Source organism: Balaenoptera acutorostrata, chromosome 14 (genome assembly GCF_949987535.1).
Source record: "Balaenoptera acutorostrata chromosome 14, mBalAcu1.1, whole genome shotgun sequence".
In the NCBI taxonomy this organism is placed as follows: Eukaryota; Metazoa; Chordata; class Mammalia; order Artiodactyla; family Balaenopteridae; genus Balaenoptera; species Balaenoptera acutorostrata.
The window spans coordinates 71,510,896-72,087,611 of record NC_080077.1 but is presented as its reverse complement, the minus strand read 5'-3'; the positions used below and the strand labels follow the sequence as shown (position 1 = coordinate 72,087,611).

Below are 576,716 nucleotides of genomic sequence, written 5' to 3'. Positions count from 1 at the left end.
AGAAAGACAAATACTATATGAAGCTTCTTATATGTGGAATTTAAACTAAGCTCATAGATGCAGAGTACAGATTGGTGGTTGCTAGATGTGGTGGTGCGGGTGTGAGTGGGAGAAATGGGTGAAATTTTTTTGAAGTTCAAATAAGTTGGAAAGAAAAGAGGACTTTTCTAATGGTGCCTAGATGAAGAGAGAAACTATGTCTTTCTTTGTTTTGTGCCACTTGAGAAAAGACTAGATTATCTAAGCTCTAGCTACTGTACTATGTACTTTGATAGTGCATTTTGGCCAGTGGCATGGATAGTATGATTTTTCCTACTTTACTGATGAGAGAGATGAAGTAAAGAAATGTTAACAGAAGTGGCTAATGTCACATAACTGAAGAGCAGATCTTCTGACTTTGACCTAGGGCTCTTTCTGCTACTGCCTGTGATTTTCACACCATATTCCACAGAGATGCCTCGGTTGGTCATGTGTGTTGTGTGGCAATGGGGAAAGGGAAAAGGAGTGTTTGAAGGGAAGGTTGAGCTGATGAGCTCCCCTCCACCTTCAGATCAAAGCAATATTGCCTTGATTCATTTTAGGTACTAGGATTCCACAAGGATTTCATTTAAAAAGAGATTTCAGGTCTAAAAATGCTTGGGCTATAAATGCTTTCTTGATATTTCTGGTCTACCCTTTCTCACTTTTTCTTTCCTGTTGCCTTAAACTTTTCTAATTACTTCTCTCTTTTTCTCCAAAAAAAAAAAAGGCAAAGGATGCATGGTGGTATGTGAATGGCCCCAGGCATGTGCTTGTGAGTTCAGTTCAGTTCAGGTCAATAAACATCCTTTGATTACCTATTCCTTCAATATTCTATTCAGTAGATATTGGTGGAGTCTGTCCTTTGATCTGGGGATACAAACACAAATAGCATGTGGTGTCTGTCCTCACCATTGAATGTGTGACTTTGGGGTGGGAGTGAGGAAGCGAATTTCGAGACTGAGGGACCACAGATATTTAGAGATGAGAACTTTTGCTAACCCCACGGTGACATGGGCTAGGTAAAGTTTGGCTTTTGCTGACTCTCCAGTCCTGTGTCAGCATCCTCATTTCTCACACAGGTGAGGTTGAAGGACATCCTCTTAGAACAGCTCTGAAGAGAAAACCAGAAGAGCCAAGAGGACTGTAGTGCCTTCTTGTTCTCACTGGAGTGTTGCCAAGAGAACAGAGTTGAAGCTACAAGTTGGATGCAAGATTCCAATCTTAAGTGTTTTTAGTTAGACTACACCTCTTTTGCTAGCTGGATTGTATTCACACATTTTTTTTTCAGGCAGGAAAGTCTGTATGTGAGCCCTTAGAAGCTATCAACAGCCAATCTGGATTCAATTAGAATGATAAATGGTCCATCATATTCTGATAGTCTCAGGAGATGCCACATAACCGCTGGAAAAAATACACAGAATTCATGAAACATCAATACAATCAATGCATGTATTTTCCTCAAGATGCTATTGTCTCAGCATTAATAGACAGTTACCTGAATTTTAGAGACAAACGTGATAACCCTTAACAAATGCCCATTTGATGTTCTAAAGTTAATTAAATTTATGCTGCAATGTCACTCTTACAGATATTAATGCTCATTCCTCAGGATATAAGGGCAGTTTTAGCTGGGCTTCTAGTGACATAGTAGAGACCTTCCTTGAAATTACTTATTTTGAGAGTTTTCCAATTATTGGTGGCAATCCTGTTAGCAACGCGAGCAGGGAACTTTTCGTTAGCATAATGGACCCTACTTAAAAATCAAGTCTTTGACTCAGGGTTTGACCTGGCTATAGGATTTCGACTTGCTAATGGCTAAGCCATAAACTTCCAACTACTTGCAGGTCTATCCTATAGTGTGTATGTTAGTTTGCTACGGTTACCATAACAATGTACAATGGACTGGGTGGTTTAAGCAACAGAAATTAATTTTCTCACAATTCTGGAGTCTGGAAGTCCAAGATTAAGATGCTGGCAGGGTTGGTTTCCTTTGAGAGCTCTGAGGAAAGGGTCTATTCCAGACTTTTCTCCTTGGCTTTGTGAAAATGAATAAAGGAAAACCTCATTCAAAATGGAGTCAAGAAGCCTGGAAGGAGGAGCTCTCACACATGAACCACTCAACACAGCTGACTTTACAATCCCAGCAGGAAGAAGCTCACGTTACATACCTCAGCAGGAAGAAGGGAAGATTTTCTCCTTGTTCAACAACAACCTAGCCAATGAGAAACTGCTGTAACTCAGCCAATGAGAAACTGCCACAACTCTGAACCCTCACTCTTTCCAATGAACTTTCATTCAAAACAGACCCTCCCAACTTCCTTTCCTCTATAAAAGAACTCTCCTCTCCTTTGTTCTCTGGACTTGCCTATGGTTCCCCATGGTTTGCACACCCTAAATCACAATTCCTTTGCTATTCCTGAATAAACTCCATTTTGCTGGCTAAACCGCTTACATTTTTATTTTAAAGGTTGACAGTCTATAGATGGCCGTCTTCTTCCTATGTCTTCACATGGCCTTCCTTCCATGTGTGTCTGTGTCCCAATCTCTTTGTCTAAGGAGACCAGTCACACTGGATTATGCCCATCCCTATGACCTCATGTTACCTTAATTACCTCTTTAAAGATCTGTCTCCACATACAGTCACATTGTGAGACTCTGGGGCTTAGGAATTCAACATATGAATTTTGAAGGGATACAATTCAGCCCATAGTAGCATATATTTGGGATAAGGCATCTTAGTTAGAACATTTCATGTAGATATGAATTGGTGCACTTTTTTCAAAATAAACTTTGGCTTCATTAATAGCATGGGAAAAACATGAACTGAGATCTTATTTTGGTTTATTATTTTAAGGCTCTAAACACAGGTAACAGATTTATGCACATGTAAGTCTCTCAAGAGAGCTGTAAGATACTATAAATGGAAAAAGGAAGATAAACTCTTTGTTATAGAACCGTGGTGATGGACATTACACAAATAGATAACTAGATACTTAAGACTAAGTCCTTATGTGGTAAGAATAAAGAGGAAATGGACACTGTCCGTTTTAAGCCTTAGCGATGGGGTTACAATAAGATTATTATTGTTATGAGACCTTATTTAAAATTGCCTCATGCTGACTGATTTTGAGGAATTAAATATTATTCTGGCGAAATCAGTTATAAGAATTATAGGATTTGTTGAATCCCAAGAGCTGCTTTAGATTAAGTGGCATCAAATTCTGAACAAGATAAGCACATATATCACTATGATGCCAGCCTCCTGGGTAGTGTTACTGAGCCACTCACTGTAATGCCAGCCCGTTCTCTAGGCTAGTTCAATTGTTGCCTGAAATTCCAGAAATGCAAAGCATCTTCTTGCAAAGTGTACATTTATTTATTTTACAAATAGTTTCTTAGCACTTGCCATGTACTATTCAAATGACTTGAATCTCCTGGCTAATTGAATCTCTATAATAACTATGTGGAAGGCACTACTATAATTACCAATTCCATTTTATAAACAGGGAATCAGAGGCACAGATAGGATAAGTTACTTGTCCATAGTCACACAGCTGGCTAGTGATAATGCTGAGATTCTGGCTCTAAGGTCTGGGCTTTTGCTGACTGTGCCGTGCCACAGGAAACTAAGGGAAATGAAGAGAGATTGTGACCCCACATGGACAAGAAGAAGGTGATGCTGAGGAAGGTCCACAAAACAGGCAGAGCAAAAGGGTCTCTGAGGACAGACCAAACGATAGGACTGTGCCCTTTGGTACTGGGTCAGAAGCTGTTTGTTCTCTCACCTCCCACCCCATGACCTCCTCCATCTTCTGGCCCATCTCTCTGTTCCCCTTCACAGCTAACCCACTGGGAAGACTTGTCTGTATTCAGTTTCTATGTCCTCATCTCCTGTTCTCTCTTCTTCCCACTTGAATCTGATTTCCATCCTTTCTGCCTGCTGAAGGGGATCTTGCCAACGTCACCCCTTTCTTGCCACACACAGTGTCCATTTGTTTGTTCATATCTTAGACAAACTTTCAGAAGCATGCCACACAGTGTGTGCTTCTTTCTTTTCCTGAAACATTTTGTACTCTTAGTATCTCATGGCATTCTCCTTCTTTCCCCCTATCTCATCAGCTACTGCTTTCAATCTGTTTCTGTCTTCCTTTTGTGATGTTGGAATACCTTTCAGGGCCTCCTTCTGGGCCTTCATCTCCTTTCTACTCGTATTATTTTCTTAGGTAATTGCTATGGACTGAATTGTGCTCCTCCTCAAATTCATATGTTGAAACGGTTGCCAATGTGGCTACATCTGGAAATAGGATCTTTAGGAGGTTAAGATTAAATGAGGTCATAAGGGTGGGGCCTTAACCTGATAGGACTGTGGCATTATAAGAAGAGGAAGATTTCTCTCTCTCTCTCTCTCTCTGCCATATGAGAACACAGTGAGTAGGAAACTGTCTGCAAGCCAGGAAGAGAGGCCTCACCAGAATTTGACCAGGCTGGCACCCTGATCTCAGACTCCTAGCCTCCAGAATTATTAGAAAATAAATTTCTATTGTTTTAAGTCCCTCAGTCTATGGTATTTTGTTATGGCAGTCTGAGCTGACTGATACAGTGATCCCATCAACACTTTGGTTTTAAATGCCATATACTACATGCTGATGACATAAAGATTTATATCTTTAACATTCTCCACTAAGCTTTAAATTCATATAGGAAGCTGCCTATCTGACATTTACATTTGATGTGCAATAAATATGTCAAAGTTAATGTCAAGAAGTCTTGATGTTTATCTGCAAATTGGTTTCTCTCTATCTTCCCCTTCTCAGTAAGTAATACCATTGTCTATCCCTCCAGTAACTCAAGCCAAAAGTTTGAGTTGTTCTTGAGTCTTTTCTTTCCCTTATTCTCTATGTCTCTTTCATCAGCAATCCCTGTCAGCTTTGCTTCCAGAACGTATTTCAAGTCCATCTATTTGTCTCCATCTTCACTTCATAACCTTAACCCAAATTGCTACAGTTGTTTGCTGGATTACCGTATTTCTTCCTAGCTAGACATCCTTCAATTCTATTCTCCTGAAAGCAGGGAAAATCACCATCTTAGAAAATAACTTGGACTATGTCACTTACCTGCTTAAAATCTTTCCGTGACCTCCACTTGCCCTTAGAATAAAATCTAAATTCTCTACCATGATCTACAAGGCTCTACTTGTTTGCTGCTATATCTCCCAGAGTTTAGAATAGTGCCTGGCATGCAGTAGGAACTCAATAAGGCAATGTTGAATAGCTAAAAGATCTGTTCTTTATATCTCTCACCTTATTTCATACTATTCTCCCCCAACTCATGAACCTTCAACCACACTTGCTTTTTTTATTCTCTTGCAGAAATATTGAAATATTTGGAGAATATGAACTATTAGAGAATATGACATATTTCTTCCTCAGGGCATTTGCATTTATTTCTAAGAAGAATCTTCTTCCCACGATATTTGCATGACTGCCCTCTTGCTTATCATTCAGTTTTCATCTCAAGTGCTGCCTTCTCAGAGGGGCCCACCCTGACTACCCTCTATTCTTTTCTCTATTACATTGCTTCTATATTTAGGTATGCCAAAATTAGGGGTGCCTCTCTGTCTGCTGGAGTAGACCATAACTGAGATAGAAATTGCATGGTCTTCAAAGACAGAAAACCATTAAAGGGTTTCAATCACCATTTGCTAACAGGGTTGGACTCTTGGATATTCTAGATAAACAGTCCTGGACAAGGATTATTCTTAGGGAGGTTTCCATAGAGACATTGTGGACACCAGGACACAACTCATATTCAAGCCTCTGTGGGGAAACTCAGCAACTATTCAAGGAAAGAATGTGGATATTCTGAGCCTAGAGTGGATGCTGGGGTGTGCTACACAGATCTGCCCTTCAGTACCGAGGCTTCATTGCTCCAGCTGCTGGAAGACTTGCTGCTGACAGTCATAGCTGAGTCCTTCCTCAGGACCTGCCCTCCAGCAAAGGGAGATGCACTTGCCCAAGTATACTCACCCTCCCCAGGGGAGACCCCTTTCAAAGACTAGTTGTTGGAGGTTAGGAGTTACAAAGATCTTGTCCTGTTGTCTTGAGTTGGGACATCTCTGAAAGGCTATCAACTCCACTGCTTCTTATGGATAGGCACCTACATCACATGTCAGTTTCTCCTCTGCCCACTCCCGCTTCCTCCACTCCCAATAACTTCACTGATTTGTTATTCCCAAGGGCACACCCAATGATTCACCTAATGCAAATCTGTGTCTCAGACCTTGTTCCAGAGGCATGCTGCCTGTGACAAGCCCTTTTGTTTGTTATCCCAAGACAGAAGTTATGGGCCTGTGGGGATATCCAATTTCTACTTTCCTTTGCTTTATTGGGGTTACAAAGATACAACTTTCTTTGTAATTAGATATGTATTAAAAGAACACTACAGCAAGATTTCTAAACAAAGAAGCTGTAAGCTGGGGCTTCATTGGGGGCAGATATGTCAACCAATTTAGCCTTCTTTGCTTAAGAACAATAGAAAATAGTTGTAGTCTGCAAATCCCATCGATTTCCTGTGATTTATGAGCAGATTAATACATGCATTTTGGTGTTAGGTGTTTTAGGCACATGTGGATGATTTTCTTGAAAATCTGTCATATCATGCTGTTTTATTTTTTCATAGTACTTGTCATTATGTAAAAGTGTCTTTAGTTTTGGGGTTTATTTACTCACTGTCTTTCTGCTTTCACTAAAATAGGAGCTCCCTGAAAGCAGGGATCATGTCATTCTTGTTTCCTGCTATAGCCCCAGCTTCCAGCATCTTGCCCAGCATGCAAAAAGTCTTGATAAATGAGTGTTAAATGAACGCTTCTCTGTGCTCTTCTTTCCTGTTTTCTGATGTGTAGGTAAATGGTCAAGGGTCTTTAGTCTGGTGTGTAGAGCCAGTGAGAACCCTGAGTCCTGCAGATGCTGATAAAGGTGGAGACGAGGAGGGTCTGGTCCTCCTAGAAGGTTCTTATAAACTGCCAAGAGGGGAGCTAGGACAGGCAAGATTTGAAGCTCATCTGGATGGGAGGCTGCTAGGCCAGGAAGTCAGGACAAGAAGTAGATCGTGAAGCCAAGAGGAGAATCCAGAAACCAAAGAGCAGGTCTGTGTAGATTACAATGCTGTGAATGTAGGTTTCTGAGCTGGGACTGAATCCAGTGTTGGCCAAGTCACTCAATGTGCCTGAGTCCTTGGTTTCCTTATCTATCTAATAAGGTTAATAACAACACCCACGAAGTCTTATTGTGAAGACTTAGCAAATTAAATCTTGCACATGGAACATACAATAAATGTTAGTTCCTTTTTTTTTTTTTTTTTTAATTTTATAGCTACTTTATTTATTTATTTATTATTTATTTTTTGGCTGTGTTGGGTCTTCGGTTCGTGCGAGGGCTTTCTCCAGTTGCGGCAAGCGGGGGCCACTCTTCATCGCGGTGCGGGGACCGCTCTTCATCACGGTGCGCGGGCCTTTCACTATCGCGGCCCCTCCCGCCGCGGGGCACAGGCTCCAGACGCGCAGGCTCAGTAGTTGTGGCTCATGGGCCCAGCTGCTCCGCGGCACGTGGGATCCTCCCAGACCAGGGCTCGAACCCGCGTCCCCTGCATTAACAGGCAGATTCTCAACCACTGCGCCACCAGGGAAGCCCCTAGTTCCTTTTTTAATATACGATTTTTAAAGATTACTTTCCAATTACATTTATTAAAAAATATTGTTATAGTCCCCGTGTTGTACAATACTTCCTTGAACCTATCTTATACCCAGTAGTTTATACCTCCTATTCCCCCACCCCTGTATCACCCTTCCTCCCCTCCCCACTGGTAACCACTAATTTGTTCTCTATATCTGTGAGTCTGTTTCTTTTTTGTATTATTCACTAGTGTGTTGTATTTTTTAGATTCCACGTATAGGTGACAGCATACAGTATTTGTCTTTCTCTGTCTGACTTATTTCACTTAGCATAATGCCCTCCAAGTCTACCCGTGTTGCTGCAAATGGTAAAAAAATTAGAACACTCTCTAACACCATACACAAAAATAAACTCAAAATGGATTAAAGACCTAAATGTAAAACAGGACACTATAAACTCCTAGAGGAAAACATAGGCAGAACACTCTTTGATGTAAATCGCAGCAATATTTTTCTTGGATTGGTCTCCTAAAGTAAAGGTAATAAAAGCAAATATAAATAAATATTAGTTCTTCTTAAATAAGCCAGCCCGTGGGTCAGAAAGACAGGGCAGAAGCTAGTTGGAGAAGCAAGTCTTGTGATTTGTGCACTCACAGAATGAATAACTGAGAGTTAGATGTCTGCCTGCTCATAGTGGCTGGACTTGCCATTTTACCCTTGATCTAGGGCCTAAACCAGAGGTAGCAGGAGCCACGGGACTTCGCAGCTGAGGCAGGATCCTGTGAGCTTTCTCTGCGAGCTCAGGGAAAGCCAGGGAGTCCCACACAAGCGGGACAGGCTCACCATGCAGAATAATTGAGAAGTTGAGGAGCGCAAAAGCAGAACCTAGAGACAGCCCTGCTCTGAGACCCCTGTAATTAGAGGGAGGGAACAGGAAGCCTTACATTTCTGCTTCAGGGAGTCAGCCCAGCAGTCAGCATATCCGAGAGATCAGAAAGTTCTCCTCTCCACCACAGTCTTCTGTGCTGACTTTCCAGCTACGAGCTCCTCTTGACTTAACAGATGAGGTTGGCTCTAGCCTGATCAGTTCTAGGTTTGTGATTTGTGAGCCTGCAACAAGCACAGGTTGTTAAGTCCACTCTGGCAATTTCATCTAGGAGTCCATTTAAGTAAATATCAGCCTTTCTTTTCTCTATAACCAGAAAAAACTGATCCTGTTAAATTTAATGGCAATGCTTTAAATTAGTGAGTCATCATTCCTCCAATGTGAGCTCCCTGTGCCACAAGACCTTTCTAGCAGCCTGCACTCAGAATTGCAGAGCTGATCTCTCATGGCTAAAATATCTACAGGTTCTGCGCCTGTGAATGAAAGCAGTAGAACGGATTAAGCAGTATCCGAAGCCTGCTTGAGATTTAGAGAGAACACAACACTTTTACTGGTGTTCCTTTCCTTCAGGTAGACTTGCAAGCTTGTCTAAACTTTTGGAATTGTTTCTGTAGGTTACATAATTATAAGGATAGCAAAAGTTGCCTTGAAAGAGCTAGAAAAACCCATAGAATAAAAGGTTGGTAATGATATGAAGTTTGAAATCACCTTGAGAGTCCAACTGATGATTAGGAAAGAGGTTTTTAGATTTGGGGCCAGGTTCTAAAACTTGGGTTCTAGTCACAATTCAATTGAAAACTGGCCATCTGACTGTGGACAAATCATTCCTCCCTCTAGAGTCTTATTCTTCTGGAAAATTGGGAAGGGCTAGTACTAGAACAGATGATTGTCAAGATCCCCTTCAATGCCAACATTCTGGAAAATGACCTCTTCTAGCACATGTGCATGTATGTGTGTGTATGTGAGTGCACACACCTACATATGAATACACACACACACACACCCATAAGGAAGATTGGTCCTAGGTTTCTATCTTAAATAATGGGCTAGATGCCAAGGCTATTTCCTGAGATGGGGAAGTCTGCCATGGGGAATACTGTGCTTTTATTGGAATGTGTTAGGTTTGAGATGCCTGAAAGCAGGTGCCTGCCACATAGGCAAATTAAATACAAATCTAGAGCTGAATTCAGCAGAAGTGAATTTGAGATAGAAATTTGCAAGTCAGCAGTATACAGATGATATTTAACCCCATGGGAATTGATGGGCTCACCTAGGAATAAAGTTTAGAGAAAAAAAGGTGAAATTTCCAAAAAAGGAGTTCCAGGCATGTTTTAAACAATGGAACAGTTGAAGAAGTGTATGATAGTCTACGTTGGACATTATTGGAGGATATCAGCCATTTGGGTATTTGTTATTTCTGCTAAAAGAACTCATCAACTTCTTTTCTCTGTTGTTAAACTCTGTTAATGTAAATCCGGTTTATATACTCTCATTCAAGTGGAATCAGATGTGTTTGTGTAAAATAAAAGCTGAAGTGTTCACTACTGGATGCTTACAAGGATCCACTCCCCCCTCCATCATTACAGAACACCATTTTTTGTCCCTGTGTCTCAGGGAAAGTGAGGCAACCTCTAGCTCTAGCCATTGGCCTGATTGGTCTAAGAGTAGTCTCATGTCCTTTGCCTGTGATTGGTTCAGGGATTGTCATGTGACCCAGTTCAGGGCAGTGGAATGAGAGGAGAGATTTTCTGGGGTTTCTGTGGAGCCCTGGGAAATGGATTTTCTGGGGTTTCTGATACTCCTGGGAAAGCTTCGGGAAGTGGCTCCTTTTTCTCCAAAGTTGTTGTGCGTGGATGTGAAGACTAGAAGTGTAAGGACCAAGGATGATTAGGGGAGGGCATATCTCAGAGAACAGCAGCGAAAAAGAGGAGCGGACCCTGGATAAAGCAAGCCCTGAAGCTCACCTTGTGTCTAGACTTTCAGAACTGGTAGCCAGTACATTTCACTTTAAGCAACTTTGAATTGGATTTTTGGTACTTGTGGCTAAAAGTAGCCTCTATGATATACAGTCTTGCTAAATTAAATAGTTCATTTATAGGTAGAAACTTGCAAAGTACAAAATGTTTGGCTCAATATGTCTTATCTCCAAACATTTCATTTGTGTTTTTAAAATAAAGGTTGAAGCTGCGGCAGAAGTGAAAAGAAACTGTCTTTTCAAGGGTCATATTAAAAGTTCTTGCTTTCATATTTAGCTGTCACTGGCAGACCTCTTTGATGGCTGAGAGGCTCAGGTTCCAGAATTAGATCCTCAGTCCCCTTTGTTGATCTTACTGTGAATGCTAACTCTGCCTGTCAGATCACAAGCCCTGAGCTAGAGGTGTGTTAGGAGGGAGAGGGTGAGAGTGAGAATGAGGAACAGGGTTCAAGGGCATGGGTACTTATGAGAGTCAACAACCTGTGAAACGAATCCTGTGATGTTTGCTCAGGGTGACAGAAATGAGAGCGGTTCATAGTTCTAATCTTCCTTATCAATAATGGTTGCAAAAAAGGGAAAAGGAAACCAACATGTATTAAGTAGCTACTATTTTAGAGACACTCTGCTTGGAGCTAGGAGCTTTTGTGCGTGTGGGGTGGTAGAGACAGGACACTCTCATTAAGGTATGTGTCTTCTCTTGCTTGCATGTTGGGAGGCATATAATTGTATTTAATTCTCAAAGAAGTTCTTTGCAGTGTTATTATTCCTGTGTTTATAGAGTGAACAGAGGCATAGAGAAGTTGAGTAACTGGCTTAAATTCACACATGGTGTTGAATCAAATCAGATTAAGCCACTCTTTTCACTATGTTATTCACACTTCCTCCACCATTCCCATCCTCGTCCCTCATTCTCACCCTTACCGCTCTCTTGGGTAAAGTGTCTCAAGTCAGCCTGTCTTAAAATGGGGATAAGGAGTAGTTCTGGGTTACACTTTGCTGGCCTCAGTGATAGGCACAAAATCTGGAGAGACAGCGGTTTCTAAACAATCCCTTCTTCCAGATTCCTTTGCCCAGCTTAACCCGTGGTCTTGCTGGTCAGTTCATTTCCTGGCAGAAGTTTGTGATGTTTATTTGCTTCTGGTCTTACTCTTAGTTTATCTGTTTCCTAGTTATGGTTTTTCAATAGACTCCCTCTCAAACCCAAACAGATTTTTATCAGTTCAGTAAGGATAAAATGTAGGAAGGATCTGAGTGTCCAGGAACAATTACTACTTGCAAAATATACTTTAGCATGCTACATAGTCTTGCTAGCTTCTTCTTCCTGTAAGTGATCTCACCTATGCTTTTCATACATATTACTTCCTGAGGAGAGATGTCTACTTTCTCATTCTTTTGTATTATTTGTCGTTCCTGGTATAGTGCTCTGCAGATAAGAAGTGCTTAGTAGATATCGATACTTGTTAATTGCCAATGTGATTGTAGCAGATGAGTTTCAGTAGTGAGGACTCAGAGGTAATGCAGTTAGGGAAGAAAAACACAACTTTCTGTTGGAGGCACAAAGATTACTGTACAAACAAGAAATGTCACATTTCTACTTTTTCTTAATCTCAACATCATTTTGACTCAGCCTACATCTTAGTTGTTATTGTGGCTTTCTTCCATTTTGTGTGTTGCACAAGAATTCCAAGACTAACAAGGGTGTGGAGATTAGAGGAGAGCCTTGAGTCTGCATCAAGACAACCCCTAATGCCTTCATTTGCAAGCCTGGATTATCCAGATGGGCCCAACATAATCACAAAGGTTCTTTTTTTTTTTTTTTTTTTACCAAAAATATCCTCTTTATTTTGCTATTTGACTTCAAAATCCCCAAGTAGTTCATACTTAAAGCAGCAATTTTCCTGGACCTCATCCCCAAGAAATTTAGAAAAAGTCCAGGGTAGCCTCCATCGCCCTCTACCCAAGTCTGTATTTTTAGCAAGCACCCCAGGTAACTGATGCAGTTGGTACAGGAACCAGAGTGAGAAACTTTGACTCAGAGGTAAAAATGGCATGGTATTGACTTTAAAAGTTTTACTCTATCAAGTCCAAAATCAACTTGGTACATTCTGAGAACAGAATAAGTTAATTTAGTAGAAACTAATGTTCTTCTCAGAGCCAGCATAGTGGATTCTGAAGTGAGACTTTGTTTACTTCTGGAACACTTCCCTGACTACTTCTTCCCCACCCCGGAGTCTGTTTTTTCGGCCCCTCACTGCCTGGATGTGACTTGTACCCCTCTAGCTCCACACTCACCATGTTGCAGTTGCCTACAACTTCTCTGAACCTCTCATTAGAACAGAGAGTCATGAGAGGAGCGACTGTGACTGTGTCTTGCACATAAGTATATGTGTATGCCTATGACTTGGGGCAAGTCACTCGATTGTCTGAATTGCCTTATCTATAAAATGGGGCAGTATTACTTGGAGAGTAATTCCTCATGATAATCACAAAGGTTCTTAAAGAGGGAGGCAGGAGGGTCAGGGTTGGAGGAGATGTGACAAAGGAAGCAGAAGTCAGAGAGAGAGAATCAGAGATGCTATACTGCTGCCTTTGAAGATGGAGGAAGGGGCCGTAAGCCAGCGAATGAAGGTGGCCTTTAGAAGGTGGAAAGGGGAAGGAACTGGGTTCTCTTCTAGAGCCTCCAAAGGAATTCAGCCCTTCCCTGCTGACACCTTGATTTTTTTCCCCCACGTGAGACCCATTTTGAACTTCTGACCTCCAGAACCATAAGATAATAAATTTGTGTTTTAAGTCACCAAGTTCGTGGTAATTTGTTATAGCAGCCATAGAAAAAGGATACAGATTTGCAGTATTTTGAAGCTTTGTGTCCTGCTACTTTCTTTCTAAATGGGGGCCTGGAGCAGGACTGTGGTGGTGGGTTGGGTTTGTACCATGGTGCTATTCTCCTGTGCTGCATTGCTGGGATATTGCTTGGAGCAGGGGCTATTTTATGGATTGACAATGATGCTTTTCCATTTTTTCCCCTCACCATTTCTATCTCCCCCTCTATCTCTTCAGTAAATCTCTACATTGAGCTCCAAGTTATGAAGAGATAGACCGTCTTGAATAGAAGAGGGAAAATTCTGTGCAAACAAATCACACATGTATAGCTCAGTAAATCATCTTACCAAATGTACTTACAGAATAAATACATTATAAGCAGTGTTTTGGTTTTTTTTTTTAATTTTTTCATTTTCTGACCGCGCTGCACAGCATGTGGGATCTTAGTTCCCCGACCAGGGATTGAACCCGTACCCCCTACACTGGAAGCATGAAGTCTTAACCACTGGACCACCAGGGAAGTCCCTAAGCAGGGGGTTTTGATCCAGGAAAGAATCTCAGATACCCCTGCCTGTCGGATAAATCTGTTTTTGTTGGCTCACTTGCTTTTTTCTTGCTCTCAGTGAACCTAAAACTCCTTCTCTGCTACCCTTTATATATGTATTCATATGTGTATGTATCTATGTGGGCATATCTATATGTCAAATTATTATATATGTATCACTGTATATAAAATTACTATGCATAATCTCACTTCATAAAAGGAATGAAGAGTTAAATTTTTCTAATTTATCATTTTTCTAGAAAAGACTAGTTAGAAAATATTTTGGCTGCTTTGTGAGAAGAAGGATGGAGCAAATGTTTGTTTGAGGATTATTCTAAGAGTTTTCTTGGAAAACATGGGTTTATGTGCTCTAAATGATGTGACAACAGAACATTGGATGAGATTCTTGGCTCCTTTCAAAGCCATTAATGGTATGTCCCTATTTTTCTTCTGGCAATTGTTAATATATATTTTCTTCTTCTTTGGGCTATAACTGATAAAATGAACAGTTGAAAAGCAGAGACTTGTATCAAACATTAACCTGGAATGAACTATATTAATTTGCTGAATCTTGAACTGAATCCAAATATTACATTTGTATTCAATCATAAATGCTTCAGTTTTCTTCCTAAGAAGTGAACTGGTTTGAACCAGCACTGAGCCTGTATATACTTTTCCCCCGAAATCATTGAATTGGGAGAAAGCGGAACTGTCAGAATGTCCCCTGAACAAAATTTGAGCTGAACTATTTCATTTGGTTTGAATCTCTGATGAAAAGGGAATTGTTATCTCCATATGTTTATTTTCATCTCTGGCTTTCCTTTATCTTTTAGGTGCAAAAAGCATGAGGATCTCTTGTTACTCTCTAGCTTTCACAACCATAATTAGTCATACTAAAAATGTTGTACAGAGTTCCAAGTAATATTATCAAAAAGACTCACTCTTATATGGGCACACATAGGGACTGACAAGGGGACAAGTGGAGGCCTACCTGTGACCAGGGAACTAGGAAGAAGTATTCATAATACTAATTGGTCCTTTACCACTTTTTTTAAAAGAGCAATCCATTCATCTTGACTTCCTGCTGGTGTTCCCATTGTGTTGAGACCTTTTATCATAGGCCTTGAAGATCATTTTGAGTTGGTGCTATCTACTACTTCTCTGAAATTAAATAGGCAGCCTGACTTGGAGGCACAGTTTGGAGGAGGTGTTTCCACAGGGTACCAGCATGGCCAGAGCCAGCGTTTCTGAGGAGGCTTAGGTCTTATCCAGACAGATATCAGGGCCCTGCCTTCTTCCAGGTTGGATGGGTTTTTGGATTAGAGGTAGGAATGGGGGTGCATATGGGGGTTGCCTTACTGGGTAATGATTAGGAAACTTGTCAATATTAGGTTTCTTCTGAATCAACTCTTCTGAGTCAGGCTCTAGATGGGACCCATCTTTCAATATAATAAATTATGCTTTGCTGTAAAATCTACAGTACAGGGTGAAGACCTTTAAAACCATGTATATTGTCCCTTTGATAGAGAAGACCAGTTCTCTATAATACTTTCTTTGGAATTTTGTACCAACTTTTGAAAATAAGAAACCCAATCCACACTGGCATGTAGAATAATTCTCTAAAGGGATTATTTTCCTCATAGACTTCCCAATCAAACAAGTTTCTTAAGTTTAAGTTTCTTGATTCTACCCATTATTGTGTTTGAACTTTTTTTGCCAGGTTATTACCTCCTTCTTTTACTTTTAGACATTTGTAATCAAATATATCTTTCCTTAGTTCTGTTATTTGCTTCACTAAGACCTTATTCTTAAATATTTCTCAATATCAGTTCATTACTCTTTAATTAGCCTTTATAGATTTTAAAAAATGAAGCTATGATAGCTGCCTACATTTTGCATTTTGTAAATGCCTTTCTAAAAGTATGTTTTGCATTTCTAATCCCTGATGATCATGTTGCCCTTGTAATTGCATAAGTAGAGAAAGCATTGAGAATTTAATCTAAGTACATTTTTATAGCAAACAGTAATTATGGAAACAGAGTAAAAATTAATATAGCAAATTACCTAGGTTCATGTGTGCTCTCTGAGGAGCACACAGACTGTAATAGATTTTAATGGAGATTTAAAGACTAAAGTAGATTTATTACTGATCATTTGAAGCTGATAACGTACTCTCTGATATTGATTTTCAACTTGCAAATCACTTTTGTGTACATAATCTCATTTTGCCCTGATCACAACCCCAGAAACAAGGCAGAGAAGGAACAGTTATTTGTAGACTTGGAAAGGATAATTACCTATTCCAAGGATAAGAGCTGGGAGTGGAAGAGTACAGCTGGTTCTTGTTTCTCTCAACAATAGGCTTATGTCCTACTTATCACCCCCTGCTGCTTCCTGAAGTTTTTGCAAACACTTCTCTATTTCATTTTTGTTTAGTTTTACAAAAACAGTAGTTTTTCTTGGCTTTGATCTGAATGATCCTCTAGGTCCAAACAGTTTGAAAAAGTCTGAGAAACAACATTCAGACCAAATTTATCTCATCTTTGGAGTAAAAAAAAGTTTCCTTTAGGACCACATAAACAAACCTAATTCCCACTGAAATTCTGACCAAAGGATTTTATTTGTCTTCTAATTAGATGTTATTTTATTTCCTATATCTACTAAGAGTTACATGGAAAAAAAGTTTTAAAAATCCTGCTTTTGTTCATTAGCCTATAGTGAGTTTATGAATTTAGGAAGAATTAAGGCAGGGAGGCATATTCTACAATAGCCCTGACCTGAGTGGGAGACCAGTGCCCTAGTCCTATATCTACCACTGATTCCTTATGCCCATCTGAGCATCATTTAATCAATCTATAATGTGAAATAGTTAGACTAGTTGATCTCTGCAGTTCCCCCTGCTAACTCTAAGATTCCAAGGTCCTGAGCTTAAAATTGTTGATTTCTGATTATGCCAGATCTTCCAGCCTATCTTCTAGAATAGCGAGATCTATATTCTTCTAATTATATGATGGGAGCAGTATTAGAGTTGTTTACAGCAGAGACTGCTATGTGTCCGCCAGAGCTCATTTCCTGTAGCTCCTGGTACCCAGTAGGTGACTAAGTTCTGGCCTCTGGAATGTGGGTAGAATGTGGGCTCTTTCAAGTCTGATCGCCAAGCACTCCAGCCCAGCCATCTTTCTCTGTCCCTCACCTCTGGCCAGAAGCTCAGGACTTGCTGGTTTCAGGTGAGAGTGGAGACACAAGATAGAAGGAATCTGAGTCCTTGAAGCTCTGTGGGGAAGGTGGATGGTTCAACACGTGACTAGAATACATGTGAGTGAGAAATAAACTTCTGCGAGTCCACTGAGATTCTCTTTTACTACAAGGTACCAGAGTTGGATGCTGACATAATACAAAAAATTAAAATATGCATCATGGTCAGGTGGTGGCAAATAAAGAAGAGATAGAGTCACCTGGAAGGCTGAAGGGCTCTATTGTGCTGTGGCAAAATGTTTGGTAAAACTATCACCTGTGGGGACTTCCCTGGCGGTCCAGTAGTTAGGACTCGGTACTTCCACTGTTGGGGACCTGGGTTCCATCCCTGGTTGGGGAACTAAGATCTCACAAGCTGCACGGGGCGGCCAAAAAACCCCGAAAAAAGTCACCTGTGACAACTTGGAAGGCATATATTTGCCTAGGACTCTGTAGCTCTGGCATCAATGAGAGTCAGTGTGATTATATTGGCTGTCATCGACTGTTTTGAGAAAAATAGTATAATAAAGAGATAATGCAAGATTTGTCTAGTTCTTAAGCAGAGAATTAAGGGAATAGAGAAATTCTACATATTAAGGTCCTTACAGGTTGCAAAAGGCAACTACTTCTGGACTCTGAATAGTAAGCTTTAAGATTAAAAGGGATTTATTGAAAAAGACCAGTAAGAGTTTTCAGTTAAACACAATAACTCAGATTAACAGTGTTACCTTCCCACTAAATTGTATTATTTCAGATAGCTTCAATGTAATCATCATTAAATTGAGAGAGAGACAGACAGACAGACGTGGGGTGAAGCTAAGAAATAAGGCAGGTTTGAGAACTATGTCTGAGAAAGAATTTTGGGTGTGATGATTGGCACTTAAAACTGACTGGAAACGGCTTCTGGCCTACAGAATTTTTGAGGGATTCTACTGCCAAAAAAAGCATGAACCTGTTCTAAGTTTGGGACTGATTAGAGACCTTAAAACAACCTTGGGCAGGAAGCGGGCTGCAAAAGATGCACAGCCTACAAATGTCTATTTCAGATATGGCCTTGGAGGTTAATGGACAGAGAAAAATCTCAGAAGGTAGTGTCTATGGCCATGGAAACTGATGGACAAAAGAGTACCTTCCAAGAGCAGAATCAGTGTGTAAATAAGGAACTTCCCCAACTCCCAGAGTTGAGGGCCTTCACTATGGCTGCCCAGCAGGATTTCTTTTTTTTGTTGTTGTTGACCCGGAACTGCTATGTACCTTACATTCTTTCCTATTTTGAATGGGACATTTTATTACAATTATCCTGTCCCCACCTCACTATTGTCTGTAGGCTGTTTGTGCAGGAGTGGACAGATAATTTGATATTTAGTTCTTAAGTCACTAAAATGATATTTAGCTCTTAAGTCATTAAAATGATCATAAACCATGATGTTTTTATTAATGTCCTAGCTGCTGGGCTACAAGAAGTCACCTGATAGAACTGATGGCTTAAGGGGAGAGCCTGCCTTTTGAACTGGCTGCAGTGACTGCATGGGCTTTGGAAGCACCTTGTGTGGAGGTTTGGGGGCGTCTGCTAAATGTGTTCTCTAGATACAAGGAAGCGTAAAATTGAAATTTAGTGACAAGCAGGATGGACCATGGCAGAATTGCTGTGTGTTAACGATGTCATTTCTTCTACCTCTTGGCAAACAGTGAGGCTGCTTTTCCCACTCTTGCTTTATGTGGTCATTTGATTGAGGTTTGGCCAATGCAATGCAGACCGACGAATGTCTGCCTCTTCTAGGCCTGGTCCATAAAAACCTCTAGCACAATCTCCTGTGCTCTCTCTTGTCACTTGGCTAGAAGCAAAACACTCTGAAGTTCTAAGGCAGGGGTTGGGCAAACTACAGCCTGTGGGTCAAATCCTGTCCACCACCTATTTTCGTAAATCAGGTTTTACTGTTTAGGTATTGTCTGTGACTGTTTTCCTACTACAACAGCAAACTTGAGTAGTTGCAACAGGGACTGACTGTTCAGCTCTGCAAAGGTTAAGATATTTACTAGCTCTCCTTTACAGAAAGAGTTTTCTGGGTCCTGTTTTAGGGCATGGCAGGTGGGAGGATTCTGGATTTCTCTGTCACTTCATGGAAGACCACTCACTGGTCTCTAATTTAGATTTTACTAGAATTAATTCTATTGTGTTAGGAATTGAGATCTTTTGGATTTACCTGTGCAGCAACTAGAATTAACTTGACTGACCTGCTGTGACTGAGACTTAAATGTGGAAGGACCTGTTTTGCCTATGACCAAGGTCTCAGTGTGAGATTCATGTCTACAAACAGTAAAAATAGACCTAGCTTTTCAAAAGGAAGCTTTGAAAGGAATTTTGGCTCCAATAAGGAAGAGAGATTAATGCATTCTTCTGATAAAATTCTGCTTACACCTGTATTTTTAAGGATTAATTTTTTTAGGGTGAAGAATTGTCTTGTGGTTTGCATTAATTTCATTTGTCATCAGAAGAAATTAATGCATAAAATGCATACTCCAGTTGTCTTTTAAATGTTTGTTCTTATGGAGTGCTTAGTTACAGACTCTCAGGCTGAGTGCAAGCTCTGTTTTGCCATTATATGGCCCTAGCAGAGCATCTGTGTGTCTGATAGCTTTTAACTGAGCTGCCTTTGCTTTCTTCTTAAAGTGGACCTTTACTGCATATGTTAAAAGATATAACCATGTTCCTTGACAGATCAACTCTACATTAATTGTTAACTTTGGAAAATATCCCATAGACGTTAAATATATAAAGCATAGCTTCAGAAGGGTTTACACCAGACCCCTGGCTCATCCTGGCATGTGCCAGCTCCAGGGGCACCAGGTGGTCCTCCGGCACCAGGGTACCTGCGTGTTGTACAAACCCGGGCTCCCAGATCACCACAGTGCTGGCTGGCTCCCACGGCTCCAGGCAGCTCTTATGGCCCCAGGTTCCCACTCAGCCCCTGACAGGGACCGAGTAAAGGGACAAAGTAGGTGATTAAATAGTTAATTCCACTAGGAGATTGTAAGTAAAGAAAAAAGTGTGGGAGACCCCTGTAATTTAATGATCACTCAAGAAAGCAAGTTTGCTTAGCAGCAAAACCATGCAACAGAATCATGAAACATGCCCCCAAATAATAAAACAGTGGTGGACTGAGACCCATATCCTGCCCAGTGAGCTCAGTAAGTTAACAATTCTTAGGGCATGCTCCTCTGAGCACACTAAAAACAAAAGTATAAGGAAAGGGTGACATTATACTGAAACCTGTAATGACTTGCCATTCTTAGTATGTGTTACCACCTTTTTGCTCATCTCCATTGCACCGTGACAGTCCCAGCTTGACCATATAGGGACAAGAAAACTCCCCCACCCGACATGGAGGAGGAAATGATGTCTACTCAAGAATGAAGAAGAAGGTGGTCTTCTCCCCCTCCCTACTTTTCCTTTGATTATAAAACTGTAGCCCACTAAGTTCTAGGGGTGCAGCACCCTCTCACCTGCCCACTTGGAAGCCTTACAAGCATCCTATTCTAATAAATCACTCCTTATCTATCACTTTGCCTGTTGCTGAATTCTTTCTGTGCTGAGACATAAAGAACCAGAGCTCCTTGGAGCCCCCCCTGAGACGCATTTCTGTGATTTCGCCCCCCCAAACCCTAGCTCCAGGCAGGTACCTGTGAACTCAGGTTCCAAGATACAAAAATTCTCAACAAACCAAATTCAATAGCACATTAAAATGATCATAAACCATGATCAAGTAGGTTTCGTCCTTGGGATGCAAGGATGTTTCAACATATGCAAATGAATAAATGTGATACACCACATTAATAGAATGAAAGGTAAAAATCATACAGTCATCTCAATAGATACAGAAAAATTGTTTGAAAAAATTCAACATCCATTTATGAGAAAAACTCTCAACAGAGTTGCTATTGAGGGAACACGCCTCAACATAATAAAGGCCGTATATGACAAAACCACAGCTAACATCATACTCAACAGTGAAAAGTCACTCAGACACATAAGCCCCTTCTCCAACCCATATGGAACTTCTCCCATAAGTTCCCCAGCCCTCCTCCTCTTCTGACTAGTAACCCCTCCCCACCAACTATAGCCTTTCTACAGACTCTTGCTGTGAGGAATGTCCCGTGTCGTGCAAACCTGTCCAAGCACCAGCCAGTAAACATGTTGTGGTCATATTCTTTTCTTTGATCAGCCCCAAATACCTCAAAACGTGACAGTTGGGTTTATTGATCATTGCTCTGCTGGGAAATGGCAGCTCTTTGGATTGAGTGACACCCCACTGGATTTTTATGCTTCTGCCTTATGTCCCAGCCTCCTCTGACAACCTTATTTAAATATAATACTGCAGTTGCTCTTTACATAATTATTCTGTTTTTCCCCCTTGGTATTAATAATCATATTTATAAATTTGTTAACTTCCTCTCTGCCCCACTAGAATGTAAGTTCCATGAAGAAGGAGATTTAGCTGTCTTGCCTCTTCAGTGCCTAGCACGGCTCCTCCACCTAGAACGTATCAGATAAATGTTGGTATTTGTTGTGTCTACTGAAATAAAAACGCACAACGTAGAAGTTGTGAGTTAAGTTTTTTTTTTTTTTATTGAAGTATAGTTGATTTACAATGTTGTGTCAATCTCTGCTGTACAACAAAGGGACATATATACATTCTTTTTTTTCTTTTGGTGAGTTAAGTTTTATTCAGAGGACTATAACTCCACAGACAGCCTCTCAGCACTGAGGAGCTCCTCTGAAGAGGTAAGGAAGGAGCCAGCATATGTATGAACTTTCTTGCTGGGAAAAACTTGTAGTCAAGTATAAAAAGATTACTGATAGTCGCAAAGAACAGATGATTTTAGTGCTTTTCTATGGGAAGATGCAGGAATCTGGGGTCATTGAACTTTTCCTGAGATATGTATCTAATCTAGAAGCCAGTATATCCAAAGCACGGAATGCTTCCTGTTTTTCTGCTTCCTGAATTCCCCTCAGGGTGCACCGTCGGTGGGTGACTACAGTGGCTAATGGCTTGATCCTTGTAGAATTAGAATGGCAGGCAACATTTTTTTCTTTACAATTGAATGAATGAATGACTATATAAATGATTACCTCTATTAAAACTCATGTGAGGTTTTTTCCACCTTTCATGGTACGCACCTAGGTTCAGCTAGCCCTTTTATAAGTGTCAGTTTATAATCCAGAGTTTATAACCCAAACCAATAAATGATTGTCTCAAAAACTCATTAAGCATGGATTTCTTAATTGTTCTTTTGGGTAAGTCCGTATTAGATTTTAAACTATATACATACAAATAAGGAGAAGCATATTGTATTAGTAATACGCTCTCAGCTACAACTAGTGGAATACCTCACTAAAAGTGCCTTAGACCATTGAGGTTTGTTTTTCTTCCATAACAAGGAGCTAAGAGGTAGCCCATTCAAGGGCTGGATCCATGCTCAATAATGTCAGAACATTTGGATAAACTCTTGCCTTATGGTCACAAAGTTGTGACAGCAACTCCAAACCTCATGTCCTAAAATGGTGTCCTAGGCAGGAAGGAAGGAGGAGAGCACAGAACTTTCTAGTCTTAGTCAGTAGAGGAGAATCCTTTCCAGCAGTCTTAGAAAACTTTACCTCAGATTCCATCGGCCAGCCTAGGGTCATGTGCCCATGCTTAGAACACTCACTGACAGGAGGGGATAAGATTTGTGTGTCTGGCTTAAGCTGATTTATCCTCTGCCGTGGGACAGCCTTCATGAAGAGAAAAAAATCTCTAACAAATCCTGAATTAAATTGGGATTTGCCAGGCAAGAAGAAGGGAGGAGGGAATTCCCTGGTGGTCCAATGGTTAGGACTCCACGCTTCCACTGCCAGGGGCCCAGGTTCGATCCCTGCGAGGAACTAAGATCCCTTTGGTTGGTCAATTGATAATATCTGCTGCATATAACTGAGTCTCTAGCCCCCAAATTTTTATTTCTCCCCAGTTTTGCTTATCCTTTTTATTAGTTAAAAGTTTTGGGGCATCCAGTAATAAAAAATTTTAAATTTAAAAAGTATCTGGATTTGTGTGTATCATTCAATCAATCAATTTTTTTTAAAAGTCATGCCAGTTTTCTTTTTTTTGGTAATATTTATGTATTTATTCATTTAATTGCAGCATGCAAACTCTTAGTTGTGGCATGTGGGATCTAGTTCCTTGACCAGGGATCAAACCCGGGCCGCCTGCATTGTGAGCACAGAGTCTTAGCCACTGGACCACCAGGGAAGTTCCAATCAATCAGTTTTTAAGTATTTACTGATCACTTACGATGGGCTCTGCATTTTGCTAAATTCTGTTTTCTGGTCTGATGAAGGCAAAAGGTATAAAAACACAAAAAGGAATAGAGAATGTAGTTAGAAAGATTCTGTACCTAACTCTCAGTTGAGAACTGCTTTCTGATTTTCTGGAGACCGTCATTAGTGCTCACTTAACTGTTCAAATAATGATTAACTTTGTGTGCAAGGTGTTTCTTCCACAGAACCTTACCTGGCAGGGGATTGTTTTCACTGTTTTGGGATTTGTAAAAGGAAGGGGATGATCCAGATGTGACATAAAGCTTGTCTTGCTTCTGTGGCTTCTCCAGAATAGTTTCATGTTCATTTCGAGTAGCAACAAACAACTGTGGGGCTAGTGGAGCTAGGACAAACCACAAGGTTGTGACTCAAAAGGATGGCAGGTCTTTCTTAACTTACGAACAAGCATAAATCCCTGTGACCTGGGGTCTTTGGGACAGATTTACACAATGGCCTGTTTTAGTTTTTGTTTCTTTGGCATATAGACCATCCATGACGCCATTTTGCCCCTCATGGCTTTTATGAATCACTGCCCAGTGATACCTGACTGCCTCGATAGGTTATAGTGCTGTTTCTAGGAGCCAGTACTCTGCTTTTTTGCCTTTTGAGATGCTGAATCTTTAATGAGTTTGAATCGACTCTGCTCTCCTTAGTTAGCCACTTTAGAGAGTCTAGTGCCTTGCCACTCAAAGTGTCATCCATTGACCAGCAACACTGGCATTAATGGAACGTGCTAGAAATGCAAAGCCTCAGGACCCATCTCAGACCTACTGAATCAGAATCTGCATTTTAATAGGATCCCCAGGGGATTCTTTTATTTGTTTATTTATTTATGGCTGTGTTGGGTCTTCGTTTCTGCGCGAGGGCTTTCTCTAGTTGTGGCAAGCGGGGGCCACTCTTCATCGCGGTGCGCGGGCCTCTCACAATCGCGGCCTCTCTTGTTGCGGAGCACAGGCTCCAGACGCGCAGGCTCAGCAACTGTGGCTCACGGGCCCAGTTGCTCCGCGGCACATGGGATCCTCCCAGACCAGGGCTTGAACCCATGTCCCCTGCATTGGCAGGCAGACTCTCAACCACTGCGCCACCAGGGAAGCCCCCCAGGGGATTCTTATGCACATTCAAGTTTAAGAAGCGCCGGTCTAGTAGACTTTATCCACGGTTATTGCTGTGGTTGCAGTCATCGTTGTCATCTCATCATCATTACACGTGCAAAGTGAGAGTCACAGGGAGCACTGTTAACGAAAAACAGACAAGCAGGCCACAACTCGAACATGGAGACTCCTTCTGGTTATCTCACACCTTTCCCAGCTGGCCCTGTGTGAGAAAATCCTACTGAGAACTTGAAGGAAGGGTCCTTTAACAGGAGGGCAGTGTGAAAAGGGGTCTCAAAGGTTCTGAACATGACTCTGCATCAGAGAGATTCGTTATACAACACACAGATTTCTGAATCCCACCCTAGATCTCTTGTATCAGAATCTCCTCTGAGGGCCTTGGAATCTGGACTTTTCAGTAATTCCAGGAATTCCTGTGCAGCCCTCCTGGCACCAGTTCACATAATAGCATTGGGAACAGCAGTTTGGGCCCCACTTGTTCCATTTGGTGCTGACATTTTCACTCCCACACTATGACTCGTTGTCATAGACCTCAGATTAAACATGTCTACTATTGGGGGAATTACTAGAAATATAAATATAACTTGGATGCTCTTGTGGCCTCCTGAACTTCTACTGCCCTGGCCAGGTTTAATTCTTCTTTTTCCCTTTTGTATTCTGTGTGGAATGGTGGGAAGAACCCCCAGCTCAGGTCCTGGTTCCAGCTGTACCATGGTTTGAATTCATTTTGGGCCAGAAGTATCATTTTGCAGATAAGGTCTGAGGACAAAAAGTTTCAGGTAATTGTGGGCAAGCTGCTAAACATTTCTGGTTTCTTCATCTGTAGAGTAACAGTGTTGAACTGAAGTTCCTTTTCCTAAAATCCACTGTGGGATTCTAGGAAGATCCAGGTCCATTTTCTCATCTTTCAACAATTTAATTGGCTTCTAAGTCTAGCACTGATGTTACTGCAGTATGAATTACCACATAGCAAGCTGAAACAGACCTTTAGTGACTCTGAAAAGACTCATGTACATTAATATTTACTTCGTAAGAATGACATTTAGAATGTATTTTGATTAATGGCCCTGGAAATAAACAAATTCCGTATACCAGCCAGATTCTTGGAGCCTGCATTTGTTTGGGGATGCAGAAAACCAAGACATATAATTTTTCAGTCTTGTCCCTGGGCAGTAGTTTTCTTTCAAGGATTTTCAGTTTATTTAAAAATTCCAAGTAGATGATAGAGATGATGGCGGAAGAGTAAGACGCGGAGATCACATTCCTTCCCACAGATACAGTAGAAATACACCTACACATGGAACTGCTCCTACAGAACACCCACTGAACGCTGGCAGAAAACGTCCGACCTCCAAAAAGGCAAGAAACTCCCCCCGTACTTGGGTAGGGCAAAAGAAAAAAGAAATAACAGAGACAAAAGAATAGGGACGGCACCTGCACCAGTGGGAGGGAGCCGTGAAGGAGGAAAGGTTTCCACGCACTAGGAGCCCCTTCGCGGGCGGAGACTGCGGGGGGCGGAGGGGGGAAGCTTCAGAGCCACGGAGGAGAGCGCAGCCACAGAGGTGCGGAGGGCAAAGCGGAGAGGTTCCCGCACAGAGGCTCGGCGCCGAGCAGCACTCACCAGCCCGAGAGGCTTGTCTGCTTAGCCGCCGGGGCGGGCGGGGCTGGGAGCTGAGGCTCGGGCTTCCGTCGGATCGCAGGGAGAGGGCTGGGGCTGGCAGCGTGAACACAGCCTGAAGGGGTTAGCGCACCACAGCTAGCCCGGAAGAAGTCCGGGAAAAAGTCTGCAGCTGCCGAAGAGGCAAGAGACTTTTTCTTGCCTCTTTGTTTCGCGGCGGGCAAGGAGAGGGGATTCAGAGCGCTGCCTAAACGAACTCCAGAGAAGGGCGCGAGCCGCGGCTATCAGCGCGGATCCCACAGCAACAGGGGCGCAGAGGGAAAATCGGAGAGACTCCCGCACAGAGGCTCGGCGCCGAGCGGCGCTCACCAGCCCGAGAGGCTTGTCTGCTCCCCCGCCGGGGCGGGCAGGGCTGGGAGCTGAGGCTCGGGCTGCGGTCGGATCGCAGGGAGAGGACTGGGGCTGGCGGCGTGAACACAGCCTGAAGGGGTTGGCGCACCACAGCTAGCCGGGAGGGAGACCGGGAAAAGGTCTGCAGCTGCCGAAGAGGCAAGAGACTTTTTCTTGCCTCTTTGTTTCGCTGCGCGCAAGGAGAGGGGATTCAGAGCGCCGCCTAAACGAACTCCAGAGAAGGGCGCAAGCCACGGCGATCAGCGCGGACCCCAGAGACAGGCGTGAGACGCTGGGGCTGCTGCTGCCGCCTCCAAAAAGCCTGTGTGTGAGCACAGGTCACTCTCCACACCTCCCCTCCCGGGAGCCTGTGCAGCCCGCCACTGCCAGGGTCCCGGGATCCGGGGACAACATCCCCGGGAGAACGCACTGCGCGCCTCGAGCTGGTGCAACGTCACGCCGGCCTCTGACGCCACAGGCTCGCCCCGCCTCCTCTGTACCCCTCCCTCCCCGCGGCCTGGGTGAGCCAGAGCCCCCGAAGCAGCTGCTCCTTTAACCCCGTCCTGTCTGGGCGGGGAACAGACGCCCTCAGGCGACCTACACGCAGAGGCGGGTCCAAATCCAAAGCTGAACCCCAGGAGCTGTGCGAACAGGGAAGAGAAGGGGAAATCTCTCCCAGCAGCCTCAGAAGCAGCGGATTAAATCTCCACAATCAACTTGATGTGCCTGCATCTGCTGAACACCTGAATAGACAACGAATCATCCCAAATTCAGGAGGGGGACTCTGGGAGCAGGAGATATTAATTTTTCCCCTTTTCCTTTTTTTTGTGAGTGTATATGTATATGCTTCTGGGTGAGATTTTGTCTGTATAGCTTTGCTTTACAATAGCTTTATTTTACTTCACTATATTATAGCCTCTTTCTTTCTTTCTTTCTATTTTTTCTCCCTTTTACTCTGAGCCGTGTGGACGAAAGGCTCTTGGTGCTCCAGCCAGGCATCAGGGCCGTGCCTCTGAGGTGGGAGAGCCAACTTCAGAACACTGGTCCACAAGAGACCTCCCAGCTCCACGTAATACCAAACGGCAAAAATCTCCCAGAGATCTCCATCTCAACATCAAGACCCAGCTTCACTCAACGACCAGCAAGCTACAGTGCTGGACATCCTATGCCAAACAACTAGCTAGACAGGAACACAACCCCATCCATTGGCAGAGAGGCTGCCTAAAATCATAATAAGGCCACAGACACCACAAAATACACCACCAGACGTGGACGTGCCCACCAGAAAGACAAGATCTAGCCTCATCCACCAGAACTCAGGCACTAGTTCCCTCCACCAGGAAGCCTACACAACCCACTGAACCAACCTTAGCCGCTGGGGACAGATACCAAAAACAACGGGAACTACGAACCTGCAGCCTGTGAAAAGGAGACCCCAAACACAGTAAGATAGGCAAAATGAGACGACAGAAAAACACACAGCAGATGAAGGAGCAGGCTCAAAACACACTGGACTTAACAAATGAAGAGGAAATAGGTAGTCTACCTGAAAAAGAATTCAGAATAATGATAGTAAGGATGATCCAAAATCTTGGAAATAGAATAGACAAAATGCAAGAAACATTTAACAAGGATGTAGAAGAACTAAAGAGGAACCAAGCAATGATGAAGAACACAATAAATGAAATTAAAAATACTCTAGATGGGATCAATAGTAGAATAACTGAGGCAGAAGAAAGGATAAGTGACCTGGAAGATAAAATGGTGGAAATAACTACTACAGAGCAGGATAAAGAAAAAAGAATGAAAAGAACTGAGGACAGTCTCAGGGACCTCTGGGACAACATTAAACGTGTCAACATTCGAATTATAGGGGTACCAGAAGAAGAAGAGAAAAAGAAAGGGACTGAGAAAATTTTTGAAGAGATTATAGTTGAAAACTTCCCTAATATGGGAAAGGAAATAGTTAATCAAGTCCTGGAAGCACAGAGAGTCCCATACAGGATAAACCCAAGGAGGAACACGCCAAGACACATATTAATCAAACTGTCAAAAATTAAATATAAGGAAAACATATTAAAGGCAGCAAGGGAAAAAAAACAAATAACACACAAGGGAATCCCCATAAGGTTAACATCTGATCTCTCAGCAGAAACTCTGCAAGCCAGAAGGGAGTGGCAGGATATACTTAAAGTCATGAAGGAGAAAAACCTACAACCAAGATTACTCTACCCAGCAAGGATCTCATTCAGATTCGATGGAGAAATTAAAACCTTTACAGACAAGCAAAAGCTGAGAGAGTTCAGCACCACCAAACCAGCTTTACAACAAATGCTAAAGGAAATTCTCTAGGCAAGAAACACAAGAGAAGGAAAACACCTACAATAACAAACCCAATACATTTAAGAAAATGGGAATAGGAACATACATATCGATAATTACCTTGAATGTAAATGGATTAAATGCTCCCACCAAAAGACACAGGCTGGCTGAATGGATACAAAAACAAGACCCATACATATGCTGTCTACAAGAGACCCACTTCAGACCTAGGGACACATACAGACTGAAAGTGAGGGGATGGAAAAAGATATTCCATGCAAATGGAAATCAAAAGAAAGCTGGAGTAGCAATTCTCATATCAGACAAAATAGACTTTAAAATAAAGACTATTACAAGAGACAAAGAAGGACACTATATAATGATCAAGGGATTGATCCAAGAGGAAGGTATAACAATTGTAAATATCTATGCACCCAACATAGGAGCACCTCAATACATAAGGCAAATACTAACAGCCATGAAAGGGGAAATTGACAGCAACACAATCATAGTAGGGGACTTTAACACCCCACTTTCACCAATGGACAGATCATCCAAAATGAAAATAAATAAGGAAACACAAGCTTTAAATGATACATTAACCAATATGGACTTAATTGATATTTATAGGACATTCCACCCCAAAACAACAGAATACACATTTTTCTCAAGTGCTCATGGAACATTCTCCAGGATAGATCATATCTTGGGTCACAAATCAAGCCTTGGTAAATTTAAGAAAATTGAAATCGTATCAAGTATCTTTTCCGACCACAACGCTATGAGACTAGATATCAATTACAGGAAAAGATCTGTAAAAAATACAAACACGTGGAGGCTACACAATACATTACTTAATAACGAAGTGATTACTGAAGAAATCAAAGGGGAAATCAAAAAATACCTAGAAACAAATGACAACGGAGACACGACGACCCAAAACCTATGGGACGCAGCAAAAGCAGTGCTAAGAGGGAAGTTTATAGCAATACAAGCCTACCTCAAGAAACAGGAAACATCTCGAATAAACAACCTAACCTTGCACCTAAAGCAATTAGAGAAAGAAGAACAAAAAAACCCCAAAGCCAGCAGAAGGAAAGAAATTATAAAGATCAGGTCAGAAATAAATGAAAAAGAAATGAAGGAAACAATAGCAAAAATCAATGAAACTAAAAGCTGGTTCTTTGAAAAGATAAACAAAATTGATAAACCATTAGCCAGACTCATCAAGAAAAAAAGGGAGAAGACCCAGATCAATAGAATTAGAAATGAAAAAGGAGAAGTAACCACTGACACTGCAGAAATACAAAAGATCATGAGAGATTACTACAAGCAACTATATGCCAATAAAATGGACAACCTGGAAGAAATGGACAGATTCTTAGAAATGCACAAACTGCCGAGACTGAACCAGGAAGAAATAGAAAATATGAACAGACCAATCACAAGCACTGAAATTGAAACTGTGATTAAAAACCTTCCAACAAACAAAAGCCCAGGACCAGATGGCTTCACAGGCGAATTCTATCAAACATTTAGAGAAGAGCTAACACCTATCCTTCTCAAACTCTTCCAAAATATTGCAGAGGGAGGAACACTCCCAAACTCATTCTATGAGGCCACCATCACCCTGATACCAAAACCAGACAAAGATGTCACAAAGAAAGAAAACTACAGGCCAATATCACTGATGAACATAGATGCAAAAATCCTCAACAAAATACTAGCAAACAGAATCCAACAGCACATTAAAAGGATCATACACCATGATCAAGTGGGGTTTATCCCAGGAATGCAAGGATTCTTCAATATACGCAAATCAATCAATGTGATACACCATATTAACAAATTGAAGGAGAAAAACCATATGATCATCTCAATAGATGCAGAGAAAGCTTTTGACAAAATTCAACACCCATTTATGATAAAAGCCCTGCAGAAAGTAGGCATAGAGGGAACTTTCCTCAACATAATAAAGGCCATATATGACAAACCCACAGCCAACATTGTCCTCAATGGTGAAAAACTGAAACCATTTCCACTAAGATCAGGAACAAGACAAGGTTGCCCACTCTCACCACTATTATTCACCATAGTTCTGGAAGTCCTAGCCACAGCAATCAGAGAAGACAAAGAAATAAAAGGAATCCAAATCGGAAAAGAAGAAGTAAAGCTGTCACTATTTGCAGATGACATGATACTATACATAGAGAATCCTAAAGATGCTACCAGAAAACTCCTAGAGCTAATCAATGAATTTGGTAAAGTAGCAGGATACAAAATTAATGCACAGAAATCTCTTGCATTTCTATACACTAATGACGAAAAATCTGAAAGTGAAATTAAGAAAACACTCCCATTTACCATTGCAACAAAAAGAATAAAATATCTAGGAATAAACCTACCTAAGGAGACAAAAGACCTGTATGCAGAAAATTATAAGACACTGATGAAAGAAATTAAAGATGATACAAATAGATGGAGAGATATACCATGTTCCTGGATTGGAAGAATCAACATTGTGAAAATGTCTCTACTACCCAAAGCAATCTACAGATTCAATGCAATCCCTATCAAACTACCACTGGCATTTTTCACAGAACTAGAACAAAAAATTTCACAATTTGTATGGAAACACAAAAGACCCCTAATAGCCAAAGCAATCTTGAGAACGAAAAATGGAGCTGGGGGAATCAGGCTCCCTGACTTCAGACTATATTACAAAGCTTCAGTAATCAAGACAGTTTGGTATTGGCACAAAAACAGAAATATAGATCAATGGAACAGGATAGAAAGCCCAGAGATAAACCCACACACATATGGTCAACTTATCTTTGATAAAGGAGGCAAGCATATACAGTGGAGAAAAGACAGCCTCTTCAATAAGTGGTGCTGGGAAAATTGGACAGGAACATGTAAAAGTATGAAATTAGAACACTCCCTGACACCATGCACAAAAATAAACTCAAAATGGATTAAAGACCTAAGTGTAAGGGCAGACACTATCAAACTCTTAGAGGAAAACATAGGCAGAACACTCTATGACATACATCACAGCAAGATTCTTTTTGACCCAGCTCCCAGAGAAATGGAAATAAGAACACAAATAAACAAATGGGACCTAATGAAACTGAAAAGCTTTTGCACAGCAAAGGAAACCATAAACAAGACCAAAAGACAACCCTCAGAATGGGAGAAAATATTTGCAAATGAAGCAACTGACAAAGGATTAATCTCCAAGATTTACAAGCAGCTCATGCAGCTCAATAACAAAAAAACGAACAACCCAATCCAAAAATGGGCAGAAGATCTAAATCGACATTTCTCCAAAGAAGATATACAGATGGCCTACAGACACATGAAAGAATGCTCAACATCATTAATCATTAGAGAAATGCAAATCAAAACTACAATGAGATATCATCTCACACCGGTCAGAATGGCCATCATCAAAAAATCTAGAAACAATAAATGCTGGAGAGGGTGTGGAGGAAAGGGAACACTCTTGCACTGTTGGTGGGAATGTAAATTGATACAGCCACTATGGAGAACAGTATGGAGGTTCCTTAAAAAACTACAAATAGAACTACCATACGACCCAGCAATCCCACTACTGGGCATATACCCTGAGAAAACCATAGGTCAAAAAGAGTCATGTACCAAAATGTTCATTGCAGCTCTATTTACAATAGCCAGGACATGGAAGCAACCTAAATGTCCATCGACAGATGAATGGATAAAGAAGATGTGGCACATATATACAATGGAATATTACTCAGCCATAAAAAGAAATGAAATGGAGGTATTTGTAATGAGGTGGATGGAGTTAGAGTCTGTCATACAGAGTGAAGTAATTCAGAAAGAGAAAAACAAATACAGTATGCTAACACATATATATGGAATCTAAGGGAAAAAAAAAAAAAAAAAGCCAGGAAGAACCTAGTGGCAAGACGGGAATAAAGACACAGACCTACTAGAGAATGGACTTGAGTATATGGGGAGGGGGTGGGGTGAGATGTGACAGGGTAAGAGAGTGTCATGGACATATATACACTACCAAATGTAAAATAGATAGCTAGTGGGAAGCAGCCGCATAGCACAGGGAGATCAGCTCGGTGCTTTGTGACCACCTAGAGGGGTGGGATGGGGAGGGTGGGAGGGAGGGAGATGCAAGAGGGAAGAGAAATGGGAACATATTGTATATGTATAACAGATTCACTTTGTTATAAAGCAGATGCTAACACACTATTGTAAGGCAATTATACTTCAATAAAGATGTTTGAAAAAAAAAAATTCCAAGTAATTCCTTTAGAATTTACGAAATATCATTGATCATCATATGGGGCATGTTTTAGGAGTCGAAATGGTATTACTTCAGTTGTGCATATTTTTTAAACTATGAGGACCCCTGTGAAGTGAGAACATGTGTTTTTAAGGAGGAACTTAAATCATCCAGAAAGTTCAAAGTTAGAGTCATAGGGACTCCACAGCTTGGTTGTAGACATGCCAAGTGCAACTTAGAAGAGTCTTTGGCTAATATCAGGTCTGAAATGCACACTGAACAGGAAGCCACAGCAGGGTGAAAGAAGGCCAGGGAGGGGCAATTTGTTGCTCATGAGCCCCAGCTAAAGGAGACTGGGCTGGGAGGATGGCCTGGCACTGCCCCTTCCCACAGATCTCAGTCTTACCGCTCACAGTGTTCTCTTTCCTATTCTTTGAACCTCACGCAGCTTTCTGTTTGGGCCCAGGAGTTATATCATTTCACAGTTAAGGTCTGAGGAGCCAGAAAGTGCTGGTGCCCCACGGTGAGGTCAGGACATGCAGACACACGTTTGTCTAACTCTCACAGTCGAATATTCTCAGAGGAATGTCTATGGCTTACCATGGTGCTGTGTTTAAAGAGACAAAGGATGAATTTTCCAATACTATGTTTTTCAAATCTTTAAAAAAATCATTAATATGTTTACTATGTTTTTCTAATAGGATTTTTTAATTGATGAAACCACAATATGCACAACGAAGCTGCTCTGGGTGAACTAGGGAAGGGACTCTGCCTTTTTGGTCATCCCTTCATTTCCTCTTCAAATCCTTATCAGTCCATGTAGTCCAGTGACACAAGTACAGTTTATTAACCTCTGCTTTATGATATCATCTTTGGAAAATTTGCTTTTCTTATTTGAAGTCTGAACCCTCACCCATATCCTTCAGCAGTCTTAGAAATTTTTAATTATCATTTTCTGGGTCTCATGTCATCCTAGTGAAAAACATATTCCCATTTTTCAAAAGTCAGCTCATAATTCTTTTCTTGGGGGCAAACTTTGCTGGCCCTTCAAGGCTGTTTTAAATGCTTCCTCCTCTGTCCTCCAACAGTGCTTTCTAGGAGCCTGTCTGTATCCCCGTGTAGCCACCTTGATAGAGGGAATCTCATGATTAGCCATTCCAGTCCCAAGTTCCTGTTTCTAGAGAGATAGTTAATGCTATGCAATGAGAGTTTGTTTTCAGATCACATTCCAGGCAGAAAGTGCCTTTTCCGAACCAAAAAAGGGGTTTACACATTTCATTTCATCTCAACAGAAGAATAAAGCTCATTTTGGCCGAGACTCATGAGCCTCCAAATGGAGAGTCATGTCAAAAAGACAGAAAGCTGCAGCTTCGTCCAGGCTCTCCCAGGTTGCCAAAGAGCAAAGGCAACTGTAGGGGGAGAGAACTAAAACTTTCGAAAAGTGTCATTTGATAATAATTTAGTATTTAAACGTTATACTTTGGCATCATCCATTAGCAAAGGTAGAGCTTTTTCGGATGAGTAAGAAGGAAACTGAGGCAGGAACCAGACATCCCTATATAGAGATGGGAAAAGAGAGGCATGGGACATACAGACGAGGAGCAGAAAAATTGCCTTAGCCACACTGGTTCCCCAGAGAACTGGGACTGGAAAAATGTTCCTAAATCCCCCCGTACTTTGTGGGGAAGTCATCATTTGCAAGTGTGTGTTGTGAACCATATACACAGAAACATGACCTGTGAGAGGATGAAGACTCAAATTGAGAAGAGCTGACCAGGGTGCTGACGTTCTCCTGACATGTCCATCAAGTTTTATGTTTCCGGTGTCTATCCTCCCATCAAAATCTTAACTGACTTTTCAACTCCTACTAGATTGCTTCCTCACTTTAGGAGCACATTTTGCACTGGATAAAGACATGTCGAAAGAGTTCCATGAACAACTTTTTTTTCTAGTCTCCATTTAAAGCATGAGGAGGACTTGCTCATGTCACAGACCTGAGTCCCTGTGAAATGTGATCTTCTGTACTTCAGTGCTGGAAATCTAGCACTTCTTTATTTTGGTTAAAAGTGCCTCTTTCTTAAATCTCCTCACTTGAATGACCAGCACTAGCTAGCAGTTGCCTGTGGTTAGAAAAATCACGCTTACATTGCAAATTACTGCATGCTGTCTTCATGAGACTAACTTCTGTCTGTGCATGCTTTGTGCTATACTGTCACCTTTCACATGCTGTAATTTATTGTCACCCATCTTCCTTTCCCACTAGCCTATGTGGTCCTGGATGCAGGGACTAGTCTCCATTCATAGCTGGCTCTTCACATTTAGCATATATTTTGGCTCGTGGAAAGTGTACAGTAAAAGTTTGTTGAACAAATGATTTGTCTGAAATAAATGTTTTGAGAGTATTTTAAAAATATTCGTTGGTGTGCTTTGTTATTGATATACCTTTTTACCCTGTGGCTCGTCCTTTTCCTTATCTAGACAAGTGTGCTGCATTTGTTGCCTCCACTTATTTGGGAATGAAGTGACACACAGAAATAGGAAAAAAAAATCTGAGTCAATATTTTGCCTACATCTGGAGAAGGAGGAAGGGGAGAGACCTCAATGCATAGAAATTGATGGAGAAGAAAATTCTCATGAGGAAGAGTCAGGTTTCCCCCCACTCCCGAGGTTAGGAAGGATTCTCTGGGCTGGGGAGAAGGAAAGAGATGAGAGCACGGGCAGGTCTAAAGTGTGTGAGAACAGGGACCAGGGTCTGGACCTGGAGGGATACTGTGGGTAGGAGCAGTGCTAGGATCCAGACACCACCTAGCTGGCCTTGAGTAACCTCCAGCCACGGTCTACACAGGAGCCCTATTTTCTGTACTTCTGTCCATGCTGGGTGAGACCATCCTTCAAAAGCAGCCTGTGGGTCACCACTGATTGTCCAGAGGAAACTGCACCCATCTGTGCCACAAAGACCTGTGAGGATGCCATGTGAATCCCAAGCTCAGAGTGAAATCATGGAAGCCAAATCCCTTCCAGTGGCCCCCAAGGTCTTGAATGCTGCACCTGTATTACTTCTCTGATGCCGTCTCCTATAGCTTCCCCCCCTTGCTCCCTGCACTGTAGCCATGCTGGCCTCCTTGCTTTTCCTGGAGCACCCCAGGAATACTGTCAACTTAAGGCTTTTGCGCTGGCTGTTCCTCCTGCCTAGAAGGGCTCTTATCTAGAAACTCACCTGTCGTGGCTCAAATGTGACCTCCTCAAAGAGATCTTCACTGACCATTCTGTTTATAATTGCAACCCAACCCAAGCCCACCCCTGGCACTCCAGATCCTGATCTACTTTTTCTTTTTTCCATAGTACTTGCCACATTCTAACATACTATATGCTTTACTCATGTATTAAGTCTTTTGTTTACTGTCTATCTCGCTCTGCTACAATACAAGTTCCACATGGGCAGAAATCTCTGTTTTTTCCACAGATGTATCCCAGACATCTAGAACAGTGTCTCACATACATTAAATGCTCAATAAATATTTTTGGAATGAACGAATATGGTAAGAGACAACTGCTTTTTTAAAAAAATAATTTATATTGGAATATAGTTGATTTACAATATTGTGTTAGTTTCAGGTGTACAGCAAAGTGATTTAGTTATGCATATACATATATCTATTCTTTTTAAAATTCTTTTCCCATAGAGGTTATTACAGAGTACTGAGTAGAGTTCCTGGTGCTATACAGTAGGTCCTTGTTGATTATCTATTTTATATATAGTAGTGCATATATGTTAATCCCAACTTCCTAATTTATGAAAAGGAGTACCTAGTCATAGGTTTGCCTCTGATGTAACCACAAAACCTTTATTACTCACAGCTGTAGAAACCTGAAATATGTGACATACAAGTGAGCATATCCTTCTGAGACCAGGCATCTGTGTCACACTGGACACAAGCTTGTGTTTTTTTAAAATAATTAATTAATTAATTAATTAATTAATTTTTGGCTGTGTTGGGTCTTCGTTGCTGTGTGCGGGCTTTCTCTAGTTGCAGTGAGCAGGGGCTACTCTTCCTTGCGGTGCACGGGCTTCTCATTGTCGTGGCTTCTCTTGTGGAGCACGGGCTCTAGGCACGCAGGCTTCAGTAGTTGTGGCACGTGGGCTCAGTAGTTGTGGCTCCCAGGCTCTAGAGCTCAGGCTTAGTAGTTGTGGCACACGGGCTTAGTTGCTCTCAGGCATGTGGGATCTTCCTGGACCAGGGCTCGAACCCATGTCCCTTGCATTGGCAGGCAGATTCTTAGCCACTGTGCCACCAGGGAAGCCCTTGTGTGTGTGTGTGTGTTTGTTTGTTTGTTTGTTTGTTTATTTATTTTTAGCTGTGTTGGGTGTTCGTTTCTGTGCGAGGGCTTTCTATAGTTGCGGCAAGCGGGGGCCACTCTTCATTGCGGTGCGCAGGTCTCTCACTATCGCGGCCTCTCTTGTTGCGGAGCACAGGCTCCAGACGCGCAGGCTCAGTAGTTGTGGCTCACGGGCCCAGTTGCTCCACGGCATGTGGGATCTTCCCAGACCAGGGCTCGAACCCGTGTCCCCTGCATTGGCAGGCGGATTCCCAACCACTGCGCCACCAGGGAAGCCCCCCCTTGTGTTTGTTTTTAATTAGACTTCTTCACTAAACAGAATTAAATCTTGCAAACCATGAATTCACAAATTAGGTCACACATTGCAGTGACTATTAACATTTTTGGGTAATTAACCTTTTTGAGAGTCTAATTAAACTTATACTTTCTCCCTAAGGAATAGGTACATATAACTATACCAAATCTGCTCACATTTAGAAAGTGCTCTTTGATTTCGGTTTAGAGCCTTTCTCTAAGAGGAGCCAGGGTACGGCACTTGAACTTGAAAGAAGTGTTTCATCTTCTCTTCTTTTACTATCCCACTTCCACTCCCAAATGTCTTAAAATAAAGGTGTTTTATGAAACAGTACGGTGGCAGGAGTCCCCTTTGTAGACTCTTGCTCACAGTCTTTATTCTTCAAATTAAAGTTAATGATTCTGAGTATTTCCCAGAGAAGTCAGTCGAATTAAAAAACTACTAGTATTCTCAAATACTATTAGCCACCTGGGGCCCAGGCTGAATCAATCCAATAGTTATCTACCACCTACAGCTGACACCGAGTAGTCTATCACTGCGGTCCAGAAGCTCCCAGTAACGCTGTGTTCAGTTGATCCAGAGAGGTTGGCTTCATTCCTCCAGGCAGTGAGTGCTTACCTGTTGAAAATTATATCATACGTGTGGTGCAAGGAGAATGAAACTACCATGGTGCCAAACTTTTAAAAGGCGAGTCTCACAATTCTTCCTGGAATTATGGAACTTTAGTGGGATTGCCAGAGTCTCCTTACTGCCCTAAAGGGTATGTTTTTCTTTTTACAAAATAAACTGGTTTAAAATAAATTTTATTTTAAAAATTTGTTAGATTTTACAGTCATATATTTAGGTAATTAGAGAAAACTGAGATCTCATAAAACATGTTTCTGGCTTTTAGGACTAGTAAGAACTCTGTTATATGTGGGAAAATACTGAGGCACTGCTATGCAGAACACCAGTTAGTTACTATATCTATTCCATCAGGGGAATGTTTCAAAGAATTAGATATTTGTATTAAGTTTGTAAACAGAGGTTTTGGTGCACAGGAGCCATTAGATATCACTGTTTAACACTGTCATTGAATAGATTGTTGATTTGTCTTTTGCAAAGGAGTGTCAAGGTCACATGCTAATTGACCTAGAACTGTGATTTTTTTTTTTTAAAGAGTAACTTTCTTTAGTCATGGTCTGAAATGTTCTTCCTGGAGTTTTGGAAAGTGTGATTGACACTCTGCTAAATTCACTCTAACTTGTGCATTAAGTCAGAAATTTTGGCAAACCTTACTTCTTCAAGTGTTTTGTTTCCTATTTTTCCTCAGTGTGTTCATGAGAAACTTGATCTACCCAGTCCTGATAGCTGCGTATCAAATCTTTCTGAAATTATTCCTTAGCAGTTTGAAAACAGTAGAAAAGATTTGTGAAGAATGACTACATCCTCAACAAGCAACAAAAGTTTTATGTCTTACCAAAGGATTTAATTCAGTAGACTTTAAATTCATCAATCACACATTAGGGTTCTGTTATTAATTTCCAGTTTATCTTCATTAAAAATATTAGTGGAAACACTCAGCCAGGTTACCTCTGCCGTAACGCAGGAGGAGTTCTCCTGTTTTATAGTTTAGACTTTGCTGACCTTCTTTTACTCCATATCATTCTTGTCACAGGTGTTTGGGTAGGAAGATTGTTATTTGTGTTTCACGTTCTTTTTACTACTGACCAAAAATTCTGTCTCTAATCTGCAAATTTCAAAGTTCATGTAACAGAAAATTTTAATGTACTGTATTACTATCAAGGATTATTTTCTTTCATATTCTGTGCAAAATGTCCACTGCTAATTCTTTATTAACGTGGAAATAGCATCTCTGTCTGGCTCCAAGTCTCTCCAGTGGGGCTGTCTGTGTCATACTGACTCTTGGGTGCAGCCTCTCCATCCTCTGTCTGTCTGTGGGCATAGAGAGGGAACAGTGAGAAAAAAAACTGAATTTTATTACTTCCCAAGGTAGATCTTGCTGTTGGTGAAGAACTTGACTTATTAGGAACTTTAGCCTTATGCTGATCCAGATCTGTCTTCTGGAACTTTCACTAGTCCCTGTTCTGATCTTTGAATCACACATTGTCTGACCTCCTTGTAGCCCTATAACCTATTGATGCAAACAATAACTGTGAACCATGAAAAAATGACTGTGGAAAAACATTTACTTTGCGATTACTGTAAAAATAACATGCTCATTGTTTAACATTTAGAAAATATAGACATATAAATAGGAAATTAAGAATAATCTATTATTCACCTCAATAGACGCTGAAAAAGCCATTTGATAAAATTCAACATCCATTCATGATAAAAACTCTCATCAGAGTGGGTATAGAGGGAACATATCTCAACACAATAAAGGCCATTTACGACAAAACCACAGTCAATGTAAGATGCAATGACGAAAAGCTGAAAGCCTTCCCATTAAATTTAAGAACAAGAAAAGGATGCCCACTCTCGTTGCTTCTATTTAACATAGTATTGGAAGTCCTAGTCACAGCAGTCAGACAAGAAAAGACATAAAAGGTATTCAAGTTGGAAGGGGAAGAGGTATTTGTAGATAACATGGTATTCTATATAGAGAACCCTAAAGTCTCCACTCAAAAACTATTAGAACTAATAAATGAATTCAGCAAGGTTTCAGGATACAAGATCAATATATAGAAATCTGTTGCATTTCTATACACTAATAATGAAATATCAGAAAGAAAAAAAATCCCATTTAAAATTGCATCAAAAAGAATAAAATACCTAGGAATAAAACTTAACCAAGAAGATGAAAGACCTATAGTCTTAAAACTTAACCAAGAAGATGAAAGACCTATACCTATAAAACATTGATGAAGTAAATTGAAGATGATTCAAAGAAATAGAAAGATCCTATGCTCTTGGATTAGAAGAATCATATTATTAAAATGGCCATACTACCCAAAGCAATCGACACATTTAATGCAATCCCTTTCAAAATACTCCTGCCATTTTTCCCAGAACTAGAACAAATAATCCTAAAATATATATGGAACCACAAAAGATCCAGAATTGCCAAAGCAATCCTGAGAAAAAAAGAACAAAGCTGGAGGTACAACCCTCCCAGACTTCAGACTACAAAGTTAAAGTAATCAAAACAGCATGGTATTGGCACAGAAACAGACACATAGATCAATGGAACAGAATAGAGAGCCCAGAAATAAACCCACACACCTATGGTCAATTAATCTATGACAAATGAGTCAAGAATATACAATGGAGAAAAGACAGTCTCTTCAAAAGACAGTGGTACTGGGAAAACTGGACAGCCATATGTAAAGCAATGCGATTAGAACATTCCCTCACACCATATACAAAACTAAACTCAAAATGGTTTAAAGACCTAGATGTAAGACTTGAAACCATAAAACTCCTAGAAGAGAACATAGGCAGGACACTGACATAAATCATAGCAGTATTTTCTTAACTCATTCTCCCAAGGCAAAAGAAATAAAAGCAAAAATAAGCAAATGAGACCCAGTTAAACTTAAAAACTTTTGCACGACAAAGGAAAGCGTCAACAAAATGAAAAGACAACCTACGGAATGGGAGAAAATATTTGTTGACAATGCCACCGACAAGGAGTTAATGTCCAAAATATATAAACAGCTCATACAACTCAATATCAAAATACAAACAATCCAATCAAAGAATGGGCAGAAGACCTGAATAGACATTTTTTCAAAGAAGACATACAGACGGTTAGCAGGCACATGTAAAAATGCTCGACACTGCTAATTATTAGAGAAATGTAAATCAAAACCACAATGAGGTATCATCTCACAGCTGTCAGAATGGCTATCTCAAAAAGTCTACAAGTAACAAATGTTGAAGAAGGTGAGGAAAAAAAGGAACCCTCTTACACTTACATTTGTGGGAATGCAAATTGGTGCAGCCACTATGAAAAACAGTGTGAAGTTTCCTTTAAAAACTAAAAATAGAACTACCCTATGATCCAGCATTTCAGCTCCTGAGTAAATATCTGGAAAAAATGAAGACACTAATTCGAAAAGATACATGCATCTCAGTGTTCACAGCAGCATTATTTACAATAGCCAAGACATGAAGCAACCCAAGTGTCCATCAACAGATGATTGGATTAAGAAGATAATATATATATGTGTGTATATAATATGATATATAATATGTGTATATATATACATATATATAATGTAATATTACTCAGCCATAAAAAGAATGAAATACTGCCATTTGCAGCAATGTGGATGGACCTAGAGAATATTATGCTTAGTGAAATAAGTCTGCCAGAGAAAGACAAATACCATGTGATATGACTTATATGTGGAATCTAAAAGAACCCACAAATGAATGTATATACAAAACAGAAACAGACTCACAGACATAGAAAACAAACTTGTGTTTACCAAAGGGGAGAGGGACTGGAAGGGGGATAAATTAGGAGTATGGGATTAACAGATACAAACTACTATATATAAAATAGATAAGCAATAAGGATTTACTGTATAGCACAAGGAATTATCTTGTAATCACCTATAATGGAATGTAGTCTACAAAAATAAAAAATAAATTAAATAATCTATTATTATAATAATTATAATATTCACTTTCATTTGATAGAATTTCACATCTATGTGTATTTTCCAACAGTTTGATCCTATTGTATACCCAGTTTTGTTTTCTAAATATGAAATGAATTTGTAAATTCAGTCTCTTCATTGAAAAAGATCAGAAGACACACCTATTCCACACATTACTTATGTTAGTGATTACTACATACATTGGGATGTTAGGATTTCATGGTCATGCCCAATATCATATTCTTCCTGTAAAATACATAGTGGGGAATGTGAAGAATAATTTTGCTATAGAGCTCTGCTGAATGTTAGTCTGTTTCAGAGTAAAACCCTGTGCTTTGTTCCTCCTGAGGCTGGCATGGGATTCTTGACATTCATTCTTCATGCTTGAATGGAGAGGCAAACAGTAAGAAGTGATTATTCCTAAACATAGCAAAGAAAATTCCCATTTGTTTATTTTTCTCTCTCACAATAACCTATCTCTGACAAATTCCAGGACTTTCCCTGGTCAGTGCATGACCAGGCAGGTTCTGGATTAATTACAGTTGGGGTAGTTTGCAGGTAGCCATGGTCAAGGCTTTGGGTAACTCTTGTGCCTTGACCAGCATCTTCCTTAGCAGCGTGGGTGAAGTCAGGGATCATTCTCTTCTCTTCATACTCATTTACAAAGGTTTTAATCAACATAAGACCCCTCAAACCTTGAGCTTGACCCAAAATGATTTTTTCCGGGATTCCTGTGCAAGCTTTAGGCCTGTCCTAATCGTGTATAGCCATTGGAAAGATAAAAAGAACATTTGGGAGTATGGATTAGCAGGAAGTGAAGTTAGTTGAACTTTGGATCAACTTTCAATGCAACTGAAGGCACAATCTGATAGTTACAGAGGCCTCAAACAGTAAGGAATTGGCTAACTTCAGTTCCAGAGAAGATGCTAGGAAAAAACACTCAGTAGATCTGCAATCATCTGGAGCAGATTGGTGTTGCTCAGATTATGCTTAGAAAACAGTGCTCAGTTTTGATTTCAACACTTGAAAAATGATGTGAAATAGGATCAGAGAAGAAAAACCTGATATTTTCTGGCATTTTAAATTGTAACTTGTACTATTTAAGTTAAAAAAAAATCCCCCCAAAGCAACTAACCAACAAAGAATGTGAATTTTTGGTCTGACAGATTGCAGTTTGAATATAGGCAATGTCTCCTTTAGCTATGTAACCTTGGAAATTAAAAAATGCTAATATTAAATATATTAAAATATTTATAGTTATCATACAGGATGGCATGAAATATAGCAATAAAATGAACATTTTTAGTTCTGCTCTAGGAGGGTTGTGTGCAGACAAAATATCTGTCCGCTATACTATCAGAAATGGAGGTTGGATTATTAAAAAAGTTTCTCCGAGTTTGTTTTCTTATCTATCAATAGGGGTAAGGATCCCTGATTCACAGGATTTCTGTGACGATTAGATGAGATAGATTGTGTGAAAACAGCAAGGAGAGTACCCTCTTAGGAGTGGTCCCACCCACTGCCCACATTCCCACAGCCCATTCAAGCCAGCACACACACCCTGGCCTCTGCCCAGCCCACCTCTGAACCAAAGCTCATCAAGAGCAGCGAAAGAGCCTCTTGGTTCCCAGCACTGATTTCAGGGCAGCCTTTGTCTCTTTTCTCCACTTTCTCTTCTTGAAGACGCATCTGCTGTTGTTTGTGCAGTGCTGCTTGCTCTCTGTTTTCCTCCTACTGTTCTCACTAGTCTTGATCATTCTCCTTCTCAGCTTCTTCTTTCTTTACTTATCCCTTAAATGCCAGTGTATCCCCAGGCATCTGTCCTTAGCCTCTTTTTTCTTTTCTCTATGTAGTCTCCCTGTGTGATTTATTGACTCGGTGTTCAAACTACTACTTCAGGCTGGTCATACAAATCTCTATTGCCAGCCAGATATTTCTTCTGATCACCAATCAATTTCCTATTGGTCCTTTGCCCTTAAATAATTGACAACATCTCCCAAACAAAAGTCATTGTCAGGCACCTATTCCATGTATATATATATATGTGTGCGTGTGTGTGTGTGTGTGTGTGTGTGTGTGTTTCGTTTGCTTGTTTGTTTTTGTTCCATATATATTGATTGGGTGCCTGAGATGTGCCAAGCCTTGCCTGGTTCTCCAACCCCATGTTCAGTCTGTCCCTCAGCTGGTTCCCTGCCTTGCAGGCAAATGGCACTATAGAGTCTCCCAAGTCCATCATGCTCCCTTATGTCTCTATGCGTAGAAAGAAGGAAGAAAGAGGCCACCTGATCTTGGACCAATAGAGAAAACTACTTGAGGTCCTGATTTTCCAGATTCCTGATTCCAGTGCTCATGAGACCCAGCTTTGTTCTGCTGATTCTTGACTTCTGTGAAATAAATACCCCTGTTATTTCTCCAATAAAATTTCCTTTAAGGTTGGGCTAGTTTGAATGGATTTATTCTTGAAGATCAAGGGGGTTTGAAGTAAATGGCCTTTTCATGGAGGGAGCTTTGGTGGTGGTGTGGTTCCAATGAGCTAATCTGCTCCCTTAATGAATGGAACCAATGGTCTCTGCATAATGGCGTGGCTGCAGATTGCTTTCCTTTAGGGTAATTTGGGATGATGGCTAAGAACCAGGTGCTTCTCCCGATGCCATGAGATGACACAAGGGACCCCAGAGAAGGAAGGGAGGGAAGGAAAGGATTGAATAGGGAGAGGTTGTACCCTTGAGGGTGGCCTCACAAGTGGCAGTTATGGGATGCTCTTTTGTTGTTGTTGTTGTTCAAGCCCAAATCAGCACTGAAATTGTGTTGAGAGTTGCAGGTGGAGAAAATACAGACTGAGTTGTGTTTGGGAGGGGGCTATTTGGAGAGGGCTGAGCAGCCAGTGGTCTTCAGAGGAGGAGGGCAAGCAGCCTGGAGCCAAATGCCTGGCTGAGGTGGAAAGGGACTTGGGGAAAGTGTGAACGGGCGGACCCAGGGAAGGTGTGCACATTATCTGAGGATTCCGAGAAGTATCTGGAGAAAGAGAATTCTTTACAAACGAGGTTTGGTAAATAAACTTCAAGCATGGGTGATTCAAAAGTCATTAGAATTTGCATATTAAAGGAAAGGAGACTCCCTGCTAACACTTAAAATGAGGGAATAAAATTAGGTTATCTCTAAGTCCCCTTTCCTAAAATATACCTTTTAGTCCCTCCCTATCACTTTTTTTCAATCTGAACAATAAACAACTGTGACCAATCAGGGTCTTATGAGATTTTACTTTTTATGCCACAGAAACACGGGCTCCAATTCTAGCTACACAGCTCAATGCTGAGGGAGCTAAAAAATACTGAGGCCTGGGCATAGCATGCTGCCCAAGCAGAATTCTGATTTAGTTGGCTTGGGACATTGTTTTTAAAAGCTCTCCAGTGGTTCTAATGCATGACCAAGGCTATAAACTACTGCAGTGATGACTTTAGATCATTTAACATGTAGTTTTCAGGAAACTATCTATAATAGCATCTATGTCCCTTTAAATGGGACAGAAATCTATTGAAAAAGATTCTAAAATCATCAGTAATCAAAGGAAGAGAAAGGGGGATGTCATAGAAAGCTAAGTTTGGTCTTATCTGTCAGTCTGTCTGTGTCTGATCTTTTAGCTTGTGAATGACCCAAGCTCTTTCTGTATTGTCTTTTTCCCTTTGGTGGTTTGCCTTCAGGACATTTCATTTTCTTCATCTGCTTTAAAAGAAGATGGATGAAAAGTCTATTTTGTTGCTTGTTTGATTGAAAAGTTTGGCTGGACAAAACTGAAAACTATTCACGTATGATTGGGGGACAGGGAATACATTGTATTAATCTATACTATGAACAAACATGGGGGGTATGAAAGCTTTGCTATGCTTTCTTAGTTTCCACTTTTCCATTTAATTTAGAATTGGAGACATAAAGTGGCAATTCTTAACCTTTTTAGAGTTAAAAAGTACCCAACAGATATTTGTGTAATATCATTACCTGTCTCACCAGCTCTGGCCTCAAGGATGCGGCATGGCACAGGTATGGTTGAAGTCAAAGGATATAAGAGGAACCCTCCTTGAGAGGTCACTGAAAATTGTTGGCACCAGTGGCTGAGATTTTTTGGTTGTTGTTCATGTCTGGTACCATCTTCCTCACTATTTGGGCAGAAAGCTTGGCTTCAGCTCTTGTACATTTTTCCTTAATGTGCAGCTTTTTTCTACCTGACTACCTAGAAAAGGTTCTGATACTGTTTGAGTATTCTCGTTGTGGGAAGGTGCATTCTAGAGTGAAAGTCACTCTAATACTTTTTTGTGGCAATTAACTGCCAACTAGGCTCAAGTCTTTGTTCTGGAGAAAAATTAGAGATTATCTACATTCCATTAAAAATAAAGGCTCATGTAGCAATGCTCCTTACCACTTATTTTCAGTTGTTATTTCAGGTAGCTTATATGTTACTCTGTAAACCAGCAGAACTTCATGACTTTACAGATGTAATATTGAAAACAACCTTTGGATAAAAGTAAATGTTTGCACATAATCTTATGAGTATCCAATTGTATAATTTTTCACCAGGTTCCAATGCAAGAGAATGGTAAGAGAGTATAAAGAACTAGTTTGCAAGGAGAGTAATGTCATTTTTCTTGAATCACGTATATTACTTTAAGCTGTAGATATATCTTTATTAACTTTCCACCTGGGGAAGCTAGAATTAAATTCCCAACAATGTAATCACAATCAGACTTACTCTCATTTGTTTTATCTTATAAAGGTTGGTATTACTACAAATGAAAACAAAATCTGAAGGTAGTTTGTGTTTTTTTCTATTCTTTGGGTTTTACTTTCTAGTCATAGGAAAATATAATATTATGGGCTACTAAAGCTGGTGAGGGGGCTTCCCTGGTGGCTCAGTGGTTGAGAATCTGCCTGCCAATGCAGGGGACACGGGTTCGAGCCCTGGTCTGGGAGGATCCCACATGCCGCGGAGCGGCTGGGCCCATGAGCCACAATTACTGAGCCTGCGCGTCTGGAGCCTGTGCTCCGCAATAAGAGAGGCCGCGATAGTGAGAGGCCCGCGCACCGCGATGAAGAGTGGCCCCCACTTGCCGCAACTGGAGAAAGCCCTCGCACAGAAACGAAGACCCAACACAGCCATAAATAAAAATAAAATAAAATAAAATAAAAAAAATTAAAAAAAAAAAAAAAGCTGGTGAGGGCAAGAAGCAGACACAGGAACACTATGAGTGAGATAGTGCAAATTTATATGGCTTTTAGAAAGCAAAGGTTATCGATATCTTTAAATTATTTACGCTATTTGATGCAGTGATTCTATTTTTATGAGTTTATATAAAAGAAACCGCCCTAAGTAATAATTTAAAAAATGTTTCATGTGCATATTCATCATAATGTTATTTAAATGTAAGAAAGTTAGAAGCAATCTTAATGCCCAACTATAGGGGAAAGGCTAAGTAAACTATAGGGAAAAGGCTAAGTAAACTATAGGACACCCGCTGGATGAAATATTACAGTGCCATTTAAAAGAAGGAATATAGATATATAGAAAAATGTTTATGATATTATATGAAAACAGCAGAGTAAAAAGAAATTGTATAAGATGCGCAAGCGCAACTCGCTTAAAAAACAAAACCAAAATCTATGCATAAGTCTCTGTAAAAATACATTATATTGTTTATTTCTGGATGGTAAGATCAGGAATAATCTTTTTTTTTTTTTTGGTTGCACTGTGTGGCATGCGGGATATTCGTTCCTTGACCAGGAATCGAACCCATGCCCCCCACAGTGGAAGCATGGAGTCTTAACCACTGGACTGCCAGGGAATTCCCAGATCAGGAATAATCTTTAAATGTTTTTCCTATTTTATGTATATTTCCACATTTTCTAGGAAAAAGATAAATTTAAAACATTAAATATAAATAAGTAAAATGATGGGGTAACTGGTTTATGGGCTAAAGAGCTGCAGAGAAATTGAGGAAGAAGGGAGGCATCCTTTCCTTGGTGGGTGAATGCACCAGGGTGAATGCACAGGCTCCTTTGCAAATAATAAAGCCCCCATATATTTCTCGGTTTCCCAGTCTTTGTGAGCCATTGGATTGTTCAACTGTGATTTTAAAATTTGTTTTAACCAGAGACTTTTTGTTTAGAAGAAATGTCATATAGAAGCACAACAGATGGAAACAGAGCTGCTTTGATTGAAGCGAGAGAGAGCAGGAGGGCTGGGCTCTGTTTACCCCACATCCTTCCCAGATCTCTTGCTGACAAGAGAGAGGAAGCTGGGGAATCCCTAAACTACTCACAGTATTTTGAAGACACCTTAATAAATATAATTTTTGAGTGACTTTATAAAGTGTAAACCCCTTATACATGTTCGCTCTATTACTTACAGAAATGCTGAGTTAGGCATTATTAGGTCCAATTTACAGATGGGAGAACTGAGCCTTATAGGAGTGACATGCGTTGCCTTAGGTCACACATCTCAATACCTGGAATTTGAGCCAGTGGCAGTCTGATTCCAAAATCTATGCTTTTTACCACTATGTCATGCTGCCTTTCGTGGGCTTATAGAACAACACAGAAACTACTCTATGTTCACAATACATTATCCTGGGAAACAGCAGAAATCAGAAAGGAATTTGATCACTGACGAGATGTGCCTAATTTTCTTCCTTCCTTGTCTTCCTGTTGCAATACTCATGAAATGCGGAAAGATGAGAAAATCTAGCTGTGATGGAGACTGAATATGTGATTGATAATCTGTTGGGCTGCGAGCAGTACTTCCACCACCAGAAGCAGATCAGGGGTGCAGTGGTAGAAGTCAGATGGTAGGGTGTTTTTGGTATTCCTGCCTCAAAGATACAGTGTCTCCATAGGCTAATGGAAAGAAGTTACCCCTTCCTACAAATGAGTTGCTTTTTAAGTCCCAGGGCCATTCCACACTTTTCCCTCCCTGCTTTCCTCTGCTCGTCCTACATTTCTTTGGAACCCTCAGCCTAATAATGCAGTTTGGTCAATGGGGAAGCAGAAGACATTGCAGTTGGGATGAAGGGCAACACTAGGCAGAGATGAGAGTTGAAAGCACTCTGGGGGTTCTTTGTCCTGCACTGTTTGTATAAGAAGAAAATGAAAGCTTATTCTGGGATTCTACCAACAAGCAGACAACAGTGGGCACCAAGGAGAAGCTCCCCACCTGTTTGCTAGCAAACAACTGGCTCCAGGAGATTTCTCCTTGTTTAAGGCTGAAAAAACTAGATCTCTCCCTTTTGTCCTCCAGTCACCCCCAAAGAAACCCAAATAGGAGTTAAAAATATCATTTATATTTTAAGTCACTTGAAGATGAACATAAATAAGGAAATTGTGGTTCATATGGCAAAAGACAAAATAAAATATAGTAAGAAAAATAAAATAAGCTCATATAATTGATATCAGATTATTAATTTTGATAATTGATATGAATGAGTTAAAACCCCCATCGAAAATACAAAGACTCTCAGATTGGGTCAAAACACAAAATCAAACTATACTCTGTAGAAATTTGAAAAGAAAGGTGCCCAGTAAGGGCAGGGGCTGCCAAGGAGACTCCATTCTCTGGGTTATCAGAAGACCTCAAACGTGCAGGCTAAGAAACTCCTGAATATGCTATTTATTGCATCCCAGTTCTAACTAAAGGAATCTGCCTCATGTGAACAAAGCTCTTCATACCAGTTTATTAATTTACAACGTGAATATCAACCAAGTAGTCTGTCAGGACTCTCATACAGGTCTAACCCACACTCACTCTCCCTTCCTTAGCTAACATGTACTGAGGGGTACCTATAGCCAGACTCCATTTGATCCTCAAAAAAAACTCCACAAAATAGGTATGGTGAGTATCTCTATTTTACAGATGAGAAGCAAAGGAACACAACATTTATGTGAGTTACCCAAAGTCACAAAATGACAAAGGTAGGTGGCAGGCAGCTTGGTGATAATGAAATCAGAGCAGGTGGAGTTAGTTAAACCATTCCAATGTTTAATGGCATCAAGGTCTCAAAGCCTTGTGTTGTCCATCTCCAAAGCAGACATCCTGTAGTTGGCCTGACTGGGCCTTGCTCTCTAGACAAAGACTGGGTGCGATCTTCAATACTGTCTCCCTCTTCCCCAATCACTTGTGACTGACATGTTCTTAAGACAAGTTAGTACCTTCGATTAGGTTTTGGGAACATCATACAGGCCTGGATGCATGCCTTCTTTTTTTTTTTTTATTTTTTTTTTTATAAATTTACTTATTTATTTATTTATTTTTGGCTGTGTTGGGTCCTCGTTTCTGTGCGAGGGCTTTCTCCAGTTGCGGCGAGCGGGGGCCACTCTTCATCGCGGTGCGCGTGCCTCTCACTACCGCGGCCGCTCTTGTTGCGGAGCACAGGCTCCAGACGCGCAGGCTCAGCAGTTGTGGCTCACGGGCCTAGTTGCTCCGCGGTATGTGGGATCCTCCCAGACCAGGGCTCAGAACCCGTGTCCTCTGCATTAGCAGGCAGACTCTCAACCACTGCGCCACCAGGGAAGCCCCTTCATGCCTTCTTTTTAAGGCGACTTTGCTATCCCTGCTCTGTATGTAGGTATTGATTTATGGTTTAACTCTCAAAAGGCAATCTCATTTCTCTCATTTCAGTCTCTTAATAATGGGCCTACACTGAGCTGGAGAGAGGTCTCTAAAAATGCACCAGAGGGCTCTGTCCTTGACCAAATAATGGTGGAGTATTTTACTGAACGACTTCAGTGAGAACATAGAGAGACTATTGATCAGATTTGTGGATGACATAATTTGGAACAAAAGGTAATACATTGGCTACTAAAACCAGAACCCCCAAAGATCTTAGTAGCCTGGGACAATGGAACAGATTTATTTATTCAAGCATTTGTTTGGTTTTTTTTTGTTTTTGTTTTTTTAAAGTAGAGGGAAGGATTATTTATTTATTTATTTATTTTTGGCTGTGTTGGGTCTTCGTTTCGTGCGAGGGCTTTCTCTAGTTGCGGCAAGCGGGGGCCACTCTTCATTGCGGTGTGCGGGCCTTTCACTATCGCGGCCTCTCTTGTTGCGGAGCACAGGCTCCAGACGCGCAGGCTCAGTAGTTGTGGCTCACGGGCCTAGTTGCTCCGCGGCATGTGGGATCTTCCCAGACCAGGGCTCGAAGCCGTGTCCCCTGCATTGGCAGGCAGATTCTCAACCACTGCGCCACCAGGGAAGCCCAAGCATTTGTTTAAAAAAAAAAATGTATTGGGTGTTTATTATATGCCAGGAATTAAAGGGGAATTCAGAAGTAAATTAGACAGGGACGGTAACTGTATAGATTTATGGGTATTTCAGAAAAGATGAAATTTAATAAGAATAAACATAAAAGCTTTTACTTAGGTCTAAGAAAGGACAAAGCAGAACAAACCGATGACTTACCTGTCTCCAGTAGAACAAAAGCCTAATGGTAGAGCTGTGACTTAAAAGCTGTGCCCGGAATAAGATTTTTAGTTGACATTAAGCTGTATACAAGTCAATAGTGGGAGATGGTATAAAAAAGCTAATATACTCTAGTTAGAATAATAGAAATATGATGTGTCCAGGAGGTTTCATTGTCATTACTGCCCATGATGACCAGATCATGCCTGAAGCATTATCTTAACTTCCTTTGTAGCACACTTTAACATTGACACATTTAATGAGGTCCTGAAGACAGCAAAAAAACATGGTGAAGGAATGTGATGAACCTATTTGTAGGGCAGGAGTAGAGACGCAGACGTAGAGAATGGACATGCGGACACAGAGGGGGAAGGGGAGGGTGGGATGAACTGGGATATTAGGATTGACATATATACACTACTATGTGTAAAATAGATAGCTAGTGGGAACCTGCTGTATAGCACAGGGAGCTCAGCTTGGTGCTCTGTGACAACCTAGATGGGTGGGATGGGGGTGGGGGGATGGGAGGGAGGTCCAAGAGGGAGGGGATATATGTATACATACAGCTGATTCACTTTGGTGTACAGCAGAAACTAACACAACATTGTAAAGCAATTATACTCCAATTAAAAAAAATGGTGATGGACGCTCTAGAGCACACTACAAAAAGAAACTGGCATGTTCATCCAGGAGAAGAGACATTTGCAGGTGACACGATGGTGATTTTCAAAAATGTGAAAGGCTGGAAGAGAAAGTAGATTTGCTCTCCATGACTGTCTGGTCCTCTGTGGAGAAGGAGTAGGTTATTGGGCAGCCAGGGCCAGCATCTATGCCTGAACAGGGTAAGGACCTGCGGTGGCTAAATCTCTTTTCTTTTCAGACTTGTATGGGGAAAAGAAATACAAGCCTCAGGAAACCATGTTTTACTGGCATTTTTGGAGAGTATATCCAAGAGAATAGCTTGACATTAGTGTTCCATCTCATTTCCAGACTAGCAAATCGCAGACTGTACAGTTTGGGTTTACTGTGGAGCAGCTGGGTTCCTATGCGATAAACCGCTATATAATCCACAGATTATCATTTTGGTTGGCTCACTTGAACAATTTATATTTCCCTCTGGTGTAATGACAAGTCAGGCATCTTGACAATTCCTTTCACTCAGTATGCCATGAAAATTGGGCATTAGGATCTTTAATTTGGGCTTTCATAAATGAGGAGGGATGGCTTGAGAGGACATTTTGTGCTTTCAACCTAGAATTAAATGCCAATTAGGGTGATCTCAGAAGAACTGTGCTAACTGTGGAAGTAAAATGATCCTACAGGAATGAAGCAATTAATCGTTCAACATTTGCTCTCCATGCCCAGCATTCTCTACCCAATCAGACTCTAATCTGGTAAAAATAAATATTATGAGTGACAGACAAAAACTTTATCCCCATTTTTCTCTTTCCTGTAAAATGTAAAACGAGACTACTTCTTACACAAAATAAACTTGAATATATGAAAAGACAAATTATGCCGTGCCCATATTCTACAGAAATCCAGTTGTAAAAAGCCTTCCACATATTGGACTTTGCGAAACAATTTCTTTAAATGTTACACAGTTCTTCATGTGGGTAAGGTTTAAGAACTAAGAACTTCAAGTTAATTATTTAGGGTGTGTTTGTCAACACGAACAAGTTACAGTTCCTAACAGTTATTTTCATTTCTAATAATAATAAATAATATTTCTAGATGCAGTGTTATATTTCAGAAATGAGATCTGGACAGGAGTATTCCTAAATCTGGCAATACTGAATCAAATAATTATAGAGTCAGTTGCAATAATAGCAATAACAATGATTAATGCTATTCAGGGCTAGGTAATGATGACATATTTATATGGGGTTTCTTACTTTCCAAAATTTATTATCTCATCTGATCCTATAAAGATTACCCCTTGAGATTTGTTTTTTATTATCATTATTACACTTTACTTATGAGGCAGCTAAGATTCGGAAAGGTTATACAACATGTTCAAGGTAGGCCTAGAAACTTGCACAGGTGGAATTTAACTCAGAGCTCCAAATTCCAAATTCCAGATTCTGTGTTTATTCTATTTTGCCAGGCTGCAACAAAACATATATATATTTTTTTGCCTGGACAATGCATTTTTCCCAGCGGCCACAGCGGGGCATGTACACTTTTGGTAGTTTCTAGAGTCCTCCCTGGGGCTGCACGGGCAGTGGCTGTTCCTCCCTCCCCATCTCAGCAGGTCCATCCACATCTGTCCCAGAACGGAGTTGGCCATGTGGTGCGGGTGCCCAGTTCTGCTCCGAGGCCACTCCGTCCGCTGAGCCTGGGTGCTTCGCGAGGAGCGGGTAGAGCCCCACTCGGGGCCCGGGACCCCTGTCCACAGTCCTCTGGGCGGCTACTCCAGAACCGCGGTGCCGCCCACTGCCTCTAGGGCTTCCGTGATCTTCTCGGCCTCGGCCTTGGCCACGTTGGCTTTGATTTCCTGAGGCAGGGATTCCACCAGCTTCTTTGCCTGGACGAGGTTGATGCCCTGGACGAAGTTCTTGATTTCCTTGATCAGCTTCACCTTGTCCACAGGTTTTGCCTCTGTCAGGCGGACGGTGAAATGCGTCCGTTCTTTTTGTTTGGGGATGTCTTCTTCTGCTGCCTCGGGGGCTGCTGCGGCAGGGACAGCACCAGGCACCATGCCACCCATCGGCATGAACCCCACATCCTGGATCTTCAACGTTGTCTGGCGAGGCGGAGGGCGGTGGCTCGAAGCCTAAGACACGGCCCCCATAGGAGGCTTGCAGCCGCCGGCAGCATCGCTCCGCAAGCGCAAGCGAGAAGGTCACAGGCGGCTCCCAGTAGGAGGGACGCTCTAGCTGCCCGGACCGCCGAGCATACGCGCTGGGGAAGCAACAAAACATATCTTGAAGGAAGAGTTCAGATTGCTGAGGCCCCTGAGAGGAACATTACCAGTATTAACTCTCACTGGGAAAAATTCCATAAAAAGAGATCAAGGAACCGTAGAGCATAGAAGACACTAACAATGGTGATGCTTGGAAGAATTGGAAGAATCTGTTTTCATCACTAACTACGAAAAGGAAGGCTACATTCTGTTGTTAAGAATCTCATAAACTGCACTTTTAGGGAGAGGCTGAGATTACAGATCTTGAAACTCAGAAAAACATTGGGATATTGTAAGACTCTGAATGACTGGCCCAAACAATATAGGAGGGGGAGTGTCATTTGATTGCTGAGTTTGGAAGGAAAAACTAGACGAATGAATCCAGACCCTTCCTCTCTTTTCTTCTTCTTGGGAGTTGGCCTCCTCACAAAGCTATGTCCTGATCTGCTCCTCCAGACTGCAAGTTTTACAGATATGGGCACCAGTCGTGGAGATTTACAGATGCCTACATCATACATGGGTTTTACAGATGCAGGTACCATGCATGGAGTTTTACGAATGCAAGCGCCGTACTTGGAGACCCCTGGCAACAGGTATGCAGTTCTGCCTAATTCTGAGGCTTGCCCTACAGGTGGAAACCACATTCTTCAATATCGCCTGTACCAGTAATAAAGGTAATATCTTACCCTTCTTCCCATCTGCCTTATACTTTCATTTTATATCTCAATTGGTGAAAAGCTTAGGGAATGGAGTTGATGTCAATTGGGACCCTTTAATTCCCACACTTAGGTTAAATATTAGGGGGGGAATTTCCCTGAGCTTTGCTCTCTTCTGTGATTATAGGTGTTCTCAACCATAGTTAGAAATTACTTTAAGAAGTGCTGTACTTTAGTGTTTAAGAGTATGGACTCTGGAACCAGTACGTATTTCCAATTATCTGTAAAATGGGAATAATAATAGTGCCTGTCTCATAGAGTTGGAATGTGTAACTTAATGCATGTAAAGCACTTAGACCAACACCGGAACATAGTAAGCACCCAACAAATGTTAAGAGTCATTTGATAAATCCATGTCAGTGCCAGGAGATGGACTGGGTGGAACTAATGGGCTTGTGGTGGGCTTTTTCTTTCTTGAGGAAACACCCCAAAAGGTACAACAATATCAATAGCTTTGGATATAATTGGCTGCTTATTATTTAATGCTGTGGTTAAGGTAACTTGTGTTTCAAATCAATCTTTGTTATTCATGTTTCATGTTCTTCCCTTTTTTTTTTTTTTTTTTTGCTTCTAAACCAAGTGTTTCTTATTTTCAGATACTAACTTTATACCTGCCCAAATGGTTATGGCTTATTTCTCAATCACTTCTAACCACCCACTTTATATGTACTCGAAGGGAAGTCTTTGGGTAAAGCTTTTTGTGGAATTGCAAGGGTAATATGACAAATTAAGGAGCTGTTCATACGCTGTTCAAAGGGACTGAGGAATCTTCATTGACAGAAATTCAAGATTTTGAGAAAAAAGAATGTTCATGGTGGTTATTCAGTTCCAAAAGAATAATGAAATGAAAACCTGCATAATTTAACAGAATTCAGGAGGATATTTTTTTCCTTTATAAAACATATGACACCGCACACCGCGATGAAGAGTGGCCCCCGCTTGCCGCAACTAGAGAAAGCCCTCGCACAGAAACGAAGACCCAGCACAGCCAAAAAAATAATAATAATAAATGAATAAAAATAAATAAAAATAAAGGAATTCCTTTAAAAAAAAAACATATGACAGCTGACAGCGAAGACACAAATCCTTTCTGTCTGATGTTTGAAATTATCTAAAATGAGAGAAACAAAGCAGTTAAATATGCTTGTTAAGGGCAGACAGGACCTCATTGTGGACTATGAGATGACAGATTTTGGCGGGAGACTACACCAAGCACTCTGACTCCAGAGGAAAGAAGTTGTGTTCTTTAAGAAGTCAGGCCTCAGGTCATTCTCCAGAGTGGTTAATGATACAGCTGAGACAGAAACTAGAAAGTCTCTATGGGAGCCCTCAACGCTTCAACTTTTCCTGGCTCACGAAAACCAATTGAGGGATGGACAAACATTTTAATGATCTAAACAGTGAAACCAGTTTTTATGCCTTACACTTGACCTTGTTTAACTGTTTGAAATTTATCTCTTACAGAAGAAAACATCATACAGGCTAGGAAAACCTACAGGCAGCTCAAGTTAACTAAGTTACCCATCACTCATTCTTGATCTTGATGTTGAAAACGGTAGCAGGAAGATAGTACCTAGGAATTTATTCCTGTTTCTTTTATCTTTGCCTCTTGATCCAGTTTCTAATTTTCTGACTGCATATTCCATGCATATAATCTATGTGAGTAGAATAAATGAAGACTATTGAAAACTCATCAAATAATTCAGCATAATAAAGAATTAAGAAGTCTGAATGGTTTGGCATGACAGTGTGAGGAGTTCCACTAACCTGCTCTCCAGTGTGAAACTGGTGAAAATAATTTTAAAAAAGCTACCCATTTAAAGTCCTTGCAAATATTCTTAATGGCATGCAGCAAATGAAAAAAAATATTTATTCAAGAAAATCTACTAAAACTTGGTAAGAATAGTGAAAGTCTGTAGTATTTAAATCAAGACTCACACCCAGCTCCCCTCTCTTGCTCAGTGAGACAGAAACTCCATGCCAGACTGGTGCAGCCGAGAACACAGAGGTCCCTCCCTGCAGCTCCTGGTCAGAGAGCTATCCTCTTGTAGGGGCAGGACTTCAGCATTTGCCACCCTGCCCCTCTCTACCTGTTGCTGATAAGTTCTGGGTGAATTTTGCCAAGAATTGCAGACTCCCTTCTTCCCATCCCACTTGTGAGATGGAGGACATACCCTGAGCAAGACACTGTTGAAGATGGTGGGGTTTTGATTGCCATTCCCCAAATTTGATCGCAGAGTCTACGGAGCAATTTATGCCCCAGGGCTTTGTTGAAAACAATAGCGCAATCAGCCAACAATTACTAGAAAGAGACAGTCGGAGGGAACCCCACTAAAACCACTGCTGTCCTAGGGTGACTGTGAGTGTAACCAAGGCTGTGCCCTGTGAGAATCAACATCAGAGTCTTCACACCGTGGAAGGAAATTGACTTCACTAAAATAATCCAGCCACTCACTATATAAGTAAATAAGAAAATAACAACAACAATCCCTGGAAGGTAGGGGAGGTACCCAGAGTTGGTATAATATATTATCTAAAATGACCAGTTTCTAATAAAAAGTTATGAGACATGCAAGGAGACAGAAAGTTTGTTCCATATACTGGAAAAGAGCAGGCAACCGAAACTGCCTGTGAGAGTGACCAGATGTTGGATTTAACGAAGACTTCAAAGTAACCACTATAAATATATTCAAAGAATGAAAGGAAACCATGATTTAAAAAGTAAAGGAAGGTATGAAGGTAATGTCACATCAAATAGAGAATGTCAATAAAGAGAAATAATTATAAGAAAGAGCCAAATGCTAGGAATCTTGATTTATTCCACTCAGATTTTATCATTGGGGTTTACAGATAGTAGGAGATCAATGTAAACGAATTTATTCACTGCTTTGCTAATGCATACGCTTTGATCACCAATATCCATATGGATGGCTTCTCTTAGAAATGGTGACACTAAGTAATACTGATGTCTGCCTCAGATACAAATGTCACAGATACAACTGGAAACAATATTTTACCTGTGATTATGCTTCACGGTACCAGACATTATCGACTAAACTACATGCCTGACACATGATATGTGTTCAATAACTGCTTCCCCTTTTCCTTTCTCCCTCCCTCTTAATGAAGACTAAAAGGGCACTGACTGCCTTTTGGCATAACCTTGAAAAATAGTTAGCAAATAATATATATTTATTGTAGAAAAATTAGAAAAAGAGGGCTTTCAGATTGTGATACGGTGAGTTTCTGGCTTTCTTTCCCCAAAGTGTGCATCAGAGAAACTATAGAATTGATAAGGAAGCAGAGATCTGGGGAATGAAGCAGGAAGGCTGAGAAACCTTGTGGCGGAGTAAGAGTGGGGCCAGTCTGGGGTTGAGGGCAGCTGCAGCAGCAGAGGGAGCTGGGTGGGAGATAGACAGCCTTATGCTTCTGCCCCAGAGGGTCCTCATCTCCCCAGGGCCACTGCAACCAGAACGGACAGCAACAACACAGGCCACCCAGGGGCTACTGAGGGATAATCCAAGGCACAAGAAAGCTCTGCTAAATGTAAGAAGCCGATGGAAATGGTGTGGGTGCCTGGCTATTCTTAGGCAGCAGTGTGCTCCCCCTCCAAATCTGCAGGGTTGGTGAGTAACAGAAGAAGTCCCAGTCCAAGTGGGACTTCTTTCAAAGAATTAAAGTGAATTCCTGGACAGAGTAGTCTGATGGGGAGTGATACAAATAAGAGGGCTCATTCTTCCTCTGCCTTTAAACTTATAGGAAGGGACCCAAACGAACACCTGATCTTTGCCTTCCCTATATCATATTATCTGATAGAGGACTTGATACCTTTCAGGAACCACAAGCTCACCAGCCCAAATAACTGGACACCCGTGAGGTAGAATCATGTAAAAGTAAGACCACAAATGGATCAATATACGCTACACGGACACAGCGGTCCAAACAATTAAAATAAATCTAACAAATATCCTCAGAGAGATATGGGGATACACTAATAATCGGAAACAAGACCAGTAACAAGAAGTCATAAAAAGGTCCCACTAGGGATGAAAATGGAAGAGCTGAAATAAAGAACACATGGAAGAAATAAGTAGCAGGTTAGATATGACTAAGGAAGAAATTAGTAACCTGGAAGGTGTGATTGAGGAATTCATTTTGAAGAGAACTAGAAAGGATAAAGAGATAAAAGTCATAAGTAATAAAAACAACAGACATGGAGGAAAGAAGTAGAAATGCCAACATCTGGAAAATAGGAGTCCCAGAAGAAAAAAATATGGAGGAGGGGAAATATTTGAGGAAATAATGACAATAAACGTCCCCAAATTAAAGAAATACATTTCAGATTGAATGTGCCCAATGAATGGGTAAGAGAGTAGGGAAGAGAAAATCTACACCTTGATAAGTTAAAGTGAAATTTGATAAACCACAGATTATAGGAGAATTCTAAATGTTTCCAGGTAGAAAGAGGAGAGTAGCTATTAAGGAAAAAATAAGACTATGACCGACCTCAGGGAGAAAGGAATAAGGCAGTGACTGGTAGAGATAAAGGGAACACGCTCCAAGCAGTGTGAGGCTGGGGACCCCATGCTGCAGCTGCCGGGAATGGTCTCAGGAATATCAGGCCAATTGCTATTGGAGGGCAATTTTATGCGTTATTGGGCTTGGAATAGTGTCCACCACTTACACAGCCTTTCAGAGTTTACAGTGTACTTCTACATCCTTAATCTCATGACAGACTGGTCCATAATGTTGCTTTAAGTACAACAAGGCATGTGTAGCTAAGTAACATCACACCCTTATACTCAATTATATGTGCAGATATTATTAATTTGTTTTAGGTTTTAGTGATCTTTCTATTAAAAGAAATGTGCAGCTGTGCTTAATAAGAGCTAAATTCTGGTATGTGCATTTCACACAATTTTTCATAGTTTAGGAAATAGGTCATCAAATCATTTAAGCAAATCCCAGATTATTGGAACAGACAGAACAATGTTACTTTTTAAAGTGAATGTTGAAAATATATTAACAACTGCTTTTTTTTGGCTGTTTGGGCATTTTATAAGCTTTAACACAATTTCCCTAATCTCTTCTTCCTGGTTGTGAGAGACTATAGTTGTTTTCTTCTAACTAATTAAAAAAACAGTCCCCAAATGTAAACTTCTCTCAAGAAACCGCTAAACTGTTTTCCAAAATATTTTCCATTTTCCATTTTACTTAGTGTATTAGTCTGGGTTCTCCACAGAAACAGAACAGATAGGATGTATGTGTATGTGGGTGTGGGTGTGTGAGGATTGATCCATTTGTGGTCTTACACACACACACATGGAGAGATTTGTTAGAAGATATTGATGATTACAGGGTCTGAGAAATCCCAAGATCTGCAGTAGGCAAGTTGGAAACCCAGGAGAAGTGATATATGGTTCCAGTCAAACCCCAAAGGCCTGGGAACCAGGAGAGCCAAAGGTGTCAGTTCCAGTTCAAATGCCAACAGGCTTGAAACCCAAGAAGAGCTGATGTTTTCATTTGAGTCCAAAGGCAGGAGAAGACCGATGTCTCAGCTCAGTCAGACAGCTCTTATTCGAGGGAGGATCAGCTTCTTTTGTTCTATTCATGCCTTCAACTGATTGAATGAGGGCCCTCACATTAAGGAGGGCAGTCTTATGCAGTCTGCCAACTGAAGTGTTAATCTCATCCAAACCCCCCTCATCACAGACACACCCAGAATAATGTTTGGACCAAATACCTGGGCATTCCGTGGCCCTGTCAAGTTGACACATAACATCAATCACCACATATAGTATCAACAATAATACGAGAATTCCATTTGCTTTACTCTAAGACTTGGTAGTGTCACTGTTTTTACTTTTAACCATTCTGGTGGGTATGTAGTGGTATCTCATTGTGGTTTTCATTAGCATTTTTCTGGGGACCACTGATGTTGAGCATGTTTTCGTGTACTTATTGGCCATTCATATACTTTCATTTGTGAAGTATCTGTTCAAATCTTTTGTTCATTTTTATTAGGTTGTAGTCTTCTTTTTATTGAGTTGTAAGAGTTCTTTATATTTTCTGAATGCAAGACCTTTGTCAGACATGCACATTGTGAATATATTCTCCCAGTCTGTGGTTTGCTATGCCTATATACGTGTCTCTGTGTGTGTATGTTTCTAAATATTAGCATATATGTGTATCTATAAATGTATGCATGTATGTGTGTATGTGTTTCTATAGTTCTTTTTTTTTAATTTAATTTTTTTTTATACAGCAGGTTCTTATTAGTCATCAATTTTATACACATCAGTGTATACATGTCAATCCCAATCGCCCAATTCAGCACTCCACCATATAGTTCGTTCGTTCTTTCTTTCTTTCTTTCTTTCTTTCTTTCTTTCTTTCTTTCTTTCTTTCTTTCTTTCTTTTTGGCTGTGTTCAGTCTTCGTTTCTGTGCAAGGGCTTTCTCTAGTTGCGGCAAGCGGGGGCCACTCTTCATCGCGGTGCACGGGCCTCTCACTGTCTTGGCCTCGCTTGTTGCGGAGCACAGTTTCCAGACGTGCAGGCTCAGTAGTTGTGGCTCACGGGCCCAGTTGCTCCGCAGCATGGGGGATCTTCCCAGACCAGGGCTCGAACCCATGTCCCCTGCACTGGCAGGCAGATTCTCAACCACTGCACCACCAGGGAAGCCCCCCACCATATAGTTCTTATACTATCACTTTAGCGGCATTTTGGGAGGTGGCAGTGAATAAATGCATATGTTTATCTGACATATTTTGTTCCAGTCTGTAATTGATTCTTCATCTGTGCTCTTTAAGTGCTCTTTACACTCTGTTTAGAACAGGGGTCCCCAACCCCCAGGTGGAAGACCTCTATGGTCTGCGGTCTGTTAGGAACCGGGCCGCACAGCAGGAGGTGAGCAGCGGGGCAAGCGAGCGAAGCTTCATCTGTATTTACAGCCGCTCCCCATTGCTCACATTACCTCCTGAACCATACCCCCTGCCCCCTGTCAGTGGAAAAATTGTCTTCCGCGAAACTGGTCCCTGGTGCCAAAAAGGTTGGGAACCGCTGGTTTAGAGCATATGTCACATTACATTACAGTGATTTACATGTTTGCTGGGCTCTGGGCTCCTTAAGGGTAAGATTGGGTCTTCATCTTTGTATTCCCAGTGACTAGCATAGACCCTGGCAGTTATTATGCAATTCAGTAAATTGAAACATGGACACTCCTTATCTTGGGAGAAGCTGGGGTTGTGATGGTTCTCTCTAGGACTCTTTTCTCTCCTTTTGTCATTGAACTAGTGTATATTTTTTGGAAACTTTCATTGGAAATATAAAGTGTGGAAAGTCTTTGTATTTTACAAATTCTTCTCTAATTAAATGACAATGGGCTTTAAATTAGAGCAGCAATCTGCAAACTGTCTGTAAAGGGATGGAGAATAAATATTTTCAGCTTTTTGGGCCATACAATCTCTGTCACAACTCTGCGACTCTGCTGTTGTAGAGTAGCCAGAGATGATACAGAAATGAAGGAATAGGGGTGGCTGTGTTTGAATAAAACCTTATTTACAAAACAGGCAGCATGCTGAATTTGGCCCACAGACTGCAGTTTACTGACCCCCAAACCAGAGGAACCTTGGGTGTATTTAGGCATGAATGCTACTTTAGGTGTTTTTACCTCCAGCGGGTACTTGGTTTAACTACTTTTCCAATCCTATGTGCAGTGGTAGGAATATATTTTCCCTGTATGTTTTGTGATGTTTTGTGATGTTTTGTCTGGTCACGAGAATGTGCCTCTTAGATCTCCAACTGTAGACAGCGTTATCAACCAATGGCCCTGGATGCTGCCCTCTGAAATCCACCCCCACGTTGCCTCCAATGGGCTGATCCCAGACAGGGACTGAGCACAGCAGAGGTAGCAGAGCAAGATTGTACCCTGGAGATGTGGGACTCTAATGACTGGTGAACTTGCCTTAAGAACCTCTCTGACAGCCTTGCTGAACTTCCTTAAATTGCACTGCACTGTAAGATGCTTCCAACTAAACTTCTTTCCAATCATCTCCATTTCACCTACATTGCAGTTTGATGACTCTGGTTCCCTTTCCAGCTGCATCTCCATTTTATCTCACCGGTATGTTCCTGAACTTGGCATCAGCCTTTTGGAGCACCTGGACCAACATAAACTGTTTATTTTGTACTTTGCAGACTCAATTATCAAGAAATGGTTTGATATCTGTTATAACTTCATAATGAGAATATGAAAGAAAGCAAGGGTGGAGAAGGAATGTAAAAAAAAATACAGTCTTTAAAGATGAAAAGTGGATTGGGTAGAGCAGAGGGCATTTCCACCTAAGTGTCTGCCAATAGGGTTTATGAAGACAAGCAAGTTGCCACTTGACACAGACTCCAAGAAAGACTGAGACTTGGGTGTGAGTGGAAGGCAAGATTGAAGTTCAAATCCGAGGAAATAATACCCCAAAGTCTCTGGCCACAGGAAACACCAGGCACAGTAGAGGCTGGGGGTGAGGTGATGAACTCAGGGGTGTAGAGGGAGGGTCTGTACACTGAGTGGTTAGACTTCCAGTCTCCCATTCGTTGCTTTATTTCCAGATCACAGGCTGCCAAGCATTAACCTGAAGACTAGGTAAAGCAAGAGAACTTTCTTAGTCCTAGAAGGATACTAATATTTGAAGATTATTCAGTTGAAGTCTGGTTTGGTGCCTTTCACTCCAAAGACATTCAAAAACTCTGTCCATGTACCTAGAGTTTCCAATCCACTTTTCCATGCCTTAATTGGACATAAGACTTGACAGGCAAGAATCATTCAATGTTTTAGGAAAGCTTTCCACATGAAAGACAAAGACAAAAGCAACTAATTATATAACGAAACAGAGGAAATCATAGGAAACAGAGAAATTAGAGAGCAGAAGAAAGAGAAGATAAAAGAGAAGATATTGCGTGAAACAAGAACAAGATGATACGGAAAAGGAATAATCAGAATATAAGAGAAAGCCCTTGAGATTTAACAATATGATCTTCTCCCCCACCCAAAACAAGCGAATAAATGAATAAATAATTCAAAAGACGGAGTGGCAGATAATGTTAAGGAAATTACTCAGAAAATAAAATGAAAAGAAAGATGATCAGGTGTTTGAGTATCTGACTAATTGGAATTTTGGAAAGAAAGAGCAGGTAAAATTATGGGTAGGGAATTATCTAAGAAGTGACATAAGACATTTCCAATAATAGAAAGCCTAAGTCTTACATAAAGAATAAAAAGATACTGAAACATATATCATGAAATTTCAGAACACCAAGGATAAAGAAAAGGTCCGTTAGGTACCCAAAAAGAGAAACTAGGTCACCATCAAAGGGTTGGGAGTCAGTATGACATGGCTTTTACCACAGCAACTGTGGTTTCTAGAAGAGAGTGGAGCAATGTTGCACGAAGGCATCATGCCAGAATAATCCTCCTAACACTTAAAATTGATCATGACACCCTTGCTAAAATTTTTCAATCATTTCCCATTACAAGGTGTTAGGGTCTATGAACCTCAGAATGGTGTATCAGATCATCTACAATCTGAATCCAGCTGTCTTCCACATGTTTCTCATTACTTGTTAAACACATAGAAAACTGAGGTTATTATAGAAGGCAAGTTATTTGTCCAATATTTCCCTGAATATCTTGTTCATCGCATCCATATCTTTAGCCTTAATTTAAGCCTGAGGAAAGACACAGAGTGTTGTAGACCTTTTCTCATTGTTCAAGGCCTAGTTCAAATGTCACCACCTCCTCCTTGAAGTCTTCCCTTCAAATTCAGTAACAGAAAAAGGATATAAGGAAGAGATCAATTAAATGAAAATAGGGTCAACTTATGGAATTTGTGCCCCTCTCCCTATCCAAATCAGGCAGAATTAATCACTATGCTATGCTTCCATAGTGTAAAAAAAATTAAGACAACCTGATATCTAATATCATCACAATATAGTGATTTGAACATGATTTTTATCTTCCTCACACAATTTTGAAGTCCTTGAAAGCATGGTCCATGTTCAGTTAGTCTTTGCATCACAGTACGTAGCTTCGTGCTTGCAGTAATTGATACTCAGTAAATATCCCTTAAATTGTAATGAACTAGTAAACATTCTAAAGTGAAAAACAAAAAAAATAGCCACAGTAGGGCTTATAGGGCATCTCTGAAATCTTTCCCAATATGACTACTAGTATGTAGTTGCTTGGTAGATTGATATGGAAATATTCTGATCTGTGAGCACTACATATCCTTTATTCAGTAGCCAAATGTGCTACATCAGCTAACTGGGGTGAAGGGATGTACATCTTTTCCAACAGATAGATGTACAGGGTGCTGGAGATGTGATCACATTCTCCCCTTGTGCTTCTTATTCTACAAGGAATGTTGCTGTCAGAAGGAAAATGTTCAGTAAGAGAACAAGGATATAAGCATGAGATCAGTTAAATGAAAATAAGGTTAACTTGTGGAATTTTATAAAAATTATGTATCTTGATAAAAACAGTGTAATTTCCTCCTGATTGGCATAGTTATAATTCAAGCATCACAGGTATCAAAGAATTTATAAAAGAATTTTGGGGCAGTGCTCTGAAATTTCAAATGATAGGAAACATGCCAACTTCTAAAATGATAATGCAATTTCAGTTTTCTAAATCCAGAATTTAAAATGAAATCCAGGGGCTATTTTCTTCAAGTGTTGAACAGCACCATGCTTGAAAGAAGACAGTTAATTTAAAACATTAAGGGAAAATTGATGGAGTTGTTAATAGAAAATGGAAGATTACAGCTTTTAGTGACATGTTAGATAAGCACATTTAAACAATTTAAAAGTACTTTCTCCCCACAGGATCGCTTATGTCTCATTGCTGAGTTGTCACTTGTCTTTAATTCATTCCAGCTGCTTTTGATTAGTTGTTCATCTTTTTGAAGCAATGTAGTTTTATTGTGATTAGTGAGATGTATCTTTTCTAATGCACATGAAAAACAGCTCTCAGTAGCATCCATATGATGATGTCTATCACATTTATTAATCTAAGCTACCTTTCAGAGGATGAAAGTCTGATCAAGTAGCTAGAACACCAGGGATGAGGTTTTCAAATGGCCAAGCATTTGTGTGTGTAAAGCACACTTATTTAAAGCAGGGAATAAGTGCCCCATATTTTATAAAACATATCCTTTTTAAAAAAATTAATTAATTAATTAATTTATGGCTGTGTTGGGTCTTCGTTTCTGTGCGAGGGCTTTCTCTAGTTGCGGCGAGCGGAGGCCACTCTTCATCACGGTACGCGGGCCTCTCACTGTCGCGGCCTCTCGTTGCGGAGCACAGGCTCCAGACGCGCAGGCTCAGCAGTTGTGGCTCACGGGCCCAGTAGCTCCGCGGCAAAAACATATCCTGTTTTATACAAGTACCATGTCACCCCAAATGAAGGAAGAATAGTGCCAAGTGGCTGGAGTAGACCCAGGCAAGGAGTGACGGTGGCAGGGACGCCTTATCAGCTGGAGCAAAACATGCTGGGGGCAGTGAGAATTTCAGCCTCAGGTGCCCAGGGGTTGTGATGTGTGAGCTCTAGGACTAAGTTTTACTGGGTGAATTCATCCGTATAGTCTTTACAGGACCCTTCCTGCAGGAGGTAACAGGTGGCTTCCAGGAGGTGGTTGTATTCCCGCACAGTGTGACATGGGATTTGGGAACAAAGTTGGATTGCCTCTGGAGAAGAAAGGTGGCTACGTGAGGGATTCCCAAAGCTGGTGGGAGTACCAGAAGCAACATCAGGTCCTCCGAAATAGATCCGAATCATTGTCCCAGTCTGTCAATCTTTAGTGCTACTTGTCCTAGCCAAAAACTGGCATTGCACACCCGAATAACCAAAAACAGCCTCTTTCTTCCTTACAATCTATTCTCATAGTAATCAGAGGGATATTCTTAAAAACAAATAAAATTATGTCACTTCCCTGCTTAAAATCTTCCAGTGCCTTCCCACTTCATGAAGAATAAAATCCAAATTCCTTGTGATGGCCTTCGAGACCCCCAGTGGCCTGGCCGCTGATATCTCTCCAACATCATCCTCCACCCTCTTCTCTGGACACAATGATTTTCTTGTGGTTCCTTCCTAGAGCTTTGGAATGTGTTGTTCCCTCCGCCTGGAATATGCTTCCTGCAAGCTTTCCTATATTTGAATCCTTCTTCCTTCTCGTCCTTTAGGGCTTAGCTCAAATATCTTTATCTAATTTAAATTACACACCCCATCTCTCTCCATCACATCACCTTTCTAATTTTTTTCATAGCATACACATTTGCTATTATCTATCTATCTATCTATCTATCTATCTATCTATCTATCTTAGTTGCCATTTAGTGTCTGTCTCCCTATGCCACCCATTAAAGTGTAAATTTTACTAAGGTTGTAGAATTATCTGTGAAACTATCCTTAGGTTCCAAACACTGCCAACCTCATGGTGGACGCTCAGTAATAATCATTAAGTTGACTGTATGGGATATTTCACAGGATAATACATGTCTTCTGTGGATGTCTGACTACTCCCGAAGAATCCCAATCATACTCAGTAATGTCACAAAAGGAGCAGCCCCTGGACCCCCTCCTCAGGTCAGTCTGACTTAGCAATATCTCTACCTCTGTCTCTGTCTCTGTCTCTAGCTCTAGATCCCTAGCTGTCTCGTTTAGACTGTAGTTATCACACGACCCACACTCTGTGGGTGGAAATGTTGCCCTTTCCCTGATCAGATCAGGCTGACCCAATGCTCTTGATAACTCACAAGTTGCTAGACCAAGTCCACCTGCTTATCCCCCTTCATGGTCAGGGTGAGAGCAGTATTCATCTGGAGTGGGAGAGTCTTTGCCCTTTTTGTCCCCTGGGCTAGACTGACCCCTTTGCTTCCTGCTGGCTCTAGAGGGGCAGGCAGGTGAGTCTATGTTCTCTGTGTGGGGATCATTTGGTTAGATAAAAGAACCTGGTTTTTTTTTGTTCAATTTCATAACTAGAGAGTGAGCTTTAACCTGACTATAGCATTGAGCAAAAGGTTGATCTTGAGTGTTTCGGCTGTATTTCTCAGACCCTTCCTATCAACGCTTCCCAAGGGTGGGATCTCAGGGAGACACCTGGTGGCCCAGGCTGAAGTAGAGGCGTCAGCAACAGGGTCAGAAGCATTTCTTGCTGAGTGACTGATGATGCATTCAGAGAAAGAGTCAGTGTCATTTGGTACTAAGAAGATCTATCCAACAGCTCCGAGAGGATGTCTACTGCTCACTACCCTAGGAAACCAAATGCTAAACTCCGTGGGAGAAAATACAACCCACTATAAAAGCAACCAATTAGAGCACGCACATATGGAATGTCAGAAGCTCAGTGCCTCTCTGCAGTTGTGAGACCATGCCAATCTTTTTCCTTCTTCCTTTTCTATAACCTATAATGATGTTGGCAGAGAAATAATCACTGTAAATATTCCTGGATTATTTTTGGAGGTGCAGATGAGGTTTAATTTTCCAATATAACTTTTCCTTTGTGGCAAAATTTGGAAAATTATTTGTGTGAATGTGAATGCTGTAAAATTGCAACTTTTATATTTCTTAATGTCTATTTACCTGCTGCTTTTTACAGCAGTACTAAAGTGTTTCTCTTTGTTGTTTTTAATATAGTAACTGTTTGTGACAGGCTTCCCCATGGAAAGCTACCCTTTACCTCGCTTGATTATGTTTTTACTATGGCATTTTGTGTAATGAGAGAGCATGTGTGTGCAAAGACATCTTTAGTGTTGTATTAATGTTATTCTCATTGAGCATCACATTTAGGCTGCTATAAAGTTTAAAATAATTAAAATTTACCAAGTTGATGGTAAAATTAATTTTTCCAAAGCTAAGGACCATGGCAATTTTTTACCACCCAAAGACTTAACTTCTGATCATTAATGTTTAGATCTCCCCAGATGAAAAAAGCTAGTCAAGCGTCAGGACCAGCTCAAAAGTTGACAGTAAAGGCAAAAAACAAGAGTGTTGTTTAGCCCTTAGAAGGCATTGGAGTTGAGGCTTTCTGTGATCTCCTGGGAGAAACACAATGATGACAGAGTGTGGTCAGCTAGCTCCAGGATGCCTGATAAAATTGGGTCTCCTTGGATGTGGATAGCATTCCTCCCCTGAGCCCCATTTTTAATGACTTCTTTAGACTTGGTAGCACTAAATATCTCTGTAGAGAGGGTGCTTGGTTCCTGACTTTGAAATGAAATATTTATCAGTGCAAAGGAATTGTTAATGCAAAATGCAAAAACTTATGGCTATATAAGTACTGAGAGCCAGAGGTGAAATTGGAACTCAGGAGTGTTTGACTCCAAGACCCATATTTGCTCCCCGATGCCCTGCTGCTTCTCTAATGATGTGTCTGAAGCGCTGTGTGGGAACTTGCTTGCCATGACTCAAGAAATAAATGCTAGCCACGGAGAGGGACCAGGCAGGCAGCCACTGAAGGGATTGATGAGCTGCTGTGATTGTCATTTCTCAGACGCTGGTTTCTCTTCAGTGCTTAGATTTCTGAAATAGCAGCTGGGAGGTTTTGGCAAAATGTGCAGTCTTTATCCTTTGCTAAGGCTTGCTGCGTGTAATTTCCGTCTGCTCACCTGCTGTGATGAGGTAAGCAAAGAAAGAATGCCCTTCAAAAATCTTCTTGCCTCCTCTCTTTAAAATCTAGGAAAGAGCTGGCTTAAGTAGTCCATTATGCATCCTTTTACATGACTCCAGTCCAACCCGACTCAGTCATTAGAGATGAGAGGGTCTTCCAAATGAAAGGCATGGCCCAGCTTTTTTGTACTGCACTGGTGAAAGAAAATGGATAGGCTAGTTACAGGAGCCGGGAAAGATCTTTTGTGTCTTTGCGCTTTCTAACAAAGGCTCCATCCCGTCTGTCAGGTGGCCTCATCATGTGCCACTAAGAATTCCATCGTGTCCTTGGTGCACACTGGGCCTACCTTCCTGGGGAGATAGGACGAAGGAAGGAGAACAGTAAAGGCATCTGTGCAGATAAAAGGAGCTGACATAAAACTCACGGGGAGGCCAGCTCTTCTTATGTGGACCCATGGATATATTCTCTATAGCTCTCAATGGGCAGGGGCTGGGATCCTATTTGCAGATTATTTCTTTATTCCTGTGGTGAGAAACTAGAGAAGGGTAAGCAGATATTTTAGCCTTAGTTCCTTAGAAAGTCCGGCCTGAGGCAAAGGACTTAGGTGCTAATATTTTCTTAGGGAGTGCAGTTCCAGGGAGCAAGAGTGACTTGGGACAAGGGGGAGTGAGGCAGGAGAGCCAGTACAAGCAGGCATTATCATCTAGTTGGCCACTGTTAAGTGTACCTGATTGTTTGAGTGCACGGATCTGTCATCCAAGAAGCCGCAAAACACATCTGAAGATAGCTCATCCAGAATGAGAAAGAGGGAAGAATTTATTTAGTTAAAGGTTCACTCCAGGGGGTGCTAACTAATCCTCCTGCCCCCCACCCCGGATTGTACCCACTCCACCAAATGGGCTACTGCAGCATACTCATGCCTTGATTTCAACAGGGAAGTCCCAGAGAGGACAAAATGTTGGAGCCATGAGCCTGAAGTAAAGCACTGTCAGGTTGTCCTTGCATGAAGTTGGCTCTGTAGAGGTGACAAGAGCAAGAGGTGGGTGAGGCTGAGGGGATGTGATGTGGTGTGTGTGAATTATATGCACTGTGCACTCCTTGCATCACTCTTCAGATCTGCTCCGTTAATACAGACTTAATACAAGCTAACAAACCAAGCTCTGGTCTCCACTGCTGCAGCTGGCTGCAAGGTTATGGTGGATAGTTACTGTCTTCCCCACCAATCATTCTAGATTTCTGTCAACATCTGGCAGCACTTTGGCTGGTCAAGGTTGCCTTCATCATTGTTCTCACATTCTCAGAACTTCATCCTCAGGACCCTGAACCCTGAGCTGTCTCGCCCTTGTTGAGCTCTGGTTGCTGTACTTGTCCATTCATTGTTATCACTGAGCATAGAAGCACCAAGAGATGCCCCAATGAATCCCACGGCTTCCAGAAATGTTCTTCCATCGTTTAGCAGCAACCCTTGCTTCTCGTGTTAATAAGGGCTGATTATCCCTGTCAGTATAATAACTCATTTCTCTGTCTGTTGGTCCATGGCATGAGGATCCCAAGGTCACCAGGTTGGTAGTTATAGCTTCAAGTTTAGTGGAACTTTTTTCTGGGTCCTATGCTGGAAGTATCCTTTCTGGGAACCAGACCTATAACCAGTAGAGCCTAAGGACTTGGGGATAGGAAAGTACATGTCTAGCAAGTGGATCACTGAGAGTAACAGTGAAAGGGACCAATCTGTTTTTGCCCCTTGGTTTTTGAATTCATGTAGTCTAGCTACTGGAGACATAGCAATGCATATTGACCACTAGTTCAAATTATAAACCCCATTCTGGAGAACAACACTTCAATCCTATAAGGTGTTATTCCTGAGCTGATACCTATTCTGTTCCAACCCCAACTAGTCTAATGTCAACTGGATGTACTGCAATCAATTCTGGCACTAACCACCCAGAGTCAGGACAGATCCCATAAGTTAAGGACTCAGTCCTCCACAAGAGTGCCCTAATTTCAGATGCTAGCTGTAAGTGGGGTCCTTAGACTACCCACACTACTGAACAAGTGGCTACAAATTTGGAGGTTCCCACAGCCTCCTCAGTTTCAATAATTCACGAGACAAACTCACAGAACTCAGGAAAGAACATCCAAATGAAGAGGCACATAGAGTGAAATCTTAGGGTATTCCAAAGTCAGCACTTCATGCCCTCTGTCCATGGACCCAGGGCATGTCACGCCACAGCACATCTACATGTTCACCAACTATGAAGCTCCACTGACCTTCAGCATCCAGAGTTTTTACTGGAGCTTCATTATGTAGGTACAATGATTGAATTATTAGCCACATGACTGAACTCAATTTCTAGTCTCCCCCACTCCCTCTCCAGAAGTTGAGGGCCTGATATCATGTGGCTCAAACCCTGGCTCCTCTAATCACATGGTTTATCTTTCTGGTGTGATCAGCTCCCATCCTGAAGCTATCTAGGGGCCTACTTCGAGTCACCTCATTAACATAACAAGGCCACTCCTGTCACTTGGAAAATCCCAAGGATTTAGAGCCTTGTTTTGGGAACCAGAAACAAAGGCCTTCAAACTCTTTATTATAGAACAAAACCTTAGCTGAGTCTTTTAGAGACTGTCCCAGTATTCTCAATGCCAGCTTCTTCTGGGTGACAGGCACATGGCAAATTCAGTGGCTCATGTGCCCAGTACTGTATTTCATCTGCTGTAAAATGGGTCCCTTGGTCTGAAGCAGTATGTTGTGGGACACCATACCAATAGATCAGGCATTCTGAAAGCCTTCAAATGGTGGTATAGGTGGAGGCACTATTGACAAGGGCAGGAAACTCATATGTGGAGAAGGTATTTGATTCATGAAGACAAATTTAAGCATCCTCCAGGGCATAATCAGTTGGCTACCAAGTGGCTGGCTTATCTGTCTGAGGAAAATTTCCATATTAAAGGCTTATTTTTACTCTTTCCTGTTGGCAATTTGAGCACTCAGCAGTGGCGGTAGCTAGATTACCTTTGTTGAGAAGAAACCTTGCTGCTGGGCCTGAGCACAGCCTCTGCTCTTGGTTTCCATGCTGTGAGGAAGCCCAGATCCACTTGTGTGGAGGGATGACATGGAGAGAGACCATGAGCACCTGGAGAGGAGGTGCCCAGCCATCCCCACTGCGTTCGCCTTCCAGCTCCCGTGAGGTTTGGCAACAACCTCGTGAGAGATCCCAATCCAGACCTGCTCAGCTGGGTCCTTTTGAGTTCATGGCCCAGAGAAACTGTGAGAGATAATAAAATAGTTTCTGTTGTTTAGAGACACTGAGTTTTGGAATGATTTTAAAAAATGTTTTTTAATTGAAGTACAGTTGATTTACAATGTTGTGTTAGTTTCTGGTGTACAGCAAAATGATTCAGTTTTATATATATATATATATTATATATATATTCTTTTTCATATTCTTTTCCTTTATGGTTTATTTTATTTTATTTAAAATTTATTTATTTATTTATTTTTGGCTGTGTTGGGTCTTCATTGCTGAGTGCAGGCTTTCTCTAGTTGCAGCGTGCGGGTGTCTCATCACAGTGGCTTCTCTTGTTGCGGAGCACAGGCTCTAGGCGCGTGAGCTTCAGTAGTTGTGGCACGCAGACTCAATAGTTGTGACTCTTGGGCTCTAGAGTACAGGATCAGTAGTTGTGGTACACGGGCTTTGTTGCTCCATGGCATGTGGGATCTTCCTGGACCAGGGCTCGAACCCGTGTCCCCTGCATTGGCAGGTGGATTCTTAACCACTGTGCCACCAGGGAAGTCCTGTGGTTTATTATAGGATATTGAATATACCCTGTGCTGTACAGTAGGACCTTGTTTTTCATCCATTCTATATATATATATATATATATATATATATATATATATATATATATATAGTTTGCATCTGCTAATCCCAAACTCCCAATCCATCTCTCCCCCCACACCTCTCTTGGCAACCACAAGTCTGTTCTCTATGTCTATGAGTCTGTTTCTGTTTTGTAAATAAGTTTATTTGTGTCATACTTTAGATTCCACATCTAAGTGATATCATATGATATTTGTCTTTCTCTTTCTGACTTACTTCACTTAGTATGATAATCTCTAGGTCCATTCATGTTGCTGCAAATGGCATTATTTCATTCTTTTTTATGACTGAGTAATATTCCAGTGTATATAGATACCACATCTTTATGCATTCATCCGTAAATGGACATTTAGGTTGCTTCCATGTCTTGGCTATTGAAAATAGTGTTGCTTTGGACACTGGGGTGTGTGTATCTTTTCAAATTAGTGTTTTGGAATGTTTTGTTATGCTGCTACAATAGACAGTGGAACAAGCTGTACTAGACCAACAGTCTGTTTCTGGCCAGTATCAAGATATCATATCAGCCTACCAGTAAACCATAGTCATCATTCCTCCTCTGTCAGCTGTCAGAGGGAATAAGAGGCCCTAGGTGTCATATGAGAGAAAAACATTATTGAAACAGAGGTGGGTCACATGTGAGTCTGGGCCAACTGCTAATGCTAGTCACCTGTGCTTTCTGGGCCCACTTGGGCCTGGTCTCAAATATATCATTTCAGTGAATAACACCTAGCTCATAATTATACCTACTCACATGGGTGATTCAGGTGTTCAGACTCTACTGTGAAACTGTTTCACATGCATAGTTCTCTGCCCCCCAAGGGCATGACATTGTTCCAGAACCTTAGAGTCTACTCTGCACCTGTCCTATTACAGTTTGCCAGAGATTCCACATAGCAGCTCCTTATCGGCTGTGGACATCTTTAGGAAGATGGGATCTACTGGATCATACTGTCTGAGTGAGAGGGAAGCTTGGGCCTGTTGTAGAGCTCTCCTCTGCTCTGGGCACTGTTTGAAACTGACAGCCTTTCAAATCACCTGTTCGTGAATTGGAGCGTAATCCCAAGTGAAATACATATTGCTTCCAAAACCCAAAGAAACACACCAAGTTATAAGCCTCAAGATTAGTAGGACAAGATATAAGGTGCAACAGCTTGCTCTTTTGCCTTTGAGGCGGTGTCCTGGCATGTTGCAGACCACTGAACCTCTCCAGAGGTCACCACTGTGGCACATGTTGGACATTTGGGGAGTTTATCTCCTATACTCTGGAATGTATGTGTTTTGCTAGGGGATCCAGGGCACTCGCCACTCCCTGCTGCTGCCCAGGTCCGACTGGCACAATGTCTTCCATGTGTAGGTCAGTGGGACTTCCTGCGGCATGCCTAGCTGACCTAAGGATCTGCAGATTGTATTACAAGCAGAGAGCAGGAGAGGTCAATACAGCCTGTGGTAAGACAGGGAATGTGTTCAAACTCCTGATTTCAATCGAGAGAGTGGTATAATATGTTTTAGAAACATTGTCATCAACATGGCCAACATTTTAATGAGTAATAATTAACTTCAGTTTTTTTTTGTTTTGTTTTGTTTTGTTTTTTCTTTTTTTTTTTTGTTTTTTTTTGTTTTTTCCACACACACACACTGTATTTTATTTTTACAAGAGATAAATAGACTGACACCAAGCATTGTACATGGATGACCACAACAAAAGCAACAATGATTGCAATTACCAAACATGAAACACAGTTATACTATGTCATAATATTGACATTCAGTCCAGTAATCCTCCACTGTAACAGCTCCTTTACTTTGCAGTGAAAATTGATTTGTATATTCTTTTCCTCTGAGTCCTTGTGGGATTTTTTTTTTTAATTCAGACAGAAAGTCACAAAAATTATACTCATCCTCATCAGTTCACTCAGTCCCATGTAATTAATTTCTTTTTTTTTTCATCTTGATCTTTTTTTTTTTTTTTTAAAGGATTTTTCTTATTTATTTATTTATTTATTTATTTTTGGCTGTGTTGGGTCTTCGGTTCGTGCGAGGGCTTTCTCCAGTTGCGGCAAGCGGGGGCCATTCTTCATCGCGGTGCGGGGACCGCTCTTCATCGCGGTGCGCGGGCCTTTCTCTATCGCGGCCCCTCCCGTTGCGGGGCACAGGCTCCAGACGCGCAGGCTCAGCAATTGTGGCTCACGGGCCCAGCTGCTCCGTGGCATGTGGGATCTTCCCAGACCAGGGCTCGAACCCGTGTCCCCTGCATTAGCAGGCAGATTCTCAACCACTGCGCCACCAGGGAAGCCCCCATCTTGATCTTTTGTTAGCACTTTTATGAGTTCATCAGTTTTTTCATTAGAGTTCTGAAAATGCTTATTCATTCAGTTCAGCAGTACAGTCAGTTACCAGAAACCTGTACTTGTCAGAGTCTTTTCCATGAATTTCTTGAAGATGAAACCCTTTTTTAGGAACATATTTGCAAAATCATCAGAGTACACCCAGAACTGTCTGTAAATGACAAAAGACTTAAAAATGACCATGGTTAAAGATTTGATGAAAGTTCATAATAATGCAGTTGACAAGAAAATTAGTTATTTCTGAGATATACATTTTAAAGTAATAACTAGGATTATTACTTATAACATTATACCAGAACATATAAGATTTTTAGACGTTTCCTGTAATGTCTGAAACATTTATATTAACATATTTCCATACATATTTCCATACAAATACAAATATAAGATTTTTAGAAATTTCATGTAATGTCTGAAACATTTATATTAACATATTTCCATACATATTTCCATACAAATACAAATATAAGATTTTTAGAAATTTCATGTAATGTCTGAAACATTTATATTAACATATTTCCATACAAATAACCCAATGAAAGTTTAGTATTAGTTGTTTTGTTTGTTTTTTTATACTGCAGGTTCTTATTAGGCATCAGTTTTATACACATCAGTGTATACATGTCAATCCCAATCGCCCAATTCAGCACACCACCATCCCCACCTCATCGCAGTTTTCCCCCCTTGGTGTCCATATGTCCATTCTCTACATCTGTGTCTCAACTTCTGCCCTGCAATCTGGCTCATCTGTACCATTTTTCTAGGTTTCACATACATGCATTAATATACGATATTTGTTTTTCTCTTTCTGACTTACTTCACTCTGTATGACAGTCTCTAGATCCATCCACTTCTCAACAAATGGCTCAATTTCGTTCCTTTTTATGGCTGAGTAATATTCCATTGTATATATGTACCACATCTTCTTTAGCCATTCGTCTGTTGATGGGCATTTAGGTTGCTTCCATGACCTGGCTATTGTAAATAGTGCTGCAATGAACATTCGGGTGCACGTGTCTTTTTGAATTACGGTTTTCTCTGGGTATATGCCCAGTAGTGGGATTGCTGGGTCATATGGTAATTCTATTTTTAGTTTTTTAAGGAACCTCCATATTGTTCTCCATAGTGGCTGTATCAATTTACATTCCCACCAACAGTGCAAGAGGGTTCCCTTTTCTCCACACCCTCTCCAGCATTTGTTGTTTGTAGATTTTCTGATGATGCCCATTCTAACAGGAGTGAGGTGATACCTCATTGTAGTTTTGATTTGCATTTCTCTAATAATTAGTGATGTTGAGCATCTTTTCATGTGCTTCGTGGCCGTCTGTATGTCTTCTTTGGAGAAATGTCTATTTAGGTCTTCTGCCCATTTTTGGATTGGGGTGTTTGTTTTTTTAATATTGAGCTGAATGAGCTGTTTATATATTTTGGAGATTAATCCTTTGTCCGTTGATTCATTTGCAAATATTTTCTCCCATTCTGAGGGTTGTCTTTTCGTCTTGTTTATGGTTTCCTTTGCTGTGCAAAAGCTTTGAAGTTTCATTAGGTCCCACTTGTTTATTTCTGTTTTTATTTCCATTACTCTAGGAGGTGGATCGAAAAAGATCTTGCTGTGATTTATGTCAAAGAGTGTTCTTCCTATGTTTTCCTCTAAGAGTTTTATAGTGTCCAGTCTTACATTTAGGTCTCTAATCCATTTTGAGTTTATTTTTGTGTATGGTGTTAGGGAGTATTCTAATTTCATTCTTTTACATGTGGCTGTCCAGTTTTCCCAGCACCACTTATTGAAGAGACTGTCTTTTCTCCATTGTATATCTTTGCCTCCTTTGTCATAGATTAGTTGACCATAGGTGCGTGGGTTAATCTCTGGGCTTTCTATCTTGTTCCATTGATCTATGTTTCTGTTTTTGTGCCAGTACCATATTGTCTTGATTACTGTAGCTTTGTAGTATAGTCTGAAGTCAGGGAGTCTGATTCCTCCAGCTCCATTTTTTTGCCTCAAGACTGCTTTGGCTATTCGGGGTCTTTTGTGTCTCCATACAAATTTTAAGATGATTTGTTCTAGCTCCGTAAAAAATGCCCTTGGTAATTTGATAGGGATTGCATTGAATCTGTAGATTGCTTTGGGTAGTATACTCATTTTCACAATGTTGATTCTTCCAATCCAAGAACATGGTATATCTCTCCATCTGTTGGTATCATCTTTAATTTCTTTCATCAGTGTCTTATAGTTTTCTGCATACAGGTCTTTTGTCTCCCTAGGTAGGTTTATTCCTAGATATTTTATTCTTTTTGTTGCAATGGTAAATGGGAGTGTTTCCATAATTTCTCTTTCAGATTTTTCATCATTAGTGTATAGGAATGCAAGAGATTTCTGTGCATTAATTTTGTAACCTGCAACTTTACCATATTCATTAATTAGCTCTAGCAGTTTTCTGGTGGCAGTTTTAGGATTCTCTATGTATAGTATCATGTCATCCGCAAACAGTGACAGTTTTACTTCTTCTTTTCCAATTTGTATTCCTTTTATTTCTTTTTCTTCTCTGATTGCCGTGGCTAGGACTTCCAGAACTATGTTGAATAATAGTGGTGAGAGTGGACATCCTTGTCTCGTTCCTGATCTTAGAGGAAATGCTTTCAGTTTTTCACCATTGAGAATGATGTTTGCTGTGGGTTTGTCATATATGGCCTTTATTATGTTGAGGTAGGTTCCCTCTATGCCCACTTTCTGGAGAGTTTTTATCAGAAATGGGTGTTGAATTTTGTCAAAAGCTTTTTCTGTATCTACTGAGATGATCATATGGTTTTTCTTCTTCAATTTGTTAATATGGTGTATCACATTGATTGATTTGCGTATATTGAAGAATCCTTGCATCCCTGGGATAAACCCCACTTGATCGTGGTGTATGATCCTTTTAATGTGTTGTTGGATTCTGTTTGCTAGTATTTTGTTGAGGATTTTTGCATCTATATTCATCAGTGATATTGGTCTGTAATTTTCTTTTTTTGTAGTGTCTTTGTCTGGTTTTGGTATCAGGGTGATGGTGGCCTCATAGAATGAGTTTGGGAGAGTTCCTTCCTCTGCAATTTTTTGGAAGAGTTTGAGAAGGATGGGTGTTAGCTCTTCTCTAAATGTTTGATAGAATTCACCTGTGAAGCCATCTGGTCCTGGACTTTTGTTTGTTGGAAGATTTTTAATCACAGTTTCAATTTCATTACTTGTGATTGGTCTGTTGATATTTTCTGTTTCTTCCTGATTCAGTCTTGGAAGGTTATACCTTTCTAAGAATTTGTCCATTTCTTCCAGGTTGTCCATTTTATTGGCATAAAGTTGCTTGTAGTAGTCTCTTAGGATGTTTTGTATTTCTGCGGTGTCTGTTGTAACTTCTCCTTTTTCATTTCTGATTTTATTGATTTGAGTCCTCTCCCTCTTTTTCTTGATGAGTCTGGCTAATGGCTTATCAATTTTGTTTATCTTCTCAAAGAACCAACTTTTATTTTTATTGATCTTTGCTATTGTTTTCTTTGTTTCTATTTCATTTATTTCTGCTCTGATCTTTATGATTTCTTTCCTTCTGCTAACTTTGGGTTTTGTTTGTTCTTCTTTCTCTAGTTTCTTTAGGTGTAAGGTTAGATTGTTTACTTGAGATTTTTCTTGTTTCTTTAGGTAGGCTTGTATAGCTATAAACTTCCCTCTTAGAACCGCTTTTGCTGCATCCCATAGGTTTTGGGTCGTCGTGTTTTCATTGTCATTTGTCTCTAGGTATTTTTTTATTTCCTGTTTGATTTCTTCAGTGATCTCTTGGTTATTTAGTAACGTATTGTTTAGCCTCCATGTGTTTGTCTTTTTTACGTTTTTTTCCCTGTAATTCATTTCTAATCTCATAGCGTTGTGGTCAGAAAAGATGCTTGATATGATTTCAATTTTCTTAAATTTACTGAGGCTTGATTTGTGACCCAAGATGTGATCTATCCTGGAGAATGTTCCGTGTGCACTTGAGAAGAACGTGTAATCTGCCGTTTTGGGATGGAATGTCCTATATATATCAATTAAATCTATCTGGTCTATTGTGTCATTTAAAGCTTCTGTTTCCTTATTTATTTTCATTTTGGATGATCTGTCCATTGGCGTAAGTGAGGTGTTAAAGTCCCCCACTATTATTGTGTTACTGTCGATTTCCTCTTTTATAGCTGTTAGCAGTTGCCTTATGTATTGAGGTGCTCCTATGTTGGGTGCATATATATTTATAATTGTTATATCTTCTTCTTGGATTGATCCCTGGATCATTATGTAGTGTCCTTCCTTGTCTCTTGTAACATTCTTTATTTTAAAGTCTATTTTATCTGATATGAGTATAGCTACTCCAGCTTTCTTTTGATTTCCATTTGCATGGAATATCTTTTTCCATCCCCTCACTTTCAGTCTGTATGTGTCCCTAGGTCTGAAGTGGGTCTCTTGTAGACAGCATATATATGGGTCTTGTTTTTGTATCCATTCAGCCAGTCTATGTCTTTTGGTTGGGGCATTTAATCCATTCACGTTTAAGGTAATTATCGATATGTATGTTCCTATGACCATTTTCTTAATTGTTTTGTGTTTGTTTTTGTAGGTCCTTTTCTTCTCTTGTGTTTCCCACTTAGAGAAGTTCCTTTAGCATTTGTTGTAGAGCTGGTTTGGTGGTGCTGAATTCTCTTAGCTTTTGCTTGTCTGTAAAGCTTTTGATTTCTCCATCAAATCTAAATGAGATCCTTGCTGGGTAGAGTAATCTTGGTTGTAGGTTCTTCCCTTTCATCACTTTAAGTATATCATGCCACTCCCTTCTGGCTTGCAGAGTTTCTGCTGAGAAATCAGCTGTTAACCTTATGGGGGTTCCCTTGTATGTTATTTGTCGTTTTTCCCTTGCTGCTTTCAGTAATTTTTCTTTGTCTTTAATTTTTGCCACTTTGATTACTATGTGTCTCGGCGTGTTTCTCCTTGGGTTTATTCTGTATGGGACTCTCTGCGCTTCCTGGACTTGGGTGGCTATTTCCTTTCCCATGTTAGGGAAGTTTTCGACTATAATCTCTTCAAATATTTTCTCTGGTCCTTTCTCTCTCTCTTCTCCTTCTGGGACCCCTATAATGCGAATGTTGTTGCGTTTAATGTTGTCCCAGAGGTCTCTTAGGCTGTCTTCATTTCTTTTCATTCTTTTTTCTTTATTCTGTTCCGCAGCAGTGAATTCCACCATTCTGTCTTCCAGGTCACTTATCCGTTCTTCTGCCTCAGTTATTCTGCTATTGATTCCTTCTAGTGTAGTTTTCATTTCAGTTATTGTGTTGGTCATCTCTGTTTGTTTGTTCTTTAATTCTTCTAGGTCTTTGTTAATCATTTCTTGCATCTTCTCAATCTTTGCCTCCATTCTTATTCCGAGGTCCTGGATCATCTTCACTATCATTATTCTGAATTCTTTTTCTGGAAGGTTGCCTATCTCCACTTCATTTAGTTGTTTTTCTGGGGTTTTTTCTTGTTCCTTCATCTGGTACATAGCCCTCTGCCTTTTCATCTTCTCTATCTTTCTGTAACTGTGGTTTTTGTTCCACAGGCTGCAGGATTGTAGTTTTTCTTGCTTCTGTTGTCTGCCCTCTGGTGGTTGAGGCTAAGAGGCTTGATGGGAGGCTCTGGTGGTGGGTAGAGCTGACTGTTTCTGTGGCGGTCAGAGCTCAGTAAAACCTTAATCCACTTGACTGTTGATGGGTGGGGCTGGGTTCCCTCCCTGTTGGTTGTTTTGCCTGAGGCAACCCAACACTGGAGCCTACCCGTGCTCTTTGGTGGGATTAATGGCAGACTCTGGGAGGGCTCACGCCAAGGAGAACTTCCCAGGACCTCTGCTGCCAGTGTCCTTATCCCCACGGTGAAACAGAGCCACCACTTGTCTCTGCAGGAGACCCCCCAACACCAGCAGGTACGTCTGGTTCAGTCTCCCCCAGGGTCACTGCTCCTTCCCCTGGGTCCTGATGCACACATTACTTTGTGTGTGCCCTCCAAGTGTGGGGTCTCTGTTTCCCCCAGTCCTGTCACAGTCCTGCAATCAATTCCCACTAGACTTCAAAGTCTGATTCTCTAGGAATTCCTCCTCCCGTTGCCGGACCCCCAGGTTGGGAAGCCTGACGTGGGGCTCAGAACCTTCACTCCAGTGGGTGGACTTCTGTGGTATAAGTGTTCGCCAGTCTGTGAGTCACCCACCCAGCAGTTATGGGATTTGATTTTACTCTGATTGCGCCCCTCCTACCGTCTCACTGTGGCTTCTCCTCTGTCCTTGGACGTGGGGTATCCTCCTTGGTGAAGTCCAGGGTCTTCCTGTCAATGATTGTCCAGCAGCCAGTTGTGATTCTGGTGCTCTCGCAAGAGGGAGTGAGAGCACGTCCTTCTACTCCGCCATCTTGGTTAATCTCCCTCTTAACTTCAGTTTTGTGGGAATTTTTTTTTAGGAAAAATGTTCATTTAATAGCTCCAGGGAACACTCAACCTGTTGCCATACTAACTCATGAATTACAATGGATTGTTGGTAAGCAAGACAAGAAAACAGGGAACAAACAAAACAAAAATCAAGACACTGTTTCTTACTGAACTCTTCTCAAATGAGATCAAGGAATTATGGTTAAATGCCACAGCTGTAAATCATTTCTGCTCCTGGAGAGGTTAGAAAGGGCTTATAATATTTACCCTTTTTTTTTCAGACAGAATTTAGGTCTGAGCAAAACCTTTTGTGTCCTTCAACCTCAAAGTTTATTGGGGATGGAAGTCCAAATTTGCTGTCACATACCATAAAAAGAATCTCATGAGCAGAGGGTCAAACTAATTTTGGAATAAATGGATTATGCCCAGTGTTATTTTAAATAGATTTTAAACTAAATTATATAAATAAATTTTTACTGATCTATACGACTCTGGGTTCTGAAACTTCTACATGTCACCTGCGTGATACATAACACACAATGTCAGCCCCAGGAGAGAGAAAACACTCCAATGAAGCAAGCCAAAGAAACAAGTTTCAAACAAGGTAAAGTGATGTGTAGACCAGGATTTTTCAATTCTTTCCTGTCATGCTGAAGCTTCCAGCTCCTGAATAACAACACATGTTTCCCTTGCCCTAGACACCCAAGAGTATGTCTCCTCTCTTGGGCATAAGAATCTCTAGAGTTACATATGTGTAGTAAAGAGTGGACCCAGCTGGCATACTCACAATGACCAAATTGTGTTGATCGTACTTTAAACCAATACATCGCTCCATGATGAAGTTGCAATAAATGATATATTTGCTTTCCAGACATGAATGAGATGCCTTACTGGATATACTCCAGGAAGGCCAGAGAAACTGGAATAATTTACTGGTGAATTTCTTTCAGGATAGCCCATGATTTATCTAGAATATGATCTTTACATATCTGGATCCTTCAAACTAGACCAAAGGGAAAATCTGGGCTGCAAGCCTCAATTAGAAATGTGGGGTGCTGCTATGCTGACAACTGGTGCTCCATGACCTGTACCTTCTGAGACTAGAACCCAGTGTGGTGGATGACCAATTCATGAGTTGAACAAAAGAAGACCTCCTACAGGGCAGTGTATGTGTTCATCACACGTATGGCACTTAGGGCTAAGTACCATAACGGCCACAAGAAAAAAAAAAAAAGTAACACATGAAGCATATATGATAAGGAGGCACCACAGTCCAGAGCACGAGCTCTGGAATCACACAGGCTTGGTTTGAATCCTAGCTAAGCCACTACCATCTGTATACCCTGAAGAACAGTGGAAGGTTTAAATGTGGTTTTACCAAATTTCGAAAAAGAAGTGAAGAAATAACCTATGTGCCAGGAAAGGATATCGTGGGGTGCAGCATCCAGTCGGGTCAGGGCTCTGCATCCCCTGCTCAGAAAGCTTCGCCGCCTGGCTCATGGCGATGCTGGCAGCTGAGCAGCCCTGGAGAAGGTGCTCCAGTCTCCAGGCCTCGCAGAGAAGCGGGGGAGGTCCCTGGAGGAGGCTGGCCACAGCCTGGCAAGCTCTGGGTGCCTCCTGTACTCAGCTCTGAGCAGGCTCTGGCCTCTGGGCCCCGTGGTGGGGAAGGGCTGGCCGATACATACGCAGGGCTGAGGGGCCTGCAGAGCCGGTGCCCAGGCAGGGTGAGCGCTGGAGGAGAAGGCTTCCACAGTCCCGAACAGTCTCCGCATGGTGGCCCATCCAGTGCCAAACACCTGCCACCCACAGGGAGAAGTCCCAGCCACTAGAAAGTCCAGAAGGGGTTGGGCTCTGGGGCCCCGCCCTTTGCCCTTGGGCCGGGGTTTCTCCACGGGCTGGGCTTGCATGTGCCCCCCACCCCGCCCACCCTTTCTCTGTGACAGGTAAAATGGACATGTCACAAGCGCCAGGCTGAGCCATCCTGTGTCCAGTGCGTGCTAGACCTTGAGAGGAGGTGAGCTAAGCAGAAGCTCTCCCAGCTTCATACTCTGTTCTCGGATCGCTTGGTGCGCAACCGGTTCTATGGGCAATTTACTTTGTACATTTCGTATCTGGCTCCTCCGCTGCCGGCCCCGCCGGGGGGCCCCGGTGGGCTGTCACCCGTTGGTTTTGCCCTCCCGGGAGGCTGCCACATCTGACCAGGACCACCCCGCTGCTCCAGCGCCTGCCTTCTGCCCTGGTCGCGGGCTGTCCCACCGGGATCGAGTGCCTTTATCGCCTGGCTTTTACATCTCGCCAAAAACGCAGTATCCCATCCAGCAGGCCAGGTACTGGGTACTGGGGATGCTTCCCTTGGTGAACTGGAGGGACTCGCCAAAGAAGCCCGTGCTGTCTGCTCATAAGTCCATCATGTTCGGCCACTCGAGAGCCATCAAGATTCCTCCACTGGGGCGCAAATTTACCCTCCTGCGTTCACCACCCGAGCAGGTAGTCACGGTTAGGAAGCCGGTCCATCCAGTCACCTCCCACTTCCTTCCCCAAAGGAGAGGGAGGGTGAAGGTCCAAGAAGAGCCCCGAAGAGGCATGGCAAAGGTGGAGGATCACACAGAGACCAAAGGCAAGGACGATCGGAAGAGGGGCCACCGTAGCAATGGGGATATACCATTGACATCTAGGCCCCAGGAGGCCAGTGGAGTCCTCACTTCCCTCAAGTGCGATCCTGAGCCACTGGACCTCCTTCCCGAGCACCCAGAAGACAACTGGAGTGAGAACGCCCAGATGTCTCCAGTGAGCTCCTCCTCAGAAAGCCATGTCATCCGCTCAGATGGAGATCCTGGAGATGTCCTGCCTCCTTGGAAGCCTGAGTCCCATGCCATGGTGTTCTCTGCCCCAACTGCACGCTGCTCCCTGCTGCTGGAGAGGCCAAGTGCTGGGTGAAGACCACTGGCCCAAATCACCAGGCTCACTGATGTCTGGGAAGGAGCTGCAGTGTGAAAAATCTTCAGACTTCCCATCAAGAAGCTCCTCTTCCCTGGTATCTACCAGCAGTAGGCCCTGCAAGCAGAAGACTCCCCTGCCGCTTTTTCTGCTGCTACCGGGACTGAGGTCGCCCCTGCCACTGTCAAGGGATTGAGGTGAGGGGCCCCCTCCTCCTAAGCTTCCGTGCTTAGCTGCTCCCAAAAACCCAGGCACCTGGCTTCAGAGAATCTCCTGCCCTTGTAGTCAGAATTGCCTCCCAGAAGCAGGGTTGATACCTAGTTTTCTTCTAATAGTTCCACACCTTCTCTCTGTGGTGCCTTTGTTAACATAGTTAAGTCTCTCTCTCTCAGAACTAGCCCATTTAGCTCCAGGTTCCTTAGCGCACCCGACGCACTTACACAGCATTTAAGAGCTTTACACAAGTGGAAGGTCACATCTTTATTTCTTATCGCAGGAACACAACTTCTGTAAACTTTATTTCTGTCAGAACACTTGAATGGGATGCAAAGGATAACCTGACTTCTAGGGGATGAGTTGAACTGTCCTTGCAGAAGAGATAACAGATGGTGTGAACCCCAGATCCTGTCTCGCCAAGCTGTGGCTGGAAGAAGCTCTGGATACAGATCAGGGGCAGAGGGTGCTCAGGAGCGGCGCCTATTCCACCCTGCAGAGGCGGTCGGCGTTAAGTCCAGCAGGCCGTCCCGCAGGGAAGCAGGCACGACGGGCAGAGGCAGCGAGTCCTGCAGCGCGCACAGGTCCTCATAGCGCCAGAAGAAGTCGGCCACGCTGTCCCAGCGCAGCTTCATCGAGTGATCATGGCCCGAGCACGGCCTCGGGGACGCTGGCTGCGGATACGATAACCACACCCGCCTGGGGGCCCCGGCTCGCCTCCTGGCCCCTAGGGCGCCCACCGCCCGGCGGCTGCGGCCCCGCAGCTTGCGCAGGACCCGCGTCGCAGCCAGAAGACGCAGGGCCACGGGCCCCAGCTAGGCCGGCCCCTCGATGCCGTGCTCCCGCGCGGCCTCCAGCCCGCAACACCGGCTGGCTGTCGGCGCGGACCTCATCAGCCTCCGCGCCGCGGGGCTGCGGTTCAAGCCTGCGCAGTTTTGTGGGAAATTCACACACTATGTGGAATGTCTTGCTTTCTGATAAAGTCAGCTATATAAAACGTGTAAATTTATTGATGAATTTTATTTTTTATAAATAGAATAGTCCATGAAACATATATATGAACTGAGCCATGAAACATTGTCCAAGGATAAATATTTTACATAAATACTTAAATATTTTAAAGATATTTATTCCCAAAGATAAACAGTTTTGAAATAAATGTATTTTCATGTTAAGGGAGGAAAAAGGTATGGTTGACACATATGTGTTTATCAGGTGAGAACCATATAAATTCTCAGCTAAAACTATATAGATTCTTGTTATAGTTTTGGTACAGGTGAGAGAAAGAACAGGCAGGTATTTCTCCCACTTTACAGAAGATGAAACAGGCTGTGATAAGCTTAGCTGGCTCAGTCAGTCAGTGACATAATCCAGGTCAGAAATAGGGTCCTTATTTAATGCTCTTAACAAATATTAAACAGAAAAACAAAATAATACAATCTTGGTCCTAATCCAGTCATAAGCAAAACATAAATTTTATCTCTTTGAGTATAGGTACCTAGACTGTTGATATTTAGATGCCTGTTAGCCAATATGGTTTGTGTGGCAGGTATGAGAGCCTTATATTTCTTTTTTTTTTTTTTTATAATTAATTTTCTTTTCTGCCCTCAACTTTTCAATGATTGTGACAGCTCCATTTTTTTTTTTAATTTTTATTTTATTTATTTATGGCTGTGTTGGGTCTTCGTTTCTGTGCGAGGGCTCTCTCTAGCTGCGGCAAGCGGGGGCCACTTCTTCATCGCGGTGCACGGGCCTCTCTCTATCGCGGCCTCTCTTCTTGCGGAGCACAGGCTGCAGACGCGCAGGCTCAGTAATTGTGGCTCACGGGCCCAGTTGCTCCGCGGCATGTGGGATCTTCCCAGACCAGGGCTTGAACCTGTGTCCCCTGCATTGGCAGGCAGACTCCCAACCACTGCGCCACCAGGGAAGCCCAGCCTTATATTTCTTTACTCAGTTTCACCTCTACCTGCAAGAGCTTTCATTTGTAAATGGCATGGCTGGTCAATGAGATGAAGATGAATTAGATTGCAAATCAGGCAGTTACAACCTCTGGATTGAAAAATGCTGCTTTATAGTGCTCTATTCTAAAGGTGGTCTTTATTGTGAGGCTTCTTTCCTGAGGCAGTGGTAGAGATTTCAGTCCTGGACAGTGCCTTGTGAAACCCACTGTGCATTTTGGGGACAAGTTTGACCTTGTCCCTGGGGAAGTCATTGTCACTTATGAGATAATTCTCCCATTCAGTCATAGCCACTTGCAGGGGCCCTACATCAATCGATTACATAGCTTGAATGTTTGTGCTCGGGTCAGGAAAGGGTTTGCTTTAAGGTCGTTGGTCCTTTTTTAATTTTTAAATTTTTTTCTATTTTTTATTTATTTTAAAATTAATTTTTATTGGCGTATAGTTGCTTTACAATGTTGTGTTCGTTTCTACTGTATAGCAAAGTGAATCAGCTATATGTATACATATATTCCCTCTTTTTTGTATTTCCTTCCCATTTAGGTCACCACAGGGCACTGAGTAGAGTTCCCTGTGCTCTAAAAAGGTTCTCATTGGTTATCTATTTTATACATAGAATCAATAGTGTATGTATTTCAATCCCCATCTCCCAATTCATCCACCCTACCTCCCTCCTTGGTATCCATAAATTTGTTCTCTACACCTGTGCATTGGTCCTTTTTTTAAAAGGGAAAACCACATAAAAATTGCATTATGTTTAAATACATCACTCAGTCTAGAGAAAGTAAAAGAGATGGGAGAAAGCTTAATGGCTAAGAAACTAGATTTTGAAGTCAGAGACCTTTGTCTGGGTTTAAATTTGTGCTCTGCCAATTATTGGCTGAATGACTCTGGCCAAGTTGTCAAGTTCTCTAAACTCAGTGTCCTCATCAGTAAACTAGGGATAATAACAGCATCCATCTGACAGTGCTGCAGTGAGGGCTGAGCAGATCATCCATAGAAGAGCAGAGCTCAGTACTCGATGGATTTTAAGAGCTCAGCAAGCATTTATTAGGCACCAACTGTGTTCTAAGCACTGGGTCCACAGACAAATGAATGAAAATCACTATCTAGAGGAAAATGTGGACAAATGAGTAGAAGGTGCAGGGAGAGGCAGTGATAATGGGAGACCCATGATACTCAAGGTGGGAGGCTCCTTGGGTTCCATGAAGCCTCAGCTTCCTCCTGAAGGATGAGCAGAGTTTTTTAGGTGAAGGAGGTAGAGAAGGACATTTGGGGCAGAGGAAACATTAGGTGGCTCACATCATTTTTACAGGGAATATAACTCACCCTAAGTGTGCCTCTTCTACTTTGAAAACATTAATTTAACCAAAATCAATCAAGCAGCAATCCAGCTCTGCTGTGTCCTGAGAGTGAGGGGTGTGGAGAGAATAACTTTCATGAGAAAAGGCCTCATCCCACCAGACCAGGGTCTGGTTCAACTGTCTTCATTCAGCACCCTCCCCTCTTTGGAAGTTGACATGATTTTTGTAGCATCCTCTCCTCTTTTTTCCCCAATCCTCTGTCCATCCCCTGGATGTTCTGTCCCCTTGGCTGCATCCCTGCTTCTGGTTTAGTCTCTCCCATCTCACCCCCATTCTTTCCTCTGGTCCAATCCCAAGCCCTTCAGCATTAATATCGGCTCATCTCCAATGACTTTAATCTCGCTTTTCAGCCATTTGTTAGTATTTCCTTTAAGTTGTCACTTGAAATCTTTCTGTCCCCAAGTTTGATTCTGAGAAGAATCCAATAATCTAAAAAGTTTGTTTGGGAGGTGATCCTGGAAGCCCTGAGTGGAGTGAGCAAGTGATACAGGGAAGGAAAGGAAGCCAGTAAAGGAAGCAGAATGGAGCAGTTGTCACTGTGGGTAACTAGGGCTTGACCCCGCTGGGACCTCTGGAGACAGGGTAGAACAGGTCTCAGAGTGTCTCCTGAGGAGTGAGGAAACGGGGGTCTTTCTGTACCAACTCCAGCCTGTCATTGCTTGGGGCCACCCACACAGTCTTAACTCCCCGGGACCTGTGGCCACCAAAGGAGCCCTTAGGCAGCAAGGGGCAGCTGCCAGCACAAAGAAGCTATCCATGCGCAGTGCACGGAGAGGTGAGTCCTAAGGACACCAGTAGCACCTGCTGCACTAAGCTTTGGTCATCTGGCCTTTCTTCTTGCCTCTAATCACCTCCCTCCCTTACACTTAACGTACTTTTGTTGCAACCACCAATCCATTTAAGCACAAATGTCCGTGCAACTGGGAACTGAAGGCTTAATACCCATATGTCACCTTTGCAATGTCTCATGCACCACTTCCCTTGCCCCTTCCCTTCTCAGTTCAACCTTATCACCTCTTCCTGGATGACAGCGCTAGCCTCCTAATTAGTCTCCCTGTTCCTGGTCTCTCCGTGCGCCGCCTCATCTTACATACTGTCGCCAGAGTAATGCTCTGAATGCAGAGCTCACACTTGTATTCCCCCCGCTCTCCTTCAAAAAAAAAAGAAAAAATCTTCTGGAAGTATGAAATTACTGCTCAACCTAGCATTTCAGATTCTTTAAAATATGGGCCATATCTATATTTACAGCTTTGTTTTCCTACTGTTTTCTTGAAAGTTACGTGCATTCCCTACCACTACCTGTTGCCTGAATTTGCCCTGTATTTCCCTGTCTGTGTGACTTTGTCCCCTGTTTTTGAAATACCTGCCCCATATCCCACCTCCCACCATTTGTTTGTTGAAACTGTAACTGTTTTCACAGTTTACTTCAAAGGGCAACTCCTCCATGAAACTCCCCTGAGTTCTCCTTTCTTTGCCCCTTGTATTCTGACTTTCCTCCATGGCTCTTGCCCAGTTTTGCCACGTATTGTTGTCATTCCCTTGCTGTGTTGTAAGACCCCAGAGGAAGAGAGGAACTAGCACACGGTGCTTTGCCCACGGAAAATATTTCTTGAATATAATATATACATAAACTTTATCGCCAGAGGGTATATTTTCAAGTATAGATTCAACTTATCAATAAATTTTAAATACGTACACATGAAATATGTTTTGCCCAGATATAAATGGGATTGTCTGACTTGTCTCATTTAGATGACAGACACTCACACAATGGGTATTATTGTAAAGCACTAAGCGGGAGTCAAAACATTATTAAATATGCCACAGATTCCAGGTGCTGTATCAAATGTGTCACAGACAAGATTAGCTCAGGGATAGGTAAAGGCTAATTTGCTTTTTCTGAGTTTAATTGCAGGAATTAAAATACAGAACGTCTGGTACAGACAAACCCTTCTCCCCCACTCACAGCCACCACCACCCTCAGCTGCCAGCTGGAATCATATCCCCAAGAAAGAGCAATCCTGCCTCAAAGACCTGGCCAGGGGCAGCCCTAGGGCATGAGTAGGCTCTGCCTTGGGCACACATGCCCTTTTATACCACTCTTTGGACATCCTTCTTCCAACATTGCTTACATAGGAGTTTCTTAACATGTAGCATGTGGACCACCTACATCAGAATCACTTTATTTGGAGGAGTACTCACTAAATATTCAGATTCCAAGCCTCTACTACCATGACTACGAGATAAAAATCTTTGATGGTAGCATCTGGGGAATGTTGTCTTTTTTTTTTTTTTTCAGAATATCCCTAGTGATTTTTATGCACACCAAAATTAGAAAACCCTTGCTCTAAAGGTGTCTTACTTTGGGAATGGGACCACTGTAAGCCTGTTTCTTACCTGGCTGGTTGAACTTCTACATATGACTGTAAGCAAGGTCTGTGATAAGTGTATTGTCATTTTAAGAAAATCCGCAAACATTTATAGAGGAGTTTTGATCACCCACATCATTATATAGATTCAGAATGGAAACAAAATAATTAGTACTTGGTGAAATATTAAAGTGGAGGTAGCTGGGAGAGAAGTTAAAAAGGAGCAAAAAAAATAAGAGAAGGCAGGTCAACAAATAAAAAGCCCGCCGTTTCCAATGGTCTCACGGTACTTCCATTGACCAATTTTGGAACCTGTTAATTCATGTTAGCTTCGTATCACAGGCAGCTCCTTATCACCATGTGAGCTAGACATGCTCCTTTATATAAGTGACTCGCTTTTACACATCACAAGCCATGTCTTTATCAGCCTTTGAAGAGACCCTCTTTAGCTACTGATGCTCAGAAGTCAGAACTATTGCTGGCTGACAGCTCTGCCACCTTCTGCCTCTGTAAGATTCCTTGTCCCGGCTCCTGCACAGATTCTGCAGATCCTTGCAGAGCCCTTCTCATCTCATACTGCTTCTGTCCTTTGTAAATTGTAGGAACAGTCACTATGGTAGAGTCTTAACCCCTCATCATAAAGCACTGTCCCTTAGAAATTGCTAGAGGTTCTAGCTTCTTCTTTTTGTTGAGACTCTTCCTTTTTTTTTTTTTTTTTTTTATAATTTGGACAGGCCATGGGAATAATTCCTTTTATTTATTTATTTATTTATTTATTTATTTTGGCTGTGTTGGGTCTTCGGTTCGTGCGAGGGCTTTCTCTAGTTGCGGCAAGCGGGGGCCACTCTTCATCGCGGTGCGGGGACCGCTCTTCATCACGGCGCGGGGGCCTTTCACTATCGCGGCCCCTCCTGTTGCGGGGCACAGGCTCCAGACGCGCAGGCTCAGTAGTTGTGGCTCACGGGCCCAGCTGTTCCGTGGCATGTGGGATCTTCCCAGACCAGGGCTCGAACCCGTGTCCCCTGCATTAGCAGGCAGATTCTCAACCACTGCGCCACCAGGGAAGCCCATAGACTCTTCCTTTTTTAGAGATGATTCTGCTATCTTTCATCTCTGTCTCTTATTAGAGGTAACTTGGGAATAAAGTCATTGCAGGATCAGGAAGGTGGGTTGGTGGAAATGATTTTGGTTTTAGAGCTCGGCTGGGGAAAATGCATCTTTGCATCGGCAGTTCACATTTGGAACATGTGGTTCTAGAAAAACAACTTTTAATACTTGCAGAGCATCTATATATAGTTTAAACTGGCCACTGAATATAAGTCATTATTTCTGTGGGAAATACAATCTGAGTTCTAGAGCAATGCTTCTCAAAATTTAACATATACATATTGATTAGGGGATTTTGTTAAATATAGAGCTTGATTCAGTAGTTCTGGAGAAGAGGCTGAGGTTCTGCAATATTGACAACCTCTCATGCTGCTAGGTGATAGTTTGTACTTAGAAAAGAGAAGTTCTAGACATGATATAAATGTGAATTTGGTGAATGCAGTCTATTCTTTAGCTTGCAGGGTAGTGTGCTGGAATGAACACTGGGCTCAGCCTCAGAAAGGCTGACTTCTGGTCTTGGTACCGTGGCTTGCTGGGCCAGCTTTGGCAGTTCATATTATCTCTGGGCCTCATCTGTAAATTGAGGACATTGACCTAGAATGATCTTAATGATCCCTTCCAGCCCTCTGGCTCTATGGTTAGTTTTCTTGTCATTCGTATTAAGAGCAGCATCTATGGGCAGAAGAATTATTGTAGCCCACTCTAGATAGTAAAATGACATGTTGTGTGCTAGCACCCCTCATCAGAGGTAATCAACAATGATGAGCGCAAATGAGTGCAAAACTTTTCTCCACATGCAAGCTAATTATGAACATCTTTGACAGGTCATGTGTTCTGTAGGAAGGAAGTGACAAGGATTATTAATTAATTAATTAATTTATTTATTTATTTTATTTTTTAAAAATTAATTTATTTTATTTATTTTATTTTTGGCTGCATTTGGTCTTCATTGTTGCACACGGGCTTTCTCTAGTTGCGGCGAGCGGGGGCTACTGTTTGTTGCAGTGCACGAGCTTCTCATTGCAGTGGCTTCTCTTTGTTGCAGAGCACGGGCTCTAGATGCATGGACTTTAGTAGTTGTGGCACATGGGCTCAGTAGTTGTGGCTTGCAGGCTCTAGAGCGCAGGCTCAGTAGTTGTGGCGCCCAGGCTTAGGCGCTCCGCGGCATGTGGGATCTTCCCGGACCAGGGCTCGAACCTGTGTCCCCTGCATTGGCAGGCGGATTCTTAACCACTGTGCCACCAGGGAAGCCCAGGATTGTTAATTTAAATGTAGGGTCAATGGCTCAGTTTTCTTATTGTCATTGAATATTCATATGATGCTGTATATTACCAAAACCTTTAAAGTAACTTCACCAAGACATTTTTGTGGCTAGTAATCTTTCCTTACCTCTCAGATCACTCATTTGCAATCTGCCTTTAGCATCTTCTTTCTAGAGCCCACCGTAATGGTTGGCCTTTCATGGGGTTCTGTTTTCAGACCTTTTTCTACTCATCTACACCCTAACCACCCAAGCAGAGGCTTTGTGCTCCTGATGACTTCATGACTGTAGCATCTTGCACAGGCCTCTCCCTGGATGCTCTACACAGACCCTCAAAACCAAGGCATTCAGAAATGAATTCATGTTTCTTTCCCTCTGTGCTAAAATAGAAACAATTTTTAAGAGATCCTCCAAGCTTCCCATCATCCATTCAATCATCCTGACCAGATGATTTCTGAAACCTCTACTCCCATATCCGGTGAGTGGCCAAGATGCATTCTACCTCGTAAATAGCTCATCACACATCTGTTCCTTCCTCTTCATCCCCACTGTCACTGCCTTGATTCAGACTCTCATCATTCATCACCAAGACCATTGTAATAGTCTCATCACTGCTTTCACCACTCTCTCTGCCTCAAGTCATACCCCACTTCCCTTCGATTTCCTGTCTGTGGAGTAATCTTTATCAGACCCAAATATGATTATGCTACACCTCTTGCCAAGAATCACAGCCTCCACATCACTAACGTGATAGGAACATCAGTGTTCCCTACCTGGTCCCTGCCTGCTTTCTGTAGCACCCTCTTCCTTTGCTCTTTTTCAGGAGCCTAGGCTCTGGCCACACTGAACCAGTTGGGCCATTGCCTGATTGAAAATCTCCAAGCTTTTTCCCTCTTTCCTACTTGAAGAGCTCCAACTCTTTCCTTGTGTCCCAGTGTAAATATGACTGCCCTTGAGAAACCTTACTTTTATTTTTTATTGAGTACAGTTGATGTATAATATTACATAAATCATAGGACAATATAGTGATTCACAATTTTTAAAGGTTATACTCCATTTATAGTTATTATAAAATATTTACTATATTCCTCATGTTGTACAATATATCCTTGTAGTTCAGTTTATACCTAATAGTTTGTACCCTCTAATTCCCTACCCCTATATTGCCCCTCCCCACTTCCTTCTCCCCACTGGTAACCACTAGTTTGTTCTCTGTATCTGTGAGTCCGTAAGAAGCCTTTCTAGATAACCTTCCTCTCCCTCAGCTAATTAGGCCCTCCCTCCTCTGTGCTCTGATATAACCTATGTAATGACTTCACATGAGTGTTGGATAAGTAACCACATTATCACATAACACATACCATTAGAATGTGAACTCCTTGCAAGCAGGGACACTATACCATACATCTCTGTGTCCCAACAACCAGGCCAGGCTAGTTGATGATGCTAGTTCCTAAATGTTGACAGAGTGAATAAATAAATAGGAATATTTTCAAGGGGCTTCAGACCATACTAGGAAGGGCCACGTTAGGTGGTTGGGCACTGCATGAGAACTCCTGGCTGAGAGCCTGGTGGCTTGATGTGGGATTGCATAGGCATGGGTGGGGAGAAGGGGGTATGCTCATAAAGACACGGTATAGGCCAGCAGCAGCCCTGATACCAGGAGAAGGGTGAAAGAATCATTCAGCCATAGGCTGGAAGCTTGGCCATTCTGGAGGTGAAATTACAGGATGATAGAGAACATAGCGATAGTTCCTTAATAAATCAGTGGCAGGATAAATGTGAACCTTTTGGGAAACATATTGACAGTCACTAAGAGTATGCTGAACCACGCAGGGAATACATTCCTAAATAATGTTGCATGGGCCACACACTGTGTTGGGATATTTTATGTATTTTATCTTGTTTCGTTCTTATAGTAATCCTAGGAAAAAAGATAATATTCCCATTTTACAAGTGAGTAACTTCCTCCAGATCAAACTGTTAGTAAATGACTGAGCTGGGGTTTGGGTCAGTTTTCTAATTTATATCCAGATGTCTTTCTACCAGAGAAAAGAAGGAAATCTGAGTGCTAGTTATGACTCTTATTAACTAGTGTGTGAACTAAACTCTTCCTCAATTTTTCTAATCTGTAAAATTCTTTGATTTAATTGTGGGTTGTTGTTTCCAATAGTTCATGGTGCAAAAATAGTCATTATATCTGCCACTCAATCCATCTGGCATATGGTAAACATTTAAATGTTTGTCAAATAGTTGAATGCATGAATGAATCAATGAATGTTGTCGATGACATAGAAGGCATTCTTTCTTTGGGCACGTAACATAATTAAGAGATAGGGTATCTGAAGGGCTAGGAATAGTCATTAAATGATGAAGAGGATATGCCCTCAGGTCTATAATATCCCTCAGGGGTTCCTCCCTAAGAGGAAGGAGGGAGCCTGCTGTGACAGAAAACTAAGTGCTGTGGCTTTATCATTACTTAAAAATATTTCTCTTCAGTTTATATGCAGAAGTATGCACGCTAGTGTATCATTGCTAGTGTAATTAGCATTTCCTGTAAAGCAGGTCTAGTGGTGACGAACTCAGCCTTTTTGGCCTCAGGTCTCTTGTCTAAAAAATGAGAAAATGGATGAGTGAATAAGCTGTTCCAACAACTGGGCTGCAGCCAGGAGTGTTACGGTCTCTGTTGAAAAGCAAAAGCCATCAAATAGCAGTCACAGTTGCTGTGCACTTCAGAGCCCACCCATCTCTACCGGAGTGAAGCGGCGTAGCCCCTGCGGCTGTGGCTTCTGAATGCCAGCCACTAGCAGAGCAGGTTTCTCTGTTCTTTGGAGCTGCTCAACATCTGGTCTCCACGTGTCTCCTTCTATTAACCCCTTCTTACCACTCCACTGGGTCTCCAGTAAGTCTTACAGTAGATCTTGTGTAACTCAAAAAGACCTAAGACTTTCTCTTCAGGAAGGAAGAATCAAACCCTGGATGTAACATTTTCTGAGCTGGGTTTAAACCAGCTTGATAAGCAAATTATGCAAGAGGCTTCTGAGAAGCTAAAGGTATTCTGCAGCAGAGTAACCCCTGTCTAAACACTCTTCAAAAAAACCTATTCGTTGAGGAGGTTGAATGTTATTCCTGTTTTTTTGAGTGTTTTCATTTTATTGGAGCAGTGTCTTTTGTAGGATCATTTTGCTATTTCATGTTGTGCTCCATAGTAATTTATTTAGAAATGTTCTAGATAGAGCCTGCACGACCCAACGGAATTCTACGGCTCATGGGAACACTTTGTTCTAATCAACATCTTGCATCGACTTAACACAAATGGAGGAAAAAGACAATTCATCAGATTCTTACTCTGTGGCCTCCACGTACAATTCACAAAGGAGCTTGGATATTACCATGGTTCCTATAGCTCAGGCTTGTCCTGGAGAGTTGCACAGACCAGACGACAGGCAGTTAGACTCTATAGTCTCTAAGAGCCTTCCAGCTCTCACCTTGAACCTTCTCTGCTCCATGACAGCTTAAGCTTTTTTCCAGTGTCAAGTGTAGGATAAATCTTCCCATGCTCAGGTACACTCATGCACAAAGCATGAACTCCAGCTTGCTTGATTGCTAAAACACTTTCGGTTAAGTAAGTAAAAAACAAAGGACATAAGATGCAAAGACCTGAGACTCAGAACATGGGCTATGAAGCTTTTTCTTTTTGCTGGTGGGGAAAGTTTAGAAACTGAAGGCCACTTAGTCTCTGATGAAGTAAGAAGAGCAAAGGGACACCCCTGAAAAAGAAACGAGGAAAGCATGGACCTCACAGTTCTGCCTGTAGCTGCCTGTTTATTCTCTTTTGTGCCAAATGGGCTGTGTGGCCGGAAGATGGGATGGATTGGTCTCATGATTCAGTACACCTAAGAATGGGCCTGACTACAGCTGGACCTAAGTAAGAACCCTGAAGGTCCAGTTTTGTAGGTGTTTTCTTGACTAATTCTTATTTCTGAGGTGGATTTAGAGCTTAGAGTTTCCACCAGTTAAGCAATAGATCAAGCATTTATTCCTTTTCTAAAATATTATTATACAAACTTTTAAACGTATAGCAAAGTTGAAAAAATTTTGCAGTGAATATCACTATATCAATCTCCTGGATTTCACCATTAACACATTAACTCATTAACTTAGAAGAGAGGTACTCCTGGCTGTCGGAACCTGGAACCTACTAGCCAGCCAACTAGTTCTCTTTTTCTTTCGGCAGAGGTTTCTCTCCTCACCGGGGGCCTGAGGGTGTGTATTACATGCAGGGACTCTGAATACAGCCAGAGTGGGTGGGAGGATAACTCACCGAGTCACGCTAATAGAGTCCAAGCTTAAAAGGAAATATATAGAGCTATCTGAATGCCCAGAAAGGAACCAGCCTGACTTTTATGAGGGCAGGAGACCTGTCTACTCTCAACAGGGGGGAAAAGATGACATGTGAAGCAGCAAGGTTTTTCTGAGCTTCAAAACGTGTTTTGCTTTTTCTGTTAAACTCATTTATCTTCTCAAGTTAAACCTTAATAAAAACTTATTTTCAGAAAAAATAGTTTAAAAATTGGATGAAAAATAGGATTCAAACTAGCCAGATATCTTAAATAAAGGACTACTGCCATTCCTTAGTGGGTTTTGGTATTAGTAAGTCAATTCAGAAGTGAAAAATTCTCATTTAAAATGGATAACCAACAAGGACCTTCTGTACAGCACAGGGAACTCTGCTCGATATTATGTAACAACCTAAATGGGAAAAGAATTTGAAAGATAATAGATACATGTATATGTATAACTGAATTGCTTTGCTGTACACCTGAAGCTAACACAACATTGTTAATTAACTATACTCCAATATAAAGTAAAAAGTTAAAAAAAAAAAGAAGGTTATCTTTGGAAATACAAGCTATCATTGCTATTATTAAAGGTTTATATGAAATTTCAAAACAAAAAAGAAGTGAAAAATTCTCACTGTAACATAATCCTGCCGATAAATTACAGGGATAGTTTGTGATAGTAATATTTGCCATATATGTCTTATCATGTGTAACATTGCTATGTATGTGAGTGTTCCTTGCGCAGGGAGAGCCTGCCAGTTGAGGTGGCCCCCTCCTGCACACATGGCTTAGGAGAGACCAGCACTGGACCCAGTGGTTGCTTCCACAGTGTGTCCAAGTGTGTCCCAGCACTCCAGAGTTAGGAGGAAACTGACACAGGAAAGCAATGACCCCTTCCCGGATAACAAAGCTTGTGCTGTTGCTGAGTTTATTTACTTGCCAGGTGAGGAAACGGAGTCTATTAAAGAAATTCTCTGAGTTGTTCACCGAGAGGGAACAAACAAGACGATTTACATGTTAGAAAATGATCGAAACTTTACTCTTTGGACAGGGCAGGATGAGTCCTAGAGTCTGTGCGTGTCTGATTCAACAAAGTCTATTGCGCACTGGTAAGACTCTTCACTTGGATCTAGGAAGATTCTGGCATATTGAAGCATTCCAAGTTCCTAATCATTTATCAGCTTAGGCCAGTGGGTGACTCAAAGTTTGTGGTTGTTCAACAACTTCAGCTGCGGTGAAACAAAGCATTCCGTTTTGTTATTGCCTGGGCAAGTTCTGTTCTAAGTGGAAAGTTTTCCTTTTAAAAGAGCATGGCCTGTCTAATGATTCTTGAGTTGACTTACCAATTTACTTTCCCCAGACTGCCTTGAATTAATCAATCCAAAGTGTACTTTACTTTCGACACCACTTCTCCTTGTCCTTCCTGCTGACAGAGCACGTGGGTGCAGCCAGTGTCCTTGATCTTAGGAAGAGCGATTAAGGTCAGAGTGGCTCTGTCTGGTCTTTTAGCCAAAACAGGGTTCATGTGTAGCTGTTGGGAAATTACCCAAGCGCTGTGGCTTCTTCCTCTGTGCCCCCCAGGCTGCCACCCAACTTTTACCTCTTCTTCTCTGCCACTGTTACCTTATTTTATTTTCTGAACTTCCTTCTCTATCCAGCCTTGCTACAAAAGTGAACTATTTTCACTCCTCCCTGCTGTTTCTGAAATAAGCAAAGAAACCCCATTTTGATGATAAGCGTTCTTAACAGCTGGTCACATCAGAGAAGCCAACAGAGTTGGCCAAAATGACAAACACTGGTGAGGGTTTGGAATAGTTTACAAATTCTGTAATTGTTTCAGACTTCCTCTGAAATGTTAAAGACCCTCAAAAAATAGTTCTGTCTTCTCCCCTAGGCAATCATCTGATTCCGTTTCTTATATCACCTAACCTCTTCTATGTTTTTAATTCTATTTCATGAAATAGTTCAGCGGTCCTGCCCAATAATCCAGAAATCTCTTCAAAGTCTCACTATTTTTCATAATTATTGATTTTTTGCATTCTATTAAAATTGTTTAAAAAAATGTTTCCTACACTAGGCGATAAACTCCCAGAAAGCAGGAAACAAGACTTCTATATATCTGTACTCTCCATCCTCAACCAGCATATTATTAATACTTAATAAATATTTAACCCTATGGAATATGTGAACAACACACAAAAAATAAAGGCATTTAATATTATTCATGGATATGCTCATTGTAGTGAATTTCGAAGATATAAAAAAAAAGTATAAAAATATTACCAATAACACCTTTCAGAGTCTTTGCCTTGAAAATCAGCCCACTTGATCCCATCTAGTTTTATCTTGGTCTAAGTGACAAGTCCTTAGACTAAGGCAGCTTTGACCACTGTGACCACTTTCTGTGTGTGTGTGTGTGTGTGTGTGTGTGTGTGTGTGTGTGTGTGTGTGTATGTGTGTGTACTGTGTTTCCCTTCCAGAATCTACTTCCTGATAGCCTGTGAAGACTTGGCTATGAAAGGCTTGTCCTCCTCTGACATCCTAGAGTCCTTTCCGGGGCGTCAGGTCCTCATGTCCCCGTCACAGTCCTCCGTGTTACGCGTCCTGGGTACCTCTGTCCCTTTGTTCCTCTCCTCTGTTCCCCTCATGAAAAGAACAATTCCCCCTTTGAGTTCAAGCTGATCTGCAATGACCTGCCATTGCTTTCTTTCTCATTCCTGATAGTTTCCAGCATGTGAAGTCCCCTGGCCCTTCTCCCTGGTTGAAATTGATTCTTTTTTTTTTTTTTTTTTTTTTTTTTGCCGACAGCCAGGAGCCAGTTTCAAAGCTAATTTTTTTCTTATCTGACTTTGGTTTCTCCACATGTTATTCTAGTGATTTTTTTGCTTCCTCTGATGTCCGTTTAACGTCATTTTGGTGTCTGCCTTTGTGGAAATGACTCTGCCATGTGCGCATCTAACCCCTTTTCTATTTCTTCTTTCTTTCTCTCCTACGAGAGCCCCCACATTCCCTCTTCCTCTCACCTGCCAGCCCAGCGCAGAGGACCCAGGAATCTCAGGGTGGAGGGATCCCTGTGTCTCTATGTCTCTAAATGACTGCAAAGAGCAGAGATTTCCCCACCTGCACCCCACTGATCACCCACAGTGGACTGTAATAAAGGAATAAACCTTTATTTTATAAACTACTGAGTTTTGTTATTGTTTTGTTGTTTTAGCAGTTAGACTGTCTGACTAACACAGCCTCCAGGAAATCCAGCCAACCTCTCCCCCTGCTTCACAGTAAGTGCCCATTGGCGAGTCTCTAATAAATTCCTGCTTCTGCTCTGAGTGAACCCTCTAGCTCTCAGCTCCTTCTGGAGCAGGGGTGGTGGTCCATTTGTCGCAGGGAGACGAGCGCTTGCCAGCTCGACTCACTTCCCGGGTTTTCTCCGTTATCACTGCAGGCTCTCCCTCCTATTCCTGCCTCCCCAGCTCTCCATCTCCCTGGACTCATCCTTCACAGAGTCGAACTGCTGGGATAGCAGAAGAACCATTAATGCCATGACTTCTAAATGGAGAGGCAGGCATTGGTTCTTATTCTTTCGTCTATACTTAGAGAAACTCTAGCTTTTTCCCGAGTCTTCACTGTCAGCCCTTAACCAACCTATACTTCATCCTCCTTAAGATCATAATGGTACCTTCAGCTCCTTAAGTAACTTCCATGTGACAAGTACTATTCCTGATCTTCATTATCCCAGTTAGTTCTCCCAACAATCCTGCAATGTCAATATATTTATCCTCATTTTACAGAGAGGTTAAGTAACTTGCCTGAAGTCACACAGCCTGCAAGCAATAGAACCCAAGGTATACCCTGGATGGATCCAGGTCTTTCACTCCATTATCAACACTGTATTGTTCATTTTACCACTCACTTCTGCAGGCACTGGAGTCTTTTTATTTGTGTAGTCTCTAACAACCACTAGGAAAAGAATAGAAGTATAAAAAAATGTTTGGTAGCAATAAATCTCTAAAGCTATTAAAGAGCAATTGTATAAAGAGGAAAAAATAGGCTATATATTTATGCTAATAATTTTCAAAATTGAGAATAGCTTGCTACCATGTTCTGCTTCAATTTTTGTTGCAAAATTCATTGTGAAAGATCTCTCTAAAATATAATTTTTAAGAAAAAATAATTTTAGATTCATAAGCTCTTAGATAGAATTTCAGTAGGCTTTGTTTGGTGGCCTGATGAGTCAAAAAGGGCACCATTTGATCATTTTAGGCTTCACCATACAGTCTTCAGTGTTTGTAGAGCATTGGTGGCCAGAAGATGAGCATACTTCAGCCAGAAAAGTTCATTAATTGCTGGAAATAACTGAACTCATGCTCTACTTTCTGGTAGTTTATGGCTGTCAAAAACTCAAAGGCACAAATACTAGTCCAGAAACACAGAGTCCCCTGGCATAAATAATAATCATTCTCACTTAAGTAACACAATCTTTAGTCACCAGGAATTAAATCTAATTTAATTAGATTTACCACCACTCTGTTAGGACTTTCAGGAATGCATGGGTGAAAATTCACTTGTTTCTGGAACAGGAATGGCAGATTCATGGTGCAAGCGGGGCCACTCATTACTCCAGAGCCCATCTCAGACATAAATACATGCTTATGTAATTCCTTCCTCCTCACCTCAGCTCTCTCCAGGCATCAGCACTACCAATTGATTAGGGTTGGTATACTGTTCATTCATCTGACAAATATTTATTAAGCATGTACTATGTGCCAGGTAGTGCTCTATAAGAAGAAACCAACTTGCTCTTTTGACCATTGTCCAAAGCTGTCACCACGCACCCTGAATCTTTCCTAGTCAGTCAAGAAAGTCAATCAATCCCATTTGCAGCCTGGAGCTTAAATGTCTTCAGGTTTCTGTGATCTCTACTACAGTGGAAGAGCCCACCTTGTCCTAGGGCCTAGGATATGAAATAAAAGTCAAATGAATAAAGAATAGACTTAGCAGCACTCAAAACACATTTCTCTTTTTTAACTAAAAATTTTTGTATTGAGGTAACATTGGTTTATAACATTATATTAGTTTTGTGTGTACAGCATTATATTTCTGTGCACTACTGTACACACTGCAGTGTGCTCACCACCAAATAGTTTCCATCCATCACCATACAGTTGATTCCCTTTATCCATGTCACCCTCTCCCCCACCCCTTCCCCTCTTGGAATCACTACTCTGTTCTCTATATCTATGTGTTTGTTTTTGTTGGTTTGGCTTGTTCACTTATTTTTGTTTGTTTGCTTTTTTATATTCCACATATGAGTAAAATCATATGGTATTTATCTTTTTCCATCTGACTTATTTCACTTAGCATAATACCCTCAAGGTCCATCCATGTTGTTGCAAATGGCAACATTTCATTTTTTTATTTATGGCTGAGCAGTATTCCATTGTGTATATATATCTGTATCTATCTATCTATCTACGTATTTTTATCCATTCATTTGTTGATAGGCACTTAGGTTGTTTCCATATCTTGGCTATTGTAAATAATGTTTTCATATTCTTTGGATAAATACCCAGAAGTGGAATAGCTGGATCATACAGTAGTTCTATTATTTTTTGAGGAATCTCCATACTGCTTTCCATAGTGGCTGCACCAATTTACATCCCCACCAGTAGTGTTTGAGGGTTCCTTTTTCTCCACATCCTCTCCAGCACTTGTTATTTCTTGCCTTGTTGATAATAGCCAGTCTAACAGTGTGAGGTGGTATCTCATTGTGGTTTTGATTTGCATTTCCCCAATAATTAGTGATGCTGATCATCTTTCCATGTGCTTATTGGCCATCTGTATGTCTTCTTTGGAACTATCTCACACCATACACAAAAATCAACTCAAAAATGGATTAAAGACTTCAGTGTAGGGCTTCCCTGGTGGCGCAGTGGTTGAGAATCTGCCTGCCAATGCAGGGGACACGGGTTCGAGCCCTGGTCTGGGAAGATCCCACATGCCACGGAGCAACTGGGCCCGTGAGCCACAATTACTGAGCCTGCGCGTCTGAAGCCTGTGCTCTGCAACAAGAGAGGCCGCGATAGTGAGAGGTCCGCGCACCGCGATGAAGAGTGGCCCCCACTTGCCGCAACTAGAGAAACGCCCTCGCATAGAAACGAAGACCCAACACAGCCAAAAATAAATAAATAAATAAATAAAATTAAAAAAAAAAAAAAAAAAGACTTCAGTGTAAGACCTGAAACCACAAAACTCCTAAAAAGAACATAGGCAGTATGCTCTTTGACATTGGTCTTAACAATATATATCTTCCTGGAAATGTCTCTTCAGGCAAGGAAAGCAAAGCAAAATAAACAAGTGGGACCACATCAAACTAAAAACTGCACAACAAAGGAAACATCAGCAAAACAAAAAGACAACCTACTGAATGGGAGAAGATATTTGCAAATCACATATCCGATGAGGGGTTAATATCCAAAATATACAATGAACTCATACAACTCAACAACAACAAAAAAAACAACATGATTTAAAAATGGGCAGAGGAGCTGAATAGATATTTTTCCAAAACACATTCCTGACCTATATGACTTGTATGCCTCAGCTCAGTCTGAATAGGAATGGTTGTCATAAATCAAAGGCATGAATTTCATGAGTAATTTAGCAGTAATGATTCCTATTCTTGAAGATAGGGTGACATCTCTAATGGTTAGAAACCTAATAACACTTGTTTGCCACTACCTGCAATCTTCCTTTTTTAGGCATCCTTAGCCTTACGTCAGAAATTTCCTTTAGACTTAACTAGTGACAGCTCAAATAAACGGTCGGTATATACATTAAAAAATACAGTTGAAGCAAAGACTGGCCTTTCGTCAGAGGATGTCAGGCAATCAAGCCAACTGTTCCATGTGACTATGCAGGGCTGTGATTGTGGCACTGGATGTTTAATACCTGGTCAAAGGCTCTTTGAGGCATGTTGAGAAGAGTCCTGCAAAGTTGGTATGGATCTCTGACTAAACTGTCTCCCATCCCTATGAGCACCTAAGAAGAGTCAGTTGCTGCCTGGAAGGAAAAATCACTAGGAGTTAGTGGAAATGGAGAAACATTAATTGAAAGAAATTCCAGGGATTTTTTTTCCCCCAGTAGGCCAAGTCAAAAAGAGAGCAAAAAACCAGGAATTCGAAGAAAAAAGTAATTAAATTACTGGTAATAATTTTTGTGCTAATGGATAACTTCACATTTTTTTTTCTGTTCATTTTCTCAAAGTTGTACATCAGGTCATTCAGCTGCTTATCCAACATGTGAAACAAAAACAAAACCCATTGAATCAAACAGTGTATGGTCTTTGTAGAATATTTGGAAAGTGAATAATAATACCAAGAAAACATAGAAATTAAGCAGATATTATCCGAGTGACCATTTTGGCAAATTTTCTTAAATTTAAGTACATCTATATGTATTTTTATTTAAATTAGGATTGTGTCACAACTTTACCTTCTATTTTAAACTAGAACTATATATTTACCATTTCTACATTATTAAATAATTTTACAAATCATAATTTTTAATAGCTGCATAATAGTCCACAGTATGGATATATGATAAGTTGTTTGACTTGTCCTCTGTTATTGGACATAAGGAAATATCTAGGTCTTTAGTCTCAAAATAGTGTTGCAACAAAACTAATTATATATTGCTATTTGTCTATATCTGGATTAAACTTGTTAGGATGATTTTCAAGAATTTAATTTAGTTGGTCTCAAGCTATAAACCTATATCAGACCCCTAATGTGTGTGGACTAGATTTTCCAGAAGCATTTCACAAAATTATGAGAAAATTACTGACTCATCATACCCTTCCCAACTCTAGTATTAATTTTTAAAACATTAATCAGTTCTATAGGTGCAAAGTAGTATTCCACTTATAAATATCTTTAATATTATAGTCTCATAAACAATTTATAGTTGGGTATTACATTTTTATTCTTTTATTGAAGGAGCTAAATCTCTTTTTTTTTTTTTTTTTTTAAGGATTTTCTTATTTATTTATTTATTTATTTATTTATTTATTTTTGGCTGTGTTGGGTCTTCGGTTCGTGCGAGGGCTTTCTCCAGTTGCGGCAAGCGGGGGCCACTCTTCATCGCGGTGCGGGGACCGCTCTTCATCGCGGTGCGCGGGCCTTTCTCTATCGCGGCCCCTCCCGTCGCGGGGCACAGGCTCCAGACGCGCAGGCTCAGCAATTGTGGCTCACGGGCCCAGCTGCTCCGTGGCATGTGGGATCTTCCCAGACCAGGGCTCGAACCCGTGTCCCCTGCATTAGCAGGCAGATTCTCAACCACTGCGCCACCAGGGAAGCCCAACTAAATCTCTTTTTAAAAATTGTAATACACTTAGTATTTCCTCATTGTTTTCTTCTTTGTATATTTTTTTTAAAAAACACAAAGAAGAAAACTTTTTTACTTCTAACTTTTGTCTTCTTTCTTGGAGATTTGAACAGTTTTTATTTACTTTTAATTCTACCACGGATTACCCTGAAAATGTTTTAAAATGTATTTATCTTCATCTTTAGTACTGTAAAAATGAAGGATAAATATTTGAACTCCTCTTTCTTGCCCTTGTAGGATGAGGAATTTAGTGTTTTTTCCTTATCCCAACTTCTCTTTATCCTCATCAGTTTTTGTTAATATACTGGAATTTTTTCATTTAAAATTGCTGTTTTTATACTATCTTCTCTTTCAAAAATCACTTTAACATATGAATTTAGTTTTTATTACCATTGTTACAGTAGCCACTTAGATTTAACTTTATGGTTTCAGTGTTCCTTGAAAGGCTTATTATTTATTTATACTTTTTATTGAAGTATAGTTTACTTACAATATTATATTAGTTGCAGGTGTACAACATAGTAATTTGATATTTTTATAGATTACACTCTGTACATAGTTATTATTAAACATTGACTATATTTCCTGTGCTGTATATTACCTTCTTGTAACTTATTTATTTTATACCTAGTAGGTTGTACTTCTTAATCCGCTTCACCTATTTTGCCCTTCCCCCCAGCCCACCACCCTCTGGTTACCACTAGTTTGTTTTCCATATCTGAGTCTTTCTGTTTTGTTATATTCATTTGTTTGTTTTATTTTTTAGGTTCTGCATATAAGTGAACACATGCAGTATTTGTCTTTCTCTGACTTATTTCACTATGTTTAATACTCTCCAGGTCCAACCATGCTATGCAAATGACAAAATTTCATTCTTTTTTATAGCTGAGTAATATTCCATCGTCTCTATATACTCTGTCTTCTTTACTCATTCATCTGTTGATGGACACTTAGGCTGTCTTGGCTATTGTAAATAAAGCTGCTATGAACATTGGGGTACATGTGTCTTTTTGAATTAGTTTTTCTGTTTTCCTTGGATAGATACCAGGAGTGGAATTGCTGGATCACAGCATGTGGAAAGCTTATTAAAAGTATAATTTCTGTATTGGGTTCTTAATTTTTAATTCATGTCTTAGTTAGCTGGAAAATAACTTCAAGTAATTAAAAAAACTAAAGACCTCTCAGTGGTTTATATTTTGTGACTGTGCACATATGAGAATGACTTTGTTTTCTTTATGCATATGAATAACAAATTATTTGGGATTCAGATTCTTTAGTCAAAACCTTTTTACCTAAAACCTCTGTTGATATTGCTTCACGGTTTCCTGACATTTAGCAGTAGAGAGAACACTAATGTTTTTCATATAAAATTTGTAGAATTTTTTCCTATATACTTATTTTTTTTTAATATATAAATTTATTTATTTATTTATTTATGGCTGCGTTGGGTCTTCGTTGCTGTGCGCGGGTTCTCATTGCGGTGGCTTCTGTTGTTGCGGAGCACGGGCTCTAGGCGCGTGGGCTTCAGTAGCTGTGGCTCAAAGGCTCTAGGGCACAAGCTCAGTAGTTGTGGCGCACGGTCTTAGTTGCTCTGCGGAATGTGGGATCTTCCTGGACCACGGATCGAACCCGTGTCTCCTGCATTGGCAGGCGGATTCTTAACCACTGTGCCACCAGGGAAGCCCTTTCCTGTATACTTATAATTCAATAGTATTATAGAAGGTATCTTGGTGAGGGTCTCTTTTAATATCTTGCCTGGTACTTTAAATACAAGCCTTTGTTTTGGTTCCAATTGCAGTGATTTATTATGTAGGTATACCTATAATTCTCATGTGTAATTTATCTTCTCTATCTTCTCTTTCTTTATTCTCTATCATAATTTGAATACCTTTGTCTTTTTCCTTCACATTCTTGGAAAGCATTTCAGGTTTGTCCTTCGTAAGCAAAGATTGTGTTTTCATCCACAGTGCTAAACCTCTCTTTTTACTTTCAATGCGAATTTTAATTCTGCTATTGCTTTTCTGCTTCCTCGCAACCCTTCTCTCTCAAAACCAATTTTCATCCCATGACATTTTAAAATCTCATTATTTCAATTTTTTTTTTCCATGGAAGCATGTCTGCTTGTTCATGGTTTCTGACTTCTGGTGAATACAGAGGGAGCTCTGTGCCAGTGTAATTTGCGGGAACACATTTTTCCTGGTGGGCCAGCAGGAGCTTCTGTAGGTGAGTCTTGGTTGCATGTTTCATCACCAATGGCTTGTATCTTATTTTGATCACTTCGAACAGGACTATTATCCTCTTCACTCCCTGTTCTAAAGCAGATTTTCTCAAGCACGGCACTCTAGAAATTTGGACAGGGTAATTCTTTGTGGCAGGAACTGTCCTGTGCCTTGTAGGATATTTAGAGCACCCTGGAGCCCCACCCACCAGATGTCAGTAGCATGTCCTGGCCCCAATCCCTGACCCCCCATATCTGCAGACATTGTCACATGCCCCCTGGGAGCAAAATTGTACCTGATTGAGGACCATTGCTTTACGGAAACTTTACAAAGTTAAACTCAATTCAAGAAAGAAAAAAGAAGGTTGTTAAGTAGGACAGAGATCAAAGTAAGTCAAGAAATCATGAAAAGATACACTTAAAATGACTTTAAAGCAGTACTTACATTCATAGAAACAGTTTGTTGTTTCTAAGAATGGCAGTAGGCCATAAATCCTGAAAGTGGTGGCTCATTTTGTGAATAATGCCGTTAGTCAGATAATAACATGACAGTAAAGACAGCAGAGCTAAGAAGTGACAGCCAAGCCACTGTTCCCATCTTCTCTGTGGGACTGACATGGACCCAAAAACCAAATGGTCAGCTGTACAGTAGATAAATCAATATTCTGTCCCAGAACACCAGCTTCAAGAGTAAGATAGTACGTTTCAGTGTTTCCAGATACTCTGAAAATTAAGAACTGAAGGGAAGATGTGGGTGAATGTGATTTTTAATGAGCAAGGTAGCTTGATATGAGTCATTTATATCATTTGATGCAAGTAGGTATTTTTTCTAGGCAGAAGTTTTATGTCCTCATAGCAATGTAATCTGAAGCTCACCCCATTTGAAATGGCTTTCATCGTCTGGAAAAAAAATGTCATTGTTTTAATTCAAGCAGACATACAATATGGCACAACTAATATGATTATATAATTTCTTGTATTTTCTCCTTTTAAACTTAAAGGCGATAATCCACACGGACTTAATTATACTGTCATTTAAATGAATTTATATCTATTTTGGAATGGGTTCAATGACTGTGAAAAGCGTTTTGCCATTGTTTTCTTTACTGTTCTGGTTCAGAAAGAAAATGACTAATGTCTTCTGCTAATAGCAATTACAGGAAAAGATGGTTCATGTAGCAACAGAATCCTTCATGAACAACGTTCAACTTTTTCCGGCAGAACCTTTTTTCCTTCCAAAGTCTGTTTTGCTTGAATAGCTTAATTGTGTGTAAAACATTGTCCAAATTTTAGATTTCAGGCAAAATAATCAAAACACTGCACACTGGTTGCTATTTTGATAATAAGTGCCTACATATTCGTCATCAGCCAAAGCGTATCTGGGAATTCAAAGAAACCATGAGCTTAAAAGGCTAAAAGCGAGTTTAAAGAAAACTTTTTTTCCCATGTGAAACTATACGTTGAACAATGTAACTTGTCAATATTCTCACCGTGAACAAAAGCCTTTGCATTTGGGAGCAGGCTTCAAGAGTATAAGACCACAAACCTCCCTCTCCCACTTCCCTCCCTCAGGAAACAAAGCCAGAAGATTCTTTTGGCTTCTGCTTGTCTGCAGAGTATTCTGGTCTTTGACCAAAGGTGCATTAAATAGGCCTGTTTCCCCCTCTTCTCCCACCCCATGTGGCTACCCCTCTCCACTCCTCTGGAGGGGAGTTGGCCAGCACAAATAAACTCTCCAGTGTACAGTCAATTTCTAGGCTGTATGTTCTCTTCTACCCAAGTCCTCATGGAAGAACCCGCTGTCCTCTGCACAGCTGGGGAGAGGCGAGGGCTGGAGATCTCCGTATCAACAGTGAATGCAGCTTGCCTTGTGCCTTTGGCTTTTCAAAGGCACTGTAACAACTGGGCTTGCATGGTTGAAAGGGCATCTTAATTTCTTAAAATTGAGAGCTACTTTTCTCAGAATAGCTAGATTCCCACTGCAATAAAATACTTTTCTTCCGTCTTGGTTTCGACAGTCACCAAACTAAGAATTACTCATGAATGAAATGCAGTCATTCATGAAACCTCAGAAGATTCTAGGAGGAAAGAACAGAAAGTGACGTGGGAGGGGTGTACTTTCAATCTTCACGAAAGACTTCCACAGGCAGAGAGTACAACCAGTGACTGAAGGGTTTGAGCCATTACATTTTAGGCTCTTCTGAAACTATTACAACCATAAAGACACTTTTTATTCATTTTACAGTCCTTTAAACATTTTAAAAATCAAAGTTACACGTATACATAGTTTAAAAAGCTGATTAGTTCCATGAGGTTTATAATGAAAATCAGCATTTTCTTCCCCACCTTTTCTCATTCCCAGTTCAACTCTTTTAACCATTCTTAGCTTCTTTTAAAAGCTCTTCCACATTTTCAGAGACTGAAGATTATATTCATTTTCTGATGTTGCTGAAAATGGTCTTGGTAGACTTTTTTCCGTCTGTTTGGCTTTATTGCTTTTGTACACTATTCAGGAGATGAAAAACCCATAATGGAAGTTCATGATCATTTTTACTAACACCTGAAAAAGTGCTAAAACAAAAATATGCAGGTCAATACACAAAGTGACCACATAAGCAGCATCAGAAATAGAAAGTTGCACCTCAGAAACTCCCTCAATATTCCTCTCAGTTATTACCACCATCTGCATTTGGAAGTGCAGCCATAATGTTAATTTTTATTAATATTAGTTAAGAAGTAATATTTTTTGTTAATAATTTGCTTGATTAGAGAAACAGTTTTACTCTTTGATCAAGCATTCCCAAACACCACTGATTAATTTTGCATGGTTTTGAATTCATATAAATGAATTATACAGAATGTCCTTTCCTGTGACTGAATTCTTTTATTCACTATTATGCTTTTAAGAGTCATGCATGTTATTTTTGTATAGCTGTGTTCATTTTCGTGACTATACCACAATTTATTTATCCATTCTGTTGAAGGACATTTGGGTGGTTTACAGTTGCACCAATAGTAATGTTATGTACATTTTTCATGTTTCTTAGTGCACATGTGCATATATTTCCATATGTAACACATTTATTGCTTTAGCAGACCCAGTTCATCATTCCTCCCTGTATCTACACTCATCCACATATAACTTTGTTATACAATTGTCCTCTGACTCTGGACTCAGCCATATGACTTGCTTTCACTAAAGGGATTTTAGCATTAGTAGTATAAGTAGAGGCCTAAAAGGCACTTGTGTTGTTGAGCTCTCTTGCTCTTGCTTCTGTGCCATCACCGTGACAATAATGCAAGTTTAACTTAAAATAAGATGACACACATGTGACTCATGATTTCATTGCTCTAACAGAGAGAAACACATGAGTGAACCCTGCTGAGACCCAAAGATGAGCCCAACTGAGCCCAGCTACATCACTGGCTAGTAGACTTATAAGCTAAATAAATGTTTAGTGTATATCATTGAGGTTTTCTGGTTGTTATCAAGCTTTTTGATGGCAACAGATAACAAAGACAGAGTGGAATTGCCAAATTCACCCTCCTATCAACAGTGTATGAGGATTCCAATTGCTTCATATCCTCATCAATGTTTGGTATTGTCAATCAGTTTAATTTTAGCCATTCTGGTGGGTGGATAGTGATATCTCATTTTGGTTTTAATTTTCATTTTTCTGATAATTTATGAGATTGAGCACCTTTCTATGTTTATAAGTTATTTGGATATACTCTTGTGAAATGCCTGTTAATTTTTCTATTGGATTTTCTTCTTATTGCTTTTTAGGAATTTTTAACGTATTGTGTATATAGATATAGATATAGATGTAGATATAGATATAGATATAGATATAGAGGGTGTTTATATATATTCCAAATTTTCTTCTATTCCACGACTAGCCTTTTAAAAATCTTAGTTTTTCATAATGCTCTTGTCAAGTTTTTCTATCAATAGTATACTCAGAAAAAAATTGGGAAGTGTTTGTTTTTCTATAATTCTCTGAAAGAATACATTCAGATTGGTTTTATTTCTTCCTTATATGTTTGTAGAATTTACTGGTAAAGATATCTAAGCTTATAGTTTTTTTGTAGAAGAAAACTCGTATTTCAGATACAATTTAAAAAATATAGGATGATTCAGATTTTCTATTTCTTTTTGTGTGAATTTTGATCCGTTGTTTTTTTAATAGGAATTTTTCAATTTCTTCTAAGTTTTGAAATTTATCGATATAACGTGTTCATAATACTCTCTTATTATTTTATTATACACAGGATTTGTAAGAATGTCTCTTTTTTCATTTTTAACATTGTTTATTTGTGCCTTCTTTCTTTTATCTTGTTTCACGGTTTTACTAGAATAAGTTTTTCACTTTGGTGATCTTTATTTTCTCTTTCATTAATTTCTGCTCTTCTCTTTTAATTCTATCTTATTGGGGTTTAATTTAATATTCTCTTCATAAGTGTCTTGAGACAGATGCTTACATCCTTGATTTCAGCCTTTTGTCTTTTATGAATTTATGCAGTTAAGGCTGTCCAGTTTCCTCTGATCATAGATTGCACTGAATTGTGCAAATTTTGACACGTGACTTTTTTTCTGTTATCATTTAGTTCAAAATATTTTTAAAGTTTCCATTGAATGTTTTTTATTTGACACATTACTTGTTTAGCAATGACTTTCTTAAACGTGAAACATATGAAGAACTTTTCTCATTATGTCTTTTTTATTGCTTCCTAGCTTAATTACACTTTGGTCAGAGAATATTCTCTGCATGATTTCAATAATTTGAGCTTTGTTAAGATGTGGTTTATGGCACAGAACATGGTCAGTTTTGGTACATATTACATTGTTTTTCCCTCTGTAACCTTAATATGTATCACAAGTGACACTATGCCCTGGTTGAAGTGCCCTGGAGTCTGGTGCTCAAACCACTGTCCTCTACTCCCTCTCCCCTGCAGCAGCAATAGGAGCTTCTCCAGGAAACCTTTAGGACTTTGCGGTTATCAAAACTCATTTGAAAAATTAGACAACTGAGATGGAAGTTTACCTAAAAATTCGTATCTTCTGCTCCTTGTCGAATTTTTTTTTAAAATCACTATGAGTAACCTATGACTAAATTTTAGGGGGAAGAGAGGGAAAATGTGTAAAGTATATGGATATACTCTGTAAGGGATTCTACTAAACAGAATGTCCTGTATTTGACTCTCCTCTTACTCATTTGAGACTTAATATAAAAAAAGGATGTTCTAAAAATTAATGAACTTATGAATTATTTACTTAATAAGAAAATTAGAATTAAGGATTCCATTAACATTAACATTTCCAGAAAGAAATACAATTAAATAAGCAGCATTAGAAACCTGACCTAAAAATCGGTCAGAGGGCGAAGCAGCCCCTTAAGATGCCTTTGGTTAAATACAGTATCATACACATGCATGTACCTCTAACCCTCCATTCAATTTCTCTCTTTTAAGGGTATAGTTTGAAGAAATATGTCCAAATGGACTCACATCTAAACATCCACCTATTTTGCTTGCTCTTTGGTTTACAGCTCAATTGTTAACCCAGTTATCTTTCTGACTCTCCCTATAATTGCTCTTTGTGCCCCATTTTGAACGTCTATTAGTAATGTCTCTATCACCTGCCTGAAATGCCACCTTATAGATTGTGAAGGTCACCAGAGATCCAGGTGGAAGTCTGGTTTTAGTGAAGTGTGCAGTGCCTACTCACCCTCTTTCTTAGTAGAGAGCAAAGGGATGGAGAGACCAGAAGCAGAATACTGCTGCTGTTATTGTAATTCCTAGCCCTCTTTCACAAGTGACTAAGCTTTTTTTTTGCTTTTCAAAGTCTCTATAGAAAACAGTGCCAACATATAGAAGTGAAAAGACACATAACATTGTAGATCCACAAACATTAAGATATTTGCTCAGACCATTACCACAATAATTGAGAAATAAATAGAAGATACTTGATATGTGGGCCCAGCTTAACACTTTTAAAAACATAATCCAAATTCTTTAGCTTATTACTTCATCATTTATTGACTGTTCAAACTCTCCCCCATATGCTCCAAAGACTTCCTCCTAACAAAGCCTTCCTCCTATTCCATGTACTACTTTGCCCATTTCTGAGGTAACCTGGAGTGTAAATGCCAGTTTAGTCTCAGTTGTATCTTCTGCATCATTTGGTCAAATTTTAAATGTGTTTTTAAAAAAAATTTATTTATTTATTCATTTATTTAATTTTTGGCTGCATTGGGTCTTCGCTGCTGCACGCGGGCTTTCTCTAGTTGCAGTGAGCGGGGGCTACTCTTTGTTGTGGGGCGCAGGCTTCTCATTGTGGTGGCTTCTCTTGTTGCAGAGCACAGGCTCTAGGCACGTGGGCTTCAGTAGTTGTGGCACACGGGCTTCCGTAGTTGTGGCTCGCGGGCTCTAGAGCGCAGGCTCAGTAGTTGTGGCGCACGGGCTTAGTTGCTCCGCGGCATGTGGGATCTTCCCGGACCAGGGCTCGAGCCCGTGTCCCCTGCACTGGCAGGCGGATTCTTAACCACTGCGCCACCAGGGAAGCCCCAAATGTGTTTTATTTTTATCTCGTACCATTCTTAGAGTCACGATAAGGATATACCTCATATGTATTTGATGAAGTGTATGCTTTTCCCTAAAATTATCATAAACTCATATTTTTATTAACTAAACTTGATATCTTTTTTCGTACAATGACTACAATACAATATAGTCATATTATATATGACTATAATGCCATACAATGCAATACAAACGTCCTTTGATTAATACTGCCCACTTAACAAATTGGCGAAGGTAAAATTCCAGAAGAAGGTTAAAAAAGAGTCGTAACAAGAATACAGGTATAAGGGTTAATCTTGAAAAGGAAGGTGCATGTCTTTCTCTAAGACCAGAGGAAATCTTCATTTGCCATTTTTGATGCTCTTGTTTGAGATAGCTTCATTAAGGTGGAACTGTGACTGCAGCCTCCATTCATTTTAACTGCTATCCAACATAGAATGGAATTTGGCCTTATTAATTTTAGTTAAACTCCCCCTTTTTTCATATCATATTTCATCCAGATGATCTATGGAAGGCCCTTTGGGGTATATTGTGACTGTTGTCATACTTTCAACATAGACTTACTGTGTGATTAATTGAGCAGCAACCCCTGCCATCTAAACCTGCTAATATAAAAGGATCTGTCTTTCAGGGCTTTTATGGAGAATACACCATAAAACAAAGCACTTCACATGAATGTTCAATGACAAATGGTATGATAATTAAATGAAACATAATAATTAATCAGGAAGGTAATAAAGTTATGAAACAAGGGAGAAAAATACACTTTTCAATTAAAAAATCCTTTTTTTAAAGCATGCTAGGAACATCTTTATTACAAGTCTTAAACACTTCACTATTTGCAGTACAGAATGGATATCACCTCCATTCACTGGAAGAACAGTATGCTGAATGCAGCTTGTAAGGAGCTTGACAGAAACTATTACAACCTTCTTAAACACTTTACTGCATGCATTACAAAATGGATATCACTTTCATTCACTTAAAGAAATCTGTGCAAAACACAGCTTGCAAGTAGCTTGTTAGAAACTAATGTATTCCAAGTCTTGTGAAACACTTCACTAAGTGCATTATAAAATGAGTATCACTTCCACCCACTGAAAGCACCCTGTGCTGAACACAGCTTGCAAGTAGCTTTTCAGAAACACCTTTATAACAAGTCTTGGAAAAGCCCTATCATTTTTTAAAATTTTATTTTATTTATTTATTTTTTATACAGCAGGTTCTTATTAGTTATCTATTTTATACATATTAGTGTATATCTGTCAATCCCAATCTCCCAGTTCATCCCACCCCTCCACTTTCCCACCTTGGTGTCCATACGTTTGTTCTCTACATCTGTGTCTCTATTTCTGCCTTGCAAACCAAAAACCCTATCATTTTTAATCAGTAAAGAAGTTTTGGGCTACCTCAAAAAAAATCACTGATTTCTTTCCTTGTGGAATTACTGTGAAGATTCTCTCTCTCTTTCCAATCAGGGTAATAACGACCATTCTTTCACACTCTCTTTCTGTTCTTTTTCGAAATCTGACACAATCAATTTCTCTGGACTCTACTGAAAGGGATTCCTTTTATTCAATTTGTCCAATGTGAAATTTGAGTTGAGAGCTTTCTAAGAAATTACAAAGATGTGATTCACAAAAAAAGATGTGATTTGTGTTTCAAAATTTTTTTTTTCCCATGTGGACACTTTAAACCGAAAAAAAAAAAAAGAAAGAATAATACTTTGTCAATTGGATTGAGGTGCACTGAATTCTTCAGGTATTTGGCTGGAATTCTCAGGAAGACACTGAAAAGCCCGAGAGTTGTAAAACCAGAAAGGTTATAGTGATGCATGAAGGAAGCAGGAAAGGCTATAACATCACTGACATTTTCAAAATTTTCAGCAACTATCTCATAACCAAGGACAAACTATCTTCTTCCTCTCAAAAGCTGCTCATGTTTCCATGACCCCATCTTTTTGAATGACGTCATTTTCCTCCCCATCACTCAGGCACAAAGCCTCTAATGTTTGCCAAGAGCCATAGTTTCCACCTCTGAAATGCCTCTGACTTCTATCACTTCCCCTTTAATTCCATTACTACTGCTCTAGCGTTTCAAGGTCGAATAAACTCAACCCTGAATGATAGCTTCTAAGTCTATCTATATTAATCACTCCCAACTGGTGTGTCTTTGGCCTCTCTTCATGCCGATACATCTTCCACACTGCCACCATACAGTATTTCTTATTGCTGTTGTGCTGCGCTCAGAAACTTCCAATGTCTCTCTATTGCCAACAGAATAAAGTAAAAACTCCTTAGCAAGTAGTCAAAGCCCTTTGTAATCTGGCTTCAATTTAAGTGTGTTTCTTTTTAATACCAGGAACAGTCTACTTCCTTGCACTAGACATTCTTCAGTGCTTTAACTTCCCCCCTCCCCAAAGAAAGCCTTCTATTTCTGTTGAAATCATACACATCTCATGTTTCAGCTCAGATGATACCTTCTCTACGAATCATTCTTTAATTCCTGTAGTTGAACTTAGTCTTCTCCATGGTTCTCTCAAAGCGCTTTCACGTTTTATTAGCAGTGCTTCTCAGACTTTACTGTACCTCAAGTCTCCTGGGGGTCTTGTTAAAATGCAGATTCTGAGTCAGTAGCTCTGGAATGGAGCTGAGATTCTGCATTTCTGATGATCTCCCAGTGGATGCCTGTGCGGCTGGACTTTGGACCTACTTTGAGGAGCAGGGTTCCTGTGTTTATCACAGTGCAGCCTTGTCACCACTCTGCCTTGTACTGGAGTCAGCTGGAAACACAGCTTCCTTCTCATAAAGGCTGCGCTCTTTCAGAGCAGGTTCTAGGTTATACCTGTATCTTACACACCTCCTAGTCTGGTGCCTTGTTGGCAATTCTGGTGAAAGATTCAGCCAATGAACCAATCGAAACAAAACTCCAAATTTAAATCTAGATTATGGCTTATCTCAGAATTTATTTCCCATTACCCTTGATTGCAGAGAACTCTCTAACAGTGCAGAGATCCTATGCCTTGCTGGGTAGGCACTCTTATTCACCACCTGATTTATTGCTCTGTCCTTCAAGAGGACATGTGAAGGGGTTCCTTTGTTTTACAGTACTATATGGTTTGATCCCCTGAAGGATGTCATGTGCTGGTCTGATGCCCTCTGATAATGTTTCCATTTGTCTCTACATTAAATGCCCCAGGTAGCAATATCACTGGTAATTGAAGCAATCTCTGCTATTTCTTCAATTGTCACCACCGAACACTGTCTAGTATATCAACTTTTAGCATCTCTTTTTTTTCTCCGTATCATCTTTAATCTGTTACCTCTTATATATAACTAGAACTGAACTTTTCTTGGGAAAACCACCTAAGCTTGTAAAATCAGTAAGCTTAATTTTAACCATTTTTTTTCAAGTGAGCTTGGTTTTTTTTTCCCTATAGGTTTGAGGGTAACTTCATCTGTTTGTTAAGAAGGGCAAATGCTTTGGAAGATCTGTCTCCTTTGCTGCTCCTTTTGCAGGCTTTGGCTTTTATGACTATATCGCAAATGGCTGAGTCTATTGGAACGCCACCAGCTAGATCTTTGGGTGTGGTAGGCAGCCTCTACAATGGCTCTCAGTGATCCCCACCTCCTCGTTATTCATGTCCTTGTATGATCCACTCCCCCTGAGTATGGCTGGACCTACTAACTTGCTTCTAATGAATAGCATATGACAAAAGTGATGGGATGTCATTTCTGAGTACATTAAAAAGCACAGTGACTTCCATCTTACTTGGCATTCTCTCTCTTTCTTTGACTTTTTTACTGGCACACTTCAGTGAATAAATTGCTGTGTTGGAGAGGGCTCATTGCAAGGAACTGAGGGTGTTCTCTTACCGAAAGCCAGTGAAGAACTGAATCATTCAGTCCAACAACCCGTGAGGCATTGAATCATGACAACAACCATACGAGTGAGTTGGGAAGTGAGTCTCTACCCAGTCAAGTTATGAGATGAGAGAAGCCCTGTTTGTCACCTTGACTAGAGTCTTGTCAGACACCTTGAGCCAAAGGACTCAGCGTCCTCAGAAACCGTGAGATAGTAAATGTTTGTTGTTTTAAGCCACTAAGTTTAGAGGTGATTTGTCATGCAACAAGAATTAGCTAATACAGTGGGTCTCATTCTTCATGCATTTATAATAGATCTCTTTATCAACATAATTTTCACTATGCTTTTTTCATAATAGTCACATTTTAACCTAGGAACCCCTTAATAATAAAAAAATACATTTGAAAAAGCTATCATGCTAAACACGATTGGTTAAAAAGTAAAACAAACATATATAGACTAAATGTCTAGAAAAATTCTGCTTTCCGGTCTCTGTAAAGCCAAAGATACAGAAAAGAAAAAAGAGGATGGGTCATTGGTGTTTCTGAATGGATATGTGTTATGCACAAATAGGCCAATGATGTGAGAAGGGTGAGGGTGCTTAAAGAAGGCAGAGATGAACGATATTTTTCATAAGACATATTCCTAGCAGGCTGATATTTTAAACTGATATGTGAGCCATTGAGTATTGCCTCCCCACCTGGGGTTGTATTTTCGCTAAATAAACTATTGCTTTTGGAACATTATAATGCCTCTTCAGTATAGCTGAGACCAAATTTCCTTGAAATTTCTATTAAATGCAAACTACTGCTTATATAGCCAAGACTTCTGAACAATATTAGTCAACGGAAGTCTTTTCATATCATAGTCGAATCCATTCAGGATTTATTTGACAGCTGGCTCTGTCCCAAGGAAATCTTATTCAAGTAAATATTAAATAGGAGTAGAAGTCACTTCCAAATTTGATATTCTAGGACAATTTAAGAAGTTGACGGAGTAGCATTTAAACACATAATCATTATTATGCTTTAGTCCACGAGTCTAAAAATGCTTAAATGGTATTAACATTCTCTTAGGTGTGAAGAAAAAGGCAATAGAGGTATACTTAGGGTCATTTAGGTCTACAAACTAGAAACTATAAAGCGATCCAGTTGTTGATAAAAACTGAAAATCAGTTTTTTATAGGACAAGTGTATCAGGATCTCAGAGACCATCTTCTGAACTTGTGATAATGGGTCACATATAGGGCCTCAGTGTCTCTTTATTACTTATTTGTTAAACATTCATGAAATTTACTGTTCAATTTGGACTTGCCTAGAAAAGTTCTTGTAAGCTTTGATTTGTGTCATAATTCTCACATCCTACTGCAAGACCACATTCCTTTTCTCTGGTTTTTGCTTGATTAGAAGAAACCATGGTCGGAGCCTAACAAATGTGGGCCACACTTAGCACTGATATGTACTTCTAATCATGAATTTTTTCCAATCTTTGGCAATGAGGACCAAACTTTGGAATGAAAACCAGAATAAGAAGTGTGTGGAGAATAGTACAGCTAAAGAGAAAAGGTATCTCACCAATCACAGGGCAAGGTTCAACTCTTGAAAGAAATGCAGATGCTATAATGAAATCAAGACCCAGCCTTCCTCTCTTGCCTTTATAAGCTTAGAGATTTCCTAGAACCCAATGCTTGTGTGGGTAAGTGATCTAAAAGCAGTCCTGATTCCATGTTCTAATCAATCAATGTTGCATACCTTAAACATGGAATCCTTTTATTCTTTTGGAAGTATGGAAATAAGAGTGCATCATAATAACAGAATGCTAAGTGTACCTCTCTGTCTTTGCAACCTGTTTTCACAGTGGTGACCTCACCATAACCCTGTAGATAAGGAGCTGTGCCCACTTTATCCTTGGTCTCATGAAGGGCAAAACCAGCTGAAATTATGTGAAAAAAATCACAATCAACCCAGACAAGTTGATACCCGGGGCTCCTCACATTGTACTCCAGTCTCTTTCTATGGGCTGTTCTCACAATATTTGCTACTGCTTTCTGTGCATTAAAGTGGGAGCTGAGAGATGGGAGGTTCAACCCTGTAAGGAATGCTTCTTGTAGGATATGACAAAAACCAAATTTACTTAAAAAATATAGGACTGAGTATCAGGTATACTGGTCGTGTCCTGGCTTTGCTGCTAGTAGCCTGGGTGGTCTTGAGCTGGTCACTCAAACTCCCTGAGGCTATAACATGATTTGGGTGACCTTAAAAGTTTTTCCCAGTTCTAAGGACCCTGAAGCCTCTGAAGAGGTTTCAGAGAGCTTGTCTGCATCCTAAACAACATTAGTATTCTGGAAAGTGTGGACAAATCATAAACATTTATCTCAGAGAAGAAGAATTGATGGATTTTACTTTCTGAGAGCGCAGAAAACCCTGGAGGAGACAGCACACATCTGAAATGTCAGCAGATACATGATCACAAACCTACTAACATCTGTACCATTCTTCTTGCTGCTGGCATGGCAGCCTAAAGGGACTTTTCTGTGCACTCGAGAGAAAGGACCAGTATAATCATGAAAGGATGCTGCTCCATGCCAATGTCTCTTTCCAAGAGACAGAATTAAATGAACCCTTATTGAAAACAAATTAGCCTCTGGAATTAATTACAAAATGAAAATGGTATTTATTAATTTCTGGCCACATATACACAGTTGAATGAGAACAAAATCATTAGGCATGTAGAAGGTAAGTTTTAAGGCTCTGCTTGGCTATGGAAAGTTGCAGGGAAGAACAAATTAGTAACTTTTGTCTTTCAAGTTTAGGTACACACAGTGGGATAGAGAAATGCCTCACAAGTCTATAAATGAAATGTGGTTTCTAAGTTACTGATCATACTCCCTTCCTGACTCTCAGGGTGCATTATTCTAACCGTAGACTTCTCCCCACTATTGAGTGAGTTCTCAGACATTAGGGCTCAATCAGGAAGACATTTACCAGGTCCCTTTGGGTGGAGGTTGGAGGAAATGTAAGGAGTAAGTACTAAACAATTAAAATGAAAAGAAGATGACCATTTATACAAGACATAATACTCAAAAGCCACAAGGTGGATGTACTGAGAAAATACGTTTCATGAAATTGGGACCAATTTTGTCATCTTTTCAAATGTGGTACTCTGGGATAAAAATGTTGAAATAATGAGGCACATAGTCCAAAGCAGATTTCCTTCATGGTCGCTACATGACTCGTGTCCCAGGCTGGTAGATGAGACATTGGCAGCTTCCCTTTGCTTTGGTGAGATTGGGCCAGTGTCTATGAACCAGATGAGTGTAGAGCCATGTTGGGGGGTGTCATTGTGACCCGTCTGCACAGGATTGGTTTACTTGGGTCTTTTTTTGCCCATGGCACCCAAGAGTCTCCTCTGAAGAATTCAAACTAAGGAAAGAAAAGTTGATACACACAAATTTGGTTCAAGGCCAGTGGACCAGGAGAGGGGGAAGGTGATTTTACGGACTGTGTGGAGACCATACTGTCAGCTAGTCTAATCTGAGCCCTTGGAAGAGGAGCTTTTGTAAAAGTGATAGTAAAAACTAAGTAATAACAAAAAAGCCCACCAATTTTATTAATTAAATTCTCTGATATACATTTTATTAAGAATATATTTTTTAGAGCAGTTGAGGGTCACAGCAAAACTGAGAGGAAGGTATAGAGATTTTCCCATATACCCACTGTCCCTGCACATACACAGCCTACACCATTGACAACATCCTCCACTACAGTGGTACATTTTGTTTTCCACATCTCTATTGGCGTATATATGCTTTAAAATGTTGTGTCAGTTTCTGCTGTACAACAAAGTGAATCAGCTATATGTATACATATATCCCCTTATCCCCTCCCTCTTGAGCCTCCCTCCCACCCTCCCTATCCCATCCCTCTAGGTCATCACAAAGCATCGAGTTGACCTCCTTGTGCTATGCAGCAGCTTCCCACTAGCCATCCATTTTACATTTGGTAGTGTATATATGTCAATACTACTCTCTCATTTCGTCCCAGCTTCCCTTTCCCACACTGTGCCCTCAAGTCCGTTCTCTACATCTGCATCTTTATTCTTGCCCTGCCACTAGGTTCATCAGTACCACTTTTTAAAATTCCATGTATATGCATTGGCATACGGTATTTGTTTTTCTCGTTCTGACTTACTTCACTCTCTATGACAGATTCTAGGTCCATCCACCTTATTGCAAATAACTCAGTTTTGTTCCTTTTTTATGGCTGGGTAATATTCCAGTGTATATATGTGCCACATCTTCTTTATCCATTCATCTGTTGATGGACATTTAGGTTACTTCCATGTCCTGGCTATTGTAAATAGTGCTGCAATGAACATTGTGGTACATGTATCTTTTTGAATTATGGTTTTCTCAGGGTATATGCCCAGCAGTGGGATTGCTGGGTCATATGGTAGTTCTGTTTTTAGTTTTGTAAGGAAGCTCCATACTGTTCCCCACAGTGGCTGTATCAATTTACATTCCTACCAACAGTGCAAGAGGGTTCCCTTTTCTCCACACCTTCTCCAGCATGTATGGTTTGTAGATTTTTTGATGATAGCCATTCTGACCGGTGTGAGGTGATACCTCATTGTAGTTTTGATTTGCATTTCTCTAATGATTAGTGCTGTTGAGCATCTTTTGTATATTTCGGCCATCTGTATGTCTTTGGAGAAATGTCTACTTAGGTCTTCTGCCCATTTTTGCATTGGGTTGTTTGTTTTTGTGATATTGAGCTGCATGAGCTGCTTGTATATTTTGGAGATTAATCCTTTGTCAGTTGCTTTGTTTGCAAATATTTTCTCCCATTCTGAGGGTTGTCTTTTCATCTTGTTTATGGTTTCCTTAGCTGTGCAAAAGCTTTTAAGTTTCATTAGGTCCCATTTGTTTATTTTTGTTTTTATTTCCCTTACTCTAGGAGGTAGGTCAAAAAGGATCTTGCTTTGTTTTATGTCAAGAGTGTTCTGCTTATGTTTTCCTCTAAGAGTTTTATAGTGTCTGGCCTTACATTTAGGTCTTTATACCATTTTTATGTATGGTGTTAGGGTGTGTTCTAATTTCATTCTTTTACACGTATCTATCCATTTTTCCCAGCACCATTTATTGAAGAGGCTGTCTTTTCTCCATTGTATATTCTTGCCTCCTTTATCAAAGGTGACCATATGTACGTGGGTTTATCTCTCGGCTTTCTATCCTGTTGCATTGATCTATATTTCTGTTTTTGTGCCAGTACCATAATGTCTTCATTACTGTAGCTTTGTAGTATATATAGTCAGAAGTCAGGGAGCCTGATTCCTCCAGCTCCGTTTTTCTTTCTGAAGATTGCTTTGGCTATTCAGGGTCTTTTGTGCTTCCATACAAATTGTAAAATTTCTTGTTCTAGTTCTGTGAAAAATGCCTTTGGTAATTTGATAGGAATTGCATTGAACCTGTAGATTGCTTTGGGTAGTATAGTCATTTTCACAGTATTGATTCTTCCAATCCAGGAGCATGGTATATCTCTCCATCTGTTTATGTTATCTTTGATTTCTTTCATCAGTGTTTTATAGTTTTCTGAGTCCAGGTCTTTTGCCTCCTTAGGTAGGTTTATTCCTAGGTATTTTATTCTTTTTGTTGCAATGGTGAATGTAATTGTTTCCTTAATTTCTCTTTCTGATCTTTCGTTGTTAGTGTATAGGAATGCAGGAGATTTCTGTGCATTAATTTTGTATCCTGCAACCTTACCAAATTCATTGATTAGTTCTAGTAGTTTTCTGGTGGCATCTTTAGGATTACCTATGTACAGTATCAGGTCATTGGCAAACAGTGATAGTTTTACTTCTTCTTTTCCAATTTGGATTCCTTTTATTTCTTTTTCTTCTCTGATTCCTGTGGCTATGGCTTCCAATACTACGTTGAATAATAGTGGCGAGAGTGGACATCCTTTTCTTGTTCCTGATCTTAGAGGAAATGCTTTCAGTTTTTCACCATTGAGAATGATGTTTGCTGTGGGTTTGTCGTATATGGCTTTTATTATGTGGAGGTAGGTTCCCTCTGTGCCCACTTTCTGGAGAGTTTTTATCATAAATGGGTGTTGAATTTTGTCAAAAGCCTTTTCTGCATCTATTGAGATGATCATATGGTTTTTATTCTTTAATTTGTTAATATGGTGTATCACATTGATTGTTTTGCATATATTGAAGGATCCTTGCATCCCTGAGATAAATCCCACTTGATCATGGTGTATGATCCTTTTAATGTGTTGTTGCATTCCATTTGCTAGTATTTTGTTGAGGATTTTTGCATCTATGTTCATCAGTGATATTGGTCTATAATTTTCTTTTTCTGTAGTATCTTTGTCTGGTTTTGGTATCAGGGTGATGGTGACCTTGTAGAATGAGTTTGGGAGTATTCCTTCCTCTGCAATTTTTTGGAAGAGTTTGAGAAGGGTAGGTGTTAACTCTTCTCTGAACCTTTGATAGAATTTGCCTGTGAAGCCATCTGGTCCTGGACTTTCGTTTGTTGGGAGATTTTTAATTACAGTTTCAATTTCATTACCTGTGATTGGTCTGTTTATATTTTCTAATTCTTCTGGTTCGATCGTGGAAGGTTGTTCTTTTCTAAGAATTTGTCCATTTATTCCAGGTTGTCCACTTTATTGGCATATAGTTGCTTGTAGTAGTCTCTTATGAACTTTTTATTTCTGTGGTGTCAGTTGTAATGTTTCCTTTTTCATTTCTGATTTTATTGATTTGAGTCCTCTCCCTTTTTTGCTTGATGAGTCTGGCTAGTGGTTTATCAATTTTGTTTATCTTCTCAAAGAACCAACTTTTATTTTTATTGATCTTTGCTATTGTTTTCTTCATTTCTATTGCATTTACCTCTGCTGTGATCTTTATGATTTCTTTCCTTCTACTAACTTTGGGTTTTCTTTGTTCTTTTTTTTCTAGTTGCTTTAGGTGTAAGGTTAGATTGTTTATTTGAGATTTTTCTTGTTTCTTGAGGTGAGCTTGAATTGCTGTGAACTTCCCTCTTAGAATTACTTTTGCTGCATCCTATAGGTTTTGGCTTGTCATGTTTTCATTGTCATTTGTTTCTAGGTATTTTTTTTACTTCTTCTTTGATTTCTTCAGTGATCTCTTGGTTATTTAGCAGTGCACTGTTCAGCCTCCATGTATTTGTGTTTTTTACTGTTTTTTCCTGTAATTGATTTCTAATTTCATAGCGTTGTGGTTGGAAAAGATGCTTGATATGACTTCAATTTTCTTAAATTTTCCAAGGCTTGATTAGTGACCCAAGTTGTGATCTATTCTGGAGAACGTTCTGTGTGTACTGGAGAAGAGAGTGTATTCTTTTGCTTTTGGGTGGAATGTCCTAAAAATATCAATTAAGTCTATCTGGTCTATTGTGTCATTTAAAGCTTGTGTTTCCTTATTTATTTTCTGTCTGGATGATCTGTCTATTGGTGCAAGTGGGGTGTTAAAGTTCCCCACTATTATTGTGTTACTGTTGATTTCTCCTTTTATGGCTGTTAGCATTTGCCTTCTGTATTGAGATGCTCCTATGTTGGGTGCATAAATATTTATAATTGTTATGTTTTCTTCCTGGATTGATCCCTTGGTCATTACGTAGTGTCCTTCCTTATCTCTTGTAACAGTCTTCATTTTAAAGTCTATTTTATCTGATATGAATATTGCTACTCCAGCTTTCTTTTGATATCCATTTACATGGAATATCTTTTTCCATCCCCTCACTTTCAGTCTGTATGTGTCCCTAGGTCTGAAGTGGGTCTCTTGTAGACAGCATATATATGGGTCTTGTTTTTGTATCCATTCAGCCAGTCTGTGTCTTTGGGCTGAGGCATTTAATCCATTTACATTCAAGATTATTATCGATATGTATGTTCCTATTACCATTTTCTTAATTGTTTTGGGTTTGCTTTTGTGGGTCTTTTTCTTTTTTTGTGTTTTCTGCTTAGAGAAGTTTCTTTAGCATTTGTTGTAAAGCTGGTTTGGTGGTGCTGAATTGTCTTAGCTTTTGCTTGTCTGTAAACGTTTTAATTTCTCCGTCAAATCTGAATGAGATCCTTGCTGGGTAGAGTAATCTTGGTTTTAGATTTTTCCCTTTCATCACTTTCAATATGTCCTGCCACACCCCTTCTGGCTTGCAGAGTTTCTGCTGAAAGATCAGCTGTTAACCTTATGGGGATTCCCTTGTATGTTATTTGTTGCTTTTCCCTTGCTGCTTTTAATATTTTTTCTTTGTATTTAATTTTTGATAGTTTGATTAATATGTGTATTGGCATGTTTCTCTTTGGGTTTATCCTGTATGGTACTGTCTGTGCTTCCCGGACTTGATTGACTATTTCCTTTCCCACGTTAGGGATGTTTTTGTCTATAATCTTTTCAAATATTTTCTCAGACTCTTTCTTTTTCTCTTCTTCTTCTGGGACCCCTATGATTCACATGTTGGTGCATTTAATGTTGTCCCAGAGGTCTCTGAGACTGTCCTCAATTCTTTTCATTCTTTTTTCTTTATTCTGCTCCCTGAAAGTTATTTCCACCATTTTATCTTCCAGGTCACTTATCCGTTCTTCTGCCTCAGTTATTCTGCTATTGATTCCTTCTAGAGTATTTTTAATTTCAGTTACTGTGTTGTTCATCACTGTGTATTTGCTCTTTAGTGTTTCTAGATACTTGTTAAACGTTTCTTGTACTTTCTCCATTCTGTTCCCGAGGTTTTGGATCATCTTTACTATCATTCCTCTGAATTCTTTTTCAGGTACGTTGCCTATTTTGTCTTCATTTATTTGGTCTTGTAGGTTTTTACCTTGCTCCTTTTTCTGTAACACATTTTTTTGGTTGTTTCATTTTTTTTTTTTTTTTGATGGGTGGAGCTGTGTTCCTGTCTTACTGGTTATTTGGCCTGAGGTGTCCCACACTGGAGTTTGCAGGCAGTTGGGTAGAGTTGGGTCCTGGTGCCGAGATGAGGACCTCTGGGAGGCCTCACTCCAATTAATGTTCCCTGGGGTCTGAGGTTCTCTGTTAGTCCAGCAGTTTGGACACAGCGCTCCCACCACAGGAGCTCAGGCTGACCTCCAGCCTGGGAACCAAGACCCCGCAAGCTGTGTGGTGGGGCAAAAAAAAAAAAAAGAAAAAAAGGAGCCATACAATAACAAAGAATAAAACATAAAATTAAATTAGAAAGATAAAAAATATATTAGGAAAAATAAAAATATAATTGAAGGAACTGCAACAAGGTAAAGCAAAACCACAAGAGAAAAAAAATAAAGGAGGGGGAGGGAACAAGCCAAAAGGAGCAGAACAATAACAAAGTATGCAGAATAAAATAAAATTAGAAAAATAAATGATTTATTAGAAAAAATAAAAATATAAATGAATCAATAACAAGGTAAGACAGAACCCCAACCTAAAAGAAGAAAAAAAAAAAAGACCTTGGTATGGGAGGCGGAGTTTAGGTGTGTGGAACTTAGGCAAGGGCAGGGTTTAGGGTGGGGCGGGGCCTAGGGGGTGACGTTTGAGCATGGGGTGGGGCCTAGGCCAGCGATGTTCATGCGTGGGGTGGGGCCTCTGCTTAGGACCTGCGTGGAAGGGGAGAGGCGGCACGTCCAAAGTGGGGGGGGGGGTCTCCAGAGTGTGGAGTTCCAGAGTTTGGAGGTAGGGCCCTGGGTAAGGTTGTGTGTGGGGGGTTTCAGCCCAGCCTGGTTGGAGGGGACTCAGAGGGGGTCTCCGAGGGTAGAGGTAGGGCCCTGGGTGGGAGTGCAGGGGCGGGGCTTGGGCTCTGCACAGCAGGAGGGAGGCTCCGAGGGCAGAGGATTAGGCCCCAGAGCCCAACAGGCTCCCGGGCACCTAAGTGTACAGGGAAGGCACTGGCGGCGTTCCCTTCCCTTCCTTTGCACCCCTCCCCCACCATCTCCCCCAGGGTCTCCCCAGTCGCTGCTGGACCCCTAACCGTGGGTGGGTCCTGCTGAGTGTAGGAACTCCTCCCCCTCCCCCAGCTGCCCCTCAGGGTTGCTGGTCCCAGAGGTCCGGTTTTTACTTTTGCTCCCCCTTCCATCCCTCCCACTCCCCCAGGACCTGCGTGGCTGGAGGGGGCCTCGGTGGGCAGAGGTTCAGGCCCGCGAGCTCAGCAGGTTCCTGGGGGCCCAAGTGAGCAGGGGAAACCTGGCCACACTCCCTTTTCATCCTCTGCCCTCCCAGTGGTTCCCCAATTTCCCCCTTCAGGCGTGGGATCCCTTCCCCTCCCCCAGCTGCCCCTCAGGGGCACCAGTCCCGTCCCGCCTCCACTTCTCCTCCCCCCTCACTCCCCTCATGCCCCACGCCCTACCCAGTCGCTGGGGGTTCCTCCTGTGCCCTTAGCTGTCCGTGGTCCCCCACCGGTGCCTGGTAGGTGCCCTCGTTGTGAGGAGATGCGAGTTCCGTGTCCTCCTCGTCCGCCATCTTGACTCTGCCATAGTCTACAGTGGTGCATTTGTTACAATTGATGATTCTACACTGACACATCATAATCACCCAAAGTCCGTAATTTATTTATGTTTCACTCTTGGTGTTGTACATTCTGTGAGTTTGGACAAAGTTTAATGACATGTATCCATCTTTATGGTATCAGAGTGTATTCACTGTCCTAAAGGTCAGATGTTTTTAAGGTGGCAGGTCTAATTGCTTCAGATCCTATGTAAAGTGGCATAAAGATAAAAAGAGTGCAACTGAACTGTATTAACTAGACTGATATGCAAGTGGAATAACAAAGAAGTAGGGGAGGATGTACAATTGGTGCCACTGTATGGGCTTCATGGGCCAGTCTCACTGGCTTCAGCAAGAGGCCTTTGGGAATCCAGACCGGAAAGGAGGAAAGTGGTATCCGTCGCATGGAGGCCTAAAGAACTGCTTCATAATTCCAGGAAAGACACCCTCTAAGGATTCCTAGAGGAATCTGAAAGGGCTGGAGTCATAGAAATGCTTTTTGGGTTACATTAAACACAACCAGATTTTTACCCTAAACTGCTGTGTTTACATAAGCAAAGAGCAGATAAACTTTATGCAAGTTTATGAATTGTTTCCTCCTTGATGCCAGAATCCTGTTGCTTTTTTCAGCAAAGTAATAAAATAGTTTTAGTGAAACCAACAGAAATGATTCCCCCTGCAGACGTGTGGTAATCCTCAGCTTGTGACCCAAGGCTCTGCAGTTCTGGGTTACTGAGTAAGGGAATTATTTCATATTATGTTAGATGCAAAGGGGATTCCCCAGTGTTCTGTGATGGTGACAGAAACATATTAAGAACCACAAATAAAAATAGCAGCATAATTAAAATATAACGTAAAAGTTAAGAAGTTCAAACCTCAGCTTGTTCTATCGTTCATCCCGAGACCTCTTGACAGAAGCGTGTCAAAAATTTTGCTTTTTGAAGAAATCTCATTTTAATGTTTTAAATTAAAGGCAGACCATTTTTGTGGAACTAGCACAACTTTGAAGTAATGAGAATTATGCTACTTTGATTTGCTTTTTCCCTGAAGATTAACAAAAAAAAAAATCTGACATACTACATTACGTTACAGGCACCAGGTCATTCATCCAGTGCCAGGGGCTTGGGGCAGTTGAAAGGGACACAGAGACCCCCGTGTGTATCACATTACCTACAGAGTGTCCTATAGAGTGTCTACCATTCTGTGGACTCTGGTCAAGACCCTGGTTCAAGCCCGACTGACAAATTTCACAGGATTTTATTAGTTTCAATATTAGAATATCTTCTTTTTTGCTTCTCTGTTTCATCTACTTCCTATCATCAGTGCCACACACATAACTAACAAGGCAAGAGAGGCGATCCTGATGCTTACCTGGTTCAGGAGGCTTGTCTTGTTTGATGTACCATGATACGCCAATAAGTTCAGCATTCTGCATTTTCCCCCTCTTTTTTTTAACTGAGGCATAAAATGCATAAAATGAGGTATATTAATTGAAACATATATTTTAAGGAGTTTTTACATATGTATACACTTGTGTAACCACTACACAGATTAAGATATAGAATATTTCCAGGAGGTTTCCTGATGCCCCTTGCTGGTTAATGCCACCATCCTAGAAGTAACCATTTTTCTGACTTCTCTACATACAGAACACTTTCCTTTGCATCTGGCTTTTTTTTTGCTCAATGCCAGGTCTGTGAGATTTATCCAAGTGTTTCATCCATGAGCAGTTTGATTTTTTTTTATTGCCATGCCATATTCCCCTGGATGAATCCACCACATTTTATTTATTTATTCTCCAGTTGATGGGTTGTTTCCAGTCTATGACTTTTATGAGTAAACCTACTCTGAACACTCATGTATATATCTTTTGGTGGATGGACATAAGCATTCACTTCTCTTGGGTATATGGCCAAGACTAGCATTGCTACGGTATAGGTAGGTATATGTTTAGTTGACTAGTTACTGCTTACAAAGTGTTTGAAACTTTTAATTGATCCTAGTTCTCACTAAAGTTTACCATTTTCCTTTTTTGATTTTTAATTTAAAAATTATTATAGACTTACAGGAAGTTACAAAAATTGTACAGAGGGGTCCTGCCTACCCTTTAACCAGTTTCCCTTAGTATTTACATGTTACATAACCATAGTACAATATCACAACCAGGAGACTGACGTTGATACAGTGTGTGTGTATAGTTCTATATCATCTTATTACCTATGTATATTTGTGTAGCCAGCACCGCAGTTAAGATTCAAAACTATTCCATCGCCACAGAGATCGCCCTCCTACTATCCCTTTACAGCCACGGCCAACCCTTTTTCCTCCACCATCCCTAATTCTTGACACCCACTAGCCTGTCATCCATCTCTAAAATTTTGTCATTTCAAGAATATAAGATGAATGGAATTATACAGTAGTGACCTTTTGAGACTGCCTTTTTTCACTCAGGATAATGTCCTCAGGATCCATCCAATTTATTGTATGTATCAATGATGGTTACTTTTTATTGTGCAGTAGTGTTCCATGACATGACATGACCTCTGGTTCTCGGGCAGGGGTCCCCAATACCGGGCCGCAGACTGGTACTGGTGAGCGAGTGAAGCTTCATCCGCCACTCCCCATTTCTCCATCACTCACATTACCGCCTAAACCATCCCCCCCCCCCCAATTCGTGGAAAGAGTGTTTTCCACGAAGCCAGTCCCTGGTGCCAAAAAGGTTGGGGACCGCTGTTCTAGGGTATTTGTCCAATGGAGGAGAGAAGCCGTAGTTGCACATGATAAATGTAATCTGACTGGATAATTTTCATCAAAAACTCATAGAAGTCATGACAAATAAGCAAAAGATGGTGATGATGATGATGACAGTGACAATCAGAATATGTTCAATTGAAGAAAAATCTGTTACAAACTCCTGCTGAGTTGTTGCCAATGTCCTCATCAAGAAACGAGTAGGAGTCCAGTTGCCATGTGAGTCCCTTTAATCAATGTTCTTTTTTTTTTTTTTTTCAGATTTTTAAAAAATTTTATTTTTTTCATTTATTTATTTTTGGCTGCATTGGGTCTTCGTTGCTGCACGCGGGCTTTCTCTAGTTGTGGTGAGTGGGGGCTACTCTCTTCGTTGCGGTGCGTGAGGTTCTCATTGCGGTGGCTTCTCTTGTTGTGGAGCATGGGCTCTAGGCGCGCGGGCTTCAGTAGTTGTGGCTTGCGGGCTTTAGAGTGCAGGCTCAGTAGTTGTGGTGCACGGGCTTAGTTGTTCCGTGGCATGTGGGATCTTCCTGGACCAGGGCTCGAACCCGTGTCTCCTGCATTGGCAGGTGGATTCTTAACCACTGAGCCACCAGGGAAACCCTTAATCAATGTTCTTGACATTTCCTAGAAATAAAGCTAAAGAATAAGAAGTGGAAAGAGATTCTCAATGAGATATCAGGTATGAGGGTGCTCCTTAGCTTACATTAGATTGCTGGCAAGGTTTATTAAGTAAGAACAATGTGGCAATGGCAAATTTATATATTGGTTTGATGAAACCTATTCTGTTACGAAGATGCTTTCGATATTTTATTTCCCTTTTATCAATAACCAATAAGGAAGGTGTTATTATTGTTGCAGTTTTAAAATGAGGAAATTGAGGCACAGAGGATTAAATAATTTACCCCAGAAATATAAATAGTAAGTGGTAGTGTTAGATTATACTATAAGTGGTGTCAGCTGGGGCTGTGATTATCTGGAGACTGTATGAGGCTGAAACTACCAAGAGGGCTCACTTACAGGTCTCCCAGTCTGTGCTGGCTTTGCTAGGAGCTCAGCTGGGACTGTAAACCACAGTGTCTCGATTTTCCTCCATATGGCTGCTTCATGGGACTTGAGGTCCTAACAGTATGGTGGTCAAAGGAAATGTTTCAAGCATGAATGCAGAAGATGCAGATTTCTTAAGGTTCAGCCTTTGAAATTAGACAGCATTACTTCCACTGCATTCCATTGGTGATAGCTGTCTCAGGGCCAGCCAAGATTCAAAGGAAGGGGATTGACAGGAGGGGCAAAGAATTTGTGGTTGCCTTTAATCTACCGTAAGTATTGACTAATTCAAACAAGAAAAATGATGTAGGGCAACTGTTGCTTTAATAACTGAGGTCTGTTTTCGGTCCTTGCCTCTGACCTGATATTTGGTATCACTTCATTTTGTCTTAGCCGACAAAGTCTGATATTTAAACATACAGATTTAATTGATCAATAGAATTTCATGAATAGATTAATATTTCAAAACGTATTATTGTCTAAGGTGAATTTTAGAAAAATCACAACTTCACAATTATCAGCTTAGGTGGTATCAGGTATGGACTTCTCATCAGTCAATCCTCTACTCCCTTTAGGGGTACTAGAGTCCTTGAGGGACCTTGTAATGTTTGAAGCAGGGCCAGTATGTATTGGAACTGATTTTTGAAAAACATAGAACTTAGTCATGCAAATAGTGCTGTTCATATCTAAAACATTATCTTGGAAGCTCCACAATTATTCCAATAATACTGCCTTATTAAAAAAGAATTTATGGAACTATTACTTTGGAATTGCTTTCAGAGTCTGTAACACTCACTTAGAAAATCCTGGCCAGTTATCTTTTTTTTTTTAGTGTGACTAATTTTTTAAGTGCTATGAGCTGAACAGACCTAAGTCTGATGAATGTGGCATGGGGGTCAAACTAGGACTGCTGGTTTTGATGCTAAAAAAGATTTAATGGCAAACTAATTAGGACTGATTTTCTTATTGCTTGTAAATTGGCTTCTGATAGCAGTTCCAGGAAAAAAAAATCAAACATATTTTGAGTAGTAGCTTCCTATTAAATTAGTGTGCCTCTCAGGGAATCCTCTTTGAAAAAGGTAGCACATATTTGGATGTATAAATTCTGGCATATTTATTCAAAAAAGCAGATGAGTTACTTTATCTTCATCTTATATCACTTATAGTCTGATCTCATGTTTTTCTGATGTATGTACCATGTATATAATATTAATATTTTATACATATATAGTGATTTTAACTTTTAAAATATTTTACGAACTTTTAAATCTTCACATGAGGTCATGAACATATTATTTCATGAATATATTGTTCAGTTTAGAAATGAGGAAATCAAGTTACAGAGATTTAAGAGCCTTTTTAAAAAAAGAAACAAAAATAAATAAATAAATAAAAATAAAAAAAGAAACAATAGATGGTAAATGCCAGAACTGCAGTAAAATCAGAGTTTTTTCCTTCATAATGCAGTAATAGTCCTTTTTATGACATGGTATCAGAAACAGTGGAAGAAGACAGCTATTTCATAAAGGTGTTTGGATCTCAAAGAATAAATTAAGGTAAAATAATATTTTTTCAGAGAAGCATTTTAAAAAGTTTTTGAAGGGCTGATCTGAACCATTAATTTTTCTCATAAGAATCTCAATTGATTCAGTAAATAATTCCATTCCCATCACTTTGGGTTCAATGGATTTTCTCCTTGTTTCTAATTATAGTATCCTAAGCACAATGCTTTTGTGGCACTTTAAAGCGGTGCATTGGATTTTTCTAACACTATACCTAAGATCAATGGTACCCGAACTGTGTGTCAGTCTGCAAACTCACTGCTGTTCAATTAATGTCTGTGGAAAAAGAGGTCCATACTCCTGATAGAATCCCAGGAACAACAAGTCCCTTCCTCAGGAGGAGAAATTGCCTGTGACCATGAGTGGGTGGGCTGCCGTACAATCCTTGGGCCTATCCTAAGTATTTTGGCAACTGCCCACAAACCTCTGCATGATTCTCAGCAGAGTGAAGAATACAGTTCATTGTAATAAGCCCTAGGCCAGAAGATGTCCCTATAATCATGGATGTGTAGCTCTTCTCCGAGCATTGTCTGCAATTTCCTGCTTTAATTAAAGGATGAGAGTTTCTGAAGAATGTTAGCCTACAAGGACTGCAGTTGGAGAACTTTGTCTCTCTCCAAGTGCCATTTCAGCTTTCTATCAACCTTACAGGTAATCCAAGACTGAGATCTCAGAATTCTGCTGGGCCTTGCTTTTGCTTCTGGCATGAATGAATAATTTCTGTCTTCCATCCTATCCTCACTGATAGCAGTCTGTCTTCCTGTTCAGTCCAGCAAGGTTGGGCTTTCAGGTGTAGTAAAGGGGGACAAAGTGAAGAAGGTGGTCTTTTTTTCCCCTATGAAAATGTTCCAAAGGTGCGAAACTTTTGCAAAATTGCTGGTCTTTTTCTTTTTTAAACAGAGCAAAATTCTTATATTATGAGAAATTCTAGTTTCTAGATTATAAATAATAGGGGGAATTTCTCAGGTTGACTGACGGCAGAGACATGTGCAGCCTTCTTCTGTATGATGAAAACAGCAGACAGATTCCAAAAATGGGAAAAATAGCTGTAGACTGTGCCAGAAAGGGTTCCAAAATTCTATTCTTAAGCCCCTTGAAAGGTCAGAGCTCCAAACTTTGTTGTTCAGTTAAACCAAGACTTGAAGGAGCAAGAATTTCTAAAATAGAATTCGTGACATTGCTCTGTGTAGATCAGAGGGTACGGATCTCCAGAAATGGGAACATATATTTACATGTGGGTACATCTAGGACATGTAGACAAGGGTTCAGAGAGGAAGATTATTAAAATACAACAATTTCTTCTAAGCCTTCAGTGGATCATGTAAAAATTAAATTAGTGAGTGACGTAAGGTATTCTATAAAACCAAATCACAAAGTAAGTCCTATACTCCTGAGATCCAAGTGAATAAGAACTCCTTTCACACATATCCAGGTTCTTTATCAGAATGAAATGTTGTTGGTTTTTTTTTGTTTTTTGTTTTGAAATGTTGTTTTTAAGGGAAATATTTTTGTTTTTTAAGAAGTATGCTGAGAACAGGGTGGAGAAATATGAGAACACTGAGAAATAAGAGTGATGACCCAAGGTTCTATGGTTGTATTAACCTTATTTTTTAATTTTATTTTTATTTATTTATTTTTGGCTGTGTTGGGTCTTCGTTTCTGTGCGAGGGCTTTCTCTAGTTGCGGCGAGCGGGGGCCACTCTTCATCGCGGTGCGTGGGCCTCTCACTATCGCGGCCTCTCTTGTTGCGGAGCACAGGCTCCAGACGCGCAGGCTCAGTAGTTGTGGCTCACGGGCCCAGTTGCTCCGCGGCATGTGGGATCTTCCCAGACCAGGGCTCGAAGCCGTGTCCCCTGCATTGGCAGGCAGATTCTCAACCACTGCGCCACCAGGGGAGCCCCTTATTTTTTAAATAAATTTTAAAAAGAAAAGAAAAGGAGAGATTAAATTAGTGAGGACTGGAATATTTAAGTATATTAAGTAGGTGGAAGATAGGAGATGAAGAAAAGATAGAAAGAGGTCCTGCTTCTGTCATATACTCCATGATAATTAGCCATCGTTCTAGACTGAGACAGCAGTCCCTCCCAAATGGGAAGCCATGGCCTCAGTATTGCAAACATGCCTCTCACCAAGGCTGCTGATAAAAATTGTTAGCATTCAGAGATTAAGAATTCCTTTTTTGTTTTTTTTTAGAAGAGCAAGTAACCAGTTAGGCGGGGCTAATTCTCCTAATTTAGTTCTATTACAACATGCCTAAAGAGGGAAAAAAAGATGGGTAGGACCATGGTGTTTGTCCTTAAAGGACTCCTATGGCAATACACTTTATTTCATTTTTTAAAACTAGTTTTAAAATTTAGGCTTTTATACATGGGTTGAAAATTACAGAAACCGATAGGAAAATACCATGAAATACTCTCCAACCAGTGGGGGAGAGGGGCTTTTTTTCTTCCTCTGCTTCATTCTTCCCATCCTTACTGGGGGAAGGATTTTTTAGCATAACAATACACTGCAGGACTTGCCTGGTAATACCTTAAATGATTGTGACCTTGACATCCACAGTTGGGCAAGAAACCCTTGTTCTAAGTCTGAGGTTCTCACTTCAGGCATATAGGTGGACCAGGCTATGTAGGTGTGGAGAGGCTGTGAGGTATCAATGAGGAAAGCATATCATGCACGCCTGAAGCTCTGTGGTCATGTGGCCCATTGTACAACCCTGAGACTGATGGTGTGTAGCTGGCTTAGCTGGGGTGGTCTTTTGCACATTTCCAAGCTAGACTCCATACAGAACTGTTGCAGTCTTATGTGTACATAAGTTCTGTTGTATATAACTTTGACCTTGAAGGGGGCCAGCTGAGCTTCCACAAGTCTGATTTGGTGCTCAGTCCTTTAGGTGTTAGCTTCCAGAACTGCGTACTGTCTTCCTTCTTTGTATTTTCAATAAGTAAACCTTATATGATTTAGCCAAGGTTGTGTGTCTGTCATCAGTGCAATCCTACTCCTGATGGTGGTCAATATGCTGATTACCCACACATCTGAGTTTCTCTACAAAAGGTAATAAACAGTAGCAAGAGAGACATTGGCTTGTCTTGTTGGTACTCTGCTTTGAAGAACGTGGGGATCCACATTCTCTTCTAGGATAAAGCCAGGAATATATCTCCCCAGCCAGGGTCATACCAGGAAATAGGTCCCCTGGGTTATAAAAATTAAGGGAAATATGGAGTAGAAACCCTGAAAGGAAGTTTGAGTTGTGAAATAGCAGAGGGGCCGCAAGGTCAATGGGGAGAGAATTCCAGGTGCCCATCAGAGGCTGACTCTGTGAATTGAATTCATCCTGATGGAAATGGCAAGAGAATATTTTGCATCATCCTGAAACCCCTATATATGTTCATGTCGAGCTATAGATTATTCTTCTAGTCACTGAGCCAGTGTTTTCTTTGAGATATTGGAGATAAAATTAAATTAGAAAATATTAATCAGCTCTGTGTACTCTGTGTCTTTTACCTCGTTTAGTAATTTTACTAGAATAAACTTTTTACTCTGTCTTTTGGGTTTTTTAAAATAAATTTATTTATTTATTTTTGGCTGTGTTGAGTCTTCGTTTCTGTGCGAGGGCTTTCTCTAGTTGCGGCGAGCGGGGGCCACTCTTCATCACGGTGCGCGGGCCTCTCACTATCGCGGCCTCTCTTGTTGCGGAGCACAGGCTCCAGATGCGCAGGCTCAGTAGTTGTGGCTCACGGGCCCAGTTGCTCCACGGCATGTGAGATCTTCCCAGACCAGGGCTCGAACCCGTGTCCCCTGCATTGGCAGGCGGATTCTCAACCACTGCACCACCAGGGAAGCCCTACTTTGTTGATCTTTATTTTCTATTTCATTAATTTCTGCTCATCCAGCATGTGGCTTCATTCTTTATATACATGCTCTTTGGTGGTTGTTTCCCTTTTCACATTATGACTTGTCCAGATCTCTGGGGCTCATCCAATCCTATGGTACAATGCAGTACCCAGCTCTAACTTCCCACTTGCTCTTCAATATGTTAAGGTATCCAGCCTTTTTGCAGAAACACATATTGCTGCCATTTGGAACTGTTCTCAATTAACAGATTCCACAAGACCAGAGTCAGGCTTTTGCCGAGAAGATAGTATTGATCAAAATATATATATATTTTTTGACAGTGCCCAAAATGTGGAGCCCAAAGACTGTACTTCCACTGTATCTTAGAATATTATTTCATCAGAAGGGATATTTAGGTGGACTTTTGAAGTGTTGGCGAGTTTGGAGGATCCCCGCAGAAAAGGCAGGGAGTATTTTCTTCTGATGCTAGTCCTTGAGTGGTTCCCAGGATGCTGCTTCCTCTCTCATATACATATGTTAAAGTTGCTTCAGTGAAGTGGTGAGCAAATTCTTGATTATTTCCAATTTTCTCATTTTTCTTCAGGTTATTTACTTTACATCACTTTGGTATAAAATTCTCTGTACTATTTTGAGGACATGAAAGATAAACTATTTGTAAATTCCCAGTTCTCCACAGAGATGGACACCAAAGTCAATTCATTTTCTGTTGTTACTGTGTTCAATGCACACATGCCATGGGGTTGTGAAAGAATAAGTATATACTGTCCTTAAAAACTCATAATCTGTTGGGAAAGTTATGTAGATGACATTAGAAGTGTCAAAGAAGATAAACAAATTGCTGGGGAAAAAACTCCATGGATTGTGTGTGTTCGTGTTTGTGTGTGTGTGTGTGTGTGTGCACATGCACACGTATACACATATATGTACTCTTGTCCTGGGGGTAGGGCTGTTGAAGATGATATGCAAGGGAAGGACTTTGGTTCTTCTGAAGGATGGATGATGTTTCACCAGATGAAGTTGGAGGAAAAAGGCTTTTCAATGGAGAGAACAGGGAGTTAAAGCCAGGAATGGAAGAAGTATGGTTCTAGAGATTGCATTTTGTTTATTCTCATGATGTTAGCATAACTGCCTCATTACAGACTGCAACACAGAGATTAAATATCCTCATCAAACACACATGAGGAAGCTAAGGAAATGGAAGTGGAAATCAGTTCTTCCAATTCATATACTACCTTCCCATCAAATTTCTAAGGAAATAATTTGTGAGCTGTCCCAACAAAAATTTGGAGGAGGTATTAAGCCATATGCAATGCTCTCTAGGACCAACCCTGGTCCAGTGGTAAAGGAAAGAGAGAAGTGAAGTAATACTTATGGAACATCTTTCCATCAGATCTAGATACCTACTGACATACTTTTTTTTTTTTTATATTGAACTTCAGCATTACGATTGTGCTGTTTAATATATAAACAAGTTTGCTTATTATATATATATATTTTTTTAAAGAAATTCTTCATTTTTATTATTTATTTTATTTATTTATGGCTGTGTTGGGTCTTCGTTTCTGTGCAAGGGCTTTCTCTAGTTGTGGCAAGTGGGGGCCATTCTTCATCATGATGCGTGGGCCTCTCACTATCGTGGCCTCTCTTGTTGCGGAGCACAGGCTCCAGATGCGCAGGCTCAGTAGTTGTGGCTCACGGGCCCAGCTGCTCTGCGGCATGTGGGATCTTCCCAGACCAGGGCTCGAACCCGTGTCCCCTGCATTGGCAGGCAGATTCTCAACCACTGCGCCACCAGGGAAGCCCCTGACATACTTCTATTTAACGCTCATAATGATTGGTTTTATAGGCGTCAGGGCTGTGTTTCAAAAGATTAACTTTATGTTTATGCTGTTCCCCACAAAAAATCCACCAAGTAAGGATAAATAAACTTCATTTGTTCATTTTAGTTGAGAATTAAAGGGTAAAGTGGCTTCCCCTAGGCAAAGAGACAGGGAAGGAATGCTTGGGCCAAGGAAGCCAGTTGGAAGAGACAAAGGGATTGGAGAGGCATGATGAGGTCAGATAGCTAAGGCCATATCAATGTGCAATTGACACTCATTCATCCATTTATCAATTCATTCATTGCACAAATATTTATTGAGCTCTCGCAATGTGTAAGACACACTGCCCTGTGGACTCAGGTTACAACAGTAACCAGATAGACCAGGTCCTTCTTCTCATACAGTTTACATTCTTATGGGTAGTTGCACACAAATAAAAAGCCAATGAATAAGAAAAGAAAATATTAGGTAGTGATGAAAAGTGCTGTACAGAGAAATATAAAAAACTAACCAGTATAGCTAGATGGCTACTTTAGATTGGATTGGATGGTTGGATGATCAAGGAAGATAATGTACATAGGCTGAAGTTTGAATGGCAAAATCAAAACAAAATACCAACCAAAACCACACAAACAAACAACAACAAACATCTAGCTATGTGAAAGTCAGGAAAAATAGAATTCTGAGTGCAATGTTCCTGAACTTAGAATCCTACTATAAGCTCAAGGAACTTAGAGAAGTTAGGGTAGTTGGAGCATAGTGGAAAAAGGGAGAATGATATGAACTGAGGCCAGGTGAGTAGGCAGGGGTCAGATCATTTATGGCATTGTGAGAAGTTTGTATTTTATTTTACGGGTAATGGGAAACCATTGAAGAGATTTAAATTAGAAATTATCTCATATAACATTTTAAAAGATTTTTAAAACCTCACTGACTGCTGTGTAGAGAGTGAACCTAGAGGCTCAAGAATGAAATCAAGACCAGCTGGAGATCACTGCATCATATGAGAGATAGTATTGTCTTGGACGTATATGGTTGCCTAAGAGGTTATGAGAAGAGGATGGACTCAGAACCGAATTATTCATGCCAATGAAGACTTATGCAAAAATCTATGAGATATGATGGTATAAAGAGTGACGAGCTGCCGATCACTTGGAACACAAGCATTTGTGCAGCAATGCTTCCGGATGCAAAGTGCTTCTTTTTACTCCCCAACTTTTTTTTTTTTTTTTAAATTTTTATTTATTTATTTATCTATTTATTTATGGCTGTGTTGGGTCTTCGCTTCTGTGCGAGGGCTTCCTCTAGTTGCGGCGAGCGGGGGCCACTCTTCATCGCGGTGTGCAGGCCTCTCACTGTCGCGGCCTCTCTTGTTGCGGAGCACAGGCTCCAGATGCGCAGGCTCAGTAGTTGTGGCTCACGGGCCCAGTTGCTCTGCGGCATGTGGGATCTTCCCAGACCAGGGCTCGAACCCGTGTCCCCTGCATTGGCAGGCGGATTCTCAACCACTGCGCCACCAGGGAAGCCCTACTCCCCAACTTTTAAAAGACACTGATAGCCTTTGAAGTTTCTGAAAAGGGCTCATAAAATTGAAAATTTTCTTTGATGTTATCAATGTGCAAATAATGATTGAAAACCAGGCACTGCCTTCATAGATAGAGCAGAGTTTCATCTAGATCCATGCTGAAGGGACATTGTGTGACAGCCGCTTCTCCGTGACGTGCCACAAAATATTAGAAGAAATGTAAGCAACTATGAGTATTTATGGACTGCATAATGTCACTTGACAAAGGCATGGCTTCAGTTTTCCTCTGCTGCTCTCCCAGAGCCACAGAGCATTCGGATAATTGCAAGACACATTCAGCAAGGAAGTAGATCAATGGAAGTCTAAACCTCGTTGTATTTTCTTTTCTTTGAAATCTTTTATTTTAAGCTAATGTAAGCTTGATATAAATCAAGACAGCTCTTATAATAACAACATACATTTTCCTTAATCACCATCAGTTAACAATAATGTTTGACTTTAAAACCTGAAGAAGATAGTAACTTCATTTTACTTGTGTACAGTAGGATTTGATGTCATCTCACAAACTTTTGTAGTGAAATAATACCTAATTCAGACTTACATAATTTTTATGAAGACACTTTTTTGATGCCTAATTCATATTTGATCCTCTCAGTAAGTTTCTGTCAATACTTTACACCCTAGGGTGAGCTGGTAAGAAGAATTTCCCCCACTACAATTAGCTTGAAGTCAGGGCACTTAGAGGATAGGAACTTTAATTAGAATTAGGGAAGCAATAATTTGGGTGACTTTAAGGAAGACTTTCTGAGTGGATAACCACGGACATCAAGTAGGTACTGGGTACATCCTAGGGAAATCTTGGAGAGCAAGACCAAAAGACAAGAGGTTGGCATCACCTAGATGGTAAAGGTGCAGCAAATTAGAGGCAAGAAGTTGTAGTATGAATAATGTGGGTGGTTGAGTCAGAGCTATCTCAATTACTGTTGTAAGGTTTTGGGGAATGTTATATGCAAGAGAGTTTCATAATTAGTAAAGAATTAATGTAAATGTTAGGTATTTTTATTTTTGAGAAGATGCTAGGAAGAAAATGATTGCACAGATGGCTCACTAGAATTTGAGAGCTACTATTCCAGTGAAAGGACAAACAATATCACCCAGTCCAATACAGAGTAGGAGAACCTCCAACATCCACACAGACTCAGGGACACCGCTGGACCACAGTAATAGAGGGTGGCATACAGTGAAAAAGCAAGAAATATAAATGGGCCTGGATTCTGGAGAAATTCTTGTTAGCTTAAGTTTAGCTCTCTGTACATTTTATCATCAGAGTAGCAAGTTCTCAAAGCCCGGGGTGGAACTGTAGACATAGGGTTAAGGTAGGTTACAAAACTCACCAAAATTTAGTCTTGGTGCATTAATCTAAAAGTTGATGTATATCTAACAGTCATTTCCTACTTTTCCCCTACTAACAGACTCTGATTTTCTTCATAAATTGGATAGATAGATTATTCTGGGAAACTGATCACATCCAGACTCAAGGAATGACTCCTGCTTGCTAGTCTAAATCAGTTATGGCAATTCCATCCCCCTTGCCAATAAGTCATTTAGAAATGGCAAGTGACCCAATTCTATTTAAAAAAATGGAAAGCTAATGCCAGAGGGCTTTGAAGCTGATGGTACACTGGCAGTAACCATAGCAACAACAAAAAACAAATCTAGCCCCTGGCTAAATTGACTTAAATTTCCAAGCATAAATATTATTTACCTCAGTATATATTTTAGATATTCTATGTCTGAAAATCATGAAATTATGAAATACATAAAAATAGAGAAAAAAGCCCACTGTGAAGAGACAAAACAGTGAACAAATCTAGACTCAGAGATAATCCAGATATTGAAATCAGACAGGGATTTTAAAATAAGTCCGATTAATATGTTAGATGCTTCAATATGGAAAAAGTAAAAACATGCGATAGCAGGTTGAGAATTTTAACAAAGAGATGGAAGGTATAAGAAAGAGTCAAATGAAAATGCTAGAAATAAAAAATACAAAGATGAATAATGCCTTCAGTAGGCTTATGAGTAGTTTCCATACAGCTGAGACAAGAATTAGTAAACTTGAAGAAATTGCTCAAACTGAAATTCAAAGAAAAAAAGTGAAATGAATATAAGCATACCTCAGAGATATTGCAGTTTGGTTCCAGACCACTGCAATACAGCAAATATTGCAATAAGTGTGCCACACAAAGTTTTGATTTCTCAGTGCATATAAAAGTTATGTTTATGCTATGCTGTAGTCTATTATGTGTGCAATAGCATTATGTCTAAAAAACAACATACGTACCTTAATTAAAAATACTTTATTGCTAAAATTGCTAACCATCATCTGACAATGCAGGATTGCCACAAACTGCAATAAAACAAGGTATGCCTGTAAAAACAGAGCACCCAAGAGCTTGGGATAATATCAAACAGTCTAACATAGGTATAACTGGACTCTCCAAAGGGGAAAATTGAGAGAATGTGGTGTGATAAAATATGAAGATATAATGTTGATAATTTTCTAAGAATTATGAAAGATATCAAACCATAGATCTAAGAATATTAGAGAACCACACTGAGGATGAATATAGAAAAAAATCACTCAGACACATCATATTCAAACATCTAGTAACCAAATATAAAGAGACAATCTTGAAAACATCCAGAAAATTTAAAAACACAGAGAGACACCTTATATTCAGAGGAACAAAGGAAACATTATAATTACAGCAGACTTCCTTCAGAAACTCTGCAAGCCAGAAGACAATGAATCAACATCTTTAAAATACTGGGGGAAAAAAACCCAACAACAACCACCAAAAACCTGTCAACCCAAAATCTATACCCAGCAAGATTGTCTTCAGCGTTGGTCATGATGTCACCATGCCTGCATAGACAGATTTTGAAATCTTTCCTGACTGCTCCAGTCAATTCTGACCACACCCTTCTCTGAATTTCTATAGCTCTGATCTTCGAATCTGTTAGGTGTTTGATTCTTTCCTATAGTGTCTGTTCTTTAGGAATCACATGTCTGGAAGTCTCCAGAAAGTTGATAGTTTTCAGAAGGAGAGAAAATTCTGCTGCACTTTCCTGTCCCTAGCTCAGTGCTGGGCTCATGGTAGGAAGGTGACACATTTAAATCAAGCTTTTTCATTGGTTGCTTTTGCTAGAAGATGGCATATTTTTCTCATGTATTATAATAGATTTTTCTCATGTAATAGGGGCAAGGAGTCTATCTGATAGACAAAATAGAAAAAGAGAGGACAGACAAGGCAGTTACTTTTTCTATGCCAATGTTGCTCTTTATTTTCTTATTTATTTATTTATTTATTTGTTTTTGGCTGTGTTGGGTCTTCGTTTCTGTGCAAGGGCTTTCTCTAGTTGTGGCAAGCGGAGGCCACTCTTCATCGCGGTGCGCGGACCTCCCACTATCGCGGCCTCTCTTGTTGCGGAGCACAAGCTCCAGATGCGCAGGCTCAGCAGTTGTGGCTCATGGGCCCAGCTGCTCTACGGCATGTGGGATCTTCCCAGACCAGGGCTCGAACCCGTGTCCCCTGCACTGGCAGGCAGATTCTCAGCCACTGTGCCACCTGGGAAGCCCGCTCTTAATTTTCTTATAAGCAGAGTCTCTCCCTGCTCTAAGCACGCCCTACCTCACTTCTCTCCCTCTATCCCCAAGAGATATGCTTTGTCTGGTGAAATACATTGTTTGGAGACAGAAGAGCAGGAAACTTCTCACTGGACCCACCCTCATCAACATCGATAATTCGAGAACTGCTTTCTTTGGAGCGAGGGGATAAGGAAGGTCGGCCACAGAAGGCTTTGTTTTGTTGAGTGGAGTATTGAAGTTGAAGATGCTTATGAGAATAGACAGGGATTAAAGGGGGGCTGCAGGGGAGACATGAGGGTTCTGTAGTGGGAGAAGAACTTTTGCAGAGAAAATATTAGAGATCTAAGGAGGAGAATTTGAAAGTTTTGCTGAGGTGTGTTAAGTAACTCTGTATCCCCTGACGTTGCCAACACTTTAGAAGTTGGATTTATTAGGAGGGGAGGGAAGAGGGTAATACTGCAAATGCTGACTCTGGCCTCACAGAGGGTACTGGGTAGGGTCAGTGGCAACCACAGGAAGTCTAACCTTCATCGATTAATTAAGTAACATTGCCATGGTGAAAAGAACAGCTGGAATTCTGAGTTATGTCAAGATCTGCCTGGACACTGCAGAAAAACTTCAAAAAATCATTTAATTTTTAAAGTGGGCAGGTGGAAACTTTATTTTTGCTTCCCAGTGGGAATTATATTTTGAGCCTGGGAGTAGATACGCATGCTAAATTTTGCTTATCAAAATGGAAACTATGGACAGACCTTAAATGATTACCTTAGTAGTCAAAGAGGCCTATGCAAATACAGATAATCTCTAAATACAATATACTTTAAATATAAACAACAAACTTATAATGGTACTGAGAGACCACAGCGGCAACTAGATATATTTTAACAAGCCTGTGCCCTCCTTTTCCACGCATCTTCCTTTAATGGGCATTCTCCTTTCACAAGAAGTACCTGCCTGCACACACTAGGTCTGCTTCTCTCCAGGTGTGAGTCCTTTACTCCTGGCCGGCAAAGCTAGCCAATAAGCAGATGCTGTACGTTAGCTTTGATCGCCATTAACTAAATGAGGCTGAAATTGTGCTCATTATGAAAAGATTCTCAAATCCACATCCAGAGCTACTCCTGACAAGATGCAGCCAGCCCACCCGGCAGGACCCTGCTATAGCACAAAGAGAGGCTCCTGCCCAGACACTGCTACTGAACACATAACTAGCTGAGTCAATAGCTGATTTAGAAGGTATTTTCTAGATTTTCTTGTACAATGTGAAGATGGGTCTGGGTGTAGTTACCTGAGGCTATTTCTGAGAAAGTGTACAGAAACTGTGGTAGATTGTTTCCAAAGGCGGCCTCACAATTCCTCCCATCCAGCATGCAATTTTATAATGTGACTTTGTCCTTTCCCATCAAGAGATGGAGTTTATTTCCTTTCCCTTAAATCTGCCTGGCTTCAAAGGCTCATTTTGAATAACAGAATGTGGTAGAAATGACATTCTAGAATTTCCAGGCCTAAGCCTTAAGAGACCTTGCAGCTTTTGCTTTTGCCCTCTCAGAGCCCAGAGCAACAATTTAAACAAGTCTGACTACCTTCCTGAAGTGGGTGGCCATGTCGAAAAAGGCCTTGAATGATGCGGGATTACAAAGAAAGAGAAACTCAGCCTTTCCCTGGGCGTTCCAGCCACCCCGGTGGCAATCCCACTGGGAGAAGTGGGTGTGAATCCATCGTGGGTTCTCCAGCCCATCTAAGCTCCTCCAGCTGACATCTTGTGAGGTGCAGCTTTGCTCCCACTGCAGAATCATCAGCAAATAAATGCTTTTTATTATTTTCAGCCACATTTTTTGGGAGCAATTTGTAGCAATAAATAACCAATACCTAAGTAAACTAGCAGTGTAATAGTAATAAATATCAATGATGGTGATGACAGCAGTTAACGTTTATATAATACCTCATATTTGCCAGCACTCTTCTAAATACTCTGCTTAAATTACTAATTTAATTTAAATGGCCCTATGAGGTAGGTATGATAACTGATGTTCATTTTAAGAGATGAGAAACTTGAGACCCAGAAAGGTTACAAAGTCCAAAGTCACAAAGTAAGTGGTAGAGGTGGGACTACGTGAACACCTCTTAGGTGCTAGGTACTGTCTCAGGTCCTTTCCATAGATCGTCTCTTAATTCTCGTACAACCTGACTCATGACGTACATATTAGTTCCTCTGTTTTATAGGTGAGTAAACTAAGACTTGGAATCTGGTTAATGCGAGAGACAGCTTTTAAACCCAATGTAGCTGACTCCAGCGCCCAGTCTCTTTTCACTCTATCATGTGGAGTACCATCCACAAACATTCAATTGGTTGTTCAAAATCATCTACAGGATGTCTTCCTGAAAACCTTTATGAATGTTGGATGTGTAACAAGGTAAGGATGTCCCCTCTCCTCACTCTTATGCAACATTGTATTATAGGCCTTTGCAGTGGGCAAGAAAAATAAATGAAAGTCACACTAAAGGAATAACTAAAACTGTCCCCATTTACAGACAATGTGACTTCCTGTATATAAAAAAAGGAATGAGAAAGGAATAACTAAAACTGTTGGCATTTACAGACAATGTGACTTCCTGTATATAAAAAACTCCCACCACTAGAATAAGTGAATCTAACAAGGTTGCAGGATTCAAGGTCACTATGCAAAAATCAATCATATTTTCATACACTATGAATAAATAATTAGAAATTGAAATAAAAAGTATCAGTTTTAGTAGCACCAAAACCATGAAATACTTAGGTATAAATCTAACAAAATATATGCAAGATCTGTATGCGGAAACTAAAAGACACTGATGAAAGAAATCAAAGACTTGAATAAGAGATATATCATGTTCATGGATTGGAAGACTCAATATTGTTAAGATATTAATTCTCTCCAAATTGATCTATAGATTTAATTGCAAGTCCAACCAAAATTCCACCAGGATTTTTTTATCTTAATCTTTTATTGGAGGTGAAATTCACAAAACAAAATTAACCATCTTAAAGTGAACAATTCAGTGGCATTTAGTACATTCACAATGCTGTGCAATCACCTCTATCTCGTTTTCATCATCCCCAAAGGAGACCCTGTACCTGCTAAACAGTCACTCCCCTTCCCTACCTTCTCCTCAGCCCCTGACAACCACCAGCCTGCTCTGTCTCTGTGGGTTTGCCTATTCTGAACATTCATATAGGTGGGATCATACAATATATGGCCCTTTGTGTCTGATTTCTTTCACTTAGCAAGTTTTTGAGGTTCATCCACACTATAGCAAGTAAAAGAGCTTCATTCCTTTTATGGCTGAATAATATTCCATCGTATAGATGAACCACAATTTGTTTATCAGTTTGTCAGTTGATGGGCATTTGGACTGTTCCCACCTCTTGGCTATTGTGAACAGTGCTGCAATGAACATGCATGTCTGTGGGCTTGTTTGAATCCCTGTTTTCAGTTGTTTGGGGTCAGATGAGTTTTGTAGTCTCTCAACACACCTTCCCTGGGTTTTCTATCTCACTTCACACTTTACTTCTCTTTGTCCTTCTGTTTAACAGATCTAGCCCCAAGGCACTGAGAAGCTGATTCATACATTTCTTTTTCTTTCTTTTTTTTTTTTTTGAAGATTTTTTTGATGTGGACCATTTTTAAAGTCTTTATTGAATTTGTTACACTATTGCTTCTGTTTTATGTGTTAGCTTTTTGGCCGCAAGGCATGTGGGATCCTAGCTCCCCGACCAGGCATCGAACCCGCACCCCCTGCATTGGAAGGTGAAGTCTTAACTGGTGGACTGCCATGGAAGTCCCTGATTCATATATTTCTTAACCTGAGCAGGGGCTGCATTCACTGTGTGAAAATTTTTCAGAGTTCTGGGTGCAGGTACTGTGACGGTAATTTTTCCTTATAAGCATCTGGACCAATCAGGGTTATTGACTATAAATACCAGAAGCAAACTCTAACCAAGCAGAATTAACTCAATGAGGTAATCCTGTAGCTCACAGAATTCACAGGGATCTGGACAATCAGACTTGAGAATATGCAGGAACTGTGGGGAATATGCAGGAACTGTGGGGTGGTGGGTACAGTGGACATCCTAGGACACCCCCCGGCCACACCCTAGGAAGAGCTGTGTCAGCAGGCTGTCCTGGGTGTCCAGACTTTGAACAGAATCCACAGGCATCATTAAGGTGGGATACACACTGTTTTAGCTCCCAGCAGACACACACAGACATATACAGAAACACACATGCAAACACAGACGGGCACAGACATAGAAAAATATACTCACACACCTCTCTTATGCCCAGGGGCAGAGCTCTTCATTTAAGCCTAAATTATAACAATTTGAAAAGTCTAGAGAATTCCCTGGCAGTCCAGTGGTTGGGACTCCATGCTTCCACTGCAGGGGGCACAGTTTCGATTCCTGGTCAAGGAACTAAGATCATGCATGCCATGGGGTGTGGGAAAAAAAAAAAAAAAAATCTAGCTGAAGACTTGATAATATCTCCTGTTCCAGGTCCTGCGAAGGCTGGATAAGATCCCTTCAGGCAAAACTACCTTCCTTCCCCTTTTCTGTGGAGACAGACCTTGTCTCCTTGTCTGAAGAAAACAGGATACCTTCTTGAATAAGATGAAATGGTACTGCTCAAACTATCAATTTTCACAGACTGCTGTTGTTCCTTCCTAATTCACTGTTGCTTCCTTCTGGAGGCTATGAGAGGAATTTTTTTTCCCCTTTTTTTCCAGTTCATATATTTTTGTTTGTTTTTATATGTATGTATGTATATATGCATGTATGTATTTATTGAGATATAATTGACATATAACATTGTGTTTGTTTAAGGTGTACAATTTAAGGTTTGATACATTTATATATTGCAATATGATTACCACCCTAGCATTAGCTAACACCTCTATCATGTTACATAATTATCATTTCTTTTTTGTGGTGAGAATAATTAAGATCTAGTCTCTTAGCAACTATTAAGTTTATCATACAGCATTTATTTTTTAACTGTTTATTTTGGAGTATAATGGATTAACAATGTTGTGATAGCTTCAGGTGCACAGCAAAGCGACTCAGCCATACATATACATGTATCCATTCTCCCCCAAACTCCCCTATCATACAGTACGGTTGCTTATAATCACTATGCTGTGCATTAGCTCTCCAGAACTTAATTGTCTACTAGTTGTAAGTCTGTACCCTTAAACAACATCTCTCCAGTTCCCCCACCCCGTAGTCCCTGATAACCACCATTCTACTCTCTGCTTTACAAGTTAGGCTTTTTTAGATTTCACATATAAGTGATATCATACGGCATTTGTCTTTCTCTGTCTGACTTACCTTACCTAGCGCGATGCCCTCAAGGTCCGTCTATGTTGTAGCAAATGGCAAGATTTCTTTCTTTTGAATGGCTGAATAATATTGGTTTGTGTGTTTGTGTTTATATACGTATATGTGTATATGTATACACACACACATATACATAATCTCACATCTTCTTTATCCATTCATCCACTGACAGACACTTAGGTTGTTTCTACATCTTGGCTATTGTGAATAATGCTGCAATCCAGCAGAATTCGTGTGTGAGTGTGTGTGTGTGTGTGTGTGTGTGTGTAAAAATCAACAAACTGATTCTAAAATCTATACAGAAAGGCAAAGAAGTAGAATACCCAAAATAATTTGGAAAAAGAACAACAGAGTCAAAAGACTCTCACTACTCTATTTTGAGACTTACTAAAAAGCTACAGTAATCAAAGTATTGTGGGGTTGACTAAAGGATATACATACAAATCAACAAAATAGAGTCCAGAAAATGACCTATATATGGTCAATAGATTTTAAACAAAGGCAATTTGAAGGAGATAGTTGGCTGATGCTCCACAAAAGTGTACAGTTGACCCTTGAACAACATGGTTTTGAACTGTGCAGGTTCACTTATACATGAATTTTTTTCAAGAGTAAATACTACAGTCACGGGGAGGAAGAGGAGGGTGGGATGACTTGGGAGATTAGGTTTGACATAAATACACTACAATGCGTAAAACAGATAGGTAGCGGGGATCTGCAGTATAGCACAGCGAGCTCAGCTTGGTGCTCTGTGATGACCTAGATGGGCGGGATGGGTGGGGGGATGGGAGGGAGGTCCAAGAGGGAGGGGATATATGTATACATACAGCTGATTCACTTCATTGTACAGCAGAAACTAACACCACATTGTAAAGCAATTATACTCCAATAAAAAAAAAAGAGTAAATACTATGGTACTACAGGATGCATAGCTGCTTGTATCTGTGGATGTGGAATCAAGGACACGGAGGGCCAACTGTAAAGTTACATGTGGATTTTCGACTGTAGGGTAGGGCATCCCTGCCCCCGAATTGTTCAAGACTCAACTGTATATCCAAACAGTTAACAAACACATGGAAGATGCTCATTCTTATTAGCCATCAGGGAAGTGAAAATTATGAAAAATATGTATGTGTATAACTGAATTACTTTGTTGTACACCTGAAACTAACACCACATTATAAATCAACTATACTGTAATATAAAATAAAAATTAAATTTAAAAAAACACAAAAAGCAAAAAACCAAAAACAAAATAGGATAGCACTACTCAACCTTCCAAAGGGTTAGAATTAAAGACTGAAAATTACAATTGTCAGTGATGGAGTATCTGGAGCTCTTAGATACCCCTGCTGGGAGAATAAACTGGTACAATCATTTTGAAGAACTATTTGACTGTTTCTACTAAAGCTGAACATTTGCATACCCCATGACACAGCCATTCCACTTCTAGAAATATCCCAAGGGAAATGCATGCCTCAGTGCCCTAAAATACATGTTCAGGAATGTTCATAGCACTATTATTTCCCATAGTGGAAAAAGCCCCAAATGGCCGTTAATAGAATAGATGAATAAATTAGAATATTCATACATGGAATCCTGCATAGCAATGAAAAGAACAAACCACTGCTATATACTATGGCATGGATGAATTTCACAAAAGTAATGTTGAAAGAAGCCAGATATAAAAGAATATATACCATATGACTCTATTTACATAAAGTTCAAAACAGGAAAATCTGTATTTGAAATCAGATACAACTATCTGATCTGAGAGAAGAGATGGGGCATGGGACACAAGCAGAGACTTCTGAGATGCTGGTAATATTTCATTTCTTAACCTGAGTAGGGGCTGCCTTCACTTTGTGAAAATGCTTCAGCTTGTATGACTTTGATTTGAGCACTTTTCTCCATGTAAGTCTTTCTTTAATAAGAAATTTATTTAAAAAATATATATACATATTTGGTTTTGCCTTTTTTTGATCTTAAAATGGAATCAGACTGAACATATTCTTACATGATTTGCTTTTTCATTTAACATTCTTATTTTGCATTTATATGTTTATATATTTATTTCATATGTTGATACATGCAACTAGAGTTTAGTACGACCATAACTGTGTTTTAGAAAAATCATTCTTGCTGTTGTGTAGAGAATGGATTTGAGGAGGAAAAACCAGTGGCAGGGAGACAAGTCAGGAGATGATTGCCAAAATTTTGGAGAAATTAGGGTGGCCAGATCAAAGGCAGTGGAAATAACCGTGACAATAGGGCCTGAAATTTAAGAACTGATCTTGTGGCATTCCCATAAGATCTGGTGACTAATTGGATATTGGAAGTAGCAGAAAGTACGAGGTCCAATGTAACTTCCAAGTTTCTTTTTACATGGACCATAGGCTGGTATTCCAATATACCAGGCTTTTCCAACCCTGGCTGCACACATCACTTAGAGGACTTTAAAAAAAAATAACAGTGTGCTTTCCCCTTCAATAAAGATCAGTTAAATTGGAATATCTAAGGGGAGGGACCATGCTTTGGTACATTTTCAAGAAACCAGGTGATTTCATTTGTGGCTAGGGCTGAGAACTGTTGCACTAGACTTTAAATTTCTTGTGGGAACATCTAATTTGTCATTGAATCCTGAGAACCTGGCAAATGTTTGGCATTCAGTGTATGTTTAACAGAGTTCATAGATAAATTAAGGAATATAGGAAAGAGGACCAGGTTCTGTTGAATTTGAGATGCTGTGATACACCCATGAGATGCTGTGTAATGGATTCATAGGGCTCTATGGCTCTAACTACAGAGAGAACTTGGGGCTGGAATGTAAACTTAGGAAACATGACAATATGACTGGTGGTTTAAGCCAAAGGTGTAGATATAAACATGGCTCAGGAGGGCTGTGTAGACTGAGAAACAAGAAGAAGAGAAATCTAGGGGAATAGATGAATGAATAATCCAGTCCTTGAATTCATGGCCCATAACCTTGGTGCAGGAATTGCATTGTTTATACTTCTTCCTCTTCTACCATCCCTCCGAGGACTGGGACCCCACTTCCTGTGAACAGACATTCTTGGTACAATGTCTTTCCTGCCTGGCTGTCGGTGTTTTGACTTTCTGCACCTCAAAGTCCCAGTGGCTGCCCCACTGGCCGCGATTGCATCTAGTTTCAATTCCCCGGCTTTCTAAGTCTTTGGTATTTTGCTGCCATTACTTCCTTTGCTGAGTCTTATTTTGGAACATGATTATTACAGCTGAGAGATTTTTGATGCCTATAGAGTTCTCTACAATTTTTTAAAAAATATGCACATATCTTCTTTTTTTAAAGATTTTTTTTTTTGATGTGGACCATTTTGAAAGTCTTTATTGAATTTGTTATAATATTGCTTCTGTTTTATGTTTTGGTTTTTTGGCTGCAAGCCTTGCGGGATCTTAGCTTCCTGACCAGGGATCTAACCACCCCCTGCATTGGAAAGCTAAGTCTTAACCACTGAACCACCAAGGAAGTCCCCAAAATATGCATATATCTTCTTTTTGGTAAACATTTGGTAAATAAAAACCTTATTGAGATTGACATATATACACTATTGTGACTATGTATAAAATAGATAACTAATGAGAACCTGCTGTAGAGCACAGGGAACTCTACTCAGTGCTCTGTGGTGACCTAAAGGGGAAGGAAATCCAAAAAAGAGGGGATATATGTATGTGTACAGCTGATTCACTTTGCTGTATAGCAGAAACTAACACAACATTGTAAAGCAACTATACTCCAATAAAAATTTTTTTAAAAACCTTGTTTAGATAATTTTAACCTTGTGATCATCCTTAAAACCAGTAAATATGTGTTTTTTACTATCTTAGAGAATGAAAGGATAAAAACATCCCACTTATACATAATAATATGACCCATTTCAAATGTGTTCACTAGTATATTTTTCATCATAAATATTCTCTATTTACAATCTGGAATAATCACCACTAGTCGGGTGCAAACAGCTTCCTCTTTGTGTCATTAAAAATACAGTGCATGAAAATGTTTTCAAATTTAAATTTTTCAAGGTTTAATTTTAATTTTATGCAAAGGGATCAGACATAGCAAATTCTTATATATAAATTTATCTGATTATGGCAGAAAATGTTTCTAGACAACAATTCATCTTACTAATATGTTATCAAGAAACTCTGTGCATTAGCTAATTGCCATTTTGTTTTGGTGATCATTGCATTTAAAATAATACCTTACTTTTGTTGAATGCTTGAAAATTTGCCAAAGAAATATTTTGAATTTAATAACTTGTTGAGAACTTGCTACGTTGAGTGATGTGCTTGATGCTGAGAAAGTTGAGATAAACAGTTCATGTTTTTAAGAAGAGGATGCTGTATCAGTCAGGGTTCCATTAGAGAAGCGGAATCAATAGGACACATTTTTATCTATCAGTATCTATATCTATCTACTTCTATATCTATATCCATATTTCTCTCTATATGGTAGTGGATATATTCTAGAGATTTGACCTTATGCAATCGTGGAAGCTAAACAGTCTATGGGAGATTATTTCTTCTGTATCCGAAGCTTCATTCTGGAGGCGGCAGTTCAGGCATTTGAGAGGGGCAGATGGATGTGAAGTGGGGCAGCAAGGAATGGATGACCTGTAACCCACAAGGATGGACTGGACTTCTTGTCAGTGTCTCCCTACCTTTAAGCCTTGATGGTGGAGTGTCTTTTGGTGAAGCTGGGGCTCTATATCATGAAGTTTAACAAGCTCCTGGCCTAGGACTCAGAGAAGCTGAAGAAGAAGCCAGCACGACCGTGAGCGCTGCGGGCGCTGAGGCCCGGCTGCTGCCCCAGCCCCTCCAGGGGGCTCTGCAGAAAAGCAACACTGAGTGTGAGATGCAGCACTGCGTCATGTTATGCACCGAGCCTCTGAAAAGATGGCTGCTGCTTCACTTCCACCTTCCACATCCTTCCTAATGCCTCCTGCAGCCCAGACTAACCCCAGAACTACGCAGGGAAGGGAATTCTGGGAAATGTAGTTGCATTCTAGCTAAGTTGATGCAGTGCAGCTACATGTGCGTGTCCATTCCTTAGTTATGAGACACTGACAGCGACCCTGGGAAGAAGTGAAGAAAAATATACCCATTTTACTGATGAGGAAGGGCATCGAGACTCTGAGAAGTCATGCACTGCCAAGGCCTACGTAATGAGAGAAGGGTGGAGCCGAGGTCAGAGCACACATCTCCTGATTCCCGACCCTGTGCTCTTCCAGCGCTCCCGCTGTCTCCATGCCTCCATGCCAAGTGTATATTGCTCCCCAGTCGTATGTATGTAGATTTGATGTCTGATTTTTTTCTGATCTCCCACAGATGAAATTCGTATTGAAATCATCACCCTTTGCTCCAGTAAATCCAGGAGGACTAGATAATGAATTGTCCTTTATGAGAGGGACACTAACAAAACTTTGAAAGAACTGATTTAAATTTTAAAACAATTGATTTTGCTTTCCTCAATTCTCTTTTTCTCCTCTCTCAGATTTTCTTCTCTGATAATTGCAGGGAGACCTATTTCAGGAGTGATTTGTAATACCTGAGTGGACTGCTTTCTGGATGGAATGCTGGGACTCGGTCTCCCCAGGGCTGACTCATTTCATTGCAGCTGGATAACAATGTGCTATTACTTCCAAAGGTCAGTCTCCAACTTCTCTAAAGATTACATTGTGGGTAGAAGCAAGAAAGGAGGGGTTGAGAGTAATGGGTGTATTTATTAACAAATTAATCCTCAGTAATTGAGAGCTAAAGCTGTACAGATGGTCTAATAAGAATTCATTTTCATTGTTGAAAAATGGTAACATCCAGGGCATAAATTCTTATAGCTGCAAGTTAGGTTTAATTTGGTATCAGTTACTGATGTTCTGTTGAAGGTTAAATAAAAAATCATTTAACTTCTCTTTAGCTCCACTTCCTTTGATATAAAATGGGAGTAATTTTTCCCCCACTATGTCCTACAAAGACATAAACTGAAAATTAATAGCTAGTAATATAACAGTTTGGATGAAACGACAAGCTACAGCTTTGTAAGTGCAATCTTATATTTAATCTTGGCTTCCAATCAAGATTTCTGATTCTGATGACGATAAATCCTCCAAGTGCTGAAAATCAACTGCAATCTCATCTCCAGTAATCTCACTTACTGCAACCAGTTCAAATCACGTTTTATTTCTTTTTAGCTTTGTAATCAATAACTCATGAAAAAGGCAGCCCATTAAATGATACTCTTTTTCAAGTTTTTAAAAATTAGCATTTTGGCTTGTCATATGTCTAATTCATCCTACTAGAACTCTGCTTTGTGGAAAATTTCTAGCACAGTGCCTAAAACAGAGTATTTTATAAATATTAGTTTCCTTTTCTCTTCATCAGTCTGAAAAATATATCTGTGCTTTTCAGTAGAATCTTCATTTTATACCTGGTAAAATCATAGAGTTTCTTTTTGGGTTGGAAGCATTGTATTGTCAAAACTAAGCTTTGTCCTTATTTCATAATTAAAGAGTTATTGACATTTATTTATTTTATTTTTATTTTTATTTTGGGGACGGATTTGGGGAACTGATACATTTAGTGTTGAGCAAGAGAAATCAAGAAAGACAAATACTCTATTTATGCTGCACCCTTTGGGGCTATATTTTCAGAGTCGGGTTCTCTTATTCTAATGCTACTGAAAACTTGATTGGGGATTTTGTTCTGGATCCAACTTTTCAGGGACAGAGTATCCATCTTTGTTGTTCCCCTAGTTTGGTAGATACATCTGGCCCCAAGTGTCAAGGGTACAAAGGTCTCATTAAAGGTACTAAAATATGTTTGCACGCTCCTTCTCAGTATGTGGATGTCAAGCCAGACACTTCACTAGCTACCTAAGGAGCCATTTCACTGTCTGGAGAAGCAACCTAACTTTTCCACACTTTTGCTTCTGATCTGGACAAAAACATATTCTTAAGGCAAGGAAGAGAGAAAGCTAGGGCATCACGGTCTGGGTGTGTTGGGGGCTTGCACCATTAAAATAAATAGAAAATCCGGGTCAAGGTTGAGGGAAAGACAAACAGGTTAATTCTATTGATTGATTGATTGATTGATTGATTGATTGCTGTGTTGGGTCTTCGTTTCTGTGCGAGGGCTTTCTCCAGTTGCGGCGAGCGGGGACCACTCTTCATCGCGGTGCGCGGGCCTCTCACTGTCGCGGCCTCTCTTGTTGCGGAGCACAGGCTCCAGACGCGCAGGCTCAGTAGTTGTGGCTCACGGGCTTTGTTGCTCTGCGGCATGTGGGATCTTCCCAGACCAGGGCTCGAACCCGTGTCCCCTGCATTGGCAGGCAGACTCTCAACCACTGCGCCACCAGGGAAGCCCCAAACAGGTTAATTCTTAAGACATGGGACTCTCTGTCCTGGTGATCAAACAACTCTATCATCCAGGTTTTTTATAAAAAAAACCTTTTCTACCTTTGGTAGAAATGGCAGAACTAAAGAAAACCTGAAGAAGCCAACCAGATGGGTCATGGGTGCAGTGAAACCAAGGGGGATGTGGCCAGGCAGAGAAAGGTTTGTCTTCCAGGTATCACTCTATTTGCGCTGGAAGATGTAACGTGACCTTTCAGAGATGCACCTGAGAGACAATTACAAGGAAAGGACACCTGTAGAGGGGAGAGCAGGGATTTCAGAGAGAGAAAAAAACAGCTTCCTAGTTTTGCCTCATACTGGATAAAAAAGGTTGGAAGAGGCAGTGAGCAGAGAAAACTGACGAGTGTTGGTGAGTGTGGACCTTTTAGTTCCTTCTCTCTCCAGGTCCCTTTGATTCTCCACATCGACTCTTGTTTTCCAGCTGAACCCTGGGTCCCACTCCAACATTCATAACAACTTGTTTTCCTTTTTCTATCACTTAACCAGTTCTCCCTAACGTTTTTCATAAACACCATGAGGCCAGGGCTTTGTCTCTCTTGTTCTCAGTAACATTGCTGGCATCTGGCAGAGTGACACATATGAGACACTTTACTAATATCCGCTGAATAACTTCATAGTATCACAAACCTCCCTTCCAGTTACCCGCACAAAGCTAGGGGGTGGTCTCTGATGTGTGTCATTGATTCACACCTTGCTGTATTTTCCTGCTTCCTTCCCACTCCCCTACCCTGGTTTCCAATACCTTCATTACCTCAACCTTGGATTATTGCCATTGCTTTTTAGCTATTCCTCTCCCTTCTGGTCTTTTCTAGCAAATTGATGTTTTATTGCCTTAATAATTTTTCCTAAGCACTATTTTTTTTAACTTATTTTATTTATTTATTTTTGGCTGCGTTGGGTCTTCGTTGCTGCACGCGGGCTTTCTCTAGTTGCGACGAGCGGGGGCTACTCTTCGTTGCGGTGCACAGGCTTCTTATTGCGGTTGCTTCTCTCGTTGTGGAGCACGGGCTCTAGGCGCCCGGGCTTCAGTAGTTGTGGTAATCGGGCTCAGTAGTTGCGACATGCGGGCTCCAGAGCGCAGGCTCAGTAGTTGTGGCGCACGGGCTTAGTTGCTCTGCTGCATGTGGGATCTTCCCGGACCAGGGCTTGAACCCGTGTCCCTTGCATTGGCAGGTGGATTCTTAGGCACTGTGCCACCAGGGAAGCCCCCTAAACACTATTTAAATCATAATATTGTCCTGCACACAGAATGACTCCTCTTCACTTACCTCTTATCATCTAAACTGATCTAACTTCTTAATTGGGCTTACTTCCCTCATTTAATGGGGGAATTAAACAAGATCATCTACAAAAATCCAATCTTGCATTAACACCCACATAGTTCTACTTCTCTTTATGATTTTTTTCAGAAGGAAGAGGTTTGGGACCCTTGAAAGTGTCTGGGTGATCATCTTGAGTGAGAGAATTGGGGCATATGGTCTGATGCACTTCTCTTTGAAAAGGCATGGGTCATTGGGGAATAGGAGAACAGATACAGAAGCATCTGTGGTTTTGACCCAGTGGCCCACTAGAAGAACACAGGAAGCTCCCCAGGGCAGGTGGTGGCCCTGTGGAGGCGGCAGATGGCACTAATAGGCGTGGGTGTCAACAAGCATCTGAGGAAAACCAGCCTGCTTTAGCCTATGGCTGAGAAAGCTAACAAGGATGCAGCTAGCCACTATTTAATTAACAAGGCACACAATTTGAGTGTTGCATTGTAATTTCAAATAGTTATACTTTGCATTTTATAAGTAGGGAGTAAGTAGTCTTCACTCACCCCTATGGTGTTGGCTAATAATTTTTAAGTTACAGAAAAGTATACACAAGAATACGAAATAGGTAAAGTTTTCTGTGATATTTATTTTATTTGTTTATTGTTTTTTATTTTATTGGAGTATAGTTAATTTACAATGTTGTGTTAGTTTTAGGTGTACAGCAAAGTGATTCAGTTAAACATATACATGTATTCATTCTTTTTTAGATTCTTTTCCCATATACGTTATCACAGACTATTGAGTATAGCTCCCTGTGCTATATAGTGGGTCCTTGTAGGTTATTTATCTTATGTAAGTTTTCTGTGATTTATATTTGAATTAAATCTGATAGAGCTTTCCTAATGCCATGCCACATAGTTTCCAGTGAAGGAAAGAGAGCACAGAGGAATTTAGAATCAAAAGGACATTTTGTGGTTCATCCTGAAATATTACCCACTAAAGATGGGAAATATGAGTGGCCACTCTTTAAGTTTCTGTATTATAGTGGTCCTCATTTTTGTTTGGTTCATCTTTAGGCCCCTAGAGCTAATTCCATCTGGGGAACTGGGGTTCAGGGACCAAATGTGTCTGGCCTCTACCCAGCAGCACCATATTTCTATGAATTTTTTTCCCTGGAATTGTCCACATGAAGTGTCTATCCCAGACCAAATGGACTTCTAACTGGACCCTCTGTTTCCCTAAACCTAGATGGCAGACTGAACATCAAGGTGATTCAGTGATAGAACCATGGGTTGGGGAATCAGAAAGAAACCTCACAGACCTGCTAAGAGGCCAAACATCAACTCTAAACTAGCATTGTCATCTTGCGCAAGTCAGTTATCCCTCATAAGTCTCAAGGCCCTCACTTGTCAAATGTGGACATTAGTTCAGAAAGCCCAGATCTTGAGGGTTACATGATATAATGTACAGGCAAGTTCTTTACACATTTTAAAGTGGGACATGGCTCTGAGCTGTTATCCCATCTTGTACTGTTCTCTGATTTCATGTATTTCTCCAAGGAAGAGGCCGTAGCTTCTCATTTTGTCTTTCCCTGACACATCTTTCGTTCTAGAGATGCTGTGGGACAGAGAGCAGAAATTATACAACTAAACTGTCATATGCATCCAGATAGGTGCTAAAACCTAAATTTGGTGTCCCCTCTTAACTCCTCACAGGGCTTGCTGCAGCCATTTGCCACAGCTGACCACTGAAAAATCTTATTTTAAGAATACATGGCTAAATGGAAATGCTTTGAAAGTAGGACCATTAGGCTGTAGGGAAACTTAGAAAAGACAGAGACTTTCTGATGTGGGATTTAGAGCCAGACACACAGCATATACTCTCTTTCGTTGGGAGCCTTAGATATTTTGCTTTATTTGGTCACTTGTATACAGCTGCTCAGGACACAGTTCTCTTTAGGGGCAAACACAGCTGAAGGATGTACAATCTTCAGAAGACAGCTAGGAGACAAAACCTTATGAGATTATGTCACCATTTGCCTCTTAATAATTGAGCAACATTACGGTCATCCCTTGTTATACAAGGGGCATTTGTTCCAGGACCTCCATGAACACCAAATCCGCTGATGCTCAAGTCCCTCATGTAAAGTGGAATGGTACAGTCATCCCTCCACATTCACGGATTCAACCAAACATAGATGCAGAACCTGCAGATAAGGAGGGCTAGCTGTATATAATTTGACATGTTTGTACACTATTTTTTAACCCATGTAACAGGTTTTTAAGTGTACATTATTGTTGACTGTAGGTACAACGTTGTGTAGCTGATCTCAAGAGCTTATTTTCCTCGCTTAACTGAAACTTAATGCCCATTGATTAGTAACTTCTCATTTCCCCTTTCCTTCAGCCCTGGCAACCACCATTCTACTCTTTGATTCCAGACATTTAACTATTCTTGAAACCTCATATAAGTGGAATCATGCAATATTCGTCCTTTCATTACTGGTTTATTTCACTTGGCAAAACGTCCTCCAGCTTCATCCACATTGTCACATATTGCAGAATTTCCTTCTTTTGAAAGGCAGGGTAATATTCCATTGTATGTGTACACCACATTTTCTTTATGCATTTATCCACTGATGGATATTTAGGTTGTTACCATATCTTGGTTATTGTGAATAGAGCTGCAATGAACACAGAAATGCTAATATCTCTTCAAGATCCTGATTTCAATTTTTTTGATAAATATGCAGAAGTGGGATTGCTCTGTCATATGGTAGTTCTATTTTTAATGTCTTGAAGAACTTCCATACTCTTTTTCATACAGCTACACCATTTTGCATGCTCACCAGCAGTTGTATAGTTGACCCTTGAACAACATGGGGGTTGGGAGTGCTAACCCCATTTCCCACCCTGTTAAAAATCCACCTGTAACTTTACAATTGGCCTTTCTATCTGTGGTTTTGCATATGGATTCAACCAACCTCAGATCATGTAGTACTGTAGTACATATTTATTGAAAAAAAAATCTATGTATTAGTGTACCTGCGCAGTTCAAACCTGTATTGCTCAAGGGTCACCTATATACTGTATTTTAATGGCTATTATATTCCCGTGGTTCAAAGGTGCTTTGCCCTTGGCTAACCATCTTCCAGAAGGAGCACCAGAAGGTACCTCTAAATGTGTTTATAACTTCATACTTATAAGCTTCTTCTCTTCCTTTTGCTGTGATAGATAGACTCAGCTAGAACTGCCAAATACAGAGAAAAAACTTCAGCAAGAATGAAGTAATCTGAGTCTCTGACCAAACCTGCTTAATATTAATTAAAAGTGGATGGTCACACAATTTTAAAAGATGAAGTTTTTAAGAGCTCTGAGCATAAGACATCTGATCTTACTCTTTTCTTAAACACCATGGTAGATGGACAATTTTAGCAGAGGGAAGAAAGACTCAAAATGGTAAAACTAGCACTTACCATTTGCAAGGTGCTAGTACTTCTACACCTCCTATATCCATGAACTCAATTCAGTAATTCTCTCAACATCCTTCAAGGTAGGGACAATTATGATCTGTATTTTATGGAAGCTGATTAATGGAGAAGTGAAGAAGCATGCCCACGTCACATAGGCAGTAACTGGCAAAGCTAGACTTTCCACCCAGGGCCTGTCTCTATAGCTGGTGCTCAGAACCACTGCTTTGTCTCCTTTGTAATAGGTGAGCAGATCTGCGATCAAGGCAGTTAGAGGGGCTCTCTGCTCCCATTAGCTTGGGTAACTGAAGACTCCTTTGCAGACTCAGACCCATGTGGCAACTGAGTCAGTTCTGAGGAGAGCAAGAAGCCTATTAGCAACTCAGCTGCAGTAGGTGAATACAGAATTATTTGTGCTGGCACAGACCCAGTGTCCCTGGAGTGAATCCTGACTGTCCCCTGCCACCAGTCACAATTTGAGCTTTCCCTAATCTTTGCTCTATTGGCCTTGGCAGCTGGATGAGGCTTCAGCTCACTTCTCCAACCCGAATTTTATATCCCTGAGACTGGGACCGCTCTGAATTCCAACCAGCTTCTCTGCAGCTCTGGGTTTGGCCTAGCTTTTGCAAGTCTTCTCAGGATGGAAGGTGAGAAAAATCAGATCTTTCTCTCAATGTGCTCAGCCACTGACTGGGATTCTGCTATGAATAGATTGGAACCAATGTTAGCCTTTAATTATCCTGGCTGCTCACAACCTACCATAGCCATTTGGCCCTGTTGATGGATCAGTTAACTTGCTCTGACAATGTCTTACAGATGAATGCTAGTATAGGAGGCCCTCCTGTAGCTGAGGTTAGATTTTCCAGTCCACTTGCAACTGCCTGTGCCCCCTCTTTCCTATCAGCTTTTGTCACAGCTTGCCTCATGCTCTGACTTGCTTGAATGAGGATAATTCCCTTTATACAGAACCCCCGGGCAGAGGTACTGTCAGTTCTGTGCAGCTACTCAATCAAGTTCCACAACCAGGACCAGCCTGGAAGACTGTGAAACCAGAGGTCTTGGATGCCACCTGGTGCCCTCACATTACCCAGATACCCTCACTCTCTCACCCTTTCCTTACCTCCTCTTTCTCATATGTTAGGGCCCAGCTGGTAACATTAGTGACAATGAGTTATTCAGGTAAACCGCTCAGAGACAATGCAGAGGGTTATGAAGGACTCAGTGGATAATGCAGCAACAAAAGCATTTTTAAAGTTAGAAAAAAAATCAAACCAAATGTTTGCAAGGAAACGAACATTAGCAGTATTCCTTTAAATTTATAATATATCATTTTTGTTCGTTTGTATGTTTTGACCACTTTCATCACCATACAAAATATTATTGACTATATTCCCCACACTGTACATTTCATATCCATGACTTACTTATTTTGCACCTGGAAGTTTGTGCCTCTTAATCTCCCTCACCTGTTTCCCTCATCCCCTCACCCCCTCTCCTCTGGCAACCACCTGTTTGCTTTCTGTATCTATGACTCTGTTTCTGTTTTGTTATGTTTGTTCATTTGTTTAGTTTTTTAGATTCCACATTCTAGTGAAATCATGTGGTATTTCTCTCTCTGACTTATTTCACTCAGCATAATACCCACTAAGTCCATCCATGTTGCTGCAAATGGCAAGACTTCATTCTTTTTTTGGCTGAGTAGTAGTCCATTTTATATATATAATATATAAATATACATCTTACATCTTTATCCATTCATTTATCGATGGACACTTGGGTTGTTTCCATATCTTGGCTATTGTGAATAATGCTGCAATGAACATAAGGGTGCATATATCTTTTTGATAAATATTCTTTTGGATTTTCTTTGGATAAATACCCAGAAGTGGAATTGCAGGAACATATGGTTGTTCTATTTTCAATTTTTTGAGGAACCCGCATACTGTTTTCCATAGCGGCTGCACCAGTTTACATCCCCACCAACAGTGCATGACGATTCCCTTTTCTCCACATCCTCACCAATGCTTGTTATTTCTTGCCATTTTGGCGTGGTTTGTTATGCACCAAAGCTGACGGATGGATACATGTTATCTCATTTGATCCCCATGATTGCCCTACAGTGAGAACAGGGCTAAGATGCTTAACTTGTAAGTGGCAGAGCCAGGAACAGGAGCTGGGTAGCTCTCAACTCCTGTGCACCTGCGTTCTCCAACGCACCCCTTCTGCTTCTCAGTCGGCCCGAGGAGTATCTGATGAGATCGAATGGAATAGTGAAACACTCGATTGGAAAGAGCCTTAGGGATAACCTGTACTCCTCTCTTATCGCACACTTGAGGCATCTGAGGCCTGGGAGGGTTTGCCTAGGTTCTTAAAGCTCGGAAGGTACGTAGCAGGGATGCTGTCCCCAAGTTTTCTCACTCCCCTTCTCATGCTCTCTGCTTCATGAACCTCTCTACTCCACCTTCAGGCCCCCCAAAATTCACTGTCTTAAAGCGAGATAGTGACAGTAAGGTGGTACTGTGGTGGGGACATTTTCGGTTTATGACAAGCACGAGTATGTGTTTGTGTGTTTGGTGTGGGCTGCTGCTTTTAGAACTCTGAAGTTAACAAGAGGTAGCCAGCTGCCTCTTCGCCTGCCTAAAGTTTACCTTCAGCAGTGGGTTCCCCTTCTCAGAGAGAGCAGATGGCCTCCTTCTAGAAGCACATTACTGGTAACAGTTTCTCCCTATTGTTTAGCAGTAGTGCTGCCTAAAAGCCTGGTGTGAAGGAACCTCTGGAGAAGAGGTACCTCTGTCCAGAAAGGGAAAGGGAAATAGACCCTGATTTTAGACAAGTCACACACAGGGGCATACAGAGAGCAGAACTTAATTCTACTGTGGCCTCCTGGGCAGAGGGCTGCCACTTCTCCATCTTTATTTATTTATTTTAATTTTTATTTATTTATGGCTGTGTTGGGTCTTCGTTTCTGTGCGAGGGCTTTCTCCAGTTGCGGCAAGCGGGGGCCACTCTTCATCGCGGTGTGCGGGCCTCTCACTATCGCGGCCTCTCTTGTTGCGGAGCACAGGCTCCAGACGCGCAGGCTCAGTAGTTGTGGCTCACAGGCCCAGTTGCTCCGCGGCATGTGGGATCTTCCCAGACCAGGGCTCGAACCCGTGTTCCCTGCATCGGCAGGCAGACTCTCAACCACTGCGCCACCAGGGAAGCCCTACATCTTTATTTCTTTTCATCCCCATAAAGACCTTTCTTTGCCAATCTGTATGTATTCAAACAGCCATCCACCAACCTTTGGGGTGCAAGTGAAGCACCTCAGCCTTACCCCTGCCTTGCCCCAAGCCTGAACAGAGGCCTGAAAATGGGGGGTACCATTATGAACCAGCATTTTTCCTCTGTTAGTGTTGATTTGCAGCCCTTCCCTTTCAGGTCTACTACTTTAGGTATATTATTTCTATTCTGTGAAATGTCTCCCTTTAGAGAATTGTTTCTGAGAAGGTAATTAGATAGGCAGACAGAAATAGGATGTGCAGTAATGAGAGTAGGCTGTATGGTCTGGGAAGATTTTCCATGCCTGTAATGGGCAGAGGGCAAAAGCAAGATTACTGGTGTTTAGTAAAGTGGCAGGTACAATTGTCTCTTTTCCCTTATCAAATTACAACCCTCTTGTTATTCCATTTCCTGACTTTGAATTCTTTCTTTTGTAAAGTTATATACTAACTGGAGAAATGGAACACCTTATCATTGCCATACATAGATATGTATATATATAATATATATATATTTTTTTTTTTTTAAATAAGAAAATAGGGGAAATGTACTTGAATCTTAATCACTTGTCTTTTTTCTAGAGCATTTCTTTTGTGGTTTTCCTTTCTGAGTCTTAGGTGACTTATCTGTGTATCAGAAGCATAGCGAGAGGGAGAAGGGGAAGAGCAAGGCCATGGCCCTGGGGATTCAGGCAGCAAGATAAAGGCTCCTTTCCTCCCCCCACTGAGGGAGGAAACAGGAAGTGATGGGGATGGCCTGACTTTAGCCCTACAGAGACCTTTATTTTATTTATTTATTTATTTATTGATAGTAGCCTTGGACTTGGGTGTGATCAATAATGATATGTGAGTGGAGAAACAAACAAAATAGGGATGAATTAACAGAAGTATAGTCTCTACAGCAGCCTTTAAATCATTTGATTGTAAGAGGTGAATTCTTTTAAATAATTTAAAAAGAGGAATAACAACAAATGGCATTATGCACACTTCTTAGACAAGATACCACTAATTTGGCTAAATATTAGATAAGGGGAGCTGACAGCCCCAGGGAAAATTCAAGTGACTGGTTTCATCCAAATCTTCTATATATATGTGGGCAATAGCTCTCATTGTCATATTAGGAAAATTGAGAAGAGAAAGTAGATGTAATTATCTATTCTTGTCACTGTGTTGCTCAGAATCCTTGAGTAGCTTCTGAGTTTTACTCTAGATATCCAATGAAAACTTCTAACCCTGGCCTTCAGAACTGCACACCAGGCTTGCCTTGCTTGTCTGCTCTCATCTCCAGCATCCAGCAGGAACCCTCTTCTGCAGCACAAGCAACCTCCCTGTAGGATCCTGAGGTCAGATTTTCCATTCTCCCTATTCATTAGGTTCATACTCTGAGCAGGTGCTCAACCAGCCCTAGAGATTTTGATTGGGTTCCTTGCACACACTGGAGTCTCCAGATTTCTCATCTTGTCTGCTCCTACCCAGGATCAGGTTAGTGTTTTTGTTTGTTTATTTTTTTTCTTTTGGCTGCACTGCATGGCATGTGGATCTTCCAGGACCAGGGATTAAACCTCCGCCCCCTGCAGTGGAAGTGCAGAGTCTTGTTTTTTTTTTCTTAACATCTTTATTGGAGTATAATTGCTTTACAATGGTGTGTTAGTTTCTGCTTTATAACAAAGTGAATCAGTTATACATATACATATATCCTCATATCTCTTCCCTCTTGCATCTTGCTCCCTCCCACCCTCCCTATCCCACCCTTCTAGCTGGTCACAAAGCACCGAGCTGATCTCCCTGTGCTATGCGACTGCTTCCCACTAGCTATCTGTTTTACATTTGGTAGTGTATATATGTCCATGCCACTCTCTCACTTTGTCCCAGCTTACCCTTCCCCTTCCCCGTGCCCTCAAGTCCATTCTCTAGTAGGTCTGTGTCTTTATTCCCATCTTGCCCCTAGGTTCTTCATGACCATTTTTTTTTTAGATTCCATGTATATGTGTTAGCATACGGTATTTGTTTTTCTCTTTTTGACTTCACTCTGTATGACAGACTCGAGGTCCATCCACCTCACTACAAATAACTCAGTTTCGTTTCCTTTTATGGCTGAGTAATATTCCATTGTATATATGTGCCACATCTTCTTTACCCATTCATCTATTGATGGACACTTAGGTTGCTTCCATGTCCTGGCTATTGTAAATAGAGCTGCAATGAACATTGTGGTACATGACTCTTTTTGAATTATGGTTTTCTCAGGGTATATGCCCAGTAGTGGGATTGCTGGGTCATATGGTAGTTCTATTTTTAGTTTTCTAAGGAACCTCCATACTGTTCTCCATAGTGACTGTATCAATTTACATTCCCACCAACAGTGCAAGAGTGTTCCCTTTTCTCCACACCCTCTCCAGCATTTATTGTTTGTAGATTTTTTGATGATGGCCATTCTGACCAGTGTGAGGTGATACCTCAATGTAGTTTTGATTTGCATTTCTCTAATGATTAGTGATGTTGAGCATCCTTTCATGTGTCTGTTGGCAATCTGTATATCTTCTTTGGAGAAATGTCTATTTAGGTCTTCTGCCCATTTTTGGATTGGGTTGTTTGTTTTTGTGATATTGAGCTGCATGTGCTGCTTGTAACTTTTGGAGATTAATCCTTTGTCAGTTGCTTCATTTGCAAATATTTTCTCCCATTCTGAGGGTTGTCTTTTCGTCTTGCTTATGGTTTCCTTTGCTGTGCAAAAGCTCTTTAGGTCCCATTTGTTTATTTTTGTTTTTATTTCCATTTCTCTAGGAGGTAGGTCAAAAAGGATCTTGCTGTGATTTATGTCATAGAGTGTTCTGCCTATGTTCTTCTCTAAGAGTTTGATAGTGTCTGGCCTTACATTTAGGTCTTTAATCCATTTTGAGTTTATTTTTGTGTATGGTGTTAGGGAGTGTTCTAATTTCATTCTTTTACATGTAGCTGTCCAGTTTTCCCAGCACCACTTGTTGAAGAGGCTGTCTTTCCTCCATTGTATATTTTTGCTTCCTTTATCAAAAATAAGATGACCATATGTGCGTGGGTTTATCTCTGGGCTTTCTATCCTATTCCATTGATCTATATTTCTGTTTTTGTGCCAGTACCATACTGTCTTGATTACTATAGCTTTATAGTATAGTCTGAAGTCCGGGAGCCTGATTCCTCCAGCTCCATTTTTCTTTCTCAAGATTGCTTTGGCTATTCGGGGCCTTTTGTGTTTCCATACAAATTGTGAAATTTTTTGTTCTACTTCTGTGAAAAATGCCAGTGGTAGTTTGATACGGATTGCATTGAATCTGTAGATTGCTTTGGGTAGCATAGTCATTTTCACAATGTTGATTCTTCCAATCCAAGAACATGGTATATCTCTCCATCTGTTTGTATCATCTTTAATTTCTTTCATCAGTGCCTTATAGTTTTCTGCATACAGGTCTTTTTTCTCCTTAGGCAGGTTTATTCCTAGGTATTTTATTCTTTTTGTTGCAATGGTACATGGGAGTGTTTCCTTAATTTCTGTTTCGGATTTTTCATCATTAGTGTATAGGAATGCAAGAGATTTCTGTGCATTAATTTTGTATCCTGCTACTTTACCAAATTCATTGATTAGCTCTAGTAGTTTTCTGGTAGCATCTTTAGGATTCTCTACATATAGTATCATGTCATCTTCAAACAGTGACAGTTTTACTTCTTCTTTTCCGATTTGGATTCCTTTTATTTCTTTATCTTTTTTGAGTTCTGTGGCTGAAACTTCCAAAACTATGTTGAATAATAATGGTGAGAGTGGACAACCTTGTCTTGTTCCTGATCTTAGAGGAAATGGTTTGAGTTTTTCACCATTGAGAACGATGTTCGCTGTGGGTTTGTCATATATGATAGCCTTTATTATGTTGAGGTAGATTCCCTCTATGCTTACTTTCTGGAGAGTTTTTATCATAAATGGGTGTTGAATTTTGTCAAAAGCTTTTTCTGCATCTATTGAGATGATCATATGATTTTTCTCCTACAGTTTGTTAATATGGTTTATCACATTGTTTGATTTGCATATATTGAAGAATCCTTGCATTCCTGGGGTAAACCCCACTTGATCATGGTGTATGATCCTTTTAATGTGCTGTTGGGTTCTGTTTGCTAGTATTTTCTTGAGGATTTTTGCATCTATGTTCATCAGTGATATTGGCCTGTAGTTTTCTTTCTTTGTGACATCTTTGTCTGGTTTTGGTATCAGGGTGATGGTGGCCTCGTAGAATGAGTTTGTGAGTGTTCCTCCCTCTGCTATAATTTGGAAGAGTCTGAGAAGATAGGTGTTAGCTCTTCTCTAAATGTTTGATAGAATTCGCCTGATCTTCACCATTTTTAAGTGTACAGTTTAATAGTATTAAGTACCTTCATATTGTTGTGCAGACCTCACCACAATCCATCTCTAGAACTCTCTTCATCTTGCAAATCTGAAACTCTGTACCTGTTAAACAATAACTCCCTATTTACCACTCCCCCCATCCCCTGGCAACCACCATTCTGCTTTCTGTCTGTATGAATTAGACTACTCTAGGTACCTCATGTAAGTGGTTCCTTTTTGTGAATGGATTATTTCACTTAGCTTAATGTCCTTAAGGTCCATCCATGTTGTAGTATATGTAAGAATTTTCTTAAAAATAAGGCTGAATAATATTCCATTGTGTGATGTAAAACATTTTGCTTGTCTATTCATCTATCAATGGACATATGAGTTGCCTCGTTATTATAGTTATTGAGAATAAGTCTGCTATCGACGTGGGTGTACAAATATTTCTTCGAGACCCTACTTGCAATACTTTTGGGTATATCCCAGAAGTGGAATTGCTGGATCACACGGTAAATCTATTTTTAATTTTTTGAGGTACCACCATACTGTTTTCCACAGTGGCTGGGCTATTTTACATTCCCACCAACAGTGCAAAAATGTTCCAGTTTCTTCACATACTTGCCAACACTTCTGTGATCTATCCTGGAGAATATCCCACGTGCACTTGAGAAGAACATGTATTCTGTTTTTGTTGAGTAAAATTGTTCTCTGTATGTCTGTTAGGTGTAGTTGTTTTATGGTGTTGTTCAAGTCCTTTTTTTTAAAACATATCATATGTCTGGTTGTTCTATCCATTATTGGGAATGGGGCATTGAAATCTCCAACTATTATTGTGGAATAGGGTTCCCTTTTCTTCACATCCTCACCAACACTTGTTATTTCTTGTCGTTCTTGATGATAGTCATTCTGACATGTGTGGGGTGATATCTCACTGTGGTTTTGATTTGTATTTCTCTAATGATTAATGATGTTGACCACCTTTTTATATATCTGTTGGCTATTTTTATGGTTCCTTTGGAGAAATGTCTATTCAGGTCTTTTGCCTATTTTTTTTCAGTAATTTTTTTTTTTTTTGTAAAAGGTATACCTAGGACATATTTTTTTTTCCCTAAGACATATTTATAAGGATTTTTTTAACATAAAGGGATAGAAAAATATATACCATGCAGTTATAAATCAAAATATAGCTGATATAATGATATTAATTTAAATTAAATAACCCTTAAGACAAGAAGCATTATTACCAAAAAGAAAAAATGTCATTACATAGAAAATAATTTGCTAGGAAGATATAATCAGAAACATGTATTCTTTTAAGAAAATAATCCTCAAAAATATAGAGAGTAAAAACTGAATGAATTGCAAGGAGAAATTGACTAATATGTAATTTAAATGGGGATTTGCTTTTTTAAATTTTTATTGGAGTATAGTTGATTTACAATGTTGTGTTAGTTTCAGGTGTACAGCAAAGTGAATCAGTTATACATATACATATGTTGACTCTTTTTTAAGATTCTTTTCCCATATAGGCCATTACAGAGTATTGAGTAGAGTTCCCTGTGCTATACAGTAAGTTCTTATTAGTTATCTATTTTATACATAGTAGTGTATATATGTCAATCCCAATCTCCCAGTTTATTCCTACCCCCCATCCCCTAGTAACCATACGTTTGTTTTCTACATCTGTGACTCTACTTCTGTTTTATAAATAAGTTCAGTTTTTTAACTCTATATTTGTATGTATTGCAAAATGATCACTAAAATGTCTTTAACATGTGTCACCATACAAACTTGCAAAATTTTTTTCTTGTGATAACTTTTAAGATTTATTCTCTTAGTAACTTCCAAATATGCTATACAGCATTATTTTCTTTATTTTTAAATCAGGTTAAAAAAATTTTTTTTTGCTATTTAGTTGTATGAATTTCATACGTATTTTAGAATGCTATCCCCTTATCAGATATAAGACTTGTAAATATTTTCTCCCATTTCACAGGTTATTTTTCTTTATTTATTCATATGGCTTTGAGTTACTGTCTAGTGTCCTTTCATTTCAATCTGCAGGGCTCCCTTTAGCATTTCTTGCAGGGCAGGTCTAGTGGTAATTAGTTCCCTCAACTTTTGTTTCTCTAGGAATGTCTTAATTTCCTTCTCACTCTTGAAGGACAGTTTTGCTGGACAGGATTTTTGGTTGCCATTTTGAGTATATCATCTCACTACCTTCTGCTCTCCAAAGTTTCTAATGAGAAATATGCAGATAATTTTATTGAGGATCCTTTGTATGTGATGAGATGCTTTTCTCTTGCCACTTTCAAATTCTCCCTTTGTCTTTGTCTTTCAATGGTTTGATTACAATGTGTCTCAGTTGGGTCTTTTGAGTTCATCCTACTTGAGGTTCATTGAGCTTCTTCAATATTTATATTCATGTTTTTCATGAAACTTTGGAAGTTTTAGGCCATTATTTCTTCCGATAATCTCTCTACTTCTTTCTCCCTTATCCTTCCGGGAGGTTTATAATGTATGTGTTGGTCTGCTTGATGGTGTCCCACAGGTCCCTTAAGCTCTGTTCACTTTTCTGTAATCATATTTATTTCTGTTTCTCAGCCTTGATAATTTCAACTGTCCTATCTTCAAGTTCACTGATTCTTTCTTCTGCCTGCTCACAGCTTCCTAAAAGGAATCTTTTATTATAATGCTCAATTGATTTAAAAAAAAATTCTAGTCTACAAGACCATTACCCTCACTACCTTGTTGACTGTTCCTCATTCCCAGGTCCACAACTTCATAGTTCAAAATATGGTCAAGGCATGTACTAGTCCTTTCTTGTAAAGACTGGTGTCTTTCAGCAGCCCTTCTTTTACCCTTTCTCCAGAACCAACTTTTAAAAAACGTACATTCCCATCTTGTGTCTGCTTACCCCATTTAACCTGTTACAATTCCTGCTTTCCAGTAATTATTAGAAAATAAAAACCTTACATTGAATCACTTTTTGTTATGTTGTCTTACTATTTACAGGAGCCCCATTTGACAGGGAGCTTGCAAGTAAAATAAAATATCCCTGGTGAATTGAGCTGTATATGGAAACTGTGGTGAAAATTCAGATATCTGGGTTTTGAAGGTGTCCTATTCTCACTCTACCTGACAATTCTACATCTAAATGACCACATATCACTGCTCCCAAGATATAAAATCTGAGCCTTGACCTAGAAAGATGCTGAAGAGTGTGGAGTATCATTTTTCTCCACTCTGATATCTCTATTTAGCCTCCATATCTTCCTGTGCTCTACAGAAAATGTACTACAATATAAACAGCATTCAGTTGGACAGCCCAAAGTTGCTGCTATTTTTTCCCCATATGCTAGGCAGTACAGAAGGATGTAAAGCAAAATTAGTCTCCCTGTGGTCCTGAATTATGTATCTTTGAACAGTGCAGAACTGAAAACCCCATTTTTGAAATCAGTCTGCCTAGATATTCCTCTCTGATCTTGAGATAAGGCAGGGGACTGACTTTGGCAATCCAGTTGGAAGAGAAAAGTATTGCTATGACTTCTGCCACCAGCGTGAAAAAGGCAGGTTTTATCTGCTACCTGATTGTTTATGGTGCTACCACCTTTAGCCAGCTACTTATTTAAAACTTTATAACCTATATTTTTAAAAGTATTAAAGACTATTTATAACGTAAAACACTCACGCACCCTTTTTTAAAATTGAAGTACAGTTGACTTTGTGCAGAATAGTTTTAGTAAAAAAGGCAAACAGTACAAATTGGTACAGTGTTTAAAGGCAATTTGATCAAATCTTGATCAAAATTTTAAATGTGCATTCTTTTTGACCCAGAAATTCTACTTCTAGAAATTGAGCCTACAGTAATACTGGCACAGTTGGAATGGATTTATATTCAAGGATGTTTATTGGAGCATTATTCACAATAGCAAACAACTAATGTGTGTATGTTAAGTGGACACACATAGGTGAATAGTTAAATAATATGACACAGCCAATTAAAGAATGAGGTAGATCTGTACTACCAATAAAGAAGGTTGTCTATTATTTACTGATTGGAGGAGACAGCAAATTGCAAAACTGCATTTATAGGATGACTTAGCTCTCTTTGGAATATCTGAGGTATGCAGATGTTCTGGGATATTGGCTGAGAAAAGAGACTCAAATGTTTTAGATCCTGGAGGGAGTTAGGGGCAGGGTTGGTATTATGCAGTGAAAATTAAGGAGATTGAGCCTGTCGTGAAGGCTTTCAGCATTTTCTTTACTTGGTCAGTGAGTATATAATAAATATAAAAAGTCTAAATAGGATCTATGATAAAGACATAACAACAGATACTATAATAAAGAGTCTGGCTCCATGTTTGACGCTTGATGGCCAATAATGTTCAAGCCCCATCTCCACCTTCCCCTTCTGCCCCACATCTGGGTAAGCCAACACGAGAGCCAGTGTGCTCCCTTTCATAGCATGGATGAAAGTTCAAATCATGCAAGCCCCAGCCTGCACCTCTGCCCATTACAAAAACCAAGACTACCAGCTCCCATTCTCTCTCAAGCTGCTCACGCCATTTTCAGACCAGCTCAAGTGCCTGTCCTGCTCTCCCCAGAAAGTGTTTGAGAAATGAATCTCTTGTTACCTTCTTGGAGTGCGTGTGGGCTCATCAGTCTTGACAATGGAGCCAAGTTTGGATAGGGATGCATCCTACTTCTGCGGGGCAACTATGACACATGGCCGTGCTCTTACTGGAAAGGCTTGTCCCCCTCATTCCTCATTGCTTGTCCAATTGTGTGGTCTGATGATTGTGCCTAGATCACAGTCATCTACAGATTACATGTAGGTGTGTCTCCTCGGTGAGATCTTCACTGGTTGGTATCCTGTTGATAATAGTAATTTTTCTATAGAAAAATTACTCTTACATAGCTGATGTTGTAATAATTTGAAAAATATCAAAACATTGCTTTTGGAAAACAATACACCTATTTGTAATGCTTGTTGTTTTTGTGGCTTTGAGGTACTAGTGCAGCCACCAACATTATTTTTCTCCATCCTGATGCTTCTCTCCTTTCATGATCCTTCACTTCTGCTGAACGGTCTTTGTCCAAAAATAACAATAGGAATGCTCAATACAAATGTTAAAAATTCTTTATTGTATTTTACATGTAAATGATTTACAAACGTATTATTAATTCTTTCCCCAAAAGCTAATAGAAGAGATTTTATTATTACATCTTGTAGATGAAGAAACTAAGCCCCACATGTTACACAGATGAGTAAATTTTAAATCCATTGCTCCTTCCATTTTTTCATGCTAAATCCTTTGCTTGGTCCTTCAGAATCTTTTCCATGCTGTGGTCAATCTGAAACATCCAGCACATCAGATAATGTGTTATCCCTCATGCCCCAAATTTGCATATTTCGCAGGAATATTGATATCTTTACGTAAAAGAAATGATTAGCAATAAGATTTCTAGACCACTTGCATAGTAATGTCATTTCCAGTTATAACTGAGTGGAAGAAGTCTCCTTAGCCCCAGCATTTAAAATTGAGTTATTCCTGAGATTGTAAATAAAAGGCTAAATGTGGTCTGTCCACCTTCCTCAACACCTGTGGTGTCAGGGTGCACTATTAACTGCAGAGAGAGGTCACAGGTAAAGTCACAGAAGGCCAGTGCTAGGAGAGACCTTAACAGCCATCCAGCCCAGAGCCTCACCTAGGGTCAAGGAAGATGAGGCTGCAGGTGGGGCGTGGGGGTGGGATGGAGAGCCTGCCCAGATCCTGTGATTAGCTGGCAGGAGAGTTGAGGCTAGGGCGTGGGTCTCCCTTCGTATGTTTCATCAGAAGACTCTCAACTGACACATTTGTACCTAAATCCAGAACAAATTTTCTACCCTGTGAGGTGCTTGTACAAATAGAATTTCAGAATAATAAGGATGCTAATAAAAACCAGTGCCTGCCAAGAAGAGCTAACCTAACATTACTACTGATACATATGTACATTATCCTAAAAAGGTACATTCCTCAGCAAGGTGAAAAGGATTTGCAAATGACAGAGTTCAAACAGGTTCATTGTCTGAACAAGAACATAGCGCACTATTTTGAGTCTTGCCTGTGGGCAAGATGCATATTTCAATTAGTCAATCAGCAAGTGATCACTGTATGTGCCCAGCACTCTGCAAGGCCTCATGCAGGATGCCAAGAAGGTTTCCTGCCTATGGGGCGCTTCTAATGTAGTTGGGAGGCCCAATTAACACCCACAGAATAATTAGGAACAATTAAATACAACACTGAAAATTATCGACCCAGAGTTCAACAGATGAAATCTGGATGTTGAGACCTCCTCTCCCACCGCCTTCCCCCGCCATCAGTACAATCGCAACTTCAGCTGAATGTGATCAATAAGCAAAATGGGGAAATGTCAGCAGCTCTTGCACAGGTAGGATGGTGTTGTATGGGAACAATTCTTGGCACAGTGGGATAAGATCCCTGATGTAAACTCAGAACTAACTCTTTGCCCAGCCCAGCCTTATATGTTTTAGCCATTCTGTGTTCCCTTGAACTTCTGGCCCACCCTGATAACCAAGGCCTGAGCTCTTTTGCCACATTCAAGGTCAACCTTTTAAAGAGTTTGAACTTGTTCTGTCTCGAACTCTGCATCTTGCTTGGTTCTGCAGAGCCCTGGCCTTTCACCTCTTCTCCCGACTGGACCTCTGACTTGCCCTTCTGCTGGAGTCTCAGTACTATTCCTCTGGTACTAATGGTGGCCATTTTAGTGGATATATTTTATATCCACCCATTGTATTAGGTTATCTCTCCACTGAGGGTAACATCTAACTCAGTCAAGCCTCTAGCCTGTCACAAAAATGCTTACCTGTGGGGCTGGGATTTCCTTGCAAAAGGCATCTGAACTATTCATTCAATCCTTCCTTTTTTAACTTTTCAATCATTTGCTGAGAAATTACTAAACTGGGCACTGTGCTAGTTGTCAGAGTTATAGAAACATTGAAACATGGTCCCTTCCGCAAGGAGTCAGTTCTCGGTCTAGTGTGGGAGACAGATAAGAATATAAGAAAGTTCATTGTCCTGAGTTAAAGTTTTGAGAGATATAATCGCAGGGCACTTTGCAAATACAGCTGTGGAATGTTGATCCATACTGAGAGCATGTGTGTTGGGGGAGTGACAGTAGGATGCGGTCTCAGGAAAGATTTCTGAGCAGAGCTGAACTAACAAATAATACCTGCTGAAATTTTTGAGCAGCCATGAAGATTACTGTCTTCTTACAAGGGGCTGGAAGATCCACACACATTTTTGTATTTGGGAATGAGTCATTTCAGTCCCTTGTCATCTCAGTTGAATTGCTTGTGAGTAGGTGCAGGGTTAATAGCCATGCCTCTATTAAATGTTAGCAAGAGGAATACATTTATGAAAAATGCCTAGCATTTTGCTGGAATTGCCTCAGAAACCACCAAACTGTGCTGATTCCTACCTGAGCCAGCACCTCTGGGGAAGCAAAATAGGATCTGAAGAGATGCAGATGTGGTGAACTTGTGTACTTCTTTTCTAAAGACGTAATTAATGCATGTGGCACAACATTCAAAAAAAAGGTGGTATGGTATGAAGGGAGTCTAATTCCTTCCCTGGCCCCCCATTCCCTAGTACTCTCTTTGGAGGCAGTCCATGTTACCAGTTTCTTATGCACCCAAGGATGGTCTAGTCTATGCATTTAGAAGTGTGTATGAGTGTATGTATATATATATTCATATTTATATTCATATATCTTATATTCATATATATTCATATTTCCCCACATATAATAATTGTAGCACACCATTCTGTGCCTTGCTTTTTCTCACTTTATTACCTCATCAAATATTTGTTGCAAGTCTAATGTGTGCTATACATTGTTTTATGTGTTAGGAATACAACAGTAAGCAAAAGAAAAATCCATGTCCTCAGGAAGCTTATATTTCAAAATATCTTTCCATATCACTACATTTGTTCCTGCTTCTTTATAATAGTTTCATAATCTATTTTTGCATGGATGTGACATAATTTATTTTACCAGACCTTTATTTGTGGATACTTAGTTTGTGTCTAATCTCCTATCTAGTGGCTATCCTTGTATATAGAGTGCCTGGAAGAGAGCTTTCAATAGAGTAGGCACTCATTTGTTGAATGAATGGATAAATCCTTTCACACATGTAGGGGTATATTTGGGGATAAATGACTAGAGGTTGAATCCATAAGTCAAAGGGTACGTGCATTTTAAATTTCAAAAGATATTGCTAGGGGCTTCCCTGGTGGCGCAGTGGTTGAGAATCTGCCTGCTAATGCAGGGGACACGGGTTCGAGCCCTGGTCTGGGAAGATCCCACATGCCGCGGAGCAACTGGGCCCGTGAGCCACAATTACTGAGCCTGCGCGTCTGGAGCCTGTGCTCCGCAACAAGAGAGGCCGCGATAGTGAGAGGCCCGCGCACCGCGATGAAGAGTGGTCCCCGCTTGCCACAACTAGAGAAAGCCCTCGCACAGAAACGAAGGCCCAACACAGCCATAAATAAAATAAATAAATAAACAAAAAATGGGTTTTCCAAAAAAAAAAAAAGATATTGCTAAATTTTCTCAATTTATGTTTGAAGCAATTTATACTCTCACCAGCAATATATACGAGTAAAGTCCTATTTCTCCTTGCCACCATATGTCAATCTGATGAGTTAAAATGCTATGCCGTTTAATTTTAATTTGTATTGCCCAGAATGAAACTAAGCATCTTTTCTTATGCTGAGAGGTCATTTGCTTTTTTTCTGTGACCCATCTATTCACACCCTCTACTCTTCTACTGCATCGATGGTCTTCTACTTATTGGTTGTAGAGCTCATTATATATCAAAAAAAATTCCTTTGTTGTGATATGAGTTGCAAATATTTTTCTCAGTCTGTTAGTCTTCTTTTGATTCTGCCAATGAATATTTGCAATGTTGTATACATTTTCTTTATTTTTCTGTAACTGAGTTTACATAATATTCAATCGTCTGTTTCATGGCTTTTACCTTTTGTGTTAAGAAAGATCTTCTTCCCTCTGAAAAAATTTTTTAAATTCTATGATTTCTTCTTGCACTTTTATGCTGTTATTTTTTACAGTTAAGTCTTTGATACATATGAAATTTAGCGTGAACATGTGAAGTAGGGATCTCATTTTTTTCAGATGGTTATCCCATCCCATTTCCCAATAACATTGATTGAGTTGTCTATCTTTTATTTCCTGATATGAAAACATCACTATTATCATTTTTATCACATATCTTCTTAACTAAATATTGTAATATTTTCATCTTTTTTTTAGATTTTTCAGTCTGCTCTACTAAGCTGAGATTCAGTTGGGCTTTAATCTGGCTGCCTGTAAAAGAAAACCCAAATAATAGTTGTTTAAACAAGACAGGATTTTATTTCTCTCTCACGTAACATGAAGGTTGGAGGAAGCAGTCAGCACTGTAGCAGTGGTGGTACAATATCATAAATACACCAAATTCTCTCCATCATTCTGCTGTGAAAACTTTAGTGCTGGCTTCGAGCCTCAAGTGCCTCATGGTGACAGGGTGGCTGCTGTAGTTCCAGCAATCATATATAAATTTTAAGCAGGGTACAGCCACTGTGGAAAACAGTATGGAGGTTCACATATGATCCCCTTTTGATCTCACAACTCCAATCCTGGGTATACATCTGAAAAAAAAAAAAAGAAAATGTAATTCAAAAAGATACATGCATCCCAACGTCACAGCAGCATTATTTACAATAGCCAAGACATGGAAGCAACCTAAGTGGGATGAAGAAGGTGCAGCATTATATATACACAACACACACACATATATACACAATGGAATACTACTCAGCCATAAAAAAGGATAAAAATTTGCCACTTGTAACAACATGGATGGACTTGGAGGACATTATGCTTAGTGAAATAAGTCAGACAGAGAAAGATAAATACTGTATGTTATCACTTATATGTGGAACCTATAAAATGAAACAAACTAGTGAATATAACAAAAAAGAAACATGCTCACAGATAAAGGGAACAAACTACTGGTTACCAGTGGGGAGATGAAGGGCGGAGGGGCAAGGTACAAGTAGGGGGTTAAGAGGTACAAACTACTATGTATAAAATAAGTAAGCTGCAAGGATATATTGTACACATTGTACATTAGCATTCTCACCTTGGCATCTGGATAAATCAGTAGTTGGGATGAGAACTAGGAGTCAGAGGATGGGCTTAGCACAACAGCATCTCGAGGCCTCCGCCCGCCCTCTCCTCTCCTCATTGCACCCTCAGCCACGCGCTCAGTCTGTTGTTCTTCCCCTTACTCCTTATTCATGCATTCATTCCAAAAATAACGACTGAACACTTACTGCATGCCCAGCAATGTGCTAGCTTCTAAGGATACAGCAGAGAGCAAGACAAAAGGTCTACCTTTGTGGAGATTAGTAGTAAGCAGAGAAGACACGCTGTTAACTAACCAAATTACAATGAAGTGTCTAACTGTGTCTACCCCATCTCGCTGTCATTCACCTCCAAACTCTACATCTTTTCCCCCCTCTCTGTCTGGGCATATGGAAACTAGGGGTAAGGGAGTAGACGAGGAACAGAGGAGGTGACACTTTTCCTATGTTCTCCGAACCTTGTACTTTTGGGGGTAGAGTACTCACTTTTCAATTTAATGTTAAAGATTTTTTTTATTTCCAAACTTAAGTTACAATTCACATCATAGTGTCATCTTACAAATTGTATAGCATTTTAGAGTTTGCAAAGTCCTTTTACAGTCATTACCACCTTAGACTCAAAACAATACTGTGAGATGAATGATCCATTTTATGGAGGAGAAAACCAAGGCTCCTGGAAGCTAAGCTACTTGTATCATTAGTGGTAGGGCTGAACCTTGAACTCTTCTGTCTGATTTATAATGGTTACGGGCATATTCTAGATTTAAACCTGACTTTGCCTCAGTGATGCTTCATAGACCACCTATTGCTCTAGGAAAATGTTAACAATCACAGCTTGTGTTACTTTAGTAAATCATTACAGAGACTGATTATATTTTATCTCGGCTGTTTTCAGGAATTACACTGCAGGTGGCACACCGAAATATTCAAACACAGGGATGCGTTTGCCAAGTGGTTTCCTAGAAGCTGCCTGTTTTTGATTCCCTTGCAACACTAGTAGTGGCTGGAGGTCAGCAAGAGGGGGCAGGACAGGAGACTATTAGGAGACTGCAGGAGCGAGGGCCCTAACATACCTGCAGCACTCAGAGTTCCATGACATCAAGTGGGTTAAATCTGGGAGACGGTAAGAAAAGGTGTCAAGAATCCCAGGGCTCGTTACAGTGAGAGTTAACCAGCAGGAGGACAAAAACCAACAAGACTGGGCCTCAGGCTGGCTTCGTGGGCCTGTGACCTGTGCAGTCCCTCCCTTGAGGAATAGCGCTTAAAAGGGGCCTGTGATCAAAAGAGCCCCAAACTGGGTTTAACCTTCTGCTGTTGCTATCTTGAAATTCTTGATAATTACATCTTTATACATTTAGTACAATGGGGCGATGAAAGATGCAGAGGAAGGAGATATGTGAAATATGCTTGTGGTCAATCATTTCCCTCCTCACTTGCTTATAGAACTCACCATGGCCCGTGAGCACAAGATGCCTGTGGGCACAGGATGTCTCTGAAAACAGGGTGTCCATGAGCACAAGGTGTCCATTAGCACAGGATGCCAAAACACTGGATGCCCTTGAGCACAGGGCACCCTGTGAGCACAGGATACAATGAGCAGAGGGTGCCCACGAACACAGGATTCTACGAGCCCAGGGTGCCCATGAGTACAGGGTGCTATCAGCACAGGGTACCCATGATTAGAGGGTGCATGGGAGATCAGTGAGACTCAAGGCGGGGACAAGGTAAGCGTGTTACCTCTAGGATTGAGTGACAGGAGATGGTGACAATCCTGATAATCCATGCTTTCCATTCTAACCAGAACTTGCTTCAAGCACAGAAAGAAGGCAATAGCGTCCTAAGAAACACAAAGACCAAGGATCTCTATCACCTTCTTTCCCACTCCTGTACCTCCCTGCATTAGCCAACCACTTATGCTGAAATGATGACATAGAAGGAAAGGGAAAGATGGGGTAACCCAGAGTTTCTTATCATTTCACTCCTTCCTTTCTCATCAGCAAGTCAAAAAGATAGTTAGATCATATGTGCATATATAAACAAGTGAAAGAAAAACAGGTGATTTTGTTTTGTGCAGTTTTTCCCACTCTTCTGGTTAGAAAAACATACATATGCTTGTACCAGTTCTGATATACAAATCGTGTAATTTTGGTGATGTTGCATATGAAGTAAGTGCTCTTGTATTTTCATTTAAAACTGGCGTTGCACAATATCAAGATGAATGGTCAAATTCAGGCTATAAATTAAAATTTAAAATGTTTTAAATTTATAATAATATTAAATACTAAATTTTAAAAAATTCCATGACGAGTGAAGAGAGAAGCCATGGAAGAAAGGCAAAGTTTGTATACAAGCACTTTTTTTTTAAAAATTAGGTCACATAGCATTTACATTTTTATATATTTATTTATTATTTTTTTTGGCTGTGTTGGGTCTTCGTTTCTGTGCGAGGGCTTTCTCTAGTTGTGGCAAGCAGGGGCCACTCCTCATTGCGGTGCGCGGGCCTCTCACTATCGCGGCCTCTCTTGTTGTGGAGCACAGGCTCCAGACGCGCAGGCTCAGTAGTTGTGGCTCACGGGCCTAGTTGCTCCGCGGCACGTGGGATCTTCCCAGACCAGGGCTCGAACCCGTGTCTCCTGCATTGGCAGGCAGACTCTCAACCACTGCACCACCAGGGAAGCCCACATACAAGCACTTTTAGAGCACGTTTTCTCCTGCTTTTGGAATAAGGTTCCTGCATTTTCACTTTGCACTGGGTTCCACAAATGATGTAGCCAGGCCTGGTCCTCCCACACAGGGTAGAGAAATCTTCAGCACCCTGGAAGGCCTGAAAAGATCAGGGAGAGCTCAAGAGTCAGTGATTTTGTGTTTGGGTCAAACTAGAGGATATTCATTAAAGGAGGCCCAGGCAAGTGCATCTGGAGCCTGGGGGACAGTCAAGTCACCTTGATACAGACCCTAACTGGCTGCAGAGGCGTGTAGTACCCAATGAGGCTTCCTAGTCATTTTCTGGCCTTTGGGTGGCTTCTGTGAGCACCCTGGAGGGAACGGGCCCAGGAAGAGGAAACGGCGGCTGCTAGCAGCTCCAAGAACCAGGTGGCTGTGAGGTGCAGTGTCTGAGTCGGGGTGTTTCTGACAACCTGTCAACTTCTCGTACTAAACATTATTGCTACACTTGAGCACCGAACACCTGAGGTCAGCCAAATCATGTTTTGTGAGTTTTCAAGTAGCCCAAGGAAACGGTTCTCCTTGTACCAGATGTCTAAGCAATAAAACATCATGAAAGCTTTGGCTCTGCCAACCCCAGGGTACATGAGTGCAGTGAGACAGGAAAGCAAAGCTGTTGCTGGAGATTGGATCTGAACCACCAACCCCAGGGTACATGGGTGCAGTTAGACAGGAAAGCAAAGCTGTTGCTGGAGATTGGATCTGAACCGCCAACCCCAGGGTACATGGGTGCAGTGAGACAGGAAAGCAAAGCTGTTGCTGGAGATTGGATCTGAACCGCCAACCCCAGGGTACATGGGTGCAGTGAGACAGGAAAGCAAAGCTGTTGCTGGAGATTGGATCTGAACCCCATGTGGGCAGCAGCTGGCAAGCATGAACGCTAAATGCATCTAAACCTCACAGTTCTCTCTGTTTGCATCTGGCAAGTAGGGCGAAACTCATAGGCTTTCCCGGACAGAATGCTCCTTGCTTCCCACCCTCAGCTTCTGACTTGGAGCCTGTCCCCATGGACACTTTCCCTCCTTCCTTCGTGCTGTCACATCACCGACAGGGAGAGGGATGTATATCCATGCAAAACCAACCGTTATGGCAAACTGTCCTTAACATCTTTCATTTGCCTCTTGTTGAGCTTCACTAACAATGCTAACAGCCTACGATAATAAATACGCACCATATAAGGATTTTCGCCAAATTTAAATAACGACTCAAGAAGTCTCAGAACTTCTTCTCCCCACCCATATTTGTACCCACACGTTGGATACTCCTTTGGGAAGATACACTCTTTTTAAACCTTGGGAGTAACCAAGGCAATAGTGTGCTGAGTAGGAAATACACTGCATTTAGTATCAGAACTTGCCACTAGGGCACCTGAAAAAGTTATTTTACATCAGTGAGCCTCCTCTATCAAATGGGGAAAGAAGTTCCCTTCCTCTGTAGATTGTGTGGGTATGGCTTTGTTAGTGGTGGGGTCTATGCAAGTGTTAGTTATCGTTATTACAGTTGGTACTTAAATTTCTGTTGAATTGTTGAATCTTCAAGGAAACCTGGTGAAGAAGTCCCCTGAGTCATTACTCTGATTGTCGTAACCTCTGCTTGGCATTAGATGTCCCAAAGGCAAAAAAATGACCGAGGAGAAAGGATGAGGGCCAGTGGCTGGAACATCCTGGCTAATTCTCAAAACAAATTTGACATACCCAAGACTGACATACTTGAAACTGATTAAGAGGTGTGTTGGGACATGGCCAGTAGCAAAAAAGAAATACTAAAGACAAATTTACAACTCAAAGAAATCCCTTCACCTTATGCAGTTCACATGTGTTCTTTTAGAATTGTAAATACTTTTAAAATCAGTCTGTCTTCATTCTGTAGGTGGCACAAAATTCTATTAAATTCCATAGCGAAAAATTTGACAAACTGATTGTTAGAAAGAGGTAACAGTAATTAATGTTTGTAACATGTCTTAGTCTTTACAAAGCACTTCTTTAATCATAATGCATTTGTTTCTCACAGTAACCTTGTGGGAGTAGTAATTATTATTTACCTGTTTTATCGGTAACAATACTGGGCTCAGTATCTTATCAAGAAGAACTAAAAATTGGCAGGACCGCAACTTGAACCCAGGTCTTTTCACTCCAACATCCGTGAAGTTTAATAAAAAGTACAGTTAATAGTCAGATACTGTGACTAGAGACGGAACTAGCCCAGCACTCAGGGATGCTGGTTCCATCTCTGTCACCACGTAGAGTTACCTCAGTCCCTCCCTTTCACTAGGTCTCAGTTTCTTCATCGGCAAAATGAAGAGGCTCAGTGGAGCACCCCGGAGTCGTCTCCTGTTCCCTCATCACTTGATCGGTGTGAAGAAAAAAAAAATGCAATTGAACAGCATTGAAAAGAAATGACTTCGATGCTGTCTATTTCAGAAAATGTGTTTTTTGTTTGGCTTATGGGAGGAGGAGGGCAAGTAGGAACAGCCAAGCAAGTGCCAGGACTAGTCCAGGCAAATTTTCTCACCCAGCATAAGTCCTGCAGGAGAAGAAATCCCACCGGGCATTTGGAATTCACGGCGGGCCCGAAGAGGAAGCAGCTGTGGTTGTGTACCCGGCACACACTCCAGTCTCTGAGCCTGAAGATAGGAGGAGGCTCCATCAGGAGGGTGGGAGTTGATCCCCAGCTAATAAGTGAAGGTTTCAGAGGCACTGAACCCGCTCCACATGCATCGTGCCTTTCCCAGAGGAGTGCATACTCGTTAGTCGTAAATAAGTCCTGTGAAATGCCTCCCACGTTCCATGTGAATATTTCAAACATCGTGCTTAGCCAAGACAAAAAAAAGAGGAAGAACAAAAACAAAAGAGATCTTCACCTTTTAAGCTTTAAATGTGTTTGCTTGTTTATTACCAGATTTAATCTCCTGAAAGAAATTTTGGCATGACATCTTTAAAATTGCTCCTCTCTGACATTTATAGGCAAGGCCCAAATAGTCAGGCCAAGACTGGGGCTTCTGGGGTCCCGTCTACTCTTTATACTTCTTCCCCTTCCAGGTACTGGAGGTCTTCTCATACTGGAGGTCAGGCAAAGTGCTGTGAGAGAAATCTGTGGTGGGGAAGCAGGTTTCCCTAGGGCCGTGAGCACCCAGGCATGCAAGTCGTTGGGATGTATTTCTACAGCTGTGTTACTCCCCATTTATTTATGCGGCAAAACTTTACTGAGCAGCCCTTAGGTATCAGGCACTGTTCTACACATTAGTGGAGGCAGGAGCGGGAAGACGAATAAGATACCATTTAACTAGTGGTTACCAGTGGGGAGAGGGGCAGGGGGATGGGCAAGATAGGGAAAGGGGATTAAGAGACAAAAACTACTAGGTTTAAAATAGATAAGATACAAGGGTGTAACATACAGCACAAGGAATATAGCCAATATTTTATAATAACTTTAAATGGAGTATAATCTATAAAAATATCAAATCACTGTGTTGTACCCCTGAAACTAATGCAACCTTGTAAATGAACTATACTTCAATAAAAAAAGGACACAGTTTTGTCTCAAGGAACCCTCAGTTTTAGTGAGAGAGACAGCTAGGTAAAGGCATCTAAGGAAACATTGCAAAATGTGTGCTTGGAGAACATAAAGGGGTCAGGCATACAGCAGAGGACAGAAGGCTGCCTGAGAGAAGGGAATTCCGAAAAGCCTCAGAGAGCCGATGACATTTGAACTGCGTTTTGAGGGAAGAGTTTCACCCAAAGAGAAGGGATAGGCGAGGAGAAAAATCTTCTAGAGACAGACTAAGGCATGTTCAAGGCAGGGAGGTGAAAGAACATGGTCTCTCCTGGGAGCCTGGCCCTCCCTCCTTTGCATGGCAGACGCCCAGGGTTTACGTGTGGAAGAGTTGTGATATTAGCCTGACAGTTTGAACAGCAGCCAGAAGGTGAAGGGGGCTTGTATTCTACCAGGCTGGGGGGTTGGATTTTTTTCTCAAGGCAATGAGAACCCTGCTTTTGGATGATCGTTCTGGCAGAAACACTGAGTTGGCCAAAAAGTTCGTTCGGGTTTTTCAATAAGATGTGACGGAAAATAGAAAGGATGGATTAGAGGGAAGACAGGCTAGAGAAACTTAGATCGGTCGTATAGAGGCGAAGGAGGGGGCACATGTGAGAGAGATACAGGAGGCCAAATTGGGAGGGCTTGATGTCCTGCTGCACAGACCCAATAAGCCAACACGGTCACGGGGCTTGGGAATGGGACGTGATCCTCACAGGAGAGGGTGATGAGCCTTGCCTGTCCTTGATTGTTGGGTTAACAAATCCTAACTGAGTGATTTGTTGGTATGGGGGCCTGGGGTCAGGGGTGGTCGGGGAAGTGGGTGCAGCGGTGGTAAGGCTTCTTCCCTCTCTCCAGGAGCTTGTCATCTGCCTCGCTGTTCAAGGGGTGACCTGAGGTCTGTGGGCCGGCAACGTCAGCATCGCCTGGCACCTTGTGCAGCATCTCGGGCCCCACCGGCATTACCGAGTGAGACGCTACTTTCTAACAAGATCCCCAGGTCAGTTACACACACGTTAAAGTTTGGCCAAGGCTAACTCTTAGAACTTTTTCCATTGGCAGGAGGACTGTAGAGGGAGTAACAGCAAAGAAATAGCATAAGGCATAAAACAAAAGTGCCAAAAATTCCAATGGTTCATCACAAGATTGTGGAGCCATACATTCATGTTTCTCTTTGTCCTGAAGTTTATACCTGCTGGGAACTATGCCTAATTACTAATCGTGACTCTCTGATGTTTTTCCACTTCACTTCATATTTCTACTGCTATCCTGTATGTACATGGGACACTTAAAGGTACTTAAAAGGTTGTAAAGTGAGTAAAGCTATTTTGAGAACAACTAAGATAACAAAATAAACAAAAAATAACAAACTTGATCTCTGGCATCTTCAGAAACTCGTTATTCCTGGGATACAAGGAGCTGGTGAGTATGGCTTTAATAAAGACTGAGCTAAACTCTCCAACTTCTAGGTCAGAGAAGAGACGCACAAAGTCAGGGTCACATGGTACCAAGGCTTGGTTGGGAGCTGGGCAGCTCCAGGCAAGGAGCAAGAGACCGAATCATTGTGACATCTCTATTAAGCCTCAGGAACTGTGTTTTGCTCAAGGCATGAATTTTGGGGGCTGGCTGTGGCTCTTGCCTTTTCAGCCTCTCATCCATTTTGTTAGGACGGATTTACTGGGGTGAAAATTTGATATGGATCCAGAAATCTATGGACAAATAGTAATAACATTTGATGGAAGTTGTAAAGATGACTCGGGCCCGTAAAAGAAAAGGGCTCTGCAAAATGCCTAAAGCACACCAAGATAAAGAACAGAATATGTTGCCTTCTCAGAAGCTTAAAATGGCATTCAGCTCTAGGAACAGGCTTAATCTAAGCTTTGACATGCGCCATCAAACTCAAGACTTCCAAAGTCTGACCATGTATTAGTTGTACCAAGATCATGGGAGAAGGTAGATCACATTCAGTTGCCCCCATGATGACTGGAATGACTATGTGTTGGAGTGGAGAAGTGACAAAGAAGAATGCATGAACTTCAGAAGCGCTGAAGTGATGCAGTCTAAACAAATCACAGGTGACTTTAGTGACAATGTGAAATTGTTTTTCCAGTACATCATAAACGATAGGGATATTCTGTTCTGAACTATTCTTGTTTCTACGAGCCCCAGTTGTGAAGAGAATGTATTTATTAGGGACAGGACAAAGACCTTGAAACAGTCAGAAACAGCAGAGTCCATAACTACTTTGACAGAATGGCTAGTTTCCATTACAGAAATCACTTTGGGGTGGTTTTTAATAGCACTGTCCTGGGGGGCACTTTGCACTTAGTTACTTCACCCAGTTTTCTCATCTGTAAGGTGAGATGCATCCTAGAGTAGACAGAATGGATCCATCAAACCATCCTGTGGTTATTTCTCCAGTTCCTGGGTGTACAGTAAATAATTATGCTCCTATTTTAGCTCCTTAAAGGGTGGAGTTTAGGATACTGTGGTAGCAAGAGAGGAATGAAAGTCTCCTCTCTCCACCCTCCTGTACCAAAATTGCAAAGACATGGGAGGAAGGCGGAAGGGTGGTGAATACCATCACATTTTCATTTTATCCACTTGTTTGACCTGTGCAGAAGATGTGGGATTAGCAATGAATTATTCCAAGTTTAATTAGCTGGTGGCTTGAATTATATTTTCTTCCCTAGATATAATATTTTCACCAGCATAAATACACAAATTCTCTGACACCTGTTTGGTAGCTACAGACATGGCCACCTCCAAACTCATATTTAACCCTACTTCAGGGAGTGGGATCTAACTTTGTGAGAGAAGAACAAAGAGAAAGGGCTGGATGTTGCAAACTCTAAGTAGGGGAAAGTTAATTCCTCATGGTGAAAACTTTGACCAATGGGGAATATTTGACAGGAGGGATCCAGGCAGATCAATAGCAGACCTCAAGAAGAATGTCCTATGACTTGTAGATACGTGCATCCAGAGTGAGGGTGGAAAATCTCTGTGAGAATTCAAGGGCATATCTCCTGTTTCTTTTAGGAAAGGAAGGCTATAACTGGTGGATAGACTTCCAGATGAGACCTCGAACGTATTTAATCCATTTTGTAGCTACTCTGAGAGATCTGGCAGGACTGGAGATTAGCTAGGTGCTAAGCCTGAACTCCCCAGGGAGCCCCTAGAGCCCCTGGGCTGTATGTTATCCTCTGGGCCTGGCAGCCAAAGCTAGGAGTGCTGGGAATGGGGAAGATGGAAAGGACACTCAGCCTGGTGGTAAGAGAGGGCGTGGGGAGGGGTGGGCAGAGGAGGAGCGCCCGTCACTCCATGTGAAGGCTTGCCGGGCAGCAGAAAATCTTCAGTTGTCAGTTTACTGCTAGTGAAGACCCAGTAAAGCAGATGCTTGATTTGCCCAAAAATAGAAAGGTGAACGGGAGGGAGATATTCTAGGGTAAGGAAAGCAGTGAAGCGGTGTTTTGTTTTGTTTTCCTTCTCTTTTTTTCTTTGTTTTATAATATACTTGTCTCAATTGACATTATTTTTAAAGAGACTGCTTCTGTGCTGGGAAAGGAGAGTGTTCTGATGTGCAGATTTGGGTCGTTAAATGAATAGAAAGGAAGGCCATTTTCATCCATCCCCCAAGCTCCTCAGATTTTTAAGTTCTTATTTTTGTTCTTATTTGAAAAGAGGTGACTCTTTTCCTGGATGGACTTATTACCTGTAGAAAAAGGCACAATGGAGGACATTGAGAATTTGGAAGGAAGAACATTGATAACTTCATAGAATGTTTGCTGAGGAAATACATATATATATGTAAATATATAAATATAAATTTATAGAAATATATATATGTGTGTATATATATATGTTTTTAGGTAAGTACCAAAAGGAATGTTTGGTTTTCTTCCTTTACCCTTCAAAGTACATTCTTATTAGGTTTTCTGTAAGATTAAATAACAAGGGAATGGGCAAGGTAAACATAGGGCTTGGAAAATTACTTTTTGTTGGAAAAACTACATTGGCTTAATCCTAACCTGCACTTAAACCAGGGCAGCACACAGCTACACAATTTAACATCGTAAACTGTGTCCTGATGCCCCTGATGTCCATAACAGCCCTTTCTCATGGCCAACACATATTTTAACTTCTCAAAGCTTTTTAATTACAAGGATGTTTCTATGCTATCTAGTAAGAAAGTCTCCACTGGAGAAAATGTGATGCCCATATAAGAAGTATTTCTTCTTTCCTTTTATTGTTCTGGTAAGTATTCCAGAAGGATAGCTCAAAAATCAGTGACAGCTGCCTGTCAAGAAGACATTCTGTCAAATTAAACAATATAGTGTTTTGCAGTGTGACGGGAAATTCCTACTTTTAATAGAATCGTCACAAAATCTCATCACCAACTACAGACAGGCACATGGTTTAGTTGTGAGCCACCAGAGTTAGCACTGGCTAGAGACCTTACCTGAGGGACCAGACTTAGTAAGAAGAGAATGAGAGACACTTGTGGTTTTGGTGGAATGCCCGTGTGGGTTCTGTTTATGCAGGACTAGAGTGACTTGAAGGTCTGTTTTCTCTGTTGATGTTTTACATCTATCTTAGTTTTGCTAGAATCTCTTGAGGTTATCAGTTGATGTCCTTTTGGCCAGGGATCTGTGTCAAGCAATGTTTTGTAGTTCTCAGGATATTTGGTAACCTACAAAAACCTTTCTATGAGGAAATGTCCTTAGAAAAACAATCCTGTTTAAATTCTTTGGCAGAAAATTTCCATCAATACACTCATAAATGCAGACTCCCGTCTACTCTAATCTGTTTACTCATTGATTTATTAATATAAAATAAATTCCAAGTTCAATATTATTGAATTATCTTTAATATTATAAGAATTATCTTTAAATTCTTATGTTTATTACATTATTACAATCATTAAATTTTTATTATTTCAAATGTCATAAATAATTCATAACAGTGGAAATAATCATTAACTGCTATTCATTTCACAGCATCCCAAATTTCACATGGTTTTGCTGTTGTTAAGTCACCCTTGAGCATCACTTTTATATTGTTTTGGTAATATGACCAGCAACCTGTATTTATTTTTCTATCACATAGCTCTCATAACTAAAATATGGCAGCTAAAACCAACCTCTCCCTGGATTCATGGTTCCTAAGAAAGTCAAAATCTTGTATGAAACCAACTCTCTGCTTTCTCTGTTCCTAGGAAAAAAAACACTAAATAGTTCAGGTTGGGTCCTATATTAATTCATGATCAAAGTTGGAAGAGTATTTATTACCCACTTTTAGTTTCCACAAAGAGAGATATTTTCCTTAACATCCCTTACTCTGCCCTACCCAGGGCAAGAGATTTGAGTTTTCTGATTCTAGAGTTTGAGGGTAGAATCTGACTGTGACCCCCGGCTCAGTCCTTTCCTCTGCCCTTTCTTGTTGCAATGTGTCCAGCTGCAGAAAGCACACATTCTGCTCTGCTCCTCTAAGCTGTCTAAATTTCAGGGGGCAGGGTCAACCTTTGTAGGGAGATGGTGAACAGAGGTGTCCTTAAGTGAGCCTCCCCAGATCCCAACATCTGGTATATGGGCTGAGGATCTTGAGAAATAAACAAGGAGTTGAACTTTTGGAGAAAAGTAACACTCACAGAGATTGAGACTTTGGAATGGGTCAGGCATGTTGTTATTGGGTCAAGTTTGGCATCTGCAGGTGTCTGTATTGTGCGATGCTGCTAGTTACTACAATTGTGGATGGAGTTGGGGGTTGGTAAGATGGGCTTTTAACTTGTGTGGCCAGGGCAAGTGAGTTTAGGTTTTAAAGTTTGGCCTGCTTCAATTTGGCTTGCTATTACAAGAAGGCTGGGATGGGATTAGATCCTTCATGTGTTGGTTAAACAATCAGCATGTACTGCATCAACGGTATTTTTCAGCCGGGTTGATAGGCAGGAGCTTTAACTTTCATGGGATCTAAGTTCTGCACACCTTACAGAGCACTCATGAGGCTCAAGATTTCAGTTTTTCCTGCCAGGTCTAAGGAGGCGGTCTAAATTCCATTTTGCACTCTAGACCAAGGAAGACGAAGGAGGCTCTAGGCTAAGTTTGGGTGCATGTGGCTTATTCATAAGCTTGGGTTATTCCCTGTTGTGTTATTTAAAACTGACTCTGGATTTCTTACTGACAGTATCTCTATCCTTAGCTTTGGTTTTCAGAGAGCCAAGCTCTAAGTCTAACCATAGAAGTGTGGTAGACTTTATTAATAAAATAATAAAGAGAGTTTGGAAGCTCTTATTACAATAAAAAATATGCCATATTTTTCAATGGATATAAATAAATTAATAAATTTGTTGTGGACTCAGAAGCTAGGAAGATAATGAAAAAGGTCCTTTCTAGGTATTCTCTGTTTCCAAGGATCAGATTTGCTTAGAAAGTCAAGAAGGAGCTGGAGGGATCTCAAAATCGTTCTTCAAAAAGACAAAGAGGGCTATGTGCTCTCTGAGCAGCAGGAAGAAATGGGAGCAGGAAGAAGTGTGACTGACGGAGACTAAGACATAGAAGCTCATGTGTAGCTTGGTGACATCTTGGGCTGCTGGATGAAACCCTCTGTTGCATTTAAGTGTAACCAGGGCGGAGTCAAGACGGCATACTAGGAGGATGCAGAATTCACGTCTCCTCACAACTAGGGCACCTACCAGGCACAGGAGGGGGACCACAGACACCTAAGGGGATGGGAGGAACCCCCAGAGAGTGGTTGTTTCAATTATAGTTTTATTTTTCCTAATATAATTTTTATCTTTCTAATCTATTTTATTTTTTATTCTTTGATATAGTATTGCTCCTTTTTTTCTTTCTTTCTTTTTTTTTTCTCTTTTTTTTCTTTCTTTTTATAACTGAGCCATGAAGCTTGTGGGATCTTGGTTCCCAGGCTAGAGGACAGGCGCAAACTCCTGTGCTGGGAGCTCTGAGTCCCAACCGCTGGACTAACAGAGAACCTCAGACCCCAAGGAATTTCAATTGGAGTGACACCTCCCAGAGATCCTCATCTCAGCACCAAGACCCAGTTCTATCCAACTGCCTGCAAACTCCAGTACTGGACCTCTCAAGCCAAACAACCAGTAAGACAGAAATATAGCACAACCTATCAAAAACAAAAAACAAAAGACAAAAAAATATGTTACAGAAGAAGGAGCAAGGTAAAAACCTACAAGACCACAAATAAGGAAGAAATAGGCAACCTACCTGAAAAAGAATTCAGAGTAATGATAGTAAAGATGATCCAAAATCTCGGAAACAGAATGGAGAAAATACAAGAAACATTTAACAAGGATCTAGAAGAACTAAAGAGCAAACAGTGATGAACAACACAATAAATGAAATTAAAAATTCTCTAGAAGGAATCAATAGCAGAATAACTGAGGCAGAAGCATGGATAAGTGACCTGGAAGATAAAATAGTGAAAATAACTACTGCAGAGCAGAATAAAGAAAAAAGAATGAAAAGAATTGAGGATAGTCTCAGAGACCACTGGGACAACATTAAACACACCAACATTTGAATTATAGGGGTCCCAGAAGAAGAAGAGAAAAAAGAGAGGGACTGAGAAAGTATTTGAAGAGATTATAGTTGAAAACTTCCCTAATATGGGAAAGGAAATGGTTAATCAAGTCCAGGAAGCCCAGAGAGTCCCATACAGGATAAATCCAAGGAGAAACACACCAAGACAAATATTAATCAAACTATCAAAAATTAAATACAAAGAAAAAATATTAAAAGCAACAAGGGAAAAGCAACAAATAATATACAAGGGAATTCCCATAAGGTTAACAACTGATTTTTCAGCAGAAACTCTGCAAGCCTGAAGGGAGTGGCAGGACATATTTAAAGTGCTGAAAGGGAAAACCTACAACCAAGATTACCCAGCAAGGATCTCATTCAGATTTGACGGAGAATTAAAACCTTTACAGATAAGCAAAAGCTAAGAGAATTCAGCACCACCAAACCAGCTTTACAACAAATGCTAAAGGAACTTCTCTAGGCAGGAAACACAAGAGAAGGAAAAGACCTACAAAAACAAACCCAAAACAATTAAGAAAATGGTAATAGGAACATACATATCGATAACTACCTTAAATGTAAATGGATTAAATGCTCCAACCGGAAGACATAGACTGGCTGAATGGATACAAAAACAAGACCCATAATATATGCTGTCTACAAGAGACCCACTTCAGACCTAGGGATACATACAGACTGAAAGTGAGGGGATGGAAAAAGATATTCCATGCAAATGGAAATCAAAAGAAAGCTGGAGTAGCAATGCTCATATCAGAGAAAATAGACTTTAAAACAAAGACTATTACAAGAGACAAAGAAGGACACTACATAATGATCAAGGGATCAATCCAAGAAGAAGATATAACAATTGTAAATATTTATGAACCCAACATGGGAGCACATCAATGCATAAGGCAAATGCTAACAGCCATAAAAGGGGAAATTGACAGTAACACAATAATAGTAGTGAACTTTAACACCCCACTTTCACCAATGGACAGATCAACCAAAATGAAAAAAAATGAAAACACAAGCTTTAAATGACACATTAAACAAGATGGACTTAATTGATATTTATAGGACATTCCATCCAAAAAGAACAGAATACACTTGCTTCTCAAGTGCTCATGGGACATTCTCCAGGATAGACCATATCTTGGGTCACAAATCAAGCCTTGGTAAATTTAAGAAAATTGAAATCGTATCAAGTATCTTTTCCGACCACAGCGCTATAAGACTAGATATCGATTACAGGAAAAAATCTGTAAAAAATACAAACACATGGAGGCTAAACAATGCACTACTAAATAACCAAGAGATCATTGATGAAATCAAATAAGGAATCAAAAAATACCTAGAAGCAAATGACAATGAAAACACAACTACCTAAAAACTATGGGATGCAGCAAAAGCAGTTCTAAGAGGGAAGTTTATAGCAATACAAGCCTACCTCAAGAAACGAGAAAAATCTCAAATAAACAAACTAAACTTACACCTAAAGCAATTAGAGAAAGAAGAACCAAAAAACCCAAAGTTAGCAGAAGGAAAGAAATCATAAAGATCAGGTTAGAAATAAATGAAAAAGAAATGAAGGAAATGCTAATAAAGATCAATAAAACTAAAAGTTGGTACTTTGAGAAGATAAACATAATTAATAAACCACTAGCCAGACTCATAAAGAAAAAAAGGAAGAAGACTCAAATCAGTAGAATTAGAAATGAAAAAGAAGTAACAACTGACACTGCAGAAATACAAAGGATCATGAGACATTACTACAAGCAACTATATGCCAATAAAATGGGCAACCTGGAAGAAATGGACAAATTCTTAGAAATGCACAACTTTCTGAGACTGAACCAGGAAGAAATAGAAAATATGAACAGACCATTCACAAGCACTGAAATTGAAACTGTGATTAAAAATCTTCCAACAAACAAAAGCCCAGGACTGGATGGCTTCACAGGTGAATTCTATCAAACATTTAGAGAACAGCTAACACCTATCCTTCTCAAACTCTTCCAAAATATAGCAGAGGGAGGAACATTCCCAAACTCATTCTATGAGGCCACCATCACCCTGATACCAAAACCAGACAAAGATGTCACAAAAAAGAAAACTACAGGCCAATATCACTGATGAACATAGATGCAAAAATCCTCAAGAAAATACTAGCAAACAGAATCCAACAGCACATTAAAAGGATTATACACCATGATCAAGTGGGGTTTATCCCAGCAATGGAAGGATTCCTCAGTATACACAAATCAATCAGTGTGATACACCGTATTAACAAATTAAAGGATAAAAACCATACGATCATCTCAATAGATGCACAAAAAGCTACTGACAAAATTCAACACCCATTTATGATAAAAACTCTTCAGAAAGTAAGCATAGAGGGAATCTACCTCAACATAATAAAGGCTATCATATATGACAAACCCACAGCCAACATCGTTCTCAATAGCGAAAAACTGAAACCATTTCCACTAAGATCAGGAACAAAACAAGGTTGCCCAGTCTCACCACTATTATTCAACATAGTTTTGGAAGTTTTAGCCACAGCAATCAGAGAAGGTAAAGAAATAAAAGGAATCCAAATGGGAAAAGAAGAAGTAAGGCTGTCACTGTTTGCAGATGACATGATACTATACATAGAGAATCCTAAAGATGCTACCAGAAAACTACTAGAGCTAATCAATGAATTTGGTAAAGTAGCAGGATACAAAATTAATGCACAGAAATCTCTTACATTCCTATACACTAATGATGAAAAATCTGAAACAGAAATTAAGGAGATACTCCCATTTACCATTGCAACAAAAAGAATAAAATACCTAGGAATAAACCTGCCTAAGGAGGCAAAAGACCTGTACTCAGAAAACTATAAAACACCGATGAAAGAAATCAAAGATAACATAAACAGATGGAGAGATATACCATGCTCCTGGATTGGAAGAATCAGTACTGTGAAAATGACTATTACTACCCAAAGCAATCTACAGGTTCAATGCAATTCCTATCAAATTACCAATGGCATTTTTCACAGAACTAGAACAAGAAGTTTTACAATTTGTATGGAAACACAAAAGACCCCGAATAACCAAAGCAATCTTGAGAAAGAAAGACGGAGCTGGAACAATCAGGCTCCCAGACTTCAGACTATACCACAAAGCTACAGTAATCAAGACAGTATGGTACTGGCACAAAAACAGAAATAGAGATCAATGGAACAGGATAGAAAGCCCAGAGATAAACCCACGCACATATGGTCACCTTATCTTTGATAAAGGAGGCAAGAATATACAATGGAGAAAAGACAGTCTCTTCAATAAGTGGTGCTGGGAAAACTGGACAGCTACATGTAAAAGAATGAAATTAGAACACTTCCTAACACCATACACAAAAATAAACTCAAAATGGATTAAAGACCTACATGTAAGGCCAGACACTATCAAACTCTTAGAGGAAAACATAGGCAGAACACTCTATGACATAAATCACAGCAAGATCCTTTTTGACCCACCTCCTAGAGAAAGGTAAATAAAAACAAAAATAAACAAATGGGACCTAATGAGCTTTTGCACAGCAAAGGAAACCATAAGCAAGACGAAAAGACAGCCCTCAGAATGGGAGAAAATATTTGCAAATGAAGCAACTGACAAAGGATTAATTTCCAAAATATACAAGCAGCTCATGCAGCTCGATAACAAAAAAACAAACAACCCAATCCAAAAATGGGCTAAAGATCTAAATAGACATTTCTCCGAAGAAGATATACAGATTGCCAACAAACACATGAAAGGATGCTCAGCATCACTAATCATTAGAGAAAGGCAAACCAAAACTACAATGAGGTATCACAAAAAATCTACAAACAATAAATGCTGGAGAGGGTGTGGAGAAAAGGGAACCCTCTTGCACTGTTGGTGGGAATGTAAATTGATACAGTCACTATGGAGAACAGCATGGAGGTTCCTTAAAAAGCTAAAAATAGAACTAACAGTTGACCTAGCAATCCCACAACTGGGCATATACCTGGAGAAAACCATAATTAAAAAAGAGTCATGTACCACAATGTTCATTTCAGCTCTATTTACAGTCGCCAGGACATGGAAGCAACCTAAGTGTCCATTATCGGATGAATGGATAAAGAAGATGTGGCACATATATACAATGGAATATTACTCAGCCATAAAAAGAAATGAAACTGAGTTATTTTTAGTGAGGTGGATGGACCTAGAGTCTGTCATACAGAGTGAAATAAGTCAGAAAGAGTAAAACAAATACCGTATGCTAACACATATATATGGAATCTAAGAAAAAAAAAGGTTCTGAAGAACCTAGGGGCAGGACAGGAATAAAGACGCAGACGTAGAGAATGGACTTGAGGACACGGGCGGGGGAAGGGTAAGCTGGGATGAAGTGAGAGAGTGGCATGGACATATATACACTATCAAATATAAAATAGATAGCTAGTGGGAAGCAGCCGCATAGCACAGGAAGATCAGCTTGGTGCTTTGTGACCACGTAGAGGGGTGGGATAAGGAGAGTGGGAGGGAGAAGCAAGAGGGAGGGGACATGGGGATATATGTATATGTGTAGCTGATTCACTTTGTCATACAGCAGAAACTAACACACCATTGTAAAGCAATTATAGTCCAATAAAGATGCTTAAAAAAAAGAAAGAGTAGGTGATTTCGATACAAAGCCAGCATCGTGATTCTCTGCACCCATGTAGGATAAGGGTACGTGCAGGTGGACTGGGTGCTCGTATCCCTTAACAGAATTAGCTAACATGATAATAGGTTGCTTTGTAAGAAGCACAACATGATAATATGGCCCAGAAAGGAATAGGAAATATAGCTAGTCATTTCCTAAACAGTAAAATGGGGATAATAATACTGTTTTGCATGGTTGTAAGAATTCACAATAATATAGGAAGTTTTGGGCCTTGGTCTGTTGCAGAAGTGAGTCTCCACCTGGGGTATTTTAATGTTATTGTTGGCAGATAGAATTGTTTAAAGACAGAGAGGAAGAAGAGTTAGTACTCAACGTTTCCCCAACTCCTCTCTGCATTGCCCTGTTTATTCCTACTTTTTGCTTGGAGTACTTGGAAATGAACTAGGCTTGCTACCATCAGTTTTGTTTTGTTTTGTTTTGTTTTGTTTTGAGAGATGAATAAATGCTTTATTTAGTTCATTCATTCCCAAAGCTTCACACCTCACCCTCCCACTTTCAAAATAAGTCACGAAGAACAGGGGCGCAGTCTCCACCACCTCCCCACCTGACGGAGCACCGCAGGGACAGTGTCACCTTGATTGAAAGCCGTGCGTTATGGACACTTTTAGGGGCGCACTCTCTGCAAACTAGAAACCCCACCAAGTAAAGCAGGCTCACCCTTCAGTTTAAACCTGTGCAACATATTGGGTGCCTCCGTAGAGCACCAGGGTCCCCCAGCGCAGTTTAAAACTCCTGTTTTAGATAAGCCCTTCTCTGCGAATCATTAGGAACTTTCCAGAGAGCCAGCTGCTTCTACCTGAAGTGCATATACAAAGATTTCACATGATCAATTCTTCTGTCCATTGAGATAAACAGTCCACAAAATTAAGCTGCCTTCAGTTTTGCTGCCCCGAACCTGTTTTCTGTTTGCAGCCAGGGAAAGCTTGCTAATGCTCACATCTGATCATGTCACTGTCACTTCACTTTGTAGACCACGGCAAAGCCTACCTTGAGTAAGAGATGAGGTTTGTATAGTTCAGCACAGTTAAAAGGTCTGGGGTACACTGGGTTGTGCCTACCCTGCAGCCTCCTGTCTCACCACTCGCTCACCTCCCACCTTTGTGCTTGTCACTCCTGTCAGACCAAACCCTTCCCACCCCAGGACCACATACATTCCTGCTCATGAAATACCTGCCCCATTCACAAGCCCATCTGCACCTTAAATACTGAGCATCATACACTTACCTTAGACAACACATCCTCCAGGCCGCCTTCCCTGGCACCCAAGATTAGGGCAGGCTCTCCTAGGGCCTTTAGTATCCTGGTGTTCCTTCTATCATCATGTTTATTGCACTGTATCTGAGCTTCACAATGTGTTCATTGAGGTGTCCTGGGATGCTTCAGCAAATTCACAGGATATTTTAAAATTTTGAAATTTAGACCCAGAGAGCTGTTGCACATCACATGGACCACTGTATTAAGTTACTTGGACCTAGCTACTTAATAAATTGAACTGTTAGGTATTCCTTTTAACCTGGGGCACATGAAAACATTTATGAGACATAAAAGACAAAGTTTGGAAACCTCTGCCCTATTGCAATTTCCTCTTTACTTGTCTGGGTGTCTCAATAGAACATCTTTTATGTTATGAAACTTTTTTGGAATCAGTGGAAACTTTTTGTCCCATTTTCTAGAAAAAAAATTGCATATGCTCCTGCATTTAAGAGATTCATGGGCCCTTGCAGCTCATCTGTGGACCTCCCAGAGTAAGAACATCTAGTACAGGGTTTGACATAGGCTGAATGAATGAATGAATGAATGAGAGGCTTAACCTATCTGATTTCACATCTGCAGAGCAGTCAGAGGAAATCAGAACACTGGAAGCAGGCCTTAAGAAGCGAGAAGTGTTTCAGTTGTTTGCCAGAAGAAAAAAGTAGAGATTTAGCTCTACACTTTGGGGATTTGAGAGTCTAATTAATAAGATCTCTCTTTTGGATTCTGAATCAATTGATAGCAGACACAAGGGGCTGAATAGGACCGACTTATCAGTTCTATTAATGTTGTGGATGTAATAGACAAGAAGCTGAAATTGGACTCTAATTGGGGAGGGGGCTCTGGTTATTATATGGGCAATGGAAGGCATTGAAGAGCTCTGGCTGTGTTGATCCATAAGACAAGAAACACAAGATAGATCATAAGAGATGGAGTTACATGTGAGCAGCGATTGCTGATGCATGCCTGCCCACAGGAAAAATGCCAACCCATCGGTGTCAACCTCTCAGTGGTTTCCCTAGGTGAATCTGTCACCCCTTCAATATGGACAGGAAATAGCACACCAGGTATATTCGCAGTACTTCCTCAAGAGAGTTTAAGTGCTGGAAGCTCCTATTTTTAGGATCCAGGCAGGATCTCGGGGAAGGGAAGACGATTACCCTTATACTTACCTATTTTCATTGTCATAATTTTTGTTGTTTGTTTTTTGGTCTGTTAATAGACACATGACCCTAAATCTCACTCAGAAGATCCCAAGAGGTCTTTAGGCATCAGGGAGACGATTAGTACACCTTCAGAAGAGGTTCAAACAGACCTCATATTTTTAGAGGTGTGTTCTTCCTTATCTCTCTGTCTCTATGTCTGTGTCTCCTTGGTCACCCTGTACCTATGTCCGTTTATATTAATTGTGAGCTTCACTGCCCATTGCAGCCAGTGACCTATTCCATTTGCCACGAGACCACCGGATCCCCCCCCCCCCCCACCTAGCACCGGGGCTGTCTCTCTCTGGTCTCTGCAGCGCCTTGCCTTGACTTGGTGACAGAATCATCCTATTTCAGTTACAGGTGCTGTTGATGACATTGCTATAAGAGCACAGGACCTTGTCGTTTCATGTGCTAGATTTATTTATTCATTTATTTTTACCAGTGAAATGATTTCATTTGTCATTCTGATTGCTTTTGTCTTTAATTTCCTGAAAGGATGATGACTTCTATTTAAATTATTAGAAATATTTCCTCATCTGGAATGAATTACCCTTTTTCAGAACAAACCCTTCCCCTGAAAATTTATTATTCTCTGTTGTAAATCTGAAGGATGAGCTTTCTTTCCCTGCATGGGGAATAAGCGGGATAGAAAAGATTTCATCTAAAGTGTCAATGTCAAAATTATGGGTGAACAGTGGGAGGCACCATTCCTGAGCGGCTGGGTAGGTAGTTAATTCCTACCCGGCTGATCTCACATCACTGATCTGATTGTTTAATGCAAAATTTGGGAGGGGAGGGCGAGGGAGGTTACGGAAGGTTGGAAAGATTCATAGAAATTGTTCTGTGCTATGTTTGAAGGCAGGACTTCCGATTAGCATATAAACAGTATGCTATCTCCTTACCTAGTGGTTACATTTTTAGTTCTACTCTTCAGTTATCCAAAGAAAATCAGTAAGTATGAAATAACCTAGGACCTGGCCTTTTGGAATTAGAAATAGATAAATTGGGGAGGAAAGACTGAATTGAGGATCAGTAGAAGCACCTGCGCCCACTCCATGTGGTTGATAAAAAGTCATGGGTGATTGTGGTGTCAGAAATAGAAGATGATTCTTTGTTCACCTCGGCAAATGGAGTAAGGTAAAAGTCGCAGAGCTGAAAAGTACAGACCATTCTCAGAAATGATTAATGTAAGAAGACCCTAGATGTTAGATGTGTGAACTCGAATGCCCTCAGGATCCAGGCAGGGTTTGGAAATGAATGAGAAATGAATGAGAAAGGCAAGCGCAGCTGCAGACATCAAAAGACAATGGGGGGCTTCCCTGGTGGCGCAGTGGTTAAGAATCCGCCTGCCAATGCAGGGGACACGGGTTCGAGCCCTGGTCTGGGAAGATCCCACATGCCATGGAGCAACTGGGCCCGCGAGCCACAACTACTGGGCCTGTGCTCTAGAGCCCATGAACCACAACTACTGAGCCCGTGAGCCACAACTACTGAAGCCCGTGTGCCATACCTACTGAAGCCCGCGCACCTAGAGCCTGTGTTCTACAACAAGAGAAGCCACCTCAATGAGAAGCCCGCACACCGCAACGAAGACCCAATGCAGCCAAAAAATAAAATAAGTAAATAAATAAAGTAAATAAAAATTAAAAAGAAAAAGACAGTGGGAAGGGAATTCCCTGGTGATCCAGTGATTAGGACTCCACGCTTTCTCTGCCCGGGTTTGATCCCTGATCAGGGAACTAAGATCCCACAGGCCACGCCGTGGGGCTCAAAAAAAAAAAAAGACAACGGGAAAAGTGGAGACCATCAGAAAGCTCGGGCCTTGTGTGAAGAGACAGTTGCTTCTTACTCTCCATTTTTGCCATGTGAGGTTATGAACCCAGCAGTGCAAGATCTTGCAAGATTTTAAAGAAATTATTCAAAGAATTATTTTATTCTCACTTGAAAAAGTTGTTTAGAGAAGATTTTGTATGAAATCTCTCCATTTCTAAATGCCGTCAACTAATTTAAATTTTTAAAACTTTGTGCAGTTCAGGCGACACGTTTCTATCGCTTGAATTTAGCCCATGGGCCACCCAGGCACACTTCTGCTCCCTGATGAGAAGCCAAGGAAGATTTTTTGAGCAAAGGGAAAGGCATTCATTCTTTTTTCATCCATTTAACATCTATCTGTCAAGTGCCTGCGCTCTGCTCGGTCCTGTGACGTGGTACCAGCCTTCATGAAACTTATACTCTAGTTGGGGAGGCAGGTGACAAGATAGGAAAAGAGACTGTGTGACACACCATTCAGGTAGCGATAAATGTTGTGGAAAATAGAAGTTTAGTTAAAGGGCACAGAGGAGGGTAGAGGGCGCTGTTTTAAATGTCACTGGCAAAGGTCTCTCTGAGTAGACTCTGTTGGAACAGAGAGCCACACAGAGTAGGGGGCACACTGTGTAGTGGGAGGGGTGGGGTAGGGGAGAGGAGAAGCCCCAGGCTGAGTGCAGAGGCCCTGAGGCACGAGGGTACTTTGCTGTGTTGTATCTGGAGGAAAGAGGCCAGGATGGCAGAAGCAAAATGAGCAAAAGGGAAGTTTCAACAGGCGAGTCAGAGTCTCAGAAGCAGCAAGACTTTGTATCACATGGGGCCAGGTGGGGCTGCTGTTAAATGCTGCCCATCCTTCCAAATGGGGATAAACAATAGGGAAACAATAGGGAAAAATATTGATAGTCATTGGAGCTAAGTGACGGGTGGATGGGTTCCCAGGGGGTTTGTTGTAGCTTCTACTTTTGTGTAAGTTCAGTGGTTTTTATTTTATTTTTTTAAACATCTTTATTAGAGTATAATTGCTTTACAATGGTGTGTTAGTTTCTGCTGTATAACAAAGTGCATCAGCTGTATGCATACATATATCCCCATATCCCCTCCCTCTTGCCTGTCCCTCCCACCCTCCCTATCCCACCCCTCTTGTGGACACAAAGCACAGAGCTGATCTCCCTGTGCTATGCGGCTGCTTCCAACTAGCTATCTATTTTACATTTGGTAATTTACATATGTCCATACAACCACTATGGAGAACAGTATGAAGGTTCCTTAAAAACTAAAAATAGAACTACCATACAACCCAGCAATCCCACTACTCATATACCCTGAGAAAACCATAATTCAAAAAGAGTCATGTACCACAATGTTCATTGCAGCTCTATTTACAATCGCCAGGATATGGAAGCAACCTAAGTGTCCATCGATAGATGAATGGATAAAGAAGATGTGGCACATATATACAATGGGATATTACTCAGCCATAAAAGGAAACGAAACTGAGTTATTTGTAGTGAGGTGGATGGACCAAGAGACTGTCATACAGAGTGAAGTAAGTCAGAAAGAGAAAAACAAATACTGTATGCTAATACATATATATGGAATCTAAAAAGAAAAAAATATGGTTCTGAAGATCCTAGGGGCAGGACAGGAATAAAGACGCAGACGTAGAGAATGGACTTGAGGACACAGGAAGGGGGAAGTGTAAGCTGGGACGAAGTGAGAGAGTTCAGTAGTTTTTAAAACAAAATTTTAAAAAGTTCCGTTCAAGTTTTGTATTTCCCCTTCTTATTCTAGTTGTTTCTCTGAACTTCCAAAATACCTTAGTTTTTGAATAATTCAGTCAAAAAGTGCCTGGATTTTGTAATTTATCCATCATCCTGTTGTGTGTCTTTTCTTCTCAATTAATTTGTAAGTACCTGAAAATCAGGACCATGATTCACATTTCTTTTCAGTCTTAGCAGTTAGCACATTGCTGGGGACACAGAATTTGCTCATTAGTATTAACTGATGGGTGGATTAAACAAATATGTGAGTGTCTAGTTTATGCCTAGATGTGTGATAGATAAGGGTGGGAGAAGGGATGCTAAGATATGGTTCTTGTTCTCTAGGACCTTCCAGTATTCTGGTAGACACCGATGTTACAGGGCAGAATGTTGAGAGTTTGTTACAGAGAATGAGATAAATGGTAAAAGTGGACTCTAATGGTCAGATAAGCAGAGAAAATGTTGATTATTTCACATAAAGCTGCTCTGTTTATACTCCCAGGCTTTACTTGCTGGATACCAAGTGAAAGCAAAATGAAACAAATGCAAAAATAAAAACTTTTATTCCAATATGGTAATCTTAATTTGATGTGAAAAACTTTTAATATTTCCTTTGGGCAACTCTCAATATCGTTAAGGAAAAAAAAACACTAGTGTTTTGGAGATTTTTTTTTCCTTTTGCTCTCTCCACTGTCAAAGCAAAAATTGCATTGGACAAAGGTAAACAGGCAAGCAAGACTTAAGGCTATTGCAATAGAGGAAAGAGGTTAGAACTCAGTCTGAACGCAATTCTGCTGAAACAAAGAGTAGGAGGATTTTTAAGCACCTGGGGGAGAGAGAGCACCGGACATCAGTGTATGCGCATTTGGTTTTACCCAAAGGAAAAGCAAACTTTTTTGTGTGTCTTTATGACAGGAGGTAGTTTTACAAATTGGAGCAAAGTGCCTGCTGAAGTTAGGCTCACAGAAACTGGGAGATAAGGGTGCTATTTCCCTTGAGGCTTACATTTCAAAGAGATGGCTCCAAATCCTTGAGAAAGACATTTCTAGGTTGTAATACTGGCAAGAGGCTTAAAAAAAAATGTATATCCGGACTTCCCTGGTGGCACAGTGGTTAATAATCCTCCTGCCAGTGCAGGGGACACGGGTTCAATCCCTAGTCTGGGAAGATCCCACATGCCGCGGAGCAACTAAGCCCGTGTGCCACAACTACTGAAGTCCACATGCCTAGAGCCCATGCTCCACAACAAGAGAAGTCACCGCAATGAGAAGCCTGCACACCATAAGGAAGAGTAGGCCCTGCTAGCCGCAACTAGAGAAAGCCTGCGCGCAGCAATGAAGACCCAACACAGCCAAAAATAAATAAATAAGTAAAAAAATTAGAAAAATATGTATATATATCTCAAAGAGGCAGAGAAAGAATTTACAACGATATATTTACTGGAGTAAATGCTATAAGAAAAGGGGGTCAGAGTCTAGAGCTGGGGAGAAGCTGGTCTAAAGTTTAGTCAGGCTGAGGGCCATCTTGGTCACCACCTTCTCCTCTCCAAGATGGCATCTGGGGGTGTGGGCAGTGGTGTGGCTTGCATGATCTCCTGGCGACTGGGAAGATGTGGTCCTCAAATACTGTGGTTTCTCTGTTTCCATGGTGATGTTCCTTGTCTGCCTGGCTGCTGCTCATCCTGGTAGCCCTCATGGCGGAGTGTGCAACATGTGTGATATTGCCCAGTCTCTCTTGGCTCGATAAGAGTCTAAAGCAGTGACTCTCAATCATGGCTGATCCCTCACTTGCCAGTAGGGAGAATGGAGATGAGTAGGCATGGATAGTGTGTGAGATAAAGTCTTCCATGAGTCCAAACACGAAATAGGACAAAATGCTTTCAAGATCTTTTTCAATGTATCTAACATTCTCCTTTTTTAAAAAAAATTTATTTTATTATTTTATTTTATTTTTATTTATTGTTTCTGGCTGCGTTGGGTCTCCGTTGCTCCATGTGGGCTTTTCTCTGGTTGCGGCGAGCGGGGGCTACTCTTCATTGCTGTGCACGGGCTTCTCATTGCGATGGCTTCTCTTGTTGCAGAGCACGGGCTCTAGGCACGCGGGCTTCAGTAGTTGTGGCATGTGGGCTCAGTAGTTGTGGCTCGCGGGTTCCAGAGCGCAGGCTCAGCAGCTGTGGCACACGGGCTTAGTTGCTCCGTGGCATAGCTTCCCGGACCATGGCTTGAACCTGTGTCCCCTGCATTGGCAGGTGGACTCTTAACCACTGTGCCACCAGGGAAGCCCTCTCCTTTTTTTCTTGGTTGAAATCTGAAAAGGGTGAATGGGAACATACATGACTGACTACCTCTACCACTTCTATTTCCCTTTCTCTGTCTCTCTTCTTCCTACAGGCTGGCTGGACCAGGGTTCTCTTTTTCTTCCCTTAATTGATGTCCTCATCTTTCCATAGGACAGGAAGCCTCAGGGTCCAGCTTGCATGGGAGGAAGGCTCAAGGTTCTTAGAAGAGACAACTCAATTATCAAGGCTTAGTACTCAATGAGCTAAAGCACCTCATGTGCTTTAGACTCTTATCAAGCTAAAGGAATTTGGAAAGTCTTCTCTCTAGTCTGCTATTTAAGCTTACAGTTTTGTCCTGGGACATAAACCTCAAGATTTGGCCTCAGAGGGTAGAAGGCTACAAGGCAATAAGATTTAAGAAGAAAGTTAAATAGTTTAATATTTGCAAAATATTATCCCTCTTGCAAATGGTTTACTTCTGTTTAAAAAGTTGTTACGCAAAGTGTGCTGGGGTAGGTGAACTGTGAGCTCAAAGGAAGAGTATAACAAGTGTAACAAATCAATAAACAGAAACCTCAATTACATAGAGTCAGGAGACCAAAAGGGGGAGCACTCACATCCTGCAATGATTGCAGAGCCCAACAAGAAGAAAGACTCCTCTTCTTTCCTGGCAAGGACTTGGCCAATAAAAAGCCATGGACTCCCTGTTTAATACAGGTCTCCTGACTTCCTTTTCCCCTCTGTAAAAGGGGTCTCCTTCCCTTGCCATGCAGGAACTTGCACATGGCTTGCCATGGTTGCAGACCCCAGGTTGCAATTCTCAGCTGGTCCCAAATAAACACCCCCTCCCCTTTTTTTTTTCTGGGGAAATAACTGGCAGTCTGTTTTAGGTCAACATTTTGGTGGCCCATATGAGGACCAGAGAAGACCCCTGAAGGCTCTGGGGCTGGTGAGCAAAGAAGTGAGGTACCCACATGGAGCTCATTGTCTCTCTCACCGCTTTTCTTGCTGACCCTGGTGCTTGAAGCTATGTCTTTTCTCCTCGATCTGAGCCTCCACCGTCTTTGTGTTTGAAGATCTCTAGGTTTTATTCTGGATTTATTTTAAGATTTCGTCCTTGCTGATTAAGGCCTTGTTCTGCATGCAAGTACCGAAGTTTGACACTTTGGTCTGATTTTGAGATCAGACTCTTTCAACTTAAACTGGCTGATAAGACTTTGGCCCATTCCTTTGGGAACAGGGATTGCTTCACTGAAACTGTGCCTAAATTGTACAATACTTGGGAATAGAGGCTGTTCTATGGGAACTGGCTTAGAAGGCTTCAGCCTGGCTCCTCCAGGACCAAGCTGTTCCTTTAGAACTGGCTGGTATTAAGCCTGCATGTTGTTTGTTTGAGTCGCAAGCTGTTTGAGATACTTGAACAGTTTAAGCTGCTTGAGTTTAATTGTTTGAGCTGTATTAGCTGTTTGAAAATTATTCTTTTTTTCTATAGAATAACATCTGAGAAATGGGATCCCAGTTTTCCAAATATTTTTTGAGGGATTTCAGGGACTCTGGAGATTATGTTTAAAGACTGAGGTCGTTCCTCATGTGCAGATGGGATGGGAAACTGTGTCCACTCCAGATTTAGTTGATCTGGCAAACCGGCTTTCTCAAACTCTAGACGAAGTCATCTCAAAGCAAGATAACCAGAATTCTTAATCTTCAACTCCAGCAAACGAAGGCTTCTAAAGGAAACCAAAATGCTTCTAGTTTCTGCTATTATTGCAAAGAGCCAGGGCACTGGAAAAGAGATTGTTATCCATTTAAGTGCTTCAGTGCCTTCAGACCTCTAACCAGCCTTTCCAGTGTCCTCCCAATTCTCAATGACAGAGCTCCAAGGAACTACGGGGGCCCTTCCCAATCCTCCCTCTTAATCAGCTCAGAGAAACATTTTTCCAGATGGGGGATGAATCTCTTCCAGTCCTAATTGACACGAGCCACACTCCCAGTGTTCAATCCCACTACTATAAAGCAGCCCCTGCCTCAGAGAGTACTAAAACAGTTCAAATAGTGGGGATCTCCAAGGAACCTCAAGAGGTTCCTGTCTCTGAACCTATTTCCTTTTGTTTAGGCCCTTTGAGAGATACATACCCTTTTCTCTTTAGTTCCTCCCTCGATCCATTTATTAGGCTGAGATTTCTTAAAGAAGTATCATGCCAGAATTTTTTTTCTCCCAAAAGGGAGAAATAATTCTAGAACTTGATGGCAATCATCAAAAAAGCTAACCAGGTGAATTAAATGACCCTTTGACATCTTTTATTTGTTCTGTTTCTGATGGTACTAGAGCTGATTCTGGAAACACTGATCATTTGTCCCTACTGAGTCAGCTATCACTTTCCTTATGGGCAAGATCTCCATCTGGTGTCGGCAAAGTTCACAGGGCACCTCCCATCAAGATTCAGATAGGTACTTCCAAACCTCTTCCCAGAATTAATCAATACACTTTAAGTGAAGAAGCCCTCCAAGGCATAAAGCCCATAATAGAAGATTACAAGGCTTCAGGCCTCATTGTCCCTTGTACTAGCCCTTGTAACACTCCCATTTTACCAGTGAGAAAACCTAAGGGCTTTGTCCAGGACCTCCGAGCAATAAACAACATCCTGTTTTTCCTAACACTCATACATTACTAACATTCATTCCTTCTGGGACTAAATTCTTTACTGCAATTCATTTATGCATTTCATTCCTTGGTATTCCAGTTGATGAAGCTACCCTATGCCTTTTTGCCTTCACTTGGGAAGAAACAAACAATTCACCTGGATAGTAATGAGTCCAGGTTTTACTGAGACTCCTTATTTTCTCACCAATCCTGAAGGCTGATCTGGAGGATATAAGGTTCCCTAGAGGTTCAACTTTGTTGCAATATGTGGATGATTTGCTTCTTTGCTCTGCTTCTCAAGCCTCCTCACAGGAAGACAGCATTCGCTTGCTAAAACTTTCAGCCTTAAAGGGATTTAAGATTGCCAAAGGAAAATTGCAGTTTGCCCAAACCCAGGTTCGATATTTAGGACTTCACCTAGGTCCAGATAGATTTCACGGTGTCCTAAGATTCTCGGAATCCAAAACTAAGTGCCAACTGTGAGGTTTTCTCATGCTAGTTGGTTATTACCGAAATTGCCTTCCAAATTTCTCTCTTCTGGGCAAATCTTTGGTATGTTTTACTCAACAATAACAACCCCAATCCATTTTTATGAGAAGGAGTGGATGACATAGTCTTCAAGGCCTTAAAGGAAAGTTTGATAGACCTACCTGAACATGGGCGTCCCAAATCAGATTCCCTTTTTCCTTTTTGCCTATGAAAACAAAGGGAATGCCCTTGGGGTACTCACCCCAAAACATGGGGATTACCGTTGACTCATAGGGTATTATAGACAGCAACTGGACCCTGTGGCATGCAGATACCCCCTTTGCCTTAGAGCCATTATGGCCACTGCCTTTTTGGTTAAGGCCACCAAGAAAATGGCTGTGGGATTCCTTTAACCATTTTGTACCTCATGCAATAGAAGTCCTCCTGAATTCTCGTCACACTCAATGTTTCTCAGTCAGCTGCCTTACCTCCTGTGAAGTCCTTTTGTTAATTGCTCCTCATATAACTCTTATTTTGTAATAACCTTAATCCTGCTGACTCTTCTCCCCTCCATCACTGACAAAGTCCCTCATGACTGCTTAATGGTGTTGGATCACCACCTGACTCCTCTGGTAATCTGTAGGAAATTGCTTTGGGTAACATTGACTTCCAATGGTTCACTGATGGTTCTTATTTAAAAGGTAACAATAGCAAATATAGCGCTGGGGATACTATTGCAACTCCTTTTGATGTTGTTCAGGCAGCATCTCTGTGGCTACTATAGCCCAAGAGGCTGAATTACACGCTCTTAAATAAACTTTTTCTTTAACCAAGGACAAAACTGCCAATATTTACACTGATAGTATATATGCTTTCAGAGTAGCTAATGATTTTGGAATGTCATGGAAGCAACATGACTTCCTTACTTCCAGCAAAAATAAAACTTAAAATGACCTCTATGTTCAGGAATTATTAGTGTAATAATTTTACCTGCCGCCTTAGCTACTCTTAATATTCCAGGGCACTCTAAACTTGACTCTCTGGAGCTAAGGGAAATCACCTTGCTGACATTTCTGCAAGGAATGCTCCCTTAAAGGAACTAGCGGCAACCACACCTCTGTCATAGTCTAAAGGAGTCTGTCCCCAAATGATAACTTAGAAAAACTGGCTAAAGAAGCCCAACCTTTGGCACCAGAAAAGGAAGAACAAGATTGGAAATTCAGCAATTGTTGGTTTAATTAAAAAGTGCTCTGTTTACCTTGTCATGCAGAGAGTTGCACCGTGGCTCACCGTGGTTATAGACCCCAAATTGCAATCCTCAGCTGATCCCCCAAAAACCCCATTTTTGCTGGAGGAATAGCTAGTAGTCTATTTGCTTTAGATCAACACAAGAGATATGGAAGTTTGACTACAAGCTGGATAAGGAAGGAAAACCTAGAGAGAAATAAAAGTTTCAAGTGAATAGGTCAGATTTTAAAATCTGAAAATAGTACTTACTAAAGAGGGGGAGTGGGAGACTCTTCCCAGGAGAATTTAAAATTTTGGAGTTTGAGCAGTTCCAGATCGCATAATTTTTCAGATATATCTCTCAGCTGGAGAATGAATTCTAGTTTTCTTTCTGAAGAGCCCATGTATTCCGGACATGGTAATATGCAACGAAATTGGGTAACCAAGACCAGCACCATCTTCAGGCAAAGGAAATTTTGTTGCCCTAAGTTGTAAGTTCCTTCTCCCTCATCTGCTTCTTCTCCCTCTCCCTCTTCACCCCCTATCCACACCCACACCCATTCTAATTAAGCTCAGCCTGTAGGTTATCAAGGTATAAGTAAAACCTCACTGTATCGTATGTATAGGAAACTATTTCAGAAGCTTGTTTTTGAGAGACTATGAAAATGTCTATGCATCAATGTGTTGACATTTTGTGAGATAGTGTGATGAGAAGCCCCAGGATACAAATTTCCTCAAATAGCTTATAGTCACCATGGATCTCCACACACAGAGCCTGCAAGGTTCTCCATCTGCACAAACAGCCCATGATTCAGTTATTCACACCACACTTCTCTTTGAGATGCCTTTTAATGTACAAGGATCAATTAAAAGTGAAACAGTACTTTTATTTAAATGTCATCTCATAAAGGCAGGCAACACAAATAACCTTTTCCTGGAGCGATTCTATTCTAACGTACTCCTCACAGATGGCAAAGCCTTCTCTTCATCCCAGACACTTGACCAAGTCTGCTCACATTTATTTTCCTAAAAGTTATTTATTGCCAACTGGAAAAAAAAAACATGCAGAAAAAATTTTATAAGAAGAAAAACATTTTGGAATACACAAAAAAATCAAGTTGTTTTTTCCCTCAGCTGCCTTCTTTTCGAGAGTTTATCTCTTGGTCTTTGAATTTCATGACTAGTGGTCTGTCAGTGGGACAAATAAGGTAGAGCCACACGTACATACTGTAAAGCAAAGTTGAAGACTGAAAGGGGAGAGGGCATTTTCTAGAAAGTCCATTCTTTATTCTCATTTTTTTTCTCATGGCTTTTCAAAAGATAACTGGCCCTGAAAACTAATTTTCTTTCATGCTATTTTGTATTTTTAGACCAAGTAGGGTGAGGGACAATGAAGCAAAATAACAAAGGCGGCAGTCATGAAAATTAGTATCTTCAACACGCTGCTTACCCTTATTTGCCTTTTGAAAACACCTGCCTACAGTGTGTCTTTCCACTCATTATGGGCTTGTCTGATCAGTGTTTTGCATGTCATGCAGACAACTTGATTATCTGAAAACTCACAAATTATAATTTCTTCTTTTTATAACTGTTGTCCTAATGTATGAAAGAGGTGGAATCCTGAAGTCATGCAAGTTCAAAGAAAGTTTTCAGATTTTTCTCCTTGCCTCCTATACTCTCACCTTCCCTTTCCCTACCCCACCCCCTTCCTTCTATGGTTGAAATAAGAAAACTTTGGCATTAGCTTGAGTTGGCTTTAAATGCCTGCTCTCCCAGGCACAAGCTATTATATTTAGTCTTGAGTAAATCAGATAATTTTTTAAGAACCTCAGTTTTCATATCTGGAAAGTGAATATGATATTGCTTTCCTTGTATGACTTTTATGAGATTTGGAGATATTTGGGAAATATTGGGTTGGCCAAAAATTTCATTCGGGTTTTTCTGTAAAATCTTTTTTTTAATTTAATTTTTTTTGTTTAACATCTTTCTTGGAGTATAATTGCTTTACAATGGTGTGTTAGTTTCTGCTTTATAACAAAGTGAATCAGCTATACATATACATATACCCCCATATCTCCTCCCTCTTGCATCTCCCTCCCACCTTCCCTATCCCACCCCTCTAGGTGGTCACAAACCACCTAGCTGATCTCCCTGTGCTTTGCGGCTGCTTCCCACTAGCTATCTAGTTTACGTTTGGTAGTGTATATATGTTCATGCCACTCTCTCACTTCATCCTGGCTTACCCTTCCCCCTCCCCGTGTCCTCAAGTCCATTCTCTACGTCTGCATCTTTATTCCTGTCCTGCCCCTAGGTTTTTCAGAACCATTTTTGTTTTGATTCCATATATATGTGTTAGCATACGGTATTTGTTTTTCTCTTTCTGACTTACTTCACTCTGTATGACTGACTCTAGGTCCATCCACCTCACTACAAATACCTCCATTTCATTTCTTTTTATGGCTGAGTAATATTCCATTGTATATATGTGCCACATCTTCTTTATCCATTCATCTGTCGATGGACACTTAGGTTGCTTCCATGTCCTGGCTATTGTAAATAGAGCTGCAATGAACATTGTGGTACATGACTCTTTTTGAATTATGGTTTTCTCAGGGTATATGCCCAGTAGTGGGATTGCTGGGTCGTGTGGTAGTTCTATTTGTAGTTTTTTAAGGAACCTCCATACTGTTCTCCATAGTGGCTGTATCCATTTACATTCCCACCAACAGTGCAAGAGTGTTCCCTTTCCTCCACACCCTCTCCAGCATTTATTGTTTCTAGATTTTTTGATGATGGCCATTCTGACCGGTGTGAGATGATATCTCATTGTAGTTTTGATTTGCATTTCTCTAATGATCAATGATGTTGAGCATTCTTTCATGCGTCTGTAGGCCATCTGTATATCTTCTTTGGAGAAATGTCTATTTAGGTCTTCTGCCCATTTTTGGATTGGGTTGTTCGTTTTTTTGTTATTGAGCTGCATGAGCTGCTTGTAGATCTTGGAGATTAATCCTTTGTCAGTTGCTTCATTTGCAAATATTTTCTCCCATTCTGATGGTTGTCTTTTGGTCTTGTTTATGGTTTCCTTTGCTGTGCAAAAGCTTTTAAGTTTCATTAGGTCCCATTTGTTTATTTGTGTTCTTATTTCCATTTCTCTGGGAGCTGGGTCAAAAAGAATCTTGCTGTGATGTATGTCATACAGTGTTCTGCCTATGTTTTCCTCTAAGAGTTTGATAGTGTCTGGCCTTACACTTAGGTCTTTAATCCATTTTGAGTTTATTTTTGTGCATGGTGTCAGGGAGTGTTCTAATTTCATACTTTTACATGTATCTGTCCAATTTTCCCAGCACCACTTATTGAAGAGGCTGTCTTTTCTCCACTGTATATGCTTGCCTCTGTTATCAAAGATAAGGTGACCATATGTGCGTAGGTTTATCTCTGGGCTTTCTATCCTGTTCCATTGATCTATATTTCTGTTTTTGTGCCAGTACCAAACTGTTTGATTACTGTAGCTTTGTAATATAGTCTGAAGTCAGGGAGCCTGATTCCCCCAGCTCCATTTTTCGTTCTCAAGATTGCTTTGGCTATTCGGGGTCTTTTGTGTTTCCAACAAATTGTGAAATTTTTTGTTCTAGTTCTGTGAAAAATGCCAGTGGTAGTTTGATAGGGATTGCATTGAATCTGTAGATTGCCTTGGGTAGTAGAGTCATTTTCACAATGTTGATTCTTCCAATCCAGGAACATGGTATATCTCTCCATCTATTTGTATCATCTTTAATTTCTTTCATCAGTGTCTTATAATTTTCTGCATACAGGTCTTTTGTCTCCTTAGGTAGGTTTATTCCTAGATATTTTATTCTTTTTGTTGCAATGGTAAACAGGAGTGTTTTCTTAATTTCACTTTCAGATTTTTCCTCATTAGTGTATAGAAATGCAAGAGATTTCTGTGCATTAATTTTGTATCCTGCTACTTTACCAAATTCATTGATTAGCTCTAGTAGTTTTCTGGTAGCATCTTTAGGATTCTCTATGTATAGTATCATGTCATCTGCAAACAGTGACAGCTTTACTTCTTCTTTTCCCATTTGGAGTCCTTTTATTTCTTTTTCTTCTCTGATTGCTGTGGCTAACACTTCCAAAACTATGTTGAATAATAGTGGTGAGAGTGGGCAACCTTGTCTTGTTCCTGATCTTAGTGGAAATGGTTTCAGTTTTTCACCATTGAGGACAATGTTGGCTGTGGGTTTGTCATATATGGCCTTTATTATGTTGAGGAAAGTTCCCTCTATGCCTACTTTCTGCAGGGCTTTTATCATAAATGGGTGTTGAATTTTGTCGAAAGCTTTCTCTGCATCTATTGAGATGATCATATGGTTTTTCTCCTTTAATTTGTTAATATGGTGTGTCACATTGATTGATTTGTGTATATTGAAGAATCTTTGCATTCCTGGGATAAACCCCACTTGATCATGGTGTATGATCCTTTTAATGTGCTGCTGGATTCTGTTTGCTAGTATTTTGTTGAGGATTTTTGCATCTATGTTCATCAGTGATATTGGCCTGTAGTTTTCTTTCTTTGTGACATCTTTGTCTGGTTTTGGTATCAGGGTGATGGTGGCCTCGTAGAATGAGTTTGGGTGTATTCCTCCCTCTGCAATATTTTGGAAGAGTTTGAGAAGGATAGGTGTTAGCTCTTCTCTAAATGTTTGATAGAATTTGCCTGTGAAGCCATCTGGTCCTGGGCTTTTGTTTGTTGGAAGGTTTTTAATCACAGTTTCAATTTCAGTGCTTGTGATTGGTCTGTTCATATTTTCTATTTCTTCCTGGTTTAGGCTCGGCAGTTTGTGCATTTCTAAGAATCTGTCCATTTCTTCCAGGTTGTCCATTTTATTGGCATAGAGTTGCTTGTAGTAATCTCTCATGATCGTTTGTATTTCTGCAGTGTCAGTGGTTACTTCTTTTTCATTTCTAATTCTATTGATTTGAGTCTTCTCCCTTTTTCTCTTGATGAGTCTGGCTAATGGTTTATCAATTTTGTTTATCTTCTCAAAGAACCAGCTTTTAGTTTCATTGATTTTTGCTATTGTTTCCTTCATTTCTTTTTCATTAATTTCTGACCTGATCTTTATGATTTCTTTCCTTCTGCTAGCTTTGGGGTTTATTTGTTCTTCTTTCTCTAATTGCTTTAGGTGCAAGGTTAGGTTATTTATTCGAGATGTTTCCTGTTTCTTGAGGTAGGCTTGTATTGCTATAAACTTCCCTCTTAGCACTGCTTTTGCTGCGTCCCATAGGTTTTGGGTCGTCGTGTCTCCGTTGTCATTTGTTTCTAGGTATTTTTTGATTTCCCCTTTGATTTCTTCAGTAATCACTTCATTATTAAGTAGTGTATTGTGTAGCCTCCATGTGTTTGTATTTTTTACAGATCTTTTCCTGTAATTGATATGTAGTCTCATAGCGTTGTGGTCGGAAAAGATACTTGATACGATTTCAATTTTCTTAAATTTAACAGTGCTTGATTTGTGACCCAAGATATGATCTATCCTGGAGAATGTTCCATGAGCACTTGAGAAAAAATGTGTATTCTGTTGTTTTTGGGTGGAATGTCCTATAAATATCAATTAAGTCCATCTTGTTTAATGTATCATTTAAAGCTTGTGTTTCCTTATTTATTTTCATTTTGGATGATCTGTCCATTGGTGAAAGTGGGCTGTTAAAGTCCCCTACTATGATTGTGTTGCTGTCGATTTCCCCTTTTATGGCTGTTAGTATTTGCCTTATGTATTGAGGTGCTCCTATGTTGAGTGCATAAATATTTACAATTGTTATACCTTCCTCTTGGATTGATCCCTTGATCATTATATAGTGTCCTTCTTTGTCTCTTGTAATAGTCTTTATTGTAAAGTCTATTTTGTCTGATATGAGAATTGCTACTCCAGCTTTCTTTTGATTTCCATTTGCATGGAATATCTTTTTCCATCCCCTCACTTTCAGTCTGTATGTGTCCCTAGGTCTGAAGTGGGTCTCTTGTAGACAGCATATGTATGGGTCTTGTTTTTGTATCCATTCAGCCAGCCTGTGTGTTTTGGTGGGAGCATTTAATCCATTTACATTCAAGGTAATTATCGATATGTATGTTCCTATTCCCATTTTCTTAAATGTTTTGGGTTTGTTATTGTAGGTGTTTTCCTTCTCTTGTGTTTCTTGCCTAGAGAAGTTCCTTTAGCATTTGTTGTAAAGCTGGTTTGGTGGTGCTGAACTCTCTCAGCTTTTGCTTGTCTGTAAAGCTTTTAATTTCTCCATCACATCTGAATGAGATCCTTGCTGGGTAGAGTAATCTTGGTTGTAGGTTTTTCTCCTTCATGACTTTAAGTATATCCTGCCACTCCCTTCTGGCTTGCAGAGTTTCTGCTGAAAGATCAGCTGTTAACCTTATGGGGATTCCCTTGTGTGTTATTTGTTGTTTTTCCCTTGCTGCTTTTAATATGTTTTCTTTATATTTAATTTTTGACAGTTTGATTAATATGTGTCTTGGCGTGTTTCTCCTTGGGTTTATCCTGTATGGGACTCTCTGTGCTTCCAGGACTTGATTAACTATTTCCTTTCCCATATTAGGGAAGTTTTCAACTATAATCTCTTCAAATATTTTCTCAGTCCCTTTCTTTTTCTCTTCTTCTTCTGGGACCCCTATAATTCGAATGTTGGTGCGTTTAATTTTGTCCCAGAGGTCTCTGAGACTGTCCTCAGTTCTTTTCATTCTTTTTTCTTTATCCTGCTCTGCAGTAGTTATTTCCACCATTTTATCTTTCAGGTCACTTATCCTTTCTTCTGCCTCAGTTACTCTGCTATTGATCCCATCTAGAGTATTTTTAATTTCATTTATTGTGTTTTTCATCGTTGCTTGGTTCCTCTTTAGTTCTTCTACGTCCTTGTTAAATGTTTCTTGCATTTTGTCTATTCTGTTTCCAAGATTTTGGATCATCCTTACTATCACTATTCTGAATTCTTTTTCAGGTAGACTACCTATTTCCTCTTCATTTGTTAGGTCTGGTGTGTTTTGACCCTGCTCCTTCATCTGCTGTGTGTTTTTCTGTCGTCTCATTTTGCTTATCTTACTGTGTTTGGGGTCTCCTTTTCACAGGCTGCAGGTTCGTAGTTCCCGTTGTTTTTGGTATCTGTCCCCAGTGGGTAAGGTTGGTTCAGTGTGTTGTGTAGGCTTCCTGGTGGAGGGAACTAGTGCCTGAGTTCTGGTGGATGAGGCTGGATCTTGTCTTTCTGGTGGGCACGTCCACGTCTGGTTGTGTGTTTTGGGGTGTCTGTGGCCTTATTATGATTTTAGGCAGCCTCTCTGCTAATGGATGGGGATGTGTTCCTGTCTTGCTAGTTGTTTGGCATAGGGTGTCCAGCACTGTAGCTTGCTGGTTGTTGAGTGAAGCTGGGTCTTGATGTTGAGATGGAGATCTCTGAGAGATTTTCATCGTTTGGTATTACATGGAGCTGGGAGGTCTCTTGTGGACCAGTGTCCTGAAGTTGGCTCTCCCACCTCAGAGGCACGGCCCTGATGCCTGGCTGGAGCACCAAGAGCCTTTCATCCACACGGCTCAGAGTAAAAGGGAGAAAAAATAGAAAGAAAGAAAAAAAGAGGCTATAATATAGTGAAGTAAAATAAAGCTATTATAAAGCAAAGCTATACAGACAAAATCTCACCCAGAAGCATATACATATACACTCACAAAAAAAAGGAAAAGGGGAAAAATTAATGTCTCCTGCTCCCAAAGTCCACCTCCTGAATTTGGGATGATTTGTTGTCTATTCAGGTATTCAACAGATGCAGGCACATCAAGTTGTTTGTGGAGTTTTAATCAGCTGCTTCTGAGGCTGCTGGGAGAGATTTCCCTTTCTTTTCTTTGTTCACACAGCTCCCGGGGTTCAGCTTTGGATTTGGACCCGCCTCTGCGTGTAGGTCGCCTGAGGGCGTCTGTTCCCCGCCCAGACAGACCGGGGTTAAAGGAGCAGCTGCTTTGGGGGCTCTGGCTCACTCAGGCCGGGGGGAGGAAGCGGTATGGAGGAGGCGGGGCGAGACTGCGGCGGCAGAGGCCGGCGTGACGTTGCACCAGCCTGAGGCACGCAGTGCGTTCTCCCGGGAAAGTTGTCCCCGGATCACGGGACCCTGGCAGTGGCGGGCTGCACCGGCTCCCGGGAGGGGCGGTGTGGAGAATGACCTGTGCTCGCACACAGGCTTTTTGGTGGCGGCAGCAGCAGCCTTAGCGTCTCACGCCCGCCTCTGGGGCCCGCACTGATAGCCTCGGCTCGCGCCCGTCTCTGGAGCCCCTTTAAGCGGCGCTCTGAATCCCCTCTCCTCGCGTGCTTTTGGGAGGTCTGACGTTTTCTGCCAGCATTCAGTGGGTGTTCTCTGGGAGCAGTTCCACGTGTAGATGTATTTCTACTGTATCTGTGGGAAGGAAGGTGATCTCCGCGTCTTACTCTTCCGCCATCTTCTCTCCTCCCAACAGTGAGGATCGACCTCTGGTACTATTCCTAGGGAGACAAGAGATGTGGAAAACTTCCTTATCAAAAAGCTGTGCTAAAAAATTAGTGGGATTGACTTAAAAAGACGAAGACCCAACAGAATGCCTTCCTTGTACTTCTTTCTATAGTTATTTCCCATCTGCCCAGTCTTTCCCTCTCCTATTTCACAGTTAAATTTTAAGATTTCAAAAACATTTATTTTCTTTGGCACAATGGAACTTGCGTATTTTGCAGCTATCAGGCAGTATAACTGATCGGCATCCTTTTAATGGGCTAAACAAATTATGTATCACCTTTTCTGGGCATAGAATATTTCAGAGGTTAAGGGGTGTGTTGTAATGGTTAAGAGTTCTGGAGTCGGGCTGCTGGCATTCAAATTCCAGCTGCATTATTTCCTGGTGCTGTGTACTTGTACAAGTTATTTAACCTCCCTGAGTCTTGAGTCCTTGTCAGTAAAATAGGGTTTATTGAGAGGCTTAAACAAAATCATGGTCTATAATACTTAATGCATGCCTGCATATAGAAGACACTTTAAAAATTGTAGGTACAGTCATCCATTGGCATCTGTGATGGATTGGTTCGAGGACCCCCCTAAGATACCAAAATGCACAGATGCTCAAGTCCTTTATATAAAATGGCGTTAATATTTGCATGTAATCTGTGCACATCCTCCTCTGTCTTTTAAATCATCTCTTATAACATGTAATACAATGTAAATGCTATGTAAATAGTTGCCAACCCCCCGGCAAATTCAAGTTTTGCTTTTTGGAACTTTCTGGAATTTTTTTCAGAAATTTTTGTTCTGGTTGGCTTAATCCATGGATGCAGAACCCACAGATATGGAGGGCCGATCCTATTATTATTAGGATTGCATAGCATTTTAATCGGAATTATAACTAGGTTTGTTGCGCTGAGCCGTCACATACGTGAAACTTTTATTGGCCATTCATATACTGTACTGATTTAGAGGGCCATTTTACTTAAGACAGATTTACAAATGTACAGAGTTCAGGACTGGACTTCTATTGCTGTTTAAAATATTTTCTCTCTGTCCTTGCCCTCCTCCCATTCCTATAAAGATTCATCTTGGATGAGGAAGCCAGCAAACAATTGGCATATTTGATTTCATACAGATTTTATAAAATAAGGCTATGTGGAGGGTCAAATCTTTACTTTCTGACAAATTTTGTAAGAAAAAGCCAACAAGAATCTTTGGATCTTTGCTTCTGGATTTTCAGTAAACTAAGCAAATTGTGCTGGTATAGCTATCTGCTCCCGTGATAGTTGAAAGGCACACTGTCTGTGCTCTCATGTCTACCTAGGTGCTAAACACAAACTTCGATTTATATTTTGAAACTTGGGTCATCTGAGAATAAAATAATCTCAACTGTTAAGTGTACTTCTTTGTTCTTTTGGCTCAGGTGCTGATACTTTGTACTTGAAAATAAAATCTTAATTCCTTCGCCGACATTCCCCTGTGTAACGCCACAGTTGGTGGCAGTTTGGAATATGTTCTGCGTCCATCTCTGCTGTGAGATCGCTCACGTCTGTGATGAACTGTTGGAGGATTGGGAAAATACCGCGAGGCAGATGGTCATTTCCCCTGGAGGAATGAATGGGGTGGAGGCGCGCAGCCCGGGAGGCAGCCCTGTTTCCAAGACCCCTGCCGGCCTCCCTGCCTGTCCTCTCTGGCACTTCACCCTCGAGGCTCTCATGCACTTGCCCTCTTGTTCTCTTGCTTTCTATTTCTCGCTCTTCCTGTCTGTCTGTCTCTGTCTCTCCTCTCCTCTCTCTCTCTCTTCCTGCCCCCCCTCCCTTTATATGCCTGTGCCATCGCCTGCATTGTTTGGTCTCTTTATTTCTACGGCACTCATCTCCATGGAATCTAACCGCTCAGACAAACACATTAGATTAAATATAGGCCTGTGTAGGAAGAGAGGGAGCGTGTCCCTCCTGCTGCCTGCCCTCCGGGATGATCCATGCTGGATTAAGTGAGAGGGAGACAGGAACATGGCTCCCACCCGTGAGCGCTGCAGAGGGCGTCGTAGGACCAATCAGCAGTCACTTCTCCCCGGCTGAAGGGACTGCTCCAAAGGTCCATGAATGCCTCCAGGAAGCAGAGGGAATATGGGGGGCTGCTCCTGACGCTGCCACTCACCGGCACTGCAAGGTGGGCAAATCGCCTCTCCTCCAGTTCCGTCAGCTGAAAATGTAGGGATTGGTCAGGCGATTGCTGAAGATGCCTTTACCCCCAACCCTGAGTGATTTCATGAGCTCCCCCAAATGATCCAGGCTTTCCAGGGGGGGCTTTCTTCTAGTCACATACTTAAGGCCAGGGCCGTGATAACTCACAAGCTCAAAAGGCTGTCAGTCACGTAGAGGACAGATTTGTGGTTGCCAAAGGGGAGGGGGGTGGGGGAGAAGAATGAACTGGGAGTTTGGGGTTGGTAGATGCAAACTATTACATGTAGAACAGATAAATAACAAGGTCCTACTGTATAGCACAGGGAACTATATTCAGTATCCCAGAATAAACCATAATGGAAAAGAATTTTTAAAAAAAAGTATGTATATGTATAACTGAGTCATCTTGCTGTACAGCAGAGACTGACACAACACTGTAAATCAACTATAGTTCAATTAAAAATTTTTTTTAATTAAAAAAATAAAAACACAATTTACCACCATAAAAAGGCTGTCAATCAAAGGATTGGTGGGCAGGAGTATTGTTCCTGAGCTTCTCCCCTGCCCCCCCGCCCCCCTGCAAGTATGCTGCTGGGGGCAACCTGGAGATGGTCCATAAGACCCAGGGGCTGATCAGCTTCTCCAGGGCCATCATCTGGCAAGGAGAGTTGACGCTGAGATAATGGGGTGCTCAGTAGGGAGGTTCTGCAGCAGGAATGACATCAGGAAAGGTGGCGAGGGTTCTGAGCAGGTGCCCTCAGCTGACACCTCTACAGACGTGCATAGGAAGTAAAACCACAATTGCTTCAGGAACGGAGTAAGTGTATGTACGATGGGATGTGGGATGGGGGAACCTGCAGAGGGAAAGTGAAAACTGGTTGAGCCTCTGATGCCAAAGTCTTGTTTTTCTGACATTTTTTATGTTTCTCTACTTGATCTTTATCCCTGCCCCTCCAAGAAGGAGTTTAGCAAGTAGTGCTGAGTCAGGGGGATCATTGTGTCCTTGGTTTCCGGAAAGCATACACCAAAGCCAATTCTAGGTAATATTAATATTTTAATGTGAATTATTTCAAAACTGAATGATGTGAAATGTTTGACTTAGAATGATAAACTGAATAATGTTCCTTGATATTACAAGAGCTTAATTTATCAGCCAAAAAAAATAAAGGTACTAACTTGTGAAATTGGCTTATGTAGAGAGACTAAAGAAAATTGTTTTAGGCACTTTAGCACTACACAGTAATACTGAAAGCACAGCCATAACAAAGGGTATTTTCTGACTGTTAATGGTCCACAGACATGAACAAACCAAGCCTAACAAACAAAACCAACATGTCCTACTTGAAGCAAGTGTGAAGAATGAAAATGTCATTACCAGTTGTAGTCCTACTGTGCTTAAAATTATTAATGCCTTTTTTGAAAGTTCCAAAATTAACTAAAAGTTATTCATATATCCATTCATTCAGCAGAAATATATTGAATGCCTAACTTATGTCAGGAATAGTGCTAGGTGTTTGTTAGGGATACAATACGGTTAAGATACCTACGGTCCTTGCCCTCACTTAACCTCCTGTAATCAAAAAGCATGATAAATGCTATTATAAAGAAGGGACATTCATCCATTCATTCAACAAACATTTGTTGGACAGTTACTATCCCAGATTCTGTTCTAGGTTTTGGGGATCCTGTGGTGGAACAAGACAGGCAAAACACTTGCCCTCAAGGACTTTATATTCCAGTGAAAAAGTTCAGTAGTTTAGGATATTGTAGGGAGTTAAGGAAAGCTTTCTAGAAGACCTGGTTTCCAAACTGAGACCTGAAAGGTGAGAAGTTAAATAGGAAATATTGTAGGCAGAAGTAATAATATACACTGAGACCTGAGGGTGATAGTAAACGAGGCAATTTCAAAAAGCTGAAAGGAGTTCAATATGGCTGTCACATCACATGCCACATTTGACGAATGTCCAGAGACGAAGCTGGAGAGGTGGGTCAGGTCAGGTCTCAAGGGGTCATGCCAGCCGTGGTAAGTATTTATAACTTTATTCTAAGGTAAAGGGCAGACATCAAAGGGTATTAAAAGGAGGAGAGAAATAATTAGATCTGTATTTAGAAAAATGTAACTGGCCACAATGTGGAGAATATATGGCAGGTCAAGATGGGAAGCATGCAGACAAGTTAAGAGACTGTTTCAGTTGTCAAGGTAGTGAACATGGTGACCTGGAAAAGGGAAATGGCAGTGATGGTGGAGGGAGTGAATCTAGACATAGCTTCAATAGGACATAGTGATTGATTAGATGTAAGTGATTAAGAAAAAGGAGGAGGTGATGTTGATCACCAGGTATCTTGCTAAGACAGTGGCATTACCATTAGGGAGCACAAAGGAACAGTAGATTTCAGGTGGGAGATAATGAATTTAGTCCAGTTTTGGACAGGTTGGTAGCCTGTGTGTTGCCTCCATATGGAGATGCCCAAGTAGTGTGTGAATTGGAAGCTCAGGAGAAAAGTCGGAGCTGCAAATATGTTTATTTGAATCATCAGCATAAACATGACACTTGAATCCGTGGGATTAGATGGGCTGGCCCGGGAAGAGTATGAGGAGACCCTAACTCTGAAGAAACATGGTTATAACATTTAACATTTAAGTGATAAAGAGAAAGAAAAGGCTGAAAAGGAGACTGAGAAAGAATGACCAGGGAAGCAACACAAAAACCATGAGCAGGTGGTAACATAGAAACTCATGGTGGCGGGGGACACATTTCAGGGAGGAATGGCTCTCCAATGTCCACACAGCTGCTGAGAAATCAAGTAAGAGTAAAGGAGAATGGCTACAACGTGGATGGACTTAAAGAGTATTATGCTTAGTGAAATAAGTCACACAGAGAAAGACAAGTACTATATGATATCACTTATACGTGGAATCTAAAATATAAAACAAACAAATGAATATAACAAAACAGAAAGAGACTCACAGATATAGAGAACAAACTAGTGGTTACCAGTGGGGAGAGGGGAGGGGGGAAGGGAAATATAGGGATAGAGGATTAAGAGGTACAAACTAATATGTTTAAAATAGATAAGCAACAAGGATATATTGTATAGCACAGGGAAATAGAGCCATCATTTTTAAATAACTTGAATGGAGTATATTCTATAAAAATATCAAATCACTATGTTGTACACCAGAAACTAATATAATATTGTAAATCAACTATATCTCAATAAACAAAATTTTGAAAGAGTGAAAGAGAATAGCAGCCATTTTGTAGTGAGTAGGAAATGGTAGAAAAGAGAATGTGGAGACAGCAAGGGAGGATAATGCTTTCAAGAAGTTGGTTATAAATGAGAGGAATGACTAGGGCAGTCGATGGAGGGGTGGAGAGAAAATTTCTTTTTAAATGGGCACCTGAGCCTGTTTAATTGTAATGCAAAGAAGCCAGAGTAGAGAGTGAGAGATTAAAGGGAAGATGGGGTACTTGAAAAATCCAAGTCCCTGAGAGAGAGGGAGACAAAATTCAAGGCACAGCAGAAGATTAATATGAGCTAGGTGAAGAGATTCATTTTCTGCTGTTTGAGAGGGAAGGAAGAAGGGGTGAGTGTGGGTGCAGGTAAATTTGTAAGAGCTAAAGGAGGTACCGCCTGATGGATTCTATTTTCCCTGAGAATGAGAAGAGAAAATTTGCCATGAGCAAGGGCAAGGTGGCAGGATTGGAATCCTGAAAAATGAGGAAGCTCTGAAATCATCCCTGCAGTGAATGGAAGAGAGGCTGATTAGAAAGAGGTAGAAGTTCTACCTGTAGCACCAAAGGCTCCGGTCAAGCAGGAGCTTGTGATTTTCAAGTGAAGCCCATTTGGGAGGCTGTGTGATTTTTCTCTAGAAGCCTAGTGTGGGTTCAGAGGATTGGGCACGTGGATGCATTGAGGATTTTTTTTTTTTTCCCTAAGTGGGTCAATGGAAAGAAAATGGAGCAAAGGAGTTGGTAAGACAATAGTTGATGTGACGGAGCATGAGATTTATAATGGGAAGGCGAGTGAAGAGAGAAAGCTGCTGATTGAAAAGGAAAACAATGAGAGGGGAGGTCAAAGAAGCATCTTGGTGAAATCAAACAGCAGCTGGCATACCTGAGTGAAAAAACTGGACAGATAGGGAGTTAACGGAAACAAGAACAATTTCACTGCGGAACTTTACTGATGACCCTGCTAAATTCTGCCTCTTTCCTTGCTCAGTTTGGCTGATGCTCTCTAATAGTTACGGTTAGTTTCATAAAATATTCAGAGAAGGGTAAATGTAAATATCAGCGTGAGAAAATTGAGTGTAGTGGTTATGAGCTCAAGTTCTAAGGTTGGGTTATTGGGTTAAAATCCTATCTCGTCCACTTCTCTGTTGTGTGACTTTGAGTAAGTCATCTTCCCTCTCTGAACCTGTTTTCTCACTTATAAAATTGAGAGCAAAAGATATCTACTAAAAAAAAAAATAGTTAAATGAGTCCATACCCATAAAGTATTTAGAATAGTTTCTGGCACATAGGAAGTACCCAATAAATGTTAGTGTTGGGCTGTGCCCCACAGTCCTGCAGTCCTTGCAGTTGCTCAGTCATGAGACCGAAGAAAGAGTCTGGAGTCAGTGACGGAGACATCAGTGATTTACTGGACAGGGAACCTTACAAGTCAGAAGCAAAGGTCCCAGAGCGACACCCCACCATGTACACTGAGGGCTGACGGCATGCAGGACACGGTAGCAATCCAGCACTCTTCGCTACCCAGGGGAGGAGGAGGCTACCAGTTATAGGGGCATGAGAAGGGCTCCTTGGCTGCCCGGGGGGCTGCTGGAGTGTGTCCCCCCATGGCTCTTTGGGTTAGCAGCCATCTTGAGGGCCCTTGTTTCCTGCTGATGACCGAACATGCTGGAGCCTTTCTGGGCTGAGGGCTAGAACAATTGTTAGGTGGGGGTCCGGCCGATCACGCAGGTAGTTACTGATTAAACTTTCAACTTAGGAAGGGGAGGCAATCATGTGCATAAGATGAGGGAGAGGCAGGGCCGGGTTGGGCAGGGGATGTACATGCAGAGAACAAGAGAACAGCCATCTTTCTTATGGGGCCTGACCGTACAGTTAGCTATTATTATCATTACCCTTATTATTAGAACTCACATGGTGCTAGGTCCAAAAAGGGTCCTAGAGACAATTTTGTCTAATTAGCTCATTTTACAGATAAGGAACCTGAGGGCCATTGAGAAATGTTGACATTCCCAAGTCAGGCAGTAGACCCAGGGCTGGATCACAGTGGAGCGTGTAACACAGGGATGCGAAGCCCAACAGAGTTCCTCCACGTGCCTTTCGTGTGCCTTCCCTGTAGCGTGAAGGCGTCCTGCACAAGGGGCAGTGCAAGTAGCCCCAGAGATCTGGGCAAGGTCACCAAACTGCCTCTTCACGGGCTTTGTGCCGCTCGTTGTCAAAGAAAATTGCACTTTCACAGGCTCCATGTGTTTTCTGTTGTTCTATGAAATACAGGCAGCAGCAGCTCCCATCCAATTTATTGTCCTGTCCAGACGGTGGAAGAAAGGACATAATGAAAATCATTGATGGTATCGTAAAGCGAGGGCTCCGTAAGCGGGGACACTTTCCAGCCTTTGATTGTTTACAGTCTTCCAGCCAAAACTAAATGCAAACTGATCTGTCCGACTCTGAAGTAACAGAGCTCATGCTAAGAAAGATTGGTGATTACTTTCTTAATTCCTGTGCCTCAAAAGATAGTGTGCACAGATATTTTTCTGACTGATGGCCTCTGGGTCTCTGTTGTGACTGAATACCCAGGCAATCCAAGCTGGGATGTGTGTCACTTCTAAAATTTGTCTAAGCTAATTACTGCAGAACTTAAACTGAAGCCTTGGAATCATACAGGGTAAATCATGCTGATGAGATTTCCAAACCAATTTTGGGTTCAGGTGGCTCCATTTAGTTCAGATCCCTCTGTGCTCCAAATCAAAATCTTGATTCGTGGTTCCTCAGCTGTGGCACCAACCTTCCTACACGATGGTCAGGATTTTGTTTTGTTTTGCTTTTTGTGGTGGTTGCTGTTTTTTTTCTTTCTAATTGAGATTAGAAACCAAGGCTATGTGAATTATTTGTAATTGTTACATTTGCCATCATGCTCTGTATTTAGGTCTAGAGAAGTAGTCGTTAACCTTCACTGCACGTCAGAATTACTGGTTAAGTTTTTACAAAACAGGGATCTCTGGGTGTTATTTTTCAAGACAGTGTTGAGAACCATTGTTCTAGATCCATGGTTCACCAACTTTAATGTGCTCATGAATTTCATTACTACCCAACTAATAATTTTTTTTAATATGTTACTGATCTGCATCTGGATTTCTTTTTTTTTAAATTTATTTTGGCTGTGTTGAGTCTTCGTTTCTGTGCGAGGGCTTTCTCTAGTTGCGGCGAGCGGGGGCCACTCTTCATCGTGGCGCGCGGGCCTCTCACTGTCGCGGCCTCTCTTGTTGCGGAGCACAGGCTCCAGACGCACAGGCTCAGTAGTTGTGGCTCACGGGCCCAGTTGCTCCGCGGCATGTGGGATCTTCCCAGACCAGGGCTCGAACCCGTGTCCCCTGCACTGGCAGGCAGATTCTCAACCACTGCGCCACCAGGGAAGCCCCACAACTAATAATTCTTATTTCTCAAAGTGTGATCCCCAGATAAGCACCACTGACATCGCTAAGAGCTTGTTAGACATGCACTCTCAGGCCCTACCCCAGACCTACTGAATCAGAATCTGCACTTTTAATAGGATCCCAGATGTATCGTGTACACATTGAAGATTGAAAAGGACTGCTCTAGAGAGTTTTATTTCCTTCTGAAGACCACGATTTGGGTACACTGTCACCAAGTAGATGCTGTGCCTACAGAGTTATGACATGGAGATCCTAACAACTGGGTTTCCCCAAGTCAAAGATCATCAAAGGCTTTTCCATGTTACTATTAACATATAATATGACTTTTCCAAAGAGTAAGGTAAAACTGTATAAATAGAATGATTCCAATTACACAAAATGCAAATAAAAATAAAAGAAATACATATTAGCTCCGAATTGTAAAAATGTGATTGATTTTTACTTCTTCATTTTATATTGCTTTGTGCCTTATCAGTTTTCTATGATGCACGTATATGATACTATAATCAGAAAAAGAAGATATTTCAAGCGAGAAAAAATCCTATTTAAAACGTCTAGCTTTCTCATTATTTTTTACTCTTCTTGGTCACTACAGGGAAAATTTTTACTTCGGTGTTGAAGTAAATCTAGGGATATTACTTAAACATATTTATTCTCAAGGATTTTCTAGCATTAGGCAAATAACCTGATTTTCAAAAAGGGCAAGAAACGAAGTATTTCAGATCATATAGTGATGAACTTCTTGTCAATCTTAAGAAAAAATTTTCAAGAAAAAAACCAAACTCACTCTTAGAGTGTAGGGAGAGGTGACCGCGGAGGCTGCATAAGTAACAAAAAACAGACGATGACAGATTAGCTCTAATTCCTTTTATAGATAAGTCAATAGAATAGTAAATAAAGGGAATCTTTAAATCATGTCTATCTTAATGTTTCCCTCCCAAAACATTTCATGGTATTTTCGTTAAAATATTAAAAATATCGAGAACTGTGGGATGAATGATATCATAATTGGTAGTGATCAGTCAGGATCCCAGTAGGAATGGAACATTCAAACAGGTTAATTGAAGAGCATTTAATAAAGGGATTATTTGCAAAGATAGGGCGTGTTTTAGGAAAACCAACATGGGATGGTGCAGTATCTAGGGGTTGGTAACAGTACCTAGGGGTTGGTAACAGTGGAGAATTGTTACCACCCACAGCCTGAAAGGGCCAGGGAAAGGAGAGGTTTCTAGAATGCAGAGAGGGCTCCTGTATGCACTGTTTAATAGAGAAACAGGGCCAAACCATAGGACCTGACAAAGAGAGAGTCGGGGATTAAATGCCTTCCCCTCACTCTTCCCCTCTGGACTTCAGTCGGTGCCACTTATTGGCCAAAACACCCAACTGCCAGAGGCCAGGGAACCCGTCCATACAGGTCAGCCTCCCAGAGCACAGGGCAAGGTTGTAAGTAGACCCATAAATGCATGTGGAAAATATCAGCAATAAACCTAAGTAGATCCCTAATGGGCTGAAGGATGGGAGAGAATGTGAAATAACTGGTTAATGGTTTAGAAATTCACCTGTGGTTTTGCTCCATTCAACATTTCATCAGTGATTTGGATGAAGATACAGAGGGCACGTGGAACAAATCTGAAGATGTCACAAAGCTGGGGAATAGAGGACACATCAGATGACAGACTCAATATTCAAAATGATGATGTTCTGGTTCTAATATGAAATACGTATTTAATAGATATAACTGAAAGGCTAATATTTGAGTTAAAAACGCCAACTGTTTCTATAATTGTAGGAGAGATATGACTAATATCACTTATCAATAAGGGTTGTAATTGAGAAAATCAGTGTAAATAATCAGTCATGTGAAAAGACTGCCCCCCCCCAAACTAATATGATTTTAGTGTGAATTAGAATCAAAGGGTCCAGAAAAAAGACGGGTGTAGTCTCACTCTCTTCTCTGCTGAACAGACAGTAATGATAACCTGAAGTGTGTGCAGGAGATTTACGGCCAGGATGGTAAATATTTAACCTTGGAGAATGAGACGCCATTGGGGAAAGGAGGCAGAGGAAAACAAATCCTGGCGCTTATTTCCAAACGTCTGAAGGACTCTCCTGTGAAAGAGGGAGATGGCTTTCTTCCGGCTCTGGGGGCAGAGGGTTGCAGGCACAGGGAGCAGCAATCAGATGACAAAAAGGGTGAACAGCTAAATGACCTGTGCCACTGAAAATCTACTGCATCTACTTGTGGATGGTAAACTTTTTTTTTTAATTGAAGTATAGTTGATTTACAATGTCGTGTTAGTTTCAGATGTACAGCCCAGTGATTCCGTTAATATATATATGTATAAAATATCTTATACCAATTACTCTTTTAAAGAAAAAGCCAGTCCCAATTCCAAATCTAATAGTTAAAAACAAATTTTAAGTTAGACCTTCATTTAGTTCCTTATTTAATTTTTCTGCTTGTAAAAGTTCGAATAAACTAAAAAGGTCTAAAAAAAATGAAAGCAAAAATCTCTGGAAATCTTACTACCCTGAAATAATGACAATCAATGTTTTGGTGAACATTCTTCCAGACCTCTCTTTGTGAGTACCACCATATGGCTTTTTGGATCCATAGAAAGATAATTTTACATCGGCAGGTTTATATTATACATGCTGCTAGGCCATCTGCTCTTTATATGCAACATCATGTTGTTGAAATATTTCCATGTTAGTGAGTGCTTTTTAATGCTCTCTATGGATATGAATATAACCTTTGAAAAGCCATTTAAATAGAAGATTGTAAAATTTTTAAGATGCATGTACTGGTTCTTTTAAAAATGGACTACTGAGACAATATCGTGTCCAAGCTGATACAATTTCAGCTCTCTTCCTGGATGACAGCAGTCCTCAAGAGGATAGGTCCATGATGATGTAGCAAGGATGCGTGGGATGCTGGGGAAAGCTGCAGCTCTGGGGCTTCAGTTAAAATTAATTTTCTAACTATTAATTTCAGGAACAAAAAAGTATTTATTGACTCATTGCTGTGGTAAGATGAGAAATTTAGTGTTTTTCCCTCCTTTTCTATCCCTGTTACACATATTGAGTGGGTTTAATCAGATTTATATTAATTTTAATGTACTTATTTTTTAGTGTCTAACAGATTATATTATCTGCCATTCTTGAAGATCAAAAGTCCTGTTCTTTCTGTCTAAAAACTCATGATCATGTTGGATTTTTTCTTTCTCCTATGCTTTGTTGTTTCATATTGTGAGCACACCCTCAGTAGGCCTTTAACTATAGAAATCTTTTGCCCCATGGGCCAGAGATGCATCCCTCCATATAGGTTTTGCATTTGATAATGCTAAATGTCTCAGCGACTAACTTTTAGGGTAAGTTGTATTTGAGAGGCTTTTACACCATATAGGTAGTTTAAACTCAAACCATACCTTATATGAGTGCAGGCAGGTGGGTGCTGTAATTTCTTACATTCTACCCAGAATCCTAGCCAGGATGCAGGCTCTTTTGTCCTCTTTGTACTGGTGAAAATAATTTTCTTCATTTCCTCTTTCACTGAGGTTCTGGCTTTGACTAAAAGTGTCTCAGAGGGGCAGCTATTACCATACTCAGTGTTAAAATACAAAAGCTTTCCCCTGAACCTGACAACAAGACAAGGATCAGCACTTCTATTCAAACTTGTACTAGAGGAACTATCAGGGAAATAATGCAAGGGAAACAGGAGGCATGTGGATTCAAAAGGAAGAAGTAAAACTTTTTATGCTTAGATAATGTGATTCCTTCATAAAGAATCCAAAAGAATCTATAAAGTATTGTAAATAATAAGTGGATTTAGCATTGTTGCCAAATACAAGGTCAATATGGAAAAATCAATTGTGTTTCTATATAGTTAGCACCCAAGAGTTGAAACAATAAAATTTAAAAACAATAGCATTTATAAAAACATCAAAAACTTTGAATACCTAGGAATTAACTTAATGAAACATGTGTGAAACATCTATTATTAAAATAACAGTGAAGAAATTAAGGAAGACCTAAATGGAGATGTATAAATGGAGAGATATTATATATTAATGTATTGGAAGATTCAATATGGCTGTTGATTCTTCTCAGATTTATCTGTGGACTCAATGTAGCCTCAATCAAAATCACAATAGCTTTTTCGGGGTGGGGGAAAATTGGCAGACATGATTCCAAACTGTATGTGACGATGCAAAAGCCACAGATAGCCAAGACAGTCTTGATGAATAAATCTGGAGGTCTTCTTCCACCAGATTTTGACTTAGAGTATAGTTGTAATACTGTAGTAGTTAAGCCATCTTGGCATTGGTGCAAAGCTAGACAAATAGAACAATAAAGCAGAGATGCTAGAAATAGAAACATACATATATGACCATTTGGTTTACCAAATGGTATCACTTCTATTAAGTGAGGAGAAAAGATGATCTTTTCAATGAAAAGTGCTGGAGCAATTAGAAACATGGGAAAAAAACAGAACCTTTGACCCCTATATCAAACCATACATAAAAATTAATTTGAAGTGGATCATAGAACTTTAAGTGTCTTATTGGAAGATAAAAGTAAATTAAGCTCTAGTATAAGAAACTATTTTCATGACTTTCTGGTCAGCCATGATTCTTCCAGAAGACCCAAGAGGTAGTAATCACAAAGGTGATAAAACAAAGTAACAACTATTAGACTTTATTAAAATTAAGAACTTCTTTAACTGAAGACTACCTGTGTGACCTCAGATAAATTACTGAATATGTGAACAGGAAATCCATAGACCAGAAGTTATTTACAATACAAAGGTCTTATATACAGAATATGTGAAACACTTTTTAAAACTAGTAAGAAAAAGACAAAGTACCAATAAAAAAATAGGCAAAAGATGTGAACAGGCACTTCACAAAAGATACAGCCAATAAGCACATGAAACAGCTCAAAATGATTCGTCATCAGACAAATGCAAGTTAAAACTACAATGAGTTATCACCTTATACCCACTGAGAGAGCTACAGTTTTAAAAAATTTTACAATGTCTAGTGCTGCTGAGGATGTAGAACAACTGGAACTCTCATACTGCTGGTAAACTGGTAAACTGGTTCAATCACTTTGGAAAACAATTTGGCAACATCTATTAAAGTTAAATGTATAGTTACCTTATGACCCAATAAGTTCACTCTTAGGTACCAACCAGCTGTGTGGCTTTAGACACATCTCTTTTCCTCTTAAGGTCTCAATTCCTTCTGTAAATTAATTTTTTTGGAACAGAAGATTTTTGAAATCTCTTCCATTTCTATAATTTTCCCTTGGTTTATATATTCATTGCATTGTTATATATTACACATATATTTATATTATATATTACATTATATTATTTGATATTATACATGTAAGTTTCCATTTGATTTCTGTTGGAATAATAAGAGTACCATAGACCAAAATTAGACATGAACTTTAGGGTTTCTTAAGTGTTTTGCCTTGCCCTTGCTCTTATTATGGATATAGAAATGGATGAGAGAGGAAAACATAGAAGAGCTCAAAATAACCTGGACTCTATTAGGAAAAAAAATTACTATAGGGAAATTATTAAGACAGTATTAAGAAGTATTACTTCTTTTTCTGTAACCAAACAAAATTTAAGTTACAGTCATATGTAGCAGGATGTAGATGCTTTCTCGCTTCATAAATTTAATGAAAATTATACCTGATATTTACATCCTGTTTCTAAAAAATTAAAATTACACTATATTTTAATGAATATTTTCATCTTTTCAATTAGAAATAAAATTTAATGAATATATTATTATCTCATTTGGCAGTTAATTAGAACTTTTCAGAGAGCATATGCAACAGTTGAGAGCTTAAATGATGTTGATTCTCATCTTTGCTTTTCCAAGCACCTAAAAAGTTTTGGTGTTTGATTTTTCTCATTTAAAAATATTTATAGGGAAAGAATAACATTTGCTTGGAATATTTATAGGTTTTATTTGTCCCTGTATCTATTACAGACCTTCTGTTTCTAGTTAGAAAGTCACTGGTGATGGGAACGCCCACCTTCACAATGAGAAGCAATATTAACTATATAATCATAGTTAAAAAAGAAAACCTTCAGTGATCTAAAGACTCAAAGAAACCCAAATGAACTAAATCCTAATAAGTGATGAGCCCTTCCTGGGGGAGAAGAGATCTTCTCTAGCACAGCAGCAGTAGGAGGTGAAGGAGAAACTAGCCAAATTTTTTTTCTCTTTTTTAAAAAATTATTATTATTTATTTTTTGGCTGTGTTGGGTCTTCGTTTCTGTGCGAGGGCTTTCTCTAGTTGCGGCAAGCGGGGGCCGCTCTTCATCGCGGTGCGCGGGCCTCTCACTATCGCGGCCTCTCTTGTTGCGGAGCACAGGCTCCAGACGCGCAGGCTCAGTAGTTGTGGCTCACGGGCCCAGTTGCTCCGCGGCATGTGGGATCTTCCCAGACCAGGGCTCGAACCCGTGTCCCCTGCATCGGCAGGCAGATTCTCAACCACTGCGCCACCAGGGAAGCCCTAGCCAAATTTTTAAGAAACTTCATGTCTGCATGTGGGTTGGAGTGAAGGATTAGAAGCTGTAGCCACAGAGCAGCCTTCATCAGCCCATCACGGACCTTCACCAAGTATGTCAAGTAAGCAAGGTTGGAGTCATGATGGGAGAGATGAGAGCCAGCTACATGAGACCTTCCCCTCCTGCAAGGCAGCAGCTACTGAAGGCTGGGGCTGGGCAGCGGTATGGAGAGGAACGCCTCAGAGTCTCTCAGGTGCCTTGTTAGTCTGAATCACATCGTAGACCCCAGTGGTTATTCAAAGGATAAGGGCCTTCTCTCCCTGACATTAGGAATGATAAAGGTAGTAACTTTATCATTGGATCATGTTTGATCCCTCAGGGTTGTGGCTGTTTGTTTTACAGCCACATGCAGAGCCACAGCTACCTGAATGCGTGCTCTGTGCCAGAAAGGCTGTGCTCAGAGGCTGTAATAGGGATCACAGCAGATGTCCTGGGCACTCTAGATTTAAAACTGTGTAATGTTTAACCTAACTCCTTTAGGAGAACTTCATCAAATGTGGGCTATTGTTATGGCAGCTGAGTGAGCAGGACAGAGTCTGAAGAGAAACCTGCCATTCATAGGCTTAATTATTGATCTCTGGGTAAGGAGGTAGCTAAAGAAAAGAAAAACTTCTGTAAACTTGCCTGTCATGAAGATAGTTTGCTAAAAAAAAAAAAAACCATAGGAGGTGATTTTATGTTCATTTTACTCTTTAACAGGAAAAATCTAGAGTGTTGTTTTATATGAAAATTCTCCGTGTGAACTTGTTAAGAATTAGATCCAAGTGTATAGTCTGTTTCCTGAATGGCTTTGGTAACATATAACTGCATAGATGGACCTCCTATCTGTGATGCTAGTGAGGCTCTTGGGCCATAGTAGAGACTGAATGGTTGAGCATGGGCCACCATCTGCCAGGTGAAGAACCACAACTAGCCGAGGTGCTTGCTGAAGGCAAAGGAGATACAGAATGTGTAGCAGCAGAAGGTAGTTGAAAATACCAGCTATGACCACATGACCAGTTACAGAAACAAGGACTGTAATTGTCATGTGAATTTCTTCCTTATTTTGTTATGAATATATTTGTGGGCATATATACATATATCAAGCAAATATCTTTGTTTTCTTCCCTCTCTTATTTCCTTCTTATGTAACATAAAATGTATTGACTTTATATCAGTATTTAAATATTGTTAATTTTACATCATAGTATTTAAGTTATAGGGTATCAGGAGAAGAATAAATATCACTGGAGGATTTTATCTTCTTTTCTTGGGAAGGGATAATGCACTTTTGGTGTTACACAGGATAGCTGTTTCATGTTAGGTGGAATTATGACTCTTATTGTCTTTATTTGGAGATTAAGTTTAAGAACTTGTGTACAGGTGCCAAGTTGACAAGGGGTAGACTTGTGATGATTCATTTTATGTGACAACTTGACTGGTATACAGGATGCTCAGATAGCTGGTAAAATCATTTCTGGGTTTGTCTGTGAAGGCATCTCCAGAAGAAGTTAGGATTTGAATCAGTAGACTGAGTGAAGAAGATTGCCTTCATTAATGTGGGTGGGAATCAAACAATCCATTGAGGGCCTGAATAGAACAAACAGGTGGAGGAAGGGTGGATTTGCTCTCTCTGCTTGAGATGAAACATCTGTCTTCTCCTGTCCTTAGACATCAGTGTTTCTGGTTCTCAAATTTTTGGATTCAGACTTGGACTTAAAATCCAGTCCCCATCAGACCAGAAATCCATCAAGCTCAAGGGTCTACAGGTATCAGGAAAAAACCTGCCAACGTGGGGAGACTGGCCATGTTCAGATACTCAGTGTTCAGATACTCAATATTTAGATACTGTTGCCAACTCATGTGACTTTTTTCATTTATTCAAGTATTTACCTGATGCCCTGTATGTGCTGGACACTTCCCTGGGAACTAGGGATTCTTCAGTGAAAAAGGTCCAGGGGGTCCTTGACCTCATGGAGCCTACATCCTAGCTTGAGAGAGAAAGACAACAAACAAATCAACAAATAAATAATACATAAGATGGTGATACATGCTATGGAGAAAAATAAGACAGGAAGAAGGGTTAGAAAGTCACAGAGGGAAGATTTAAGGAACTTAAATGAATCAATAAGAAAAAGACTAACACTACACAAATACAGAAAGTAAGTCAATGGAAATATAGGTGTAAGTTATAAACAAGCATTTCACAGAAAAGGAGAACTGAGTGCCTAATAAACATACAAAAATATATCACTAGTCATCAGGAAAAGAAAAATTAAAATAATGACGCACCATCTCCTAAGGTTCCATCAGCTCAAATTATAGTTGGAAAATACCAATTTTTGGCAAGGCTGTGCAATAACAGACACTCTCATCAACTTTAGGTAAGTAGTATAAAAATTGGCTCAGTCTTTTTGGAAAACAGCTGGCATATTTTATTGAAGTTGAATAGATACATACTAAACAAGTCCACACCTAGTACCAATTTCTGTATCAGTCAGAAAGCTAGATAATGCTTTGGGTAACAGACCCAATACGTGGCCCATGATACATGGTCATTATGGGTTGACTGGAGATCAGACTCTATGTCATTGTCACCCCTTCTCAGGGATTCGTGCTGATGGAGCAGCTACTATGTGGAACCCTTCCAGCACTATAGAAGAGAGAAAAGAACATTGCCTGTATTGCTTCTCAAACCTTCTGCCCCAAAATGTCACATATCACTTTAGCTCACATTTCATTAGCCCAACATGGCCATACCTAAATTACGTGGGCAGTGAAGTGTAATCCTGACACGAGCCTTGATGGGAAACAGCAGCAGAATATATGTGATCAGCATTAATGATGTTTACAGCACATGCCCTAGAGAAGCTCTTGCAGACACATACTGGGAGCCACATACAGAAATCCCAAGCAGCACTGTTTATAAAAGCACAAAATGTCCATCAACAGTAAAATGGATAAACAAATTGTGCTGTATTCACAAATGAAATACTAAACAGCGATGAACAAAATGAACTACTGCTACACTATTATGGTTAAATCTCAAAATGTTGAGTGTAAAAGAAAGGCATAGAAACATACTGTGTGATTCATTTATACAAAGTGCGAAATCAGAAAAAATAAACAACATATTGTGTTGGGATATGTACATATGTGGTAAAACTATTGGAAAAGCAAGCAAATGAGTAATTAGAAATACAGGGTTTTGTTTACTTCTGGGCAAGCAAGAGTTGGAGGAGGAAGGGGGATCTCAGAGGGGAGCACACACATATGGATTCAAAGATACTGGTTATATTCTATTTTTTTAAGTTGGCTGGTGGTAGATGAATTTTATTTTATTTTTATTCTTAAAATATATATATCTTAGTCTGCTTGGGCTGCTATAACAAAAATGGGTGGGTCAAACAATAGAAATTTATTTCTCACAGTTGTGGGGCTGGAGGCTGAGAGGAGGACGCTGGCCAATTTGGTTCCTGATGAGAACCTTCTTCTTGGTTGGAATGTAGTCATTTATTGCCATATGGCAGAGAGAAAGATCATCTCTTTCATGACTCTTCTTTTGAGGGCACTAATCCCATTCATGAGGGCTCCACCCTCGTGATCTAATTACATCCTAGAGGCCCCACCTCCAAATCAGCTATATATATCTTGCATGTATGATATTTCACAATAAAAATAGAGGTCTTTTAAGTAACCTTTCCTGAACAACAAGTGACTTGATTGTCTGCCTTTAATGGCAACTTCTTGGATTCTCATTCCGCTAAGCACACATACCCAATGCCAATGCCAAGGGACGGACCTCCCTAAATGGTGACATTGAGGGAAGAGGGATTGGGTGCTACTTTGAAGACAGTTGATTTTTACTGGACAGTCCATGTCAACAGGAAGAACATTTCAGGATCCTGAAAAGACTTTTCTCTCACTTGTTCTGTGGTTCAGTGTGGCTTAATGGATATCCCATATTACAAATTGTCTGAGAAGGTAACTTGGAGGACATTTGACATCTGCCCTCAGATGCAGGTGATGAGAGAGGGCTTCCCACATGGCACACAGCATGCTCTCCCTCCTTCGAGCTGTTTGCGAAGCATTCCACATAATTAGTAGAGAGGAAAAAGAGAGCAGAGCAAAGCTGTGCAGATATCAGAACTCGACAGCGTCTCAGTGGGTTTTGGAAGAGCTGGGATCTGAAGGGCCTTGCCAAAAACATGCCATAAACATGCCCTTAGAGAGCAACAGTGATCTTTGGCTGAAGTCACCCAACACCCTGAGGGACCTGGGTCAACGTTAGACAGGTCTTAGTTAAAATGAGAAATTAGTGCAGTCCAGTGGAAAATGAATTGTCATTCCAATACCTGGGGTGATCGGGAATTAACTGCCCAAAGAAAGTCCATACCAGGCATTGCAAAACCTGGTGGAATGCTGAGATCTGGGCCTTCCACCTTTCCTCACACCTCCCAAATCTGGTATCTCCTTATCTCCTTATTTCTCGGGGTGGGGGGGGTGGTTGGTGGAAGCACTGTTTCTATTCCGTCACTAACTTCATTTCCAGCCTTTCCTTTTTGTTCTAACGCTAGCATTCCTAAACCTTTTGTTTTATGTCATAAACCCGTTTTTGCTTTCCCATACTTCAAGGATCATTCACTCATTCAATAATTCATTCAACAAAAACTAATTGAATACCTGCCATGTGCCAGCCATTCTTCTAGGCAATGGACACACAAGAGAAGAAGAGAAAGGCAGCTTCACTCATCAGGCTTACATTCTGGTTAACATTTAGCAAATTAATAAATCATATAAATTGGGATAGTGATAAATGCTATGAATAAAACTAAGCAGATTAAGAGACTAGGGAGTAACTGGCTATGTTAGGTAAGGAAACCATCGACGAGGAGGTCATGTTTGAGCAAAGAATTGAATGAGGAGATGCCCTTTGTGTAGAAATTTACTCAGTTATCCTGTGCCCGTCTTCCCTCTTGCACCGTTGGTGGGAAGGTAGGTTGATACAACCACTATGGAGAACAGTATGGAGGTTCCTTTAAAAACAGAACTACCATACGACGCAGCAATCCCATTACTGGGCATATACCCTGAGAAAACCATAATTCAAAAAGAGTCACGTACCACAATGTTCATTGCAGCACTATTTACAATAGCCAGGACACTGAAGCAACTGAAGTGTCCATCGACAGATGAATGGATAAAGAAGATGTGGCACCTATGTACAATGGAATATTACTCAGCCATAAAAAGAAACGAAATTGAGTTATTTGTAGTGAGGTGGATGGACCTAGAGTCTGTCATAAGGAGTGAAGTAAGGCAGGAAGAGAAAAACAAATACCATATGCTAACACATACATATGGAATAATAAAAAAAAAATGTTTCTGAAGAACCTAGGGGCAGGACAGGAATAAAGATGCAGACGTAGAGAATGGACTTGAGGACACTGGGAGAGGGAAGGGTAAGCTGGGATGAAGTGAGAGAGTGGCATGGACATATATACACTACCAAATGTAAAATAGATAGCTAGTGGGAAGCAGCCACATAGCACAGGCAGATCAGCTCGGTGCTTTGTGACCACGTAGAGGGATGGGATAAGGAGGGTGGGAGGGAGATGCAACAGGGAGGGGATATGGGGATATATGTATACGTGTAGCTGACTCACTTTGTTATAGAGCAGAAACTAACACACCATTGTAAAGCAATTATACTCCAATAAAGATGTTACAAAAAAAAAAAGGACAGTGGTGAGGTAAAATCTTACAAGCTGGTGGGTTTTAGGTGGTACTCAGCTCATCCACTTTGTGCACAAAGAAGTGGCCCAAGGTGAGAATATATATGGGTTCATGGGCAGGGGTTAATGGCTTGGCTGGCTGGTTAGGGGCCTTGAAATGTAAAGACTGGACGATCAGAGACCTGGCGGTCTAGGGTAGACTTATGGCTGGTCTAGGCAGAGGTTTCTGGAGTGGACAGACATATGAAAGTGGATATGATGTATCTACTTTGTATCATATATAAACACACACTAGAGATCATCCACCTTGGAAGAGGCACTAAACAACCAAGTAGAGAAAATGACTTTTATCTCTTTAAATATTTACCTAAAATTTTTATATCTAAAGTGTGTGAAGTGGTATCTTTGGTTGCTTTATTTTGTATTTCTTGGTTTATTAATGAGATTAAGCATATTTTCAATGTTTATTGAACATTTTTATATACTCTTCTGTGAAATGTCTTTTGATATCCTTTGATCATTTTAATTCTGGGTCAAAGTTTAAATCAACTCTTTATAAAGGGCAATTTGACTTTGAATTCTTGCTTATTTCATGACAATTACATTTATAGAAATTTATTCCAAGAAACTATATTATTTTTTTTTCATGCGTTATCTTTTTTTTTTTAACGTCTTTATTGGAGTATAATTGTTTTACAATGGTGTGTTAGTTTCTGCTTTATAACAAGGTGAATCAGTTTTACATATACATATGTTCCCATATCTCTTCCCTCTTGCATCTCCCTCCCTCCCGCCCTCCCCAACCTACACCTTTAGGTGGTCACAAAGCACAGAGCTGATCTCCCTGTGCTATGCGGTTGCTTCCCACTAGCTATCTATTTTACGTTTGGTAGTGTATATATGTCCATGCCACTCTCTCTCTTTGTCACATCTCACCCCTCCCCCTCCCCATATCCTCAAGTCCATTCTCTGGTAGGTCTGTGTCTTTATTCCCGTCTTGCCACTAGGTTCTTCATGACCTTTTTTTTTTTTTTCCTTAGATTCCATATATATGTGTTAGCATGCTGTATTTGTTTTCCTCTTTCTGACTTCCTTCACTCTGTATGACAGACTCTAACTCCATCCACCTCATTACAAATACCTCCATTTCATTTCTTTTTATGGCTGAGTAATATACCATTGTACATATGTGCCACATCTTCTCTATCCATTCATCCGATGATGGACACTTAGGTTGCTTCCATGTCCTGGCTATTGTAAATAGAGCTGCAATGAACATTTTGGTACATGACTCTTTTTGAATTATGGTTTTCTCAGGGTATATGCCCAGTAGTGGGATTGCTGGGTCGTATGGTAGTTCTATTTTTAGTTTTTTAAGGAACCTCCATACTGTTCTCCATAGTGGCTGTATCAATTTACATTCCCACCAACAGTGCAAGAGGGTTCCCTTTTCTCCACACCCTCTCCAGCATTTGTTGTTTGTAGATTTTCTGATGATGCCCATTCTAACCAGTGTGAGGTGATACCTCATTGTAGTTTTGATTTGCATTTCTCTAATGATTAATGATGGTGAGCATTCTTTCAGGTATTTGTTGGCAATCTGTATATCTTCTTTGGAGAAATGTCTATTTAGATCTTCTGCCCATTTTTGGATCGGGTTGTTTCTTTTTTTGTTATTGATCTGCATGAGCTGCTTGTAAATCTTGGAGATAAATCCTTTGTCAGTTGCTTCATTTGCAAATATTTTCTCCCATTCTGAGGGTTGTCTTTTGGTCTTGTTTATGGTTTCCTTTGTTGTGCAAAAGCTTTTAAGTTTCATTAGGTCCCATTTGTTTCATTTTGTTTTTACTTCCATTTCTCTAGGAGTTGGGTCAAAACTGTGATTTATGTCATAGAGTGTTCTGCCTATGTTTTCCTCTAAGAGTTTGATAGTGTCTGGCCTTACATTTAGGTCTGTAATCCATTTTGAGTTTATTTTTGTGTATGGTGTTAGGGAGTGTTCTAATTTCATACTTTTACATATACCTGTCCAGTTTTCCCAGCACCACTTATTGAAGAGGCTGTCTTTTCTCCACTGTATATGCTTGCCTCCTTTATCAAAGATAAGGTGACCATATGTGTGTGGGTTTATCTCTGGGCTTTCTATCCTGTTCCATTGATCTATGTTTCTGTTTTTGTGCCAGTACCAAACTGTCTTGATTACTGTAGCTTTGTAGTATAGTCTGAAGTCAGGGAGCCTGATTCCTCCAGCTCCATTTTTCGTTCTCAAGATTACTTTGGCTATTAGGGGTCTTTTGTGTTTCCATACAAATTGTGAAATTTTTTGTTCTAGTTCTGTGAAAAATGACAGTGGTAGTTTCATAGGGATTGCATTGAATCTGTAGATTGCTTTGGGTAGTAGAGTCATTTTCACAATGTTGATTCTTCCAATCCAAGAACATGGTATATCTCTCCATCTATTTGTATCATCTTAATTTCACTTTCAGATTTTTCATCATTAGTGTATAGGAATGCAAGAGATTTCTGTGCATTAATTTTGTATCCTGCTACTTTACCAAATTCATTGATTAGCTCTAGTAGTTTTCTGGTAGCATCTTTAGGATTCTCTATGTATAGTATCATGTCATCTGCAAACAGTGACAGCTTTACTTCTTCTTTTCCCATTTGGATTCCTTTTATTTCTTTTTCTTCTCTGATTGCTGTGGCTAACACTTCCAAAACTATGTTGAATAATAGTGGTGAGAGTGGGCAACCTTGTCTTGTTCCTGATCTTAGTGGAAATGGTTTCCATTGAGGACAATGTTGGCTGTGGGTTTGTCATATATGGCCTTTATTATGTTGAGGAAAGTTCCCTCTATGCCTACTTTCTGCAGGGCTTTTATCATAAATGGGTGTTGAATTTTGTCAAAAGCTTTTTCTGCATCTATTGAGATGATCATATGGTTTTTCTCCTTCAATTTGTTACTATGATGAATCATGTTGATTGATTTGCGTATATTGAAGAATCCTTGCATTCCTGGAATAAACCCCACTTGATCATGGTGTATGATCCGATCTTTTAATGTGCTGTTGGATTCTGTTTGCTAGTATTTTGTTGAGGATTTTTGCATCTATGTTCATCAGTGATATTGGCCTGTAGTTTTCTTTCTTTGTGACATCTTTGTCTGGTTTTGGTATCAGGGTGATGGTGGCCTCGTAGAATGAGTTTGGGAGTATTCCTCCCTCTGCAATATTTTGGAAGAGTTTGAGAAGGATAGGTGTTAGCTCTTCTCTAAATGTTTGATAGAATTCGCCTGTGAAGCCATCTGGTCCTGGGCTTTTGTTTGTTGGAAGATTTTTAATCACAGTTTCAGTTTCAGTGCTTGTGATTGGTCTGTTCATATTTTCTATTTCTTCCTGGTTCAGTCTCGGCAGGTTGTGCATTTCTAAGAATTTGTCCATTTCTTTCAGGTTGTCCATTTTATTGGCATAGAGTTGCTTGTAGTAATCTCTCATGATCGTTTGTATTTCTGCAGTGTCAGTTGTTACTTCTCCGTTTTCATTTCTAATTCTATTGATTTGAGTCTTCTCCCTTTTTTTCTTGATGAGTCTGGCTAATGGTTTATCAATTTTGTTTATCTTCTCAAAGAACCAGCTTTTAGTTTTATTGATCTTTGCTATTGTTTCCTTCATCTCTTTTTCATTTATTTCTGATCTGATCTTTATGATTTCTTTCCTTCTGCTAGCTTTGGGGTTTTTTTGTTCTTCTTTCTCTAATTGCTTTAGGTGCAAGGTTAGGTTTTTTATTCGAGATGTTTCCTGTTTCTTGAGGTAGGCTTGTATTGCTATAAACTTCCCTCTTAGAACTGCTTTTGCTGCATCCCATAGATTTTGGGTTCTCGTGTCTCCATTGTCATTTGTTTCTAGGTATTTTTTGATTTCCCCTTTGATTTCTTCAGTGATCACTTCGTTATTAAGTAGTGTATTGTTTAGCCTCCATGTGTTTGTATTTTTTACAGATCTTTTCCTGTAATTGATATGTAGTCTCATAGCGTTGTGGTTGGAAAAGATACTTGATACGATTTCAATTTTCTTAAATTTACCAAGCCTTGATTTGTGACCCAAGATATGATCTATCCTGGAGAATGTTCCATGAGCACTTGAGAAAAATGTGTATTCTGTTGTTTTTGGGTGGAATGTCCTATAAATATCAATTAAGTCCATCTTGTTTAATGTATCATTTAAAGCTTGTGTTTCCTTATTTATTTTCATTTTGGATGATCTGTCCATTGGTGAAAGTGGGCTGTTAAAGTCCCCTACTATGATTGTGTTACTTTTTATTGTGTTGTCGATTTCCCCTTTTATGGCTGTTAGTATTTGCCTTATGTATTGAGGTGCTCCTATGTTGGGTGCATAAATATTTACAATTGTTATACCTTCTTCTTGGATCAATCCCTTGATCATTATATAGTGTCCTTCTTTGTCTCTTGTAATAGTCTTTATTGTAAAGTCTATTTTGTCTGATATGAGAATTGCTACTCCAGCTTTCTTTTGATTTCCATTTGCATGGAATATCTTTTTCCATCCCCTCACTTTCAGTCTGTATGTGTCCCTAGGTCTGAAGTGGGTCTCTTGTAGACAGCATATATACGGTTCTGGTTTTTGTATCCATTCAGCCAGTCTGTGTCTTTTGGTGGGAGCATTTAATCCATTTACATTTAAGGTAATTATTGATATGTATGTTCCTATTCCCATTTTCTTAAATGTTTTGGGTTTGTTATTGTAGGTGTTTTCCTTCTCTTGTGTTTCTTCCTTAGAGAAGTCCTTTTAGCATTTGTTGTAAAGCTGGTTTGGTGGTGCTGAACTCTCTCAGCTTTTGCTTGTCTTTAAAGGTTTTAATTTTTCCATCAAATCTGAATGAGATCCTTGCTGGGTACAGTAATCTTGGCTGTAGGTTTTTCTCCTTCATCACTTTAAGTATATCCTGCCACTCCCTTCTGGCTTGCAGAGTTTCTGCTGAAAGATCAGCTGTTAACCTTATGGGGATTCCCTTGTGTGTTATTTGTTGTTTTTCCCTTGCTGCTTTTAATATGTTTTCTTTATAATTAGTTTTTGATAGTTTGATTAATATGTGTCTTGGCGTGTTTTTCCTTGGATTTATCCTGTATGGGACTCTCTGTGCTTCCAGGACTTGATTAACTATTTCCTTTCCCATATTAGGGAAGTTTTCAACTATAATCTCTTCAAATATTTTCTCAGTCCCTTTCTTTTTCTCTTCTTCTTCTGGGACCCCTATAATTCAAATGTTGGTGCGTTTCATGTTGTCCCAGAGGTCTCTGAGACTGTCCTCAATTCTTTTCAATCTTTTTTCTTTATTCTGCTCTGCAGTAGTTATTTCCACTATTTTATCTTCCAGGTCACTTATCCGTTCTTCTGCCTCAGTTATTCTGCTATTGATCCCTTCTAGAGTATTTTTAATTTCATTTAGTGTGTTTTTCATCATTGCTTGGTTCCTCTTTAGTTCTTCTACGTCCTTGTTAAATGTTTCTTGCATTTTGTCTATTCTATTTCCAAGATTTTGAATCATCTTTACTATCATTATTCTGAATTCTTTTTCAGGTAGACTGCCTATTTCCTCTTCATTTGTTAGGTCTGGTGTGTTTTTACCTTGCTCCTTCATCTGCTGTGTGTTTTTCTGTCTTCTCATTTTGCTTATCTTACTGTGTTTGCAGTCTCCTTTTCACAGGCTGCAGGTTTGTAGTTCTTGTTGTTTTTGGTATCTCTCCCCAGTGGGTAAGGTTGGTTCAGTGGGTTGTGTAGGCTTCCTGGTGGAGGGGACTAGTGCCTTTGTTCTGGTGGATGAGGCTGGATCTTGTCTTTCTGGTGGGCATGTCCACGTCTGGTGGTGTGTTTTGGGGTGTCTGTGGCCTTATTATGATTTTAGGCAGCCTCTCTGCTAATGGATGGGGCTGTGTTCCTGTCTTGCTAGTTGTTTGGCATAGGGTGTCCAGCACTTGTAGCTTGCTGGTCGTTGAGTGAAGCTGGGTCTTAGTGTTGAGATGGAGATCTCTGGGAGATTTTCTTCGTTTGGTATTACATGGAGCTGGGAGGTCTCTTGTGGACCAGTGTCCTGACGTTGGCTCTCCCACCTCAGAGGCACAGCCCTGACGCCTGGCTGGAGCACCAAGAGCCTTTCATCCACACGGCTCAGAATAAAATGGAGAAGAAATAGAAAGAAAGAAAGAAAGAGGATAAAATAAAATAAAATGAAATAAAGTAAGATAAAATAAAGCTATTATAATAGAAAATAAGACATGAAGTGACAGGCTAGGGCTTCCCTGGTGGCTCAGTGGTTGAGAATCTGCCTGCCAATGCAGGGGACACGGGTTCGAGCCCTGGTCTGGGAAGATCCCACATGCCGCAGAGCAACTGGGCCCGTGAGCCACAACTACTGAGCCTGCGCATCTGGAGCCTGTGCTCCGCAACAAGAGAGGCTGCGACAGTGAGAGGCCTGCGCACCACGATGAAGAGTGGCCCCCACTCACCGTGACTAGAGAAAGCCCTCACACAGAAACTAAGACCCAACACAGCCAAAAATAAATAAATAAATAAATTAAAAAAAAAAAAAAAGAAAAAAATTATTAAGAAAAAATTTATTAAGAAAAAAATTTTTTAATTTTTTAAAAGAAAAAAGAAAAAAATTAAGAAAAAATTTAATAAGAAAAAATTTTTTAATTTTTTAAAATAAAAAGAAAAAAATTATTACAAAAAAATTTAAGAAAAAATTTTTTTTAATTTTTTAAAATAAAAAATAAGTTAAATATTATTAAGAAAAAATTTATTAAGAAAAAAAATTTTTTTAAGTAAAACAAAAAAAAAAACCGGACAGACCGAACCCTAGGACCAATGGTGAAAGCAAAGCTATACAGACAAAATCTCACACAGAAGCATACACATATACACTCACAAAAAGAGGAAAAGGGGAAAAAATAATATATCCTTCTCCCAACGTCCACCTCCTCCATTTGGGATGATTCGTTGTCTATTTAGGTGTTCAACAGATGCAGTTACATCAAGTTGATTGTGGAGCTTTAATCCCCTGCTTCTGAGGCTGCTGGGAGAATTTTCCCTTTCTCTTCTTTGTTCGGACAGCTCCCAGGGTTCAGCTTTGGATTTGGACCCGCCTCTGCATGTAGGTCACCTGAGGGCGTCTTTTCTTCGCTCAGACAGGACAGGGTTAAAGGAGCAGCTGATTCGGGGGCTCTGGCTCGCTCAGGCGGGGGGAGGGAGGGGTTCGGATGCGGGGCGAGCCTGCGGCGGCAAAGGCCTGTGTGACATTGCAGCAGCCTGAGGTGCGCCGTGCGTTCTCCCAGTGAAGTTGTCCATGGATCACAGGACTCTGGCCGTGGCGGGCTGCACAGGCTCCCGGGAGGGGAGGTGTGGAGAGTGACCTGTGCTTGCACACAGGCTTCTATGTGGCGGCAGCAGCAGCCTTAGCGTCTCATCCCGTCTCTGGCATCTGCACTGATAACCACGGCTCGCACCCTTCTCTGGAGCTTGTTTAGGCGGTGCTCTGAATCCCCTTTCCTCACACACCAAGAAACAAAGAGGGAAGAAAAAGTCTCTTGCCTCTTTGGCAGCTCCAGACTTTTTCCCAGACTCCCTCCCGGCTAGCTGTGGTGCACTGGCCCCTTCAGGCTGGGTTCACGCCGCCAACCCCAGTCCTCTCCCTGGGATCCGACCAAAGCCCGAGCCTCAGCTCCCAGCCCACGCCCGCTCCGGCGGGTGAGCACACAAGCCTCTCGGGCTGGTGAGTGCTGGTCGGCACCAATCCTCTGTGCGGGCATCTCTCCGCTTTGCCCTCCGCACCCCTGTGGCTGCGCTCTCCTCCGTGGCTTCGAAGCTTCCCCCCTCCGCCACCCGCAGTCTCCACCCGTGAAGGGGCTTCCTAGTGTGTGGAAAGCTTTCCTCCTTCACAGCTCCCTCCCACTGGTGCAGGTCCCGTCCCTATTCTTTTCTCTCTGTTTTTTTCTTTTTTCTTTTGCCCTACCCAGGTACGTGGGGAGTTTCTTGCCTTTTGGGAGGTCTGACGTCTTCTGCCAGCGTTCAGTGGGTGTTCTATAGGAGCAGTTCCACATGTAGATGTATTTCTGATGTATCTGTGGGGAGGAAGGTGATCTCCACGTCTTAGTCTTCCGCCATTTTCCGAAACTATATTATTAAACATTGTGGCAAGAATCTTCATCACAGCATGGGTTATCATTGCGGGGAAAAAAAGGACACAAGTAAATGTCCAACAATAAGGGATTGGTTAAATAATTTATGATAAGAATAATTAATATTCACAATAATTTAGAATTAATTTATTATATATAATTATGCATCACATAGTAAGGTACTATGATAGGAGATAATAGTCATAATGTTGGGTTGGCCAAAAAGTTTGTTTGGGCTTATCCATACCATCTTACTGAAAAACCTGAAGGAACTTTTTGGCCAACCCATTATATAGATATATGATTAAAATAGAATATATAATATGATCTCCTCTTTGCAAAAGTAAATTATGAATGTGTATATGTATGTACGTTTTCTAAAGTGTGGAAGGAAATTAAAAACCATGTGATAATTGCTATCTTCAAAGTAAGATTACAGATGACTTTTCGTTTCCTTCCTGTTGATGAATATATTTTTAAAATTTGGCATTAAAAAAACCTGTGTAACTTTGTAATAAGACAAAATAATAAAAGTCATTTTAAACTATTGATCAAGCTGAAACTTTTGCTTGAGCAAACAAAATCTGGCTATCTCAATTTTCCTCCTTAGTGTAATAATCAGGCCTTTGTATTGCAATTTGCATTGAAATTTTGCCTAAAGTCCATTGGCATCACGATGCTATAATCTACAAACATGGTAAGCTAACAATTAGTAGAAATTATGTACTTCAAGAAAATGAATGGTACTAAGTTCTCCTGCAGCTGCTTCAATTATATCCTCGGAGAAATAAACAACAGTGAGCTTAGCCCTTTCTGAGAAGCTTTTGAAAACACATCACTGTTGATTATGAATATTATTGGTACAAATTGGGTCCAGGGGTTATGAAAACAACCCACATTTGTTTGTTGATAAGAACAGTTTCCGCAAGATCTTATTCCTACTGGAGAATCCTTAATTATGTTTTGAAATGGGCTAATTTATAAGAACATTCTGAAGGAGAACTTTCCATTGGTATGCTCTCGGTAAATCTTTTATCGTGTCTGAACCGTAGCTGTCTACTTAGTCCAGGATGAATGAATAGTGTCACCAATAGATTTATTTTGTTAACAGAAAAAAAAATCACAACTTTTCATTAAGTTATGTATGACTTTTTATTCAGATAACAGATAGCTCTCTGTTTCTTTTCTACCTGTTGCTTCTCCTGGGGGAAATTTATAAAAAATGTAGTTAACTCCATCCAAAGATGCAGTGAACTGTTCTGTGAAGCGCATATCAGAGAGTTATTTATTGTTCTCTGAAGACATAAATTAAATTCTGAGTTAATAAATGTAAAGCACTTAAAACAGTTTCTGGCCCGCTGTATGTATTCAAAATCAAGAATATGTTCATTTCTTTTACAGAGGGCAATGGGCAAGGAAGAAACGATTTGGCATGAGACTCACTGTCCTTTTTGTTATCTGAATCACAGTCACAAATTTAAGTTTCTAAACATGGAACATACACAAGCTATATTCTTTTTTTTTTTCTTAACGTGATGATCTATTTATTTATTTAGTTTTGGCTGCGTTGGGTCTTCGTTTCTGTGAGGGCTTTCTCTAGTTGTGGCAAGCGGGGGCCACTCTTCATCGCGGTGCACGGGCCTCTCACTGTCACGGCCTCTCTTGTTGCGGAGCACAGGCTCCAGATGCGCAGGCTCAGTAGTTGTGGCTCACGGGCCCAGTTGCTCCGCAGCATGTGGGATCTTCCCAGGCCAGGGCTCGAACCCATGTCCCCTGCATTGGCAGGCAGATTCCCAACCACTGCGCCACCAGGGAAGCCCCTGTGATGCTTTTTGATGTGTCGACTTGGCTAGGATGAGTTACAGTCCCAAGAACTCTGTTTCTAGTCTCTTCCCAGTTAGGGTGGGCATTCTCCCAGGACAGTTGGATAGCAGAAGGGAGGCATTGACCATTTCGTGGGATACGCACCCCTCCTGCCTGTTATTCAATCCAACACTAACCTAGGCTCTGCTGTGAAAAGATACTGTACATGTGATTCAGTTGACTTTAAGTTAATCAAAAGGAAGATTATCCTATGTGAGCCTGACCTAATCAGTTGGAATTCATCTGGGGTGAGTGTCCTCCGTCAATTCACACAGCAAGGCTTGGAGGGGAGAGCAGAAACTTCAGTAACATATGTCAAGGCAAGCCAAGAATAGGGGCCAGGCTCCCTGGGCATTCTGTTCTCAGGTTAAAGGATGGTAGAAGTGTAGCTAACAGGCATCTTGAGAATGACAGCCTTTCACCAGTCTGTGTGTCTCCTGAGTTACACTACTCCCATCTGTTCTAACTCTCCACATCAGGTGCTCAGTTGTCATTGTAAATCCCATGTCTTTCTCTTTTTTGTTTTAATGTCCGGTGTGGGTAGCACATATGTTCTAGTAGCTAGCTTCTTGAGAAGAGGTGCATTGATATAATTTTTTTTAGATGTTTGAATGTCTGAAAATTTTCTTAATTTTACTTGATTGATAATTTGATTAGAGATAGAATTCTAGCTTGGAAATAAATTTTGTTTAGAATTTCAAAGGTATTGCTTAATTTCTTTCTTCTAGAGTTGCTGTTGAGAAATACAAATTCATTCTGATACCTGATTATTTGTATGTGACTTTTTTTTTTTGAATCTTGTACAACTTTTATTTGGCTGCAAAGTTCTGAAAATTCACAATAATATTTGTGTGAGTGTGTTTTCGTCCATTATGATGGATACCAGTTAAGCCTTTTTAATATGGAGAGTCTATCCTAAATTTCTAGGGCATTTTCTTGAATTCTTTCATTCACAGTTTCCTCAACTCCATTTTTTTCTAGCCTCTCTTTTTTGAACTCATTATTTAGGTGGTGGACCTTCTGATCTTGTTCTCCAGGTTTTCTCATTGATCCCATTTTGCATCTTTTTCCCTTTTTAACTTTGGGGAAGATCTTCTGTCCCAGGAGTAATTCCCTGGGATAGTGGAAAAAGAGATAGAATTTCAAGGCCAACAAGTCTAGTTAAGACCATCTCATTGTCATGCCTAATAATCTGGCTACATAGTCAGAGAAATGAGATTGGAGAATTGGTTACGTGAAGGTTTGGCAGATAGTAGATGGACCTTTCAAAATGGCCCCAGAGCAGAAGTATAGTTGTGCCCTACGTGAATCCTGAAAGCTAAAATCTCCCACTGTGAAGGAGAAAACCCAACCTGAATGAGTCGCTCAACCTCTTTCCTCATTAGTGGTTTTTTTTTTTTTTTTTTTTTTAGTGAGCTCGTGATCTAACTGGCCAAGACGGCAGGAATCATGCTATACCTGGAGTCAATAGTAAGTGTGTGTAGAGTCTTGACTGTCCCAACTATTGAGAAGTGGATGAATTCAGAACAGATGTTGAAAATAGAGCTTATAGGATCTGCTAATGCATTGGATGTGAGGTGAGAAAGAAGGAGGTGTCTAGGGTGACTTCAAGGGTTTTTGCCCAAGCCAAACAGTAATGCCATTTACTTCAGGAGAAATGTGGAGTGAGCTTATGTTCTAATCTGGACAGTCAGATAATTCCTCCCAGGATTCTCAATCTGAAGCAAGTGACACAGAGAGGAAGGGGCTATCACATTTATCACAATGGCAGTGACAGAGCCAGATCAGACGGCTGCTACCCATGCTGTCCTTTCTGATGCTAAATCCCTGGCGTTCCCCTGATCTGGCCATTATCAGGCCTGGTTCTCCAGCTTCTCGTTCTTCTCGTCAGCCCTCGGTAGTCTCCACTTCCCAATGATCTCCATCTACGTAGATTTAGTTGCAGCTGCAGCCTGACTGATGGGTGAGCATGCTGTGAGGCATTAGTTTATAGTCAGCTGGTGGTCTCAAGACAATTGGCATCCTGCTGCCATAGCAACCCAACTAACAGAAGCTAGCTTGGGTCTCTATAACATAATGTGTGATGTGTATGTTTAACTTAAAATATGTTGTTTTATGAGCATACTGAACATCCTACTAATCCCTGCCTGTCAGATCTCCCATCCTTACCAGATCTCCCTGGAAACCACATTTTCCGGAAGCAATGATCTTGACAGTATTTTAAAATTTGATCCAATAATGAGTTGTATGAAGCTGTTGGGGTTTTTTTGTTTGTTTGTTTTTTTAAATAATGACCCTCTGTATAAACAGATTGCTTTACACCACATTGCAATTCAGTAAAAATATTCTTGGTGTGTGTGGGAGGAATAATCTAATTTTTTCCCTGAGTCTGAGTTTTTACTTCTTATATCTTGTTTTATTGTACATTTTCTTAAAAACTACCTCAATTTTGTGTGTGTGTATGTGTGTCTGTGTGTGTGTATGGGATTAGACAGGGTGTATATTAATCATTGAATCTTTATGGAAGATCATAATTAAACTACACAAATATATTTAAGTTTTTCTCTTATGGATATTCCACAGGCCATATCAAGCATAACGACCTTCACTGTTGGAAAATTATTTCTGATATATAATCTAAGATCACCTTACTTTAACTTACCATAATTCTCACTTGATTTATCATTCGCAGAGATGTTGAACAATTGATATCTTTCTTCATGTCAAGCTCTATGCCACTAACAAATTTTTCATTTTATGGATTATTTACTTTATGAGTTCCTTTGTAATAAGTAGGACATTCTGGGGCATCCTATTTACCTGTGAGTCAATACGTATCCAAGCATCATTATTAGAGATAAAACAATTGCTAAAAGAGTAACAGTCTGCTTTCACACATATACAGACACATTTGCATATTCTGAAAATGTCTCATTTTACCAAAAGGGATTATTCCTAACTTGGACAATACTCTGTTTATGGTTGCAGACAACACCCCACCATGTCATTTCATCTTGAAAATATATGCCTCTGTTCAACATCAAGGAAACTAGTCAAAATTGGGTGGGGTGGGATTAGGGGGATTCCACAGGGCATGACTCACGGGTGTTAAAATTTAGGGAAATGGAAATAAAATTTGGGAAAATGCCAAAATGGAAATAGTAAAATGCCAGCAGTACCTTAGAGTAAAAGTGTTGGAGTGATGGGGAAAGAATCCTTAAGAACCCACAAAGACTCAGAATTATTCTTCTTCATGGCATCCCAATATCATAGGCACTTTAAAGGACCTGATCCAACATGATACCATAGGGAGGGGAGCAGAAGGAAAGTGTGAAAAAGAGGACAGTGCATATGACAACGTTGCAGAGATACCAATGCAAGTCTCTCCTGGGAAAAGGGGGAAACACATCTTCTGCAGGACCAGTGGCTGCTTCAGGGAGGGCTCGGGATGAGACTTAAATCATTCCACAGTCTCCAAGCTAAGCTCAGCCCCAATCACCCAAGAAATTTAATTTAAAATGAATATTTTCAGTCTTGCAGAGGAATCACAAATATTTCTAAGTGGCATATTGGTAACTGACATAGCAATGAAATAGTGGGGCCCATTAACAAGATTATTTGAAGAGAAATCTTTGAGAAGACAATTCATAATTATTTCTGAAATTAGTCCACTGTTTCAGATGTGACTGATGCAACTGATCCACATTTGAGTCGTCAGGCATTCAAATCTGCCCACTACCACAGTCATTTTCTCTTGCTGTTTAATCATCAAGATTCTTGAAGTAATTTATTTCCCTGGCAGCATCATAGCTTTGGGGAAGGGGAGGAATAACTCCGGGGCAATTAAGTTTTTTATTTACATATTCTAGATAGTCTCTCTCTCTTTATAAAATAAAAACAATACAGTAAATAGCACTTTTCTTGCCAGTGCATCAACAGTAATTCTGGACACAATCCTCACCCTTTCACAGATAATGAATGCCCAGAATTGACCACTAAAACTGAATGAGGTTGAAAAGTTACCTGCTTCAAACTGGCTTGATTTTTTCCAAAGAACATTTAAAAAACAATGTGCCCATCATAATAGCCTAGTATACTGTCTTCCAGATATCCAGCTGCCTACCCAGCCTTCAGATGAATGAATGCCCTCAACAGGACACCGTGGTGGCTGCTTGGATTATGTTACTCTTTCCACCTCCGCAGTTTCACTGCTTTTGTTTCCTCACCTGAGATACTCCTGCCTTCTCTCTTCTCCTTATTTAATTCTTCCCAGCCTTTAAGTCCCAGATCCCACTCTCTCCCTGAAATCTCAGTTATTCCAGATGTTATTAAATTCTTAGGCCCATAAATTCCTATAGCATATTATTACAAGGGGACTGATGTTTATTCAGTTAAAAACAAACAAACACTGTTTTCTGTTAAGTTCCAGGTATAATGGACTGGGAATATGGAGATCTTAAGGAAAAAATATGATTGTTCTCCTTAGGAGCTGACTGTTGACCCAGACATACATATTTTGTCTTCCTATCTAAATCTCAATCTCTTTTTTTAAAAAAGGGATCATATTCATGTCTATTACTAATAGGACCCCTACATCCAACCCCAAGCTTCCCAATATAGAGATGAGAACGTATCTACACACTAGGAGTCAATAAATATTAGATTTCCTAATTATACATAGAGTCTAAAAGGAAAAAATACTTTACCGTAAAATCTATTCAAAATTATTCTGATGCCATGCTAATAGCTTCTAGTCATCAGAAGTTATACTTTCCATGCTACTCTCAATGCATTTCTCTGCTCCTTTGATCTCCGGTGCACTATGTAATGATTTATGTAATGATTTTTTATTTTACTTACAATAAAGCAGAGTGGTGAAAGGTGTAGGATCTGGGGCCAGACTGCCTGGATTCAAATTCTAGAATCTTATACGTGTGATCTTGACTCACCTTAGTTTCCTCATCTGTAAAATGAACATGATACGTATAGTAACTTAGAAGGTAGTTGTAAAGATTAAACAGGCTAATGCGTATAAAACATTTAGAAAACTACTTATCAATCATGTAGTAAATGCCTAGGAATTTTTATTCATGATTATTATCATTATTCATGGCACCATTAAGAAGTAGTCAGGTGTTGCTATTCCACTTCTAAGATAGAGTATTTGAGCCAAAAAAGGGTATTTGATGTATTCTGAATTACAGTGGAAATAATTTCTAAAGGCAGAACGTGAACTCCCTGAATTCACTGGCTTTGGAATAAGCACTGAGCTGTTCTAGCATCTTCCACTGAACGGTCTGCTTTCAGGTTCAGTCCAGCACATTATTTTGGTGTTTTGAGGCTGCATGAAAAGGATGAGTAGATATGGTATCTTTTCTCAAGTAGTTGACTCTCTGAGTTGTGCTAAATAGTGTCACACTACCTTGTCCTCCATGCTACTGTAATAGATGTTAGTGGAATTTTCCTTAACCAAAATCTAAGAAGGTACATGCTAAATTCCACTGTACTTGAACTTCCCTACAGCAGTAACAAAATGTGAGAAATTGGGGTTGTTTGTAGAGATGGTGTATCAGAATAACGAATCAGTCAGGACTCAGCTACAGATGGTAGAACTCCAGCTACTTTAAACAGGAAAGAATTTATTAATATGTGTAGGTAGCTTAAAGAATTTCCTCCAGGGTCAGAAAAGTGATTTCATAGCTACATGACCAGGAAAAAGAATAGCTAAGAGAAATGCCCAGCCATGACACAGAACTGTTCTGGTAGAAACCCCATTGCTACCATCTCATATACCTTAGCACCTATGACATAAGAGTCTGGGCACTGAAACCTCCACTGTTACTGCCTTCAGGGGCCAAATTCCTTTGCCAACGTGCAAGCAAGAAGATCCACTAGCCATGTGTTCAGCCACTTCCTCACACTGGCAACTTTCTCCTTCTAAGTCTTGCAGAGCTGTATGTGCTTGGCAAAACCAAAGCCATGCCAGAAACCCTACCTTCGAGATAATTTGTGTTTTTTAAATTTTTCTTCTTCCTCCTCTTCCTCCTCCTTCTTCTTTTTTTCAGTTTAGGAGAGAAGCAGAAAGGGGTTAAAGCAAATGTTGAGAGAGACAATACACAGTACACACCACTGTTCACATCTGTGGCTACTCAACACTCTTCTTCCCATATTTGAGCTTCTAAACAATGAAACAGCAACTACACCATGCTCCCTCTTATATAAAGCAACGATTTTTCTCCCAAATAAAAATGCTCTCATTCTCTCCCCAGAAAGGGAGATCTGAAGTCTTGTTGGGTGATATTCATTACTCCTTTAGACTGGTTGGAATTCTTTCCTGATTCCTGTAACCTATGGACTAAATAATAAAATTAGTTTTTCAAATGGAATGGGAAGGGGATAGGAAAAACAATTAAATAATATGAATATATGAAAAAGTAGGAAAGTAAACGTGATTGGCCACTACAGTCCTCTTTTCTGCAGCTGGTCATGATGTTCTACATGGTATCCGCAGCCTTTTTCTGCACTCCATTTCATGTTCTTTTTGCCCTCAGCCAAAGCCTCAGTTGGTTTAGGTTCTTTAGGCTGGGGTGACCCAGCCTTCCTTATTGAAAGGTGTGCATCCTGGTAGCTTCATCTGGATAGAGTTACTGGTCTCTGTTAACTCTAACTATGGGCCCAGCAGCACCAGAAGGCAACTCAGAGGATGTCCTGAGTGCATATCCCATGATTCCTGTCCCACTGTTCAAGCAGCAAAATGATTTCCTGTGATGATCAAGATCTTTAACTAATTAACCTCCTGTGTTTTTTGGTTATTTGTTCAGGGGTATTAAAAACCTCAGAGGACTAAGTGTCACTACCAACTTCCATTTCAATGGATCTGCTGATGAAAACATTCTCCCTTGAATACTAAAATGTTTAATCAAGGAAAGGCCAAGGTTGTAGGGAAGTGAAGTGAAAATTTTTTTTTTTTTTTTAGAAATTCACGTTCATTTATTTATTTATTTATGTATGACTGTGTTGCGTCTTCATTTCTGTGCGAGGGCTTTCTCTAGTTGTGGTAAGCGGGGCCCACTCTTCATCGCGGTGCGCGGGCCTCTCACCATCGCGGCCTCTCTTGTTGCGGAGCACAGGCTCCAGACGCGCAGGCTCAGTAATTGTGGCTCACGGGCCCAGTTGCTCCGTGGCATGTGGGATCTTCCCAGACCAGGGCTCGAACCCGTGTCCCCTGCATTGGCAGGCAGATTCTCAACCACTGCGCCACCAGGGAAGCCCGAAGTGAAAATTTTTAAGCAGGTCATTAGGTGTAATAGCAAGGGATGCCACTCTCACTTCTAGTCCCTTGGTTTCTGGATCCCCTACATTTCATCTATAGAGAAAAATGAAATCTCAAATTGCCGACTGGCTCAGAGTAAATATTGCATCTGCTATAAGAGCACCCAGAGGTAGTGGTATATGACTAAGAATGAGCTCTGGGAAAAAAAAATGCCCCTATTTATAACATTTGATGATTTGGGTAGTGTAAACACTCCTACCATGTCTGACATATTGAACACAGAATTGGGAAGAGCTGTGCAGTAACACATCACTGTATAGTATTTCCACCACAAAGGTACAATAAATATAACCTGAAGAGCAGAGGTAGTAGCAAAATTCAGTAAGATAACTAGGAAATGATGAATTTTGAGTATTGATTATTTTTGTTTTTAATATAATTTATTTAATTTTAGGTTTATATAATTTAATTTTAATAATGGTTGTGTTTAACAACTGGCTTATAAAATTTCTGAACACTTAACAATCAGGTCCTGCACACTGGTATGAGTAAGCGCCTGCACACCACTGAGGGCATCTTACACCTGCCCAGCCCAGATGCCTCAAAACTCTTGTCTAACTGTATCCTCCATAGTAAGTCTTCCATTTCTATAAAGCTACTGCTCCAGTGTATCCCATGAGCAATAGAGTATTGTTTATTACTTTCACTGAAAAGGGAGTTTCTTGATCTGAAGCAATATTCCATGAAATACTATAGGAGTGAATAAAATATTCAGAAATTCATTGCATGGTTTTGGTGACAGACCCATGGTGTGGAAAGAGAAAGCAAATTTATATCCATATTAACTGTCAGTTGTCATGGGCCAATCCTGACCCCCTTCCTGTCATAAGGAACACCTTATAAGGCCATAGAGTTAGGTTGAGGGAAATGTGGAAATGCCGTAGGGGTAAGTGCACTTGGAGTATGAGTACTTGATCCTTTGGGACTGTTCAAGACCCATCATATACACATTACTTCTACTTTATGAGGGGGTGTTGCTGAACATGCTCAACTTTATGGAAGATACATCAGTAATAACAAATAGTTTGTGATAAGGCAGTTCAGGTTCAAGTCCATTTGCTGTCTGAAAGTCAGGCACTCAGCAGCAAACCAGGATTTGTCTATTCTCTGTTGAAGAGAGAATAGATATTTTTCCCAAATGGCTTGGTCTTGCTCCACCATTGCATGAGTCTGTGTTATGATTCTCTTCTTAGGGCTTTCTAGAGCAATGAAGCCTGGCATGGACACCTGTCTTAATCTGTTTGAGCTCTTATAACAAAATACCATACACAGGGTGGCTTATAAACGTTTACTTACATTTCTGGAGGCTGGGAAGTACGTGGCACTAGCAGATTTGGTGTTTGGTGAGAGGTCATTTCCAGGTTCATAGATGGCCAGCTTTTTTCTGTAACTGAAATGGAGCAGGACCCTGTGGTCCTCCCCCCTCTGCCATGTCCTCCACCTGTCTTTTGTCTGTAGAAAAACTTTAGTCAAAGAATAAGTGTAATCAGAGAAGTGAAAAAAAATTCAGAAGCAAAGGAAAACAGTCAAACAGGACAAAATAATAATAGTTTAGTCATTAAGCAAAGTCAAGGATCTTTAGTTCCTCCTCAAGGTCTATAGAGAACATTCTGAGCCATATCCTCATATCCTTTGAGCTGTCTTGTAGATACTGAAACCCCACCAGGTGGAAGAACTATTGATACATGATGACCAGACTGTAGCCTTGACATAAGCTGTCACAATTCTGAGAACTGGCCTCATACAAATGGAAACAAACTGACCCTGGAACTGAAGACTGACTGTACTGAAAGCCATCAAGATGACGCTGGTCAGACCATGGCATGACCAATTTCAAGATGACTGTCAGAGCTGACTCTGCTGTTTCTACATGTAGCCCCTCCCTCTGCCTAGAAAAGCTCTTGCCCACTGATGGTCAGTGAGGGAAGTCAGCCTTTGGACAGGAGTCCGCCCTGCCCCTCCCCCACCCTGTTGCTGGCTCTGAAATGAAGCAAACTTTCCTCTCCACCACCCTTGTTGCCCCTTTATTGGCTTCAGACCGGTGAGCAGCCGTTCGTAATCACAACCTCATGTGGCAGAAGGAGTGAGGGATCTCTCCTTACTTATTTATTTATAAGTTTGCATTATTTTATTTTTTATTTTTTATTTTTTATTTAAAAAAAATTTTTTTAATTGAAGTATAGTTGCTGTACAATATTATCAATATATGTTACAGGTATACAATATAGTGATTCACAATTTTTAAAGGTTATCCTTCATTTATCATTATAAAATATTGTCTATATCCCCCATGTTGTAAAATATATCCTTGTAGGTTATTCTATAGCTAATAGTTTGCACCTCCTACTTCCTTGCCCCTATACTGCCCCTTCCCCCTTCTTTCTCCCCACTGGTAACTACTGGTTTGCTCTCTCTATCTGTGAGTCAGCTAATGTTTTGCCATATTCACTAGTTTGCTGTATGTTTTAGATTCCACATATAAATGATATCATAGAGTATTTGTCTTTCTCTGTCTGACTTATTTCACTTAGCATAATGTGGGGCCTCTTTTATAAGGGCACTAATTCCATTCATGAGGGCTCCACCCTCATGACCTAATCACCTCCCAAAGGCCCCACCTCCTAAGACCATGTCCTTGGGGGTTAGGATTTCAACATATGAATTTTCCAGGGTGGGGGGAATACAAATATTTAGTCCATAGTACTAGCCTAATTTTAAAAATCTGTCTAAATCTGGTAATCTTGTGACTAGCCTAATTTTAAAAATTAGCCAAATTTTAAAATTTTAGCCTAATTTTAAAAATCTGTCTAAATCTGGTAATTTTAGCCTAATTTTAAAAATCTGTACTAGCCTAATTTTAAAAATCTGTCTAAATCTGGTAATCTTGTGACCTTACTTATATAATCAGGACCCAGCTGGTTCCATTTCAAACAATTGATGCAAATGAAGATACAGCTTCCCATGTCAACAAATGATAGAGGATCCCTGCACAAATAAGTTAGTAACAAAAATTATCCATTAAGGTAATTATATAGCTTAATTTCTAGATCACAATGAACTGTTCTCTCTGCATGTGAAGATAAATTTAACCGCACACTTAATTATTTTTAAAAGTTGATAGGAGGGATGTAAGCATAATTTAGATTTATATAGTAGAGCAATAGTAGGCTTCACCAGCTATCATGATGGTATATGTAGCAATTTTGTCCATATAGATATTTCTTGAATGTTAGTGGCAAGAATTTGAGCCCTCACACCTTAATCTAAAAAACAAACAAAAACCAACACAACCTTCCAATGGCCAAGGATTGCTATTCAGGTTCAAAATGTAAAGTAACAGTCGCAATAGCTGAGTCAAGTTTAGGTTACCAGGCTGAAGTCATGTTAGTAGCACAGAGGCAGAAAAGTAGAATTGGGCACCAACTCCAGGTGGAAGGCAGATCACCAGCATACAGAAGAATTAGAGGCAAAAGGACTCCTTATGCCTGTTAAATGTTCAGCACTTCCTTCTCCCTCAGTCTGAGAAGGCTCTCAACCCAGCTTTTGCAGCAAGTTTGTGGAACAATGATGCAGAAGATGATGTACAAGGAGACCTAATAAAACTGCGGGGAGGGGGCTTTCCTGGTGGCACAGTGGTTAAGAATCCATCTGCCAGTGCAGGGGACAGGGGTTCAAGCCCTGGTTTGGGAAGATCCCACATGCCGCAGAACAACTAAGCCCATGTGCCACAACCACTGAGCCTGCACTCTAGAGCCCACGAGCCGCAACTACTGAGCCCGTGTGCCTAGAGCCCATGCTCCACAACAAGAGAAGCCACCGCAATGAGATGCTCACGCACCGCAACAAAGAGTAGCCCCCGCTCTCAGCAACTAGAGAAAACCCACGCACAGCAACGAAGACCCAATGCAGCCCAAAATTAAATAAACGAACAAATAAATAAATTTATTTTTAAAAAACTGCAGGGGAAATAAAGGCATGTAGTTGGAGTACCACCTCCTTTTTAAAAGCGTTTGATATAAGACATCAACATCCCTGGCAAGGGGTCCTCTTCTTTGTGTTTGAACCATCCCAGTGATAATAAGTCTGCCGTTTCCCAGGGCAGCTGATTGTACCTTATGGACAACTCTGCCTCTTAGACACCATCTTCTCTTACCCTTAGGTAAAATGTGCCCTCCCTTGGTGCTACCAATTGGTCCTAAGACTTGAGATTAGAGGGTCAATGCTATACTCGTCCTCTCCGTGGTACCTTTTCAAAATCAGAAGACAGCTATCACGCCCATCTTCTCTAGACTTTTCTTCTCCTAGCTTAAAAAGTCTCCTGTCTCTTCAATGGCTTCTCATATGGCATGGCTTCAAGTTGTGGTAAGATAATATGTTTGAAATAGCCACCACTTTTTTCCTTGTAATAATTTATCAATGGCTGGGGAGGACTTACCTTCAACAGCAGGTGAGGCTGCCCCAGCAATTGAGAAGAAGAATGACGACCAATCTTTTGGGCTCTCACAACCTCTCATTTGAGAGAAGCAGTCTGCAGATGTGGACTCCGCTCCCACAGGGCACCCTGACTGTGTAGGCTGAGGATGCTGGTCCTTGTACATTCCTAGGACATTAAAGGGAAGTGTTCTGATGAGAAAGACAGGCAGACTCTGAGCACTGATGACGTTCCTCAGGCCGAGAAATATCACCCGTGCTCAGGGCTCGCCTTTCTCATGAAACAAGTAACAGTGAACAAATAGAGAGGAAGTAATGAGCGCACAGAGAGGAAGTAGTGGTGATTTGTAAGGAAAAGTTCTAGAATGTATTTGACAGGAGCCAGACAAAACCAGTTTTTTCTGACAGTTTCCGTGAGCCAATTCGCAGTTAAAAAAAAATTACAAAATTTATATACAAAGCTTTTCTCTTCTGAATATCTTTCTTTTTACTAAAACCCTCTTCCAGAGGAGTTCCCAGGACAGAGGGCAATGCCACAGTTGTGGTCTGCACATGCAGACTGGCACAGACCATTCCTGCTTTCATTGCAGTATTTTAGAAAAAAATTAATCAGTAAATGGAGGCTAAAATTAATCACAGGGGTATCTAATATTAAAACAGAATTAGAAAAAAAAAAAAAAAACTCAAGGGTCAAAATTGTTCCCTTCTCCAAATCTGACATTATTTCCTTAAGGCAGAGATTTCATTACTGATATTCTAGTCATTTCTTTGTTTCTTCTCTTTTCTTAACCCCAATTAGTTGGAATATTAAAAATATTTTGTTTAAGATCAATTATACTCGTATGAATAAGAATATAATTGTGAGAGATGAAGAAAATACATTTCCCTATCTGGTAAATAAAATATGGGTAACTTAGGGTTTTTGATTAATGTAATGGGGTATGGAGGAGATTAATCAAGGTTTTTCTGGAATAACAAGAAATAGACCCCAGAACAAGATAAACAACTTTTCATATCCATTTGCTTACAGGCTTCCATGACCATAAGCAGTGGACTGAATTGGGTGGAGGGCTTATAAAATTTTTATGAAAGCTTCTCTCACTGAAGAAAAAGGTCTGACTTCCCTGATAATGGAAAATTTCAGGTGGAAATTGAAATTGCTAAAGATCCTTGATCCTTATAATCAAATTATTTTTTGTAGTTTCTTACATATATATGTAATTATGTGTATATATATATATATACATACATATATTTTCATTTCTGTACCTTTTATATAAATATATGTTTAACATCTTAATAGGTTCTAGAAGCCGTGGCTTTAGGGAGATGGGTTCTGGCACTGGTAACAGTGTGATAGGTGCCTTTAAAATGATCCCGTGTAATCTGTTCCTCTTGGCGTTTGTGACCTTGTGTAATCACCTCCCTTTGTGCCTGGGCCAGACAGAGTAGCTTTCTTCTAACAGAAATGGTAAAAGTGATGAGATGTCATTTCTGAGATTAGATTACATGTATATCAAAAACCTCTGACTTCTAACTTGCTCACCCTCTTTCACTATCCTTTGCTGTTTTTCAAAGCCTTTGCTCTGAGAGATACCGCTGTACAGTTTTGTGTAGCTCTGTAGAGAGGTCCATGCAACAAGGAACCGATGATGTCTCCATCAGTCCCAGGGCATCCGAGGAGATGAATCCTGCCAGGAGCACACAAGCGAGCTGGGCAGTGGGTCCTCTGCCAGTTAATCTTTGCGCTGATTTTTGCCTTGGTTGACACCTTGATTGCAGCCTTGTGAGAGACCCTGAATCAAAGGATTCAGAAAGCTACTCCAAGATTCCTGACCTACACCGTGAAATAATAAGTGAGTGATGATAATAATTGTGTGCTAAGTTTTGGAGTAGTTTGTTATGTATTGATTATTATTATGCAAATAGATACTATATTCTTATTAGCAAAGACAAATTTTTTAACTTTTTTGTGGGCCACTTCATATAGTTAACTCATGTTAATCTTATAGTCAACTAAAATTACTAAGCTTTTTAATTCCAGTCTCCTCCATTTCAAAGCATGTGAGAGACCCCTGTAGTAGCGGTATCTGTATCCAGATTGCTTAGACTCAGATCCCAGCTTCTCACTCACTAGCTGTGTATCCTTGAAAAGTTATTTAACCTCTCTGGGCTTCATGATTGACATCTGTAAAATGGGAACAATAATAATACCCACAGACTTCCTATCTCATCACACACACACACACACACACACACACCCTGAAATTCTTTGATTTTTCTGTTTCATGGGCAGTCTCAATGACAAAGTAAAGGATGTGGGAAAGACCCGGAAGAACTGTTTAATGTAATTTTTTGCTCTTTGGATAAACTGCAGATTATTGATCTTTCTAGAAATTTTGTGAATAAATCCCTGGGAGGTTTGACACTGCTGACTTAAAAGTATAGGGAAGACATTCTTTGACAATCATAATTTAAAGTGTCAGAAGAATACAATCACTTTAATATTATATATTTTTCTAGATCACATAAGTAAAAATGAATTAGGGTAATTTTCAGAAGTTTTGTCTTCAGGATCCTTTAGTAGTTTATTCCAATCTTTTTTCAGTTAAGACACTTACCACAATTGTGTACAATTTACCTGTTTTATATTACTCACTCCACTGTTCTCTGAACTCTAGAAGGGCAGGGAGATTTCTTTTTCATGATTGCAATTCCAGCAACCAACATAGAGTTTGGTGTACCATAATAGAGGCTTGGTGAAAATTTGCTAAATGAAGAAATGAATGGATGCAGCATCAATCATAAATACAGAAAACTTTGAAATAACTCCTTGTATATTGATTTGGATAAATGTTGCTGCGACTTGTAACTGAAATTAGTAAAGATACAAATCGGCAACAGGATTAACCACCCAAGAGGTACTTATCTCTTAATTGTTTGAAGAACACCACCATCCTTACTTTTTGTAATTTTCTCTCTGTCCAGTAGAGGATAAGAGCTCTCTGATACACACGCACACACACACACACACCACATCACGCATATATGAGAGCTAAGCAAGCCTGTTAGGACTAATGCATCAGTGAGGCTGCCATCTTCAAGAAAGAAAGGTGTTCACAAATTTAAGTAGTAAAAAATTAAAATAGGAGTCTGTTCACTCAAAGGAATGTCCGTTTGAAATGTGAGTAGGAGACATTTTCACACAGAGGAGGCTTCCTGAGCGCTCACCTCATGCAGGTCACCATAGTCAACATTCTCTCCTCCTAGCCTCCCTCACAACCCCTCCCCCATCTGAATTTCAGGGAGAGAAGTGTGAGGGACCAGCATTGCAGAGGCACGTCATCTACCCCTGTCAGTCAATAATCCTCCTGAGAAGGATTGTATGATCTCACCTAACAAACACTGAATACTTGAAAGCACCAATTATAAGTTTAAAAAGGTAGAGTCGTCTGTATTTTGTCAGATTTTTTCATGTAATATATACGGTATGCTTGTTGCCTTTGTCTCTCTCTCTGTCTCTGTCTGTCTGTCTGTGTCTCTCTTTCTCTGTCACACACACACACTTTTTACATAATTTTGTTTGAAACCTACATCCCAGAAAAACCCACAGACGCTCCCTGGTAAACCAGAGTACGTGACAGGATTACCCAGCAGGCCTGCGAGAGGAAGAAAGCTGGGTCACAGCCCCCTTTCCAGCACTGCCTCGCCCTGGAGGAATTAATTTGCCTGACTCGATAACACTGCACGTGACATGACTGTCCCTTGAAAAGGAAACACGTTCCAAGTCACTACATTATGGTACATTTTTGTGATCAGTTTGAGCAATTTCAGAACCAGGGATTTTGGTCACACACGATGGTCTAATCAAATTAAGGTAAATGAACACATCATGATTAGATAGTAAACTTAATCAAGGGCACAGGGCTGCATGGATGACATATATTTAAATCAGAAGTGGCTATCTCTGTAATTATATAATCCAGTCATTCCTGGATCCCCAAGCAGGACAGTTGTTTATCTTAGAATATAATGAAGGGTAGAGAGCCTAAAGAAAGAAGTGGGTAAAAGGGCATCAAGTAAAGGAGGAACAAATGAGGAGAGAGGTAAAGGAGACCAGATGGGGAGGCAGCAGAGGGATGAAAGAGTTAAAAAAAAGATTGGGATTGACATATACACACTACTTTATATAAAATAGATAACTAATAAGGACCTACTGTATAGCACAGGGAACTCTACTCAATACTCTGTAATGACCTACATGGGAAAAGAATGAGAAAAAGAGTGGGCATATGTATACGTATAACACTTTGCTGTACACCTGAAACTAACACAACATTGTATATCAACTATACTCCAATAAAAATTTTTAGAAAAAGAAAAAAAGAGAATAACAGGGGAGAATGGAGAACACGGCTTCTTCTCAACTCTTGCAAATAGCCTATAATTCAGAGTTGCATGTTGCCCTTTACAATATTTCCATTGGATAGGAATTTGTGTTCATCTTCTCATTGATTCAAGAAGCATTTATTTAAAACCTGTTCTGTGTCAGGTCTTGTTCTAGGTTCTGGAAACAAAACAGTGGGAAACAGAGATGTAGCCTGCTCTATTATATAACGTATACTTTAGTACAGAGAGACAACAACAACAGTGATAAAGGTTAAAAAAAGTAAATAAGACAGATTTCAGAGATAAATCTTAGAGCTTATATGAATTTCCTATTGTAGTTATAAATTTTCACAAATTTAGTGTCCTAAAACAACACAGATTTATCTCTTACACTTGTGATGGTCAGAAATTTAAGTGGGTCGGCAGGGCTGTGTTCCTTCTGAAGGCTCTAGGAGAAAATCCATTTCCTTGCCTCTTCCAGCTTCTAGAGGCTGCCTGCATTCCCTAGCTCATGGCCCTGCATTACTCTGTTTCTGTCATCACATCTCCATCTATGACTCTGCACCTCCTGCTTTCCCCTTATAGGACCTCTTGCATTGGGCCACCTGGATAACCCAGGATTTTATTTCAAGATCCTTAATTTAATCATATCTACCAAGTCTCTTTTTCCATGTAAGGTACCATATTCTAGAAATTAGGACACGGACATCTTTGGGTAGTCATTATTCAGCTTACCACAGAGCGCCTTAAGTGAACGGTTCAACTTCCTGCATGGTCCAGACCGTCAGTCTTCTGCATCCAAATGCACTGATCCTTCTCCTTTACCAAGGCTGAATCCCCTCACCCTCTGTTCATGTTCAACCTGCTGAAGACACAAGAGTCCATTTTGATGTTCTTTGATGTTTCCTACATTTTTAGCTACCCTCCTTCACTCCTATAGTGTTCTGAAGCTGGTGAGAACAAACCTAACTTATCCAAAGATATCAGTAACTGACAATGGATTCATATGTCTCTCCATTCAACAAATATTTACTGAGTGCTGCTTATGTGCTAAATGCAGAACCAGAGTGAAAAACAAAACAGCTGTTTCTTTTGCCTTGCTGGAACTTTTAGTCTTGAGGGAGAGATAGCTATTAAATTATCTAACACATAGATAATTATGCATTCCAGTAAGTGTTAAGAAAGAAATGAAAAGGATTTGATGACATAATAATTAGGGGAGTTAATTAGACAGGGAGGTCAAGGACAGACTTTCTCTGGAGGGAACACTGAAGCACACACTGAAGGATGAGCAGGGCCCTTTCATGGGAAGGAAGGGAGTGTGGTGGAGAAAGGCCTGTGTGGGTGCTTTCACAGGAAGGAAAAGCTCAAAGACTCTGAGATAGGGAAGAGCTTGATAACTTGGAAACATGTTTAAAAATCTGAAGAAAAATGTGTTGGGTGGGGAGGGGCATCTAAGATGAGATCAGTCTGACAGGTAGGGAGAGTATAAGTCATGCAGGCCACAGACCGTGGGCAAGACTTTGGATTTTATTTTAAAGTGCATTGGAAAGTTACTGAAGGATTTCAAGGTGAGAGGAAAGTGATTTAATTGTATTTATGCTTTCAAAAGATGACTTTGGAATGCCCTGGTGATCCAGTGGTTAGGACTCTGCCTAGGGCTGGGGTTCAGTCCATGGTCAGGGAACTAAGATCCCACAAGCTGCACGGCGTGGCCAATAAATACATAAAAGACAACTTTGGCTGTTGTGAGAATAGCTTGGGAAAAGATCCAAGATGGAAGCCGAGAGACTAATAAGAAAGCTGGTGTCATGGAGACGGTGAAGGTCTTGGACCAGAGCTGGGCTGCGGAGGAGGTGAGAAGTGGGGGAGATAGGAGATGCTTTTTGGAGTAGGAGCAACAGGATTTGCTGGTGGATGAGATACGGGGACTGATGGTACGTATGAATCACGTTTGATTCCCGGGTCGCAAGCTTGAGAATCTAGGTAGATGGTGGGACTGTTTTGTGAGATGGCAAAGACCAGAAGAGGAAAGTCAATAAATTCCTTGTTAGAGCCCTTAAGTTTGAGATTTTTGTGGAATTTCAAGAGAAGATGTCAAGTAGGCAGTTGGATAAATGAGTCTGGAGGTCAGAGGAGAGGCCGGAGTTAGACATAAATTTAGAACCTATCACCATAGAGATTGTATTTGAAACTATGGGAATGGGTGAGATCAGCTAGGGAGAGAGTGTGGAAGCACAAAAGGAAATTTCTATGAGATTGGATCAAGGTCAGAGATATAGAGAAAATCAGAGAAGTACAGTGTCAACAAAACCAAGAGAAGAGAGTCTTTGGAGAAGAGCAAGTGGTAACAGAGCTCACCACAGTGACCATTGTTTTTGGCAAAAAAAAAATTACATAAATATAAATGTATTTTTATAATATATATAATATTATTCACTATATTACATAATTATATATAATCTGTACTCTATAATTATATAATATTACATAATTATATGTTATATATTATATAATATTATATATAATTATTATAGATGATACATAATATAAAATTTATAGATATATTTATATATCCTAAAGGAGAGCAGCTTCAAACTCCACACCAGACAAGTACAAGCTCACAAAACATGTTAAGAAGAGATATTTTCCTTCATTTGTTTCTGAGAAAGCCAAGAGCAGCCCCTGACTGCTGGAAACTGGTCTGATGATGCTCACAGCCAGGCCATGCTGTTCTCCTATCGGACAGAAATTCACAGAACATCAGACAAGGTCACTCTGACACTATGATAAATGAGTCAAAACAAAAGCACCATGCAACCCACAAAATAGCAAACATCTCCAGTTCTCAGCTAAAATGAGTGATGGCTACTTCTTTACCAACTACAGTTGTATCCCCATTTTAAGCCTCCCTCCCCATAGATCAGATTTGTTTAGACACCCTGTCATAGACTTGCTCCTGCTTTCTGACAGCACTCAATCTAGAGTGAGCCCCTCCTTCCTTCAACTCTCCCCAAAATTACCCACCCAAAGCCTAAATCCTATAATAGCATCTTTCTAACTCGCCCTCCCTGAAGGGCTGTATAGCACCCCCTAGTGGGCACTCTCCTTCAGTGCAATAGGTCTGCAGAGCCCTGGTGGTCTTTGGTTGAAGGGCATTAACATTTTTACATCTTTTGTACACAGCTGAAGTGTTTTTAATGCTCTTTTGTGTTTCTGAATTCATTGAAAAATACATGCAGATGATCAGTTGAGTTTTCCCTTTTCCACAGCCAAAAGATGGATTAACTGTAAGTTCATTTTTATAGGATTTCTTCTATTTTTATAAACTAGCTTTTAACCATGGAAGTATTCCATGGACACAGTAACATTTCAAACTGTAGAGAAGGCACGCAGTACAAAGTATGACTTCCTTTAACTATTTTCCTGTGGCAGCTCCTCTGCACCACCTTCACAGAGGGGACCTTCGCTAACCTTTTCCTCTGACTTGGTTTTTCTCATTGCTGTCATACTTCTATTTCTAAACTTATAAACTTTAGACATTATCTATTGATCTTCTGCAGTGAAACCTGAAGAAGTTACCACATTAATTTTCCTTCCACCTCTTTTTCTCAGTCTACTTCCCAAATATTTTTAGTTATACCTTTATTTTTATACTTCTAGGGTTCACAATAATCTACCAATCTATCTACATCTATCATCTATCTATCTATCTGTCTGTCTGTCTGTCTGTCTGTCTGTCTATCTATCTATCTATCTATCTTTCAATCTATTTCTATATATTCTTGTAGAATTCTCTATATGTCTTCTGTGTTTCTCCTGTAGGATAATTTTAAAAATGAAACCCCAAATGGGATGTATCAATACAATATAAACATGTAAACATTATTCCCTGTAGAATCAGCTATTATGGCAGAAGCCATAAATGAGAACTCCATATCAATAAAACTTTGCCACTCATAGTAGAAGCTTCCAAGAATCGAGGCTTAATGAATCTTCTTTAAATTTATTGCCATCTTTCTTCTCTATTCTGAGTGACAGTAGCTATCAATACTTTCACATCCCACACGACCCTCATCCTGAAATGCTTGTTTTGTTTGATCGTACTCCTTTCTTGACAAATTAATGTTTAAAGTGTAGGATGTATTCATAGTAAACTTTATAAATCCTTACTTGTCTGAAAATGTGTTTGAAAATAAATTGTGGTATAAAATTTTTGATTCAAAATCTTTTACCTTAAGAATTTTGAAAATGTTGCTCAATTTTCTTTAGCATCCACTGTTAGTAATGAGAAATCTCAAGTCAATCTGGTTCTGTTCTCTTGCAGGTAATTTGGGGTTTTTTTCCCTGTTTTTATGATTTTCTCTTTATCCTTGGGGTTGTGAATGTTCAGTGGGATATACCTACAGAGGAATATTTTCCAATGCTGTTTGGCACTTGGTAAACTGAAGACCAAAAACTGAAGGTAGAGACATTTTCTTCTTTTATCTCTTTATGTTCTCCTATCTGCTGTCACTCAGAAACCCTTACTTCTAAGATGTTGTGTTCTAGGTTATGGGAAATTTTCTCCACTCTATCATCCATATTACTAGATCACAGTTTACCAGATAAGTAGTCAAATATGTGCATTTAATAATTTATTAAATCCAATGATTATTTCTTAATTCAATAATTATACACATTTTTTATCAAAACTTTTTTTCTTTATTGCTCCTTTTTTAAAGCAGTGTGTTTTTATAAACATAGCAGACTCCTGAATTTTGCAGAGAATAGACTTATTAAGAAGTTAACTTCTGGTATCTGAATTATCTTTGCTTTCTCCAAGGCCAACTGTTCTGTTTGCTCACCTTGGTGCTCCTTTTTCGTGCTATGAATTTCCTTTAAACGTCTTGAGATCTTTGGTGATTCAATCATGTTGGATAAAGGACTTGGTTGCTTAGTATGAATGGCTGGAAAGGGTTTTCTCAGAGACTGGTAAATCCATTTTCTTAACAGATCCTTCCTTTGATTAGGTGGTTTCACATATGCTTTGTGTGATGGAACAAGGCATTTTGATGAGCAGCTTTTCGTCAAGGTTAAGTAATGGGCAACAGAGAGGCAGGCTGGGGATCTCCACCACTGCCAAAGTGGGGGGCACCTAATTCTAGAAGTGCATTACTTTAGTATTTTAGTCTTGGGTGGAATTGTTTAGTCCTTTCTTTCCCCTCTTCTTTTTTTCCCCTTCCTTCCTTCCTTCCTACCTTCCTTCCTTCCTTCTTTCCTTCCTTCCCTTCCTTCCTCTCTCTCTCTCTGTCTTTTTGAAGTTTGGAACTAACTCAGGCTCTGCTATGCTTTTTTTCCTCTGGCCACAAAACCTCTGGTGTGTTGGACTGTAATTTTCTCTGCTCTGATTTCTCCATCAAACCAGTACCAGCTGAAAAGTACCAAAAATGTCTAGCCCATTGATGGCACATTTTCGAAAAGTTTTAGAGTGTTATTGTGGATTTTTTTTTTTTAGAAATATATCCTCTTGTCATTTTATTGGAATTTTAAAGGAGGGGATGGAAGGTAAGAGAGGAAGACGGATTCCTGTGCTCAACTTGATATTTTGAACAGGACATCTGGAGTTCAGATAGAAGTGCCTACCATTTTGTGTTAAAGTAAATGGATTAAGTTTAAAATGTATGTTTCATTCTCACTCAGCTGTGGATTCTTCCAAAGTCCCACTTTCCCTCCAAAGTGCCTGCTAAAGAAAAATAGTTTTCACGAATGTAATAAATAAGTTAAGCATTTCCAACAACTATTTTATAAACTAATATTTGAATACTGGAAGGCAAATTAAAAACAATAAATATTTTCCCAGTGAAGAAACACTCAGACATCTTACCTCCTGTCCTAGTCCCAGAGCCTGTAAAGGCAAACCCACTGGGGCTGGCTGGGGGCGAAGAGGAAAGCTTGTTCCAGAAGGAACTGTCTGAGGGATCATAAGAATTTCTACACATGGGAAAGGGGGAAATAAACTACTGGTTGAAAAAAATTTTTTAATTAAAAAATAAAAACAATAAATACAACTAAAAATTTTCATGACAATTCATTCCTGTTCTTCCTCTAATGAGCTATATTTGACACCTCTAAGCTTAGATTACAGTGGTACTTTCCAAAGAAAAGACCTATTTTCTACACAAACTAAAATACAAACACAAACTAACTTCCTAAGTGACAGTATGATCAGTGCTGTTTATTAGGATCTTAATAATTTCCTTAATTAAGTCACTACACCTGAAATTTCCTGTGTCTTATTTCCCTCTACAAGAGGGAATATTCCCTCTTGTAAAGCTTCTGCTCCTGCAGTAAGTCCAATAATTAGCTTTATGTATCATTTCTACATTGAGAAAATGAATTAACCTTAGTCCTGTGTTGAAGGACCCAATCTCCCTCACAGATTTGCATTTGTATGTGCGTGTGATACTTTATTTCCTTTCCAAAGTATTAAACACAGAATACCCCGAAAGGGACAGCTTCAGTAAAACTGTGAAACCATGAAAACAATATAATAAATGCAAAAAAACAGGCTCTGAGAGAAAGGAGAGGTTTGGGAGAGATGGGAATGAGAATTACACAGGAGACTGCACCTACCAAGGGAAGCTTCTACAGCTGATCACACACAGTAAAGCACCAGTTATTTCCCAGCATTGATGAAAGATCTTTGCATAAGAGGATAGCAGCCAGTAAAGGGGGAAAGAGCTGCTCATTCCCTGTCCATACAGAGCGTCACCCTGAGCTCAGCAGTGTGTGTGAGCACGTGCACATACATACACGTGTGTGCACATGCAGAATGCATGTAGAGAATATGCTCTCTCTCAAGAGATTCTAACAGCTTTTATTGAAGATCCTTTTCAACAGTTCAGAGGTCTCCCCTTCCTCTGAGAATCCCCAAGGAAACTGTCAGAGGAAAGCCAATTAGTGGCCTCAGTCAATGACCAGGAAGGAGCAAGTAAGCCAGACTTCCAGTGAGCCAGGCTGTAAATCAGAATGGACCCCAAATTCTACCTGCCTTATGAATCACTCTTACCCAAGGAATATGCCTTGTAGATGAGAACAGTCTAGAGTTAGCAATGACTCTCTTACTCTTTTCCCCAGATTACCAATGAAAGAAATGAACAAGTCTTATATACAGAGTTGTTAAGGTAGAAGGGATGAATTCAAGTGAGCTAACAAAACCTCTCTCCTTTTCTTCAGTGTTTAGCCCAGTGTACTGGGGTTTTCAGAGTTAAGCCTTCAAATCCAAAGAGAAGAAAAGAGGATTTCTACAAAGCCCAACACAAAGAGCCCCACCGTTCGGGGTGCTTTAACACTTACAGATTACTCAGGAATCGTTGGGTGATGGCTTTCAACTTTGGAAACTTAACCTGGTAAATCCTCCTTCTTCCTTCTTTTTTGCACATGCCACCATTTTCATCATCACGTATGAAATAACAATAATGACAAAAACAACTTCTATTTATAAAGGTTAAATATTTGTTAAGAACTGTGCTAGGTTTGCAAACATTACATCATTTAACCTTTATTAACGACGCTATGAAAAGCATTGTGTCTACTTTTGAAAGGAAGTCACTGAAGGTGAAGGAGATTAAACAACTTGTCCAAGCTCACCAGCTGGTACATGGCAGAGCCAGGATTTTGGTCTCCTGACTCCAGATGCATGCATACCTGTCATCCTTTCATGACTGAGCCCCACACAGAAAGGTCATTTACTCAAATACACTCTAGCTTCAGAATTTCAGAGCTTGAAGAGAACTTAGAGACAGCCAAGCTCTTCATTTTGTAGACAAGGAAATGGGAGGCCAGGTAGGTGAGTGACTGGTCAAGATGATGGCATTTGCCGAAGGGCTCAGGGCTCCTGACTCCTGGGAGAGAGGCTTTTCCGAGATACCATCTTGCTAAATGGGAAAATACTTAACTAAGTGAGATGACCCTATATAAGTTTGCCAGGAACTTTTAAGACTTTTTTTTTTTTAACTTTTATGTTTGGATATGCTCAGTCCTCAACATGGAAAAGTGAGTGTTTTTCCTTTCTTTCAGAAGAGAAAATTTTAAATACTTTGACTAGAATTAATCAACGCCTGGCAGGGTTCCAAATTCAATTATGTTCACATACTAAATATAGTTCAATTTAAAATACCATGATTCAGTCTAATGAATGGTTTCTATCCAGATTATTCTAGTGCTTCTATCTGTGGCTTGCTTCAATAATCATCTTATTCATCTCCCTGAAAGTGCTAACTGAAATGTCTCCCTTGAGATTCTTCATCTTCTATTCTTCTCAGGAAGATGAATTAGAAAACAATCCTGGAAACCTGAATCAATCAATATTTTCACCATGATTTCCTTGAGGTGTTTTCCTCTCATTTTTGTATCAACACATTCAAAATTTATTTAATGTCTCTTTTTCCCAGAGTGTTCATGGGTTCTGATATGGCAATCAGCAACTTCCTAGAAATGCTGTTCACAGGGCCCAGCATCCTTGAAGGCTCTAGAGCATCACATTTCAAGGGGCCAATAAGGATGTGTTCACTCAGATCTCATCCTCCGGTTTGCTTATTATATGGCATTATAATATTGCCATCTGTCTTTGGGACAAAGGTGTTGGAAAAAACGAACCTCTCTCCCTTGACTTCTGTTTTCCCTAAAGTAATTGTGTTCTATGGCTATGTCTTTGAAATATACCAATATTCAATTATGTCATCAACACCATAATTTCCTTTATTTCCCATTGCTTATTATTCTCTCATAAGGAATATTATTCTTTGGTCTTTCATCCCTTGCCCAAAAAAAGTCAGTTTTTATTTACCTAAGACAATATGTAAATATAAGATTTTTTAAAGTAATTTATCATGATCAATTACTCTTTAATATATACAGGACAGATAAAGTAACTGAAGAAATTATCTCCTCCAAAAAAAGATAGATAGTGATTCCATGCTAAGTAATAAACAATTTTGTCTTTTCCATTTCAACCTTTTAAAAAGCCAGAAAAGGGAACCCTCCTACAATGTTGCTGGGAATGAAAATTGGTTCAACCACTATAGGGAACAGTATGGAGCTTCCTTTAAAAACTAAAAATAGAGCTACCATTTGATCCAGTATTCCCACTCCTGGGCATATATCCAGAGAAAACCATGATTCAAAAAGATACATGCACCCCAATTTTCATTGCAGCACTATTTACAATAGCCAGGACATGGAAGCAACTTAAATGTCTATCAACAGATGAATAGATAAAGAAGATATGGTACATATATACGATGGAATATTACTCAGCCATAATAAAGAATAAAACAATGCCTTTTGCAGCAACATGGATGGACCTAAAGATTATCATAATAAGTGAAATAAGTCAAAGACATATGATATCATTTATATGTGGAATCTAAAAAATGACACAGATGAACTTATTTATAAAACAGAAACAGACTCACAGACTTAGAAAACAAACTTACGGTTACCAAAGAGAAAATGTGGCGGTAGGGGGGAGGATAAATTATTAGGAGGTTGAGATTAACATATGCATACTATTATATATAGAATAGATAATCAACAAGGACCTACTGCATAGCACAGGGAACTATAATCAATATTCTGTAATAACCTATCTGGGAAAAGAATCTGAAAAAGAATAGATATATATTTACATATATATTTCTGAAAAAGAATATATATATATATTTGTTTGTTTGTTTTCATAATCTAAATTTATTTTAAAATTTAGTAAACAAAAACTTACATAGTTTAATTTTTTTTTCCAGGAACTATAACTTTATTTTTCCTTGCACAAACTGAATTTATTAGCTTCCATTCACACAGGTAGGAGACACTTAATTAGTTAATTTATTCAGCAAGTGGTCATCAAAGGCCTCTATGTACTAGGTATTTTCCTTTTTTTTTTTTTTAAACATCTTTATTGGAGTATAATTGCTTTACAATGGTGTGTTAGTTTCTGCTTTATAACAAAGTGAATCAGTTATACATATACATATGTTCCCATATCTCTTCCCTCTTGCATCTCCCTCCCTCCCACCCTCCCTATCCCACCCCTCTAGGTGGTCACAAAGCACCTAGCTGATCTCCCTGTGCTATGCGGCTGCTTCCCACTAGCTATCTATTTTACATTTGGTAGTGTATATATGTCCATGCCACTCTCTCACCCTGTCACATCTCACCCCTCCCCCTCCCCATATCCTCAAGTCCATTCTCTAGTAGGTCTGTGTCTTTATTCCCGTCTTGCCACTAGGTTCTTCATGACCTTTTTTTTTTTTCCTTAGATTCCATATATATGATTTAGCATACTGTATTTGTTTTTCTCTTTCTGAGTTACTTCACTCTGTATGACAGACTCTAACTCCATCCACCTCACTACAAATACCTCCATTTCATTTCTTTTTATGGCTGAGTAATATTCCATTGTATATATGTGTCACATCTTCTTTATCCATTCATCCGATGATGGACACTTAGGTTGCATCCATGTCCTGGCTATTGTAAATAGAGCTGCAATGAACATTGTGGTACATGACTCTTTTTTTTTTTTTTTTATAAATTTTATTTGTTTATTTATTTATCTATTTATTTATTTATGGCTGTGTTGGGTCCTCGTTTCTGTGCAAGGACTTTCTCTTGTTGCGGCAAGCGGGGGCCACTCTTCATCGCGGTGCGCGGGCCTCTCACTATCGCGGCCTCTCTTGCTGCGGAGCACAGGCTCCAGACGCGCAGGCTCAGTAGTTGTGGCTCACGGGCCCAGTCGCTCCGCAGCATGTGGGATCTTCCCAGACCAGGGCTCGAACCCGTTTCTCCTGCATTGGCAGGCAGATTCTCAACCACTGCGCCACCAGGGAAGCCCACATGACTCTTTTTGAATTATGGTTTTCTCAGGGTATATGCCCAGTAGTGGGATTGCTGGGTCGTATGGTAGTTCTATTTTTAGTTTTTTAAGGACGCTCCATACTGTTCTCCATAGTGGCTGTATTAATTTACATTCTCACCAACAGTGCAAGAGTGTTCCCTTTTCTCCACACCCTCTCCAGCATTTATTGTTTCTAGATTTTTTGATGATGGCCATTCTGACTGGTGTGAGATGATATCTCATTGTAGTTTTGATTTGCATTTCTCTAATGATTAATGATGTTGAGCATTCTTTCATGTGTCTGTTGGCAATCTGTATATCTTCTTTGGAGAAATGTCTATTTAGATCTTCTGCCCATTTTTGGATTGGGTTGTTTGTTTTTTTTTGTTATTGAGCTGCATGAGCTGCTTGTATATTTTGGAGATTAATCCTTTGTCAGTTGCTTCATTTGCAAATATTTCCTCCCATTCTGAGGGTTGTCTTTTCATCTTGTTTATGGTTTCCTTTGCTGTGCAAAAGCTTTTAAGTTTCATTAGGTCCTATTTTTTTATTTTTTATTTTATTTCCATTTCTCTAGGAGGTGGGCCAAAAAGGATCTTATTGTGATTTATGTTATAGAGTGTTCTGCCTATGTTTTCCTCTAAGAGTTTTAGAGTGTCTGGCCTTACATTTAGGTCCTTAATCCATTTTGAGTTTATTTTTGGGTATGGTGTTAGGGAGTGTTCTAATTTCATTCTTTTACATGTAGCTGTCCAGTTTTCCCAGCATCACTTATTGAAGAGGCTGTCTTTTCTCCATTATATATCCTTGCCTCCTTTGTCATAGAGTAGTTGACCATAGGCGCATGGGTTTATCTCTGGGCTTTCTATCTTGTTCCATTGATCTATGTTTCTGTTTTTGTACCAGTACCATATTGTCTTGATTACTGTAGCTTTGTAGTATAGTCTAAAGTCAGGGAGCCTGATTCCTCCAGCTCCATTTTTCTTTCTCAAGATTGCTTTGGCTATTCGGGGTCTTTTGTGTTTCCATACAAATTGTGAAATTTTTTGTTCTAGTTCTGTGAAAAATGTTGTTGGTAGTTTGATAGGGATTGCATTGAATCTGTAGATTGCTTTGGGTAGTATAGTCATTTTCACAATGTTGATTCTTCCAATCCAAGAACATGGTATATCTCTCCATCTGTTTGTATCATCTTTAATTTCTTTCATCAGTGTCTTATAGTTTTCTGCATAAAGGTCTTTTGTCTCCTTAGATGTTATGGTGGGTGGGGCTGGATCTTGTCTTTCTGGTGGGAGAGCTGCATCCGGTGGTGTAACACAATATTGTTAATCAACTATACTCCAATATAAAATAGAAAATATTTAAAAATTAGGAAAAAAAATTTCAAAAACAAAACAGCAAGATTCCTACCATCTAAGAATTTGTGGTAGAGACCATGTGATGTGTGATGTGGTCATTGCTCCAGTAGAGAAGTGTGCAGGGAAGACCTTTGAGTTTGGATACCCACATCTTACTAGGGATCAAATAAAAGGCTTTATAGAGAAGGTGGCTCTCTTTTGTGATATGTTTAGTTCTAATTTTAAGAATATTTTCCTAACGAATCATCTGTTCACTTATAAATTCCACAAACATTTATAGGGTGCTTGCTACAATCTGGGCCAGGCCTTGGAGATTCGGAGATGATTAAGGCACATTCCAGGACCACAAGGAAGTTTTAGTCAAGTGTAGCAGACAGACAAGCACCAGGTCACTGCAGTTCAGCATGTGCTGGGTGATGTGGAAGGACATAGAGGGTAACTAGCGCAGCCCTGTGGGGAGGGGAGAGTTTTCAGGGAGAGATGACATCTGAGCTTAGTCTGGAAGGAAGTTCTGGCATTAACCAGGCAAAGAGGGATGAAAGGGGCCTTTCAGACAAAGGGAACAACTTTATGTGCAAAGTCTCATAGGCAAGAGAAAGTAGAGCATATTTGGGGGAATGTACAGAGTGCATAGTGGAAAGAGGAAATGATAATTGGATAAGACTGGAAATATTAGCAGAAGACTGAGTTTATTCCAAAGGCCAAAAGTAGCAAATCTGATCATGCCATTCTTACTGAAAATCTTCCCATTGCTTCCTGTTGCCTATGCCCCAGTTGAAGTGTTTGGGAATTTGTGTGTGCCTGTGTATCTGTCTGTCTTTGTGTGTTAATCATGTTTTTTATTTTTTTGTTTTCTGTATTTTATGATACTATGATATCTTGGGACCCTTGTGGACCCCAGAAGAGACTGCCCCTCCTGGAGTTGGCTAATTCCTAGAGATGGCAAGCAAAAAGCACTCCTTTGTTATGAAACCAACCAATCCAGAGCCTATACCCCAACCATCCCCTTTATCAAGCTCTCGAACAACACCAAGCCAACATTCTCCCTGCCCTCTATCACCCCAGGTTCAGGTACCAGACAACAAGGGACCACCCCTATAGCCCAGAGCCCACCAACATTATCCAAACAGGCCAATCACAAGCTAACTTAGTGTACTTTCCCTGCCTTGCCCATTTCTTCCTGCAAAGCCTCCAATAACGTTTCTAGCTTGCTTTCTTCTTACCTACTTTGTCTCCTACCAACCCTGGTGCTTCCTGTGTGGCCCTGCAAGGTTTCTCTCCTGATCTGTTGGCCTCACCATACCTGACTAAAAACAAATCCTGGGTTCATTTTAATACCATGTGGGAGCACAGAAGGGGGCTGACACAGTTAGATGTGTGCCATGGCGATTGGTCTGGCATCAGTGTGCAGAACAGATTACAGTGGAGTGAAAGTGGAAACAGGAAAAGCAGCTAAGAGGCTGCTGCAAGAATGCAGGTGAGAGCTGGTGATGCCTGAACAGAGGCAGTAGCAGTGCAGGTAGGGGCAAGCACTGGAGGACAGCTTCCTTGGAAGGAGGTAGGACCCAGGGAACGCTGTGATTGATAGGGTGCCGTGGTGGGGGGCAAGGAAGACTTGCAAGTGTTCCTTTTTGGACACCTGGGTGGATGCGGTGGTATTTGTTGAGTTAACCACTTCAGGAAGATCAGGTCTGGGAACAAGGAGTGGAAAGATGACCCGCTCAGTTTTAGATTTATTGAGTTGAACGGCTGCGGGATTGACCAAATGGGAAATTGGATCAATGGGTCTGGAGCTCAGGAGAGAAAATTGGTGTTGAACTAGGGCTTTAGTACCATCAGCATAAAGAATAATAAGGCTCAAACTGTGGGAATAAATGAGGTCACCAAGGAGTGTGAGGGAGAGGCAGGGACAGAAATCAAATAGTAGCGAGATTTGAGGGACGGACAGAGGACACGTGGCCTCCAGGAAGAAACACTGGAGGACATGGGAGGCAAACCAAAAAGGATTTCGCAAAAGACGGAGGGGCTAACAGTCTCAATGGTGTTGGAGAGGGGGCAGGGCCAGGAAGGTCAAAAGACATCCAAAGGTAAGGTGAAGTGTCAGGCGACAAGTTCGAGAAGCCGCGTGTGATTTATGTTCATGGTACATCCTTCACACGCAGACTCCCAAATTCAGCGCGTGAGAGAGCAGGAGAGCAAGCGCTAGTGAGGCGGAACGTCCCCTGAAATGTACCATTTATAAAGCCAAGGTCAAAGCGGAAGTTAGAGGTGATGGTGTTTTAAATCTTCAGTTCTGTTGATTCTCCCTTTAGGTCACACCGACTGCTGCTTCCACTAAGGAGGAAAACTGCTGATTTTGTATACATCCAGCCTTTCCCTAAAATCCGTAGGAATGCAGTGAGGCCAGAGAGGTGATGAAACCGGGTTTACAAAGAAATAACGCATTCACCGGCTCGCTGGTCCTACAGCGCAGCCCTGAGTGTAAACACATCCTGCCTCCTGGCAGTCGGGCCTCCCCCTCCCATTTTCCTAGCGCTCGGAGGCTGCCAGCTAGATGCCCTGTGCCCCAGGAGGAATCCAGGGACTGACCCTGCCGAAGATTGTTTACAACCAGATTGACTTTTTTTTCTTCTTTTCAAACAAACGGACTTGACTTTTCTGAAGACTTTGTAGAACTGCTAATCTGGCAAAAATCAGGATGGATTGTGAGAAAAGGGCTAATGGATCAGGATGGGGGGATCACCCCACCTGGCACTCAGTTAGGACTCAGGCAAGGTCTGTGGGATGAAGGAATGAGTGAATGAATGAGTGAATGAACGTAAGTAGGACTGCAAAGTGCCGGCACATTGCAGGCATGCAGGCGATGGTAGCCTCATTGTTGCCTTTTCTTGCTGCCCCCTTTCCCCTCTTCTCTCTTCCTTCCATAATGCAAGTTCTCTCGGCAATTTTAATCACCTTTTTCGCCACCAAGAATCTTTTAAATTCCAAAACTCAAAACAGATTAGAGACCTAAATGTAAGGCTGGACAGTATAAAACTCTTAGAGGAAAACATAGGAAGAACACTCTTTGACATAAATCACAGCAAGATCTTTTTTGATCCACCTCCTAGAGTAATGGAAATAAAAACAAAAATGAACAAATGGGACCTAATGAAACTCAAAAGCTTTTGCACAGCAAAGGAAACCATAAACAAGACGAAAAGAAAACCCTCAGAATGGGAGAAAATATTTGCAAACGAATCAAAGGACAAAGGATTAATCTCCAAAATATATAAACAGCTCATGCAGCTCAATATTAAAAAAACAAACAACCCAATCCAAAACTGGGCAGAAGACCTAAATAGACATTTCTCCAAAGAGGACATACAGATGGCCAAGAAGCACATGGAATGCTGCTCAACATCACTAATTATTAGAGGAATGCAAATCAAAACTACAATGAGGTACCACCTCACACCAGTTAGAATGGGCATCATCAGAAAATCTACAAACAACAAATGCTGGAGAGGGTGTGGAGAAAAGGGGACCCAGTTGCACTGTTGGTGGGGATGTAAATTGATACAGCCACTATGGAGAACAGTATGGAGGTTCCTTAAAAAACTAAAGATTGAACTATCATACAACCCAGCAATCCCGCTACTGGGCATATACCCTGAGAAAACCATAATTCAAAAAGACACATGCACCCCAATGTTCACTGCAGCACTATTTACAATAGCCAGGTCATGGAAGCAACCTAAATGCCCATCGACAGGCGAATGGATAAAGAAGATGTGGCACATATATACAATGGAATATTACTCAGCCATAAAAAGGAAAGAAATCGGGTCATTTGTTAAGACATGGATGGATCTAGAGACTGTCATACAGAGTGAAGTAAGTCAGAAAGAGAAAAACAAGTATCGCATATTAATGCATATATGTGGAACCTAGAAAAATGGTACAGATGAACCGGTTTGCAGGGCAGAAATTGAGACACAGATGTAGAGAACAAACATATGGACACCAAGGGGGGAAAGTGGCAGGGGGGTGGTGGTGGTGGTGTGATGAATTGGGCAATTGGGATTGACAAGTATACACTGATGTGTATAAAATTGATGACTAATAAGAACCTGCTGTATAAAAAAATAAAATAAAATTCAAAAATTAAAAATAAATAAATACCAAAAAATAAAAATAAAAAAATAAAATATCTTTTTAGAATGCTACCTTTTGGGGGCTTCCCTGGTGGTGCAGTGGTTGAGAATCTGCCTGCTAATGCAGGGGACACGGGTTCGAGCCCTGGTCTGGGAAGATCCCACATGCCGCGAAGCAACTAGGCCCGTGAGCCACAACTACTGAGCCTGCGCGTCTGGAGCCTGTGCTCCACAACAAGAGAGGCCGCGACAGTGAAGAGGCCCGCACACCGCGATGAAGAGTGGCCCCCGCTTGCCGCAACTAGAGGAAGCCCTCGCACAGAAACAAAGACCCAACACAGCCATAAATAAATAAATAAATTAAATAAATAAATAAATAAAAGAGCCTCCCCTAAATTTGTCTTAAAAAAAAAAAAAAAGAATGCTACCTTTTAGACATGCTAATTTTCTTTATTATCTGTCTGGTTTTTCTTTAATTGTTTTCCTCTCTTATCTTTATTCTCTTTCATTGGATTACTTCAGGTATACTTTGCACTTCTTTCTCTAGGTTTTTAAGGTTTAAGTTTTTCTAGGTTTTTAAGGGCCATGGATTTTATCTTTGTTTTCCTTTATGATATAAGAATTTAAAGCCATAAATTTCCCTCTAAGCACTGCTTTAGTTAAATCCCAAGATTTTGATATGTGTGTGTGTTTATTTTTATTATCATTTTGCTTACTATGATTTTATTATCATTTAGCTTGCTAAATTGAATTATGAGGGTTCTTACTAAAACTGGCATTTTCACGGAAGTGCACAGATGGGCATAGGAGAAGGTTCAGGATAATGACTAAAGTTTTATCAAGCAAAGAATCTTTGTCAGCACATAGGGCTGACAGACCTTAGATCAGAACCAGTCTCCTGACCCCTCATCCTGTGTTATTTGGGTTTTGAAATGGCTTTTCTTATAATTTATTAAAGTGTCTTAGCATCTTTCTACCCCACTTGCCCAGTCCCATTAGATGAGAACCTAGGTACTAATACAGGAAGTTGAATTTTCTGCTGATTTTCAAAACAGTAATGGTAACAATAATATATGTAGTCAATTTTTACTGTGGGCCTAGATACTATTTTATATATTTTATACATATTATACTTAATGATGCATTTACTTATTCTACTTATTCTATTTATTAATTCATTTAATTTTCACAATAAATTCTATAAGAGAGGTATCTCATATAGTTTCCAAGAATAAATCCTTCCAACCTCATTCTTATTGGTTGCTCTTCTGGAATCATTAACCTCACAGCAGGTTAAAAGATTGATGACTCTCACTTTGTGTTCCATTGCAAATATTACAGGAAGAAAACATAGATCTCAGGTTTTATTTTTAAGTGATCCATTGCATTTAATACTAACTGAACAAACGTTAATTGGCAGAACAAGTATGTAGCAGATATTATCCTGGTCACTCAGGATAACAGTGGTGAGCAGAAAGGGAAGTGGGGACTGCCCAGCAGTTTGTAGTAGGGGAGATAGACTAGTTCAAATGATCCCATGACAATGTAACCGTACAACTATCATAACTGGTATAAAAGAAATATACATAGGCCATAAAAATGTGACTCAGATTGGGGTCAGGAGGACTCGAGAACCCTTTCCTGAGAAATTGATGTGTTGGCTGAGATATGAAGCATGAGTAAGAGCTGACTAGGTGAAGGTGAGGGTTCAGGTGGAGGGAGGAGGATTAAGGCAGAGGGAAGAGCACTTACAAAGGCCCTGGGGGGAGAAGGAACACGGTTCTTGATGGATTTGATGGCCACAATGATCAGCATGGCTTGGGGGGCAAATTCTGATGGAGGAAGGAAATTGATGGAATACGAATAGGAGGCTAGAGAGGTACATAGGGAACCATGTGAGGCAAAGCCTCATATACGTATTTAGGATTTTGGTCTTTTAACAACAGTGGGGGACAATAGAGACATTATCAGATTTGCATTTTGAAAAGATTGCTTTGGGTATCTATGTGAAATCTGAATTTTTCCTTTCTTATGCAAAGAAGCTTCCTGTTCATCTTCCCAAGTTGCCACAATTTCTGCTTTCTAAATAACATAAAAAATTTTTTAAAGCATTAAGAAAAAACTCTCCTCCTTCCAATGATTATAAACTATTTTCCTTTATTCTCTTCTTGGTCTTCTATATTAAGAATGTTTTCTCATTTCCTTTTATATCTCCTGCAACACAAAACTTGGATTTTATTTTGGTTTTCCTAATTTCATCATCCACATCTTACAAAATCATGTGCCTCTATAATTACATCATCTATTTTTTTTTTCTATCAGCATAGAGTGAAAATGAGACTGACTTCAGTTTAGCCAACAGAAGGCCTAAGAAAAATTAGTAAGTAGGCCAGAATGTGTGTGTACCACTCCTCATCTTCCCTGATGGCATTTTTCTCCCATTCATGCCTCTCTGCCTCTCATACTTACTGACCTGAATGTCTTCCTAGATCTGTGTTTGCCCTGCTTTTGCATCAGCTCACTTGCCTTCCATAAGATGCAGAGTCAAAGCTACTCTCAATGACTAGAGGAAACTGATGTTGAGATAACACATCATAACGGCTCTATACCCTGGGATTCAAACTGACAGGTCAGGTAAAGATTTTGCAGAGGTTTATTAATTTGTTTTTGGAAAAATGTATAAATAAATCATCAAAGCTCTGAAGAAAAGGAAAACAATATCTGGCTTTTGATCCTGGCTCCTCTAGAGCTATGTGACCCCAGGTACGTCACTTTAACTCAATGACCCTGTTTCCTCACTTGCTGAACTCTTGATCCCTTCTCAAGTGTGGAACAACTTCTGTGATTGTATAATTCTTTTTTGTTGGCTGATTGGATCTCTTCTTGAAGATCTCTTCCCATGGAATTATTAAAGTTCAGTGGCTAATTCATCTGTAACATCAGGGTTACTAGTGAGAATTCATAGTCAGGGTGAAGATATTTGGAAAAGGTCCTAGTACCAACCTAGAGAATGCTTATTTTGGATTAAAACCAGGGAGAGGCTGGAGTTTTACATCTAAAACCATTATTCAGTGTCTGGTGTGTGTTAGTTTAAAAGCAGCCATCCTTGCTATCCCCTCAGGATCATATGTTGTGTTTAATTTTACCATGTCTTATCTTCGCTGTTGTATTTTTATCCTTTGGCTTCAAGGGTGCCCTTCATAGAGATGTGTGAAGACACAAAAACTCCCATTTGGGAACATGCAGTGCTACATCCTTCCTGGTAGTGTTTTCAGTAAAAATAGTTTCTCTTGATAAAAATTATGGATAAAAATGTAAAAACCTAACAGCTGGTGGCCCGTTTAACAAACTGAACATAACAACTTTCTGTGCTGAGAGACAAATGTGAATTATAAGAGCAGAGGGGTCGTGTGCAGGTGCATTTGAAGGTCAGCCTCCATTGAAGGCCAAGGGCCTACTGAGGGGAAACATCAGTTAAGAGCCCCGCATGAGAAGAAATATAACAAATTTAGAGTTTTTCTAGATCAGCTCTTTGCTTGTAGCATACCGAGGGAATTTTCTCAACTTACCTCAGTTAATGAAAATGTTTAACAGAGGGCTGTAGACAGGGCAGAAGTCAAGAGAGATTCTTCATAGGCATCCAGGAATATAGTCACATCCTGGCCTTACAGGAACCAGAACCAGGTCCAAAGGGCTCCTGGGACCACTGGCATGGGTCATGTGGTCCTACAGTTGGGCTCTATAGTTAATGTCTACTTCTCAATCACCTGCTACCACCAATCGCCCTTACCCTCTTCTTTCTTTTGTATAATGTCTGCTTATTTATAGTTTCTCTTCCCCATGTCTCTGGTTTGCATGTGGACCCCCATGACTTTTATAAACTCTACCTTTTGTTTCTACTGATAAAGTCCTCATTCTCAACTCATTTTCCCTAGAGAAAGAATCAAAGTGGCCTGGTTCATCTTTTCTTACAGGGCCAGGTCATGGACTGCTATTCATGGATTGACTGACTTTGGGTCAACTACCACACTTAGTTCAATGGGCTGTGACCAGAGAAGGAGTCATATGAGTCACATAATTCAAATCCCACAATAGCCTAAGGGGTTGTGGGCAGAGGCTACTCCCCTTAGAAGGATAGTGAATATGAGCGATACCATCATGATCGGCATGTCCAATCCAGAGACATTTTGGGGGACATGAAATGGTCTCTACTTACCTGCCTCTTGAAATTAAAAAGAGAACAAAGCCTATAATTAGTACAATAAATAGTAGCTGTTGAAATGAGATGGAGTCAGGCAAAGGAGCTAATTGAAAAAGAAGGTTCAATGGAAGAGAAGGTTCTAGAAACAATAGTGGGAGGAAAAGAAGAAAGGAAAGGGGGGAAGAGAAGGAGTGAGGATCTGGACAGAGGGTGGCCCAGCCTGGTAGGAGATAGAGATCAAGTTTGCAAAGGAAACAAGGAGGAGGGGAGGGAGAGTTAGTTTTCTGGAGAGGGTGAAGTGATCTTAGAGGTAAGCATCACACAGCCTTGCTGCTTCAGGGCTATGGTTATTGCAGTGGTTATAACCAGAGCTACAGCCTTTTAAAATTCAAGTTAAAGTCTGACAGTGCTAAGTCTTGAGGAGAGTGTGGAGCAATAGGAACTGTAATACACTGCTGGCAAGAGTTAAAATGGTATAAACACTTAGCAAAACAGTTTAGCCTGACCTAGTAAAGTTGAAGATGCACATACTCATGGCCCAGCAATTCCACTTCTGTGTGTATAACCTGGAGAAACTCTGGCATATATGCACTAGGATACATTTTTCAAGAATATGTATAGCAGTATTGTTACTAAATGCCAAAAGCTAATAACAGCCTAAATGTCTATCAACAGTAGAATGGATAAAATTTTGGTATAGTCACACAATGAATGTAATGAATATAATGAAAATGAATGAACTTCAGTGATGTACACCATACGTGAATCTTATAAAAACAGTGTCAGTAAAAGGAGCCAGAGACGAGAATGTATATGTATAACTTCATTTAAATTGGTAAAACCAAGCTACCATGTTTAGGGACCTACCCTTAACTGGTACCAAGAAAAAAAAGAATATAATTTTATCTTAGAGAATTGCCCTGTTGTGCCAGAATATAACATAGGATGGTAAAAGAGAGTGTACAGTAAGTTGGAGAAGGTCTCAGGAGGAAGTAAACTTCATTTTTCTTCATTATAATACTTCCAAATAATAAGTTTGAAAGAAGCAATGAAATATTTTAAAATGTTGACAAATCTGATTCAGTGTTGATAGGTTTATTTATAAGATGAAGAAAAGATGTGAATTTTTTTAATCAGAAAATGATATGTAGGGAGATTAAACAAAGAGTAAAACTAGAACTCATTTTTCATTTTGTTAAAATAAGAAATTGATTTCTGAGTGTGCAGAATGTTTTTATTAAGAAATGGTAGAAATCATTCTGGTTGTCTATGTGTTTGCCCAGCCAAACATTCCTTATACTACCAAAAGCATTTTCAAGATGAATAAAACACAATAGTGGATATTCACAGAGGCTGGCACAATAACAGCCAACAAATTTATTACTAAAAAAATTATTTCCTCTAGGTTTAAAATACTCTTGTCAATTGGTGACAATAATACCCTGAAGTCATAGCACATCCTTTAAAACCTCAAAGATAATAGTAAATTTGCATGGCTGCCAGCTGAAATGGCAGTCTTCCTGTTTCTATTTCCTTGACCAGCTCCCTACTGGAACACAAAGGGGATTTGGGTGTCAAAGGAAATGATCTTAATAGACAGGGAAGGTTTATGAATCATAATTAATGGAGCAAGAAATTTAATCACTGGGGATGCAGCCTACTGAACAAAATGGAAAATCTGTATGAAAAAACAAGTTGTGAAAAATAAAATAAATATGAACAAAAAACCAACTTGTACGGAGCCCCTGTGGACTCTGAGGGGTCCTGGCCTGTTACGAAGTGTCTGAACTCTGGGATCTTTGCCTGATAAGGAGAATGTCAGGACCGTAATGATGAGGGAAGCAAGTTGTTGTGGGAAAACGTTGCTTCCTAAAAACCGTGACCACTTGCTGGCCAAATGTCAAGATATACTTTGTTCCATGGATGAGAACAGTTTGGAATAAAGGTTACGCTGTGAAGAGATGCTAGAAGTCTCTTCTTGAGGAACTAAAATTCAGGGGGGAAATTAGCCAGAATCAAACTTTAAAAATAAGGTTTCAAAAAGGCAACATACAACTCTATGACCAGTAGCTAGCAATAGGATTAGAACAGCACTTCTGAAAGGTTTCCACTGAAATAATCCTAACCACCAAGTCCTGACTCATTTATCGCAATGACTAAGGTAAGTGAAACGGGCTTTAACAGCAAACAGAAAATTTGTGATGTATATTATGTTATTTTAAAAATAGATGTCATTTTTGTGCTCTGTTCATAACATTTTTTTTTTTTTTTTTACTATACATGATGTTTTAAATCATTTCCCATCAAGTAGAATTTATGCTCTAAAAAGACCATCCAGAAAGTGCTCCATTGTGAAGCACTGATCCCCACCCCTCCGGGATTCTGAGAAGTCTGGGGTGTCAGCAAGACCTGGATACCCATTCCCCTATTAGCTAAAGGTGGATTCTGCTTTAAACCTCAGAGAGGACTTTAAAGTCATAAACATTCTAGAGGTCAATAGGACCCAAGCTATAATCTACTCAAATCCTGTTGTTTTTTTTTTTTTTTTTTTTTTTTTTTTTTTTGTACATGGATGACCACAACAAAAGCAACAATGATTGCAATTACCAAACATGAAACACACTTATACTATGTCATAATATTGACATTCAGTCCAGTAATCCTCCACTGTAACAGCTCCTTTACTTTGCAGTGAAAATTGATTTGTATATTCTTTTCCTCTGAGTCCTTGTGGGATTTTTTTTTTTTTTAATTCAGACAGAAAGTCACAAAAATTATACTCATCCTCATCAGTTCACTCAGTCCCATGTAATTAATTTCTTTTTTTTCATCTTGATCTTTTGTTAGCACTTTTATGAGTTCATCAGTTTTTCATTAGAGTTCTGAAAATGCTTATTCATTCAGTTCAGCAGTACAGTCAGTTACCAGAAACCTGTACTTGTCAGAGTCTTTTCCATGAATTTCTTGAAGATGAAACTCTTTTATAGGAACATATTTGCAAAATCATCAGAGTACACCCAGAACTGTCTGTAAATGACAAAAGACTTAAAAATGACCATGGTTAAAGATTTGATGAAAGTTCATAATAATGCAGTTGACAAGAAAATTAGTTATTTCTGAGCTATACATTTTAAAGTAATAACTAGGATTATTACTTATAACATTATACCAGAACATATTCCTGTTGTTTTAACTGAAAGAAAAACTAAGGTACAAGGTTATCGCATTAATTTGGCCACAAAAGCAGAACTAAAGTTAGGTTTTCTAATTCCTATTCCATTAGTACAAAGTCCCGACAGTTTCCTTGCATGACAAACCCTCATCCTCTGGCAGATCTCATCACACTTCCCTGTACATTGCTGGTCTCCAGCTCCCAGTATAGAAACTGGTACATAGAAAATACTCACTAAATATTTACTCAGAGAATGAATATTCAAGTTCATATTCTTATGTGTGGAGTTGCTGGGCCACAGGAACATGTCTTTTATATTTTTATGGATCTTGCCAAGGCTTTCTACAAAATGATTCTGCTACTGGCTTCTCCCACCAGCAATGTGTGAAGGTGTCTGGCTGCCTGCATTCTCCCCAGTGACTCTCCTCAGGCTTTTAAGTTTTGCCAGTGAGATATAAAAAATTCTCTTTATATGTTCTAATATTCTTTTTGTTTGATTATGGGAGAGGATGAGCACTTTTTCATCTCCTTTTGAGCATTTTATTTCTTTTTTTTATGAATTGTCTATTCATGTCCCTTGCCCTTTTTATTATTGTTTGTTTATTTCTTAACCATAATTTAAAGGTATCTTTTATGTTAACAAAGTAGCTCTTTTTTCTGTCAGCTGAGTTGCAAATGTTTTTTCCCCATATTTTATTTTTACTGCCTTTACTATAATTTCTTTTGATACGTATGTTTAAAATTTGTATATCATTGAACCTGTCAATGCTTCTTTTATGATTCAGGGTTTTATATCATATTTTAAAAGACCTTCCCCTTGCAAGATTATTTTTAGAATCAACAATATTTTTCTAGTGTGCTTATAATTTAAGTTTATATATTGATTCTCCATAAATATATTTTGATGGCAGAGGTAGCGATCTAGCTAACCAAATGTTTTGGGACTGTTCAGTCATTTAAAAGTGCTGTTACCTTAAAAATAGCTATGATTGGGTCAGTGGTGACAACTGAGTGGTGTATCTAGCATAGCTTTGTCTTGGGGAATTCAAGTTTGGTGTTAGTCAATTCAGATATTGGTATAGGCACCATCACTTGCTTCCTCCCAGCCTCTGACTGTTCTATTTCTTCACGGATCAATTGCCAAGCTGCAAGCACACATGCTCTTGAACTTTAATTAAAGTCGGGAAACCTGGGTTCTAATCCAAAATCTTCCTGTTTGCATGACTTTAAGCAAATAACTTTACTTCTCAGAGTTGCAATTTCTTTTTTTACAAAATGAGGATATGAGATGAGGATGTCCAAGAGCTTTCCAGAAATAAAATCCTACCATCCTATAATGTCTTCCAGTTTCCACTTCACATCTACAGATATTATAAATAATCCAGAGTTAGATAGCCTGTTGGAATCTGAAAATTATGCAAACTGTCTTCATCCCCTATACTCCTCATCCCCCAAAGAGCTTTTACTTTTGGGAATTTACTTTTTACTTTTGATGCTCCCTCTGCCTGGAATGTTTTTCTTACAATTACCTGCATATTTCTTGGCTTCTGTTCCTTCAGGTCTGTGATCAAGTGCAACTCTGAGTTCCCTGGTGGCCTAGTGGTTAGGATTTTGGGCTTTCACTGCCGTGGCCCGGGGTTCAATCCCTGGTTGGGGAACTGAGATCCCACAAGCTGTGAGGCACAGCAAAAAAAAAAAAAAAAAATTACAAAATCCCAAATGCAACTCCGGCAGAGAGGCCTTTGCTTACTACCTTAATGACATATCAAGCTCCACTCCCAAATCTGTTCTTTTCACTTTACTCTACTGAAGTTTTTTGTATAGAACTTTTTTTTTAACATCTTTATTGTAGTATAATTGCTTTACAATGGTGTGTTAGTTTCTGCTGTATAACAAAGTGAATCACTAATTGTATAGAACTTTTACTACTTGACATATTACATATGTACATATTGTTGTATCCCCAAAATAGTATGTGTATCAGTCAGGTTTTGCTGCAGCAACAAATGGCCCCAGCACCCCAGTTGTTTGCAACAACGAACATTCATCGCTTGCTTATGTCACACGACGGCTGTGGATAGGCTGCAGCATTTCTTGGTTCTTCTGAGCTCACTCAGGCTCAGCTAGGCTGGCTTCCACTTCAGGACTTGAGTTGAAAAAACATTCTTTCTCTAGGATAAACTGTCCTTATGGTGAAAGGCAGGAATATAAATGGAAGCAGAGCCAAAGCAGGAAATCTCATTTAAAAATTCTGCTCAGATGTGACAGTCACATCTGCTCATATTCCATTAGCCAAAGCATGTCATGTAACGAAGCACAAAGTCAAAAAGGCAAGTAGAATATACGCTTCTCTCACAGGAACAAGGCCAAGTCACCTGACAATCAGTGGGGATCTAATTAGATGCAATAATCCTATTGTTAAGGACAATAATCCAATCTATCAAAAAATATAAATTTCATGACTTGGTTCTTTTTCTGTGGTATCCCTAAGGCCTAGAAGAGTAGGCATTCAACAAATATTATTTGATGGATAAAAACACAATCCTTTCATCCTTCCTAGCTCCACTCTCACTGCTAGAACAAACCCCCACTTGGCTTTACCCTCACCACCATGGCCTTGGTGTGGCAAAGAGAGATGAGATGGATGGAATCATCTTTTATAGTCCTTGTGGGCCAGTGATTATGGGATAATAAAAGGCACTTTCAGCTTTGAAATGAAATGCCTGTGTTTTATTGGGACTCCTTAAACAATGTGCTTTGCTCACAAATTTCAGGATCAGTGTTGACATGCTGCTCATTTCATGTCGGAGACACGGTGGCACCTGCAGCGTCATTGCCACGGCCAATTCTACCACCCTCACCCTGCTCCTTTCCTGCTCGCTTGGCATTGGTCTCTCCTGAGATGGAGTGGAAAGCAGACACTGTCAGGCTGGGCAGACAAAGCCTTGCTCTTCTTTCCCCCAGTGACGCAGAACAGCTTTTCGGATAAGTGATTTCATGATGACATTTCAAAGTGAAATATATGGAATACCTAAATAATTATGTTGCCTCTTGACTAAGCCACTAAGCCTGGGTATCAGGAGTGGCTAGGAGCTTGTGTTCTGGAGTCCAACAGACTGGTTTTAAATTCCTGGTGTCTTTTTTAGCTGCTTGATTTTGGGTTTGTTACTTCCTTCTCTAAGCCTCAGTTTTAAAATTTATAAACTTATGTCAATAATTGGGCATTATGAGAATTTAAAAAGCGATGTTTTAAAGTGTTTGGCATAATACTGGCACACAGCAAGCACTTAATAAATGACATCTGTTATTTCCCAGAGTACTTGAATATGTAGTGACTCGTAGTCTCAACATTACCCCGTCTTATCCATGAGGAGGAAAAGAGATGTGAAATACGAAATACGCTCAGTGCTACACATTCAGGGCTGAAACTCAGGCTTGTTATCTTTCCTCTGTTCTATGGATACAAACGGTAGAACAGACAGAACTGTATTAAAACGTTTATCCAGTTCTTTTTATAAATGTGTGATGTGAGGCTTCCATCCTCCACCCACCCTCTAGGGCTATTTTCCAGAGTAGAGTCACTGGACTCTGGCTTCTGAGGCTATTATAGTTGTTCCAGAAGAAAGGGTCTATGATCAAATAAGTTTAATGGTAGATTTAAAAGGCTGAGCAGTTTTCTTTTTTTGCAGATCCTTTACTATGCTAGTGTTCATCCTGCATCTCCAAGAGGGAAATGCAGAGTAGAGTATTTCCCATTTTTTAAAATTAATTTATTTATTTTTGGCTGTGTTGGGTCTTCGTTGCTGCACGCTGGCTTTCTCTAGTTGCGGCAAGCGGGGGCTACTCTTCGTTGTGGTTCGTGGGCTTCTTATCACAGTGGCTTCTCTTGTTGCGGAGCATGGGCTCTAGGTGTGCAGGCTTCAGTAGTTGTGGTGCGAGGGCTCAGTAGTTGTGATGCGCGGGCTCAGTAGTTGTGGTGCACGGGTTTAGTTGCTCCGCAGCATGTGGGATCTTCCCGGACCAGGGCTCAAACCTGTGTCCCCTGCATTGGCAGGCCGATTCCTAACCACTGCGCCACCAGGGAAGCCCTCCCATTTTTGACCACAGAATCCTGTCTCGGCCATTCTTGCTCCACAAGGAGAGAACCTTCTGCAGGACACCCTTTGTGAAACACTCCAAGGGCAGCTTAAAAGTGTCGTATCATGCTAACACGACACAGATGTAGAAAGACATAGAAGGCACACTAGGAACTGGATGTATTAAACAAGTGCAAAAATGAAATAGGTAAATAAAAACTCTATTAGACGCCGATTAAAACTAGATTAGTGAGGTCATTTTGTAGAGTGGCAAGTTGGGTGATGATGTGCATGATGAGATTGAGTGAAACCAAGGGACAATGACTTCATTCCACGTGACTTTAACTTTGGACAACAGTGTAGTCAGATTTCCCAATGGCGAAGGGTGTTTTTTCTAGGTTTGCATCCCTCATATTCTCAACCATAATGATTGTTCATATTTAAGTCTGGCAGTTTATCTAATTATGCTTTTTCCTATCCTTCAAATCCTCCTAGCTCCTGGCATTTTGCCCTTAAAATTGAATTAGTTCAGTGCTCTGATGTTACAGAAACCAGACTCTATTTGGAGCTGTAGAGCCAGTGTCACCAATGACTTAATGGAGATTCGATACATTCACTGCCTAATGAAGCATAGGCCTCTGTATACATAAAAATAAAACTGCTATGGATTTCTTTCTTTTTCTAGTTTTGGTTTCTTTCATATAATATTCTCATGTTGTCTCTGAAAGAAATTAAGGATGTATAAGTAGCCAGATGCCCAAGTCAAAAATAAAAAACTTTTGGGACTTCCCTGGCGGTCCAGTGGTTAAGACGTAGGCTTCCAATGCAGGGTTTGTGGGCTTGATCCCTGGTCAGGGAGCTAAGACCCCACATGCCTCACAGCCAAAAAACCAAAACATAAAAAAACAGAAGCAATATTGTAACAAATTAAAGACTTAAAAATTTTTTTAAAAAGAAAACAAAGAAAGTTCTTAGTATTTTTTAAGTCTATCAACAGCAAAAGCCTTTTTACTGCTTGAGATTATTCAAAACAGATTATTCAGCTTGATTCTATCAATAACCAGCTAAGTAGTCAGTACATATAGGCATTATTAGCCCCACTTGACATTGAGTTTTAGAGAAACAAAGGTAGTTCCATGGAAATTGCATACTTAGGGTCTCTTCTTCTCATGAGTACATGAGAAAGTAATTGCTTTTTTTTTTTTAATAGGTGTTTCTTTTAGAGTTTATGTTCTTTAAAATTATCACAGTCTCACAAACCCTGAGAGAACTAAGTATAATGTCAACGTGAGCCAGTCATATGTCATTTTTCAACTAAGGAGAGTGAGTTTGCACAGCATTTGCAAGCAGGATATTTTAAGTGGGTCACAAGCAGAAGTGGTTAACTGACTCCCAAATTATAGCTCTAGAATCTAATCTATCTCAAACTTCACATCCATTTATTCAACTGCCTGCTGGATATTTCCACTCAGATGTTCCAGAGGCACCTCAGACACATGTCAGATAGTTAACTCAACAGCTCTCTCCCCCTCCTATTCTCTTCTCTTGCAGCCTTGGTTGTAGCATCCACCTGGAAGTCTTGATCTCTCCCTCTTCCTTAGCTTAATATCAGGGTTAATCACCAGTTTGCACTGCTTTCCCTCAAACTTTTCTCCAGTCTCTCTTGTCCATCCCTTTACTCACCACTCACACCCTGTGGAGCCTCAACCACTACCCAGAGGCTAACCTCGCTGCTTTCGTTCTTGTCCCCTTTGAACTTCCCACACACTGATAATTGCTGGAAGGGCTCATTCAAAAACAAACTGGATCATATCATTAACCTGTTTGAAAGTCTTCATTGACTCCCTGTCCACTCCTAATGGGAGACGATCCCAGCTCCTTAGCACAGCTCACAGGATCCTCTGTGTGCGGCTTGACTTGACTCTGCGTCTTTCCCCTCCTGCTCCCTGTCCAATAATTACTGTTCTGGGAACCCTGAAATACTTGTACTTTGGCACAGAAGCCATGTTGTTTCTTACCTCTATGCTGTTCTTTGTTTATGGTCTTCTCTTTCATGTAATACAGCTCCACTCTCATCTCTTCCTTTCATTTTCTCCTGAAAAAAAAAAAATTCCACCATTTTAAAGATCTGTTCAGGAATCAAGAGTTCTAGAAGTCTTGCGTGGCCTCCTGTCTTCCCCAATCCACCTAGATCACATTAGGCGTTTCTCCTGATTATGCTTATGATTATCTGTGAAAATCGAAAATGCTGTGCTTGCTACATGATGGAATAGCTAACCTGATGTGTGCCCGTCTCCCCCGCTGAACTGGCAATTACTTGTAGGTAAGGACTGAGTCTTAAAATAGTTTTGTTTCTCAACACCTGGCACAGTACTTGGCATAAAGTAGGCACTCCATGAATATTCCTGAATTGAATAATTATTCAAAGGCATCAGTCACTTTTAGAAATGTTTCTGTAAATCTATGTGAGAAATCATTTATTGGCAACAACATGACTTACAAAAAATAATGTCCAACTGAAAGACAGTTGATAAGTGGGCATTTTGGGGAAGGAATCTAACAAGTTATGTGGCATTGGAAGAGCTCCAGATCTGTGTGATGATTCTCTCTACAAGAAACTGGATCATGGTATTTCTACCCTTGCAGAGGAAGTTTCTGAGCACTGGGGAGAGACAACGGTGCATCTGCAGTGAGGCTGGGAATGTCTGCTTCTCTCTGCCTCGATCAACTTGGGTACCATGCAAAGAAGAAAAAGAAGTCTTACTCTCTTCCACTCTTTTTCTCATTCTCTGCCCCCCACCCCCTTCCTATTCCTCAGGTGCACCTCTGTTGGAAAGGGGGGCAGGGAATTTGCAGTTTCCTCACAGGTCCAATCCATTAAATGGTCTTACCTCTGAATATCCTCATTGTATGTAAGTGAGAATTTTTGGACATTTTTCTGGCAAGAAGAGAGTAAGACCCTTTTATGTAAGTGTTACTCATGCTGTAAAATGTCATACTGTCCTTTTAGCTGTTCCCTTCTTTTTTGTCTGTGTGGTTTACTTTCCCCTTTAAAGAAGCATTTATGAAGCCCGTGCTGCGCCTGCAGCCCTGTGGAGGATACGAAGGAAATACAGGGCTCTGGCTCTGTCCACAAGGACCCCAGACGCTCTGGGTGGGGAGAAGACACAAACAAGCATGTGTATCAAACGTGCTACGTATAATCAAGCTTGTGGGCCTCTCCCTTGGTCCCTGTCATCAAGATGCAATCTTTTCCTTCGCTGTGTTAAACTGATGAACCTCAAATGCTGACCCATGTACAAAAACAGAATAAGGAGCCAATTGTTATTGCTATGTTTCTGTTTCTAAATAAAATTTATAGAAAATTCTAGTTCTTGGGCTCCCCTGACCTCCATTTGTCTATACCAAGGTAGGGCTACAATTCTCAAAGACATACATGTATGTCACAGTCCCACCTTAGATACACAGCAAGTATTTATTATTCTGCAGCTTCTGATTTAGCCCTAGGGATGCCTATTGCCTCTGTCAAATGCTACATCTTTATAACGTATTTATCCTTTGCCTTTAGTCTTTGCACAGCTTAACTATTACTGAGATGCTGCAGATTTTTTATTTTTTTACCCAGTGTTCATTATAAGAACTGGGCTGTGGGAGTAGCCATCTCTGTGCCTCTTTCTTCCCCTTTCTCCAATCAAGTCTCCACCTTATCCCATTTACTTCTTCTGGATGCACGTTGCCTCCCTGCCCATACAGCTTCAGTGGTTCCCTGTAGCTCGCCACGTCAAGTCCTCAGTCTTGTGGCCACAGAATGCCTCTGTCCGGACACACCTACCTGTTGGACTTCCTCTCCTTCTTCCTGTTCCCAAACTCAATGCATTCTCATCCCCAACTGTCCTGAAAACCTCATCCCTTACTGTTGCCCTTACTTTGCTCTTGCTGTTCTCCTCCACTGAGATGGCCTCCCTCCTACCCACAGTGCAGCAAGTAGAGAAAGAGATTGGACATTGCATGGATGCAGGGAGAATCTCAGTTCTGCTTCCTCAAAAGTCCTGTCAACTTGGGCAAGTTATTAAGCAATCTTGTTTAAAAATCCTCATAGAAAATGAGGATCATAATAGCTTCCTTGCGTTATGAAGGTTAAAGGAAATATATATGTATTCCTCTCACCCTGTTATAGTGCTCTGCTGAGTCTCTTCATTGTACTTATAAAATCTTATACTACAGTGGGAATCAATGTACATCTTCCCTTTCGTATCCATATCTGACCCTCAATTCAACTCTAAGTTCTTTGAGGACTGAGGCTATATCTTACCCATCTTTGTATTCCTCTAGAAAACTGATCAGAGTGTCATAAGCTCTGGAACTACTGGCTGAAACTTGGAGATTTTTGTTTACTTAACTTTTCATAGCTGTAGACAATTCCTGGATAGATTTAAAAACAAATGAAATGATAATCAAGTTACTTCAATCTCAAAGAGCCACAGCATTAGAGTCATTATTAATAGTAGTCTTTGAGGCCTGACTGCCTGGTTTAAAATCTTAGCTCTGACATTTGCTTGCTGTATAACCTGGTGCAACTTACTTTCTGTCTCTGTGGCTCAGTTTCCTCATCTGTCAAGTGGGAGGTGGGATAGTAATGATGCCCACCTCACAGGGCTGCTATGAGGGTTAAATGAATTAGAACATGCAAATTCACTTAGAGAAATGCCTGGCACAAAATCAAAACTCTCTTAAGTGTTAGTTATGACTATTGTTAACATTTGGGTTGCTTTTTCTATGTTGCTAGTTAAAATACAAAGGACTTTTTTTTTTTTTTTAATTTATTTTTGGCGGTGTTGGATCTTCGTTTCTGTGCGAGGGCTTTCTCTAGTTGCGGCAAGCGGGGGCCACTCTTCATCGCGGTGTGCGGGCCTCTCACTATCGCGGCCTTTCTTGTTGCGGAGCACGGGCTCCAGACGCGCAGGCTCAGTAGTTGTGGCTCACGGGCCCAGTTGCTCCGCGGCATGTGGGATCTTCCCAGACCAGGGCTCGAACCCGTGTCCCCTGCATTGGCAGGCAGATTCTCAACCACTGTGCCACCAGAGAAGCCCCAACAAAGGACTTTTGAGGTTGCGTTGTGAACAGTTGAATTGGTTTGAGAGTATAATTCCTCTTTAGTTTCGCTTCCTCCTCTCTTCTTTTGTGGGAATCTGGATCTCTCCGTAGACTTTCTCCATTTCTTCCTTGGATAACCTACACCTCTACAACTTGTTCTGATGCAAAGACAATTGATTGGTCTTCTTTAGAATTGTGCCACTTATGATTAGGAAATTCTATCCCCTACTTAAGTGTTAGCTCTTAACTTCCTCTTTTACTATGGTCCAGATTTCATAGTGTTTGCCCATCGTGCTTGGTATTCTGTTTATTTCCTTGGTTATGTTTATCTCCTTATATAAGAGAGTGCACTAAAGGACCTACTTAAGTCTCAGTTTTGGCTAAGAGCCCAAGGCAATGATAGCACACTACAAAGTGAGGTGCATAGTCCTCACCTACAGGACCCACAAAGGAGGAAGTGGTCAAAAACCAGTATTTTTCAACTCTTAGCTGAACATCTATTGTTAGCCTTTAAAAAGTTAGGACAACAATCCCAAATGTGCTGGGATCCCCAGTTTTGCCCCTACTCCCCGCAATAAGCATGAAGAAGGAGGACCTATCCTTCATGCTAAGCCTAGGGCAAGGAGAGTCTCCAGGTCTACTCAGATTCTCTGGACCTTGAGTAGCCCAGGGGTCTGGTGTATGGCTCAGACCTTAAGAAATCTAAAGGGCGCGTGACTCTGGCAGGCTGCTCTGAGAGCAGCGTGAATGAATGAGAGAATTGCATCGTTACAACATAAGCTACCAGAGCTTATTGGAGGCAAGATGTATGACTGTTTCCATGGGCCAGATGTGGGCACCAGTGAGAGATAGGGGGTGACTTTTATTAGATCAAGTTCAAGACAGCTGCCTATAGGGTGAGGAGGCCTTGGCAGGTAGGAGCTGGAAGGGTACCACAAGATGCCCAGTGCTGAGGAAGGACATTAGCAACCAGAGTAGAGAGGCAGTGTTTAATCAAGGGGGTGATAGACAAGAGATCTTCAGAAATATTGTGTCCCCAAACTGGATCCCTAAAAGTGCCCTCTGAGATTAATGAGTCAGTTTTAAATACTTGCCAGGTCCAGAGAGCACCTGTCCCAGACAGGGCCAGTCTAGTCATATTTTTGTTGACCTATTATCCTTTGCTCCAACCCATAGGCTAGGAAGCATGGAGGGTGAGAAGAGGAAAGAGGGGGAAAACTAAGGCAGAGATGGAAAGAAGAAGAAGCCGTTCCTACCCTTTACCATTGTAGGTGCTCCCTGTAGCTGGTTTAAGTTTGCCAGAGAGGAGAAAATTTAACTTTGGATGAAGACCAACTTTTCACTACACTGAGCTGGAGAAGTTAATTATTGAAATGAGACAGTTTTTTTTTTTTTTTTTAAGTTTTACTAAAGATATCAGAGGACTTCTAATTATCTGAGAATGACCAGAAGACCCCTGGAATCTGTCTGCATTTTCATCCAAAGGGACAGGGAAGAACTAGGCTTCAGGAGTGAACAGCAAAGACACCAGCAGAGTTGCTTTTTGGATGAAACACTTGAGCTCTACTTGTAAAATGTTAAGATTACATTTGCTTTCTTGAAGATGGATTTTTTTTCCTCTTGTTTATTCTGTCTCCTTTTTGATGACTTTCGAGGTAAGGGATTGAAATTAAAATGTCTTTACCAACTTCAGGTAGCTAGATCAGTATGTAAAAGCATACTGTGATTAAAACATCTCTTTAGTTATTTTCAGCAAAGGGAAAGCATAAAAGAATTTTAATAAAAGCTTTTGAGTTTTTAGGTTAAAAATGAGAGAGATACAGCTATTTACTACCAGTTGAATTCTGTAAAGAAATAAAAAATTAATTTAGTTCTTTAAAGATTTTTAGAATAGATTTAAATTTATAGAAAAGTTGCTAGGGCTTCCCTGGTGGTGCAGTGGTTGAGAATCTGTCTGCCAATACAGGGGACACGGGTTCGAGCCCTCGTCTGGGAAGATCCCACATGCTGCGGAGCAACTAGGCCTGTGAGCCACAACTACTGAGCCTGTGCATCTGGAGCCTGTGCTCCGCAACAAGAGAGGCCGCGATAGTGAGAGGCCCGCGCACCGCGATGAAGAGTGGCCCCTGCTTGCCACAACTAGAGAAAGCCCTCACACAGAAACGAAGACCCAACACAGCCAAAAATTAATTAATTAATTAATTAATTTAAAAAAAAGTTGCTAAATAGTACAGGGAGTACCTTTATACCCCACACCCAGTTTTATCTATTATTAACATTTTATATTAGTGGGGTATATTGGTCACAATTAATGAACCATTATTAATGAACCACAATTAATGAACACATTATTATTAGCTAAAGCCCATATTTTTAATATTTTAACAAAATCTTTAGTTTTTTTCTAATATTCTTTTTGTGTTCCATGATCCCACCCAGGATACCACATTACATTTCATAGTCATGTCTGCTTAGGATACTCTTAGCTTTGACAGTTTCAGAGATTTTCCTTGTTTTTGATGACCTTGACACTTTTGAGGAATACTGGTCAGGTAGTTTGTGGAATGTCCCTCTACTGGGATTTTTCTGATATTTTTCTTATGATTAGATTGGTGTTACACGTTTCTGGGAGGAAGACCACAGACATATAGTGTCATTCTCATCATATGATAACAATGATCTATATTGTCAATATGACTTATCACAGTGATGTGAACTTTGATCACCTGGCTGAGGTACTATTTTTCAGGTTTCTCCACTTCAGTTTAGTCTTTCCCCGCCCTCTGTCTACACTGTACTCTTTGGAAGAGAGTCATTATGTACAGCCCACACCTAAAAGAGTGGGGTGTTACGCTCCATCTCCTTGAGTGTAACCGTAAACTCTGCACTGGAAGTCTTTCCACTCTCCTCATTTATTTTTATTAAGCCAATCATTTATTTCTATTGATATGAACTCATGGATATTGATTTTATACTTTGGGTTACAATCCAATACTATATTGTTTATTTTGTTGTAAACTGTTCCAGCTTTGACCATGAAGAACTCTTTCAGTTGGCTCACATGTTCCTTTGAAATACCCCCATCATTGTGGGCTTTTTATTTTCGAGAACTTTCTTACTTTCCTGTACTATAGATTCTCCAGGCTCATATATATATTACCTGCCCCAATCCTAGAATCAGCCATTCCTCCCAGGAGCTCTGGTTGCTTTAACTGGAGGATGGTATTAGAGATCAAGATCTGGGTGATAGCTGTGCTTGTTGCTACTGGGATAATATCTTTTCAAGTATATTTGACATTATTCAATAAATATTTATTGAATACCTCCTAGTGTGAAATATAGTATTATGCATTGGAGAAGTGGAATTTGAGATTTCCTGACCACTGCCTACACAGCTGGAATTAAAGTCAGCAAAGCCCACCTGTTTAACCATTGTTATTTTCCAGGGGAAAAGTGTTAAGTGATAGGAAAGAAGTTGAAAAGGAAAAAGTAAACAGAGTGCCCACCGAAGAGGGCAGAGGAGTAAGACATGGAGATCACCTTCCTCCCCACAAATACACCAAAAATACATCTACATGTTGAACAACTCCTACAGAACACCTACTGAATGCTGGCAGAAGACCTCAGACCTCCCAAAAGGCAAGAAAATACCCACATACCTGGGTAGGGCGAAAGAAAACAGAAAAAACAGAGACAAAAGAATAGGGATGGGACCTGCACCTCTGGGAGGGAGCTATGAAGGAGGAAAAGTTTCCACACACTAGGAAGCCCCTTCACTGGCGGAGACGGGGGGTGGGCAGGGGGGGAAGCTTCAGAGCCATGGAGGAGGGCGCAGCAACAGGGGTGCAGAGGGCAAAGCGGAGAGATTCCCGCACAGAGGATCAGTGCCGACCAGCACTCACCAGCCTGAGAGGCTTGTGTGCTCACCCGCCAGGACGGGCGGGGGCTGGGAGCTGAAGCTCGGGCTTCGGAGGTCAGATCCCAGGGAGAGGACTGGGGTTGGCTGTGTGAACACAGCCTGAAGGAGGCTAGTGTGCCACAGCTAGCCGGGAGGGAGTCTGGGAAAAACTCTGGAACTGCCGAAGAGGCAAGAGACCATTGTTTCAGGGTGCACGAGGAGAGGGGATTCAGAGCACCGCCTAAATGAGCTCCAGAGATGGGCGCGAGCCGTGGCTATCAGCACGGACACCAGAGACGGGCATGAAACACTAAGACTGATGCTGCTGCCACCAGGAAGCCTGTGTGCAAGCACAGGTCACTATCCACACACACCCCACCCCCCGGGAGCCTGTGCAGCCTGCCACTGCCACAGTCCCATGATCCAGGGACAAGTTCCCCAGGAAAACACATGGAGCCTCAAGCCGTTGCAACGTCACGCCAGCCTCTGCCGCCACAGGCTCGCCCCGCATCCGTACCGCTCCCTCCCCCCCCACACCCCCCCCACCCCCGGCCTCAGTGAGTCAGAGCCCCCGAAGCGGCTGCTCCTTTAACCCCGTCCTGTCTGGGCAGGAACAGACGCCCTCAGGTGACCTACATGCAGAGGCGGGGCCACATCCAAAGCTGAACCCCGGGAGCTGTGCGAACAAAGAAGAGAAAGGGAGATCTCTCCCAGCAGCCTCAGGAGCAGTGGATTAAATCTCCACAATCAACTTGATGTACACTGCATCTGTGGAATACCTGAATAGACAACGAATCGTCCCAAAATTGAGGCGGTGGACTTTCAGAGCAACTGTAGACTTGGGGTCTGCTGTCTGTGACTGATATGTTTCTGATTTTTATGCTTATCTTAGTATAGTTTTTAGCGCTTTTTATCATTGATGGATTTATTGGTTCAGTTGCTCTCTTCTTTTTTAAATTATTATTACTATTTTTTTTAAATTTTAATTATTTTTAAACTTTTTAATTTTAATAATTTTATTTTATTCTTTATTTTATTCTTTATTATTATTTTTCTTTCTTTTTTTCTCACTTTTCTTCTAAGCTGTGTGGCTGACAGGGTCTTCGTGCTCTGGCGGGGTGTCAGGCCTGAGCCTCTGAGGTGAGAGAGCCAAGTACAAGACATTGGACCACCAGAGACCTCCCAGTCCCACATAATATCAAGCAGCAAGAGCTCTCCCAGAGATCTCTGTCTCAATGCTAAGACCTAGATCCACTTAACGGCCAGCAAGCTCCAGTGCTGGACACCCCACGCCAAACAACTAGCAAGACAGGAACACAACCCCATCCATTAGCAGAGAGGTTGCCAAAAATCATCCTAAGTTCACAGACATCCCAAAACACACCATCAGACACAGCCCTGCCCACCAGAAAGGCAAGATCCAGCCCCACCCACCATAACACCTAAGGAGACAAAAGACCTGTATGCAGAAAACTACAAGACACTGAGGAAAGAAATTAAAGATGATACAAACAGATGGAGAGATATACCATGTTCTTGGATTGGAAGAATCAACATTGTGAAAATGACTATACTACCCAAAGCAATCTACAGATTCAATGCAATCCCTATCAAACTACCAATGGTATTTTTCACAGAACTAGAACAAAAAATTTCACAATTTGTATGGAAACACAAAAGACCCTGAATAGCCAAAGCAATCTTGAGAAAGGAAAACGGAGCTGGAGGAATCAGGCTTCTGGACTTCAGACTACACCACAAAGTTACAGTAATCAAGACAGATCAAGACAGTATGGTACTGGCACAAAAACAGAAACATAGATCAATGGAACAGGATAGAAAGCCCAGAGATAAACCCACACATATATGGTTACCTTATCTTTGATAAAGGAGGCAAGAGAATACAATGGAGAAAAGACAGCCTCTTCAATAAGTGGTGCTGGGAAAACTGGACAGGTATATGTAAAAGTATGAAATTAGAACACTTCCTAACACCATACACAAAAATAAACTCAAAGTGGATTAAAGACCTAAATGTAAGGCCAGACACTCTAAAACTCTTAGAGCAAAACATAAGCAGAACACTCTGCGACATAAATCACAGCAAGATCCTTCTCACCCACCTCCTAGAGAAATGGAAATAAAAACAAAAACAAATGGGACCTAATGAAACTTAAAAGCTTTTGCACAGCAAAGGAAACCATAAACAAGACGAAATAACAATACTCAGAATGGGAGAAAATATTTGCAAATGAAGCAACTGACAAAGGATTAATCTCCAAAATATACAAGCCACTCATGCAACTCAATATCAAAAAAACAAACCACCCAATACAAAAATGGGCAGAAGACCTAAATAAACATTTCTCCAAAGAAGATAAACAGTTTGTCAACAAACACATGAAAAAATGCTCAGCATCACTAATCATTAGAGAAATGCAAATCAAAACTACAATGAGGTATCACCTCACACCAGTCAGAATGGCCATGATCAAAAAATCTACAAACAATAAATCCTGGAGAGGGTGATACAGCCACTATGGAGAACAGTATGGAGATTCCTGAAAAAACTGAAAATAGAACTACCATATGACCCAGCAATCCCATTATTGGGCATATACCCTGAGAAAACCATAATTCAAAAAGAGTCATGGGGCTTCCCTGGTGGCACAGTGGTTGACACTCTGCCTGCTAATGCAGGGGACACGGATTTGAGCCCTGGTCCGGGAAGATCCCACATGCCGCGGAGCAACTAGGCCCGTGAGCCAGAATTACTGAGCCTGCGCATCTGGAGCCTGTGCTCCGCAACAAGAGAGGCCACGATAATAAGAGGCCCGTGCACCGCGATGAAGAGTGGCCCCCGCTCACCGCAGCTAGAGAAAGCCCTCGCACAGAAACGAAGACCCAACACAGCCAAAGATAAATAAAAAAAAAAAAAAAAAAAAAAAAGAGCCATGTACCACAATGTTCATTGCAGCTCTATTTACAATAGCCAGGACACTGAAGCAACCTAAGTGTCCATCAACAGATGAATGGATAAAGAAGATGTGGCACATATATACAATGGAATATTACTCAGCCATAAAAAGAAACGAAATTGAGTTATTTGTAGTGAGGTGGATGGACCTAGAGTCTGTCATACAGAATGAAGTAAGTCAGAAAGAGTAAAACAAATACCGTATGCTAACACATATATATGGAATCTAAAAAAAAATTAAAATGGTTCTGAAGAATCTTGGGGCAGGACAGGAATAAAGACACAGACGTAGAGAATGGACTTGAGGACACAGGGAGGGGGAAGGGTAAGTTGGGATGAAGTGAGAGAGTGACATGGACATATATACACTACCAAATGTAAAATAGATAGCTACTGGGAAGCAGTCGCATTGCACAGGGAGATCAGCTCAGTGCTTTGTGACCACCTAGAGGGGTGGGGTGGGAAGGATGGGAGGGAGACGCAAGAGGGAGGAGATATGGGGATATATGTATACATATAGCTGATTCACTTTGTTATACAGCAGAAACTAACACAAGCTTGTAAAGGAATTATACTCCAATAAAGATGTTAAAAAAAAAAAAAAAGCCTGTTGGATGGCTGAGTGTCCCTGTTATTTTTATACTCAACAACTTATTATAGAAATGAAAGTATTAAGAGATGAGTTGACAGCACACTAGTAACTAGATCAACAGTCTACTGAAAAATATGGCCAAAAAGTTACTGAAAAATTGTAGAGAAGCAGTAAGATGCTTTCACACTTGTTGTTCCATCATAACTCAATGCAGAAAAGATAAAGCAGGATTTTCATGTTTTAGGGGAGTTGGAATGGTAGTTAATTATTTCACTTAAGCCAAATTTTCCAATTAAGCATGGCTAAAAAGTTAGGGAAGAAAAATAATTAAAGAGGAGGTAGCAGGTGGTAAATAAGGTGCTAACAAGAAAGACTGTACGTTTTGGGGGAGGATAGTGAATTGAAAGAGGTATGATATTAATAGGTAGTTTGCAATAATTAAATGTGATATTCTGGGGTGAGGCTGTTTGGCTTCGACATTTTGCTCTGCCAGTTACAAGCTACATAACCTTGGTTAATTTATTTCCCCTAAGCCTCAGATTGATCATCGGTAAAGTGAAAAAAAGTAAAAATAACTATCTTATTTGTTAATAGGGATGATTAGTGGTATAAGCATACTGTTTAGCACAGTACCTACAGCATAATAAATGTAATAAATGTTAATGATATAAAAAAAATGTTGTGTTAGTTTCAGATGTACAGCAAAGTGATTAAGTTATACATATACATATATCTATTCCTTTTCAGATTCTTTCCTCATATAGGTTATTACAGAATACTGAGCAGAGTTCCCTGTGCTGTATAGTAGGTCCTTGTTGGTTATCTATTTTAATTATAGCACTGTGTTTTTGAATTTCTAAGAGTGCTGGGCACATAATAAAAATTCAGTAAATATTCTATATAAAATTGAAAATTAAATAAGCTATGGATACTATGCCATAGTATCTATTATATTACAGTATTCCAAAAAGAAATAGTGTTTTAATCAAACAATCCTTATAAACATAGTTCCACTTTTCTAATTCAAAGCCATCGCTTCCACTTTCTGTTACCAAAACAATATATATCCCATAGGAAACAACCAAACACATTAACAATAGAGGCATAGAAGGCACCAGGTTTGCTTGTTGTTTCAGAGTCTTCTTCTTTCATATGCCAACTAATTAAGGCTATAAAATAATTAAGGTCGCCAGTTGTTCAGATGTCCCAACATGCAACCATATTTTAATCCCTATGTACTTTCTCAATTTTCAACATCCAGACTTCAAAAATCTTAAATCACATAAATGTTCTAACCCAAAGAGGAGGTTTAGTTTCTATTAGGAAAGCTATAAAATTTGTTGGTAAGAGAATTTAAAAAAAAAAAAACAGGAAAGCATGACAAACCATGTTTTAAACAGCAAACTTCTGAGCTTTGGGAAAGAATGTCTGAATCTCAGTTAGGACAAGAGAAGAAAGAAAGTAAACAGATTCTAAAATTCACCTCAATTCTGCCTGACTGTCAGGTCTCTGTGTGGTTTGGATAAAGTTTCCATAATATGAATATATTAAACATATTTTCTTTACGACAGTTATAACCGAGAACTATACCCAAATTAAAAAATAATTAAAGACAATAATAAAATAATAAAAACCAATTGCAGTACATGTCCAAATTGGGGCTCATTGTAAATGAATGACTTTTCAAGTTCCAGACTTTAGTGCTTCTTTAGCTACATAAAACATAGGCAAGACCTTGGCCATTTACCCAACCCAAGGGCAAGGTGACAATGAAATGCATATGGCTTGTAAACTGGCCATCACTTCTTGGCTGACCTTCCATCCTGCTGAAAGATGCGCTTTCTCCACAGTGGCCGGCACTAAATCTAACTGACTGACCACCCCTGACAGCTTGGAGTTTCTCTCTCACAGAGTTTGTTTGCCTTCTCTCTGTTTCCAGTGTATCGTCCTTGCTCTAACTAGCTCTCTTAAATGCCCTCAGCCCCCAACCTCTTCTTACTGAATGATTGGCTGTTTCTATCTAGCCAATTAAACTGAAAGTCCATGAGGCAAGACCACCCCTCACTCTTTGGAACACCCTCCCCTTCAGTTTGACATTCATATATAAATAAAAATAGCTGTGAAGTTTGGTTCTAGCTGGGGGAACTGGTAAAAGGCAAGAATCTCTTTTGACATTAGAATTTTAGTGGTTGGTTGTAACAATACCCATTTGTTGTGTACCTGTTATGGTCTATTAACTGTAAGATGGAAGGACAGTTGCAATGAAATATGATGGGCATATAGTAAATTTATCTTTCTAAGGAAATAGAGGGGCCAATGGATAAGGAAGCACACAGGAAGCCTATGTAGGTCTCCTCAGAGGCGAGGGATCTGGGAAACCCAAAGCGTGACTCCCTGGGGTATTATAAAGGGGCTTGGAATTAGCCAGAATGGGATGGAGGCAGATTCCAAACAACGGGAACAGTGTGAGAGCAGAATATGCAAAGGCAGGGAAGCCTGAAATCATCTCCTAGCCCAGGTAGATGACAACCTGCTTTCCTACTCACCTTTCCAATGCTGAAAAAAAAGAGAAAACCATATTGGTTATCTCTTTGCTTACCAATTTTTTATAAATATGAGACTGAATTAATATTAATATAGAATCTTTATTTCTGCCCAGTTATTGAGCTCAATATATACTTTACACACATTTTATTTAATTATCAAAACAAACATTAAGAAAGGCACTATAGGGAATTCCCTGGAGGTCCAGTGGTTAGGACCCTGCACTTTTACTGCTGAGGGCCTGGGTTCAGTCCCTGGTCAGGGAACTAAGATCCCGTAAGCAGCTGCGTGGCATGGCCAAAAAATTTTTTTATAATTTTTAAAAAGGCATTATAATATGCATCCTCCAGAAGAGTAAACAAAGGCTCAGGGAGGTTAAATGGACTGTCTAGAGTCATGCAGCTTGTGAATGACAGCCTGGATTCAACCTGAGGTTGAGACATCACAATGCAGAGCCTGTTTGTTCTTTGGGACAAGGGGGCTTGCACATTACATACAGGAGCAGCTGAGAGGAAGCAGGACTCTTTCAGGGTGTGGGTACCAAAATAAGATTCCTAAGCACTTTGCAGAAGTCCATGTAACCCTGTATCACCGTTCATGACTCTCTCCTGGTGTTGTATCCACTGCATATGGTACTGAAATGGGGTATGTTTGGTTCCCAAAGGGCAGGATTTGGGGTCCTCATCCCCAATATGCTGTGACCTAGAGGCGGCTCTGTTCTAAATTCTAGACCCAATGTTATATAATAGTTCATATCTGCCTTGAGCTTACACACGTGTGATCTGATACGATTTTCACTGCTATGCTGTGAGGTTGACAGAGTGAGCATTCCTTTTATTATTATGACCAGCTCACAAATAGAGAATCTGGAGCCCAGGAAGAGTAGGTACTTTTCTCAAGTCACATAGTACACTGAGCTCATGTGATGGCAGGAATGGAACCCAGGTCAGGCCACCGCTTATCATAAAACAGGACAAATCAAGGTCGTTACTGAGAAGCCAGGATTTAAGCTTCCAGCGTGCTGGCAGGGCAGAGCAATTGAGGAAAAGAGAAGAAAGCATAGCAGCTGCTTTCACCAAATTCTGAACATCCAGGGTTGAAAAGAACCTGCGGCCTCATCTGGTGCCACGGGCCTCTGTGACAGCTGTGGGCGCAGAGGCCTGCGTGAGACGCACAGCCTGTGCCGGGTCTGTGCACAGCTGGGAGCCAGTGGGAGTGCTGGGGACATTGGTCCAGCACTGATGGGATGGGATTCATAGTCCTCCCCACGGGGCTGGAGAACTGTCCCCAGAAGCAAATCAGTGTTCTAGGTTAGAGGCTGAGATGGGCCGGGAGTGCAAAGCGTAGCACAGCCCTCGTGCTTTCCCTCCCAGGGTGCAAACAGTTGAGATTTTGCCTGTAAAGATAAAGACTCCTTTCCTCAATTTTCAGGCACCTGCCATCAAAAGATTGCGGGAATTACTACCCAGGAAAAAGACATTTGGGATCAAAGTGCAGATAACAAGTTTGCTTTTGACTACATCGACGAATATCGAAAGTCAAATGGAAGTTTGTCAAGAATTCACAGAAAACCTCAAGAAGGAAATAAAATCCACTCCCAGGGCATCAGTATCACATTTGTGTGTGTGTGTGTGTGTGTGTGTGTGTGTGTTCACGGGCATGTTTGAAAAACACAGAGTCTCCTGCCAGAATAAACATTTAGTGTGGATTGTCCATTACTGCTCTTTTGGTCTCATGATGCATCATTTCTTTTTTTTTTTTAATTAAACTTTTTATTTTGAGATAACTATAGATTCATATGCAGTTGTAAGAAATAGTACAGAGAGGTCCCTGTATCCTTTATCCAGTTTTTCTCCCTGAAAACCTATGGTGCACAGGGAACTACATTCAATATCTTGTAAGAACTTATAATGGAAAAGAATCTGAAAAGAATATATATTCAGAATATATAACTGAATCACTTTGCTGTACACCTGAAACTAACACAACATTGTAAATCCACCAAACTTCACAAACCACAACCAGCACACTGACATTGAAACAGTCGAGATACAGAACATTTCCCTCATCACAATGATCCCTCGGGCTGCCCTTTCATAGCTACATCTGCTTCCCTCATTCCCTCCTCAACCCCTGGCAACCACTCATGTGTCCTCCATTTCTATTATTTTGTCATTTCAAGAATGCTATATAAATGGAATGACACAGCATGTAAACTTTTGTCTTTCTCCACTCAGCATAATTCTCTGGAGATTCGTCCAGGTTGTTGCATGTGTCAACATTAGTGTTGAGTAGCATTCCATGGGATGAATATACCAAAGTTTGTTTCACTTTTCACCTGCTGGAGGTGAACTGCAGACTCCCTGCAGGAACTCAGGCAACCCCATGTTTTTAGTGTCGAGAGAGAGAGATTTTTGATGGAACAGCTTCAGAAACATCTTCCTGAGCAGAATGTAGTAGTAACAACAAGGGCAGATTTTCTGGGATTTAGGTAACCTCTGCCAGACTGGAGAAAATATGATAGAAGCCCATCCCTGGGGCTCAAGCAGAAGGATCATCCTGAGGACTGGAAATAAAAATGTCTAAGTGTCTTTAGTCAGCCGAAACAGTGTTTCCATGTAATCATCCCCTGCCTTCCATAATGAAAACAATTAGCCCAAGAGCAAGTCAAATTAGGCATTTTCTTCTGAAGTGTGCAACATATAAAGAGCCCTGATGTGTGAAATAGAGGAGGGTGAGTTTGCATAACCCAGAGGTGACGCTTACAGGGCACTGTGGTCCCTGCTGTGACAGCCACATTGTCATAAAGGCTTCAAGACCAATTAATAAGCTGGAACCGAACAGGGAGGTTGAGGAGAAGGCAAAGACTTAGAAGAGCATCTAGAGAACATGCGCAGTTCAAAGAGAAGGGGTAAGAAATAATTGGGATTGTTTTCTGAGATCTGCAAAAGTTGAAAACTAGAAAGAAAAAAGATTTGTTCTCTATAAGGAGACAGTCTTTATTCTCATAATAAATAAATAATTTCTGTCAGAATAAAATCTACTTCTTAGCCCCTAGGATAAAGTGAAAACTCGTTGAAGTTGGAATCAAACTGATACAGTTCCCTTCACATTTCATTGTATGTACAGACCTCTGAATTCTTTGTCTAAAGAAAGGTTATTACACCAAAAGATACGGAATTGAAGGGACGGTATGCTGTTTGTATTAGAAAAATATTGTCTTGGGTTTTTTGTTTTTGTCTTGTTCATCTTCTGAGAATGAGTTCTAGAATAGTGGTACATTAAGAAAAGTCGGTACCAACAAACAAATTCAAAAATTTGTCTGGAAACATAAAGGAGTGAAGGAGTCAAGAGCTTTAGGGAAAAACACTAAGCAAATCAATTATTTCTGGTATGGCCTGAGGCTGGTTGGGGGGAACACGTTGCTTTTAGCACCACTCACAGTCTTAATACTGTTACTTTGGAGAAAACCAGCCCTGGACACAGTCTGACTCTGCTTATAACTCTGTAATGACCATGCCCAGACGGGCAGGCAAGGAGTCCCAGCCAGAGTCTATTTTAGCTAGACTTGCGTACCAAGTTGTTTAGCTTTAGGGAGGTACAGCACAGATTGTCCTGCGTCGGACCTGACTAAAGCTCCCAATCTTCTGCTTTTATCTTCTCATTTTCTGTCTGAATGTCTTAGAACTCTCTGCTCCAATAGATAATTATGGTTTGGTCAATTCAGTTAAAATACAAAACCATTTCATCAACTTTGTCTTTGAGGCAAGATAATGCCCAAGACCAGGTAAAATACTCAAATCTCCAAAAGGATCTTTGGTATTAAGGCAAATAGTGGGATGTCTGGTCCTTAAGGAAGCTTGTGTAGGAGAAATGAATGATAGAAAAGGAGATCCAAAGTAGTTCTTACATTATCAGTCATTCAACACCAAGTGAGAGCTGCCACTTCAGCCATCACACTGGGTCAGCTTTCTTCTCAACCACCACCAAGTCACTATTGGATACCTTATTCCCAAATAACAGGGCAATCACATTTACTGAGTTTTGCAATGCTTAGACCCTAGACAGTGCATTTGTTTTCAAAGGAAGATAACTTAAGAAACTAAGGCAGTCTCTATATAGTAGAGCCTGTATAAATGATGAAGTGCATGATTTCCTCAGCTTTGGATATTCTGATTAAACTCTCATCCTTCAGAAAGAAATAAGAATTATTAAACTCAAAATACACTAGAAGTTGAAATTTAGTTCCACTAAATTTAACTAAGTTCATCAAGTGATGCTGTTAAAAGATTTTAATGGGCCAGAGCAAGGCATTTTCTCCTGCAGACAGAGAGTAATTTGTGCTTCAGCCAGGGTGTTTGTGACCTAGGATCAAGTTGCCTCTTCCTTTGTAATATTATCAGATAGGCATTTTTTCCCCCTGTATCTATTTGAGTGTAAATAGGTAAAGCAGCTTAAAAAGGACAAGTGTGTTTCAACTGGACATAGATTTAAGGTAATAAGATTGTAAGAGATAGAATTAAAGACTTGTGAACAAAAAAAAGAACAGAAAGTATCCCTCATGGTCCAGTTACACAAGGGTTAAGTCACAATCCACTGCAGTCACCCACTGACAGAGCACCCCGAGGGGAATTCAGGATGGAAAAAAAGACGATGAGGCACTCTGTGCTTTGGGTAAATGGGCCCTTAGATAGTTAAAATGCATATCTCAGGAAGAATTTCAGTGACTCCAGATTCCTGTATCTTCCCACACATAGAAAAGCGCTAAAACCATTAACTTCAGACATCTGTTCTTTGTGATTCGCAATAATCTTTACCAGGATGTATGCTTGACTGCATTTATTCCTCAGCCAAAAATTATATATAAACTGGCTTCTCCCCTACCTCATCAGAGCATTTTCTCAGAGGCTGTCTCCCAGGCTATAGTCTTCAGTAAGACCCTAAGTTAAACTCACAATTTTCATGTTGTGCATTTTTCTTTAAGTCGACAGACTGAATCCATGATGAAAATAAATCTACCTTATATTTTCTCAGTTTTCTATGTACTAGATTCTATGTTAAGTGCCTTACATACCTCAGCTAACTGAATTCTCACAACAAACTTCTGATTTAATTATTTTATGCCCATTTACAGATGAAGATACCAAAACTTAAAGAGTTTGACTAACTTGCTCAAGGACTCATAAGAAGTCAGGATTGGAATCCGGTTCTCTCTGACTTTAAAGTGTATATTTTAAGGTACCCAGTCTAGTAATCATTACTAGTCTGGTAGTCATTACTGGTAGGACAAAAAAAAATGTCTTTTCCTTTCATTAACAAACAGATTGAGATTTTCTGTAAGTCAGGGGGGTTTTGTTTATTTTGAGTCATCTACAAAATAAAATGCCCAAAGATGCTATCCTGCAAAATTATGTTTGTACTTCAGACATTTATTGTATATTATGACAATCATTGAAGAACAAAAAATTGAGAAATGAAATATAAAATTACCATCTCAATACTCTAGTCTTATTATAAAACAAATTAATGACCTATCTGAAGTAACCATGGTGACATTACATAGACTAAATTTGTGTGCCCAAAACACAAATATTTCATCTCAAATTAATTACTTCCTTTGCTTAAAAAATTCTCCTTTATCTAATGAGAAAAAGGACAATGGTGAGCTATGTTTAGGGAAGAGTATTTACATTATTTCATATAATGGTCCATAAACCCTGGCAATAAAAAAAGACATCATTCTGGTTACAGATTTATTAACATTAGGAAATGGACTCAGATTCAAGCAGTTCAGGTGTTTCAGTCAGTAAATTCTAGGTAATGCGCAATAGCAATAACAACCTCAAAAGATAAAAATTTCGGTGATTTAAACCAACAAAGATGTATTGCTTTCTTGCAGATCAGTAAGGAATCTCTGCTCATCCTAGCCATTCAGAACTTCCTGCTGATGGGGCAGCTACCACGTCAAGTGTTGTGTGTAGCCATACCAAATGGAAAAGAGAGAATATCGTAGGGCATCTCACCTGAATTAAATGTTCTAGCCCAGAAGGGATATATATCACTTCCCCTTACAATTAATCGGTCACAAGGGGACCAGAGCAAGTGACGTTACCATGTGCCCATGCCAGGATGGGTTCAAGAAATAGTGTCATAACTGACTGAGTAGTTCTTTTGTTTTTCATTTGCTCTATCTGCTGCCTCTTTCTAGGATTACCTTAACTTCTTTGTGCTTTACATCAAGAATAGTCTTGTCTTAAGTTTATTTTATGCAATAACAGTTTTCTACATCTACAATCTAGTGATTATTAGGACCTATTTAGAACTACATAGTTGTCTTCCGAAGATTTCCTGTGATTATTGTAGTCAAACTCTGATATAGTTTAGTTGTCTTCATAATAAAAGGCTCATACTTCCTATATACTCATCTATGAAAAAGAAAACAATCATATTTGGGGGTTGGAAACTGTTACTCTAAGATTTTGCATCCAGTTTTATTAAGTAGGATAGTCCTTTATTCCAAGCTAAAGTGATATACCATAAAAGGGATATACCCTGTGTTGGCAGGGGAATGAATAAAAGAGCTATATTATTAATTTGCGTTATGTACTATGGTTGATTATTAGCTGTGTTAGGTTGAACATTTGACTTTTGTGCCTAACACCTCTTTCCTGATTTTGGCAGATGCTGTGGGTCCTCAGCCTCTATCCCCTTGAATCCCTTTTGTGTTGCTGTGCATGTCAATCTGACTTCCACAGACCAAATCCTGTATTTTTGTTGGAGGGTTGCCCTCAGGCTGTCAGAACCCATTTTGACTGCAGGCATGGAGGGCCAGAAGTGGTTCCAATTTAACAAATTAACATCACTCCCAGGGCCTTAACCAAAAGTGTTGGTGTGAGGGTCTAAATACTTCAGCAACCTTGTCCTTCAGCTGGGATAATTCTGAGGCATGTGTAAATTGCCAGAGCTTCCCAGGAAGGATCAAGCTTTAGTTGTCCACTGTGGGAGCTGGCTTATTAACTGCATGTCCCTTATTCGCTGTCTGTGCTTCTCGAAATCACCACCCTTCCCCTCCATTCCCCTGATGGTTCCTGCATTCTCCAAACAAACTGCATCCACTCCCTCCTTGCCTCAGAGTACAGTTTCTCTGGGAAACCCAACTAAGACAATAAACAAGTGCCAATTTAGAATAAATATTTTTTTTAGTGAATACAGTTTTGGAATTAAGACAAAGGAAAAAGAAATACCACAACATGAGTTCAAAGGAATCCCGTGGGGAAATGGTGGTGAGGCCCTAGGAAAAGCACAGCATTCCTGAAACATTCTCCACGTGAAAGACTTGCAGGCAAACACATTAAAGAAATGCTTCATAATATAACCCTCTTTCAGAGGTTCAAAATGTACATTAATACAGTATCAGTGGTTCTGTGAAGCCCTGAAAATCTGTTTAATATCCTGTAGTTGAGAACTTCACAACGTGTTTCACCATAGAACGTTTTTTTCCAGAGGACCCTGTAAATCACACTTTTTAAAATGCTTATCTAAACAGCACTGTAAATAAAAATTTTTAAAAACCACGCTGTACATCATAAATATATATATAATTCTTATTATATGTCAATTATACCTCAATAAAGCTGGAAAAATTATTTAAAAAATTAAAAATAAACTGCATTATAAGGGAGAATAAAATGTTCTCTTTTTTTAATAATCAGATTCCACTAATTTAGAATTTGAAAATAGTCAACATAGACCAGGCTAAAAGGTTATTACTTTTTCAATGAAGAATTTTAAGGCTAAGTGTTAGATTTCATGAGTTTATTCTTAACTTAGCTAAAAATATAGCTTTTCACAAAAACATTAGTGGAATTCGTTGTTATCAAATGGAGGATGCCAACTTCAAGGGACTCTTGTCTTCCTATTAAAGGAGACTGTTTACATAGGAATCTGAGGAGGTGAATCAGTTATTTAAAACTTTTTAAAAAACAATGGCAAGGGGCTTCCCTGGTGGCGCAGTGGTTAAGAATCCGCCTGCCAATGCAGGGGACATGGGTTCGAGCCCTGGTCCAGGAAGATCCCACATGCCGCAGAGCAACTAAGCCCATGAGCCACAACTACTGAGCCTGCACTCTAGAGCCCGCGCGCCTAGAGCCCGTGCTCCGCAACAAAAGAAGCCCACGCACCGCAACGAAGAAAAGACCCCGCTCGCCGCAACTAGAGAAAGCCCGCATGTAGCAATGAAGACCCAACGCAGCCAAAAATAAATTAATTAATTAATTTAAAAAAACAATGGCAAACATTTATCGAATGCCTACTATGTATTGGGCACAACATATTTTCATAAATACTCTATAATGCAGATAAATTTTCATTCAGAGTAGCTTTCCCATGGAAGGAAAGAGAAAAAAATAACATTGAACTTAAGTCTGAGACACTTCAATTATTACTGGTTTTGTTTTTTATTTTTAGCATTCAACTAATGAGCCCTGTCTGTCAGATGCTGAATATAGATGAAAGGTTGCATAAGGTTGCTTTATGAAACGTGTTTTCAGCTAAAATAAACATCACTTTTTAAAGCGCTAAAAATGATTAATTTTGATATTATCAAAACTTTTTAATATGGTTAGCAAGAATGTGATGAGGGTAATTTTTAAGTTCAATTGGAAGAGACCACAAGGAAGCCAATTTTGGGCATGTAAATATTTAGATGAGAAGAGAATATAACTAAAATTCCAGCCATAAAGAAATGGGATTTTTGGTATGGATATTTAGAAATGGTAACTGACATGAATTATGATCTGAGTTAACAAAAGTGAAGTAATTTTGAATGTATGTAAGCAACGAAATTAAATAGTAATTGAATGAAATATTTCGGAGGGTACTTATAGCCACTGAAGCACTCAATAGAATCTTTTGGGACTTTTTTCCCCACAGCTCTTGAAAATTCAGATGATCATATCATTTAAGATATGTTCAATATGGCTAGCTTATTTGGTTAAGATAGCTAAATACAACCTTGGAAGGGTCTTAATGCATATAATGGTACAGCTGTAGTCAAGTAGAAAAATTATTGGCCTTAAAATCAGAACAACTAGCCTATCAAACTCTATGGACTGATAAGGTTTATAGCTGAATGATTCAATTTCTCTACATCTAAATTTCCACATCTGTAAATTATATATATATATATACATACACACATATATATGCATACATACACATATACATACATGTTTACACATACACGTAGATACATGCATATATACGTTTATGCATATATACATACATATTTACATATATGTACACATATATACATATATGGATATACATATATGCCTACACATACATTCACATATTTACATATATATATATACATATATACAAACACATATATATATCAGGATTTTTGTGAGGACTAAAAGATATAATGCATACAAAAATGATCTTTAAATTTTAAAGTGAGGAACACATGTGATGATTATTATTAGATAAAATCACTTGGCAAAATTATATTTCTCTATTCTCCATCAGAGAATAACACTGAGGACCTCCTTACTTATTCAGATTTGCTATAGCCCTTTAGCTTTTGGTTCTTAAAAATAAACACTAGGGCTTCCCTGGTGGCGCAGTGGTTGAGAATCTGCCTGCTAATGCAGAGGACATGGGTTCGAGCCCTGGTCTGGGAAGATCCCACATGCCGCGGAGCAACTAGGCCCGTGAGCCACAATTACTGAGCATGCGCGTCTGGAGCCTGTGCTCCGCAACAAGAGAGGCCACGATAATGAGAGGTCCGTGCACCGTGATGAAGAGTGGCCCCCACTTGCCGCAACTAGAGAAAGCCCTCGCACAGAAACGAAGACCCAACACAGCCATAAATAATAAATAAATAAATAAATAAAAATTTAAAAGAAAAAAAAAATCAAACACTAGAGGACTGAATTATGTCATACTTGCTAGTGGAATATTATCTTAAACATCTGCACAAATTAATTGACCTTATGTCTTTTTGTCCTTATTATAAACATTTCACATTTATTAGTGTGTCATCAGATATTTGGATTCAGACTTGAATTCGAATGCCAACACCACTACTGAAAACTGAACGCCACTTCACCTATCTGAACTTCAATTTCAGGTCATTATGAAGGGCAGTAATAATAAATCAAACCTCATGGACTTTTTATAATGGTTAGATAAAATAATATATTCAGCCTGTAGCGCACAGACAAGCACATAGTAAGGGCTCAATTACTGTTGATTTTTTTCTCTTCCCTCCTCCATAAAGACCTTGCTTATTTTCTGGTTTCTCTGGGTCCAATATTGTTCCTGATTTACAGGTAATGCTCGATACCTGTCAGTTGAATGGATGAATGACCACCCAACCTAGTTTCTCAGGAGAGCAGATGCCCTTCCAGGTCAAACCCAGACTCTTGGGTCTGATTCTCCATGTGCACAGAATCAAGTGTGACCTGTCTCCCCAGCTCTGCTCCTCCAGCATGGTAGCCCTTGAATCAAAAGTCCCCCATGTCCGCACTGCCTCCTGTTAAAGCTTCCTCTCCAACACTTTAAAAATCTTTGATTTACCTTGCTGAGCCCTCACTAGTATTTCTCCTTTTCTTTTCCTTGTTTAACTCTCAATATTTACTTTAAGGGGTCTGGGCAAGGTGGCGGAAGAGTAAGACGCGGAGATCACCTTCCTTCCCACAGATACATTAGAAATACATCTACACGTGGAACTGCTCCTACAGAACACCCACTGAACGCTGGCAGAAGACGTCAGACCTCCCAAAAGGCAAGAAACTCCCCACGTACTTGGGTAGGGCAAAAGAAAAAAGAAATAACAGAGACAAAAGAATAGGGACAGGGCCTGCACCAGTGGGAGGGAGCCGTGAAGGAGGAAAGGTTTCCACACACTAGGAGCCCCTTCGCGGGCGGAGACTGCGGGTGGCGGAGGGGGGAAGCTTCGAAGCCACGGAGGAGAGCGCAGCAACAGGGGTGCAGAGGGCAAAGTGGAGAGATTCCCGCACAGAGGATCAGTGCCGACCAGCACTCACCAGCCTGAGAGGCTTGTCTGCTCACCTGCCGGGGCGGGTGGGGGCTGGGAGCTGAGGCTCGGGCTTCAGAGGTCGGATCGCAGGGAGAGGACTGGGGCTGGCGGTGTGAACACAGCCTGAAGGGGCTAGTGCACCACAGCTAGCCAGGAGGGAGTCCGGGAAAAAGTCTGGAGCTGCCGAAGAGGCAAGAGACTTTTTCTTGCCTCTTTGTTTCCTGGTGCGCGAGGAGAGGGGATTCAGAGCACCGCTTAAAGGAGCTCCAGAGACGGGCGCAAGCTGCGGCCGTCAGCGCAGACCGCAGAGACGGGCATGAGACGCTAAGGCTGCTGCTGCCGCCACCAAGAAGCCTGTGTGCAAACACAGGTCACTATCCACACCTCCCCTCCCAGGAGCCTGTGCAGCCCACCACTGCCAGGATCCCGTGATCCAGGGACAACTTCCCCGGGAGAACGCACGGCGCGCCTCAGGTTCCTGCAATGTCACGCTGGCCTCTGCTGCCGCAGGCTCGCCCCGCATCCGTACCCCTACCTCTCCCCAGCCTGAGTGAGCCAGAGCCCCCAAATCAGCTGCTCCTTTAACCCCGTCCTGCCTGAGCGAAGAACACATGCCCTCAGGCGACCTACACACAGAGGCGGGGCCAAACCCAAAACTGAACCCCAGGAGCTGTGCGAACAAAGAAGAGAAAGGGAAATCTCTCCCAGCAGCCTCAGGAGCAGCGGATTAAATCTCCACAAACAACTTGATGTACCTGCATCTGTTGAATACCTGAATAGACAACAAATCATCCCAAATTCAGGAGGTGGACTTTGGGAGCAGGATATATTAATTTTTCCCCTTTTCCTTTTTTTATGAGTGTATATGTGTATGCCTGGGTGAGATCGTGTCTGTATAACTTTGCTTTCACCATTTGTCCTAGGGTTTGGTCCGTCCGTTTTTTTTCTGTTTTTACTTAAAAAAATTTTTTTCATACTAAATGTTTCTTAATAATTTTTTCCATATATTCTATTTTTAAAAATTAAAAAAAATTTTTTCTTAATAAGTTTTTTCATATTTTTTATTTAAAAAATTTTTAAAAATTTTTCTTAATTATTTCTTAATAATTTTTCTTATAAAAAATTAATAAATTTATTTTAAAAATTAAAAAAATTTTTTTCTTAATAAATATTTCCTTAATAATTTCTTTCTTATTTTTTCTTATAATAGCTTTATTTTATTTTATTTTATCCTCTTTATTTCTTTCTTTCTATTTTTTCTCCCTTTTATTCTGAGCCGTGTGGATGAAAGGCTCTTGGTGCTCCAGCCAGGCATCAGGGCTGTGCCTCTGAGGTGGGAGAGCCAACTTCAGGACACTGGTCCACAAGAGACCTCCCAGCTCCACGTAATACCAAATGGCAAAAATCTCTCAGAGATCTCCATCTCAACATCAAGACCCAACTTCACTCAACGACCAGCAAGCTACAGTGCTGGACACCCTATGCCAAACAACTAGCAAGACAGGAACACAGCCCCATCCATTAGCAGAGAGGCTGCCTAAAATCATAATAAGGCCACAGACACCCCAAAACACACCACCAGACGTGGACGTGCCCACCAGAAAGACAAGATCCAGCCTCATCCACCAGAACACAGGCACTAGTCCCCTCCAACAGGAAGCCTACACAACCCACTGAACTAACCTTAGCCACTGGGGACACATACCAAAAACAATGGGAACTACGAACCTGCAGCCTGTGAAAAGGAGACCCCAAACACAGTAAGATAAGCAAAATGAGAAGACAGAAAAACACACAGCAGATGAAGGAGCAGGGTCAAAACACACCAGACCTAACAAATGAAGAGGAAATAGGCAGTCTACCTGAAAAAGAATTCAGAATAATGATAGTAAAGATGATCCAAAATCTTGGAAATAGAATAGACAAAATGCAAGAAACATTTAACAAGGACGTAGAAGAACTAAAGAGGAACCAAGCAATGATAGAAAACACAATAAATGAAATTAAAAATACTCTAGACGGGGTCAATAGCAGAATAACTGAGGCAGAAGAATGGATAAGTTACCTGGAAGATAAAATAGTGGAAATAACTACTGCAGAGCAGAATAAAGAAAAAATAATGAAAAGAACTGAGGACAGTCTCAGAGACTCCTGGGACAACATTAAACGCACCAACATTTGAATTACAGGGGTCCCAGAAGAAGAAGAGAAAAAGAAAGGGACTGAAAAAATATTTGAAGAGATTATAGTTGAAAACTTCCCTAATATGGGAAAGGAAATAGTTAACCAAGTCCTGGAAGCACAGAGAGTCCCATACAGGATAAATCCAAGGATAAACACGCCAAGACACATATTAATCAAACTATCAAAAATTAAATATAAAGAAAACATATTAAAAGCAGCAAGGGAAAAACAACAAATAACACACAAGGGAATCCCCATAAGGTTAACAGTTGATCTTTCAGCAGAAACTCTGCAAGCCAGAAGGGAGTGGCAGGATATACTTAAAGTGATGAAGGAGAAAAACCTACAACCAAGATTACTCTACCCAGCAAGGATCTCATTCAGATTTGATGGAGAAATTAAAACCTTTACAGACAAGCAAAAGCTGAGAGAGTTCAGCACCACCAAACCAGCTTTACAACAAATGCTAAAGGAACTTCTCTAGCCAAGAAACACAAGAGAAGGAAAACACCTACAATAACAAACCCAAAACATTTAAGAAAATGGGAATAGGAACATACATATCGATAATTACCTTGAATGTAAATGGATTAAATGCTCCCACCAAAAGACACAGGCTGGCTGAATGGATACAAAAAACAAGACCCATATATATGCTGTCTACAAGAGACCCACTTCAGACCTAGAGACACATACAGACTGAAAGTGAGGGGATGGAAAAAGATATTCCATGCAAATGGAAATCAAAAGAAAGCTGGAGTAGCAATGCTCATATCAGACAAAATAGACTTTAAAATAAAGACTATTACAAGAGACAAAGAAGGACACTATATAATGATCAAGGGATCGATCCAAGAGGAAGGTATAACAATTGTAAATATTTATGCACTCAACATAGGAGCACCTCAATACATAAGGCAAATACTAACAGCCATAAAAGGGGAAATTGACAGCAACACAATCATAGTAGGGGACTTTAACACCCCACTTTCACCAATGGACAGATCATCCAAAATGAAAATAAATAAGGAAATACAAGCTTTAAATGATACATTAAACAAGATGGACTTAATTGATATTTATAGGACATTCCACCCAAAAACAACAGAATACACATTTTTCTCAAGTGCTCATGGAACATTCTCCAGGATAGATCATATCTTGGGTCACAAATCAAGCCTTGGTAAATTTAAGAAAATTGAAATCGTATCAAGTATCTTTTCCGACCACAACGCTATGAGACTAGATATCAATTACAGGAAAAGATCTGTAAAAAATACAAACACATGGAGGCTACACAATACATTACTTAATAACGAAGTGATTACTGAAGAAATCAAAGGGGAAATCAAAAAATACCTAGAAACAAATGACAACGGAGACACGACGACCCAAAACCTATGGGACGCAGCAAAAGCAGTGCTAAGAGGGAAGTTTATAGCAATACAAGCCTACCTCAAGAAACAGGAAACATCTCGAATAAACAACCTAACCTTGCACCTAAAGCAATTAGAGAAAGAAGAACAAAAAAACACCAAAGCCAGCAGAAGGAAAGAAATTATAAAGATCAGGTCAGAAATAAATGAAAAAGAAATGAAGGAAACAATAGCAAAAATCAATGAAACTAAAAGCTGGTTCTTTGAGAAGATAAACAAAATTGATAAACCATTAGCCAGACTCATCAAGAAAAAAAGGGAGAAGACCCAGATCAATAGAATTAGAAATGAAAAAGGAGAAGTAACCACTGACACTGCAGAAATACAAAAGATCATGAGAGATTACTACAAGCAACTCTATGCCAATAAAATGGACAACCTGGAAGAAATGGACAGATTCTTAGAAATGCACAAACTGCCGAGACTGAACCAGGAAGAAATAGAAAATATGAACAGACCAATCACAAGCACTGAAATTGAAACTGTGATTAAAAACCTTCCAACAAACAAAAGCCCAGGACCAGATGGCTTCACTGGTGAATTCTATCAAACATTTAGAGAAGAGCTAACACCTATCCTTCTCAAAATCTTCCAAAATATTGCAGAGGGAGGAACACTCCCAAACTCATTCTATGAGGCCACCATCACCCTGATACCAAAACCAGACAAAGATGTCACAAAGAAAGAAAACTACAGGCCAATATCACTGATGAACATAGATGCAAAAATCCTCAACAAAATACTAGCAAACAGAATCCAACAGCACATTAAAAGGATCATACACCATGATCAAGTGGGGTTTATCCCAGGAATGCAAGGATTCTTCAATATACGCAAATCAATCAATGTGATACACCATATTAACAAATTGAAGGAGAAAAACCATATGATCATCTCAATAGATGCAGAGAAAGCTTTCGACAAAATTCAACACCCATTTATGATAAAAGCCCTGCAGAAAGTAGGCATAGAGGGAACTTTCCTCAACATAATAAAGGCCATATATGACAAACCCACAGCCAACATTGTCCTCAATGGTGAAAAACTGAAACCATTTCCACTAAGATCAGGAACAAGACAAGGTTGCCCACTCTCACCACTATTATTCAACATAGTTTTGGAAGTGTTAGCCACAGCAATCAGAGAAGACAAAGAAATAAAAGGAATCCAAATCGGAAAAGAAGAAGTAAAGCTCTCACTATTTGCAGATGACATGATACTATACATAGAGAATCCTAAAGATGCTACCAGAAAACTCCTAGAGCTAATCAATGAATTTGGTAAAGTAGCAGGATACAAAATTAATGCACAGAAATCTCTTGCATTTCTATACACTAATGACGAAAAATCTGAAAGTGAAATTAAGAAAACACTCCCATTTACCATTGCAACAAAAAGAATAAAATATCTAGGAATAAACCTACCTAAGGAGACAAAAGACCTGTATGCAGAAAATTATAAGACACTGATGAAAGAAATTAAAGATGATACAAATAGATGGAGAGATATACCATGTTCCTGGATTGGAAGAATCAACATTGTGAAAATGACTCTACTACCCAAAGCAATCTACAGATTCAATGCAATCCCTATCAAACTACCACTGGCATTTTTCACAGAACTAGAACAAAAAATTTCACAATTTTTATGGAAACACAAAAGACCCCGAATAGCCAAAGCAATCTTCAGAACGAAAAATGGAGCTGGGGGAATCAGGCTCCCTGACTTCAGACTATATTACAAAGCTACAGTAATCAAGACAGTTTGGTACTGGCACAAAAACAGAAATATAGATCAATGGAACAGGATAGAAAGCCCAGAGATAAACCCACATACATATGGTCAACTTATCTTTGATAAAGGAGGCAAGCATATACAGTGGAGAAAAGACAGCCTCTTCAATAAGTGGTGCTGGGAAAATTGGACAGGAACATGTAAATGTATGAAATTAGAACACTCCCTGACACCATGCACAAAAATAAACTCAAAATGGATTAAAGACCTAAGTGTAAGGCCAGACACTATCAAACTCTTAGAGGAAAACATAGGCAGAACACTCTATGACATACATCACAGCAAGATTCTTTGTGACCCAGCTCCCAGAGAAATGGAAATAAGAACACAAATAAACAAATGGGACCTAATGAAACTGAAAAGCTTTTGCACAGCAAAGGAAACCATAAACAAGACCAAAAGACAACCCTCAGAATGGGAGAAAATATTTGCAAATGAAGCAACTGACAAAGGATTAATCTCCAAGATTTACAAGCAGCTCATGCAGCTCAATAACAAAAAAACGAACAACCCAATCCAAAAATGGGCAGAAGATCTAAATAGACATTTCTCCAAAGAAGATATACAGATGGCCTACAGACACATGAAAGAATGCTCAACATCATTAATCATTAGAGAAATGCAAATCAAAACTACAATGAGATATCATCTCACACCGGTCAGAATGGCCATCATCAAAAAATCTAGAAACAATAAATGCTGGAGAGGGTGTGGAGGAAAGGGAACACTCTTGCACTGTTGGTGGGAATGTAAATTGATACAGCCACTATGGAGAACAGTATGGAGGTTCCTTAAAAAACTACAAATAGAACTACCATACGACCCAGCAATCCCACTACTGGGCATATACCCTGAGAAAACCATAGGTCAAAAAGAGTCATGTACCAAAATGTTCATTGCAGCTCTATTTACAATAGCCAGGACATGGAAGCAACCTAAATGTCCATCGACAGATGAATGGATAAAGAAGATGTGGCACATATATACAATGGAATATTACTCAGCCATAAAAAGAAATGAAATGGAGGTATTTGTAATGAGGTGGATGGAGTTAGAGTCTGTCATACAGAGTGAAGTAAGTCAGAAAGAGAAAAACAAATACAGTATGCTAACACATATATACGGAATCTAAGGGAAAAAAAAAAAAAAAAGGCCATGAAGAACCTAGTGGCAAGACGGGAATAAAGACACAGACCTACTAGAGAATGGACTTGAGGATATGGGGAGGGGGTGGGGTGAGATGTGACAGGGTAAGAGAGTGTCATGGACATATATACACTACCAAATGTAAAATAGATAACTAGTGGGAAGCAGCTGCATAGCACAGGGAGATCAGCTCGGTGCTTTGTGACCACCTAGAGGGGTGGGATGGGGAGGGTGGGAGGGAGGGAGATGCAAGAGGGAAGAGAAATGGGAACATATTGTATATGTATAACTGATTCACTTTGTTATAAAGCAGAAGCTAACACACTATTGTAAGGCAATTATACTTCAATAAAGATGTTTAAAAAAAAAAAGAAAAAAGAAAAAAAAAAAAAACTACAATGAGATATCATCTCACACTGGTCAGAATGGCCATCATCAAAAAATCTAGAAAGAATAAATGCTGGAGAGGGTGTGTAGGAAAGGGAACACTCTTGCACTGTTGGTGGGAATGTAAATTGGTACAGTCACTATGGAGAACAGTATGGAGCTTCCTTAAAAAACTAAAAATAGAACTACCATATGACCCAGCAATCCCACTACTGGGCATATACCCTGAGAAAACCATAATTGAAAAAGAGTCATGTACCAAAATGTTCATTGCAGCTCTATTTACAATAGCCAGGACATGGAAGCAACCTAAGTGTCCATCATCGGATGAATGGATAAAGAAGATGTGGCACATATATACAATGGAGTATTACTCAGCCATAAAAAGAAATGAAATGGAGGTATTTGTAGGGAGGTGGATGGAGTTAGAATCTGTCATACAGAGTGAAGTAAGTCAGAAAGAGAAAAACAAATACAGTATGCTAACACATATATATGGAATCTAAGGGAAAAAAAAAAGTCATGAAGAACCTAGTGGCAAGACGGGAATAAAGACACAGACCTACTAGAGAATGGACTTGAGGATATGGGGAGGGGGAGGGGTAAGATGTGATAGGGTGAGAGAGTGGCATGGACATATACACACTACCAAATGTAAAATAGATAGCTAGTGGGAAGCAGCCGCATAGCACAGGGAGATCAGCTCAGTGCTTTGTGACCACCTAGAGGGGTGGGATAGGGAGGGTGGGAGGGAGGGAGATGCAAGAGGGAAGAGATATGGGAACATATGTATATGTATAACTGATTCACTTTGTTATAAAGCAGAAACTAACACACCATTGTAAAGCAATTATACTCCAATAAAGATGTTTAAAAAATAAATAAATAAAATAAAAAAAAGAAGATACAAAGATAACAAATAAGCTTGTGGAAATATATTCAACATCATTAGCTATTAGGGAATTGCAAATTAAAACCTCAATGAGATACTACTACACACCTACTAGAAAGGCTAAAATAAAAAATAGGGATTTCAGTGCTAGTGAGAATATAGAGAAATTGGATCATTCATATATTTCTTGTGGAAATGTAAAATGGTACAGCTACTCCGGGAAATGGCTTGTCAATCTTTAAAAACTAAATATGCAGCTACCATAAGACCCAGGAATTGTACTTCTGGACATTTATCCCAGAGAAATAAAGAATTATGTTCATGCAAAAACCTGTATACAAATGCATATAGCAGTTTTATTTATAATAGCCCAAAACCAAAACAATCCAGATATTCTTCAATGAGTGAGTGGTTAAACAAACTGCTATACAGTCATACCATAGAATTCTGCTTGGCAATAAAAAGTAATGAACTATTGATACATGCAACAATTAGTTGAATCTCTAGAGAATCTGTTGACCTTAAAAAAGCCAGTCACAAAGTTTATATACTTCATAATTTCATTCATATAACATTCTTGAAATGATAAGACCACAGAAATGGAGAATAGATTAGTGGATGCTAGGGTTAAGGAGCGGGTGGGAATAAGGGAAGTGGATGTGGCTATAAAAGGGTGGCATGAAGCATCTTGGTGTTGATGTAAGTGTTCTGTATCTTGACTGTATCAATGTCAATATACTGTACTGTGCTTGTTCAAGATGTTACTATTGAGATAACTTGGGAAGGGTACACAGGATCTCTCTTGTTTCTTACAGTCGCATAAGAATATATACAATGGAATATTACTCAGCCATAAAAAGAAATGAAATGGAGGTATTTGTAATGAGGTGGATGGATTTAGAGTCTGTCATACAGAGTGAAGTAAGTCAGAAAGAGAAAAACAAATACAGTATGCTAACACATATATATGGAATCTAAGGGGAAAAAAAAGGTCATGAAGAACCTAGTGGCAAGATGGGAATAAAGACACAGACCTACTAAAGAATGGACTTGAGGATATGGGGAGGGGAAGGGGTAAGATGTGACAGGGTGATAGCGTGTCATGGACATATACACACTACCAAATGTAAAAGAGATAGCTATTGGGAAGCAGCCACATAGCACAGGGAGATCAGCTCGGTGCTTTGTGACCGCCTGGGGGGGTGGGATGGGGAGGGTGGGAGGGAGGGAGATGCAGGAGGGAGGAGATATGGGAACGTGTGTATATGTGTAGCTGATTCACTTTGTTATAAAGCAGAAACTAACACACCATTGTGAAGCAATTATACTTCAATAAAGATGTTTAAAAAAAAAAGGGTGGCATGAAGCATCTTGGTGTTGATGTAAGTGTTCTGTATCTTGACTGTATCAATGTCAATATACTGTACTGTGCTTGTTCAAGATGTTACTATTGAGATAACTTGGGAAGGGTACACAGGATCTCTCTTGTTTCTTAGAGTCGCATAAGAATTTACAATTATCCCAAAATTAAAAGTTTAATTTAAAAAGTCAGTGAAAGTTTATTCATTCAATTGAATCAAATCTAAAGCAAGAAAACCCATTTAGCCATTTCCCAGGGACACACATACACATTATGAAATGAAAATAAGTTACACTCCATTTGCAATTTATATCATCTGAGGAAAATCATCATATCACATATGAATATGTCTGTTTAAAACTCTAACTTTGTACACCCAAAGCCCAGGAGGTATGAGGAAATCAGACAATGGCTGATTAAATACTAGTTTAATAAATAGTAGTTTATGAAGAAATAAATATTTATATCTAGCTTCATTTGTTACCTGAACAAAGACCATATCATGAAAGTGTCCTTAAAATGTTTCCTGGCTTGTAATTGTCTCAGCTTGTCCCTTTTTTATTCAGTTCTATCTATGAGAACTTTTAAGGACTGAAATAGGGGATGCTTGATCGCCATGAACTTGAGACTGGACATTACCTAAGTGGAAGGGTGAGGTATGTCAATACAAATGGAGAGACAAAAACAACTTTGAAGGAAATAAGGGATGTGAGAAAATCCAGCAGGTTCTGGAACAAGTTCCCCACAGTGAAGAAGGGTCAGAAACTGGAAAGATTGAAACAGGCTGGGCAAAAGATATATGATATATCATAGGAGGATAAGACAAGACTATGAAGCCCGTTCAAAAAGAAAAAAGGACTTCAAGGAAGAAAAGTAGAAATGCAGCTCTTGGTTCATTGGGAGAACAGAATACAGGAACATGTCCTGAACTCCAAATAATTGAAAAGAAAGGAAAAGAAAAACTCATTAGGAATAATGATCTTTCTCACTGAAGAAAGGCAAAATGCAGTTTCCCATTCTTTATTTGTGACTAAGAAACTTGCCTAGGCTTTACTTTCCTACAATCATTATTTATGTTATGGTTGATCACTGTTCTTCATCAAATCCTCTTCTATGTAAATATTCACATGCAGTGTGCTTCTTGGTACTATTTATCTTATGATAAATCAAAAAATAGTTTGGGGCCTCAGTAATTGTGAATATAATTGAACTTATTTCTCACCTGCATGCATCTCCTCTGTTGCAATTAACATCTCTCAGCCTTGACTATCCTCCAGACACCAGCCAAGAGGAAAAACCACCTGGATTAAATGAGCCTTCATGGGTGCTCTTTTGATCATAAAAACCCAAATTTAAAGGGTAGGTCATTAATTGAATTTCTCTTTTTTTTTTTTTTTTAGTTACAAAGTAACGACAAATGCGTATTTATGAAAATCATTTCTATTTAAAAGTCTAGGTACTGTTTCTTTTTCTACTTTATGCCAAGAGTAAAGATCAGTGCTTCAGTGACTGGCATCAGTGGTGTCTGAGATTTCCTCCGCTCTTTGCATTGTCAGTTGGGATTGAGTGTCTAAAAGGTGTCTTTCAACAAATGGGGTGTTGGCTGTTCAGTTACGTTTTGCTTTTCCCAGGTGGCTACTTAGCATCTGGTGGTCCCTCCCAATGGTAAGGCTCATCCTTCTCAGAGTGACTGCAAATGTACAGCCTATTATTCAGTGACTGCCAGCAAATAAAGAACTTTTCTTGTTTCCCATTCTGCTTCCATTGCCAAAAGAATGTGTTGCTCTAATATCTAATAACCTTTGCTGGGTTCTGTTATTTCCAGTTATGATTACTTGGACTTTCCATATTGTCCTGCCATTTTCACAGCAGGGGCTCCAGAGACATTGCAAAAGAATCTTAAAACTATTGCTTCTGAAACCTCACTAAACCAAAGCAGTCATATCTTCCATAGTTCCCAAACTATAACATCTTGGCAAAAAAGCTAGTGTTTTTCTTCCAAGTAAATTTTGGAGCACTCTCTAAGTCCTTTGTTTTCTTTACTTCCCAACTCAGGTCTTTAGACAAAAGTATACTACATTTTTACACAAATGATTATTTCCTTAATAGTAGTGTGAAAAAAAAATAGTAGTGTGGAAATCAGGTTGTTAAAATTAAAATATATGTTAAACCAACTAGGGATAATTATTGCATAAGAGAACTCTGTTAGAATTATTTGATAAATCAGCTCTTTTGTCTCTCAAATGACCATCCCTAACTTATGCATGTAAAAACTAAATATTCGTATGTCACATGCCCTTAGCTATTAAGTGCATCTGTAGAATATGATCCTATTACCATCTCTCATTTCAGGGCATGGATTTGAATTCTGGCCAAAGTCACTATTGATTCCCATTGTTTGGAAATGCTTTCTGTCTTCCTTTTTCCTAGTTTTTGAAGTGAAAGATCAATAAACTTCAGTCCTGGGCTCTTTTTCCCAGAGACATCAGGGATGGGCAGCAGGGTTGATGTCACTAGAAGACCAGTGACCATCCTGATTGGCCAGTGCCTTGCTCTGTTGGTCACTAAAGTTTTTGCTATCATCCCTTTTCACAGCAATGTTTTTGTTTCTTTTCAATAAAGTACGTAAGGCATCAGTACCGTGGATCAATCATCTAACAAATTGTTTTCCAAGTTGTAGTCACAATAAGATAACCACTTGAAATTTGCCTTCAATATGTATGTGTTACTGACTAACAGTTTACCCATACATTTTGGGCATACTATTTCTTCTTACTAACCACCACATACATAGCACAGTTATTATCTATAATAATGTTGAGATCACTGAGTCTTATTTAAAAATATAGATTTCCCTCAGAGTATTAAAAATACTCTTTAAAAACAGATGGTATGATATGAAATGTATGTAAATTCTAAACATCCTAAGATCATAAAATTATATAAGCTTTTTCTAATTAAGTTGGATCTAACTGAATTCCCTTATACTAATATAGCTACGATTTTTTTGTGTATTATCCTCAGAAAAGATGGACAAACACTAATATTTTATACTCTATTTTTTCTAAGACAATGCTCTCAATTAATTCTTTCAACAAATATTTCTTGGGCACCCACTATATGTCTCACACATACTCTAGGAACTTTGGGTATACCCATTAATTCAACAAAGATTCCTGATCTGTGGTTCTTATATTCTAGTAAGGAAAGTTAGACAATAAATGATAAATTTAAGTGAAGGCTAAGGAAAAAGGAAAGAGTAGAGTAGGAGAAGGGGGGTTGGGAGTGTGAGGATGGCGCCTACAACAGATAAGGAAATTAGCCAAGCAGATTCTGGGGAAAGGAGTGTCTGGCCAGAGGAAAGGACTGCAGCACAGGCCCTAAGGTAGGGCCTGTCTGGCATTTTGGAGGAGAGCAAAAGCCAGTCTGGAGCGGGGAGACTGGGATGAGGAATAGGAGAGTAGGTGAGAGGGTGCGCTGGGGCAGGTAAGACCATGAACTTACTCCGAGTGAGATGGGGCGCCACTTCAGGGTGTTGAGCAGAGGAGTGCTCTGTTATGAGGTACCTTTTCAAAGGATCATACTGCCTGCATTAAAGAGAGTAGACTATAGGGGACTGCAGGAGACAAGCAGGAAGACAGGTCAGAAGCAAGTGCCATAATCCAGGCAAGATCTATGGCAGCTTGGAGGTGGATAGTGACAATGGAGGGGTGAAATGGGTGTAGGGGTGAGATAAAATGAGGACTCAAGGATGACTCCAAGGCTAGTGCCTGGGAAACTGGAAGAATGAAGTTGTTATCAACTGAGATCGAAAAATCGTGGGTGGAACTGGTTTGAGGGGAAAAGATTAGGAGTTCAGTTTTGAACACCTAGAGTTTGAGATGTTTTTGAGACATCCAAGTGGATATGTAAGGAGGAAGGTGGATAGATATGTCTATAGTTTGAGAGAAAGGAGACTAGAGATTTCATGTCATTTCTGATCTAATTCTCTACTCAAAACTAATACAACATTCACCCGGGAAATTAGCACATTTCCAATATGGACACTGTGCAATTTTGTGTACAATTTTGTGTGAATTTTGCTGGAAGCCTTGAAAACAGATTCTCTGATTCTTGATTTTTAACTAAAAACATCCCCAAACACAATTTGGCTCAATTTTGATTTGATTCTCTTACCTTGACATTCTGGGCAGTAAGTGAAATTTCAATGGTAATGGCTTTCTGTCCTTAAAAACCACTTATTCATTCATTCATGATTTAAACATCTATTTAGCTTCTACAACATGTGAGGCTCTTATTCTTCCCCATAGTCCATTATCTTGTTTGAGCAGCAAAACTAGCCAGGTCAGGGGGAAATGAATTTGAAAAAAACATTTGAGAAGAACTGCACTGAGGGCATCCTAACGTGAGGACAGCAGTTCAGAGACTGTAAGAGTAGCAAACAAAACCACTATCTGGGACCATGTGAGTTTTTGCTGCCCACAGAGGACTGCTGAAGAAATATTTTGCATGTAATACGTGTGTTTTATGTCTTAGAGTTCCTTGAAAACTAAAAATTGTCCTCACATATTCAGAGTTGTTGTTGTTTTTTTAAAATTGGAGAAAGCAGAAGGTGAGATCAAGAGACTAACCTAAAAAAACTTATGTTCCAGCATTTTAAATTTTGCTTTTTTACTTTAAATTTCATGAGACATAAATATTAGAAGGGCAAAGGACACCTGTGGGTAGAATGCAGTAGAGAAACACTACAAAAAGTCCACCAAAGTAGAAATGCAATTCAACAAAGGTGTGTTGAGTGTCCCCCACGTGCAAGGATTGGTTGAAAATGTGAAGAGCAATAAGGAACAGTCCTTCTCTCCAATATTCATAACATAATAGGGTAGAGAACTTTACATAAACACATAAATGACACTAATACGAGGCAGACTGTGCTACACAGGGAAAGAAGAGATTAAATTATGAGTGATATGATTATGCTTCTTAGAGGAGTAAGGACTTCTGCTAGGTTTTTAATAAAATACTAATAATAAGAACCAGAAACCAGATGAAGAGGAATTTCTACTCAGAGAGAACCTGAGCATAGATCTGGATGCAGGAATGAGAGGCATGTATGGGACAGTTAATGGTCCAGCGTTAGCAGAGCATTAAAAAGGTAGGGGTTAAGTTAAATGTACATATTCACACATGTATAAATAACATAATGTGAGTGAAAACATCCAAGCATGGTGCCTGGCAAAGAGTAGAGGCTCAGTGTGTTAATCAAATGTTATCTTGCATTTGAATATGATTCAGAAAGTGTGATAATGACTAAAAATTAGATGAAAATGTTAGGAAAAGTGAAAATTAGTAACTATGGAAGGACATAGCTTGTGAAGATATTTCAGGCTGCATGCAATTAGAGATAGATTTATAGCTTTTGAAATTATTTTTGATAGATTTGTTGATGTATACTTGACATACAGTAAATTGCACATATTTAAATTGTACAATTATTACATATGTATACACCCATGAAACCAATTTCACAATCAAGATAATGAACGTATCCATCACACCCCCAAATTTTCTCACGTCTCTTTGTAATCCCCCTTTTCTACTTCTCTTCCTCTTAATCCCCAGGCAACCAATGATTTGCTTTCTGTCAACTATAAATTAATTTGCATTTCCTAGAATTCTATATACATGGAATCCTCAAGTATATTTTCTTTTTTGTCTAGATCCTTTCACCCAACATAAATACTTTGAGAGTCAACCGTGTTGTAGTGTATATCAGTAGTTCATTTCTTTATGAATGTACTACTGAGTACTATTTCTTTGTGTGGATATACCACAGCTTATTTCCATTCACTATTGATGAACATTTGGGCTGTTTCCACTTGGGGACTATTACAAGTAAAGCTGCTATGAACATTCATGTATAAGTCTTTTAATGAATATATGCTTTTGTTTCTCTTGGGTAAATATCTAGGCATGGAATGGATGGATCACGTGGTAGGTACACACTTAACGTTTTTAAGAAACTGCCAAATTCTTTTCCAAAGAAGTTGTACCATTTTACATTCTCACCAGTAGTGTGTGAGAGTTCTGGTTCCTCTATATCCTTGCCAACACTGGGTATAATTTGGCTTTTTAGAAATTTATTATCTTACCCCAAACAATCACACACAAATAGGCTTTCTCCACTGATGGGATAAGTTCAATAGACTATGTTTTCAATAAGTTTTTAAAATAACAAAATATCCATATTATTCAGAAAAGAGAGATAAATGCCAGAGAAAATAGCTAAAAGGGTTAAGGGGACTGACTTGTGGAAAGTGGGCCGAGAGGTAGGAAGAAAAGGGGCAGGATATTATTGGTATTTATGATATTCTAAAGACTATTAAAATTTTTAACATACCATGGATTATTTTAACATAATTCAAATATTTTTAAATGACTAAACCAAAGTAGTTTCAGAATTTTTTCCACAAGAGCGCAAAGAACCCCGTTAACTGTGTTTAAATTAAAATTGACTATAACATGAAATTCTTATTAGGTACTTTGTATTGTAAATACACTGTAGATTAATCATCACAATTAATGTATTTTGTAGCCCTGAAATCAAAAGCAGCATTGTTACAGATAACCTGGAGATGATAAAAGTTTCAAAAATCCCTGTTTATCCTAAGGAGAGTTCACACTGAAATAATGTATAAATATTATGAAGACAAGTACTTTTTATAGTCATTAGCCACACCTCATTAAATGTTTGGCCTTTGGAAGGTATTGGTGTAGATTTAATTTAAATAACTGACAAAAGTTAGAATCATTTATAATTAAAGACACAGCTTTAATTCATGTGTATTAATGGTTGTACAGTCTCATTATTGCTACTGTGACTGCTCTGGTTACAAAATGGATAAGACCTGAGGAGGCAGCATAATATAAAAGTGAAGCACGTGATCTTTGGCTACAGAAAGCTTGGGTTTCAATTCTGACATCATCATTTACTAGCTATGTGACAACATGTAAGGTGACATTACAAAGCCTCAGTTTCTTCATTTCTAAAAATAGCATTAAATTGATACCTACTTCTTAAGATTGTTTTGAGGAGTACATGATGTAAACTCCAAGCATAGTGCCTGGCACATAAGTGCTCAATAAAGTTCAGCTATTGTTATTACCTGGGACTCATTACTGTAAAATGTTCCAAGAGCTAAAAGTTAAGTACGATAGGGGGTTTTAATTGGAAAATGATTAGATTTTATCAACATTCATGCCAATTAAAGTAGTTAATTATTAAAATCCTAGAAGGTCTTGAATGATTTTATAATGAGAAATAGATATCAACCTCTAGTTGATTAGTTAATTGGTATATACTGACTGCACTAAGGTTCTTTTGAATCATTATTGTTCTCTTTCCAAATGAATGGCAGGGCATATTCTCTAGTTAAGGTAATGGAGCTAATGTTAGTTCTCCAAAGATAATTTTAAGTCATGGTTTGGAGATGAAGATATAAGATTATAGTAAATTCTGTAAGCAGTTAAGAGTACTGACACTAATTTTCTTTTGATTTATCTTCAAATTCACCAACTCTTTCTTCTGTCATCTCCATTGTGCTGTTAAGTCCATCCAATAAAATTTTTTTATTCAGATATTTTATATTTCAGTTTTGGAATTTCCATTTGGTTCTTTGTAAAATTTTTTATTTTTCTCCTGAGAATTTATATCTTTTCAATCATTTCAAGCATATTTTCCATTATGTTACTGAGCATAGTTATAAGAGCTACTTTAAAATCCTTGTTTGCTATTTTCAACATCAGAGTCAGTGCCCAATGATCATCTTTTCTTTTGAGAATGGTACACATGTTCTTCTTCTTCAACAAGAATTTTGAATTGTAGCTGGACATTGTGAATGGTAAGTTGTGGAGACTGAGTTCTGTTATAGTCCTCTGATGAGTGTTGAAATTTTTGGTCTAGAAGTCAATTAACTTGGTTGAACTAAAACTGTAAATTCGGTGCCTTGGAAAGCAGCTCAAATCTTACTCAGCTTTTCTTTTTTTTTGTAACATCTTTATTGGAGTATAATTGCTTTACAATGGTGTGTTAGTTTCTGCTTTATAACAAAGTGAATCAGTTATACATATATATATGTTCCCATATCTCTTCCCTCTTGCGTCTCCCTCTCTCCCACCGTCCCTATCCCACCTCTCTAGGTGGTCACAAAGCACTGAGCTGATCTCCCTGTGCTATGCGGCTGCTTCCCACTAGCTATCTATTTTATGTTTGGTAGTGTATAAAGACACAGACCTACTAGAGAATGGACTTGAGGATACGGGGAGGGGGAAGGGTAAGCTGTGAGAAAGTGAGAGAGTGGCATGGACATATTTACTCAGCTTTTTAATCCTTAAGTGGTCTGCCTGCAGTTTACCATGCATATGTGTAATTCAGGGATAGATCAGAGGTTTGGGCAAACTGTATACACAGAATTTGTTTCCTCTCTCTCTGGTTCTCACCTTCCTGCAATTCCACCCTCACTTTCCAATGGCTCTTGGTTGCCTGAAATCTGTCTTTTAGACAACAGGACTGCAAGTTTTCTGTAAGAGTTTTAGTCACCTTATGCAGCAGTGACTGGAGTCTGCCCTCACTTTACAAGCCACAAAATTCAGGAAACTCTCCTTGTATCATTCCTTTTGTTCAAATGCTAACTTCCCTGCTTTGTTTTTCTGCTGTGTTTTTCTCCAGTGCCTTTATGCGGTTGATCTTTGTATTTTTCCCAGAGTTTATAGTTGTTGTTTGTGGAAGGGTCAGTCTCCTAGAAGCTTACTCAGCCATACCAGAAGCACATTGACCGCTAATTATACTTAAGTTCTACTCTCCACTGGATGTGGGCAGGATTAGTGATAAAGCCTGCAAAGACGTCTGGACCACTACCCCTTTCCCAAGAGAAAGGACTCTCATCTGAAGGTATCAGATTCCAGAACACTGATGCGACTGTATTTCCATGTGGGTAGGGTTGCTATTTGTTCAAGAGTCATCCTGACTCTTTAAGATGAGTTGATGACAAATTCCACAAGTATAAAAACAAAATCACTCTGCTTTTTTCTCTCTTCTCTTTTTATCAGGAACACTTAGACACTTTCGTTGTTTCATCTTCAGGTACTTAAATGGAGCTATATTGAAAGTCTGGGTTTAAGCAGACAAAAAGACCTCAGATCTAAGCCATGTTTGGGAAACCTAAGAGCACTACATTAGAGTTGGTGAGATAAGCATCTTTGATCATTCTGTTTTTAAGTATTCATTTCCTTTTATAATTTCCCCTTAAGAATAGTGACAGTAGTAGTGACAGGGGGCATGACAAAAAGTGAGAGATGTAGGGGAGGGAAAGCAAAGAGAAATGTAGTAGAGGAGATTCTGTCCGGGGAGCTCAAAATTTCTTAGAAGCTAAAAAGAATTTTTTAAATCTTTACATGTTATATAATCAAATCACATCCAAGTTCCCACAATAAGCTGCACAGCAGGGGCTAGAACCCAGATGTGCTCACTTCAGCCCAGTAAGTTTCCAACCACACCATATGCCAACAAGCAGTCTATAAATCTAGATTCCCCAAATCAAAGAACTTTGTTGCTGGAGGGATTTTGAGCCTCATCATTAAACTTCAAGCCCTACTGGAAAATCTCTGACTTTTTGTTCCATTAAAACATTTCCTATTATAATTGGGAAATTTCTTGCTCTAGTAAAGTTCCTTATGTAGTTTGGTAGCTTAAGAATCATTAAAAAAAACATTAAGAAACACTTCCCCCTTATGCCTTAAAATTTTTACAGTTAAAAAAAAAAATCCTTACCTAATCATATGAACAATGTGTGTTAAGTTATAACAAAGTATGTTTTCTGTGCCAACTATTAGGACCTAATAAAATGAATATCCCTATGGTTATCTGAAAATAGGTCTGCTTTTATGCCAATTTACAATACTATAAACCCTTATTAAAACTTGGCTGATTGGTATAGAGTAATAAGGTATTCTTTAAGTCTGGAAATGCTAAAAAGCTATTCAACAACCTGGCCTTATTTATGCGTCAATCAGTTCTATAAATGCTTCACAAGTTACTCTACAGCCATAAGATTCCCTCCCTTTAAAAATGCTAAATACAGACAAAAGGCAATTGCTCCCAGATCTGTTCCTAAAAAGTATCTCTCCAGAGGCAACCACATGGTCTCTGACCTTGACTTACTGCTGTTCTGTGACTCCCTCAGGCCCATACCGAGATAGAACCAGCTGTGTAAGGAAGCACACCAGTAGTTTCATGACCAGCCTAAAGAGTCTATCATTATACTGTTCAGCCCACAGCTGGGAGTTATACAAAGTATGTTCTGGCCCAGAAGTTTCCAGGACAACTTCAATCCTCTAAATTCTCTATTTCTCATTTAAAATCCCATACTTTTCCTATTGAAATGGTCATACTTTTTACATTCATTACCATAAATAATCCATCTATATAAAACAACAATGATTTTTTTAAGGTTTCTTAGTCTTTCCTTCTGCATCTAATTGTTCTAAGGCTTCACTTCCCTTTTTCTCTTCTTGTACTCAGCAGAACAAGCCACTAAGCTGTAGTTCTTTAGATGTGAACCTGTGCCTGATACATCATTTATAACTAGTAGAACTGTTTTTAAAGAAAGCTAATGTGTGTCACGAGTGAACAAACTTTTTTTTCCCAGTTGACCTTTCCAGCTGTCTGCAGTGCCTTTGTTTTGTCAGGATGTAAACATCTACTGTTCACACAGAAATGGAAAGTCATGTTGAGTGCAAGATGTAGATATCTTACGTGGGTTCCAAGAATGGTGAAGGTGGTGATTGTTGAAGCTGGGTGACGAGTTCATGGCAGCTCCCTGTCTTACTCTCTCTAACTGTATGCTTGCAAATTTCCACATTAAAAATTAAATTTAAAAAAATAGAAAGAGGATCCCTTGAATACAGCAAGTCATGCCGGACTCTACCATTTCAAGGGACCTATGAACAGATAACCCTTTAAAGTGCATGTATTTAGGATTGCTAAACTGTATGCAGATGAACCTCCTATTTCCAGATATTTGTGATCTGGAACTCTAGGAAAACTGTGGAAAATCAAAAAATTAGCGGAATCAATAACTAATAAGAACCTGCTGTATAGCACAGGGAACCCTACTCAATACTCTGTAATGGCCTATATGGGAAAAGAATCTAAAAAAACAAGTGGATCTGTGTATATGTATAACTGATTCCCTTTGCTGTACACCTGAAACTAACACAGCACTGTAAATCAACTATATTCCAATAAAAATTTTTTAAAAAAGAAAGAATTAGCAGAACCGAACTCCCTTTCCGACCACACTAACTGATGAGAATAGAGCCCTCATCATCCTTTGTCTGTGCCACCTGCCCTTCTTTTGACATTAGGCTGCTGCAGAGGTGACATGCACATCAGTACTTCCAGTGCTGACCGCTTTGCCATCAACCTTGATCTTCCCAGGCTCACTATAAAAAATGTAACTGCTACTTAAGGAGACTTGAATGCCACCCTATTTAATGGTGGAGATCCTGATCCTTATCTGGACTCATCATCACCTAAGAATTCCAGATTTATGAGGAAAACCTGCTAAAGTTTCTAGAATTAAAGTTTTATGTTGGAGTCTTTTCTGAACAGTAAATCATAAAACTTTAAAGGCAATCGTTCGTCCTTTTAAAGACTTACAGAGACTCTTTGATATTTCTTAGGATGTTTCTATTATTAAATACATTTCATTAACAGAAAACTGTCTCCTTTATTCCTTATGTAAACTTCTCATACCAGAATTTTGTTGTATAGGTCCCTAACTCAATCATTTCCATGGGGAATTATTTATTCCATTATTTAGTTGAGTACTGAAGACATGCCAGGCATTCTCAAGTGCTGAGGATATAACAATAAACAAAACAAACAAGTAGGTCTAAAGGAGCTTATATTTAACAGGGAAACAGACAATAAAAAATAAGTAAGTACTATACTAGATGTTGACAAGTGCTCTGGACATAAACAAAGCAGTGAAAGAGGGATAGGGATGTTAGGGAGGGAGAGTTAATGTTTCTTGACAAGAAATACTTCATTGGTAAGTTGATATCCACAGGGCTTTGACATGCAAAGTAAGCAACAAAACAATTTCTGAAGAAAGAATGTTACAGACAAAAAGGAACAGCAAAGGCTTTACAGCAGCAACATACTTAGTGAGTTCAAGGAACAGCCGGGAAGCAAGTAGGACTAGGTAATAGGGTGCGGCCAGATCATGGAGGACATTGCAGGCCTCCTTGTAGAAGAAAATCATTTTTTATCCTGAGCCAAATGGAAGCCATCAAAGGGCTTCAAGCAGAGGAGTGATGGGATATGATTTATATTTTTACAAGGATCCCTCTGGCTACTGTCTGAAGGGCAGACTGTAAAGAGGCAAGGTTACGACAAGGAGACCAGTAAGGAGGCTGAAGTCATAATCAAGGCTGCCTGGCCCTGGGTAATAGTGGTGGAATTTGTGAGTGGTGATTAAACTCCAGACATATTTTTAGGACAGAGCCAACAGGATTTGCTGATAGAATGTAAGAAATGTCGAGAATGACTGGTAGAAAAGCACTGCCATTTGCTGAGAAAGGAAAGACCATAAAAGAGCAAAGCAAAGCAGCACGCAGACCATTTTCTGACTCTGAGTTTGTTGCTCCTTTTTTCCCAAATGGCAACAGTTGCATAAAATTCACGGTGCAATAGGAGAACCAGGAGATGGCATGACCAGGGTTACCACCACACTCTCAACAAACACAAGAATGAGCTTCCAAGAGCACTTTCTTGTCACTCTCTACATCCCATCCTTCTCTCCCAGAACACAGAAATAGAGAACATGAGTTTGAGAATTTGGCATATCACGTCTATAAAGTTGTGGACACAAAATTCTCATCTTGTTAAAAAATATTCAGGGTCTCTTTCTTCCACATCACGTAAATACAAACCCTTTCCTCTGCCCCTCTCCTTTTTTGTTTGCTATCCTTTTTGCTCTTTCAGAACTCTAGGTGTGCCCTTTTGAGAAAAATAAAGGTTCAAAGAAAGAAGTGTCACATTCAAGGTACAGGTTTGTTCCACGTGCCTGTATGGGCTCCAGCACCTTTGCTGAGTTTGCACTCCTTTTGTTTTGTAGGCATAGATTCTCGAAGTAGTTGCCCATAACCTGGATGTCAGAAATTCAGAATTTCAGACCCCAGCATCATCATGTTGACTCCCTGCCCTAAACTGACAGCCAGGGAGGTAAATTCTTTTCAGACAGATATCATAAACCATCTCACCCATCAGTCATCACCACATTGCTCTTTTTCTTTGAAATAAATACACCCAGTGATTTTGCTTCTAAGGTAATGTTTTTCAACCTTTATTCCCAGCATGAGTTTAATCCTGCCTGTTTTCCTACATTCCTCTTCAAAGGCTCTGCTTCATCCTGGCTGGGCCTCTGAGAGACCTGTTCCCCTGCCAGGATACAGAATGAGAAGTCAGTTCACTTGATCATGAACTTTGATCCTCCAACAAAGAATTGTTTTTTGAGTGAGTACAAAACAGTTTTCAAAGGGTCACTGTGTGCAATGCATTGTGCTAGATACTGTATAAGACAAAATATAAAAAAAGACATACTCTCTTGAAGGCATGACAAACCTCACAATCTTTTCTGAAGACATACTGATCACTTTATGTCTGAAAATATTTAGTGTTTCTAGAAGATAGAAATTAAGATCTATGGGAGCTACCAGACTGCAAATTGCCTACAGCTGTATCTGTAAGAGAACACACTGCCTCACAGGAAGCCAAAGTCAAAGTCCCTTCTTGAGGTCCAGATGAGTCTGGAAAGGTACCACCTGTGTTCTGGGTAGAAGCAGAAACCAGTCAAACAGAAAGGAGGGGGATGACCACTGAGGCAGGTCAGCAAGAGGTTCCCAAGGAGCCAGACTATGCATGGATAGCCTAGGGGAAAGCATGAATCAAATCCCAGGTGTGGTGGTAGGAGGGAAAGCAGGATGGGGCCGTGGAGCAAGGGCAGGTCAAGGACAGAAACCTGGGCTGAGCCTGTAGAGAGTAAGTACAGAAGGAAGGCGGGAATCGTGCTTGACAGTAAAACCAGCTCCCCTGGGCTTTCTTCCTGAATTCCCACTCCCACAGGTTCTCAGCCCCAAGCAGAACTGATGTCCCCCTCGGTAAAACCCCATACTCTGTACACATAGTGGATGTACCCACGCTGTATGTATGTTTATGTGCCTAACCTCTCACACACAGTGGAAGTTCAATGAATACTTGGGGAAGTGAGCTGAAGGGGGGTGGTGCAGGAAGAAAGTTAGGACAGTACTTAGAGTCTCAACGCAGAGAAGCCAGAAGACAATTATACTGGTTTCCTATGGCTGCTGTAGCAAACTGCCACAAACTTGGTGGCTTAAAACAATATACATTTATTCTCTTAGAGTTCTCGAGGCCAGAATCCAAAATCAGTTTCACTAAGCCAAAGTCAATGTTCCAGGAGGGACAACCCTCTCTTCAGAGGTTCTAGGGGAGAATCTCTTCCTTGCCTCTTCCAGCTTCTGGTGGCTGCATCACTCCAATCACTGCATTTGTGGTCACATTACCTTCTCCTATTCTGTACATTCGTGAAATCTCCTCCTGCCTCTCATAAAAAAATCTGTGATTGAATTTAGGGCTTACCCAGATAATGCAGAATAATCTCCTCATCTGCAGATCCTTCGTTTAATTACATCTGAGAAGATCCTTTTTTGCCATAGAAGGTAACATTCATAGTTTCCAAGGATGAGGACATGGATATCTTTTGGGAGGCCATTATTCAATCTACTACAACAATGAACTTGGTTACATATTAAGGCAGAAAAGAAGGAAGTGGAAGGAATACAAGAGGGAGAGACACTTCTCTGAGAATACCTTGTATAGTTCTGACTTTGGAGAACATGTTAATGTCCTTCTTTTTTTAAATTTTATTTATTTTTGGCTGCATTGGGTCTTCGTTGCTGTGTGCAGGCTTTCTCCAGTTGTGACAAGCAAGGGCTACTCTTCGTTGCAGTGTGCAGGCTGCTCATTGTGGTGGCTTCTCTTGTTGAGGAGCACGGGCTCTAGGCACAGGGGCTTCAGTAGTTGCGGCACGTGGGCTCAGTAGTTGCGGTGCACAGGCTCTAGGGTACATGGGCTTCAGTAGTTGTGGTGCAGGGGCTTAGTTGTTCTGCGGCATGTGGGATCTTCCCGGACCAGGGATCGAACCCGTGTCCCCTGTGTTGGCAGGTAGATTCTTAACAACTGCACTATCAGGGAAGTCCATTAATGTTCTTTATATTTAAAAATAACATTAGACAACAAGAAGGAGAAAGGGCAAAAAACCTAAAGCTGAAAGCAAACTGAAAGAAATTACCAGTATTTCAAATAAATAACATAACCACACCTAAGAGGGTGGGAGAGAAAATGCTAATCCGAGCAATATATGATCACAGTATTTAACCACATACCCTCAGCCCTAGGAGTGATAGAGTGCCAAAAAGGCACCCAAAGACAAATAACCAAAAACAAATCCTGAACTATTTTTGTAGGTTTGTTTTTTTGTAATGGTTTGAACAAAGCAATTCTGAAACTATTTTAGATGCATTGTAGGAATGAACAAATGAGTAAATATATTGATGTTTTTGAGAACCTGGATTTTCATTGTGGAAGGAGGAGTATGCAAATATGGAATGGGGAAAAGTAAAAAAGAACTTTGTGTGGAGAACTTAGAACTGGTGGTACTGATGTGATTTATAATTTCTAAAATATGTATATGTATATGTATGTGTATATGCCTGTATATGTATACATGTATATTTATGTGTGTGTGTGTATTTAAGTATGTGTGTTTATATGTGTGTACACAAGCATATGTTTCCTAGATCTGCCCACTAGGGACTAGAAGCAAAGACATCCCAGGAGCAATGAACACACCAAGTACCCAGGCATGGATCTCTAATACCATTCCTCACTAGAAAACACCAGGACTCCTCAGAGACATGGCTGATTCCAGAACTTGGGAATTATAAGTAGAAACTGGAAATGTGCAAGAAGAAACTGGAAAATCTTATGCCAAAAAGTAAGGAAGTACTCAGCAAGTGATAGGGTATGTCACAAGGCACATGAAGCAGACCCTGTGGCTCGCACTGGTCATATCTGTGATCATTTGGGCACTAAAATCATTAAGGACAGTAATGAATTATAAACCATTGAAAAAAATTGGAATCCGTGATTCATTTATCTAATAAATCAATCAAGGATAAATCAATAAATGGGGGAGAATGGCAGGATCTTGCTTACAGTAAAAATGCCAAGTGTGGACAGAAAAATGTAGAAGAGCTGGAGCGGGCAAATAACCATTTTGCAACCATCATATTAAAGGCTGGTTCAGGTGAGTACCGTCAATGATGCTAAATCTAGGGGGAAATTTTTATTAAATTTGAGTTGTCTTAAAGTGTCTCCCCTGAATTGCTTATTAATTACAAGGAAAAAAGATAGTAATTATACGGTGGAGAATTGAACCTCTTGACTGGATTCAAAAATTAACATCAACATTAAGGACAGATGGGCATCAGAGTCTCAAGATGCAATGTCCCAACAAGGATACAACATCACTTATGAAGCATTCCAGTCAAGGCATTTTTTTACATAATTTTTTTAGGTTATGTTGTATTTTCATTTTTATTCAGTTCAAGAAATTTTCTTTCTTTCTTTTATTCTTTTTTTCTTTTTTTGGCTGCACAGCATGCGGCATCTTAGTTCCCCAACCAGGGGCTGAACCTGCAACCCCTGCAGTGGAAATAAGGAGTCTTTTGGGTTTTTTAGAATATTTATTTATTTATTTGGTTGCACCGGGTCTTAGTTGTGGCAGGCAGCCTCCTTAGTTGTGGCATGTGAACTCTTAGCTGTGGCATGCATGTGGGATCTAGTTCCCTGACCAGGGATCGAACTCAGGCCCCCTGCACTGGGAGCGCAGAGTTTTAACCACGGCACCACCAGCGAAGTCCCCAATCAAGGCATTTTTGAAGTTCACCTACTCTGACTATTAAGTTCCAGTGTTGGTCCTCAGCTTTCTTCACCCTCTCATTCAGAAGATGAAAGTATCTTTTTATAAAACCAGAGAGTGCCACTGGATTTCACATCTGGCTTTTAGTTGTATGCTGCTCACCCTCATTTATTCCTGTAGTAAAGATAATAATATATATGTAATAAAAATACTACTCTATACTTACTATTTTATTCTGTTCTTATTGTATTTATTCTATTCTTCTTATTATTATACTCATTCTAAGGCAGCCAAAGTGAAGAAAATTAATTAGTAGAAATCTTTAAGATCTTGAAGTAAGAATTTTTTGTGTTTTGAAGTTCTTAAAAGTTCCTGAGAAGGGAAAGTATAGAACAAAAACAAAATGTGCAAAAAATGATTCCTGCATCTCTATGTCTGTCAAGACCAAAAAAGAGGACTCCAGAAATGAGAAGATCAGGAAGAGTTCATTGCAGTTGTTCATCACAAGATAATCAGAACCCGAATGCAACACAGCTGATGGCTTCCTTTCTTCCAAGCACTATGCTCCCTTAGCTGCTCTTGGTTTTGTTTCTTCTTTGCTGCTTCTCAATCTCTTTAACTCACTCCTTCTCAACAGAATCTTTAAAACTTTCCATTCCTTAGGGCTCTATGTTTTATGCCTTAAGTTGACATTCTGTCCCTGGATAATCTCATTCATGCTCCTGTGATTTTCATTAATGTGCCAATGACTCCCAAACCAGAATCTCTAGCACAGATGGCACTCTCCAAGGTCCTGAGTCACATATCCAATTCTCTACTGGATATCTCCACCCATGAGTGACACAAACTCATGTCCAAACCCCAAAGCTGCTTCTCGGTGTTTTCTAGTTCGGTAAATGTCATTATCATGCATACAACTTCTCAACCAAACACCTGGGAGTCATCTTTGACACTCCCCATCACACACCATCCATTCCCACTTAATCCCCAAGTCCCGATGATCTACCCACTTAATAACTCTTAAATATGTCCACTTCTTTTTATTCCTTAATCATCACCATTTCTCACACTTTCCTAGCTGACCTCCCTGCATCTGTTTTTGGTTGCTCCAAACTATTCTCCACATAGGAGTCAGAATAATCATTTAAAGTGTGAAATTGATTCAGGGTATTTTCTACTCAAAGCCTTCTGTGGTTTCCCATTACCCTCAAGATAAAATCCTGAATCATTAATATATTTCATTTCATGCCACAGTTTTCCTGGTTCTCTTTATGCCAGGCTTATGCTGTGTTTTCAGTTCCTTGGATGTATCTTGCTTTCTCACATCAGGACATTCAAACATGCCATTTCCCAGGTTTGCGACCTCCTGTTTCCCCATTCCTAGCTTAGCCAATTCCTATTTGTCCTTCAGATTTCAACTGAAACCATCTGTTTCTTAAGGAGGCTCTTTGTAATGGTGATTCCTCATTTCTTCTCCTTCATCCTCAGTCCTTTCTCTTTTTTCCTACCCTGCTCTGTGTACCAGAAGGTTCAGACATACCACCTGCCTCACTGGGGCTCCCTTGCCCTATGGTTCTGGCTGGGATGGCAATGGAAGCACTTGTAGGAAAGCAGAGGGCAAGAAGAGAGAGACCTCAGAGGAAGAGAGTGAAACTGAGCAGGACCCTGTGGGACCTTCCTGAAGACAGACCCCAGACCCCAGTGTGCCCAACCTCTTGTTTGTAGAAAAGCTTTAGCTCCCTAGGTCTTCTCCGAATTCCAAAGAGCAAATTTAATCAGAAAAGTGAGAAAATGCAGAAACAAAGGAAAATAGTCAAGCAAGACAAAACACCTTTAGTTCCTCCTCAAGGGCTATAGATAACACCCTGAGCCATATCCTTGAGTTGTTTTGCAGATACTAAGACCTCCACCAAGTAGAAGAAGTTAACTGCTGACCACCAGCATGTAGACCCCAGACAGGTTGCAACCAGAAGGTTGATGATGTTGACTCCCAAAATACCACCCAGTTACCTCACTACCAACCAATCAGAAGCATGTCCACAAACTGATCAGGCACGTTGGGACCCTTTCCCTCACCTTGCCTTTAAAAATCCTTCCCTGAGGAGTTTGGGATTAACAGATACACATTACTATATATAAAATAGACAACTAACAAGGACCTACTGTATAGCACAGGAACTATGCTCAATATTTTGTAATAACCTATAAGGGAAAAGAATGAAAAAAATAGATATATATGTATGTATAACTGAATCACTTCACTGTACACCTGAAACTAACACAATACTGTAAATCAACTATACTTCAATTAAAAAAAAAAACCCTTCCCTGAACTCCATCAGCGAGTTCAGGTCTTTTGAGCGTGAGCTGCCAATTCTCCTTGCTTGGTCCCATGTCGGGTGCCTTGCAGTAAACACTGTACTTTCCTTCACCACAGCCCAGTGTCAGTAAATTGGCTTTGCTGCGTGTTGGGTGAGTGGACTCAAGTTTGGTTCAGTAACAAGAGAAGCCCTTGCTCCTCCCCTGCCTTGACTCTGGGGTTCTAGGAGTGGCCATGCCCTCTTCTCAATGCTAGTTCTCACCAGGTGAAATATATAAATGCTCCCCCTGATACTGGTCTCTAAATAACTCAACATCCACTACTGGTCACATAAGCCTGTTGACACCTCTGTAAATTGCCTTATCGTTTGAGTGGAATTCTGTTGGGACTCTGACTGATACACTATCCCTGACTCATTGTTTTATGCTCCCCAAACCCTCTTTATTTTCTCTTAGATAACACTCTCCAACCATGTATGGAAGAACTTGTTGAAAGTTTACCTTGTGCACTTGATTATAAGCCCCACAGAGTCTGTATCTGTCTTTTCACTATTGTATCTCCACCACCTAGTACACTATCATGTTGTATCGTTAAATATCTATTTATTAAATGAAGGAATAACATTGAATGGTGATTGTGGAAATGAAGGGGTATGCGGGACATAAAGAGGGTGGCTCAAATAAAACTGCTAAACACAAATCGGCAAAATTTTCCAATCCATTACAGCACATATAAACTACTTAAATGAAATACTGTATGTAAACAAACTGAAAATAATAGAGCACTATTTTATTTTATTTACATGCCTCTTAATGTTGAAATTAACTCCTCAGGGTCTTTCTGTTCAACCTCTTGCTTTTTGTTGTAAGCTGTCCCCTGAGTTGGAGAGAGCTGAGCTGGATGATGACGGAAGAGCACATGGAAAGGAAGACATGCACAGACACTCATCCTGTTAATAGAGCTGCAAAATGTCTTCAAATTCCAGCAGCATTAAGAGTTGCTGCAGCCAATATTAAGCTATGCAAGATGCACATTTCTTAAGGAAATTGAATTTTCAGAGAAGAGTGGGATCAGCTTTCTAAAAATTGTCTAATATTTCAAATGAAATATTTACTTTTATCCATTAAATTTTTTAAAAACTAGAGTTAAAGATTGTGCATAATTACTCTCAGGGGAAAAGAACACCAACCCACAACAGAAATAAAGTTTGTAGACTCAGAAATGGAAAAATATTGAGACATCAGTACTTCAGGAGCTGACTGTTTAGGTATGTCGAGCCACATAACAGAACAATCCTTCTGTAGGTCACATTGGCACCTACACTCAAGTTTAGAAGGGCAGTATTTAATACTACAAGAGATAGTGGACTTCAAATCCTTTGATTTATTTATTTATTTATTTGGTGAGTTGTCAGGCTTGTTAGAAAAATAAAGATTACTGGGATCATTAGAATTAGGAAATGCTAATATATAATACATGTTCCTTTGCAAGGGGCAGCCTGGGGATCCTCCATCTATACTCATTTTTCCAGAGCTTTCCTGAGCTGAACAGGAAAGATAGGAGACTGGCCAGAAGCATGCAGGCACTCCAATCTCCCACTGCTCCAGGAGTCTGCTCACCCACCTCTTTTCTTACACACACTGCTAAGCTTCACTTACTCATATTAGTCCCACAAATCTCCAGCCATTTTCCAGGAAACCCACACCATTCGTTTCACATCCACTGTCACCTGTGTTTGCTCAAACCAGACTCCCATTCTACCTAGTCCAGGTAGGATTCTCAGGCACCCTCAGTCCACACACCATCTCTATGGGGCTTCAGCGAATGTGGCTGCTCAAAGAATTATGGTCCCACGTGATGGAGCTGCAAGAAATCTATTAGACCTGGCTCAAGTCTCCTATTTTACGGTTAGGAAAGATAGACCCACAGGAGCAAAAGGACTTGCTTTTCCCTCAGAGTTGGAGAGTGGTAGGCAAAAACTGTTAGTTCTCCAGCTTCTCAGCAAGTCACTGAGTTTCCAAGCAGCCCAACCAATCACTGAGTTTGCAAGCAGTTCAGTGTATAGTTCTACAACTGGTAACCTCCAATGTGGAAAGAGTCTATGACTTTGCTGCATTTTCAACATAATTCATAAAATCATTTCCTTGATCCAAAAGGTGAGGTTTACGTTCTGCCTTTTTTTCTCAATCTCCCTCTCCCTCTCTCTTTCTCTCTCCACCACACCCTTCCTCCTCCTCTCCCTTTCTCCTCTTACTTTATCTAGTTTTCTTCTTTAAAAGCACAACAGGTTTATTGAAAATAATTAGGAAAATACAAAAAAAGTACAAAAAAATCTATCCATAATCTCATGACATGGAGAAAACAGTATATTTTCGTCTCGTTATTTTTCTGTGTGCATCTGGATTTGTATGTGCATAATCCCAGCCTGAATCTAAGCTGAGTACCCTGAACTCTATAGGTGCTCAACACCAACAAAGCAACCTAAAGTAAAGAAAACTGATAGAACTCTGTAAGTTCATAGGAGACAGCTTCAGGAACTCCTAGGCACAGCCAGTGAGGCTGAATTATACAAATTGAGGCAATAGACAGCAAAATTTGTGACACAGGCATTCATGAGACTTCATTTGCACACATAGGCTAGACTAATGAAGCCTAGAAAAACTCAGCCCACAAACATATTACAAAATAGATATCATATACTATATACAGTTTTGTATCCTGCACTTTTAATGTTTAATAAGTGGTATTTCACATCATCAAAGTACTTTAAAAAGATACAGTGGCTATTCACTTACACCATTTGATATGAGCAATGACACAACGATTACAATGACCATGGAACAGGGTTCCAGATGTGGACACTCTCATTTGTGCCTCCAAGTGAGGGCTGCAAAGTGACAAGCAGATTCTTTCTCCTCCGAAATGAAATTGGGCTAGAAATATTGGAGAGTGTTTCTATTTATCAGCAAAGATTGATTTCTAAAGGAGCTTAGGAGGATCACACAACTACTACTCTGTATTGTTCAATGCTTTCATGGGGCTTCCATCAATGTTCCCTGACAGTCTTGTATGATGCATTTTAGTATTTGCAATGTTTGTTTAAATTCCTCTGCCCTGTATCCCTACAGAATGTGCTGGTCTTGCTAAATAAATGTTACCTTAGCATTTGAAAAAAATAAAATATCTGGTCTTAAAAATGTTTATCTAAATTATTCTCATTGTTTCCTCACTTAAGTTTTTTATCCCCAACTGTATTTGTATGGTGTGGAGATAAATTGTTCCTATCTTAAACCCTATTCAGGAGAAGGTGGAAGGAAGAGCCAACTAAAAAATAGAAAACAAAAATAGGAAAGTGTGAATGCTAGAGTCACATTTGTGCATTTACCTGCTGCTCTGTGACCATGTCACTGCCGAGCTCACAAATCACAGCCATGTTGCATTGCAACTGATTCTCGGTACTTTGACTTCCCCGGAACTTCTCCTAGTTTTTTGTTTTGTTTTATGTTGTTTTAATAGACTTTCTTTGTTAGAACAGTTTTAGGTTCACAGCAAAAGTAAGCAGAAGGTACAGAGATTTCCCATATACTTTCGGCCCCCGTTTATCAACATCCTCCACCAGAGTGGTACATTTGCTACAATTGATGAACCTACATTGACTTATAATCATTCAAAGTCCATAGTTTACTTTAGGTTTCACTCTTGGTGTTATACATTCTGTGGGTTTGGACAAATGTATAATGACATGGATCCACCATTACAGTATCATACAGTATAGTTTTTTTTTTACATCTTTATTGGAGTGCAATTGCTTTACAATGTTGTATTAATACAGTTTAGTTTTAATGCCCTAAAAAATCCTCTGTGCTCTGCCTATTCATCCTCCCTCCCCACTAACCCCTGTCAACCACTGATTTAATCATCACATTTACCAACCACAAACAGCCAACAACAGATCAAAGAATCTCTTCTAAATACATTCAATACTGAAAAATCCAATTTTATTTCATATCTGCACACAAAATTTTTCAGAGCATTTCATCTAAGATGTCAGTGTATTTAGCCATTTACTTAGAACTGAGGGACTAAATGAAATAACTTTTCAGTGATTTTGCCTATGTCTGATATTAACAGGCTGAAAACTCATTCTAGCAACTGATTTTGCCTTCATGTCCCTTGGATGGTCCTGTTAAAAAATATTCATTTTCCTGCTCATGTGTCAAAGTCCAACTCAGCTATTACCTTGTACAAAGAGTTTTCCTGGATATTCCCAGCTGCAATTATTCTCCTAGTTTCATATGCCAACCTCTATCATTTTACTTGTCGAGGCTTAGCTGATTTTAGGTCATTGGATATGTGTCTCGTCTTCCACTGGATTATAAGATAATGCATATGATGAAGGCTAGCATGGGCTGAGCAGAGCGCCTGGTCCATGTTAAGCAAGTACTTAATGAATGTGTACTGTTTCCTTACACCCAGAGGGAGGCAGTGTCTAATTTACCTTTGTAGACTTCCATGACCCCAACAGTGTCATGCATATGTTCAGGAAGCACTTGTTAAAGTGGCTTGTGTTTAACTCCAAATCATCAAATTCTAAATGTACTAAAAGTCAGAACATAATGTCTTAGATTTATGAACACGGGCTTGACTTTTTGATAAGTTATTTTTTTAATGGGACCTAAAAATGTTATGTGTAATTGAGTACCTGACCCATTGTAGTAATGGCCATCACACTGACAATGGTGATAGCAGTATCACGTCTGTCTTATCTGATTCATAGAGGCATCTCGTATCTGTTTATCATACTCTTTTCACCCACCCAAAACATGATTACTTGAGTCATAAAAATTTTCGCCATTTTTGTGCTTATTCACCGACACAAATCAGCATACATAATTTCCTCTAAATGTCACATATATCAGATTCCATATTGACTTTATTTGCTTTAAAGTGGAGACATATATATATATATACTTTTACTTACATACTCAGATGGACGAAAAAGGAAAAATCCAGCTGCTAATAACCAAAGTGTTATTTGTTTCTGTTTTCAAATTTTACTTTTTCTAGCCTGTTTCTGTTAAATTCCCTGTTCTGCTTTCTTCTTCTATAAAGATGACCCTTCACTGTGTCCTTCTAGCCTTAGCTGCTCTCCTTCCTCTCAAACTTACATCTTCAACTACCCACTGCATACTCCCTCTTGAACTTCCAGCCAGCCCCATCTAGGAAGCTCTTCATCCTCTCAGAGAGAAACAGTGTCCTCTCCTTACTCCCCAAGTCACTAATATCATCACTCATCACTAATCACTAATGTCATCACTCTCCTCCAGGTCCCCAGGCTCACCCAGGCTTAACACCCCAGGCATCACCTTCTGTTCTTTCCTCTCCCTCACATCATCATAGTGTTCACCAAGTTCATCCCATTCTTTATTTTTGGTTTCTCTCCATTTTACCCTCCTTTTTCTATACCACCTTGCATATTTCAGATTCTTAGTCACTCCACACATAAGCGTGATATAACAGTGTCTAAACTATTCCTAAAATGGCAATCTCATCACCTTGTGTTCTTGTTCCAAAACTTCAGTGACTTTTCCATGCCAGGATAAAATCTAATGTAGCCTAATGTATGTACTTCTACTTCAGTTCTACTAGAACTTGGCATAAGACTCAATTTTTGTCCTAATAATAGCCTTCAAAAATCAATTGTTTTCTTCCAGACACTTCTTTTTTTCCTTTCAGCTCAAATTTCGTCTCCCTCCTTAAGCCTTCTTTTACCCACCCAGCTGGAAAGGACCTCTTCTTCCACAAAATTTCTTTGCTTTAGTGTTTATTCCACTCATTCAGCAATAATTATTTATTATCTTATCTGCTGTGGTTCAGGCTGTTACTGTATTTAAACTTCCTCATATGCATCTTGTTTCTCCAACTGGAATGTAAATACTGAATCTGAGGAATAATAGGGAACCAGAGACTTAAATTTCCCTGTATCCTTTACATTCTTAGCATGGTATTTGGCACATATACATAGACACTAAATAAACAATTATTGGTTCAATTTTTTATTATCCTTTTTATTGCTATTAAATATGCTGGTTTCAGGATCTAAAATATCTTCAATGTTTGGTGGGGTTTGAATAAGAAAGTAATCCAGGAGAAAACAAGAAGCTAATCCATTTTCCCTCTTATACATTGTCTGCTGTTTTCAACCAAAGAATCTTGCTCTTACTGTGAAAGCAGACCCAGACATTGCATCACAATTCCTCATTAGCCATTCCCAAAAAGCACAGCATGATGATGCAGTCCTATTCATCAGAGGTATTTCCTGGAGAAGAAAAAGTCTCCATCATTGACATACCTCTGTCTTTTATTTTGAGATATGGTATGTTGGCCTTTGCACTTTTGCAGGGATTTACCATAATAGATGAGGTCCAAGTCAATGACTTTATTAATGTCATAAACTGGATGAGATGGCTGCTCACAAAGCAGAAAGCAATGACTAAAACCATCCCCTTGCTCATTACAGCCCCTTTTGAAAGATTTAGAATAACAATTATCCATTTGTGTTTCATTCCTCTAGGTGATGAGAATGGTATGGACCTTAGCTCTGCTAATCACCTCCAGCTAATGTTCTCATTAGTCTCCCAGGGTTGTCATACACTCTGTCAGTGTGGCAAAAGCAGTAGGAAGGAAAAGTTCACAAAATCTGAGTTGGAAAGGCTATCTAGGTTTGAGTTGTTTTTGTTATAGGCTGAACCAAATCACCCCAGAATTCATAGGCTGAAGTTGTAAACCTCAGTATCTCAGAATGTGACTGTATTTAGAGATAAAAATGTGGTCATTAGGATGGGCCCTAATCCAATATAACTGACGTCTTCATAAGAAGAAGAGATTAGGACACAGACACGCAGAGTGAGAAGACTACCTGGAGACACAGGAAGATGGTCATCTACAAACCAAGGAGGGAGGTCTCAGAAGAAACCCACCCTGCTGATACTTTGTTCTCAGACTTCTAGCCTCCAGAACTATGAGACAAAACATTTCTGGTGTTGAGGCCACTATGAGTGGGTCTATTTGTCTAGGGGTAAAACTTGTAATTAATAAAGCTGTTAAAGTGGCTGGGGGAGGGGGAAGTGGGGAGTTACTAATCAACGGGCATAAAGGTTCAGTTAAGAGGATGAATGAATAGCCTCTAGAGACCTGCTGTACAGCATTGTACCTACGGTCGACAATAAGGTATTGTACACGTAGAATTTTATTAAGAGGGTAGATCTCATGCTAAGTACTCTTACCACAGTAAATAAAATTTTTTAAATAATATATCTGTTAAAAACATACTTCTTTGTCTTTGAGGAAATTCTTAAACTTTGTTCCCTGAGATCTTAAATTGCAAAGATATCAGCTGTTATATTAGGCAATTTCCCAAATTATCCAAACTTCCCCAATCTCTTCCAGTGTCATCTCTAATGGGTACCAAATTTACCACACCACACTCAGATGTGCAAAGAAAATGTAACTTCTTTTTCTGTATACAACGGTATTAATCTTTGTATACATGTCTACGCACAGGATAATATAAAGAAATATTAATTTAAACTCTATTCAGTGTAATAATTTAAACAGTTCCTTTAGCTAAATGCTTTCTCACTTGAAATAATATAGTTAATCTCTCAGATTCTCCTTCCTTCCCCAGCTCCACAAAAAGTGGAGGGTGGGTGAAAGAAAATATCAGGAAATACAACGTTAGAGGGGTCAGTTGAGGAAGGGGTCTACACGTCATCCTAAGAAACTTGGGCATTGTTCTATGGGCAACAGGGATTCATTTGAGAAGTTTTAGGCAGGAGATTAGTTGATGAGTTTGGGGTAGGCACTACTAGTTAGCCAATGCATCTATTCCCCTCTTTTCTCCTTGCCCACCTCCCATGGTGGAGGTTGGGGGAATAAAATGAAACATTTACTTGCTAACCCACGTTATAGCTAAGAGGGCTACAGGACCCAATTCTAACCCATGAGCTGTGAGAGTAAACCCATCAGGGACATTCTGTGAAAACTTTGTCTTCCTAGAAAAAAAGAACAGACGTTCACAAGGCTTTGAAACACAAAGGCTTTGAAGTAAGACCTACTGCATAGAGTTGTAGCTACCATCTTGCAATCATGAGGACAAAACCCAACAGTGAATAATAGCAAAGCAGAAGTAAGAAAACCAGGGTCCTTGATGCTATCACGGAACCACTCAGTCAGCTCTGAACTGGTGCCTCGAGACAAACTCTCAGGTTGGAGAAAACTTATGTTGTATTACTTAAATCACCACTACTTGTGTTTTCTCTTATTTGCAGCTGAGCAAAGCATTCAAAATTGGTACAGTGTGACACAGAGCACCCTGACCTGAGTGGGGATTTGAAACACAGCAAAACCAAAGTCAAAGAGACCATTTAGGGAGTTATTCTAATAATACAAGCAAAAGATGAGAATGAGACCTGAAAAGAGAGGGCAGGCACATAGATATTCAGAAAGTAAAAGTTCTTTAACTTCACTATAGTTAAGAGTGCAGGACAGGCAATTTAGGTCTTGGCTTATGTGGCTGGGCCACAGGATATAGAAGTGGCAGATTGTGAAGACGAATCTTGCTTGAGAAGCATCAAATCCGAGGTACCTCATCATGTGGAAATATCCAGTGGACAGATGAACTTATAAGTAAAAACATTTCTATCTAGTGATACAGATTTGGGATTCATTAAGGCACAGCTAAAACCACTAGAGTGGGAGAGATCACCCAGAGAGTGTGAAAAACTGGAGGGGCCAAGAATAAAACCCAAGGGAACACCAGAATTGAAGAAGGGCAGAGGAGAAGAAGGAGCAAGCAAAGTCTGAGTAGAAGCACCGGGTCTACGCTGCTAGAATGTCTGAATCCTGGCTGAGCCTTAGTCGTCTGTGTAAAATTATCAAAAGTTAAAGCTATCAGAGAAAATCTGAAACAAAAATCAAAGCTGAATGTATTGCTTTCTTGAGTAAAAGAGAGCTATTCTGGTCAAGCTCAGTCATATTCAGGAAAGCAAATTGCTAACCTTATATAGATTTTTGTGAGGATGAGTTTGTTTGGGTTTGAGTTGGTCACAGAGGTAAGAGTGGGTTGACTTCTCAGCTTTTGAAGAGTGTTCCCTGGAACCAGTCCACCTCCCATTGTCTGACTTTCTAAATGTCAGTCTGTCCCTGACTGGTTGGCTTTCAAAGGCATATTCAATGAACTGAGTTGTCACTAACCAATTAGAGATGTTTAAAACCAGTTCTGGAGTTTGCTTGTTAACATAGTCATAGAACTGTCACTGATCAATTTAAAAGTTTAAAACCTTTTCTGGTGGTTATGGCCATGGCTATAGAAGAATCAGACTTTTCCTAGGTGAGGGGGACTTTTTTATTCTCAAAGTGAAATGCTACGAAGATCAAGTGAGATAGGGACTGACATATATTCATCAGTTTTAGCAATTTAACCTCAGGAGCCTTTCAATGGGGTCGATGAGGGATTAAAATACTACAATTCTGCACTCACCTAGTCATGCTTACAATTTTCTCCCAGCTCAGGAAGTCAAAAGGAAAAAGCAGGATCAAGGAAAATATACAGGACAGTGGTAAAGTAAAACTAGCATTTATTGAGGGCTTGCCATAAACTAGAAGTTGTGCTAGGTGCTTGACGTATGTTAGCTCATTTAATTCTCACAGCTATGCCTAAGGCAGCTGTTAGGAGCAGTAGTAGTACTCCCATTTTACAGAAGATAAAACTGTGGCTCAGGATATTAAATAACATTTCCAAGGAAATGAGTCACTCAGTAAACAAAATGTATATTGGTAATTTGGTAACCATTTATTATTATTATTTCTACTTCTTAATCCATCCTGGGATGGTAGAGTGTTGTTTCTGTGTGATTATTCATTACAAGCACAGCTGAATTAAAAAAAATTTTTTTTTAAACACAGATGAATCAGAGAAATACAACATATAACATTCTGGAGATCCCAGAACCTTCAGTCTTTGGGAATATTTGGGTTGATACTGCCCTTAAAAAGACTGACATGCCAGCTCTAAAAACAAGTTATTTTGGACTACTGTGCAGTATGACCAGTCCCCGAAGAAAAACACCATAGGCTGAGCTGGCTGTCCCCCTGAAGCACCCCCATGGGGATTTCTCATAGTCCCTCAGGAAGTATCTCCACTGATATTTCACTTATTGAGCCGTTTACCACCTGATTGTGTCTTGGGGTAATGGTAAGGCATTCAGCTACATCCTGGAACAGTCTGTCTTCTCACCAATAATGACAGCTTCAAATACAAAAGACAACTTAAATTTTGTAACAGCATGTGGGAAATGCTTCTTTTGTGCTCCTTATCATGAAGTTCTGCTATCCGCAAGATGGCGCAGAATACACAAGCTGTTTTGCTATACAAAGAAATTTGCTGTAACAAATTTCAATCATCATGGCATTTCACATTGATTATGTATTTATAGCATGTTAGAAAGAAACTGGAGGAAACCCAAATATGAACATCTGTAACGAATTCAATAGGAATTATTCACTGAAATGTTCCATGTTCATAATTAAAAACTACCACTCAATCCCACCAAGTTCTGTTTATAAATTAGCTGAGAATTTTCCCACTTAAATTAATACCATCATCTTTCAATGAATGTCCTATGGGGATATAATCCTTCTATGGCTCAGTAGCTCCAGACGGGTCCCTATTAGACATCCTAAAATGATTAATTCTACCAAAGAGTATGGAGAATAATTTTTTTTAATCTTTAAAAGCAAATCCCTGCATTAAAAGCCACGGTACAGGGCTTCCCTGGTGGCGCAGTGGTTAAGAATCCGCCTGCCAATGTAGGGGACACGGGTTCGAGCCCTGGTCCGGGAAGATCCCACATGCCGCGGAGCAACTACGCCCGTGCACCACAACTACTGAGCCTGCACTCTAGAGCCCGTGAGCCACAACTGCTGAGCCCACGTGCCACAACTACTGAAGCACGTGCACCTAGAGCCCATGCTCCTCAACAAGAAAAGCCACAGCAATGAGAAGCCCGTGCACTGCAACGAAGAGTAGCCCCTGCTCGCTGCAACTAGAGAAAGCCCGTGCGCGGTAACGAAGACCCAACGCAGCCAAAGATAAATAAATAAATAAATTTATATTAAAAAAAAAAAGCCACCGTACATCTCTGCAAGGAGAACAAACAGCTTACTCTCAATCTAGACAATAACCAAAGAAAAAGATCTTCTGCCATTGAGCTAGACAGCCTGACACTGGGCTGTTGGTGGCAGATGGGTCTACAGTATTCATGCAACAGAATGACGGTCACTCTGGGACAGCTGAGGGAAGGTTCTCAAACACCATCATCAAGGAGAAGACATACAGTGGGACAGGAGTGGCAGCACTCCTTAACCCAGAGAGAAGGCTTTGTAGGGAAAATGATTCCTAAAATCTGATGGGTACAAGTCAGGTTAATTCTTGATTAGCAGGGCCAATCCCAAAATGGAATAGAGTTTTCCCTCTCGATGTGGTTCTAAACGAATTCCAGCAGGAGACATTAAAGGGATGACCATGCCAAGGCAGGGCATTATCCATATGACCTGGTCCCAAAGGTTCATCTTGTTCCCCTTCATGGAACCCAAACTTTCACCAAAGGTTTCTGCTCATCTGAGTGAAGAAGGCAACAGATCAAAAACTCTATGCCTCTTATTTGTCCCTCCACCAATGAAAGCAAATGGAGTATCTAAGAACCACAACTGCTTGAAGATAATCCCAGTAGCTACAATGTAGGCTATCCATGTGATATTTTCCCTGGGTTGCCTTTTTTAGAAATCAGAACCCTGGAGAGAAAAGAAGTCACCATTTAGCACGTCACAGAGGCACTGAAAGGAAAAACCATACAGTCGATTTGGGGCAGCAATTGAATGCAGACTCAGGATGAAGACTCAATTTGAAGGTCTTAAAAGTTCAGTTGGGGAAGCAATTTCCCCTGGAAGCTTTTTTTTTTCCCAAAAATTGTATCTAACAAATGCAGTCATGCAAACAGACAAGTGAGAAAAAAAAAAAACAAAAAGAAAAAATTGATGAGCTCCACAAAAGATAAATAGGGTTAGAAGTCCACTGAGCCAGAAGCTAAGAAGCCAAACCAAAACTCTTTTGCTGATTTTGGTTTTAAGCCCCATATCTGTGACCCATGTAACATTTTAAGAGCTGAATAACTTAAAATGCGCTGTTACCTCATTCAGAATAAAGCCGTGCTTGTCATATTCTTTTGTTCTTATTTCTCTGTTCTCTAGAAAAACATATCTTTCCATATTTGTCTTTAAGAGGATGCTATACATAGAATGGAAGGTGAATAGATGTACTTCAAATCTGTGCCAAGACTGAGACAAAAAAGGAAATTTGGGTTCTGTTATATTCATATCACCCACTCATCTGCTACATTCCTTAAATTGACATAAAATGGAATCACTTAATGCATATTTGAAAATTGTTCTCAGATTCCCCATGAAACCAATATCAGCATACAAAGAAGGGCCATGAAGCAACAGTTGATAAACTGCACAAGGGAGGTCCCCCCACTGCCGCTTCTTTAGTGTCAAACACAACAGTCCCTTTGCCTGTCATTAACCCCCAGGAATGGTTCAACAGTCTTCTTTTATTTCTGCTTTAGCTAAACCTTTATCTGTTCCTTAGACATCCCTGATGAACTTCAGAGTAATTCTGTATTGTTTCTGCATGCATTTGCCATGTATTCAAACTTCACTTAGCGTGTACCACGAGAAAGTTAATTAGCCTCCTTTTTCTCAGTGCTGTATTATTTTTCATAGCTATAGATAATGACATTTCTAGCAGCCTTTGAACTAGGAATTATTTTTTTTGTTTGCATATATAAAGAAAGCAATTTATTTGGAGGGAAAGTTTTATTATACAATATAAACAATATATTATTGTTTCTTTTTGGTTTCCCTATCTATCTTAAACCTTAGAAAATATTAGATTCAGCTTTCCTTTAACAGTTAGTCTTTGCTGACTCTGATATGAAGTGATCATAGGTACCAAAATTTCAAAAATGTTTACAATTTCCTCCTAGTCCCAATAACTCAAAGCTATAGTTTCTTCCAGGAATTCTTTAAAGCTTCTCCATTAAACTAAAGCACAGAGGAGTGTATTATGGGTAGGGATGACTCCGGCACCACCCTCCACACTCCTGCTGGTCCTCACCAAGCTCTCAACTTTCTGACACCCTGCTGGAAGGCCCCAGCTGACATCATTACCCTACCTTCATCCTATTCCAGATTCAGGCTCTCCCTTCTTTTCTGCCCCAGTTCTTTTCTCCTCTTTTAAACCCTCTCCTTCCCCTTCCTTTTGGCTCCCTTGAAGTGTACGCTCTGTATTACTCAGTTGGTGCTGAGGCCCACCACAGACATGTGATGTGGATGGGAAAATGGCTCTGAGCAAAGCCGGGATTTGCTTAGATTTTGCTGGAACTTTGGATTTTGCTTAGACTTCTCTTACCACGCAACATAATTAGCAAGTATTTTGTTGAAATTCAAAAATGTGTCTGCTTTAAGTATAAAATATCCTGAGTGACTACGAATGTAAATGGCATAATCAGAGTAAGCAACTCACAGCTTCCATTAATGTAACCATTAATGACAAAACATAGACTTCCAACCATGGACTTGCAACACAGGGAACTGTGTGTCTGTAAATAACAGCTTTAGAGTCTTTTCTTTAAAATAAGAACTTGTCTTACTGAAATTAAAGTGTTCTGTTTTTACTAAATTTGAAAGTCTCCATTAGCTGAAAGAGCCAATCATTGGAGTTCATCTTAGTCCTGGTGTTTTAGCAATGAGTTCTTGATGGCCTTGTCTGGCTCTGCATGGTGATGCTAGTCATCACGTAAAACTGAGGAAGTGAACATTTCACCCTATTCATAACTATAAGGTCATGATTTTTTATACCTTCTTCAATGCATTATATATGAAACCCAGATTTATAAAAATATATCCTTATAGGAACAAAACTTTTAGACTATATCTATCTGTAGTATTTCAAAGTGTCCCAGACACATGAGGTGCTCTGGCCACACCACTGCCTAAAGTGTCCAAAGAAGATGGTCCATGTTGGTCATTGGGTTATTTACTATTTACTAGTAAGTCTTGGTTTACTCATCCATTTCTTTTTGCATATTCCAGGGTTGTTGTCAGCCTGCCTTTACTGTCATTTTGACTATGTTCACAGAGGTTGGTAACAGGTTCTCATTGGGGTGGAATTCTGTAAATGTGGATGGAAATGTTGCCAGGCAGAGACATGACCATTGACTTTGGCAACATGGAAATAATTTGTGACTTTGACAAGAGTAGTTGTAATGGAGTAAGGAGGGGAACAGAAACTCAATTATGTAGGTAAAGGAAAAGATAGGAAATGGAAATAGCAAATATTGAGTATGAGAAATTATGCTGTGAATGAGGAGCAAAAAAATGAGACCACAGGTGGAAGGGATATATGGGAGAATTTTTTAAAGATGAGATATCCTGGAGTATATTTGTATCTTTTATACAAATATTTACTTATCATTTTTCATATGAAAAAGAAAGAAGAGGGGAAGAGGAGGAGAAAAATCCAAAAAAAAGGGCCAATTTCCCTTAAATGTGAATTCAAGTCTCTGCCTCTATAGAAATGGGGGGAAAAAAAAATAAAAAAACTTTAGAAACTCTTAAATATTAAGTTGTTTTCACTTCCATCAAAACAAAATAAAACAAATATTTGTAGTCTAATCTCAGCAAGTGGAACCCCCCCGCCACTTACACTGACAAACTGACCTCCCTCACTTAAAATCTTATTCTCAGATTTAAAACTAGTCATTCATGAGGCACTAATTCAAAAATAGTATTAATTCCTACACTTCTAGGCCCTCAGATAATTATATAGGACTAATAAGAGCCCCTAACAACATCTGAATTTAATAAGGGGAATAAAACTGAGACACAAAAATTAAATGTTAATAGAGACAAGAATACAAGGGATGTCACAAGATGGTTTTGAGAAACGGGTGCAAAAGCATTTGGAGGGGGATCCCTCTGTTTGCCAGAAAGTCAGAAAAGCCTTCTCAGAGGTGGCAGTGGGATTCGATCTGCATATTGAGGGAGGGTAGAATTTGACCAAGTGGAAACAATTTAAAGACAGCATATTGGGTAAAGAAACTAACTAGAACTAGCACATTACAAGGAGATAGATGTACACCATGTTGGGGAATGAAAAATAAGCCAACAAGGTAGAAAAGATTTTTACTTGTTCTGAGTGTTTAAATTTGACACAAATCCTGCACATTTAATACATTTGAAGGATGCATCACTAAATGGTTTATTTTTGTTTTCTTAGGAAGTTGGCTAACTGACTGCCTAAGCTTCAGTTTCCCCTTACTTGAGATGGCTCCTACAGTTTGTGGCTTCATATTTTTTGATTATTAATAGTTTGAAAAATATTTCACCTGTTTCATACCTCACTATCAGTAAACTAACACAAACTTACTGAGAATGCTGTCAAACTTCCATTAACGTTTTTATTGTTGGCAGTAGTGGTGCTAGTGTTCTGTGTGTGTATGTGCCTGTGTTCTTCATATGTAACACAAACAGATGGAAAGATATAGCATGTTCATGGATTGCAAGAATTAATATTGTTAAAATGACCATACCACCCAAGGCAATACACAGAGTAAATGCAATCCCTATTATAATACCAATAGCATTTTTCACAGAACTAGAACAAATAACTCTAAAATTTGTATGGAAACACAAAAGACTCTGAATGGCTAAAAGAGTCTTGAGAAAGAAGAACAGAGCTGGAGGAATCATGCTCCCTGACTTCAGACTACACTACAAGGCTACAGTAATCAAAATAGTATGGTACTGGCACAAAACAGACACATAGATCAATGGAGCAGAATAGAGAGCCCAGAAATGAAGCCACACTTATATAGGCAGTTAATCTACAACAAAGAGGGCAAGAATGTACAATGGGAAAAAGACAGCCTCTTCATAAATGGTGTTGGGAAAACTGGACAGCTACATGCAAAAGAATCAAACTGGACTACTCTCTCACACCTTGAAAAAAAAAGAAACTCAAAATGAATTAAAGATTTAACTCTAAGACCTGGAACCATAAAACTTCTCAAAGAAAATGTAAGCAGTAAGGTCTTTGACATCAGGCTTAGTAATATATTTTTTTGCTCTGTCTCCTCAGATAAGGGAAAGGAAAGCAAAAGTAAGCAAATGGGACTATATCAAACTAAAAAACTTTTGACAGGGAAGAAAACTACCAACAAAATGGAAAGGGCACCTAGTGAATGGGAGAAGATATCTGCAAACAATATATATGATAAGGGATTAATATTCAAAATACACAAAGAACTCACACAACTCAACATCAAAAAACCAAAAAACCTGATAAAAAATTGGCAGAGGATCTAAACAGACATTTTTCCAAAGAAGACATACAAATAGCCAACAGGCACAGGAACAGATGTTCGACATAACTAATCATCAGGGAAATGTAAATCAAAATCAGGATGAACTATCATCTCACACCTGTTAGAATGGCTATTATCAAAAAGACAACAAATAAGTGTTGTCGAAGATGTGGAGAAAAGGGAACTCTTGTGCCCTGTTGGTGGGAATGTAAATTGGTGCATCCACCATTGACAACAGTATGGAGATTCCCCCCAAATTAAAAATAGACCACTATATGATCCAGCAATTTCATTTCTGGCTATTTATCCAAAGAAAACAAAAACACTAACTAGAAAGTATATGCCCTCCTATGTTCATAGCAACTTTATTCACAATAGCAAAGATACAGAAGCAACCCAAGTGCCCATCAATAGATGAATGGAAAAAATAAAGAAGATATGATACACACATACACAAAATGGAATATATTATTACTCAACCATAAAAAAGAATGAAATCTTGCTATTTGGAATGACATGGATGGATATAGAAAGTATATCCCTAAGTGAAATAAGTCAGACAAGAGAAAGACAAATACCATATGATTTTCACTCATATATGGAAGAATCTAAAAAACAAAGCAAAAGATATAACAAAACAGAAACAGAGTTATAGATGTAGAGAACAAACAGGTGGTTGCCTGAGCAGAAGGGGTGGGGGAAGAAAAGAAATAGGTGAGGGATTAAAAAAAATTAAGTTCTAATACTTGGAAGATTCTCTCATATACTTGCTTTTGATTCTATACATTTTGAACCTTATTTCTCTTCTACTCTCAACATACATCCAGAGCTGGGCACTATAGGACATCATGATACAACCTCTAGCCCTGCTGCCCCTTTGTAATTCACTACAAAGAGCAAGGGTCATATTCCTGGAAGCTGTTTCTACCCCAAGACAATAACTAATCTAGAGTCAGACATGACTGCAAGCCATGTAAAAACATCCCACTAACACCAAAGTAAATCAAATTCCCCTTAGCTAGATCCCAAAATGCCTACAGCCACTCTAATACCACTCACTATGAGGGTAAGTGTGACAGGGGTAAGTATATGTGGAAGGAGGTAACAGTGTTAACTAATTAAGGTTAAAATGACAACTAGTGCAAATTTTACAAAATCACATGACCATGTGAACACATACTAAGACCACTTCTGTGCCTTGAAGGCGGCCCTGCAAGGAAGGGGCCCTAAAGCTTAAGCCTAATTAGTTTTATATTAAATCCATCTCTGAGTATCTGCATTTAAGTAGTAAAATGGGGAAACAATTTTAAAAGTTGTGTGGCCTCTAGCTTTCTTTATTCAACAAAGAGTGATTTCATTTGTTCACTATAATATCTGACATTTAAAGAATACATATTACTAGAACACATGGTCCTTGACAAGGTGGTCAATACATATACACATGTGAAGCAGCTAGAGAGTAATTCCTGATGAATGACTGCTTACTGGTCATATTGAGACCTAGTAGTGATAAAAGGGTAGGGTGTCCTAAAGTTAGCTGGTAATCATGAGATGATGGTATCGGTCAGGAGATACAATTTGAGCCTATCCTGAAACATAAATGCCATCAACCACAATGGGGCTGGGTCTGAGGACAGAGCTCTGTCTTAGATATCAGCATCTGCAGCCCTGGAAGAAGAAGGGGGTGGGGAATCTATCAAACATGTCCAAATGTGTTAAAAATATCACCCATTGTATTCCAGGAGTTACTGTACCAGCTCCTTTTCAGAAGGACAATGTCTCCATTTAATAGTAGTCTGCTGACTGGGCAGCAGAGATTTGCAGTCAACATTCACTTCTATTATATAAGTTTTTAGTGTAATAAATTCCTTTGTATTGACGTAAGAAAAGGAATGCTTGCATGGACTGTAGACCAGACTACGGAAAAAGCCCTATTATGTTGAATTGGATGTTATAATGGTATTTGATAAATTGGTGATTCTAACTGTAGGGCTCATCACACTTGGAAACTAGCACTTTTTCATAACTTTTTTTATCCTTCCACTTCAGAACATTTTCATCCCTTTCATCACTTGGTTGATGTCAAGCAGATTGTCAAAATTATTGTTTGCAATACTCATATCCTCAGAGCAGTCTATAGATTTTTTCATAAGAGGATTTTGAAATAATACCAGTGCAGAGAGTTAAACTTGAACAACCATCTCCCAAACTTCTGGTAATCAAATTCTAATTTGATCTTCATTTCATTCCCTACATACAATCCTCTATGATTTATTTAAAGAATGTAATAAAAGAAACATAAGGGAATAATGTGAAAGGATTCATGTTTACCATTAGAATATTTATTCTTGAAAACAGCAGATTATCATCATCTTGGGTATATAATCATATCTTGACAAATGTTTGTTGTCTGTGACAAGGACCAATATAGTTTATAGAATCCACTCCTTCTTTTTTCTCTCTTTACTTAGCATTACAAAACTAAAGCGAAAATAAATTTAAAGTAATCCTAAAAAGCTAAAAATATATTTTAATGCTAGAACTGCTTGAGATTCATTAAATGATGTTAAAAGAAAAGCATGCTAGAGAAGAAAATTTTAAAAAAAGAAAAAAAAAACACTCTTTGGTTAAATGGGTACAAAAGCCAACTATTTACACGTTAATTACCTTTCAGGAAGAACTATTGAATTTATGTGGTAGAACTATTGTCATTAAATGTCTGGTTTGCTCAAATATTGGAGGGATGCAAAAAATAAGAGCTCTTTAATTAACAGGTAAATTGGACCAGCAAGACATTTATGTTCATTTGTATTTAACTAAAGTAGGTTAATCATAGAAGGTGGTCAACTTCAGAAAATTTCTGAAATGTTTCATGTTTTCTTTTTTTTAAGAGCTAATATTTACTTAGTCTGAAACAAATGCAATGAAACTCCTGTAGACTATAACTTGGGGCCTAGTTTGTTTTTCTTTTTCTTGTTTTACTTATTCCATGCAGTTTACTTTCCACGAAACACACAGAGAAGTCTCTAGGAGAGGAGATTTTTAGAATACCTCCTTACCATGTACCTGATAACCATATAATCCCAGTCAAAACTTCTATGTAGGCTATACTCAGGGTCCACATATAATTTGCCATTCAAATGAGCATAGTTTTGAAATTACAAGGGGGTACTATTGTTAATAACTAGACCAGAGAAACAGGTAACTGAGATGAGCAGTATCTAATGGTATAGATCTAACACAACCTCCCAGCTGAAACTCCCTGATTTGAAAGTTGCTCCACCCTCACTATGTTCTAAGCCTCTCCTGAATAGCAGGTCTAAAAGCTTTGGCCTTGCCCTTTGGCCCCAGCTGACTGGACACTCACGCTGGAAGAAACCAATCAACCCAATCAAACAGCCTAGATTGAGCCAATCAGACTGCTCCCTTCCTAAATTTGAATAGAGACCACCAGAGAATGATGTACACTGAATAGGAAAGTTATGTGTTGATTTGTGCTGGATCTGCACCACATACCAGCCAAAATTACAACAGAGCAACAGAACAGGAAGAAGTCAGGCTGGAGAGGAAAATCAAAAATAAGAGAGAAAGAGAGATGAGGCATCATGAGCCCTCAAGAAACCTAACTTTGCAATTCAAACCTCGATATGGCTCAGTTGAACTTAAAATGTATTCCTCAATTACAAAACTAAATATATTCTTACCATATGATCCAGAAATTGTGCCTTGGTATTTTTCCAAATGAACTGAGAACTTTTCCACACAGTAACCTGCACACGATGTTTATAGCATTTTTATTCATAGCTGCCAAAACTTGGAAGAAACCAAGGTGTCCTTCAGTAGGTGAATGGATAAATAAACTGTGGTTCATCCAGACAATGGAATACTATGGGGTTAAAAAGAAATGAGCTATCAAGCCATGAAAAGACATAGAGGAAACAAATGCATATTACTGGTGAAAGAAGCCAATCTGAAAAGGCTACATACTATATGATTCCAACTGTATGACCTTCTGGAAAAGGCAAAACTATGGACACAGTAAAAGAATCAGTGGTTGCCAGTGTTAGGAGAAGGAAAGGATGAATAGGCAGAGCACAGGGGATTTTTAGGGCAGTGAAACTATTCTGTATGATGCTATAATGGTGAACTCAGGTGACTATATATTTGTCCAACCTCACAGAATGTACAACACCAAGAGTGAACCTAATGTAAACTATGGACCTTGGGTGATTATGATGAGTCAATGTAGGTTTATCGATTATAAAAAATGTACCACTCTGGTGAGAAATATCAATAGCGGGGCAAGTTGTGCATGGGTGGGGGCAGGGTGTATAGAACTCTCTGTACTTTCTACTCCATTTTGCTGTGAACTTAAAACTTCACTAAAAAGTAAAGTTTAAAAATTTAGAAAAGAAAAAGAGAAATATGGAAAAAGGTCTAGAATTTACATGTTTCTACTAAAAGGGATTATCTCTAAATGGTGGAATTATGAATGCCTTAATTTCTTTCCTCTTTTTATTTGACAGTATTCCCCCAAATTTAAGTTTATTTTTTATGTGCTATTTTTGTTTGCTTCTCAAATATTGTGAGGTTTTGTCTTTAATGAATCCTCCAAATAACTTCTATTTATACTGACTATCTTGATTTGGGTTTACTTTATGTCCCAACATCATTTCTGATTGGAACGTAGGTAAAGAACGATGATGCTTTATCTTCTTCCTTCAATCAAAGCCAGTTTCATTCATATTGAGGAATAAATGACTCAAATGGACTCTGTATGTATTTACATCTTATTAAAGGAAAAATCCTTAAAATAAAGAAATTGTAATGTTTCCACAGAGTATATTTTTTTTTTAAATTGAGGTAAAATATAGTAAATGAGAGAAATAAGTTAAATATTTTGAAAATGAATTTTAGGCCATTGCTGGACAAAATACTCAGTTGCATTCTTGAGATCAAGATGAGAATTACTGGATGATAATATAAATAGCTGGCTCAAATAGAAGACTATTTAGTGATTAAAAGCATGAACTCAGTCTCCGACTGTCTGGGTTATAATCTTAGCTCCGTAGCTCAGGTGACCCTGAGAGGCTACTTTGTTTCTGAGCTTTGGGTTTTTTTCCAATGATAAGAATGAAATAATACTGTAATACCATCTTTACAGCATTGCTGTATTATATTAAATAATGTACACAATGCAATTATTGAAGTACCTTGCACTTGATAAGCAATTAATCAACATTAGTGTAAATTAATGGATTGATGTCAAACTGCTAAAAAGACACAAGAGTTTTGTCCCAGAACTATGTTCTTTTCTATGACTTTCTATCATTTTTCAGTGAATGAATAAAGACAAAGATGGCATGATAATGGTTGCTTAATATCTTTTGAACACAATTTAGAATGTACTTAATTCAATGGCTCGCTGAATAAATATTCAAAGTTTTTTCAAAATACTTAAATGATACCTAGAAGCACAAGAAAAAATTTAAATAAAGATAATTGTAAAATCCTAACCTTTTGTTCAGAAAAATATCAAGACACAAGTCCAGGCTAGAAGAAAATTTCCTTAATTCAAATGAAAATTAGGGGTTTTAGCTACTCATGCACCACAATGCAAGACTGTTACTCTTAACAACTTTGTTAAGTTTTAGCGATCAGAAGACCATTAAATATGAGATCAAAGAGGTTGGCCAGATTGATGAGTTAATCTGACACAGATGTTTTTTATTCTAAAAATGTTTGAAGAAATAGAAGATATTTTGACTTAAAAAAGGGAAATACTTGTGAAGATACACAGGAACTCAATCCACCATTATGAAATATTTTAAAGGAAGAGGATGTTGATGTCTTCTCTGTTAATTCAGAAGGTAAAAGTAGAGCCAGTGTGTGAAATTCAAAGAAAGCAGGTATCATATCGATGTAAGTTTCAATTTAAGTAGAGGAATTAGTATTGCCTGCCTGTAGGTTGGGTGTGTAAGTGGTGAACCAGCTCAGAGATGAGCTATTCGTTGCAGAATTAGGGGGCTTTGTAGGAAAGAATCCTGACCTGAGGGAGAAATGTGGACAAAATGAGACATAGCTGCCCTTAAGCTTCTAGGACTCTAGGGTTCTAAGATTCAATTATCTGTTAACTTTACTGAACTTGCCTGTTGAGAGTGGTTTTTCAAATGTATGATACTAAAAAAAAAATATTTTAAGAGAAAAAGACAACTTAAAATTAGCTGAAATTTCAGAAAGGCATTTTAAAAATTAGTACAGATATATCTACCATTTTCTCCTATACAGAAAGAACAGAAAAACATATCATTATGGGTTTAAAAAATGGTATTAAACTAATGTTTTTAACATTAAAGGCCCTTTACAGTGTTAGTCAGATGGAAGAGAGATCTCTTCAGTAGTGGTTTGACCACATTAGCGAGTATAATTCTATATGCCCAGGCTTATCCATCTAAAATGGACACATTTACTGCAACGCCTTCCTTTGAGGGACGGAACATTTTGTTTATACCTTTTTCACAGTGTGTCCTCATTTGTTTATTATTTCATTTCACAAACTTCTCAGTCTCTTCTCCAACATCACCACAATATCACCGGAAGCTGTACGTCTTTCTCATACCCATACCTCAAACATTGTAGTTCAAGTCAAATCCAAACTCCTTTTCAAGGCTTGGGAGACTCTGCATAACTTGGCTCCTGCACACCTCTACCCCCACCAGTCACACACCTCCCCCACCAGTCACACACCTCTCCCCCACCATTCACACACCTCCCCCACCAGTCACACACCTCCCCATCCCCAGCATTCCTACACCTCCCTCACTGCCACTCACGCAGCTTCTCTTCTTGTTCCCATGCTGGCTCCATCCTGTGGGTGCCATTTCCAATGTCTAGACCCCTCTTCGCTGGACAACTTCTTCTCATTATTTAGTTCCCAGCTTCAAAGCCACCTTGGAGTAGCCTCTCCTAAAAGAAGCATCGAAATCTAGCCTCACCTCCACCACTGACTTGTTATTTTCTTAGTCCCTTGTTTGTTTGTTCCCATTATAAATCCTATCCCAGTTGGTAGGTCTTTTACCTATTAGTTTGCATGTGTTTTACCTACCCTCCCTACTGCAATCTAAGCTCTAAATGGAAAAGAATCTTGCCTCTCTTGCTTATTTACCATTATGCTCTTTCACTAAGACAGTGTCTGGCACATGGTCTAAGAACTCAATAATTATTAACTTGGTAGTTGCAAGAAATATCCAGTCAAGTACTACAGATACCAATCCAACACATTTCCACTGGCTAATCCAGGTCCCCACCTCTCAACCAGATTATTGCAATTTCCTCCTAATTTCCCTATTCCATCTATCCTTTTCCTCTGCCATCAGTCCATTCTCCACACTACAGCCAAGGAAATTTTTAAAATGCAAATTGGATAATTTGTGTCTTCTGTTTAATATTCTTTAAGGGTCTCCCATTGCTAATAAGACAATAATACTAATATTACTCATAATAGAAAACATTTACCAAACCCATTACTATGTGCCATGAACTTGTACTAATTCATTTAACCCTAATGAAAATCTTTTGAGATATTAGTCCCATTTTATAAATGAAAGCTTAAGACCATAACATGGCTCCCAAACACCTCCATGATCTAGCCCACACCTATATCTCCCACCTCATTTTCTACAAGTCTCCAACTCATATTTGGCATGCAAAAATTCTGGATGCTTTAAGCAGAAGCACAATAGGAATGGACTTTATCTTACTTTTCAAATCCTTCACCTTCAAAAGCCTCTACACCTGCTTGTGCCTTTCCCCTGCCTTACTATGTTGCCCCATGATCCTCCCTGTGTCGATCTAAATGCTGTCCATCCTTTGGAATCCTGCTGCAATCATACCTCTGTAAGTTTGTCCCACATCACCCTAATCCAAAGCCTTCCACTAAACACCTATTAATCTCATTGTTAGTAGCTATTTCATAAATGCACAGTCTCTTACTAGTTATTTGGCTGGTTCCTTGAATTAGCTACCATTTCATAAGCATAGATTCATTTTTCAGCAATAGTATAAGCGCCTCAAGAGCAGGGATCTCCCTCCTTCTCTTGCATATTGCTTAGCATACTATCTTGTAGGTAAGTCTTATAGGTATCTAATTGACACACCTACAAGATATTGTTTGATTTGTCAACTGGTCTTCTTCCCATTTCATGTGATCTTTGTCAAGAGAGAATCAGGAAATATCTGGCAATGACTTCCCAAATATTTAACTATCCAACATGAATCATGGTATTTCTATCTCATACCTAAAAGACTGAGTATTCTACTAATTACAGAGTACAGCTGAGAAAATCTTCTGCACATTTTTTTGCTTGGAATTATTTTCATACAGGTCCTGTCATCAGGGAAGGCAGAAAAATACTCAGCACAGCTCCCCAAAGTTGTGTTTTCCTCATGTTTGACACATCATCACACACACATCAACTATGCCTCTGATAGCATAGCTTTGCAGAGTCTGTTTCTATGGTAATTTTAAGCTTATATAACACCAGCTCCTCATTGTCCTCATGAACATTTCTTAAGTTTGTGAAAATTACATATACTTCAACTTCAAAATGATTCAATTCACTGTGTAGACATTAAGGCAATAATAATGAAATAAAACTGTATAACAATATGAAAATACTTTACAACATTAAGAGAAGGAAGGAGAGTAAATCTGGATTTGTGCTGAGATTATAACTATTGACCATGTGAGAAGGTGCACTTGGTAGCCTTCCCACCAGCCATCATTTTCCCAACAAGACTATGATGCTGTGCAGACATCTACCTTCGCCACAACACCATGTGTTCAGGGAAGTCTGGGTCCAGGCTATTCCCAGCCCAGAGGATGGGTCACAATTAGTTGAAGCCAGAGTTTCTCAGCCCAGGGAACCTTGTGAAGTACCAATGCCTAGGTCCCTCCCTTCCTTCCTCCCCTTTTTATACCCCCTCCCTCCAATTTCAACAGTTCTGGGGTAGAGCTCTGGCAACTGGTGTCTTTAAAGGTCCACAGGTGATTCCAGTGCACAGCTAGGATTTAGAATTTCTGGTCTGAGCAAGTGTTTCTCAAACCTGAGTGAGCCAAGAATCACCAGGAGTGTTTGCTAAACCATAGGGTGCTGGGCCCCACTCCCAGATTTTTGATTTAGAAAGCCTGGGAATTTCATTCCTAATAAGTTCCCAGATGATTCTCATGAAGCCAGTCTGGAACCTCACTTTGAGAACTCTTAGCATTGTGGAAACTTGTTTTGTAATTCTGCTACCAGCCTGCAGATGGCACCAATACACAGAAGAGGGTGGAGCCAAGGGCTTCTCAGAGGAGGGCACAGGTAACCTGAAGTGACCCCTGCAGTCTGCCCTACCCAGGCACTTATTATGGGAGTTAAATAAATCTCCTTATTTTTAAGTCTTTAGCAATAAGGCATTGGTTGTTTGCTGCTGAAAACATTCTACCTGATGCCTTTCTAAAATAAAAACAGTTGTGTTTCAAATAGTAAAAATGTAACAATTCTTTTTCTTTCCCAATATGCTTTTTATGCAGTAAATCTCACAAAAATAATTTATTTGATTAAATCTCTAATATAAAATGTAAGAGAAAGTTAACGACTATTTCACCTACTTATTCCATTTACATAATAATTTTACCACTTTTTTGTGGTGTGTTTTTATTTTCCAAAATATTTTCTCTTGAATACCTCATTCGGAGGCAAGATACCAAATCTGAGGCCTTTCTGTTCAATTTTCAGAACAAAAGGGCCATAGAAATGTCTCCAGGTGAAAGAGTTCTTCGAAAAGATACATTGGCCTGATATCAGGAAGTGCACAGCCATTTGCTACATGAAAAGGCAAATAGAAGAATTAGAACTTTCCAAGTTGTCTTGAACCCTCCTACTGTCTTTTAACTCTGTTAAATGATTTACTCATGTGCCCCTTTCCCCCCTCCCATCCATGTGCTAAAGCAAATACCTAAATTTAGGTATGAGGGAATACCTAAATCCTACTTCCAACACCACTTTTCTTATTATGGCGCAGAGAGAGGTTGTAGAAAACATTGTCAGTTGGTAACTGAACACCCATTCCCAATCTTCCTGGAGTGCCTCCACTCTACAGACTGGAAAAGCTAAATGCTCACTCTCCCAATCTCCACTGCAGCTACTACTGGTCATGTGACACAGATCTGGGTAATGTAACATAAGCAAAGGTCTTCTAAGGAGCCTCTAGGAAAGTTCTGCCTTCCAGATAAAAAGGACTCAAAAAGTACCTCAAAGTGAATAACTAATACGGTAAAGGTAGGGAAAAGGGGAGATGGAATTTGCATAATATTTTAAGTTATGTAGGAGTAACAATGTTGTTAAGTAGAGATAAATTTGATTAAAATAACAGTAAAAATATAGAATTAATGCAATCAATTAAAAGTTGAAGGTAAGAGATTGTGAGAAAGTGTGCTATGATCTAATTATTGCCAGGAAGGCTGGTGATAAGTTAACTATTCTAAAGCCAATTTCTTCATTTTTGAATGGGTAGCACCCAACATTTAACTGCCTTATATCTTACAGCCATTTAGAAGCAGGTGAAATCATTGCGATTTGTAGGATACATTTTGCAACGTTTTCTTTGGAAAGTTCTCCAAGAAATTATATATTTAAAGCTAAATATTTTATAGATGTGTATTGAATTATTTTTTATGGTTGAGTTGACTTTCTTCCAACACCAACTTCAAAAAATGTCAAGGCTAAAATTATTGCAGTCGGGCTCCAAGGAATAGAACTATTTTGCTTGCATCAACAATTTTTCACTGTGTTTGAGAGAAGTAAAACTACTATCCTGTGCATGTGAATTACCTCGTCTATTAGGAAATGGGATCCTCATTAGGATCTCTGAATCTGAAAAGAGAATGTCAGTCCTACTTTCCAGCTCACCTGAAAATTTTTATGTTTCTAAGAATCTAAGGAATAAGATTCTGAATATGAACTGTCTGCACTCCAGGAACTTATAAAGTAACCATAAACTCATGCCCACTGCCTCCCAGTGAGCATCCATTGAGAGAAGCACTATTTAAGAATTCCCTAAACTTTGCATAAGCATCATATAAATTGTAAACTTCAATTTGTCCTGAATCAAGTTGAAACTCTGAGGGCTGTGTAGATTGACCACATTGTCTGGTCCCTGTAGAATTGCTCTGACTGAATGGACTGTGCTTCATAACCATGTCAGCTGTGTCCATTGAGGGATGATGCCGAGAGGAGAAAATTCCAGAATATTTGCTGTTGTCTTACCAAGAGGACATGACTGATGATGTGGTGCATTAAATTTCACAGAATGATCTTTACAAAAACACAGAAAGCATCCACACAGGAATAAACATCAAGAATAGTCATCCAGGGCTTCCATGGTGGCACAGTGGTTAAGAATCCTCCTGCCAGTGCAGGGGACACGGGTTCGACCCCTGGTCCAGGAAGATCCCACATGCCGCGGAGCGGCTAAGCCCATGCACCACAACTACTGAGCTTGCGCTCTAGAGCCCGCGAGCCACAACTACTGAGCCCACGTGCCACAACTACTGAAGCCTGTGTGCCTAGAGCCAGTGCTCTGCAACAAGAGAAGCCACTGCAATGAGAAGCCTGTGCACTGAAATGAAGAGTAACCCCTACTCACCGCAACTAGAGAAAGCCCGTGCACAGCAACGAAGACCCAACAAAGCCAAAAATAAGTTAAAAAAAAAAATAAATAAATTTATTTAAAAAAATTTTTTAAATAAATTATAAAAAAGAATAGTCATCCATCTTTTGAACAAGTTTTTACTAGATGCACAAAAAAATTATGTATTTTTATGTTTCTCTGTCTGTACTGCCTGCTAGAAAACTCAAAGGCAAATCTGTGGCCCAAGTGTAGTCAGTGTGGCAGGCCTCAGCATGCATTTTGTGTGCTAACCTCATCCCTGGTTTCATCTTATTTTTCCAATCCTATTCCTTTTTTTTTCTTAGTCTACTTTTTTCTTCTCTTTTTGTCTTTTGTTTCTTTTTTCCATATTTTTAAATTGTTGCTTAACCCTTTAGAATAAAAGACAGCGCAAAAGTGCTAACACCCGAGGCTTCAGAGTACTCAGAGAGCTTGTCCATGAGAAATCCACATGCCTGTAAACACACACAAAAACCATCCTTATTGTGAGGACAGAAAGGTGGACCACTGACCCACCCAATCTTATTAACTTAGTTCCCAGGCAAAGGCACACATATATGCTCCAGCACAAAATTCAAGACAGACATTATGTCATGAATGTAGGTTATCAGACTAAGCCAAGGGACAGAGCAGTATTTGAAGATCAGTGCACTCAACAGACCAAGGACTCAGGGCAGCTAGTCAGACAGAGGGATTTATAGCTCAGGCAAAAGAGAAAATTTTGACAAGAATGCTAGGCATCTGTGTGAGAATCAAGCAGTGAGCCTAGGATTTCCCCCAATGGTTCACGGTTTATGTTAATAGCAAAAATCAGTCCCCAAAGGTGGAGGTAAGAGTAATTCCCTAAATAGAATAAAGGCAAAAGGATGGAAAGAAAGATAGCAATAAAATCCTGTGAATAGACCACCAAGAAGAATAAAAGCAAGATGCTTTAACGAGCACACATTTAAAGCAACTGGAGGTTTTCGCTTTCAGAGGATATTTACATCAAATTCTTATATTTCCTCAGACGTTTTCCCTTGTATTTTTGTGTCAATAAATGTAACTGGTTATGTAGAGTCAGAGCCTCTTCTTACCTGGAGAAATACTTAAAAGTCATAATTGCCAAGTGTTGTTTTGACATTCTTCCTGCAGATCATCCCATCTGTTCCATGTCATCCTACCCCCAAGAAGCACCAGGGGCTGAGAGTTGGGAGTGACCAACTGACCAAGAGGTGGGCAGAGGTCTGCACCTGCAACCTGGAGGCTGTATTTAAAATTCCATCCTTTGATGAGAGTCAGGAGAATTGGTGTTTCTTTTTTTTTCTTTTTTTAACTTTTTTATTTTATATTGGAGTATAATTGAGTAACAATGTTGTGATAGTTTCAGGTGTACAGCAAAGTGATTCAGTTATACATGTACATATATCCATTCTTTTTCAAATTCTTTTCCCATTTAGCTTGTTACATAATATTGAGCAGAGTTCCCTGTGCTATACAGCAGGTCCTTGTTGGTTATCCATTTTATTTATTTATTTATTTTAAATTCTTTCTTTCTTTCTTTCTTTCTTTCTTTCTTTGGCTGCACTGGGTCTTAGTTGTGGCATGCGGGATCTAGTTCCCTGACCAGGGATCAAACCCAGGTCCCCTGCATTGGGAGCACGGAGTCTTAATCATTGGACCACCAGGGAAGTCCCTGGTTAACCATTTTAAATACAGCAGTGTGTACATCTCAATCCCAAACTCCCTAACTATCCCTTCCCCCCGGTAACCCTAAGTTCATTCTCTAAGTCTGAGTCTGTTTCTGTTTTGTAAATAAGTTCATTTGTATCATTTCTTTTTAGAGTCCACATATGAGCAATATCATACAATATCCGTCTTTCTAAGTCTGACTTACTTCACTCAGTATGACAATCTCTAGGTCCATCCATGTTGCTGTACATGGCATTATTTCATTCTTTTTAATGGCTTAGTAATAGAATTGGGGTTTCTGAGAGTGATAACCCCACCCCTACAGGTTCTGGACAAAATGAGAAATAAACAGAGGGTCAAACGGGCATCAAAATATCATATTTTGTTGGTAATATTATATTGAAGAGCATGGCTTTGACTTGCAGCCTGAATCAGACTTCCCTGTTTACCCTCACAATGAATCTCATCACTCTAAGGCTGACCCCCGAGAAGAGGCAGCCCTCCCTGCATGGGGGCAGAGCCTGGGTCTGGCTCCCCTCTAAGAGCAGGGAGTGAAACCAAACAGGACCCTGTGGGGCTTTCCCGGAACAGAAACACCGTCCCTACTGTGTTCCCACCTCTTGCTTGAAGAAAAGCTTTAGCCAAAATAATACTGTAATAGTTTAGCCATAAAACAAAGTCAAGGACCTTTAGTACCTCCTCAGTAATATATAGATATTATCTATTTATATATAGATAATATCTTGAGCCGTATCCTTGAGTTGTTTGGCAGATAATAAAACCCCCACCAGGTGGAAGAAGTTCACTGCTGACAACCAGCAGGTAAACCCCAGACTGGTTGGAACCAGAAGGTTGATGATGTTGACTCCTGAAGTACCCCAGGTTACCCCCCCACCAACCAATCAGAAGAATGTCCACAAGCTGATCAGACACCCCACAACTCTCTCCCTCACCTTGCCTTTTTAAAAACTTTTAATATTTTTTATTAAAGTATAGTTGATTTACAATGTTGTGGCAATCTCTGCTATATGGGAAAGTGACTCAGTTATACACATATAGACATTCTTTTTTTATATTCTTTTCCATTATGGTTTATCACAGGATACTGAATATAGTTCCCTGTGCTCAACAGTAGGACCTTGTTTATCCATTCTAAATGTAATAATTTGCCTCTACCGACCCCAAACTCCCTCACCTTGCCTTTAAAACCATTCCCCAAAAGTCATCAGGGAGTTTGGGTCTTTTGTGGATGAGCTGCCCATTCTCCTTGCTTAGTCCCACTTTGGGTGCCTCATCATAAATGCCATACTTTCCTTCATCACAGCTCGGTGTCAGTGGATTGGCTTTGCTGTGCGTTGGGCAAGCAGACCCAAGTTTGGTTCAGTAACAGGATCGAGTCTCTCCCTCAGAAAGGTGTGGCTGAAGGGGACATAGTGGGGACAGAAGCTACTCCCCAATATTTCCTATAGGGTGTAAGTTCCTGATTTATGGGTCAAGAGGAGCACGGGCAAAGGGAGAAACTGGTCCCTCCCTTACATTTTCTAACCATTTGCTCTCAAGCCATCTGACTCACCAGCTCAGCTGTGGTCACCAGGGGTGAGGCGGACCCCTAGCAGGAGGAGAAGAGCAGGTTATCAGGGCAGCCCTGCCTCCTCCTCCATGTGGTTGCTTCCCGCGACTATCGTTCCTTTTTTATTCTTCTTGGAATGATGATGACACTTCCAATTTCTGTCCCCAGAGAGCTCTAAAATGGGTTGAACTTTTAAATTAACTCCATGACCATGTTTTTACCTGAAGCTAAAAAATTACCCCCCATTCTATTTCCCATCGTAAATTATACCCTGCCATGCTACCCAAATAGCACAATAGAGGTTTTAATAAATCTAAATAACAAGAAAAATCAACAGTATAAAATATGCCTCACATTGGAACACTACAAACCTTTCCCTGAGTAAATTTCTAGACGAAAATTAAAGTCCAAAATTACAGACCCTTGTGAGTTAAAGACCAAAGAAATAAAAGTCTCAAATTCCCTCCAAAATGTCTCATTCAGCTCACTTTCAGCCAAGAGTCTCCCTTGGTAATATTGCCTTGGTAGAAGTGGAGTACGTTCAACAGTAGAACTTGGACTTTCTCCTGGAAAGCATGCATTCCTGCAGCAGCATCGGAGGCCGTTACCATCAAGCAGAGATTGCATGCTATCTGGGGGAAGGAGGGTCATCAGAGGAAACACTAGAAGAGGCTTTCCAGGCTCAGGGAATATGATGCATCTCTGCCAGGCATCCAAAGTCCAGAACCCATGACCCAAACTGGGTCAGGAGAAATATCACCTCAAGAGGTTGGTGATGACCCTTGTGGGCATGGCCTATAGTAAGGAGGAGGGGTAGAGGAATCCCACCAGCACCTTCTCTTTAGAAAGTGGCATTTAAGACATTCTGGTCTTCTTGCAAAATTTAGAAAATGACCCTGTGGTGACACCCCCAGCCATAAAGTCTTACTTCAAGCTGTCTTCTTCCCCATCTCATATGTTTAAAAACTCTTAATTTCCATTTCCCTTTGAAGCCCTGATTTCCTGGTATGCTGTGCTAAGCATGGGCGCTGTCTAGGAAGCTGGCACTAGAGACACTGCTTCCCTCACTTCAAAGTCAGAGCATCCCGCGTTGTTGCAGCCTTGTCTTCTCCACAGTCCTGTCTCCTGCTCCTGTCTCAAGACATGTGTTCCCTAAGCACCAGTGGTTGTTGCCAGTGCCTCTTGCTCTTGGATGTCTTAGGCCCATGAAACCTGCCTCTTAGGGTAGGTTGCTCCCTCATCCCCACACCTGTCTCACCCTGCCAGTGTCCTGAGCTGAAGCTCCTACTGATGCTTTTAGAGACATTGTCTTCAAGGGGTCAATGGGAACCAATAGGTTTTCTGACATGCATTGCTCAAAAATTTTGAAATCCTCAGCTCTTGAATTTACCATGATTCTAGGACATCAATTCCATCACATCTTTCTTGGTAGCAGTAGGAAATATTTCTAGTGCTGTTTTCCTCTGATGTGCCCCTATTCATTTGAGGTAGACTCAGCTGATTTTTAACGTACTAACCTGCTTCTTATATTGGTCCCTTTCCATTTCTGCATTTAAGTCTGACATTACTTTCTGGGTTTCAGCATCTTCTTATCTTTTATTTTCCCTTTGTTTGGGGAACTAAACATTTATTTGTGTCACACACTTACTGAGCTTCTTTCTGTTAGTCCCCCTGCCCTCACTCCTGCTCATACTGGGAGAAATAAAGACAATGGGATTTGGGCGTCCCTCAAAGATTCCTTCATTGACATATACAAAATGTTGCCCATAAAAATTTCTTCCACTTAATAAGCCATATTACAAGATCAAATGCAAATGTAACAAGATGTTAAATTTGGCTTTTCCTGGTTTTGAGGAATTTTGGCAGAGACTCCAAAGGTCTATAAAAACAATGTCTGTCACGGACTTAATAAGAGGAGGGCAAGTTAAGAGAGTAGGAAACTAGCTCCACCGGCATTAATGCTTACCCACCTCCAGTGTAATGGTGATGATGTCAGAGATGCCAGGGAGGGAGAGTGTTCTGGGGAGCTGTCAGTGGACCACGCAGAATCTCACACATCCATGGAGCACGCAAGAGAGACCTTTCCTTGTTATTTCAGGCCAGGTGAGAGAGACTTTGGAAGAACCACTGAGAGAACTCATTTCATGTTCCCTGGCATTTGAGGGGGATGAAGAATGACTCTTACCAGTAGGAAATTAAGAGGAAGGCTGTATCTGGAACCACCCATCTGGCACTAAGGAGCAAGAGAACGTATATGGGAGTGAGGTTTACTTCCTCTGATGATGGGGAAAGGATGCCTGAGATGTCTCATGGCCAAAAGGACCTATGGGGGAGAAGTCAGGTACCTTTATTTATTTTAAAAGGTATCTCCCTCTGCCTGAAAAGATGAAGGGATCCAACAGAGATCATTTGTTTGGGGTAGTCCAAAAAAATCCCATGGTTAAGCTAGGGAGATATATATATATATGTAAGTAGGCATTGACTACAACAATGTCACTATAATCAGAGGTCCCTAGAAAGTAGATCACACACATATACACACAAACACACACACACCCCACTGGGGAAAGAGTTAGCTAAAGTGCCTCCATCACACCCAGAAGAAACCAGGGCAACATTACAGCCTTACAACCTTACCTAAAATGTCTAAACCATGCCTTTTGTTAATTCCCTCTCCCCCTTGGTGCAAGCTGACACAGGTTAGAAACCTTACCTAACAATTGAAGAAAGGAGGTGGCGGTGAGGAGAAAGAAGCCAATCACATACCCACCCACCCACTCTCTTACAGGCTCCCAGAGTGAATCAGGCCCAGGCTAGGGGAGAAGAGGACATATCGATCAAGTGAGGATTGGAGTTTTGTCTATTACACTCAACTGGACATTTTAATCACCAAAATGATTCTGTTCTTTATTTCAGAATCTCAAAAAAATCTAGGACTTGCCTAGAATTTTTTCTCCAGGAGTGTGGAAGAACAAAGTCAGAGACCAAGTTTAAAGGGACTGAAAACAAAGAAAAAAAATTGCTTTAGCACCTCAGTTTCCTGCTCCTGGCTCATACAGTACATCAGTTACACAGGCATTGCTCGAAGAGACAATGAAGTGGTCGGAGTAGAGAGGTTCAGTGAGAGGAGATACTTGGTTCAGATTGTCACCAAGATAAGGCAAGGCTATGGCACAGGTGCATGGCTGCCTTGTATTAAAAATGCTATATAACAAAGATCCAGAGTGCTTGCTCAGAGCTGAATCACTGCCTTATATACGATTATGTAAACATAACTTCATAGGAGTTAGTGCACATAGTCTGATGCTAATATAACCCAGAAGGGACCTTCTTAAAGTGTTTTCAGGCAATCACCTGTTTAGGACAGGAAGCTTCTGTTTGGAAGTGTGAAGCAGACCTCATGAGAACCCCCAGACATGCCCCAACATTATCGTATCTTTTCTGTCAAAAAATCTACATTCTGCTGAGATCTTTGGAACTGTGTTTTTATCATACATTTTTTGCACAGCAAGCGGGTTCCAAACTGATCTTGTAACATGGCTTATTAAGTGGAAGAAATTTTTATGTACAACATTTTGCATATGTCAACGAAGGAATCTTTGATGTGTGCTTTGAAATCTTTGCATCTTAACAATCAATGTATCCATAAATGAAGGTAATTTAAATTACTGTTATTGCTAGTAAACACCATACAAATTCATTTAAACCCCTTTTGTTTGAATTATCACCCCTCGTTGTATCAAGTAGAAGCAGTCACAAATGGTCTACTAATACCAATAAGATTCTTTATTGTTTTTGGATCTTTTGCCTTTAGCTATTGGCTGAATGGCATGCGATGGTGTCTCTGCTAAAGTTATCTGGACAGTTATCATACCCTACTGTGTAGGAGAAGCCTACACTACCAGTATTACTTTACCTAAATATATTGTGTCTTTTTCTATTGTGGAAATTATTCCTGTACCTATACCCAGGATACTAGGGTTTGTTTGGTTTGTTGGGTTTTTTTGCATAGTATGCAATATACTCTGTGTTTGTCTTCTGTATCACTGAATCATACCCCTAAGCTTTTGCCTTGCTAACCAAGAACTGAAAGATACTAGAAGTAGAATCACTGTAGACTATTTTTTAGTTAAGACTGAGTCACATTTATTAATACTTCCAACACATGTGCTATCTAAATCTAACAGATAAATTCCAAACAGAAGTAGACGTCTCAATATTGAATGAGCTATAAAACCATGTAATAACATCTACAAGACCATTTGGAAATGAATGGTTAGATTGGAGATTCAGTCGGGGTTAATAATTGGTGTAGGCATATTGACCTTTGTACTTGTTCATGTGGATTGTTATCTGCTATGTCACTGGACAGCCCTGATTCAGCATCACACAAGGGTATTTGGGGAGAGAGGTGTGAGGAACAGAAATACAGGGTGATGAATGTTCTCATTCTCATTCTGTTCCTGTAATAATATTAAGTCTAAAATATGTTTTAACAAACTTATGGTTACCAAAGGGGAAAGGGAGAGGAGGGATAAATTAGGAGTTTGGAATTAACAGATACATACTACTATATATAACACAGGTAAACAATAAGGACCTACTGTATAGCACGGGGAACTATATTCAATATCTTGTAATAACCTTTAAAGAAAAAGATTCTGAAAAAAAAATATACATATATGTATGTATGTATAACTGAATTACTTTGCTGTACACCTGAAACTAACACACCATTGTAAATCAACTATACTTCAGTTTTTTAAATGATTAAAAAAATATGTTTTAAACTACTCTCATTCCTTCTTTAAACTTTAAACTCTAAACAAAGTATTATTTGTCCTACAAAGTATTCTAAGCAAAAGCATTATTTTCTTATTCCCTTTCAGCCTCTGTATTCATAATAACTTCATTGAGTTTATTCTCTACCATGACCTAAGAATATAGTTTATCTTTACAATAAGAAACAGCCATTCACTGCCACCACTACCACTGCCACCCCACCTCGCTCCTCTTTATCTGTTTATTGGCAAAATCTACCAGCCTTCTTCCATGGTTGGATTGAACTCCTAGCCTTGGTTCCTAAAAGCCAAAACCATGATCAAGATATATACAATTAATAATCCAGAGCTAGCTTGAGATCATATGGTGGACAGTTACTATAGATGCCTGTGAACAAGCTACATAATTACAAGAGATGAGTCCCTCCAGCTTTATCCTTTATCAGTTCAAAATAACAAAGAACAAAACTAGGAGCAATACATGAAAAGCATAGCTGCCATCCCAGTTAAGTTCCAGTCTTCTGCCTCTGCTGAAACACCTAGTAAAAAGGGCAAAATCACTTCACTATCCAGTTAGGAAATTAAAAACTCGAAGACGAAGACACGCCAGGTGAAGACCAAGACAAGGGACCATCAACCATAAGCTCAACTCGGAGATGTATGAGGCCATGGAAAGCATAGGCAGGACAGGTGAGAGACCTATGAGTCAGGAGGTGAAGCAAAGGTGAGAGAATCTGAGCTGTCAGCTACCAAAGCAAGTCACCAGTTTAAAGAAGGGAATGAACTGCTAAGAAAGGCAAACTGGGTTTCTGGGATTCAGACAGGCAAATGTCTGGACTTCAGGAATTCAGAGAGAGTAAGGCAATGGCTGTAATAGCTGAGAGATCCAGAAGCAAGAGGAAAGCCTACTTGTCATCTTTTACACTTTGCATATAGACTGTAGAGCAGAAATGAGCCAAAAGGTGGATGCAGCAACTTCAGTTAAAAGGAGCCCAGGGTTCTGTGGCTTTCAGTATGTTCACGTTACAGCTGGGTGAGGGAGGAGAGCTGAAATGACAGGGGGAAATCTGAAGCTTCATTCATCACAGTGTTCATACAACAGAAGCCTCTTGTCCAGTATAATAGGACTGGACCAACAAGTTGGTCAGTTAACTGACAAAGAAAGATAGTTAAACCAAAAGGTCATTTTAAAAAACAATATGTAATAAAACTTGTATACCATACATAATTTATTTTGACTAAAAGCATAAGAACACATCCATTCACCAAGATTTGGTTTAGAATCAAACTTTTCACTACCATATGGATTCATGGATTGGAATTCTCTGTTGTCTTTTTATAATTGATAATACATTATCTATGATGTCCAGTTTTAATGTCTTTTAAGTGAACCAAGAATTTAAAGGCACTTCCAGATGTTTATGACCCTCCCTCTCCCAACTTTTATAATTGTTTTACCCACACCTAATTTTACAGCAATATTTTGGCAACTTATTTTTTAGGGTTTTTTTTTGACAGCTTACTTTTTAACTAGTTTTTTTTTTTTTAAACATCTTTATTGAAGTATAATTGCCTTACAATAGTGTGTTAGCTTCTGCTTTATAACAAAGTGAATCAGTTATACATATACAATATGTTCCCATTTCTCTTCCCTCTTGCATCTCCCTCCCTCCCACCCTCCCCATCCCACCCCTCTAGGTGGTCACAAAGCACCGAGCTGATCTCCCTGTGCTGTGCGGCTGCTTCCCACTAGTTATCTATTTTACATTTGGTAGTGTATATATGTCCATGACACTCTCTTACCCTGTCACATCTCACCCCACCCCCTCCCCATATCCTCAAGTCCATTCTCTAGTAGGTCTGTGTCTTTATTCCCGTCTTGCCACTAGGTTCTTCATGGCCTTTTTTTTTTTTTTTTTCCCTTAGATTCCGTATATATGTGTTAGCATACTGTATTTGTTTTTCTCTTTCTGACTTACTTCACTCTGTATGACAGACTCTAACTCCATCCACCTCATTACAAATACCTCCATTTCATTTCTTTTTATGGCTGAGTAATATTCCATTGTATATATGTGCCACATCTTCTTTATCCATTCATCCGTCGATGGACATTTAGGTTGCTTCCATGTCCTGGCTATTGTAAATAGAGCTGCAATGAACATTTTGGTACATGACTCTTTTTGACCTATGGTTTTCTCAGGGTATATGCCCAGTAGTGGGATTGCTGGGTCATATGGTAGTTCTATTTGTAGTTTTTTAAGGAACCTCCATACTGTTCTCCATAGTGGCTGTATCCATTTACATTCCCACCAACAGTGCAAGAGTGTTCCCTTTCCTCCACACCCTCTCCAGCATTTATTGTTTCTAGATTTTTTGATGATGGCCATTCTGACCGGTGTGAGATGATATCTCATTGTAGTTTTGATTTGCATTTCTCTAATGATTAATGATGTTGAGCATTCTTTCATGTGTCTGTAGGCCATCTGTATATCTTCTTTGGAGAAATGTCTATTTAGATCTTCTGCCCATTTTTGGATTGGGTTGTTCGTTTTTTTGTCATTGAGCTGCATGAGCTGCTTGTAAATCTTGGAGATTAATCCTTTGTCAGTTGCTTCATTTGCAAATATTTTCTCCCATTCTGAGGGTTGTCTTTTGGTCTTGTTTATGGTTTCCTTTGCTGTGCAAAAGCTTTTAAGTTTCATTAGGTCCCATTTGTTTATTTGTGTTCTTATTTCCATTTCTCTGGGAGCTGGGTCAAAAACAATCTTGCTGTGATGTATGTCATAGAGTGTTCTGCCTATGTTTTCCTCTAAGAGTTTGATAGTGTCTGCCCTTACACTTAGGTCTTTAATCCATTTTGAGTTTATTTTTGAGCATGGTGTCAGGGAGTGTTCTAATTTCATACTTTTACATGTACCTGTCCAATTTTCCCAGCACCACTTATTGAAGAGGCTGTCTTTTCTCCACTGTATATGCTTGCCTCCTTTATCAAAGATAAGTTGACCATATGTGTGTGGGTTTATCTCTGGGCTTTCTATCCTGTTCCATTGATCTATATTTCTGTTTTTGTGCCAGTACCAAACTGTCTTGATTACTGAAGCTTTGTAATATAGTCTGAAGTCAGGGAGCCTGATTCCCCCAGCTCCATTTTTCGTTCTCAAGATGGCTTTGGCTATTCGGGATCTTTTGTGTTTCCATACAAATTGTGAAATTTTTTGTTCTAGTTCTGTGAAAAATGCCAGTGGTAGTTTGATAGGGATTGCATTGAATCTGTAGATTGCTTTGGGAAGTAGAGTCATTTTCACAATGTTGATTCTTCCAATCCAGGAACATGGTATATCTCTCCATCTATTTGTATCATCTTTAATTTCTTTCATCAGTGTCTTATAATTTTCTGCATACAGTTCTTTTGTCTCCTTAGGTAGGTTTATTCCTAGATATTTTATTCTTTTTGTTGCAATGGTAAATGGGAGTGTTTTCTTAATTTCACTTTCAGATTTTTCGTCATTAGTGTATAGAAATGCAAGAGATTTCTGTGCATTAATTTTGTATCCTGCTACTTTACCAAATTCATTGATTAGCTCTAGGAGTTTTCTGGTAGCATCTTTAGGATTCTCTATGTATAGTATCATGTCATCTGCAAATAGTGAGAGCTTTACTTCTTCTTTTCCGATTTGGATTCCTTTTATTTCTTTGTCTTCTCTGATTGCTGTGGCTAACACTTCCAAAACTATGTTGAATAATAGTGGTGAGAGTGGGCAACCTTGTCTTGTTCCTGATCTTAGTGGAAATGGTTTCAGTTTTTCACCATTGAGGACAATGTTGGCTGTGGGTTTGTCATATATGGCCTTTATTATGTTGAGGAAAGTTCCCTCTATGCCTACTTTCTGCAGGGCTTTTATCATAAATGGGTGTTGAATTTTGTCGAAAGCTTTCTCTGCATCTGTTGAGATGATCATATGGTTTTTCTCCTTCAATTTGTTAATATGGTGTATCACATTGATTGATTTGCGTATATTGAAGAATCCTTGCATTCCTGGGATAAACCCCACTTGATCATGGTGTATGATCCTTTTAATGTGCTGCTGGATTCTGTTTGCTAGTATTTTGTTGAGGATTTTTGCATCTATGTTCATCAGTGATATTGGCCTGTAGTTTTCTTTCTTTGTGACATCTTTGTCTGGTTTTGGTATCAGGGTGATGGTGGCCTCGTAGAATGAGTTTGGGAGTGTTCCTCCCTCTGCAATATTTTGGAAGAGTTTGAGAAGGATAGGTGTTAGCTCTTCTCTAAATGTTTGATAGAATTCACCTGTGAAGCCATCTGGTCCTGGGCTTTTGTTTGTTGGAAGGTTTTTAATCACAGTTTCAATTTCAGTGCTTGTGATTGGTCTGTTCATATTTTCTATTTCTTCCTGGTTCAGTCTTGGCAGTTTGTGCATTTCTAAGAATCTGTCCATTTCTTCCAGGTTGTCCATTTTATTGGCATAGAGTTGCTTGTAGTAATCTCTCATGATCTTTTGTATTTCTGCAGTGTCAGTGGTTACTTCTCCTTTTTCATTTCTAATTCTATTGATCTGGGTCTTCTCCCTTTTTTTCTTGATGAGTCTGGCTAATGGTTTATCAATTTTGTTTATCTTTTCAAAGAACCAGCTTTTAGTTTCATTGATTTTTGCTATTGTTTCCTTCATTTCTTTTTCATTTATTTCTGACCTGATCTTTATAATTTCTTTCCTTCTGCTGGCTTTGGGGTTTTTTTGTTCTTCTTTCTCTAATTGCTTTAGGTGCAAGGTTAGGTTGTTTATTCGAGATGTTTCCTGTTTCTTGAGGTAGGCTTGTATTGCTATAAACTTCCCTCTTAGCACTGCTTTTGCTGCGTCCCATAGGTTTTGGGTCGTCGTGTCTCCGTTGTCATTTGTTTCTAGGTATTTTTTGATTTCCCCTTTGATTTCTTCAGTAATCACTTCGTTATTAAGTAATGTATTGTGTAGCCTCCATGTGTTTGTATTTTTTACAGATCTTTTCCTGTAATTGATATCTAGTCTCATAGCGTTGTGGTCGGAAAAGATACTTGATACGATTTCAATTTTCTTAAATTTACCAAGGCTTGATTTGTGACCCAAGATATGATCTATCCTGGAGAATGTTCCATGAGCACTTGAGAAAAATGTGTATTCTGTTGTTTTTGGGTGGAATGTCCTATAAATATCAATTAAGTCCATCTTGTTTAATGTATCATTTAAAGCTTGTGTTTCCTTATTTATTTTCATTTTGGATGATCTGTCCATTGGTGAAAGTGGGGTGTTAAAGTCCCCTACTATGATTGTGTTGCTGTCAATTTCCCCTTTTATGGCTGTTAGTATTTGCCTTATGTATTGAGGTGCTCCTATGTTGGGTGCATAAATATTTACAATTGTTATACCTTCCTCTTGGATCGATCCCTTGATCATTATATAGTGTCCTTCTTTGTCTCTTGTAATAGTCTTTATTTTAAAGTCTATTTTGTCTGATATGAGAATTGCTACTCCAGCTTTCTTTTGATTTCCATTTGCATGGAATATCTTTTTCCATCCCCTCACTTTCAATCTGTATGTGTCTCTAGGTCTGAAGTGGGTCTCTTGTAGACAGCATATATATGGGTCTTGTTTTTGTATCCATTCAGCCAGCCTGTGTCTTTTGGTGGGAGCATTTAATCCATTTACATTCAAGGTAATTATCGATATGTATGTTCCTATTCCCATTTTCTTAAATGTATTGGGTTTGTTATTGTAGGTGTTTTCCTTCTCTTGTGTTTCTTGCCTAGAGAAGTTCCTTTAGCATTTGTTGTAAAGCTGGTTTGGTGGTGCTGAACTCTCTCAGCTTTTGCTTGTCTGTAAAGGTTTTAATTTCTCCATCAAATCTGAATGAGATCCTTGCTGGGTAGAGTAATCTTGGTTGTAGGTTTTTCTCCTTCATCACTTTAAGTATATCCTGCCACTCCCTTCTGGCTTGCAGAGTTTCTGCTGATAGATCAGATGTTAACCTTATGGGGATTCCCTTGTGTGTTATTTGTTTTTTTTCCCTTGCTGCCTTTAATATGTTTTCCTTATATTTAATTTTTGACAGTTTGATTAATATGTGTCTTGGCGTGTTCCTCCTTGGGTTTATCCTGTATGGGACTCTCTGTGCTTCCAGGACTTGATTAACTATTTCCTTTCCCATATTAGGGAAGTTTTCAACTATAATCTCTTCAAAAATTTTCTCAGTCCCTTTCTTTTTCTCTTCTTCTTCTGGTACCCCTATAATTCGAATGTTGGAGCGTTTAATGTTGTCCCAGAGGTCCCTGAGACTGTCCTCAGTTCTTTTCATTCTTTTTTCTTTATCCTGCTCTGTAGTAGTTATTTCCACCATTTTATCTTCCAGGTCACTTATCCTTTCTTCTGCCTCAGTTATTCTACTATTGATCCCATCTAGAGTATTTTTAATTTCATTTATTGTGTTCTTCATCATTGCTTGGTTCCTCTTTAGTTCTTCTACATCCTTGTTAAATGTTTCTTGCATTTTGTCTATTCTATTTCCAAGATTTTGGATCATCCTTACTATCATTATTCTGAATTCTTTTTCAGGTAGACTACCTATTTCCTCTTCATTTGTTAAGTCCAGTGTGTTTTGAGCCTGCTCCTTCATCTGCTGTGTGTTTTTCTGTCGTCTCATTTTGCCTATCTTACTGTGTTTGGGGTCTCCTTTTCACAGGCTGCAGGTTCGTAGTTCCCGTTGTTTTTGGTATCTGTCCCCAGTGGCTAAGGTTGGTTCAGTGGGTTGTGTAGGCTTCCTGGTGGAGGGAACTAGTGCCTGAGTTCTGGTGGATGAGGCTAGATCTTGTCTTTCTGGTGGGCACGTCCACGTCTGGTGGTGTATTTTGGGGTGTCTGTGGCCTTATTATGATTTTAGGCAGCCTCTCTGCTAATGGATGGGGTTGTGTTCCTGTCTAGCTAGTTGTTTGGCATAGGGTGTCCAGCACTGTAGCTTGCTGGTCGTTGGGTGAAGCTGGGTCTTGATGTTGAGATGGAGATCTCTGGGAGATTTTTGCCGTTTGGTATTACGTGGAGCTGGGAGGTCTCTTGTGGACCAGTGTTCTGAAGTTGGCTCTCCCACCTCAGAGGCACGGCCCTGATGCCTGGCTGGAGCACCAAGAGCCTTTCGTCCACACAGCAGTAATGAGTCTAGTTTGTGTCCTTCAAGGGAAGATACATCCTCTTTTCAAATACCTTCCAGGCTCCAGCCAAGCTGAATTGCTTTTAGCTCCTTGGATCCAACTTCCAGGCCATCACCCATGCTGCTTCCACTACCTCACCTCAAGTTTTAATTGAATCTCTTCTATAGAAAGTCCTCTGCAAGATTCTGTGATGTGAAAGGATTAAAAAGTCAGTCACTTGCCTCAGGACGTTATCTAGAGAAGACAAAAGGAACAAATCTGATAGGAATTCTGAAGCTCAGATGCTCTCCTCAGAAAGTTCAAGATCCAGATTCCAACTACGTCACGGACAGCAGCCAACGGCAAGATCTTAACTAGTTTTTATACAAAGCATTCAACAACAATCTTCTGCACTCTTGTCATTGGATATGTAATATCTAATTAAATTATGAAAGTGTGATAAAAAGTATAACTAACATAATCAGGTGTGAGATCAAGCACATCTTACTTTGAATAAGTAACTTAGTGAGAGCACAATTAATCGGGCAAGTTAGTTTCATGACCGTTGGTTGAGACCATAATTTTGTAATGTAATTTCTAAGTTTAAAATGTGGTTTTTTTTACATTTGACAATGATAGCTTCTTAAAAGCACAGAAAGATATAAACTGCTTCCAAATCAAAATGGAGGATTGGGTTACTCCTGGGAAAATATTTCTGGTATTTATTGGATAATATGACCCCTACATTGACAAATACCAAGAATAGGTTTAGAGTGATAGACCAGGCACAGACATCACAAACAAGTTTTACTTACCTAAAGGATAGAGAATAAAGCCTATTAAGAGAATAAATTGTCCTAATAAGGAGATGCATTAATAATATCAGCAATATTTTCTTGACCAGATGAAGCTGTAATCGCATAGAAACCCAGTTCTCACCACTTGAACAATACAGTAAGTGAAACTCAACTGCCCTCCTCCAAATCAAGCTTAAATATAAGCTTTTACAGTAAGTGAAACTCAATTGCCCTCCACCAAATCAAGCTTAAATATAAGCTTTATATATGTGTTCATATACACATGGCTGAAACAGTTCTGCTAATGGAGCAGTCTAGATGTGTGCTGGGGATAACCTCATCTGAGCCAGGTGCAACTCACCAAAACAAAATATCACAAAGGGATAAGGTATAGAATAGTGTATGGAGGCATAGGCACACCCCTGCCCTCTCTAGGTTAACACAGCCTAGATTAGTACTTTGCTGAACACAGAGCTGCTGAAAATAAAACAAAGGTCAGTCAGACAGCTATCTCTGAAGGTCATGATAATGGTTCTTACACCAGTCAAAGGTCTATTGTGCATAGGTGTTAAGCGGGAAAAAAAGAAAGTGTTTCACAGTCAAACCATTTGGAAAACACTTGGTTAAACTAAGTTCAACAGATTTCTTAACAGCAAGGCTTTAATATTAGTCATTAGTTAAGAAGAGGCTGTAGCTAGCAATGCTTCTTAAACTAATTTCAACTCAAGGATTTTTTTTCAGTTTATGCATTTCCCAAGATCATCTTATAGAATCTACAGGATTCTACAGAGCGTCATTTGGAAAATGCTGCTGCAGCTGGTATCCTGTGTTTTGTGTCTGTGTCTGTGTTGGCTCCTAACTCTGGGGGCAGAACTTCTTTAATTTGTTCTTGGGTTTCACATTTTATCTTCAGGTGGGACCTTTTAAACCTTTGTCCAAAGACCTGCATCATTTTGAGAACCAAAAGGAATTCAAAAACAGAGTCAAATATTATTTCTGTCTTTGGTTATTTTTAAAGCAGGTAAAAACTTATACACATGGAGCAGTTAAATTGTAATACATGGTAGTAATAGTAATAATAACAAGACCTATGAATTATTGGATCCCTGCAGTGTCTCATACGCTGTGCAAGCTTCCTTACAAATGTGATCTCACGAGTCCCCTGTAAACACTAGTAGATATTATAATTCCCATTTTCATATGAAACTCAGAGATGTTAAATCCCTTGCCCAAAGCCATAAAACTAGTAAGTGGCAGAGATGGAATTGAAATCCAGATCTTCCGACTCTAAAACATGTTCTTTCTCTTATTACCTTACCCATATACCTTCCTGTGTATGAATGTTAGTACTGTAGTAATTAAGGAACAGAGAACTGATAAGAGATGGAACTTCCAAGAGAAGCTCATGAGTGATTGAGACTAAAGCTAACAGTGAAAGATGTGTAGCTTTCAGATAAATAAAGAAAGAAAAGCCATTCCAAGTAAAGAGAACAATGCAAGAAAATGGGATTTGGGAAATGAAACAGTCAAGAAATGCATCAATAAATTATCTAAAAATGATTTTCTTTATAATTCTTATAATAATTAGGTCAAAATATATTGCAAGGCACTGGCGGCTACAAGAATAAGACTTCAGAGTTTAGGAGAGTCTGCCGTACTCATGGAGCCTTGCACTGGGGGAGATAGGCACCATCCAAAGAATGACCAGTGGCCTCCAGAAAGACTTGCTTCTGGCTGGCCAGCCTGGCTTGAGGTCCCTGGGAAAGGTTCTACGTTCAGGAAAACATGGTGAGAGAGGCCAGAGCAACCCCACCCTAAGAAGCTGGGAAAGATGATGGAGAGAATGGCAGGCTGATGATTCACCTTCAAGGTGGAGAAAGTGTTTTAACTATGTGGATTCTTCTTTTCTTTCCATCCTCTCTTCCATTCCTGGAGAGATGCCACAAAACAAAGAAAGCTACAGTAAAGTAAATGTTTTTGTAAAATTATCTTCCCCTGCTAGGTAAAATCATTTTGAGGAAAACAAATATGTCCAGGAATTCACTGAACATTCAAATAGAAGTGTTTATACAACCCTAGTCATTGAGTAATTGGTGAGTGTGTCCTATTTAGAGGCATTAGATGGTGTGTACAAAATACAAGGACTGGCCTACAAGAGTTTCCCAAACGTCTTATGATAAGAATTACCTAAAGTATTAAAAAAAATAAAAAAACTAAAAGTCAAAACCTTTCCCCAGGTCACTCCCCAGAGCATTCTAATTCAATGGTTCTGGTAATATACCTAGAATTTTGTATTTTTAATAGGTTCTCTGGGTGATTTTATCATCAGAGAAGTCTGGGAACCACTGCTCTAATCCTGATTACCCCAAGTGTGGTCCCCCTCAGCGTTGGTGTCATCCAGGAGCTTGTTAGACATACAGAATCTCAGGCTCTACCCCACACCTACTAAATCAGAATCTGCAATCTCCATGTTAATAAGATATTCAGGTGATTCTTACATACTTAAAAGTAGAGAGGAACTGTGTTCTCCAACTTTAATGTGTGAGTAAATCACCTAGGATATTGGTAAAATGCAGATCCTGATTCAGTAGGTCTGCACTCTGAGGTGCAGCCAAATTCAGCACTTCTAATAAGTCTAACAAGACTCAGGTTGCTAGTCTGTGGACCATGCTTTGTGGGGCAAGAGACTAAACTAAGGATCAGCGTGAGGATGAGTAGTATTAAGCAGACAATAAATGATGACTGGACTGTTCATAGATTAACAAGGAACCACTCTCAAGGTTAAATGTGCTAAATTAGTCACATCAGTGTTAATGCTTTTGGGTAACTTTAGTCCTACCCCAGCCCCACCCCCATCACTTCTCTATCATGAATGCATGGCTAACTTTCCTGCTTTATTTCTTCTTCTGGTAACAAAGCTTCTGACCACGAAGTACATTACTGGAATGGGTCCTCTTTGTTCACTGTATTATTACTATACTGCATAATTTGTCCAAAGCATCTATTCATCTATTGCTGTCAACTATTTGGTTACACCAATTTGGTAACCAAAAGATGGCGTGGTTAGTCCCACATTAATTACTACATCAGTTTCTGAACTTTCAAATCATTCCACTTCTTTGTTAAGGATACATTTGTTCTGCCAAATCTTCAGAATAACCCTCCACTTGAGTCATTATCAGATGCAAAATGTTAGCTAGTTTTAACAAACGAAAACTAGCTAACATATGTATATGCATAAAATAATGCTTTATGGTTATCAGAGAATAAAAACTGAAATATATGTACTCTAAAACCTACATTTTAGTACCAAGTGATTCATTCTGAAGACTAGTTATCATTTTAGCCATGAATTAATAATCCTTGTTTAATTAAAAAATAAAGAACCCAAAATAAAATTATAGTGTAGATACATGAAAAACAAAAATAAAACAAGTGGTATTTCTCACTTCATATATTTGGGGATTTGAAGAAGGCACGGACATATATGTTGCAAATGAAAAACTTCCCACACTGAATGAAAACAAGATATCAAAGCATATATAAATATAATCCCTACTGGATAAGAAATGAGCCCAGTAAAGAATTGCAGACTTCTGGCATTTCATTTCTTTGATGGGCATTATTCTAACATCTGACCCTTCTACTAGGAGATAGATTAGATAGATAGATAGATAGATAGATAGATAGATAGACAGACAGACAGATAGATATAAATTTTTGCAAATAACACGTCTGTGCATCTTAACAGGTGTGCATTAGTTGGTGTAAAATTGGCTGAGTATAATTCAAAATCCTACAGTTGACATTTCAACAAAGAACAATTATATCAGGTGGAATATCACAACTTCTTTCTCAAATTTATAGCAGTTAAATATCTGGTAATCTGCTGAATCTGTTGTTACTGTTTTTAAGTGACTCAGTTCTAAAACTCCAGGTGAGCCTTATTCCACAGTTTCTGTCTTCTAATGATGATTTTAGTTGTGGCGTGTATAAACCACTAAGAAAGTGAAAAAATGAAAAGTTTATATAAGGATCCTGTATTAGTTTGTAAGGGCTGCTATAATAAAATACCACAGACTGGGTGGCTGTTAAACAACAGAAATTTATTTTCTCAAAGTTCTGGAGGCTGGAAGTAGAAGAACAAGGTGCTGGCTGAGTTGGTTTCCCACGAGGTCTCTCTCCTTTGCTTGCAGATGGCTGCCTTCTTGCTATGTCTTCACATGGCCTTTCCTCTGTGCACAAGCACTCCTGGTATATTTCCTCTCCTTGTAAGGACACCAGTCAAACTGGATTAGGGCTCTATCCTTATGGCCTCAATTAACCTTAATTACCTTTTAAAGGCCATATCTCCTAATACAATCACCAGGGCTAGGGCTTCAACTTATGAGTTTTGGGGGGAACACAACTCAGTCCATTATGGACCCATTTCCAATATCATTTGTTGGGTGTATTGATAGTACTCAACAGCAACAAGCATTTACCATCATCTTCATCATTGTCATCAAGTATTTTGCAAATGTCTAGTACCTTCTGTGCCAAGCAAGTTGCTAATCAATAAAATATTCCATTTTTATATGGATTCATAGCTGATGAGGAGCCTTCAGGTACCTTTTCTTATTCAATCTTCATAACTACCCATTCTAATATTAAAACGTCAAAATTATTATTCTCATCTTAAAGGTGCAGAACAGACAGGGCGAAGCTGACTTGTTCAAGATGGAGAAGATAATAAGTGGTGAGTCCAGGACTAGAACTCAAGTTTGTCTCCTCGTCCATCATTTTTTTCCCGAACTATGACATCAGTTAAATTTAAAATGGTCCCTGCTTTGGAAAAATTCCAGTCATGGTAGTAAGGTAAACAACACTGGATTGGTTGTGAAGTATTGGGAGAATGAATTGGACTCCATGGTCATAAGCTGGTTCCAGCAGCTGATCATCTTCAGATTATCGTCCTAGGAAGAGATTACAGTCCTAGGCAGAGGAGTCTAGAACAGTGACTGGATTGTCATAGGTGCTCAAATAATATGTATTGAATGAATAAATATTGAGTAAATCCAGGAAGGTCCAGCGACTGGCCCACAGTGAGTCCTCAATATTTTTGAATGAGTAAATGAATGATTAAATGCTAGAGTTAGTTTATTTCCAAGGGTATGTGATACTTAATAGGAAACAGAAAGCATTTCAGAAACCACTATGCCAGCCACATCTTTCCAGGCTCAGCTCAAGAAGCTTCCTAAGATTTCCTAGCCCTTTCCCATGTGCCCAGAGCCTCTCCTGTATATCCCTAACACATCATTCATGGTCTCCCTAACTTAAATCATGTGCATAAATCTCAGCCTCCCCCATTAGACTGTGAACTCCCAGAAGACTCATTCACACTTATTTCCCACACTGTCTTGCACTTAGTAGGCACGTATTAAACATTGTGTAATTGAATCAAAGTGTGCTTATAACCCCTATTTACAATAGCCAAGACATGGAAGCCACTTAAATGCCCATCGACAGGTGAATAGGTAAAGATGATGTGTGATACACACACACACACACACACACACACACACACACACACACACACACAATGGAATACTACTCAGCCATAAAAAAAGAATGAAATCATAAAAAAAAGAATGAAATCATGCCATTTGCAGCAACACAGATGGACCTAGAGATTATCATACTAAGTGAAGTAAGTCAGAAAGAGAAAGACAAATACCGTATGGAACTTATTTACAAAACAGAAACAGACACACAGACATAGAGAACAGACTTGTGGGCGCCAAGGGGGAGGAGGTGGAGGAGGGATGGATTGGGAGTTTGAGATTAGCAGATGCAAACTATTATATATACAATGGATAAACAGCAAGATCCTAGCACAAGGAACTATATTCAATATCCCGTAATAAACCATAATGGAAAAGAATATGAAAAAGAATATACATATATATATGTGTATATCTGAAGCATTTTGCTGTACACTAAAAACACAACATTGTAAGTCAACTGTACTTCAATAAAAAATAAATTGAAATCAATAGATAAATAAAAATAAAAACTTTTTTTAAAGTGAGCTTGTAACCCACACTCAGAATTGGGAGCTCCCTCTAGGGTTCCTGGGAGGTTAATGCTTTCACACTTGTATGCTCTGGTCTTACCTTCACAAAATATTGAATTTTTTTCAAGTTCAGAGAAGACATCTGGAATGGAGAAGCAATTCTCTCAAGCTTCTGTGTTTTGGAGCTAAAAGGCAATTAGACTTTACTCTCCTAAACACAAAGTGAAACAAACCTTTCTTGGTGCCAGAATTTTCCAAGTTCTCTTCTGAAATGTTCTCACTAAGCCTGCATAAAGTAAATTGCCTGAGTTTTTTCAGCACTAAAGAGTGGACAAACCTTTTTTCCATTCAAAGTTTCACAGAAACTATATTTTTCTATTTCAGATGTTTAGTCATATCAGAAACATTGGGAGGTTTTTTATTAAGAGAATGTTGACATAATGAGGTGATTAGAGCTTCAGTTACATCTGCAACAGCAAATGTAGACAAGAATTTGCAAAAAGATTCCTCAATCCAGATAAAAGTTTTCCTACCCAAACACCTTGCAAAACAGGAGCTGGGCTTTGGCAGGTATAAATTAGAAATGATCTGGAAAGCTTTTGGGGGCAGGTGCTGATTGACATGGAAATTTCACACAGCAAAAATTGATTATACCTGGAAAATTTAAGATGCTAAGAAGAATATGAAAGACAGGTAAGACTAGGTTTCAGAGTTTTCTATTGAATGTTTCTCTTTATGTGGTTTTTATAGAGTAGGACTCCTCAAGCTGTAGAAAATTCCCTCACTGCAGGTGCAGAGAGCAAGGGCCTCAGGGAACATCTATCCAAGGCATATGAAGTGCCGTGAGGTGAGCTAGGTCAGTGTTACCACCTAAGCCAATAAATCAGTTTCCACCATCAAGAAAGCCAAAAATCCACCTTGGACTTTCCAGGCACCAAAGCTTGGTGGTTACTAAGGTCAAACATCCCACACCTGACCCAGCTCCTATGCCCCTGCTATTTGTAAATCTGCCTTCCCCTTTCCTTTATTTGGTTGGGAGGTAAAGTGAAAAGAGTTGAAGCAAACCAGACAAGTAGAATGAAACATTTATCCAAAATGTTATACTGGAAAACTAGATTTGTTGTGATTTTTTTCATTGGGATTTGATTGCAACATATTTCAAAGATATAATGCCTTTTAAAATCTAAATAGATTTTCACTGAAATAGGATACAAGAAAATTCAAGTGACTACAATCCTTTCACATAATTATTATAGTGTATTTTTAGAGAGATTTGTGATGATAAAATGCTAGTTGATACAGAAGTTTTAAGGATTGGGGAGTTGTAGTTGCACAGAGCCACGAACAGAATAATTTTTGGAACAGAGACATAAATAACAATTTCCACTGGGGAAAATCAATGGTACATGGTTGTAGTCATCACGTTGTCCAAAAAAGAAAACCTGTAATGTTTGGCTCATATACATGCAGTAATGCTAAACATCTCTTCTTTCATAATATGTGTTAAAGCAATGGTTCTCAATAGGACAGGTCACAGAAGGTGATCAGTGGGAGAAGCTGGAGGTGGAGATTTGATGTAGCTGGGGAGATTTTTAAACTACAACACGCTCTCCCCACTTGAGCCAGAATCAGAGCCAAAGGTATCTGTAACTTTTAAAACTTCCTAGATGATTCCACTATCCTCCAACTCTTATTAGAACAAACAAACAAGAAAACAAAGAAAAACCCTCACTGTTTTAAGTAATTGAGGATGACTGCTTTTATGACAAGTCAAAGGAGAAAAACAAAACCTACTGTACAGTCATATAATTGAATATTTTAGAACTGGAAAAAAAAAAAACCATAGAGATCACAATGCCCAGTTTCCTCATTTTATAGTTGAAGAAACTGAGCATTAGAAAGGTTTGATTACTTGGAGAGGATATGTTTGAACAATTAAAAGAAGTTTTCTATAACAAATGGAAATCACAATAGAAAGTTGAATCAATGAATGTTAATTTACAGTATCCTTTAGCAAAAAAGTATTGAGCACTTACTCTGTGGTAGGTATTCCAACTGTATGTATTATTTCTAACCCTCACACTGACTCCAGGAGACAAATATCATTTTCTCTATTTTACAGATTGGGTAGAAAATGATAAAGGCACAGAGAGGTGAAGTAATCTTCCCAAGATGACATAAATAGTATTGGTAGAGCTGGGATTTGAATTCAGGCCGTCTAACCCCAGAGCCTGCACACCTAGCCACTAGGTTGCACTCCTCTGCTGAGCTGCCTACCAGTTACTGTAAGTACAATTCTCTCTTTTCATGGAGCTAACATAAATAATTAAAAAGTAAACCAATTATTAAATGTATACTTTCAAATTCTGATAAGTACCACAAAGCAGAGGAATAGCATTACAAGAGGGAACACCTAAATGTTTGAGGTCAAGGAAGAGAAATGATATATAAGCCAAGGCTGAGAAGGGGCCATTCATGTGAAAAGAGTCTAAAGCACAGGAAGCAGTACATACAGAGGCCCTGAGATAGAAGAGTTTGGCCTCTCAAAGTAAGAAAGAAGGCCATTGCGACTGGAATGTGGGTAATATTCAGAAATATACGAGAAAAGATAGGAGAGGTCGATGAGGAGGCCAGAGCGTGCAGAGCCTTGTAGGCCGTTATAAGAGTTAAAGAGTGAATTTCATTCTCAGCGGGTGAGGGGGAGAGGAGGAGGTGAGCAGAGAGCACATGTTCTTCTCCCTGCATGTGCAGACCACCTGAATACACCACCTCATTTTTCTCCTGTTTGTTGTCATCTGCTAGTCCTTTGCCATCCCCCTTTCTTTATGTATGCTCTTCCTTTCCATGAAACTACGGCCATTAGTCACATAATGACATCAACTTTCACAAGATTACCCACTTGGGTCTCTAGTTTGTTTAATGCCACCATCTCTAATGTACGTTGCCCCATTCCACCCCAGGCACCCACACTGTGGTTATATCCTAGGCCCTATGTTTTATCAGCAGAAATGGCTCCACCATCAAAATCTCAATTTCAAGCATTTCATTCTCCAGTCATCACTTGCAAGCATTCTAGCTCACTTGTTCAATACCCCACTGACAAAATTCTTGAACCTTATTAAGACCTCCATTCCATGGACCCCACCATTTTTTCACCATCAGCCCATCTTCTTTACCCCTCTCTCCCTAAATGTAAGTACCAGTAGAAAATGAGATCCCTGGTTGATGTCACCATTTGACATGGATAACTAACCAGCTGAACATTGATGCAGAAAATCACACTGGAAAGTCGACTGATTTCACATAACACTCACGACCACAAACCCCAATTGCCCTCAAAACACCAGCAATATGACTGCATTTCCCCATTGCTTTTCCACTCTCCAAGAGGATTATTTTATACCTTTTCCTCACTCCTCAAGTTTCCCCCATTCCCCTCATTTGGTTACCTCACTTCATGTTTCATGGAGCAAATGGGAGTCATCAAACAGGAAGTCACTCATCTTCTATCACCAAATCTATAAACCTTCCTGCATCAGCGCCCACTTTCTACTCCTTCCCCCTCCTTGAAATAGAAAATGTGTCCTTCCTCCTACTCAAGTTCAAACCTTGTTTTGGTGGATGCTGTCTCTCTGGCCTTCTCGAGATCTTCACTCTGTCATCATCCCCTCTCTCTCCCATATCATCAAGTCTCTATTTCTACCTGGCTGTGTCCATCAGCCTAAAAACATGTTCCAGTGTGTATTTTTAAAAGAAAGGAAGCAAACCTTCACCACTGGCCCAAGATTATACTTCATCTCCATTTCTCTACTTCACAGTAGAGAACCTCTCAAAAGTGTCCACTTCCTCAGCACCTGTTCTCTCCTCCATCCCCTACACTCTATCTTCTGGCCCTATGAACCTACAGGTTGTCTGTCAGAGTTATCAGCACTACCATGTTGCCAAATCTAGTGGCCAGTTCTCTACTCCTCCTCTCAGTAGCATCTGATATACTTAAGCACTCCTGACCTGAAATACTCTCTCCCTTGTTTTTGTGACAATGTACTTCCCTGGTTTTTCTCTTAACTCATTGAAAAGTCCTCTTCAACCCTCTGCCTGGATCTTCTTTCTCCATCTGAACTCTGGTTCTTCCTCTTCTGCCTTTACACTAAATGGAAGGGTTCTTCACTGCTTTTTCTGGAGTTGTTTCCTTCTCATAACTAAGTCTCTCTCTCTCTGCTTCTCTCCAAACCCCCCAGATGAATACATAACATTCACGTGCTGGAAGTTTACATATCTGCCACCAAATTATTCTCTGACCTTTAGACTTATGTATCAATTGCCCCCTTGACATATTTCCTTGATATCTAATAGGCATCTCAGAACCAATCTCATCAAAATACACCTCTCGCTCTTTTCCCCAAATGTGGTGCTCCCCTGGTTTGCCTCCCATTGCACTACCTGTTGCCTCATCTTTGTCTTATGCCTTTTCTTTTCCCCACCCACAGCCCAACAGTCAATTAGCAAATCTTGTCTTTATTCAATCTAGCTGTTTTTCTCCTAGATTCTGCTATCACTCTGGTCCGAGACACTATCATTTCTCCCCTGGGGAGCTCCAGTCTCATGTATGTGTTTCCTTAGGGCAAATGCTGATTGCAGGTGTGGCTGAGCCCCAAATCTAGGTGGATTGTGAGTTAGCAAGCACAGTGGTTTATATTTCCAAGGTAAAAGCTAGTTCATTTGGGTTCTAGACCATGAACTGTGTTTTCCCAACCTAAAGCATTTCCCTTTCCTCTTACAGTTTTCCTGGGTCCTATCTAGTTGGACCTATTCTTCAGCCCTTCTTTCATACTAGAGTGTAAAAGACAAATGTAAAATGTAAGAGACAATGTTGCTTCTCACAGTTCTTTTTTTTTTTTTTTTAATTAATTAATTAATTAATTTATTTATGGCTGTGTTGGGTCTTCGTTTCTGTGAGGGCTTTCTCTAGTTGCGGCAAGTGGGGACCACTCTTCATCGCGGTGTGCGGGCCTCTCACTATCGTGGCCTCTCCCGTTGCGGAGCACAGGCTCCAGACGCGCAGGCTCAGCAATTGTGGCTCATGGGCTTAGTCGCTCCGCGGCATGTGGGATCTTCCCAGACCAGGGCTCGAACCTGCGTCCCCTGCATTGGCAGGCAGATTCTCAACCACTGCGCCACCAGGGAAGCCCTCTCACAGTTCTTAATCGGAATGAAAGCCTCAGTCAAAACTATACACATGTGAAATAATGAAATTCAGGCTTCAACCAGCCAGAGGAACTACAAGAGGCAGTGTCAAGGTATATATTTCAATAGGCCTTTGTGTAACCACCACACCTACAAATGGTCCTACTGTGTACGAGACCTCAGAAGGAGAAAAATGTCTGGTAACATTAATGATCCACCAGCAATGGTGCTGGCCTGGCTAAGTACCATTCGGTGACTCTCTGTATGAAAAGTTACTATTGTCTTCCAAGTGTGACCTGACTTCCTCTTCCATGATCCTGGAATCTGTCTTGCAAAATCCAGTGGCCACAAATAGGTGCATAATCTACAGTGTACTTTCAGTGGATGATTTGGAAAACACATTATTATTTCAAAAAGTTTAAAAAGAGAAAAACCAGGATAGCTTTCTGTGTGAGTAAATCCCCACAACACATTGATTGTGGAAAATAAAGCTAATTATCAGTCACATAATCTTTGCACTTATGAATCCTAATTCCTACAATAAACAACACTTCTTCAAATTGGCTTCTGACCATTGACTCATTTGGATGAATTCATCTAAACACCAAAGACATAGAGGGACCTTCAAGATGGCAGAGGAATAAGACGTGGAGATCACCTTCCTCCCCACATCTTCATGGGGAACAACTCCTACAGAACACCTACTGAATGCTGGCAGAAGACCTCAGACTTCCTAAAAGGCAAGAAAATCCCCACGTACCTGAGTAGGGTAAAAGAAAAAAGAAAAAAAAGAGACAAAAGAATAGGGACAGGATGTGCACCTCTGGGAGGGAGCTGTGAAGAAGGAAAAGTTTCCACACACTAGGAAGACCATTCACTGACAGAGAAGGGGGGTGAGTTGGGGGGAAGCTTTGGAGCCATGGAGGAGAGCACAGCAACAGGGGTGCAGAGGGCAAAGCAGAGAGATTCCTGCACAGAGGATCAGTGCCGACCAGCACTCACCAGCCTGAGAGGCTTGTCTGCTCACCCGCCAGGGCGGATGGGGGCTGGCAGCTGAGGCTCGGGCTTTGGAGATAAGATCCCAGGGAGAGGACTGGGGTTGGCTGCGTGAACACAGCCTGAAGGGGGCTAGTGCACTACAGCTAGCCAGGAGGGAGTTTGGGGAAAAGTTTGGACCTGCCTAGGAGGCAAGAGAACATTGTTTCAGGGTGCATGAGGAGAGGGGATCCTTCCTGGTCTGCCCACAGAAGGCAGAGCACTGCCTAAACGAGCTCCAGAGATGGGCGCGAGTTAGGCTATCAGCTCGGGCCCCAGAGACGGGCATGAAATGCTAACGCTGCTGCTGCAGCCAACAAGAATCCTGTGTGCAAGCACAGGTCACTATCCACACCTTGCCTCCCGGGAGCCTGTGCAGCCTGCCACTGCCAGGGTCCTGTGATCCAGGGACAACTTCCCCCGGGAGAACACACGGTGCACCTCAGGCTGTTGCAACGTCATCCCAGCCTCTGCCACCACAGGCTCATCCCACATTCCAATTATAACTACCATACCCCTCCCTCCCCATGATGTGAATGAGCAAGAGCCCCCTAATCAGCTGCTCCTTTAACCCCATCCTGTCAGGGCAGGAACAGATGCCTGAGGGCGACCTACCCGCACAGGTGGGGCCAAAACCAAAGCTGAATGCCGGGAGCTGTGCGAACAAAGAACAGAAAGGGAAATCTCTCCCAGCAGCCTCAGGAGCAGAGGATTAAATCCGCACAATCAACTTGATGTACCCTGCATCTGTGGAATACCTGAATAGACAATGAATCATACCAAAATTGAGGCAGTGGACTTTGGGAGCAATTGTAGACTTGGGGTTTGCTGTCTGTGACTGATTTGTTTCTGATTTTTATGTTTATCTTTGTTTGGTTTTTAGTGCTTCTTATCATTGGTGGATTTGTTTACTGGTTTGGTTGCTCTCTTCTTTTTATTATTTTTTTTTCTTTTAATAATATTTTTAATTTATTTTTTTTCCTTCCTTTTTTCTCCCTTTTTTTCTGAGCCATGTGACTGACAGGGTCTTGGTGCTGCGGTCTGGTGTCAGGCCTGAGTCTCTGAAGTGGGAGAGCGGAGTTCAGGATATTGGACCACCAGAGATCTCCTGGCCCCACATAATATCAATCAGCGAGAGCTCTCCCAGAGATCTCCATCTCAACACTAAGACCCAGGTCCACCCGACAGCCAGCAAGCTCCAGTGCTGGATGCTCCATGCCAAACAACTAGCAAGACAGGAACACAACCTCACTCATTAGCAGAAAGCCTGCCTAAAATCATACTAAGTTCACAGACACCACAAAACACACGACCGGATGTGGCCCTGCACACCAGAAAGACAAGATCCAGCCCCACCCGCCAGAACACAGGCACCAGTCCCCTCCACCAGGAAGCCTACACAAGCCACTGAACCAACCTCACCCACGGGGGGGGGCAGACACCAAAAACAATGGGAACTATGAGCCTGCAGCCTGAGAAAAGGAGACACTAAACACAGTAAGTTAAACAAAATGAGAAGACAGAGAAATAGGCAGCAGATGAAAGAGCAAGGTAAAAACCCACCAGACCAAACAAATGAAGAGAAAACAGGCAGTCTATCTGAAAAAAAAATTCAGAGTAATGATAGTGAAGATAATCCAAAATCGTGGAAATAGAATGGAGAAAATACAATAAACGTTTAACAAGGACCTAGAAGAACTAAAAAGCAAACAAACAATGATGAACAACACAATAAATGAAATTAAAAATTCCCTAGAAGGAATCAATAGCAGAATAACTGAGGCAGAAGAACGGATAAGTGGCCTGGAAGATAAAATAGTGGAAATAACTACCGTAGAACAGAGTAAACAAAAGTGAATTAAAAGAATTGAGGACAGTCTCAGAGACCTCTGGGACAACAGTAAATGCACCAACATTCAAATTATATGGGTCCCAGAAGAAGAAGAGAAAAAGAAAGGGACTGAGAAAATATTTGAAAGGATTATAGTTGAAAAACTCCCCTAACATGGGAAAGGAAATAGTCAACCAAGTCCAGGAAGTGCAGAGTCCCATACAGGATAAATCCAAGGAGAAACATGCCAAGACATATATTAATCAAACTATCAAAAATTAAATACAAAGAAAAAATATTAAAAGCAGCAAGGGAAAGGCAACAAATAATATAAAAGGGAATCCCCGTAAGCTTAACAGCTGATCTTTCAGCAGAAACTCTGCAAGCCAGAAGGGAGTGGCAGGACATATTTAAAGTGATGAGAGGGAAGAACCTTCAACCAAGATTACACTACCCAGCAAGGATCTCATTCAGATTTGATGGAGAAATTAAAACCTTTACAGACAAGCAGAAGTTAAGAGAATTCAGCAATACCAAACCAGCTTTACAACAAATGCTAAAAGAACTTCTCTAGGCAGGAAACACAAGAGAAGGAAAAGACGTACAAAAACAAACCCAAAACGATTAAGAAAATGGTAATAGGAACATACATATAGATAATTACCTTAAATGTAAATGGATTAAATGCTCCAACCAAAAGACATAGACTGGCTGAATGGATACAAAAACAAGACCCATATATATGCTGCCTACAAGAGACCCACTTCAGACCCAGGGACACACACAGACTGAAATGAGGGGATGGAAAAAGGTATTCCATGCAAATGAAAATCAAAAGAAAGTTGGAGTAGCAATTCTCATACCAGGAAAATAGACTTTAAAATAAAGACTATTACAAGAGTCAAAGAAGGACACTACATAATGATCAAGGGATCAATCCAAGAAGAAGATATAACAATTGTAAATATTTATGCACCCAACATGGGAGAACCTCAGTACATAAGGCAAATGCTAAGAGCAATAAAAGGGGAAATGGACAGTAACACAATAATAGTAGGGGACTTTAGCACCCCACCTTCACCAATGGACAATTCAAAATGAAAATAAATAAGGAAACACAAGCTTTAAATGACACATTAAACAATATGGACTTAATTGATATTTATAGGACATTCCATCCAACAACAGAATACACTTTCTTCTTAAGTGCTCATGGAACATTCTCCGGGATAGATCATATCTCGGGTCACAAATCAAGCATTGGTAAATTTAAGAAAACTGAAATCATATCCAGTATCTTTTCTGACCACAATGCTATGAGACTAGATATCAATCACAGGAAAAAAACTGTAAAAAATACAAACACATGGAGGCTAAACAATACACTACTAAATAACCAAGAGATCACTGAAGAAACCAAAGAGTAAATCAAAAAATATCTAGAAACAAATGACAATGAAAACACAATGACCCAAAACCCATGGGATGCAGCAAAGCTGTTCTAAGAGGGAAGTTTATAGCAATACAATCCTACCTCAAGAAACAAGAAACATCTCAAATAACCTTAACCTAACCTTACACCTAAAGCAATTAGAGAAAGAAGAACAAAAAAACCCCGAAGTTAGCAGAAGAAAAGAAATCATAAAGATCAGATCAGAAATATATGAAAAAGAAATGAAGTAAACGATAGCAAAGATAAATAAAACTATAAGCTGGTTCTTTGAGAAGATAAACAAAACTGATAAACCACTAGCCAGACTCATCAAGAAAAAAAGGGAGAAGACTCAAATCAACAGAATTAGAAATGAAAAAGGAGAAGTAACAACTGACACTGCAGAGGATCTGGAGAGATTACTACAAGCAACTATATGTCAATAAAATGGACAACCTGGAAGAAATGGACAAATTCTTAGAAAAGCACAACCTTCCAAGACTGAACCAGGAAGAAACAGAAAATATAAACAGGCTGATCACAAGCACTGAAATTGTAACTGTGAGTAAAAATCTTCCAACAAACAAAAGCCCAGGACCATATGGCTTCACAGACAAATTCTATGAAACTTTTAGAGAAGAGCTAACACCTATCCTTCTCAAACTCTTCCAAAATATAGCAGAGGGAAGAACACTCCCAAACTCATTCTATGAGGTAACCATCACCCTGATACCAAAACCAGACAAATATGTCATAAAAAAAGAAAAATACAGGCCAATATCACTGATGAACATAGATGCAAAAATCCTCAACAAAATACTAGCAAACAGAATCCAACAGCACATTAAAAGTATCATACACCATGATCAAGTGGGGTTTATCCAAGGAATGCAAGGATTCTTCAATATATCCAAATCAATCAATGTAATACACCACATTAACAAATTGAAGGAGAAAAACCATATGACAATCTCAATAGATGCAGAAAAAAGCTTTTGACAAAATTCAACACCCATTTATGATAAAAAAAAAAAACTCTCCAGAAAGTAGGTATAGAGGGAAACTACCTCAACATAATAAAACCCATATATGACAAACCCACAGCCAACATCGTTCTCAATGGTGAAAAACTGAAACCATTTCCTCTAAGATCAGGAAAAAGACAAGGTTGCCCACTCTCACCTCCATTATTCAACACAGTTTTGGAAGTTTTAGCCACAGCAATCAGAGAGGAAAAAGAAATAAAAGGAATCCAAATCAGAAAAGAAGTAAAACTGTCACTGTTTGAAGATGACATGATACTATACATAGTGAATCCTAAAGATGCTACCAGAAAATTACTAGAGCTAATCAAAGAATTTGATAAAATAGGATACAAAATTAATGCACAGAAATTTCTTGCATTCCTATACACTAATGATGAAAAATCTGAAAGAGAAATTAAGGAAAACTCCCATTTACCACTGCAACAAAAAGAATAAAATAACCTAGGAATAAACCTACCTAAGGAGACAAAAGACCTGTATGCAGAAAACTATAAGACACTGATGAAAGCAATTAAAGATGATACAAACAGATGGAGATATATACCATGTTCTTGGTTTGGAAGAATCAACACTGCAAAAATGACTATACTACCCAAAGCAATCTACAGATTCAATGCAATCCCTATCAAACTACCAATGGCATTTTTCACAGAACTAGAACAAAATATTTCACAATTTGTATGGAAACACAAAAGACCCCGAATAGCCAAAGCAATCTTGAGAAAGAGAAACAGAGCTGGAACAATCAGGCTCCCAGACTTCAGACTATACTACAAAGCTACAGTAATCAAGACAGTATGGTACTGGCACAAAAACAGAAATAGAGATCAATGGAACAGGATAGAAAGCCCAGAGATAAACCCTCACACATATGGTCACCTTACCTTTGATAAAGGAGGCAAGAGAATACAATGGAGAAAAGACAGCCTCTTCAATAAGTGGTGAACACTCCCTAATGCCATACCTAAAAATAAACTCAAAATGGATTAAAGACCTAAATGTAAGGCCAGACACTTTAAAACTCTTAGAGGGAAACATAGGCAGAACACTCTATGAGATAAGTCACAGCAAGATCCTTTTTGACCCACCTCCTAGAGAAATGGAAATAAAAACAAAAATAAACAAATGGGACCTAATGAAACTTAAAAGTTTTTGCACAGCAAAGGAAACCATAAACACGACGAAAAGACAACCCTCAGAATGGGAGACAATACTTGCAAACGAAGCAACTGACAAAGGATTAATCTCCTAAATATACAAGCAGCACATGCAGCTCAATTTCAAAAAAACAAACAACCCAATCCAAAAATGGGCAGAAGACCTAAATAGACATTTTTCCAAAGAAGATGTACAGATTGCCAACAAACACATGAAAGGATGCTCAACATCACTAATCATTAGAGAAATGCAAATCAAAGTTACAATGAGGTATCATCTCACACCAGTCAGAATGGCCATCATCAAAAAATCTACAAACCATAAATGCTGGAGAGGGTGTGGAGAAAAGGGAACCCTCTTGCACTGTTGGTGGGAATGTAAATTGATACAGCCACTATGGAGAACATATGGAGGTTCCCTAAAAAACTAAAAATAGAACTACCATATGACACAGCAATCCCACTACTGGGCATATACCCTGAGAAAACCATAATTCAAAAGGAGTCATGTACCACAATGTTCACTGCAGCATTATTTACAATAGCTAGGACATGGAAGCAACCGAAGTGTCCATCGATAGATGAATGGGTAAAGAAGATGTGGCACATATATACAATGGAATATTACTCAGCTATAAAAAGAAACGAAATTGTGTTATCTGTAGTGAGGTGGATTGACGTAGGGTCTGTCATACAGAGTGAAGTGAGTCAGAAAGAGAAAAACAAATACCGTATGCTAACACATATATATGGAATCTTAAAAAAAATGGTTCTGAAGAACTTAGGGGCAGGACAGGACTAAAGATGCAGCCGTAGAGAATGGACTTGAGGACACAGGGAGGGGGAAGGGTAAGTGGGACGAAGTGAGAGAGTAGCACTGACATATACACACTACCATATGTAAAATAGATAGCTAGTGGGAAGCAGCTGCATAGCACAGGAGATCAGCTCCATGCTTTGTGACCACCTAGAGGGGTGGGACAGGGAGGGTGGGAGAGATATGCAAGAGGGAGGGGATATGGGGATATATGTATACATATAGCTGATTCACTTTGTTATACAGCAGAAACTAACACAACATTGTAAAGCAACTATACTCCAATAAAGATGTTAAATAAATAAATAAATAAATACTAAAGACATAAAATGGCTCTTCACTGAATGGATGGTGTTTTGAGCCTCAGTCAAAATAATTAATTGAGATCCTACAGATACAAAACCATAAGGAAAGACACATTGGAAATTCAGACAGAGAGACTTTGATTAAAATGTCAATTTCGTATTGTGGCTGGTTTCTTATTTATGGCAATACATTGGAGCACTTGATGATCAGGGAGCATTTCAGTCTGACAGCATTTGTTGAGGTGTCTCTGTTGAAGTGGCTAAAACTTATCACAATAAATACAAAATTGATTTTTTAGATTGCATTTTCAAAAGAAATAATCTAAGTCACTTTTATGTTACTTGCACGTAAATTCAACTCTTTTAACCTGAAGCCAGCATCTTTAGAAATACAATTATTTTTCTAGCTCAAAGTAGGAAGATGATAAAAGCAAGCACTCTGCATGATTTGTAAGCATATCTAATCCCTACTTCTCTAGACACTCATTTTTTTAAAATAAATTTATTTATTTTTGGCAGCATTGAGTGTTCATTGCTGCACATGGGCTTTCTCTAGTTGCAGTGAGCGTGGGCTATTCTTCATTGTGGTGCGCAGGCTTCTCATTGCGGTGGCTTCTCTTGTTGTGAAGCGTGGGCTCTAGGTGCGCGGGCTTCAGTAGTTGTGGCACTCAGGTTCCGTAGTTGTGGCTCGCGGGCTGTAGGGTGCAGGCTTAGTAGCTGTGGCGCACGGGCTCCACAGCATGTGGGATCTTCCTGGACCAGAGAAAAAACCTGTCCCCTGCATTGGCAGGTGGATTCTTAACCACTACGCCACCAGGGAAGTCCCTCATTTTCTAATTTATGGATTTAGCACACTTTCAGTTGTTTTTTTAGCTTGTTTTCTGCTCCCTTTGAGCCATTTCAGTGTTTATTTGCAACAAATTCAGAGTAATCAAGGGTAACTAAGGAGGTAGAAGGCAAGTTCAGTCAATTTTCCTGCGTTTTCTGGTAATAATTTCATTGGGATTAATGGCTGGCTGGTGGTTTTTCATTCACATGTACCCAATTTTTTTCCATATCAGCACTGATCCTTGGCCAACAATGAGTGATGAATGACTGTAGCCAAGAAAAGCTTGGCTCTTATGAAGTTAAATATACATTCACTATGTGAGCCAGCAACCCAACTAGGCATTTGCCTAAGAGAAATAAAGCCATAGGTCCACACAAACATCTGTAGATAAATGTTTATAGTAGCTTTAGCAATTATCACTAAAAACTGGAAAATACATAAATGTCCATCAATGGGTGAATGGATAAATAAGTCGTTTATAGAACACAGCTCAGCATTAAGAAGGAAGGAACTGCCAATACACGTAACAAAATGAATGAGACTCGAAACACTACATATTATATGGTTCCATTTAAATGACATTTTGAAAGAGGTAAAACTATAATATGGACCAAAGCAGACCAGTGGTTTCAAGGGCAGAGGGTCAAAGAGGAATGATTAGAAAGGGACATAAGGAACCTTTCTGTGGGGATGGAAAAGTTCTATACCTTGATTTCCATGGTGCTTACACAACACTGTATATATTTGTCAAAATTCATTAGAACTGTACACACGAAAAGGATGAATTTCACTGTGTAGAAATTACATATTAGTAAACTGACTTTATTTACATAACATTGTCACTGACCTCAGGAAGCCTACAGATGGTGGATAAGACAAGGCCAGTGAAAAAACAATTCACAGAAACAGACTCACAGACTTTGAAAACAAACTTATGGTTACCAAAGGGGAAAGGTGGGGGAGGGATAAATCAGGAGCTTGGGGTTAACATACACATACTACTATATATAAAATCGATAACCAACAAGGACCTACTATATAGCACAGGGAACTATACTCAGTATTCTGTAATAACCTAAATGGGAAAAGAATCTGAAAGAGAACAGATATATATGTATGTATAACTGAATCACTTTGCTGTACACCTGAAACTAACACAACATTGTAAATCAACTATACTCCAATAAAAGTTTTTAAAAAAGAAAAAAAGAAAAGACAATTCACAATACCCAAGTATTTTTTTTTTTTTTTTATTTTTTAGGCTCATTTTTTATTGAAGTATAGTTGATACATAGCATTATATAAATTACAGGTGTACAATATAGTGATTCACAATTTTTAAAGGTTATACTTCATTTATAGTTATTATAAAATATTTGCTATATTCCCCATGTTGTACAATATATCCTTGTAGCTTATTTTATACCTAATAGTTTGTACCTCTTAATCCCCTACCCACGTATTTCCCCTCCCCCCTTCCCTCTCCCCACTGGTAACCACTAGTTTGTTATCTATATCTGTGGGTCTGCTTCTTTTTTGTTATATTCATTAGTTTGTTGTACTTTTTAGATTCCCAAGATATTCCCATAAGTGATATCATACAGTATTTGTCTTTCTCTATCCGACTTATTTCCAAGTAAATCTTTTTAAAAAACTAGAATAACTTATAAGACAGGCAGTGTTATAACCTCCCTTTATGTGATTCCTCATGAGTTTAATTATGGGGCAAATGGAATGTAGGAATTATCATGTATAAAGTCATATTTTCTGAGACATTTCTAATGGTGTCACTTCAACACACGGGAAATTACTTTTGAAGTTTGTGAGAGTGACATAGGTTGAATTTTTAAATAATAGTTGATGAAATTAATCAAATTATAAAGAGTTGAAATAATCTTTAGCATCGGGGAGACTCACCTTGTGGAAACAAAGGGTACCTTTCTAGAGGTTATTCTCTTGTCATAAATGATGTGATTTTATCACAATTATGCAGTCAACTTATTACTTATTATGAGACCTGCAGTCTACTTATCACCTGTAAAAAGGACCTAAATTATTATTGTGGATGGGTGACTCTCAGTGTTTAATAGGTTATAGATGAGGCTGCACACTGAGCTGTGAATTTCGTTTTGCAGACCTTCCTCTTGCTCCCCTGGTGTGAGCTGTCTTGGTTTACTGTCATGCCGCAGGGTGGAGGGCTTATCAGTGATTTCTCTTTTCCAAATGTATGCCAGAGCTACTCCCCTACTCTCCCACCGCTGCACCCACACTCCATCCCACCGCTGATGACTGAACTCAGAATTGCCTTTCTCAAGGTGTTGCCCAGGGACATCATCTTACAGTTACTGCCAAGCAGTACCCTCCACAGAATTAGGCAAGGAAGACAGTTTATGAGAATTGCCTCAATATAGGGTTTTTCAAACCTTTGAACTAGACTCACAGTAAGAAATTCATTTTGCATCATGACCCAGTACAACCATTTGAAAGAAATCATGAAACATTTCTCAAGACACACTGATTTTTCTATTTTGTACTCTTCTACATTTTTCCCCCCTATTTAAATGTTGGTTGCCGCTCACTGAATTAATTTTATTATCCTCTAACAGATGCAACCTGTAGCTTAAAAATCAGTGTCCTCAAGGATATGAAACTTACCATTCATCTAAATATTATATAATCCAAATTACAGTAGATCATTAGGGAGTATTTCACTTTGACCACATTATATGGTAAGTACCCCTTCCACTCTCCCATCCCTATGAACCTGAATTGTTTTTACTGAGTTGCACTTTGGCTTAATACCATAAGCCCACATGAAAATGATCCCTACCATTAAACATCAAGAATGTTGGTAAAGACTTTGTTTGTTATGCTACATAGTGTTTCCTCTATGAGGGCCAAGTCTAGAAAAAAGTCTTTCTGGTCTCACTGTAGGAATAACGGTGAATATTCTAGGTGACTGGCGTATTTTTCCTTCCTCATATTGCCAGTTAGAAGTCTTAGTTTCCACTCACAGCCTGCCTCTAACAAGTACATGTGATTTTGTGGCGAGAATTTGGGCACTTAACCTCATTCCTAATTCCCTTCTACTTTCCTATCCTTTATATTTTCCATTGCCTCCTATTTCTTACTGCTCTTATATTTATTTTAACTTATTCTTTACATCTTTGCATGCCGCTTTAAATCTTTGTGAAACAGAAGAGAAGAAGAAAGAGGAGAGAGCAAAGTAGGGAGGAAGACAGAGAGAGAGAGAGAGATTAGTTTCCATAAATGATGACAAGACAGATTTTTAAACCTTCACTTCTTACATTTTCAAACTGAAATTAACACGAAGGTACAAATTCAGAACACTTTGTCCTACTTGTATCAGAAACAATAATTATAAGAGAAATCATTTTGCTGATATTTTAAAGCTAATAAAAAATGGTTTTAGCATTTTATCTAAAATTAAAATATTCCATATGCAATGATAAACACTGCCTGGGCCAGTAAGAAATAACTTCAAGCAAAGGCTGCCTTCTGTAATTGTATATGATTTGCCATAATACTAGAGAGTGCAGTATTTTCTTCATGGCCCAAGAGAACAGTGCTGAAACACTACACGGTACCTAAATTGAAAGAAAAATTTCCTCTGAGAGAAGAAAATAACATGGATTTTACCAGTGGTCAAGGTGACTGTGGCTTCCAGTACATTTCTAAATAAAAAAAATAAGTCAGGATATTAGAGGATAGATAAAATCAACTATGAAAATGCATGTTTGGCTCCATTTATTTAAGACCTCCCTGAAGTAGTTCAAAACCAAGGAAATTATTTGGCAACATCAACAATGAAGTAGAATTAATTTTCTGATAATGTTATAGAAAATCAAATCAAACTTAGCTTTGTTTAAGTAGCACACAGCCTGATAAGTTGATTTATTAAATCTATATTAGTTGCACAGATGAAATATTAATATCCATCCCACAATTTTTCAAGCAACTTTTATGATCTCTTTGTAGTGTATTTGAAACTTTAAGGACACTGGTATATAAGTGAGGAAGGATAATTCTACAGGCAGCCCTCGGCCCTCAGCTTCAGTGGGGTATTGGTTCCAGGACCCCCAAGGATACCAACGTCCAAGTCCCTCATATAAAATGGCGCATTATTTGCATATCCCTACAGGCATCCTCCTGTATACTTTAAATCATCTCTAGTTTACTATAATACCAAATACAATGTAAATGCTATGTAATAGTTGTAAATACAATGTAAATAGTAGCTAGCACATGGCTAGCTATTCAAGTTTTACTTTTTGGAGATTTCCAAAATTTTTTTTTAATATTTTCAGTCCATGGTTGGTTGAATCCATGGATGCATAACCACGGATACAGAGGGTCAACTATAATTCCTTTAATAGCCCACCTATCCTGATGCTTCCTTCATTTCACTCATCCACCCACCCCACTCTACCCAGCTCTGATTACAACTATATTGTGATATCCATACAAAGATGAAAGGACAGGCAGTTGGGAACAAAAATAACCTTATGAAGCAATTTAAGAATGAAAATATTTCTAAGTATAACATTTATTCTAAGTATAAATTTCAATAAACAGTAATAGGCAAAAAAGTTTGATGAAAGGATTGTAATTATGCTACACAATAGCAGATTAATTACTTAGTACTTTCAGCTTATAATGAATAGTCTTAGTATGGCTAAGTTTTAAGTTATGTCAAGAAATTAACTTTGAGCCATCATGTGATAGCTGAAAAATTACTTTGTGGGAGAAAAGATAAAACAAGAGATTGCTCCTGCTTTCTTTTTTTTTATGTGTTTTATTTTATTTTATTTTTGAATTTTATTTATTTATTTTTTTATACAGCAGGTTCTTATTAATTATCTATTTTATACATATTAGTGTATATATGTCAATCCCAATCTCCCAGTTCATCCTACCACCACCACCCCCTAACCCAATTTCCCCCCTTGGTGTCCATATGTTTGCTCTCTACATCTGTGTCTCTGCAAACCAGTTCATCTGTATCATTTTTCTAGATTCCATATATATGCGTTAATATACAATATTTGTTTTTCTCCTTCTGACTTACTTCACTCTGTATGAGTCTCTAGGTGCTTCTGCTTTCTAATAGCACTCACTTTTGGGAATCATGTCTCTAAGCTCCTCTGGTTTCCTTGAAGATCTTCCAGTCTCCTCCGATATCACCCTTCAGTCTCCATTTGCTTTCATCCTCTTTCAGCCTCCTTGATCCAACCTCTAAAAGACTTAGCACTAAGTCTGGGCCGTCTTCTCTGCATACCTCATCCTCTCCCCCAGATCATCTCAGTCACTCACAGAGTTTTACACACCATCTACATGTTAATGGCTCCCAAAGGTATATTCTAGACTCAACCACTCCTTTGCCCTCTGATTTGAAGAGCCCTTCATCCAGTCAATATTTATTGAGTTACTGAGTGCCCGTGATGTACAAGGTATTAACCTGGGTCTGGGGATATGGTGGCGAGCTGAACAAAGTCCCTGCTTCCACGAAGCTTATCTTCTAGTGAGGAAACAGGCCATAAAGACAATAAACAAGTGAAATATTTATGTGTTAGAAGCAATAACTGCTAGGGAGAAAAATTAATCAGGATCCAGGGAGAGAGTGTTAAAGTTCAAGGTGGGAACCATTCTAGGTAGAGGGGCCAGAGAAGAAGCTCTGAGTTGAAATTTGATCACAGAGCTGAATGGAGTAAGGGTAGGAGACAGGTGAAGATCTGTGGGAAGAGATTTTCAGGCAGAAAGTAGGGTGAGTGCAAAGGCCCTGAGGCAGGAATGACCTGGGGAGTTTCCACAAAGAGTAAGAAGACAAGCGTGCCTGAAGCAGTGAGTGAGGAGAAGAAAGGAGGAAGATGGGACCAGAGCAGTAAGCAGAAGCCAAAACAAGACCTCACCGGCCATTATAAGAAATTTAGATTTTATTCTAACTGAGATGGGAAGCCAGTGGAGGGTTTCAAGAAATGAATGATATGGTCTGATCTAGTTGTCTGCTTAATGTCGCTACTTGAATGCCTTACAAGCATCTCAAACTTAAGACGTTCAAAACAGAATTCTTCATCTTTCCACCACCAAAGTAAAACAAAATTATCCTACGTCTTCTCCATCTTTTTCCCCATTTTAGTAAATAGTACCACTAACTATCTAATTATTCAAACCAGAATCTTGCAAGTCATCCTAGCTTCATCTATCTTCTTTATCTCACACATCCATTCCATGCAAAGAAAAAGAAAAAAGAAAAAAAAAACCAAACCAACCCTAAACTTTCTATCTGCAAAAAAGAAGACTAATCTATTTGCTTCTCTGTACCTTTCATCCCACCAACTTTGTCCATGACCATCTCACCTAAATTACAACCCAGGGGCCAGATCTTTTACAATTTTGACTTTCCATCAATGGCTTCCCCATGCTCTAAAAGTCAAATCCATACCCCTTGCGGTGATCTACAAGGCCTTGCATGACTGGGTCCATGGCTAGCCCTTTGATGTTTCAAGCCACTCTTCCCAAAATTCCTGAGCTCTAACCACACTGACCTTTATCATTTTCAAGTACATACCTTTTGACCTTAGGGCATTTGGCTTACTGTTCTCCACTATTCACTCATAGCTGCTCTCTCTCTTCCTTCAGCCTTAACTGACATGTCCCCTCCTCAGGGAGGACTCCCCTCCCTACCCAGTATAGAGCTGTACTCCCTGTTATTACCTATCACAGCATCCTCTCCTTGTAGTTTACCACACTGTGAGCGTCAAAAGAGCAGGGACCGTGTCCGTCTTCTTCACGGCTATGTACACAGTCCCAGAAATGGGCTGGAGCAGAGCAGGTACTCAATACATATTTGTTGACTGAAGGATCAGTTGGTAATGATATCTCCCTGTGTCATGTGGAAATGTTCGCAAACATGCAACACTACCTCTATTTTTAAAAAAAAATAGACATTTTTCTAAAATGCCAGATGAAAAAAAAATAAATTTAAGAAATTAAATTACCCATTTGATTTTTATATGAACTTCGTTATATATTTCCACAGAAGAAAAAATCTTGATTATAAGAAATAATTAAAAGTAGAATTAAAATCATGGCAAGTCTTGGAAAACCACACATTCCATTCATCAAATATTGTTTGAATGGAAGGCATAACACTTTTGCATCTCTTCTGCATCCTGGATACTGTCCTCGGCCCATTCCCTATCTTGCCTTACTTAATCTTCACAACCATTCTAAGTCTAAGGAACCATGGTGTCTAATTAATAGATGAGAATACTGAAGCTCAGAATTGCTGAGTGACCTGCCAAAGATCATACAACTAATTAGGACAGAAACAGGATTCAGACTCAGATGCCTGTTACATTGCTGGGACCATCTGAAAATATGCATTTTTTTCTGATCACAATATTAAAAATAAACTGATCAGTGCCAATGCCCTTGAACTAACTCTTAAAACACTGGACCAGGAACTGCCTTTCCTTTGACTTCCATGATGGAAGAAGGAGAAATACATTCTTTGGCCCTGTGCCAAGTGCAGTGCACAACTCATAGCAGGTTAGTAGCCGCTGATCAGTTAAAGGGCTCCTTAAATTTCAGGTATGGGTTTCTTTATCCCAAGGTAAACATTCTTTTCATAAAAACTTATAACCCTATTTTATCCTTCCTTGTGTGAGTTCTCTTGATTATTAGATAGGGCTGTTCTCTTTTTTTTTAGTATAGGGCTAATTTTAATGACAGTTATTACGTATTCTTAGCGTCTTTTGTAAGATTTTTGAAGGCAAGCAGACTACTTATCTCTATAAATTAGTCTATTCGTTGCCATTGAGTGTATGATAGGCATAATCTACTATTTTTCTGAAGCTGAGTTTCTATGCCCTGATCCATTTCAGTGAGCTCACGTATGAATAGAGAGTATACACATCAGGCTGCCTAAGATGGGGAAGTCTTGCTTGGTGTTTCCACACCCTGATAAAAAGATAAATCATCAATAACCAGTAATGAATTAAGAATTCCATCTTTTCATCCCCTCCCAGATCATGAAACATAGTGAACAGTTAAATGTAATTTGTTGAATGAATGAGTAAATGTATAAATGAGCAAATGAGTGCAAGTGAGTAGAAGGAAGAGGTATATGTATTTTGCTTTAAACATCAAACACTTCTATTCATCTAAAAGCTATTGATGGGGACTTCCCTGGTGGCGCAGTGGTTAAGAATCCACTTGCCAATGCAGGGGACACGGGTTCGAGCCCTGGTCCAGGGAGATCCCACATGCTGCGGAGCAACTAAGCCCGCGAGCCACAACTACCGAAGCCCGCACACCTAGAGCTGGTGCTCCGCAACAAGAGAAGCCACGGCAGTGAGAAGCCCGTGCACCGCAAGGAAGAGTAGCCCCTGCTCGCCGCAACTAGAGAAAGCCCACGCGCAGCAATGAAGACCCAATGCAGCCACAGATTAATTAATTAATTAATAATAATAAAAAAAAGAATGGAGAAACACGAAATCATGTTTCTCACCTTTAAAAGCTATTGACTTTTTTAGGACGTTGCTCTTTTTTCACATTCTTGATATTTTATCATTTAATGCTTAAACCAATTTTTATTTTATAACTTCACACCTATTATAAAAGCACAATTTGTTTATTATAGAAAATAAGAAAATACATATATGTAAAAGGAAGAAAAGTAAAATGATCGATAATGCTCCTCTCCTCCCACACAGCCCCAAATAATCTATGAATTAAAAGACAGCACACACAGTATTTTAAAAGAATGACAAATTATTTCTTATCTCAAACTACAATGCTAAACATACTGTAAATGCTTAAAATGCCCATTTTAGTTTTCCTCCTGAACCCTTGTTTGCTTTTAGTACTATTTGTTAACCCGTATTGAAAATAATATTTGTGGTGACATATTTAGAATATACCATGTACTGAGACAGGGTTTTTGCAAACACTGTGCTATGTGATCTTCATAAGGACCTCTAAAGTAGGTAGCACTGTCAAGAGTTTCTAAAGATGAAGAAGCAAAGGCTTAGCGAGGTTAAATAATGTTGTAGAGGTGACAATGCTGACATGGAGCAGAACGGGGCTTCTAGCCTAGGTTAGCCTGACTCCAAAGGCTACACTATCTCCACACAGGACTTGGCTACCTATATGGGGTAGAAACAGGTGATATTGCCAATAGCCAACTATTTTAGACATAGAAGAATGGAAATCGTATATGGTCCCATCTGATATAAATAAGATTACTCATCTCTGGAATCAAGTCCCGTGACACATAGGCATCAAAGTATCAGATTAAAGAGTTAAAAGCAAATGTCAGAGGATGTAAGTTCAAATCCTCGCTTCCACACTGACTGGCACTGAGACTTTGGGCAAATCATCTTCACTGTAGCTTTATTTTCTTGTTGAAAAAAAATAGCATTGCCCTGCCCTGCAGTTCATAGGGATTTGTGAGGAGCAAATGGAGTGTATAAAACTGTAAAGGATATAAAACATAAAGTGATTATTATAAACAATACTTCCACATAAGAAAAATCTAAGAAGCCACATTCCCAAGTTTCAAATGTGAAAGAGTAGCATGATAAACTAGGGTAGAAGGCCCTAAAGAGCCCGCCACAGTGATGTTAACTCAGGTGTTTACAATAGTGTCAAGGCCAAAGCCAATCCTTCAGAACCTTATGAGGGATTAGTGATTCTGCCTTGACCTAAGGACCAATCGCCTACCCTAAATGTTAAACAGATGTTTCAAAATGTGTACACAGAAGTTTGGCCTAATCTACAAAAATTCATCACCATTCCTGGAGAAAAGCTCAAAGCTGCTTAAGAAATAATTATTCCTATACTGTCTGAAAACCCTAATTGAAATTTCAAGAAGCCCAAAGGCTTCTGAGCAGCTTACATAAATTTAAGGAGAAGGAAATATTATATTTACTGGCAAAGTATCAAACTCCAAGAATATGTGCCTAACCCAGAGAAGGCTTCTTTATCAAGGTCTTAGAAGAACTCTGAGCTGATCTTGAATATTAATGCTCTTTCCTACATTCCTTTCCTAGAAATGGCAGTCCACTTCTAGTCTCAGTATGAAGAGATTCTTCTCCTTCTTTGGAAATGTTTTTCCAGTGTGACTTATATTTAAGATTTGTTATCCCTTCCTATCCTTTTAGCATGTGATGTTATATGAGTGAATATATTTTCTAAACTGAAAAGCACTGGACAAATGGAAGGGCCCTTTATGATCACTTGCTGAGACAGACATAGAAGACACTCTTTTTTCTGCATCCCTCATCCCAGCAAGAATTTTAAGGAGAACTTAGTTAACACATTACTTTAATGAAGATTTATATCTTCCTTTGCTGCTGCCAATGAAAGATGTCTTCAACAACTAGTATTAGGTTCATAAAAGTAAAGCATTTGTATAGTATATGGATCTAATTTTACATCTGATTCAAAATTGGAATATGTGCTCCTCTCATTAAATAAGATAAGCATTAAAGCTCTTGCACATCTCTTTTTTCTTTTTTCATTCTCAATCTTAGCCCATCTTTTCCCCATAGTTTTTCAGAATCATTTCCATTCTATAAAAATCTCCAGGCCCGTGCTTGGCTTCTACCTTACCCAATGACCTGATCTCCTTCAGTTCCTTCCATGGAAATTTCTCTCCAAATCCCACCCTTTCTCAGTGAATATATTTTTTTAATTAAATTTTCTTTACTGGAGTATAGTTGATTTACAATGTTGTGTCAATGAATATATTTCTGAGGGAACCCTCCGCAGAGGGTAAGAATCCCTTCTTTTCCAAGGTGGACTCTTCCACCTGGGGTCCCATTCCTTCCCATATTCCTTGTCTTATTCATTCCCCTTCATCTTCATCTGTTCCCTTCCCATGGGATGGAAGTCTCCCTTAACTCTAAGGAAGAAATAAAAATAAACCAGAAGCAAACAAAGACTCATCCCCATTGCATTCCTCCTTTACATTACTCTTCCATGTTATGTTTTCTTTGACATCAAGCTTGTAAAAGGAGATATGGGGGTATATGTATATGTATAGCTGATTCACTTTGTTATAAAGCAGAAACTAACACACCATTGTAAAGCAATTATACTCCAATAAAGATGTTAAAAACAAATAAATAAAATTCCCACTCCCCCAAAAAATAAATAAATATCTTTATTAAAAATATATATATATATCTATAAATATATATAATGGAAACAAGTCCCTTTCTGATAAATGACTGTCAAATATTTTCTCCCCAAAAAAAAAAAAGAGTTGTCTATACTCATTTCCTGAATGTCTTAGCCATGTGCTCTTAACCCTGAAATCTGGTTTCTATTTACTACTCTTCATGAATCTTCTAAACGTCTTCTCTCAAAGGTCTGAATAGTACAATACCTCCTAGTCATCCTTTCTATAATTCTTACAGCCAACTTTATCTCTTCCCTCTTCTTCCCACAGCCCCTAACTAATCAGTATATTTTGTCAATTCTTTCTCCACACTGGCTCGTGTACCCACAGCTTCTTCTTTATCCCGATAGGAATAGTTCAGGCCAGTTTTAGTCCTTCACTCCTTCTGCCCTGGATTATTACAAATGACTCCCAACAAGTCTCCCTAAACCTGCCTCCAACCCAACCCTCTACTTAAGAACAAGTGCTCTTTTTTTTTTTAACATCTTTATTGGAGTATAACTGCTTTACAATGGTGTGTTAGCTTCTGCTTTATAAAAAAGTGAATCAGTTATACATATACATATGTCCCCATATCTCCTCCCTCTTGCCTCTCCCTCCCACCCTCCCTATCCTACCCCTCTAGGTGGTCACAAAGAACTGAGCTGATTTCCCTGTGCTATGCGGCTGCTTCCCACTAGCTACCTATTTTACATTTGGTAGTGTATATATGTCCATGCCACTCTCTCACTTCATCCCAGCTTACCATTCCCCCTCCCCATGTCCTCAAGTCCATTCTCTACATCTGCGTCTTTATTCCTGTCCCGCCCCTAGGTTCTTCAGAACCATTTTTTTTCTCTTTTTTCTTTTAGATTCCATATATATGTGTTAACATACAGTACTTGTCTTTCTCTTTCTGACTTACTTCACTCTGTATGACAGACTCTAGGTCCATCCACCTCACTACAAATAACTCAATTTTGTTTCTTTTTATGGCTGAGTAATATTCCATTGTATATATGTGCCACATCTTCTTTATCCATTCATCTGTCGATGGACACTTAGGTTGCTTCCATGTCCCGGCTATTGTAAATAGAGCTGCAATGAACATTGTGGTACATGACTCTTTTTGAATTATGGTTTTCTCAGGGTATATACCCAGTAGTGGGATTGATGGGTCATATGTTAGTTCTATATTTAGTTTTTTAAGGAAGCTCCATACTGTTCTCCATAGTGGCTGTATCAATTTACATTCCCACCAACAGTGCAAGAGGGTTCCCTTTTCTCCACACTCTCTCCAGCATTTATGGTTTGTAGATTTTTTGATGATGGCCATTCTGACCGGTGGGAGGTGATATCTCATTGTAGCTTTGAGTTGCATTTCTCTAATGATTAATGATGTTGAGCATTCTTTCATGTGTTTGTTGGCAATCTATATATCTTTTTTGGAGAAATATCTATTTAGGTCTTCTGCCTATTTTTGGATTGGGTTGTTTGTTTTTTTGATATTGAGCTGCATGAGCTGCTTGTAAATTTTGGAGATTAATCCTTTGTCAGTTGCTTCATTTGCAAGTATTTTCTCCCATTCTGAGGGTTGTCTTTTCATCTTGTTTATAGTTTCCTTTGTTGTGCAAAAGCTTTTAAGTTTCATTAGGTCCCATTTGTTTATTTTTGTTTTTATTTCCATTTCTCTAGGAGCTGGGTCAAAAAGGATCTTGCTGTGATTTATCTCATAGAGTGTTCTGTCTATGTTTCCCTCTAAGAGTTTTATAGTGTCTGGTCTTACATTTAGGTCTTTAATCCATTTTGAGTTTATTTTTGTGTATGGTGTTAGGGAGTGTTCTAATTTCATTCTTTTACATGTAGCTGTTCAGTTTTCCCAGAACCACTTATTGAAGAGGCTGTCTTTTCTCCATTGTATATTCTTGCCTCCTTTATCAAAAATAAGGTGACCATATGTGCGTGGGTTTATCTCTGGGCTTTCTATCCTGTTCCATTGATCTATATTTCTGTTTTTGTGCCACTACCATACTGTCTTCCTTACTGTAGCTTTGTAGTATAGTCTGAAGTCCGGGAGCCTGATTCCTCCAGCTCCATTTTTCTTTCTCAAGATTGCTTTGGCTATTCGGGGTCTTTTGTGTTTCCATACAAATTGTAAAATTTTTTGTTCTAGTTCTGTGAAAAATGCATTGGTAGTTTGATAGGGATTGCACTGAATGTGTAGATTGCTTTGGGTAGTATAGTCATTTTCACAATGTTGATTCTTCCAATCCAAGAACATGGTATATCACTCCACCTGTTTGTATCGTCTTTAATTTCTTTCATCAGTGTCTTATAGTTTTCTGCATACAGGTCTTTGGTCTCCTTAGGTAGGTTTATTCCTAGGTATTTTATTCTTTTTGTTGCAATGGTAAACAGGAGTGTTTCCTTAATTTCTCTTTCAGATTTTTTATCATTAGTGTATAGGAATGCAAGGGTGGAAGTATCCATGATAACTAAATTGTAAAGCAGAAAGGAGACCTTGAGATACAAACAGAGGAGTATGGTTCACGATGAACGAAAAGATTGTTTCACGCTTTGAGAAGATACTGGCTTATTCAACTCTTATGAGGCCAGGAATCACACGGTGTGGTCTCAGCAGGGCAACGAGGAAATACAGAGCAACAGCCAAATGTCATTTCACAAATATCTCAAGCTCTTTACTTGCATTTCTTGAACACTATGAGGGGTATATGTAGACCAAAGCAAAACTCTGTTAAAATCCCTCCTCTCTAACCACCCCTTCTCCCCCATCACGTCCTTCACAAACCACAGCTGCCCATGCTTTAAACACTCTGGAGAATATTTCTTGTTCATCTGGGAATCAATGACTTCAGCTGGAAATAGCCCATAAGTATGTCACCCCTCTCTCCCAGCATAAATTTGAAGTCCAAGCATCTGGGAGTACAATCTCCCACCCTGCCACCGTCAGCACCACCACCAACATCCTCCTGGATCCAGACCTCTGGGAAGCATCCTTTGTCTGCTGCTCCCAATGTTTTTCTTGTGATAATTGTGACAAATATCTCCCCTGTTGTCCGCATTGCTATAGGGGTGAGAGAAAGGTGTAGACTTCATGTTAATAATTTTTATCCCCTCACTTTAATTTAAGGTTAGATTTAGTATAGTAAGTTGAAAGTTCCAAATATGGGGGGAGCAGAGAAGGCTGGCTTGACATTCAGTGAGGGAAAACGAGATGCAGATCTGTGATCTGTAATCGACACAGCGACCAGGGTTTATTTTATCAGAAATGTTCAAATGAGGAAGTTGTTAAAAAGTAGCGAGACCCAATATCAAAACTTTGAAATTTGAAAGGAAAAGGAAATGTGTATGTTTCCTGTATCTCTTGAGCATGGATTTTTGAGACCTTGTTCAGGAATTCCAGCAGAGACATTCAAATATCCTTAATCAAAGAATTCTCTCTCTCTCCCTCTGTCTCTCTGTCTCTTTCCATCTCTCTCTTTTTTCTCATAATAAAGATTTACAAAACACTTGCCATTTGCTAGGTACTGTTCTTGGCACATTATATATATTTAATCATCTAATTTTCACAACAACACTATGAGATGCTACTAGCAATATCCCCATTTTTCCATGGCAAAATTGAGGCACCAAGAAATTAAGTAACTGATCCAAATGAAATAGCCAGGGTTTAAGCCTAGGCAATCTGGTTCCAGAATTCAAGCTTTTTGGCACTACATTATCTTGCCTCCCAATTAACGGTACAGTCTTGGGAGGGATGCATGTGGGGCAGGAACACAAATATTTAGGTAGTAGAAAGATAAGGAGGAAGTCAGTCTTACTACAGAAGCCAGAGGAGGCACAGTTTCAAGGAGGAAGTTTCAAACTATGTTAACGTCCAGAAAAGTCAAGTCAGTGAAGGCGTGGGCAAGCATCCATTGGATCTGGTCAAGGAGTCACTGGTGACCTACTCCAGGCCAGTTCTGTAGGGTAGAGGAGCATAAGCCAGTGTCCACAGTGCTGCAGTGTGGGGAGGTTTTACCCACATGGGAAGGGAGCAGAGGAAGGAGAAATGATGTGTCTTCCTGAGATGGAAAGCTGTAATGGCAAGACACTGACTCCCTCTGCTTCCTTTTTCTTCTCTTCTCCATTCTTAACCCATTTCTAAGGAAGAAAAGACGGAAATTAAAATGATAGTGCAGATGGTAAAGCGGCCTTTGGCAGTGTGGACATTAGCCACATAGAGATGATAAACCAGACACCAGGAGAGAGAACACGGCTTAAAGTTCTAAGGTCACATGACCAGATTGTGATCCAGCGCTGCTCCTATCTTTTTTGAACCACTGGGACTAGTAAAGCACCACCAGCAGCGTGTGACACGAGTTCAACTTAACCCAACCAAAAAAGTGAAAGATGTAATAATCTCTGGGATCTTGTGCATTTATAAATTCTACGACACTGTATTTTTCTTTTTGGCTGCATTTCGTCTTCGTTGCTGCACGTGGGCTCTCTCTGTTGTGGCAGGTGGAGGCTACTCTTCATTGTGGTATGGGGGCTTCTCATTGTGGTGGCTTCTCTTGTTGTGGAGCACGGGCTCTAGGCGCGTGGGCTTCAATAGTTGTGGCACGTGGGCTCAGTAGCTGTGGCTTGCGGGCTCTAGAGCGACAGGCTCACTAGTTGTGGTGCATGGGCTTAGTGGCTCGCGGCATGTGGGATCTTCCCAGACCAGGGCTCGAACCCTTGTCCCCTGCATTGGCAGGCGGATTCCCAACCACTGTGCCACCAGGGAAGTCCTGACCCTGTAAATATTAACTTAAGTATAGCAGTGGCCAAAATAGCCCCATGGCTCCCATTGCTCCATCACTGTACTCCCTTACTCCTACATCAGTTTCCATAGTTACATGGATATAGGATAAACTCACTACCAAAGCCAAGGCAGCTCCTGACAGCAAAGGTGTCAAGGGAAAGGAAAACATTCAGTTCAGCATCTCTAGCATTCTTTCTGGCTCATCCTGACCCATTTTGGCAGAAAGCCTGAACTGTCACAGTTTAGTTATTCATAATGTTAGCCTGTAGAGCTATAAGCCTAGAAGTTTTATGTAGACCACTATCTGCTACAAATAAACAATAATAGAAACTTCACGTAAAAACATTATTTGCAGCTGTATTATATTTAGCAATGTAACATAAGAAAAGCTTTGTCCATTGCAGACCATTTAACTGACTCTGCCCTTGAAATAGCCGTACGCAAAACCCCATCAGCACACCTCAGATCCAGCCAGAGTTCACCAAAAGTTAGAAAGTGGAAAGAAAAACTGGAGTAAGGAAGAGAAGTTCCTACTCTCTGTTTTTACAGGAGCACTGAGAACATTTGAATGTCAATGACCTAGAATAAAGAAAATGAAAGAGACTCTCCTATTCCCTGTTTAAATGACCTTTCTAAATTTCTGGACATTAAAATAAATAAGCTACCCACCACAGAAAAGTGTTTAAAGTAAAAGTTTACTTCTTCTGCCTTTAAATTACTTCTTTGAAAGATGTCAGAGCAGAGCTATAAACAAAGTGATATATTCCAATTAAGCTTGATTTCCCAGATATACTAGATTTTTGTACATAAAAACACTATGTGCCAGATTCAAATGCATAATTACTTAGTGTCTGGACTGAGATGTTAACTCAGTGGGTTAGAACCTGAGTTTATAAACCCAACACTAAAAGTCCAAACCTAACACTAAACCCAGTGGGCTTCCCTTCAGCTCCCAGCAGCTGATGTGTCCTCATCATCAGAGGCAGACAGAAGGGAGCTAGTTAGACTAACGCAACCAATGCAGTTACTCAGACTGCAATTCAGTGGGCGTTCTCTGCGGGCGGCGGGTCAGATGCCACGGTGATCTCTGTATATAAAAAGCAGATCATGGTAATTTTAAATCGCATGGCCTCATATCCAATATTCAGAGCTCCCCTACTGATGATACTTATAAATCCAAGCTCTTGGAAATCAGTTATTCAGGCTGGAAAATTTTCTTAATAACAAGAAAAATATTTTTATTTTGATATTTTGTTGTATCTCCTCCCCATGCACATATCATTATTGGCCTATCCCAAAGCATCCTGGAGTGCCAGCTTGATAGTACATTTTAGGGTCCATTCTTACAAATATGATTAATCCATTTGTTAGTACACCTACGATGTCTGTCTAGTAGAGTCTGGTCTTGGGAATATCAATATGTTTGTGGGTATAAGAACGTGTATTACCCCACCATGCTTCATCCACAAACAAACAAGGTTCCTTACATGTGTCATATATTTTGATGCCAAACCCCTCAAATCAGTTAATAATAATTATCACAGATCGTTGCCTCACTAAAACCACACTACAAATTAGATCACCACAATTTGGGCTAAGTTAAAATAGTAGACTCTAACAACTGTCTTGAGTGTCTCTCTCCTAATATGAAATGTGGCAGTGGGTCATCCTATAGGCGTCTGAGGGAACTGGATTCTATTTTCAGCCTCAGTGGTATAAAACTGAAATTTATTCTAAAAAAGAACATTAACTAGGTATACATTCTCAATTTATTCCCAGTGTAAAGTGATGGGTAAAATTAATTTCTATAGCCTTATGTGAGTGATACTATTATTGTAGAATTCACACAGCATCCATTGTTTGGCAGACCTCATTCCATATTTTGTTGTAGTTGTTGTCTGTTAAAGGCCATCTCATACTAATTCATTAATTTATCCTCTTACAGTGAGGTTCTCCAAGAATGCTGGAGGTTGAACTAATTATATAAATATGTATTGGGATTGTACAGAACATCTTCCAGTCCTATTAGAATATAATCAGTTATATAAATACATCTAATGACAATCTCACCAGAAAAAAAGGTAATCAAGCTAAATATATAAGATTTTGAAAAACAAACCATGTCACTGTTTCTCTAACACTGTTCAATACAAACAACAAACAACAAACAACCCCATCTCTAGAGAGAGATTCTCCATTGGGGGTCTGGTAACATGTTATCATACTTCCTCAGTGCTTAGTAGAAACATCCCAGCAAGCCATTCTGTTATTACTACCCCTAGCACACCGGGGTGACTTAGGAATATGAGAGAAAATGCCTCAAACACAACAACCCCATCGAAGTTGCTTACTCTCTCACAGCAGGCTGGATGTGACCCATCCAGGCCTGGTGGAGCCCACTCTACCATCCCCTACTAGGGCTCCAAGGTTGCCCCAGTTCTCATCACTACGCAGTCAGAATCAGGACAAAGAAAGGTGTCTAGGACATGTGAATTGACCTTGAAGGCGATGACATGGGAATCACCCATATCCCTTCTGCTCACAGCCAATCGGTCAGTAATTTGCTGCAAGGGAGATAAGGAAGTGCCATTCCTAGCTGGGTGGGAGGGCTTTCTTCCTTAAAAGAAGCACAGAAAGGATACTAGGAGGAAGCTGTTAGTCTCCGTCAGAGTCCAACCCTCTGGCCATCCAAGTATCCATGCACAGTCTTTTTGCGCATGTGGAACACACTCCCACCCTCCCCGAGTCCCCTGCATTTCCTCCAGCTCAAAGCCCTGGGTCTCTGAGTGGTGCAAGTCATTTCCATCAGGACTCTTCAGTGACCTGCAGACTAATACATTAGTCTCTCCCTCTCCCCTTTTTTCAGTCCCGCGCGCGCGCGCACACACACAAATATGTACTCACAGGCAATAGTAGAGACGGAACAGGATAGCTGCCATAACATCTCCTAGTCGTAAAAGGATGGTACACACACAGCAGTGAATGGTCCTCAGCAATGATGAACCCTGCTGGGTGGGATTTATGGAGACCCCGCTGTCCTGGAAGGATAGAAATTCTCTTGGTTGGAACGTGGTTCTGTTCATCAGGAGACACCCCCTTGTCAGGTATTCTCTGTGGTCACTGGCATTGCTCTCTGCATGGTTTTCTCTCACTCGCCATCATGGTGACCCCATAGTCAGAGAAGTGGTCACTGGCAAATACTCCAGCTTTCTGCTGGTACAGGTTTGGAAGGTAGGGAGGGCTGCTTTAGAATAATCGTAAGCTTTTGAAGGCCAGACTTGTGGTTTCTCTGGCAGAACAATTCCCTCAAAATTGTGATAGGCTCTTGTGCGCTTGCTTCCGCCATGTTCCAAGTACGATAACCATTCCTAAAGTTCTCCTTAGGGCACAGTTCTTAAGCTGAGTGACTCTTCCTTTTATTTACTGCTCGCTGTACTTCCTCAGTTTCATGACTGTTACCCTGAGGCCACTTGAAACAGTCAGCTTGGGAAGGAAAGCAGTGCCCTTAATCAGATCCTTGCCTCTGAGTTGCTCCCTGGTCTGGATGTGGTGTCTTAACAGGTTTGTGAGAAAAGTACTGAATGACAGTTTTATCATCAGAAGTTTGCTACAGAAGAATTGACTTTTCCAACCCCGTGAATCCCCAAATTTAACCTGCAGGTCATAGGCAGAGGGACTTTCCTTTAGCAGATTTATATTTCTTTCCATCTCTGCTTCCAAAATGGGTTAATCCTGTCTGCTTTCATCTCTCCTTTGTAAAAACCAGCAAGAAAAAGCCGATAAACATCAAACTACATGAGTTTTTCCATGTAGTTAACCTAGACCAACAGACTCAGTAAGTGCGTCATCTTTCAAGCTATTGTAGGCTAAATTTTACCGAATATTTTTCAACAGCCTATAGTCAGCAGCACGAGAACATGCAGTTTCTGTTGTCCTGCAACCCACTGCCAGACTACTGAGCATTGTTTTAGTTATTTTTATGTAGGACCTCACTTCTGGATACCATTTTCTGTATTAGTTAGCCGCTGTAACAAAAGGCCCCCAAACAGAGTGACTTATAATAAGAATGAAGTTCACTACTTTCCCACAGGCAGTCTAGAGCTTGTAGGGTGGCTGTGCCACTGGTGACACCTGCCTTCCAGGTTGTTCCAGTTGTCAGCATTTCACAGCCAGCAGACAAGGGGGAAGAGACCACCCAAGGCAAAGAGGTGCTCTCTAAGGAGATGAACTAGAAATTACACACATCTCTGCTCACATCCCATTGGCTTAAACTTATTTACGTGGCCACACCTTGACTCACATGTGTTCTCTAGCTAGGGAACCACCTGCTCCTCAAAAACTGGCTGGAGAGGGATGCTGCAAAATAAAGTGGAGAATGGCTAATAAAGAGCAATCAGCAGTCAATGTCACAAGGGATTTCAGAATCCTAGCCCACTGTTACTCCTTCAGTTTGATTCCCGGTTTCAACGTGGGTTCCTAGGAGTCTGCCAAGCACAGTATGCAATGTAGCATCTCAGCTACAGACCCAAAGACCCACCTTTGATGAATTTACATAGATAACAACCCCTACACATTACACATTCCCAGTTCAGCCTCCCATTTACCATAATATTTCACATCCCATAAAAAGGAGAAAAGAAGGAAACAGACTGGCATACAAGTCTATTGCTTCCATTTTGGAATGTTTATACTTGAAGATTGCCTTTATTATCTTCTCTTCATGTGGAAATTCTTGGAATTCTGTGTCACACAGCGCCCACCCACTAGCTACAGTACAGTCTCCAGATGAATGAGGGCATCACCGACTTTTTCAGCCCTGATGCTATCCTCCTCAAGTTCCACAAACACAAAAATTATGACTCACGGGAATATGATTTAATCATCATGCAGTCACATAGATGTGCTATACAACATTCTAAGAAAAAAAGGAAAAGTCCCCTACTGATTATAGTACATTGCCCTTTAAGCCAAGTGTCCAGTATACCATTTGAACCTTTTTAATGCTTCTTCAACACACTCTACTTCTACTTCATGAGCATGAAGATAATTTCATGCTCATCTTCTGATCAGTACTAAGCTCACTTCCCAGATACTTTGATATTGGAAGTGCATATCTTGGATAAGAGATTCACAAAAGGTCTGAATAAACTGAATATAATGGGTCCCAGCATAAACTGAATATAATGTTGTTGTACATGAGATGCATGTGAATGTAACAGCAGTGAGTCTGTCATCAAGAGACAGTAATCTCTGGCTTAACCACACAAATCTTATTCCTAGACCTGCAAGGGAATGGGACAAACAATAGAAATAGTGACTCAATCAAGATGCTTTTCCTAGGAGGCTCTACTTACAACTGAATTGACCCCCAAATGACAGCTTCATTGGCCTTCCTTCAACTGCCTATAAATGCATTTCTAATTCTCCTCAGTAGATCTCTTGTGAGCTGTAAATCTAGGGCAATGGTGAGGTGATCTTGCCAGTTATTTTCGAAAACTCTTAATGGACACCTCTCCAACAGTAATTAAAGGAATATGACTGCTCTTGACTTTTTATTTTGTTTAATTAACCTCTATTTAGAAGGAAGAAACACATATACACTCCCCATGTGCCAGAAAACTAAATCCTGACAACATAATTCTTTTTATCACTTTGGTTGATAAATATATAACATCCCTCATTGATGCCCATAATAGATATTCTAAACCCATCCTAGCACTCTTTCCCACAAATGCCAGAAGTAGCCCTAGGATCATTTGCTATGCAAAACTCTAAGAAATTATCAGCAATTAGAGTTGGTCTTCAGAGTGAAACCTATTCAACACCCTGACAACTAATCTCACACACACACACACACACACACACACACACACACACACACACACACACACACACACTGAGGCCTAAGGTCACACAACAGATTAGCAATAGATGTAAGACTAGGGTCCAGGACACCTATTTCCTGAGACTAGGGCTCTTTTTTCTACAAGGTATTATGATGGCTAATTGGTAAACTAATGACATTTGTAACAGCTTGGAATGCCTTTATTTGCCAAAGGGAAAATTATTGAAAGAAAAAGAAAAATTGATCCAAGGCTCCCTAGATGACATTTTAAAAGAACCGCACTATAAAAATAATTTCTAAAAGCCCTTCTAAATGTTAAGAAGGTAAGAAAAACATAGTGTTAATTAAATGCTCAATTAATGTTTATCAAACATATTTTATCATTACTAGACTAAATTTACGACACAGTAGAGCTGTATGCATGTGTGCTCCCTGCACTTTATAATATATTCATGCTCCCTTGTATCATCATTTGTGAAATGCCAATGCCATTTTATAGGCCTTTTATAAGGAATGTAATAGGCAGTACTCTGACAAATTAGGAGAAACAGATAAGGCCTCCCCCTAACTTAGAGTATGGGTGTGGGCTATTCATGGACTTTTCTGCACCCTAGTTTTCTCTTTGTTAAGTTGAAGGGGTCTTTACGGTCTCTGAAAATGCTCAAGCCCTATTATTCAAAGCATAATTTTGTTGTTTTAAAATTATTATAGGATATTAAACTTGAAGCTTTGCTTTCCAATCTACCTAAAATATTGTCAACTTACTTGGCAACACAATTTTGAAAAATTATATCTCTCCTCATATATTTTTAAGTTGAACCTAAATTCTTATCTCAAATGTAATAGTTACAAAGATACAATTTCTTGTATATTGCATATTATGTGTGAGATTTACATATATTTAAAAATATACTTGGAGTTGCAGATTTAGCCCATTCAATTAACAAAACGTATCTGCAATTGATAAAACCTCTTTGGCAAAGCCAGTCCTAATTGTCAAACCAATTAGTCAAGTCACTAATTTTTGCCATAAAAAGTCCAGCTTCATTTTTCGATTTAAGTAAAAATGTCAATATGTGCTCCACAAAACCTTTTATTTCTGAATCCTAATTCTAACATGTGTAGACAGAGACAGGTGGGCACAGAGCCTTTTCATGAGCTTATGACCTCGATGAAATCAAGCATTGCTCTCTGCCATTTTAAAAAAAAATTTCCCTCTCTCTCTTTTTCTTTTTTTAACCAAACCCAGGGGCTGTCATTCAGGAGCTCTACGTTTCAAACATCCCTCTGTTCAGCGTCCCTAAGTTTTTTTATAGTCTGGGAAATGCCTCATAAGATTCAGATGGGTGCACATTTCTTTTGCAAAGTAGGAGACAGTCAAGTGTGAAAAGGAAGGAAGGAAAAGACAAAACCTGACTGCAGGAGCGGGTCTCAGACAGATCAGCTTGAGCAAGCAACACATGGAAACTAAACATCTACAAAATGATCTCCTTAAAGCTGTCGAAGCCGTGTACCCCTAGAAAGTCTTCAAGCCCCCTCAGGGGTATGCATACCCTGTTTAAAGAGATCTGGACTGGGATTCCTCTAAGGTTGAATATATATATATATGCAGCAAATTATCATGTTCTCATTGGAAGAAATGAGACAGAAATGAAATTCAAGTAAAAATTCACTTCCTTGGGCTCATTTATCCTCAAGTCCCCAGTGCAAAATTTCTTACCATACCCACACACGCAAATGGCTAAGAGGTTTCATCTTAGGAGCCCCTCCTACTGGCAGTGGCTTCCTGGAGTGCTAATGAGGCTTGTTAGCTTGAGTCTGAGCTCTTTAAAAAAGAGTGCCATGGTTGATTAGCAATATCTGGCAGGATGGAGAAGTGACAGCATAAATGTTATATCAATTCTCCCACCTTAAAGTCAGAATGACCATACCAATGTCTTCTTAGGCCAGTCTCCCAAGGCAATAGAAATAAAAGCAAAAATAAACAAATGTGACCTAATCAAACTGACAAGCTCCTGTGCAGCAAAGGAAACTATAAACAAAACAAGAAGACAACCTATGGACTGGGAGAAAATATTTGCAAATGATGCAACCGACAAGGGCTTAATTTCCAAAATATACAAACAGCTCATACAACTCAATAACAAAAAAACAAACAACCCAATCGAAAAGTGAGCAGAAGACTTAAATAGACATTTCTCCAAAGAAGACATACAGGTGGCCAACAGGCACATGAAAAGATGCTCATCATCGCTAATTATTAGAGAAATGCAAATCAAAACTACAATGAGGTACCACCTCACACTGGTCAGAATGGCCATCATCAAAAAGTCTACAAATAATAAATGTTGGAGAGGGAAAAGGGAACCCTCCTACACTGCTAGTGGAAATGTAAGCTGGTACAGCCACTATGGAAAACAATATGGAGGTTCCTCAAAAAACTAAAAATAGAGTTGCCATATGACCCAGCTATCCCACTCCTGGGCAAATACCCAGACAAAACTATAATTTGAAAAGATACATGCACCCCGTGTTCATAGCAGCACTATTTACAATAGCCGAGACATGGAAACAACCTAAATGTCCATCGATGGATGAATGGATAAAGAAGATGTGGTGTGTGTGTGTGTGTGTGTATTATATATATTTATATATATATATTTTTTATATATATTTATATATATTTATATATATATATATATATAATGGAATATTACTCAGCCATAAAAAAGAATGAAATAATGCCATCTGCAGCAACACAGATGGATCTAGAGATTATCATACTAAGCAAAGTAAGTCAGAAAGAAAAAGACAAACACCATATGATATCACTTATATATGGAATCTAAAATATGACACAAATGAACATTTCTACAAAGCAGAAACAGACTCACAAATGAAGAGAACAGACTTGTGGTTGCCAAGAAGCAGGGTGAGGGGTTGGGGGAGGGAAGGATTTGGACTTGGGATTAGCAAATACAAACTAGTATACATAGGATGGATAAACAACAAGGTCCTACTGTATAGCACAGGGAACTATATTCAATATCCTGTGATAAACCAGAATAGAAAAGAATATAAGAAAGAATATATATATGTATAACAACTGAGTCACTTTGCTGTACAGCAAAAATTAACACAACATGGTAAATCAGCTACACTTCAATAAAAAAATTTTTTATAAGTCAGAATGACCTAATCAAACTACTTTATTTGAAGGTTATTTGGCTATCTGACCTTTAGTTCCTAGAACTCTGAATGTAGGTACATTCCAAGGAGCACACATTTTTAAAGGAAATATGCATGAGTCTTACTGTATCATACACATGATATCATAAGTAACTGTAGGGGCCGGAGTCAAGATGGTGGTGTGCGAAGATGCCCGAGTTAGCATCTCCCCACAACTAGGGCACCTGCTGGCCACTGGTGGGGGACACTGATGCCAAAGGAGACGGGAAGAACCCCAAGTGAACCGTTAGGACATGGGGGTACTGAGGGGAGAGGAGAAGTGGAGGTCGGACAGGATCAGCGCCCCTGAGCCCAGGGAGATGAGGAGAGGCAGGTGGGAGGGGCCCTCTGGGAGGAGTAAGAGAGGAGTGGAGGGCATTTGCCCCGCCCACTTGGGCCCAGGGAGCTTGCTGAGCTCCCAGGCCAGTCCCCTTCCTTCCAAGGCCACCCCCTCCCGACGGCTGCATTGGTCCTGGGGGCATAGGAGGGAGGCTGCGGAGATCAGGAGAGGCAGGCAGGAGAGGCCCTTTGAGAGGAGTGCATTTGCCTGGCCCACTCGAGCACAGGAAGCCTGCTGGGCTCCCAGGTGAGGTCCCCCGCCCTCTGAGACCAGGGTGGGGGGCATGCCTGGGCCCCTACTGTTCAGTTGAGCCTAAGCCCCACCCCCCATAGCCCTCAGGGCCTTTTCCAGCCCTGTGGGTCCTGAGTATTGGCCCCACCTACCACCAAAACCTCGCCCTTGCTTAGGACCCGCCCTCCACAGTCAAGGCCTTTCCCCACTTTTCTATTTTTTCTTTTCCCTCCTTTTTTTTACTATTGTAGTACTGTTGTACCTTCTGGTTGTTGATTTATCTATATTTTAATTTTTATATTCTTTCTAACATATCTGCTAGTCTCCTAGTCTAATTTTATTTTTTACTTTGTTATTGTTCTCTCTCTTTTTTTTTTTTGCCACCCCACGCAGCTTGCAGGATCTTGGTTCACAAGCTGGGAGTCAGGCCAAGGCTCCTGCAGTGGGACCTCCAAGTCCAAACCACTGGACTAACAGAGAACCTCAGACCCCAAGGAATATTCATTGGAGTGAGGTCTCATGAAGGTCCTCATCTCAGCACCAAGACCCAGCTCTACCAAACAGCCTACAAACTCCAGTGTTGGAATCCTCAGGCCAAACGGCCAATAGATAGGAACACAATCCCACTCAAAAAAAACAGACAGCAAAAAAATATGTCACAGATGAAGGAGCAAGGTAAAAACCTACAAGACCAAATAAATGAAGAGGAAATAGGCAATCTACCTGAAAAAGAATTCAGAGTAATGATAGTAAATATGATCCAGAATCTTGGAAATAAAATGGAGGCACGGATTGAGAAAACACATGAAATGTTTAACAAAGATCTAGAAGAACTAAAGAACAAACAGAGAAGAACAACACAATAACTGAAATGAAAAATACACTAGAAGGAATCAATAACAGAATAACTGAGGCAGAAGAACGAATAAGTGAGGCAGAAGACAAAATGGTGGAAATAACTGCCAAGGAGCAGAATAAAGAAAAAACAATGAAGAGAACTGAAGACAATCTCAGAGACCTCTGGGACAACACTAAATGCACCAACATTTGAATCACAGGGGTCCCAGAAGAAGCAGGGGAAAAGAAAGGGTCTGAGAAAATATTTGAAGAGATTATAGTGGAAAACTTCCCTAACATGGGAAAGGAAATAGTCACCCAAGTCCAGGAAGCACAGAGAGTCCCATACAGGATAAACCCTAGAAAAAACACACCAAGACACATATCAATCAAACTAACAAAAATTAAATTCAAAGCAAAAATATTAAAAGCAGCCAGGGAAAAACAAAAAATAACATACAAAGGAATCCCCCTAAGGTTATCAACTGATTTTTCAGCAGAAACTCTGCAGGCCAAAAGGGAGTGGCAGGATATACCTAAAGTGATGAAAGAGAAAAACCTACAACCAAGATTACTCTACCCAGCAAGGATCTCATTCAGATTCGACAGAGAAATCAAAAGCTTTACAGACAAGCAAAAGCTAAGAGAATTCAGCACCACCAAACCAGCTTTACAACAAATGCTAAAGAAACTTCTCTAGGCAGGAAACACAAGAGAAGAAAAAGACCCACAAGAACAAACCCAAAACAATTAAGAAAATGGTAATAGAAACATACATATTGATAATAACATTGAATGTAAATGGATTAAATGTCCCAACTAAAAGACACAGGCTTGCTAAATGGATACAAAAACAAGACCCATATATATGCTGTCAACCAGAGACCCACTTCAGAAGTAGGGACACAAACAGACTGAAAGTGAAGGGATGGAAAAAGATATTCCATGCAAATGGAAATCAAAAGAAAGCTGGAGTAGCAATATTTGTATCAGATAAAATAGACTTTAAAATAAGACTGTTACAAGACATAAGGAGGGACACTACATAATGATCAAAGGATCAATCGAAGAAGAAGATATAAAAATAAATGTTTATGCACCCAACATAGGAGCACCTCAATACATAAGGCAAATGCTAACAGCCATGAAAGGAGAAATCAACAGTAACACAATAAGAGTAGGGGACTTTAACACCCCACTTACACCAATGGACAGATCATCCAAAATGAAAATACATAAGGAAACACAAGCTTTAAATCACACAATAGACCAGATAGATTTAATTGATATTTATAGAACATTCCATCCAAAAGTGGCAGAATACACTTTCTTCTCAAGTGCACACAGAACATTCTCCAGGATAGATCACATCCTGCATCACAAATCAAGCCTCGGAAAATTCAAAAGAATTGAAATTGTATCAAGCATCTCACAATGCTATGAGACTGGAAATCAATTACAGGAAAAAAATTGTAAAAAACCCAAATATATGGAGGTTAAATAGTGCACTACTAAATAACCAAGAGATCACTAAAGAAATCAAGGAAGAAATAAAAAGATACATAGAAACAAGTGACAATGAAAACACGACGACCCAAAACCTATGGGATGAAGCAAAAGCAGTTCTAAGAGGAAAGTTTATAGCAATTCAATCTCATCTCAAGAAACAAGAAAAATCTCAAATAAACAATCTAACCCTACACTTAAAACAACTAGAGAAAGAAGAACAGAGATAACCCAAAATCAGTAGAAGGAAAGAAATCATAAAGATCAGAGTAGAAATAAATGAAATAGAAATGAAGAAAACAATAGCAAAGATCAATAAAATGAAAAGATGGTTCTTTGAGAAGATAAACAAAATTGATAAACCATTAGCCAGACTCATCAAGAAAAAAAGGGAGATGACACAAATCAATAAAATTAGAAATGAAAAAGGAGAAATCACAACTGACACCACAGAAATACAAAGGATTATAAGAGACTACTACAAACAACTATATGCCAATAAAATGAACAACCATGAAGAAATGGACAAAATCTTGGAAAGGTACAATTTTCCAAGACTGAAACAGGAAGAATTAGAAAATATAAACAGACCTATCACAAGTAATGAACTTGAAACACTAATTAAAAATCTTCCAACAAACAAAAGTCCAGGATCAGATAGCTTCACAGGCGAACTCTATCAAACATTTAGAGAAGAGCTAACACCAATACTTCTCAAACTTTTCCAAAAAATTGCAGAGGGAGGGACACTCCTAAATTCATTCTACAAAGCCACCATCACCCTGATACCAAAACCAGAAAAAATATCACAAAAAAAGAGAAAATTATAGACCAATATCACTGATGAACACAGCTGCAAAAGTCTTGAACAAAATACTAGCAAACAGAATCCAACAACACATTAAAAGGATCATACACCATGATCAAGTGGGATTTATCCCAGGGATGCAAGGATTCTTCAATATACACAAATCAACAATGTGATACACCATACTAACAAACTGAAGAATAAAAACCATATGATCTTCTCAGTAGATGCAGAAAAAGCTTTTGACAAAATTCAACACCGATTTATGACAAAAAACGCTCCAGAAAATGGGCATAGAGGGAACCTACCTTGACATAATAAAGGCCATATATGACAAACCCACAGCAAGCATCATACTCAATGGTGAAAAACTGAAAGCATTTCCACTAAGATCAGGGACAAGACAAGGATGCCCACTCCCACCACTCTTATTCAACATAGTTTTGGAAGTCCTAGCCACAGCAATCAGAGAAGAAAAAGAAATAAAAGGAATCCAGATCAGAAAAGAAGAAGTAAAACTGTCACTGTTTGCAGATGACATGATACTATACATAGAAAATCCTAAAGATGCCACCAGAAAGCTACTAGAACTAATCAATGAATTTGGTAAGGTTGCAGGATACAAAATTAATGCACAGAAATCTCTGGCATTCCTATACACCAACAACGAAAAATCAGAAAGAGAAATTAAGGAAACAATCCCACTTACCATCACAACAAAAAGAATAAAATACCTAGGAATAAACCTGCCTAAGGAGGCAAAAGACTTGTACTCAGAAAACTATAAAACACTGATGAAAGATATCGAAGGTGACATAAACAGATGGAAAAATATACCATGTTCTTGGATTGGAAGAATCAATATTGTGAAAATGACTATACTACCCAAAGCAATCTACACATTCAATGCAATCCCTATCAAATTACCAATGGCATTCTTCACAGAATTAGAACAAAAAATTTTACAATTTGTTTGGAAACACAAAAGACCCCAAATAGCCAAAGCAATCTTGAGAAAGAAAAACGGAGTTGGAGGAATCAGGCTCCCCGACTTCAAACTATACCACAAACCTACAGTAATGAAGACAGTATGGTACTGGCACAAAAACAGAAACACATATCAATGTTATAGGATACAATGCCCAGAGATAAACCCACACACATATGGGCACCTAGTTAATGACAAAGGAGGCAAGAACATACAATGGAGAAAAGACAGTCTCTTCAATAAGTGGTGCTGGGAAAACTGGACAGCTACATGTAAAAGAATGAAATTAGAACACTACCCAACACCAGACACAAAAATAAACTCCAAATGGATTAAAGACCTACATGTAAGACCAGACACTATAAAACTCTTAGAGGAAAACATAGGAAAAACACTTTGACATAAACCACAGCAAGATCTTTTTTGACCCACCTCTTAGAGTAATGGAAATAAAAACAAAAATAAACAAATAGGACTTAATTAAACTTTTTTTGCAAAGCAAAGGAAACCATAAACAAGACAAAAAGACAACCCTCAGAATGGGAGAAAATATTTGCAAATGAAAAAACAGACAAAGGATTAATCTCCAAAATACACAAACAGCTCATGGAGCTCAATATCAAAAAATCAAACAATCCAGTTAAAAAATGGGTGGAAGACCTAAATAGATATTTCACCAAGGAAGACATACAGATGGCCAAGAGGCACATGAAAAGATGCTCAACATCACTAATTATTAGAGAAATGCAAATCAAAACTACAATGAGATATCACCTCACGTTGGTCAGAATGGCCATTATCAAAAAATCTAGAAACAATAAATGTTGGAAAGGGTGTGGTGAAAAGGGAACCCTCCTGCACTGTTGGTGGGAATGTAAATTGATACAACCACTATGGAAAACAGTATGGAGGTTCCTAAGAAAACTAAAACTAGAACTACCATATGACCCAGCAATCCCACTACTGGGCATATACCCTGAGAACACCATAATTCAAAAAGAGACATGCACCACAGTGTTCATTGCAGCACTATTTTCAATAGCCAGGACATGGAAGCAACCTAAGTGTCCATCAACAGATTAATGGATAAAGAAGATGTGGCACATACATACAATGGAATATTACTCAGCCATTAAAAGAAACGAAATTGAGTTATTTGTAGTGTGGTGGATGGACCTAGAGTCTGTCATACAGAGTGAAGTAAGTCAGAAAGAGAAAAACGAATACCGTATGCTAATGCATATATATGGAACCAAAAAAAATAAAAAGTGGTACTGATGAACCTAGTTGCAGGGCAGGAATAAAGATGTAGACATAGAGAATGGACTTGAGGACATGGGGTGGGAGGGGAAGCTGGGGCGAAGCGAGAGTAGCATCAACATATATACACTACCGAATGTAAAATTCCCTAGTGGGGGGTTTCCCTGGTGGCGCAGTGGTTGAGAATCTGCCTGCTAATGCAGGGGACACGGGCTCGAGCCCTGGTCTGGGAAGATCCCACATGCCGCGGAGCAACTAGGCCCGTGAGCCACAACTACTGAGCCTGCGCGTCTGAAGCCTGTGCTCCGCAACAAGAGAGGCCACGATAGTGAGAGGCCCGCGCACCGCGATGAAGAGTGGCCCCCGCTCGCCGCAACTAGAGAAAGCCCTAGCACAGAAACGAAGACCCAACATAGCAATCAATCAATCAATCAATCAATCAATCTTAAAAAAAAAAAAAAAAGAGATAAAATTCCCTAGTGGGAAGCAGCAGCATAGCACAGGGAGATCAGCTTGGTGCTTTGCGATGACTTAGAGGGGTGGGAAAGGGAGGATGGGAGGGAGGCTCAAGAGGGAGGGGATATGGGCACATATGTATGCATATGGCTGATTCACTTTGGTGTACAACAGAAACTAACACAGTATTGTGAAGCAATTATACTCCAATAAAGATCTATTTTAAAAAATGATTTCACTGGTGTATAACATACATATAATTAGATGCACATATTTTAACTATACTATTCAATAGGCTTTGATAAATGTTTACACCTGTGTAAGTCTCATTACAATCAAGATATAGGATATTTTCATTACCCCTCCAAAGGTTTTTTCTTTGTCCTTTCCCAGTCCATTTCCAACCCTACCCCAACTCCCAGCAACCATTGACCCTCTTTCTATCACTATATATGTGAATTGTCCCTTCCAGATTTTCATATAAAAAGAATCATATGTTATGTATGCTTTTGGTCTGTCTTCCTTCAAGCAGCATCTTTTTGAGATTTATCCAGGTTGTTTAATGTATCAGTAGTTCATGTCTTTGCATTGTTGAATATTATTCTATTGTATAAATACAATATAATGTGTTTATGCACTCACCTGTTGTATATTTGGATTGTTTCTGGTTTGAGGCTATTAAGAATTAAATTGCTATTAACATTTTCGTACCAAAAAAATAAGTAAATTTAAACAAATTTTCCCACATGAGAATAAAGTGCAATGTATTTATCAATCAGTAAAGACAAATGGTATGCATTCATTCACTTATTACTAAATAGATAGGCTTAGAAGAGAGTGCACGTGCTTTATTAAATGAACGGAATTAATTTTAGTAGGGCTGGAAGATGAAGTGCAAGGAAGTGAGGAGTAAAGAGAAACCTGGACCAATTAGCAGAGACTATGTCATGAAGGACCTTGTAAGCCACAGGACGATTCATAAGGCAATGGAAGCCATCAATTTTCGACTTCCTACGTGATCAGATTTACATTGTAGAAAGCTCCCTCTAGTGGCAGTGCTGAGGATAGACAGATTAAAGGGCAGTAAGAAGCACTTGGGAGGCTTGAGGTATTCTAGGTGAAAGATAACATTGAGCTGAAATAATAGTATTTGCCGTGGGAATAAAGAGAAGTGGAAAGACTCAAGATTGTAGGAGTTGAAATCTCCCAGACTTGATAATTTGTTAGATGTAGGCAGAGGAATGCCTGGCAGAGTCACAAACCGGGGAATAAAAGAAAAGAACAGGCTTGGAGTAGAAGACAAAGAGCTCAGATTTGGACATACAGAGATTGAGCCAGTTAGACATAAGGGTCTATGGCTCTGAAGAGAGGTCAAGGCCAGCCTATAAGCACTATAAGCACAGCCTACCATCACTACTTTCTCATTATTTTTAGCCCCTCCTCATCCAGTCTGAAGTCCCAGGACCATCGCTTGAGCCACATTTTGCTGGAATCCTCAAGTAAATGGACTTACCCTAGGGAAGGACATGTGTTCCCCTGAGACAGTGAGGACAGATATAAGGGTCAATACGGGTGCAGAGTCACAGCAAATGGAGATGTAAAGTTGATCTCTTAGAGTCTCTTATTATTTGGGGTAAAATAAATGTTTACAAAAAATAAACACTTAAACTATGTGTTTAATTTTAAGAGAATCTATATAGTAATTTATATACTGGTTAATTAGAGATAGATTGAGAGATCATAGTAATTTTATAATGGGTGAAATCAACACATTACGAAGAATACAGTTTAGAAATGTATGTGAACAAGTACACAAATTTTCTATAACAAGCACTTTAACAGAGGTAGTTCTCCTTAACAAGCGTTTTTAGTTTCCAGGTTGTAAGTCAACATCCACAAAACAAACATTTCTCAGCAAAGTGCTACTTAGTGCTTGTAATCTCAAACTCCCATTATGTTTTCTAACCAAGTCTGAATTAAAGAAAATGGGGCTTTCCCCTAAAAAGAATCAGGGGTCCCTGGAGAAACAGCTGATTTCAGGACTAGAGCAGGGAAAGTACAAGATGAACCTAGAAAATCTTGGATCAGATAGTAGGGAAGTGCTGAAAAAATGAGAGGGCCATATGCCAGAAGAAGTCAGGAACTAGACCAAAGAAGCATCCTTAGGCTGAATCTGGGATAATTTGAGCATTAAAATTAATAATGATAGAAATGGATTATTACTCACTGAATTTAGAAAAAATCATGAGTCCATACTAATGCTAAATAAATAAAGGGGAAGAGGGGAGGTGTTATGAGTTGAACTGTGTCCCATCACCCCCAAAAAATCATACGTCCTAATCCCCAGTATCTCAGAGTATGCTCCTATTTGGAGATAGAGTTTTTGCAGAGGTAATCAAGTGAAAGTGAAGTCATTAGGGAGGGCATTAATCCACAATGACTAGTGTTCTTATGCAAAGGGGATATTTGGACGTAAAGACATGCATAGAGAGAAAAAAATGTAGAGACATAGAGAGAAGACAGTCATCTACAAGCCAAAGAGAAGCCTGGAATACATCCTTCCCTCATAGTCCTCAGAAGGAACTAACCCTACTGACACCGTGATCTCAGACTTGTAGCCGTCACAACTGTGAGACAATAAATTTCTGTTGTTTGCATCACTCAGTTTATGGTACTTTGTTACAGCAGCTTTAGCAAACTAATACAGGAGGAAAAGCTCTTTCTTATAGTAAATATAAAAGAAAAAATAGAATTAGAAAATCACCATTATATAATCATCATAATAATAATTGATTCAGGCAAGAACCATTAGTAGATGGTAAAATGCATTGGGCAAAAGGGTAATTAGGACAAAATATTTACAGTTTCAAGGGATTCTCTTCACAGATCATTTAATAATTGCAGAAATGGTAACTTAAAAAGGAGAAAGCTGGTGGAAACAACCTTAACGAAATTTATCAAGTTATTATCACCAGTAAATGGCACAAAATGACATCATGTGTAACTTGAATCTAATCATGAAGAAACATCATAGACACCCAAATTAACATTTTATAAAACAACTGACCTGTACCTCTTCAAAAATATCAATGTCATGAAAGTCCAAAACGGCTGTTCCAAACTAAATGAGATAAAGGAGAAAACTAAATATCATGCAACACATGATCCTAGATTTAAACCTGGATCAGAAAAATATATAAACTGACTCTTAAATGATTCAGCAAAAATAAAAATAATAATAGAGGTATGTATTGTATGTGTAAAAAAATAAGGAGTTCCTTATAATATTTCTGCAATTCTTCTATAAGCTTGAATATTTTTCAAAGTAAAATCTTAACAAAGAGAAAATAGGGCTTAAAAACCAGAAGTATCCATTCAAAGTACACCTTAAATTCATACCAAAAATTAAACTCTTAAGTAATCATATTTACACAGTCAATTATTTTTATCAGAGAACAATATTTTTCAACAAAATTTTATAATCAGTTGAGTATTTTAATTATTTATTTGATATTTACTTTCTCTAGAACCCTGAACAATATTATTATATTTGCACAAATCATACTTTTAAAACTATAACCCTCACAGAGCTGTTAGATGATAAAGATCACTTATTTCTGCTAAAAAAGGAGACATAAAGGGAAAAAAGAGTTAACAAAACCTTTAGTTTCCCAGAAAAAAAAAACTCGTAATTTATATATCATAATTTGTTGTTTCTTAAATTACCTCTTCACATTAGTTCTCAATATTTATAATTTATATGGCCATTATGCAAACACATATATGATAGGCAGATATTTCAGATTCAATTCAATCCTCCAAATTCAATCCATTTTTTGCACTCAAAAACACCATTCAGACTCAAACAATAGAAGAAAAGTACATACTCCTAAAGCAAAGAAAGTTCTTTCCTGGTGAAAACATACGGCTTGAGATCACTCAGTCCAATAACATTTGTTAGAAACCCAAGGCAAATATAATTTTTAATTATAAATTAATTATAAATATATATTTTATTTATAATTGTTATATAGAACATACATAATCTCATATATTATATAATATTTTATTTTTATTTATAATTTATAAATAGAAACTAAAATTTTAATTTTTTAAAATAACCATTTATTTTACATATATTTTGACTTTTTTTTTCCCTTGTAGATAATTATGAGCAAGAATTGGTGCCAAAAGTAAGTTGAGACTGTCATCAATTTTGAAATAGGGTAACCTATAACTCCTTTCTCAACACTCTACGGTTATGCTAATTCAGTATTTCCTTGTGGTAACTCTTCTGCTTTCTGATATATGGTTATCAGAATTAAGCTCTTAATGTGGCAGGATCTAAGTTATTGTTAGTCTCTCAATTTTGGCCCATGCTTTGACCAGTGGGAATCTCAAACAATACTTCATAGACCACCAGCCTATAAAATTACCAAAAAGTAACAGAGCAATATTTCTCTGATTCAGTAGCCTCCTACAGAATTCAGGTAACTCAGACCCTAAGTCCTCTCTCCCAAGGAGAGAAATCCCTCTCTCAGCAAGGAGAAAAACCCCTGGAAGAAGTCTTCCTCCTCACTTCCATGTCTCTCCTCGCTCCTGGGTATGCAATCTTTCTCAATGTATCTGAGAAACAAGATGCTTCTAATGCCCATTAAATCCCAGCTCGCTGAGGATGCCTGCTTGGTGCCAAAACAACTGCTCGGGACTGCTTTGACATGTGCTTTTCTTGTCCATGTCAAATCTCAAAGCAGCATTGTTGTGTGTCCTGTTATTTTTTTATTTTTTATTTTTTGTTTTCTTGGTCACACCATGGGGCTTGTGGACTCTTAGTTCTCTGACCAGGGGTCAAACCCAGGGCCCTGGCAGTGACAGCGATGAGTCCTAACCACTGGACTGCCAGGGAATTCCTTCCTGTTAATTTTAAATGGAAGCTCTTACGACACACACCTTAACTTATTCCTCTCTCTAGTACAGTTCCCTCTTAACACTTGTCCAAAGACAACTGGGCCAGAAGCCTGAAGATTATCACATCTGGGTGCAACCATGTGCATTCTCTACCCCACTCCCACCTAGGTTATAATTTGTGGAGCATAATGTCATAAAGGGAAGAGCGTATAGAGAGAATGCTCCAAAAATCTGCAGAAGGGTCCACTCAAATCTTTGACTGAATTCTCATCTATCCATGAATGTACTGAAACTCTATAAGGCTGATTAAGAACCTCCAGAAAACAGAAGACTGAACAATTACCAAAGCTCACACAAGGCTGGGAATAGTTCATATTACCAGGGTTCAGAGGCTTTTCAACACATAGGTCATTGGGTAGAGTCTATAGAAGGGTATTGCCTTAGCAAATTAGCCCCTAAAAGGCTATTCTGAACCTACCCTAACAAATTTTAAAATCAACCCTTGCAAGAATCCGATTAATCCCAAGCAACTAAACTGTGTACCACAACAAAGCCCAATATTCCTTAAGAGAATACAATACAACTCAACACCTAAAAAGTAAAATTACAATGTCTAGCATCCAATCAAAAATTGCTAAGCATTCGGGGGCTTCCCTGGTGGTGCAGTGGTTGAGAGTCTGCCTGCCAATGCAGGGGATACGGGTTCGAGCCCTGGTCTGGGAAGATACCACATGCCGCGGAGCAACTGGGCCCGTGAGCCACAATTACTGAGCCTGCGCGCCTGGAGCCTGTGCTCCGCAACAAGAGAGGCCACAATAGTGAGAGGCCCGCACACCACGAAGAAGAGTGGCCCCCACTTGCCACAGCTAGAGAAAGCCCTCGCACAGAAACGAAGACCCAACACAGCCATAAATAAATAAATAAATAAATTTAATACTTGCTACTTTAACTAGCTCCTCTGACATCTCTCTGTATTCACTATTTTAAAAAAAAATTGCTAAGCATTCAAAGAAGTAGAAATATATAACCCATAACAAAAAAAAGATAATCAATAGAAACAGATGCATAAATGACAAAGATAATGGAACTAGCAAGCATGAGCATAAAGAGGAAAGAAATAAAAGATATTAAAAAAAGACACAAATGGAACTTCTAGAAATGAAATGTATAATATCTTAAATGAAAAATATTCTGAGTGGGATTAACAGCAGGTTAGACAATGAAAAAGGAAAAATAAGTAAATTTGAAGACCTGGAAACAGAAAACTATCCAAAATGAAACACAAAGAGAACAGGGACTGAAAATAAATTGAGCATCAGTGAACTGTGGGAGAGTATCAAATGATCTAACATACATCTTAATTATAGTCCCAGAGATGAGAAAGTAAGTCTTAAAGAAATAATGGTTGAATATTTTTCAAGTTTGATGAAAACTATAGACCCTCAGTTCTAAGAATAAGGATCAATGAACCGCAAGCAGAGTCAACCTAAACAAAATCACACCAGGGAATTCCCTGGCTGTCCAGTGGTTAGGACTCCGCACTTCCACTGCAGGGGGCACAGGTTCACAGGTCAGGGAACTAAGATCCCGCATGCCATGTGGCGCAGTCAAAAAAAATACATAAATAAAATCACACCAAGGAACATCGTAACCCGATTGCTAAAACCCAACAATAAAGAGAAACATTTAAAAGCAACTAGAGGAAAATGAAAGTACAGCTGACCCTTGAATAATGCAGGGATTAGGGGCAGCAACCCCCCACATAGTCAAAAAATCCATGTATAATTTTACAGTCGACCCTCCATATCATCAGTTCCACATCCACAGATTCAACCAACTGTGGATTGTGTAGTACTGTGGTACTTATTTATTGAAAAAAAAAATCCATCTACAATTAGGCCCATACAGTTCAAACCCATGTTGTTCAAGAGGATGTAGAAAGGAACAAAAATAAGAATGATAACAGAATTCTCATCTGCAGCTGTACAAGCTGAAAAACAGTAAAGCAACATTTTTCAAGTGCTGAAAAATCTTTTTAAACAAGCAGTTAAGGAGGAGCTTCAAGATGGCGGAAGAGTAAGACGTGGAGATCATCTTCCTCCCCACAAATACATCAGAAATACATCTATATGTGGAACAACTACAGAACACCTACTGAACGCTGGCAGAAGACCTCAGACCTCCCAAAAGGCAAGAAACTCCCTACGTACTTGGGTAGGGCAAAAGAAAAAAGAAATAACAGAGACAAAAGAATAGAGACGGGACCTGCACCAGTGGGAGGGAGCTGTGAAGGGGGAAAGGTTTCCACACACTAGGAAGCCCCTTCGCGGGTGGAGACTGCGGGTGGCGGAGGGGGGAAGCTTCGGAGCCACGGAAGAGAGCGCAGCAACAGGGGTGCAAAGGGCAAAGCGGAGAGATTCCTGCACAGAGGATCGGTGCTGACCGGCACTCACCAGCCCGAGAGGCTTGTCTGCTCACCCGCCGGGGCGGGCGGGGGCTGGGAGCTGAGGCTCGGGCTTCGGTCGGATCGCAGGGAGAGGACTGGGGTTGGCTGTGTGAACACAGCCTGAAGGGGCTAGTGTGTCACAGCTAGCCAGGAAGGAGTCCGGGAAAAGGTCTGGAGCTGCCCAAGAGGCAAGAGACTTTTTCTTGCCTCTTTGTTTCCTGGTGCGCGAGGAGAGGGGATTAAGAGCGCCGCTTAAAGGAGCTCCAGAGACGGACGTGAGCCGTGGTTATCAGCGCAGACCCCAGAGACGGGTATGAGATGCTAAGGCTGCTGCTGCCACCACCAAGAAGCCTGTGAGCAAACACAGGTCACTATCCACACCGCCCCTCCCGGAAGCCTGTGCAGCCCGCCACTGCCAGGGACCCGTGATCCAGGGACAACTTCCCCGGGAGAACACACGACACACCTGAGGCTTGTACAAAGTCACACCGGCCTCTGCCGCCGCAGGCTGACTCCCCATCCATAACCCCTCCCTCCCCCCGGCCTCAGTGAGACAGAGCCCCCGAATCAGCTGCTCCTTTAACCCCGTCCTGTCTGAGCGAAGAACAGACGCCCTCAGGTGACCTACATGCAAAGGCGCGGCCAAATCCAAAGCTGAACCCCAGGAGCTGTGCGAACAGAGAAGAGAAAGGGAAGTCTCTCCCAGCAGCCTCAGGAGCAGCGGATTAAATCTCCACAATCAACTTGATGTACCCTGCATCTGTGGAATACCTGAATAAACAACGAATCATCCCAAATTGAGGAGGTGGACTTTGGGAGCAAGATATATATATATATATATTTTTCCCTTTTTCTCTTTTTGTGAGTGTGTATATGTATGCTTCTGTGTGTGATTTTGTCTGTATAGCTTTGCTTTTACCATTTGTCCTAGCGTTCTGTCTGTCCGTTTCTTTTTTTTTTAATATCTTTTAAAAAAATTTTTCTTAATAATTATTTTTCATTTTTTATTTTAATAACGTTAATTTATTTTATCTTCTTCTTTCTTTCTTTCTTTCTTTCTTCTTTTCTTCCTTTCTTTCCTTCCTTCCTTCCTTCTTTCTTTCTTTCTTACTTTCTTTTCTCCCTTTTATTCTGAGCCGTGTAAATGACAGGCTCTTGATGCTCCAGCCAGGTGTCACGGCTGTGCCTCTGAGGTGGGAGAGCCAAGTTCAGGACACTGGTCCACAAGAGACTGGTCCACTGGTCCAAAGACCTCCCAGCTCCACGTAGTGTCAAACAGCAAAAATCTCCCAGAGATCTCCATCTCAACGCCAAGACCCAGCTCCACTCAACGACCAGCAAGCTACAGTGCAGGACACCCTATGCGAAACAACTAGCAAGACAGGAAGAAAAACCCCATCCATTTGCAGAGAGGCTGCCTAAAATCATAAGAAGGCCACAGACACCTCAAAACACACCACCAGGCGTGGACCTGCCCACCAGAAAGACAAGATCCAGCCTCATCCACCAAAACACAGGCACTAGTCCCATCCACCAGGAAGCCTACACAACCCACTGAACCAACCTTAGCCACTGGGGACAGATACCAAAAACAACGGGAACGACGAACCTGCAGCCTGCGAAAAGGAGACCCCCAAACACAGTAAGTTAAGCAAAATGAGAAGAGAGAGAAACAAACAGCAGATGAAGGAGCAAGGCAGAAACCCACCAGACCTAACAAATGAAGAGGAAATAGGCAGTCTACCCCAAAAATAATTCAGAATAATGATAGTAAAGATGATACAAAATCTTGGAAATATAATGGAGAAAATACAACAAACGTTTAACAAGGACCTAGAGGAACTAAAGAGCAAACAAACAGTGATGAATAACACAATAAATGAAATAAAAAATTCTCTAGAAGGGATCAATAGCAGAATAACTGAGGCAGAAGAACGGATAAGTGACCTGGAAGATAAAATAGTGGCAATAACTACTGCAGAGCAGAATAAAGAAAAAAGAATGAAAAGAATTGAGGACAGTCTCAGAGACCTCTGGGACAACATTAAATGCACCAACATACGAATTATAGGGGTCCAAGAAGAACAAGAGAAAAAGAAAGGGTCTGAGAAAATATTTGAAGAGATTATAGTGGAAAACTTCCCTAATATGGTAAAGGAAATAGTCAAGTCCAGGAACACAGAGAGTCCCATACAGGATAAATCCAAGGAGAAACACACCAAAACATATTAATCAAACTATCAAAAATTAAATACAAAGAATAAATACTAAAAGCAGCAAGGGAAAAACAACAAATAACACACAAGGGAATCCCAATAAGGTTAACAGCTGATCTTTCAGCAGAAACTCTGCAAGCCCAAAGGGAATGGCAGGACATATTTAAAGTGATGAGGAGAAAAACCTACAACCAAGATTACTCTACCCAGCAAGGATCTCATTCAGATTTGACAGAGAAATTAAAACCTTTACAGACAAGCAAAAGCTAAGAGAATTCAGCACCACTAAACCAGCTTTACAACAAATGCTAAAGGAACTTCTATAGGCAGGAAACACAGAGAGAAGGAAAAGACCTACAATAACAAACCCAAAACAATTAAGAAAATGGTAATAGGAACATACATATTGATAACTACCTTCAATGTAAATGGATTAAATGCTCCAACCAAAAGACATAGACTGGCTGAATGGATACAAAAACAAGACCCATATATATGCTGTCTACAAGAGACACACTTCAGACCTAGGGACACATATAGACTGAAAGTGAGGGGATGGGGAAAGATATTCCATGGAAATGGAAATCAAAAGAAAGTTGGAGTAGCAATTCTCATACCAGACAAAATAGACTTTAAAAAAAAGACTATTACAAGAGACAAAAAGGACAGTACATAATGATCAAGGGATTGATCCAAGAAGAAGATATAACAATTGTAAACATTTATGCACCCAACATAGGAGCACCTCAATACATAAGGCAAATACTAACAGCCATAAAAGGGGAAATCGACAGTAACACAATCATAGTAGGGGACTTTAACACCCCACTTTCACCAATGGACAGATCATCCAAAATGAAAATAAATAAGGAAACACAAGCTTTAAATGATACATTAAACAAGATGTCCTTAATTGATATTTATAGGACACTCCATCCAAAAACAACAGAATACACATTCTTCTCAAGTGCTCATGGAACATTCTCCAGGATAGATCATATCTTGGGTCACAAAGCAAGGCTTGGTAAATTTAAGAAAATTGAAATCGTATCAAGTATCTTTTCCAACCACAACGCTATGAGACTAAATATCAATTACAGGAAAAAAATCTGTAAAAAACACAAACACATGGAGGCTAAACAATACACTACTTAATAACCAAGAGATCACTGAAGAAATCAAAGAGGAAATCAAAAAATACCTAGAGACAAATGACAATGAAAACACTACAACGAAAAACCTATGGGATGCAGCAAAAGCAGTTCTAAGAGGGAAGTTTATAGCAATAAAATCCTACCTTAAGAAATAAGAAACATCTCAAATAAACAACCTAACTTTACACCTAAAGCAATTAGAGAAAGAAGAACAAAAAAACCCCAAAGTTAGCAGAAGGAAAGAAATCATAAAGATCAGATCAGAAATAAATGAAAAAGAAATGAAGGAAACGATAGCAAAGATCAATAAAACTAAAAGCTGGTTCCTGGGGAAGATAAACAAAATTGATAAACCATTAGCCAGACTCATCAAGAAAAAAAGAGAGAAGACTCAAATCAATAGAATTAGAAATGAAAAAGGAGAAGTAACAACTGACACTACAGAAATACAAAGGATCATGAGAGATTACTACAAGCAACTGTATGCCAATAAAATGGACAACCTGGAAGAAATGGACAAATTCTTAGAAATGCACAACCTTCTAAGACTGAACCAGGAAGAAATAGAAAATATGAATAGACAAATCACAAGCACTGAAATAGAGACTGTGATTAAAAATCTTCCAACAAACAAAAGCCCGGGACCCGACGGCTTCACAGGCGAATTCTGTCAAACATTTAGAGAAGAGCTAACACCTATCCTTCTCAAACGCTTCCAAAATATAGCAGAGGGAGGAACACTCCCAAACTCATTCTACGAGGCCACCATCACCCTAATATCAAAACCAGACAAAGATGTCACAAAGAAAGAAAACTACAGGCCAATATCACTGATGAACATAGATGCAAAAATCCTCAACTAAATACTAGCAAACAGAATCCAACAGCACATTAAAGGGATAATACACCATAATCAAGTGGGGTTTATCCCAGGAATGCAAGGATTCTTCAATATATGCAAATAAATCAATGTGATACACCATATTAACAAATTGAAGGAGAAAAACAATATGATCATCTCAATAGATGCAGAGAAAGCTTTTGACAAAATTCAACACTAATTTATGATAAAACACCCTCCAGAAAGTAGGCATAGAGAGAACTTTTCTCAACATAATAAAGGCCATATATGACAAACCCACAGCCAACATCATCCTCAATGGTGAAAAACTCAAACCATTTCCTCTAAGATCAGGAACAAGACAAGGTTGCCCACTCTCACCACTATTATTCAACATAGTTTTGGAAGTTTTAGCCATAGCAATCAGAGAAGAAAAAGAAATAAAAGGAATCCAAATCAGAAAAGAAGAAGTAAAGCTGTCACTGTTTGCAGATGACATGATACTATACAAAGAGAGTCCTAAAGATGCTACCAGAAAACTACTAGAGCTAATCAATGAATTTGGTAAAGTAGCAGGATACAAAATTAATGCACAGAAATTTCTTGCATTCCTATACACTAATGATGAAAAGTCTGAAAGTGAAATTAAGAAAACACTCCCATTTACCATTGCAACAAAAAGAATAAAATACCTAGGAATAAACCTACCTAAGGAGACAAAAGACCTGTATGCAGAAAACTATAAGACACTGATGAGGGGCTTCCCTGGTGGCGCAGTGGTTGAGAGTCTGCCTGCTAATGCAGGGGACACGGGTTCGAGCCCTGGTCTGGGAGGATCCCACATGCCACGGAGCGGCTGGGCCCGTGAGCCACAACTACTGAGCCTGCGCGTCTGGAGCCTGTGCCCTGCAACGGGAGGGGCCGCGATGGTGAAAGGCCCGCGCACCGTGATGAAGAGCGGTCCCCGCACCGCAATGAAGAGTGGCCCCCACTTGCCGTAACCAGAGAAAGCCCTCACACGAACCGAAGACCCAACACAGCCAAAAATAAATAAATAAATAAATAAAGTAGCTATAAAATGTAGCCTTTAAAAAAAAAAAAAAAAGACACTGATGAAAGAAATTAAATATGATACAAACAGCTGGAGAGATATACCATGTTCTTGGACTGGAAGAATCAACATTGTGAAAATGATTCTACTACCCAAAGCAATCTACAGATTCAACGCAATCCCTATCAAACTACCAATGGCATTTTCCACAGAACTAGAACAAAAAATTTCACAATTTGTATGGAAACACAAAAGACCCTGAATAGCCAAAGCAATCTTGAGAAAGAAAAACGGAGTTGGAGGAATCAGGCTCCCTGACTTCAGACTGTACTACAAAGCTACAGTAATGAAGACAGTATGGTACTGGCACAAAAATAGAAACATAGATCAATGGAACAGGATAGAAAGCCCAGAGATAAACCCACACACATATGGTCACCTTATCTTTGATAAAGGAGGCAAGCATATACAGTGGAGAAAAGACAGCCTCTTCAATAAGTGGTGCTGGGAAAACTGGACAGGTACATGTAAAATTATGAAATTAGAACACTCCCTAACACCATACAGAAAAATAAACTCAAAATGGATTAAAGACCTAAATGTAAGGCCAGACACTATCAAACTCTTAGAGGGAAACATAGGCAGAACACTCTATGACATAAATCACAGCAAGATCCTTTTTGACCCACCTCCTAGAGAAATGGAAATAAAAACAAAAATAAACAAATGGGACCTAATTAAACTTAAAAGCTTTTGCACAGCAAAGGAAAGCATAAACAAGACTAAAAGACAACCCTCAGAATGGGAGAAAATATTTTCAAATGAAGCAACTGACAAAGGATTAATCTCCAAGATTTACAAGCAGCTCATGTAGCTCAATATCAAAAAAATAAACAATCCAATCCACAAATGGGCAGAAGACCTAAACAGACATTTCTCCAAAGAAGATATACAGATTGCCAACAAACACATGAAAGAATGCTCAACATCATTAATCATTAGAGAAATGCAAGTCAAAACTACAGTGAGATATCATCTCACTCCAGTCAGAATGGCCATCATCAAAAAAATCTACAAACAATAAATGCTGGAGAGGGTGTGGAGAAAAGGGAACCCTCTTGCACTGTTGGTGGGAATGTAAATGGATACAGCCACTATGGAGAACAGTATGGAGGTTCCTTAAAAAACTAAAGATAGAACTACCATATGACCCAGCAATTCCACTACTGGGCATATACCCTGAGAAAACCATAATTCAAAAAGAGTAATGTACCAAAATGTTCATTGCAGCTCTATTTACAATAGCCAGGACTTGGAAACAACTGATGTGTCCATCAACAGATGTATGGATAAAGAAGATGTGGCACGTATATACAATGGAGTATTACTCAGCCATAAAAAGAAATGAAATTGAGTTATTTGTACGGAGGTGGATGGACCTAGGGTCTGTCATACAGAGTGAAGTAAGTCAGAAAGAGTAAAACAAATACAGTATGCTAACACATATATGTGGAATCTGAAAAAAAAAAAAAAAGGTCATGAAGAACCTAGGGGCAAGACGGGAATAAAGATGCAGACCTACTAGAGAATGGACTTGAGGATACGGGGACGGGGAAGGGTAAGGTGGGACAAAGTGAGAGTTTGGCATGGATATATATACACTACCAAACGTAAAATAGATAGCTAGTGGGAAGCAGCCGCATAGCACAGGGAGATCAGCTCGGTACTTTGTGACCACCTAGATGGGTGGATAGGGAGGGTGGGAGGGTGGGAGATGCAAGATGGAAGAGATATAGGGACATATGTATATGTATAACTGATTCACTTTGTTATAAAGCAGAAACTAACACACCATTGTAAAGCAATTATACTCCAATAAAGATGTTAAAAAAAAAACCAAAAAAAACAGGGACTTCCCTGGTTGTGCAGTGGTTAAGAATCTGCCTGCCAATGCAGGGTACATGGGTTTGAGCCCTGGTCCGGGAAGATCCCACATGCTTACTGGAGCAACAACGCCCGTGAGCCACAACTACTGAAGCCCATGTGCCTAGAGCCCATGCTCTGCAGCAAGAGAAGCCACCACAATGAGAAGCCCGCGCACTGCAATGAAGAGTAGCCCCTGCTCACCACAACTAGAGAAAGCCCACATGCAGCAACAAAGACCCAACGCAGCCAAAAATAAATAAATAAATTTTTTTAAAAACATAAATAATAAAACAATAAAAATAAAATTTTTTTAAAAAGCAGTTAAAATAGAATACTGGACACAAGTGAAGAGAAAATAAGTGAACTGGAAAATGGAGCTAAGAAAATACTGAAGAATGTAGTACATTGATTTATTCATTCAATGACCATTTGAGTGCTAAAATGTTCCAGGCACTGTCCTTTGCAATGGTGATATCTCACAGAGCTAAAGAGAAAAGTCCCTTTTCTGACCTTTTTGAGCTTACACTATAGAGGAGAAGCTATACAAATCAAATAAACAAAAATAAATGTATAAGGTCATGTCAGGTAATAGTAAGTCTTCGACAAAAAATGAAAGAGAGAAGTTAGCTAGAGACTGAAAGTAGATGCCATTTTAGATAGGATTCAGAGAAGTCATTTCTGAGGAGATGACTCTTGAGCAAATACCTAAAGAAAGTGATGATCCATGAGAATGATCCATAAGAATATCTGGAGGAAGATCATTCTAGATGGAGGAAACACCAGTGAAAAGGCCCTAAAACAGGAACCTGATTGGTATGCCAAAGAATATCAAGAAGATGGCTCAGAGAGAGAGATGAAAACTATAAAATAGGGGTTAAGAGACATGGAGGACAGACAGAAACTCTTAAAGAATAAAGAATAAGGATGGAGACAAGTCACCATCCCAAGAAACAATGGCTGAAAATTTTCTAGAAATTATGAAATGTATGAATCATTAGATTGAAGAAATATTATGAATCCCAAGTAAGAGGGAAAAAAAATCCATACCTAGACAAGTTGTAGTGAAATCTTGGAAATATCAAAGACAAAAAAATTCTTGATAACAATTCTTCATGGCAAAACCACTCTTTTCTCACTCCTCGTGTTTCCTGGACTCTCTCCCCAACATTTATGCTTCACTCTGAGAGGAAGTAACTGATACAATTAAAGAAAAGCTTGCCTCCTGTCTCTCTTTATCCTTGACCATGTCTCTCTTTATGAGCATCTTCCTACATGCTCAAAGTGTATATGCTGCCTAGTGGTGAAAGGAACCTGCATCAACAGAGCAGGTGTGAGATGGCCCGCTGTGCAGGCCTGCGATTTACAACCATAGGTTGTTTAAAGGACATCAAGCTCTGACTGCAGCAATCAAAAGAACAAGCATTTAACTTCCCACCCTTCATTACTCATCATAAAGCACTAGTGAGGTTATTACTATACTAGTGTCCTGAAGAAAACTGTGTTCTTTCATTAGTCAAAAGTCGACTAATACAGTCTTAGGACAAGTGAAAAAACAGTGGTTGAGCTACTAAAATAGCACAGCAACTTTAAAATGTCACTTAGATTTCTTCCCAAAGTATGTTTCTTATGTCCTTTAACTATGCTCCTACTTAAAAGTTTTGAACTGCTTAGGAAATGCCTTCCTTGTAGGTGAAATTCACATAAAATTAAATTAACAATTTTAAAGTGAGCAATTCAGCGGCATTTAGTGCATTCACAATGTTATGCAACCTCTATCCTTCTAGTTCCAAAACATTTTCATTATCCCGAAAGAAAACTCCATATCCATTAAGCAGTTGTTTCCCCTCCCACCCCCGCTCCACAGGCCCTGGCAACAGCCAATCTGCATTCTGTCTCTATGGCTTTACTTAGTTTGGACATTTCGTATGAATGGAATCACACAACATGTTGCCTTTTACATCTGCCTTCTTTCACTTAGCCTAATGTTTCCAAGATTCACACACAGTTTAGCATGTATCAGTCCTGCTTTCCTTTTTAAAGCTGAATAGTATGCCACTGTATGTATATCCCACAATTTGTTTATCCATTCATCCATTCATGGACATTCAGGCTGCTACTACCATTTGACTTTTATGAATAGTGATGTTATGAACGTGCAGCTACATCTCTTTGCTTGAGTACCTGTTTTCAGTTCTTTTGAGTATATACCCAGGAGTGAAATTGCCAGGTCAAACGATAATTTAATGCTGAATTTTTTGAGGAAGACATTTCTTTTAAACTTTACAATGTTACATTGTATTTTTATCATGATTCTAATTCAGCCATTCAGTTAGCCCATTCAACTTTTTCCCTCTAAAATATTTAGATTTTTTCAAGTATATGTCATTTATTTTGCATGTGTTATTACCTATAAGTATAAATGATACATTAAAGAATTTTGACGTATTTAGATACTCTTAAGCAATTGAAATATATTATCTTCAAATTTCAAAGATATTCCATGATACTATTTTATTGGAAAATTTAACATATTTTTAATAGCTAATGGGCTATTTTATATATTAAAAACTTCTCCCAAGTCTAGCATAATTTAGTCCAAATTCTGAAAAGAGAATTTGTCACATTCATACCTATAAGCCTATAAAACTGTCTAATGATGATTCTGGTGGTTCTTTTATTGTTTGCATTTAAAGTCTATTATTTCATCTCTATCCAACGTAATTGATTGCTAGTTTGCTCAAACTACCATGACTTATAATAAACTAAATATATTCCTGGCAAATTTATTCAACAAAAATATCTCTATCATTCATATTAAATAACATCCATATTGTAATTGTAATTCCAAAGTTAAAAGAAGTATTATATTTTCTAAAGAGATTTTAATGGCCAATTTTCTTTATTCTCTTTATTTCTTTATTCTTTACCTTATTTCCATAAATAAATGTCTAATTTGAAATTACCCTAATTTTAATCTCTGATCATCAGTTCTCTTACAAAATAAAAGATACTACATTCTTGGGCAATCACGATAGTTTATTGTGGTCAGATATTTGTTACCAGCTCTGCCTTTAGCTGGAATAATTCCTCACTTATGGACCATATCATGATTTTCATGTTGCCTAATCTGCCTATAAGAACATAAAAGATATATATCCACCATCTGAGGCATATAGTTTTAAGAAAAGAACATTAAAAAGCTCTGCTTATCTGCCATTCCATTTTCCTAGGGACCACTCAAGAGTCATTACACCATGAGGAAAGCAGCGTTGTATACTAGGTAACACTTAGACCTAAAGTGAGCAAATCATCTCAATGTGATATCATGATTGCTATAACAGACATGTGGCAGGTGCAGGACTTTACAAAGGAGGAGGAAAGCTGTTGAGCCTGCAATTCTCATGCTTTCCCAGAGAAGTAACCCTTCTCATGCTTTGCCCAGAGTTTTACAGGATGCATAAGGCTCAGAGGCCAGAAACATCATGATGGCTTCAGAAAAACATGAATCTCACAGACACAGAAAACAAACTACACTTACCAAAGGGAAAGGGGTGATAAATTAGGAGGCTGGGGTTAACATACACACACTAATATATATAAAATAGACAATCAACAAGGACATAGCACAGGGAACTATACGCAATGTTTTGTAGTAACCTATAATGGAGAAGAATTTGAAGCTGTACACCTGAAACCTATAAGGGAAAAGAATCTGAAAAAGATTCACTGTGCTGTACACCTGAAATTAACAAGACATTGTAAATCAGCTATATTTCAATTAAAAAAAATACTAGGCATGCAAAGCGAACATTGTCACTAGTAATAACAAAAAAAAAGAAAAACATGAGTCTCCTAGTACTCCTATTTCCGAAAGTGTGAAGGACATTAACTGGAAGAAGTGAAAGAGGCCAGACCATACACGGCCTCACAGGCCATGCTAAGAAACTTGAATTTAATTCTGTAGGTAATAGGAGCTCCTAAAAGGTTTTCATAAAGGAGGCTGGTCAGGAGCTCTTTGCTTAATCCAGGCAAGAAATGAAAGAATTTGATCAAATAGCAATGACAAAGGAAAAAATGGAATTTATGCATAAGTAGGGTATAAAATGGACAAATCTTGGTGTCTGGTTAGAAGATTGAGCTAAGATGTGACAGGGTTAGGGAGAGAGAAGTGGAGCGTGATTCCCAGGAGGAACCTGCGTAGAGTTGAAGCCAGTCCATCCTCTGCCATGAAAGTGGACCTCAGTGTCCACACTTCTCGAAGGAGGGGTGAGACAAGGGACGGCCCCTTCCAGGAAAAACATGCTGCAGCTGACATTGTGGACCTAGCCTTTCTGGGGACAGAGAAAGACAGCTCCAGTATGCAGGAGGCTGGAGGGACAAAGATCATTCACAAAAAACAAACACACACACACACACACACACACACACACACACACACACACACACACACACACACACACACACACACCAGGCTTGCTACTAAAAGCATTTAATGCTAATAGCCATGAATTCTCAAATGTCCTTAAATTCAGCCTCATCATTCATCCATCTCATGTATAAAAGGAAGCAAACGTAAGTTCTTTAAGAAAGACATCAATTCCTGGGACTTCCATGGTAGCACAGCGGTAAAGAATCCGCCTGCCAATGCAGGGGACATGGGTTCGAACCCTGGTCCAGGAAGATCCCACATGCCTCAGAGGAACTAAGCCCGCGAGCCAAAACTACTGAGCCCCGCGTGCCACAATTATTGAAGCCTGAGTGCCTAGAGCCTGTGCTCCACAACAAAGACAAGCCACTGCTATGAGAAGCCCGTGCACCGCAACAAAGAGTAGCCCCTGCTCACCGCAACTAGAGAAAGCCCGCGCGCAACAAGACCCAACGCAGCCAAAAATAAAATAAATAAATAAATAAATGTATAAATAAATAATTTTTTTTTTTTAAAAAAAGAAAGACATCAATTCCTATGGAACTCAGTATCTACTATTCTGTGCCTGCTTCACTCTTAATGAAAGTCAAATGTGAGTGCTTGATTCTGATAGTCCAGGCATTTGAAATACTGTTCTGCATTGGAAATGAATTATGCCAGCATCTGAAGGACCACATGATGAATAGCATATAAAAGTGCTTGCCACACAGAGTGAAACTTAGTTTTTCTCTTCTTCTGCAAAAGACAAACAAACAAGCAAACAAATCCCCAAGGTTCTTATAAAATGTTACAGGAAGTTTATAGGCTAAGTAGATTTTTGCAAAGCTAATGATTTTTCAAGGTCCTCAACAAGATTAATTTACTTGATCAAAAGAGCAATATTCTCTTCCCTCAGATATTCTCTTTTCCTTCTCCAAAGTCAGAGTTTAAAAATATAATCGCTAGTGTTATCAGACAATAAGCCTCATTCTTCCCATCTCTGAACTACTCCAAAATTATAAGTTACACTCCCTTTTAGGTCACCAGGGTCTCAAAATCTATGGTGTTTTTAATATACAGTTTAATATAATAGTTCCCTCATTGAGCAAATAAATACTAAAGCTTCTACCAAAGGTGATTAACATAAAAACTATAAATAGGAAGCATCGTAATATAATTGTAATAAGATCAGAAATTGCCTCAAACTCCAATAACAATTAACTTAGAATCTTTTTCATACAGGAAATATTATTACAAGTTTTAGTCTGTGGGTCATAGTGCTTCTAAAACAAAAACCTCAAAAACTGTTAGCAAATGGTTCTCAAAATTTTCTGCCTCAACTCCATTCACATGTGCAACCAATTCATTTCTCCCATCATAGGCATTCATTCAAAAAAATACATTGAATTCTTTCTATAAGCAAAGTGCAGCCAGAAGTAAATACCACTGACATGGTCCCTATCCTCATAGAGATTAAAGCCTCCTATAGTAATCAAGTAATATAAATGTAAATAGGAATGGAAAGGAATAAAAAATGACATTAAGATACATGCACCCTAATGTTCACTGCAGCATTATTTGCAATAGCCAAGACATGGAAGCAACCTAAGTGTCCATTGACAGATGACTGGGTAAAGAAGATGTGGTACATATATACAATGGAATATTACTCAGCCATAAAAAAGAATGAAATATTGCCATTTGCAGCAACATGGGTGGACCTAGAGATTATCATCCTAAGTGAAGTAAGTCAGACAGAGAAAGACAAATATATGATATCACTCATATGTGGAATCTAAAAAAATACAAATTAGCTTATTTATAAGACATAAATAGACTCACAGACATAGAAAACAAACTTATGGTTACCAAAGGGGAAAGAGAGGGAGAGAGGGATAAATTGGGAATTTGGGATTAAAATACACACACTACTATATATAAAACAGATAAACAACAAGGATTTACTGTACAGCACAGGGAAATATACTCAGTATTTTATAATAACCCATAGGGAAAAGAATCTGAAAAGGAATGTGTGTGTGTGTGTGTGTGTGTGTGTGTGTGTATAACCAAATCACTGTGCTGTACACCTGAAACTAACACAATATTGTAAATCAATTATACTTCGATTTAAAATTTTTTTAAATAATTTTTTTCAAAGGCATATACAATTTGGTACCTAGGTTTATAAATTATGATATAGGAAAATCCCTAGTTAAAAAATGCCTCAAGGAGATGAAAGTTGGTTTCTCTCTCCCATAATAGTGCCACAAAGTCATCCAGATTCCTTCCATCTTGTTGGCCCATCATTCCTTAGGGAGTTCCTTTTGGCAGCCTAGTCACCATGCATCATGTCTACATTCTAACTTTAAAAAGTAGAAAAAAAAAAATAAAGAAATGGAAAGCAAGCAATTTCCTTTTAAGGGACAGGACCCAGAAGCTGCCTACATCATTGCTCCTCTCATCTTACAGTCCAGAATTTAGGTGCCCAGCCACATCTGTCTGCAAGAGAGTCTGTGAAACATAGTCTCTAGCTGGGCAGTCATGTGCCAAACTCGGGGTTCTTTTATTAAAGAAAAAAGAAGGGGAGGCCAGAGACAGGGGACCCTTCCCAGTCTCTGTCTTACCTAGTCCTTATCTAGCATTAAACAAATGTCAAATGAATAAGGTAATTAGCACTTGTTGTAGAAAATCAGATCACAAGCATATATGGCCTCTCTCATATGAATTAATGAAATGGCTGAGTATTAATTAAAAGGGTTTTTGTTCTTAATTTGTTATTATTTCAAGAAAGTTGGAGATTGGGTCTCATGACACTGTTTATCAACATCTGGGAAATATCCAAACTTGGTTGCTATGGTACCATCTTTATTTGACACATAGTTAAAATCCAATTGAAGTAATCTTTACTAATAGAAGAGAAACTGCTTAAATAAATTTAAACTACCATAAATTCATTCCAAGTAATGATTGTAAGTGGTTCTAAACAAACCAGGCACTTAAGAAGTAAGACAATAGTTAAGAAATAAAAATTAATGAAAGAATAAATATAAATCAGTGCCTTGCTTGAAATATAATTCTTTTCCTATTTCTTCTCATTCACATAGACTTAGTAATCTTTTCTGACAAGCCCCACAAGAAGATATATATGTAAGAAGTATGGATCCAGGGCTTCCCTGGTGGCGCAGTGGTTGAGAATCCGCCTGCCAATGCAGGGGACACGGGTTCGAGCCCTGGTCCGGAAGATCCCACATGCCGCGGAGCAAATGGGCCCGTGAGCCACAACTACTGAGCCTGAGCGTCTGGAGCCTGTGCTCCGCAACAAGAGGCCGCGACAGTGAGAGGCCCGTGCACCGCGATAAAGAGTGGCCCCCGCTTGCTGCAACTAGAGAAAGCCCTCGCACAGAAACGAAGACCCAACACACCCAAAAATTAATTAATTAATTTGAAAAAAAAAATAAGGCTTTAAAAAAAAAAAAAGAAGTATGGATCCATTGGCATTCGCATTTCAAATTACAACTAAGAAAGATGTGAAAACATGATAGAATTAGAAGATCAGATGTCTAGATTCCCCATGATCAGGAACAGAGGAATATCTTTCCCAGCCTTCTGCTGAGCCCCTACCCTGTGTTAGATGCCTACCCTGTGTTAGATGGCGTGCTAGGTGGTGTCACAAGAGTTAGGGGACATAGTTTATGCTGGCAAAATAAGCACAATCAATGGTCAAGAAAGATAAGTACATGGGCTCTTTCATCTCCCATGTAATGGGAGACGTAGTGTAGACTAAGCATATTTTAAGCCTTCTACCACTGTTTCCTCATTGTGTTTACTTGTCCCCGTCCTCCCCCCACCCCTTGTGTAAGTGCTTACCATACTTGTTGTACAAGCTATTTGTTACATTGTATTTAACTTTGTCTTATTTAATTCTTATTGTCAAGGACCTTGAAAATTTTGTCTAAGGAAATTAGCAATGAAGTCACATAATGTTATCTACCCTACTTTGATTTGGGTAGGAAGCATTTATGAAATACTTTATGGCAGGGAAGATGGAATGGTTACGTCCGAGTAATTACAGCCAAGCTGTTCTCTAATCACAAGGTACCTCTGGCTGTTTGGCATAAATCTAATTTCACAAAACATGTCATTCATTATTGCTGGTATAAAAGACTTTTTTTTTTTTTTTAAATTATTTATTTATTTATTTATTTATTTATTTTTGGCTGTGCTGGGTCTTCGGTTCGTGCGAGGGCTTTCTCTAGTTGCGGCAAGTGGGGGCCACTCTTCATCGCGGTGCGGGGACCGCTCTTCATCGCGGTGCGCGGGCCTCTCACTATCGGGGCCCCTCCCGCTGCGGGGCACAGGCTCCAGACGCGCAGGCTCAGCAGCCGTGGCTCACGGGCCCAGCTGCTCCGTGGCATGTGGGATCTTCCCAGACCAGGGCTCGAACCCGTGTCTCCTGCATTAGCAGGCAGATTCTCAACCACTGCGCCACCAGGGAAGCCCCCTAAAAGACTTTTTTAAAAGAATATCTTCTAAAGAACACTGTAGTTATGTAGGAACAGAAGACCAAATTTTATTTCCAATGGTTCAGTTTTTAAATTCAGTATTAGAAATAGATATGAACACCTCTTCTGAGCTCCATAGACGTGAGTAAAACAACGCTGTTCACCCACATCAATCTGGACTGATGGTTTCCTACTTTCCTTTAAAGCATAAACAGCCAGCTCCTGCGACCTTCGCAACTGAGGGGCAATCTCCTCTTGGGAAGGGAGCCCCAGCTCTTACCTCAAGAGTCTTCTTTGAACATTCTTGCTACCACCTTGCTGGCATCAAGCATTGACCACCCTTAATAAACAACAGCATAGAAGGAAAAAATAAAACCCAACCTGAAGCATTTAGCAAGGCTTTAGTAAAGACTCTGGGATAAGAAGGCATTAAAAACAGAATATCACATGAAACTGAATACATACAGCTCCTCAGGACTCTGAGGCTTGGTACCTCCTGTACTTCTATAGAGAAGACGGGGGCCACCGTTCCCTCATTTAACTCCCTCAGCGTCTCCCCACACCTGTTTCTCTCCCCCCCACACACACAGTTTTGTTTTTGTTTTTTGTTTTTTGGCTCCATCACGCGGCATGCGGGATCTTTAGTTCCCTGACCAGGGATCAAACCCTGTGTCCCCTGAAGTGGAAGCCCAGAGTCTTAACCACTGGACCACCAGGGAAGTCCCTCCTCCACACTTTTAAGAGATACAGTTGTTTCACCATGATTCACAAGAGGTTCCTCACTATTGTGTCCAAGATGGATACAAGGAATGATTTTTAAATTAAAATACCATTGGAAGAGATATTTTAACATACAATATGTCAATATTTGTCACTGTTACTGAGATTTGACCCTGAAAATGATGTTATTAAACAGGCACAAAATGTAAGTTGTAATCTCAGAAGAAAGATCATAATTAGGTGTTCGGTGTCCATCACAGAATTAGAATGAAGTCAATCACATACATAACCATAATTAAGGGATGTTACTGATGCCAGGTGGTACCTGCCCCATTTTCTTTCTACATCACATGATTGAGCCTCTCAGGCCAGCTTTTTCTCCCCTATTGTTTCCTAATGGAATTTCAGCATTTTGCCTTGAAACTGTAGGCCATTTCAATTTCTAACAAAAAAAATTTCAAATGATAATAAGAACACATTATTCACTCTTCCTCTGCAGTTACAGAGAAACAGATTTAGTTTTGTGACCTAAAACTGAACTTACAAATGTAATTTCTAACATATAAATCTTGTAAAACATCTGAACTTCGAAGATAATTGCTATGCCCTATAAAAGTAACCTCTAACATCTAAAAAATCTATAATTGTGATTGATTGTTTAAAAAACCTGTTTTCCAGGTGTTAATATTTAAACAAACTCTTCCTTATTTGCCCAGGCATTTCCTAGTTTTAGCACTGAAAAGTCCCACTTCCCAGGAAAACGCTTAGTCTCAGGTAAACCCAGATGGTTGGTCACACTAATTGACATCCTTGTGTTCTGTAAAGTATAAATGCATGTAAATTTTCTTTGTAAAGTCAGAACAGAATGATTGGCATATAGCTCTTCTCCCCAAAGCAAGAAGATTTTAAAACCTATGACTGCAATACTCCTTGCTTAAACAAAGGGATTAAGAATCTGTGTCTCACTTTAATTAACAATGCAAGCAACTGTAAACTATGAACTTCCATGATAATTGCAAATAAGTCAACATGCCCTGAATCCTAGAATATGGGCATACATTTTTGTGCTCACCAAGTACTCACAACAAAAGGAAACATACTTAATAAGTCTACCACGTAATAAAATAGATTTATGATTCATTTCAAACTGCTAATTAATAATAATTTTGATGTTCTCTTAGAATGCAGAGGGGCTTTGAGTCAAAAGGCTTAATGACTCAAACACTGCCCTAATTAGAATGAACCCTGTGGTCCTGGATTAGAATCAGAGATGTAAGTATCAATTCATGTTTAGCTTAATATAAATACAAATGGACAGATACAATAACAACTATAGACGTGTGTATACGTGGGTTAGTACACATACATATATTACCTGACTTTGTCGGCAGAGATGGCCTAGAAGTAATGACATCCCAGGAGCTGTTAGCACAGCCAGTTCCTGATCTTGGACCCAGGAGCCAACATTAAAGAGCTTCGAATTGCCAGAGCTGGAACAACCTGAGCAACGAAATAAATAAAATAGTATGAGATTGTAACTTAGAATATAATATAAAAATGAGATTCCATTAAAATTTTAGTAAAGGAATAAAATAAATGGCTAAATACAAAAGTGGACTGAAGTAAAAATATATTTCAAAGAAAATTTTGGAAAAAGTAAAGCAGTTGGCCAATCCAAAAATGGGCAGAAGACCTAAATAGACATTTCTCCAAAGAAGATATACAGATTGCCAACAAACACATGAAAGGATGCTCAACATCACTAATTATTAGGGAAATGCAAATCAAAACTACAATGAGGTATCACCTCACACCAGTCAGAATGGCCATCATCAAAAAATCTACAAACAATAAATGCTGGAGAGGGTGTGGAGAAAAGGGAACCCTCTTGCACTGTTGGTGGGAATGTAAATTGATACAGCCACTATGGAGAACAGTATGGAGGTTCCTTAAAAAACTAAAAACATAACTACAATATGATCCAGCAATCCCACTCCTGGGCATATATCTGGATAAAATCATAATTCAAAAAGATACATGCACCCCTATGTTCATTGCAGCACTATTTACAATAGCCAAGACATGGAAGCAACCTAAATGTCCATCAATTACAATAGCCAAAGACATGGAAGCAACCTAAATGTCCATCGACAGAGGAATGAATAAAGAAGATGTGATACATATATACAATGGAATATTACTCAGCCATAAAAAAGAATGAAATAATGCCATTTGCAGCAACCTGGATGGACCTAGAGATTATCATACTAAGTGAAGTAAGTCAGACAGAGAAAGACAAATATCATATGATATCACTTATATGTGGAATCTTTAAAAAAATGATACAAATGAACTTATTTACAAAATAGAAACAGACTCACAGACTTCAAAAACAAATTTATGCTTACCAAAGGGGAAATGTGGTAGGGGGGGAGGGATAAATTAGGAGTTTGGGATTAACATATACACACTACTATATATAATATAGATCATCATATACAGTTCCTACTGTATAGCACAAGGAACTTGACTCAATATTCTCTAATAACCTATATGGGAAAAGAATCTGAAAAAGAATGGATATATGTATATGTATAACTGAATCACTTTGCTATACACCTGAAACTAACATAACATGGTAAATCAACTATACTCTAATATAAAATAAAAAATTAAATTTAAAACAAAATATGTGTCATATTTGTACAATGGAAAACAATTCAGCAACAATAGGAACTACTGGTACATACTACATACTGATGAACCCAAAGACATTGTGCCAAGTAAAAGAAGCCAGACACAGAATATTGCGTATTTATATGTACTGATCTTCAAATTTACAGAAACAGAAAGCAGCTCAGTGGCTGCCTAGGACAGGGGTGGGAGGAGGGAAATTGACTGTAAACGGGCATGAAGGAACGTTTTAGGGCACTGGAGATGTTCTACAACTGGACTGTGGTGATGGCTGCACAACTTCATAAAGCTAATAAAACCACTGAATTGTATACTCACAATGGGTGAACGCTATGTTGTATAAATCATACCTCAATCAAGCTATTAAACTAAATAAATAAATACAAAGTGAAGGTGTTATTGTCACCTAATATGTTATATTGTAAACCCTGTTTCTCTTTAAAGAAATGATTTGACATTGCTCAGTTTGAAGACAAAGTGCTTTGAAAGTTGTCAATCTCTACACAAAGTAGTAATATTACTGATAAAAATAAATAATAATAAACACAATTTAAGGTACTCTCTTATCCCCCAAACCCCCATCCTCACAGTCAAATACTCCCACAGGAATCCCTTGCTTCATGAGCCTGAGTTCCACAGCCCACTCATTCCCATAACCAAGCTTTCTTTGGAGCTCCATCAGCCCATCTCTGGAACACACTCCAATGGAATGAAAAAGAATAAGCCTTAGAGCAGTCATGGGTTCAAACCTTAGCTCAGCACATACCACCTATATGACCACGAGCAATGTATTTACCCTTGAGCACCTCCTTTTCCCAAGGGCAGGAAGACAGGCACTGAGTCAGAAAGATCAGCCCTACACTGAGAAAGCCTAGTTGTCCTCTGCACATCTTTCCAAATCCAGGTGAGCCCCAATTCCTCCACCTAGGCTTCTCTGCTCCTTCAGCTTTTCCATGAAGTCATCCACGGAAGTACCTTCACCGGCCTTGACTTTGAGCTCCTTGAGGGCAGGGACCAGGTCCTACATATATTATTTCAAACTTCCAGGTTGGAGGTGTGCAAGAAATATTTATTGAAAATAACCTATTTCTACTCACCACTGAGTGAGCTGCTTCTCATGATCACTTTCAATGAAGAAGGGTTGACCATGAGCCCCTGTCAATACCTCTAGAGCCTGAGGGTTTGTTCCTTGCTATGTTTGTTCTAACCAACCTAGTCTGCCTTACTTACTTCTTCATGGGAACAGGTGTTAACGTGTGCTAACATGGAGAAAGAGCCAGCCTGTTGCCAGAGAAAGGAGCTTTTTCCTAGTGCAAGGACAACTGTTCCTGTAAAGTTTGGACTCTGATGACGTAGTCTAATCAATTAAGTTAATCAACCTAGATTTATTATTTTGCTCCCCATATCCTGAGTTTGGTGAACACCACTGGCCAATAAATAAATTTTTTTAAACAGAAAATGCTTTCATTCAAAAGCATTGCTGGACACTTGTCATTTGAATACTTGATGGACAATATTTGTCACTCCTAGGCTCATCTCTACACAGCCCTTCCCTGGAATCCCTCCCAGTGGAGGAAGTATACTTTTTATTCAGTTGACATCAGACTCAGCTATGTGACTTGCTTTAACAAATGGAATGGGAGCAGAAATGATCAATCTTATAATTAAGCAAAAACTTCAAGAAGCACTGTGATGTTCTGCCATTACTCTTCCCTCCGCCTAAGAATGGTCTGGCTCCATCAGCCTGTGTCCCAGGACAAACATGTGGAGTGAACCTGCTAATCCACAGCTAATATGTACTGTGGGCAAGATACGAACATTTGCTGTAATCAACCACTGAGATTTGCGGGTTATGCTTTGTGACCATAGCGGAACTTACTGAGAGTTGACTAATATAGGAAGTTAACTGTAGACATCTCATACTCCTCCTCTGGCTTTTGTCACAACATAAATCTAGAAAGCAACCGGAAGCTCATTCTTTGAAATCAACAGTAAAAGAGATGAGAACTATGCCATACGGTCATTGGGATTGTTTGGTGGGCTAGCGTATGGAAAGCGTCTAGGATTCTGTGAGCTCATATTACTGTGAGCTCCTCCCCACCACAACTCCTTCCCTTCTCATTTTATTCCTACTTCCACGGTGGAGGTAGGAAATTACAGATAAATGTCTACTAGGGTCTTGACTTTTCTCCAAACAAGTCATACACAGTCCCTACCTTAAGAAGCTTCTAGGCTAGCTTCTGGTAGGAAAACGTGCATGCTTGCTTCCTCAGATGTTGAAGTAAGCTTCCAGCATCCACGTGGAAAGCTAACAAATGTGATTGGGATATGCCTCGGAAGCAACGCATTGTTCATCATTTTTTCCACTTCCCACCACTACCAACCACCACCCCCATGTCCAGCTAATACTCCCTGGTACTCAGGCTGGATTAGATTCCCCCCACTTTGCGTTCCCACCCCTCCCTGTACTTCCCCTTTTGCCCAACTATTACTTTGGATTGGACTTACAGTTTGTGAATCAGTCTTTCCACCAGATGCTAAGTTCTGTGAGAGAAGAAACTATATTTTCTTTATTGTATTCCCAGAAGCTGGCTCATGTCTGGAACATGGTACTCATTTATCAACATTTTTTGAATGAATAAATTTGATCAGTTAATTCCTTCATAATGACTTTTGAGTTCACACCGAAAGTTGATGAATTTGCTATGCCATGTGCTCAGGGCTCCAACTCAATCCTTATAGATATTTTTTAAACTGACAAGGAGCTCTCCACGTGAAATCAGTATGTGGTTTATATATACCTACAATCTTAAAGCACTCATAGAACCTTGTGGAAATTCAAATGGGCAATCCACCAGCTGAATTATCAGCTCCTAATTAAGCAGATGTTGGCTTTCATTAAAACTGGTAAAATATATCCCAGAAGTTAATTCATAGCTTGAGAATAACCATGAACTTCACGAAGCTGAAATCTGCTAAAGTAGGGGTGTTCTGAGGTATGTTCAGCAGAGTTTCCAAGTGTATGATATATGTTTCCATAGTTGCCTACACTGTAATAACCAAAAAAATAGATAAGCTAATTTCCTAAAAAAGAATAGAATAGAATGGAAAGAATAGAATCTCCTTCATCTCTTGGAAGGACTCCAGAGTTGCCAGAGTATGACCATGTCCTTGCTCCTGGGATATCTACAAAACTTTGATTCTATGAGTTTCTTTTTAATGATGAGGAATGATTCTTGCTCTGTTTATTTTTACATAACACCTCTATCATCAAACATATTTCGAAATGATGATTTGGACTGGTGCAGCCACTGTGGAAAACAGCATGGAGTCTTCTCAAAAAAACTTAAAACAGGACTACCATGTGACCCAGCAATGCCACTCCTGGGTATATCCGAGAAAAACAAAAACACTAATTCAAAAAGATACATGCACCCCAATGTTCATAGCAGCATTATTTAAAATTGCCAAGATATGGAAGCAACCTAAGTGTCAACAGATGAATAGATAAAGAAGATGTGGTGCATATATATACAATGGAATACCACTCAGCCATAAGAAAGAATGAAATTTTGTTATTTGCAGCAACACAGATGGATTTGGAGGACATTATGTTAAGTGAAATAAGTCAGACAGAGAAAGGAAAATACTGTATGATATCACTTATATGTGGAATCTAAAAAATACAACAAACTAGTGAATAATACAAAAAAGAAGCAGAATCACAGATAAAGAGAACAAACTAGTGGTTACCAGTGGGGAGAGGGAAGGGGGGAGGGGCAATATAAGGGTAGATGGAAAAGGGGGGTTATTATGGGATTATATGAAATCACATGTGTGAAACGTCTGAAAATTGTAAAGCACTATAGAATTTAAAGAATCTTTCTAAATACTATATGATATCACTTACACGTGGAATCTTAAAAATACAAAAAACTAGTGAATATAACAAAAGAAAAAGCAGACTCACAAATATAGAGAACAAACTAGTGGTTATCAGTGATGGCAGGGGGCAATATTGGGGTAGGGAAATAGGAAGTACAAACTATTGGGTGTAAGATAGGCTCAAGAATGTATTGTACAACACAGGGAATATAGCCAATAATTTTATAATAACTGTAAATGGAACGTAAACCTTTAAAATTGTATAAAAATAAAAAATTTTAATACAAATAAATAAATGAAATGAAATCAGATTTTTTAAAAAGAGTATTTCATTCAATAAAAAATTTTAAATAAAGGAAAAAATTTAGAAATTTTTTAAAATTCCAGTGACTTGGAAACACCATCTTTCTTTGGTAGAAAAAAAAATCCTTCCATCCCATCCTCCTGTTAGGCTTTAGTCAGCTTAAGCCTTTTCTCTTAGTTTCATAGGATTAGCAGAAGCAAAGCACAATTCAGGACTTTGGTTTTCCAACTTTCTCTGGTTCAGTGAAATTCTCCTTCATACCCATCACCCAGTCCCTGCTGATCCTGAGAGGCCCTCCAGAAGGCAGGAAGAAGGGTACACATGCTTGCTTTCTGAATTGAAGAAGGATTTTGTTTGCTTTAGAATTGCCAAGCTACCAGAAAAAAATCACGTCAATTTAGCCATGAGGCTACACACAGCAAAGGCAAGCGTGAGGCAGGTATTTGGGGAACCACATGGTTTGTCTGCAGACGTTCCAATGACCTTTCAACTCAAAGATTATATCAAGCTGTCTACAAATCACATTGTCTATGTAAAATTTTCTCTTTCATTTTATGGCTCCCATGTCTCCTCTCCCATCTGCCAGGGTTGTGGTTCAAATAATCTGATTTTTTTTCCTGAAATATCATGGAATAAATCTACATAAAGCCTCAAGGTTTCAGAGCTACCCAGGTTCCAGACAGGAGGTAATCCACTAGCCCTCGGGAAGCCTCTTTCAGCTGGGCCAGGATTCTATAAATACCCTCCCAAGTTAAATTCTCTGGCCTCGCGGCAGGTGGATACTCAGAACACGCGGAAGAGCACGAAAGCTCCTGCCAACTTTTCCCCACCCCAATTTGCCCCCCGCTTCTTCCCCACCCTCTTCTTCCCATCCCTCTCCGTAAAACATCCTGTGGATGTTGACTGGAATTTTCCCCTTGAGGAAAGCTGAGGAATAATTCACCTCCAGAGGGTTTGCCTGGAGGAACCGCAGGAGACAAAGTCCAAATCTGCCCCACTCTCCCCCGTAACCACGTTGGCCACAGGAGAGGGGATGGGGTCTGCTTCTCCCGGCAGCCACTGGCCCGCCGCCAGCGAAGGGCTCCTCGTCCACTCCTCCCCGCTCCCCTTAGGCCAAGTTTATAGTGCGGGCAGCGCTGCCCTCTAGCGTTGGCAACTGGGAGCCTTGGGGCGCCGTCAGCTCCAGAATTTCTCTTTTACAGCCTAAGCAAGACCTGAAGCACCTCGGAGCTCCGGCCCCCTGTTCTCGTCCACCACCCCACCCCCCGCACTGCACCCCGGCCCACCTCTTCATCCCACCCACCCCCTTCTCCTTTCAAGGGTGTCCTGGAGAGCTGCAACCTACCGGTCGATTTAACAGACGGCCCCCCGCTCCAGCTCCTCCTCCTGTCCTTCTCCTCCTGCCCGCTCTCGCTCTCGCCTCCTCTTCCAGTCGGGGCGCCCGGACTTGGCGGAACGCAGCGCCTGCCGCCCTGCGCGCCGCGCTTCCGACCCCTTCTCGCCGCAGCCCGGGGTCACCGCGGGGGCAAAGGGCGCCCGAGGGGCCAGCGCCCGGGCTCGACGCGCCCCGAAGCTGGGTGCCGTGAGAAGCGGCGCTTTGGTAAAGCTCGAGAGGAAAAGGAGCGGTTCGGAGTGAGACTTCAGGAATCACCGGACGCCCGGGTTTGCCCAGTGCGCGGCGGCTGCGCGCGCCGTCCACAAGGTGAGGAGTGCACGCCTTCCGGTACGGCCTCGGCCTCCCCTTGACCCCGTCCCGAGGCAGAGGCTCGGGCTCGGGCTCGGGCTGGCGGATTTATGCCCGGTCTGAGGCTCAAAGGCGGCGCCGGTTGGGGAGGGCGACTACGGGGGTCGCCCAGGCACCGTGCTTGCCTCTGGACTTCTTAGCACGGGACACGGTTCTCGATCAAACAGTCCCCCAAATGTGTGAAGCTGAGTGTCGACATTGTGTAGAACTGTGCTTTGAGAATTTTATACGGCTTCCTTGCAAAAGGATTTGAGGCGGCTTAAAAATTAAGTAAAGGCGGAAAAGGGGTGCTTGGAGGAAGGAACTTGGGTGGCAGTCCGGCGGAGAGGGGTATGCTGCGGGGACCGCGGGAGGACGAGGGGGAATGCAGAGCCAACGCTGATGGAAAAACCTTTGATTAGAAAGGAATGCACGGTTGCTCCTGCGGTCAGAAAACAGTGATGTGCACCTGAGAAAGAAAATACCCAGGTGGGGAGGTGATGGGGCTGACTCATTTTCTTAAATTACCAAATAAAGCATGGAAATGCGAGTGAAGACGGGAAGTTTAGTCTTAAGCTATTTCCACCCAGTACTGAAAGGTGAGAGACTGGCCCCCTACGTAGTGAAAATGAAAGGGAATTGAAGCTAAAAGGAAGTGGTTCCTGCTCCTATCTCAGGCTCATACAAGGTTGTGCGTTATTAAAATATCATATACTTTTATGTGTTTCCGTCTGCGTCCAGTTTGGGGTAAGACCTTGTATTCAACCTAACCCTGCTTGTCCTTGGGTGAGAAGGATGAAGCAGAGGGTGTCAGCCTCCCAGGGTGCTTCTTCCTAACCTTCCTTATTGTCCTTCCGTGCTTCCTGCACCAAATCTCTCAAAGTCTGGGAGGGACTAATCGATGGTCAAATGGATTGGGGGAGGGGTTTTTTCCCAAAATAATTCAGGGTTCTCTTAACCATTTTTCTCTCACTCCCAGCTCCAAGCAGTATATGCTCAGATCTGAACTTGACATTGCTCCACAATATATGTTTGCCATAGTTATACACTCAGATGCAATGTGCACGACCTTAAACACCCAGGGTGGACTTGTGAATCCGGGACTTCCCTGAATTAACCCTGTTCAAGGGTCAGGAAGCAGGGGCCTGGGTCTGGTTCCCTGTGCAGTCTCTTCCATGGGGAACATATTAGAAATACATATTTGAAATACAGAGGAGATTATGAGCCAGCCTTTCTTCTCTTGCTGGTGTACTTGTTTACCTGCTGAATTCAATGAGATGACCCTGTCTTCAACAAATAAATGAGTAGAAGCATCTGAGGGCAGTTTAGCAAATGCAGAAAATATGCCTGCCTGCCTTTTTCCTCCCTTCAGAAATTTAGCCCCCAGACCACAGAACTGTGAAAATGAAGCAGGCCTCCTAAATGGGGCTCAGCTCAATTTCTGTAATCATGTTTAAAGCAAAGTATGTTGCTTATTTCTAAAATTGCATAGCACCTCCACTACTAACCATTTTGCTGCATAGAAGTGGGAGAAGTACTTCTGCCAGGTATTTCATCACTAGAGAGCTATACAGAGAAGCTCATTCACATCCTGATTCATCGTTGTTGATAGAACTTAACTATCATGTCATCATCACCTGATATGGGCTGTTGAAGCCCAAGGGTTGCTGCAGATCTCATGATGAGCTGGAAAGAGCTGGAAAAGAGTTCAAAAAAATAATGTAGCTGAGACTCAGATTCTCAGAATCTTGTTTTATGCATGCCCAAACATTCCTTTTGGTGGTCATTGTTCCTTTCGGGAAGATTTCCAGGGATGAAGACTTCACAGATTATTTTCATAGTAAAAAGTATTCAAATTGGCCGTTTATGTCCACCAGCTGACAAATTTAAAATTCCATGGAAATCAACATAGTAAACTCAAGTTTTCCTTATCTTCTCTTCTCCTGCCCATGGTGACTTTACACAGGGCATATTCCCAGACCAGTGCTCCTGGCACACCGTGCCCTTAGGCACATGTTGAGACATGAGCCATCACCTCCTTTGCAACTCGCCCTGCTATCACATTTTTTTTTAAATAAATTTATTTATTTATTTATTTATTTATGGCTGTGTTGGGTCTTCGTTTCTGTGTGAGGGCTTTCTCCAGTTGCGGCGAGCGGGGGCCACTCCTCATCGCGGTGCGCGGGCCTCTCACTGTCGCGGCCTCTCCCATTGCGGAGCACAGGCTCCAGACGCGCAGGCTCAGTAGTTGTGGCTCACGGGCCTAGCCGCTCCGCGGCATGTGGGATCTTCCCAGACAGGGGCACGAACCCGTGTCCCCTGCATTGGCAGGCGGATTCCCAACCACTGTGCCACCAGGGAAGCCCCCCTGCTATCACTTTTTAAGTTTATTTTATTTTATTCATTTATTTAATTTTTGGCTGCATTGGGTCTTCGCTGCTTCCCTTCGGGCTTTCTCTAGTTACGGTGAGCATGGGGCTACTCTTCATTGTGGTGTGCGGGCTTCTCATTGCAGTGGCTTCTCTTGTGGAGCACGGGCTCTAGGGGCGCGGGCTTCAGTAGTTGTGGCGCATGGGCTTCAGTAGTTGTGGCTCATGGGCTCTAGAGTGCAGGCTCAGTAGTTGTGGCACATGGGCTTAGTTGCTCCGTGGCATGTGGGATCTTCCCAGACCAGGGCTTGAACCCGTGTCCCCTGCATTGGCAGGCGGATTCTTAACCACTGCACCACCAGGGAAGCCCTCCCTGATATCACTTTTGTTAGCCTTTCTGGTATCTATTCAGAAACACCTGCTCCCCATTTCTTCTTATTGATGCCTGGTCAGCATCAATCATGTAAATAAATTTCTATTCTTTGGAGGAAAATAGCCTAGGTTCTCAGAGATGGGACCTAGGAAGAGACAAAAATCCAGGACACATCTTTAGCCCAGATGACACTGCAATATGTTTCCATTCCCTGCTGTTTGATGAGATTCTTACTGGAGAGTGAAGTGAAATATGTCTCTAGTGGCACCTTGTCCCCAGCTGGCTCAAGTACCTCCCCATGGACGTATTAAACCACCCCCGATCACCACCACCACCAGGATCTCAAGGCTTCAAATCGAAAGTAGATTCCTTTGCAGAAAACCTCAGGCCCTGACCTGCTGGGTTATCTTCGCACTAATCAAGCATCTGATTTCCACGCCTCACCTGTATACACGTGTCATTTTTTCCATGTTTCTGTAGTCTTTCTTGGAACTTTATTTCTATACTGTCCTTCAAAAGTACAAGATTTAAGTCTAATATTTTAATATAGAGAGGGCTTCCCTCTTATTTCCGTAGGCTTATTTACATGAGAAAATAAGCTCGAGGCTGCTCAAGTGGTGAATTTCAACCAAATACGGATTTACTGTTCATACCACATTTTATCAAGGCCATCTCATGGCAGAGGTGAATCTGGGCATCTTATGCTTTATGCTCCTTTCTGCTCCACCTCCCACATTTTTATGCATGGGAAATTATATGAATATTAATTGCAGTGAAACACTGAAGATGAGTATGCTGTATGGGTGAGGAGAGGGGTAGATGGCTGGATAGGGAAGAGAAAAGGTGGGGAAATGGGGCAGTGGCTCTTTAGAGCATCTGACTTCTCCTGTTTTCTCCTCCCTGAGTTATTTTCTAAAACTAGTACTGGGGCCTCTAAAGCTTGGGGCCAGTCATCCTTCCAAAGTCTATCTTCCTAGGAATGAAAGGACTTTCATCCATATCCCATCACCTTTTCATAATTTGGTATTTGTTTCCACATTTTGTGGATAAGAAACTGAGAACCAGAATTTACAGAGATCATTCAGTCAGTTGGCATATTCCTGAATCACAACAAATTGGCAAAATCTTTGAGAATTCTGTTTCTGATACAGTTTGATTCTGATTTTATTTTTCATTTTTAATTTATTGTTTGTTCATTTGTTTCATCCACTGTGGATTACCTGGTCACTATGGTCTTTGTCCTAATAGATTTCAGTGCTTTTAGTTCTGAAAAATGCACATAACCAGAAGAACACTTGTAATAGGTTTGTTGTTAGAGCTCTCTCCTGGTCACCAGTTCTCAACATGTGCAGTTGTAGGATTAGGAAGACAAAATCGTTTGGAAGAAGCTGTAAAACCCAATCCTTCTACACGTGGATCATTTTAAGTTGTAAGAGGAATGAGCATCTCAAGATTTTAGTTATCAGTACAGACCAGATGGAAGGTCTTTATGAAATCTGGCTTGAGAAAGAAAGCATTTTTAGAGTAAGAAGGTAATATTTTGAAAGATAGCAGCCAATAGCAGCAGCAGTTCTAAAGCTCTCAGATCCTTCTAATGACCCCATCTACCAAAAATGCCCAGGTAAAGTAAAACCAGACCCTGAGAAATGTCTTTCCTTATCTGCAGCCATTCTTTATCCCTTTTTCAAATAATGGGCATATGGTGATGTTTCCAAGGGATCTGGGAAGGATCTGACTTAAACTTGAAAGTATGGGTTTGGTTGGGGCAGCTTGCCCGAGAAAGTCAAATTTGTGTCAAGATCTGTATTCTTGGGAATCAAAGACAAGCCAAAGTGTCTTTTTGGAGTAAACTCTGCCTAATACTGAGATTGATAGGCAGTACCTCCCAGAAAATGACTTCAGCTACAGTATTATAATAATGTGCAGAGTTTTCATAAGCCCATTCATATATGGTGGAAGGGGGAAAAGAGGAGGGAACTAATGTATGATGAGTGTCTGCAATGCTTCAGGAATTGTGCTAAGAACTGCACATATATTCTTTTATTTAATGCTCACAAAAGCACTGCAGGATAAGTATTATCAACCCCTACAATTCATTCATTCATTTAAAACTACATTTGTCATCCAACTGCGGGACCTGCTGTCCTTTTCAGGAAGCTGCAAAAAATCCAGAGTGAGTGACGTGAATACACACAAGGGGAATAGCTAGAGAGAAGCTTTGAAAAGAATGTTGGTCGTGGAGGGGATCCTATGACTTTGGACTTTACTCTGTAGGCCTGGGGGAATCATTACAGAACTTGTAAATGTATTTAAATGTATTAATTAAGAATAATATACATACAAAACGTGTACAAATCATAAATGTTAAGCTCAATGACCTTTCTCAAAGTGAACATACCCAGGTAACTAACGACCACCAAGATAAGAAATAGAACCTCTTCACTACACAAATCCCTTCTGTCCCCACCCCATCACTCCTTCACCCTCCTCCTTAAATGTAACCCCTACCTGCCTTCCAACATCATAAATTATTTTAAGCTTTATATACACATAAATCACATAGAATGGTCTCTTTTGTGATTTGGCTCAATCTTATATTCATGAGATTTATTCTTGTCGATGGTGATACCAGTAGCTTGGTAATTTGTTACTGTGGTTGAAATCGCATTGCATTGTATGAATGTGCCACAGTTTAATGAATTATTCTACTGTTGATGGGCATTTGGGTTGTTTCCAGGTTTCTAAACCTGGTGACTAATGTTTCCTTTCACCAAGACTGAGAGCACAGGAGAATGAGTAAAAACGCATTTGTTGGCTCTCAGAAGGTTAAAAGAATTGCCAGATTTGGGACTTCCCTGGCGGTCCAGTGGTTAAGACTCCACGCTTCCAATGCAGGGAGCGTGGGTTCGATCCCTGGTCGGGGAACTCCCACACGACGCGGGGTGCGGCCAAAAAAAAAAAAAAAAGAATTGCCCCAGTCTGTGCTTCTGCCACAAGCACTCTGTCCCCTGGCTCCCCCCATGCCCCTTCCTCCTGCCCCAGCAGCCCTCACACCCCGAATTATAATGGGAACCTCAAAGGGAACGTGAACTACTTCATATTTCCTGAGCTGGTGACCTGTGAATCATTTGCTTTCCCTTCAGTTTTACCTCCTTTCAGCGGCGCAATTCCAAACAAAGAAGGAGATGATGAGGAATCAACTAAAACTTTTTTTTTTACCTTTTAGACTACAAGACAGAATTCAGGGCAAGAGAATGGAAATAAAGGAAGTAGAATGTAGAGAGCCTAGTCTTGTTCTGGTTGGTTCAGGGGGACTGACCCAGTTAAAATGTGCAGAGTGGCAGATGCCAGCACTTCACGAAAGACAAGCACTATCTGAAAATGCAGTTAGACCTCCAATGGGCTGTGTACTTGGCTTTGCTGGGGACCTGTCACGGGTCAGGCTCTCCAAGAAACACACGCTGAGATGGGATTTATGGTACAGGGTGTGTATCAGGGAATGCCCAGGGGAACCACACCAGAGGAAGGGGAGGAAGCAGGATTGGGCAGAGGGAGAAGCTGAGCTGCAATGTGGGCCTCCGGGGGGCGTCTGAGCATTCTAGAATGATCCACCAGAGTTGTCCCAAGCTGGGCCACAAGGGTCAGGCTTCCCAACCTTTCCTCCCGTGGGAACTGAAAGTGGCTGCTCTGAGAAGGGCACAACCCAGCTCTCTGCAGCTGAGGACATTCCTGAAAGGGCTGTCCTGACCCAAACCCAGTGGCCTGGCTACAAGCCCTTTCTTTTTTTTTTTCTATTTTTTAATTTTTAAAAAAAATTTTATTGGAGTATAGTTGATTTACAATGTTGTGTTAGTTTCAGGTGTACAGCGAAGTGAATCAGTTATACATATACATATATCCCCTCTTTTTAAGATTCTTTTCCCATATAGGCCATTACAGAGTGCTGAAAAGAGTTCCCTGTGCTATACAGTAGGTCCTTATTAGTCACCTATTTCATATATCATAGTGTGTATATGTCAATTCCAACCTCCCAGTTTATCCCTACCCCCTTTTCCCCCCTGGTAACCATAAGTTTGTTTCCTACATCTGTAACTCTATTTCTGTTTTGTAGATAAGTTCATTTGTACCCTTTTTTTAGATTCCACATATAAGCGATATCATATGATATTTGTCTTTCTCTGTCTGGCTTACTTCACTCAGTATGACGATCTCTACGTCCATCCATGTTGCTGCAAATGTACAAGCCCTTTCTTGAAGGAGAGATCTGGGCAGCGTGTCTCTGTGTCCATCTCAGGACATTTTTTTATATGGACTCCAACTAGAGAGGGTTAAACTAGATAACTTTCCAGGCTGCTCCTTCTAACTGTGAGATCTGCATTGACTTTCTTCATTATACCCAGGTTTCTAAGCCACTGAAGAGCTTCCAAAGTGTTGTAACTAATTTGCCAATTTGCCTTTCATCTCTCCTCCCTACCATTTCAGCAAGTAAATACATCACTTAAACCACTCAAAGAAGAAGGGCGGCAAGACCCCCTATAAACACACGTGACCCCTTGATGCAGAGCTTCTCTTAAGAAGGTGGGGAGGGTATGCTGCCAACTGTCTTCAGTAGTAACCTTTTAGATGATCCTAAAGGGACTGTGTGTGTGTGTGTGTGTGCGCGTGTGCGCATGTGCATGCCTGTAATGGTGATGCCTGTATTTAACGCTTGAGAAAGACTTTGCTGTAACTGCTCCTTTATAACTGGACCTGCCTGAAGACTGAAATATAATAGAAAAACTGCTCATGAAAACCTCTCCTTACTATCTCTGCCTATTCAACTCAGTTAACATGCTATCCTGTAGAGAGGCTTTTGTTGTACATCTTTGCAAGGGACTGGAGGATACTTATCAGTTTGAAGAACCTCTCGGAGCAGATTCTGCTGGGGAAACCCCTGCTCACACACCACACACAGCAGCCCCTGAGCTGGAAACTCTGCCTCTGACCTCATGATTCATTCCATTTTGTCTTTAATGCTGGGGCTGCTGCTCCCAGCTCTCCCATGACTGTATTTAGTGAATTCCTACCAAGGGCCTCTCCCCAACACTTTTGTGACCCAGAGAGGGCAGAATTACACTCTGCATCCATCCGAGCTCCATTCCTGGGTCCTATTTGCTTTTCCTCCCACTGTTTGGTCTCCTTTCAAAAATAGTTTTAGTGTCTGCAAAAGCATCATTACAAAGGAAACACAGTCTGTTAAGAAAATGTCATTAGTTTTTGGTCTTCACTGTGTTAATTTTCTCCAACATTCTTACTTCAATTCTCCAGTTTGCTTTTCTTGATTGCAATCTGACGCCTCCCCCCTGCCTTATTACCTAAAGTAAGTTCTTTGATCGCTCTGGGCCTTGGTTGTCCCATCTCTAACATAAGAATGACAATTCCTGCCTTCTAGACCTATTGTGAGTAAAGAAAGGGTAGTGTAACATAGGCTGTGAAGAAATGGAGGTATTATTACAATCACTATCTTCATTATTATTCCTGTGTGGGGTGTTGTAGAAATAATCCTGACCTAAGTTTAGGTGAAGGATGTGGCGCTGGTCTTGTACAAAATAAACAGTGATGGATCCAGGCTGAGTTCCACTGCCCTGAACCCTGTCGGCAAGAATTTTTCCTCTTTTAATTACTAAACTTTGCCTCAGATCGGCCCCAGAGCATGCTCTTGTGGGCTGCTTTCTCCAGCCACTCCATCTCCACACTCTGGATCCACTCACAAATCCCTCCTCTGTACATGCAGGAGAAGAGACTGGTCCCAGGGTGGAATTGTGGAGTTGCATTTGTCATTGCTCTGCACCTAGAAAGTCACATGGTTTCTGCATGCTCTGTAGTGATGCCTCTTAAACCTCAGGTGCCTGGGCCCCACCTGCAAAGCTACTAATCAGTAGGGCGGGGAGGGCAAGAATTTTCATTTCTCACAATCTCCCAGTGATGTTGATGCTGCTTGTCTGCACACCGCACTTTGGGTAGCATGGATCTGGGTGGGTGGCGGGGGTGAGGGGGGTGGCCACGGGGTCAGCACGCCATACAAAAGAAAATGTTTTTGTCACAGCGCAAGAAACAGAAAACATATAAGGGAACTCATCTCAAAGGACTACAACCCAGATTAGAGGTGTGTCATCTTTAAGCAAGAAAACATTTTGCTGTCATGTTGCAAATACTTTATTACCACAGTCTTCTTTGTGGGGAAAGCAAACTTCCATTTAAAATGAGCAAAAATACCACATCAATGAGCCAATGTTCATCTCAAAGGCTACCAAAAGTTTACAAAATATATTCATAATTTTTTAAAATACTAGTAAACTGGAAGTAGAAGAAATAAATTTATTAATAAACTAGAAACAGTAAAGAACAGGTTTTCACAGTAAGAACATCTTTCTCAAACAATAGCCAACATCATGCTTATTGGTAAAACACTATAACGATAAGACAAGGATGTCTGCTAATACTACCATTATTTAACTTTCATCTAAATGTTCTAATCAATGTGGAAGGAAGGAAGGAAGGAAGGGAGGGGAGCAAAGAAAAGAGAAAAAGAAAAAAAAGAAGACTAGAAAAGAGGTGTTATAAATACTGGTCAGGCTGTAGCTGTATTATTATTTATAGATGATGTGATTATCTACTAGGAAAACTCAAGTGAATAAATGAAAAGTGCCATTAAAAAGAATGGAGGAACTCACGAAGATGAGTATACAAAAATATACAAAAGCCAATAGCTTGCCTGAGGGATATCTACAAAGCTTGCAAATCACTGGAGAGAAAACAGGCCTGAGAAATGTCAAAAGATTCTGTCAGAGTCCAAGAAGAATGGGAAATGAAAGCCCACCTCATCTGAAGAAGCTGAAGGAAGAGGACCCTGCAGGAAGGGACTTCACATTCCAAAACTCATCTCCATGAATTCTGTAATATTTATCACTCCATGGTTTTGGACCATACCATGTGGCACTCTAACTAATTCTCTCTGTATTACCATAAATGAAAAAGAACAGTATGCTTACTTAAGTAGCTTACATCTTTTTTGTTTGGTTTCCCCCCTTTGAAATTTTTATACAGTTTTTAAAGGTTACACTCCATTTACAGTTATTACAAAATATTGGCTATATTCCCCATGCTGTACAATACATCCTTGTAGCCCACCTTATACCCAAAAGTTTGTACCTCCTACTCCCCGACTCCTATATTGCCCCTCCCCCTCCCACTGGTAACCACTAGTTTGTTCTCTGTATCTGTGAGTCTGCTTCTTTTTTGTTATATTTACTAGTCTGTTGTATTTTTTAGATTCCACATAATAAGTGATATCATACAGTATTTGTCTTTCTCTGACTTATTTCACTTGGCATAACACCCTCCAAGTCCATCTATGTTGCTGCAAGTGGCAAAATTTTGTTCTTTTTTATGGCTGAGTAGTATTCCATTGTGTGTGTGTGTGTGTGTGTGTATATATACACACACACACACATATAGACACACACACCACGTCTTCTTTTTTTTTTTTTTTTTTTTTTTTAGTTTTTGGCCACACCCCATGACATGTGGGATCTTAGTTCCCTGACCAGGGATCAAACCCACGCCTTCTGCATTGGAAGGCAGAGTCTTAACCACTGGACCACCAGGGAAGTCCCTATACCATGTCTTCTTTATCCATTCATCTACCGATGAACACTTAGTTTGCTTCCATATCTTAGCAATTGTAAATAATACTGCTATGAACACTGGGGTGCCTGTATCTTTTCGAATTAGTGTTTTTGATTTTTCAAATATATACCCAGGAGTGGAATTGCTGGGTCATAAGGTAGTTCTATTTTCAGTATTTTGAGAAACCTTCATACTGTTTTCCACAGCGGCTGCACCAATTTACATTCCTACTTATTATGTATGAGGGTTCCCTTTTCTTCACATCCTTGCCAACATTTGTTATTTGTGCTCTTTTTGATGATAAGTAGCTTACCTCTTAAAACTTTATTTCATGGTGCAGATTTTAATGTTGAACTCTGCCCTTCTCAAAGAAATTTTTGTCACCTGGCAGAAGAAGTGGACATTTAGTAATCCATAAATACTCCCCTACCATATAGTCCAGCATAATTTAAGTAAACATTCAAGGAAAGAAGCAGAGTTTCCTCTTTCATTATGTTTTCATTTGAACTGTTTTAACTTTCTGATCATTCTGTCCCTCTGAACCTAATTCAGTTCCTTACAAAGATGGTCTAAAAAAAAATCAAGTATTAAATATGACATTTTATTAGTAGTGGGCAATTACCAAATAAATTTACAGTATACGTTCATATTGGCAAGCATATTTCATAGATTCTAAACTAGTAAAGTAGTGTAATCTCCTCACCCTTTCTGTTACATAAAAAGCCTCTTTCTAAGGCCACCTGAGGCCTCACCTGATGTCCAAGGCATTGGAGGACCAAAATGTGCTGACCCCAGGATTTGGCAACTTACATATAAGTGAAGCATCTTATCAAGAAGGCATGAAGATGACTTTAGAGGAAATAAAAATCTCCAAGCTCACGAGTCTTGCTTGGTTTTCAGCTTGGTAGCAGAGGCAGTGCTCTTGTGATGCAGATAGAGCGGTTTTCTCCAGCACATCCGTGGCGATTTATACTTTAACAAAAAGGTGGCCAGCCAGGTCCCACTGATTTTTGGATAATCTCTCACATTGCCTTAGTGTACTGAGTGCCTCTTTCTCAGACATATTTAACACTGACATGCATTTAATTAATAATTTATGGTTCATACTATTGTTAATATAATTGCTACACATTAGTGTTATTATATTAAAACATGTGGTATTAGTAGCATGTGGTTTGCTGGTTTAATAGAAATGAGCATGAATCTAAGGGCGAGGATGCATGGAGCAAAGACTTAAGGTCAGAGAACCTGGATTAACATCCCAGCCTCCTGGCTTGTGAGCTGCATGGTTTGTCATCATTACCGTTGGACAATAATACCTGCCCTGCCACCTCTAGAGAAGTTTCTCAAATCAGTGTGTGCTGTAGGAATTCATCCTTTACACGATCACCTGTGTTAAGTCAAACTGCATCTTGTCTTCCTCCAAGGGGACAAGTCAGCATGGAACTCAAGCTCTGGAGTTCAGCAAGCCAGGTTCAAATCCCAGCTCAGCCACTTGTTAACTGCTTGCTTTGGGGAAAATTACTTACCTCTCTAAACCTTAATGTCTTCATTTGTTAGACAGGGCTGGCATAATATTACTACCTCATAGGGCTACTATGGGAATTTAAAATATGTATTAGTTATCCATTGCTGCGTAACAAATTACCCCAAAGCCTAATGGCTTAAAACAACAGATTTTCATTATTTCAGGGTTTATGTGGGTCGGGAATCTGGGCATGGTTTAGCTGGGTCCTCTGGCTCAGATTTCTCACAAGGCTGCAATCAAAGGGTCAACCAGGAGTGCAGACATCTCAAGGGGCAACTGAGGGAAGATATGCTTTCAGACTTACTCATGTAGCTATTGACAAGCCTCAGATACTGGCTGGCCAGAGACTTAGGTTCACTGTCACATGGACCTCTCTATAGAGCTATTATCAACACAGCTTGCTTCTCCCAGGTGTTGCAGCTTGCTTTCCCCAGAGCTAGAGCTGAGAGTGAGAGATTCCAAGATGGAAGCCACAGTCTTTTTATAACCTAATCTCAGAAGTGACATGCCATCACTTGGACTGTATTCTGTTCGTTAGAGACAAGACACTAGTTCCAGCCCATACTCAGGGGAGGGAGTTACACAGGGGCATGAGTAGCAGGAGGAACAGATCACTGAGGTCCCCTTTAAGGCTGCCTACCACAATATGATGATATATGAAAAGTTGTTTGATAAAGACTCAAGTCAGTATCAGCTGCTATTACTACCTCACAGTACTGTTCTTAGACTGAAATTAGAAGCTATGTAATCTATCAGAATATATGTAAAAGGAATTTGTAAAATGTAAAGATCCTTGCAAAATAAAGATTTTATTAGTTTTATAACATTGAAAATCTACTTCCAAATTATAGGTGGTGATATAAAAACAGCAAATCAAGGAGTAAGTGACCTGAATTCTACACCTTGCTCTGCGAATGACCTTGGAATAACCATTTATTTGTTTCATGCATTAGTTCTCTTATAAGAGCAATACTAATAACAGCCTTATTAATCTCCAAAATTTACAAGCAGCTCATGCAGCTCAATAACAAAAAAACAACCCAATCCAAAAATGGGCAGAAGACCTAAACAGACATTTCTCCAAAGAAGATATACAGATTGCCAACAAACACATGAAAGAATGCTCAACATCATTAATCATTAGAGAAATGCAAATCAAAACTACAATGAGATATCATCTCACACCGGTCAGAATGGCCATCATCAAAAAATCTAGAAACAATAAATGCTGGAGAGGGTGTGGAGAAAAGGGAACCCTCTTGCACTGTTGGTGGGAATGTAAATTGATACAGCCACTATGGAGAACAGTATGGAGGTGCCTTAAAAAACTAAAAATAGAACTACCATACGACCCAGCAATTCCACTACTGGGCATATACCCTGAGAAAACCATAATTCAAAAAGAGTCATGTACCAAAATGTTCATTGCAGCTCTATTTACAATAGCCAGGACATGGAAGCAACCTAAGTGTCCATCGATAGATGAATGGATAAAGAAGATGTGACACATATATACAATGGAATATTACTCAGCCATAAAAAGAAACGAAATTGAGTTATTTGTAGTGAGGTGGATGGAGTTAGAGTCTGTCATACAGAGTGAAGTAAGTCAGAAAGAGAAAAACAAATACAGTATGCTAACACATATATATGGAATCTAAGGAAAAAAAAAAGGTCATGAAGAACCTAGTGGCAACACGGGAAAAAAGACACAGACCTACTAGAGAATGGACTTGAGGATGTGGGGAGGGGGAAGGGTAAGATGTGACAAAGTGAGAGAGTGGCATGGACATATATACACTACCAAACGTAAAATAGATAGCTAGTGGGAAGCAACCGCATAGCACAGGGAGATCAGCTCTGTGCTTTGTGACCACCTAGAGGGGTGGGATAGGGAGGGTGGGAGGGGGGGAGATGCAAGAGGGAAGAGATGTGGGGACATATGTATACGTATAACTGATTCACTTTGTTATAAAGCAGAAACTAACACACCATTGTAAAGCAATTATACTCCAATAAAAATGTTAAAAAAAAAATAACAGCCTTGCCAGGATAAAATGTAATAGCATACATAAAATTATGCTGAAACCTAAAGAAATGAGATGCTGATGGTGATGCTGATGGTGATGATGATGATGACAATGATAAAAATGATTATATATTTCAGCTACTGCTTCTTGGTCCTTTGTTGACAGTTCAACTAAACAGATGTGATTTTTTTTATCAGTTATATTTTAAATCTATGCATAAAATCCAGCTACTCCCAATTTTTACAATTTTATATGGCTTAATCTTATCTGGCTTTGCATATTAGATATGCTGCCCTGAAAAGTGGATGCAAATAGAACTTTTGGAAACTGACCCACAATTCAAATGCACAGAAAGGGTTTCCATATATCTAGTGGAAGTTTACAATGCATGTGTGATATAATTAGTATTTTTGTAATAGAAAGAATTATCTTTATCTAATTAGCCTGAAGTTTCTGACATTATATCAAGTGCTTTAGAATTGGGCACACATGGATAAATATTCTTCTAGTATATAATCAAGCCTTAAAGTTATTAGAGAAAGAACTTGCAAAACAGCCTTTTGAAGTAGGCAAATATAACCAACTTTTGGTTATCTCCAAGAGTGTTTTATGTTTAATTCTTTTGCTATGTACACTTCATCTCTCACTGTACACTGACTCAAATTTAGCAGGCACAAGTTGAAAATCTCCTGTTCAACCACTTTATGTGTTTTTTTCCCTTGCTTATAAATGTATTACATGTTCATTGTAGAAAATATGGAAATACAGAAAAGTGTACAGAAGAGAATTAAAATTATTCAAAACCCCACCACCAAGAGATAGCCACTGTTGATACTTTGATGTATTTTTGCTCCCACTGCTTTTACTCTATATAAACAGAAAACAGATGTTTCTTTTTTAATAATATTAGAAGCATACTATGTGTGTTTTGTATCCATTAACTTTTTTCCAATTGACGTTATATCTTTAATAGTTTCACGTATAACTAAATATTCTTTTAAAACATCACTTCTCATAAGTATATATTGTATGGATATATCATAACATTTAACCAATCATTACCACTGGATTTTTAGATTGTCATTTTTTTAATACTATAAAATTAGAGTGTGAAATTATATACATTTAATACTATAACATAGCATGAAATTTTGTACTTAAATCTTGTCGTTTATTATTCTAGCTATTTTGGTAAGCAGTCTGTAGCAAAGGAGTTCTTGACGTCACTAGAGGGGAAATGAGTTTTGGTAATTTAATTGTGGATAGGACTTACATACACACCACAGCCTTTTCTTTCCCTTCCTTCCCTCTTTTGGCAGCAATTTATAGGCTTTTAGTGCTGGAAATTGTCAAAGCAACAATCTAATTGGAGTGGCATCTGTCCTTTTTTCCCTACCCAGCATCCATCCCCTTTCTCTGGTAATAGTGCCCTGATTTTTCTTGAAGAACCACACCTCTTTTTCCTCAGTCTGCATGACCCACTCAGGTCAAACTGAATGCACCCTTGACTCCAAGAGTTACACGTGACCCAGACCAATTGCAACATCTTGCTCTTCTAGCCCGAGGTCCCGTGATCCAGAACAGACCAATCAGAACCAGTGAAACTCAGTTCAGAGGTTTACAGGTGCTGCCAAAGCCTTTTATCTGTATCGGCTGTGTAGATTTGAGGATCTATGCCTGGAAATGCTGGGACCTGACCTAAGGGGAAAGCCCCCTAAAGATAACACCTTACATGGTGAAAAGAAGAGATGGAGAAAGATTCTTGATTTAACTCTTTGACTTCCTGGATCCAGCTGTTCCTGGATCTACCCTGGACATTAAAGTCTCACAAGCAATTCCCTTTTTTGCATAAACCAATTTAAGAGGATTTCTGTCATTTGTGTTTGAAAGGATTCTCACTAATCCAGAGATCTTACACCCTCAATTGATGAAGAGGAGTTGTGATTAAGATAGTATAAATTCATACTTTATAACTTTATGAGTTGTGGTTAAGAAGATTCTGGAGCTGAATCGTGTATCCATCACTCACTGTGTAACTGCGGGAAAGTTAACATGACCTTCCCTCCGCCTCAGCTTCCCTACTTCTACAATGAGGAAAATGAAGGGTTAAATACATTAATATGTGAAAAGTGCTTAGAACAGTGCCTGGCACCTCCTATGTGCTATCTAATTGTGCCCCTGCTGCCGCTGTTGTTATTTTGAAGGCGGAAAGTGAAACACAGGAGGGGTAAGTGACCTTTTTCACTCAGAGCTTTGTTTGCCAACCTAAAATTCAAACTTAGGTCTTCTCTTTTCTGTGCTCAGTTAACGATATCATCATCTTTATGACAGAGATTTAAGCATTAGGCTTTGAGAGGGTTTCTGTCCGCATATTTGAGTATTTCTGTCAAAAGCATTGGAGGGAAATCCAAGGCCCACAAAATAGCTTTCTGTTGCTAGCAGTGAACAGCCCCTACCTCTAGGACTGTAGGTTATAACTTACAACCGAATATCTTTTATTATAAGAAATTTAATTAACTGTATTGTTAAATGTATTTATTTAAAATTAAAATACATTTTATTGTAATTTCTATTATTACAAGTGATTGAAAAGGAAATACTTGGTCCCTTTCCCAGCTTTCTTTTTCTTAAATAAAATATACCTTCCCACTAAACCAGTTGCCCCTGCAGAATGCCCTCAGGTAGTGGGCTCCCGTGACTACTGAGCCCTGGGCAGGCAGCTGGTCTCTCCCAAACGTGAATCAGATTTCATCATGTCTGGCTCGGAGGGAACGTGGCATATGGCCAATGAATACACAGCTGCCTCGTGAATTTTTCCACCGAGATTAGTCTAATACCTAAATGTACAGTGAATAAAACACTTTCTAAATAAGAATATTATGTTCACATTCCTTGTCACTGTCAAATATTAAGAGCCAGGTCATTCCCTTGGATTATAACAAAATCCCACTCTCCTGTTTGAAAAAGTCCACATTACTTAGTATTTATTGTCATACTATTCAAGTCCAGGCTGCCTTTTAAATTTTATTATTAAAATTTTTTTCAGACAGCTACATTGTCTGTTATTAAAATAGAAGCTCTTCTGTGAGTGGAGAACTGCTCCGTAAAGGCCTCATAAAGTTCTGATAGAGATGGAGAGCATGGAAGAATGATAGTGTGATTGGAGGTGCTGGGCCTGGGGCTTTGGAAGGGTCCGATCGCAGTTCCAACACAGCCCTGACACTTCTTGGCTGCCTGCCATTGAGCAAGGTACTTACTTACTACTGTCTGCCTTAGTTTCCCCATCTGTAAAATGATAGTAATAATATCATGCCCTAATGATAATACAACTATTATCAGAATCAAAACTGGGATAATAAAATTGTCAGAATCAAAATGAGAAAATGTATACAATGCTCTTAGCACAGTACCTGCTGCATAACAAGCCCTCAAAAACAATGAGAGCTGCTTTGTTATTGATTCCAAAGTTTGCAGAATTATCTTTGTAACCATGGGACAATTATCAAACCTTTCTGGGCCTCAGTTTTGTCATCTTTACAAGTAAATTGGATCAGATTCAATATAAAATGCCTTTCAGGTTTAAAATGCTATGACAGTGCCCATAGGTGTAAGGTAAACCCCAAGTCTGTAACAGTGTTGATGTTGGGGGAATTTTTTCAAACCTATTCTTCCACAGTGAAATCAAGCTGCACCCATTCTCAGCAAGGTTCCTCCATTCATGACTTTTTCTCCATCCAGTGTTCAGATTTTTCAGCACTTGTTTGGGGAGAAGAGTTAATGGCTCACTGCAGAACTTTCCTCATCATGACAACTTTAATAGTATTATCAACTTTCTTTCCGATTCCATAATGAATCTTTATCATAATTAAAGGGCTGCATGATGTTGATAGCACAGACAAAAGTAACCAATTCAAGGATTAACTTGGTTACTGAGGATCACTAATATAGGTTATTCCTTCCCAATTGTTTTGCTGGGGTGGGTGCTGAGGGCACTATCTAATCGTCTTCACTGATTAAGCCAACATGAAAATCTCTTTATCAGCCCTTAACTTCGTACTTCACCAACACAGCCTTTGAAGTATTTATGCTTTTCTTCTCATGAAGAGCTTTTAGTTTTTTTTTTTGCCTAGGCTCCAAAGTAAGAAATTAATTTAAAAAGCATTACTTTCAAAGTAGACTTCTGAAAGCTTCCACACATCAACATTAAATCTAAATTGATAAGTATTTTTTTCTTTAAATGATGCAACTTGTAAAACTAGTGGTATATTTCCTGTGTGAATAACTATAGCTATATTGATTTATGAACTCCAGAAAGAATTACCACTAGGGAAAAAGACAGGCTAGAGGAGCATTAGTTGTGAAGCAGATATAACATTTTAAACTGTGTTTGCATTTACAACATGTGTTTATGTGTTAACTGATATTTATACTCATTTTCCAAAAATGAATTATAGATTGATGAAGGATGTATTCAAAACTCAATTCACTGGAAGAAAAAACAATAGATATAAATATACACTGTGAGATTGAAAAATGTTTTTCTTCTAATAATATAAATGGAATAATGCAAATAAAAATGTCACCTGAGTAAGTGGCACACTGTATTTTTGGACCCCAGATTGACTACTGGCATAACTACCAGAAAATAAAATAGAAACTAGATACAGCCAGGCATTGGCAAATATTCTTCCATATTATTGTTAAGAAATTAAAATAACTGCCTCTTTATGGTGTGAATTTTCCTTATTTGAGCCTTTCTTGATTACAAATAACAGATTCCCATTTCAAATTAGCTTAATCATGAAGGGAATTTATTAAAAGTTGCTAGGATATATGGTGGAACCCCAGAGCCAGAACTAGCTGCTAGGAAGTTATCCAGAACCCAGAACCCAGTATGTATATGTCTCTCTTTTCTCTCCTTCCCTCCCTCCTCATCCCCTTCCCTCCTCTCCTCTCCTCTCTCCAGATTGGCTCTCAATGTTCTGCATGCACGTAGGGAAATGTAGGTGTTCTGCAGCTCCCTAGCTTAGATGTCCGGGTTCAGACAACTCAGAGAGAAAACCAGTAAACACTCACAGGTCCAAATTTTTAGAAGAAAGTGATTGGCCCAGCTGTAGTTAGGTATGTACCCTTGGCCCAATGAACAATGGCCAGGCAGTGAGGTTCTGGAATTGCAAACATGGTTGCTGGGAATCTAGTCCTACCAGGAGGGGAACAGTATGCAGGAAAAAAGAGGATATGAGTTGTAGAGATACTCCCCCTGAAAGTTGTCTGTTCTTCCTTTTGGCTGGCATGCATAAACACACACACACACACACACACACACACACACACACACACACCCTCTACCTGTCTCCTTATATGAGGTCTCCCTGCCATACGTGATTAAAACAGCTTACATTGAACTACACACTCTCACCCACTCTCCTCCTAAAGGGAGATAATCCAATCAGTCATATCTAGCAACTGAAACCAAAAGTGTCATCAATGGGCCCCTATCCTCAAAATGAATGATTTCCAGATTAGCCCATTTTCTCTCTAGACCAGACTCCATTTTGTCGGACAATGCTCTTTTCCACCCTACAATTCAATAGTTAGATGGAAAAATTAGAAAGCTGTCAGAACCACAAACCACCCCCACTTAGAAAAAGATACAAGAAACAAAAGTCTTCAAGGCAACACCATGCATTGGTTACCAGACCACAGAATATTTTGCATCTCACAGGACAAGGATTACAACGATTAAAAGGAAGGATAAAAATATTTTATGGGCATCCATTGGTGTTGTGGTGGGTTCCTTGCTTAATTAACTGCTTCAGTAAAACATAATGCAAATGAGGGAATTCTTTCTGCATGCTGCCTTGAGTGACTTAGCCAATCAGTTCCACAGTCTCTCTGTAGTTCTGTAGCCTTCTCTATTGATACAATTTCTCTCTTGGTCAAGATTCTTTGGTTTGCAAGTAAAAACATACACAGATGTAAAAACACACAGCTTAGGGGGAAAAATAGGTTAGGAGTTTATTGGAAGGGTACAGGGGTGTACCAGTTAGCTACTACCGGATAACAAATAACCTCAAAACTTAATGATATAAAACAGCACCCTTTATTTAACTCAGTTTTGGAGACTGTCTGGGTAATTTTTCTGGTGTGGTCCAGCTCAGCTGGTCTCTGCTGAGATAGGTTATGCATCTGCACAGCTGGCATGTCAGTTATAAGCCTGATCTAGTGTGTTCACACACTTACAGGGATTGGCAGGCTGCCGTCTAGTGCACCTAAGTGGGCCATTCAGGATACTAGACAAGGTGTCCTCACTTGGTGGCCACAGGGTTCCTAAAAGAGCAGCTCTTGAGACCCAGAATCAAAACTCATACAATTCCATTTCTGCCATGTTCTACTGGTCAAAGTAATTCATAAGTTCAGCTGGATTCAAGAAATGGGGAAAAGATCCACCTCCCGATGGGAGGAGCTGCAAAATATTATGGGCATTTCTGCAATCTCCAGCAAGTGATATTTCAGGGAGGTCCAAGATAATGTGAATAGCCAGACACCACAGTGGCTAGAACTGGGAATTGTAAAGCTTGCAGAGCCTGGGAGATTTCCATTTTTATTCAGGCTATTGTCTGCCTCTCATCATAGCTAGCTCTGCTCCCCTCAGTAAGACAACTGACTTTATTCTGTGACTTTCTTCTCTTGTGTGTGTGTACAAGACCAAGAGGATGGCCCCACGTTCACCAGTGCACATGTCTTCAGTTCAAGTGACCAAAAAATGGCTGTTCACCCAGCCCATCCATCGTGTCTGGGGGGAGAGCCACAGAATAGACACATGGTAGCTGGGAGCCCACCCTGTGGAACGGGAAGTTTTGGGATCCTTCTCAGAGGATGAGAGAGACCCAGGAGGCACTTTCTGTCACCGTAAGTAGTGACAAGGCCTGTGTGCTATAAAAAAGACAACTGTCCAAATGAAATATGTACCCTATTGCCAAGTCAGTAGCAGGCAAGTGCAACAAAAATTGAAAACAAGCTTGTCATTTTCTTTTATTTCTTCTGAACTGAAGCTCCTGTAAATACTTTCTGTTCTTTTAGAAGGCTTATAAATGATATTTAATGGAAGTCAAATTTGGTCTGCAGCATATTTTTTTCATTCAATTTTTCCCCATTATCTTGGGAACATCCCCTAATGAACATCCCCTATTCCAGAGCACCACCACAGCATCCTTTCCATCCATCTGGGAAATGAGCACAACATAAGCCAGAGCAAATAGACTATCTGCTTTCTGACAGCAAGCATGATTTCAGGAGTTTCTCTGAGCCCACGTCTTATGACTCCACCACATTTTCCTACACTTTCTGGAGGTCCAGCAAAGAGTCAGTTTTCCCTGGCAGTCTTGTTGGGGCAAACGACATCTCTTGCTGACACCACTGCTTATTTTCTACAGAGCGATTGAGAGGGACTATACACCCCATGCAGATTATTTTCCCACTGCACTTACCCATCATGGAACCTTAAGCAAAGCCTCCTCTTTGTCAACTTGTCACCTACAAAATCTAGATGTAAATTATCTGCTCTTGCTGGTACTCAATATGTTGGTTATGAAGATCAAATGAGTCCAGGTCTACATGTGGTAGCACCTTGAAAACAGTAGAATGTTCTGTACATGAAAAGAAATGGAACTTCTCTCACAGATGCTTGGAAGTGAGATCAATTAGCACAGGTTATTTTATGCCCAGTGTCATAGTACAGAAGTAAAATCCCACCCTGTAAATGTAGATGGGCCTGTGGAGAATTGTTCCTCTGTTACCCCAGCCTGCTGCTGCCCCTTGCAGTATCCCGGCGGCTTTTCCTCTCAGCCTTCCTCTTTACATACAAACACTTGAATAAGTCCATCAGAAGGAGGTGGAAGGTATGAGAACTTAACCAAGTTTGGTTCTCCCAGAAAAAGCCTCCAGAAAGCTTGCCAGTGGGTTCAAAGATGATTTGTCACACTGGTCTGGTTTAGAAGTCCTTTGGCTCACCCACTTTCTGATATCCCTTCCATAATTTTCTCCTAAGTTTATCATTATTGTCTTCTCTGATTTCCTTTGAATTTTTTTTAACAGATCATGCATTCCCATGCTTGAAATTACTCCCAAATGTCAAGAGGACTCTTACCAAATGCCAAAACAGCCAATCTTCGAAGTATGTTCTGGATGTAGTAACTTTTGCCCTAATTTTCAATTATTATACTTGAAATTTTTCCATTACTTCAATATTTTGTTTTGATAAATGTCAAATCTACAGAAAAATTAAAAGACTAGTACAATGAGCATGGGTATATCCTTCTAGATTCTTCAACTGTTAACATTGCCCCACATTTATTTGCCTTCTGACTCTGTCTCAAAATATCTCTCCCGCTCGAGTATGCATATTCGTATATGTCTGTATGTGTGCATATATACACACACTTATGTATAGGTTGAACTATTTGAAGTCACAAGATGTTCTGGGCTCATCTTGGGCTTTCTCTACAACCAATTTGGAATCATCCATTTCTCCAAGGAGTACTGGTTTCTTTTAATGGAGAATTGCACTTAGAAACCACAGTCTGGGCTCTAGGTATACTTGATACTAAGGTGTCACTGCTTCTAGGCCTTTTTCGTGAACAAAACTAAGAAAACAGTTCTAAGAGTTCCTATCGTTGATGTTTCCAACTCAAATCCAGCACCCCTGAGTTCTTTCTCACCATCTCTTGTTTCATATTTGTATCTTCCTTCTTCTACAAATGAGAACTCTTGTTTCCACCTACATCAGTGTATTTAATCATGTGTTCTATCCTGCCGTACACACAAAATAGTTTCAGAATTACTGTATCCATACTACTGCTAGCAATAAAACTTCTAAGTAAAGGTCAAGATTTCTTTGCAGTTCTTTCTTTCCTTAGGAAAAAAAAAACTGCAAAAAAGTTCCTTAGTATTATAGAGTATGTGTCACTATATTATCAGTTTGATTATGTACCTGTGTTTATATTTACATGCAATTTTACAATTTTCTTTTTCCATTGCTCTTCAATTATTTTTGAACACATAAAATATTTACAAAGTTCAAAAGTCCATCTCCTCACTTTCACTCTGTGTGTGTCTTTTGCCCTAAAGTGAGTTTCTTATAGGCAACATATTGAAGGGTCTTGTTTTTTTTATCCAATCAGACACTCTTTGTCTTTTGATCAGAGCCTTTAGTCAATTAACATTTCTAGTAATTATTGATGGGTATGTACTTATTGCCATTTTATTCCTTGCTTTCCAGTTGTTTTTTGTAGTCCTTCTTTTTGTTTCTCCCTCTGCAGTTTGATGATTTTCTTTTGTAGTATGCTTGGGTTCCTTTTGGTTTTTGTGTATCTGTTGTAGGTTTTTGATTTGTGGTTACCATGGAGTTCACTTATATTGACACATAATATATCTACTTGATTTAAACTGATAGTCATTTAAGTTCAAACACATTCTAAAAGACTTACATATTTTACTCCCCCTTGCCACATTTTGTGTTTTTGATGTCTTATTTTACATCTTCATACTTATCCCTTTACGGTTAGTTGTAGTTATAGTTGCTTCTACAATTTTTTTGTCTTTTAATCTATTGAAGTGATAAAGTGCTTATTTACGTGATCTTCAGTCTTTACATTGCCTTTCCTATTGGGATTTTTCCCCCTCCTATAGATCTTTATTTCTTTTCCATTTAGAGAAGACCCTTCAAATTTCTTTTAGAGTAGGTTTAGTGTTGATAAATCCTTTTAGTTTTTACTTGTCTGAAAACTTGTTTATCTCTCCTTGTGTTCTAAATGATAATCTTGCCGGGTAGAGTACCCACATTTTTCCCTTTCAGGACTTTACATATATCATGTCACTCCCTTCTGGCCTGTGAAGTTTCTGTGGAGAAATCAGCTGATAGCCTTATGGGGATTCCTTTGTATATGACTCTTTGTTTTTCTCTTGCTGCCTTTAGAATTCTCTCTTTATCTTTAACTTTTGACATTTTAATTATGATATGTCTTGCTGTGGGTCTGTTTGGGTTCATCTTGTTTGGGACCCTCCATATTTCCTGTACTTGGATATTTGTTTCCTTCTTTAGGTTGGGGAAGTTTTCAGCCATAATTTCTCCAAATACATTTTCAATCCCCTTCTCTCTCTCTTCTCCTTCTGGAACCTCTATAATGTGAATTTTGGCACATTTAATGTTATCCCATAGATCTCGTATGCTGCTTTAATTTTTTTTTTTTATTTGTCTTTCTGTCTGCTGTTCTGTTTGGGTGATTTCCATTATTTTATCTTTCAGATCACTTATAAATTCTTCTGTGTCATTTAGTCTACTATTCATTGCTTCTAGAGTGCTTTTTATCTCACATATTGAATTATCTATTTTTGATTGGGTCTTCTTCATATTTCCTAGTTCCTTGTTAAAATGATCTGTGTTTAGACCAATTCCCTTCCCTAATTCACTTAGCATTTTTATTACCAATGTTTTGAATTCTTTGTCTGATAGATTGCTTATTTCTGTTTCATTATTTTTTCAGGGGTTTTCTCTTGCTCTTTCAATTAACAGTAGTTCCTCTTCCTTTTCATTTTACTTAACTTTCTCTGTCTCTATGAATTTAGATGAAACATATGAATTGTGGTCTTGAAGCGGTGTTCTTATGTGGACTATGTAGACTGCATTTGCCCAGTCCCTTTGGTGGGAGTGCTGGATTTGATACGGACACCTGTCACATTTTTCCTCAGGGTGTGGTAACCACTCTTACCTTGTTAGGGGCTGTAGCTGGTGATGGAGGAGCTAGAGCTGGCTCTAGGTGTGAGGCAGGACTTCCTCTCTGTTCAGTGGCCATCACTGCCCTGTCCTGGGTGGGGTCTACTCCCAAGTTACTGGAGTAGAAGCCCTGAGGGTCAGGCTCAAGCTGGCTCTGTTCTCTTTAATGGTGTGTTTTTCTTTCTCCCCGCACTGAGACCTTTGCCCAAAAGGAGGGGAGTGCTAAAGAAAGTGGGGCTCATGTGCTTACAGGGGTCCGATGTGCTGCCTGTGTAGGTGTCTGTGGCTCCGCTCAGATGCAGCCCACAGTTGCATCTTTTGCACTGTTGTGGTCGCCCCAGATCTAGTGCTAGGCAGTGGCATGGAGTGCGCGGGGCTGGAGCTTTTGCTCAGCCTGGGCTGGGGCACACAGTGAGGCAGTGGTGGGGATTCCAGCAGCCACCCTGCCATCAAAAGTCTGGGCTGTTTCTGGGGTGCTTTTCGAGTAAGCACCAACAATGGCCACCACTGCCCCATCTGGACTACACCCAGGGACCCCAGGTTGCTTCTGCATTCCTAGGTTGTAGGTTGAGTCTTTTCCCAGGTCCTGGCAGCCCTAGGCCCACCGGCATGGAGTAGCAGGGATGGGTTGTTCACTCAGCTCGGACTAGGAAGCACAGCGAGGTGGCAGCTGCTAGGGCAGACCTCTCTTCACCCAACCTGGAGGCAACCAGCACCAGTGCACTCCTTATGAGTGGAGGCTAAGCTTCAGCCTTTCTGCCTGTCCCGGCAATTCTCCAAGCAGCCAAGGGGGCTGGTCTTCTACATGTAGGACCTCAGGACTGGGATGCCCAGTGTGTGGCTCAACCCCCTCACTCCTCAGGGCAAATGCCTGCCTGTATGATCTCCCTTTTCCTCTTAGTTCCCTCCCAGGGGCACAGATCCCAACCAGATGGTTTCCTTCCTATCCTACCTGATTACATGTGTATCTTTCTTAGAGCCCTGATTATATAGGAGTCCATCTCCCAGTTTCCAGTTAATTTTCCATGAAAACTGTTCCACATGTAGATGTATTTCTGATGTGTTCATGGGGGAAGGTGAACTCCACATCCTCTTACTCCACCATCTTGATCTCCCTCCTCTGGCCTTAGACCTATATCTGGATTTTGAATCAACATTATAAAGGCTTTTCCCTGGCCTATAAAGAAATTGACCTATATTTTCTTCTATTCTTGTATAGTATTTTTACATTTAGAACTGTAATTAATTGGGAACTTTGGTATGGATCTAATTTTATCTTTTTTCAAATTGCTATCCAGTTGCCCCAACACCATTTAATTTACAAGTCATCATTTTTCCAGTAATGTTAGAGGCAGGCCACTTTTATCATAATCACAATTTCCACTTGCACTTGAATCTACTTGGGGAGTTCCTGTTCTGTCCCACTGATCTATCTGTCTATTCATGCACTAATATAAATGTGATACCTGGGTTTTTTTAGTGTTTAAACTTATTTTTCATTGGATTGTCATTACAATTATGGATATTATATAATTCTCAAGACAATTTGAACTCACTATAAGTATTGGTAGTTACTAAACATGAAACAATAATTATAACAGCAAATCTTAATAAAATAGATGTGAAAGCCTTTGTGAAAAGTACCTTTGTGAAAAGTAATTTTACTGACATCAATTTTTCGAATTGTTCCATTTTTTTGGTGCCCTGAATATTTTTACATTTGGGTGCAAAGCACCACAGTAATACAGCTGTTTTCTTCTGGGAGACACAATCTTACACACAAATCGACATTATAAGAGTATATGTGGATGACAAAGTCTGAATATTGATTCCTTTAAAAATGTGTGTGTGTTTTTTTTAAATATGATTTTTAAAATATGATTCCTTTAAAAATATCCTACTATTAGGATATTTTCCTACCAAGTTTTAAGACCAGTGATATATACAACACAACCTTCCAACACAAAATGGACCTGCCAAGTCAGGAAAAGCCTATGGTTTTCCAGCTATGTCTATGATAGAGTGGAAGAATCTATAAAAACATGTTTTTTTAGAGTCACAGAGAGCTTGGGTGCTACTTGCTTAGCCTACGGCCTTATTACATGTTATTTACTTTTTTTTATGAGTTTTATTTTCTTTTTCTGTGAAAAAAAGAACACCACCACCAACCTTAGAGTTTTATTAGAGTTGCATATGCAACTTTTATTTGGCCAGGCTGGTATATGCATATGCTTATTTAGCCAGGTTGGAAGACTATAATGTTAGATTTGTGCTTATTTGTTTGTTTGACTCTTTATTGGTGTTCACGGGGTTCCATGGCTGAGTTCCATCACATGCCAGCCTTGTTGTTAAGCATGTAAAACAACCATTGTTGAAACCGCCGGTCTCCAGATACCCAACAACAAGGCTGAGACTCTGAGACAGCTTAGTAAAATCTATCCAACAGAATTGAGAAGGCTTGGGAGCAGATGTTCGGGGGCATTTTAAAACAACTTTAGGCACCAGTCCAGGGGGAATTTTTGTTCAAGTGGAGCTGGCATTGTGGGATTTTTTCAAAAACAATAAGCAGTCCACCATTGTTCAAAGATGATTATTTCCTGCCTTCTGAGGCGATTACTTGAGCAATGTATTTCAAATAATCCTGATCTAAGAATTTTTCACTTGAACCTTTGAAAAAAAGCAAGAAAAAATATCTATCTTTTACTCTTAATAGTTGTGTAGAACAACCTCTAATGATTAGGGTATTTGGAAGTTTCTTTTTATGATAGATACTGGCCAAGACCATCTGTGTTTTTGTGAAACACTGTTAGAATTAAATCCCCAAATTCAAGATGAGCTTTCCTTTACTGTCACTTTTCTTCCTACCTCTTGACTCTTCAAGGACTCTCCATGGATACCTCAGCCCCAGCTTCTCAGGCCTGTGACACTGGAGAAAAAGCACAGTGTGGTCTGTCTCACATAAGTTGATCTGAAGATTTAGTTCTTTCCATTTGTTTTACAATTTCTTATAAAATAAATTATTTTCCCAGTGGGAAAAAAAAAAGAAAGACTTACAGGCATTTGCATGGAAAGATTTCGAAGATGTATTGTTAAATGGAAAAAAAGCATGTGATGGAATGAAGATTCATATGCAAAACCAGATCCCACAAGCATAGAAAAGCATGGACAAAAGTCTGCAGGGTGCGTGATGGTTACACTGGGCACCCATGGAAAGGGAGTGGAGTGGGGAGGGGTCAGGGGGCCTGTTGCCTTTAGTTATGTCTATTTCTGTATTATTTAAATATTTTACATTTAGGCTCTATTGACTCATTGTTTCATTTCTTAAATTGTTTTCAATTGAAAAAGCACATGCAGCGCTTGATCAGTAGAGGCACTTGTCATTGACAAGCCTATGTTTAGGTCAGCCCCTCGAAATCACCTTCCTTGATCATTCTATCTAAAGGACCCTCTCTTCCTTCACTCTGTCCCTGCTTCCCTCATCTCCCTCAAAACACTTGCCACAATCCAAAATTAAATTGTATCGATGTTTATTGGCCTCTCTCCCGACAAGAATGCAGGTTTTGTGATGGTGGAAGTCTCATCAATCTTGTTCAACTTTGATTCTCCGGTGAGAATCTGGAAGAGAACTGGGCGTAGAGTAGACGGTCAGTGAATATTTGAATAAATACTGGAATGAATGAGACAGGTGCCCATTTACCCTGTGTTCTCAGCTGCACAACTCCTGAGGGGCAGGAGCTGCAAGGGAAAGTAGCAGCTTTCCCAAGTTATGTATCTGCTTCCAAAATACCCCTCTCTTCTCTGTTAGAGACACTTGTTTCAAGAGATTCAGAGAAAATTTGCCCCACGAAGGATCCCAGCAGTCACAGATTTGTGACACAGAAGTGTCTACCAACCTGATGTTGGCCTGGCTCCCAAACAGTATGAGGCAGTGTGTTACTCAGGGTTCTCCAGAGAAGCAGAACCAACAGAATGTGTGTATCTCTCTGGCTCGCTCGCTCTATACACCTATTTTTTAAACATACGTTATAGCTCTGTTTATTCTGTAAAAATGTAAAAAGTGAATTTTTTTTCCATCAGGGGAGAGCACGAAAGAATAACAACAGCCACCCTCTTATGTAGAGAGAGATGGTCCCATATCAGATTGTGACTCCCATCACAGCTTTGTAGTGAAGCAGTGGTACTATTCAAAAGAATCCAGAATTGGGCTTAAAGTCTCTCTGTCACCTTGCCTGAAGTAGTAAAGAAATGAATTATTCTAGAAGAAGAATAGATGTTTGATATAGCACAACATGAAGGAAACAAAGTGAAGTAATTGATTTTCACTAGTAATGTTTTTTTTAAAAAGTAGTATGAATTTAAGCTTGTATCCATCTTTTGGAGCTTAGATATGATAAAAGAATAGCAGCACAGGACAGACAGGCCCTAACTATTGGGAGGGGTTAACATGAGCTGCTCTACAGAACCAAGCTGCTTCCAAAATTGTCACTGTGATTTTTCAGGTACCACTTTGTACTGTGGGCACATTTTGAATTAGAGGTTGGTCCGTTCTGTTATTCTCTGTCTTGTCCCATGCAACAGTTCCACTGGCTCTGGCAGCATCACTCCATATCCTACCAACAGAGAGAGATTGATCTTAAGGAACTGGGTCACAAAATTGTAGGGGCTGGCAAGTCCAAAATCTACAGAGCAGGCCAACAGGCTCGAGACCCAGGGAAGAGTTCATGTTTCAGCTTGAGCTCAAGGTCAGTCTGCTGGCAGAATTTCCTCTTTCTTGGAAGGCATCAGTATTTTTTCATTTAAAGCCTTCCACTGATTGGATGAGGCCCACCCTCACATTAGGAAGGGTGATCTGCTTCACTCAAAGTCTACTGATTTAAATGTTAATCTCATCTTAAAAAATGCCTTCACAGGCAGGGAAACTCTGCACTCTTTCCCCATACTTTGCCCTGTGTATGTATCTCTTCCATCTGGTTATTCCTGAGTTATAGCCTTTTATAATAAACCAGTGATCTTGTAAGTAAAATGTCTCTCTGAGTTCTGTGAGCCACTTTAGCAAATTAATTAAACCCAGAGAGGGGTTCATTGCAACTTCCAATCTATAGCAGGTAAGTCAGAAGCACAGGTGACAATCTGGACTTGGGACTGGCATCTGAAGTTGGGAGGGCAGTCTCGTAGGAGTGACCCCTTAACCTGTGGGATCGGATGCTATCTCAGCAAAGATAGGTCAGAACTGAGTTAAATTGTAGTGTTGGGACTTCCCTGGTGGCGCAGTGGTTAAGAATCCACCTGCCAGTGCAGGGGATACGGGTCCAAGCCCCGGTCCGGGAAGATCCCACATGCTGTGGAGCAACTAAGCCCATGCGCCACAACTGCTGAGCCTGCGTGCCACAACTACTGAAGCCCACATGCCTAGAGCCCATGCTCTGCAACAAGAGAAGCCACCGCAATGAGAAGCCCGCGCACTGCAACGAAGAGTAGCCCCACTCTCCGCAACTAGAGAAGGCCCGCGCACAGCAGCGAAGACCCAGCACAGCCAAAATAAATAAATAAATTTATTTTTTAAAAAATTTTAGTGTTGGAGAATTTCTCCTTGGTATGGGGAATCGCCCCCAACACACACACCCACACACACCCACACACACACCCACACCCCCCCACACACACACACACTGGAATTGGTGACCAGAACCTTTAGAGACTCACCCACGTTGTGTGCAGTTGTGCTTTGTTTATTCTCATTGCTATATAGTATGCCAGTGTATGAATATAAAATAAATTTTTTAAATACAAAAAAAAAAATGCCTTCACAGAAACATTTAGACTAGCATTTGACGAAATATCAGGGTAGCACAGCCTGGCCAAGATGACACGTAAAATTAACCATCCCAGGCAGGAAGACAGAGCTTCAGCTGAGGCAGGTGGGTAGACAGTCCGGTGGTGAAAAGATTAGAAACAAGGGCATGTGTGAGGAAGAAGGGGTAAGTTTTATATAACTTCCTGACAGATGTTGAACCTCTCTTAACCCCCTTTTATGCAATGATTGGAAAGAGAATCAGAAGCTGGAGCCAAGGTCAGCAGTGGGATCCCTGGCTTTCCAGTCCCATCTCAGCCAAGTGTGGAGATAAAGCTGTTGGTGGAGGCCAGACAGCTCTGAGTGTCCAGCTTTGACAGCAGTGACCTTCTTCCCCAGTATCACTACATTCTTGGGTACTAGTAAGAAAGCCAATCAATTCTACCCAAATTACAAATAAGTTGAAATGTAATAGGGAAGAACCTTTTGTATTCTATTACAAGTTAATCACTAAAGGGATGTTGCCTATAAGCTTAAATTATACGTAATGGCTCATCTCTGGGAATCCGGCTACCCGGGCAATGAGCATTAAGTTAAAATGCCTTTGTTTAGCTCACAGGAAACATCCTGACCAGGCCCACCTGTGAATGACTGCAGAGAGGAAGAAATTAACACATTCCCTCTGGAGGCTGATGGGAACCAGGAAGTGTTTGACTTTACTCCCTCCCCTTCTAGTATGAAAGGAGCCTGAATTCTAACCCAGGCAAGATGGTTCTTTGGGGGCACGATCCCACCATCTTCTAGGTTTGCCAGCTTTTCAAATAAAGTCGTTATTCCTTGCCCCAGCAACTCATCTTTCGATTATTGGCCTGGTGTGCGGCGAGCAGTACAAGCTTAGACTCGGTAACAGAAAGGCAGACTGTCTAAACAAGCAAACTTAAGTGGCACACTGTAGAAGCTGTCCAGATAAATCAGGATAAGATTCGGCCGGCAAGTTTGAAAAGCTTATATTTGGGGTTCCCATTATTCCAGCGGGTGACCCTGACAAGTTAGATTCTCTTTAGGACTCAACTCGGGCAGATGCTCTGTCATCACAGATGTCCTGTCAAGTTCTGTGGAGCTGCAGGTGGAGAGAGGAGTGGAACAGGGACGACCCCACCCGGAAAGCGGAGGTTAATGAAAGGATGTCAGAGAAACAGGATTCTAATGGGCTTTAACACCTCTCTGGGTGATGTGGGACCAGTCACTTAATCTTCAAGCCTCTGTTTCCCTTCTGATTCTCTCCCAGCCCTACAATTTCCTGGGATTTCTAATCTCAGACACTCTGATGGTCATAATGGCCTCAGTCCCCTCTCCTAATACCTAATGCTAACCCTCTATGCCTTCAAATATCTGCCACTGCAGCTGTTGATTTTACTTCCACCACTTCAGTCACGGAAAAACCATACTAAAAAACACTTCTTTTCCCCACACTGGTGAGTCAGAATACAGGTTCTGAATTGCTTTATACATACACTGTATGTTTATCTAATTATAAACAGAGAATGATACTGCGCCAGTGATAAAAACGAAGCTAGGAACTATCAAGAGAGTCTGGCCATATTTCCAAATACCACTATATTCTTTCATAGTTTGGTTTCAAATCAGCTTCCAGTATTTGGGGAGTCAGTTTTTCTTTTTTTAATATTCCTGCTGTTCACTTGATTCAGAAAATCTCTTGTTGCTATGGAAGTCGAATGGGGTTTTTTTCATGTTTTCAAATCCTCTCTTCATGCCTTTACAATTAAAGAAGTCAGACCTAATTATAATGCTAAACATTTCAATGCGAGATCACATGTGAAATAAAAGAGAATGCTTTTTCTGACTCGGTTTATTATTGTACCTGATTTTAACTCTTTCCCATTCTTTCACATCCCACTTAAATGAGACTAAGGTGTGATGAAAATCAATTATATGAGTTTAATTTGCCCAAGCTTGGGATCAAATTTCATTACTCTTTTCCTGAACATCTGGTTATTCTAATTAATTTTCTCCTCCGTATCAGCGAATTTAATGATTCACTTCCATGCCCTTCTTTTGCCAAGTGTGTCAGAGTGGTGTTGTCGGCCAGAGGTGTATCCATGGCTGTTAAGAAGGTCTGACTCTGGGAGAAGAGCCAGGAGCAGGGTGCTGAGCAGGAGAGGAGGGATGAGGTCGTTCCATTGAGCAGTGACTGTCACCTTCATTTTGCCTGTGGGCTTTGTAATGTCCACGTGTGCACATGCAAATGGACATGGGCACACACGGAGATATGCATCGTTGCATGTATCCTGATATCAGAAATGGGTGGCAAGTGAAGATGAGGGCATATTCCACATTTTTTAACCTAGGGACGTCCCTGGCAGTCCAGTGGTTAAGACTCTGCGCTTCCAGTGCAGGGGGTGTGGGTTCGATCCCTGGTCGGGGAACTAAGATCCCACATGCCGTGCAGTGCTGCCAAAAAAAAAAAAAAAAAAAAAACCTAGTCTGAATTCAAGTCCTTTGCAGAGCTCATCTGAATAAGCCCTTTTAAATCTGAGCCCTTTAATTACTCCAGATTCCCTTAACACATGGCTACTTCTGTACCTTGACTGTCATAGCAAAGTCACAGGTTGACATGCACAGCAGGGAAGATCAGTAACAAATGCATGACAAATGCATGAACTTGAGGCACGAGATCAGGCTCCAGGCATCCATGCTCAAGACTGGCATTGAGAGGAATGTCAGACCTGCTAAACAGTTAAGAATGTGATGTGAGTGCCTGGAATTAAGAGTGGAGACAAATTAAATCTGAAATGGTATGTGTGGCCCTACCCATGGAAGGTGTGAAAATGTCCCTGGTCTACTGCAGCCCTCGGTAGGTTTATTAACTCCTTCCTGAGGGGAACACTCAGCCCGTGACTGACTCTGAGCATCTGCAAACACTGAAAAATGTGCAGGGAAACAGATGCATGAACATGAATACATCCATGGGGAAGGGTACTGTCAGCACCAACGACTACTGAGGCTGACGTCAGTCACACAGAAACAATAAATCGACAACCCATGCCTTGTGCTTCTGTTTCGCCTTTAATTCCCAAGGCTAATCTTCAAAGTAAGAACTGCCTTCCTGAGAGCATGTTTTCATGTACCTTTTACTAGTTCACAGAGTGGGCAAAGAAGATGTGAACACAAAGCAGGTGAGATTTTGTTTGCACATGAAGGAGAATTTCTTGGTGATGAACAATTGGAACAGTTTATAAAATGTGGTGTGTGGTTTTCCAACCCTGGAGCACGTTAAAGAAAAAAATCAAAAACCATTTGCCTGAAGTTGCTTGGGTTCAAAATGGCAGGGATTGAACGTACATCATTTTAAGCAGCTGTGAAACTGGTCAGACATAGATATAGAGAGATTAATATCATCATTTGTCCTGTAAATACTTGCCGAGTACCTAGTATACACCAAACACTATGTCTGGCTTTGGAAATACAATGAACAAACTTTCTTTCCAAGGCCTTCACAGTCTTAGGGGTAGGACAAATAGACAAGTAAAAATTGCTGTACAAGTCAGGACATAATTCTAGAAAACTCTAGAAGAGGAGTTGCACTGGGTGCTATGGAGTACAGAAGAAAGGCACCTTACCTGGGGCAATGCATGCTAAGGAAGGCTTCCTGACAATAACCAGCCCTCCAGTTCTGAAAACTAAATCATGTGATTATAAAGAAAGCTTATCTGTAGGAATAAAATAATATGCATTGGAATCGTATCATGTGGCGTGGGGTGGTTGTATTATTAGCCCGCAAGACAAAAATCAACTATATTTACAATTATTCACAAACTTCCTGCATGTTGCCCCTAAAGTACAATGTACATAAATATTTGCAGTTTTATGTTATAACTGTATTCAGTAATAAATATGCATAAATATGTGGTCTAAGCAATAAACACAAAGATCACAATCAGCATAGCAAGATGCTCTCAATGTGAGAGACATGAGAAAATGCAATACACTCATTTAGTGATAGAGCAGAATCGTTTGCAGTATTTAAATTGTTTCTTCCTTCCTCTGCCTTTGTATTTTTCTTCAAGCATGGGTAGTCAGATTTGACTAAGTTAAATGAGGACATGGTGGGATTACACTGTATTACTTTGACTTCTCTTTACAACAGTGACAAATTACAGTTGGAACAAAAGGCTTCAAAGTGTCTTAAATTCTCTTAAAATAGTGATTCACAGTACTGAAGAACTAAATGAAAACTTCAGCAAAAGAAACCTTTACAAATAACAAATATTTATTAATTTTGGTATCCCTATATTTTTTAATGCTGTTTGATTAGGAAGAATTATTTCATTTATAAGAATGACGACTTTCTCATTAAAATTATAACTGACCATTTAAAATTAACAAATGAAACAATATAGTACCATTAAAAGAAATGAAAAGGAACATCATTAGAAACATATTCTCCAGATTTACTGTGTTCCATCCACCCCTGGACTGTGTTGCCCGGCTGTTGCTTCAGAGCCAAATCTGCTCAATTAATATCACCTTCTGCCTCATTTCCATTGCATCTGTCAGTCAAGTTCCCCATCACTGCCCCCCGCCGTGCCCCATATGAAGCCCTCCAGACCAGTCTTGCCTTGAGGGACTCGGCATCCCGGGCTTCCTACCTCTGTCAGGGGAGCTGTCCGAGGTGCTCCTCCTTCAATCCTGGGACATGCTCACTGCTGCTCTGGCCCAACGTGGGACCAGAGCTGGCTGACCTGTGACGCTAGGCAGTTCTGAGTCTCCTCACCTTCTGCGTAAAGCTCCCTGTCTGTTAATGAGGCTCTCATTCCTGGCATGGAGTCTATCCCACTCCTCCATCTTCTATGAGTCCCACTCCAGGGAGTCTCAGTGATACGCAACCTAAAGCATTTGAATTCCTTAGTGCAGTACTTCTCAAACTTGACTGCATATTTTATTCATCTGGGAAATTTTTTTTTTTAATATCAGTGTCTGGCCCTACCCCCCATAGATTCTGACTTAGGAGTTCTGGGATGGGTTATAGTCATTAGCATTTTGTACAAGTTTCCCAGATGGTTCTAATGTACATACAGCCAGAGTTGAGGACCACTGGCCTAGCAGGCATCACGCTTAATCCCAGGCTCACCTTCCCAGGCAATGCCAACAGCCAGGTCAGTCCATCTAGGGGTTCCTAGCGTGTGTACACACACACACACACACACACACACACACACACACACAAACCAGACTAAGTATAAGTAAATAATTCAAGGAATGATTACAAATAGGAGCAGAGACAAAGTACACCCAGCATGCTATGTCTGAATTCCTGACCCACAGAATCCAGGAGTGTGATAAAACAGTTGTTGTTATATACCATTCTGTTTGGGAGGTTTTGTTACACAGCAAGAGATAATTGGAACAGCAAGTTACATAACTTTTCTAAGGTTTGGTTTGATCATTTTCTAAGGTTTTGAAAAGTTGTGTTGAAAATTAAAATTAATGTATATAATTTACCTGGCACAAAATAAGTGCTCAATAAATGATATCCATTCATGATAGTGATTATCATTTATTTTCATTAACTTTTGTCTCTTTGAGACCTGGCTGCTGCTACTGCTTCACAGGTGCCCTTCACATTTGAAGATGCATAAAAATGTGAACAAAAAATTCTATATAACGAATGCTCTTTCAAAGCTAACCATGCAAAAGGACCAGCCCCTTGGTTTGAGGTGACACCATTTGCCCAACAATTTAATCATAAGTTACTTTTTCGATTCATGTTTTTCTGAGCAATTTAACAAATATTTATGAAACAGTGTGCTATGTACAGTGACACAGAAGATAGAATCCCTGCCCAAAGGAGTTAATAGTCTTAATAATAATTAAGAAAACAAAATCATCAAATAGGCCTAAGAGAGCTTCTAAAATATCCCTTCATTTTATACTTAAGGAAATCAAAGTCTGGAAAAGTTAATCAAGCTGCTCAGGACCACACATTATTGGCAGCAGACCTGAGACTAGAACCCAGGACTTATTACTTCCAATAATTTATTCATTCCTTCCTTCAAGATACATTTGTTCAGCACTTCCTACGCTCCAGTCACTGGGGACTCCAAGATGAATAGGAAACACTCTTGCTGACAAGGAGTAGTACAGGCACAAAAGCAGATAAGTACAGAGCTCAAGAGAAGAGCTGCAGGATTGAAAGGTGGCCTGGAAGCAGAGAGGGGGCTGCCCATCTTTGCTGGGGAAAGATTCAGATAGGAGATGACATTTGGGCTGAGTTTTGAAGGTTGAGTAGGAGTTTGCCAGGCAGAGAAAAGGCATGCCAGGTAAGAATAACCAATTTTGTGATGCCTTAGAGATATGACTATGCATTTTTATTAAACCAGAGTTTCAGAAACTCAGCTCCATGGACATATTCTTAAAGGACCTAGAGAATTTTTATCGTTTTAAAGGGTTAATATTTTATTCAAGTTTATTAAACAGACATATAATTCTTCACAAACAAAAACAATACAAGACATAAAATCTACATCTTTTCTAAAGGAACATGTAGTGTCTGAATTGAAGAGACCTTCAGAGATCATTTATCTCAGCCCCCATGGACTCATGGGCCATAGCAGAGGAGGGATATAGCTTAATGAGCAGGAAGACTGTGAAACCAGAGACATAGTTAAACAGCAAGAACAATTAAAGGTTAAAATTAGATTATTATTCCCTTTGATGCCCTTCCCCCATGGCATATCACAAAATATAAAAGCAAAGGGGAGGAAAAAAAAACAGCAACTGAGAAGATTACCCTTGAGCCAGCCTATCACAATTATAATATGGTATTTGATAAAAGAAAAGACATTTCCAAAGGCCACCATTATTAATGCCACCAAGAAAGAATAGGAAAGTTGCAGTTTAAATCATTGGTTCAGTGCCAGTTCTCTTTTTTATATAAATATCAATTCTCACTGTGAGTTACTCCACCTTAATTTAGTTAGGAATACATTTTAAAAATGGCTTGCTAGAAGGTGTGACTCAATGGAGGGAAAGGATCATCAGGTAGGGCAATGATCCATAAATAGCTGTTATTATTATTTAACATTTGTTAAACACCCACAGTGAGCTACGCACCGTACTAAACCTCGGGAAGTTGTGGTTCTTTCTCTGACAAGGAAAGGCTAAATACACAGAAGAGAGGAACGCTTAAATCTACTTAAGATCAGGGAAATTTATTTTTCTACTCCAACTTTTCCTTTCTTTGCTTGTCAAATTAATACAATTCAAGGTATTAGACTAGTATTGATAATAGTTATTCCTTACCCGTATTCAGTGTTTTATACTTTACAAAGGGTCTTATATAAAGATCTCATTAGATAACAGGGCACCTAGTCTTTGGAAGATGTGAGCATTAAGGAGAGAGAGTTTCATTTCAGGAGAAGATGAAAAAAGTAAGAGGGGTCAGCTGACCTTCAGAGCATCACAGGGCAGTTGTACTTGGGGAAGGAGAGAGATTTTTAGGGTGGGTAATATACGCACAAAGCAACTGTCCCTCCCACCTCTGTCTTTCAGCCACCAGTTTCTCTCCCTAGAGGCAGTCAACAAAATCAGTTTCTTGTGTATTCTACCAGAGCTATCAAATGCATGTCCTAGCGTAAAGTTTACACGTGTGGTATCATACTGGATGCACTGTTCTACACCCCACTTCTTTCTCCTATATTTTGGAGATTATATCATGCTGCATTATTATTTGTAATGGCTGCATCATATTTCAGGTATACATGTGCCATAATTTATTTAATTAGTGTGGTAATAAAGGCTATTTAGGAGGGTTGGGGTTTTTTTTTTTGGCTGTGTTCGGTCTTCGTTTCTGTGCGAGGGCTTTCTCCAGTTGCGGCGAGCGGGGGCCACTCTTCATCGCGGTGCGCGGGCCTCTCACTATCGCGGCCTCTCCCGTTTCGGAGCACAGGCTCCAGACGCGCAGGCTCAGTAGGTGTGGTTCACGGGCTTAGTTGCTCCGCGGCATGTGGGATCTTCCCAGACCAGGGCTCGAACCCGTGTCCCCTCCATTGGCAGGCAGACTCTCAACCACTGCGCCACCAGGGAAGCCCAAGGGTTGGGTTTTTTGTTTGTTTCTGCAAACTTCTTCTGTTACAATGATTCAATACATATCCTTGTAGAAACAACTTTCCTGTAAGTGGATTTGCTGGTCAAAAGTGTACATGAATTCGTAATTTTGATAGCTGTTGCCAGATTCTTCTCTGGAACATCTTGAAATTCTCAACAGCAGTGCATAGGAGTGCCTATTTTCCCCACTGTCACAGGCACAGTGTGTTATCAAAATTGATGATTTTTGATAATCAGATAAGTAAAAAATAGAATCTCATGGTAGTTTCATTTGCCTTCCTTCCAATTATAAGACTTTTTTTTTTCACAGTTTAAAAAACATTAGCATTCCTTTCTGTGAACTCTGTTTATATTCTCTAAGATTTTCCTTTTGGGGTGGTTCTCTTTTTTCTGATTGATTTTGGGGAACTCTTTTAATGCTAATGAAATACATAATCTGAATAGTATATATGTTTTGTAGTATGGCATTTCTCTTCTGACTTTAAGGATAATTTTTGCCTTACAGAATTGTCTCATTTTAATAAATTAGTGAATTAATCAATCTTAGGTTTTGTTTCATATTTATAAGTCACTATTAATACAAGATTGTTTTTAAAAGAAACTCCCTAGTTTTCATCTGGTATTATGATTTTTGTATGTAAGTGATTAATCCATTTGGTATTTATTTGGTGTGAGGTAAGGATCTAATATTTTGTTTTTCTTGATGGCTACTAAGTGGTCCCAACTTCTTTCATGAATAAATCACCTTTAAATTTAAATGACACTTCTGTCAAATATTAAATTCCTCCATAGACAGTAATGTTTTGTTAAGACCATTATTCAGTTTAGGAATCTAGAAATTCGCCTGGGTCAATTCACCAGAGTTTATGCTAGAATGACCTCCTGAATCGAAGTAGATGTGTGTGGCAAGGAAAAAGTGATATGTAGGAAACAGAGTGCCAGCTGGCATTAAGATAGCAAATAGGAACAGAGAAAAGTTAAGATAAAAATATGAAGAAAAAGTAGGAAAGATTCCAAAACAAATGCTTATGATGCAGAAGGTGATCTGCATTCCAGGTGCCCTACTGATAAAATAGGCAATCATCTACTCCAATTGCCCTCATTATAAAGTTTAAATTCCACTACGTGAACTCTAGGACCTACCTGTCTGATCTGGCCTCTGCCTACCTCTCTAGCCCAGGATAGGTTGTTACCCCTACTTGTCTTTCAGGTTTCAGCTTAAGCACTATTTCCCCAGGTCTACTTCCCTGACCTGGCCAGTACTGAATCAGGTATTCCTCTTATGTGTCTCTGCAGGATCCTGTGCATTGTAGAGTCTGTCTAGTTTCTTAATGCTTTCACCTCTGTTGTAGACTTTTCCCCCACCCCCCAGCTTTTATAGACCTTTCTCCTGGTAAATAAATTTCTCTCTGGGAGACTGCCCTTTCTCTTACAATAAGCTCAGTGTTTCTGAGGGCGTTGACTCCGCCCAACACAGAGATCCCACACGGGATTTAGAGCAGAGCCATTTTAGCGCCAATCATGCTCCAAGCCCCAGTGCTTGGTTCAGGGATGGGCGTGTGCCCAAGGAGAGCTAATAGGACACAGTGAAACTTAGACTGGGGAGCCTGAATACAGACTCATACCAGAAGTCATCACAAAACAGGAGGCTGAAGAATGAACCAAAAATAAAGTGGGACTAAGAAATGGGAAGACAGAGAACATCACTTGAAGCCCTAGGTCTATCTGAAACCAGTCTTGTCCCTGGACTGTTTAATGATATGTGAGTTAATACATTTCCTATTTGTCTTCAAGTCACATTGAGTTGGGTTTTTTGTCACTCCCAACTGCAACTTCTTAACCTAAAGGTTAAGCTTCTTAAGGGCAAAAACTGTCTTAATGCTATTGTATTCCTAGCACCATGTCCGGAGCACAGCAGCCTTCAATACAGATACAGGGGAAAAAACAGAATAACTAATCTGATAAAGTTCTTTCAAATTCTAAAGTGACAATTGCTTCCATGTATTGATATTCTACTTGCAAAAGATCACTGAGACCGGGTTGTATGGCAGAGCCTGGATTCTTTGCAGGGCTCCCTGGGTCAAAATCCTTGGTTTTCTCATCTATAAAATGGCAACAACAATACCTAATTTGAGGCTTGACGTAAAAATGATAAAATAGGACCTGGGAGTGCGCCCCACTGCTGCTGCCGGTGAGTGGCCACAAGACCCGCCACACGCCCCGCAGGCCAAGTCCAAGGTCAGGTGCGTGGGGACCCATCCACGGTGGATCCTGTGGAGTTCTCCATGTGGACCCAGCATTACTCTCAGTACTGCCAGACTGTGTGGGTCCTCAGGCTGAAATTAGTGCCCAAAGTGCAGAAGAAGGCAGACCAAGCCTGGGCTGGGTCCTGGCAGAGTGCAAGGTGCTGCAGGCCATCAGTGAGTGCCGGGAGCTGACGGCCTGGGAGTAGGCCAAGAACCCGGAGCAGGGGCAGCAGCAGGCCGAGGACAGGGCCCCCCAGGCTGGAGAGGCGCAGGCCTGGACATGACTCTAGGAGCTGGAAGTGCTACAGCTGCAGGAGAAGATGAAAAACTTCCTCACCCAAGAGAACCTGGAGATGCAGGTGCAAGACGCGTTGGACTCCTGGAGGAGCTACAACTGGGCCATTTCTAGCACAGGGCTCCTAGGGGCCCAGCAAGGACAATGCCCACCCAGGGCCCAGAAACCATGTGTGCGTGTGTGTGGGGCGGGGGGGATTAGGATAGTTGAGCCTGACCTGGAATAAAGCATCTGTTGCTTCTTATTAGGAAAGCTCAGCCTACTCCAGCACAGCCCTCACCTTCTGGCCCCTGCACCCACCACTTGGTTAGAAACTCTCCAACACAGTGCCCTGTGCCACCCACGTGCATAGCTCTAAGCACAGCACCAGCCCCTGGGACAGGTTCCATCTCACAGAGGAGCAGACCGGGCCACAGTCCCCTCAGGCAGCCAGGTCATCTCTGAGTATCTTTAAGGTTAGCAGTTAGCAAATTACAACCCATGGGTCACATCTGGGCTGCTGCCTACTTTTGTTAGTGAAGTCTTATCGGAATACAGGCACGCACACACGCACACACACGATGATAATAACAGCACACATAAATACTTATTCTTAAACTGATTATTTCACCCTTTTTCTCCTGTAGGCTTAATCCTCTTCAGAATCTTTACAGATTATAAAAACCACATAGGAACTCTCTAAACTCGGAGGTTACCCTGATTTTGCAAATAAAATTGTTTTCACTCAGCTTCCAGTTGTCTCTGCTGATGAGAGAAAGCAAAGTAGTGGATAATCAAAAGTCATTTATACATGTTTGGGGACCTTGTTGTCTGATGAGTTCAGCAGTAAATTTTCCTTCCTAATTGCATTTTGCCTACAGTGGCACCAAAGTGAGTCTGGATTGTGTGAGCGTAGGTTGACCGGGTGATAAAGAAGCTAATCATTGTGTCGGACAGGAACAGAAACCGAAACCATTTTTAAATGTTTTTAAATTTTACTTCATGGAATCCTCAAAGCAGATAATCTACAAAGCAGAGCGATAATGTCAACGAAGTATAAGAAATGTTTTTGTTCGATGCCATCATTATGATTTTTAACATAGCATTATAATTTTTTTTATTTTGCAATAATTAAAAAAAAATTTTACCTACTGTAGTTAGAGGAACTTTTATTAACTGTACAATTTTACACTACTTGAATAATCTCAATGTTTCAATTACCATCTTCTTAAAATAGCACAAGTAATGGTTGAAGCAGTATTCATTCTATTCATAAGTTAATGCTGTTTTAATTCTGTGAGTGAAATGGATTAAAAATTCTTTATGGAGCGCTGCTGATCCACAGATCACATATGAGCAGCTGGGCTTTGGAGAACAAAATGATTCCTCTGTGCATGTATGACTGGGGAGCCAGGATAGGAGGTATAAGAGCATGAATTGGTTTGCAGAGAAAATGTAGCAGTCTCAGCTGGACTGGGAACTATCGTCTTAGGTATGCCTAGTGAGATGTGCAGGTGCAAGGCATTGCTAGAGGATTCCTTTCTTAAATGTCTGTAAAGAAACTTATTCCTGTAGTGACATCAGCATCATGGCTTCATGAGATGCTCCCATTGCCTCTCCCTTTCAATCTACAATTAAAATAAAACATCCATAACTCAACAAAGGCTCCTCTGCCCAACACACCAGGACGCCAGAGAGATCCACACGGCTGTAGATCTAAAGGTGAGTGGGTTGGAACATACACAGGAGACAGAACCGGGGGAACAATGGAGGTGGTGCCCACCATCCCCGCCGCAGCCCCAGAGAATGCAGAAGCAGCAGCAGAGGTGACACACACGACTCTGGCCGCCCAACACAGTAGCACCTGCAGCCACAGGGAACCAGGTGCAGTGGAGGTGGCACTCGCAAACCTGACAATCCCAGATGTGGCAGAGGCACCTGAAGCCCTGGCTCACCCGCCTCCCCTCACCACAGCGGTGGTGCCCGCGACTCAGGCAACCCCAGACATGGCAGAGGCATCGACCATCCCCGTGCCCCCGATGACAACACCAGCAACAGCAGGGACACTGGAAGCAACAAGGCTCCGGCGGCCCCAGAGGCACAAGAAATGATGACAAGGACACCGCAACACCTCTGGCAGAGGCAGTAGAGGACGGAAAGTGCCAATTCTCAAATACAGCCTGAGGAAGCGCAGGTAAGAGAAACCAAAAACTTGTGCTATAGCGCCACCTACTGAAAAACGAAAGAAAGGCCTCTAATTACCAACCTGTTGACTTGATAGAATCAAGTTTGCAAAAAAAAGCTTTACCTAAAGAAGAAAGGCGTTTGCTACTTCACATGCACTGGCAAAGGAATAACTCATCAAGCACCATGAAAAACCTTGGTCACACAGAACCACAAGAAGAAAATGACAATTCTCCAGAAACCAAACTTAAAGTCATGAAAGACTGTGATCTAACTGATAGAGAATTCAAAATAGCTGTCGTGAAGAAACTTAACAAGTTACAAGAAAACTCAGAGAGGCAGATCAGTGGGCTCAGGAATAACACTAACAAACAGAAATAATATTTTACCAAAGAGACTGAAACTCTAAAAAAGAACGCGACAGAAATTCTGCAGCTTAAGAACTCAATAAATTAGATGAAGAATGCATTAGAAATCATTGGAAATAGAGCAGACTATATGGAAGAGAGAACTAGTGAACTCAAAGATAGAAATCTAGAAATGATTCAGGTAGAAGAGGAGAGAGAACTAAGTTTTTTTAATGAAGAAACGCTATGAGAACTACCTGACTCCATTAGAAAAGGCAACATAAAGATAAGTGTATCCCAGGGGCTTCCCTGGTGGTGCAGTGGTTAAGAATCCACCTGCCAGTGAAGGGGACACCGGTTCGAGCCCTGGTCTGGGAAGATCCCACATGCCGCGGAGCAACTAAGCCCGTGAGCCACAGCTGTGCCACAACTACTGAAGCCGGCGTGCCTGGAGCCCATGCTCTGTGACAAGAGAAGCCGCCACAATGAGAACCCCTTGCACCACACCGAAGAGTAGCCCCCGCTCGCTGCAGCTAGAGAAAGCCTGCGCGCAGCAATGAAGACCCAACACAGCCAAAAATTAAAATTAATTAATTAATTAATTAAAAAGAAAAGATAAGCATATCCCAGAAGGAGGGAGCAGAGAGCTTATTAAAAGAAATAACGGCTGAGAACTTCCCAAACCTGGGGGAGGAACTGGATATACAAGTCCACAAGGCTAATAGAACACTTAATTATCTCAATGCAAACAAAGACCTTCTCCAAGACACATTATATTAAAACTATCAAAAGTCAGTGATTAAAAAAAAGAATTTTAAAGGCAGCCAGGGGATAAAAAGACAGTAATCTACAAAGGAACTTCCATTAGGCTATCGGTATATTTCTCAGCAGAAACTCTACAGGCCAGAAGAGAGTGGAATGGTGTACTCAAAATATTGAAAGATAAAAACTGTCTGCCAAGAATACTCTATCCAGCAAAGTTACCATTCAAATATGAAGGAGAAATAAAGACTTTCCAGACAAACAAAATCTGAGGGAGTTCATCACCACTAGACTTACCTTAGGAGAAATGTTGAAAGGAACTCTTCTACCTGAAACACAAGGCAAAAGTAAATAAAACTTTGAGTAAGGTGATAAGTAGACAATCAGAAAATTGCAACTCTATATCTGAATAGGTTGTTAAACACAATTATAGTATAAAGGTTAAAGGGGGGGAAAATCATTGAAAATAACTATAGCTACTTCAATTTGAAATGAACCCACAAATAAAAAGGGATAATGTGTGGCAATAAAAACATAAAAAAGGAAGAGGAAAAGAATGGAACTTATATAGGCAAATGAAGATAAGATGCTATCAGCAGAAAACTGACATTTTATCTATGAGGCATGTATACAAACCTTAGGGCAACCACAAAACAAAAATCTAGAGCAGAGACACAAAATATAAAAAAGATGAAACTGACAAAAACATCATAGAGAACCATCAAACTAAAATAGAAGACAGAAACACAAAGCAAAAGAAATAATGAAGACATAGAGCAGCCAGAAAACAAAAGATAAAATGGTAGTACTAAGTCCTCATTTATCAATATTCACCCTAAATATAAATGGATTGAATTCACCGATCAAAAGACACAGAGTGGCTGGCTGGAATAAAAAACAAGACCCAACTATATGCTGCCTCCAGGACACTCATCTCAGCTCTAAAGACAAACATAGGCTCAAAGTGAAGGGTTGGGACATGATACTCCAAGCAAATGACAGCTAAAAGAAAGTGGGTGTAGCCATACTGATATCAGACAAAACAGACTTCAAGCTAAAAAAGTTACAAGAGATCAAAATTATCAGCATATAATAATAAAGGGGACAATCCGTCAAGAAACAAATTTATTAATATATATGCACCTAATTTAGGAGCACCAAAATATATAAAACAATTACTAACACACCTAAAGGGAGAAATTGACAGCAACACAACAATAGCAGGGAAATTTTACACTGCACTTACACCAGTGGATAGATCATCCAGACAGAAGCCAACAAGGAAACATTGGCCTTAAATGAAACATTAGAACAGATAGACTTAACAGATATATACAGACCATTCCATTCAAAAGCAGCAGAATACAAGTGCTCATGGAACATTCTCAGGGTTAGACCGTATGATGGGAAACAAAACAAGCCTCAATACATTTTAAAAGATTAAAATAACAAGCATCTTTTCCAACCACAAAAATATAAAGCTAGAAATCGACTATAAGAAGCAAGCTGGGAAAATCACAAATATGTGGAGGCTAAACAACATGCTATCAAAGAACTATTGGGCCAATGAAGAAATCAAAAGAGAAAATTTTAAATACTTGAAGACAAATGAAAATAAAAATACAACATACCATAATCTATGGGATATAGCAAAAATAATACTAAGTGGAAATTTCACAGCAATACAGGTCTACTTCAAAAAACAAGAAAAAATTCAAAAACAATCTAAACTTACACCTAAAGTAAGTAGGAAACAAAGACTAAACAAAGATCAAAGTGGTAGAAGGAGGAAATAATATGGATTAGAGCAGAAATAAATGAAATACAAACTAAAAAGACAATAGAAAAGATCAATGAAACTAGGAGCTGGTTCTTTGAAAAAATGAACAAAATTGACAAATTTTTAGCTATACTCACTAAGAAAAAAAGAGAGAAGGCTCAGATAAATAAAATCAAAAATGAAAGAGGAGAAATTACAACAGCTACCACATAAATACAAAGAATTATTAGTAAGAGAATACTTTGAATAGCTATACAGCAACAATTTGGACAGTCTAGAAGAAATGGATTAATTATTCAGATCAATCATACAACTTTCCAAGACTGAATCATGAAGAAATAGAAAATCTGAATAGACCAATCACTAGTAAAGAGGTTTGAAACAGTAATAAAAATCTCTCAAAAAGCAGAAGTCCTGAACAGATGGCTTCACAGGTGAATTTTACCAAACATTCAAAGAAAACTTAATACTGATCCTTCTCAAACTCTTCAAAAAAATTAAAGAGATGAGAATGATTTCTAACTCATTTTACAAGACTAACATTACCCTGATACCAAAACCAGAAAAGGACAACACAAAAAAGAAATAAAAGGAATTCAAATTGGAAAGGAAGAAGTAAACTGTCACTATTTGCAGATGGGATGACTTTATATATAGACTCCACCAAAAAAAACTATTATATTATAAATATATACTCCACCAAAAAAAAAATGTTAGAAATAATAAATGAACACAGAAAAGTTTCAGGGTACAAAATAAATATATGAAATAAATATATGAAAATCTGTTGCATTTCTATACACTAATAATGAACAAGCACAAAGAGAAATTAAGAAAGCACCCTTCATATTCTTAGTTATGCAGGGTTTAAAAACCAAGCAGGATATTTGAAGATATGCTTTGGGCATTCTTTAAAAAAAAAAAACAATAACCTAAACTCAGTGAAATGACCCACTTTTACAAGGAAGTCTCTGGTACCTTTCCCATTATGGCCAGTAGCTGTGTACATTGATATATTATTTCTGTAGTACAGTTTTCCAATTTGTATAAAAGGCCCTGAAATATTTAGCATTTGATTCAATTACACTTTGAGGAGTTATCTTAAGAAAATAATTAAAGACACAAAAAACATGTCATTGCAGCCCTATTGATTATAGGGTGAAAGGTCTAAATTTCTAACTATAATGACATATCTGTAATTTTAAAAATCATGTTTTCAAAGATTATTTCATAGCCAGACAAGATAATTACAATACAATTATTAAGCAAAATACACACACAGAGAAAATTATCCTGGATATCTCTATGAGTGTATAGGGGGAGTAGGGGAGTGTGGTAGAAAATTTGCCAGGTACTACTAGGGTTGTGCGATGATGGATAATTTTTACTTCTCATTTTCAACTTGCTGTCTCATCACAAATGTCCGTGATAAACATATACAGCTTTTATAAGTATGAGATCTATGTGCTCCTTGTCTGGAGGCAGGAAGACCTGTTAGGAGGCTGTTGCAATCGTCTGGGTCAGAAATGATAAATATGAGCCAAGGCAGTAGCAATTTGGGGGGGTGGTGGCTAAGTGGGAGATTCAGTTAGCCCACCCAGCCCACGTGTATCCTCAGCCTAGAATGATCTTCATCTTTGCTCAGCCAGATCTTCTCATTCTTCATGCTTCCATTCAAATGCCTCCTGCATAAAATCCTTCATATTTTGTAGTTTGAAACAATCACACTTACAGAAAAGTTGTCGGTACAGTACAAAGAGCTTTTTCTTAAACCATTTGAGAGTTAAGTTGCCAAGCTAATGCTCCATTACCCCTGAATACTTCTGTGTGTATTTCCTACCAAAAAAAAAGATGTTCTCTACATAACCACATTACAACCATCAAAATCAAAAAATTAATATTGAAACACTAATGGCATCTATTTCTCACTCCAGTCATGTTTTTTCATAGCAAAAGGATCCTCTTCAGAATCAACGTCTCTTTAATTTCATTCAATCGGGAACACTGTCTGTCTTAACTTTCATGACCTTTACACTGTAGAAAATCACAGGCCAGTAGAATATCCATCAATTTGGGTTTGTCTGGTATTTCCTTATGACTAGATCCAGGTTATACATCTTAGTAAAAATAGCACAGAAGCTATACTGTAGTCCTATTAAATGGTACATGATTGCAATTTGTTCTATTATTGGTTATGTTCACTTTGGTCACTTGAATAGGATGATTTCTGCCAGTCTTCTCAACTCTGAAGTTAATCTATCCCCCTATGTAATTAATAATATTTTATAAGGATGTACTTTCAAACTTTTAATTTATTCATTCATTTATTTCTTATCAGTGTGGACTCACCATTCATTTTATTCTATAGGCTATAATCCATTACTATCATAATTTATTTTGAAGCTCAAATTGACACAGATTTGGCCAATGGGAGCCCCTTCAAGGTGGCTTCTCTGTCCTTTAACATGTCCTCATTATTCTTTGAGCATTTCCTTGCTTTGTGGTATGTTCCAAGCTCATTTGTACCTTCCTTGTTCCAGACCTGTAATCACCCATTTCTATTGGGTTGGCCAAAAAGTTCATTCCGGTTTTTCCATGCAATCTTACGGAGACCCAACCCAATACAAAGATGCCTGGTTCCCTTAAGAATGGTATTTAGAACCCGAAGTCTGAATCCTAGGAGTGCTTATTGCTTTCAGAGCGTAACTGCTCCCAGGGCCACTCAGCGGACAGAGATTAGTAATCTTGGGAATACATGTATATGCAATGCCTATAAATCCACACACATTTACATCTACAGCTATTAAGACATCTGTCTGTATATACTGAAAACCATGAGTTCACACTTAAATCTTTTAATTCCACTGAGTTTATTCAAGCTTTCTCCTTTTCCATATTTGCAATTCCTTTTTCCAACAGTGAGAAATCTGGCGTCCATTAACCTTATTATAGTTACTTATTTAAACACTTCCCCTATATGTAACCAGTTTCCCATCTTCGAAACTACTACTTCTCTCCTGCATAGATGTCCTCCTTAATCCACGAAGGCTTTATATGACCACACATGGATGTCCTCTGTACCGTGTTCAGTCACTGAAACCCCACTCCATATGTATACCCTCTTCAACCAGCTCGTTCTGATACTTCCATGCCAGGCCACTGGCCCCATGTGGATGCCCCTGTCACCCTGCTTATGCTCTGATACCCCACTCCGGGCTATCCTACATGTGTGCCCTCCTCACTCCACCAGGCCACCTGATACATGGGCCTCCTCTTCACTCTGCTTACAAATAATAAAATCTTCAAGTTAAGAGAAAAGAGATACTGGTAGAATTTTTACTCTAGGGACACCCTTGACCAAACCCTGAAATTATTAGAATACTTGAAACACACTCAAGGAAAAGTGATTCCTTCTTTTCTACCCCACAGACTATTCATCAACATAATGATTGTTTAAAAGAGAAAATATATCAGTTTTTCCTTATTCAATATCACACACACTCACTCACTCACTGTGAGAGTCTCCTTCACTTTCACTCATTCCTCTGTGGATTGAAAGTTGGCAAAGGAAAATCAAATTATTAATATTTTTCATGGAAAGCACTGCTTATTACATTCTGTTGCTGGAAAGAGGCTCCTCTTGCAGATTCCTTCTGTTTAGACAACTTTAAAACTTCAATGTGAATTCATAATCCTTTTTTTTCTGGCATAGAGAAAATCAATAATACCAGCTTGGTCAAGGTTAAACTCATTGATTTGGGGACAAAGGAAATAACGCTATATAAATTCAACCCAAAAGAATCTTGGAAAATTTTGATGTTCTTTGACAACAACCCACCATTGAGTCACAGTTTTTAGCACCAGCTGCCATCAAAATAAAAATATCAAAATCAATTTAGTGCCCAAGATAACTTTCACATTGCTATGTCAACCTCTTTTTCAAGTTTAATATCAGAAGTCTTAATTTGGACAGAGTTAATGTTTACTTTTTAGGAGGAATGGTTTGTTTGTTTGTTTTGCACAAATTAGATTTATTTCAATTTTTCCAGAAAGGCACTATTAGATTTTACATGATTTTGTCCATGAATAACTTATTCTGGTCAAAATCAATTTCCAGTTGAGTAAAATAAATTCTACGCGAATTGTTATATATATGTTTTATGTACAAATCTTGGGAGAAAAATTATGTTTTCATCTGGTTCGCAAATGAGTCATGACTCAAGAAAGTTAAAACTATTGCTGGAGAATGAATAATAATTGTAGGTGGTCAGAAAAATTACCATGACAGGGGAAAGGACAAGAAGGAATAAAATACGATGTATTTAAAGAGTTTTGACATGAACAGATATAAGAAAACTACCTCCTGGACATGGCAAAGTGGTTGCATATGTATTCAAATTTGTTACGGTGTAGTTGGGAAACTCAGCACGTACATAGAAGCCACTGGAGCCTTTAAGATATTTAATGACGATACACTGCAGTGCATGTATAAATTAGGTGCATGCCTATATCAGTGAAAGTTCCAGCAGGAAACTTAAGGCACAAACTAAAAGGGTATTTGAAGAGATTTTAATGAAGGGAATATTTACAAAAGAGTGGACAGGATTAAGGGAAGCCACAGGGGTGATGGAGGAGCCTAGGATTGACAGCAGTGAAAAACTATTACCACTCATTCCTAAGCCCAAAGAGGCGAGGAGGGAATTTTCTCAGAAGCTAGCCTGTCAGAGTCAATGCTAGGGGACCAGGATTCCTGGCAGGAACTTTGACCTTAGGAAGAGGGGTGCAGAAACTGCCAAACTGCCGCCCAACAAGGAAGGAGCCAGGATGTTCCACAGGTGAGGATGCTTCATGAGGTGATACATGCACCAACCTCACTCTCTCCCCATCCTCCGACCTCTCACTGACCAAATCCACACAAAAGCTGAGGGTAGGGGAGCTGGCTCATCCTGTCTGAAGAAGTCAGTTTCTAAAGCCCGAATAGGTTCAAGGGTGGAGAAGGATCTGACAGGGCAGACACCACCCAACACAGATGCCGCCTGAATGAGTGCACGGGAAGGACTCATTAAGAAATGGAGATACTTGGTTCCACAACAGCATTGGTACACATTTTGGGCAAAAGTGTGTACTTTAGAATCCTTCCCATTCTCTTAATGTTAGGTTTTAGTCTTCACACTTCACGGTGACAACTTTCTGAGTATAAACAAATACGTATTTCATAAACATTAACTTTCTGACAGTAAGTCCAATCCTTTTTCCGTCAGGCAGAATCACTCTCCTAGTTCCATAATCTTGGCAGTACTTTATTACTGTCAAAAGCAAAGTGTTTATGTAACTTGAGATCATTTGCTTTGATTCCACCTCCAAGTTATACTCATTCACATTCGATTCATATTTCTCTTCTGAGTCGTTATGAGTATAAATTGTGTCTGGGAGCATGGGTAGGTGTATGCGGTTAATTTACTGAACTGATCAACGGAGAGGCCATGTGTCCAGACGACCTGAGTGCCACCACTAGCTCATCATGTCTGTCTTTTCGGGAACTGATTGTATAGGTTGTGTGGTGCAGTGGAAAATGTTCTGGACTTTGGGTCTGGAGGCACTGGTTATGATCTGTCTTTTCATTAACAAGCTGTAGGACTCTGCAAGTCCCTTTACCCCTCCAGCTTCTCTTTTATTTCCATAAAATTATACTCCAATAAAGATGTTAAAAAAAATAAAAAATAAAAGGGTTAAACTAATAAAAAAAAATATGGAAGGCAGCAGAGGCTCTGATGTCACGCCTAGCTTTAAAATTCTGTACTTCAAACATAACTCTACCATACCTAATAGGAACCATCAGTTTTGCTACTTATTGTTAGCTTTAGTTTGAGAGGGCTTTTTTTTAAAATTGGAGTATAGTTGATTTACAATGTTGTGTTAGTTTCAGGTGTATAGCAGACTGATTCAGTTATATATACATATATGTATTTTTAGATTCTTTTCCATTATAGGTTATTACAAGATATTGAATATACTTCCCTGTGCTATACAGTAGATCCCTGATGTTTATCTATTTCATATATAGTAGTGTGTATCTGTTAATCCCAAACTCCTAATTTATCCCTCCCCCCACTTTCCCCTTTGGTAGCCATAAGTTTATTCTCTATGTCTGTGAGTCTATTTCTGTTTTGTAAATAAGTTCATTTGTATCACTTTTTTAGATTCCACATATAAATGGTATAAAATGATATTTGTCTTTCTCTGTCTCATACTTCACTTAGTATGATAATCTCTAGGTCCATCCATGTAGCTTCAAATGTCATTATTTCATTCTTTTTTATGGCTGAGTAATATTCCATTGAGTGTGTGTGTGTGTGTGTGTGTGTGTGTGTGTGTGTGTGTATGTGTATGTCTGTGTATAACACATCTTCTTTATCCATTCATCTGTCAGCAGGTATTTAGGTTGCTTCCATGTCTTGGCTATTGTAAATAGTGCTGCTATAAACACTGGGGTGCACATATCTTTTCAAATTAGAGTTTTCATCTTTTCCAGATATATGCCCAGGAGAGGGATTGCTGGATCATATGGTAACTCTATTTTTAGTTTTTCAAGGAACCTCCATCCTGTTTTTCATAATGGCTGCACAATTTACATTCCTACCAACAGTGTAGGAGGGCTCTGAAAGGGCTTCTTTTAAACTAATATAGAGAATGCTAAATACTCTAAATTAAAATTTAGATAAAGAAACCAGTGGGTGGCATTAAAATCCTCAGTGAGTTTCTGAGACTCTAACAGTTCTAGCCTCCCATGAACCTTGGCATTTCCCTGAATTGCATAAATTATGTTTACCATTTCATAGGTAAATATTTACATGCCTGAGTAATGACTCCACAAAGCTATGAGTAATGACAGGATAATTTATGCCCTAGAGTAGATCCATACTTTGTAATTCAGCTCCATTGAAGAAACTCTCCTTACTATCCTTTATATCTTCTTCAATGTCCTAGAACAGAGGAAAGAGCTATTCAGCCCCTGCTGAGGCTGAAGTATTCCCTACAAACTGGTACTATTTACATAGGTAAATAAGTAATTACCTTCATATTTAATACCTACTACATGGTGTATTATGTGTGTTACACACACTATTTAATTCTCACAACTGTCCTTTGATATTAAGTCCAATTTGCTGGTCTCAGAGAAGTCAAGTAACTTAACCAAAGACAACCTAGTAAGCAATAGGACCAGGATTTGAACCTAACAGTCTAGAGCTGATGCCTTCATTCTTTTACCCCGGTGTCTCCAGCAATACTGGTCAGACATATCCACTATATCTCAAACACTTCATTTGTTTTTCATAGAAAATGAAGCTTTGCTTCCTCCCTTGAGGGATGCCTCTGCACTCTGAGCCCTTCTACATGTCCCTCTAGCAATATCCATCCCCCCTTCAGGAATGAGAACCAGGCCTCAAACTTGGCCTCAAATTACTGTGTTCTCCATCTCTGTATCAGAGGCAACTGACACATCAAGGAGGCTTGTCTTTAGGCATTAAAAGCCCTATCTCTTTTCATTCTTCTTAATTACAGACCACTTTTTTCCCATAAGTATCTACCTCCTCTGTACTTCTACCATAGTAACCCAAGTGTCCAAATAACCTACTCCCTACTTCAGTTCTCTCTAGAAAACACCTACCTTCTAAATGTGCTTTAGAAAATTTTACACCTTTACTGGTCTTTGAGGAATAAAGAAAGATTGGAGACACTGTCCTAGACCGCTCCCCTTCCGTCTTAGATTCTGTCTCCTCAGAACAGACTGAGATGGAGAATTGTGTGCAGAAGTTTGGCTGGGGAGTCCTCTGAGGAGATTCACCTGCAAGGAAGTGAAGAAAGAAGGACTGATGGAGGGAGGACCCAGGGGTGGGTCAGCCCTGAAGAGGGGTCTGGGATGAGCCCCACAGTGTACGCTACATCCCATCAGACTGGTGAATCGAATTTGTGTCTTCAGTGTAATTACCTGTTCTTCTTCCCAACAAAGGGTTCTTAAGGTTCTAAAGACCAGTCTGGAATCTGTGCAGAATTTAAAAGATACTGAGCCTTCTCTCTTGGGAAAATAAATGGAACAAAGATTATAAAATATGAAAGTTCTAAAGATAATAGAATGAAACTGGGTAATCTGAATGAAAGCCAGTCAAATCTATGTGGAATATAGCATATTACTGATTCATTATCAGGCCACATAGTTTAATTATATTCTATTTACCATGCAATTTTCACACCCTGAAACTTCCCCTGTGAAGTCCACGTTATCTGATTAGAGAAAACAGAGAGGGAGAGAGAGAGAGAGAGAGAGAGAGAGAGAGAGAGAGAGACAGGGCGGGGCAGGGGACATGTAAAAAAGCTTAGTTAAGGATGGCAGAATGCATTGCAAATTCAGAAACATCTTTAACATGTAAAAGAAATGATGCAAATTCATGTTTTGGTTTCTATAAATAAGCAGGATTTATCTTAAACTATTAGTAAGAATATCCTTCCCCTTCATGTTTCCTGAACTTGAGTCATTTACAGTTTGTAACAGAGAACCATTTTTTAGATCTAACTTAAAATGTAACTCCGTTGTTTCAACTGAATTTAGCAAAACCCAGAAAGAAAATCCTTTCCTAAGACATAAGTAATTTCTACAAAGTGTTGATTTAGGAGCTGCTGTATTAGGAACATACATTTCATGATTGCTAGGTTCTTCTGGTCAAACTTTAAAGATATGCTTTCAAAATATATATACATACCTCAAGTTCTGGGATCAGGAATTTTTAGTGACTGAAAGATGATGAGGAAAATGTAAAGCTCTTACTTAAAAGTATCAAGTCAAACACATTGGTGGTATTATCTTTGCTGAAGACAATTACTTACTTTTGTCCTAATAAGAGATAATATAGTAAATATGCAAATAATGCTGTTAGGTTAATCTGATCAAGTACATTAATAACTTAATAACCACTCTCAAGTTTTGAGGAGTGTTTGCATATGAAGAATAAAGAGGTATGTATGTATGTGTTATATACTTAAAACATTCTCCATAATTTTTATTGTCCTAGGAATTATATTAAATGCACTTTTAAGTCTGTTTCTAAAGGAGCCATAATTAACATTTTATTTTAAATAAATTAGGCTAGGAATAGGATATAAATTTGTGGAAGGCAAAGTTTTTTATCTGTTTTATTTACACCATATCCCCAACAAGTGGAAGAGTAACTGACATAGAGTAGGTGCTCAGTAAATACATGTTGAATTAATAAATTAGGACAAATTTAGTGAGGACTATAAGACAATACTAAGAACAAGAAATGGCCCTGGCCATTCAGTGACCATACTTTGTCTTAGAAAGAGAACTAGCAGGCACTTAAAGCAAAGGGGTTCAATCTAGGTTTGGATTAACACTAAAATACGCTATTGACATCTGTCCAAATTCTTTCCACAATCTTGGATTTTTACGTAAATGTTCTGAAATCTTTTAAAATAGCACAACAGGCATAAGCCCAGAACCACGACAGCTTTGTTTCAATATAGAATTAAGAGGAGGCCTATTGATGAAATATCTTTAAGATGAATTATTCATGCTGGGAGATGAACAAATTACTTACTAATTCAGTTGTAAAGCTTAACTGTGTTATCTGACCAAGAGATTGAAATGGTCCTGAAAAACTCAGTAGAGGCAAGAGAACTTGGCAAGGAATTGCACCCCATGGAATCACATAAAGACCCTAAATGCTACATTATCATCACTATTATATAATGTGCATTGTAGTTACCAAAGCTCATTGATACTTATTATCTAAATTGATGCTCAGGACAACTTTGTGAATTAGGTAACAGTACTGAATCATGCAGGAATTTGGGAGTACTAGTTACAACTTTTTGCAGTCTAACCAATTGAAAATAATAATAGTAACAACAATCATAATAATTATAGCTAACACCTAAATAGTGTTTTTTTATGTGCTAAGTACTATCCATGTGCTTTTACATCTGTCAACTCACTTACAGCAATCATAATGTTCCAAATAGGAATCAAGGCATCTGCTATATTAAAGTTAGTTGGCAAATTCAGTTTCCACCTGATGTAAAAACTACAGTGTTTGTCCCTCTCTCCTGAGTTGAAGATAATCAGGGGATGACCACCCTGACTTTTCCACCCAGTGTCCTGCTGTACAGCTGAAACAGACAGAACTGAGGTCTGGATACAACAGGTTCATGTGTCCAGGGGTCTTTTTACTGACAGAGCCTGCATGTGTAAGCTTTAGGCTTTCCCCAATTTCACCAATCTCTCACAAGGTTTTCCAGTGGGTGGGAAATGGTTACTGAAAATGCTGCTGCTCTCTCTGCCCTCTCCTGCAACGTCAAGCAGATATCCCCCAGGCCTCCGTGGGAAACTGCAGCAGAGAAAATGAGTGCTCCAGTCCATCCTATACCCAGCACCTCCAGCAGCCAAATGAGGAAAACAGAGGACCAGGCAGGTTTAGGAGCTTCCTCCAAGTCAAAGAACTGGCAAGGAGCAAAGCCAGGTCTTCAGTCCTAGCACTCTGAGGGCTGTCCACGTCATATTCACTCTACACGACACTGGAGACCTTCCACTCAGACAAGTTTGATGAAAGCTGAAAGGCAAAACTCCTGAACACTCTTCCAGAAACGCTCTCATGCCTTTACCAGATTCTCTTTTTCCCATAATTTTTTGCCACATGCTCTGAAAACATACCATTCAAGCCACTTCTTTCTGAGCCAAGTTAAGGGATGAAGTGAACAACAAAAAAGAAAAGAGAAAGACACTGTAATTGTATTTTATCTCACATGAGCATATTTAAAAGTTGACTCAGTTTTGACCTTGCTACAGTTCCATTGCTCAATAAGTATTCACTATATTGAATAACACAGTAAAAATCTTCAGTTTACAGAGTTACCAATTGTGCCAAAAGTACTAATAGTTCACTTTGTCGAACATCAGACTCAGGAGCAGACGCTACACTATTCTCTTACTTGTATTTTTTCGTCAGTCTTCATTCAACAAGTATCCCAATATGAAACTGCTTGTTCGTTTACTTTCCACTGAATACATACACGTAATTAATATGTGCTAGTTCACGTAGTATTTACCTTACTGTTTATTAACATGCTTAAACTGCAGAGTATGAATAAATTTGACATGTTACCACCAAGAAAAAGTCTTATCAGTCTAATGTCATTAGCAAAGGTCTTTCCTCTAATTTTTTTTTGTGGGTTTTTTTAATAACCAGTTTGAATGATTCATTGTATTTCTAAAGTTCTTTTTAAGAATTCCACTATGGGAATTTAGAGTTTAATATCTCTCATTTAGCCTCTGATCTCTTAAACTATTCTTCCACTGATAAGCTCTCCAATTGCAATTATAGTAACAGATTCTGTAACTTTATTAGAGTAGAATTTGAGATGTGGGGTGGAAAGGGAATTATAAAGATCCGTTCTTCTTCCTAAGAAGTCCTGGCAATATTGGACCCCGTTAGCATGTCTATGGGAGCTGAGTACTTTTTGTTTCTGCTGTAATTCTTCCTGATCAAGTAAAAAATTAAAAAGGTTAAGTAACTTCAAGACCTCATAAAATCATGACAAAAATCATTTCAGTTTTGAATAAGACAGTAATTATGTCAGATAATGACATCCAGCTCATCTGTCTTGTACTTCCTATGGACAAATTTTCCTGGGTACCATTTGAAATGTTATTTTTTTTGCTTGATCATTTGTTTTTAAGGTTATTGTTCAGACACCCAATATAGTATGTAATATTTGGTTTTATTTTATTTTATTTTTTACTATTTATTTCTTGAATTTTATTTTATTTATTTATTTTTTATACAGCAGGTTCTTATTAGTTATCTATTTTATACATATTAGTGTATATGTGTCAATCCCAATCTCCAAATTCATCATACCACCACCATCCCCCCCCCGCCGCTTTTCCCCCTTGGTGTCCATACGTTTGTTCTCTACATCTGTGTCTCTAATTCTGCCTTGCAAACAGGTTCATCTGTACCATTTTTCTAGATTCCACCTATATGTGTTAATATACGATATTTGTTTTTCTCCTTCTGACTTACTTCACTCTGTATGACAGTCTCTAGGTCCATCCACATCTCTACAAATGACCTAATTTCGTTCCTTTTTATGGCTGAGTAATATTCCATTGTATATATGTACCACATCTTCTTTATCCATTCGTCTGTCAGTGGGCATTTAGGTTGTTTCCATGACCTAGCTATTGTAAATAGTGCTGCAATGAACATTGGGGTGCATGTGTCTTTTTGAATTATGGTTTTCTCTGGGTACATGCCCAGTAGTGGGATTGCTGGGTCATATAATAATTCTATTTTTAGTTATTTAAGGAACCTCCATACTGTTCTCCATAGTGGCTGTATCAATTTACATTCCCACCAACAGTGCAAGAGGGTTCCCTTTTCTCCACACCCTCTCCAGCATTTGTTGTTTGTAGATTTTCTGATGATGCCCATTCTAACCGGTGTGAGGTGATACCTCAGTGTAGTTTTGACTTGCATTTCTCTAATAATTAGTGATGTTGAACAGCTTTTCATGTGCCTCTTGGCCATCTGTATGTCTTCTTTGGAGAAATGTCTATTTAGGTCTTCTGCCAATTTTTTGATTGGGTTGTTTGATTTTTTAATATTGAGCTGCATGAACTGTTTATATATTTTGGAAATTAATCCTTTGTCCATTGATTCATTTGCAAATATTTTCTCCCATTCTGAGATCTGTCTTTTCGTCTTGTTTATAGTTTCCTTTGCTGTGCAAAAGCTTTTAAGTTTCATTAGGTCCCATTTGTTTATTTGTGTTTTTATTTCCATTTCTCTAGGAGGTGGGTCAAAAAAGATCTTGCTGTGATTTATGTCAAAGAGTGTTCTTCCTATGTTTTCCTCTAAGAGTTTTATACTGTCCGGTCTTACATTTAGGTCTTTAATCCATTTTGAGTTTATTTTTGTGTATGGTGTTAGGGAGTGTTCTAATTTCATTCTTTTACATGTAGCTGTCCAGTTTTCCCAGCACCACTTATTGAAGAGACTGTCTTTTCTGCATTATATGTCCTTGCCTCCTTTGTCATAGAGTAGTTGACCATAGGTGCGTGGGTTTGTCTCTGGGCTTTCTATCCTGTTCCATTGATCTATATTTCTGTTTTCGTGCCAGTACCATATTGTCTTGATTACTGTAGCTTTGTAGTACAGTCTGAAGTCTGGGAGTCTGATTCCTCCAGCTCCGTTTTTTTCCCTCAAGATTGCTTTGGCTATTTGGGGTCTTCTGTGTCTCCCCACAAATTTTAAGATTTTTTTGTTCCAGTTCTACAAAAAATGCCATTGGTAATTTGAGAGGGATTGCATTGAATCTGTAGATTGCTTTGGGTAGTACAGTCATTTTCACAATATTGCTTCTTCCAATCCAAGAACATGGTATATCTCTCCATCTGTTTGTGTCATCTTTGATTTCTTTCATCAGTGTCTTATAGTTTTCTGAGTACAGGTCTTTTACCTCCTTAGGTAGGTTTATTCCTAGGTATTTTATTCTTTTGGTTGCAATGGTGAATGGGATTGTTTCTTTAATTTCTCTTTCTGATCTTTTGTTGATAGTGTATCGGAATGCAAGAGATTTCTGTGCATTAATTTTGTATCCTGCAACTTTACCAAATTCATTGATGAACTCTAGTAGCTTTCTGGTGGCATCTTTAGGATTCTCTATGTATAGTATCATGTCATCTGCAAACAGTAAGAGTTTTACTTCTTCTTTTCCAATTTGTATTCCTTTTATTTCCTTTTCCTCTCTGATGGCCGTGGTTAGGACTTCCGAAACTATGTTGAATAACAGTGGTAAGAGTGGACATCCTTGTCTTGTTCCTGATCTTAGAGGAAATGCTTTCAGTTTTTCACCATTGAGAATGATGCTTGCTGTGGGTCTGTTGTATATGGCCTTTATTATGTTGAGGTAGGTTCCCTCTATGCCCACTTTCTGGAGAGTTATTATCATAAATGTGTGTTAAATTTTGTCAAAAACTTTTTCTGCATCTATTGAGATGATCATGGGGTTTTTCTCCTTCAATTTGTAAATATGGTGAATCACATTGATTGATTTGTGTATATTGAAGAATGCTTGCATCCCTGGGATAAATCCCACTTGATCATGGTGTAGGATCCTTTTAATGTGCTGTTGGATTCTGTTTGCTAGTATTTTGTTGAGGATTTTTGCATCTATATTCATCAGTGGTATTGGTCTGTAATTTTCTTTTTTTGTAGTATCTTTGTCTGGTTTTGGTATCAGGGTGATAGTGGCCTCGTAGAATGAGTTCCTTCCTCTGCAATATTTTGGAAGAGTTTGAGAAGGATAGGTGTTAGCTCTTCTCTAAATGTTTGATAGAATTCACCTCTGAAGCCATCTGGTCCTGGGCTTTTGTTTGTTGGAAGATTTTTTTTTTTTTTTTTTTTAAAGGATTTTCTTATTTATTTATTTATTTATTTATTTTTGGCTGTGTTGGGTCTTCGGTTCGTGCGAGGGCTTTCTCCAGTTGCGGCAAGCGGGGGCCACTCTTCATCGCGGTGCGGGGACCGCTCTTCATCGCGGTGCGCGGGCCTTTCTCTATCGCGGCCCCTCCCGTCGCGGGGCACAGGCTCCAGACGCGCAGGCTCAGCAATTGTGGCTCACGGGCCCAGCTGCTCCGCGGCATGTGGGATCTTCCCAGACCAGGGCTCGAACCCGTGTCCCCTGCATTAGCAGGCAGATTCTCAACCACTGCGCCACCAGGGAAGCCCTGTTGGAAGATTTTTAATCACAGTTTCAATTTCATTACTTGTGATAGGTCTGTTCATATTTTCTATTTCTTCCTGGTTCAGTCTTGAAAGGTTATACCTTTTTAAGAATTTGTCCATTTCTTCCAGGTTGTCCATTTTATTGGCATAGAGTTGCTTAGGATGCTTTGTATTTCTGTGGTGTCCGTTGTAACTTCTCCTTTTTCATTTCTAATTTTACTGATTTGAGTCCTCTCCCTCTTTTTCTTGATGAGTCTGGCTAAAGGTTTATCAATTTTTTTTATCTTCTCAAAGAACCAGCTTTTAGTTTTATTGATCTTTGCTACTGTTTTCTTTGTTTCTATTTCATTTATTTCTGCTCTGATCTTTATGATTTCTTTCCTTCTACTAACTTTGGGTTTTGTTTGTTCTCCTTTCTCTAGTTCCTTTAGGTGTAAGGTTAGATTGTTTATTTGAGATTTTTCTTGTTTCTTGAGGTAGGATTATATTGCTATAAACCTCCCTCTTAGAACTGCTTTTGCTGCATCCCATAGGTTTTGGATCATCGTGGTTTCATTGTCCTTTGTCTGCAGGTATTTTTTGATTTCCTCTTTGATTTCTTCAGTGATCTCTTAGTTATTTAGTTACGTATTGTTTAACCTCCATGTGTTTGGTTTTTTTACGTGTTTTTCCCTGTAATTTATTTCTAATATCATAGCGTTGTGGTTGGAAAAAATGCTTGATATGATTTCAATTTTCTTAAATTTACCGAGGCTTGATCTGTGACCCAAGATGTGACCTACTCTGGAGAATGTTCCGTGTGCACTTGAGAAGAAAGTGTAATCTGCTGTTTTCGGATGGAATGTCTTATAAATATCAATTAAATCTATCTGGTCTAGTGTGTCATTTAAAGCTTGTGTTTCCTTATTAATTTTCTGTCTGGATAATCTGTCCATTGGTGTAAGTGAGGTGTTAAAGTCCCCCACTATTACTGTGTTACCATCGATTTCCTCTTTTATAGCTATTAGCATTTGCCTTATGTATTGAGGTGCTCCTATGTTGGGTGCATAAACATTTATAATTGTTATATCTGCTTGGATTGATCCCTTGATCAATATGTAGTGTCCTTCCTTGTCTCTTGTAACATTCTTTATTTTAAAGTCTATTTTATCTGATATGAGTATTGCTACTCCAGCTTTCTTTTGATTTCCATTTGCATGGAGTATATTTTTCCATCCCCTCACTTTCAGTCTGTATGTGTCCCTAGGTCTGAAGTGGGTCTCTTGTAGACAGCATATAGATGGGTCTTGTTTTTGTATCCATTCAGCGCGACTCTTTTTTTGGTTGGAGCATTTAATCCATTCACGTTTAAGGCAATTATTGATATGTATGTTCCTATTCCCATTTTCTTAATTGTTTTGGGTTTGTTTTTGAAGGTCCTTTTCTTCTCTTATGTTTCCCACTTAGAGAAGTTCCTTTAGCATTTTTTTGTAGAGCTGATTTGGTGGTACTGAATTCTCTTGGCTTTTGCTTGTCTGTAAAGCTTTTGATTTCTCCATCGAATCTGAATGAGATCCTTTCTGGATAGAGTAATCTTGGTTGTAGGTTCTTCCCTTTCATCACTTTAAATATACTGTGCCACTCCCTTCTGGCTTGTGGAGTTTCTGCTGAGAAATCAGCTGTTAACCTTATGGGAGTTCCCTTGTATGTTATTTGTCATTTTTACCTTGTTGCTTTTAATCATTTTTCTTTGTCTTTAATTTTTGTCAGTTTGATTTCTATGTGTCTCAGCGTGTTTCTCCTTGGGTTTATCCTGCCTGGGATTCTCTGTGCTTCCTGGATTTGGGTGCCTATTTCCTTTCCCATGTTAGGGAAGTTTTCAACTATAATCTCTTCAAATATTTTCTCAGGTCCTTTCTCTCTCTCTTCTCCTTCTGGGACCCCTATATTGCGAATGTTGGTGCATTTAATGTTGTCCCAGAGGTCTGTTAGGCTGTCTTCATTTCTTTTCATTCTTTTTTCTTTATTCTGTTCCATGGCAGTGAATTCCACCTTTCTGTCCTCCAGGTCACTTATCTGGTCTTCTCCCTCAGTTATTCTGCTATTGATTCCTTCTAGTGTATTTTTCATTTCAGTTATTGTATTGTTCATCTCTGTCTCTTTGTTCTTTAATTCTTCTAGGTGTTTGTTCTTTAATTCTTCTAGCTCTTTGTTAAACATTTCTTGCACCTTCTCGATCTTTGCCTGCATTCTTTTTCCGAGGTCCTGGATCATCTTCACTATCATTATTCTGAATTCTTTTTATGGAAGGTTGCGTATCTCCACTTCATTTAATTGTTTTTCTGGGGTTTTATCTTGTTCCTTCATCTGGTACATAGCCCTCTGCCTTTTCATTTTGTCTATCTTTATGTGAATGTGGTTTTCATTCCACAGGCTGCAGGATTGTAGTTCTTCTTGCTTCTGCTGTCTGCCCTCTCAATATTTCATTTTAAAATCAACAGAAGTTGTTGCCACTAACCCTTCTAGAGCCAAAGAATCCTTTCTGCTCAGCCATCTTAATTTTGTTTTTCAGTGAGTTTGGTTAGCTTTAGAGTTGTATCCATTATTGGAGTCATATAGTTCTGAATCATTTCATTGCCCATGAAAATATAACCAGAGTATAGTAAAAGCTTAAAAATCATCAAAGAAATGCATTTCAGTAGACTGAAAATGTTTCAAATCAAATTTTTTCTCTATTTCTAATTGAATAAACCTTTTCATCTCACTAGGAAATTAGCTTTCAAAAATAACCAATAGATAAAACTTTTAAAAAGTCAGAGATCATATCTTGAATTGCAATGAAATGATAGTTATTTAAATAGGTATATACTGCTAGAGTTATTTGACTTCTACTTAACTAATGTTTTTCCTGATCAATCCCCCTGATTAAATTCAACCTTATTTTGGCCTATACTCACATTTTTTTGGAAGTACTATAAAATATTTTCCAAATTGGGCTGATTAACATAGTTCATCCTTCCTATTGTTGCAAGAAATTCCAATATGATCCATTTCCTGGAGGTATTTTGATCTTAGTTGCTGTGGCCTTTGCTGCAATGGCTTTGATTTTTAAGGTAAAGCCTCACTTCCCTAATACATTCTATGTCTGGGCACATGTATTTAGGCCTCAATAGGCCACATCTTTAGACTTAAGAAACAAAAGCAGTGGTGGTTTCATATACATCTGTGTTAAATACAAAATTGTCTTCCAAGGTAGAGAGGTCTATAATTCTGCTCTCACTAGGAAGTCCAGTACTCTGAGATGTTTTTCATAAAGTGGATAAATGAATTTGATCAATCCACAGTCTCTCAATCAGCCTTCCTTAAAACTAAAGCACAGCCCTCTGAGCTTCAGTGTTTAGAGCAACTCTCTGGCCTTCACAGGAGCCCATCTATGACTTGGATTTTAATACTGTGCCCTTAACCAATGGCAAGAGTAAGCCACCAAAAAGAAAAGACAGGGACACTAATTTTAAGTACTTAATTACAATTCTCTATAGGTTAGAGTAACCCCAAGTATTATAGCACATAATCCCTGAAATGTCAGTACCTTGACACAGCAGAAATTGATTTCTTGCTCAGATAATGGTCCAACACAGGAACTCCTGATTGAAAGGTAGCTCTCCTCTATGTGGTGATTTCAGACAGCCTCCTTTGTCTTTTGGTCCTGCCATTCAAGGCCTCATAATCTTCTGAATTCACCCAATGAAAAAAGAAAGCATGGAGAAACACCCCTGCTTTTTTAAAGCATGGCCCAGAAATAATACACATCACTTTTGCTCACATTTCATTGATGAGAAATTATCACAAAATCAAACCCAGGTGCAAGGGAAGGGGGAGAGGAGGATACAAAATATAGTTCTTCATTGGATGGCAACTTGACAGTGATAAACCTAAAGTAAGGAACAAGAAGCACAAGTTTGATGTATAGCTCACCACAAACATCCTCAAACAACAATTTACTAACACCTATTTTGTTCTGGATACCACATTAATAATCAACATATGTGAAGTGACAATAATTAACTACAGTTTACTCACTCAGTCATTCATCAAATGCTTATTGAACTTCTACTTTTTTTTAGGAGGATGAATTAGGAGGTTGGGATTAACATATACACACTAGTATATATAAAATAGATAATCAACAAGGACCTACTGTATACCACAGGGAAGTCTACTTAATACTCTGTAATAACCTATATGGGAGAAGAATCTGAAAAAAAATAGATATATGTATATGTATAACTGTATCAATTTGCTGTATACCTGAAACTAACACAACACTGTAAATCAACTATACTCTAATGTAAAATAAAAATAAAATAAATAAAAGCATAAAAAAGGGAAAAATGAACTTCTACTCTGTGCCACTTGCTAGACTGTGAACTAAGGAAACAAGGACAGTGTTCTCAATCCAGGGCTGAATAGCACTATATTACCCCCAAAGGAAACCAAGTACATTTTTAAGGTTCCATTGCAGAAGCACAAAAAATAGAGACTTCTCTGCTACCTTTTACCCTAAAAGAAAGCTTTTGAGACAGTTTCATCCTTGATATGTCCTTAAAAGGCATTAAAATGGTCATCAAAAGTAAGAACTTGTGGTTTTCCCTTATACTTAAATTGTTCAGCATTTTAAAATTAGACGTAGAAGGAACATAAAAATATTTTTATAATGCCTGAGCCCTCTAAAATCTCAACTTGGTCTTGGATATTTAAAGAAATAACTTTAGGAATGTTAGAAAAGACCTCATAAATGGAATAAGATTTGGGTCCTTGGAAAAAAGTAGGATTCAAATGAGGAGAGAAAATGAAGGAAGGTGTTCCAGGCCAAAGGAACTTGAATAGTGCTGGTCAGTAGACAGCGTTGAGGTACCATTATCGCTAGGAACGATCAATTAACATGAGGGGAGGGGAGGTCCTCTATCAGTCTAGCTTCGCCTGATTTAGAGAAACCAGGTCTATCTTTCCTGGTGAACTGTGAGAACCTCAAGGCAAGGACCATAGTCAACCTTTAGCTCCAATGGTATCTGTCCAATTGTGTCTACTCAGGTTTGGAGAATTGAATAAAATTGAATGTGTGCATCCATTCGTATACAGTATATGTGACATATCTATACCTATCTACGGTATACATTACAACAAGTGGAAACTTTTTAATCATATCTTGACTTCGAAAACCATGTATTGTCAGACTGAGATGGGAGGAAGGTGAATGCTCTTATCTGTCTAGGATTGGAATGCTTCTCACTTGTATCACAAATTAAATTTACTGGAATCTTTTCTTCTCTGTACATTTCTCCTCCTGTCATTGCCTCTTACTTTGTGTGGTAAATATATGTTTCTCCACATAATCTTCACCCCAGAAAACTGCCATTTTCTATTCTATTAGCCCTACACATCTGAAGTATTGGAAAAAATGTTAGTTAAAAATTCATGGTGGCATCCTTCACATGTTGTAGAACAAATTCTGGTAATATTTATTATTTCCAACATCTAGAAGGCTGTTATTTACTATCTGTGCAGTTGTAGAAGGGGAAAAAGTTATATCACTACCTTGCTGTATTTCTTATAAACAATAAAAAAGTAGCATGGAGGGTCACAATTCTATCACTTTTCTCATAAAAGCTGGAATTCATGAACATGGTGATTAGAAGAATTTATTTTTCTCTAGGTAGAACTCGATTGAAATTAGATTGAATCAAAATGATGGTCCTCAAGACATTTTCTGCCATTTGGAAGGACACTGCCTTTTTTTTTAATTCTAGGGAAATAAAAAAATCTTAGCTTTTCAGATACCAATCCAGACTAGTTACTAGTGATTGATCACTAATCAGTCATAACACTCTTGCTTAGTCTGGTTACCACCTCTGAATCCTCAGTCCAGCACTCCAGCAGCCAGGACCCATGAATTGGGGTTTATATGAGGTGAAACTATTTCCTTTTCCTATTATATCTGAAGAACCTCACCTGTAACAGTTTAAAAAGCAAAATATATAATCCTATAATATTTGCAGAGATATCAGTGCCCTTTTAAGTTCTGATTAGTGCTACTAATCCCTATAAACAATTTCAACACTTTGCTGGAAAATAGTGAAATCTAATTAACTGTATTCTAGAAGGGACTGTGGCTCTTAATAGCTTAGCAACTCAGAGGATTCATCAAGAGTAAAAAGAAACATACAAAGTTCCCTTGGCCCCCTTAATAAGCATAATATTGATGAAGGAAAAAGGAAATGAGGCAAAAATTGACAAAGTAAATATTGTGAGTTTGGGAGTCAGATAATATAACTATGGGAAAATCAAAACACATTTACTTTTTGAGGCAAGACAGTCAAATACAAAGTAAACAAACAAATATAGGACCAAGAAAAGGCAAATATATAGGATGCATGCTCCAGCCCCTGCCCACACCCATAGCAGATAACACTTGCCATTCACAGCACTGTCATGCTGAGCTCAGATGCAACCTTAGAAAGTCCAACACAGCAGTCCATGCAGCCGGTGATACAACTGGTACATGAGATGAGGCTTTGTTGTCATTTCCAGTCTTATCTCTGTTGCCAAACTCCAGACTTTATTTGGATCTGACCAGTTTTTCCATTAATGCCCTCTTTCTTTTTCAATCCAGGACATACATTGTATTTAGTTGTCGCATTTCCCATCTCTGGCCTGTGACAATTTCTCACTCTTTGCTTCTCTTTCATGACCTTGATGGTCTTGAGGAGTGCTGGCCAGGTATCCTGCAGAATGACTCCTGATCTTGGTTTGTCTGGTGCTTTTCTCATGTTTAAACTGGGGCTATGGGCTTTTGGAAAGAATACCATGGAGAAGTGCCCTTCTCATTACATCATATCAGAGTATATCATATCCACATGACATCACTGGGGATGTAAACCTTCATCACTTGGTTAAGGTAGTGCTTGCCAGGATTCTCCTCTCCAAAGGTACTATTTTTTCCTTTCTCTACTCTATTTTTTACAATGGTTAGTCACTAAGTCTAGCCTACCCTCAAGTATGGGGAATTAAGCTCCAATTCCTGGAGGTGGGAATATGTACTTATATTTTTTGGAATTCTTCTTTAAGGAAGATATGTGCCTTCAGTACTTATTTATTCAACAATTTATATGTGTATACACTTATGACTCAGTCCTGAGAGGACAGTAGCCTCTTGTTTTGGGGAAATTACCTTTATAAAAGTGCAGCTGATGCTTATTTATTTTTTTAATTAATTTTTATTGGAGTATTGTTGCTTTACAATGTTATGTTAGTTTCTGCTGTACAGCAAAATGAATCAACTATACATATACATATACCCCCTCTTTTTTGGATTTCCTTCCCATTTAGGTCACCACAGAGCACTGAGTAGAGTTCCCTGTGCTATGCAGGGGGTTCTCATTAGTTATCTATTTTATACATAGTAGTGTATATATGTCAATCCCAATCTCCCAATTCATCCCACCTACCCCCTTACCCCCTTGGTATCCATAAGTTTGTTCTCTATGTCTGTGTCTCTATTTCTGCTTTGCAAATAAGTTCATCTGTATCATTTTTCTAGATTCCACATACAAGCGATATTATACAGTATTTATTTTTGCTGATGCTTATTTATATTATTTATTTATGTCAGTATGGACTCATGGATATTTATTTTATTTTCTGGGTTATAATCCAATACTATGTTATTTGTTTCACTGCTCAGATTGTCCCAGCTTTTGCAGTCATTGTCATTGGGAGCTCTTTCAGTTAGCGTCTCTTTTATCAGACTGCTTTCCTTTCTCCTGTATGGACTGGATACATCTCTTTGAAAGGTGATGGGGAAATACAATCTGTCTTGTGAAGTACAGATAAGGTTTTAGTCAATAAACAGTCTCTACTGCGGGCAAATAAAGCTTTTTAATATGAAGGGCACCCGTAGAAGTGTTATTTACTTTTCAGCTGAGAATAATAAAAATGAACTTTATGAAGTGCCTGTCATTTAAGCTAGCTGGTGCTTGAGGTTGTATTAGCAAATTTTTTTAAGTGAAATGACTTTCTTTTGATCCAGCTTAATGACACAACTGAAGTACTCAATTCATCAGAGAAGATCTGGGCTCCTTCCTGTGCTGTGCACACATTTTTCTTTTAAATCTTCTGCAGTGCAGTGTGCCTTTGTACCAGATTCAAGGAAATGAGCATTTAAGCTGCCTGCAGAGCTAAGGTTTCCTACTGAGCTTCCACCTTGGAAAGTATTGCTGTCTCAGACCACTTGGCTCTGCTCCAACCGCCTCCAAGGGCATGTATATAAGAGGGAGGTTTGCAGGTACTTATTTTGGGGGGTTTTTGCTCAACCTACTTTAGGTTGAGAAGCAAGAAATAGTGTGTTGCGGGGCTTCCCTGATGGTGCAGTGGTTAAGAATCTGCCTGCCAATGCAGGGGACACGGGTTCGAGCCCTGGTCCGGGAAGATCCCACATGCCGTGGAGCAACTAAGCCCGTGCGCCACAACTACTGAGCCCACACTCTAGAGCCCGTGAGCCACAACTACTGAGCCCACGTGCTACAACTACTGAAGCCTGTGCGCCTAGAGCCTGTGCTCCACAACAAGAGAAGCCACCGCAATGAGAAGCCCACGCAACGCAATGAAGAGTTGCCCCCGCTCGCTGCAACTAGAGAAAGCACGTGTGCAGCAACAAAGACCCAATGCAGCCAAAAATAAATAAAATAAATTTATAAAAAAAAAGAAAAAAGAAATAGTGTGTTCATAGCTCCTGTCAATGCGTATATCTGGAGTCCCCATCTCCTTCATGGCAAATTTCAGGATTTCTTTGAGTGCCCGAGGGGCACACTTCTTGAAACCGACTCCACGGATGCCTTGTAAATGTTAATAGTGTATTCTCGGGCTTCCCTGGTGGCGCAGTGGTTGAGAATCTGCCTGCCGATGGAGGGGACACGGGTTCGAGCCCTGGTCTGGGAAGATCCCACATGCCGCGGAGCAACTACGCCCGTGAGCCACAACTACTGAGCCTGCGCGTCTGGAGCCTGTGCTCCGCAACAAGAGAGGCCGCTACAGTGAGAGGCCCGCGCACCGCGATGAAGAGTGGCCCCCGCTCGCCGCAACTAGAGAAAGCCCTCGCACAGAAACGAAGACCCAACACAGCCATAAATGAATGAATAAATAAATGAATAAATAAAAATTTGAAAAAAAAAATGGTTAAGATGGTAAATTAAAAAAAAAAAAAAAAAGTGAGTTGAAAAAAAAAAAAAAATAGTGTATTCTCTGGTCACCACCTTGTTGATGGTGGACCGACCCTTGTTCTCGGCACCCTTCTTTGCAGGAGCCATCCTGCTGGTCTGGGGTTGGAAAAGAAGGGCACAAGGGATTGTGGGAGAAGGAAAGCAACATCCTAACCTACCCCTTGATAGGAAGAGAAGTTCTTACCATATATGCTGAGAGGTTATACCTGGAGGAATGTGTATATTGCTAGGAGCTCTTGCTCTATGGGGCTATATCGGGTTTCTGCCCCCTTTTAGAGCTGGGACAAATATCTTAGGGGTATTCTGTTGTCTTTGCCACAGTGCCCAACCCATACCTTCCAGGGCTACAGGCACATCTAACACCAGTGGTAGCCCTGCTTGAGAGATGCCCAGAGCTTTAATCAGCTTCGCTAGTATTTTTGCCTTCTCAAAGGTGGCTTGCTGCTCTGATCCATGTCCCATGCATGCCCTTTCTTTACCAGGCAGTATAGGGATGGCGGCACTGTGCCAGGTGGGGAGTAAAAACCTCCAAAACCCCCAAATCCCTATAAAAACTTGAATTCCTTTCATGTTCTTAGGGGTTGGATGGGTTTGTACATTATCAGTCAAAGCTTCTGGGACAATATACATCTTACCCAAACAAATGGCTCCCAAAAACTTGATGGCAGTGCCTGGGTCTTGAATTTTCTGTGGATTCATTGTCCATCACCTCCACAGAGGTTCCAGCAAAGTCTGCAGAGTGTCTTGCAGCAAAGGCAAGTCCTCATGTGTTAACATTATATCATCAATGTAATGGGCCCATTCTGTTGATGTGGGGAGAACGCCCAATTTGCAACGTCGAAGGGAACTTCCTGACTATAATGGTTTGCCCTCTGTAACCATCGGTGGGATCAGACAGCAGGGGTATTTCATCCATTTCAATGTCAATCACCATAACATCCTCTTCTTCATTCAAATCCCTTTCCCAGGGATTCCACCTCTTAGCATCCCAGTCAGGCTTTGTCCCATGCTTAGACCTTAATCCTAAGCAGCTTGTGCCCTCCTAGCTTTGCAAACCAGCGCACTAAAGTCTCTAACTTCTTACTCTGCTCTCTCACTTTGTCTGCCAGCCCGGAAGCTAGCAGACTAGTGGACACTGCACACCCTTCTCCAACCTCAGCTCTTCTTCCAACTTCTACTTGAGCTTCCGTCTCTAGCTGGGCATAGTGGCCAGTGAACTGCCCACAGTAGAGACTAGCCCACTGTCAGCCCTTCATTTCCCTTCTTTGCTGCAGTGCACCATGCACAGTTCCTCAAACAAGCTCACTAAGCCAGCCAGGGTTCCAGGGTGTCCCCGGATTCACGTGGAGGACCACGAGCATCTAACATACAGGTCACCCTTCCCCACGTAGAGGTCAATGGCCAATTCGGGATTTCCCCCACAGATGCCTCTTTCCCAAAACCCACTTCTCCAGTCTCCTGACTGGCATACCAATTGTTGGTTTGCAAATTCAGGAATTTCCGGAGTGAAATCTGAAATTGGCCTCCATACACAGAGGGCAAGGAGAGGCCAAAGATAGAGGCAGACCACTCCAGGTGGGTAGGTGGGAGGTTTACTAAGCAAGGGAACTTACATATGAGTCTGGTCTCAAGTGTTCACGAGATGAACAGATCTCCACACCTGTCTACCAGAATCTTTAAAGTTTATATGGAAGCCTTAGCTGGATGCAGTCACGTGTACCGTCCAGATGGTCTCAATAACACCTTAATCTCTCAAGGCTGCATCCTTGAAAACAGCTCCCACTGTGGGAACTGTGAGCAGAACATGCATTCCCAGGATGGGGGACAGAGTGAGGAGCCTCCCATTGCTCTGGTCCAGCTCACGGGCAGTCATGTCCTCTGGATGACCTCTCCCAAGATGAACATAAAACCTAAAACTATTAAGCTTCTAAGGAAAATACAAAAAAAAGATCTTTGTGACTTTGAGGTTAGAAAAACCTTCTTTGGACACAGGAAGCTCTAATCGTAAAGAAAACATGGACCACTTAGACTTCATCAAAATTAAAGTTTTCTGCTTTATCAAAAGGCTACATAGAAAAATACAAAGGCAAACCATAGAGCGGAAGAAAATTTTCACAAAACATTGTTCTGACAAAAGAATTGTGTCCAGAATATATAAACATCTCCTGAAACTACGTACTCTGTTTCACTTGAATTTTTACAATGATAACGTTTTCCTGTTATGAGTATAGTAACTCATAATAACCACATGTCATGTCCCAGTCGTAATTAAAATAAATAAATAAGAAAAAGAGAATAAAGCACACCACACACTGGAATCTCCTCTCCCTCTTCCTTTGCGCCCACTAAAGGTCAAATTGAGAAACGTACTACTATCCACCCTTCCTTTCCCCTGGACAGGCAAAGAAAATTCTTTACGAAGGCTGAGGAAGTGGATTTAACAAACAATTACGGAGATAAAATTAGTAATATGAAGGCAAGTTGTCACTCCTGAAATAACAAAAAGAAATTGGCGCATACTGAGGGTTTTTTTCATGATTCGAAGAAATTGGGGCAAAATGAAAACAATCAAAGAAGAGATGAAACGAATATTTATAGCAAGTTATCTAAAACCAATAGAAGACTAGATAAGAAGGTAAAATTCAAAAGGAGTTGAGTGTGCTCATAACTCTGGTGACTGGTGCTCTGACCATCACTGGGATAATATAAATCAGAGGCTCTGAAGCATCTCGGTAAATGGAAGCAGCATACACTGAGCTGTTTGGTTTAGAGTGATTCTCTCCTATTCATAATTCTAACGAAAAACTATTTAAGTATGGCTTTGGACTGCACTGGTATTTTCCATGTCATAATTAGAGCAGAAACTGAAAGTTACAAACCCCCCAAGATGTTCCTGCATCAACTCCCGGTAGGATATGTCTGGTTTTAGCTACGATTACTGCAGTTAATTTTCCATTCCAGGGGACTAATGAAATTTGGTGTGTTGCTATCACTATTTGCCTTGGTTCTGCAGAATGTGTTTTGACTGAAGTGTTATTAGAGTCCCTCCCCCAGCACTACGTGAGAAGCTAAAGATGCTTAAGAGATTTTCAGGTGCTATGTAACAAGCTCTGTTCTAATTAGAAATCATACTACCTCCTAAGGAGTTGGTAGTGATTATCAACTGTGTTATTTTCTTAAAAAGGTAAAAGGAAGCCAAGACAATTGAGGTTGGGTCATTTCCTGAGTATGGCTGTATCTCTGGCCCCTTCACCGCCCCCAACATGATCCCTTAAATTGCTCAGGGAATTCTACTTACCTGGTGTCCCAAGGCCCCACTGACTGACTCGAGCCTCCTCCTTACGGCTTTCCTGCTTCCTCTTTTACATTTCACCCACTCCACAAATGCTCCCCATCCCAATACAAAGGATACTGAATGTAGCAGTAAAGAAAACTATGAACAGCCTGGTTTAAAAAGACAACCTCTCATCTTAAAAAGAAAACAACCCTGACTCCACATTTCCCTCCACATCCACCAACTTATTTTTCTGCTCCCCTTTTCAGTAAACTCCACCACGGCACCAGATGACTCTTGTCAAGGTCATGGATGTCACCCGGACTGCCCAGCCCATCTACAGTCTGTCAGCAGTGCTTACACAGTGGATCACGCTCTCTTACTTAATACGCTTCCTTCACATGGTCGTGGCATGGAATTCTCTCTCCTCATTCTCCTCCACCTCAGGAGCTTTTCTTGTCCACTGATCTGCAGGTTCCTCCTTACCTACCTGATTTTTTTAAACAGTGAAGAGCTCCAAAGCCCAGTTCTCCACACTTGTTCAATTTATCATCACCACCCCCAGGGGATCTTACCCAGCCATCTGAAAGAATGTGTTACATGTGTTGCTATGGAACAAACTTCAACATACATTGTTAAATGAAAACAGATGAAAGATGGCAAGTTGGATGTGTGCAGGAGTTTAGGGTGGCTGACGATACAAGGATACAAAACGTCTACTCAGAAAGGCTCAGGCACAAATAAACCAGGAAGTCACATTAAAGAGCTGACAATGCAGTCCCCTCAAACAGTAATGTTTTTACTAAGTTAACTAGAAATTAAATTTAATTTAAAGCTAAAAAGATGAATCAGGCATACATCCTACCCTCCAGAAATGTATAGTCTGCTGAGGGCAATGAAAAATAAATAGTTACAAAATAAGGAGCAAAATGGTGTTACCCGAGAAATGACAAGTAGGAGTTATGGGAGCTCAGCTAAATAGAGCAGCTTTTAAAAGCTCTATGAAGCTGAAATGATTCTGATTTTTTTTTTTTTACTGCACACTTTCAAAATTAATGCATTTCCTAATTGCCTCTATAATCAAGTTGAAATTTCTAAAGTTATCTGTCCCTTATTCATGCTACTATATGCTCTTAATCTTACAATCAGAGTGGAAAAGCCTTTTTACTGAGAACTACTCTATCCCACAAACCTCAAGAACCCGAGAAACACATAGCTAAGGATTAATATTTGGAGAAAAAACAACTTTATTTCATTTTATTAAACAGAAAGAGGTCAAAATGGAGAGATAAAGACATAAAACACCGGGAAAAATGTAGAGAAGTTGCCCCAAGCAGCTAGTAGATGGCTTAGCTGGGATCTGAACCCATGTCTGTCTGATTCCAGAGCCCATATTCTTTCAGTTTTATAGCCTGGTCTCAAATATACATGCACATTTAAACTGATTATAAAAGGAGGGAAAGGTACCAGCGGAGAAAAAAATATTCCATTTACAAGAAATAAGGAGTTGTTGATGGCACAAGTCCCCTGAAAGAACTAGAGAAACACAAGACATTCAAAAGTGGACTTTTGAAGTACATCCAGGGACTTCCCTGGCCGTCCAGTGGTTAAGACTCCGTGCTCCCACTGCAGGGGGCATGGGTTCGATCCCTGGTTGGGGAAACTAAGATCCCACATGCAGTGCCATGCAGCCAAAAAAAGGAGGAAAAAAAGTAGGTACATCCACAGAAACAATGTAAAACATCATAGAAACAGAGAGGCAGAAGAAAGATACAGACTATCTTAAAAATAACTGCCTCATTTCTGATCTTTAGGGAAATCATCATTATTTTCTTTCATTTTCTGTGTCTAAAAGATAAATGATCCTCATTTACCCTCTTCTTGGTTTTTGCCCTATAAACAGGAGAAATTAAATTTAGAGCTAAATCTCATCCAGGCTGGAGATTTTGTTCCCTGCCCACTGCCTTCCAGTTTCCACTTCATCCAAAGACCTCTACCCACCTTCACTCCCATTTCACACATGTCTCAGCGGCTCTTGCCCTCATCCTCTGCTGAAGTCATTATGTCTGTTGGGCCTAATCCACAACAATCTATGTCCCTTCTTAAAACTGCTGAAACACCAGTATTTCTTTGAAGTTTTCCTGGACCTAATGTCATAGAGTCAAATCAGAGGATTTGATCTGTGTTCTAACCAATAGTCATTAGCCATGAATATTCCTATGCAGATTTTGACTGACTTATTCTCATGAATATACACTTGTATTTGACTTTACTTTTTAAAAATTCCTTACAGCTATGCATTCAGTAAATGTCACTGACTATCTCATTGACTGCCCAGCTCAATGACAGTGTTCCAGTAGACAGGTGACAAGACAGATAGGTAGTTAGAAAGATGATAGATAGATAGATGGATAGATAAACACAAATGTTAACCAAAACTAAACACATTATAAAAAATATAGAGATCTTTGAGCTTGGTGATAATTCTGTTTCACAGTCAATTTACTGTATTACTCTGAGAACAATTTGCCATAAGCATCAAAGTAACGTTATATGCTTTTTTTTCTCTTTTCTCCAGAGAAATGCACAGTGGGATATGTAAAATGTCAGAAATAATTAGACGAAATTGCACAATCCCATTGTGACACTAAAATATCTCTGAAGTTAAATATTTGCTGTGAAACTTTAAAATCTGGTTTGAAGGCTTCTTATTATAAACAATATAATTTTTCCTTTAATGTAATGGTCCCAGAATTTTTAAAGCGTGATATTATGTGAATATATGTCTCCAAGTGTAAAAAGCCTTATAAATGTAAATGAGACAGTAATTTGGGTGGCAAGATAGACTTAAAATTTGATAATGTCTTCCTCATACAGAGTTTGGGAACTTTAAAAAAAAGTAGCATCTGAATAATAATGTAAAGATGAAGTTTATTAGTGAATATAACAAAAAAGAAACAGACTCACAGATATAGAGAACAAACTAGTGGTTACCAGTGGGGAGAGGGAAAGGAGGAGGGGCTGTATGGGGGTAGAGGATTAAGAAGTATACATAATAGATTGTATTATGTATAGAATCTATTATGTATAAAATAAGCTACAAAGATATATTGTACAGCACAGGGACTATAGCCAATACTTTATAGTAACTATAAATAGAGTATAACCTTTAAAAATTGTGAATCACGGGACTTCCCTGGAGGTCCAGTGGTTAAGACTCCACGCTTCCACTACAACGGGCACGGGTTCAATCCCTGGTCAGGGAAAAAAGATCCCACATGCCGCACTGACAAAAAAAAAAAATTGTGAATCACTATATTGTACACCTCTATCTTATATAATATTGTACATCAACTATACTTCAATTTTTAAAAAAGATGACGATTACATTCAAAGAAGAAAAAAATTATATCAAAAATATGTAAAGATTTTATGAATACCAAAATACTGTCATTTTGTCTTCCAGGTAAAAGAATATGGCTTTTTTTCTTTAATATCTTTATTGGAGTATCATTTCTTTACAATGGTGTATTAGTTTCTGCTGTATAACAAAGTGAATCAGTTATACATATACATATATCCCCATATCTCCTCCTTCTTGTGTCTCCCTCCCACCCTCCCTATCCCACCGCTCTAGGTGGTCACAAAGCACTGAGCTGATCTCCCTGTGCTATGCGGCTGCTTCCCACTAGCTATCTATTTTACGTTTGGTAGTGTATATATGTCCATGAAGAATATGGCTTTTTCATTCATTAACCAGTAGCATACTATTTTCCAGGAACCCTCCATTCAGAAGAAATGCTGTGGTGCTTCCCTTTACCCACACGAAATGGAACCCAAGACACTATGCAGCTGAAGAAAAAATTACCGCCTCCTTACAAATGAGAGATTTTCAAGTCTACATAGTTTCCAACTGCAGGAAAATAACCATCAGCTTCTCCACAGTGTAGATTAGAACAGGGGAAAATGAACATTACTAACTGTACCCCAGAAGCCAGTGTGGCTGTGAGACCCAAGACCATCACTGAGAAGATGCTCATTTCCATGACTCTGGTGCTCATCACCACCCTGACCATGCTGCTAAACTCGGCCGTGATCATGGCCATCTGCACCACCAAGAAGCTCCACCAGCCTGCCAACTACCTGATCTGTTCTCTGGCTGTGACAGACCTCCTGGTGGCCATGCTCGTCATGCCCTTGAGCATCATGTACATCGTCATGGACAGCTGGAAGCTGGGGTACTTCATCTGCGAGGTGTGGCTGAGTGTGGACATGACCTGCTGCACCTGCTCCATCCTTCATCTCTGTGTGATTGCCCTGGACAGGTACTGGGCCATCACCAACGCTATTGAGTATGCCAGGAAGAGGACCGCCAAGAGGGCCGGGCTGATGATCCTCACAGTCTGGAGCATCTCCATCTTCATCTCCATGCCCCCTCTCTTCTGGAGGAGCCACCGCCAACTCAGCCTGCCCCCTAGTCAGTGCACCATCCAGCACGACCACATCATCTACACCATTTACTCCACACTTGGGGCATTTTACATCCCCTTGACTTTGATACTGATTCTCTATTACCGGATTTACCGTGCAGCCAAGAGCCTTTACCAGAAAAGAGGATCAAGCCGGCACTTAAGCAACAGAAGCACGGATAGCCAAAATTCGTTCGCCAGTTGTAAACTGACACAGACTTTCTGTGTGTCTGACTTCTCCACCTCAGACCCTCCCACAGAGTTTGAAAAGATCCACACCTCCATCCGGATCCCTCCCTTTGCCCGTGACCTAGATAACCCGGGAGAACGCCAGCAAATCTCCAGTACCAGGGAGCGCAAGGCAGCACGTATCCTCGGACTGATTTTGGGTGCATTCATCTTGTCCTGGCTGCCATTCTTCATCAAAGAGCTGATTGTAGGTCTGAGCATCTACACCGTGTCCTCTGAAGTGGCCGATTTTTTGACATGGCTTGGTTATGTTAATTCTCTGATCAACCCTCTGCTCTACACAAGTTTTAATGAAGACTTTAAGCTGGCTTTCAAAAAGCTTATTCGGTGCCGAGAACATACTTAGATTGTAAAAAGCCAGAAGGCATGACTTTTACCAGCCTCGTGAGTGCACGGGGGTAAGGGGTGCAACTTATTAATTCTTGAACATAGTTGGTTCAGGAGGTTTGTAAGTATGTGTGGTCTTGGTTTTTGTTTGTTTGTTTTCTGTTTCGTTTGAGGCTTGTTATTGGGTGTGCTGTTTTCTACCTCTGGTCTTATTTGTGGTACCTACTTGCAAATAAACACTATCATACAAAAACAGAAATTTCACAGGAGTAATAATAAGGTAAAATAGTAAATACTTTTTACTTTTTTAGCCATTTCAGTTAACCCTGCGATTAAAGAATACCAAAATAAATCTTCATTTGGAGAATTTCTTATTACTTATAAATCAAATATCTGATAACTTGCCCTGGTGTGTGGCATTAATTCTGAGCATATGGATCCAGATGCTTACCGATTCCAGTGGAAATTGCATGACCACATACAGCAGTAAAAGAAAAAAAAGTGGTGTGCTGTCATCTACTGCTTGCAGACCTGATCTAAAGCCACTTATTATGATTACATGGCCCACTCCTTTCCAGCACAAATAGTACAGCTGGCATGTCTTCTTAGTTCATGATTAAATACACATCCTCATTCTCTAAAAAGAACTTGGAATGAATGTACTGGCACTTTCCTAGGTCTTTGACTATGAATGTGAAACATAAGCAAATAGTATTATAAAACAATCATGGAAATTGGTCATTTTGTTGCTATTTAACCTGACAGACACATTGGGCCTCCCCCAGTTCTAAGAAGTGTCCCAGCTAAGCCTCGAGTACACTCTCCCATTCTAGCAGGATTAAGGTGTGAGTACAAGTCAAATTTGGAGAACTTTTACAGCAGCATTAAGCTGCTGAACCCATTAAGGGGTGCAGGGGGGATCAAATGAGAGAATATATTACCTGAAGAACTTTGTTGGAGACTGTTGCTCATTAAGTTACCAGCTGTGCACTTGGAAAAAAAATTAAAAATTGAAAATCTGTGTTTACAGCAAAGGCCACCCACTAGCAAATGAGTATGAAATTGTGTCTCCTGGAATCCCTATAGCTTCCATACTGGACTGCAGACTGGGGCCAGGAGGCTGCAGGCGGGACCCAAGGCCACACAGTGCGTGGCCAACTTGGACTGATGGCTCTGGTCATATGGTGGAGCTCATCACTGAGTCAAGAGTGATGACAGAAGGGACTGAAAGTGTGTAAGTTCTTGGACACTCCTCAGTAAGTGACTGTTCTAGACCTCTGCTCCTCACCTCTCATCCACAGCCTCTCCCACCTCTTCACTCCCCCCAGATCACGTATCTTCTTTGTTTGTTGAGAAGACATTGCTTTGCCCCCTGCCCACTTCCACCTCCATGTTTTACCCCTTAATTCTATCCCCTCTCAAATTTTCTGTAATCTTGCTACTTTCCTCTCTCTCTCTCTCTCTCTTTCTCTCCCTCCCTCCCACCATCCCTTCCTCTCCCCACTCTTCTTTAATCTCACCCATCACTTTGCTCAAGTCTCTTAGACATTAGAACCAACATCCTCTGGCCCTACTTCCCCTTCTAGCTCCTGCTCCATCACATTCCACACTCTCCCATCTGAGTCTCCCCAGTCATCAACCTGCTCGTTCTACCTCCACTTCTCCCCTTCCACTAACTTTTCTCTCCTTTGCCATCTGGGTATGCCCCTCCCAGTTCCCCCAAAACTGATCTCCCAAAGGATATCGGCGACTTGCCAATGGGCAAATCCAGTGTCCTTTCCTCTGTCCTTATCTACTTCCCACTCTCATCAGTTAAAACAGCTAACCACCCCTTTCTTGTTTAAGCCCATGCCTTCCAGGATCCCTTTACTAACCTGGTCCTCCAGCTACCTTCTCATTCTTTGCCTCCTTTTCTTCATCCTAGGGGTTTATCCTCAGCTCTCACCTCCTGTATATTCATACTCCACCCCAACCTCCATCATTTCCACAAATAGTTCCATGCCTGAGGCTCTAAAATGTGTGTCTTTAATTCTGATCTCTCTCTTTCTCAAACCCTAGACCCATGAATTATGTCTGGTGAACATCTCCCTACTAACACTCTATTGGTGCCTCAAACACAGCCTTTCTAAACTGAACTCATGATCATTTCCCACACTCATACCTTCTCCTTTTCCACCTTCTCAATCTCAGATAACAGGATTACTATGCTTTTTATCATTCACATTAGGTAAATGAGATTCTCTCTCTTTGTGGCTTGTCTCCCACATCCAGATAGTATAAAAGTCTTATCCATTTACCTCTGTAGCAATGTTTGTATATGCACCCCTCTTCTCCAATAACTTGGTCCTCTGCCCTGGACCAATCTTCTTATCTGATCCACCTACCTCTGGACCCCTCACCTGCAACTCTGCCCCTGCACACCTGCCAGATACATATTCCTAGAACAGTGGTTCTCAAAGCAACATCTCCAGACCAGCATCGTCAGTATCACCTGGGAACTTGTTAGAAATGCAAAGTCTAGGGCCCCACTGAAGACCTACCACGTCAGAAATTCTAAGGCGGGTGGGGGGGGGCATCCATCTCTATATTAACAAGCCCTCCAGGAGATTCTGGTGCATGCTAAAGCCTGAGATTCAGTCTCCTAGAATGTCCTGTTGATTTCTAACTTCAGTGCTCAAAATCCCTTAGTATTTTCCCACCAGTACAAAATAAATTAAAATTCCTAAATATAACATTCAAGTCTTCTTCACTATGTGGCCTCAAACCACATTTCCAGAATTAAGTCTCAGCACTTCTTCTCACCCAACTTATATTCCAGAAAAGTCTGGAGATTTCCTGTTTTCTGAGCTCGCCTAACATTTGTCCCCACTGCTCCAGAAACCTGACCCCCTGGCTTCCCATCTTTCTTCTCCATGTCCTTCATCATGGAGTGCAAATGCAATCTCTTCTGCAAAGCCTTCCTGAGGTCCTCCTTCCTTCTCTGTCATGTGAAAGTCCTCTCTCCCAGCTCTATGCTCCCACAGAACCTCACTGGGATCTCTATTATTATATGCATCCTATCTTGTAGTGCACTTGTTTGTATATTTCTTCTGTCTGCTATAGTAGATTGTGAGCTCCTTGAGGGCAGGAACTGTGTCTGTTTCATCTCTGTATCCCCAGGGCCTCCTAGAGTGTTTTACACACAGTAGGCACTCAATAAATGTTCCCAGAAAAGAAATGTAAATGTGCAATGTTCTCTCAGTGAGAAAACCAAACTTTTAAAATCCCATGATGTAATAACACACTTCCTTTTTCTTTAAAACTTACCCTATCATTCCCATCTTTGTTCAAAAACTGCTAGGAATGCTTCCACATGGAAAGAAAATGGATTTCTCTCTCCACTGAATATATGAATGTCCTTTCCTGGTTAGGATTCAAGCTAAGCTGCTCTCAAAGAAGAGACCCCCAAGTATAGTAGTTCAAACAAGATAGTTTCTTTCTCTCTCACATGACAGTCAAGAGGTAGGAGGGCAGCCCAGAGTGAGCAGGAGACACTGCTCCACGATGTTCTCCAGGGACTCAGGTCTTTCCATTTTGTGGCTCTGCCGTCCCCTCAAGGCTTGTCCTCATCTGCATGGCCAAAGCTGACTCACCATCACATCCACGTTCCAGTCCATAGAACAGAGGAGAGAGAAATGGAGAGCAAACAATTTCCTTTTAAGGAAGTCATGTGTTAATTGCACACATTTACCTCTCCTTATCGTCCATTGACAATAACTTGGTCACACGGCCACACCAAGCTATAAAAGAGAATAAGAGGGTGAATCTCTAGTTGGGCAACCATGTGCCTTGCTAAAAGTGAGAACTTTATAATAAAAGGAAGCAGGGGAGAATGGATACAAGGGGCTAATGAACAGTCTTTTCCACAAGGGGATATTGGTTTCTGTATGTGCAGCTCAAATATTACAAGGCAAGTCAGACAGCTGTCCAGCTAATGGTGATCTATGTACCAGGATCTTGAGATTTAAATTACAGGTGATTTAACTGAGATTGTGCCTATGCTGAAAATCTAGTATTTATCATGACTGTAATGTCTATAATATCTAAAAACTATATGGGCAACTTGCTTTCTTATCACCCCCCATATGTCATCATTGAAAATTCTTGGCGATTATAAGAGTTTAAAATTTTTAAGAGTCTAAAGAAATAAAAACAAAGAAGCAGAAGCATAACTAATTTTCACTTACTCATTTTCACTAACTAGATAAATTTCATTTCTAATTTACTAGATAAATCCTAATTAAATATATTTTCTCATACCTACCCACCTCTGCCCTTAGCAAAGAATCTGTATATGTTTCCTAGTATAAATCAAACCTGTTGAAAAAAATTCTGTTGTTTGGTTTACTCATTTAACTGATAGGGCTAGCTGCTATTGACCACTATTGCCCCTTTAAATTAAAGCTTGAGTGAAGTAACAGTACCTTCTGATATGGTTGGTGTTTCTAGGGTAAACATTAGCAGATTAAAAGTAAAACCCAGGGGTGACATTTCAATCACCTCCATTAACTAATAAATTAGGACTTCCTGGTTTGTGTACTTGGTAAAAGAATTCTTGGACATGTCACTCCCTTGGAGACCTGGTAGATGCTTTGGTTGTAACTGGTGTCAGTAAGTACCCCTAGTAGCACTGCTACTACTACCTGCTTTGAATAACTGTATAGGCTTTCCACACTTATGAACTTCAGTTTGCAAACTCTGATAATTGTGTACAAGGTCAGCTGCAGAGCAACATCCAGCAACTAACTCTGCTGGTTTCCTGCACAAGTCATTTTAGTTTCGACCATCACGTTGGTCTTAGTCTACTCATGTGTGTTTGCTTATTTGCTGTGTTTGCTTAATTTTTAAGGCCTTCTACACATAGCTTCATTATGTACAGTATTTACAAAAACAGTGAGAACATTAGAAAAAAACAGCAAAAAGGAGTATATGACTACAATAGAAATACAAATAAAAGTAATTTTTAAATTAAAAGTGATGAGACAGTGACAACCATTGCATATGAGAATGGGATGAAATCTTTTTCAGTTTACAAGGGCCACCAAGAGCAACATGTGAAAAGGCACTGTGCCTAAAATTATCAACTATAATCAGCAGGAAATAAGGAAAAGTGATTAATGAGATGGGAACATGTCTGAGCATCACACAGTGGTTCTAAGAGGTATTTGGGAATGTGTGTGAGCACATTTAGTTATCTCAGTAGAGAACACCAGTGGCGTTTTGTAGTAGGAGACAAGGAGGCTAAATCCTGCAATTAAAAAAAAGCCAGGACTTCCCTGGTGGTCCAGCGGTTAAGTCTCCACGCCCTCAGTGCAGGGGGCCTCGGTTCGATCCCTGGTCAGGGAACTAGATCCCGCATGCTGCAACGAAAGATCCTGTGTGCTGCAACTAAGACCCGGCGCGGCCAAATAAATAAATAAATATTTTTAAAAAAATAAAAGCCAGTCCCACTCAATAAAGAACTGCCCCACCCAGAATACCATTACCACCATCATCACCACCTGCTGAAAACCCCAGGTGTATCAGCATCAGCGTGGGGATGCTCAGGAGACTAATGTTAATTCCGGTGTTGGCTTGGGGATCTTTGAGAACTTAGAGACTACGCATGGTGAAAGTGCTGCCTATGAACTTTTATTGTAAGCCATGGAGGGTTTCAAAGGCTCGAGACTAATTTGAATCTGCCAATATCAAAATGAGGGTCAGGCCAACACATACAGACACCACATTGGTTAAAGAGTTTCCTGGGACACTGGCAGAGATCATTAAGAAAAGGGACCCAATAAAATGTCTATCATCCAAGAGGAGATATTGATGCTTCAAAGGACTAACTCATATCCTTACCTGCTGGAAATGTTTTTGAAAACTGAAGTCTCACCTAAGTCACCTCAGGCTTAGAATTAAAAGACAATCTCAGACACCTGTCAGTAGGAAGAATAGCTATTTCAAATGGTAGAAAGGAAGATACTGGATGTTCCTGGGACCCTTAAATCATCCAGGATCCTTAAATTATCCTCCTTTTCGCCCCATAAACCCTGGGGAATCCACAGCAGGCTTCAGCCTTGCCATAAAAAAGGGTTGGGAAAAAAAAAAAAAAAGGGTTGAAATTATTCCCTTCATAATAGAAGGGAATCACTCTGAGGGGAGAATTGCTTCAGGAAAGTAATCTGTTGGCTCCCTGGAAGCTCCCAGCACCCAGCACAGAGGGTGGTACGTAGTAGCATTCAATTTATATAATTTATATGTCTGTTGAATTTAATTGAAATGAACACATTGATTACAGACTTTAAGAAATTCAGAAGCAGAAGTATGTCCTGGGTAAGGAGGGTCCCTTCTCATGCAGAAGCGGAATTGTCAAATATTTATAAAGAAAAGAAGGCATCAGGACAGTGATGATACAAAAGAAACAGCAACAAGAGGAGCTGGAAAATAAGATCAGGAAAGTCTTAGGTACTCAAAGAATATTGACTGACCATCTGCTATGAGTGTGGGTAGATTATGGAAACTTTTAATTGAAAAAGAAAAAGGTATAACAGCAATGATATGAAGAAAGCAAGAATACAGCAATGGAAAGAGTAGAGGTCAGAAGATAATATTGGTGATGGTTTTGGGTCCACAGACACCAAGTGAGAATCTGGCATGAATTTGACATCTACCTAAGCACTGGGATCTCTGTAAGGGGAAAATAAAAGGGAAAAGAGGGCAGAAAATCTAGGTGGAAGACTATGAGACCCTGGTCTTCAGGGCAGATTTGTAGAAAGCTGATTATATTTATTTTCTATTTGGATAAAATAGAATTTTAGAGGAATTTATAAACATTGCCTTTGCTAAGAGGATGAGGGAAAAATGAGGCAGAGGAGAGCATTTTGCAGATCTGATTCTTAGGGAAAGTGAAGGTGATACCAGAAGCTCTGAAGAATGGAGAAGAATGAATGGTTCTTCAAAGAAAATGTATGAACAACATGCAACATACATACAACATACACACAACAACATACAACAAGAAATAAGGTCATATGGACATGTTTTTCCAGTTCGTGTGGTATCAAATAGTCATATGTCAAGGGATCATTTAGGAAATGCCAGTTTATGAAGACATCCAAAGGAATGGAGATGGAAACAGTTCTCTGAGGAAAATTTAGACTTGTAAGCAGCCTAATAATAAACAGACCAGTGACCCCAAGTGTTTCTGGTTCATGGTTAAGCACTCAATAAGAAATTGTCAAATGAATAAATCAATTACTCAGTTAAGCAATCAAGCCTGAGTTGGAATTTGGATAACAAAGGAGAACAAGTCGGGCAATATAACAAAAGTATTTATGCAGGTCAGTAAAAAAAAAAAAAAAAAAGGATACTGATAAAATACACATTCAGAGGCATGAAGCAGTGATATAAAAAAGCTAAGGCTGCAAGCTGAACCATCAGCCATCCTTTCTAGCTGTACTTTGAGGGTGGGGGAAAAAGAGGTGTTTTATAGAGAACAAGAAGAACATCCAGGGACTTCCCTGGTGGCGCAGTGGTTAAGAACCCACCTGCCAATGCAGGGGACACGGGTTCGAGCCCCGGTCCAGGAAGATCCCACATGCCGCGAAGCATCTAAGCCCGTGCACCACAACTACTGAGCCTGCACTCTAGAGCCCACAAGCCACAACTACTGAGCCTGCGTGCCACAACTACTGAAGCCCGTATGCCACAGCTACTGAAGCCCGCACGCCTAGAGCCTGTGCTCCGCAGCAAGAGAAGCCACTGCAATGAGAAGCCCGCACACTGCAACGGAGAGTAACCCCCGCTTGCCTCAACTAGAGAAAGCCTGCACACAGCAACAAAGACCCAATGCAGCCCAAAAATTAAATAAATAAATAAATAAATTTATTAAAAAAAGAACATCCATAAGGTAAATGGTGTTGACACAGACTATAAAACTTTTGAGGCAGCATGCGTCTTCTTACCTGACAACTTTACTTGAATACTCCTTATCAGTTTCTCACTAATGGAGAACTAAGGCCTGACTTCCCTTTCTAATCACACACACACACACACACATACCCGTAGAAACAAAAACAATGTCCTTTCCTTTCCACAGTAAGGAAAGCAAAGGTACGTCTGATACAGGCAAGTGTCCTTGATTGAATGAGTCCAATTAGAAATGCAACGTCAGGTGTACCATGTATGCACATGTCATTTCATGTATGATTGTTGGATACAGTACAAACTGGAACAGGAGCCTATGAGGATCCCAGCCTCACTGGGAATACCTAGGAGAAATCATGATCAGAGTTTCCAAAATATGTCTATACCCAAGACATCCTGCCTTAGAACACCTGACTTGCCCACAGACTCCTTCTAAATGTGTTAGGAGACACAGGCCAGCTGAGTAAAGCAGCTCTAGGTGGTTCTTGAACCACAGTCCACCATGTGGTACCATGTGACACCCTGTCCCCTATCATCCGTCAGCTGATTGGTCAGGGCAGCAGGGACCGGCCCCAAGAACAACTGTGTCTACAGGCTGGCTGTGTGCTATGGGGTAGCCTGGTACAAAAGCTCCCCCCAGACAGAAAGTGATCAGTTGCAGCGATGAAATTCTTACCTCTCAAAAGTTTGAACAAAAAATATATGAAGAGACATTCCACTGTCAAGGGAAGCAGGAGTAGAAAGATAAGCAAAGGGAAGTTGAAAAAAAAGAGTAGCCACCTCACATCCATGGCAAAGGGGTAGAATGAAGCTCAGTTAATTCCTGCTGCCAAGGAACTAACAGTGTCACCTGTCATCAAGAGCTGCCTCTTAACAATTCCTGACAGCCTTCCGGTCCCCAAACTATGCTCCAGATCCTTGAGGTTTAGCTGTAAGAATGTTCCAGAGACTCCTGTCTCTCTTTTAACAGCAGTTACCATCACAGTCAATCACCACCACCTGCCATAACCTGCACTGTTCTCTCTTCCAACCACAGGAGCCCTGTCACACAGAGCTCCCAGGCCTCTGAGCCGAGAGCTTTTGGAACAGGCATGCTGGCTCCATTTGGACAGTAAGTGCCGTTGGACCAGGTTCAAGTCTTTTCTTTCCAGTGACCTTTCTAGGGTGAAAACGTACACTGTTTCCATTACTCCCTGATACCCTTCAGTTACCCTCACGAAACTAAATTAGTTTTTACTCCATGAATTTCAATTCTATCCATTATAGGTTTTTTTCAATTGTTGTTGTTATTTGTCTTTTGTTTTGGTTCCTAGGATAAAGTGACCTACTCTTTGCCCAAGGAGCAAGTGATGTTGATTTCCTTAAGTCTTAGCCTTGGGAATGGAAAGTAGTAAGGAAGGGCAGGGTGGGAGGGCCAGTGGGCAGAGAGAGCAAAGTAATGTCTTAGTTCATCAGGGCTGCTACAACAGAAATGCCGTAGAAACAACAGAAATGGTTGACTTATAAACCACAGAAATTTACAGTTCTGGAGGATGGAAGTCTGGGATCAGCTGACTGCCAGCATGGTCAGTTCTGGTGAGAGCCCTCTTCTGAGTTACAGACCGCAGGCTTTTCCTTGAATCTTCATATGGCAGAGCGCAGAGAGAGAGACAGGAAGCAAGCTCTCTCATGACTCTCGTAAGGGCACTAATCCCATTCGTGTGTGATCCATCCACCCTCTGATCTTCATCTAATCCAAATTACCTCCCAAAAGCCCCACCTCCCAATACCATTGCATTGTGGGGGAGAGGGTTTTGATATATGAATTTTGGGGAGATGCAATATTCAGTCCATGACAAGCACTAACAGGCATCTTTAAAGGGTTTGTGGACCAGGCTTCACTGATTCCACTTGCATCTTCTCCGAGTGTTTTGAGGGCTTTGGGGAGCAGAGTTATGACATTAACAACCACTATGTACTCAGCCAGGCTTAACAGTCACAACCATCCTAGGGGAATAGAATCACCTTCTTTCAACTTAAAAAATGTTGAAAGTCTGAATATACTCCAGCAAATGGGCATATTTCCAGTGAGATGAGCCCTTTCTTAATAAAAATAACCAGGAGAAATTACTAAAGTCCAGCAAGGGTGGGTAGGGATTTAGTCTACTAAAAAAAATAATTTGAAGATTAAGTTTATTCAATCAACTAACTTTTATTAACATCTCTGTGTCAAGCTTTGCATCACATTGTGTTGTGAACAAAACACAGTCCAGCCATTAAGGAAAATATGATATATTGGAAGAGGAAGTGAAGTAAACAATTAAGTGATTACAACAGAGCATGATGCGTTGCATAATATATACATGTACAGTGTGGTATGTGAGCAGAGAAAAGAAATAAACAGTTCTGTGGGAGATAGGAGAGGGGAGCCTTCCCTCCAGATTTGAACCGGAACATGATATGAGCTCACTAGGCTGACAATTTATTCAGAGAAGCAGCATGAACAAAAGCATGGAGATACAGAGATGCAGACGGTGTTTGGGGAATGAGATGTAGTGTGTGGTGGCCGGAGTGTGGGTTAGGAAGGAGAGTGACAGGAGAGGAGGCTGGCCGGGCAGCCAGGTCCATGAAGGGCCTCAAATCCCTCTCTGAGGACACTGGATCTCATCCTGCAAGCAGCAGAAAAATGCCTGAGGATTTTAACCAAAGGAGAACATGACCAGACCTGCAGTTTGGAAAGCATCTTTGAATGAAAGGGTTTGGAAGAATGAAGACTAGGTAGACAGGTGTTGGAATAGCCAGAGAGTGGTAAGGGGGAGTCTGTACCAAAGAAGAAAAGAAAGTAAGGGGGAAGAGAGGGTGGGGAGATTTTCAATTTCAGAGATAAAATTGGAGGACAGACAAATCAGTAGATTTGGAATATGACCTTTTTCAATCAAAAGAGAGCGAAGTTTCAGACTGCCAAGGGGCAGATCATCAATCTCACAATTTGAGGATTCAGTAGTAGGAGAGAACAAGGGTCACTTTCTTTGCCAAATGGGCCAATCCTTTTCACACTTTGGAGGTTGTCTACCTTCGCTTAATCACAGTCAACTGGGCAGAAAATCTCTTCTGGGAAATAACAACAGGATCAGAGGTGCTAATTACACACCTCATTTGTCTGCACTGTTAGCATTACTCCTCAATTGAGCCCTTCTAAACACATTGGTTACTTAACAACTAGGTTAAGCAAACAACCATTACTCTGCAGATATCCATTCATTTATCATTCAGCAAACATTTGCTGAGAACCTACTATCTGCCAAGAACTATGCTAGGTCCTAGATATTCAGTGGTGAGCTAGACAATACAGATTCCTTCCCTAACTGAAATTTAAGTCTAATGGAAGAGAGAGACTTTAAGTAGCATTTTCAATACCGTGTGTTAAAATGCAGTAAAAGCCCGTTTTTCTCATATTTCTGACTTGGCAGGTCTGGAGTGAGTCCTGAGATTGTGCATTGCTAACAAATTCCCAGGTGATACTGATGTCACTGGTCTAGGGACCACCCTCTGCATGATACAGAATCATGTAACTCAGTCCAGAACATTCTCAACCAAAACCAGCTGAAGAGAAACTGGCAGGAGGATGAAATCTCCTGCATTTCATACTTTGAGCAACAGCAGGTAATAACATAAAAAGAAATAACAAGCACAGTACAAGCATACTTGCAGAACTCTGATGACACTGAAGCAGAAAATCTGAGCTCATCCTCGAGCAAGTTGGAATAGAAAGACAGTGGAGATGAGTGTCCACACTTGGGACCTCAAGCAGATGTGGAACCAGTGCCATGAAAGTTTAGAGAACAAGGGCCAGGACAGAGCACTCACCTCATCACTCAGCCTCTCTCTTTTTTGTTTGGTTGGTTTTTGTTTTTTGCCCACAGCACAGTGTAGAGGGATTAGATGGCCCCAAATTGTGACAACAGTATTTTCAAAATAATTTCTCTGTGTGTAGTTATGCTTGAGTTAACTCTTCTATCAATAGATGCACTTTATCCCATGGGTTCATATCTTTTCAACTAATCCTTTTGTTGTCCTAATAAAATCTGTAGATCTTAAAGATCCCCCTCAGGCAACAGTAAAGAGAGTACCTGAGCATGGAGAATTTAACTAACCTGGATCCTGAGACCATGTAAACCATTGGGCCCTCTGTCTTTTCTTGTTTGTTTGTTCTTTTTGTTTTGTTTTTGGCCGTGCGACATGTGGGATCTTAGTTCCCTGACCAGGGATTGAACCCACGCCCCCCGCATTGGAAGTGCAGAGTGTTAACCACTGGATGGCCGGGGAAGTCCAGGCACTTTGTCTTTTTAAAGGAAATGAAAAGGACAAGAGAAATGGAAAGGAAATGGGAAAAGGCAGAAAGTTGCTCCTGTTAATTTAGTCAGCTTCTTTCCCACCTGCCTGCACTGGACATTGCAAACCCAGAGTCCAACAGCAAGACACAGAAACATAAAGCAGGCCATAAGGAGACATTGAGAAAAGAGGATTTCCCAAGGAAATGCTTTTTACTTTGCATTTTAATCTACAAAACGTGCTTAAGTTCCAAAATTGACACCACCATTAACAGAAGAGATTTAAATGTGTGCCTAAGTCACCATTCTGAGAAATGGCTCACCTGGCTCCCTGAGCACCACCAGACCACGTTCTGTGAGTTTGGTACCCTCCAGGAAGCTGTGATTCCCAGCCCTGTGCGTCCTGTAAAAGCCTCAGTACAGGGAGTAAGCCCCAGATGCGAAGGCACGTCATCCCTCCTCACCGAGTGGACTGGCCCTACACTGTCAAGAAAAGCCAAGAATCTTAGTTTTGCTTGGTTTTGTTACATTGGTAGCCAAAAAGTATCTGATGGGATATTTCTGCAGTTCTACACTTAACACGCCTAGACTCTTTGGGTCTTTCCTATACTTGCTCTCGGTTACATTCATTGGCTGGCCCCAGGAGAGGAGTTAGATAAGTGAAGTTTGTTTTCTGTGTTCCTCACTCCTTTGGTAACCGTCAGACACCCAGGTGCTCCTGTTGTTCCCGGGCTGCCCACAGACCTGCCCTGAGGCACCCACCCTGGGCCAGCAGCCCGTGCTCAGAAACCATTTTACTTCTCTTTTCTTCTGGAAACAGTTCCCTCAAGAGCATGGAGAATTTCCCCTGGAACCCACTTCTTGTGGCTCCAGGGAGGCTTTCAACTACAGCAAGCACTGTAATACCACCCCCAGAGAGCAGCAGGCACGTGACCAAGGCCCGGCCAAAGTCCTTCCCTGGGATTCATGCATGGTCCCTGGGGACTGTAAAAAGAGGAAGCCGGTGACCATATGCTCTGCTATTTGAAGGAGCCTGAGCCAATGAGACCAACACAGGAGATGAGATGAAATAAAAGCTGGAGAGGTGGAAAGAGCCCTAAGTGTTTTGGTTAATGGGGAATTAGAACAGCTAATTCCTCCCACCTCTAAAGGCTTATGATTCTTGAAAATATATCCATGAATAGTTACAGCTTAATAAATTACTCCTCTCAAGTAACATACCGGGAACTGAGTCAAGACTTACTCTGGTGGACTGAAAAGAGAATGTGGAGTAACAACCTAGATTTAAATTCCCACTCCAAAATTACTGCACGACATCGGGAAAAGCTGCTTAGTCGTGCAGAGCCTCAGTTTCTTCATCCATTAAAAAAATATATATATATATATGTATATGTATATATATATGTATATGTATATATATATATATATATATATATATATATATATATATATATATACGTATATATATATATATATATATATTTACTCCCTAGGTTGTTGTCAGACTTAAATGACCTAAAACTCAAAAAGGTGCCTTGGTAAACTACAAAGCCAGAGAAAGAAAGAGATTGGAGCAGGTAGGAAGTGAAATTAGAAAAATCTCTAAAACTGTGTAAGATAATGCAATGCAAATAAGGGTTCTATTTCGATAAATAATGCTAAGAAATCAGTCATGCAAGGTCCAGAAACTGCATGGCACGTTCAATCCAAGTTCTGGTTTGATCGAGGGAGCCCTCCAGTGGCTGATAGATAGGACGGCTCTAAATTCTCTTCGCGGTGGTGTTCCCAGATGAAGAGACTCATTGTCACATTATGATACTGTGTAACTAGAAAAGACCTTGGAGAGCACTTCCTCTATCTTCCACATTTGAGATGAGGAGACAGAGATGCTAGGAGGCTGTATATACATATTTCGAAAGTAAGAAATCATACCATTTAAAAAAATATTTAACCCTTTATATTTTTCCTAAGAATGTCAAAATTCAACAATTTCCATTTCAACATAAGAGCTACTCTTATTTTCAAAATGTATACCTAAGGCATGTCTATAGTGACCAAGACACAAAATGATCACTCGGTAATGTAACCATGGTGCTTTAAACACATTTACATCATGGAATTATTTCAGTACAGATGCTTCGGCTGAAATTGTCCTGCAATTAGAACACCAATATTTCTGCCTCTTCAAAACCTGTACTTGTGACCATTACTTGATGCCCTCTACTGGCCATAATGTTATTATCCAATGTTCAATACGAATTCTTTCTGCATGCTCTACTAATCTACTTCATAATATGCCAGAACATTAGAAAAGTTAACTTTGGGGATAAACAAGTAAATAAAGGAACAAGGGAATATACAAATTGCAAGAATATATCAAAAAAATAGGTAATGAAATAAACCCAAAACAAATCACTACTGGAGTAAATTTTTGGAATGTTAAACAATTATGACATCAACTAGTTTCACCTAATGTTTGAGCTTCAAAATATAACTAGGCTGTCAATTTTGTTCTCAGTGTAAAATTTTCCTATTCTGCCATTTTCTATAAGGATGTTCTATTGAACGATTTATTACTGAATTTGACACAGAGCGATAGAATTGTTAAAATTCAGTTGTTAACTGTTGAGACATGCCATGTTTAGAAGTGCAGGCAGGTCTTTTGTCTCCTTAGGTACGTTTATTCCTAGGTATTTTATTCTTTTTGTTGCAATGGTAAATGGGAGTGTTTTCTTAATTTCACTTTCAGATTTTTCATCATTAGTGTACAGGAAAGCAAGAGATTTCTGTGCATTAATTTTGTATCCTGCTACTTTACCAAATTCATTGATTAGCTCTAGTAGTTTTCTGGTAGCATCTTCAGGAGACAAAAGACCTGTATGCAGAAAATTATAAGACACTGATGAAAGAAATTGAAGATGATACAGATAGATGGAGAGATATATCATGTTCTTGGATTGGAAGAATCAACATTGTGAAAATGACTATACTACCCAAAGCAATCTACACATTCAATGCAATCCCTATCAAACTACCACTGGCATTTTTCACAGAACTAGAACAAAAAATTTCACAATTTGTATGGAAACACAAAAGACCCCGAATAGCCAAAGCAATCTTGAGAAAGAAAAATGGAGCTGGAGGAATCAGGCTCCCTGACTTCAGACTATACTACAAAGCTACAGTAACCAAGACAGTATGGTACTGGCACAAAAACAGAAATATAGATCAATGGGACAGGATAGAAAGCCCAGAGATAAACCCACACACATATGGTCATCTTATCTTTGATAAAGGAGGCAAGCATATACAGTGGAGAAAAGACAGCCTCTTCAATAAGTAGTGCTGGGAAAACTGGACAGCTACATGTAAAAGAAGGAATTTAGAACACTCCCTAACACCATACACAAAAATAAACTCAAAATGTATTAAAGATCTAAATGTAAGGCCAGACACCGTCAAACTCTTAGAGGAAAACATAGGCAGAACACTCTATGACATAAATCACAGCAAGATCCTTTTTGATCCAACTCCTAGAGAAATGGAAATAAAAACACAAATAAACAAATGGGACCTAATGACACTTAAAAGCTTTTGCACAGCAAAGGAAACCATAAACAAGACCAAAAGACAACCCTCAGAATGGGAGAAAATATTTGCAAATGAAGCAACTGACAAAGGATTCATCTCCAAAATTTACAAGCAGCTCATGCAGCTCAATATCAAAAAAACAAACAACCCAATCCAAAAATGGGCAGAAGACCTAAACAGACATCTCTCCAAAGAAGATATACAGATTGCCAACAAACACATGAAAGAATGCTCAACATCATTAATCATTAGAGAAATGCAAATCAAAACTACAATGAGATATCATCTCACACCAGTCAGAATGGCCGTCATCAAAAAATCTACAAACAATAAAGGCTGGAGAGGGTGTGGAGAAAAGGGAACCCTCTTGCACTGTTGGTGGGAATGTAAATTGATACAGCCACTATGGAGAACAGTATGGAGCTTCCTTAAAAAACTAAAAATAGAATTACCATATGACCCAGCAATCCCACTACTGGCCATATACCCTGAGAAAACCATAATTCAAAAAGAGTCATGTACCAAAATGTTCATTGCAGTTCTATTTACAATAGCCAGGACATGGAAGCAACCTAAGTGTCCATCGACAGATGAATGGATAAAGAAGATGTGGCACATATATACAATGGAATATTACTCAGCCATAAAAAGGAATGAAACTGAGTTATTTGTAGTGAGGTGGATGGACCTAGAGTCTGTCATACAGAGTGAAGTAAGTCAGAAAGAGAAAAACAAATACCGTATGCTAACACATATATATGCAATCTAAAAAAAAAAATGCTCATGAAGAACCTAGTGGCAAGACAGGAATAAAGATACAGACCTACTAGAGAATGGACTTGAGGACATGGGGAGGGGAAGGGTAAGCTGGGACAAAGTGGGAGAGTGGCATGGACATAAATACACTACCAAATGTAAAACAGATAGCTAGTGGGAAGCAGCCACATAGCACAGGGAGATCAGCTCGGTGCTTTGTGACCACCTAGAGGGGTGGGATAGGAGGGTGGGAGGGAGAGGCAAGAGGGAGGAGATATGGGGACATATGTATATGTATAGCTGATTCACTTTGTTATAAAGCAGAAACTAACACACCATTGTAAAGCAATTATACTCCAATAAAGATGTTGAAAAAAAAAAAGTGCAGGCAACAGAAAAACATGAGTGAATGCCCTATCTACTCAGATAGCCTTAAGACTACAATAAACTTAACTAAAATATATTCCTTAAAGATACAGTTTTATGCACACTCCACACAGCATAAAATCATACTTTGATCCAAAGAAAAACCACAACCCCTAATAATAAACCAAATTATGCCATAAGCAGTTAAATCACTGATGATCCACTCCTACCTTCACCACCTCATCATCTGTGGGGTCTCTGCCTTCCTTCTCCAGTCCCTCAGAGGTGAATCTATCAATACATTTCCCACATAGAGGCGCACCGGGCTCTACCTCTACCTCCTAAATAACTATTTTTGACCCCTCCCCAGTCCTGTTGCATATCCTAAGGGGGGCTGTGTTGCTCCCTGGGTCATCTTTGCTGTCTATGCTCCCAGCTCTTCTTGGCCCTGTGCACCCCAACTCCTAGCCCAGCCTCTTCTTTGGTTCTCACCTGCCAACCTTATTCTACTGTCCCCCTATCCCAGCTCAATGTCTGTATTTGTTTCCAGGGCTGCCATAACAAAGTGCCAAAGACTGGGTGGCTTAAACTACAGAAATTTATCTTCTCACAATTCTGGAGGCTGGAAGTCCAAGATCAAAGTGTCAGCAGACTTGGTTTCTCCTGCGGCCTCCCACCTTGGCTTGCAGATGGACACCTTATTGCTGTGTCCTTGCATGGTCTTTCCCCTGGTATCCCTGTGTGTGTTCAAATTTCCTCTTCTTGTAAGGACACAGTCAAATTGAACTAGGGCCCATCCCAATTGCCTCATTTTAAGTTAATCTTCTCTTCAAAGGCCCTATCACCAAATACAGTCACATTCTGGGGTACTGGGAGTTAGGGCTTCAACATATGAATATTAAGAATGTACTGTATAGCACAGGGAACTCTACTTAATACTCTGTAATGCCTATATGGGAAGAGAGTCTAAAAAAGAGTGGATATATGTATATGTATAACTGATTCACCTTGCTGTACACCTGAAACTAACACAACATTGTAAATCAACTGTACTCCAATAAAATTTTTTTAAAAATTATGAATCTTGGAGGTGGGACACAATTTAGCCCATAACACGGATGGATGCTTAATAAGCCACAGGGAGCAAGATCTCATGCCCATGTGTGATTGAGGATCCCCAGCTCTGATGCTCTGCCCATAGACTGAGCCCTTCCTATCTGCCCACAGAAGCCAAGGTTCAGACTCTTGTTTGACTCTACCCAAGGAGTCTTATCAACCTTGGGAACATCTCCACAGTTCATGTTGACCATTATCTCAGTTACTCTAAACTACTGTGTGGGTCTCAGATGAATGAATCACAGGTTCATCTACCTCCTCATCTATATCATGTTGCCAGAATATTACTACTACCACTTATAATAATAGTAGTTAAAACATTTATTGAGTTCTAGCCAGGTTTCAGGCACTTCTCATGTTTAATTCTCACTATAATCCTGTAAATTTGGTACAGAATACATGGGAACTGTATTATCTCTGCAACTCTTTTGTGAATCTAAAGCTACTCTAAAATAAAAATTTATTTTAAGAGAATAAAAAGAATAACTGCTAACGGTTCTATCAAATTTTCACTGTTATTTACAAAGTTTTGGTGCATTTCCTTCACTCACTTATATATATACATATTTAAAGGTAAACTCAATTAACAATCTCATTATCTTAGATGTGACACAATAAACCCAAGAATCAAATGCTACTTGATGGATGTGAATGCTTTGCTAAGCTGTACTCTTTA

At 39.8% G+C, this 576,716-nt stretch overlaps 2 protein-coding genes, 1 long non-coding RNA gene and 1 other non-coding gene across 4 annotated transcripts; 2 read left to right on the top strand and 2 right to left on the bottom strand.

Annotated features, from left to right (window-relative positions):
* Positions 1 to 54,175: 54,175 nt before the first annotated feature.
* Positions 54,176 to 54,658, bottom strand: LOC103005909 (39S ribosomal protein L12, mitochondrial-like). Its single transcript, XM_057527760.1, has one exon. The coding sequence runs from the start codon at positions 54,630 to 54,632 to the stop codon at positions 54,327 to 54,329; it is 306 nt and encodes a 101-aa protein (XP_057383743.1). The 5' UTR covers positions 54,633 to 54,658; the 3' UTR covers positions 54,176 to 54,326.
* Positions 54,659 to 269,362: 214,704 nt separating this feature from the next.
* LOC130704735 (uncharacterized) lies at positions 269,363 to 479,054 on the bottom strand. The gene is made up of 5 exons (XR_009005175.1): positions 478,947 to 479,054; positions 472,094 to 472,218; positions 433,952 to 434,085; positions 298,457 to 298,533; positions 269,363 to 269,478 (listed from the first exon to the last, which is right to left on the bottom strand). It is a non-coding gene; the product is annotated as an uncharacterized LOC130704735 (long non-coding RNA).
* LOC114235744 (small nucleolar RNA SNORD22) lies at positions 274,453 to 274,578 on the top strand. The gene has a single exon (XR_003621849.1). It is a non-coding gene; the product is annotated as a small nucleolar RNA SNORD22 (small nucleolar RNA).
* A 136-nt stretch (positions 479,055 to 479,190) lies between the features above and the next one.
* HTR1E (5-hydroxytryptamine receptor 1E) lies at positions 479,191 to 558,679 on the top strand. Its single transcript, XM_007195920.2, has 2 exons — positions 479,191 to 479,303; positions 556,688 to 558,679. The coding sequence occupies exon 2, from the start codon at positions 556,876 to 556,878 to the stop codon at positions 557,971 to 557,973; it is 1,098 nt and encodes a 365-aa protein (XP_007195982.2). The 5' UTR covers positions 479,191 to 479,303; positions 556,688 to 556,875; the 3' UTR covers positions 557,974 to 558,679.
* Positions 558,680 to 576,716: the final 18,037 nt, after the last annotated feature.

Coding starts and splice junctions, on each gene's coding strand:
- LOC103005909 (XM_057527760.1), bottom strand. CDS start 54,632: ATGCCGATGGGTGGCATGGTGCCTGGTGCTGTCCCTGCCGCAGCAGCC.
- HTR1E (XM_007195920.2), top strand. CDS start 556,876: ATGAACATTACTAACTGTACCCCAGAAGCCAGTGTGGCTGTGAGACCC.